The sequence below is a fragment of the Lycorma delicatula genome, chromosome 5 (assembly GCF_047948215.1).
Source record: "Lycorma delicatula isolate Av1 chromosome 5, ASM4794821v1, whole genome shotgun sequence".
Classification (NCBI taxonomy): Eukaryota; Metazoa; Arthropoda; class Insecta; order Hemiptera; family Fulgoridae; genus Lycorma; species Lycorma delicatula.
In genome coordinates this window covers 92,695,425-93,272,140 of record NC_134459.1, presented here as the reverse complement: position 1 = coordinate 93,272,140, position 576,716 = coordinate 92,695,425, and the positions used below count along the sequence as shown (strand labels likewise).

The 576,716-nt window shown below is 29.7% G+C and overlaps 2 protein-coding genes across 2 annotated transcripts; both read right to left on the bottom strand.

Moving 5' to 3' along the window:
- Positions 1 to 304,731: 304,731 nt before the first annotated feature.
- Positions 304,732 to 488,546, bottom strand: LOC142325706 (uncharacterized). The gene is made up of 3 exons (XM_075367736.1): positions 488,391 to 488,546; positions 361,823 to 362,332; positions 304,732 to 304,848 (listed from the first exon to the last, which is right to left on the bottom strand). Exons 2-3 carry the CDS (start codon positions 362,258 to 362,260, stop codon positions 304,732 to 304,734), a joined length of 555 nt encoding a protein of 184 aa, XP_075223851.1. The 5' UTR covers positions 362,261 to 362,332; positions 488,391 to 488,546.
- A 4,929-nt stretch (positions 488,547 to 493,475) lies between these two features.
- LOC142325705 (uncharacterized) lies at positions 493,476 to 576,033 on the bottom strand. The gene is made up of 22 exons (XM_075367735.1): positions 575,911 to 576,033; positions 570,920 to 571,060; positions 567,176 to 567,302; positions 562,617 to 562,716; positions 560,894 to 561,084; positions 560,036 to 560,713; positions 559,151 to 559,285; positions 558,541 to 558,844; positions 556,867 to 557,058; positions 551,871 to 551,996; positions 548,842 to 549,014; positions 542,512 to 542,684; positions 530,110 to 530,294; positions 527,174 to 527,424; positions 520,049 to 520,333; positions 516,468 to 516,666; positions 515,022 to 515,250; positions 511,280 to 511,405; positions 506,235 to 506,313; positions 503,528 to 503,557; positions 496,614 to 496,798; positions 493,476 to 493,764 (listed from the first exon to the last, which is right to left on the bottom strand). The coding sequence occupies exons 1-22, from the start codon at positions 576,031 to 576,033 to the stop codon at positions 493,582 to 493,584; spliced, it is 4,215 nt and encodes a 1,404-aa protein (XP_075223850.1). The 3' UTR covers positions 493,476 to 493,581.
- Between the last annotated feature and the right edge of the window lie 683 nt (positions 576,034 to 576,716).

The following is a 576,716-nucleotide window of genomic DNA, read 5'->3' as shown; positions in this document are numbered from 1 at the left end:
GTATAGTAATACTAAGTAATTAATAAATAGTATGTTTGAAGTGAAAATGAAATTTTATTAGTCACAGAAAGTTTTACGTACAATTTTAGCAAATTATTAATAATGGCTGTAAAATCGGTTAGTCCCCGATTTTTTTTTTTGTTTAATTTTGCTGAATGTTTTCAATTTTTAATACTATTAAAATAAAATCTAAAATTTTCGTAAATATTTTACTCTGAAATTTTTAAATAAGTAACACAGCACGGGCGCAATACCTACTGAGTTTTCGAATGTTATATTTGTATATTTGATGTAATCTAAAGTTTAATATCATGGAGTTCGCTAGAACTTCGTCGGTAAGTGGCTAGGAAGTCAACGAGCTACGTTTGCAGTTCTAAACATGACCAAACCTAAGTGTGAAATGAAAATGGGGAAAAAATAAGCGTGAAAACATTATATTTCAGTTCAATTAGATTAGTAATAAAGAATACATTTTAAAAATTACCTCGAATTTTGTTAGACAACGTTTTTTTATTCCATTTGATAAACCACGGGACTCGAATGTCATTTTATTCATTTTTTTATGGAGCCTTTACGAATCGCGCCACTAGATAGCAGTACTTGGTAGTAGTAGGTTGCGCACAAAAACTTGATAAAGTACATGAAATAATAAAATTTAAAAGAAAATATTCTACAGCTTGTTTTAATAGTAACTGATGTAAATGAAAGTACTAAAGATGAAACAACTTTTTTTAATTTCCATCTCTTCTTTAAAAATACATGAAAGTATTAGTTAAAAGAGATTATACTAGTTTTATTAAAAAAGGAATAAATAAAACAGAAATAATTTCGATTGATAAAATCGAATTTAACGATAAAAATCGATGGTTACACTTACAAAGTAATAAGTGCAACAACATTACATCAGGGATTTTCGATTCGTAAAGGTCCATTATACTACTTTTATTAAAAAGGAAGAATATGGTATGAAGTGAATCATATGACCATCAACAAAAAAAAAAAAAAATGGCCGAGAAATTCAATTTGTTTGTTCTAAGGCAATAAATGTTTATAATAAATCCATAAGATAACAATCAGTAATTCATAAAAAAAAAAATAATAAAAGAATAATTAACTAAACGCAGTGATATCCAAAAAAAAAAAGTACAATGAAATTGTAAACCGTACGGTAACAGTCTCGCAGATATATTTTTCCGCTCAAAAAACAAAAATTTCTGTAATATAAATAAAACTGTTTTTAACAAAACGATACCGATATAAAAAAAAGGTAAGATACTACATTTCTATTATCAAAATCTATTATTAATTTAGAATTTTCTTTAAAAAAAATACATGTTAAATGTATATAATAGACAATTAAATATAGAATAATAGATAATAACCAATGTTTAAGCGTTCCATATAATAAGCAAAAAGAAAAATAAGTTACAAACTCTTACCGGCCCGATTTCATTTATTAATCAACGAATAATCATAAGAATTTTATTATTTATGTGAACGTGATATGTACTAAATTTAAATGAAATCGGGCCGGTAAGAGTTTTGTAACAATTTTTTTTTAAATTTTTTGCTTATTATATGGAACGCTTCAACATTGTTTATTATGTATTATTCTATATCTATTTTCTATTACATACATTTAACATGTATTTTTTTTTTAAAGAAATTTCTAAATTAATAAGTTTTTTATAATAGAAATGTATTGTCTTACCTGTTGTGATATCGGCATTGTTTTTTAAAAACAGTTTTATTTATATTACAGAAATTTTTGTTTTTTGAGCTGTAGAAATGATATCTGCGAGACTCTTACCGTACGGTTTACAATTTTATTGTCATTTTTTTAGATTATTTCTTAAATTTTTTTTTTTTTTTAAATTTATTTGTTAAGATTTTTTCAGTTTTTTATTAATTACAGGTAAATGTAATGATCCCATTAATTTCTTGTTCCACTTAACGTAACACGATATCAAAAAACGTGTTTATACCTCTTTGGATTATACTTTACATTTTCTTTTTTCAGCCTTAACCTTTTTGATTAATCTGATTTATAATCACAGATTCAATAATTTTGTCGTCGTTCACAACTTCATTTTCAAAAACAACTTCTCTAATCATCTCTACTGAATGAAACATCTGTATCTATCTAATGGACCATCTCCCACCACCGGTAGGTATTTTAAATCACTGAAAAAATTTGTATCTCCTCCAGTGTTATTCAATAATTAAATTTTCGATTTTATATATAGCAATGCTACAATTTTGTCATATTTTTAAAAGTTTTCTAAATAAAATAAAATAATGCTTTTTCAATTGATCTTTCATTGTCTGTAAACAAATCGTTATCTTGTCGCTAACAATTGTAAATTTTTTCATGCAGAATAATAATAGTCTCGTTAAAAATTAATAAGCGAGTTTTTTTTTTAAAGTGTTATTTACAGTACATTTCTGTAAATGAACAATCAGACTTTGGTTATTTATTCAATTATATTTAAAAAATCTAAAACAATCCAATTTCTATGATACAAATTCATCTAGTTTTTCTGACGAATATAGTTAGATTTGATAGAAATCAATGTATAGTTTCGTTTTGTAACTTATTTTTTTACATATAATTTACTAAATTAAGAGAAATAAAATTATAAAATTTAATAAAACTAATGTTAAAAAAAAAAAATTATATTGAATCTTAACATCTCTAATCAAATATTAAATAATTAAACGTAAATAATTATTAATCATGGCCCGTTGGTAAAGATATATATTAATTATATAATAATTTTCACTTACCAACTATTTTTATTATGTCCAAGCGCTTTCGGATATTAATCCATGATCAGGAACATTTATGTGTTATGGATTATAATTATTTCCTTGACAAATTAATATATTAGATGAATTTAATTTTTTTTAAAAACAAAAATTATAAATACAACTGATCGTCAAAATGCTAAAATAATGTGGACGTTGTCCGTCATGTCAGTATGAAGCTCTCAATTGTTAACATTGCTAATAAATGAAACATTGTTATAATTATTGTTTTTAAAAAATGTAAATTCATCTAATATATTAATTTGTAAAGGGAATAATTATAATCCATTTGACATAAATGTTCCTGATGATGGATTAATATCAGAAAGCGCTCGGACATAATAATGAAAATAGTTCGTAAGTGGAAATTATTACGTAATTAAACGTAAATAATAATGAATTTTTTTTCTTATAGTCTTAAGTTTTCTCAAAAGATAGCACAATTTTTCTTCATTTGGATATCTTATACAAAAATGCAAAAGTAGGTCTGTTTGTTTGTAATTTAGTTTTTTTTTCAAGTATTTGTAAAGTCTCTGTACTTCCTTCTCCGTCGTTTCCGTTTTTCTTTTTTTTTTTACATATCGTCCCCTTTCACTATTCATTTTTTTCTTCTTCCTTCCAAATAGTTTCTTCAATCTTTTTTCATTATGTCCTCTAAGAAGAGATCGAATCTAGGACGATCAAGTGTTGCTGAGTGTAGCCGGGTAGAAAAAGTAACTAAAGAAGAAAGATATTAGCACCTGGAGGTTGATTGAGCATAAAATGCGTAACTTTCTAACAACCATGAGGATAACGAAGACGTCGGTGGTCCAGGGGTAGAGCCTCTTGGCCAAACGGTCGGGCAAGCGAAACGAACCTTGACCGGCTAGTCTAATACATAAATGCGAAACTTTGTGGCGATTCTGTTCGTCTACAATAATATCACGTGAGAACCAACCGACCGATTGCTTTCCAATTTTTCAGGATGCATTGGTGTTATCCCAGCGAAAGTTTGAAGCTATAGATCGAGACCCTAGCTTCCTTTGGGAGTGAAATTGAGAATTTTTTCACTTAGTGAATGACTTAGTACTGTTTTTGATTTATACATAAAATTTATAGTATTTTCTCGGTTGTACTCACAAAATGAATTTTACACCAACAACATAAACAAAAATAAATGAATGATCTCCATAAATGTTTTCAAACTAAATATAAGTTATATAAATAAAATATAAACTTAAATAACTTAACTTATATAAACATAAATATAAGTTATTGATAATACATATAACTAGCCGGTTAGGACTCACTTCACTCTCCTTCCTGTCTAGCCATGCGAGAAAGCCCCCTAGACCTCGGCTGTGTTCCTTATCCTCATGATTGTGAGAATAATACTGATAAATAACAATTAAAGAAAAAGAACATTAAATTTTAAAAAAATCTAACTCAAGTTGGTGACTGTATTGTTATGCATTCCAACAAAATATTTTACTGATAAAAGGTGTTGACCAATAATGGAAAGTTGCGACGTTAGTCTAACCGCTTTTTTAAGAACTTCACAATTGCTTAATTCACTCATCTCATTGTTAACAGTATTATCAATCCTTCCTGCTAACTTAAACATGCCACGAAATGCATAAATCGTAAAGATTGAAACAAATCGTTGTATGTCATTTACCTTGAATACATTTCGCAGCAGGAACTGCAGTATGGGTAAAACGTCTATCATTTAACACCGTGTGCTTCCATTCGTATATGGTTAAGGATACGTTTTGATCACTATCAGATCTTTTAAGAATTAGGTGAAATTCTTAAGTTTATTCAAAAAATGCAACGTAAAATCTTAAGAAGAAGGTCAATTTTGTCATGGTATATTTGGGATTTTTTTTTATCACTGAGCTTTTTATTAGAAAACTAAGAAAGATAATTATTATATTTCAATAATCCGACGTAACTACTATGCATTTGCAGTTCACCAGAGATTGAAATTTCCAAAACCAATGAAATACAATTTTAATGAATTTTCTCTTCAGAGTATACACCAAAATGTTCTAATTTGGTAGATCAGGTTTTGCGTTTTATCACGAATGTGAAACAGTTAGAGGAATTAGAAAGGTAGGAGTAAACATAAGTTTACAGTTGAGTAGGATTAACATGACCCGTTCCTTTAAAACTCTAAAGCAATCTACTCTTATCTTATACTGCTCCAGCTTATTTTTACAATGACCAATAGATTCATTTTGCCGCAATGCTTTCAACCGTATTACTCTCACGTTCGGCTGAATAAAGGTTTTTTTTCGGCTAAATTTTGCCTGGAATTCTCACGCTATTAGTAATCGTATAAATGTATTAAACAAAATATGAATCGGTTTAGTAATTACAAGAACGTGAAATAAACTACACTAAATCCTAAATTATCGGACGAGTAAAAATATGTCAATTAATCATTACAGTGGCTTAAATGAAACACAGCACTGACTAAACATGCCGATATCCATAAAAGGCATGATGATATCGAATTTAATTAAAGATAATCTTATTTGAACTTTACTGAATTTTACGAAACAATTAACATAACAACCACAATTGCTGAACATTTTGTTCTGTTTCACCGAGATAGGGTTTTACATTATATGCTACATTACACAATATCTCGAGTATAACTATATCACTTTAAAAGACATTTATTTTTTTTATTTTATTATTTACGAATCCCATTTTTATTACCCACTTATAAGACGTACATTGCGACATTAAATTGAAAAATAATGACGAATCATTCTATGCTCATTTCATTATTCACATCACGTACCGTGAATTCAACACATATTCTGGCAACGACTTCATAAAGGAAATGAAGGAAATTCAATCGAAATAGCTTTTTATGATGAATGTACGTTAATGTAAACTATTAAATAAAATTTTACATATTATACTTATAGCGCAAATAAAACGATAATATTTTTAAAAACCCATAAAATAAAAATACTTGATTACATGAGATAAATCTCCTAAATTGAAATTTAAATACGAAACATAATATTTTATCGATATTTAATTTATAAACGTCGGTTCAAATGCTCTCAGTAATTCAATAAAACTTATTTATGGTACCCAGATTTTCATAGGTATCCGAGAAACGTAATTAAGTATATAAATAACTGCTAAAATATTTTTGTGTTAAATCTTTATTTACAATCGATTTCCCCAATTGAAACAATAAGTAAATCATACGATACACTACAGCATGATAAAAAAATCATCCAAAGATATTTCTCAAAATGAAACAATAAATAAATATGATAATAGATAATACATAGGTAACTGATTGTGTTGAAGTAACGTAAGTAATCTAAAAAAGATTACACTTAGTGAATAATACAAATAATAATAAACAGTAAAATATAACACATACTTAATCCGTGACGTATGTTTTCCTCACTGTTAGGACCCAAAACTCACCTCATAAACAGTGGCCTCACCAATAGCGTTTTCACCTATTCCTCATAGAACATAAATATCTAAAAGGCCGATTAGTCAAATCCGTTAAGAAAGATACGAAAAATAAATACAATAGTTAAATGAAGTGAACCACAGAAAAAAAGACGACAATAAGTTAAAAGGAAAATTTCAGAAGACAAATAGGATAACTAAAAAGCCATCACCCAGGCTTGACTCATTAATAATGCGAAACTGTCCAAGAGGCATATCCCCTTAACCAATATCTGTCACTTAAAATATCCAACACATGTAGCTTTTTCTGCTGTTGATATCCCCGCCATTTTCCAGCAAGATTATTATTATGCGAATTCAGTCGAGGTATGTATTTCGAGCTCAAACGCCCAATCTCCTCACGGACAAATGGGATTCGTAGATGCTCGTGAATCTATTCTTCACAAACCACGGCGGCTGTGTTATACTCCTTAGCACCTTGCTCTGAAACCGCTGAACGTTGCTGTTACTAGTCGTGCTCCGTTAGTTCAATTCCGTAAGTCCAAACTGGCTTTAAGAACGCCTTGTAATAGTAATACCTTATTAACAGAGAAAAGTGAGAACCCCTGCCTAGAAGCCAGAACATCCTCTTAAAGGATAGTAGTTTCTCCCTTAGTTAGTTCCTCCAGGTCAAGCGACGATGTAGATGTAAACCCAGGTGCTGAATGCTGTTAGAATTTGGAATATCGACATTGTCAAGGTGAGCTCGTGGATTGTCCTCCCTCCTCATCGTAAACATAACGTAGTTGGAAACTTAGCTGGGTTAACCTACGAAGCCACATGCTGATGACGTACAACATCGATTGAAGTTTGTCCAACAGTTGGAATATCGTCAGTTACCAGTACTGCTTCACCGTTTGCAAAGGACGATAGTAACATAGTCTGGGTTGGGAAGGTAGATGTAATAAAACTAATAAAATGAGTTTTACTTCGAGTTGTGTTTGCATTACATACAAAACTTTAGTTTCTGTTTTAGCATAAATAACTTTTTAATCAATAAAATTGTTTATTTCATTTTGCAACTATTATTTATACTCGTATACTGTTAATACGGGATTACGTATGAACAAAGCATAACTGAACAATGAAATATGAACCTATTTTATTTATATTTTATCATTTTTACGAATAAAATCTTAACCATGATTTATTTATTTGGAATATTTATTAATAAGCCGCTATCTATAGACGAAAAATAAATCTTTTTCTTATTTTGGCTCAGTATGCACTTTATAAGAAAAATATTGGTTTTAGATGACAAGGACGATGTAATTTAAAAAAATTCAAGCAATAAAAATTAAAACAAATAGAATTTTAATCAACTTTCAAAGAACCATTTAATTGAAACTGTAAACTGGATGAAATTTTTATCTCACGAGAACAGTTTTTTTTAATGATTTACTTGCAGTTTAAATATTTTAATAAAGTATTAACAGATTTCAGGGTGACGAAACTAAGGAAATAAAATTTAAAACAATATTCGTACGAAATTTTGACTGTGAGTTTACTTACGGTTAATAAATACGATATAAAACAAGAGGTATATATTAAAAACTAAAAAGTACGACTGCCAAAAAAAACATTGCTGAAAAACATTTCTCTTTAATACAGGATAATTAAAGAGAATGCGGGTGACAATTTTGTATGTAGTATATTTTTTTAAATTAATATATCTAAATCTAAATCGGTTCGGTCGTTGAGCTGCTACGGTGTAACATACATACACACACCCTAAATACATTACACTCCTTTTTGGACAGTCTTGTAATGAAACTATAATTAAAATTAACTAGTCACTCTGATACAATGTTCCGCATTATAACCAACAAGTAAAAACGTATTATCCTTATTTTATTTCTACTTTCTTCTACGTTGATTTATGTATATATTTTGTAATACGATTGAACATTTATAACTAATAATTCATTATTTATTAATATGAAAACACGATCTTAATAAGTAACATTTAGCATTTTAGTTTAATATTGGACCCAGGGGAACATCGGGTACTACTTCTCCGTGTACGTAAAACATGATGATGTTTTAACTACGCTATGGCATCGTTAAAACAGCATTTATGCGAGTGTAAACCCTTAGGACTTATGAATACAGTGGAAAATTATCTTTAATGAAGGTATCCACCGAAGAAACCTGATTCCTTTTTCCAGAGAGATCATACAATTTTCTGACAGGAATAGAATGACTGTTGGACATGAAATTTTGCGTAAAAGACCGATTATAAGGGCTGATATGCCAGTTAATTGAAGTTTATTTATTATAAAGTACACCTAAAATGCACACGTAAAATTTTATTTTTTAAATTTATGATTTGAAAATTTCAGAAAGGAGTTGGATAACAAAATCCGATAATACATTACAACCGTTTCAAAATCATAAGACTTAGTACTTTACGTATATTTCAAAACTTTTACGCCAATTTATATTAAAAAAAAAAAAACAAACCCTACAGTTAATTTTCTATTAATATTATTTAAATGAACTTCTTATAAAATAATTAATTATTTAAATTAATAATGAACTTATTTAAAGGGTATAGAATTAATAATGAATTAACGATGAATGAAATTCGTTGAATTTATTCAAGTGCAGAAAAAACCTATAAAATATTAACACCGATAAATATAATATATAAAACAATTTGTTGGAAAAAAGAAAAGAAATATCTAACAGCCAACTTAATTATATTTCTCTTAAAATTTTGTAAATGATAAAGTAATATATAATCTATTATTATAACTAAAGTAATATATAATCTATTATTACAACTAATGAATAAATTGTTAGAAAAGCTTCCGAACTAGTTTAATAACTTTTCAGACGTAGGTTATTATCAACTCGCGTTATTAATATCTAATAATTAATTTATTAACGACAAGTAATAAAACATATTAAAAAAATGGGATATTTACTAATCTTTACGGGTTAATACAAAAAAGACTTATTCTTTTTTTAACTATAGAAAACTATAGGTAATTTTTTTTTTTTTTAATTCATAACAGCGAAAATTACTTAATTCTTAAATTTTTAACAATCTAAATTAAATACTGCTTGAGACCGAGTTCTACGTACTTGGAATAAATGTATTAGGAAAGTTACTAGAGTAATTCGGAACTCCGCCCAATTCAGCATAAAGTTTGTACAACACTTAAAATATCATGGAGGAGGCATAGGTAACAAACAAAAACAACTTCTAATCTAGTAGTTGATATTAAAATTTAATCATTAATAAACATTTATTTGGTTCTATAAAATTTTTTGTGACAGAGTATAAAATGATAAAAGTAAATAAATAATAATAATAAAAATAAACGATGATGACGATGATGAAAATAATAAACAGGTGCAATAAAACTTCTTCTTCGTATTCTTTCTCCTTCACCACCTTCACGGCTTTTATATTGGTTTGCTTGGAATTTGCTTGGAGTGGTGGCTCCCGCCACTACTCCATTCGGTCGCCCTAAAGCATAAGACCGAATGTCTGTGCTACAAACGGCAACTGAGCCTCGAATAGTTTAACGACCAGTATCCTAACATAGCTCCTAGAGCTTACCTAACAGCGTGAGTGGACTAAGCGTGGTGCCATTCACCACCGGCTTACGTGACCAAACCGCTCACTTACCATACATTTGCTAAAATGGGTAGACGCAGCCCGTCAACTACTAAAAATATATATGACATCCGTATATAAAATTTATTTCGTCTAGGCAGCAATTCGCTACCACCTAGGTTACGGCTTAAGCTTGATTAGCCTGTTCCGGCACTTATCGACGTCTCGGTTTGCCTATATCTCTTCTTTCATCCGGCTTATAATACCATGCCCGCAATGGCAACCTATGTTGAGGCGTAACAGGAGAGTCGTACATCTCTCTCGATATTGTCTCGTTTGATTGTTTCCTTGATTGTTTCCTTGATTGATTACATCTTATTCTCTTTTCGAACAAACATTCTCGTACAACCATTCACCATTATACCATTATTACGTCCAACCATTATTATGATCCATTCTCGTACAACCCTTCACGCTACTCAGGAACCATCTCCACCACTTGTATACGGGAATTATCTGATTTACTCTTGGCTCATACTTCACTACCATATGTAAATGAAGGAATGACCATTCTTTTATAATATCTAATTTGGTTATTAAAATTAGATTTAAATAAAAAGAATTAAATCTTAAATCATTATTAGTATTTTCTGCTACATACCCTTACCTACACGTTATGGTAAATTATATAACTTCGGCAAAGTATTTAAATCGTACAAAAATCAGTTCCCCTTCCGGAATTTTGTATTTCTCAATATTTTTAGAAAGAGGTTTTCCGAACCTAAAAAACCTAAAACTGTAGTTTTATACAAACGTCTACATTATGCATGAATGTCTGTATCTTTCTTAATATTTCTGGAAGAGTTTAAAGTACAATTATTTAATTTGGGTGACGTTATGTAAATATGCAATGTATTTCTAGTAATATATTTTAAATAAAGATAAGATTGTGGGATTATTGAGAGGTTTTTATCTCAACAAAATTAAATGTAATGAATGTTTTTACGTACCTGGTCTATAACTTTAAAAAAAAGGATCATTAAAAATAATCTTTGAATTTTAATAAAATTCCTACACCCGCATTAATAAAAAATAATTTTTTATATATAATATTTCCTAACTTTTGACTCAAATGATCTCAAATTATTGATTTGATTTTTTCTTTAATCTATTTCTAAGTAACAAATTATCAAGGTGGGAAATTTTTCTATCATAATCAGGTTAGAAGAAAGTGCACGAACATCCTTAAAAAATTCTTTAATGTTTTTTTTTATTTTATATTTTACATTATCGAGAAATCTTTAAACCTTATTTTACAATTATCAGATATAATACAAGCAATCTTAAAATAGGAAACCATTAAATTTTTCCAACGGTTTATTTTAAAGAAAATATTTTATTAAAAAAAAGATATATTTAATTTTTTATATACTGATCTTATTGTAAAATAATTTTTTTTTTAAATTATAATATTGTCATTTGACTGGTTGTCAAATATCAAGTATTTTTCCACAATAAAAAAGTTTACAATTTCATTTTGTTTAAATAGTTGAAAATATTTTCTTTTAAACTATTTCAAGTAATGTTTTAATCAATGTTTACCGGAATTTTAAGAGCTGTTACCTTAGCATAGCTCTCTATATTTCTATTTTCATTTTTTTTTTTTTTTTATAATGATACCTCGAAGGCGTAAAAACAACGGTTTGTCTAAGCCACAAAATATTATTTTAGCATTTTAATTTATTTCAATCGTTACTGTATGAAAGAATTTTAAATAAACCGAAAGGGTTAAAATGTATTCGGCCATTGTTAAAAATTTCCTCATTTTACCACGTTAAAACAGAGCTCTCAAATCTTACCGGATTTCACATATTTCTAAATAAACTTCTTTTTTTTATTTTCTGTTTAGCCTCCGGAACCACCATGAGGTATTACTTCAGAGGATGAATTAGGATATGTATGAATGTAAACGAAGTGAAAGCTTGTACAGTCTTAGGTCGACCATTCCTGAGATCTGTGGTTAAATGAAACCTAACCATCAAAGAACACTGGTATCCACAATATTGTGGATACCGGTGTTATTTTACATATAAAAGGCGTTATTTTACATATAAAAGTAACTGCATTTACTAGGATTTACTCCTAAATAGCTGAGATCAGTCTAATTCTATATCTAAATTGTTGAATGATGAAATTTAGTATAATTTTTACTTAGAGGACAATATTTATTTCACGGCCAATTTCGTTACCTTGCAAATGATAAAAAATATGTTACTCTTTGTTAATGTTACCTTCTATGTTACTCCAAAGAGGATACTATAAAAGCTTAAAAGTTAAGGTTTCTACATATTTTTAAAACATAACTGATTTATTTATAGAAAAAAATCATAAAAAAGCAATATTAATTAATTACTTTTAGTATTTAAAATTTTATTTTAAAATTGAGAAATTTATTAATAATTTATCCTTTTGAAAAATCTAAATATACAATAAAACATTAAAAATTAAATTATTCTAGGATTATCTAAGTAAATTAGATAAACCAATCATATTAGAAAAAAGTAGTTAACATATATAACATTAACAATTAACAAATTATGTGATACCATATCATTTAGTGAAGGGATGACCAATTACGGTTAGAGCTAAAGGAAACACTGTAACTATAGCTCAATGAAAATTTATGCACAAAGAAAATGCTAAAAAATATTATTATACGTTTTTTTAATAATGAAGAATTAAAAAAAAAATATATTAATATCATTTTTTAATTTATTTTATTTTAGTATTATCATCACAAAAATGCTTTTCTATATAATGAAAAAGATGATATAGATAAACGTAACTAAAAAATGTCAGACTCTGACACAGAATCGAACCTTAATGTTTTAATTTGGAACTTTAGTATTTTTATTAAACACTATAAAAATCGTTCAGTTATCTAATACGTGTAATAGATTTATAAATTAACTTCAAAAATATATTAAAAGAAAAAAAATAGTAAAAACAGAATTTAGCCAGTTGATATTATGAAAATTAAACACATTAAGGTGACGAAAATGATTTTCTAATAGACAAATCCATAAATAAGCCTATACCAGTAGAATAGGAATATCCCACCTTAATATGATGTATAAATCCTACTCGTATGTACGAGTATATTACAAATACTACATACTCTGTACGTTCGAATGAATTATTCCAACTTTATCAGTTTTGACAAGTTCTACCAATTTAAGTACGATTATAATTAACTGAAAGTTATATAATAGTCAGCCTGTCACAAAGTTTCATATTATATCCAACAAGTAAAAGCTTAATATCCACCATTTTACTTCTACTTTAACTTAATTATTTATTTCGTATCCTGACTGAAAATTGTCAACTTATAATTCATTACCTACTGATATGAATAGACGACCTGTAATAAGCAACGTTTAAACATTTTCAGTTGAAATTAGATAAAGGATATCAAAAGCTGTACTTCAAATTAAGTAGCCTATACATCAAAGTTATTACCTTTAAAATGTACACATATTAATCTGAAAGATTTAGAAGTAATAAAAAAAAATTAATAAAAAGTAGATATACAGTAAAGAAGTTCAAAGAGAAAAAATCTATGAAAAGAAATAAGTTAAAAGATTTTCAAAGAAGAAAACATTATTAAAGAATCAATCAACTCTCACAAGAAAACATATTAAACGGTAAGTAAAAGAACCGACTAAAATATGAAACAATATTAAAACACTTAAGGCTTTGTCCGCAATATCACGCAAACATAGTCGGCATACAAAGTTATTGATCTGTTATCCCAAACAATACATTCTTATTGCAAGGATAGTAAAAATATACAATATAAGTGTTTATTCTAGTCTTCAGAATTTTCTTTATTAGTTAAATATTAATAATATATAAAACATTAAAGTAACTGATATTAAAGAACCATATACATTATTTTAAAGGACGAAGGAGTGCCTCCTTTTATTATTGTAAGTGTACAAGATAAAAGGTGTAAAGGAAGGCAAAATTGGGATACATGAAATAAATAACTACGGATTTAGGGTGAAGCAAAACAATATTGTTTAATATATATATATTCAGTACAGAAAATTGTTGAGAACTGGATTAAGGTAACTAAATAGACCTAGGTTGAAGAGTAGCGGAAAATGTTTTTTTATTTTTTCCTTCAGTTTCTGAAGAAATATTCAGTAATAAAGTTCCATAAAATAATAGAAAATAAAGAGAATAAAGTATAACGTAATAATGAATTATGTTACAAACTCTTCGAAAATTCTATAACATATTTATTATTAGTTATTCAATTTAAACAATCTAAGCACAAAAACAAAAATAAGAACTATGAAACATAATCTCTCACAAAACTAACGTCCTCAAACAAGTTTGTTGGCGATGGAAAAATTTCCATCGTTTTCATTTTACATAGAACGTTGCTAACAACTTATGATTATAATAAAAAATAATCTAATAGGAAAAGGAATTTAATTACTTAACAAAATAAATAAAGCATGACAATAAAAAATATGATTAGATAGATTATTTAATTTATACTTTTTGTAATATAAAATATAAGGTATTAACAAGGTATAAGGTATGAGGTATAAGGTATTGTACTTTACCTCATTTATTTTTATGGCTTATGTAAATTTCCTCTTTAATAGCGTGTGAGTAGCTTGGCACTGACCACAAATAGTTTTTAAACCAGTTACCATTTATATACTTTTTTTATCTAGCAGTATTGTGCTTGCGGGAAATATACTGCAATAAGGAGTGTACTAACAAAAACGTTGACAGAATAACAACTCAAAATTCTCTATTATTTTTAATGTACAGATTACATTGGTCAATCAATACAAACATATATCGTTATAAAACACAACATATAACCACAAACAATATGCTACTACGAATGCCCAGATAATTTATTTTTTGTATTGTTTTATGGAATTTCATTACTGAAATTTTTCTTCAATAATTGAGGTGAAAATGAAAGTAACTATTTTCCACTATTTTTCAACTTAATTTGAGTTGTTTCTTGTTTGAGTTTGACTGTTATTCTCAACAATTTTCTGAACTGAACTTATATTTTAATCTCGTATTGGTGCTTCCCTCTATATCCGTGATTATTTGTTTTAAGCAGCCTCACAGACTAAATTTAACTGTAGAATTTTAAGTACTGTACGGAGCTTTCTAAAACTTTGATTTGATATTACAGAAATAAATTGTTTTTTAATGTACAATAAAAATTTACAATCGGTTTCTCCTGACGAAACCGTAGATAAATAATATATTAAAACATCATATGAGAGAGGGCCATCTAATGATGACCCCATCCACAAAAACAGTAACAAATGATAATAACAGAAACGTCCACGTTAATAAACATACTTACAGTAACAACTAAGATTTAGTAAACACTCATTATGTTATAAGCACTATCATCAGTGGGTTCTAGATGTTCAATCTATGAACCACTAGTGTCCAACACATACGCGATGTTTTCTTATCAAATAGAAGATTAACACATGTAGATAAACAAACAAATGAAAATAGTAATAAACAAACAGCAAAAAGCGTTAAAACAACAAAGATAAGCGTTAAAACAATAATAAACAAAAAATTATTTTAAAATAATAACAGGAAATAGTACAAGAAAAAAATTAATCCTGGCAGCAATACGTGTCATCCATCGACAAAACTACTACTGCATCAGATGTTTGGAGGAAAGTGAAGGCGATTTGTGGGCGTAATGATTTTGCTCCCATAACTAGCCTTCAAGATGAAGATGAAATAAAAGATACTCCATATGAAATTGCAGAGCTGTTATCCAATCATTTCGAAAAGGCCAGCAAAACGGCCAACTACGAGGAAGGTTTTCGAACCAAAAAAGAAGAACTCGAAGGTCTACTAAATTTTAGGACTGAGTATAATTACTCATATAATGTACCATTTAAAATGGAAGAATTCTCGAAAGCGTTGGAAAAATCAGGTAACACAGCTGCTGGTCCGGATGAAATCCACTATAATATGATCAGGCAGCTGAATACCACTGCAATGTGTAGATTATTAGAACTTTATAATAAAATATGGCGGGATGGAACGTACCCGCAGCAGTGGAAAAAAGCTCATGTTGTTCCAGTACCAAAGAAAAATAAAAATTTAACAGACCCCAATAGCTACCGTCCTATTTCTTTGACGTGTGCTATGGGGAAAATATTGGAAAAAATGATTAATAATCGACTCGTCTGGGTTTTGGAAAAAGAAAACCTGATATCACCGTATCAAGCAGGTTTTCGACAATACCATTCTACCACTGATCAAATGATCAGCTTAGAGGACATTATATATAACAGCTTTTTTACAAGGAAACATTGTGTCAGAGTCTTCTTTGATCTTCAGAAGGCTTTCGATATGACCTGGCGTCATGGTATAATGCTCCAGTTACATGAATGGGGCATTCGTGGCAATCTGCCTATACTGCTCAGCACTACATGAATGACCGTACCTTCCAAGTACGCGTCAAAAATGAATATTCATGTGAAAGAATATTGGAAAATGGCATACCGTAAGGTTCGCCGTTGAGCGGTACCTTGTTTACCATTGCCATTAATAAATTGATATTAGCCATTCCAGTAGAAATCAGCAAAAGCGTCTATGTTGATGATCTGGCAATCATATATGCCAGCAACAAGACTGCTATGGTGAGGTACAAATTGCAACGAGCGATCAATGCTCTAAATGAAGTTGCAAGGAATACAGGATTCCAATTCTCACCAGAAAAAACGTGCTGTGTACACTTTTGTAGGAAGAGAATTCCTCATCAAAGTCCTGCTTTGACAATTGACGATAATCCAATAGAATATAAAGACAACGTAAGGTATTTAGGACTAGTAGTGGATAAATCCCTTACATGGGGATTACATATACAGGACTTGAGTGATAGATGCAAAAGAGCCCTAAACATTATAAAATGTTTATCGAACTTAAATTGGGGCTCAGAAAAAGAGACATTATTGAGATTGTATAAAGCATTGGTTCAATCTAAACTAGATTACGGATGTATCGTATATTCATCCGCTAGAAAGTCGCACTTAAGAAAGTTAGACGTAGTTCATAATAGCGGAATAAGATACGCAACAGGTGCTTTCCGCACAAGTCCGGCGGCTAGTCTGATGTCTGAAGCCGGAATAATGCCACTACATTATAGAAGAGAGATCCTCTTATTAAGATATGCAGCAAATATATGGGCTTTCCCTGCTCATATAAATAATAAATTGTTTACGAATCATCCCATGGCTGCATTATACGAACGTCGTGCTACCTATTCCAGATCAGCCGGAATTAGGTACCACGAATTAAGAAGAAAATATGAAATTGCTATACCAGAGACTCTAGCAATTTCTACTAGAGAAATACCGCCATGGCTCTTGCCAGCGGTAAATGTAAGTTTGGATCTCTCTCAAGGAGAAATAAAAAAGAAACCAGCAGTGATCATCCAGCAGGAATTTTTGGCAACCGTCAGTAATTACGAAGAACATATTAGAATTTATACTGACGGTTCTAAAACCGAACATGGTGTTGGATGCTCGATATATGTAAATGAAGAAGCTCACTTTTGGAGACTGCCAGATGTGGCCAGTGTCTACACGGCAGAACTCACTGCAATTCAGCAAGCTCTTCGCTACACTGAACACTATTGCGAAGAGAGAGTGCTAATATGTTCCGATTCATTAAGTGCACTCGTTGCAATTCGGAACAAGAACATTAAGGATGTCCTAATTGCAAACATCCTGTCCATTTTATACGTACTAAAACAACGAGGACAGCGATGCGTATTTGTATGGACTCCGGGGCATGCTGGTATTACAGGTAATGAAATCGCAGACGAAGCTGCCAGAAAGGCAACAGTCTGCGATGATTTGGATGCATTTCCTGTAAGAGTGGCAGATGTTAAAAACCGTCTAACAAACATAGTAAGAAACAAGTGGAACGCTGAATGGAGGAGTTTAAATACAAAATTAAACTCAGTTAAAACTTCTCCTTATAAATGGAAAAGCGACTTTAAGTTGACTCGCCGTGAACAAGTAGCGGTGACCAGACTTAGAATCGGTCACACGCGATTAACAAATTCATATTTGTTAACCGGCGAAGTGAGACCAATGTGCGGTGTTTGTAATAAAACACTGACAATCAAGCATCTAACAGAAGAGTGTACCATATATGAGGACCTCAGAAAGAGGTTCTGTCTTACAAATAATATTAGGGCTGATCTGGATAATGGAAATGAAGAAAATATAGTTGCATTTTTACACGCCAGTGGACTTCTTAAAAGTCTATAAAATGGAAGTTTAAAGCTGTGGTAAAATATACTCTAAGCGGTAGTTTTATATATACGTATAAGGGAGTCTCGAAGCGTGGCACGTATAGTGACGGGAGGTAGCCCTCTTGCCTAGGCCATTTTGGCTCACCTGCATTCAAGAGCAGTGAGTCGGGGTGTGTCCGATGATGGCATGGGGGACCCTCAAGGGTGGATTGAGGGCGCGAGGCTATGGGTGTACGCCGTGCATGCCTATGGCCTGATATAAGAAGGATTCAACTGCCACGGCACCCTGGCACGACTGATATACTGCTCAACGGCGGTTCTGGTCGCCCCGAGGGTGCTTAAACAAACTATAAATGAGACTTCGTAGAAGAAAGAAAGATATGGTATTGATTAATTTAATTTTAATTTTAAGTTCATGGTCTTTTGAGAACCTATCTCAAATTTTAATATTGGGGCCCTTTACACCCCCTAAGTGTTTGTGATTGTCCTTGTCTTTCATGTTTTAATGTTTATTGTGAAGTTTGTGTTTTTAAATAAAATGTAAGGGCCCTTTACACCCTTACATATGACGATCCTGATGGAGATAATAATTTCTTTTAAAGAATGTGACGAGGGCTAATGACCTTAGCAGTCGATGCCCGTAAAAATTCAGTGAAAAAAAAAAAAAGAAAAAAATGAAAATAGAGTATTTTCAACGACCAGCACGTGAACCCTTTTAATCGTCAAAGAGTCATCACCGTTATCTAGCAGGTTCACAGCAACGGGATTTATATGTCTATTTAACCTAACCATGTATTTAGAACTGAAACGGTTAATCTCATTCCGAACATACGGAATCCGCATGCATTTCAGAATTCCTAACGAACCAAGACGGTCGGGTCACTCTCCTTAATATTTTTTTCTGTGGCCTTTGGATCACTTTAAGACTGTTGTCACTAGTCGTCCCCCAGAACAGAATCCCATACATACATATCTGTTTCAAGAAGGTCTTATATAGAAGGATCTTGTAAGGGAGAGACAACTGATAAGGCTTATCCATTAGCCAATACAAACGCTTGAATTTCCGGTCAATCTGTTTCTTCTTCTCCAGTACATGAGGTTAGGTTAGGTTCTTCTCCTCATACGTCAATCTAGATGTAAGCCAAGGTATCTCACACTAGTTCTATTTGAGGAATTTCAACGATATCCAGATATACAGAAGGGCAGTCTTCTCTCTTTGTTGTAAAGGTAACGTGGGTAGATTTACCGGATTGTCTTTAATCTTCCATTTATGCAGCTAATCAAACCCGATTGAAGCTTCTCCGTTTTACAATCTGATCATTGTCAACTGCTAAGATCGTCTTATCCTCCACATATGATGAAAATTGCAACAGATCCTAGACAAGGAATGTTAGCAGTATGCAATAGGAATAAAACCGGTCCCATTACCATGGTATTTTTACTAAGAACAACAGAATTCACGAACAACTGGTAAACAATGATTTTTTCTGTTTTTTTTTTTTGTAAAACTAAATATATGTAACAAACTTATTTTTTTATTAGTTTTATCAATATTGATAATTATTATTGTTTTATCAAAGTTATTTTTTTTATCAAACAGAAGATTTTATGAGTATATGAACACAGATAGATAAACGAACGAACTAAAAATTAAACGATCTAGCTATAAGCCAAGGTATCTCAAATTAGTATGAGGAATTTCAAAGTTATTCGAGTAGACTGAAGAACAGTTTCTCTCTTAGTCTTAAAGGTAACACGGGTAAATTACATCGGATTGACTTTAATCTTCCTTTTGTGCAGTCACATACTGATTGCATCCAACGCCGACTGAAGGTTTTCTGAGGTAAAGTATTACTTTTATTTTACAGAAATGAAATAAAAATAATATTTACTTAATTACTACAATTTACATTTGTTTAAAATAAGTAAATATATTTGTTTCTCACAAATGTTATTAAAAGTACATAAAATAGTAATAAAATAAATAGTAAAAATATATAGTAAACATAAATATAAAGTATATAAGTAAAGTAAAATTAAAAGGCTGCAACCCATTTCTACATCTAGAAAGTAAAACTACTAAGATTCACCAACAAATAATATAAAATTATACTTATAAAATACGATTATTTAATTTATTAAGAAATTTACTTTTTGTTCATATTATCTTGGGTAGACGTAGAGTGGTGCTATTTCATTTATTTCAACTCTTTCCTCTTTTAATTTTTATTGCGCTACAAAAAATATATCATTAATCTCTTGAAATAATATTTGTTGATTATTATGTACAGGTTACTTGTCTAAAACAATGTTCTATTTTCAATGTTATGTTTATAAATACTATCAATTATAAAATATCTGGGAAGAGTAAAAATGATAATTATTAAGTAAATGGTAGATTATGGAGTCAGACAAGCCGTGTTGACCTGAATTAGAGAAAAAGTATAGTCTAGCAGGTACATGAAACTCGACGAACGGCTACTCATTAAAGCAGAAGTTTTTGTTGTTTGGAATTGGGTGACCTGGGTGCGAGGCTACATCATATCTCCGCGTTTCACTCATTAACAGTACTTGTGTTAAAAAAATAATGTTAAAACCGTAATATTTTTCATCTTTTTAAGGGCTAAAAATACAAGTAAATACATGTAAAAAAACATGTTATACAAATTCACAAAAAAATAAAATATTAATAAAATTACTCATTTAGTTAAGTTTTACTTGAAGTTTTTTAATCCAGATCATAAATTACCAGAAATGTTAATTTAATATTCCTCCCTTCTTCAAAAATGTCTATAAAGTTTTCTGTTTGAACTATATCTTGCTTCAGAAATTAAGTTAATGGGAGATTTTAGCATCGATGTTTTCTACATCAATAAGCCTTCAAACCATTATAAACATTTTTCACTCCAATGGTCTCAGATTTTTAATTTTTTAAATATATTTTAAATTTAAATCCATCTTACAAGTTACCAGTTGCATTTCAAATGTAAAAATCTTAATTTCTTGATAGATCTTATTCTTTAGTATTTCTTAAAAAATAAATTAGATAAAAATTTTCACGCGCTCTAGAAATCACAACTTCGTTTATTTAGAATTATGACTGTATATTTTCATTTTTAGAACAATTTTAAAGTTTTTTTTTTTTAAATTATCACCAATTAGGGATTATTTTAAAAATTAATTTTACCCGAATACTTCCCAAGTATGGAAGCCCTCAAAATAAAAAAAAAATTGTTTTAGATTTCGATTTTAATTTATTTAAAATAAATTTTAGAGAATCATTTACTTTGTATTTATTATTTTACTTTATATTACAAAATTAGAAATAAATATTATTACATAAAACTGTAAAAAAAAGAATTCATAATGTTGGTTATTGATTTTCGATAAAAAGAGATTATTTACAAAAAGATACAAATAGAGCTTAAAATAACTGATTTGCCAAAAGGATTTTTTCAAAAAAATGATGGCATAACTTGATCGGCGTAGCCAGAAAGTTATGAAACTTATTGCTGACTTTATTCTTTCATTAGCCTACTTGTTAAATATTAATAATAAAATATAAAATTCATTAAATTCTTTTATAAAGAAAGTTAAAACGGAATTGTTTATCACACAACGGTATATACAATCGTGCTACTTTAAAATTAAATAGTTTGGAATGTTACATAGATAAGATTTTTTTCTTTGTAAACTTGTGTAACATTAAACTAATTATATAAGATCGTAAAATTGTGGGACTGATTTTGCTTGTCATTAGCATTAATAATTACACGATAATGCATGGGGAAAAGAAGAAAAAGAACTGACGTAGGACCGTAAATCGATGGAATATATTTCTACATAACTGAAAAAGTTAAATCGAACGTAAGGTGGCTATCCACACAAACAAATCACAATTTTTAAATTTTTATTAGTATTTAATTACCATAATATTTATAAATTATTATATTGTAAAAATTACTGTAATATAAGATACTGAATGTGATATAAATGTGAAAATAATAGGTAATTAAGTTCATAAAATAATTAATATATATTAAAATAAAAAAATAATTTACGATAATAGAATAAATATAATTAAATGAAATCTACATACATACATACATATACTTCGCGAAAAAACTTCAGGAAGAGTTTTTAATTGTGTTCCTTTTTAATTAAATTTTATTTCTTTTTTTCTTTATGAAGTTAGAAGCGAAAATAATATTGTACCATGAGAAAGTGAAAACAAGGAAAACCTTACTCGACAATGACACACTCCACTCCCGCATATTTTCCATCTCTTCAATTTTCTGCTTTTACTTATAGTCTGTGATCTACGGAAAATTATCTTAATATAAAATTATTTTTATAACCCAAGATGTATTTGAAATATTTTATTCAAACAAATTAGATTAATGTTATATGCTAAACGATTTGTTTAAAAAAATAACGCAATATAAACTAATTTTTCAATAATTTTAATTAGACTGATACTATTTAACAACGATAATGGAAGAAATACATTTTAGCAAATAAAAAGACAAATAATTTATATGAATTAAGGTAATGTTCAGAACACAGCGTAAAGTTATTAAAGATTAGTTTAATTAAACGGAATAGAAAGTTTAATTGAATACAATTAAGATTTCAGATTGCTTTGTATTAATTAAAAGACTGAGAAGGCAGTCATTAATTATTTTATACATATACATACAAATATATATTTTTTATTTAAAAAAAAAAAAAGAATCAGAAAATAATAGTTTTCTATCTCTACAGTTCTTTCCAAAATTTAAAGTAGTGAAAAAACTATTTTTTATAATTTACTCCCATTAAAATTAGAATCTTAGTTTAAATTAAAGCCTTCAATTCTACCTGTATTGCTTTTGTGTTTGTTCAAGTCTTATTCACGATCTAACGCACCGATTTTAACGATTCACTTTTTAATTTTTACTGACTTTTCGATAAAAAGTACGGTATTACTTTTGGTCGCATGGTGGGATTGGAGATGAAATTGAATGTCTTTACGTTTTGAGGTATGAGAAACATGAAAATACCATTCACTTAATTTTGGGTTTCCATATATATGTGTGTGTGTGTGTGTGTGTGTGTGTATATATATAATTTTTTTTTGGCTCAGTAATTTCCAAAACTACTTCATCAATTTTATTGAATTTTAATTATGCTGTAGTAATGTATCTAAAGTTGTGGATGTGAAAATATAATGAAGATTGGTTGATTCTTTCTTGAGTTACGCTCAATTTAAGGTCAGCAACAGGCAACATAAGTTAAATTTCAGTTATGTTGGTTGGGTAGTAGTTTATTTTTCATACATGCTTATGCAATGACTCTCAATGATGAGTGAGTTGAAATTTGATGCTGTGTGTGGAGTGTACCCGTTAATTTAACGTGTAGTGCGTCGTACTCTAAACATTAGTGCGTTTCTGACTCTCTTTTTCCTTGTTTAGCCTCCGAGAATTACCGTTCAGGTATTACTTCAGAGGATGAATGAGGATGATATATATGAGTGTAAATGAAGTGTAGTCTTGTACAGTTTCAATTCGACCATTCCTGAGATGTGTGGTTAGTTGAAACCCAACCACCAAAGAACACCGGTAATAGTGCTAAAATCCGTATAAAAGAAACTGTCTTTACTAGGACTTGAACGCTGGAACTCTCGACTTCCTAATCAGCTAATTTGGGAGGACGCGTTCACCACTAGACCAACCTGGTGGGTTTGCGTTTCTGACTGCGAAGTTTAGGGCGTCGGAAACGAAAAGTCGGTCTTCTTGCGCAGAATTGCGCAATAATACAAATGGAGCAGTGATTTTATCACACCATTTGAAAAACCACTGGAGCGAATTGCGTTTAAAAAGCGTCAAACGATTCTTCTAAATAGTGAGTTTGGTTTTTAATACACCAAACGGCAAAAGAAATTAAGAAAACTGTATAGTAGTTTAATGGATGCAATTTTTACTAGCATAGTAATACCAAAAAAAAGAAACGCTAATATTAATGTGTGTGGGACGATTTTAATTTTAAAAAAACTGTCAAATATTTTTGTTAAAAATCGATTCATTGATTAGATTTGTAGTGAATTTCAAACAAATCTTTTTGAATGAAAAAAAATCATTTCCTAATTAACGAGAGGGGAAACAGACAAAAATAGCTTAATTTAAGATACACAGTAACTTATCTATCAAAGAAATAGAATTTTACATACAAATAGACAAAACTAAAATGTCATTAAAAAACGATAGAGGAAATATAAAATAAGATTTAAAACAAGTTACTTTATTCCTGTACGGTTCGTGAAAAATAAATTTTGTTAAAATTAAATTTATTTGACCGTTGCTCAAACCGAAACGTAATTTGAAATTTCAGTAGATCTTTTGAGAAAAACTAAGCGAATTCTAATTGAATCCTGTATAATTAGATCAATACAATGTAATTAAGTTGTCAAATAAAGCTAAACCACCGATAAATTTAAAATTTGCAATGTCCTAGCTCGGATAATCAAAAGTTGCTAGGAATCGAGTCCAAGATTAAAATAAAATAAATTCTGTTTAAATTTTATTTCAATTAAATTCAACAGGCAAGAAGCTCTGACATACTTCTACTAGTATTAAATACAAAAATGTTTTAATAAACGTCAGTGATAAACCAAACGAAATATAAATTATTTACTTTTTTTGCCTACTCTGATTTGTTCCTGTATAAGATATGGTCACATACATTTCTCCAACAAATATAATACAGAAAAAATTACCTACAACCACGTCAATGATAAAAATGAAATTTTTTTAAATAATTTATCAGCTATTAAAATTAATTTTACTTTTCAACGTATGATGAAGGTCTTAATATCACGGAGTTCGTTAGAACTTTGTCGGTAAGAGACGACGAAGTCAACGAATTACGTTTACAGTTCTAAACATGACCTAACAGTGAAATGAAAATGGGGAAAAAATAAGCGTGATAACATTATATTTCAGTTCAATTAGATTATTAATAAAGAATACTTTCAAAAAAATATCTAGAATTTTGTTAGACAAGGTTTTTTTTCAATTTGATGATCCACGGGACTCTAAAATATCATTTTATTCATTTTTTTTATGGTGCCTTTACGAATCGCTTCGCTAGATAGCACTAGATAATGTACAAAAACTTGATTATGTACATGAAATAATAAAATTTAAAAGAAAATATACTACAGATTGTTTTAATAGTAAATGCTGTAATGTAAGTGAAAGTACTGAAGATGAAACAATATTTGTAATTCACATCACTTCTTTAAAAAAAAAAAAATAAAAGTATTAGTTTACAAGAAATTTTACTAGACATAAATTCGATTGGTAAAATCGAATTTATCAATCGAATTTAAAGATAAAAATCGAGGGTTACACGTACAAAGTAATAAAGGCAATAAATATTACATCACAGATCTTCGATTCGTAAAGATTTATTATACTAGTTTAATAAAAAAAGGAAAAATATGGTATGAAATGAATGATATGACTATCAACAAAAAAAATTGGCAGTGAAATTCAATTTGTTTGTTCTAAGGCAATAGATTTTAATAATATTTCATAACACAACAGCCAGTAATTCATAAAAAAATAAAATAAAAGAATTAGCTAACAAAACACTATGATATCAAAAAAAGTAAGACACTAGATTTCTGTTAACAAAATATGTTATTAACTTAGAATTTTCTTTAAAAAATAATACACGTTAAATTATGTAATAGACAGTAAATATACAATAATACATAATAAACAATGTCTAAGCGTTTCATATAATAAGTGAAAAAAATGAAAATCTGTTACAAAATTCTTACCGGCCCGATTTCTTTTATATTTAGTACATATCAGATTTACAGAAACAATACAACTCTTATGATTATTCGTTGTTTAATAAATGAAATCGGGCCAGTAAGAGTTTTGTAACATTTTTTTTTTCTTATTATATGGAACGTTTAAACATGGTTTATTACATTTTATTGTATATCTATTGTCTATTACATATATTTAACATGTATTTTTTTTTTTTAAAGAAAATTCTAAATTAATAATAGATTTTGATAATAGAAACACAATTTCTTACCTTTTTTGATATTAGTATCGTTTTGTTAAAAACAGTTTTATTTATATTACAGAAATTTTTGTTTTTTGAACGGAAAAACATTATATCTGCGAGACTCTTGCCGTACGGTTTACAATTTCATTGTAATTTTTTTTAGATATGTATTAATACATAAATGCTTTTAGAAATCCCTTACCATGAATAATACTTTTGAATGAGAATCTGTTCAAATTACTAGTTGGTTATTACATAAAGAGTTTTAAACTAGCCAGAATTAATAATCCTCTGTTATGTGCAGTATTTAATAAATTTTTATATTAATTAGGTTTTACGGAAAAAGTAACAAGAATTTTTATTTTTTATAATATTATATAAAATGAAAGCGTTACAAATACTACAATATAAGCAATAAATATTCTTTAAAATATGACATAACAATAACAATATTATCGTATAATAGCACAGTATCATAAAAGTGAAAAGTTTTAGTGTTTGCATTTGCATAAATAAGGTTGACGTATAGAATCTGGCAATATTAGTTAAAATCTAATTTCATATTTTCTATTCTCTTCGGCCAATCGGTACAGTTATATTTAACCAGTAAGTGATAAATTAAACCCGATAATTAAATACCATCTAGTAAAATAAACTACATTATCCAGATTGTTAACGCGTTAATTATTGAATAAACGTGCTTATAACTGAAAAAGAGGAACTGATCACTACTATATATCTACTAGATGAACAACATTAATGCTTACTAGGCTTTTACAGGATATCAAGGCTGATGATCATACATAGGTACATAAAATAACAGCTAAAAATAAAAGCTATATTTTTAAATTAGAAATAATTGGGTGTATTCTTTAATGTACTGTAATTAATAATTATTTTATTAAAACAATTTAAAAAAAAGTTTTAAACAAATTTTAGTAACAGGCAAGTAATGACCATTGTTAGTTGTTTATTTTGCTTTGAAATTTAGTTGATATTTACAAATAATAATACAGATAAATTAAATAAACAGGAAACGAGACAAGAAACAAAGTCAAGATTTAAAAATAAAAATAAATAATATTTGACAAAACGAAATACAAGGTAAATACATTTTTTAGAGTAATAATTTTTCCTATTAGTGTCAGGAGAACTTTCTAACTCAAATAAGAAAATAACCATTTGTCTAACTATCTAGCAACTTTTTTTTCATGGTTTTTTCTTCTGTCCAATTTTCCGCTGTTCGAGTTCACATAGGATATACTGAGTGAGCTTTTTGCTATTTGTTGAACAGTGAACTCACTTTCCTTTACAAGTACTATAATTTTATACTTTACTAGAAAGTAAAACTTTTTGGTTAAACTTCTTCTTGAAAAGATAATTTCAAAAGATCTTAGTGAAAATACAAGACAATTATTATATTGTCTCCTTTAATTTATAAACTTTTTTTCATTTAAGCTACACTTGTTGCGACATTATATTCTTTTAATAAAAAAGTTTTTTGTTAAAAAATTGTCTGATCAAAAACAAGTTACTTATTTCGAACTTTTTATTTTCTTGTATAACATGGAATAAGTTAAGAAATCTTATAAAAACAACCCTATAACAAATGGTGGTTCAGTTTTTAATTTATTTTAAGTCATCTAATAAATAAGTTAACAAATATAGGCGGATATATATGTTGAAGAGTGTTTTGAAAATAATAAATAACAGACCAAGTTAATATTTCTCAACACAATTAAGTCTTAAAACATTCAGTAATATAAGTTTTTTCTTTTTTTTTTAAATTCTTATCAACTGGAAAGCCATTACTACAAAAACGACCAAACTGGATGATTAGATTGACGGTACATTAGAAATATTTAAAAAATTTTCTTTAAAAGCATAAAATTGTGTTTGATGTTATACAAAGTCCTCAAAAAAAGTTTACTTTTCTTTTGATTTTTCATTTTTTTAAATGAAAATTTTAAAAAGAAATTGAATTGCGCGGGTTTAATAACTGACTGGAATAATAAAAACAAAACCGCCATCCCTTTTGTTATGGCTATTATGAAGCTTGTTAAGATTAAAACTCATCGGAAAAGATGATTTTACTTTTTAATAATTTATTTTGGAAAGTATTTATGCCTAAATACAGTTTTATTCGATTGGTTAATTCTTAAATAATGAAAATTCCCTAACAATATATATATATAATGTATATATATATATATATGTATATCAGGAGGCCAGGAATTTCTAAGAACAGTAGAAAAACTTAATTAAAAATATTTTTAAAAAGTTCATAATTTATAAAGGAACATTTTATTTGATGAAATACAACGAAATTAGAAATAAAAATATCTAAAATTGTTTTTATTTTTTTTAAAAACTAATGAAAAATTATACTTTACATTTAAAAAATTACCTAATCAATATATACTGAGTGTGTGTGTGTGTGTGTGCGCGCGCGCGCGCGCGCGTGCGTGGCGTGCGTGGCGCGCGTGTGTGTGTGTGTGTGTGTGTGTGTATGTATGTATATATATATATATATATATATATATAGAGCCTAAATATATTACATAAAAATAGTTGATTCTATGAAAAAAAGATGAATTTTCAAGATGAGACGTGATGTTATAAGATGGGAGTAGAACCACATTGGAACTGGGTTCTTTGAAATGAAAAACGATCACTCAATCTTCAGCTTTTATTGATGAGATAGTCGGTATTCACCGATCATCTCTCTTACATAATGAAGTCACAAATTGTTCCACTAAAACTCAGTCAGAAATCTCATACATTTTCTAATGCATTTTATTTACTTCTCAGATTTGAGTTTATTATTATTTTTTTAATATTTTTTTATTAAAAATATGAGAAGAGCTCTGTACGTACAATTACTTATAAAATAGATCATGTATTCAAATTTCATGTATGCAAAAGAAATTGTTTGAATGTATATTTTAGATTTATTAACTTAAACAAGAGATAGTATACATTTTGAAAACATATGTATATTTGGGATAAAATTTTCTTGTAACTGTGAAATTACGTTTAATAATAATTTATACAAGAATATTATGAAAAAGAATCTTGAGCAGTTCTGCGCAAGAATATCGACTTTTCGTTATTTTATTTTGTTTTCACGTTCCAACTTGTAGCAGCATAATGAACCACGCTTCTAACTTACTCCGCTCAAATTTTTTTGACCTTCAATTGAGCGTAACTCAAAAACGACTCAACCAATCCTCATCAGATTTTCATATTTACAACTTCAGATGTACTACTAAAGCATACCGAAATTTCAATAAAATTGATTAAACCGTAATTTTGTACATAGGCATATACAAAAAATATACAAATATATATATATATATATATACACACGTGAATCACAATTTAAGTAAATGGTACTTTCGTACTCCTCATATCTCAATATATAAAGAAAATTCATTTTCACCCCACCATCATTACAACCAGGAGACCGAAAGTAATACCGTACTCTTGTTCAAAAGGTCGGTAATAACTCTTCCTCTAATTTATAAAGTAATACAATAATTTTAAGTACATTTCTCATAAAAGATTATTACCAGAATCTGAGTGGATTAAGTGTTTTTTATTATTTAATAAAAAAAATAACATTTTGCAAGTTATGATGTCTTTACTAATCGAAAATTCACTATTTCTTAAAGTAGTAAATAATAAAATAATGTGGTTCTTCACTTCCAGAGAAATTTAATTTTAAATAAATAATGTACAACATAAATAATGAAATCTTAACTAAATAAATAAATCTACATATGAATAAATTATTAAAAGAGCGAAGTGAATCAACTTACGTTTTTAGTCTTAAAATTACACAAATTGGACTAAGTAAAAGTTACATTAAGGTAAGAGCGAGGAAGCTTTGATGCAGAAAATAAATCTACTAATATACGTGCAATGAAAGTTTGATGTTGCATATAAGCTACTGGATCTCCCTATCTTCGATAGGTTGGCGATGGATGTATATCGTGATTAAAGCTAAGGTGTTCTACGAATACTTCTTCATATAAATATGTTTAAAATAATATCGTTTTAGTGAAGAATGAAGAGAAGATGGTTGCAAAGTGGTTTGCTGCTTTCCTTTATATTTTCCATAAACAGAGGCTATTGGTACGAGGATGGCATATGTTTTTTGTTACAATCTTTTTTTTTGGTATTTATTTTTATCAATATGATATTCTTCTTTTTTTTGTTTCTAGGTAAGGATAAGTAGTTATAGTGTACAAGAAATACACTTTTCCTCTAATGTTTGTTATCGCATTGCAGTCCTTAACGGAATTTTTTATTATTTGGGGGTAATTAGCAAACACGCGTTTAGAATTCGATGAAAAACGTTTTAAATATTGTAAGGAGGTTGAATTTCACATACGCGGAACAAGGGCAATATGAGAAAAAAGAAAGCTAGAACGGCAAAGAAGTGAGGTTTTTGAAACTTAGTAGTAAATACTGTTTAAAAGATATTAGGTTACAAATTAATAAAGAAACAAACTATAAAAATAATTCCAAGAGAGAGTTCTTGCAAGGATATTCCGAAACAAAGTTAAAAAATTTAAGCGAGAATGAAGTATGCAAGCGCAAAAAAAGGAATCATGTAGAAAATTATCGAACTAAGCAAATGACTGAGATCACCAAAAATCCTCAAAAATATCATTCAATGACAAATTGATTTAAAATTAAAATATTTACAGGGCTTTTGTATTATATATAGAATATAACAAGGAATTAAAGTTCCACCTGATAAGCATTTTAATCATTAGGCTTCTGGTACAGTCAATCATCACACAGAAACAGAATGTCCGAGTTAATCCAAAGCAAATATTCTCTACACTATATTGCACCAAGAATTGAATAGATCTTTAAATCTTGGCATTTATTAGTAGGATAAGACTAAAATTTCCTTCTTCCAGGCTAAAGCTTTCTGCTGCGACTAAAATAAACACGATTTACAAGGGATCATGGAAACTGGGTAGGTGATGAGGTAGATCGATCTATCCTTACAAAAACCACAAAAAGAGACAAATAAACCTACCCGTAGGAAAGCTCAAGGCCGCCCCTAAAGAGAGCACGCGCCATCCTGCTAACAATCTCTCAGGATATTGGGGAATTTTTACCTAGTTTGGAGCAACACATTTCTGGTCAAAAGTTTTGCAACTGACCAGTTTTTTAAGTGGTATAAGGCAAACATTTTTCTACATCGAAATACTATAAGAGTATCTACCCACTGAAAGGCAGTAAGTGAAATAGCATCCCAATGCCTTCTTTTTCGAGTTAAATATACTGTTAAACATCAGTTTTCAAAGTCTACCGGAAATGGAGTATTGTTAACAATACATTTTCACTATATTGTAGATAACAATATACTGTTATCAACAAAAAGCGGCACATTATTTTTTTTTTCTTTACACTATTTATCCCAGTCTTTCTTATTATTGAAAAGATTGTAAGATTTAAGAACCATAAATGAAAGTTAGTTTCTTTGAAAGTAATGATGCTCATTATGCCAGTCTCTTGGGTGAAATGAGTGAAAGTATCACCAGTAGGATTGGATATCCTCTCTATTTTTGGTGGACTTAGAAAACTGATGTTCAGCAGTACATTTAACTCAGAAAAGAAGGCAATGTGATACTATTTCACTCATACTTTCTAGTAAGCTCGCTATGAGATACTTGCAACTTTTTGATTACGATACACCTAATAGAAGTCAGAAGGACAAGTTCTGGTTAAATATAAAAGTTGTATATGTTATGATAATTTTTATGAATTTTTTCTAATAGAGATTTATTTAAATATTAAAAATCACAATAAAAAAACAAGTAAGCAGTTAAAAATTAAAATAAAACAAAAATAAATAAACATTTATCGGCTTGTTGCATTATACTTACGTATTTTTTTTTTTAAAGACAAGATTGTTAAAAGCTGTAAAAAAATTAAAGGCATAATTAAATTAAGATGATTTATGTTTAGTTCTAAGAATTTTTTGTTAAATTCAATTTTGTATTAGAAGTGTTCAAAATGGAATTTTTCTCTATGAAAAAGCGGATATCAAAGTAACTTATAAGAAAGATACTTCAGCATGTTAAGATATACGGGAAAATATCGTAATAAATTATCACCTTCCAAGAAACTCATTCAATAAATGTAATGGGAGTACATATAAAACTGGGTCAGTAGTAACGGAGAAGAAAACTTTTAACAACATAAACATGCACAATCAGTTTTATACTGAACGGTGTAAAATAAAGATATCTCATGACAAATATAACAAAAAAGAAACAGTCTAATAAATGAGAGGTGATTATATCAAACTAGATTCTCTTTAAATTAGATAAAATTAAAATAGATTACAAACAATTACACTTCAGGGAAAGAGAAGAGGAAAGCAACATAATCAAGATTTATCATACTGAGTTAGTATCAAATATTAAAAATATGCTCTCATATATACTCCCAACAAACAAGCAAGTGCTTGTTCCAACCATAAAATTTCAATGAAATTTCTGTGCTGCTTTTGTGATATAATTGTACTGTAGAGATAAAACTTTTCATATGAAAAAGATTTCTATCCATTGGGTCAATCTCATTTTTTTGTACTTATAATTTATGTACTTTTTGTACTTATAATATTTGAAAAATTTAATTTCCTTACTTACAGTATATTATTCATTCCTTGTATTAGAAAGTGAGGTAAAAAATTGAACAAAATTAAAATCGGCGAAAGAATGCTGAGATAATTAAATTGCGATAGCTGAACTTTGAATACGATTAATCTTAATATGTGTGCTAGTAATTAAAAAAAAAAACCATTTTCGTTACATGTCTTTTTTTTCATTCACTTTTGGACTGATTAACTGTCATTGATAAAAAACTAGATACTGTTTTGAAAGAGTATGGCATCACAGAATCGCTCAAAATAGAAAGACTAAAAAAAGCGATACAAGTCACTAATTTTTTTCCATAAAATACGAGTAAATTAAAGAAAAAAAAAGGTAAATATATGTTAATGCTTTTATTTACAGTTGCATCAATAATTATAGTCATTAGCGACTAAAGTAACATTATTATGTAATTTTACATAAAACAACAAAGAAACAGGAACAATAAAGAATAAACATAGACAAGTAGCAACGACACATACAAACTGAAAAACATAAATTAGACAAAAATCACTAAATCGTATTCTTCAATCCACTGTAGGAGAGGAATCGCAACAAACGTTTTATACTTTTTTTCTGGTTTAATAGGAATTTAATATCTGAACCCAGTTCTAAGTTTTGTCTCATGGTTCCAAAGATTGGGCAATCAAAGAGCAGGTGGTGCACGGACAATTTGACCTTGCAAGCCTCACAGATCTTCTGAGGAGAGCCAAATAGATGAGTGTGGGTAATCTGGTGTGTCCAGTCCTTAGCCGAGTTAAGATCACTTGATCTCTTCTGTTGCTCGGGGAAAGAGGTTTCTCGAGCACATTCTCCCGGATGTTATGTAATGCCGTGGGAGGACTCAGCAGCCAGAACCTATTCCACCGAGCCCGCAATTCTACACGGACTGATCTCATGAAGTCTCTCTTACATGTCAATTGTACTCGGATGCCATTTATCGCAGCTCTCTTGACACCATCATCGGCCCATTCGTTCCCGAGGATGCCAAATCGGCCAGAAACCCATCCCAGTACCGCAGTCTTATTTATTCTTGAAAGGATATCACGAATAATCTGGACGATAGATTCAGAACGTCTGCAGCTCAAGCTCTCAAGTACACTCTTAGAGTCGGTAATTACTTGGAAGCTACGGGTTTCGATAACTTTCAAGGCGGATTAAATTTGCATAGGCCTCGCAAAAGAACAAAGAAGAATAGGCATTAAGTTTATATAATATCTCGGTGTCAGGGAGTACAATAGAACAGCCACATACGTCGGCAGAGACAGAGCCGTCTGTGTAGATCGGAGTGTATCCGTTGTACTTAGCTATGTTGTTAAATTGGTCTCTAGCAGGCTGGGAACCTGGCTCCCGTTTAGGAGTTCCAGATTGTAAGTGTACAATCTCTGGAGACGCGCGTAACCAAGGGGCGCCGCATCCTATTCCCTTTTCAAGGATATTCGTGGAAGGCAGATCTATTTCTTGGAGATAGCGAAGCAGCCTGAGGCTGAATTTTTTTTAAATATTTTTTTTAATTTACAGCTGAATAACAATACAGCCAGTAATAATATTTTTATTAGCTTGAATTTTTATCAGAAAATTCTTCTGTATTAAGGAAAAAAGGAATCTCTCTGTTCCTCCAAATGCTTAAAGAGAAATTTATATTCATTAATTCTGTAACCCACCACAAAAAAAACAGGAATTTTTATAGAAATTTAAAAGTTTTCTTGGTAAATGTATAAAATTACTTCCTCACTTCAAATTTTGATAAAATTTGGAATATATCTTATTTAGGAATCCAATTACTCGTTACCAGTGAAATTATTCGTGAGAAATTCCTTCACACGTGTTAATCGTTAGTTCCATTGTACCTGTACCCAAAATTTCGTTATTTTGTTTTATACATGTGTAATACACATTATTTTTGGGCTAAATAATTGGTTTATGTACAATTAAATTAAGAATAAGGTTAGATTTGCTTATCAGGCAGCCAGAACTTATCAAAGGCCTGCTGAACATCCAAAATCGCTGCTGAACAGTACCAAGAACCTGGTTATGACAATAGCCAGTACATAAAATAACGAAATTTTGGGCGCTAGTACTTAAAAACGTACGAGGGACGTATAACGAGTAATTTAGATTCCAAATAAGGAATATTCCAAGCTTCCTCAAAATATCAGATGTGAGGCAGTAAATTGTATAAAACTAACGTTTTCTTATATGTAATTTGACGTTTATCACATTTAAATAAAAAAATCATTAGGTTGTCAAGAAAATAAGTTTTCTGATAAATTTTAAAAAGTTAATTTTCTTTAACAGTTGAAGTTATAATATTCTTTAACATTATTAAATTTAAAGCTATTTTAAGATAATTTAAAAGTGAACAATATTTATTTGAAATGGTACAAAAAAAGTCACTTCTACTAGAAGTTCCTTCTTCCTTTACATAAATAGCATTTTGACCACTCCTAAAATTTCCGGTTTAATAAAGTGAAAACTGAGAAATACTGCGATTTAAGATTGTAAAATAAAAATTAACAAAATACAGTTGTTTTTAAATGAATATTAGGTCCTATAATCTGACATGATACACGAGTCGCTACCGAAAACTGTGTATTGATTTAAATAGTACATTCAAATAACAAAAAAATTCAAGTTGGATTTTCTAGAGGAAATAAATAGAGTGGATTTTTATTACTTTTTTGGCAATTCAAAACAATTACTAGATCAAATTCGTCTTCATATCATCGTCTTTATAACATAGTAGGTACGCTAAGAATCAGGAAAACATAAGATTTAAATGTCGAAATGCATGTTAAGTAGCGGGTGGCCCTTGCAATCAGTACTCTAGTCGATTACTTATCAGTTTTGTGAGTTATCGACTCCTGTTCATATGTTAATCTGTTCTGTGGTGTGAGGTTAGGGTTAAGATTTAACTTTTGTGGAGAGAAGTCAGAGATAAATTACCCACGAATGGCAATATTCAACACCATCTCGTAGAACAGTAAGCCGAATTTACTTTTAAACCAAAATATAGTGACTACAGAGAGCAAGAGACTACACTATACGTTCCATGTTATTAGTCAAAATGTGTATGACGGATAATCACCTTATTAAGAACGCCATCATTCATCTTCAACGGCTGACTCAAAGTCCGACTCTGAAAAGTATTAAGGTTTCTTTATGGTTTATTTCTCTCTCCACAAAACTGTAACCTTAATTCTGGGACACCAGGCAGCCGTGAGGTGTACCAGCATCTCGACGATGGTTTATTGTGGTGAATGTCACGCGGGACTCTGCGATGGAGACGAGTGGAAGTAGGAGGTCTATCCGCCTTTCCCTAGTGGACCAGACCGGAGTCAATAATTTAACCTAACAGGTTTTATTTAAGCGTAAACTGAGTTTCATAATGGAACTAGGACTAAATTTCGTTGTTGCGATCAACATGTTTCGTGTTATGTTGTGTTATTTTGCCTCAAATTACGAGACATTCACGTTAATTGGCTCATAATAAGTAGAACTAGGCGCAGGGTTTGCGCTTCCGCGAGATCGGTTAGTTAGTTCAGAGGGATACGATGTAGGACATTCAAGATGTCCGGACGAGGCCTACAGCGAAAGCAATAAGCTGAGTTATTAAATCACCGATGCAAATGTCTACCAGGCATTTACATCGGTGACATCCCAACGAGACCAGGCTTATTACTTTGAGATGCAAAAAGTCAGAGGGCGATAGACGACTCCTCTTAAAGCCCAACAGGGCAATGAACGGGTGGGGGGGTTGTGGCGACCGGAACGTCTTTAGGCGGGTGTCTTCCCCTACGTGGTTGGGATGTAACTCAACCTTAAGATTAGATCTAACCTCTCTCTACGCACGTGAACAGGTCAATATAACTCACAAAACTGATTGCTGATTGACTGGAGTACTGATAATATGGCGCCTTTGACTTGGACCTTTCACAGGTTTCCCGCTCTCTGATTTTAAATTAACGCGTGATATACACTATTCAATCAGTAAAAAATCTGATGTGGACATCACATGACTTCCTTGTACGCCTATTAATTTGTTTTTTTTTAATGTGAAGTACATGACATTGCATTCCACTAATAACTTTTGATTTTTTTCATACATTTTTTTTTATTGTTACTATTCAATTATTATTTATTGTAAATTTATTTTACAATCAGCAGTTAATAATTATTAATAAATCAATATATTTAAATTAAAAAAAAAGTAAAAAAAAGGAGATGAAGTAAGATTTGAATCGACGTGCCTTTCCCATGTAAGATTCAAATATTTCATTAATTAAAATTTTATTTGGCTATAACTGGACCAATGAAAATAAGTACCACACTTATGATATATCGTTGAAAAGCTCTCAACGAGTGCTTATTGCTGCAGTTAAGAAACATTCCGAAATCCAAATTCTTTTGGATTTTTGCTTTTTTGGACACTTTCGGTCCAGTCGATTTCAGTCAAAAGAGATGATGCAGAACTAGATGTTACAACAATCCTAAATCCAAAATTTTAACATTCTACGGCTAATCGTTTTAGAGTTATGCGAGATACGTACGTAAGAACAGAGTTTACGCCAAAACTAGTCAAAATGGAGTAAAAAATTAAAAAAATAACAATAATGTACGAACTATATTTTATAAAAATTGAAAAATCTTTATAAATTTACAATAAAAGCCTCCATTTTCCGAGATAACCGGGACAATTCTCTTTTGGATCTGCAAGATTTCTGATAATCAGGGAATTCTTAAAATTTAGGATGACGTATACAAATATAAGGGTGACATTATTGATTTACATAAGAAGTGAACATATTTTTTAAACTTATTGTAAATTAATAAGGTACAGAGTAATTTTTTTCGGTATTAGAGTACTTCAGGTTGTAACTGTTAAATAAAAAAATAAATCGTTATCTGAATTTATATTCAATGAAAATACTATTGCAAATTACCATTTTTCCTTTTTATACGGTATTGTTAATCATCACTGTCTGTGTATTTTTATTAGAAAGTGAGAGCTATGACAGAATGAAGCTGTGATTATAAGTTCATGTCTTACGAATCACAATGAATGGCTGAAACGAAATACTGAGCAGATTTTACAACAAAATAAAATGATTCGGTATTTATTGAATAACATTAAAAATAAACCTAAGTTGTGTAGAATATATAATGCTGTTTACAAACTTACTTTTTTATACTGTATGCTGTTGATTTGTTAAATAGAGTAAAAATTTAGGAAAAGTTAAAAGTCGTTAAAGTCTAAAGTTGTTTAAAAGATGTTTCACTGCAATTAAAATAAAAAATTCTTCCTTAAAGAATTAATAACGTGCAGTAATTGCAAGAAAAAAAATACCTTTTGACACGCCGAAAGGCAAAGGTAGATTACACCGGTACGGGATAAAAAAGATTTCCACCTTAAAGTTAAGAAAAACTTCAAATTTACTCACTACGTCAATGGTCGTATGTGAAAAAAGTTTCACGTGTTTAGAATACGACAAGCCCCATCTTCTTACAATTATCGCTTTCCACAAGGTTGGTCATATCAAAAATTTTTTCAAGACAAAAATTTTAGGTAATGTTTAGAGGAATAACGTCCACTTTAAACCGATTAGATACTGTGCCTATTAAGGGAGGTATGATTTTTTTTTGTCTTCCAAATCCTATTTTTTCAATCCCCTGGGCCAATAGTTGGTGATATTGAAAAACTTGACTTACTAAACTTTTAGGCCCTTATTCAAAGAATAGTAGGAACTTTAAACGATTCGATATTTTTTCTTAATAAGAAAGTTATAGCGATAATTTGTTTTTTCGAAAAAGCCCCCCCCCCATTTCTTTCCCCATGGTCCTAATTTGGCCGTTAACAAACTCGACCGAGATTTTGGAACGAGTTATTTTTAAGAAACAATTTTTAAGTGATTGGCGAAAAATTACGGCAGTTATCGTGTCCACAAGAAAGTAAAATATATTTATATAAATATATAAATGTATAAATGTTTGAACTGACGGTGACTTTGGGGTGTGAGGGATGTGAAACGCGAAGATATATCGAAATTTTCCGGAAGTCGAATCATGGCACCCATTACAATAGGTTTCTTATGAACTCTAACTAAATCATGAACATCGAAAAAATTAACATACACAAAAATCAGTATAATCAGAATAAAATGTTGTCCTTTTTAAAAATATACAAATAAAAATCGACAACGACGTCGTTGCTAAACGTTTCTGAAAAATATGACCCACAATTTATCTTTTTCCCCTATTTTTCTTTTTAGATTATGACTTCAAATTTTAGTATTAATAATTTTAAAAGTCATTGTTCAAAATTTGAAGATTTTTGGTCCAGCCAATCCCGAATTATGAAGCCATTTAGACACTCATATAAACTCATAAGGACGCAATTTAAGGAATTTTACATGATTCCTTAATCCAAAATAAATCTACTAAAGTTGAAAGGGAATTTAAGGCAAAATTACCATACTTTCTTAGTTACAGCCGACTTTATAGATATACATTCATTAGACCTATTGGGAAAGTATCATGATAAAAACCTTATTACCGTAAAAATAAAACAAAATAACGCAGTTAATTTGGTAAAATTAAAACTAACACGAATAAATCATCAAATTGTTATAGAACTCATTATATCGTTAAGCATAAAGGAATCATAAATGTTCATATAAAAATAAACAAAAAACCAAAGTTGTAGAGGTGTATTCTACAGTAACAATGACTACATTAGAAATTGATTAAGAGATGTATTAAAAATTTATAATAAAAGTAAATAAAAATAAATTTTTCGTTGCAGTTACACATTAAGAATCGATTAATTTATCTAGAAAAGAAAATTTCGTATAAAGTTTAACATTTATTATCTACAACACATTACTTAACTATACATCTAAAACACATTACTTAACTATATATCTACAGAGAAAACATTATTATATATAAAGATCCGGGGATCCGTTCTTGATATGAATCTAATGTTTATTATGTCATGTGTTTTATCGCTATCTTTTTTTTGTGTACGTGTGTGTTTAAGTGGGCAAGTATTCTTATTTTATACACGTGTAAGTAAAAAAGAGAGAGTGAGCAAGTGAGACGGATAAAAAGTGAAATAGATAAACCCAAATACTATTTACTTGAAATGACTTTAAAAAAAAAAAAACATCAATTCAAATCGAACTGACCTTAATAGGTTCTAAAATAAAAAAATATATCCATATAACTGCTATTCAGTAGTCGTATTAGTCGATAAAACATAATAGATTTCATTAAAATTCACAAATTAAAAGTGATTCATCGTAGATACATTGTTAAATTACTACTGATATTCTAACTTATATCAACAAATTAGAATTAAAATATTTACCTCACAAAAACAATTCATGTAGAATTTACTTTAAACTGAATGAAATTCACAAATACACGAATACAAACACATCAAAAAGTTATTCTTATATTTTTAACCAACAGGACGAAGTAATTTCAAACGCAAGAGCTTTTCTTGTACAGCGTAACAACGTGAAGAATGAAACTGATCAACAGTACTGTGTATGTATTCGTTAATCCCCGCGTACAATCGGTTATCTTCGCGCCTGAGCTGGACTGTTTTTACGTAACAGCTATTCAACCACCACATCACATCTGCTGACAGAATTTTAGTATTATTTCAACTATCTCAAAAATTTTATCGTTATGTTTATTATCAACTGAAGAATCAATAACAGAGTTTTGTTCATTATCTTATTATTATTATTTTATTAACAACAAAATATAAATTAATAAGTAATACAAAAAAAAGTAATTAATACTTTTTTAAATTAATTGATTAATGTGAATTACTTTTTAAAAAAAATTTATTTATGACAAATTAATAAAGTTTTGTATATATATATATATATATATATTAAAACCACTCTTTAATAATAAAAATAATTCTTTAGATTTAACAAAAAATTAGAAAAATCGAAGGCCATAAAACCCATTATTTTTTTCCTTTTTTTATGATTTTTTTTTAGGTACCTTGTTTTTGTTTTTTTATTTAAATTTATTAATTTTTTTGCAATTTTAAAATTTATAATTGGGATCACTAATTATTAATTTTTACTTTTTTTTGTTTTAATTTTATGATAATATTCGTATTTATGATTGTCTTTAAATTTATCAGCTTAAAAAAATTTTAAAATGAGCCGGTCAACGAAGAAATTTGAATGTTGCAATGCAAGAAAGATTATTTATTTATTTTCCCTTCGTTAGATGTAGGCTTACCCTCAATTACAGTTAGCCGGCCTCCGTGGCGCGAGTGGTAGCGTCTCGGCCTTTCACCCGGAGGTCCCCGGTTCGAATCCCGGTCAGGCATGGCATTTTTCACACACGCTAACAAATCATTAATCTCATCCTCTGTGAATTAATGCTTAACTGTGAACCCGAAGGTAAAACAGTAAAAAAAAAAAATTACAGTTATCCTGCTTCTTTCTTTGTGGCTTTTGTTTGAGATAGAAGAAAATTATTTAGCGTGTGAAAAAATTCCAAGCGTGAAATTGATTTGTTGAATACACGACCTTCCGAATTATATTATACCGATGAATTAAATGGGCATCGAGAAAAAAAAAATTAATATATATTGTTATGAGCAAACATGAATTAAAAATAAATCTTGGATATGTTTTTTTTTTCAACTGAAAGTGTTTATTATCAAATATTATAACAAGGCCTTTTGTACATTTTCCATGACTTAATCCAAGAAAATTAAAATTGTAAATAAAATTGATTCCCCGTTAATTTTTTTAATATTTCAGAGCTAAAACTATGTAAAATGTACATTCTGAGGCTGTACAGTCGATAAAAATAAATCGAATTTAAACTGGAATTTATAAACTGATAATTATAACTTTAATCCTTAAAAGATAGAAAATCCTATTTTATGTGATCTATTATTTTATGAATTATTATTATTTTTTTTTTTAATAAAGCACGTAAAATTGTAATACGATTTATAAAGATTATAAGTAATTATACTCATGGAGCACGTAAATAATTAGTTCAACCTCTAATAAGAACAGTTATGCAATTTTTATACAGGAATAACATAAAAAGTTTTAATAGAAAATGACACAGATTAATGAATAACGATTTATACGATGATTTAAAGATGATTTATACTCATATATACCTTCTATAGAATTCCGTAATAATTAAATCGGTGAAAAGAAATAAAATATGAAAATATTTACATAAATGAATAATAAATAAAATAATTTTGAAGATAAATTAGTAAAACTGAAAATAAAAAAGAACTTATTTAAAGCAAATATAAATTATAAATTGTTACTATTTATAATATATAAATTATTTACTGTTATTTTTATGAAAAGAAAAGTTAAAAATATTCACTAAGCAAAAATATATGGTAAATACTAATTTAATAAATTTAAAAAAAAATTATGAATTTTTAGGAATAAATATTTTTAATTTTTAGTTCATATTATACCAACGACAAAAGGCAAAGTATGAATTCATACATCTTAAAAAAAAAGTTAACTTTCTAAAAGGAACGGCAAAAAAGGTCATTAGTCAGTAGAAGTAAGTAAATGAGCAAAAAATTTTTTGCAACTAATTAAATAAAAAAATGATAGAAATAATAATTTAAAAAATGTATTTTCTTCTTTAAGTCCTCCAACCTATTTCAGGTCTAGAACATAAAAAAATAAAAATAAATAATCCATACAATTTTCTTTCTTTAAAATAATATTATTTACTCTTTCCATAAATGCAATAAATATAATTTATTAAAGATAATTTGAAATGTGAGGAATTTATACAGTCGGATTTTATTATTACTAACGGACTTGTATAAAAATGATGTTCCTTTATGACTAGATATTGAAAATGATACTTTTACTAATGAAAATGGTACTTTTATTTGTATAATGAAAATTCTCTAAGTCTAAAGTTATCGAAATTATCTACATGACAAAAATTACGTAATCAAGAAGACGATTATTAGTTAATAAATTAAAGTAGTTAATAGTCAGTTATAATATACACATAAATATATATATATATGATCCCAGAACAGTATTTTTACTAGTCTTTGGTTTGTTTAATACTGAAAATTTTGTTTCCTTTAATGTCTGGTTTAAATCTGCCACATTTTGATAAGTTTTGTTTTTAATACACTTAACAATATTATGTTCATCATTAGTTTTTGACGATTTTATTCGTATAATTTTACTAGGCGTTTACTAGGAAATTCTGTAGAAGTTTTGTTTAAAGTTTTTATGTTTATTTCCCATTATTTCCCATAAAAACAAAGTTATTTTACGACAAACATAAAATAGTCTGTTTTTGACCCCAATCTTTTGTCTTTTACCCCAGGTATCTCAAAAAACTACTGAAATTACTTTCTGGAACCTATTTTTTATCAATATTTCTCGCCAGATTTCACATAAAACCAATAAATTTACACCTTAATTTGGTTCTCAATAATTAAAGTAGGGCTTAATTTTACAGAAGGCGCATCAGAACAAACAGGACAAAATGATTTGCCAGTCAACACTCGCTAACGAAGCGTTTCTGAGCCCATGCTTATGGAACGGAACGGAACGCAAAAGTGGCGGGAGTATCACAAATTCTCCCTTCGAATCGCAGAGCCTGGACTGTGTCCCTTGCTGCTGTATGATTCTGTAATCGGGCGTGTTTCAAGGGTTTATTTTAATGTAGGGTCTAAGTTTCAAGTGTTGTTCTATTTTATGGACGGATTTGTGAATAGCGTTCTATATCCGTTCGGACCAGCGTTCTCAAACCCATTTCTGGGTCCGACCGCGGGAAACTAGGCTTTTAAAACCTGTGCTCCCGATGTAATTCCCCTTCAGACCGTCCGTTGAAGTCCTTATATGAACTTTCTTCTTTATTTTCAATAGTAGAACATGTCCTGAGAGTTTGTTACACTTTTCATGAATCATTCCATATATAATATATATAAATGTGTGTTAAAAGATACTTTTAAAAAAAATCTATTTGTCATCAAAATACTTAGAGATTTTACAGTTTATTGATATATAAAGTGGAAGTTTAACATTTCAAGAATTTTTTTTCGAAAATTCAAGATCTTTGGAAAATGAAATAAAAAATAGTAGCTATTGCTACATTCCAGAGAATAGTGTCTCGCATTCCGTAATCTTTGTATAACATGGTTCTTTCTTTTTCCTTTTTTTTACTTTATTTTGATGGATGTTTCTTAACATCTACGTTATTTTTGAACAATACTTTTTTCTAAGTGAATCCGTTTATTATAAACCGCTCTTGTTTTATAAAAATAAAACACTTAGAAACACTGAAAAGTAAATACTCAATTATTCTTTAAATTTCAACTTTTTGTAGTCGGCTCCTAATTAAAGGTTCTTAAATTGGTAATATTTTGTTTTTAAGAAGAATAATCGATTGATGATCTCTTTATTTAGTAAAAATCCATAACCAAAAATTGGGAAATGCAAATAATATGTGTTTAAACACCTGAGTATTGTCTTAATATCTGACATAGTACATCATTAATGTCACACATTAGTATGACAGCTGTTTCGATGCACGTACTTTGCATATTTAAGTAAAACTTCTGAAAATCAAAACATATATTAATCCACCATATTGGTGTAGTAAACCAACATACTTGGCGTTTATAGACCTAGAAAAGGCATTCGATAACGTAAAATGTTCAACATTTAAAAAAAATTAGGGTTCAAATACAGAGATAGAAGAACAATTGCTAACATGTACAGGAACCAAACAGCAACAGTAACAATTGATAGAAAGGGAGTCCGACAAGGATGTTCCCTATCTCCGTTACTTTATAATCTTTACATGGAATTAGCAGTTAATGATGTTAAAGAACAATTTAGATTCGGAGTAACAGTACAAGGTGAAACGATAAAGATGCTACGATTTGCTGATGATATAGTAATTCTAGCCGAGAATAAAAAGGATTTAGAAGAAACAATGAACGGCATAGATGCCGCAAAGTCCTACGCAAGAACATAAAGTCCTACGCAAGAACTATCGCATGAAAATAAACAAGAACAAAACAAAAGTAATGAAATGTAGTAGAAATAACAAAGATGGACCACTGAATGTGAAGATAGGAGGAGAAAAGATTATGGAGGTAGAAGAATTTTGTTATTTGGGAAGTAAAATTACTAAAGATGGACGAAACAGAAGCGATATAAAATGCCGTATAGGACAAGCTAAACAAGCCTTCAGTAAGAAATATAATTTGTTTACATCAAAAATTAATTTAAATGTCAGGAAAAGATTTTTGAAAGTATATGTTTGGAGTGTCGCTTTATATGGAAGTGAAACTTGGACAATCGGAGTATCTGAGAAGAAAAGATTAGAAGCTTTTGAAATGTGGTGCTATAGGAGAATGTTAAAAATCAGATTGGTGGATAAAGTGACAAATGAAGAGGTACTGCGGCAAATAGATGAAGAAAGAAGCATTTGGAAAAATATAGTTAAAAGAAGAGACAGACTTATAGGCCACATACTAAGGCATCCTGGAATAGTCGCTTTAATATTGGAAGGACAGGTAGAAGGAAAAAAATTGTGTAGGCAGGCCACGTTTGGAATATGTAAAACAAATTGTTAGGGATGTAGGATGTAGAGGGTATACTGAAATGAAACGACTAGCACTAGATAGGGAATCTTGGAGAGCTGCGTCAAATGACTGAAGACAAAAAAAAAAAAATTGGTGTAGTAGTAAACTCGTCGTTGTAAATCAACTGATTTTGAAGTTGATATTCTCAGGTTCAAATCTTAATAAAAGTTTTTAATTTTATCTGGATTTGAATAATAGATCGTGGATACCGGTGTGCTTTGGTGGTAGGGTTTTAAGTAACCACACGTCTCAGAAGTAGTTTACCTGAGTTTTTTCAAAACTACAAACTTACTGGGGTAGTTACATTACACTGATAAATCGCTAATGACTTTAATTGTTGATGCCACTATAAATAAAAGTTTAAAAAAAACTTATATACTGTTTCCATTTTCCAATTTTTTTTAAGAAGAAGAGGAAAGTAGTTTTGTCCTAAATTGCATTATCTCAAGTAAATTTCATTTTAAAAAAAGTTTTATACTATTTGTTTAATTTATTAATTGAACTCATGTTAACAATTAAAAATTAAGTTAAAAAAAAAAATTATGTATTATTTATTGAGGCCAATAAAAGGAAAAAAAGCGAATAGCAATAATACTCCACGGTATTCATTTCCACACCCAATAAATTAAATAAAGCAATATTAATTTTTATATTAAATTATTGGAATCATTTTTTTTAATTTAAGAGATTGCTCCGGGATTACTCTGTATGTTTTCAATAATTCAAATCTATTTTTAAATAAAATAAATATTAATGAAACGTTGATGAATATAAGTTGAAAAAAAATTTAAAGTACTCTAAAAAATAAATTTGGTTGAGATAATTGCTTAACTCGTCTATTTTTTTATTTCTCCCTAATTATTGTGGTAACGTTTTTAGGATTTGGATTGAGAATCTTGACACAGTATATTTTAAATGATAAGTATTTTTGTTTTCTTGATAAATTATTCGATTCATGCATTCATTTCCTTTAAATAACTCGAGATGGATATTCGAACGGCATTACTAAGACAATGAAAGAATTTTTATACCAAGATAGCATTCATCGATTTATATTATAAATGTCAATCACTACGCTAGTTTATGTCAACACCACGAGTATTTCACACTGCATGTGGTGGAAACCAATTGTCAAGTACGTCACACACATATATGAACGCGCAAATACATGCACACAGTGTCATAAACAGTTTAACATACATAAATTGTTTATGTCAGTGTGCTCTAACAAAGTCATAAATCACGAGTATGAAGAGTAAAGACTGGATGTAATCGTAGTAGTAATGACTTTATTGGAAAGTGTAAAAATGGGAAAATAAATGCGTGGTTTCTTTTTAGCGGAAACTTTTAACTGCAATTTAATAACATGAAGAGAATTTTAGGAAATCACATTGCGGGAATGACATTAAAGCAAATAAATTTTGATATAAATGGAAAAATAATCTATTCAACTTTCGAATTTTTACGGATGAGTTACTTTTGAATTTACCCTAAAATAACAATAACACTGAATTATTTATTTAGTAATGAGATTTATTAAACAAGAAAATGTCAAGGAATTCACTTGAAAATATTCTTAATTTAAAGGTGAAATTGAATTTTTTTTTAGATACATATCAAAAAAGCTGACAACAAAGTTGTTGAAATAAGAAAAACGGGAAAAGGGGAAAGAGGAAGAGGAAAGGGAAATAAGGGAAAGAGAAATGGATGGTGAAAGGGAAAAGTGGAAAGGAACTGGAAAAGGGAAAGGGAATATTGCAAAAAAATGAAAATGGGGAAAAGGGGAAAATGAAAAGTGGGGAAAAGGAAAAAAAGAGAAAAGGTAAAAGGAATAAAGGGAAGGTTAAATTTTGTGAAGTTTCGTAATGTTTTATGAAACTTTCAATTGTGTTCATTTAATCTGTATGTACACTCAAAACTAGCAATAGCGAAGCATTGCCGGGTCTGCTAGTTCATAAATAAAAATATCAAAAAGGACCAATTAAAAAACTGAAAAACCCCATTCCCTCATTAAGTATTCAAGATGACACACCGACGAAAGGTCAAGGCGCCTATTTTGCTAGACCGTAATTTTTCGGCATCTCTTAGTTACCCAGATGTTACTGAAGCTGTAACTCACACTTGCAAAGTTTTAAGTTTATTTTATTAACTCGTAAAATTACGTTTAGTAATATTTCCATCTGTCATATTTTACAAAAAATCGTCATAAATACAGTAAATCAACTTACGAATTTAAACACCGTAAGCTCGGGTGATTTTTGTTATGATATTAACAAATTTTAATAATGGTCAAAACATCGCTTGCTTTTTTTTTATGTGTAATTAATTATATACCAATTACATTCAAAGCTCATGATTGGGTGGGTATATGATATAAAAATACTGTACTGTATGAAAAATGCCAAGCCTGATCGGAATTCCAATCCATTAATTTCTGAATAAAATTACAAACATTAGCGGCTCAATTTTTACAAAATAAAAAACAAGTCCAAATATCTTTTTTTTCCATACTTTTAATTCAGTAAAAGCGATACAGAAAACTAGCAACATAAAAATTTAACATATGACAATAACTCATTTTATTGACCAAAATTTTAATTTAAAAACGCAATTCAAAATATAACAGCTGAATTACAATGAGAAAAACCAATATAAATTGCTGCCGGGTATATATTTGTATAAACCTGATACATGAGGTATCAACTGGACTTAATTAAATAAACCAATGAACAAAAAATACAATGTATATATATATATATATATATGAGTGTAAATAAAATTTACTTATAAAAAGATAACATTTTCATTATTTCTTATTCAAAAACGTATCTAATACAAACACTAATAGAGGCAAAATATAAACAGAAGAGATTTATCAATATTCTCTTGTTAAATATATAAATAACCTCTTGTATAATAACTAAATACATGATGTGTAAACATTACGATAAACTGTCAATAAAATATTGTTTAAAAACAAAAAAAAATATTATAATTAAAGTAATATTTTGACTAGTTAAATGCAGAAATATAATATTAACTCTATCTGTTCATATTACAATAAATGTGTGATAAAGGAAAACTGAAGATTTGGACTTGGAGTGAGTAGGAGAATAAGACAAGGTAGTGGATTTTTCCAAGCGGTAAGGATTTTGATATAGAGTAAAGATGTCTCCAAGAAATGTAAATAAATTATGTTTAAAACATTTTATGAATTGATCTAAACATATGGAGAAACATAGGGATGTTGACGAGAAGGGAGGAATCGAGAATCGAGGTTGCTGATATGATTCTTGAAAGTACGATTGGAGAAACACGGAATGATAGACTGACGAATGAAGATCAATTGTCGGGATGGGTAAGATGTCTGAAAGGATTGAAATAAATAAATTGAGACTGATTGAATATGCAATGAGAATGGGAAATCAGAGGTTGCCAAAGAGAGAGTTTGTGGAACCGCAGCTTAGGAAGTGGTAGAGAGGAAGACCAGCAGATAAAAGACAGATGGATAAGGTGAAGAAATATCTACGGAAGAATGTAGATGTGCCGGTGGTGTTGCGAGAGGAAGTATGGAAGGATAAAGAAAAATGGAAGTTTTCCTTTAGAGGTTCTACTCAACTTGGAATTGGATTAAGGAAGAACAGGTAATCGTGAACATTTATGTAATAATGTCTTACAGTAATGTAGATAAAATTGAATTTAGTTATTTGAGACAATCCAATTGAATGCCTGTTGTATCGAAAAAATACACGATATGTGTTTACAACATACGGTATTTTCGTTGGGATCGGTTGACAACAGTTTTCTTCAACGTCACACACTGAGTAAAAGACCGTTTTGCTTAAATGGTTGACAAAAGTAGTTATAGCGTCGAGGAGCAGATAGTGTAACGGATAGTGCAAGTGCATGGATTCATAAACGACAACATACGAATCAAATAATTAAGCTAATTATTGATATGTCTCGGAAACGCTTTAATAAACCATCAACACGAAAAGCAACAATATTGGCTTGAGAAAAACGTGGGTTTAAATTATTCAATCTTAAAGATAGGCCGCGGAGTGGACTAAAGTTAACGCTGTTAGAAAAATCTGTTGCAGTTTGCATTGAACAATCCCCAGTGAAATTAACTCGTAAACGGTCAGCTGAACCTCGTATACCGCGGATGGCAATGGAAGACCATATGAAAAAGGAATTGAAAGTTTGGCCATTTCGTCCAATGTTCATCAATGACTGTCAAATGCAGACACGTAACGTCGCGCTGGATCCTGCCGGGCTTTATTAGAAAAATTCCCCGCTGCAGTGTACCGTGGAAAGGTACTTTTTACAGACGAATGTGCAATCTATCGCAGTTCGCGTGCCAAAAATGTGTTATTTGAACGAAAGAAAACCCTTATTACGCGGCAGAGTTGGAAAGAAATCCACCCCCCGTTATGATATAGATTGGAGTGACAGCTCGTCATTTGTTTAGTACTTATTTTTTTGACGGGCCAGTGAATGTACAAACGTATTTAGAGATATTTTTGAATGAAAAATATTCAGTACGTTGGATTGGATGCGTTACTCCAACGTCACCAGTTGCGTTATCATGGCCACCACGAATCGTGATCTCACTATACCAGACAATTCATTATGGGGAATTATCTGCAGGTCGGTACACCACAAATGAAGAATTGTGTGACGCTGTGAGGGACGCCTACCGTAACTTAACACCATAAATGCTTTGACACTTACCATAGAGAACGTGACGTCGTATAAAATTGTGCGTGCAACATGACGGCGAACATACAGACCACTGGACCATTAAAATTAGTATTATGTATCAAGTGAGTAAACAAAATAATTCATTATTATATCGTATTTTTCATTTGTAACTCATTACAAATTTTTAGTTTTAATTTTAGGGGGTATGGTGTCGTTTCGACTATTCTGTAAAAGAATTGTAATTTAAAGAGAGAACCACAAAACAATATATAGCCTGCTTCTTGTGACGAAACAGATTGTAATAATATGAGCAATAATGTGAGTTTGTCAATTAATTAGCGGTATTAATTCAAATTACTGATGACCGTTCGTCTAAATTGTATGCTTTGATATTCTCTCATAGGATGGTAATGATAAATAAAACATGTAAGCTTGATTCCTTTTGCTGATTAAACTAAATAATTTTTTACATTTTTATTTCCAGAATGTAAAATATATTTAGACATATTCTTTTATTACATTCATATCTTTTATTACATACATATCTATTTTATGTATTCATCGTTATTCTCTATCTTGGGTGTTCAGCTATAAACATATACTCAGAACTCATAAACTAAGGAAAATCATTTGGTTCTATTATCGGGGAAAAAAGTAACTGAATGAAAGTATGTCAACAAAACAATTCAAAATCTTAAAAGAAATTATAGAGTTTAAAAAAATAAAAAATGATCTTAAATAAAATAATCTAACGGTATTGCTAAATTTTTATAAAATATTAAAACAAACTTTATAAAAGATTTTAAATGTTGTGTAATGTTTTACCAACAATAATATTATACAGTATTATTAAACAAGTTTAAAATATTATCATTGTTAAAAATGAAAGTAAACTTTTGAGATAAAAAAGATTGCTTTCTTATTAAAATAAATCTGATTTACAAAAAAAATCACATAATATTGAAATAGCTTACTACGAAAAAAAAATTTGCCTATAATGTTCAAACCCTCCACCAGAGTGAACATAAATGTAAAGCACCGTAAACTGTAATGTTCACAGTAGGCAGCATTTATGCAACAACATTTATTAGAGTAGTAAAGAAAATAAATACTTAAAATGGTGTAAAGCTTAAAAAATATAACGTTTAATCTGTTAAATTTCTTTATATTTTTTAATAACTTTACTACTTTCTTTTAAAAAAATATACAGAGTGCTTCTTTCTAAAATGGTGGGCTGGCTATAGTTTTTCGGGTTTTACTTGTAAAACTAAACAAAAAATATCCTTAGGAAAAATAGTGATTTATCCTTCGTTTTCCCACTGTCTGCTATTTTGTTATTTTTATATAAAAATTTATATCTCAAGTTCGGATAAACGAATAACATTAATATTTGGTGCGCATCTCGATAATAAAGTTTTAAAACTAATATTTATGGAGATATAACGGACTGAAAAATAAACATGGCCGTCATTTTGTAATTTGCGAAGATATTTAAGTCCTGATTTTTTGATAATTTTAAACCTTTATTACCAAGACGCTTACCAAATATTAATGTCATTCGTCTATCCGAACTTGAGATACACATTTTTGTATAAAAATAACATTATGGCGGACAGTGAGAGAAGGAAGGAGAAATTGCCATTTTTCCTACGATATTTTTTGTTTAGTTTTACAAGTAGAATCCGAAAAAGTATAGCCAGTCCACCTTTTTAGAAACACTCTGTATAAATTTGTATGTGTGTTAAATTATAAATAGATAAATAAAAAAATTAAATTAATTCCTAGTCAAAGCCAGGTGGTTTTCTGTCACCGAAAAAATAAGTAGAAAAACGGTAGATAACAAGAATTTTAAATTACTTTCTTTCCACAGAAACTCTGCAAGAAAATAGCGCACTGTTAACTTCTCGTAAATTCCTCCAAAAGTAAAGAAACCAGATTATATTCAAACATTAGGTTAGTATATATCGCAAGATATGTTGATAGAACTGCGCAGCGAAGCACGAAATTAAACTTTCTATTTCAACACCAATTAAATGTGAACTACAGAACGATTTTAAATTTTAAAACATCATTCAGTAATTGTACTGAAACTTTCTGAATTAGAAGAGTGAGTTGTCCAGACTTAATTCCCCTGGTTTTTTTTCACTTTTTAATTTTAATGGATGAATCCAGAGTTATCACACTAAAAGAAACAAGAGATGATGTTCTTTACTGGAGAGGTATTTTTAGTAAACCAAATGTAACTGAAAGAAAAAAAGTAACAGGCACAAAACCTCAAAATTAAATTTCACTAAAGCTGTTACATGTTTAATCAAACTTGAATAGATTTCATTTTAATGTTATATCTTTTTCTATAATTTCAGCAAATGTTATTATAAATTACTAAATATTTATTACTTCTTTATATTATAATTTTATAATTATAAAAATGCAAAACTTAATTTATCTATAACTGTTCATACGATATTAATTTTATGCTAATGTAATAGTGTACTATAATATTTTCTATTTTATGCTATTCTATTATTAATAGAATTTTATGCTCATTCAGAGGGCTTATCAACTAATTATTAAAAAAGTATCACAGTTTAATATAGAAAGGTTTACAATACCAGATGCTATTTTTGAAATATTAGTCTGGAATCTTCATATTAATCCAATATTAAATTTCCTTAAAATTATTAAAAAATTAGCATTTAAAAAAAATTCGACAACAGCGATGCTAAACGCATAAATTTATTTAAATAAATTTATAAACATGTAAAACTAAATAAAAAAAATTATATACGTGTACCAACTTTGATCGAAAGAAACAAAATCTTAAGATTTCCACTGAAATCATTATTTTTCTATTTTAAAATCATTTTTTGAATCAAAAATCTTTTATCTTTTTTTTTTTAAAATCTCCAAATCATAGGAATGAAATTTTCACACGTCTAGCCTCTGCAGACACGATCCTATGCACTCGTATGTGTTCAATGCGACTGCTAACTCTTAACTGTGCATCACATCCTTGTGAACCGTATCTGTTATGCGGCGTTGTGTCGTAAGTTTAAACTAGGGGCTAACATAAGAAATATCTTGGACAACAATGATTGTTGTGTAATGTCTTACGATTTCTTAAGGTCGAATATTTGGATTCAAATATTTAATTAAAATTGTAATATGTTTTTGCCTTTTAATTTTCAGCAATTTTAATGTTTTATGTTAAATTATTAATATTGTTTTTAATTCGCAATAAGCATACCGCATTTTGTGTCCGGACGCTGACAACTATACCTCATTGTGTGCCCAGGCAGATAAAGATCCCTGACTAATTATTTTCCTTTATAATTAAATTTATATTAATTTAAGTAGTATAAATTAAATTAGTAAGGTCTCGTATAACGAAGTCGTAATGTCAAATTTGAAGATTTTTTTTTAGCAAAAACCCAAGTTATTAATTAAAATACACGCAAACAAGCACATTAAACAAACAATATTTAACCCTCATCCCACATTTATCAAGGTTACATAATCTCTAAGTTAAAAATACAAAAAAGTGAAATATCATTTTTTGGCACGAATACATACATTCCCCTTTTTATACTTGGAATTTCTGTTATATTATAACTACCGTAAAGGTTAAATAAACAAAAAGAACAGTTACCCGGAAGGATATAATCATCATACACGGTATTTCCGTATTTTCGTGGTAGGTGATTCAGTACTTTACTTCTTTTCTATTAAAATTGACATAACCAAAACCTTTTTAATAATATCATAACTTATGCTCGTCTGAATATAGATAGTCGTGGTACGTAAAAATGTATTATTCGATGTTTCATGTAATAAAAAAAAAAATGCTACACATACACGCCGTAATTCTACATATCGTCATTTTTTAATATTAGAAATAAAATAATTATTTACCCAAATACGTATCAAATCATGATACTGGAGTAACAATGGTCAATACGAAAAGTAAAAAAGATTAAACTAGTAAAATGTATCATTAAAATTACAACCGTACTGTTAATTTTAATAATAAAACAAGGACAGTATTGTCGTGGAGTGTAGCTTATTAAGTATTTTAAAACCATATCAATTTAATTTTATAACCTGAGAAATAATATCAATAATTTAATTTTAAAAAAATTCATATTAAATCAACAGCAAAAGTAGTTACTTAAAAAAAAAATATTTTTCTAGAGAGGAAAACTAGATGTAAATCAAATGAAAGGTTAGAAACAGCAACATATGACAATATGAACAAAATCTCAAGGGTAATCAAAATTTATAATCGAAAACAGAGCAATACCAACAAATAAATTGACACTCAAATACAAAATGGTGACACATTGTAATCAATTAACTTAATAACTTCCCTCTCACTTAGTTTTTACAACATTATCAGCTTGACAACAGTATGCTTTAGTGTGGAAATTGTTCATACAGACTTAATTTTAATACAACTATAATATTAATAAGGAAGATAAAAAGTACATACTGTGATAAGGTTAAAATAAAAAAAAAGCCTTTAAAGAGATGCATTATTTCCCGGCAAAGCTGAGAAAGTATCTCTAGCTATCGACTGTTTTGTGACGAATACTTGGAGGAAGATTAAGTGGTACATTAAAATAGGTAAGCATGCAAATAAATGTAAAAAATTACACTTAAGACTAACATTTTGAGAAACAGGACTCATGGTGAGCATATCTTTCTCACCCGCTTCACCATTTGTAACCAAAATGAAATCACATCAATAACCTACATTGATTGGTCATCGCAAAAAATTTCATAAAAATCTGTCAACCCACTCTTTTAAGATTTTAAGTATAATGTTTTAACAGACAAAAAAGCAGAAAAAGATTACATCTGTTATCTTCCACCTCTGAATTAGACTATTCACACACACATATCCAAAGTGGAATTCTAATCTGCTGGAATCATCTATTTAGTAGACTAATATAATTTTAAGTACAAAAACAAAAAAAGGTTTTTTTTCCTCACTCCTTTATAAGGGTTTAAATAAGACCAAAAGGGTGTTTAACATAATTTCTGATGGTGTAAGATACTTAATTTATCATCAGAATGCATTTCACGTACTTTCTGATGATAAATGTATGAGACATTTGGGATACTTAATTTACCACAACCAGAAGGTATTTTAGATATCTAACGGACATTAAATTATGCGAATTTAATTTCCGTTAATTTACCAACCCTTCGAATAAAATTTTGAGATATGGGATCCATAAGTCTCTGTCCCCTTAATCGATCGTGAAAAAAATTGAATGGCATTAATACTTTACATACAGAACACGTAGTACCAATTGAATTTCATTCAAATCGATCCATCTATTTTAGAGATATTAATAAAAAAAATAGGTCTTCATACACACATACATCATTTCGGAATCTTTCATGGTAAAATATAATTTTTTTGTGAAAGGTGTCATGAAACATCAAGCTCTGCAAATACCACTATCTACTAAATTTATTCCGATTAACTTAGTTTTTCTTAGAAGAAGCAAGAAGTTTTTACAAAATTCTTTAAAAAGAACTTTTGATAACCGTATTTTTTATCTAAGGATAAAATAAATGTTAGTTAATCTAATTTGATTTAAATATAATGCAGTAGTAAATATATTAAGATGAAAAGATTAAGAACAAATAAAAAGAAAAAAGTTTCATCAAATCAGTAAAAATATTTGTGTGCTGTATTATAAACAGTGACTGCACTCTCGGGACCCAAAACAGGAAAATGTGCATTAAAAAAATAATAAACAATTAAATCTGTTATTAAAAGGTAGTGAAAAATTTTATAGAAATTTTAATTTTTAAATCCTGCCATAATTTTTATGTTTATTAGGTAGCAATTAAAAATGTGATAGCCTAATTTTGCTTTAATTTTAATTAAAAATGAGAAAAAAAATCAAAATTTTTCTAATACATTAATTGATTTTCAGAATTAACTTTTTGATAAAGGAAAATAAAATTTGTCTGGATATTTGTAAACAATTATTTAAAAAAAAAAAATAAAAGTGATTTATTTTTCTCTGTAAATTATGTACACTTTTCATATAACATCATATAATAATCGGAATAAGAAATCAGACGTGCAAAAAGAAAGACGATTGAAGTTGTCAGCTGTTGTCAATTTCTATCCAAAGTAACGTACCAATACGTCACTTGAACTAATAATATTTCTTTTTCTAGATTGTTCCCTTTATGTAGCCACGCCCCAATCTTTCACGCATTTCCTTTCTTTGTTATAACAATTTCTTTATCATAAAATATTTCCAAAGTAAAAATAAACATAATCATCACAGAAATTAATATTTCCTTATCTATTAAGTTGTAATTTAATAACATGGTATTTATACTAAATACTGTGATAATATATATTAAATACTTTATTTATACAATAAATAATACTGTATTTATAATTAGTTAGAATAAACGCTTTCTTGGCATTATTCGGAAGTACTTTTCGATGAATCAAAAACATTTCCTAGTAGACGTGAAAAAATCGAGCAAATTCAAATTTTAATTTTTTTCCAACATAATTTTTAAATTATATCTTTGGAAAATTGCCATTATTATTTCAATAGAGTAAAAATATTGATAGGCTTATTATGAATTTCTCAATAATAACCAGTTATCAAAGAAAACTCTAGTAAGACTTTCCCGAACGAACATTCTTATTATTACTTCACTAAATTATTAATTCATTTCTACAAAAGCTATTATCTCTAATTTCTGCTTACGCTACATAAGCTAAACTAATATAATTTATCTCCAGTTTTTGCGGTTTTATGGCATACTTAGTTTTTAAATTATTACAAAGTTAGTTTTCCGCCATTTTAGGATCTTCCACTTGATTTCCAAAATTGATATTTATATATTTTATGCTTTAGTAAAGTTTACATTAATGAGTTTGAACAAACTTGATAGCTTATTTATTGCGTAATGATTATAACAAAATCTTTATTTTGTTGGCCATTTTGAGGTAAGTCCAACGGCCAATCACAACCATTTCTGTATTTTTAATGCTCTAACGATTCTTAATCCGAATCCGAAATCAAAATCCGACGCAAGAAGTGTTCACACACATACATATTGAATTCAATAGCGAGCTGTTCGTTCGTTGAGAATAAAGAAAAATAATTACTTAAAGTTGCCAGTAAGGTAACAGACTGATAATAATAGAGTACTCAAGTTTTATTATCGGTACAAAATTTGGCTTTTTCAGACAATATTCATCTTATTATTGCTCTAAAACCCAATGTTTATTTAAACAGGTTAAATCACTTAAAAAAAACAAAACATAATGGCTTCTACGTATTAATCAGTATCTTTAAAGTTTTTAAAAACTCACAACGCTTCTGGGGTGGGGTCCAGGAACGACGTAATCGGGCTTGGATTCCCCGCCTTAGGGGTTAGAGAAAGATCTAACCGGTGGGCTGACCTGGACTAGGCTTATGGCCGGGAGACGGGGAGACCCGTTTGTGTAGACAACCTCCTGAGCTGTTCTTGCTTTGTTGTGAATCGAGCCCGGGAGTTAGGGTGAAAAAAAAGAGAAAAACCTCACAGTCAGCTATTACGATGAATCTTAGTACTGAAATTTATTTTTTTAAATGTCTATAAAATTAAATAATAACCTTTTTATTCCCTATAGATGCAATTATAAAGATGCCGTAAAATATATTACATCTGAATCCTGTGGTACCGAAAAATCTTTTCCTGAAGATTTTTAGTACATTATTCAGAGCGAGGTTTCTCCTATTTCGTGCGGTATATTAAAAAACATACCACTCGTTAGTAAACAGACTGGGGTGACGTGTTGAAAAGAATGTACGAGTATATTTTTTTATGTATATATTATGTAATATATAACAATGTATATATTTTTTTAGAAAACCAAATGATATAAATACCAAGAAATCAATATTTCAACAGATATCAATAATGATTCAATGGGTTTCTAGATAAAGCCCTAGAAGATTTTGGAGAAAAAGAGATGATAAGGAAACGGTTCTATACTACAATAAAATAAGACAAACAAAAGCAAGTACTTAAGGTTTAGGAAGTGTGCACCCACTCATCTATAATTCTTCAAGAAGTCAAGATATCTACAGGTAAGGTGTAAGCAACACAAAATAAAACGGTTTTTGTTGATCCAGTCAAAAAATATCTACCTTTAACCAAGCTTAGCCTTCTTCGCTTTACCTGTATGGAAAAATTAAAAACAGGTACTAACTATTCTGGGATTACCCACCAAAGAAAATTTTAAATAACTAAATTAAACTTTTGATACTGAATTATTAAAAAATTTAAAAAAAATAAATGTACATTTGTCTCAAGGTTCTGGAGGGTTCATGATATAGATGTTATAGTCCACATCTGTATTTTTAATAGAATTAAAAAGTATCTTTTAATTTTACAGGATTGAGAAAATTACCAGAATGCCGTAATCAGAAGTTCAATAAAAATGATATTTCTCGTAATGCTACCAAAATAGAAACTTAGCGTTAAGAAAACAAAAAAAAAACTTTTCTCATCTAGTAACATAGAAAGCTTAAAAAATAACAAGAAATAAGGGTTTTAATGGAATTATAACGAAATTAAAAACAAAAATATAAGGCTGCATAAGTTTCATCAGTCTTTATCGACTACAATGTAGCGAGTTGGTAAAAATCGCTTTCAAAAGTTATATACTATTAACTGTAATAAATATGTAGCCTACATTTTTCAAGTAGCCTATAATAAAAAAAAAGTAATACAAATACAAGCGTAAAGAGATATAACATGAATGGAGAGTCAATGTAAAAGTAAAAATCTGATGTTTGTAAATAGCTTTTAGGAATTTAAACAATGAAAGTTTTGTTAAAATCCGTTGAATGGATCGGCAAATATTTATCTAACTCCTAAATGCCGAGAAACTGTAAAGTTCTAAAAATGTTGAAATTCCTATCATTGAATCACTTATATTTGATACTAATAAATTTTCAGTGTATAGAGATAATTATCTAAATTTCTATTCTTAAAAATAAAATTATACTATATAGATATTAATGTAGTGTTAATATAATACATAGTATATTACGTATATCAACTTAAACATTTTTACCATCAAAATCTGATCTGTACACCACATAACTTCCTTGTACGCCTGTTAAATTACATATACACATTTTTAAACAAAAATAAAATTTTATTTCACTAATAACTTCTGATTTTTTTCATATTTAAATATGTTTTTATTGTTACTGTTGAATTATTATTTATTACAAAACTTTTTTTTAAATCAGAGATTAATAATTATTAATAAATTAATATATTGAAACTAAAAGAAAGAAAAATTAAAAAAAATAAATGAAGTCGGATTCGAACCGATGTGCCTTTACCTTGTACGAGCCAAATAATTCATTAATTGAAATTTTGTTTGGCTACAACTTTGTAACAAATGGACATAAGTACCACTTATAATACGTCATTGAAACGCTCTCAATGAGGGCTTATCACTGCAGTTAAGAAAAAGTAATAAAATTCAATTTTTTTTGGATTTTGGGCTTTTTTGGACACTTTTGGTCCACTTGAATGCAATAAAAGAGGGAGATGCTCCAACTAGATGTTGAGCACCTAAATCCACCTAGATGTTGAATTCTAAATCCAAAATTTCGACATCCTACAGTTAATAGTTTTTGAGTTATGCGAGATACATAAGTACGTGCAGAAGTCACGCCCAAACTAAAACCGAAATTTAAAACTAAAACCGAAATTTTTCGCAATTACAATACTTCCTTGCACTCGTACAAGGAAGTAAAAAAAAATAATTACTGCGAGTTTTCTTATATAATTTTGGACTACTCATTTCTTCTGAATTCTGAACATCATTTTTTTTCAATTTTTCTCTCATGAACAAATATGTTAAAGTTATGGCATTTTATACTTTGTATGGCTGAGTATACAAAAAGCTTGACATACAAAAGACACCAGTTAGAGTAAAACTTTCTTAAAATAATATTTATTTTCCAAACAGTATGTAGTGAACTAATTAAAGAAACTACTCCAAAAGTCCAAATTCTAATTTGAGTTTAAATAGGAGTTTTTAAGATGTATTGTGTAATTGTTATGTTTAGTTTAAGATTGGGTAATATATGCGTTTTTAGATTTGTTGTAGTTTTAAGGATCCTATCCATTTTGTTAATATAACCTACTGATATAGCTGTGTTATTGTAAATATGTGTAATCAATTTAATATGTTTAAAAATTGTATTTCATCCCTATTGTAATGTTAAGTGACTTGGTTGGACGTATACTGAATTGTGTTGGTAAATAAATCTTGCTACACATATAAGTGAGGTGCTATACCTCATCTCACTGAAGGGCAATGACATATATCTTCGACTGACTGGAGCTAATGAAACTGTATCGTATGGATTCAAACTCCACTAATGTGAATTTGAAAAGAAAAATTAATAAAAAATAAATTAAAAAAAATTCGGGGGCAATTGGCAAAAAAGATTCTGTCGTCAGGGGGTCGAATCGTGGACACGTGCAAGGCCAGGGAGGCAGCCTCTTTACTGAGGGCGTTCGGGTTCAGCAGATGACTGGATCGGGACGTTCTGATGACACATTGAGGACCCTCGAGGTTTGTGAGGTGGGCGTGCGATTCATGGGGGGGGGGGGTATGAGTGGGGTGCATACTCGGACACAGACTAAGTGATAGGAAAGGGAAGGGTAGCCCTCTTGAGGAGAGTCACCATGGCAACCTGAAGGGATGTCGTGATGTCTTAATGATCCAAGAGCGAGCCCGTTGGGAGATCTTCAAGCTGCACAAAGGGGGGGGCTAGTCTTCAGCCACGTCACTTGGGACCGACCGAAATAACGTCTTCTAGGCGGTTACCGGTTGCTCTTAAGTGGTAAAAAAAAGGTCTATAAAATAAAAACATGTATAAGACGTTTTTTTAAAAAACGTTTTTAAAGACGTATTTTTCTTGGTAAGCCTGGCATAAAATACTTGATGTTATTGCTGATGGCTTCGCTAAATGGAGACAACGTATATTCATCTCCTACAAAAAAAAAAAAAAACGGAAAATCAGTCCCCACTTTCTTTGTTAAGTCTAGTGTAGGATATCATGCTTATTATCGCTTTAAGAAAGATGTAACGGCAATAACTTCACTCTTCATTTTTCCTAGTAATCGTGTCAAAGGACTTTTGTTGTTAATGAGAGTAGGTATGTCATTTTTATGAGCTTAGTTCATATAAGCTCGACGTTAGTCGTTTGATTATGCGCTTAAAAGAGACAGATACTGGGATAAATTTCTGATTCGAAATACTTGGTTCTACAATCACTTTTATATATAAAACATAGTCAACATCAAAAAAAATCTACGGTCAAGGTATGTCTCTTCTTTTAAAATTGTACCTTATATAATCCTAAATAGAAAACTAACCAAACGTCATATTTTTTTATTCTTTTAATATATTAGAAAATGTCAATAAGTATTTCCACCATTTCCTGCCTAACATACACATGTCGAGGAGAATCATGTTTAAAGATTACTCTAATGAAAGTAATCTTTAAACATGATCCTTGGTTTTTATTTCTGAATTTTTTTACAAGCATATAGTTTACCTACTTACTACAAGTCCATATTTTCCAAGATTTACCTTAACGAGAACATCAGCTTTTAAACAATTTTGCGCTTAAATTTTCCAAGATTTTTAGTTACAATTTTTTTATATAATAATGAAGCTAATTGTATTTCAATAGTTTTGGTAATAATTTTTTTTTTTTGCTCAATAACAATTTTAACTACAATAATTTGTTTACAATTCATTTATTGGTAATAAATGAATTCAAATTTTAAAATTCCAATTATTTTGTATATTATTATCAAATCTCATTTGAAAAAGAAAATATATTTTGAAATTAATAATAATTTTTAATTGAAATTTATGTTTGATAAAAATTTAATTTTATAAAAAATTATGGAAATCGTAACCAAATGAAAGTAAAAATTTAAAGTCAAATTTTTTCTTTCTCTGCGAATATAGCTAGCTATATTAAAGGGAAAGTATTAAAATTGAGTAACTGAATTTTAAAAATCTTTATATTTTACAGTCCGATTAGTTCATCTATCAAAAAAACATATGTATATATGAATATATGTACGTAAGTATGTCGCATTACTTTTGGCCTTATACCTCAGGATTGATCGATTATTTTCAAATTTGGCTGTAATATATATATATATATATCCCTCTCTCTCTCTCTATATATATATATATATATATATGGCATTGATCATATTAATTTTTTTTCAATGTTCGTGAAAAAACCAATTTCGATTTTCTTCAGAAGCACTTCAGAAAAAACTGAAAATTTGTAACTTACATTGCATATATAAATAAACAATCCAAAGAAGTTTTCAGAAAATTAATAACCCACCCTTAAAATTGGATTATTTTTTTTGTTTTTTTTTTGCTACACCTTTTTTCGGTTTTAATATTTAAAAAAAAATTGTTTGTATTTTATACATCATATGTAGGACTTTTGTTTGGCTCTCAAAAATGTCTACAATTTTACAAAATTATTAATCCCGTACCTTCAACAGAAAATAATTTAAAATTATTATTTAGAATGAAAAATAAAAGGATAAAAAAAAATATAGGCCATCTTTAAAAACACATTCAAAGAAGAAAATTAAAAAAAAAAATTAATTATATTAGTTAATTAATTTGCTGAAGAGGTATTGCGGCAAATAGATGAAGAAAGAAGCATTTGGAAAAATATAGTTAAAAGAAGAGACAGACTTATAGGCCACATACTAAGGCATCCTGGATTAGTCGTTTTAATATTGGAAGGACAGGTAGAAGGAAAAAATTGTGTAGGCAGGCCACGTTTGGAATATGTAAAACAAATTGTTAGGGATGTAGGATGTAGAGGGTATACTGAAATGAAACGACTAGCACTAGATAGGGAATCTTGGAGAGCTGCATCAAACCAGTCAAATGACTGAAGACAAAAAAAAAAAAAAAAATTAATTTGCACAGAAGTAAATAATATTAAATATTTTGATTTGCCTACACCTACAATTATATATAAATATTTATTAAAAAATTGTATTTTAATTCAAAATTTAAATTTATAATGATCACATCATTAAATATTAATAAAATCATAAAATACAGATACTATTACAGATAAATGAATAAATATGTAAAAATATTATTTTTAATAGTACATTTAAAAACGTGAAAAATGTAGTAATTAGCATTCACCACAGTCATTCGAAATTAGAACAAAAATTAAAAAAAAAATTAATGAATACGAATATTTACTATATTCAGATGATTGTGATTACAAAAGATAAAAAGTGAAGGAAAAATACATTTTCATTATTGCTAATTAAATATTTAAAATAAAACAAAAATTTACATTCAGCTTATATCTAATTTACATTTTGTTTTGATAATTTTTGAATCGGAATCATTTATGCAATACGTAGCAGGTAGTTGTACGCATTGTATTCTGAAATTAAACTGTCTCAAAACAGTGAGCCAGTTCATATTACCCCAATTACAATTCGTTAGTGATGGTAATAGTTTCTGGTTGACACTCTTCATCAGACGGTTTTAATGAACTTAATTACATTTATATAACTGTTCACGTTATTAAGTATTAGGAAGCTTATCCGATAACCATTCTAATTCATGACCTAAATAGGTCAAAATGCCTTTAACACGCTACAGTAAGCATCTACTTAAAAACCCCAGTACATCGTGAGGGAAGAAGAGGTCAGTGTTGTTCTAAGAAAAGGGTAAATAGTGACCATAAAATAACCGTACTCTCCGAAAAATAAGAAAAATATTATTTTTATATGACTGCTTCCAAGGTTGCCGTAAAGTAGTAAATATCCATCCAGCCCATAATTCTTCAAAAAGAGATGGGTCTATCTTTACCCAGAATTGGTAGAAGCATATAACTGATCAACAATTTTACTTCAACCAACTCAAAAAGATACTTGAGCACATTGCATTTTATCCAACTTCTGTACCATATGATTCTCAAGTTTCCTTCAGGAAAACTGAATAATTTGCAGAATCACTATGTATGTAACTCCACTGTAAAAAAAAAAATCCCTTTCGGCACGCCGGAAGGCAGAGGTAGATTTCATCGATGTAAGTAGGGAATAAAAAAGATTTCCAACTTAAAGTTAAGAAATTCGAATTTACTCAATACGATAATGGTTGCATGTGAAAAAATTTCACATGTTTAGCATACTACAAGCTCCATCTTCTTTCAATTCCGCAATATTTTGGTCATCCCTTACCGTAATGGTCGCAAAAATTGTTGTAGACAAAAGTTTTAGGTAATGTTTAGAACACTAACGACCACTTTAGATCGTTTCGATAGTGTGCTTATTAAGGGAGGTATGATTTTTTTTGTCTTCAAAACCCCATTTTTTCCACCCCCTGGGTCAATAGTTGGTGATATCAAAAAAAACTTTACCTATATAAGTTTTAGGCCCTTATCCAAAGAATAGTAGAAACTTTAAACGAATTCGAAATTTTTCTTAATAAGAAAGTTATAGCGATATTGTGTTTTTTCGAAACCCACTCCACTTCTACCCCTTGGTCCGTTTTTGCCCATTAACGAATTCGAACGAGATTTTGGGTCATTATATTTTATGTAACAATTTGAAAGTGATTGGCGCAAAATTACGGTTTTCTTGTATCCACAAGAAAGTGAAATATATATATATATATATATATATATATATATATATAAACTTTTCAGCTGACGGTGATTTTGGGCACTGGGAGATGTGAAACGTGAAGGTTTGTCGAAATTTTCCGGAAATCGTATCATGGTACCCATTACAATATATAAATTCCTTATGAAATCTGCTTAAATATACGAGAAAACTTAGGAACCCACCCTAATAAATCCTATTACCAATAAATAATTATTTAATAAAATGTAAATAATAATACCAAATTTTTAAACAAGCAGAAAAAAACGCTAAAATGTATCTTGATAAATAAGTATTACAGACATCTGGTTAACGAATTACTTACTAATTTAACTGTATTATTCAAAATGGTTACAATGATTTTGTATGCACAAGGCATCTACATTTACAACTTTAAGTACAATTTATTGATGACATTAGTCCAAAACATGACACACTGAGAGCATAACGTGTTCGTTTACACGACATGATTAAAAAATGTTAGTAATGAAAAAAAAATGAAAGGAGTACAACGAAGATCAATGTTTGGTAAAAAGTGCTCAAAACTGCCGTCATCGGTCCGTTCTTTTTTTTTTCATAGCGTCCACTATGAAAGGACACACGTATCTCTGAAATACGAGAGAAATTTACTGTTACTCAGATTCCTGAGATTTTAGTTTCCAACAAAATGGTGCTCCACAGCACTTTTATCGAGGCCTTACCATGTTCTTGAAGAACACTTTCCCTTGATGTTGGATCGGATGAGGAGCTCCAACTGCACGACCACCTAGATCTCTAGATATCACTTTTTTGGACTTTTTTGCTTGGGGATTTATTAAAAGTTGTATGCACCAAAGAAAAGTTCCAGATTTAGACGATTTAAAACAGAGAATTATTGAAGATGTTGATCTAATAATGCAACAGATGATCCTAAACAGCTGACAAGCGTTAGATGTCTGCCGAGCTAGAAAAGAGGCACACATTGAACTTGACTTACCAACATTAAAACTTAGTGGGTTGAGTTAAAAAAAAATTTTGGATACCTTTAGCAAGGACAAAATGAATAGCTATTCTAGCTATATTTGCCGGAAACGTAAAAAATTGTAATTATTATTTGATAAATTTAAGGAATACGTGGTATAAAAAAATTTTCATTTCTAATATCTAAACTCTTCAAATCAAATCAAACCGTAGGGTTATATTCGTGAGCTTCAAGTGTATCTTTATTGTACGAAAGTTACGGATCATTTTTCCAATTCAATCGAAAATGAAACTGATGGGGCTTTTACACATTATTCATCCTTACTTGTTCATTTATCGTAAAAATGTTTTGATTTGCTTGTAAAATATTTATATTTTCTTAAAATAAACTTTGTTTTCTCTATTTATTAATCTTTTATACCCAAAATCAATAAGAGTTTGTTTAGATTTCCTTTACTAATTAACAAGATTTTTGAATAGGATATTTTAAATAGAATTTTAGAAAATCAAATGCCAAGCTCTTGTTTGCTTCATGGCATTCTTAGAAGAGTAAATAAGACAGTTTTGATAAAATATATCTCTTAAGGAACAAACTTAAAACGAAAAAAAGAAGGGATTACGAATTCTTGCAATATCTTGAAGTAAAATTCTGAGTCTATTATAGTGAAAAGCGTTTTTCCGGTTTTGTTTTGTACAAGATGAGGTGTTTTATTAATACGAACTAAAAATAGTTGTATCTGTTTTCGCGCTATAGAAACAAGAGAAAAGTCAATATTTTTCAACTTCAGGTAACAATAATTGGTTTGATATCTTCTCTAAAATTTATTCTATCAGATTATTAGTATCCATTAAAAGCAACTTCAGTTAGGAAAATCATGGGTGAATTTTATGATGATGTAAAACTGAGATCTTACAACGAACTGTCTTAGAGTTTCTGAAATTTAATTACAGAAGTAGTCACTCTTTAACAGGTTAATCGTATTTACTACTATATTTTGGTTGTTAAAAAATGGTAAAAATTGAATATCTCAGGGCAATAAATCAGCTTGAGGAAACAACTCTTAACTACTATTTGGTCTGCAGTGAATTAAAAATTTGCTTAATACTAAAATAAAATAACTAATAAAAAAAATAATTTTTTCTCAATTGTTAAAATACTTTGATTTTTTATTTATTGAGAAGATTCCGCCATTATGCTATAAGATACTATAAAAAAACAAGGAAAGTTTGCTTTAATTCTTAATCTAACTTTTTTGGTTATGATGTATACTGTTTTAACATGCAGATTTAATAAATTTTATGAAATTTATTCATTTAGAGGGTAAATGTATCTTAAAAAGTAAATGCAAAAACAACTGTTTTTCTCGTTAAGGTGGTTGTCCCTGGACTAATTATAAGTAAACTAAGTAAAGGTATAAAACCAAGTTTCAAATCATTATAAAAGTAACACATTCAAGAAGTTTTATGAACATTGTTTAAAGAGTTCTAGTATGATATTAAAGTAACAAAAATTTGAAGATCTATTAATTTGTTCCAATTTTTCATGAAAAACAAAAATATCAAAGAAAAACTATATTCAATGAACAGAAGAAATTCCAAAAATGGAATCTGTTTCTTATTAGAGAACGGTAAGAATCAAAAGGAATATTGCATGGAATGTGCACTAAATAACAAATTACTAATACTAGGCTCGGCTGATAAATTTTGTACACTAGCGTGCTACACAAGAGGCAAAAGGTACTATCGAGTACGGCATTGCAGCACATGATAGCTAAAATGTCCCTCTAAAATCCAGCGAAAATGCATTGAAATCCGTTTGCCGGTTTGTTTTCAGTACCACTTAAAATGGAGTCGTGTACGGCCAATATGTCAACACGGTTAAAACAGCGCGTAGTGATCGAATTTTTAACAGCAGAAAATGTGAATCCTACGAATATTTTTCATTATTTAAAAGCGGTTTACGGCAGTGAAACTATTGACAGAACTACTGTGAATAGGTGTTTCGCGAATGTGAAGCTGGTAAAGCGACAATTGAAGAGGACGCACCTCGCAGTGGACGACCAGTTTCTGTGACTGACGAAAAAACATTGAAAGCAGTTGAACGATTTGCTTCAAATTGATCAGCGAATTACCGAGCAACGCATCGCTATTCATTCAGGCATATCTAAAGAACGAGTAGGTCATATTATCGAGCAATTAGGGTACCGTAAAATCTGTGCACGATGGATACCGCGCAAACTGACGGACGGCTCTCCGCAAACTGAAGTTTGAGCCTATTCCGCGTCCGACATACTCGCCGGATTTCGCTCCGTGCGACTTCCACTTCTCTCTCACCTCAAGTGGGATCTCAAAGGTAACCATTACATCACCGACTATGAGATGAAGGAAGCTGTGGCCACTTGGATCCGAGAATGACCGCCAGAATCTTTGAGTGACGGAATGCGAAAACTTGTCACACGTTGGGAAAAGTGTATAAGTGTAAACGGGGATTATATTGAAAAAATAAATACTGCATTTGTCGCTAAGGTAATATACTTTTATTCGTTTTTTACTTCATTCCAATATCTCTTTTCATTGACATGCTACGCATATATGTACAAAATTTATCGGCCGAGCCTCGTAATTAAAGCAATACCACATTAAAATCTACTTTTTAAAACCAAAAATAATTTTTAACATTAACCAAATTTCAATTAAAAAATAAATAATAAATATAAATACGTATAAAGAAAATTGCAATAAAAAAAATTAATTGATGTTATATACATAAGTTTATATTTAATTTATTTTTGTATAACTGAATTTTTATTTTAAAATAATATCTAATTCAATGTCTAAGGTGGTCCCGGAGGTTAAAAAAAAAACAAAAATAATATTTAATTAATGATATTAAATAATTTTAGTGTTACAAGATTAATTTTAACGTTGATTAGGTATAAGGAGTGCAGCTCTGATGTAAAATTTGCTATAATAACAGCATTCAGTCGCTAAAGATTTGAGAATCACTAATTACTGATACATAAAATTCTTTTTTATAGTTCAAACATCAATGTTACAACATTTACTTCAATATTCAGAAAAAAATAAAGAAAAAAATAAGCTACATAAAAATATCTGTGCTAGAACAGATTTGTTTGAAATAAAATGTCATGCGTACAAACTGCACAAAGCATACATTTATACACCTAAATAATATACATATATATAAATAAACATATAAACTACTTGAAAAAATTTACGAATATTTACACTGACCAAAAAATCGCAGGAATCCGAAGGAGCGGCTGCACTTAATTCAGCAACAAGAGACGATGAAAATGATCGTCGTGCAGGTATAAGGTGATGTCTACATCGTGGAGCCCATAAGGGCTGTTCAGCACTCCTTTGTGGCTCTTCGCCCTCTTCACTGTCCGAGGCAGGGAATACTCTTTCCGCTTGCACGCAGCACATCACTTTTGCTTTGTCACTAAGTCACTTAACTAAAGTACAGTCTCATCACAAGCACTCCCTACAATAAACACACTTCTCCACTCAAATGTTGAATGCCACTGGCAATCATGTATTATACAACAAATAGTATTATTATTAATTTTTAATTAAAGTGCTGTTCACAATAAACACATAGTTTTCAAATCATCTATATAAAAAATATTTAAAATCAATTAAAATTTTAATTCTGAGCATAAATCTATGGTTTTGGTACACTACTATATGATATACTATTTTTTTTTTTTGTTTGTAATTTTATCTTTACAAAATCAGTAGTGAAAAATTATCAATGTGTGCATATATATCTAATGTAATAACATAACATACACGCACATACAAACATAGAGTTACATATTCAGTCATGTATAGGATACCTATAATTCTATTTGCACTATAGAAATCCTATAAATGCGTATTTTACTATTTTGAAAGTATAAGTCTTGATAGTATTAAAAATAAACACCACTTTTTTTAAAATATGATATCATCGATAATAATTAGATACTCAGCCCATCGATTAGCAAGGTGCTAATGACATCAATCAAATTACATTTAATAAAATTAATCTAACGTCACATTACTTTAGTTTTCCTATTATGAAATATTAATCTTTGTTTTATTAATATTAAATGTAGATTTATTGAAATTTTTTAGTGCTTTTTAACAAAAATTTACAAGCAAGTTAAAAATATACAACTAACTTTCTCGTTAAAAGGAAAAACATATAATAAACGTATGAAAAAAAAACAGTTAAGTAAATTATAACAATCTAATGGTTTCGTAACATCAAAAGAGCCTCATAGAGAAGCATCTTGGAAATGTAAGAAAATAAATTACTAACGGTTGAACAATTGTCAACAGTTCCCGTAAATTACATTTTATATATATATATATATATATATATAAATATTTAATTTTTTTTTTCTAACCAGCTTTTCAGCTAATGTCAAGTCTGGGTGTGTGGGTGTGCGCGCGTGTATAAGCAGATGCAATTACTGCTACCGGCTTTTCAGGCCTGACGTTGCTGCAGATGTAATGCAATTAAGTGTAAATGTATCGGTAAATATATGGTCTGGAACTCAGATTGACCACTCCTGAGATGTGTGGTTAATTGAAACCCAACCATAAAAGAACAACGGATCACAGTCTAGCATTCAAAAATCCATATATTCGTAAAAGCCTTTTACAAGGACTTTACAAGTCTTTACAAGGACTCGAACCTTAGAACTGTCGACTTTGAAAATGTCGACTTTTGAAATGGGGGAAGTCTCCCTTAACGAATTTTGATCTTTTTTTCACTTAGCGTTACAAAAATTATTTCTAATCAAAATATATTTTAAGTTGTCAGAGCATAATCATTGATCTGTAATAATACTCCATAAGTGTATATGCTAATCACAACCTAGGTGAAGTTATCCCATTTCTGAGAAACTGCGAGCGGAATGGATTTATACGTAGGGAGAAAAAAACTTAAAAACTTTTAAGTGTAAGCATGCAACGCTTACTGAAACAGTTTTTATTAAGTTGTTTAAAAATAGGGATGGGAAATCCCAATAAATCACCTACTAATAAGTTGATATTTTCAAGTTTTTTTGATTATACTTTTTTCCTCTCATTTAAAATAATATTCATAAACATAATTCAAAGTTTTATATATATATATTTTTTTTCTATTTAATCTAAATAAATAAAATAATATTAATATAATCTAGTCTTACTTTACTTTCTTATTACGTCTTAGATAGAATTTGAAGTATCTAGTACGCATCTAGATGAGTTTCAATTTTTTATAACTATCTTTTTATAAAAAAATTTTTAAAACCTTATCGTTGGTAGGCAATATTAATCTATCACTGGAAATTTAAGCTAAAATTTTTTCTTAGATATATGCGTCGCACAAATTTCAAGTTTTATTGCCAATTCAAGTTTGAATTTACTTGTTTCTAATTTAATTTATCACTTTCTAATCAAAATTAACTAAATATTTTTTCGTCTTTTTTAAATTAATTTTAAGTTTTATATTTTACTAACATTTACAATGATATATTTTAACCATATTATTCTTTCATATTTATAGAATTATATTTAGATATCACATTTAAAATACCGTTAAATTACTTCTATATTCTAGTATAAAGTTACGAAGAAAGTATGAATTCTACAGTATTTACTTTTTTGTCAATCAATTTAACGTCTTATATTCTATTGAAACAAAGTATATACGATTTCATTTTAAAAACTGTGCTGAATAAAAGAATAAAACTGAATCTCTAACCGAAGTATAGAAAACACCTCGTGCTGCCAATTTCGTGGTTGAACAAGCGTGTTTACATTTATTATAAAGTTTTATTAATGGTTCTTGTAAACGGAAAAAATCCTTTTTTCTTTAAAAGATATCAGATCTCTTTCCAACGTGGGTAACTAAAAGCGACTCAACATTTTATCTGAAAGGTTCTGAGTTCGAATCTAGAGATGAAGATATATATTTATCGTACGCTGCAAAATTCTCATTACAAGTGTTATAACTATAATTAAATATAATTTTATTGTTATTTGAATAAGCCATAATCTATGTTATGTATAAATAAATGTTTGTTTGTTTGTCCCATACGCGTTACTGTATCAATAATCCGATTGCGATGAGACTTTGGTGAGTTGTGCGCACGCCCGCAAAGGTTTCTGAATTGGTTTGGACCCGCTAGGCGGCGGTGGGTTCGAGATATTTTGGAAAATTGTATTTATGGTCCGATCTGTTCATATTCAGAATATATTTTAGTTAAGTGAAAAGAAATATTTTTGCGAAAAATTGAAATAGAGAAAAAGGGAAAAAGTGAAGAAGGGAAAAGGAAGAAAAGGAAAAAGGGAAAATGGAAAAGGTTACATTTTATGAAGTTCCGTAATGTTCAGTTTTTTAATGTTTTATCAAACTTTCATTTGTGTTCATTTAATCTATACTTATACTCAAATCTAACAATGACGAAGCACTGCTGGGTCAGTATAGTATAAGGTCAGTAGTATAGTATAAACAAAAATGTAAGAAATTATTTATTCTAACGTTAACCGAAGAGGTAACTAACTATACATATATATATATATATATATATATATATATATATATGTATGTATGTATACAAAGATAAATAAAAGTTAATATATAGGCTATATAATATTTGCATTATAGACACGTCTTTTTATTCGCATTTGTGATTATTCTGGTAATTTATTCAAAATAGTGAATAGTGAAAGGTAAAACCATTCCATTAAATATTAAAAAAAAAAATACATATAAACTGCATAATTACATAAATTATATACGTATATATTTTAATAAAAGAATAAACAAACAGCTTCAAAACACTTATTATTGCAAGTTACAAACTACTTATAGATTTTTTTTTAATTACAACAGAGCATTATTAAAAATATTACACGGTGGAATAGTGTTTTTTATTGCACTATAGTATGATATAAAATTTTAAATAATCTTGTATTACATCAAAAAAGAATGAAAATAAATAACAAACATAAAGAGTAGTGGAACGAATGGAATATTACCTTACGGTACAATGAGATTATAATTTAAAAAAATATTTTTTCTGGAGGAAGGATTTACAACAGTTTTTATGCAGTAAACTAAGCAGACCATGGCGAGTAGTTTCATTTTAATTTTTCATAGATTATCATAAAAATACACTCTTTTTTCAAGGTAGTATTTTTAAAATATTAAAAAAGGTTAAAAAGATTGTCTGTACTTTTAGTCTCCAATAATAAATTTTTGTTGCATATCCTTTTTATAAAAGAATTTCTCACCTCAAACTACATAATTTTTTGTATTTCTATAATTAATTTTGCAAAAGTAAGGTTTACAATAGCTGAAAATTTCGAGACGTAATTTTTTTTTTGTCTTCAGTCATTTGACTGGTTTGATGCAGCTCTCCAAGATTCCCTATCTAGTGCTAGTCGTTTCATTTCAGTATACCCTCTACATCCTACATCCCTAACAATTTGTTTTACATATTCCAAACGTGGCCTGCCTACACAATTTTTTCCTTCTACCTGTCCTTCCAATATTAAAGCGACTATTCCAGGATGCCTTAGTATGTGGCCTATAAGTCTGTCTCTTCTTTTAACTATATTTTTCCAAATGCTTCTTTCTTCATCTATTTTTCGCTATACCTCTTCATTTGTCACTTTATCCACCCATCTGATTTTTAACATTCTCCTATAGCACCACATTTCAAAAGCTTCTAATCTTTTCTTCTCAGGTACTCCGATTGTCCAAGTTTCACTTCCATATAAAGCGACATTCCAAACATATACTTTCAAAAAACCTTTTCCTGACATTTAAATTAATTTTTGATGTAAACAAATTATATTGCTTACTGAAGGCTCGTTTCGCTTGTGCTATTCGGCATTTTATATCGCTCCTGCTTCGTCCATCTTTAGTAATTCTACTACCCCAAATAACAAAATTCTTCTACCTCCATAATCTTTTCTCCTCCTATTTTCACATTCAGTGGTCCATCTTTCTTATTTCTACTACATTTGATTACTTTTGTTTTGTTCTTGTTTATTTTCATGCGATAGTTCTTGCGTAGGACTTCATAATATTAAAAATAATTTATTACGAGACGTAATAAATTTTTTTTAATATTAGACTATCTGAAATAGACGATTATCGTATAATTTTGATGTGTGTATATATATATACACAGGTGTTTCTAAAATGGTGGGATGACTATACTTTTTCGAATTCTACTTGTAGAACTAAACAAAAATATCCTTAGTAAAAGTGGCAATTTCTCCTTCGTTCACCCCCGGTCCACCATTTTATTATTTCTACATAAAAATTCGTATCTCAAGTTTAGGTAGAGGAATCATATTAATTTTTGGTAAGCGTCTTTATAATAAAATATATTAATTAACAAAAGATCAGGACTTAAATACCTTTGCAAATTAAAAAATGGCGGCCATGTTTATTTTTTAATCCTTTATATCTCCATAAATATAAATTTTATGAAAATGCATGTTATGGTAAAATCTTTTATTTTGAACAATATATTTTATTTTTTTAAAATCGGTTAACAAATAACCGAGTTATGGGAGAAAATTTATGTTGTAATTTTGTGTGTTTTCATATACTCCACTTTGCGTTCTTCGATTAAATATTGTTTTTATTTATTGTTAACTCTAATACTGTAAATTAGTATCAAATTAAGTAATAATTTTCTCAAAGTTTACAAGTAAAATCCGAAAAACCCACCATTTTAGAAACACTCTATATATATGAGGGGTGGCTGAAATGTAATGCACAATCACTCAAAACGCGCAAACGGAAGAAATTAATTAAAACGAACAATATGGCATAAAAGTACATTTTATTTACTACAAAAACTTACATTTATTTTCCACGTGATCATCATTTACACATTTTACACATTTCTCCCAACCTGAACCAGTTTTCAAATTCCGTCAATGAAGATTGAGGGCGATCTTTCCTCGATGGAAGACCTCACTGCGTTTTTCAGATCATCATCCTTGATGAAGAGAATATCAACATAATAAATTACAATTAATTGCGAAAAGAAGTGAAAATCGCTGGACAACAAATCCGGTGAGAATGAAGGGTGAGGAAAGGTTTAAATTTTAACTACACAAGAGCCTCGGTAGTTGTACACTATGTGTGTGGCCGAGCATTATCATGTTGCAGAATTATCGGCTCCACATATTATCATCGATCACGACAAATACGTCTCCTAAGGTACTTTAACGTCTCTCGGTGGTTTTTACAGAATTTATAATCGACCTAGCTTCATGGTAGACAGTGAAGTATACATTTTTGGAATCCCAGAATACTGTCAGGAGAATATCTTTTGCAGAGGATTGTATTTTGAATTTTTTTGATTGTGATGAACCATATTACCGGTACTCCATGGTCTACCGTTTTTCGTCTGTATTATGATAATGCATCAAAGTTTCATTTCTCGTTACAATATTGAAAACAAAGTTCACCCGGTCACAATAATGGTTGCTAAGCTATTCTCAACATTCCTTTTGTTATTATTTGTTCGTTTCTATAAGGTTGCGCGGCGACTACTGCGGAGAGATTCTGCAGCCAGATATGTAAGAAAATGTTATAATAATTATTTTAAATTGCCTTTCTAGGTGGCGAATCGTTTTTGTGTGATGCGGTGATCATTTTGAATCAAATTCATCCACCTCTTTTAGTGTGTCTCATTAAAAAGAAACCGGTCAACCACTGCAAGGCTCATCCTCAATATTCTCTTTACCAACTTTTAATGAACGAAATTTTATTGCCCACCTATTCATAGTACTTCGATCAACAATTTCACCACCATAAACGGCTTTAAATAATGATAAACGTCAATGGCATTCACTTTTTTCCGTGTTAAAAATTCAATCACTGCAAATTTTTTTAGACACGGTGACTTAGCAGACGTAGTCGACTCCATAATAATAAGTAAAAGAAAATGAGAGGGTGTGGGTAAACGTGTTTTCGAATGTTATTGTTATTGGAATGAAACTACAAGATGACAGCAAACCTGTCAATTTGTGCAACATTTTGTTCTGCCTTTACGTTCTAGTGTGCATTACGTTTCAGCCGTTCACGTACATATTTTAAGAAGACAGCCAATAGTTTTTTTTTTAAAAACAAACTTAACCATGGAGGCAAACTAAAATATGTACAGTATTTAAAAATGAATGCAAATATATGAGTAGATAAAATTGTATTATGGATAGATGAAAGAGTCCATTACATATATTATGTTTCAGGGGAGTAATACGGAATAAAACTCTCACGTAAGACATAAGAAAAAATCGTCAAGCTAAGTATTTATAACTATACGAGTATCTTATCCGATATAATAATATAAATATAATATTATAATAATATACGATTTTAAACTCGTATCATTTCAATTTATTTGATCGTAAACAATACAGGTTGTATCATCGCTAGCAACAGGAAGTACATAATCAAATTTAAACAGGTATGATACAAAATATAAAGTATAAACAAATATGAAGTAATTACCATTTAATTAATTCAAGTAATTACTAATTGATTTGATTGAACTTGTTTATGGGTAAGCTTAACAGTTTTAAGTGACTGCACATAAGACAAAAATGAATATAGCAATTTACAAGAATAACATGTTTCTCATGCCAGGATTTCTGGGAAAAGTGAAAAATTAATAGGTTCCCTAATCCTTTTAAAACTCAGTCGATTATACTGTAGCATATCGTTATGCCGAGGTCTACTGAAACGAGGTGATATTCAGCTCATATTTAAATGTAACGTTATTATTATAAGCGTTTTTTTTTTTTTATATAATATATTGCGTTAGAGTAGAAATAGTGAGTTTTTTATACAATATAAAAAATGCACTACCTTTACTCGCTAGAGTAAAATGATTTTTTATTGATAATTTTAACCAGTAAAGGTAGCTTATAAAAAAAAAAAAAAACGTTCCTCATCTTAGTGGACGTTTACTACTTCAAATTAACTTAAAATAGAAGTGCTACTTAAATATTTAATCCCACAAATATTTTAATAAAAGTAGTTTAAAATTAATAAAAGCAGCTTATTTCATAAAATTATATATTCATTAAAGATGATATTTCTCAAGTTGTAGCTTGAAAGGGTATATTCGTAAAAGAAGTTTTGATAAAATTTAAATAGTAAACTGAAGCTGCCTACATTTTTCATTAGGTACTCCTACTATCAATAAATAAGCATTCATACTGAAATAAATAATATACTCCTTATGGATTTAGAAAAAAATGGTCTTATTAAATTAAAAATTAAAACTCAAAAAATCGTATATTATTAAATATTATAAAATTTTTCATATTCTATTTCCTTCTTTTGTGGCGGAATAGAAAACTTTGCGAACGAAACAACAAAAAAAACAGGAGATATGAATAAATTAAAATAGTAGCATTTTTAATTTATTACAGTTAACTCAGTACCTTCCTCCATAATTTTGCTTCGTTTTCAACTTCAATTGATCAAGTTGTGATACATAAAACATTAATGGAATTAAAAATAATAATAAAAAAAAGAAATAACTGAAAATTCTAATAATGTTTGGTTAAATTAAATTTATCTTTCCTACTAAGAGACGTAACCGTGTTACACAATTACTCAAATGTATTTTTTAATCTATTTAATCAGTTTTAATACTTATCTCGTTAAATAAATATTTTTAGATATATTCGTATTTATATAAAATTTAAGAGAAAATTTATCTTGCACTCGGCGTAATATTTTCTGGAAAATAATATAAAAGCCACTGAACTGAAAAATTGAAGTGTAATTCAACATAGACTGAAGTTAATGGAAATCGTATTATAGACCTCAAATATTGAACATCTTTTGTGTAAGGTCGGAAACATTTCCAGCTGATGCTACTTCTATAAGAATGACCGCAACCCTAAAAATCTAAAATGTTCTACTACTTTATTGTAGCCTAATGATCGGTACTGATCGATTTACTTATTTCAATTTCAGTTTTTCAAGTACTTTATAATCGTAGTCTTGCATAAATTTTAACTACAACTTAAGAAAAATAACTTATAAAAAAAAAATTGTTTCCATTTCTAAACGAACATGCGGGCGCGTTTAGAAACACACGCGCGCGTGAATGTGTGTTTTAGAAATTTCCGAGTCTGTGACTAAGGAAACCGTTCTTTTTTTTAATCAAATTTTTGCATTCATGCAACACAGAGCTCACCAGGCTAGTATAGTGGTTAATTCGTAGTTTCAAATGGGTTATTTAATAGCTGATTTTCGAAGTAAAAAGTTCTGAGGTTCGAATTCTAGTAAAAGCTAGTTGCTTTCATACAGATGTGAAAACTAAACTGTGAATACCGGTGTACTTTAATGATTGTGGTTCAATTAACCATATATCTAAGGAATGGTCGGCCTGAATCTGTACAAGAATAACGTTATTTACATGTCATACATATTACTCTCATCACATTGGGCTATGACATAACATGTCATAACTTATTATTCGCTAGGAACAGATTACAACATATTCGTAAGGAAAATAAAACAATATACAACACAGTAGCAAATGAGAGTTTACCTCAAATATCTGTGTTTCTATGTCAAACCGGATAACATTTATATTTGCGTAAGCTGGCTTACGTTATAAACTTGCAGGACATCTTAACTTAAACAATTAAACATTTAAACTCTATTAAACATTTTTAGTTTATTTCTTAAATGTAATATTTACAACCGTATGCTTGTACTTTTAAACAAATAATCTTTTATCATTATAAAGTTGTTCAGGATAAAAAACAATTAATGAAATAAAAGTCACAGTATTTAAAATTAGCAACAAATTATCAAAAACATTAATACAAAATTTTAAATGTGGACGCTTCGCTTTCCTATTGATAAAAATATATTTAAACACAAGGAATGTATTCAATCGAAAAAATCGAATAAATATAAAACAAAATAAAATATTGCCATATTTTTATTAAATTTTGGATTTACAGGTTTTATACGTTTTATAAAAAAATTTTCACCCGGTAAAAATAAAACAAGATTTTTATTTGAATGAAACAAAATCATTTTTCCTTGAATTAATCATTATTTCCTTGAAAAAATTTTGATAGATTTTAAAAAGTGAAGATCCACCTGTCCCCTTTACAAATAAATCAGTGTTTCACGTTTAACTCGGAGAAGAATCATATTAACAAATATTTCAAGAAATAAATATCTTTAAAAATCTTCCCAATCATAGCTTTGCTTTGTTAATTTCAAATAAAAATTCTGTCTCCATCAGGAGAAAATACAGTTTTTACCATTTGCTTGCAAGAAGTGTATTTCAGAAAAAAAATAATAAATATATTGATGTTTCAGGTAACTGAATCATCTAGAAGGACGTTTCTCTCAGGTAAGATTTATTGATGTACACTGCGGCCGCATACCACATGGTTTCGCAAAATGCTATTGAGGTCATCTCCGGGATTCCACCAGTGCGGCTGCGTGCATTGATGCTCAGGCGGGTTTATCTTGGTATGACTAAGACCGTAGCTAAGGACTTACCTCGGCAGAGTGGCAGGAGGCCTGGAATACCTCATCTAATGGTGGATGGACACGTAAATTAATTCCGAGAATAGATGTATGGGTACAGAGACGACTGGGTGAGGTAGGTTTCTATATCACGCAGCTTCTTTCTGGGCATGGCGAATTTAAAACCTACCTGCATTGATTTCGCGGAAGAGCGTCTCCATTATGCAGGAACTGAAATCTTGAAGATACCCTTGAGCACACCAATCTACCAATGCCAGCAGTGGGAAGCAGTCAGACAAGACCCCGGGTTACGCTTGCTTTCTCCGGAAGAAACAGTTCGATACATGTTGATAGGAAGAGCGAAATGGGAAAAGGTAGTACAACTATCAACAAGTATCCAAAAAACTAAAGTGAAAGAAGCTCGAGAATGGAATGAAGCCTGATTTAGAACCCAGATCAGTAAGAGGATTAAAGATCACCCAGCAAGGAATCAGAGTTGCATATAAAAGATCTGAGATTCAAGCGAAGAAATAGGACCTTGGGGAAGGGGCGAAGGACAGCCCCCTGTGGAGCTGCCGCGTGTCTGAACTTGTGTGGATGACTGACGTTGATGAAGTACGGGTACTCTGAACCCCCGCAACTGCACCACCAGCTCCGGAAGGGGAGAAACAGTAAGTAAGATAGGTGTTTTAGGTGGTAGGGTGCGAGTACACATAGGCTCTTAATAGCATCTAGCCGAATCCGTGCGAGTCTGACACTCCCCCATTTATGGGGGGGGGGGGTACGTAAATGGCATTTCTCCGAATTAACGTTGAAAAAAGGGTACAATGATGAGTTATCGAAGTTATTCTTCTTCGTCATAAAATCGGGTGTCTCTCAGCGTTCTGTACTAGGTCCTATGCTATATTCAATATTCACTGTGGACCTTCTAACCCTGGAAGATTGCATCATCACTACATTTGTCGATAACACTGCTATCCTTGCCGTTAATGAAGATTCTGAACTAGCCTCGCGGGAGCTGAAAGTGGCACAAAACATCTTAATCTAATTCATCAACATTTTTAAGAGTTATTTTATATTTCGTAATTATTATCTCTTCATTGGAAATAGAAAAGGTTTAGTACTTAATATAAGCTGAATAATTTAGCTATTTACTAAATAAAAACTATTATAATTAAGATTAACTACCCGGAAAGTTAGATTATCGCCGTTAATGAAAGATAAATTTATTATTAAATTCCGTTAAAAATACCCTTTTATACTTAGAGTAGGTTTTTCAATGACATTTATTGATCCTTGAGTTCCGTTACTTCAGGATGGAATTAGCTTAAACGTATGAAGAAATGTACTTGAACTGTTACTCTGTTACAAGTTAGTTTAATGTCATCTAAATAAATAATAATAATATAAATGATTCTCAATTTAGAATTTGGGTAAAAGAATGATGAAAACTGAAGTCGAAATAATGAGGAGAAGGAATAGACAATAAGCAACAAGGGAAGACTGCACCCATTAAAATTAAAGAGAATAGTGAGTGATAAAGTATGTTACAGTACAAAATAGAAATTCCTTATTATGAACAACGTTCTCGTAATTTTAGCACGGATATAGTTCCAGAGGAAGATTAAATAGCCCTCAACTTACTGTTTACCAAAATAAACAAATACCGCTACTGGAACAAAAATTACCAATAGGCAGTGAAGTAGCCCACACACTAATCAGGTTACCGATGTAATTGCGTAATCGGCTTATTTCTGCAGATTGAACACTGTGTGCTATAATTAGATACTACCATAAGACACAGTTGTAAGGCTGGAGAAGGATTTTCTTGGAAAGCTAATTATGGAATGGATATTTTCCTTATTTGGAAGAAAGTAGATTTTTGCAATGTATATTTAAAGTGATGAACTCAGAATCATAAATCTGTAATTCTGCTCCTATCCTGGGTGAGATATTCTGTGTTATCGACGGATTATTGGAGGGATCGACAAATAAGTGGGTGGCCTCAGAACTGTTCTTTGGATAATGATTTCTTATTTTTCGATTTCTGTTTGGGTAAATCGTACTTTTTCCATTAATCAACCATTTTCTTTATCAATGATCCACACTTTTTCTAGATGATCTGCTTGTTTTGACTAGGCGACCGTATTAAACATATAGGGATCTCTAACTTTATTTTTTCCTCTTTATTTCATTAACTAGATGGCTCTCCTTTTATCTAGTAGGTGAGTTTGTTCAATGGTGCAAAATTACATCCTACGGTTGAGAAGTTACTCGAGGTTATAAAACACTTTTCTAAATTATATGGGTTACAGGTTAGGTTGAGATCTGTGATAGTACAGACTTGTTATTTATGCTCTGTCTTTGGATGCTCACTGTCTTCGTTTTTACGTTTTTTGCTGTTCGTTTGTTTTATGATGTTTTGTTTAGTTATTTTACGTTCTTGAGTTTTTTTTGTTTTCGTTACTTTGTATTATTGTCGTACTGTTAACTTTTCTTTACGGGCTAATTAGTGACCTGTATCGTTTGGCTGGTCTGTAATTTCACATTAACTATCATTTTGGAGTTATTTGCCATTTTGTGGCTTAATTTAAGGAGAAGACCTTTACATCAGAGTTACGGACACTGGAGACGCAGCTGAGCAGCTACGCCGGCAAATTTTGGCCAATGTGGAGGGTACGACAGTTACGGCCGGTAAGAGTGTCAGACGTGTTCACTTGCTCATAAAGTACACAGACGCCCTTACCTCTAAGCTGGATTTAGTGCGTGATGTCCGCAAGACGACTGGAAACGCAGTGACGGTAGATGTCCTTTCCTCATTTGGGATACAAAAGTGGCGATGGTGGGGGTTCCGCCTCTGCTCACGGATAAATTGCTGAAGGATGGCCGCATCCGCATTAGGTTTCAAGGAGTCCGGGTTTCAAGGAGGTCAGCTGAGGGGCGTTGTTATAGATGTTGGGGGGTTGGGTCCTGCGGCGGTCCCGATAGGCGAGGACATTGTTTCAACTGTGGGATTGCGGGGCATCTACCGCAATTTTTAAGGATTGTCCAACGGAGGCCAAATGTAACTTTCGTAATTCTCGGGGGCATTCTCTCGGGGGACGCGACTGCAGAACCAAGACTAAATAATGAGGTGCTTTTCCTGTGTTTTGGGGAAGACCTGGGTTGGGACAGCCCTGTACAGGAGGGGTGGGCCGCTTAGATGGCCCGCTGCCAGTGATTTTACAGTGATTCCTTATCGTTCGGACTTCGATGAGGGGGCTAAGTAAGACCGTTGTCCCGGAAGGAGATTCCTGTGGGTTTCCTCACTTGAGGTGTGGCATCAAGACAGGAATCCCGGTGAGGGGATCTCTACGAGATCTACGACAGATTAAAGATCGATTTTTTTGTATTTATTCCTAGGTATAGTAGTAATGTAAGTGACTAAAAAAAAAAAAATACTGTGGCAGCAATGTTGAGGGTAGGGGAGCCGATCAAGTTTAAAAAGATCAATTTTTTTGAATTTTGTAATACTTTGTTTATTTTCATTTATAATAATTTTTCCACTAAATAAGAATAAATAACCAAGGCCAGGAAAGTATTACAACTTTGTTGTCAGCCTTTTTCCAATTTCTGATAAATTTTAGATGTTTTGTAATTATTCTAAATGTTTTAGTAAGAAAAATGATTAAGATTGAAGTCTTCCGTAATTTTTATTTGCTTGAAAGTAAGATAGTCCTGGTCATATTGTCCTGTAATTTTAATTTAGAGTTATAATACATGATTAAGATTAATAATGTTTTATGCATTAATTGCAGCTCTATATATACATAGAAGTTTTATAAAAATAAAAAAAATATTTATTTATTATATACAAATGTAAGTTACATAAACCGAATGCGTAGCTTTCCTATTCTAAAAATTCCCAATGGGATCATTACAAAAATTGCATGTTCGTATCATTTATGCATATACGAAGGGAATGTCGTGAACATATGAACAGCGATCACACAGTACACATCATAAATGTAACCACATAACTTATATAAACTACAATACACTAACATAAATCAATACTTATCTTCCACGAATCCAAACTTGTTTACATTATTTAGTTTTAATTCCTTAAACTATACCTTTAAACGGAATAAAATATTTAAAATTTTAAGAAAAATAAGGTTTAAATATAGAGAAAAAAGAATTATTTATAATCTGTACAAGAGTCACGTATAAGACCTAAAGAAGGAAAATATAATAGTAAAGTGAAGCTATGTAATATACGTGTAACAAACATGCAAGACAAGATTGGAGTATCACCATTCCTTTTCAGCCTGAACAAAGAAAAAGTTAATAAACTTCATCTTAAATGAAGAACTTTATTTGCAGAAATGTTTAACAGTTTAGATTTATTGTTAGGAAAAAAATCAGTTTAATAATTAAACTGAATAAAACTAATAATTATGGTAAACCAGATGAATTAAGTAGTAAAATAATAATGTATGAAAGTCAACGCCTACGGCAACAAAAATGATAAAAGCAGATTTAATATGTAAGGAACATTTTCATTGAAAACAGAAGTTATACAACAGAAGTTACACATAGAAATCAGAAAAGTGCTTGAAATTTTAGATAAAATTATAGGGTTTAGTTTATTTAGTTTCAAAGTTGTGAACATAAGATCAACAATTAGAAATTAAAAAAAAAGAAAAGAAATTACAATTTTATAAAATACATTATTTGATAATTATTTTTGAAGGGATAAAACACTTTAATTAATAAGAGGCAAATAAAATCCTGTTTAAATTTAAAAAGGGGGAAAAAGGATAAAAAGGGAAATTTTCAACCCTCAGACTGTTGAAGAAAGAATGAAGAAAATATTTTAAATAAAGTTCAATAAAATATTTTAAATTTTAAAGTAAGTACAGTTGATATATAGAGAAAAAGATAAAATACGAGTATATAAAAATCGAGTAGGTGTGAGAAAAATTGGTCAGGTACGACAAATTCCTGAACAAAAAAAATTCAAAAAACAAAAAAATTACAAAAATATATTTGATTATATATAAAAATTATTTTTTAAAAAAGCTTTTATTTAACTAATATTAATAAAAAAAATATAATAAAAAATTATATTTATATAAATTATTTTTTACTTTTCAGTGCATTTTTATATTTGTTAATATATTATATTTTTTTGTTTAAAATTCTCAATTTGATTTAATTCTTATTTTTTACTTTTTAGAGAGTTTTTCAAATTTGTTTCCTTTTTTTATTAATATTAATATTAGTTAAATTAAAGGTTTTTTAAAATATAATTTTTTATATGTAATCATATATATTTTTATAATTTTTCTTGTTTTTTTTTAAGACTAAAAAAAGAAAAAAATATTTATTTTTACATATCGAAGTTACATACGTGTACCAAATTGCAATCATTTTCATACGATAGTTCATGAGAAATAAAAGCTTTTAAAAATAGCGAGACAAGGACGTCCGGTTCCTTCATAATTTTTGTAATGGAAGAAATAGCAAAGGTAGAGAAAAATCATTTAAGAGTAAAATAAAAACCAAAAACAAAACTGATAATTTTAAGATTTGCAGATTTTTTTCAAAGTTAAGAATAAATTAAAATAAATACTGAATGGTATGGATTCATCGCTAGAAAACCATTTATAAAGTATAAGAAATTAAGATGTGCCATAAAAGTAAAGATATTAGTCAGAAGTCAAAGAATTTTATTATTTAGGTAGTGAAATTACAAAGATAAACAATGCAACGAAATATTAAAAAAAATTAACATAAACAAAACATCTTTCTTATTTATAATTGTTATAAACCAAACGATTTTAAACAAATTGACATCCGACATGTATTATGAAAAAAAATGGCACAGCCATTCTCAAGAATGGAATAAAATGTTTCTAATGCCAGGCTTACTGGGAAAAATAAGAAGTAAAGTTAGTTATTTCCTTCAGTTGATCAAACATATATATGGTTGCATACCATATCAAGACGAAAGAAATAGCTGCTTTTCAATGAACTGATACTGATTAATACTCGAATTAATGCCACTTTTATTTTATTTACTCATGGTAATGGCTGAATTATAAATATCATTACTGTCTGAGAAAGAAAACTGACTATTAGCTCGGATGCTTTAAATGTGTCACAGCTGTACTAAGAATAGGGAAGTTAGTATAAAATAACAAACAAATTCTACCATCTTCTATGGAAACAGTGGAAAACATATATATTCATTTAGCCGGTTAGGGGGCTCCGCCCCCTGGACCCCGCTGTGTTTTTTATTTTCATGGTTGTGAGAATAATACTGATAAATAACAATTAAAGCCTGAAAATCTCTCTTTCCTACGCCGATTCCCTCATTAATGACATAGAAGCTCTGACTCGCTCCTTCTATTGACGAAGATATCTCTTTTGGTTCCCTTTTCCATTACCCTAGAACACCCTAATATCTCGGAATGGAGTCAAGGTAGAGAGCTGATAGTAAAATATGTTATAAAACGTATAATCTGTTATTTTTACATCGAAAAACGAAATACAAAACGGTATTAGGACATCGTCCAAAAGGGAAAATTCAAAAGTTCACCCCCACGGGGGCTAAAGCCTTGATTTATGGCTTGAAACCTTCCCTACGATAACATGAATACAGCCTGAACATTTGAAAGCAATCGGTTGGTTGGTTCTCGCGTAAAATGCTGTTGAAAACGGGCAGAACCGCCAGAGATTATCGCATTTGTTTATTACCGATAAGAAAAGGATTTTTATACTGAAAATACATTTTTTATTATCTAATACATTTTCAGGAATTAGTAATATGTGAAAACATTTATACGAATTGAAGAACTTTATCATATTACTATTATAGCATATCTAAATTTCTATGAAATTGTTCTAGTAGTTTTAGACATGTTTGAGCCATAATTTTTATAGATAGCCCTTTATACACACACAGTGAGTGAGTGAGTGTGTGTGTGTGTGTAAGGAAATTACATTTTAAGTGAATGAAATTTCCTACTCATCATTCCTCAAATCATAAAGAAAACTCAACTACATTCCCAATCCCACCATGTAACTGAAAGAAATTCTGTATTTTCTTCGAAAATTTGGTAAAAAACTTTTCAAGATTTATGAATTTATTAAATACATAAAAAGATACAACTAAAATGTCTGAGTATAATTGTAAACCCAATTAGAAGTTTATGAACCGTGTAAAGTTAATAATAAAAAAGACAGAAAGAAAGAAGTAACATTGTATAAAATTAAATTAAAATTCCATATTTTTTCATGTCTTGAAATAAAATTTTATGAACTAAGAGAAAAATAAAATAAAAGGAAATTGTCTTTAAAAAAACAAATGGAAATTCTGTAAGGTAAAAATCTAATGAAGAGAAAACTTCACAAATTCAATCTAATCAAATAAAAACAAAGATGCTGATAAAGCTTAAAAGAATTGAATAAAACCTTGGAATAATAAATTTAAAAACCGAAATGAAAACTGCTGAAAAATAATGGAAAATTGTATAAAAAGATACAGTTTTTTTTTTTTTAATATTACTTAGGGATAAATGTCTACGTGACAAAGTATTCTATTTAATACCTTAAATTTCGATTTTTATCCAGTAAGAATTTAGATGTTTAGTATATATCCCCTGATAACCTTAGTATGTTTATTTAACGGTATTATAGTGGGTCCTACTCACTATCGCAGAGAATTTCATTCTCTACAACACGATTCCCCTTATCCTGACACTGTATTTTCAATCCCGTGATACAGGCTTCACTCACAATCTTACAATTACATTCACTTTCTCACTCTCTCTCTCTTTCTTTCTCTCAACTGACTACTCTCCTGAACAAAAAAACTCTTTTCTTTAGATGTCTCTGGAATAGAAAAGCTGTACCATCATGTATACATCGAAAGACTTGTTTTAGAATCGAAAGGAAAGACATAAGCCAAATTAATAACAGTAAATTTTTGTTTTAAACAGATTAAAATTTGACCGATATCAAAATAATGCAACACTTTTTTATAAATTATTTCAATGAAAATCATTACTTCTCGGTAATACATTATTAAAAAAGGTTTACTGGAGGGCAAAATATTTTGAGATTTTGTTATACTTTCGTTTACAATAAATATTAAGAAAAAATTAAATGTTGAAAACCACTTTTAAGTATTACCTTTCGTTGTAAATTAGTCAAATTAAAAAAATAAAATCGTCTATGATAAATTTTAATTTTGGACAATGAGATTAATTTGATTTTCAACTATAAATATTAATTACGATTATATAATTTTAAACGTTTTACTTACTACGTACATACAAAAACGTATTTAAAAAATTTTCCGTAACTATTAATTAATAATCTTAATAAAATAAGTTTGAATTCATAAAAAATAACTTATATATTTTTCTAAAACTCCGCAAAAATATAGAAAATAATAATTTTATAAATCATAAGAGAATTTTTTTAAATTAATAAGTTTATAGAATAACGTTTATATCATAACGTTGGGCATATACTGAGGGAAATTATGTTGTAGGAACTCAAAATACGAATATACATATGCAACAAAATTTAATTCTTCTTTTTCACTTTCTACAATCTTCCTTTCCTTTTTCTTTTTTAGCCTCCGGGAATTACCGTCAAGTATTACTTCAGAGGATGAATAAGGATGATATGTATATGAGTGTAAGTGAAGTGTAGTCTTGTACATTCGCAGGTCGACCATTTCTGAGATGTGTGGTTAATTGAAACCCGACTAACAAAAAGCACAGGTATCCACGATCTGGTATTCAAATCGTAGATCGTGGATACCGGTGTTCTTTGGCGATTGGGTTTCAATTAACCACATATCTCAGGAATGGTCGACCTGAGACTGTGTAAAACTACACTTCACTTACACGCATACATATCATCCTCATTCATCTTCTGAACTAATACCTGACACCTGACGGTAATTCCCGGAGGCTAAACAGGAAAAAGGAAAGGAAGGTAGTAAAAGTGAAAAAGAAGAATTAAATTTTGCTGCATATGTGTATTCGTATTTTGACCAAGAAACTATTTGGGGTTATTAAAATCTAATTACTCGTACAATCGATTACAACAAACTTATTCAAATAATAAATTTTACTTGCTAGAAAAAATTAATTTGTCATAAAAAACACAGTTCCTTAAAAAAAAAATTTAATTTTGAAACAATCTTTTCCATCAATGTATTTAAAAAAACTGGTTGTAAGGCTTATAGTCGTATGTGAATAATGAAGACATAAAATATTGTACTAATTATAAATTACTTTTTTTACTTATAAATTTTCGTTTGTGCATTGAGTAAAAAATAGATTCATCCCGGGTTCGAATTTCGGTCAGGCATGGCATTTTCATATGCTACAAAAATTGTCATTAATTTCATACTCTGAAGTGATACCTAACGGTGGTCCTGGAGGTTATAAAAAAAAGATTCTGTTTTTCTAAGCAAAGACAAGATCTCACCAAATGTACAACTAGATAATGTGTAGCCATCTACTTAAGATAGAAATTTCCTTCAAGTTTATTATAGTAGACTATGCGGAATAAACTTAATAATTTTTTCTGCTTAAAATTGAACCTGTAACTGAAGAAATGAAAAACAACATAACTCAGTATTTAAAAAAAAAATTAAATCACTTCATTCGAATACCCGATATAAACGTCGTTTTTTAATAACTTATATAAAGATTAGATTATTGATATTAATCATAAATATTATTTTACAAAACGAAGAAAATATCCTATTTCAATTTATTTAAAATTGATGTATTCAATTAGGCAACGTGTCTGAAGAGATAGATTATTGCAATATATTCTCAGAGCGACGTAAGTTCCAAGTTTTAAAATGGAATTATAAATTTAGAAGGTTGTCAATAAAAATTTAACTTTATCTATTGTAAAAATACATATATATGTCTAAAAATTTGTATGGCCTAATATAGTCGAGTTCACTGGACGGACATAACAGTAAATTGTTTTATTAGACGTTTCTAAAAATTATAAAAAAATGAAATTAAGTTAAAATTTATAATTTTATCAAATTTAGTTAAATAATTTAATTTTAGTCGATATTCTTGACTGAGAAGATAGCGTCTCGGTATTTCATCCGGAGGTTCCGCGTTCGAATCCCGGTCAAGCATGGCATCTTCTATCAATTTCTATCGGACTAATAACTATAGTTGTTGTTAATCTCCGCTTTTTCACAAACAAAGATAATTTATTTTTTTAATATCTGTTTTCAATATATTTAAAACGGTAAAAATATTGTAAGCTTAGTTCATGAGAAATAATAATTTTTTAAAAATATATCTCAATTGCGTTTTAAACACGAAGATAAGGTAACCAAATTATAATGTAATATAATTTATTTTAAATTTTGTGCTTCAGAATAATACATTTACTTTATTATATTGTTTTAATTTAATAAAACCGAAAAATCTTTAACATTTTTTATTTAATTACTTCAAAATATTCTCATTCTCCAAACTCAAACAAGTTAAAAAAAAAAGTATTAACATTGTTAATTAACCGTATTTAACTTTATTCAATTAACAATTTAATAAGATACCATTTTATTATATAACACTACGGTTCCCAAACTGCTCGTCCCAAATCCCTTTGGTGGAAAAGGATGCAGAAAATTTCTGCTAAGAGAAAGGGTATAGAATATTAAATCAGAATTTAACACTTTAAAGGCTCTACCTGACGTGTTAATGGGGCAGCCATGTTTTTCTAATGGACTGACAGATAAGCCTCGCTACTGTTTCCTAAGAATACTCTCTGGATACTTACCTAATTATTTTCTACGACAGGATCGACCTTTTTTAGAGAAAAAATAAAAAAAGAACAAACAAACCTTAATTAGTGAAATTTTTAACTAGCTTTCTAAATAACTAATTTATATAATTTATTAGCTGCTCTGATGAAAGATCTTTATTCCAAATAATTGTGTTTAATGTAGCGTTAAATTACTAATAAAATAAAAAATAATAACATTTCACCATTTTAAGCTTTATATTTTTTAAAACCCTTTCTTGTATGTACTTAGTAAAGATTACTGAAAATTATTACCGATTTTTAAAAAAATATTTTTTAAAAAATTAACAAAATTTAATCAGATCTGTTTAGTCGATTTATTGAAAAAAAAAAAAATATTTTAAGGAAGATAATCAAAACGTAAATTCGAAGAAAATTCTTGTATTACTTGCAAATGTAACTAGAGTTATATAAAGTTGTTATAAGTGTTTCATATTGTACATCTTGAAGGAAAAATCTCTTTTTATTTTGTATTAAAACTTCTTCCTTTTCTACTTTATTGTTATAAATTGCAGTTTATTTGAATAAAACTTGAAAGAATTGGAGAAAATTATGTACAAATGGTACTCCGTTTACCCCCAGCTATACTTAAATATTCCACATCATTACGAAATGATATAAAACATTAAAATTTAACTAAATTTAAAAACGGTATTTTATCTGTAATTTTATTTTGTATTTTTTTTTTAATTTTCTTTTTTTTGGTTTCGATATGCCGTTCAATTTTTTTTATATGATTATTTAGATTTTAATAAAGATAAAAATATTTTTCCTACACGAACTGTGTTTTAATAACGTTATTACGTAACATATACAGTTTCACAATTTCAACAAAGAGCAACTTGGAAGATGGATTGTAAAGAAAAAATTCCATTAAAATTGTTTGAAAGCCAGGGTCGATTATTAGAAAAGAACACCGTCTTTTCCATCGATTGGTTATTTATATATTTTTTTTAATATAGTTCCGAGAAGCTGTCTCTTTTCAGCTGTGAACTTTAATGATTTATTAATAGTATACTGTATGTTTTATTTTTTTTTGCAATAGATTCACTACAAGGAAAAGCAAAATGAATTCTATGCTGAAGCTAAATTAAACAGTTGGACTGATATTAATTAGAAATGTACTGATATACTTAAATTTATATTCTTATTAAAAAGTCTATTTAGGCTTTGCTCGCTGTATAGTTTGAAATTAATTGTTTTTGATCGCAGTGTGTCCAATATTGAAGAAATTAAAAAGACACTTTTTAGGTTAGGATTGATTATCACTAGAAGAATTAGCAAATAATTTGAATGGACAGAACTAGACGCTATTGGGTAAATATTATGATTTAGCGCGGCAATGTTGGTATAAACTGATTAGTAATTTAAATTTTATATATTGAAAATTGAAGAAAACTGGTTGTATCTTTTTATTATTTTCTTTTAGTTTTAATTTCTTTTGTAACTATTTTAAAAAGTATCTTAATAATATCTCTTGAATTTTGTGTTGATATCAAACTGTCTTTTTATTTTAATTTAATCGGTGACTTTTTTCTATGAGATTTTTCTGTGAAGAAATAATAATTGTAATTTAAGCGATGGAAAGAGAATACCTTTTAAGGTTTTTTTTTTGTTAATATCGTATAGCTATAAAACTAATAATATAGATTTTCATCTCTTTTTTTAGTTCATATTTAAATCAGGCAATTTTTAGATGGTCTTAAATCTGTCTGTAACATATTTTTTATTCTATATAAAAAAAAATTGATGTAGACACTACATGACTTCATTTTACGTCTGTTAAATTACATATAACATTTTTTTTTAAATGAAAAGTACATAAAATTTTATTTCACTAATAACTTCTGATTTTTTTTTTATTGATATTATTGAATTATTAATTATTGTAAACATTTTTTTACAATCACAGGCTAATAATTATTCAATATATAATCAATTTAATCATAATAATTTATATAATAAATATATTTAAATTAAAAAAAAAAAGGAAATGAAGTCAAATTCGAACCTATGTGACTTCTCCTTGTAAGATCAAAATATTTCATTAATTAAAATTTTATTGGGCTATAACTCTGGAACCAATGAAAATAAGTACCATTTATGATATATAGTTGAAAAGCTCTCAAATCCAAATCCAGTTTTTATGGATTTTGGGCTTCATTGAACGTTTTTGTCACGTCGATTGCAATCAAAAGGAGAAGTGCACAACTAGATGTTACAACCGTCCTAAATCCAACATTTCAGCATTCTACGGCTAATCGTTTTTAAGTTATGCGAGATACATACGTTCGTACAGACGTCACGCCGAAACCAGTCAAAAAGGATTCGGGATGGTCAAAATGGATATTTCCGTTGAAATCTGAAAATTGAAATTTTTCGCGATCACAGTACTTCCTTTACTTCGTACAATGAAATAAAAACAAAAAATTCTTAAAAAGTTCATCATATAATACAAGTTCCTTGATTAAGCTATATCCACATCTATTCTCTTCTACTTCTTAATGAACTTTTAAATTCCTCTAAAAATAATCTCGATATTTTAATAGGATAGCTCAACTTCATTTTCAATTTTTTATTAATTTTACCTTTTTCCCACAGTAGTTTGAAAATTTCTTCCTACATCGAAATATTTTAGTTCTTTTATCTTTTTTTTTTAATTATTACTAAGATTAAACAAATTCAGATTGTTTAAAGTAACTAGAAAATGTGTAATAATAATAATAATAATTTTAAATTTATTATAAAGGAATCCCCCGTTAAACAAAAGTAATGCAGGAAATTTAAAATAAAAAAAACCTAATTCCGCAAATTTTCCACCCATATTAATACAAAAGAAAACTTTACCCTTAAACGATACCCTCACCAGATAATCGTCATCCTGTAGCCAGCTAGCCAAGGAAGAGTACATGATGTTTCTACGATCTCAAAAATGAAAACACTCCTAAGAGATGGTTTTTAATTTTTATCAAGACTCCCTCCATTTGGAAGACAACGGATCTCCACCAAAGACTCAAACACAAGGTGAAAAAACACAAAAAAACGTTAAACGGGAGTTATTTACAATAATGTTTAGCTTCTTATGAAGGTTCGCAACTATTCGTTCACTAAAAAACATACACTAACATGATAACCGGTAATACCGGTTTTTTATGCATTTTAGTTTATATAAAAGCTATTTTTACTATTAAAATATTTATTAACTGACACGTTTACATGTTTATATTCTTTTATCAACACGGAAAATGAATCCGCTACTTTTATTCTTCTCCGATAGTAAGAAAAGTATATTTCGTCAGATGGAGCAGGCTTAATCACGTCATGATTTATTCTTTTCTCATCAAGAAAAATGAAACGCCATTTTTCCGTTTACTTTTCGTCACAAGACGCAAGCTATCAGGGTTCATAAAATACTAGGATATCTATACGTCTAAAAATATGAATTTTGTACATATAAATATAATAGAAATGAATATAATATAGAATAATAATGATAATGAATAATTATTATAAAAAAATAATAATAAAGGCAATATTACTTTATTGTGTAATATTACGACGAAGATAAACACAGTAAAATTACAGCTAAATTACGATCAACTGGTCTATAATAACATAATTACCAGTTAAATGGAAATAATAAATTTAGGTTACATCGAAATAACTTTTGTCTCGATTAACTTTATGAAAAACTGGGCAGATTAAGCAAAATCATCTCTATTTTGCTTTTAAAATTAAATAATCTATTTATTTTTTTTTGTGTTTTTCTATTTATATGCGCTTTAATTTACTCTTTTTTACATAAAAAGTTACTACAAGGAGTTTCCTTGTTACTCTAAACAGATGAAATAATAATGTTACTCTAAACAGATGAAAAATCCAATGAAGCAGTTGTTTAAAAAAAAGTATAGGCAACCGTGATATTTTATGGTCTTAAAAATTATGCACGGACAGAACAGCGTCTATCTGGATTCTTACATCCAAGAAGAAAAATTTTCTCACTTATAAGACAACAAAAAAGACAAGTCTTCAGCAAATGAACATAGAAAACACAGCTTCGTGGCGAATGAATTTTTGTAATTTTTTTAAATTTTTGCAAGACTATTAAATATTTTTTCTTTGCGTTTGAATCAAAGAATTAATTTTTAGAGACGTTTGAGGGTAGCAATTAGTGTTCAGTTTCTTTGTAATCACGTTACCGGATTCAGTGCAAACAATTATTTTCTGAAGAATACCTTTACATTGTTTGTCGGGGGTTTAGTATATTAGTTATAATTTTTTTTTAACCTCTTTTTAACCAAAAATGTTTTTTTTGGGAAGGCAATTTTTTTGAGAGGAGTGATAAGGAGAGGGATTTATTATACTTTTACAATGAAATTGGTTTTGTGTTAGTTGTGATTAAAAAGTAAACACAAATAATTTAATAATGATAATAAATAAAGCAAAATAAATATGTTTTTTTTAATGCGCTTGAAAAAAAATAAAGTACATAAAAACCACCATTTATCACAAGATAATTATTGTGAGCTTCAATTAAGTTATTTCTATTGATAAACTTTTTGTTAACCTTAAAATTAACATTTTCTTTTTAATTTATTTATTATATGATCATTTCTTTCATAATACAATGTTATAATTTATTAAACTAATGTCATGATAATTTTAAATAGAATCAGCAAAGCACAGAATTTAATTTATGAAGAGAGTTTTGTTAAAACTTATCCATCGGTATTGATGGGTAACTGAGATAACAGCTGGCTACAAACTGTTGTTATGTAGAGTAACTTAGCACTTTATATAAGCATATAACTAAAACAACTAGATGGTAACTAATTTATACTAATTTATCTCTTTCGATTCAGTTTTCAAAACTATTTGTTAAAAGTGACAGTATTATACCTAAAGTTTGCTTGAATTTCTAAAAGCAAATAACAAACGAATTTATCATTACAGCCGAGCAATGTTTCATAAAATTATAAAAGTATCATAATACAGATAACACAAATACACATAAAGTACGTTCACGGAACTAGGATGAAGTTGTAAAATTTTATACACATGACAGAAAGCAAATGCAATAGATTATATAATACAATTAAAACCTTCTGGATAAGTCACCGTATATAAAAGTCTGATATGAATGTTGTAAAACATTACAAGTAAAGAAATCTACAATTTAAATTTCAACGTAAATAATACCTATGTTTAATAACTTATAACTTCTTTAATAGATTCATAAAAAAAAAATAAACTGATCCCTCAATTATTACCTGAAAGTAGATATAGATATTAAGCTGGAAAAAAAAACAACAGAATTTTCCTGTGTTTACTATCTTTTTCTAACTTGTAAGACAACGAGAGATGTTCATCTGTCGACAGATGAACATAAAACAAATTATTTATGTTTCTTTTAACAGACTTTTATAAAAAGGGAAAAGTGTATTTCTTTATTTGGGAATAAATTTACGATTAAAATATTCGTGAATAGTTGGATATTACAACCTATGATTTTCTCTTTAAATATTTAACAGATGAGCAAATAATAAATGATTATCCAAGATAAGTGAGGGAAAGAAAATCTAAAGAAAAAGCAATGAGAAAGACAAAATAAGAACATGCTGTTCAAAATTATACATTCGATGCAACTGCACCACGTTGAATGTTTCTAAAGATTCTTGAAAACCAAAACAATAGTTCATTGTTTAACAAAATAGTAAGGATTTAATTTGTTTAAAAATTATTTTCCTTTTAAGCGGTTTACGTTTTGGATTTTTAAGTTTCGAAAATGAAAGATAAAAGAAAAACGACTATTTGTTAGTGAGTTTATTATAATATGTATGTAATTTGTTAATTAAAAATTTATTGAAAGCTCCAGAGTGTAAGATAATTAGACATAACAGAATTTTCGATTGTAATAAAGTAAATATTTTTAAACTAAAAATATGTAATAAGGAGAAATAAATAATTTGTAAACGGGAACAGTCTACTTTCTATTTAAATAGTGTAATTGCAGTACTCGATTCAAGGAAAATGTTTATTAAATTAACCTGTGTACAGGTGAATAAATTCTACGCTACACTTGTTTAGTTCAAGCAAATTCGTTATCTATTTTAAAATTTTCCTCAAAGAAGATATTCACATAAACATCTATTTTCACAGAACTAAGGCATTTTCAATCTTTAGAAAAAACGTAATTTACAAATTTACGTAACTTGAATCCTAAATCAAATATTTTAGAAATGTTCTTTTTATTATTAGTAACAGCTTAAGTAGTGTATATTAAATCCAAAAATCAACAAACCAATCAATACGTTAACAAATTAACGTGGTTTTTACTCATTCGCCTGTAGAACCACATATTTCGAAGTAAAATATGTACTATTTATGTACTGCAGGGAAAAAGGGAAAGGATACCAAAACAATTCAGCAGTAAGGAATATCACAATACTCCTTAATATTCCTTTTGTAAGTGTGTACACTTACAAAAATTTGGAAGTTCGTAAAAAGTATTCCGAATAGAAATAATGTAAAATTTCAGATTAAACTATTTCAGAAAGTGTTTAGGGTACAATATTTATAGTTAATAATGTTTCAACATCAAACACACTTGTTTTTGAACTGTCCTTTTTTGTAAGGAAATTCATGAACTAAACCTGTATGATCAACAGTTTAAGAGTTATAACTGGCTAAGTATCGCATGACTTTTCCGGCTACGCTAGTCAAGTCAAGCAATACCGTTCATAACTTTTTCATTGCAAAACCATTCCAGCTTCATCGGAACGTCTTTGGAATTACATCATTAAAAGTTTTATTTTAATTTTCATAAAAAGTATTTAAATATAAGTAAAAAAAATTTTGGTTTTCAATTTTGATGCTCCATATCAGTAGGGTTTTTTTAATTTATTATAATGATTACCAAAAAAATGTTGATTTAAATATCAAAATTTCCAATTTTCAAAAAAAAAATTTGGGGCCTCTCCTACTATATGCTGAAAGTTGAATAAACATTATTTATAAAGAAATTATCCTAACAAAACAATTTTTTTATAATAAAAATTAAAGAACCAAGAGGCAAAAAAAAAACAAAAACAGAATATTATATTTTTTTTAGAAATGGGAAACAAATTACAAGAAAATTTCTATAAATATTCAAATATAGGTAAAACTTAAAAAAATTGCTTAAGTAAAGTTTTGTCTAAATCTAACACCCCACTAATATAGGCTAAACATTTTACAAAAACCTATCTCTGTTTAAGGTCCGTGGTTAATAATTTTGGGAAATTATAGGTATTTTTTGATAGCCCTATATATATAAAATACCAAAAAAAAGAATTTAATATTAAAACTGAAGGGAGGTGGGGTGATTTTTTTGAAAAATATTTTTATTAATTTATAAAATTTAACAAGCCGGTCAGGAGCTCCATCTCCTGGACCCCCGCTGTGTTTGTTATCCTCAGGTTGTAAGAATAATATTGATAAATAAAAAAAGTAAATAAAGTATACAGATTTTATAAATACCTGTAAAATATACTAAATTGCAAAATATAGAGTAGTTGTAATTATTATTAAAAAGCATAGACTTTTGACGAGGAAAAGTTTCACCCCCAAGAGGCTAGTAGCACAATCTACGGCTTAAAATCTTCCCTGGGATAACACAAATGTATCCTGAAAATTCGAAAGTAATCGGTCGGTTCGTTCTCGCGTAATGCTGTTGCAAACGGATAGACAGAACCTACCACAAATTTTCGCAACTGAAGAAAATCAAAATAGTTTTTTTCGCGATATTCACATTCCTGAAAAGAATTTTGAAAAAAATTAATGTGATCAATGTATACAAAATATTTCTTTCCATGTATAGAAATATTTGAGCAAAATTTGAAGAAAATCGGTTTGGTCAGTCATAAGATAAGTGCGACACACATACTTAAATAAGTATATACAAACATATGTTTTTTTTTTCTGGTCTTGATGAACTAGTTGAGTCCTAAAATGTAAAGATTTGCAAAAATATCCCGATACCCATTTTTGACACGATCACCATATTTTCCTCTTTTTTTTTTACTTTTAAGACTATAATAGATCACTTTAGTTCATTTTTTTTTTGGCAAGTTCTTTCTTTTCTTGCTAATTTGTTGTTTTTCAGCTTTTCTTTTTTGCCAGTAATTTCTAAGGGTTTCAGATCCTCTTGCCCTTTCTTGTTCAGAGTTCACCCGGCTTATTGTTTTCTTGGGTTTTGATAGAAATTTTGTTTCTTTATTTTTTAATTTCTCATATTTTCCGGATTTCGTTTTTAGGTTTTCATGGGTTATGTCTGATTCCTCCATGTCTTCCTGTACTTCGTATAAACAGTTCGGTCTGCGTTTCTTGTTCCAGAAAAGTTCGATTATCCGTCTGATAAGTCTGGTCTCTTCCATTCTGAAAATATGTCCTAGAAAGAAAATTCTCTTCTTTCTAAATTTATTAGTTATCGGGATGATCGTTTTGTAAATCTCTTCTTTTGGAATAATTCTCCAAATCCCGTCTTTTTTAATGTTTATCCCGATGCATCGTCATAGAATCTGTCATCAATTTTTTCCAGTTTGTCGGTAAACCTTCTCTGGTACGGTCCAAATATGGTTTCGCATCCGTAAAGTATTTCTGGTTGGATAACTGAGTTATAATGTATTATTTTTGTGTTTATGGTCATGCATTTTTTGTTATAGATGTTTTGTGATTTTCCTCTTTAATATATTCTAGCTGCATTTGCCGGGAGAGTAATAATATAGTTATTGAGTTAAAGAAAAGAGGTAAAATGCTTTTAGAATGTTAATTTCGTTTTATAAATTTTTATTGATTTTAATTTTTATTCTTTAGTTTATTTATTTTAAATATTATTTTTCTAAAAAAAATATACTTTGACAAATCATAAGCTAATAAACTGCCAAAAGCCCATTTCTCATAAATACATAATTGGAATAGTTTTTGAAAATTATAATATCTAACGTTGTAAAACAAGGAATAAATTGAAAATTTCCTAAATTAAAATGTAATTCCCAAAGATAATATATGTTAGTAAATAAGTGAAGTACAAGTAATATATATAAATGGAAGAAAAAAATCTTTAATTTTATACGGAATTTAATCCATTAAATGAAATTACTGAGAAGTAATACTTCTTAAAAAACTACACACGTTTTCCGTTATATGCTACCATAATAAAAATAACTAATAACGAACCACAAAACGTAAAAAAAAATAATTACTTTTAATAATAGTGTTGCCTCTTTTTACAACTTAAAACGCATTGTTTTAAATGAACGAGAGAATGCTATTAATTCTGGTAAATCTGGTATAAGTTAAAAATTGTAATAGCCCTTTCCTTAACATTATAAAGGATTTTAAACATTTAACTAATTTTTTACAACGATTTTTATTATTAACTTACATAAATTAAAATTTTATTATTTTTTTTTAATCTATTTTTCGTATCTGTTCAAAATAAATTTATTTCTTGGCAATAACCAAGTGTGTTAGAAAAATAAATCAGAATTATTCATTCTTTATACATTATAATTTTAAAAGTTTGGACAGTTTGAAATTACTTTAAAGACTTTCAAATCCTATGTAGAATTCTATTCAATACCCCCACTGAAACATAATCCCGGTGACGTATAAAAGCACGATCCAATCAGATTTAACTTTAGATTTACTCAAAGTTATAAAATAGTCAAATAAAACCCTCTTATAATTTCGTTATAATTTTCACTTTGTTTTTTTTTACATTCATATAAAATAGAAATGTAGTTCACGCAAACGAATAATATTATATTTTTCTGATAGCAGTAGTTTCTTTAAAGAGCACGTTAGTTGTAAAAGTAATGTAAAGTTTATCTGTTAATTAAAGGTGGTTATGGAACATGTTAATACAATAGAATCATATTTAAGGTAACATAAAAATATGGACCCGATCCCCGTGGCACATGGTATCGTCTCGACCTTCATCCGGAGGTCCCGGGATTAAATCCCGGTCAGGCATTGCATTCTTCATACGCTAAAAAAATTTAATTAAATGATATGACCAAAGCAGTAGATGTCCGTAAACTCTAAAAAAATATGGATATTCGATTTTAAATGTAAATAAAATTTATGATGTGCTTGTAAATAAAATATTCATGAAAGACCGAAATTTTGACTTTTTTTTTGCTCAATAACAATTATAATTACAATCGGATTTTCTGCGGAGCCATAAGTAAGTTTTCTGACAATAGCACTTAATAAGGGGATCCTTAAGGAACCCCCAAAATAAGTAATACACAATAAATAGTTGCAAGAACAGTTAAAGTCCAATATGAAATTTTAAGCTCAGTCATAAGTCACAAAACATTAATTTCAGCACCATAAAGTCTACAAGAACAAACATTAATGACAAAGAATGGAACGACAAAGAAAAAACAAGAATAAAAAGAAAGATCAGTAAGAAAGAAATTAGATACGACACCACTAAACTTGACGTTATTAGGTTCCAAACTGTTATGCAGATGCTAAGTCGAGTACATGGATACGTCTCAACCGACGGACATCCCTGCTGTCGAGAAGATTAATTGCAAAGTGGTTTACATGATTCTCAAACCTCTGCAGGCATTTGACATTGCGGTGCCATGCAATCTCATGAACCGATGGGAACTCCAGATAAAAGTGAATCTCATCATTCTGCGTGAACCGTGGTGCTTCGGCAATAACCCTGGCTACTTTGTTCTGAAATCGTTGTGTAATTTTCACTTTACTAGTACTAGCTGTTCCCCACAATTCTACACCGTACGTCAAGATTGGGCGCAGGATAGCCTTATCAATTAAGATATTGTTGGATAAGGTGAGGCCTGAGTTCCTCCGTAGAAGCCAGTGAGGTTCCCTGTACCTTGCGTTCAGCTGTTTCCTCTTCATCCTCATGTCACACTTGCAGGTCAAACGCCGATCGAGGTAAAGTCCCAGGTACCGCACAGTCTCCGTTTTCGGAATCAAGATACCAACGAAGTAAACACCGGGTCAGTCACCCCTCCGCATGGCGAATGTGACGTGCCTTGACTTATCAACCTTAAACCGCCACTTCTTCTGCCACCTCTCAGAACGGTATAGCGCCATTTATAGGTCCTGCGAGGCTAGGCCAGGGTCTTCGTTAACGGTCAGAGGTTAGCAGTGTCACGGGCGAACGGCGATGATGCAATCATCAAGGGCCGGAATGGATGACGTAAAATAAACGTGATGTAAATATTTTTTTTTCGCGTCCTTTATAACAAAAACTGAAAGCGCTAAAATTTTCACTAACGTACAAAGGAATTAAAAAAAAAATATTCAAATATTTCATCTATTCCTGGTTAAATAGTCTTATGTTTTATTCGACTTTATTAATATTTTTTACAAAAATAGTTTTAAACTTTTGTCACAAGTTTAAGGACAAATATTCTACTCTTTTAAAGAAATATTTTATTTAACCATTTGAATATATTTACATACTTTGAATATTTTTATTAATTTTTTCAGTCATAAAACTTTAATAATAATATTTAAACCTATGTTTTGAATGGGGTTAAAATTTAAGCTTTACGAAAATATCGTAAAAAATCAGCAACACCATTACGTTAATCATTACACCATTTTACACCGTTAAATGTTGTTGAAAATAATTTTATGAAAATTTATTGCTTATAAGTAATATAAAAATAAAAATAATAAAATATAAAAACAATTTTCTTTGGTCGTTGGAGTTAAAGACTTTTCACAATATGAACATAAATCTCATGAATTGATGTTTAGTGACAAGCAAAATATTTTTAATGTGTAATTAGATTTGCAATCCGTTTTAAACACGAACCAATTTTTTAAGAAAAATCGTACTTGTATAATCTTTAAAATTAACGGTGCCTATCTCTAAAACAATTAAATACATTAATTAAAAACGCAAATTACAATTAAAAAACCTGAAACTGTATATCAGTAACTTTCTATAGATAGTGCAGAGAGTAATATCTAAGATTGCTATTACATTAAATGTTTCAGAACAACATTTAACTTATCTCCAAGTAACTATTTAATTATACATAATATTAATGCATAATCTTCATCTCAGTAATTTTAAATAACATTAAATTAAAAACGTAAATCATAATGAATAATTAAACATGTTCATTACTATTTAAAGGAATATCAGATAAATATATAATTACGTTATAGAATTTATCAAAATGATAAATATAATTTATAATAAATAAACAATAAACCAGTAAGCGATGATGGTTAGCAAATTGCACAGATGATTATGAAAGCTGTGGTGATTTATTAATTTAGGTAAAATTATTTATGAAAGGTTAATTTATACAAATTAGAGAAATCTATTTGAAATATTGTCCTGATGCAAAGCATAATCCTGTTTCATCATATAAAACATAATTTACCTAGCTTAAGTAAATTGCAACAGTTTTGAGTTATTACAAAACTGTTTCAACACCAGATGGTAATAAAAAGGACACCTAAATGATTTATAATAAATTTTTTAATATAATATGGAATAATCATTTGAAAATTGAAAAGAAAAAATCTGATGTGAACACCACATGACTTCCTTGTATGCCTATTAAATTACATAAACAGAATGTTTTTTTAAATGAAAAGTACATAAAATTTTATTTCATTAATAACTTCTGATATTTTTTCATATATATATATATATATTTTTTTTTTTTTTTTTTGTTATTGAATTATTTAATATTCATCGTAATTTTTTTTAAAAATCAGAGGTTAATTTAAATCAGAGGTTTTTTTATTTAAATTAAAAAAAAATAAAACGTTAAAAAACAAAGAAATGAAGTCTGTTACAAACCGATGTGCCTTGTAAGATCCAAATATTTTATTAATTGAGATTTTATTTGGCTATTAACTCTGGAACCAACGAAAATAAGTATCACTTATGACATATCGTTGAAAAGCTCTCAATGAAGACTTATTAGTGCAGCTACGATAAAAGCCCAAAATCAATTTTTTTGGATTTTGAGCATTTCTGGATACATTTGTTTCAGTTGACTGCAATCAAAAGGGGAAGTGCACAAACTACATGTTGCAACAGTGCTAAATCAAAAATCTCAACATCCTGCGGCTAATCGTTTTTAAGTTAATACATACGTACAGAAATCATGACGAAACCAGTCAAAATGGATTCAGGGATGGTCAAAATGGATATTTCCGTTGAAATCTAAAAACCGAAATTTTTCCCGAGCACAATACTTCCTTTACTTCGTACAAAAAAAGAAAAAAAAGGTGACTTGTTTGAACATTTTTTTACGTTAGAAATAAATGTATAAAAAATTGCAAGGGACTTAAGTAAGCATATACATTCTTATTATGGATGTTTTTCATTAAAATTTTCCTATTTAAAGAAAATACGCAATTAATTTCACATTAAAACAAATATTATTATTAGAATTTCGAAATAAAATTAATAATTGTGAAACAGTAAATATCGCTTATTCTGTATTTAATTTAGCAACTTGTGGTCTACAATGAAATTGAATCAATAGAGTACAAAAATAAATTATCGATTGTAATTGATAGTAGGAAATTTAAGCTAATGTCAAAAATATACTCTTACTACGTCAGTAATATCAGTAATACCAATAGAACTGTTTCTAGGGTTTAGTAATCTGTTTTGTATTGTCGTCAGTCACATAAATTTTCGAGATATTAATATTAATTGAACCCCAATAATTGAAACATATTGTTAGAATTATCTTTCCAGATTTGAAATATTCTTCAACATTAAAAAATAGCAATAATAATTACCGTTTAAAAAAATAAGATTTTAAGAATTAAATTATAAATATAATGCTATTTCATAAGAAAACAAATTTTACTCCTTGCGTGATCAAAATAGTTAACTAAGCCGTACTATTTAAGCATGAAATGATAATACTAATCAGTTGATCAGCAATTCAAATGAAAAGTTTTGATAATAAATAATTTTTTATTGATTCAGGGGATTGTCGATTATTAAAACTAAATCGATGCAATTAATCGGATTAAATTTTACATTATAACTGGGTGGGTACATAACAATAGAATAAACAATCTAAAAGAAGGATGATGTAATAATAAATAAATAAAAGAGAAGTATATTAGGAACGGATCGGTGTAGTTAATTCCTTTTGTTATAATTGAGTGCTTACCAGACCCCCCCCCCCCCCCACTAAAAGAAAATATTGCCAACCAAACAAGAAAAAACTCATAGAATTAACTACAATATTACGTTTAACAATATTTTACTACAGTATTACAATTTTGTTGTTACAATATAAACTTTAACTACTACCATTACGTTTATTTGAATAAATTATGTTTGAAACAAAAAAAAAAGATGTGGACATCACTTGACTTCCTTGTACGCCTATTAAATTACATATACATTTTTTTTTTTAATGAAAAGTACATAATATCTTATTTCATTAATAACTTCTGATATTTTTTTTATTTTTATTTTATTGTTATTATTGCATTATGATTTACCGTAATTTTTTTTTATAATCAGAGGTTAATAATTATTAATAAACCAATATATTTAAATTAAAAAAAAAAAGAGTTAAAAAACGGAAATGAAGTTTGATTCGAATCGATGTATCCCCTTGTAAGATCCAAATATTTCATTAATTAAAATTTCATTTGGCTGTAACTCTGGAACCAATGAAAATAAGTACAACTTATGATACATAAATGAAAAGCTCTCAATGAGGGCTTATTACTCCAGTTAAGAAAAACTTCAAATTCAATTTTTTTTTTCTTTCGACACTTTTGGTTCAGTCGATTGCAATGAAAATGGGAGGTGCACAACTAGTTGTTACAACAGTCCTACATCCAAAATTTCAACATCCTACGGCTAATCGTTTTTGAGTTATACGAGATACATACGTACTTACGTACCTATTTTCAGGCGTCACGACGAAACTAGTCAAAATGGATTCAGGGGTAGTCAAATTGGATGTATCCGTTGAAATCTGTAAACCGAACTTTTTCCCGATCACAATACTTTCTTTACTTCGTATAAAGAAGTAAAAAGTTTTAAAAAATGTTAAAAATCTGTATTTAAAACTTTGATCGGCTTCCCATCTCCAATATTTCCTGCCAAGTATTTTCTTAGGTCACTTACGTTACTATACCTAGGAAGACATAAAAAAATTTAGTAGAAAAATATGCTATAAATAAGTACATAGCTTTTTTCGATTTTTGGAGAAGGTGGAATTCTTGGACAAGATTTTTTTCAAAAATTGTAAGATAACGCATGTATAAACTTAATATAAAGTGGGGGGAAGTTATGTTTACAAAATTTTGAAAAGATTGACTTCAAGGAAACTATCTACTCACCAGCTGGAGATATTGACCCCAAAATTGTAGCAAAGGATAGCCTCGTACACACAAGTGTGCACAAAATTTCATCAAAATCGATTTATCCAGTGAAAGGTTATTGAGCTTCAAACACTACAAATCTTTTACACGTACACTGGTACAACATTACCATTACAACTGGTATGAACATTACCCAACTTTTTTTGTTTTTGTGGGATCCCTCGGTCATGAAACGTTGGAAAGTGTAAAACACACATACCCCATGTTTTGACTGACTACCATACTTTCCCTTTTGCGGTACAGCTCTAGAGCTAAAATGCCATGAAAGAAAAACTATTCTATTTTCATTACGGATTCAATGAGCTCTCGCGGATTGGAAGAGTCTTCCAATCAAAGGAAGATTGTCTCGTTCAATATCCTTCTGAAATAGTTTCTTGTATTTTTCAATTCCTTGATCCTTGATCAAATATTTCTATTTAGTTCCTTATTTTGGGTTTTCTAGGTGAAGATCTGACACTAGTAAGTTCGTATTGACAATGATATCAGAACTTGCTGAGTCCAACAGTTCTAGCAAAAAACAGTTTAAAAAACCTGTCTGTGGAAAGACTAGGGTCTACTAGCTTTTTCCATAGTTCTACTTCCAATCTGTTACTTAATGTATTTTTTATTATATATCACTATTTATTAATTATCCAAAATTTAATTTAATCGGTCCGAAAAGCTTATGATATCTTTATCTCTAATATATTTTAACATATATTACCTAATAAGATTTCCACAGTTAGTACTAAATATATTTCAAGATACATTTTACTGATCTAAATTTAACTAAAAATATAAATGGAATGAGACATTGAATTTTACGCTAGTAATAAGGAAGTCGGGAAGAAAAGCCTTCAAGTGATAAAAGTAAGTATTATTACAGATATAATGAAAATTTTCATTTTATTCTACATCTGCGATCTAATGTGTAAAATTTCTAGGTATGCTTTTGTGAAAAGGAAGTCATTTAGAGTGTTTGGAGGTGTGTATGCAAGAGTTGTTCCTTACAATACTGTACGTGCTATGCCGAATTGTTAAACATACAATGCTGTATATAACGAAATAATAGTTATTTCCTTATCCTATATTAAATAAAGGGGATTAAATTAACAGAATGATATCCTCACTTTTTCATTACGTCATTCCTTACGGAGTAACATTTTAATAAATCTCCCTTTCTACAAACAACGTTAAATTTATTTTATCAGAACTGTAATAAAGGTCTTTATCTTTTCACTTTATTGTAACAGATTTTCTTATAAACATAAACTAAAGGAAAACGCCATTTTACGATGATAATAATAACAGAATTAAATAAAGTACATAAAATTAAGTATGGAATAATTTAATTTTGTAATTTGCCAATTTAATGCAGTCTACTACAACCCCTCAAGTAGTTTATAAATATTGCACTTACACTTTATCAAAAAACGTATACAGCAACAGCATTCTTTAGATAAGAAAATTGAAATAAGTATTAAAAAAAGAATAATCAACTAAAAATAACTTTTAATTCAAATTAAATTATTATCTAAAAATTACTTTCTCTAAATCCGATTTTAAAGTTTAAAAAGTATCAGTCACTTGAGATTTCCCGCTAGATAATTTTCTTTCTTTCTTTCCCTTTTAATTTACCAAAAAATACAATTTATACAGAGCGTTTCATAATGTTCTTCGGAGTTTTGTAAATTCATTAACAAAAAACTATTTCATTCATAAGAATAAAACAATTACTGTACAAAAGTGTACTTAAAATAGTTTTTTCCACATATACTAGGCAATTAGTAAACTATTTGCTCGCTAGGCGTCGACAGTAGAGAAAATGGCTGCCACGGGAAGCGAGAAGTCGTTCTGTGTGTTAGAATTTCACTTGTCAAAGTCAGTAATTTCTGTGCAATGTGCGTTTCGGTTGAAATTTCATAAGGAGCCACCAACTGACAATTCAATTCGTGCATGGTATAAACAACTCAATGAAACTGGTTGCTTGTGCAAGCGAAAATCAACTGGTCGTCCATCAACCTCAGAAGTCAACGTCGAACGTGTGCGTGCAAGTTTCATTCGCAGCCCGTCAAAATCGACTGTGGCTGCAGGCAGAAAATTAGGAATTCCGAAAACAACAGTGTGGAGAGTTCTCCGTAAACGTTTATTATGCAAACCATACCATCTTCAATTAATCCAGCGTCTTTCTGATGGAGATAGAACACGTAGGCTCAATTTTTGTTTACAGTTACAGGAAAAGATGTTGTTAGATGAAGGTTTTCTAAACAAGATAATTTTCACCGATGAAGCTACTTTCCATATTAGCGGCAAACTAAACCGTCATAACGTGCGAGCTGTTTGGGGAACTGAAAACCCACACGCTTATGTGGAACACATTCGGGATTCTCCGAAAGTAAACGGTTTTTGTGCGATCTCTCGTGAGGCAGTGTATGGGCCGTTCTTTTTTATGCAAACGACAGTAACCGGCATGGTATACCTGGATATGTTACAATTATGGCTTATGCCACAGCTACTCAACGACTTCATTTTTCTACAAGATGTTTGTCCTGCCCATTTTCATAACGAGGTTTGTCAGTACCTTAACACAATATTACTCCGGCGCTGGAGAGGACGTGCGTCTGAAGAAGACCAACACATTATGCTGTGGCCAAGATCACCAGACCTCACGCCATGTGATTTCTTTCTCTGGGATTAAGTGAAAGATAAGATGTTTATCCCACCAATACCGCACGATATCGCTGAGCTAAAGGATCGCATAATCAATGCAATCATCTCTATCGAAAATGACATGTTAGAACGAGTTTGGCAAGAGCTAGACTTTCGTGTTGATGTGTGCCGTGTCATCACAGGAGCACATATTGAACATTTATAATTTATAGATTTTAACAAACACAGTTTGAGTTCCTGCATCACTTCGTACAACTTCCATTTAGGTAAGTGAAATACGTATTTTGTACTGAATTTTTTTAACTCCTAAGAACATTATGAAAAGCCCTGTATATAAAATTCATTTTTATGTATTATTGTTTGAACATTTAGGCTTTTGTATATACTCGTATGTATTTTAAGCATATTTAGAAGTTGCAGTAAAATTGTTGTTTTATAAATACGAGTAAGTTAACAAGTAGAATCCTAGAATTAAAAAAATCTGTAAACAAAAAATTCTACTCAATGGTTGTAATTTACCAAATTAAGTTAATTTTGACCATGTAGGGAAAGACACCCTCCGCCAACTCCTTCGTTACGAGCCCTTATGGGCTTTACCGGAGGTCATCTTTGAAGCCTCAAGCCTTCGACGGCTCCAGTCCGCCTCAGCCAGGATGCCACCGATGCGAATGTCATTCCCATCGCTGTACTACTATTTAATAAACTCAAACAAAACAGATCTCACCGAGTCTTAAGCAAGACTGAAAACACCTAAGTAAACAAAGGAATTGAACGACTTACTCGTAGAAGATATATGTGAGTTTAACACACAACACGAAACATAAAATTGAATTGAAAGTGTACAGTTTTTTCCGGAACCCGAGAGAGAAAAAATTTAATAAATTTTGTCTTATAAAATTACTATTTAAACCGTCCGCCTCTGAATCTCCGGTAGTAGTGTGATTACACAGTTGGGTTATGGTTTCAGTTTTCAGTTTCCAGTGTGGTCTAGAAACGTATTTAAGGAATCTCAGATTTGGCCAGTAATGACAGAAATAAGTGATATACATAAATTTTGGAGTTCAATTTTTAATATTTGTCTATTGTGAAATGTTCACTAATTCAATGTAATTTTATTTAATATTTTATTTTTTTAACTATAACATTTTCGGATTATTTTACATAAATTACAATTTTATTTAAATTAATTTTTTCTTTAATATTGTTATAAAATCTGGGGTATTATTTTTTTTAAATGTTATTTCAAACATTTTCTTAAAGATAATGTTTAAAAATTTTGGTTTTATCTTTTCAAGAAAATGGTTTATTCTGACAGATTTTTAATAAGAATAGGTTACATAATAATATTCTAATAATTTAACCAGTATTATTCTCATATAACAAAAAAAGCTCGCAACATAGTTGTAGGACTTTCCCGTCACGCGGTTTTTTCTGATACATGACACACACACACACAACTTAATTTAAAATTTAAATATAATATTTTTTGTTTATTTAATTCAATGATTTTAGCTAAAGCGCGCGCGCATACCGTATTTCATTCGCTCGGGTGTAGCGGTACTAGCGGCCACTTTAAATATTATTCATTTATTTAATTCTACCACTCAGCTGTAACGTCACCACATAGCGGACGACTACAGAACCTGTACGTCAGTGCTATACTAGCGCTCCTTGTGGTGAAAGGGTGCACTATTGACACAATATATCCACTTAGATACTAGTTTATTTAGTGCATTTTTTGTGATGGGGATGCAAATTTGCAAAATTTTATTTTTGGAAATATTATTACTTTTTAATTGTTAATAAATGTGCCTAAGAAAAATAAAACTTTAATTAAGCGAAATCTCGTGATGCTGAGGGTGACCTTGCTGTACAGCCTCACCCCTTTGACTTTTAAGTTGAAAATTTAATGACATCACTACCCCATATATAGAAGTAATCTGACTAAGTTTAGTCAAAATCGGTCGAGTAGTTATGGAGATACAAGGTGGTTTAGAGGGTGGCACCAAACATATACACCTACATACGAACATCCGGAAAATTTCCATTCAGTTTTTGGGTTCTTCAGGTGTCTAAACGTAAAGATCCAGTGAAAACTGCATATCCCCAAACTGGACTAATTACAATACTTTCCTTTCTAAAGCTCTGCTATAGCGCTAGACGAGAAAGTAAAAATTAAGCAAATGATTTGTTATTTATTTCATAAATATCCTTAAAAAACCATCCTGCATTTTGATTGATATAAAAAAATAAACTTCCCAAATATGTTATCTTCTTGCCGATGGCGTGTAAATATGAATTCGAAGTTTTTCTGTTTGAAAATATATTTATTTCATTATGTGAGATAAAAAAATCAATTTTAATGAGTGCGTTTAGTAGATTATAATAGTTTAAGCATATGAAACTAAAATTAATAGGTCATAAATTTGTCAATTTTACATAAACTTAAGTTGAAAGTGCGAATTTTTAATGAAAACTAATAATAATATTAATTATAATGACATAGTACACCACTTCATCTTTTTAAGCCTTAGAACAATAAAATAGAAACTGTATTTTAAAATAAGACAATTCTTCATTCCATTAAAGAACTCTTGGTGATTCAAACATGCGATTTATAAGCATGTAAATTAGAAGAGGAGAGACTTCTTTTTTAGCCTCCGGGGCCAGCTTTAGGTACTGCTTCAGAGATTGAGATAAAGTGGCAATTTTGTAGCGTATGAAAATGCAAAATGCCATGTCTGAGCGGGATTGAAACCCGGAACCTAAGGATGAAAGCCTGAGACGCTACGACTCGCACCAAAACTGACCACTCAGGCGTGAATGATTTTTCCCTTCATAAATCTTCTTGTTTTGATTTTTTTCTTTCTTCTTCCCGGGTGGATCTGCAGTTAAGTATTACATAGCCCAGGGGAGTGTCCTTTACTCTAACCAGCCTCCACGTCTCGGCCTGCCGGTCGGATTTCACTTTGCGCCCGCCTCAAACCCCCAGAGTAGGATCCACCAGGTCCGGCTATGACGTTACTGGGTCCCCGCTACGGGAACCAGGACTCGGCCTTTATACCAATGCCTCTAACGGGGAAACCCCGAGTGAGGAATCTTCGCCGAGACTCGGTCTTTTTCGTCCGGGAGTGCGACAGTCCCCGTGCCTCATCGCTACCGCCCACTCATACAAGTACGTGCGAAAGGCAGCTCCGCAGAGGGCTGTCCTTCATCCCCGAGCCCCCCGATCCTTCTCCTGAAGAACCCTCGCCACGAACCCTGCAATGGTGTCAAAACTCTTGGGGTTCCGCAACATGGTGGCGATGATGTTCTCCACGCTGAGCGGTCCGGTAATCGCCGAGCAAGCTAGGCGGTAATCATCCTATTGCGGGCATCAAAATACCACGTGTTCTGGGGTATCCGGGTTGCCGCAGTAAGAGCAGTAGGGGTCATCCGCCCTTTTCCTACCACACAGGTAGGCGCGAAAGACCCCATGGCCGGTCAAGAATTGCGTGGGCCAGTAGTTCAGCTCACCAAACTTCCGACTGGCCCAGGCTTTATATCCTCGATAAGGCGATGCGTCCACTTGTCCTTGGTGGATGCATCCCACCTAGCTTGCCAATCTATGAACAGGGCCGCATGTATGACCTGCTTGGGAACTCTCCGGTTGCCCAACACTCGAGCCTCTGCCAGCTGCTGAAGAGGTGGCTGCCCCGTGATCACAAGCACCGCCTCTGTAGACACTGAGGCATATGCTGATGCCACCTTCAGAACCAAATAGCGCTTTACCCCCTCTAGGATTCATCTGTTGCGGCCAACAGCCATTGCCCTCTTCCACGCCGGTACGCCGTAGAGAAGTGTTCCATTGATCACATGTGAATACAGCCTTCTTTTCGAAGGTCGTGGTCCGCCGATGTCTGAGAGCAGCCTAGCCAGACGCTGCACCATTCGTCCCGCCTTCTCGCTAACCTCTTTCACATGGTGGCTGAACGATCGCTTGTGTCTAGCCACATTCCCAAGCACTTGGTGGTTTCCTGTGACTGGACCACCTCTCCCTCGATGTTGATCGCGATGGGCGCCAACACCCGTCTCCCCGCCAGCGGGACGAAAACAGATTCTTCTTGTTTAGTTTGGTTTAAATAATGACACATGGTTGTCAACACTTAGCCACTTACCTCATGCTTTCACTTAAAAATTTTGGAGAAAAATTACCTTAAAAAACTCAAACAATAAATATAAATTAAGTTTTTTCACTTTATTGTGCATAGCTAGCAAAAATTTAATTAAATTAAAACTTCTTACTACTTTTTTTTTGATGTCGGCTTTATTTTTATTTGTTTAGTTTTATTTTAATTCAATTAACAAAACCTAGTAATTATGTTTACATATAGATAGTATAAATATTAATTGTATAAGAAATAAAAGATTATTACCAATATAGAAACGTCATTCAACTACAATCTAGTGTTATTTTAGTCGTAAAATATTATTAAAATAAAGATGCATATTATGAAATAGCTCACAGAACTGGTCTGGTGGTTAACTCATCGTCTCAAATCAGTTGTTTAACACCTTATTTTCAAAGTCGAAGGTTCTAAGGTTCAAATGTCTAAGATTTTCTAAGGTGGTACTAAGGTTTTCAGAGTCGAAGGTTCGAATCCTAGTAAAAGCTAATTACTTTCATACGGATTTGAATACTAGACAGTAGATACAGGTTTATTTTGGTAGTCGGGGTATTAACCAACATCTCAGGAAAAGTCAGCATCAGTCGGCACAAGACTACACCTCATTTACATGTTATACATATCCTTTCCTCCTTGGATTGTGGGGGTGGGTTGCTTATTGGTCACTAGCTGTACAGATTGCATCGTTCATACTAAAAAAATTAATAATATTATGAAATGCAAACATTTCGCGTCATTTGATGCTTGCTATGGCAACCAAATGACATTAACTTTATAATATGCCAATAGTAAAGTTCAGCATCGTATTTATATACCTTTTTCTCTTAATTAGAACCCAATCTTAAATATTTGGGACTAATTTTTTTCAGTAATTCTTTTTATTTTAATTAATCTCAATATTAAAAAATGAAAGACAATTTTGTCTTTTGTAAGTAGTTAATTGCCTATTTTTTTTTAAAGTTTGCCTATTTCAAGTAGTTAAGCTAATTTGAGTCGTAACTGTATTAGTAAAGTTTTGTTTGTGTATTTTTAACTTATATAACAATTCCTTGTATTTGTATAAATCACCCTGATAATTTTTGCTATATGTGTGGTGAATTAAATTTTACATCTCAAAGAAGAAAAATTACTCCAGTTAAAAAATCATATGTTTTGGGTGTAAAATAGGAGTAGGTCAGAACAAGTCTTGGGACCTTTATATCTCCTTAATTCTTATATAACTTTACTAAGCAGCTGGCTAAGTAAAAAGCCACGACATAGATAAAAGAGATATAATATATAGTAGTTATTATTTTCATCAATTCTCTTCTATTCTATTCTACTAGAACTGTACATCCTTTAAAATTCCAACGAAAACAATTATAAAATTTTATTTGAGTATGTTTTTTAATTTTAATTTAAAAAAAAAGTTTCTTCATAGAAAATAAATATATAAAACTATATGTCAGAATGAATAATCTCTTCATGATTTAAAAAAAAATATCCCAGCAAAAAGCTGTTGAATATGAGCTACAGTTATTGTTCTATTAATTAATTAACCATTTATGAAAATATCTTTATTTATAATAATAATCAGACAATTTTCAAAGTACTAAGCTCATATTAATTCAATTTTAATTTGTTTAAGTGGGTCTGTAACGAGAAACATCTCCAAAAAATTCAATTAATCGATTTTTTAACTTGGTTAATTCGGTCATTTAATTGATAATTTCAATAGAAAATCTTAAGAGAGCCAAGGCCATTCTAAGATTTCCCATTATAAGATGGTCAGGGTAGACTTAAAGAGAGACCTATGTTTTACCACTGAACACAAATCATACTACTATTACTTTATACTGTACGGATTTACACCAAAATTAAATCCACTATCGAATTTTCATCAATTCTAAGAGACTGAAAAACAGATCATTCTAGAAATTGAAATTATATAGAGCGGAAGTGTACCCACATCAATTAATCATGGTTCTGGAAGTGTTGATATTATTTATTAAATATAAATAGAAACCACCTGGTTAATTCTCTGAGAGAACTAAGAAAGTAATATAGAATAAGTGTTCTATATAAATTGTGTTCAATACTTATATTCGTTTTGCTGCATAATATTACAATAACAATAATAATAAAATTAATAACGTAACTATGATTTAGTTTTACTAAGTACCAAATAATTTTTTACTCATTTTTAAAAAAAAAGACAGATTCTTCCTGGAGTAAATATAGTTACAAGTTAATATATAATCTAGGTTTCAATCAAAGACATATTAATTTTTTGAAATAAGATTTCGACCGATTTTTCATTCTGAATAAAAAAATACAATGATACAAATAGAAGTAATCGATTTATATTCTTAATTTACATAAAATCAGACGATATCATAAATGTAGAAAGATTTAAACTAAATTACATGTACATCATACTTAAGTTGACATGAAATTTCCATTCAATTCTATTCAGACCCATTTTTTAGTGATATTCAAGCAAGCAAAAACCGGCATAATCAATTTATTTAATTCACTTTTTTATAGTGAAAAAAAATATTCTGAAGCATTTTTAAAATAGTTATAAGGTTTTTACACTGTGTATTTAATTAAAAAAACTTTGTATCAAACATAAACGTTAAATAGAATTCACAATAAAAAAAAGAAGAAAAACACCGCCGTAAAAAAATAGCTTCTCTATGAATCCACACAAAATATAAATGAAAACCATTGCAAAAATAAATACTGTAGATATATAATTAAAATAATAATGTTGTACTAAACAGTTCATAAAGCAATGTAAATAATACAGTAAATAAAATATACAGTGGTTTTCTGTTATTGAATATCACGTGACAATACATGAATAAATAAATGGAAAATAATTTATCTATAAAAAAAGTGATTGAAAATGAAATAGCTTTTATTTTACATCGCATTTTTTTTTTTTTTTTTTACTTTATCTATTCATTCTACGTAATTCTGTTTGTAATTTCAATGGAAACAAAACAATTAAATTTTAATTACATTTAAGTTTTAAATAAAATGTGATCAAAAACTTCATTAAAAATGGTATTTTATTCTAAATTATATGTACGAGTACTATATACTGTTGAATATATTAATTAACAGTAAATCGTGATAAATATTTGAATATTGGACAATAATGAAATTGTCATTAAACTAAATAATGAATTATATTTTTTAAATATTTACATAATAATTTCATCAGCGTAAACCCAGAAGTATATTTTTCCTAATTTTTTTTTTTTTTAGCTGGATGACTAGCATATGAATATTACTGGTAATTAACTTTATATTAATAAGTGAATAATAAACAATTTAAGAAAAACTTAATTGTAAAAATTGCATCCTAACAGAAAAAAAAACAATTAATCCATATGTGAATGATACAGCAGATATAGGAAATTTGTCCATTTTCCCCTAATTATATCATGTTTGTAGATCGTCCGCGACATTTAAAATGAGTCAATTAGACTGAGAATAACTCTGCGTTAAAAAAGCATTTAAAGAAATCGTGTGCTAGATATGAAGATGACTTGTCAGACTACTTTGTTTTTTAATGAAGTCGGAAACAAATTCCCTGCCGGTCATCGTTTCATTCTCCCGCTCTGTTTATAGTTAATAGATGGCATCAACTTACAGTTTGTATTTATTATTTTTTTTCAGTGTTATTCATTTTTGCCATGAGTGCACTTTATGGCATGTCGATTGATGAGGTTATTTTTTACTTCTTGTAAGGATATTTATTTCATTCAGTGAATGAAATAAATATCTAAGGAAAGTCCTAGGGATCAATCAAAGTCGAGGAAACATACAGAAGATACTACATTGAATTATACGTGAATAAATGATAAATATCGGATGTAATCAGGAAAAGAAGAATCACCTTTAATAATCACCTGCATATAATGAACCATAACTCTCGGTAAACACACTTCAAAGATCTAAAGACCAATAAGAATTCGATCAGAGAATTTGAAAAATACATGGAAGAACTGAAAATAAGACAAGAAGATATCAAAGAACGTTCATCCCCGAGAAAGTAATTGTTAAACTTTACAGGTTTCCAAGAAAAATAAAAACATAGACATATCTGTGTTGACATACCTGGACAGAAGAAAGAAAATAAAAACACCGGGTAATGATAAAGGAGACGCAAGAGAAAAAAAAATGAAAAAAGTAAAGTAATTGAAATAACGTGGTCCATAATGAGTAAAAAGAAAAAAAAAACAAATAAAAATAATATTTTGATTTTATATAATTATATAATTTTACATTTTATAATTAATTTTTATTAATCTTACACTTTATCAATCTTTACAGCAATACAAAAAAAAATTCTTGACATCTTTTTTTTTACCGACTTAAAAAAAAGGCTTTGTATTCGACCCGTGTGTGTGTATACACAAACGGATTGAATAAATATATATATATTTTTTTATTTGCGTATAACGTTTTTCCTATTGATCCAACTGAAATAAATCTTGTTGCAATCGACGCAGCTGCTTTCCGTGGTACCACCGCGGAAAAAGTTTTTAGACAGAAAAATTCGGCCTGAAAATCAACAAAAAAATTTTTTCGCCGTCCGGCGTGTAGGTAGGGACAGTGGGAACCCTGATATTGTGTATGTATGTATCACGTTACATGATGTTATATGTTCTTTTGTAAGGCAGATAATGTGAATTACTGCACAAGATATATAGCACCGTTAATAAAATCATAAAAAATCGAGATATCTCGTTTTAAACCTTTCAGACCCTATATACATTATAGATAATATAACAAAAAATGCTAAATATATTTTTCATATGTAGAATTTACAATTATTTAATACGTTATTAACTTTATCCTATGAGTCCTATTACAATGTGAGGCACAATGGAAGACTGTGGAAAGATTCGTGAGGACGGTATTTTCAAGCCCGCAGAGGACAATGGAGCCGGTGGGCGCAGGGGCGGACAGGTCCTCAGCTGAGTGCTTAGGGAGCCCCCCGTACATGTGGGGGTTGCCTGGGTGCGATGAGGCCGGAGACTATCTGCTCGTGCGTTTGATGGTGGCTACTGGTATGTGGTGTGACTATTAGAGTTTTCTGTCTTGACGGCTGTGTGGCTGTGTAACGCGTGGATGTTAGTACCGTGTCCTGTTTTCTGCAAGTTCTTATGTTTTGTTGTTGTCGGAGTATGTATTTGACGTGCTGTATGTGTTGCTTCCATTACAGTTGTTTGTGTGGTGTGTGACAGTGTTGGATTGTTATGACTGTGTGTGTAGGCGGTTCCCCCTTCTCTGATGAAATGTTTTTACAAGCAGTCCCAGGAATGGGGAAGCCAGGGGTGGAGGTTTAGTCGGTAGTGCGCAGGTAAACATACGCACTTGGTTATAACTGGCGGAACCTGTTAGCGAGCCCGACACTGCTTAGGCGCCAAACAACAACAAATTATTTTTATAATTTGTAATTTAAAAAAATTACTTACAAACTGGATGCATAGAACGAACTAAAAGAAAAATTGTAACTAGAATCCAAAAAAATTACAATGAAATTGTAAACCGTACGGTAAGAGTCTTGCACATAACATTTCTTTCGCAAAAAAAAAATTCTGTAATATAAATAAAATGTTTTTAACAAAACGATACTGATATCAAAAAAGGTAAGACACTACATTTCTATTATCAAAATCTGTTATTAATTTAGAATTATCTTTAAAAAAAAAATACATGTTAAATATATGTAATAGTCTATAAATATACAATAATAGGTAATAAACAATGTTTAAGCGTTCCATGTAATAAGAAAGAAAAAAATTGTTACAAAACTCTTATAGGCCTGATTTCATTTATTAAACAACGAATAATTATAAGAATTTTATATTTTTGTAAATGTGATAAGTATAAATATAAATTACATTTATTTTTTTCCTTTTTTAATAAAACTAGTAAATGACCTTTACGAATCGAAAATCTGTGGTGTAATATTTCACTTATTACTTTGTAAGTGTACCCCTCGATTTTTATCGTTAAATTCGGTTTTACCAATCGAATTAATTTTTGTTTTATTTATTCTTGTTTAATAAAACTAGTATTATTTCTTGTAAACTAATGATATTTTTTTTTAATTTTATTGTTTCAAGTACATCATCAAGTATTTATTATTTTAAGTACATTATTTGTACGCTACCTAATACTATCAAGTACTGCTATCAAGCGGCGCGATTCGTAAAGTCGCCGTGATAAAAATGACATATTCGAGTCTCGCGGTCCATCAAATGGAAAATAAAACGTTTTCTAACAAAATACGAAGGATTTTTTAGAAGTATTCTTTATTACTAATTTAATTGAACTGAAATATAATGTTTTCACGTTATTTACATTTTTTCCCATTTCATTTCAGGGTTACGTTAGGTCATGTTTAGAACTGTAAATGTAGTTCGTTGACTTTGTCTCGCCTCTTACCGACGAAGTTCTAATGAACTCCGGGATAAAGAAGTAGTTGGTTGACAGTTAATATATAACATCAGAGAAATTGGCTGTAAACTCGTCACAAAATTGCGATGATGTAAACAAGAATTACAGTTGGGAATATTACTTGTTTATTTGTTATGCAGAAATGTCGATATTAAACTACGATAGAAAACCAAATATAGTACGCTTTTTGAATTTTAAGTTTATAAGTAATATTTTTGTGGACATTTTTAAATATAATGTTAATATTTGGTTCGTGGATAGAAATGTTATTGTTTAAGGCTGATGCTATTTTTATCGTTTTCTAGATTTTTTGTTTTATCTATATAGGAGGATAGAGTTAGATAGTGGTGGGTAATCTCATTTAGAAATTGCAGTGGTTTTAAACCAAATTCGTGCTTTCTATCGGAATTACCTAAAACAATAGTAATTCGTATTTTATTTTTGCTGTTACTTTAAACCACTATAAGCAGTTGTCAATAAAAAGTCTAGTAAGACTTTCCGAAAAAATATATTATTATTATTACTGTTCGATTAATGGAAAGGACAAGTATATTCTTATTTTATTAATTCATTTCTAACAAAGTTATCTCTTACTTCTACTTAACTCAGATATACATTACATGTTTAGGCATAACAGTTGTAAACGTGTTACTGAAAAGACGTTTTTCTTTTAACGTTGACTTATTTTAATTATTGACAATCAAATATTATGAACATAATAATTTTAAATTGTATTTTCATTTTAATTCCCATTTATAAAAATTTATGTGCACATCTATAAAACTCATAATTAATCAGTAATCCCTGATGATGGAGAAATAATTCGAAAGCGCTTGGATAGTCAATACTCACAATTGTTGGTAAGTGGATACTCTATTTTTATATAAACTGTATAATAGCAATCGTGCCAGATGTTAAGAAAATTGTATAATATATTTGAATATTATTGTTTAATTTAATGCAATTGCTACTTACAAATTTTATAGTATAATTAGTTGAATAATGTCATTACGGTATATTAAGGTTACGTAAGTCTTTAAGGGATTATTTTATATTTTAAGGTTTCGTTAAGTCACGTGACCATTACTTGGTGGCCGATCAAATCAGTACTCTTACATATTATGTTAATCATGTTCTTGTATGACGCTGGTTCCTTTTTTTAGTATTTGTTACAATTAAAATCTTACACTTTTTTCTAATTTTAGATTGTTTTTATAATTTTTAAACCAAAAAATTGTTCAAAACTAGAGCAAATGAGTTTTTTTTTGGTTTTTATAAATCTTATCTGGGGTCCTACAAACGCTAAGTTAATATAATTTATTCATCTCGTGTTTTGGTGGTTTTATAATTTTTTTCAATTATCGAAAATATTATTTTTCCATCATTTTGGAGTCTTATTCTTGATTTAAAAAATTGATATATATATATAATGCATTTTAGAAAACTTTACGTTAATGCGTTTAAACCAACTTGGTAGCTTATACGATTATTACGTAATGATTATTGCAAAATTTTAATTTTGGCAGCTATTTTGAGATGCTAAACAGACCTTGGTACATAAGCAATAACCTCATTTATAATATATAAGTTGCGAACCGTTCGGCAGGAAATCTCTCTGGTCAGCCTACGGTACAAAATCGTTTGGTTCGGCACCCGAATTATTTGGCGGTCAATTTATTGGATAAAACAATCAGTGATTTTTCAAGATTGCTAAGGAACAAAATTCTTGGTTTGCCTTATCGTTTAAATTAGGTAACTTTATGGTCTGATTGGTACGGAATGCTATTTCTTTCATTTCATTTCGTTGTTACTGTTAAGTCACCAGCGGTTGGGTCTGTGAATACTTAATGTGTTATGTTGCTGTGTCGTTATAATAAAAAAAAAATGAAATGAATGAACGGTTGATCGTGGGCATTCGTGTACTTTTGTAATCTTCTAACGGCGCATAATCCGAATCCGAAATCAAAATTCGTGACAAAAAGTGTACACATACACACACATCAATCATACACACATACATATTGAATTCAATAAGGAACTGTTTGTTGAAGATATTTTTTTTTAATACTTTTATTTATGGTTGCATCAACAATTAAAGTCAATAACAACTTTCAGTATAATGTAACTATACCGGTAAATTTGAAATCTTAAAAAAACTCAGATTGACTATTCCTGAGACGTGTGGTTAATTGAAACCCAACCACCAAAGAAATCCACGAAATCCACAATCTAGTATTCAAATCCCAATAAAAGTAACTACCTTTATTAGGATTTGAACCTGAGAACTTCGACTTCGAAATCAACTGATTTACGACGACGAGTTTACCTCTAGACCAACCCGGTGGGAAAATATTTTTGTTTTGTTAAAAATTAACTTTTTAATAATTGAATAAAAAATAACCTATAAAACCGCCAAAGCATGAGATAAATAGATTATATTAACTTAACATATGTAGGACTCCAATTTTAGTTTTGTTTTATATTACTTATTAATAAAGTAATACGTTTTTTCCTAACGTATTTATTAATTTATTTTATTATTTAATAAACTTTTCCTTATTGTCTACTGATATTGATTATGATTGATTTAGATTTCAGCTAAAGTTTTTATCAACAGTTTCTTAGCGTAATTTTGTTTAAATTTTAAATTATTGTTTAAAATTATCATTGTTTTGTCAGTAAATTATTTCTGACAATATTTTAATAATTATATCATTTTGAATTCACTACTATTCAAATTACTGTTTGCTGATCTATTAAATATCTTCTGCTCAATCAATAGTCGCTGAAGTTGGTTTAAAGAAGCTATTAATAAGAAAAAAAGGAAAAATTCAGAATAAAACGAAGGATTAAAAAGAAAAAAAGGCAAAAATCTGAAGAAAAGAGTAATATTTCTCCAGTAAAAAGAATAACTTAAGTTAACTAAAAAAAAAGGAAACTTAAAGGTAAGAAGTAAACAACTAGTAAAAGTTATTTATAAAAAAAGTCGTTTACCTTCAAGTTAATATTAATAATAATTATAATAAACGTAGCTGAACCATAATATTATGGTGGGATGGGTCAAGTGTGGTGGGGAGGTGGCTCCCACCTCGATTCCTTTTTCTTCTCAGAGTAAAAATTTTTTCACGCAGAGGAACTATTTTCTATGCATGTAAATTTTTTATATGTTTAAAAGAGAAGATAAAGGATAAAAAGAATTCCTTCGGTTACGGAAAATGTAATTAATCACTAGGTGAAAGAGGTATAATATAAATTGGCGATATTGATCAATCAGGTGGTTACTAATTTAAAGAATACGTCTAGTGATTATCGTTTTTATTAAAATGAATGAATTCAGATTTGATGAAGTTAACTGATAAATGGTCTGTTCAGTTATGTATTACAAATTCTTCTAATCTAACTGTGGAAAAATTTAAAGTAAAAAAAATGGAGTCATCTTGTTATCAATACGACGTAAAAATTTATGCATGCTGCTATTACTATTACTAAACTTGGATTAATACGTGGATCTTTTTCGGAATTCCCCCCCCCCCCAAAACCGTAATTTTTTAACCAATCGGGCAAAAATCGATGCATTTTTAATATCCAATAAGAATTACGTGGGAATATGATGTTTCAAAATAAAAAATAAAAACTGATAGTTTTTCGTTTCTCTCCCACGATAGTTTGCAAGTTTTTCACCAGGAAATAACTGTAAATAGCAAGAAATATTAATATTAACAATAACCAGGTTGAAGAGATAACCCAATAACCAGATATAACCATTTTTATTTTCATTCTTATAACCACTTATATTTATTTATTTTATAAATATAATCTAACCAAACTTAACCTACGCTGGCTTCGCTCGCTAATCTTACTAATTAACAGTAATGTTTTGAATATTTAAATAATAAATTCAGTAATTACTGCTGCAATTATTTTCGTTATTTTTTTTTGAATGCCATGCCTGACCGGGATTCGAACCCGGGAACTCCAGATAAAATACCGATATGCTTCTACTTGCCCCACGGAGGCCGGCAATTATTTATTATTTAAATAATCAAAACATAAATGTTAATTAGTCGAGGTTAGCGATCGAAGCGAGCGTAGGTTAAGTTTGGTTATTATATTTATAATTTATTTCTGTAATTATAAGAAATAATGCTTATATTTTTAATATATAAAGTATGTTAATATGGAGAATGATGTATAAAACAACATTTTGCCATATTATTGGGTTATTTCTCCAATACCAACCGGGTAATTGTTAATATCAATATTTCCTGCTATTTTGAAACATGCATATTCCCACATAATTTTTATTGGATATTAAAAATACATCGATTTTTGGCCCATAGGTTATAAAATTAAGTGTTTTTTTTTTTGGGGGGGGGGAATTCCGAAAAAAATTGTCTATTGTTAGAAAGCGTTGTCTAATGTTACGAAGAAAATAATAACGGAAATTGTTGTTATGAAATATTTTTTTGTTGTGAAATATACTTAAAGTAGACTCTAATTCTAAATTTATTAAATGTAAAATAAAATAAAATTGGATTATAACTATTTACAAATTACTAGCCTGAATTTTTAAAAAAGGAAATTTGTACATCAGTTATCTAATCTTTGTGTATTTGTGTATATAAATTGCATGAAATTTTTTGAAAAAATATACAATTTTTTTAAAAATGCAGACCTACTTTATTTATATATATATATATATATATATATATATATATATATATATATATATATGTTTGTGTGTGAGTGTGTGTGTTTGTTAAGATATAGTAAGGTAGGTTTTCTTTTTTCTGTAAAATTATCTTGAAAATCTCTTTCAATGTAAAAACTACATTACCAAATTCACCAGATAAATCATTTAATGTTGAAAAAAATTAAGAAGTAATGAAAGTATCTCTTTAAAAAATAATTTAAAGAAAGAAAATCATAAATCTGATAGAAATAAAAATTCTTTAAAAGGAACATTTTTAACAAAAGAAAACTAGACTTGAATTTAGAAGCGTTAAAATAAAAATGCAATCAATAACCAGTCAGAAATCGCGGGTTTAAGTTTTGTGTATATATATATATATATATATATATATATATATAAAACTTTTTGTGTGTAATATAATAATATTATGATACTTATAATTAATAACTAAATAAAAATTATAGTTACAAAAATTTTGGTTTAGAAAATCTTTAGGCGAAGCGGTTCTATTCATTAATTTATAAGTGTTTGAAGGAAAATGGTTAGGTGGAATCAATTTGAGCAGGATTATAATTTAATGGAAGGCGTTACCATTTATGTGAGTGGAAGAAGATTAGACATTTGGTGAGGAGGGAATAAATAGGGTTTAGATTTTCTCGGAGCTGGTAATTTGCAATAGTAGGTTGTTACCAGCATCTACTCAAAGAGCAATTATATAGGTACAAACGTTAGTTCAGTTTAGTCAGCAAAGAATATGTGTTTTAATGTTTAAAAAAGCCTAATATTTTAGAAGGAACGTCTTGTGAGCTTAGCGTAACTTTTGTTTGACTTTACTATGGTTTTTAAGTATAATTTCATTTTTTTGTTATTTTCTTAGCAAAAGAATTATTAAAAAAAAAGATACTGAAAACCTATGTCTCGAATTTATTTTATTTTTGGGCACATACATATCCATTTATAAAAACTCTACATTTTACATTTATATATATAAACATAAACGTAAACGTAATGTGCGCGCGTGTGTATTTGTGGGCACGTGCGCATGTTTGTATGTGTGTTGCTATTTAAGTTAAATTGAAGCATTTAACAAAATTTTTCAACAAACTTCCTAGAATAAAAAACTAGATACGCAGTAAAAGATTACAATTGGAGAAAATACTTTAATATTGTAAAATTACTCTGAGTTTAACTACTGTTACGCAATAACCATGGAAAAAAATAGTCCTACTAGAGAGAGTATCCTCATTGTCTTATTTTAAACTAAACATATCACAAACGTAACTGTGAGTTAAATTCAAATCTTATTTACTCATCCTACCAAATTTCAGTCGGGTATTACAACTTTCGAAATTACAAATTTCAGAAGGGAAACCGTACCAAAATAACAAAAATATTCCTGTGATTTTTATAAGAGATATTTTAAATATTTTAAACTGTACCTGTTTTAGTTTTTCCTTTAAACTTGTTGATAAAATTCACGGAGATCGTATAAAATCACACATTTTGTATTTGCGTAGAGGCAGTTTACGTACTTTTCATAATTTGGCAAAAACAATTATATGAAAATTTTGCAATTTTTAATTTTATAAAATTTTACATACATCTTTCTTTCTTAATCATGTTAAAGATGTAGGTAGATATCGAAAAAATATTTTTCTTATATATATAAGTGAATATTTTAAATTATAGCTAATATTTTAATAACAAAAAAATAAACTATTACGTTTATTAAAATAAATTTGATTGATCTATGTAATGTAAAATGTTTGTTTAAAATTCGTTTTAATAGTATCTTAAAAAGATGCATCTTTTTCCTAAATAGCAATTTAGGAAAATAATTTTATAAATAGTAATAGTAAATAGTAATTTTCTAAATAATTTTATTTTTTCACTTTAAATTTTTTTTAAATTTATGTTATAGTTGAATTTATTGATTCTTAAATACGCATGTTAAGTGACAGATAGACATACTTGTAGAATTTATTGCAATATCTACAATTTCTACCTGTAAGTAACTATATTTATTTACCCGAAACATAAAATAAATAAATACGAACTATAATAAAAATCAAGAGTCACCGGTAAATATGCTTCAAGAAGGTATCTTCATTGTCTGGATATAATGTAAAGTGAATAAAACTCCCAACAAAGTTCACATAGAAACATATTTTTGAGGTACTTAGAAAGTAGGTCACGAGTTTTGTTTTATAACAGTAAAATACTAGTAATATTTACAATTAGTTTGGAAAATTTTAAACATGAATTTCTTAAAAAAAGTTCCTTCGGTAATGATAAAATTTTAATATGCATTGTAAAATATTTTTTATTTACATGTAACTGGCACTTAGTTTTAACACTTAGATTTAATTTAGACGAAATTGTTAAAAAAAGTATTTTTCATCAACTGAGCTTCCAAAAATTAAAAATTTGTTATTCTACAACTAAAAGGACTGGAACTAAGTTGTTACTTTATCGTAAACTTTATTTTTTACTATTTAAAATTGCTTTAAGGTTTTCTATGTTAAAATTTTTGTTTTAATATATCTGTTTGTTTTTATTTTTTTCTAATGATTTGCTGGTCAAAACTCAGCTTTCTTCGGTTGGCACGTGATGATACAATTATATTTAAACATTCTGTATAATTTATTAACATTATTAACTATTTTTTTATTTTTTTTATTTATTCCCAATGTGTACACCTTACAATCTGTTCAAAAAGAGAAGAACAAGCACCCCTCCCATGGCCCAATGAGATGAGGATGATTTGTATAACATATCATGAGATGTAGCCTTGTACAGACTTAGGCCGACAATTCCTGAGTTATGTGGTTAATTGAACTCCCAAGCACTAAAGTAAACCGGTATCCACTGCCTAGTATTAACTATATATAAAAATAACTAACTTTAAGTAGGATTTGAACCTCAGAACCTTCGACTTCAAATATATTCTAAACATGACGTATAAACTTTCAAATGTTTGAAACATACACGAAGCGAAGAGAAATAAAACAAAAGAACAAAAATATATATTTCAATCTTAAGTGATGAAGTTTTATTTTTTGAAAAAAAATTTGTGACGACGACTACACCACTAGACCAGCCCAGTAGGCTATGATAAACAAATAATTAAAATTAATTTTTATTTTATATACATATTTTTTTTTTTTTGTTTGATGATATCGCCACATAAGCTTGAAGCCTATAAGTGGGATATGAAAATTTAAATTTGTAATGAATGAAAAATGCCATGGCAGACCGGGATTCGAACCCTTCGGATGAAAGGCCGAGACCATTTATAAAAATATAAACTGATGAATTAGTAAAGAATTTCAAAATGGGTAGATACTGAACTTAAAAATATATAATATTGAATAAAATATAAAGAATCTTAAAGAATAAATCGTAGAATACAAAAGAGAAGTTTCCGGTTGTCTTTTTTTCTTTTGTTTTGAAAAGTTGATCATTTTATAGACGTTCTATTTTTCGTAATTATACGGAATTCTTAGTTTTTACGCATAACTATAAATATATGTTGACATTTTATTATAGTAACCGGAAAATATATTTGAGGTTGTTCATGAAAGTGATGAATATACCTGCACAAGTCTCTAATCCCTATATAGATGAAGAACAGGATGATGAAATCTTATCGTCAGTATCAATGTATTGTGTTTAAAACTGCTACAAAAAAAAGTCTGTACGAGCGCGTGCACGGCAATGTGTGTTTGTATGTGTCACAGAAATTTAGAACATAAAAGGTTATAACTCTAACATTTAAATATTTTTTTTATTCAACGACAAAAGTGTAATTAGCTATAAAACAATTGGTCATAGTAAACAGTAAATGGTAATAATTAATTTTCACGAAAATATATTTTTTATTTAAATAAATCCGTTAAATTTTTAATATAGTAAGCTAATTTTTTTTCGATAATTGCAGTAGATTTATGTCAAAAATAAATTTATTATAATAAATATAACAAAAATGTTATGCGACTCCGATATAATTTCTTTAAATTAGTTAATAATAGAAAGAATGGAAGTGCAGAGCAATTCAAATGTGTTTTTTTTTTCAATTTATTATTAGAGTATCGAATATCAAACTTTTCAATAAATAATTACTGTCTGCATTTCTTTAGCATAAACAAATTTATAAATAATAAATTTAATAAAAAACAATTTAAATTAATTAATTTACGGTATAGAATAAAATAATAAATAAAATTTAAAAATAACAACAGTATAATAAAATAATTAAATTTATGAAACATCCTATTATAAATTATTTACTATTTAACAAAATTAAACAAAAAATAAAAGGAATATTTACAAATTTGTGTAATAAATATACTAAATAAGAAAGAATTCGTAAACACTGATACAGGTACAGAATAGAAATAAACATTTTACTGCTATACAGGTTGATTATCCTAAACAAAAATAAATAATAGCCCACGTTTTCATTTCTGAAAAATACCCCAAAACCATTTCTTTCTTTAATAGTAAATTTATAAAATAAAAATTTAAAAAAGATTAATAAAATCAATGAATTTAATAAAAATGTAATAAAAACCAATTATAATAATAAAAATAATTATCAAATTTAACAATCCAATTAATTACAAAGCTTTAATAACGTACTTTCTGAGCAACAAATAACTTATACCAGATGGCATTTTATTTTGGAGTTTTGTGATAATTATTAATGTAAATAAATATATAAAAATTAAAAAAAATATCATTGAGAGTAAGTATTAAATAAAACTTTCCATTTAAAAAAAGTAAATACATTTAATACATAAATGTATAAATACCATAACATAAAAGAAAAAAAAGACCGGTATTAATTCAAAACAAGTGAATTTTTAACGTAATTTTACGAGCAGAATACCCATATTTACTATTTAACATACTTAAACAATACAAAATAAGTGAATAATTTTATATTTATATTATTATAAACATAAAATTTATAATGATATAGAAAAAATAAATGTTTAAAAATACCAGATAGTTCAAATGCGGTTTCCCGTAAATAAACGATGATACAACCACGGACGTAATAAGGGGATAAATGTATTTTTCCGGATTCAAATTACACGATCGACAATGCAACAAACTTTATAATGAATTACTATCGCATCGCGTTGATAATGTAAAGGAAGGATACTGATAATGATGGTACAATATTTAAACGATATAAGAAGAGTTTCAATACTGTACTGTCCAGGACAGAGTCGCGCCTGCTACTGAACCAGGATCCGCCCCGTCGCCCGGCAACAGAACAGAACAACCCCGCATCCCGACATACTTGCCGCATCCCCACGCCTTGAACTGACGTGTCCCGCGCACCCTTTCTCAACGTCGCTAATGATTTATTGAAGTATACTGTCTTGTTGACACAATTTAACAGTTCTAATTAGTGAACCTATCTAATCGTATTAATTACATAAAATCAGTTCAAATATGTATTAGTTCAGTATAATAAATTAAATTAATATTTCAAATATTAAACTAAAATATTTAATATTATTATTATTATTCTCCAAGAATATCTCTTTGATAATATAAGCTACAGGTCGCATACTCGTGCTTGGAAATGAAGAGAAACTGACATACATGCAACAGTTACTTGAGTAGTACATGGAAATAACATAAGGAAAATATATAAAAGTTCATTTAACGTTACATCATGAGATAACAACATTCGTAATAAATTACAACAATTGTTTAATCATCTAAAATAAAAATAATAGATATTTATTTCAAAACATTTCTTTTTCTAAAACATTCAATTCTAATAGTTGTCTGGAAAAAACATTTAAAAAAAATATTAATAACACTCACAGATCAATCAAAAAAAGTTTTAGATGAAAATTTACAACCGAACGAACGTTACATTCAAAAGTAACTCTTTAAATGCAGTAGTAAGGAAATAGGATTATTTATTTTTCATGTTTTTTGCTTGTTACAAATTAATAAAATTACACATAGATATAAAAAGAAAGATTATGTCAACACCCTTCTTACATCTATCAATAGCAGATAAAAAAAAAAAATCAATTTTTTTTCTTGACAGAATTAATGAAAAATGAATGGTTTAATCAAAAATTGATAAGCTTATTTTTTATCTCATTTTAAACTAAAATAAATAGATAATTAAAATCTTGCTAAAAATGACATATTAAAAACAATTATTTCAATAAGAGAGACGTAAACATCACCGAAATTTAAAAAAAATTTTCATTATAGAGTTGATAAAAAATCAAATCCTTGTTCGAAGCTTCTAATCCTACAGCATTCGTTGAATAAGCATCCTAGGTTTAAATTAGAACTGCTTCTCCTTTAAATTGACAAATAAATAAAATATTAATTAAATAATATATTATAAATATATATATATATATATAAATGTATTAAATGTTAATTATTATTAATAATAAAAGAGAAAATGTAAAATATATAATTTTCTAAACAACTACTATTATTGAAACAAATTGAAACAAAAAACAGCAAAACAGTTTCAAATCACAAAATTCAATATTTTCTTTGTTTTATAATTATCCGTATGATTAAACATGTATCTGAAAAGAGACAATCTTCACGAGTAAGGGAAAATGGCGTGATTTTATGAATCAAATGGCAGGCATAAAATTTAATTGACGTTTGTTGTAATATTTTTCAGGTTTTTGGTTAGAGAAAGAATCTAACTAGAAAGAACCGCTCTTTAAATATATAATTGTTTGGAAGTATTTAATTTGCAGCTTTTTGTTGGAGTTATCGCGTGGAAATCACATTGAGGCCCTCACTGAATGTATTCTCGTTTTCGTATCTAATGACAATTAAATTCAGGTGTTTACAAAAAAATGTACATACCCTCGTTTTCAATTATAATCCAAAAGAACTATCTACATATAATCAGTCTTCCGACTTAACATTATAATGAAAATCGATGTTTACCAATAAGAAAGAAGTCTAATTTTACGGTCACAAAATGGATAGCAAAGGCGGTTAGTAACGACTAGAGCTTTCCTCCAACGGTAGATGTCATCTCTTTTTGGGTTTTATATATATGTATAAATAATAACCCGTAAAAAAAAAATTAACTGTAAAATATATCATATTATTTTGCACCAGGATAAGGATTCATTATTTATTTTAGACATTTAAAAAAAAATAAGGTAGTACTTTTGGTCGCATGGTGTGGCTGTGGGGTGAAAATTATTTTTTTTTACGTTTCAAGGTATGAGGAGTACCAAAATAGAATTCCCTTAAATTGACGTTTGTTGTAAAATTTTTTTTTTAGAGAAAGAAAATATATATATATATATATATATATATATATATATATATATATTTAGAGAACTAGGAATAAAATTTTGTGGCTCCAAAGCTAGTATATCAATTTCATTGAAATTTAGATACGCTGTAGTAGCGTAACTGAAATTATGCATGTGAAAATTCATGAAGATTGGTTCATCATTCATGAGTTATGCTCTATTTAAGGTCAAAAAAATTTGATCGGGGTTAGTTAGAAAGGTGGTTCTTTATTATGCTGCAAATTGGAACGTTGATGTTTATTTATCTGCGGTATCTATTGTTAGCAATATTGTCCGGGATAATCACGTAGCGTTATACTTTGAGGGTCATGATGACTGGATATGTGTTTGAACGGGCAAATGGAAACAAAATGTTATTCTTGAACATAACTGTGCAGAAATTCATTAAATTTATTTTATGGCAATTGTTGAAAAATATGGAAAATTTTCGGTTTTTTCTTGAAAAATCCAGGCACAAAAATTGTTAAATTAGAAGAATACCTCAACCAAAGAAGGACCACATTGCCTCACCACTGTTCATTAAACACAAAATTCTTCAAACAACAAAAGATTTATGGTTTATGTTTCACATCATAATTTTCCGTTTCAATTTTCTGAGAAAATAAATCAATTTTTCACATAAAAAACTTGTTAAATCTTATAATAATTCTAGATATTTTCAATTACATTACCAAACAACCATATTATTATCATTAAACAGCTGTTAAATTTCGTCAATTATCAAACGAATTCCATTCACTGTTGGCAAAAACTTTGGAAAATATATTTTAGTAGCGAACTTACTTTTTTAAATATATCTGGTAATTCATTTCAGAAAACAAATAAGGTCAGCAACAAAAATCTATATTTTTGAAATCCGTTAAAAATTCATCCTTGCGAGCAAAACGGGGTGCAACTGAGGTGTATCCCAAAACGGAAATCTATCGGCATCATTTTACCATATGATTATTATATGATAATCTTATCGTATAATGACACATTTAATTGCTAAGGAATTTGGTAAATGACCTTGATTTAAACATAGCTTAAATTTGGCCAAATGATTTGATGAAGATGCATTCTGTATTTTAAGGGCCCTGTGAAGCCGAATATTTAGCTAGTTCAATTATTTTAGAATAGTTTTTCTTTCAAAAATATTTAGAAAAAAGTTTTAAAAATGGCGTTGACTTGTAAGCTTATTAATTTCAACCATCATGAAGATCTACAGTAAAACATAATGATAATAGTATAGGGATGTTTCGTGTGAAACATCCCGTAAAAATTGTATAAATTTTCTCGTGTAAAAATCTCGGTAAAATAAATTTTAGGTATTATCATATTCCAGTCTGCATGTTAAAAAAAGGTTTTCATATTATACAAACAATTTTTTAATTAGTTTCATTCTATTTAACATTGCACTAAACAAATGATGAAAATTATAAAACATAAAAATAGCTTCTTTTATCCTTGCTACAGATAAAAAAAAAAAAATTAATGTCACGTAGATTTTTTTATCAAATATTAACATTTTAATTATCTTCGTCCATTCTAAATACCGTTATAATGAGTCTGCGTTAAACCTATAAAATTTATTTTCTAACGAATCATTTTCCTTATACAATAAATTAATTATACTGAAGAAAAAAATTCTCACCTGAAAAAACTTACATACTTAAAATTGAGATGATTTTTATCTTATAAAGAAATTTCAGTTAATTAATAAACTGACATAAATTTTATATACTCGCGCGCGGGCGTGTGTGTGTATATATATATATAAATTTGAATCTACCAAAAAGTGTATTAAAAAGACGTTATTTTTGTAACTGTCAAATGATTCTGTCTTACTAAAATAGTATCTACATTTAAACAGTTTGTAAGAAATTTTATTTAAATAACCTATTGCACTTTTCGTGCATTAATATAAATTTAAACCTTTTCATAAAGTAATTAATATTTTTAAATATTTAATCCCTAAAGCATTTTGAACTGAGAAATAATTAGAAGTTAATTGTATATAAACATATATAAAATCACGATATAAATCTGACAATTTTATACATTATATATATATATAAAATTTGGATTATACAATAGTTACAAGTATTAAAAAAACAAATACTAATCAAAAAAATCTTAATATTTTCCTTTCATTTCGTCGTGTTTTGTTTTTAGTATTTAATATTTAACTTGTTGCTTTAAACTATTCTTTTCAGTCTTTCATACGAATTTCTAATCATCTAATCCATTTTAGATTTAAGTAATTCTAATAAAACTTGTAATAAGGCAGCTGAAAAACATTTCTTATTCTTCTTATTATGCATAGCATGATTGTTTTCTTAGAAGTGGATATACCACTTTTGTGATCGACTTGTCTCATGTTAGGACTAAACTATTAAGTTAAAGAACTTTTTCGAGTTTGAATTCCGGTCAGAATTGGCATTTTCACACGCTAACAAAGTTTCATTCATCTCATTCTTTGAAGGAATACCTACCGGTGGTCCCGGAGGTTAAAAAAAAAAAGGTAAGGAACTTAATAATCATTACTTATTATTCTAGCCAGGAGGCTCCGCCACTTGGAACTCCCAGTTAACCTCATATTTGTAAGAATAATACTGATGAATAACAATTAAAGCCTGTTCAGTTTATAAAAACTCTTATGTATTATATTTTCTTCAGAATAACAGTTTCATCAGCATAAAAGTTGAATCTTTGAGTGATCAGAAGTATGCGGGTTTCAGAATAGTCAGCCTCATCTTAAAAATAGTAGTTATAGCCGGTTTCCCATTCTTAGTACGGTTAAAAAAGTATTTTATATAGTTCTTAGCATTACCCCGATACACTATTAGGAGGTAATCGTTCTACAATTTTATTTTATAGTTCAATATCAGGTGGCAGGTGGATCCAGTTGCGTCGCACACATTGCGTAACAGTGGTAGTGGCTGTGTTGGTTGAGACATCGGGCTTTACACCGTCGTATTTTTAAAGCTACTTTTTGCGATAACCAAAAAAGATATCGAAAAAGACAGAGAAATCTTTTTTTTGTAAAAAATTTAATTTATAATATGGAAAGTAGTTTCTGAATTCGATTTGACCACAGTAAAGTTGAAAATCGAGAAGGAACATAAACCGGTTGTTAATCCAAGCCATTAAAACGGTCACCATCTTGAAACAGTGAAACATTTCGTATTGGAAATAGTCCTATTTTCTTTTCAAGTGTAAATTCTGTGTACTTGCAAAAATTTTTGCTCATCAGTTTTTACGTGAAAGAGTAACAGACTCACAGACACCATTAGATTTTTTATATATAAGAAATTTCAATTCTACATAAAGAGGCTAAATATACTCAGGTAAAAATATTAATCTCTCTGTATGAAAGGATTTTTCGCGCAAATAGGGTAAGATTTGTAGTAATGATTTGTGTGCTTATTTTATATCTATACGTGCAGAGCACGACAAATAGTTCAAATTTTTTGCCTTTCAGAAGACATCCAGTAAAGAACTTAAAAAATAAGTCAATATTAAAATTTGATTATGACAATTTGCAGAAGTCTAATCTTGCTTTTACTTTTATCGTGCATAATATTTAAACACATGGAATTAATAATTATAAAATAATACCAAATTAAATCGTTATAATTTCAAAATGATTCTCGAAATTTACAGCTAGTGATCGACAGCTCAGGCCGCCTGAGGTTATTAAGCTACAAAGTTACGTCAAATATGTGTTACCACTGCTTCATCAATAAACATAAATTGCAAAGCACAATGTGCTGCAATCAAACGTAGAGCATTTGTAACATTAAATTTAATATACGTCTATTACGATAACCATGTCAAGAATTACTGAAATCTATCAATTAAATTAAACAAACGTAACTATCGTTTGTATTAGTTATATATGGAATACCTGTATATATATATATATATATATATATATATATATATATATATATACTAACCAAAGTAATTTTCCAATAAACCTTCCCTACTACGAGTAGTTTGGGTTCTTCTTCTCCACCCATATAACCTTAAATCATGTCTGAATTTTGTAAAAAAAAATATAGTGTAACATTTTCGTGACAATTAATTTATTTTTAATGTGGATAGGAATCAAAATATCCATATATACAAAAGTAAAAATAAAATAACCCTCACCAGGTTATTATTAATTCTGCATAAAATTCTTTTAAAATCAACATTCTTGGGAAGAATATGCTCTTCCCGGGTAAAAAAGTAAAGTTGGATCCTTACAGTATGCCTTTAAAAAAATTAATAAATTTTTCTAAAATTAAAGAATTATAAGAGAATGACTAATTTATTTTTTCAATACACATATTTTTGTGTCTATCAAAATTTAACCTTTCCTTTTTTTCGTTTTACTCTTTTCCCCCTTACCGTTTCTTTATCCCATTTTCATTTTATCATATTCCCCATCCCCTTTACATTCCCCCACTTTCTCCTGGTCCTTCCCACATTTCATTATTTCCCCCTTTATCCCCTATTTCCGTTCCCCCTTCTTCAATCCCCTTACTCCTTTTCTTTTTTCCCTTTCCATTTCCTTTTCCGCTTTTTTCTTTTTTACATTTTCCCCTTCTTTTCTTTTACCTTTTTCGATTTTACCCGATTTTCCTTTTCCCTATTTTCCCGCGCGTAAATCGATCCAGTAGTTTTATAGTCTATAACGGAAACATTGAAATGGAATCGTAAAATATTTAGTATAGCGTGTGCTGCTTTTACGACCAACAGATACCGATGTTTTTTAAAAAAAACATGTTTTTACCTGTCAGGTGTGACATCCTTTTTACACGGATTTGAATACTAGATCGTGGATACCGGTGTTCTTTGGTGGTTGGGTTTCAATTAACCCCACGTCTCAGGAATGGTCGAACTGAGAATGTACAAGACTACTACACTTCATTTACACTCATACATACATCATCCTCATTCATCCTCTGAAGAATTATCTAAACGATAGTTACCGGAGGCTAAACAGGAAAATAAAAAAGAAAAAGGTGTGGCATCCTAGGTATATAAATAGTACGTATATAAAAACACGCGCGTACTCGAATGCAACGTTAATTCAAAATTTCAAAGCAACCGGTGAAGAACTTTTGGAGATTTAAGATTTTGAACAAACGAACATTTACATTTTTATTTATATAGATTTCTATTTAGGTAATAATTACGTTGATAAGTATTACAATTAGTAATTACAATTAGTTTTATATAAATTTATTTTAAAACAGAATTTTCATAAAGCACAGCATTATTATTTATTAGGAAGGTTTACAAGAGTTTAACCAATCTGCCTCACTTTAGAAAACTTATCCTTTTTTTATTACAATTTGATTTTTGTGGATTTTTTCGAAATTGATCAACTAGACATGTTATTTCGTCTGAAAGGTATAAACAATAGTATTCACACTTATTATGTCTATAAAAACTTTAAATAAATTTTGAGAAAAAGTACAGACAAGAAGGGGTCATATATAACAATTTTAAACAGGTATAAAATGTCTGTCAAAGAATGTTTTTCTGTAATATCATTTGAAACGTAAATTCTAATCGAAGCAGAATTAAACAATGTTAAGAAATTCTTACCGTAAGAAATGATTTAATTCAATTATTATTGCTGTGGTTTCTATTTTATATACAGTAAATCACGACAATGAAAGTTTATTTAGTGGTATGTCAGCAAGGCAAAATGTCACATTCATAAGCTACACTTATTTCACTTTTAGCTGTTATAAACAGCACGCAACAAGTTAAATTTGATTGGAAAATATTACCAAGTTAGTAAAACATTAATTAACCTCAAGCTATTCGACAGTGAATTAACTGGGAAAACATCTTTTTATCAAAATTAATTAAAAGTCTTGATAAATTCCTCACCGACCAAGTTATATCTGGATATCTCTAACGGTTTTAAAATTGTTTACTTAACATTAAAATTAAACGTATTAATATATAAAACAGATTTTAAAACCGTTTCTATATTGTTATGAAGAAGCTACAAAGGTACTAGCTAATTTTAGGCTGTATAATATATTTATACATTATCGAAAAACAATATCATCTTGATATGAAGTTGTCGTGACGCAAGCTGTCCCAGTGTGTAATAAAATATGTTACTATTGCTGTTAATGTAAATGCGTTGAACGTAATCTTTATAATAACGAGATTAATTGCATCAAACCTGAGAGTTGTTATCAATATTCGTTGTTCCATTTAGTCAGTACCTCCGGCTATGGTTGGCCTTTGGGTTAATACTATCTACGTATAATATTTCATAAATTATTTTAAACAAATATTGAAGGTTTAAGATAAGGTACAAGTAAAAAGTACAACTTATTTTTGTACAGATTTTTAACGTTTCTTTTATAGATTAAAGTTAAGACACGAAACCGGATATTTTAATTACTCTAATGGAATAATGCCGGACTATAATGTCTGTATAAAAGAGCCGCTCTTTCCAAACGAAGTCGGTAAACCAGTTCATAAATGAAACTACATTAACGTAAGCACACTAATCACTCATATACAGTTAATGATGATGCGATATAATACTTAATATATATTTACTTCTGAACTCTTCTAAACAAAATGTTCTATAGTACGTAAGAGACTTCAGCTCCTTTTTTTAAACTTTTCTTTTAATTTAAAAATATTGATTTATTAATAATTATTAATCAATAATTTAAAAAAATATATAATAAATAATAATTCAATAATAATAATAATAATAATAATAATAATAATAATAATAATAATAATAATAATAATAATAATAAAAAAACAATTAAAAAATCAGAAGTTATTAATGAAATAAGATTTTATGTACTTCTCATTTTCAAAAAAATGTGTATATATAATTCAATAGGCGTACAAGGAAGTCATGTGGGGTCCACATCAGGTCTACATTCTATAAAAAAAATGTGATATTAAACGAAGAAGTGTACTTTTTAGCCAACTATTCCTGGAGGAGAATGCGGTGTTAAGAGGAATATGTGTTTACGTGTACTCTTCTAACGCCATAATAGATGCAAAGATTTTCATAAATACAAATATCAAAAAATGTACTTTAGTCGCTCATTATAAAATCAATTATTGTCAGACGAGGAAGATAATTATTCCAATTTTTTAAATTTAATCAGCCAATAGCAAATAAAAAACGTTAGCATGAATATAAAATAAAAAAAAGTATAAATCAATATTTTTTTAATTATTATTTATTTACACATAATTTCTTTTATACATTAAATATTTGCAATCTATTCACACGGAATAATGAATGGATGTTTATAATTTGAAGGAGAGAAAATATTCCGTTTGGCTCTCTGTTACACCTGACGATTGCTAATAATGATAAATATATTTATTTTTGTATCGTGTGAAAAAATACCATGCTTAACCGGACTTAGAAACTCCGAACCCTCAGATGAAAAACAGAGACGCCTCAGAGATACGAATATTTAATTAATAAATTTGTTCTTTGTTTGTCTGATTTTTATTTTAACTGTTAACATATTACTCTAATCTTATTTTAATTAACATCTCAACTTAATAATAGCAATGAATTAAATAAAACGTTTAAAAATGAAATCAAGATATCTGAGAATATAAAGAAAAAGATATAATATTTTTTGGAATCGTTGATCATAGTGAGACCTGTAGCCCAAAGAATTTTATTTTTACTGCAGTTTTCTTCAGTATTGTTTCACTTATAGTCGCTTAGGAAATTATGTTAACATTTCAGAAAACTTCGTAAATGAATTCCATATATACTGGTGCAACTGATACGTGACTGGAAGTGGATATTAATGAGGGTCTCACAACATAGTAAAACATTTTTACAATATGAAAATGGTAACTAACCTCTCAAAACTGATAGTGTTGGAATTATTTAATTTTAAGTTGGATTTTTAGATGACGCAATAGTTGATTGTTGTAACCATAAATATATCTGCTATAATAGTTGAAAAAAAACGCATCTATAATCTAGGAGGTATTTTTATTTCCCTACTTTCCTGGGCCGGATAAGTATAACTCAGCCAAGGGAAGTGTCCTTAAAACTCTAACGGGCCTTCCCCGTCACCTACCCTACCCTACCGGGAGTACGCCCGGCAGGTCGGCCCGCCGGTTGGATCTTCCTAGCTTGCCTGCCTCTAACTGTGGGCGGGGTATCTAGGCCAAGCTATACCGTTCCTGGGTCCCATCCCGGCAGCCCGAGACTCGGTCTTGATGCCGATGCCTCAAACAAGGACACCCCAGAAGGGGCAAGCCGCCGGGACTCCGTCTTTTTCGATTCAGAGGTTAGAGAGTCCCCGTAACTCATCGAAACCATCCATCCACGCGAGCACGGACGAACGGCAGCTCCGCAAGGGGCTGTCCCTCACCTCCATGTTCCTCCGTAGACATCTTAGTCCGCCCCTCACTCACGGTAATCGATCTCGTCGTCAGCTGCCAGATCCTCTATCGTCCTCTATTCGACTATGCCTCACAGCATATAGTCCACTGAAGCTTCCGGCGTGATCTTCTGTAGATGAGACCTCACCTTTAGTTCTACCCCCCGAGGGCAAACATAAAATGTGTTCCCCGTACACATTCAGAGAGGAAGCTGAGAAACGAAGAAAACTACGTCCCCATGCCTTCTTCCCAGTCACAGCCACAGTCTGGGAATCAATCTCCGGGTCTAAGCTCCTGTAGGTTATACGTCACAGTCCTCTTGCCATTCCCGAAGAAGAAGGGATGAAGAATCAGCTTCTGCATCCCTTCATACATTCTCATTCATTCATTCATTTTTCATTGCTTCATTCATTCCTCATGCATTGCTTCATTCCTTCTTCATTCATTTATTTTGCTTCGTACATTCTCTTCAGCTGTAAGGCCCGGAGACGGATCGGAGGGACTCCCGCCAGCATCCCCACCGCCCTAGGAGATATTGCCGTGCTTATATCTGCCGACGCCGTAAATTATGTTTCCATCATACCCGCTGTAATATTTATGGACGGAATTATTCAATGCTAGTACACAAAATTGTTACTTTCAATAAAATAATATTTGTTTATAAATTTTATCATTCATTTATTTATAATGAATTTTTCGATTATCGTAGTAAACATTTAATTTTTTAAATCGTCATTCGTCTAAATAATACACAATATTTTTTGAATATACTATTAATGATACTTTACGCTAAATGATAAATTTCCAACCATTTAATTATCAACTTTAACGAAAAGGAGTACCTTTTCTATAAGGATGGAATAGGCTAAGGATCTAGTGAATTACGATGGACTAATAAAAGCAAGTACGTTTGTTTACAAGAACTATCAACTTAAGAGAGATCTACTGAAAGTGCAAGAAGAGCATGTCGTACAGATTACTGAACGACCCGAGACTATCTTAAAGATAAAGTTTTCAAAGACTGACTGAAGTTTTGGAATGAAATTGAAATCGACGAAGTTAACATCAACAAAGTTAAAACCCGTAAACGGACTTATCGCACAAAAGAGTTAGTTGAAGATAATGACAATTATTCTGAGATTTATTCTTTCTGTTAAATTACTATAATTTTTCAATTTCAGTCTTTATATGTAACACATGTTGATATGAGAAAAATATAATTAGTTAAAAGTCTCCATATTAGGTTCTATTTATATTTGAAGATGATTTTTTTTTATTCCCATATACATTAAATCAACGAAGAAATTTCATTAAATATTTTTATACAATCAAGTTAATTCTTCATATTATAAGCCTATATTATCAAGTTCTAGGCTTATAATAATAATTTTCAGTTCAAAATTACCTGTTTTGCCAAATATAAATTTAAAAAAAAAACATTTCTCTTGAATAATCATCCACCGATTTCTTTCAATTATCAACATAATTCAGAATATCAGTTTTATAGACGTTTTTTCAATTAAATATTTAAAACCGTTTCTTGTATGTATACATTTCTAAAACAGACTTAGACATACGTCACTTTCTAATCGTTTTGTTTTAAAAGGGTTGTTAATTTACCTAAAATAAGTTCCATTTAAACACTTCCATAACTATAAAAAATCTTTTTATAAGCAAAAATATCCTTTACAACGTTTCCATGTATTCCCAAGTGACTTTATTTTCCTAAAACTTTATTTTTTTCTAAAAAAAAAGGTAATTTTAATGTGGAGCATACATTTAAAATAGATCATCAGAGTGGTGCAGATGGATTAGTGCTAATATTGCCGTCTGAGATGTTAATAGATAAAGGCCTAACGAACCAGTAATATTTTAACACTTACAGTTTGTTTTTTTTAACCTTGTCCCCCAGAACCAGACCCCCAATTAGGCATGAACACGGTTCTGGGAGGTGTCTTCGCCTCTAGACGCCAGATGAGGGAAACCCCAAGCCCGGCTATGCCGTTCCCGGCCTCCATCACCCAGCAATCGGGAGTCGGTTCTTTGTGCTTTGCCTCTAACGGGTACACCCATAAGAGACGGCACTACCGAGACTCAGTCTTGTAGCGCACTTACAGTTGCTCGATACTATCTATACCCGCAATTCTGTCATTATTTTCTGACTTGGTAACACATCCTGACTTGGTAATGAACAGATATAAGTTACAAAGCATTCATTACACGAACAAGGGAACTAAATGCCTAGATCACTGAATCATAAAAACTATACTAGATATGAAAAAGTTTGCAGAATGTCATACAAATCAATTTATGAAAGTAGACAAAAAATTAATGAAAAATAATGTCCGGTTTTCATTTTGAACAAAACAGGACGATTTCCTGAAAAAATATTGAAGCAAAATAGGTATTTTTCAACTATTGCCGGGTTCAGCTAGTTTTTAGCGATTACATCGAGGAAGAAAATACCTTTTCAATAACTACTCTAAATTCTTACTTTTTTCAATTATTTCTTTGTTTATATTGATTAGAATTTCCATAAAATTCCATGTCTTCAGCATTTGGAACTTTGAGAAATATGATAAGATGCTATTGCCCGTAGACCGTTTCCAAAACTCTTTTCCTATCCGATGGTTGTTTTCTTTTTTCCTGTTTAGCCTCCGGGAATTACCGTTCAGGTATTACTTCAGAGGATGAATAAGGATGATATGTATGAGCGTAAATGAAGTGTAGTCTTGTACAGTCTCAGTTCGACCATTCCTGAGATGTGTGGTTAATTGAAACCCAACCACCAAATAACACCGGTATCCACGATCTAGTATCCAAATCCGTATAAAAGTAATGGCTTTACTAGGAAGTGAAAGCTGGAACTCTCGACTTCCAAATCAGCCGATACTATCTGATGGTTATAAACAATAAGCATAACGGTTAAAATAAACATCTGGTAAAGCTAGACCAACAATTTTATAAAATAAAATTTACGGGAATAAAATGAAAAGAAACTTAAAGGAAAGAGAAGAGAACAAAAGAACTCGTGAAAGATTTTTTTATAAAAAAAAAAATTAAAAATCTTTTTTTATAGAAAAAAGTAATATGATTGAACTTTACATAATAAAATAATAAACTTTGTTTTTTTTTAATATTCATAAAACGTAACACTATCAATATTAATTTATTTTATGTAAAGTATAAACTAAATTTAAATAAATTATTTAACATAAATTTCCACTTTTGTGGGGTTTTCTTTGTATTTATTATCTTCTAAAATATTAACAGACTATATTAGTTATTTTTTCCTACATATTTTGTATTGTAATATGAAAATATTTTATAAATTTAAATATTCCACAGCAACCACCATTTAAAATTCATGTATTCAATATATACATATCTACAAAACAAATATTATGATTTTTATTTGGTATCAAAATTTAGAAACAATATTAAAGTAAAAAAAGCAAACCTTGACGGATTACACTATTTACGTTAAAAAGTAATAAATAGAGAAAGATAAAAAAAGAAGAACCAGACATGAATTGCAGCATATATTAAAGAATTCATGCAGCAAACTGAAAAAAGCTGTTTATTTAACCTTTCAGATTGACATGTGAGCTGAATGAATCTTATATGCAAAACAAAACCTCTTACCCTTACATTGAAGTGATTTTTTTTTTATTTTATTACATTACTGAATTAAATTACATGTTATTTAGTCAGGTTTTTTTCCAATAAACACAGACTTTAAGCATTTAGTTTTATGAATAAAAATACTGGTAATGAAATTCAAATAAATGGAAATATAGAAACTAACGAGGTAATAAATATGTATGTATATATATATATATATATATATATATTAATGACCTATAAATGTCAACTCAACCAGAATTATACAGTTAGAAGTTATTTCAAGAACAACATGATCAATCAAATAAAACTACACCCTGATAATGGTAAAAAAAAACATACAGCTACAACATTTTTTATTACTTGAACATTTTTATTTGTTATTATATATTTTGAAATTAAATTCCCCCACAAAAAAAACAAAAAAAAAAACATTAAACAATAGTATTTCATGTAAATTAGAAAAAAATTGAATTATTAAATAGTTAAAAAATTATAAAAAAGAGGTTTTTTAGCAAAGGTAATTAATTTATTTTTGTTCTCCTCTTATTTACTTGAAAAAATAATTTTCCTTCTACCAAGAAATTCACGCCATCCAAAACTTCTTGTTAATCATTTTCTATTAAAAGGAAAATATCATCTGCGAACCCTAATATTTTTATTTCTTTCACCTTGATTAGTTATTCCACTCTCAAATTGAATTCTACTCTTGAATTCCTAAACTGCTTCTTCTATATACTGTATGTGATAAAAACGATGGTGAGTCTCCCTTTAGAATCTTCTCTTACAACATATATTTATATTAAGTTAGGTTAGGAAAATACAACCCACCGCGATCTAGTGGTTAACTCGTCATCGCAAACCAGCTGATTTCGAAGTCGAGAAATCAGGTTCAAATCCTAGGTAAGGCAATTACTTTTATACAGATTTGAATACTAGATCGTGAATACCGGTGTTCTTTGAGGGTTGGGCTTCAGTTAACCACACATCTCAGGAATGGTTGACCTGAGACTGTACAAGACTAAACTTCATTTACATTCATACATATCAATCACCCACATTCATCCTCTGAAGTAATACTTTACGGTTTTTCCGGAGGCTAAACAGAAAAAAGAAAGATTAGGTAAGTATATTAGGTTACTACCGTTAAATTACATAATTATGTAACGTAAGTAATGTTAATGTTTTGTATGTTACGTTAGTAACGGGTAGCCTGCCTCCGTGGCACGAGTGGTAGCGTCTGGGTCTTTTTTTGTTCAACAACTCAATTCGATATAAATACTAACAAAATTATTAAAAATTTTTTGTAACCGTAATTTATTCTCTAATTTAGAAATAAAAAGCACCATTGAACATGTTCGGCTACAAATCCAACATCACAAATAATCTGGAGAAACGAGACCTAATAAATTTACATATTGATTGTTTTCATTCAAAAACCATTACTAGTAGTATTATTTAATCCCTTTCGCTGTTTAAAAATTTCGAGATAAAAGCAAAAGGGTGTAATATTTTTTTTAAACCACAACTTAACTTAAATTGATTTTAGTGGCTGATAATTTAGCATCAAAATTACAATGTAAATTTATAATTTCACATCACAGTTTTAAAACATTACAAATTAAAAAAGTATATATATAAAAATAAAATTCCTATAAAATGTATCTTTTAAAACTTCATCAAAATGATGTATTTCTCGAACCCAACCGGAATTTCCTTTTGCAAATTCTGAGATATAATCCCACTACGTTAAGAAATATCCTCCATATTTTAACTATAACAAATAGAAAATAATTAGATTTTACATATTAATGATTTATTGGAAATATGTATCAATTAAAACTCTGTGACAATCCATCTTTTTGGTACAGTTATTGGACGGATAGAAAATTATATAAAAATATTTTTAAAAAATCATATATTTATAAAAATATTTTAAAAATATAATATAATTAATTATAAAAATTGTTCTGCTATTTAATGTTAATTAAAATATTCTTTCTGATGTTCAACAGATATTCAGTTTAAATATTACCTATTAGGCACTTACGTCAGACTGTTGTAACATCTAGTTGTGCACCTCCCATTTTGATTACAATCGACTGGACCAAAAGCATACAAAAAAGTCCAAAATCCAAAAAAAATTGAATTTTTTGTTTTTTCTTAACTGCAGTAATAAGCCCTTATTGAGAGCTTTTCGACGATATATTATAATTAAGTAATTAATTTCATTGGTTCTAGAGTTATAGCCAAATAAATTTTTAATTAATAAAATAATTGGATTTTACAAGGGGAAGGCTTATCGGTTCAAATCCAACTTTATCTCTTTTTTATACATTTTTAAAAAAATTAAATATATTAATTTATTAATAATTATTAACCGCTGGTTGTAAAATAAAAATTACATAAATAATAATTCATTAATAACAACAAAAAAAAAATCAGAAGTTATTAAATAAAAATGTATGTACTTTCCATTAAAAAAAAGAATGTATATATGTAATTTCATAGGCATACAAGGAAGTTATGTGGTGTCCACATCAGATTTTCTGTACATTCTATTGATCCCTCTACTACTATTTTAATCAACCTACTCTTCTCATGATATCTCTCAGCCAGCGTCGCTATTTTGAATTATTATAATTAAAATTCTTTTTTCATTCACTCTCCTCATTACTTCTTTTTTACACCGTCTGCCCATTTAATCTTTCATATCCTCTACGCTTCAAATTCCTCCATCCTTCCTTTCTCATCTTTTCTTAGTGTTATGTTTCACATTCATGCAGAAATATACTCTTTAACACAGGATTCTTCTTCAATTCTAATCCTATCTTATTAAGTATTAGCTGTTTCTATTAAATGCTTCCTTTTCCATTACTATTTTTTCTTTTTTTTTCGTTTTTCCTTCTGTAATCTTCTGTTTATATGGTATTTAAGTGTCTCTACTACTTCTATTGTTTTATTTATTCCATTTTTATATACATAAAATTATAAATTTTAGATATATATTTTAGATATATCTAAATATGTATATTTATATATATATATATATATATACGTGAGATGAAAATAATTTTAAAAATAGTTAAAATCTTACTTGTACGATATCTAACGAACTTCTTAAACAATCTATATAAAACCTTCCTTTTATTGTTATGCTTAATTTACTATTTAGCCAAGATATAGGCTAATATCCAAAACAGAAAAGTGAATATGTTTTGCACCATGAGCTGCCACTAAATTTAGATTAAAATAAACTTTACCGATAAAGATTTCATTTGCTAAGTTTTATTTGTTCTACTGAAATTGCGCACCAGGAAAAGAGTATCAGAAAACCATTTGAGCTAAGCAAGGAACTTCCCCCGAGCATTAATACTAATACTGTGTATTCTCATAAGTAGATAATACAAATACAACGTTTAAAGTAAGACAACATTGAATAAGTGAACTGTAAACTGTGAATAAGTTGACTTCTGCGAGAGACAAGATTGTGTTAACTCTTACCTCTTCTACTCACAAGGGAAACCATCTGGTAAACAGAGAACGTAACCCGTTGAGCAACACAAAATTCAATGGCGTACACAAAGCTCGTTTTGATAAATTTGGTAAGTGCTATCTCTATCTTTATCTATCAAGTTTATTATGTAAATACTCCAAACCTTTCAAAGACTAACACTGAAGAAATTAATAATAAATATAAACACTTCATTGAAGTTATATTATTTTTAATTTTCTTTTAACATACAAAGAATAAATGAACCACGTGTGTAATTTCTGATACATTATAACAAGATTTTTCGATAAGACAAGCAATAAAAGCAAAAACAAGCAAAAATTAAAATCATATCTCTAGTTCAATCTGAATATAACAAAACCTTCTACAAAAAAAAAAAAATATATTTTTTTAGCTTATTAAAATTAAATTTTCATTACAAAAATTACCTTATTTTTGAAGTTTTATAAATTTCGTTTAAGAAGAAAATCTGTAAGAAGATTACTTATATAGTATAACATGCCGGAAAAATACGTGCTAGTCAGGTTACATTAATACTAAGATTCTTTGTCAAATATTTTTTACATTATATAATCAAAACAAAACTTATAGCAAAGATGTAATATTTTCCTGGTATATATTTCCACTGTAATATATTTCTGGTAGTATTTCCTGGTAGTATATTTCCACTGACTATTTATTCTTATATAGTGAAAAAATAATAATACATGTTAAAGTTACCTATTTCCTTTTGGGGATAGATGTAATTTATGATGAAGTTTTATTGCAAAATTATCGTTACATGATTAAATAAACAAAAAAAGTTTCAAAAATTTAAAACATCGGTATCCTTATTTTTTTACTGCTTCCCCACTTCCAAAATCAAGAAATTGCGTTTCATTTTTTTGCGATTACTGTGTTAAATGAAAGAAACGAAAAAAGTTCACTAGAAAATGTACAGCCGATAAAACGTGACCTAAGATTTCTTTTTTGGGGGAATGAATTATAATCATTCCCCTAAAAAAGGTGGAATGATTATACAATAAAAACTTGTAATAATAATTTACAATAAAATTTGTAATATTACAAGTTTTATTGTAATATTATTACTAGAAATTTAAATAAACCGAAAAAAGTTTTAAAAATTTCAAAAATCACATATTTTTAAACTATTATCGGTTTCACTCCCCAAAACATTTCCCTCAAAGTATTTTATTTCCATTTGCACTACTACTATGCTTAGGAAGACATAAAAAAATATGCATAAATAAAAAGATAGCTTTATAAGATTTTGGGGGAAGCGGGAGAATTTGGGGCGCAAAACTTTTATAAAAATGGTAAGATAAGCATGCACGCATGTACGCATATAGCTTAACAAAAAGTGGGATTATGTTAGCAAAATTTTGAGGAAATTAATTCACGCAGACAGAAGTATAATTTAAGTTCTAAAGAAATGTAGGAAATTTTTCGAGTCATTGAATTAAAAAAAAATCACACCTTAAAAATATTACTATATTCGGAATTGTTGAAGTTTTCCGGTATTTTGGATACATTTTTAATTTTAGTTAAAAATTAATATATTATGATATAAATTCATGAGAAAATTATACATGTATGGTGTTTCGGTGGCACGTGCACATTTCCTCCATCAATTGGTTCTCCGCCCTCGTGAAAGCTTATTCATCATCATTGGTATTCTATATGAGTGTGTAGGTTCAGGTGTTCCTATTCTACTAGTCCCGATTCTTTGAGTTCCTCTTCATTCCTTTACACCCTCCTTCTTTCTTAAAAACATCAAACATCATTCTTCTTCCTCTCCTTTATTTTCCTCATCCAACTTATTTTATCATATTATTTCAGAACTACCTACCCCTTCTCAAAGCAAAAGTGAGATAGTTTTATCCGTTTTGTCTATATTTTTCATCGACTTTCTTATTTAAACAATTCGTTATTCTTTACTCGTTCAGTACTTCAAACTACTATTAATATCCTTCTTACCTCCACACTTACTAAAATTTTACCAATCCGTATCAGTTTCTTCATCTATTTTCTTTATCTATTCTCCTCAGTACAGATTTAGTTATTGATAAACCTAATTATAAACGTAAGGTTAAACATATAATAAACTAATAAATTAGATTATTATATTATATTGATCTAATATCTTTTGTAACGATTAAAGTATTTTTTTTTTTATATTTCGGCCTTTACGCTTAAAAACAGACCTACATATTTAAATGAATAAATCATTTTAGAGAGTACTAATAATTAGTATATGCCAGTTGATAATGCATGTGTCCTTTAGGGACGAAGTCTTAATTTTTCAATTCCTCAATATTTCTTACAGTTGAGTAAAATAAAATTTTCCACTGTAAGCTTGTTCGGCATGAAATCATAAAATTTTATATTAAATGGTTGTTGTCTATCTTAATATTAGTATCAGAGGATATTATTGATACATAGTCATCGAATATGAAAAACTGAAGGTAATTCTTTTAAAACTGTACTTATTGTCTTCTAATTATTACTATTTTGTTTTTTGTTTGTTTTTTATTGCGTTCTTGGTTTTTTTGTAGTTTGTTTTATTCACGTCAGACTATTTTTGGCTGCATTGGGGGTCCCTTCATTAGAGACGTGGCACGCAAATAAAGACCGTGTCTTGGCTACCTAGATGAGATTTTGTTTCTATCTAGGTAGCTTGAGACGATGGCACCCCATTGAGCTTGATTGCTTAAATTTTGGGGGGGGGGGGTTGGCTCTATAGTCCGGCTTCCTGCAGCGGAAATAAATTTCGTCAACTGAGAGCCTCATGACTCTGCAAATCACCTATCCAATACGGACACGTCCATCGGTCAGTAATTTGTCTGCCAGGATGAGCGGCACGGCCACAGTGACCAGCTGCGTCTCACCATAAGCCGGTCGCATGGACAGAACGTCTATCGAAACTGACCCCCGTAACCTTTCGAAGTTCCGTCATGAAATCATCCTGAGTAGTTAGCAATCATGTCCTTGACAAGGACGTGAACCCTCCTGTCACCCCTCCCTGTCAGGGCCGTAATGGTGCCCTCGATCTTCGCGGAAATGTCCTTACTAATTCGTTCAGCTGCACCACTATCGGCCCGCACCCGGATATGAAGGTCCTCTCCCTGCCTCTTACGTGCGGAGAGGACTCCTACTTCACCTACCGCCAAACAACCATCATCAATCGTACGATTTTCGATTTCGTTTTTCGACGTAAAAATAATAGATTATGCTTTTATAAGATATTCGATTTTCAGCTAACTACCTTCCCAAGATATTTTAGGTATGTAGGATCATAGAAAGGGGAACAAAAAGGGATATGTTCATCTACAGCAGGGGCGTAGCCTCTATGTCAAGAACGAGAGAAAAGTTGGAAGATAGAGAGATTTTCGGAATTGAAAAATAAAATATCTCGATGAGACGAGACAAATGATACAATTAAAATTAAATTCTGATCTCCCGATCCAAAATGGCATCCAACAATGTGTTTGTTTCAGATAGATAGAATACGGTTGTATGCTCCACTTTAACTGTTTTTTTGTGTCTGAGATTTCCCGATTTTATCTTTCGATCTCTTTTTCCATAAGAGGCTTCAATCTAGAATATTCGGCCTTCATGGGGGCAGGGAACAAGGGCGGCTCAAAGATTTTAAATGGGACAAATGTTAATGTGATACTTCTTTTAAAGGTCTTTCCGAGAAAAGCAAAACGGAATAAAAAAAATTAAATTCTGATTATTTAAATCAAAATGGTAACCACAAATAACATTACGTTAATTAAAGATCGGAAAAGTTAATTATTAAATTTTTTTAATACTTCTCTGAAATAAACTTAGTCTTAAGTTTAAAAATAATACTTAAATCATTGTACGTTAAGACTTTTTAACAGTTAATTTTTTTGTACATACATGATACGTATAAAAACATTATTTATAATATTTTCAAAATTCTCGTCCTATGTTAGCTTAAAAAAAAGGATTTTTATTACAAAATTCTGTACGTTCTTTAATGTTTTTAAAGGATAGTATTTTTCTTCTTTTGTTTGCATACGAAAAACGTTTCATTATCAGTTTATAATTTTATCGAAACAAATATTTAAATCTCCTTTTTTTGTTAAATAGAACATTTTACATATAATTTATCTTGAATTTTAAACCAACATTTCTTGCATTATGTATGAACACATTCCATTTCTTTCACCCTCTACTGTTATGCCGAAGGATCCCTTCCATTGAGAAATGGGTTCTTCATTCCAGCTGACTCATGGCCAATTTTTTATAGAAAGTTCTTTTTTGTTACTGTTATTTTTATTTTTTTACATTTACGCACCCCTCATTAAAATTCTGGTAGAACAAGCCACTTGACGTATTTGGTGAACGCGGCTGGAGCTGACTGATGGTAGTAAAACTATAGATGCCCTTTTTACAAATTTCAAGTTCAGTTTAATCTAATTTTATCCTTAGTTTAGTAATTTTCTTTTCTTATTTTAAATTGAACCCAGCTCTGATTTATTACTCACTAGAGGACTTAAAATTCATTGATCGAATAACCTTTCCAATAAACAAATAAATCTAATAATAACAATTTTAAGATAAAGTAAAAGGAAAGTTTTTTATTAACTTTACATCTATAAAAACTTTCGGATTAAACTTCAAAATAGTACAATAATTAACGTACAACTAATTTATTAGGTTGTGCCGCATAGGTTTATTGAAAATTTATTATTATTTTTTTAATAATATTAAAATATGATAAAATTTATTAATCAAAGTTTTAATCAAATGGACAGTTTTCATATTCAATACAGGGTAGGTTATATTGTAAGCTAATGAATTAATATTCTACAAATTTTAATTGCAGCAGAGCTTGTTATATGCCAAACTCAAAGTAAACTTTCAAGTTCTATAAATTATAACCGCATCGTGAAAAGTTTCCTTACAAATTTCCACCTGTCTAATAAGAATTAACTTTAGACATATATTATAAAATGATATCAGTCAAGTCCATTAATAAATAATTACTCTTTTACCTTTTATGACATAAATAATATTTTTAATAAATAAATTACCTTTGAAAGACAAATGCTTTTATAAATCTAAATATGAGGTAAGATAAATTTTAATTAAAAAAATAAATAAAAATTACTACTACATCGTTTTATTTTAACCCAAAGAAGGGAATTTTAATTTTTAAAATTTAAATGAACAGAAAGTATTATTGTTATTATTATTATTATTAAAAAAAACTTCAGGAGTAATTTTAAACTTAAACATAATTTAAAAATTTCTTTAAATATTTAAATTATTTTCACGCTTTTATGTTAAAATGTAAAAAAAAACGGTACTGAATAATTTTGTAGTTTTAAAACTTTTCTAAGAGGCAATTAAAATAACTATAACCACTTGGAATACGAAACTACTCTTGTTAACATTAATTTTTATTTATATTTAGCAGGTTCGTTGTAAATTAATTTAAAATATTTTCAGCTCTTACCTTATAAAATTATATTGATTAGCAGCTGCACTTGACGTTTATTGAATGATCGATTCCCTTATATGTACCTTGCCATCTAGCAAGCTCCTCTCTCATACGGCCTAATATGATTCCAAATAAAAAAAAAAAATTACTTATGTATATACAAATTCTAAACATAATTTTTGAATACTTTAACTATAAGACCTGACAGACTTGATCGGAAATCAAAATAAAAGAAAAAATTCAACCAATTATTTGGTAAGATTAATACACAAAATATTATTTAGGTGTATAAACTACTATTTATTTTGTAATAATTATTAAAAAAATTAAATATTCCTATAGGAGTTTCGACTAAAATTATGTAACATTTCTATTTTTAAATAAATATTTAATATATTAACGAAAACGATAAACCCTGAACTCAACATAAATGTGTTTTAAAAAAAAAAAAATATATAATCCAAAAGATATTTCTGAAAAAATATCGACCCAAAGCGCTAAAGCTGTTTTATAATTTGTGAATAACAATTGATGTTATAATATTTTTTAATCTTGTTACAATATTAGTAGTTATTATTGCTTATAATTTCATTAAATAAAAAAACAGCGATGATAAGAATTTCAAATGTAAGTTTATTTTACACAAAACCCATTAGAAAAATCAAAATTTCAAATATTACCTCATTAAAACAAAAGAAATCTGATGTGGAAATCACATAACATCCTTGTACGCCGATTATATTACATATACACAATTTTTTTACAACCATAGGTTGATAATTGTTAAAAAAATATTTAAACTAAAAAAAAAGTTAAAGAAAAAAGGGAAATCAAGTCAGATTCGAACCGATGTGTCTTCTCTTTGTACGATCAAAATATTACATTGATTAAAACTTTATTTGGCTATAACTGTGAAACCAATTTAAATAAGTACCACTTACGATATATCGTTGAAAGGATCTCAATGAGAGCAGCACAATTAGATGTTACAACAGTCCTAAATCCAAAATTTCAACATTCTACGGCTAATCGTTTTTAAATTCTGCGAGATACTTACGTACGTACACATCATGCTGAAACTACTAAAAATGGATTCAATGATGCTCAAATGGATATTTCCGTTGAAATTTGAAATCTGACATTTTTCGCGATCACAATACTTCCTTTACTTCGTACAAGGAAGTAAAAAGAAATAATCGTAATATTTTTTTGTTAAAATTAAAGAGAAGAAACTGAAATAGATTTACAACAGAGAAGAAAATCAAAACAAAATAAAATTCTACGCATTTCTGCACAAGAAGACCGACTTTTCGTTAATTTAATTTGGTTTTATAGTAATATTATTTCTAATTTGGTTTAATATTCTTAATCATAGATACAGCATATAAAAATCCGTCAACGTTCCAAATTTCAGCATAATAACGAACCACGCATCCAACGTTGCACGCTCAAATTTTTTTGACCTTAAATTGAGCGTAACTTAAGAACGAATCAACCAATGTTCATCAAAGTTTCACATAAACAACCTCAGATTGAAATAACAACCTCAATTTTATGAAATTGATCTAGTAATTTTTAAAATTTTCGAGCGGCAAAAGTTTATAAAAAGTCTTTAAATATATAAGGAAACCCAATTTAAATGAATAGTATTTTCGTACTCCTCATATCTCAAAACGCAAAGAAAATCAGTTTTCACCCACTATACCCACCATGCGACCGAAATTAATATCACACTTTTCTTCGAATGTTGTTAAAAATTATATTTTTTTGTTTGGAATTTCTCTAAAAAAAAATTATAATTGTTTTTTTGAAAAAAGTTTTTGTAAATTCTATTACTACAAGTTTTGAATCTTTATGGAGTTCACAATAAGACTGGATCCTCTAGATATATTTTCAGGTAAAATACTATCTGTAGCTTAATATGTAATTGTAATAATAAGTAATTGACATTAAGTGTTTAGACGAATAAATAACAAATGGAGAGATAGTAAAGTAAATTTTTTTAAAGAGATGATATGATTCATGCTTATTTCATTGCCATAACATCAAGAAAAAAATAAGTAAAAAAAAGGTAATGGGATAAAAATATGCACTCAGTATATTTTTACTGTTTATAAAACCTTTTAAATAAAAAACTGGCCAAATCATAAAGTCTGCTTACATTTTGCCTGGAAAATATACACTACTACACTGCTGCTGCTGCTGATACCACCAGCACTGTATGGCTATAAGTCTAAATTTCTATATTCCTGGCGAATATAGCTAGAAAAAGTATAGCAAAGGGGAAAGTATGGTGATCATGTTAAAGATGGGGTATCCAGTTTTTTTTACAAATCTTTACGTTTTAGGGTTCAACCAGTTCATTTAGACCAAAAAAAAAAAACATATGAATGTGTTACATACATGTACATATGAATGTGTACATATGAATGTGATGTATGTGTGTTGTGTGTCGTATTGATTTTGACCTTATATCTCAGGATTGACTTAAACTATTTTTTTCAAATTTGGCACAAATATTTTTGTATACGTGGAATTGATCATATTATTTTTTTAAATTCGTTCATGGTGTGGCTGGCTGATAACGCAAAAAAAAAACAATTCTGATTTTCTTCAAAGGAAACTTAGAGAAAACTTCATTAAAGCAACTTTGTTAGTTACAATGCACATATAAAAAATTTAAAAAATCAACCCCTTACCTTTTAAAAATGAAAAATATGTTTTTGTTTTTTGGGGTCTTCCTTGGGTTTAAATATTTTCCAAAATGTTTTTGGAAGTTATTATTCCATAAACAGAATTGTCATAGCTATCATGTAGAACTACCATGTCTGCAATCTTTTTAAATTATAGACCCGAACATAAAATGAAGAAAATCTTTTGGAAAATTTTATTTTATTATTTTACCTCTATTGACGGGGGTATTACATTTAGAGAAAAAATTACTTAAAAAAATTTGTAAAGCTTAAACTATATTTGAATATTTTTTTCAGAAAAATAATTATTAAAATGTATTCTTCACCTCTAAAAAAATGTATATCTGTTTGTTTTTTTGCTCTAAATTTTTTATATTTTTTTTGTATTTTTCTTCATCACTTAAAAGGATATTAAAATTTAAATAGCTCTCCTATATTATATTCCAGACCCAAAATGAGAAGCAATTAATTTCATTTAAGTTATATTTTATTTTTTCTATATTTTTAAACAATTCTTTTTTTAATTAATTTTTTTTTTTTTTTGCTAGATAACTCTTCTTTATAAACAAATTTTTACTAAATTTTTCCCACAGAGTAAAGAAGCTTCTAAAATAAAAATAAAAATTTATTCGATATTTGAGAATTTTGATATTTAAATCTTATTTTGGTAATCATTAATTTACAGGAGTAGCCATCAAATTAATGCAATGCTTTGCCAGCTTTTTTAACCATATATAACTTGAGAATTGCAGGACCTACAAAAAGTTATAAAATGTTTATTCCACAGTGAATTTTTCAGTGTTGTTTTGAGGCAAAGCTAAACAATCTGAATACATTTCAGTAAAAGAAAATCTAATATCCTCTCTAATAAAGGCTAAAACAAGAACTTAAAAATTTCAAAACAACCATTTTGTATTTCTTGCTCGAGGTTTTTAATTTTGGAAAAATGCAAACGTTTTTGAGAGCCCTATGTATGATTAATAAAATAACAACAAAAAATAAATAAATATTAAAACCGAAGGGCGGTAGAGGAAAAACCAATAAAAAACATACATATATATATATATATATATATATATATTTCCATATTAAGAGATGGTGGTTTATTTTTTAGAAAGTTTCTTTTTTATTACTCGTATATGCAATGAGACAATTCATTCATACAAATTTGACAAATTCATACAAATTTTTTCTAAATGCCTCTGAAGAAAATTAAAATTAATTTTCTCGTGATATCCCCCACCAGTTAACGAATTTACAGAAAAAATTAATAAGAGGAATGCCCCATATATAGCAATATTTAAAGCAAGTTTGAAGAAAATCAGTTCGGATAATCCTGTGTTATAAGACCAAAAGTAGTGCAACACATATTCGCAATATATAATTTACAAATACCCGATACACTATTTTAGACATAATCACTGAACGTTCCCCTTTAATTTAGCTATTTTAAAAGAAAATATAGATCTATTCGCCAGGAAAATATGAAATTAACTATTACATTACATTTCAATATTCAAGTCAATTATTAAATTGTTATGTTAGCGGTACTATCGATATTTAAAATTCAGCGGATAAAAATTAAACCTCTCTTAAGTACCAATTATTTCATACAAATTAAAGAAGTAAATATATATTGTTTGCATTCCTATTACCGAATAAAAAAATCTCTATCAAATTAAAAAAAAAGAAGCAAAACAACTAAAAATTCAAATAAATCCGTTATTAAGTAAATTGTTAGTACAATACTTGAGAACTGCTGAACAATCGACAAACTTTTGCCGACCTTCGGCAATACGAAAGACGAATTGCAAAAGATCCTTCACAGTTGTTCAAAGGCTAAATTACATGACCTGTAATTATTCATGGAAAAAAATTAATTTTATAAACCTGTTTTGAGAGAGTTTAAAATTAATTTATGAGACTGTCTGCTGTCAACCATATTTATATTCAAAATCAAACCGATTCTAATTTGTAAGTTGATTACTTAGTAAATTTCATTATTAATTAACGCTAATATATTAATTTACGTTTGGGTTATAATGTTTATCTGGCATACTTGATTAGATATGGCTATTTTTTTTTTTAAACTTAATTTTTAACGTTATCATATAACAACAAAATCTGAAAAAAAACAAGTCTCAAAATTTATATAAATTCTGTTAAATTAATGAAAGGTACAAATGCCGTGGATGTTTTAATTGATAAAAACAGATAATCTTTAATAAGAATTTAACGAATTTTCCATTTTTCCAATTTTCCAAAAATTGTGAAAAAAAAAACAGTAATTATAATAATTCTTTTAATTTCAGCTATTTATTTTTACTTTTTTTACGTTTTTTTAAAATCTGTTTTATTTTGATATTTTATTAAAATAAAACATTGATTTAGAATTTACCCCTTTCACATAAACAAATTTATAACGTTACCTTTTTTCATACAGGACATCATCTATATACATTATAAGCACTATTTAAAATTCCAATTTTAAATAGTGCTTACACTATTTAAAGTGCTTAATTTAAAGTACTTTAAAGTAAGCACTGTTTACAGTGCTACTGTATTTGTAGTGTTTACACTAACAACATCTTTTTTCGAAGATGTTGTTAGAAACAACTTATATGGCCTTTAATTTTTATCTCTTAAATTTAATATTAAATACATCATCAGTGAATAATATATCATGAAAAAAAGAAAATTGAATTTTGCTAAAATGGACATGAACCCTCATTAGGAACTAAGTGGTTTACTCGGCGTTGCCCGGGCTTTGCGCAGACTACAGTAAGGAGGCTTCATTAAAATATTTTCATTTCTTGCGTGTATATAAGAACAGAAGGGGATTAGTAAATGGCATACAGACAACAGTTTTATTTATTTCAAAGCTATTACTGTAAAGATTAAAGGTAAACTTTGTTATTCGTATGTCCGGAATACAGTCAAATTATTTAGCGAGCCACAAAACAGCAACTGCTGCCACAGAGGAAGGATTTAACATAACTGACGCCTGGCGTCAAGAATGGACCACAAATCAGAATAACCAAATCCCATGTATTACTCAAAAGCCGTCGGGTTTCGCTTGCCACGTAAGACATGGTAAACGCTAAACAGAATACGAACTTAGCATGGTACACCTATTTCCTGTATAAATGTGGGTAAAACACCGACGCTCCTTTGCGAATGTGGTGAAAATCAAACTGTTAAACACATCACAGAAGTTTGCCCTAGGACAGCTTATGAAGAGACTCCTGAAGATTTCCTGGTGGCGACTCCAGAATCAGCTTATTAGCTTATTAGCAGAATTAGCTTAATTCTGCTAAAAAAATTAATGCTATTAAATTAATTAATTTGTTAGATGTTTCTTTGTAATTTATGCCTGTAATTGGTGTTGTGTCTTGCTGCCATTCGCTTAATAAATTTAGCGAGCCGACTCTTGAGTAAACCACATATAATTGGCCGTACCAAAAACATGGATATTCTAAATTAATGCTTGTCACATAAAGTAACTGCTCTGTCTTTTGATACTTATAGCGAATGCAAGCCGGATGGGAAATTGCAATCGTTTGAACTCAAAAGGCATATTTGTGTGACTGCGTATGCGCGGGAAAATACGTCTTCTTCTGTGGCATTCCCATGACGATCGTACCATCTGTTACGTTGGGCAACAGATTCTTTATGATATGTTTTTTCTGTTGCGCAGTTTTGACGGATCGATGTTACATAACATAATGATAAGGAATCCTTTTTTTAAGTCAGTGTGGTGGGGGTTCCAGAGGATTTAAAAACTACGTAAGATAATAAACAGCTGGAAAATGGAAGATGAGATAGGAAAATAACGAAAGGAGACGGAGAGGAAGAAGGTGAAATTATAACTCATGCTCACAACGGAATAAAAAAACAAAACAGGTGTGCTCCAATTTTCCACAATTGTTTGTTGTGGAAATATGAAAGTTATCAGAGCCGGGTAAATTGAATTTTGTAGCAAATTTTATGGGCTTTCAGAGAATTACCTCACCCTTTTCTAGATATTAGCAAAAAACCGCAAAGCTTCGTGTTAAAAGTTTGCTTAAGGGAGTTGAAAAGGAGGTTGGAGGTAGTTTTTCAAAATGAAATGCAGATAATAATTTTTCTCATATTTTTAACTGTTAGTTTACAAAATTTTATCACGATCGGAATAAAACTGTAGATCTATATAAAAGACAAACGGACACACAAAAATTCTTTTTTATATTTATAGATTTAATGAAAAGAGCTCTGCAAAAATCATCTACCTTGTAGAAGAGCAAGGAGATATCCGTAAAAATTATCAAGAAAACGAGATTTAAAAACAATAAAAAAATAAAATAAAACAGAATGAATGTAATTATTTTTTTTTTAAATGAAGAGAAATACACCTCACAAAAATCTTTAACATTGATAAACTTTAAAACTGCAGTAGAAGAGATGTAAAATTATAAATTATTTTAATTATTATTATTTTTATTAAAAATATACAACAATCACGTTTTACATTAAAAAACATAAAATAAAAAATAAAAAATAAACTTTTTGTAGAATGCAATAATAGAACAAGAGACGTAGTCATGTTCAGTATGTTTGAACCTTTAAAGTGGCAAGATTGATATGCGCTAATGAATTCACCCTTTTTGACATTTCAAATAATTCTTGTACCATAAAGGTCAATGAGTTTTAATGATATCCTTAATTAAATACGTAGAAAAAAGTAATGTTTCCATTTAAAATTACACAGAAATAAAAATACTTTAATTTTTTTAATTTAAGGTTTCTAAACAATAATAATGAAAAAAATGTTAATTATTAAAATCAAAATTTTATTCTACAAAAATAACGTTATATAAAATAATATAATTAAATAACATTCTAGAAAATAACATATTTTTGATCTCCGTAGCGGAATAGTAGCGTCAAGGCCATTCCAGATGAAAGGAAAGATATTCACGGGTTCGTATTCTGGTCAGGCTTGGCACATTTTATACGCTAAAAATTTACATTAGGGCAAATGACCATAGCAGTCGATGTCCGTAATTAAAAAAAAAAAAAAAAATTAAAAACTTCATAATGCAGTAAAAAATCGAGGACAGTCATGTTGTATTTCCCATTCGCTCTTATCATCAACGAAATTTAATTTTATTACTACAATATTTCTTCCAAAAACTGAAATTAATTAATGAACCCATTTATTATTCATTACTTTTTAACCTTACCCGAATTTATGTCTTGTGAATCGTACAAAAAAAAATTCTATTAACTGACTGACCTTTCTCACAGTTCACACCAATTGGATCGTTTTTAATGGTCATTTTCATGTAAAGGTTATGAAGTCAGTAATAGTTATTTCTCAAAATTGAAAAAAGCTTTCACGTGCGTTTTAATAAATCTAAAACAATAAAATCTACTTTAGGTCGTGGATGAATATTGATAAGAAAAAAACTGATATTTCAAACCAATGAGGGCGATTGGGATTCTCAAAATTGTCAAAATGGGTTTACCTCAAAATGGCTGCCAAAATTAGCATTTTGTAATAATCATAACGCATTAATGGTGTAAGCTAACAAGTTGGTTCTAATCCATTAATGTAAAGTTTATTTAAATGCGTAAAATAAATAAATTTCAATTTTTAATCAAGTGTAAGCCCCTAAAGATGGCGAAATAACTAACTTTTCAATAACTGAAAAAAAACGTGTCATAAAACTTCCAAAACACACAAAAATTAATTATAACAACTTAGCATAAGTAGGACTCCAATAGATATTTATTAAAAACATAACAATTTTTTAAATTTAAAATTAGAAAAATATGCAACTTTTAATTGTAACAGATGATGAAAATGATATATCACTTTCGTGTTACTTTGTAACCAACTATACAAATAAATAATAATAATAATTTAAAGACTTACGTAACTTTAATATGCAATAATGACATTGTCGATATTATTCAACTAATTATATTATAATGACATTTAAATATTATAATTACATATATATGTGTGTATATATATAGATATATATTAGCCAGCCCGTTTAGCTAGAAGTTGGATCCTCGGGGCTCAGGTCAGCCCAGGCGAATCCCGGAGCCAACTCAGCGGCTCCTCGGGGCCACCCGGGGGCAAAGAGCATACCCCATGGCCGCAGAGATCGCTTTGCTTGCCATTCCCAATTTCCCAGGGAGATAAGCAGAGCTTACTTTGGTCGCCATTACCATCTACCCAGAGGGCTCCACCCCCTGGACCCTTGCACTGTTCGTTATTCTCATGGTTGTGAGAATATTACGAATAAAAATATCAAAGCATTCAGGGTTTATATAGACCAGAAAATGAAGCTAAATTATAAAAAGATAGAATAATAATTACCATGGTAACTAAAGTACACATACCTTTGACGACGAAAAATTCAACTTATTACTCCATTGCCATGGTAAAAGAAACATAATGAAGTAAAGGGGTTAATCTATTTTTCCTTAATGAATATCGTTAAATCACAACTTCCTTGGATACGACGAAATAATGAATATTTTTAATATCTTAACTTTCAAGAGAGCTAGGGCATCGATCTATGGCTTAGAACCTTGCCTTGGGTAACACGAATATATCCTGAAAATTTGAACGTAATCGGTTGATTGGTTCACGCCGCGTGATGCGATAACAAACAAACTTTATATATATATATAAAGCCGAATATATAAAAGCCATTTCCGAATAACCGTGATCTGTTAGATCGAGAGTGTACCTGATGCATGCAAAAGTTAACCTTCAACCTACTAACAAATACCCCTGTTTGAATTTTTAAAATCAGGACGATTATTTGCAGAGACATTATAAAAGCATCCCATTGCAATTCCCAAAACTGCGCTCCAGGGGCTCCCGTTGGTTACCAGTTGATGGTAATAATTGGTCTAGCCTCCCATAAGGTGCTCGCATACCTCACCACTCTCGCCTCACACGCAGTCCCCACGGGAAACTCATTATTGTTAAACAGAAATTTTTTAAATGTATTTAATATTAATTTATTTAACTAAATTTAATTCTATTATTCTTCTTGTAGCAATATTCATTCCATTGATTCGAATCATTCAGATCAAACCCAGCTCACACAGTGATAGAGGTTCACAGTAATGAACTGTGAACTGTGTTCACAGTCCATTAATAATTCAATTCATTAAAATTTGTTCTTCAACCACCAAATCTCCACTATTACATATATATATATATATATATATATATATATAATATATATATATACTAGCGGATCCGGCAACGTTGCCCTGACGTAGCATTATCGTTCTGTAATAAATTATTCTGTAACTATAATTACTATAAGTAACTTATATTTTAACTTTATAAATGTTATAATTTATTTTACAAACTTACATTTTTATTTTCAAAGAACCGTTCAATACTTCATAAGTTGCATAGAATCAATTGAGAACTGACAATTTAAATTTGTAGGTTAAGTTGATTGTTATTGAATGCACGTGTATATATATCACTAAAATTCATGAAAAATCATGTAAAATACTCACTTCAATACTGCACCTTACAAATTTGCACAATGTATATATTTTAATTAAACTTTAAAACGTTATTTCAATAAATAGTAATATATTATTCTCAATAATATAATATTCTCAGACTCGGCAATGCTTCGCTACCGTTAGATTTGAGTATACATACAGATTAAATAAATATAATTGAAAGTTTGTTTAAACATTAAAAAACTGAACATTAGGAACTTCACAAAATTTAACCTTTCACTTTATAAAAGTCAGTTTATAAAAGTAAATAAATCCAAATGGCAAATCAACAGCACTACCTATCGGATTTAATTCACACCACTCTCTAATTATAGTATTCAGTGGATAATAACTTTTTAACGAAAAGAGATATGGCTGAAAAATCATCACAATTAATACTGAACATTTAGAAACTTACAAAACATTACGGAACTTCATAAAAATTAACCTTTCACTTCATAAAAGTCAGAATGTAAATAAATCCAATTGTCAGAACAGCACTACCTACCGGATTTAATTCAAACTACTCTCTAAACACAGTAGTCCGTTAAAAATACGAATTATACTTTAATAACAATACTATGCTACGACGCAAGTAACTGATATGCGAAAAAGCAAGAAAATAAAAAACTTTACTAGAATCCGATCGCAGCACCAACTACCGGGTCTGACTGATATGCCAAAAATTAAAAACAATTTAAAACAAAACACGATCGCAGCGCTGCCTACTGAATCCAATTGTGAACCTTAACCATCCTAAGATCAACAGCAACACATAAATAAATAAATTAATTTAAAAAATATTTCCTATCGGTTCAAATTGTGAATCTAAATCATTTTCGAATCCCCTTGAACACACACAAAAAATTTCATCAAAATCGGTCCAGCCGTTTAGGAGGAGTTCAGTGACATACAACGCACACAAGAAATATATATATAAAGATATATATCACACACACACACACACACACACACACACACACAGAAAACACACGATTGTATACTTTTTGGAGATGAAATATATCTAAAAACCTTCTTAGTTATGCCAAGAAACACTGGTAAAAATTTGGTTGCGATTAATCGAGTAGTTTTTTGTTTATCCCGAACAAACAAAAACCTCTTTATATGATCGTGTGTATACATATATACACACTCAGATATATATAAAATTTATAAATAGCAATTGCATTAAATCAAACAATTATACTCGAAATATATTATACAAAAACGTAGTATGTAATAATCTGAGTTAATTTGAAGTTAGAGATAATAACTTTATTAGAAATGGAATAATAATTGAACTAACAGTAATAATAATAATAAGAATGTTTGTTCTTGAAATTCTTAAAAAGAATATTCATTGATAACTGATTTTCTTTTTGTTTTGCACTGTTCGGTAGAAAGATTCCAGTAATGAAGGGATAATTTATTGTTTATTAGATAAGTAGCTGAGGAATTAAGTAAGAAATTTATATTGTATTTAGTATTTATTTTTATTCATGTTTATTTATTTAATTTATTATTATTTTTTGTTTATATTTACAAATTATCCTTCTATTTACTAATTAAGTTTCAAAAAAACAAAAAAAACATATATAATTTGGTGGTGATAAACGACCACCAAAAAAAAAAAAAATATATAGCACAACTTGTATAACCATATCATATTATTGTAATATCTTTATGATTAATCAACACACAAATATGAGACCAACTTTGAAAGTAAAATTAGAGTATATAGATAAGCAGCAATAATCTAAACAGTTTTTCCCGCAAATCGAACAAGTAACTAAACTATTTTAAAGAAATTAGTTTCATCGTTCTTAAAATGACCACCACTAATGTTCAGTTAAAGGGGGGAGAACATTGAATCTAATCTCTTACGCTTCCTCGTATGAAACTTCCCTTCTAGTTTTATTTTATTTTTTATTTTTTAAATGCTACCGCAGGAATTATGTATGTAACTGCTTTTTCTTAAATGCCTTCTATCGTATCTAGATCTTTTCTCCTATTCCTCATTAAATTTTATTGATGCAAACTGACAACATATAACTGCTTGGCTAACCCATACTGAATAGTAACAAGAAATACAGATGCTACAGATATAAAACATTTGCATTATCAGAACATAAAAAATTAAAAATGATCAAATCATATTTACGAGAAGATTTTTTTTTAACCAGTTAGACAATTTTCTATTTTAATATAAAAATTTGTGTAAAATATATTACAGGAGTGAATATACTTATTAGTGAATATACTTCAAGCTTTCAAGCTTTCTCGCAGCAGACATATAAGAACCCACCAAGGAATATTTAAATGAAGATTCGTATTATGTTTTGAAACTTTTTTCTATGATAAAAATATTATTATACACATTTCTATGATCATACACCCCCAAAAAAAAAAGTTGAAAGAAATACATTATTTTCTAATAAAACTTCAGTTATATGAAGCATCTAATTGAATATTTAGGTTACTGAAGTCTTATACATAAAAACATACGTTTATATATATATATATATATATATATATATATATATATGTTGGCAAATTACTATAATATTTAATATTTTAGCCCTACGGGATGATCTGGTGTTAAATTCGTCACAAATAAATACTTATTTAGCAGCTGAATTTTGAAGTCGAATATCCTGAGGTTCAAATCCTAGTAAAACTTAGATTTTTCTACGGATTTGAATACTAGACAGTGGATACCGGTGTACTTTGATGATTGAGTTTCAATTCACCATACATCTCAGGAATGGTCGGTCTGAGTATATACAAGACTACACCTCATTTACATGTCATGATTTTTTCATTGGGTCATGGAGGAGATTGCTTATTGTTCACTAATTGAACAAATTGCAACATATACATTAGCAATAATAAATAGGTAAAATTTAATATTAAAACTTGAATTTAAATTCTTTCATATGATTTATCATTAAATCGTTTTTAATTATTAACAATTTAAATAAAATGAAATAATAATAATAAAAAGGAAGATAATAAAACATAATAACGGAAAAAATTGAATATCTAATTAAAAATAATAATAAAAACATATAAAACCAGAACAAACTTAAAATTAAAACCGGGTTTAAATTGAATACAAGATTGTTTAGTTTAATAAAAAAATGAATAAAATAGCTATTTAATTACCGTTGAAGCAATTAAATGAGATTGGTCGTACCTTTTTACGAGTTAAATTATAAACCAACAGAATTAAACACGCACACTAGAAGCGGGCAATTCTCAATTAAACTTTGCAACAATGGAACGGGGGAGATTAACAATGCTTTACCGTTGAACCTGTTTCATTAAACTTAATGAAAGGAATGACAGTCCAGTTAAGTTATGTAACGTTATGAGACGATGAATGTATTAATGAATCTCTAATAAATTCGGTTAAAATAATATATCATTTATTATACATTACGTAATGTTGTAAAATTAAATCCTGTTTGTAAATAATAAATTACGTTTGAAAGAAAATAAATAATAATTAAAATAATTTTATAAAGGATAAAATTAATTTAATACAGCTAGAAGCTAATTGTTACGTTATGACACTTTTGGTATTAACTACTCTAGAAAGTTTAATAATACCCAGTCGGAATTAAAACAGTAAATCAGTTAACAAATTTAAATTTAATTATCAATTAATCTTTTAAAAATATCGTATGAATATACACTTTCTCAATTTTCAACTTAATATACAATTAAGCAACAAAAGAGAATAGAAAATAATCTAACTACAGCTATGTGCATTTCTCAATTTGATTTGCCAACTCCTCTTATTATTAACTAGCACATTAAGTTTGTTGCAAACTTTTAAGTTGCTACAAAAAGCACTGGAATTTTCTTTATTTAAACTCATAAGAATTTTATCAGACTTTATTAATGTTATTAGTAGGAATATTTTTAAATAATACTAATCGGTACGGGCTTGCCTCATCCTTTCCGTTTAACCAGAGAATTCCGCTACCTGGACATCCACTGTGTTTATTAGCCTCATTCTTGCGAGAATAATACTGATAAAATAACAATTAAAGCCATCTCACTTTATAAAAATTATCAGAGGATTGTAATTTCTTCAAAGCAACAGTTTAGTCAGCACAAGAAACTTAATGATCTGAAGTATGCAGGTTTCAGAATAGTCAGCCGCCATCTTTAAAATAGTTGTCATAGCTGGTTAACCATTCTTCATACATATATAAAAGTATTTTGTACAGTTCCTTGCATTACTCGACAAACAGCACGAGGAAGTGATCGCAGTTTGTTTTTCATTATTTTCTTTTAATTTTAAGTTTTTTTAGTTAAGGTTGTGGCAAATGCACCAATCGCGTCACACACTTAATGACAGTAGCAACGATTGTGTTGGTTGATCTTCCACGCCGTAAATCGTTCTACATTTAAAGCGACTTTTCTAAATAACAGAAAGAGATATCATGAAAGACAGAGGAGATTTTTATTTTGTAGAAAATTTAGTTTCAAATACTGCAGGTGGTCTCCGAATTTGATTTGACAAACGGTTTGGCCATAGTAAAGTTGAATTTCATTAATGAACATAATACGGTTTTTGTTTGGCAATCTATTAAGCGGTGACCATCTTTAAACAGTGAAACATTTCGTAACGCCAATAATCCTATGTTCTTTCCAGATGTTAAAACTATGTACTTGCAAAATTTCGGCTGAACGGTTAAGTTGTTTATGCGTAAAAGAGTAATAGAATCACTGACACCAATAGATTTTTATGTTTATATCAATTTTTATGGAAATGCATAATGTATAAATATATATATATTTATTTTTTTTTTTTGAAAAAAGACATGTATGTTTTAATTTCTTGACTAAGAAAATTTAATTATCACCCACTTCTCTGCTATATATTCGATTTTCTAGTAACCAATGGAAGAAAATAGAAACAAATGGAAGGGTTAACACTAGAGGTTAATACTGGAGAATAGTAGAGATTTTTATTATCATATCTAAAACACACACAATTAACATCGAAATAAATGCTACTAACTTAGAGAAAATATAGTGATGTTTAAGATTCAAGACGACAATAATGATCGAGACAAGTAGAGAACATAACTAATATAAAATTATGTATGATGAAACTATAATTTCTTACACACACACACACATACAGTTCATACAGTTCAGCACACACATACTATGTGTGTGCTGAACTTATTATTATTATTTACGTTTTTAACCGAAATATATTACTGAATTTAGAATTAATTAATCCATACCGCCAAACATGCACAAATCAAACATATGATCTTTAATTACTACTCTTTCTCGTATAACTAATTGATCTCTATTGAAATGTATTCATATAACATCAGTTTTGATTCATGTGCGGACTACTAAGAATGAATTTTAAATGGGTGAAGCAAAGGTAACCATACAAAAAAGTAATTGGGATCAGGCTTATTTGAACATACCTAGTAATTCATACTCTTAAAAAAATCTGATGTGGACACCACATGACTTCCTTGTACGCCTAATAAATTACTTAGACACATTATTTTTTAAATTAAAAGTACATAAAATTTTATTTCATTAATACCTTCAGATATTTTTTCATAATTATTTTTTTATTGTTATTATTGAATATTATTTATCGTAAATTATTTTTACAATCAGATGTTAATAATTATTAATAAATCAAAATATTTAAATAAATAAAAAGTTAAAAAAAGGAGATGAAGTCCGGTTCGAATCGATGTTCCTTCCCCTTGTGTGATCCAAATATTTCATTAATTAAAATTTTATTTTGCTATAACTCTGTAACAAATGAAAATAAGTACCACTTATGATATATCTTTGAAAAGCTCAATGATTATTACTGGAGTTAAGAACAAATCAAAAATCCAAATTGTTTTGGATTTTGGGTTTTTTGAACACTTTTGGTTCAGTCGATTGTAATCAGAAGGGGGAGGTACACAACTAGATGTTATAAAGATCCTATATCAAAAATTTCAACATCCTACCGCTGCTAATCGTTTTTGAGTTATGCGAGGTACATATGTACGTACAGACGTCATGCCGTAACTAGTCAAAATGGATTCAGGGATGGTCAAAATGGTTATTTCCATTGATATCTGAAAACCGAAATTTTTCATAATCACAATACTTCCTTTACGTTGCCCAAGGAAGTAAAATACAATATGAATAATCTGCCACACCGAAAATGTCTGACCGGTTAAATCACTTATACCTTTTTTTTACTCTTTTGTAAGTATAAATTCCGAGTTTTTATACTGTAACGTAAAACACATCATTTTCAAAAATTAGAATTATTTGTCTTACATTACGGTTCTCATTTGATAACGAACCTTCAAGTATATTTCTTCTAGCATGTTTAATAGGTTTCCTATTTGTTTCTTACTGTATAAACATAAAAATGTTTATGATACTGAATAAACGAAGAAGGTAATTTCCATCTATTTAACTGGAAAAACATAGCACACTTTTGTCTAACAGAAAATAATATTGCAACAACTTTTCACTCATAGTAAAGCCCTTTAGAGAGTTTGAAGTGAAGGTAAACAGAGTTGTTGAACGTAATATTATATTCATTGGAACCACCAATCAGTTACTGTAGTCGCCACTTCCTTTTAGTTTATTGACTTTACTAATCTAATAATTATACATGTAATTTCCCTTCCCCGTTTCAACTTGTTATTGTACTAATATTAGTTAACCATTTTATTTAGAAGTTTAGATAAATACACTGTATTAAAGTTTAAATTACATAAATGGAACGAGTCTTATCTTTTACAGGAGTATTTACATTAGTTTTTACCGGATGTTTCCATCAAACATAGTAAGATTGAACAATAAAAATGTAAAAATATTAACTATATAATTTATTTTTAAATAGGCTAAGCGAAATAATATTTTTAGTTACCTTTTTGGCATTTAATTTGTTTATGTGTTTGAGAAGTAGTAAAATAACTATTTGATTTTTATCAAATTTTTTCATAAGGTTCTTTTCTTTTAGGAGTATTGATATATTTTTAATGATTTTTATAAAATTTTCCTTTTCTCAATAGGAATTAGAATAATTTGGGAATAGTACAGGCTGGTAACCTCACTTACTGAATCTCTGTTTGTAGGGTACTCTTCGTGATAATTTGCAAATAATAACGTTATTGTAAATAAAAAAATAATGGGCAGGCAGGAGTAGGTTTCATAATGAACAAGAAGATAGGAAAGAGAGTAGAGAATTTCAAAACGCATAGCGATAGAATCATTGTAATAAGGATAAAATCAAAACCTAAACCGACAACGATTGTTAACGTCTATATGCCTACAAGCGCCCATGATGATGATGAGGTAGAGTGTGTATACGACGAGATTGATGAAGCAATTAAACACGTAAAAGGAGATGAGAATTTAATAATAGTTGGAGATTGGAATGCAAGCATTGGAAAAGGCAAGGAAGGAAATATAGTGGGTGAATACGGGCTGGGCAAAGGGAATGAAAGAGGGGACCGACTTATAGAGTTTTGCACGAAGTATAATTTAGTAATTGCCAACACCCAATTTAAAATTCATAATAGAAGAATATACACTTGGAAAAAGCCAGGCGATACTGCAAGGTATCAGATAGATTATATCATGGTTAAGCAAAGATTTAGAAATCAACTCTTTGACTGCAAAACTTACCCTGGTGCAGACATTGATAGCGATCATAATTTGGTGATAATGAAATGTAGATTGGGGTTTAAAAACCTGAAGAAAAGGTGTCAGATGTATCGGTGGAATTTAGAGAAGCTTGAGGAAGAGGAGGTAAAGAAGATTTTTGAGGAGAACATCGCAAGAGGTCTGAGTAAAAAAGATAAGGTAGAAAATGTAGAAGAAGAATGGGAGAATGTTAAAAAGGAAATTCTTAAATCAGCAGAAGCAAACTTAGGCGGAATAAAGAGAACTGGTAGAAAACCTTGGGTTTCAGACGATATATTGCAGCTGATGGATGAACGCAGAAAATATAAGAATGCTAGTGATGAAGAAAGTAAAAGGAACTATCGGCAATTAAGAAATGCTATAAACAGTTTGGGCAAACTGGCGAAAGAATCGAATACGATTTCACGCACCCTGGTCAAGTTGACATCTGTCCGTGAGGTTGATAGTCGTCCACTGCGGTCTTCATCTTCAACATTCGTTCTGCCTTCACTAAAAATTTTATGCCACCAAAAAACTTGAGCTCTTGACATAACCTCCTCTCCAAAAGCCTTTTGATGCTTACCATGAGTTGTCGTCCCGTTTTCACCCAATATAACGCGAAAAGAAATGGCATACCGTTGCGCAATATTTTGCGGTTTCATTTCTGTGATGAAAGACACAAACACGTGTTCACTTATTACAGCACAACTCTCGGCTGAGCAGTTTCATCAATGTGCCGCTTGGACTAGTAGTAGCTTATAGACCAAGGGCAAAGATGGTGTGCCTACGCAAGCTGCAGGGTTGCCACATCTTGCAAAGAAAATTCAGTCTCATTACTTTATTGTCGCATCTCGTATTTTGTTTTGAAAAAATAAAATATCTCTATAACTTTAAAATTTTTTTGATATCACCAACCATTGGCCCAGGGAGTGGAAAAATGGGGTTTTGAAGACAAAAAATCATACATCCCTTAATAGGCACAGTATCAAATCGATTTAAGTGTTCGTTAGTCCTCTAAACATTACCTAAAACTTTTGTCTGAGACAATTTTTGATATGACCAACCCTTACGGCAAGGGATGACCAAATGTTTGCTAGAACTGTAAGAAGATGGGTTTGTCGTATGCTAAATATGTGAAATTTTTCACATTCAACTATTGTCAAATTGAGTAAAATTGAATTTTTTCTTAACTTTAAGGTGGAAATATTTTTTAATCCCTACTTAGCACCGGTGAAATTTATCTCCACCTTCCGGCGTGCCGAAAGGGATTTTTTCTTTTGGTAATTTATTTAATAACATCATCTATATATACATAAAACAACATGTGACTGATTCATGATCAACACCCAGAAACAACTGCTTGAGATTGATGAAAATCTGTGTACAAGTTCTTTTTACGATATAATTGCACACTAAGAAATCATTTTTCGAAACTCCGAGTTTAAAGGATTAAAATGGAGTAAGAATGAAATTTACTATTTTTTTTTTATTTTTTAGGTAACAAATTAAGATCTCAACTTGATTTTTGGTGTGTGTAATTTTTATGTAAATATCTAAAAACCGATTTCTAAATTTTTTTAAAATCGTCATTGAAAGGGGTAAAACAATGTAAAGAAAATTTGAAGAATGGTTGCATTCTTCAAATTTTGTCGGTTGCCCATTGTCGGTAAAAGGGCAAATTTTCCCTTTTACCGACTACACTAAACTAGATGATATTCACTAAATTTGGACTTGTAAATATTCTTCAGATAAATATTCAAAACTGAATGTCGGTTTTTTTAAATTTCAATATTTTAATGGGTGGGATGGTATAGGGCGCGGAGGTTCATCATAGCCACTGCCATTGTTACTATATGTAATACACGAGTGGCTGCATCTGGCTCAGATTATCTGGCCAACAAACATAAAATAAAAGAAATTGACCTAGACGGGAAACGCAAGTAGTCATATAGCGCGAACAAAACCGAGACGGGGATTCTAGTTTAATTATAAAACAAAAAAATAGTTTTGTGAATATAATTACAAGAACCTGGTAGAGAATTACTTCCATAACATCTATGTACCTACGACATACTGTCACGGGTTTGTTTATTGTACATGTTTACCGTCACAACAACATGATGCCACGATAATAACCAAAGTTTATCTAATAACTGTCTACCAGTTATACCGTACTTAAGTTGAGTACATAGTTCACTTCTAGATAGTAGAAATAAAAAATACCGGTATCTTTAGGTTCGCCTACCAACATTAACGGAAATGTCAACAATTATTATGAAAATTAACTATCTCTAATCATACCTGTTTTTAAATCAATAACATTTTAAATCTTGATATACATGATATACGGGCTAAAGGTATCCAAAAGTAATGATCTATATTTAGAAAACGAGTCGTAATATTTTAAACGTGAAATCGACAGGAAAGCCAACTTACAATGCAATTGTAGTAAATTTATTTTCGATTACTGTATAGGGGTTTTCAGTACCCTAAATTGGAAATTTGTGTCTATTAACTTTCCCGCACGTATGAAAAGTTACCTAATCAGTAAATAATAACGTATCAAGATAAATAGAATTGTTTTCGACACGGTGTATTACCGTTGCAGTAAACTGACATCGTAAGCAGCGATCCTTTAATGTGATGAAGGAGTTGTACGTTCGCAAACAGACCCGCTTGCAAACAATTGAACAAGGAATTTTCAGTTCGTAACTAGCCTTTAGCCACCGGGTTGGTCTAGTGGTGAACGCGTCTTCCCAAATCAGCTGATTTGGAAGTCGAGAGTTCCAGCGTTCAACTCCTAGTAAAGCCAGCTATTTTTACACGGATTTGAATACTAGATAGTGGATACCGGTGTTCTATGGTGGTTGGGTTTCAATTAACCACACATCTCAGGTGTGGTCGAACTGAGAATGTACAAGACTACACTTCATTCACACACATCATCCTCATTCATCCTCTGAAGTATTATCTAAACGGTAGTTACCGGAGGCTAAACAGGAAAAAGAAAGTTCGTAACTAGCCCGCCTAATTGACTTTCCAGGACTGGCGGTGAATGCATCACGTATATGAACCACAGTCTCTCACTAACTGAAACGTTTGGATGATTTATACGTAGTTTGTGAAAGCAAGCTTCCAATCTCTCTTAAAGTCTTATCGACTGACGAATAGACTTGGATCTAGGAGAATCGATATTCCATTCAGTTCGTACACCCCATTGAACACATATAACTGACTGAAATTCCACTAACCAAAACAAACACTGAACCTTTATTGGAAGGTCCACATCTCGACTGACTACAACTGCATTGTAAGTCGGCTTGCTTGCGCATACGTAATCCGCTGATCTTGAGAGTACACAGAACAAATCTTGGAAAATTTCCTGTCGATTTAATCTACGTTTAAGAGATTACGACGATAGGTTTTCTAAATAAAAGCCATTAGTTTTGGATTAATTTAGTCAGATTTTTACATCCTACAGTAAAAATATCGAAAGTGAGGAGTATAACGGTATAAAAAATAAGACTATTAAACAAAATTTTATTAAAATAAGTACGCTAATTTAATCAACAGTTAAAAACACCAAATAAATAAAAATTAAAAATTAAAAATTAAAAATTAGCGTTAAAATCAATTCATAAAATATGATATATTTATAAAAAAGTATTTCAAGAAAAATTAAGTATTAAAAATGTACTTCACAATATATATAAAAATATGTTTGATGCATACCTAAATATATAGATTATTTCTTAATAATTATATACCTTTTTATTATACTAAAAATGATACATATCCGAGTATGATGAATTTGAAGCATCAGAGATACGTAGTTTGATTTAAAATAAGATGGAAAACGAAAAAAAGATCACCGAGAAAAACGAAATATAAGAGAAGAATGAGAAGTAGAGTAAGATCAATGTACACCTTCTCCTTTTCCCTCATCTTCAATTCTTTCCTTTCATTCCATTACCATCGTTTTTTTTTTTCATTCGGTTTCTGTTACTCTTTCATGATCCTTCACCAACACAACTTATATTGACCCGCGTCTATCCATGTGTATATATAAGAAATAAGTAAGTATGCGTGTGCGTGTATGTGTACGCACGCATTTCTGTTAGAAGGAGAAAATAAGTGAGAAAGAACGTGAGGAGAAAGCAAAAAGAGGCGACTCTTCAACATCTTGTGACTGAGTCGTATTCACATACAGTTCTATTATGCAAAATATTCATTCCACATAGATATTCGCTAAATTTCACATTTTAAAGTCTCTTTCATTTCTCTTCTACGGTACATTTTCCCCCTTATTTCTTTTTCTTTAAAGTATACGTAGTGTAAAAAAAGTAAAGATTTCCCGCAAAGATTTCTTTTGTAAAATATGAATCTCATTTCCCGGTTGACTGTACACAAGGCAGATGTGAAAAAATAAATAATATGTCATCGGTAAATCTATGAATGGCATCTTTATACAATTTTAAAGTAAGTTAGATTCCAAAACATGTCATAAAATCATTAGATATATTTTCAACAAATGTCAGCTTGATTGTGTAAATAGATATTTAGGAGATACTACAAATTTAAGAATAAATAAAAAATTTCTGAAGAGACTTTGGGATCTTTCAAGATGATTTCACAAGTTACTTTTCTTCTTACAAGGTAAAATTTTTCCTTATAGTTTAATAAAATTTTCTCTTAAATAATTTATTTTATGAAATATGTATAGTAGAAATATTATAGGTTGGCCGGTCATGACTGTTAAAAATTTTTTACCACAGCTCTAGTTTTTTTCATTTAAAGTGATAAAAATTACATTAAGTTGCATTTAATTTATTTATTAAGTAATGTCCCATTCATTATATTATAAAAATAAAGTGATCATTATGTTATATTAAAACCCTTATGTTATTACAGTTTTATTTTAATTTCTTTAGACGATGTTTTACAGCAATTTTTCAATATATAAATATGGAAAAATAACAACTTTAACAGACAAAATTAGTGTTTAATATCATACACCGGTCTAGAACCTTTATTTTTCTAATAATCTTCAAAAATATGAAAAATTATTAGCTTTTAAAATCACGTTCCATCGAGAAATCTGTAGAAGAGGAGCGTTAAATCTATCTCAAAAAACGATCCTTCGGAAGAATAATTTCACATCATTTTGGTTGTGAAAGTTATTAAAGTATTATAAAAAATGATAAAATATTTTATCATGATGATCATCGTACTGTAAAATATTGGTACTAAAATAGTAATGCAAGAAATGATATGTATCACCAGACAATTCAAATCTAATTCGCGGAATACCACAAGTAAGGATTAGTTTATCGTAACCTTAACTCAAGTCTAAAAACCACATAAAAACATATTATTCTTAAAGGTTTTAGTATTAACTCGTTCAAAAAAAAATCTAGAAGAAATAAAAGCCAAAATGTTTATTACAATTAATTATTATATATCGAAATTTGTTCTAGGAAAGGTCATATACAATTTAGACGCTCAAAATAAATTTTTATAACAAACTGAAACGTATAAGCTGTTGCGTTCTATGAAATAAAATAATTAGTTTTTTAAATTAATATTTCAGGCAACTAAGGTATCCTATAGAAATTAATCAAGCATATTATAATGCCGTTAATTTTAAAATTAAATCTGAAAGTAATAAAGTTATAGAAATAAATCTTTTATCTACTTTATAACCTTTGCCTTTAAAAAGATGTAAATAGAAGGAACTCGTATTGAAATTAATAACTATACTTCTTAAGGAATTTATATTTTACGAAAGGATGAAGGCATAAAGAAAAGAATCCACTATATTATACTGTTCTGTTATAATTACACTATATATATATTTTTTACCCTATAGAAGATAAAATGCAACTAGCGATGTACCCTTACTGTAACTACAAATATATTATTACGTTCTTTTAAATTAAAATACAGTATTTAAAAGAGTGTAATCAAGTGGAAAATAACTACATAATTAACTTATTACACTTTTCAGATATATGTGTAATATAGAAGAAAAGATACAGTTGACTGATAATGTACACATTATTGCAGTTAAAAATTAATTACGTCCTTGTATCAATTAAAATTATTTTGAAAGAAATCGAAAATCAAAAATATTTTAAAGTTCTTACATAGTCAACTGCAAATTTATTTTATGATTTTAATCCCTTTTACCTCCTTGCACGAAGTAAAAGAAATATTGTGATAGAGAGAAATTTCGGTTTACAGATTTCAACGGAAATATCCATTTTAACCATCCCTGAATCCATTTTCGACGTGACGTCTGTACGTAAGTACGTATCTCGTATAACTCAAAAATGATTAGCCACAGAATTTTGAAATTTTGGATTTAGGACTTTTATAACATCTAGTTGTGCACCTCCCCTTTTAATTTCAATCGACTCAACCAAAAGTGTCCAAAAAAAAACCAAAATCCAAACAAAAATAGGATTTTTGACTTTTTCTTAACTCCAGTAAGAAGCCCTTATTAAGAGCTTTTCAACGATAAGTGGTACTTATTTTCATTAATTCCCGAGTTACAGCCAATTGAATTTTTAATTAATAAAATCGGTTCGAATCAGACTTATCTCCTTTTTTTTAATTTAAATGTTTTGATTTATTAATAATTATTATTATCCCCTGAATGTAAAAAAAAAAAATACAATAAATAATAATTTAATAACAATTAAAAAAAAATATAAAAAAATATTAGACATTAATGAAATAAAATTTTATGTACTTTTCATTTAAAAAAAATGTGGATTTGTAATTTAATAGCCGTACAAGAAAAAATAAAAAAAACAAAAAAAAAACATTGCATTAGATAGATATAACACATTCATTTATTTAAAGCTAATAAAGGGACTTTTACACTATACTAATATTTCAGGTAACATTGTTGAATTAATAATAGTATAAATATTTGATGTTAATAACTAAAATTTTAGCAATTATTTTCACTTTATTAAAGAATTGGTGGATAGTATTTCACTTTCAAATGAAATACAGCAAAAAATGTGTATATGCAATTCAATAGGCGTACAAGGAAGTCATGTGGTGTCCACATCAGATTTTTATTTTAATAAGAGTATAGCTGAACTCTGACGGAGTTAAGTTACAATGGAATTATCAAGTAACAACTTGATAAAGCCTCGCTTTGAAGGCGAAACGATGTGTTTTTGTATTTTAAGTAATAATTTCGTAATATTGTAAAATGGTTGCTTTTACCTGAAGAATTACAATATGAAATATTTGTGATAAATATTTTATCTGTGTATTTGTATTATTTCTATTATTTCCGTAGTGACTTATTTGGTATCTGAATATTTTGTGTTCCTATTATTTTAACATCCAACCGAGAAGTTATCGTTTATTATTATATTTATATATATATATATATATATATATATAAAATGTGTGTGTGTGTGTGTGTGTGTGTGTGTGTGTGTGTGTGTGTGTGTATGTGTGTAATGTAGGCCATTTCACTGATTTGCATCTATTTATCTTTCAAACAAATCGTTTTTACTTTTACGGCTTTTACAGTATAAAATTTAAACTAAAAAATTATTTCCTAAATATTTTGAATTCCCTTGAGTCAAGAAAGTATTGATATTTTAATTAAAAAATGTTGAATGTATTTATATGTATCTTTTATTTTTTGTTTTAATTACAGAAAATGTTTTTAATCTAAAATTACGTAATTTCGTACGTTAGCTTTTTTTTTTTAGGGAATTAATTTTTTATTACTGTAGTGAAAATTTGATGGGTTATGGAAAATATTGAGACACACCATGATATATGAAGAATATTGGATGCGCTTGTTTTACGTTATACAAAATTGCTAATAATGTTTCAATTATCATTTAAAATAATATTAACAACGATTATAGGACTTAAAAAATTAAATCATAAACCACGATTGAAAATTATTTTTTTATAATTTTTCTACAATTTGACTGATTTAAACATTCGATTAAAAATAAACCCGTTATTTTTCTTCTTTAAATAAGATATTATTGTTATTATTATTTATTATTATTATAAGAAACGTTTTTAAGCTTCAGTACAAGATTGAAGGTAATAAACCTCTTATAAAAACCACTTATAAAAATACATTTTCCAGGAAATAATGTTATTAAAAAATGTAATGTTTTAAATTCAGACTACAAAGTTTTATTGTAACGTTTTCCTTGAATAAACTGATCAGATTGGAAAAAAGTTTTGAACATTTACATAAGAGATAAAGGATAAACCAATATTTTTTTAAAAATTTAATTAAACTTTTGTACAAATAGCCTAACATGTTTTGACTTGTTCTGTGTTAAGAAGGAATACCTGAGCAGAGGAACGGATTTACGATTATTTTTACAACTTTTGCTAATTTAACAAATCATTAAGAAAATTTATTTTATATTTTGCTATTCAAACAATTAATAAATAAGTAAGTAAAAATTAAAATAAAATCTGAAAGGTAATGGTAATAGTAATATTCAACTTTACCACAATGAAGGGTTAAATTTTCAGCTGCAAACAAATGTTGGTAAAGTTCTGTAAAATCTTAGCTGGTTTTTTCCTATTAATAAAATATTTTTTTATAAAATAACCAACGTTTACTAGGTACGTACATTTTTAATCCTCATAAATTTACCTGAATAACCTAGTGGTCGAATAAATCGACTTCAATGAGCGGAACAACGCCCATGACCTTGTCGATACCAAGCAATGGGTTCATCAGTTCATTAGTTACAACCTAACGGTCTCTCTTTCATAGTTGAAGTCTAACGAACGGAATTAATGGATTTTCTTAGATTTGTTGACTTGATTTTGAAAGCATTACAAATGCTCTTAGGCTACGTTATATAATTGTAGTTACAATCATCCGTATACAGTTATGCAGCTCAAGTAAGATATAATACAGATATAAGAACAATAAATTTAAGTGAATGCTGACAATATTATTTCATTTACTTTCCGTAAAATCTCACGCAGATTTAGAAAGCATCTTTAATACAAACCACACGAATATGTATTAATAAATTATTAGGTAAGTTGTAATTGTTCATGAAACTTGCATAAGCATAAAATAAAACGTACGTAAGATGTAATAATTATGTACGATAATCGACTAATTTCATTGTTAATAAAATTAATATGTTAATTTAAATTTAAACAATACCAAACAAGAAAGAGTGAAAATAAATATTTTAAATTTTATATGCTTGTTTATGAAAATATAATTTATGATCTCCCCAAATTTCAAACTGATTGCTTACATTCTTAAACATATAAACACCATCGCGGGAACTATAATCTGAAAACTTAGAATAACAAGAATTAAAATAACGGTATTTTATAAATAAGTTAAAAACTTGGAATCTTATAAAATAGTTGTAAAAGAAAATAAAATTTGTTTTTAAAAAGACGATAGTTCGCTACCAAAGTACAGTCTTTATTAAATTATACCGATTCGACTTCTGTTAAGTTCCTTAAACAAACTAACCTTTTTATAAAATTAACTTTAAAAATAAATAAATAAAAAATTCCAGTAAAAGTAAAACAAAGAATTATATAATTTTTTTTTCAATTCTTTAAATCTTAGTTTCATAAAGTCGTCACCAAATTAAAACCAACTTACTGAATTTTAATTTGACCCCAATCATAAAAAGAAAATTTAAAGGTGATTTAAAAAACCTTTTGTTTTACTTTTTACTAGTCCGGTTTTTGTAAATTTTATTTTCCTTAAATTAAATTAGTTTACATTGGTTTTTTGTTAATTTAAAATATTGTTAGATCTACATACAAAAAATGATGTTTGAAAAAAAATTCCTTTCAAAAAATGCAGACGAAAATTCAATGTCTTGATAAAAATATGAAAAGGAAAGCAGCCAAAACGAAATGAAAACTTTCTAAAGGTAATTTAAAGTATTAATGTACTCTAGATAATCTAGAGCTATCAAGAGTACAAAAATGTATATTATCTTTTTTACTTTCCTGGCATCTTAGTTCTAGAGCTATGCTGCAAGAAGGAAAGTCTATCAATCAAAAAATGGGATATGGTTCTTTTTATATTTCTCACTTTGAGAAATACAAAAAGAACCAAATCCCATTTCTTACTCCAATTTGTATTTCTCACTTCGAGAAATACGAAAAGAACCATATCCTCCATTTGGTTTTGGGAGACCCCAAAAAACAAAAAAAAAGTTGGTGGTAATGTTTATACTAAAGTGTGCACGTACCTAAGTATGTGCGTTGGCATGAAAAGCTTAATAACCTTTGACTGGATAAACCGATTTTGATGAAATATTTTACAGAGACTCGTGCATCTGAGGCACTTTATTTGTACTTTTTTGGGGTCAATATCTCCAAGGCGATAGATAGTTTTTTGAGGTAGATTTTCTCAAAATTTTTCACATATAAAATATTATGTTAATCTCAGTATGCATTGTATTAATCTCACGGTACATGCAGTATATGCATGTATGATTATTTTATCAATTAAAAAGAAATATTGCCCCAAAATGATGACCCTTTCCCAAAAATCAAAAAGCTATCTTTTTTATTGCATATTTTTAACCAAATTTTTTCTCTTCCTAGGCATAGCAACAGTGCAAGCGACCCCTGAAAAATACTAATACTTGGGGGATGAACCGATTAAAATTAAAAAATATCAATTTTTTTTTAATTTTACAATAATCATTAGATTTATTTAAACTTTTAATATTATTAACAGTTAACTTCTAGTAATATTACATAAACTTTCATCATAATTTAGGCAACTTTTTATTTTTATGTATTTTTTAGTGAATTTTTTTATAGATTCTTCCAAGTGATCATATTAACGTAGAATAAAAATCTTGGAATTTAATTTTGGAGGTAGGGGAGCAGAAAAAATAATAAAAAAAAAATTTTTTTTGTATCTAAAGTTTTTTTTTGTTTATTTATATATAATAATAATTTCCAATACAATTTTATCATAAATTACTCCCACCTTAAGAAAGAAATCCCACAAAAATATAAAAAGGTAATTTTTTTCATGTATAATAATTTTTCTACTTATTCTTATAAGTAACCAATGGCAAGAAATTATTACACCTTTCTTGTCAAATTTTTCTACATTAAATTAAAATTAATTACCATCGATTTTTTTATAAAAATACGTAATACGAAATAAAGTAGACGTTTTTTAAACTTAAAGGTTTCTACGCGTATGTTACCTATATTAATAGATAATTAATTTACATGTATAATATATAATGTTAATATTATTAATAATTAACTGATAATTAATGTAAATATAATTATATTTACTATACTTTAAACATAACACTTTCTGTGAAAACATTATAATTTTTACTTTAAAGAAGGTTTGATTATATATCTCGAAAAATATTACCAGTGCATCATTAGAAAAACTTCCTCAATAAAATAAAAGATGGGCTTTAAAAAGAGTAAGACTTGAAATTAAATTTTTAAAATTTATACGATATTTATACAAAAATCTCCAACGTTTTAAATTCGGTTAAAATAAATCCTTGTATTCCGCTAAAAATGAACCCCCTTATAATTTCTTTAGATGCTTAATAATAATTAACTAATTAGCATAATCTTTTTACTTGCTTTTTCGAAGTAAAGGAAGTATTGTGCTTACAAAAAATTTCGGTTTTCAGATTTCAACGGAAATATACATTTTGACTAGTTTCGGCGTGACGTCTGAACGTACGCATGTATCTCGCATAACTCAAAAACGATTAGCCGTAAAATGTTGAAATTATGGATTTAGGACTGTTGTAACATCTAGTTATGCACCTTCCCTTCTGATTGCAATCGACTGAACCTAAAGTGTTAAAAAAAAACCCAAAAATCCAAAATAATTTGGATTTTTTATTTTTTCTTAACTGCAGTAATAAGTCCTCATTGAGAGCTTTTCAAAGATATATCATAAGTGTTACTTATTTTCATTAGTTCTAACGTTATAGCGAAATAAAATTTTAATTAATGAAATATTTGGATCATACAAGGGAAGGAATATCGGCTCGAACCAGACTTCATCTCCTTTTTTTAACTTTTTCTTTTTTAAATATATTGATTTAATAATTATTAACATCTGATTGTAAAAAAAAAAACAATAAATAATAATTCAATATTAATAACAATGATAATAAAAAAAAAAAAACAGAAGTTATTAATGAAATCAAATTTTATGTACTTTTAATTTTAAAAAAAAACTCTGTGTATGTAATTTAACCGGCGTAAAGGGAAGTAATATGGTGTCCACTTCAGATTTTTGACACAATATATATTTATATATTTAAATAAATATGTATTAAATTACCTGACAAACTGAAAAGAACATCATTGCTTAACAACTTTAACACTTTTGAAGGGTGTGAATTTTAATTACATATGAATCCAAAAGGGTTTAATTTAAATTTTGATCAGACTGTGTTTTTGAAACTCTACAAAAGACATCACATCAAATAAATTGATAAAATAATAGTAGTAATTTTACTTTAGGTTTTTGATAATATTATTAATAAATATAAAAATATTAAAGTGTAGAGTAAACAACAAAAGATGGAAACTACGGTTCATAATATACATAGTAAATATAAAGCCATAAAATATTTACTAATGTTTTAATTTATTTATTTTTTTACTGAAAATTAATGTTCAACAAGGTTTATGAAAGTTACTTTTTATTTTTTCAATTAAAAAAAATAATACCAGGCTTCTGACCAGATCTACATACGTCGTTTCTATGACTGCGTATTACTCGGATTTTCTGACGTAAATTGCCCTTTACACGAAAAAGTAAAAAAAAATCAATATTTAACTATACTACTTTTATTATTATTTGTTTATTTTTTAGTTATTACACTCGTAGATCTTTATTATGTAAGAAAAATGTCTAGCATGTTGTGAAGAAATATTCACGGTTACAGACGGGAATGATAAAACTGTTATTTTCCTTATCTAAAAAACATGATTAATTACTTCAAACTCCTTTCACCTTATGTTTGTAAGAAAGGATAAAAGTACCAGAAATATATTTTAGAAGATCGTAACAGCTCTCGATAAGTGAGGAAAAGTAACAAAAAAGTGATGTTAAGCTAGCTTTTTTAACTCGGTTCGGGATTACATTCACAGTAAATTTAACATGTAACACTTGATAAACACCACTAAGTGAGAAAGTAATGCGTAACTAGTGCATAATTTTTAAATTATGAACTAACTAATTATTTTTTCATATTTGAACAATAAAAGCTGAATTTACTGCCTTTCAAGAAAATTGTTAATAATAAATAAATCGAATATGTGTGTATTATAATATCCACCATAAACGAATACAAGTACATAACTTCTATAGCCACTGATGTTTTTAAAACAACCTACTACGAGGTGACCACCATATTGGAAAATGCTCTCCCAATCGATTTAGTGGTGAAAGTTTGGGAAGCCATGTGGGGAATCCGGAGAGGCCGGGAGGCCATGGTATTTGGGATGCGGCTTCAAGCCGGGTCAGTAGCGGAGCGGAACGGCGATCGCAATGCAGAGGATCTAAATTTCGTTCAGTTGCCCATCTCCCGCCTGCGGAAGAGGCTGCAGAGCCTTGCGATCGAAGCATGGCAGCTGGAATGGGACACCACGACTAAGGGAAGATCCCTGTACAAGTATATACAGGATCTCGGGTTTGTTTTTAAGGGCAACGGGTATCCAAGTGCTTACCAACCATGCTAATTTGAACCAATAACTGTTTCGGTTCCGCCTGGCAGCCGATGAGCTGTGCGTCTGCGGAGATTCAGTCAAATGAACACCTGATGTTTGACTGCCCTTCTCTAGAGGGGGGGGGGGCAGAGACCGAGACCGAGCCATCCTGAAACTAAGAGGTCAAAGGAAAATTGGCCACTCACAAGCGGCGAGTCAATGTGGTGAGAGCCGCATTGTCGGACCGTGTGGGAGTTTCTTGATGCGGTTGCAATGTTCAACCGACATCAGTAGTTTACCTAAGGGAAGACTTCTACCGCACTGCTGTCGAAAGCTAACCTAAAAATATTTGGCTGACTACAAAACAATTAAGGGTCCAAGTGCTTTAATATGGTGGACAGGTACTTTCTGGCATTTAACGATGTAGGCGTGACAGCGAATTGCTGTCTAGACAAAGTAAATGTTAATTTAGTGATGTCATATATATTTTTAGTAGCTGACGGGTACGCCTACCCATTTTAGTAAATATATGACAAGTAAGCGGTTGGTACACGTAAGCCGGTGGTGTATGGCACCGCGCTTAGTCCGCTCACGCTGTTAGGTAAGCTCTAGGAGTTATTTAGAACACTGGTTGCTAAACTGTTTCGAGGCTCAGTAGCCGTTTGTGGCACAGACATTCGGTCTTATGCTTTAGGGTGACCGAATGGGGTGGTGGTGAGAGAAATGCCAAGCAAACCAATAACCTCTATGTCGTATTATGCTAACAGATATCTTACACGAAATATTAAGTCGTAGATAATTAAATAAAATTTCAAGATTTAAGGTACAATTTTCTGCGCTACGGAACCAATCATCACTCCTTTTTAATTAATGTTTCCAGAGATGATACCACAGCAAGCATTCAGAATAATGTTTATTTCATCACTACTTAGATATACACAGTACGGAAGCATGGCGTCTTACGCAATATTATATGATGGTGCAAAATAACATACGCGCAATATAAAAAAAATCACGTTTTAGACAAAATTAATTTAACAAGGAATAGAAAGAGTTACACTACTCCTATTTAACACTGTAAAATACAAAGAATGATCCGTTATTAAAATAAAAATAACAAATATGATCGTGATCATAAACCGTTCACAAAAGAGTAGCAGTATCATTCTTTGAACACGATTGAATTAACTGTTACCAGCAAGCGCGTGACGCTTTTTCGTGATGCTCATTTTTTCTCAGTTGACTACCCACCCCGAAGCCAGCGTTAAGAAACTTCGTTTTAAAAATTCTTGTTTTGAATAATATTTATTTTTAAGTTGATCACGCAAAGATTTTTTATATATCAAAGACAAGCTGCGAAAAAATATATTAAAATAGGATTTTTCATTATTAAAATATATGAAATGTAAAAATAACTTTTACACCAATTATTATCCATTATTAAATTTATAAAAGAAAGTCTTTTAAAATGAGCAAAGTACAAATTTTTTTATAAATCTAAAATGCTGAGATACCTAATAAGGCTTCATCTTCTGTTGCATGTAATTTATTTGAAGGTCAAACATTTCACAGTATTTCATGTCTACTCATTGAGGGTGTGTATATGTTAGATAGATATGTAGAGAAATTAATAGGATGTCGAGATTAATGGGTATATAGAATCTTGTCAAAGATTCAAATCATCGGTATTGGTTTAACGCTGATTGGTACTAAACAAGTATTTGATATCATAGAGTGAATTGTCATTGATAATTAGTTGAATGGAGCTCCTCTAGGATCTATTTAATCAACTCCAGCAATACAAAATTAAAGATGTCGTCTACTCAATTATACATATATAATTGTTTAGTAATATAGACAAATACTAAGAAAAGATGATATTCTCTATAATATAATAAAGAGTGATGCTAAATAATTATTGAAATAAAATTCTCAAAAACTGATCGCAAAAGTTTTATTAAAATTTAAACTAGATGTCTATTTTGAGTGTTAAACAATCATCATCAGGAGAAAATAAGGGAATAATAAATACAAGAAAATAAAAAAGAAATAATTAATGATTGACAAAGAGTACATATGAAACTATATAAAAAAGTATATTTTGGTGTAATCAGTTTTACTTTTCCGGTTATATAGTAGTAATACTGTTTATAACTATATAATATATACTTATATAATATACTATATTATAAAATAAAATAAAAAAAAACATGTAAATCGGGTCAACCTTTACAGATCTTTACATTTAATGACCCTTTCTAACCAAAACCACAGATTTTGCATTAAAAAATTCCAAAAGGATCCATGTACTTACGTACTTATGTATGTAAGCTTTCTTTTTGTGTGATATTTCCAGTGGATTACTTGATTTGGATGAAATTTGTATTTTTTGTATACGGAGCATTGACACCAACAAATTATTTTTGATCACAACTGATGAAGAGATAGGGAAATATGTACTTTATCGTTCTCATATTAAAAATTTTACACAAAGGGTAGGTAAATATTTTCAAATATTTGAATTAGGTAGATTTAGACTTTCTTTTGGTTTTATCTTATGCAAACTATACTAAAGGGGAGGGATAAAAAACTTTTTTCAGCTGGATTAACTTGTATCAAAAAACAGTTGATCGGCTAAAATATTTCACATGATTTTATTTTAATATCAATCAATTAAGGAAGTAGAATTGTTTATCTAAAACGGTCTGACATAAAATTTTGAAATTTTGCTCAAATTGACTGGGTGTAAAAAATATATAATTTTAGCATTATTGAACAGTATTATTGTGCTTTTGTATATATATATGTTGGATTTACAAGGGAATTGTTGACTGTGGTGCAATATGCTTTTGCTATGAAATACTTTTACAAAAATGGTGACAGATTTGTTATCTTTCCGCTTGGATTTTGAAGAGAGTTTGGTATTTATGGTAATCGAAAAACAATTAAAATGAAAACTTTGCAATACAATTACAAAACAGAGAGGTCAGTGCACAGAATTCATGCCATTCTGTGTCTGAAGACACCATTTGGTAGACTTTACTTATGAACCTACATCCATAATCAAGCTCACAAAATTCATAGTACTAATGCATTACATCAACAATACTATAAAAGTATTTTTGTAGTATTTTTACACTTTTATTACATTTTATAAAAAATAGATATTACCAACATTTTTAGTTGGTTAATGAAAAGAAATGACAAACAACTTTGATGATGTTCATTTTCATTTATTAAAAGTGTTAATAAGCAAAAGTTCTAATACTATCCTTCCACAACAACTACAACACTATATGAGAAATCATTTAAAATTCCGAAGGCATGAGGTATTCTCATCCTTACTAGACTTAATTTGATAGTGAAAAGTCACTAGACTGTAATGCGTTCTCATGTTAGATATTGTTTTTAATTCTTAAAATCATCATCATCATCCAGTAAATAAGAAATAAATTTTTAAGAAATAAATCTTATTACAAGTTAACCATTCCAACCCCGAGAGGAAAACACCCAACTTGTGACGCTTCCGGTTGCCATACCATCTCCCGGTCCTAGCCCTGATGGGAGAATTGCAAGTTTACCAGTCAGACTCCATAAATCCAGGCGTTAAAACATTGAATCCTGCTAGAATTTAATTTCTACGGAAATGCTACAAACGGTGACCTGTAGCCATACAACATACAAGCGGTGGACATCTGAAGGATGTTAATCTTAAGAAAGAGGATGTTCTAAGTACAATTTAAGTGCTATTATTTAAAAACCTTTCTCGTATATTTAAAAATTAAATATATAAAAGATTTATTGTACGTATGTTAGATTCCATATCCACAATGATTGTAGACAACTTTACCCAAGAACATTCCCAAAAATGGTTTAAAAATTACCATGAATAACAAACATCCCATTCCAGATTTACTAAGGAGAGTATGAAATGAAGAGGTTTCCTGGTGACTTCTACGCAGAATCGCTGTAGCTTATCAGCATATCAACCCACTGAAATAGCAGTAGACATTTTCAACTGACACCACTACTCTGTTCACCACAATCTGGTCATATAATGAACATCATTATTCTCAAGAGAAAACAATTCTGACTAGTTCTGCTTCTACCTCAGATGCTTTTCAAGCGACATATTTATAGGAATGAGTGTGTCAGATAGAGTGTAGCAATAAATACATTAAACTGTTCTCATTCATTCAGGAGAGTAATCAGTCATTCAGAGTGTCCTTGGAGGAGTTAAATATTTTCAATGGGCCGATACAAAGCCCGTACTTTAATCCAATAGAAGCTTTATGACCCCATTAAAAAAAAAGAAGAAATACTTATATGGGAATCACCAACATCGATTAACATTCTTTGTGTGAAAATCAGTGATCGATGAGATTCCATACGCAAGAATACATAATAAAAATATTTTTTTTTTTTTTATGACGCAAACGAAAAATATTAAGATCCCAAATATAAACGAACATATTCCCACTTGTTTCTTACGGGAATTTAGGTTACTTAATAACGTAATAAATAACCTCCCAGTCTAAAAGACTGTTTTAGTTGATCTTGTGTATCAACTACGCTAATGACGCCTCTGAACGTAAAAACAAATATTAGAATTCTATTAAATTAGAAATTTATAGAGATTTCGGATATAAAAATCAATTTACAGTTAATGAAAAATAAATAAATGTAATTATACTGCAGTTAACAACTTTTTTGGTATTTACGTGATACCGGGTGATTGAAAACGGACTTCACAACTTTAAAAGTACGTAAAGGTTTATTTAGATAACTTACATATTCGGTTGAGGTTTCGTTTCACAGCAAAAAATATCAAGTTTTGACACACGTATTTCATTAGTACCGAATTCGGCCACCAGTGCTGTTACCAGTGTTGTTAAAAATGGAAACATTTACTGGTACGGAACGTGCTCACTGTGTGTTTTTGTTTCACGATTTGCTGTCAGAAACTGCAGTTCAATGTAATTTTCGTTGAGAATACGGTAGGGAGCCTCTTAGTACGCATACAATTTACTCTTGGCACCAAACCTTCGTTGAAAGAGGTTGGTTGTTATGCCAGACAGTATGGCCCGTTCTTCTTGAAAGAGGCAACCGTAAATGTTATAGTTTATCTGGATATGCTTCAAAATTTTCTAATTTCCCAGTTGATGATTACGATGATCAAGTAAATACTTTTTATAGTGGGGTTTCATTAAAGATCGGGTTTAATAAAATGTACTACCTTTGCCTGCTGATCTTGTTGAGTTAATGCCGCAGCATCAGAGGTAACACCCGACTTGCTGGCTACCGTCTGGAATGAAATCTACTCCGGGTGGGATGTATATCGCATTACAAATGGAAGCCATATCGAACGATAGTGAATATTGGGTGAGAAACTTGATATGATTTTCTATGAAACGAGATCTCAACAGAATCAATAAGTTATCTCAATAAAATTTTATATGGTTTTTAATTTGTGAAGTCCTTCTAGAATCTCCCGATGTTTATAAATATATCTTTAAGTTGAAAAATTTTAAAAGGAACTTCTTAAAAAACCAATCATTAAGTAAGATATTAAATTAATTATTTCAACAGAAATTTAAAAAATGAAGAGAAAGTTAATGATTTAATATGAACAAAACTAAATAATCAAATAATATGTGATATCTGGATTCTGTAGAGGAGAATATTATCTGAAAGGTTCTCATAAATATTAGATAATGTTTGAGACATTTATCAAACATTTTTTTCTAAATCTATACAGGCCTGTTCCAATTGTAACTTAAATGGAATGAGATCAAAATTTAGTGTTATTCTTATAAATAAAAAAGTACTTATTTTTTTAATACTATCATTCTTCAAAACCATAAGCTATTTAAAATTTATTTTTAAATTTATAATAATTTATTGTTTTTTCTCTTTTCCCTTTATTTCCACATCCGGTAATTTATTTCCATTTGTTTTATATCACATTTCAAATTAATCTTCATATTTACAACTTATTTAAAAATATATTTAAGTTATTTTTGACAATATTTTCATCATCGTTTCAAATAAATCATACATTTTTCTTCATTTTATTACCACATTTCTGGTATTATATCGATTTAAAGTTTATATTGTTCTTGAAACCGTTCTTTTTTTTAAATACCATATTTTGTACTTCAGTTGATAAATTTCCAATAATATTGGTTTTTATGACCTAGTAAAATACTTTTTTTGCCATCCGTTACGTTGTTTTCTCTTCCTTTTTTAATTCTAAATATGCTTATTGTATTAGTGAAATTGAGATAAATCGTTTGATATTATTTCGAGAAAACCAAGAGAGCAATCTTAGATTTACACTGCCGTAAACGTACAAAGTCATGCATTATATTATTGCTTCTCATTATTCTATTGCTTGAATTATTGCTTTCTGTAATCATAGAATATATATGTAAATTACTTTTGTTTATTGAGTACATGGATGTACAAGTTTTAATGTACATGTAATTGTTTGCCTGTCTGCCCAACAATAATATATCAGATTCTTTCTACTTGTCCTTCCACATGTATATTTCACACACTAAAAAAGGAGTATGAAATTTTTCAAAAATTTTTTACATACGTAATATTGGTTTAGGTTAAGGAAAGTCTTCGTCAGATAAAAATCAATGAATTGATCCATTCTGAGAGACCACGACAAAGGCGGATGTGCGATTAGTGTCATTATCAATTACGCTATTTTTGTATTACATGTACGAGTTATAAGGTAATAATGTTTATTCTTAAAAATAATATGGAATAATTTATTTATTTAATTTATTTTTACAGAAACAACAGGCTTACGTCCACTTACAGTCACTGATGGATGATAATGAGTTATTAGCATGTGAAAAATGCCATTCCTGACCGGGATTTGATAGGGATTCATTATATATATATATATATATATATATATATATATATATATACCGGGAATGGGTGAATCTATTGTTAACCCGGGATTAGGTCCCAGGTCAATAATGCTGGAATAAGGGATTTAATTAATATAAAAGGAATTTCACGGTTAATGATTTTTTGAGCTCATCAATCTTTTTTTTTGAGCAATATAATTAATTTTTCTCTTTTATTTTCTCACACTTTTAAGAACACCATTTTTATTAACCTTTCTTTCTTTTAAATTATTCTTTTTCAGTTTGCTTTAAAAATATTGACTATGTAAAATTCATTGGTAATAATCAAAATAAATATTTATATTAGCATTAAGTAATGAAATATTTCTTTCAGTAAAAGAAAAAAATAGGATTATTACATAATTAAAAAAAATACGTTAAAATTCATTTCACACGTACGTATACTAGGAAAAATATGTGTATCCGATATACGGGTTTGGTTTATTTTATTCCCTAAATAAATGACCCATTAATATTTGTAATATTCAGTAAGAAGTGTGCAAATTAAAGAAATTGATTAAGACAACCTACACAAACTGCGGAAGATAAATCCCCAGATAACTGTGGATTTAAGATGTGATGAATGTGACTTAGTGAAAGAAAAAGAAAACATCTTTTAATGAAAAAATAGCTCTTTTTAAGAAAATTTCCTCGGAATCTTATCTAAGACTCAGAAAACCAGTAGATGAAGTAATCTACAAATGTTAAATATGTTATATTGATTATTTCATTATTTGATGTTTTTAACATTTCTAAACCAAGGAAAACTTTATTTGCCCAGAATATTGTTATTTAATAGAGATCTTATTTATATTTGAATTTTTTTATGCTGACTGAAAAAAGCTATTACTAATGAATGATAAAAATGACCACCATTTTTTAAAACTTCGTAGTTGAAACTTCTCGAAAATTCTTTACATTTCGATAAAATTGTAATAAGTATTTTTATTTTAATACAGTAAAATATATTTCCACGTATTTTTATACCTGCGAGCAATATTTAAAAAAATATAAATATAATTTTAAATATAGTTTAAGGGCTTAACATCATTTGTTGCCACTTAGCAGAAAATGGTTGGACATCTCAAATAATGCTTGTAAATAATTGCAGTAACTGGTTACAGGGACAAAATAAAAAAATTTCTTTACGAGTAGATACATATACTTAAAACGTACACATAAATACTTTATGTGGAGTGTCAGAGATATTGGACCACCTAAAACCACTTTTTTAATATAAAATATTTCTATTCTAAATTTTCCTCTTTAAAAAAAAACATTTTTAATGTTCCTGTAATTAAAATTTCCTTTCATTTCTTACTAAGATTGTAACCAAAAATCAATTTAATAATACATATAGGCTATATTGAAATGCAAGGTAGTTAATCAAGAAATCAAGAATTTTTTTCTGTGGAGATAGCCAACGTTTATGAAATATAAAGTGACTAAATTGTAACCTTTGCTGTTTGAAACATGACACTATGGTCATTTAATTTTTTCTTTTCTAAATAACGTTTCAAAATACATAAGACAATCCGTATTTTCACTGATTATGAAATTCTAGAAATGATTCGATTTTTATACTTTGAAATTTTTTTTTGAAATTCATAGATGCATATTGATAAAGATTAGATATTATTAATAAATCTAAGTCGGAATCGGAGAAGGTCCTGATGGCTGGCCTGAAGAAAACTGGGAAGGTACTCCCGAAGATGGCGCCTCCAACCAAATACTAGTAAAACAGAGGTGTCATGCTTCCATCTAAGTAACAAGTTCGCTAATAGGGAGCTTAAAATTCTATTCGAGAATATATGGCTATTTCACAATAAGACACCAAAATACCTAGGCGTGACACTTGATAGAACGGTTTCATTTAAAGAGTACCTAATGAAAACTGCAGAGAAACTCAAAGCGAGGAACAACATTATACATAAGCTCTGTGGAACAACGTGGGGAGCATCGGCTTCCACTTTGCGCACATCGACTCTTTACCTCGTCTTCTCGGCTGCAGAATATTGTGCGCCAGTGTGGCTTAACAGCCCTTATGTTCATAGAATTGATGTTCAACTTAATAACGCTATGAGAATGATTTCTGGGGTTATCAGGGTTTTCATGGGGTATTTCTGGGGTTGAATGGTTTCCGGTATTGAGCCACATAACACCCCCAAACCTGTACCGTATGAACGCTTTGTAAGAGAGTACAAGAAGATTATGGAGAATCGAAATCTACCAATACATGAGAACATTGAGGATGCCAATCGTGGTCGCCTTTGATCTAGAAAGCCACCTATCAAAACAGCAATTGCTGCCACAGAGGACGGATTTAACCTAACCGCCTGGCTTCAAGAATGGACCACAAATCAGAATAACCAAATCCCATGTGTTACTCAAAAGCCGCCGGGTTTTGACTTGCCAAGTAAGACATGGTCAACGCTAAACAGAATACAAACTCAGCATGGTAGGTGCGCCTATTTCCTGTATAAATGGGGTAAAACACCGATGCCCCTTTGTGAATGTAGTGAAAATCAAACTGTTAAACACATCACAGAAGTTTGACCTAGGACAGCTTATGAAGGGACTCCCGAAGATTTCCTGATGGCGCTTCCACAATCAGTAACTTATGTTAATTTGTTAAATGTGTGTTTGTAATTTTTGACTGTAATTGATGCTGTGTTTTGGTGCCATATACTAAATAAATAAATTAATAAATCTACTGCAAAATGCTACAAAATTGTCTCAGATAATATATAACCCCGAGGAGAATGACTGACACACGAAGTGTTCCCTGCCATTCTGCAACTGTTCTCAAAATTGACATTCTTCTGGGAATATTTTGATACTACATTCACAATTAATTACCGCACATTTCGTACTTAACATCTAATAATTTACACCAGCTCAAAAAAGAGGTGATATTTTAAGAAGTAAGTGATTAATAAGTAAGTTAACTGAAAAAGCTATAAGTAGTGCTTAAATGAACTGATGATAAAGTAATATAACAACAGTATTTTTACTTCCTTCTACGAAGTAAAGTAAGTATTGTAATCACGAAAAATTTCGGTTTTCAGGTTTCAACGGAAATATCCATTTTGATCATCCCTGAATCCATTTTGACTAGTTTCGGCATGACGTACGTACGTACGTATGTATCTCACATAACTCAAAAAGATTAGCAGTAGGGTGTTGAAATTTTAGATTTAGGACTGTTGTAACATCTAGTTGTGGACCTCCCCTTTTGACTGCAATCGACTGAACCAAAAGTCAAAAAAAGCTCAAAATCCAAAGGAAATTGCATTTTGGACTTTTTCTTGAATGCAATAATAAGTCCTCATTAAGAGATTTTCAACGATATATGATAAGTGGTACTTATTTTCATTGGTTCCAGAGTTATAGTCAAATAAAATTTTAATTAATGAAATATCTGGATCTAACAAGTAAAGGCATTCGGTTCGAATCGGACTTCATCTCCTTTTTTCAAATATTTTTTTTTAAATTAATTAAAAATATATATATATATTTTTTTATTTTAATATACTGATTTATTAATCATTTTTAACCCGTGATTGTAAATTTTTTTTACAATAATTAATAATTCAATAAAAACAATAAAAAAGAAAAAAAACTTTTTTTTAAATCAGAAGTTATTATTGAAATAAAATTTTATGTACTTTTAAAAATGTGTTTACGTAATTTATTAGAGGTTATTTCATATGTTAATATGTAATAGATTTAGTGAAACATCTGATTATTTAATATTAATTGAAAACTATAATTTACAATCGTACAATTTTTGGATTTTCTAGTTTAATTTCTGTTTAATGTTATTTAATTATTCTGGAATTAATATTTAATTTTACCTACATTAAACTTAACTACATATTGGCTGAAAAATTGACCCTCACATGAAAAACCTCTACATTGAGGCATACATGCCCGATCTTTAATAAATAGCAAAAAATTCTTGTCATTTTGTCCATTACTCCCATGATATTGTCGGACAATATTCTTCCTAAGTCGGAGTTGATTTAATTGGTCAAATCGTTTATTTGATTTATCTAATTGATTTGATCTGATTTAATAGAGTTTATTTGATTGATCATTTCGTTTATTTATCTTTGTTGCCAATCATTTAATCGTTCTTTGGTTTGGTATAATTCTTCAGAGATATTGGTCCACCAATTTGTAATATCAAATATTTCCATTCTAAATTTTTCTCTTAAAAAAAAAAAAAAAAAAAAAAAAATAATTCTACAATTAAAATTCTCTTTCATTTCTTACAAAGATTATAACCAAAAATCAATTTTATAATGTTTGTATATGTTCTCTTATGTTTGTCTACAAGAGATAATAAACTGTATATATGAACGTATAGAAAGATATTGAATCAGAGAGCAGCACTGTTCTATAGCAGGATTTACACTGTAAGAGGATTTTCTACCTCTGCATTATATATATATATATTATAGCTGCCTATTATATGCATTGCATACCACCATTTCAACCTTCATACTTTTCAAAATCCCTTTACTAAGGTAAAACCGAGCACTCAATACAACAGTAAGTTCATATGATATAACTTATTTCTTAACTGCCACACCAAACATCAAGTTGGTCTCTGGATACCGTTCGTTTTCAAACTGGGTGATTGGCTGATACCTTTACGAGCATCGTTTTTTTCTTATGTACTAAACAAATATCAGAGGAAAAGCGAAAGAAAGTCTTTACTAGTTTTTTTAGCATCACCACAAAACTGTCAAAAAAATGTTATTGGTAACACATAACAGCAAGACAGATATAAGATAATGTTGTTCTTTTTCAAAGTTTCAGCTATCAAATGTAACAGAATGATATCTCTTACAATTTCAATAAATAATAATGTTCCTCTAAAGTTAAGATTCTACGGTAAAACTTTGTGACGTTATGGTAACATAAGAGAATAGAAGTTGTACGGTTTTTTTTTAAGAATACGTTGTAAAATAATAAAATAAGCTCAACAAAAATAAGTTTGAATAAAATATTTAACCTATTAATAAAAAAATAATTTATACGAATAACTTTTATTTGAGAATAAAGCTCTGTAATATTACCACAATATTATCTTTATCATTTATTATTATTATTTTAAACATAAAAATTGTCGGTTTATTCTTAAAAAGTACAAACGATATTCTGAGAAGTACAAATCATAGAATCAAAGTACGATCGATTAATACAAAAACTTTATCAAATTCACCTACAGTAAAATGACAAGCAACAATGCGTGCAGATTTGAATAAATCAATATATTTTTCTTTCCTTTATCTTCTATTTGTTTTTAAGCGTGGAAGTAGTTATAAGTTCGCCGCACGACAGTTGGCACCGCATGAATAAGAAAGACTATTAACTTTTGTGTATATCATACACCATTATTGGGAATATTAAAACCATTGACATTTTCATCTGTTTAATAATATATATATAAAAAAAAGCTCACCATAAAGTTTTATGTGGCATTAGTTATTTATTATTATATAGTGTAAAAGTAATAATATATGAAAATAAACGAAAAAAGTATAAAAAATTCAAAAAATCGTTATTCTTAAACTTTTATAAAACTCCCAACTCCGTAGGGTAAGACACCCACCTTGTGGAGATTCCAGTCGCCACACCACCTTCTTCTAGCTCTGAAGGGATTTACCGGAGATCGTCTTCAGACCCTTAAACTGATTACATTTCACAGTCACCAGCCAAGCCTCAGTCGGGATTCCACTGATGCAAATGCCTCGGTAGACATTTACATCAGTAAAAACTAATAACTCAGCCAACGCCTTCGCTTTAGGCTTCCTTCTTCGGACATCTTCATTTTTTCTATCTTACAGCATCACCCTCCGAACTAGCTAGCCGAGTTCGCGGTAGTACGAACCCCGCGCCTAGCCCAATTACAATATAAACGCTTCAGACTGTGAATGCCTCAAACATCGACTAAGTAACGAATCAATTACAATGCCAAACTCACACCACTCAAAATTTGTTATATGTAACAATGAAATTCAGACCTACATTTCATCACCCGCTACCATACCTAATAAGTCATGAAAATATTCGGTTAAAAAATATGCAAGTAATAAAAAATACCTTTTTTCGATTTCTGGGAAAGGGTAAATTTTGGGGCAAAATTTTTAATGGAAAGATGATCTTGCAAACATCTACTGTGTTTAATATAAAGTGGGGTCATATTTGCAAACTTTTTAGTTAATTGACCCAAAAAAACGATCTAACCCACCCCTTTAAGATACTGACCCCAAAATTCTACCAAAATATTACCCCTGTAGAGCCTCTGTACGAAGTTTTACCAAAATCGGTTTATCCAATCGAAAGTTATTAGGATTCAAACACGTCAACTCACGTACATACGTACGAACATTACTCCTCACTTTTTTTTGTTTGTTCCTGGGTCATGAAAGGTCCGGGAAAAACCCTAACTAAATTTTTTTTTTAATTTTTATACATTCCTTCATGCATCATAGATCTAGAGCTATGATAATAGGAAAGTAAAAATAAAATACTCTGAAAAGAGATGGATAGGTTTTCTGCCACGAAAAATTTAATTATAATTAATGTTAACTCGTGTTCTGAAATGTGTAGAGGAGTTTGCGTGGAAACTAAGCAATGTTGTCTTTCTTCTCGATCTAATAGACGGCGACTAGAGGAGGTGAAGAGAACAAAATAAATAATATTTTTTACCTTCTTTAATGTTTTATTATTGTCGGGTGAAATAAATCTACCACGTTAGTTTAGGAGAGAAAGAATTACGTGTTCCTATAAGCTCTGTCATGACCACCTCTTCAACTTCCCTCGATTCAGAAGGGAAATATCTCTGGAAATAAAAACACTTGTTTTCCCTTCTGTTCACCTCAGAAAATGAGTACTTAAATTCATGCTGACATTTATTATTTCCAGTCGGCTCACTACCGTATTTGATGAATACAAAATTTTAAAAGTAATTTATGTTACTTAATTGACTATTAAATATTGTATAAAAGAGAACGCTGAAATTCCTTTTGTAACAGCCACTTTGTAAAGTAATAATAGAAAGATTTTTTTTTTATTTTAAGAGTTTCAGAAATGAAAGATCTCTCAAAATTCATAAATGTATTAAGATATATTATATGATACATAATAGCACCTTAAAAGATGATAATACATTAAATCTATTAGGTTTATCCAAACGCAAACAGTAATGAAAATTATAAACTTATTACTTTATTTTAAACTTACAGAATTAGATTTAAAAATTTTTATTAGGAATAAATGAACGTAATAAAACCAGGATCTTGGATATTTTAACTTACGTGAATGGTTATGATTTTTACATTGTCGTTATATTTCCTGAAAATTTAAGTTGAGAGATCTTAGTATAAACTAGACAACAAAGATTTAAAGAAATAATTACAGGAAAAACAATTCAAATAGATTATAATCTAAATAATTGCTAAAACAAATAAAATAAAATAAAATAACTCACGTATATTTGGATACAGATGATTCCATACCTGAAACAAACAAAATAAAACAAAAAATATAGGCCAGATAGCATATCAACTGAAGAAAAAAATAAAAATAAATAAAATAATTTTATCGGATAATATATAAGTTAGAAATGAAGCTTATTATAGAATTCATAATTAAGAAAATGAAATGAAGTTTTTTTCTTGTTTAGCCGACTTAGGATCACTCAAAGCAATATTTTGTATTCATTATTTTTCTTCTTCTTGGCGTTTTCTTTCATGGTCTTCCAACGATTCTTCATTCTTTTTCTTTATTTTTGCCTTCTCTCTTCTGCCCAGAAGTCGATTATTACTTTTTTTCATCTTCCTTTGGAAATCTGAGAAATCTTGTGCGAGTTTTCTGAACGTTATTCTATAACGTAGAATTTTTTCAGATATTTTAATTTTTTTTTCTTTTTCAATCATTGAGGTCCATTGACTTCCGTTTTTTTGTTATAAATGTGATTACAAAAATAAAAAAATCTGTTGTGAACACCACATGACTTCCTTGTACGCCTATTAAATTAAATATACAAATTTTATTTTTTTGAAAAGTACATAAAATTTTACTTCATTAATAACTTCTGATATTTTTTCATTCTCTTTTTTTATTGTTATTACTGAAATATTATTTACTGTAAATTTTGTTTACAATCAGATGTTAATAACTGTAAATAGATCAAGATATTTAAATTTAAAAAAAGGAGATAAAGTCTAATTCGATCGATGTACCTACTCATTGTAACCTCCAAATAGTTCATTAATTAAAATTTTATTTGGCTATAACTCTGGAACCAATGAAAATAAGTACCACTTATGATATGTCGTTGAAAAGCTCTTAATGAGGCTTTATGACTGCAGTTAAGAAAAAATCTAAAATTATTTTTTTTGGATTTTGGGCACTTTTAGTCCAGTCAATTGCAATCAGAAGGAGAGGTGCACAACTAGATGTTATAACAGTCCTAAATCCAAAATTTCAACATCCAAAGGCTAATCGTTTTTGAGCTATAAATACGTACATACAGACGTCACGCCGAAACTAGTCAAAATGGATTCAGAGATGGTCAAAATGGATGTTTCCGTTAAAATCTGAAAACCGAAATTTTTTCTTATCACAATAATTCCTTTACTTCGTACAAGGAAGTAAATAAAATTATTAAAAAGAACTCATTTATTAATTTTTTTTCTAACGAACCCAGTAATTTTGTTTCCGCTGGCTTTTTTCGGATAAGTGTTATTCTAGTGTAAATATTTTATTTTTATTTAACAGACGATCACCATTGTTAGCGACTGCTGACAATACCAGTCTAAAATTGACCTAAGTTTAATTCTCAATTTGCAATATGTGATTTCTCAAATCACAATAATTCCTTTACTTCGTACAAGGAAGTAAATAAAATTATTAAAAAGAACTCATTTATTAATTTTTTTTCTAACGAACTCAGTAATTTTGTTTCCGCTGGCTTTTTTCGGATAAGTGTTATTCTAGTGTAAATATTTTATTTTTATTTAACAGACGATCACCTTTGTTAGTGACTGCTGACAATACCAGTCTAAAATTGACCTAAGTTTAATTCTCAATTTGTTATACTTATATTTTTTTAATATACCTGAATTCTACGTAAATTTCTATTAAAATTTATTTATTAAAAAAAAAATAATGATGTTTTTTTGTTTTTATATTTACAGAATGAAAATGTTACATTTTGCAATAGATTTCAATTGTTACAATAAACTTAAAAAAAGCTGACAACAAAGTTGTAATTCTTCCTTGACATGGGTTTTTTATATTTATATAGTGGAAAAATAATAATTATACATGAAAAACGTTACCTAAGATATTTTTTTTTAGGGTAGGGAAAACTTCATCTATTTATGATGAAGTTTAATTGTAAAGTTACTATAAGTTTAAATAAACCAGAAAAAATTTTACGAATTAAAAACATCGGTATTCTTAAATTTTTCTTCACCTCCAGAATTTTCTTCCAAGAAAATGCTTTGATTTTTCTATGTTTACTATGTTAAATGGAAGAATTTTTTAAAAATTCCACTAAAAACTGTACAACCAATAAAAAGTCACCTAAAATTTATTTTTTTTTGGGGGGGTGAATTATGATGAAATATTATTAGAATATTATTGATAAAAGTTTATTATTTAAACTTTGAATCATATTATAATTAATAATTTTAATATAATATTTGGTTTAAAAAGCCAAAATAAATTTAGGTAATTTCAAGAATCGATAGTTTTAAACTTTGATAGGGTCCCGCACCATGTTGCTCCCCCTTACACTATGCCTAGAAAGAAAAAAAAACAGTTCAAAATATGAAATAAATAAAAAGATAGCTTTTTTCGATTTTTGGGGAAGGATAGAATTTTGAGGCAATTTTTTCCTTTATAAAATAGTAAGATAAGCATGAACGCATGTATTGATCTTAATATAAAATGGGGTTATGTTTGAAAAGTTTTGAATAAATTGACTCCCAAACTCCCCAATCTGGAGATAGTGACCCAACAAAAGTTTACCTACAAATTATCACATACACATAACGTTTCTGTGTACAATTTCATCAAAATCGATTTATCCAGTTAAAAGTTATTTAAATACGCCAACATACGTACGTACGAATGAACATTATTGCCCCCTTTTTTGTTTTTTGACCGTTTTATGACGCATTTAATGTGTCACAAAACGTCAAGAAATACAAAAAACCCATACCCAAGTTTTTGACTGATGGTCAAACTTTCCTTCTTGCAGCTCGAGAGCTATGATTCCAGGAATATAAAAACGAATTTAATTTGTGCACTAAAAGTAACGACAATAAAAGGTTTTTGTCGGTCATAAAAAACTGTGTTAACGCTCTTGATATAATGTAATTCTTTCCGAAATAAAATTACTAACTGTGAGAAGGTTACACTTATTTAAAACATATTCCTTGTATTCTCAAGTCGCTAAAAATAAATATAAATTTTAATAAGAAAGCGTATATATATCCTATTCTATTACATGCAGAACCATATTATGATTTAGAAGTAACCATTTCGCATATGAAAAATGCAGTAAAATATAAAATTTACATACAAATCTAAAAAAAAAAAATATATAAGAATAAAATATACCTCCTACGAAGCACCAGTGTAATAACTTCCTCCTAAAGATGAAGCACGATCATACAGTTAAGTGGTGAGTCGCATTTACAAAAGAATAATACAGGCAAGTTACATTACAATGTCGTTAATTAATATCACACTAAATTCATAATACGTTTATTCAAATCCAAATTCAGAATCTAATTTTTATTTTATTTCTCGCAAAGAAGAGCATTCTTTTTTCTAAATTATTCATTCGATTTTAAGCCATATTATTTACATAACATCTGTATTGTTAAAAGCAGATGGTAGAATAAATAGTCCTTCATCGATGAACATGTTTAACATTTATATTTCATTTTCGATATTCCGAAGAACCAACATTTAAAAATTTATTTAATTAAAAATATTAAATACTACTTTAAATATGAGTAATAAATAAAATGTTAAAATACATCTTATAATGTTGATACTGCAGGTATATATATATATATGGTATTATCAAAATTTTAACAACTATCGGTTAAGAATCAGCATATGAAGAACAGAACGTTCTATTTTATAGAACCTCCCCGAACCATTAGAACTTGCTTAGACTATTAAATATTATTAAAAAGTATAAATTCACTTTACCAGCAATTAATTTTTAACTTCTCAAGATGTTTCATCGTCACTCAAAGAGTATAATTTCATCATAATATATTTTATATTTTTAAAAGTGTAATTTCATCATACTCAAAGAGTATACTGATAACGAGCAATCAGTCATGAGTGCTTAATATTTTAATTTTTTAACTTTATTTTATTACGATATTTTAATCTCCTGACGATGATCTTAGGAGTGAAAGATCTTGAGAAGTTCAAAATTAATTGCTGGTAAGGTGGATTTATTATTATTATTTTTATTATAAGTCGATAACTTCCCAATGGAAGACGTTAAGCATTCATGATTCATATTTCTTTCGCTAGGCCTTCTTCTTTTCTCTTCAAAATTCTTCCATTCTTTCGGAAACGGCCTTCTTCCGTTCTTCAGACCATTTCGGACGATGTTGTTTAGGCTTCGGCGCTTCTGGTTTAACTTCCCATCTATCTATTTTGTTTCTGTACGAGTTTCTGTCTATGATCCCCTCCAGCGTAATTGCGGCGTGTTCTATATCTTTTCGAGTTTCTGCGAGCTAGGAGATTTATTACCTGAGAAGAAAAGATTACAAGCTTTTGAAATGTGCTGCTATAGAAGAATGTTAAAAATCAGATGGGGGATTAAAGTGACAGATGAAGAGGTGTTGCGGCAAATAGGTGAAGAAAGAAGCATTTGGAAAAATATAGTTAAAAGAAGAGACAGACTTATAGGCCACATATTAAGGCATCCTAAAATAGTCGTTTTAATATTGGAGGGACAGGTAGAAAGAAAAAAGTTGTGCAGGCAGGCAACGATTGGAGTATGTAAAACAAATTGTTAAGGATGTAGGATGTAGGGGGTATACCGAAATGAAACGACTAGCACTAGATAGGAAATCTTGGAGATCTGCATCAAACCAGTCAAATGACTGAAGACAAAAAAAGGGATTTATATTTATAAGGTTGATTTATAATTTTTAATAATATTTAATAGTTTATTAATATATCAGCGGTAATCATGTTTGAGAAATTGAAACTTACTAAGAGTTACTTAGAAATAATTATTTTACAGAAAATAGAGAAAGAATTATAAATTTTAACACAAGTTCTCAGTAGAAAATCCTCTACTACCTTAGATTTAACTCTAAATCGAACATCAAGTAATGTTAGATTACCCATTAAAACACTAATAAAAAAATCTGACAGCAAAGTGGTTATACTTTCTTGGCATTGGTTATTTACTCTTACATACAGGAAACAATGATACATGAAAAAACTTTAAAAAAACTTTTAAAAATCGACATTTTTACTTTTTTCTGATTCCCACTCAAAATTACCTGGAAGAATTTTTTTTGATTTGTCTGCATTTACTACATTAAATGGAAGAAACTAAAATAGAATTCCACTGAAAATTGTACAACCAATAAAAACTTTAAGCCCGTTTTTGAGGACAGGGGTGAAATATGATAAAATTTTATTGTAATATTATCATTGAAAGTTTAAATAAACTAAAAAAAGTTTTAAAAAATTCAAAAATTTATATTTTTAAACTTTGATCGGCTCTTCCGCCCCTAATATTTTTGACCCCAAATTATTATTTTTGGATCTATTGCACTACAACTGTCCTTAGGAAGACGTAAAAATAAACAGATTCAGCTAAAAGTATGCAATAAATAAAAATATAGCTTTTTTCGATTTTTGGGAAAGGGGAATTTTGGAATAAAATTTTTTTTTAAATGTTAAGATAAGCATGCACGCATGTATTGAGTTTAATATAAAGTGGGGTTATGTTTATAAAATGTTGAAAAAATTGATACTAGGAAACTATCTACCCAATCCACTGGAGATATTGCCCTCAAAATTTTACCAACAAATTGCACCATATACACGAGCCTTTATACAAAATTTCATCAAAATCCATTCAGATTTTGAAATCAAAAGTTATTAAGCTTCAAACACGCCACCACTTGTAAATACGTACGTATGAACATCATCCTCACTTTTGTCTTAGTTTTTTGTGGTTCATGGGTCATGAAACGTCATACCCTATTTTTTTGACTGATTACCATAATTTCCTTCTTGTGGCATGGCTTTACATCTATGTGCCAGGAAAGTAAAATCTCGAATAAAAAGGTTGATACTTCGTATTAAAACATTTAAACTTCGCTCGATTAATAAATTTTGCACATATATGCGTAGTATGGCAATGAAAAGATATATTGGAATAAAATAAAAAATGATTAAAAGTACAATACCTTAGCTACAAAATGCAATATTTATTTTTCAATGTAATCCCCTTTTACACGGATACACTTTTCCCAACGTGTGAAGTTTTTGAATTCCGTCACTGAAATATTCTGGTGGTCTTTCTAGCATCCAAGTGGCCACAGCTGCCTTTACCTCATCGTCGGTGGTGTAATGATTACCTTTGAGATGAGGGAAGAAGTGGAAGTCGCACGGAGCCAAATCCGGCGAATATGGCGGATGCGAAATAGGCTCAAACTTCATCTTGCGGAGAGTCGTCCGTCAGTTTGCGCGGTACCCATCGTGCACACATTTTACGGTAATCCAATTGCTCGATCATATGGCCTACTCGTTCTTTAGATATGCGTAACTGAATAGCGATGCGTTGTTGGGTGATTTACCGGTCACTTTCAAGAAAATCGTCCACCTCTTTTCGATGTTTTTCATCAGTCACAGAAACTGGTCATCCGTTGCGAGGTGCGTCCTCAGTTCTCGTTTTACCAGCTTCAAATTTGCAACATTTCAACGCCCACCTATTCACAGTACTTCTGTCAACGGTTTCACTATCGTAAACCGCTTTTAAACGACGAAAAATATTCGCAGGATTCACATTTTCTGCTGTTAAAAATTCGATCACTGCGCGCTGTTTTTACCGTGTTGACATATTGGTCGTAATCGACTCCATTTTACGTGGTACTGAAAACAAACCGGTAAACGGATTTCAACACATTATTACAGGTTTGTAGAGGGAGATTTCAACTATCATGTGCTGGCTCGACCAACTCAATAGTACCTTTTGTCTCCGTGTAGCGCGCTAGCGTGTGAAATTTGTCAGCCGAGCCTCGTACCTCTATTTTACACGCGGCCATTTCTTCTCAGTTAATAGATGTCATTTTTTCAATTATTGACACTACGTTACTAAATGTTTACGTCATTTATAGTACACTAGTTATAACTAAAACTTCACCCATTCATTTATTAATGAAACAAATTCTTTTTTAACCTCAATTTTAATCGGTAAAATATTATTTCTAAAGCTTATCGAATATAAAAAAATTAATATTCAGCATCCTTTTATTCGTATTAGAAACTTGATAAAAAAAAAAAAACAAAAAAAAAAAATACCATTAACAAGGATTTTAAATGAACTGACGAATTCTTTAACAACTGTAAAAATGATGTTTTTAAAGCAAACAATTACTTTTGAAATGTTCAAATAATTTAACTAAATTGTTTAAATTATTCTCTATTCACGTTTTGTACATGATTTTGGTGGTCGAGAATACTCAAGTTTGTTGGAATTGTCAAAGCTAACAAACAGATTGGAAATGTAACACAGGGAGCACGGGAGTGAGAAATCCGTTGGATCGGGAATAAACAGGTGATGTTTGTCTGTGTTAGTAAATCAATGCCGTGTACGGAAAACCCTTTGGCAATTTCGCACCAGACCTTTACGGAATTGACCGTAACTTTAGAGTTTCATATATCTACCCTAGAGTATATCATATAGGTATGCCCTAAAGTATTTTCAAACGTTTACCCTAAAGGTACACAAGTGAACGGATATATACGTAAAATATATTTCAATATTCAGTTGTAAATAAACGAACCGTTAGTTTACAACCATGCAAATAATATTATTTAAAAGGGATAAATAAAACTATTCAAAATACTGTATTTAAAAAAAAATAAAAAAACTGATCTCTTTTTTAAGTTTAAAAAATAATTAAAATTAAAAATGATTTAAAAATGTAACGTGAACCAATTTATTTGATATCGATAAACTAATAAATTTAATTTCTACTAGTTCTAGCCATGATTTAAGCAAAGTCTTAATTATTACTTACAGACAGCCATTTCCCTCACCGATGAAATATATTTTTTTAACATCCAGTGCAATGGTTTAGTATGTACTCGTATTTTACTTATAAAAAAGGCACAAAAATTAATTTAAAAAGCTTTAAAAAACTGTGATAACTTTTATTTAGAAATATGTTTAAAACTTTTGAACAGAGTGTTAACCCATTTCTACATGGAACAGTTATTTTATATTTATATATAAATAAATGAAATGCAACCTTACCAACAATTCGTCCAGTATCTTTTCTAGCAGTTTCGGTCATTCGACCATCCTCAGGAAAAGTTATTCTTCAATTTATTCATTAAAATTAAATTATGTAAAAAATAAATTTAAAATCATAACAACTGGTCGTTATAGTATAAAGTTAGTCAAGTCTGTTACGTAAGAAGGTCGCAGTTGTTATGAATATTAGTGGTTGGAGGGAGACAGTTTAAACATCTGATAATTATTAATTATTTGTTTAAATAAAATATCGTACTCGAATCTGGTGTTCATTGTTTAATTTATTGTTAAACAGTATAAATTGAATTTTTCAAGGATACTAGTTTTATAAAAGTCGTTCGAAATATCTAATATTTTAATAAAATTATCGAGATTGTAGTTGTGTTTATGTGTATTTGTGTATGTGTCTAGCGTAATTTGATTTATCCAAATATCCTTTCTTTATATTAGTGTGCTCTTTCGCTCTAATAAAAAATTTAAAAAAAATATTTTATAATTTAAATTTTGTTCTTAATGAATCTTATTAAAAACTTACAATGGAAAATATTAAGTAAAATAAAATTTTAAGTTATAATATTTGTACAAAGGTAATTTTTAGTTTCCTAGCTACAGCGATCGATATGTACTGCTATAGCCGCTACAGGTATAACGGGAAAATACATAGATCGGTCAAAAGCAAATCTGAAAAATTGTTTTTTTTAAGTTTTGTACCTTAAGGAGATGTTTAAAAAAAGTAGATTTAAATAAATTACAAATATCCTGCGGAAAAAGTTTTTATTAGAGTGCTTCCAGGTTCAAAAATCTATTTTAGTCAGACGGACCTTTGTACGTATGTATGTTGGCTTGTATTTGGTTTTATAACTCTGGGCTCCGTTGACCAATTTTTTTCAAACTTGGTAAACAGATATAACTTTTGCAAAAATTTGAAACTGTGGTGAGGGTTTTTCGGCAGAAATAAAATTTCAAATCGTCACTAGAGAACTTTAGCAATAATTTTTTCTTACAAAAGTTACAATTTTTTTTATCAAGATTACAAATTACCAAAAAATTTATTTTAATATTCACCCCCTCCCCAAAAAGTTAGGAGAATACGATTTTGTTAAACAATAGTCATTAAACTAACTTAAAATCCTTTCCCCTGATATGAGAACTCCTAAATTTAAAAAAAAACTATCGAAAAATTATTTTAAATTCTGATTTCAGTTAATTTAAAAACAATTTTAGTAAATAAAAATGTCCCCCTGATGCATTAGGTACCAAATTTTTACACATTCGAAAACATATTTCCTAAACTATGATGCGCTAATATAATAATATTAACAATTTTGGTTATTTCTTTAATTTTTCGAACATCTTGGCTTTAAAAATTTAAATTAAAAGATTTAAATATAATGAAACAAGAATTTTAAATTTAATTTAAAATTCTTGTTTAAAAATCAATAACAATTAAAATTTATTAAGATACTTTTTTTTTATTACGTCAATGCAGAAATAATGAAGTTTCTTGGTTCCAACAAAAAATTTTATCTCTGAATTCACTCTCTGTATTCTTAGTTATTGTACGCATATGTTTGGAAAAACAATCGTGTCCCACCGTTCAACTGTCAAGTTCTCCACAAGAAGAAATAATCCGTTTATTTTTGAATTTATTTATTTAAATACCTATTATGAAATTAAAAATAAATATTTTTACATAAATATGTGAAAAAAATAATTTTTAATTTTGGTTATTTTTTTCTATGAAATGGAGTTATTTTATCATAAAAGTACAAATAAAGCTTAACGAAAAAAAAAATTAATTGCATAACTTGACTGGAGTAGACGGGAAATGAAATTCATTTCAGAATTTTTAATTTTAAAAAAGCTATTTTTTTTAAATTTACACTCAGGATTAATCTTTCATGATAATAAAATTATGGTTTCTGGTTGGATTCCAGGCAAGTATCTATGCTTTTTTCTGGAGAAAAAGAGCTGTATAGTTTTTTAAAAGAAAATCTAAAAATATCTGAACAAAAATTTAATAGAAAAAGTTAATTATAAGATTAAACGAATCTTATCAACATAATTTCTCAGAAAAAATTTCCAGTTGTACGTGCTTCCGCATATAAGCATTTTTGTAAATTATAAAACCATTCGTAGTAAGTAAAATCAATACGCCGAAATTAAGTATTTATTTTTTGACATATTATATAAAAATATTTTTTTATAAATATTAGCATTTTTAAAATGTATAAAAATTACAAGGGATATCTCTAAAGTAAAGACCATTGGGAAATATTTCTCCTTAAGGTTAGCGAGCCTGTCTCTTTCATGAACATGCTAGTAATGTACACACTACATTGTTGTCTGTAAGTTGTCGCGTTGTAGTATCTTTGATTAAGTGTGAGTTATTACGTTATAAAATGAATAGGAAAATCGATGTTGCAGCCGACTGTGAAATACAAGGAGTACGTTTTTTAAACTCTCAAAACATTAGGCCGGCTGAAATTCATAGACAGTTGGTTGCGGTGATAATGTAATGAATGAAAGAAACTTCCGAAAATAGTGTGAAAGGTTTAGAAACAACAAAATTAACGTGCAAGATGAAGAACGTTCAGGGAGGCCCTCGATAATCACCAAGGACTTGTTGAAACGCGTCGTTGATGAAATCAGAAAAGGTCGCTCAACGATTTCCGACCTGGCCCTTCTTTTTCCTGATGTTTCAAGATCTGTTATTGGTCTCACTGTTCATGACCATTTAGGCTTCAGAAAGATTTGTGCACGTTGAGTGTTGCACGTCTTAACGAAACATCACAAAAAAATTCGAATGGGAGTTGCTTTGGAATTTTTGATGCGCTATGCAGAAAAAAAAAAGTTGATGAGTTCCTTAATTCGATTGTTATCGACGATAAAACAAGGATTTCGTATTACACGCCACAGAGAAAACGGTGGTCAGGTGAATGGCGTCAACCAATCAACAACCAGACCGACAAAGGTCAAGCCACAGCCATTTGGACGCACACTGATGGACACAGTCTTTTGTGATCGGTTTGGCATATTGCTGATTGATTTCACGCCACGTGCAACGACTATAAATTCAGAAGCCTACTGCAAAACTCTACGTAAGTTACGGCGCGCTATTCAAAGTCGGCGACGTGGGCAGCTGACCGACGGCGTCGTCCTGCACGTCCACATGTTGCGGGTCCGACACGTGATTTACTGAGAACATTTGGATGGAAAATTTACAATCACCCACTGTATAGGCAAAACTTAGCTCCTTCTGATTACCATTTGTTTGGGAAATCGAAAGAATTTTTGAGTGGTAAGCAATTCGCGGGTGACTATGAAGTTAAAATTCCTGTTAATCAGTGACTAAATAGACTGGCAGCAGAAGAATGCGACTAGGGGATAATGAAGCTGGTGTATCACTATGATAACGGGGTTAATTCATGTGGCGATTATATAGAAAAGTAGTATAAGATATGTAGTTTAAGAGAAATAAAAAATATTTATAAAGTTTTCAGAATAAATATTTTTATAATGAAATTGTCTTTACTTTCGAGATAACCTCTCGTAGATACCATAACCGTTAATAATAATAGCGACTTGACACGTGACAAAGTCACTTCCAGTGATGGATTAACCATTCCAAAGAATAAAAAAAACTGTCATACCACACTTCTCTTCGTTTCCTGTTGACTTCTTTGAGCCAAATATATCAGAATACTAAATCCACCGCAATCCTGGTGATATTCAACTCTGTGAATAACACTATCACTCTTTTCATCGCAGGGATCGTGTATATAATTTACAACAATATAACAATGCCGTTTGTATTTCATCTGCTTTATATTTGTCATAATAAAGATTTTGACATATAGTGTACCACTTTCAATACTAAAATTAAGCATTTCATTTACCGACTCAGTTCAGTAATGACTAAAAAATTAACGATACGACAAATTATTTCTTTAAGTATAAAATTTTCTTAATTACACGTGGTTTTTCTCAAAAGAATCATATAGTTTTAATTATTTAGTTTCATTGTAAAAATATTTCTTAACATTGAAAAATCGATTTTACACTAATCAACTTGGTATAAAAACTTTTAATTATAACATTAAGTACGATTCCAATCTAAATAAACTTACAGGAACACAACATAATTAGATGAACCTGTAACCCTACTATGAAATTTTCAAGGAAATCTAAGTAGTTTAGAATATAATTTAGTTTACTATTTCAACACATTACATAAGTTTTGGAATGGGTGATGATTTTCCTAAAGAAAAAACTGTAAGGTTATTCTCTGGTAACTTTTCAGCATTTGAAAAGATTTTTTCGCAAATTATATATTTTAACATAAATTTTTTAATATTTTACATATTTTTCGCAGTTCAAAATTGTTAATTAGTAACGTATTAGTCCCATCTTGGACAAATAATTCCCTTTTCACCCGAGGGAAGATTGTGCATCGTATTATTTGGAGGCGTTGAGATATTACTTAGAGTGCGTTTCCTCTACATTTTACTCTACGGATAGATAATTTTTTCTCACTATCGCGTTAATCCTTCAGCCCTTCTTCAGATGATGTCTACAAGTTTTAGCTTAACGATCTATGGATCCCCGCAACAAATCTGGGAATCTTTAGACGTATTCGGTACTTGAAATGTATCTTTTTGATTGGAGCGACTGTATTACGAGCTTTTATTTACTAGCCGGTAGCCGTAAAAATTATCCACACTTTAGCCGATTTGTATTCAAGCCTATCGTATTTTTTTGAACTAAGATATAGCCGAGCCTTATGTTTATCATTAATATACTACTATAATGTTACTTGGGAATCAATAGGATTTTAAATAATCTATCAATGAAAATTTATTAAAAAAAAAAAAGTTTTACCGTTAAGGTTCGTGGATTATAAATTTTTCTATATTACAATACTTGACGTAAAAGAATAATTACCTACTACAGCGTAATGCTAGTAAAAATCTATGAAGTTTATCGTTTTCATAATATTTGAGACTTTACCATTCATTCAAAAATATATTAATTATTACTATTATAATATAAGGACCTATGTTTTTGATAAATGATTTAACAACAGAACTGAATGGGCCTTTTCTGAAACTGAATGGGTTCTTTTTGACAAATATAATCAAATTAAAAAAAAAAATTCAAACACGAAATTGATTAAAAAATAATATTAGAATGTTACTTTTAATTTATTAACATCTCCAATTTTTAATTATTAAAAAGCGTGTAAGTAAAAAAAAAGAAATAGAAACATGTTATGGAGTGTTTAAAAAAAAAATGTATGATTAATTAACATTTAAAAATGAAATCATGTTATTAAATTAGTAACAAGTTATATTTTTTAAGATGATGTTTATTTTATTCAGAACATGATTACATTATAAAAAGATACAAGATTAAAAATTAGTTATTAGAAAGTAAAATAACGGTGTAGATGATAATGCATTTTGGTTTTCTTTTTTTTATTACTACAGCCGGTAAGTTTTTATTTATCTTTTCGTTCCTATCCTTTTTTTTTATACGGAGAAGAAGTAGGCAATGTCAACAAAAAAAGAAGTAGCTTAAGTTAAATAAAGAAGGGAGGAATTCAAGATGAAGGTTGAAGTTAATAGAAAGGGGAACTTAGAAGAGTAGACATAGCAGTGAAGGATAACAAGATGAGCGTGCAGGACTGTTAGACTGCCCTTTGAACCCTTTGAGTTAATGATCCAGTCATGAGTAGATGAACCTAATTGACCGTGGTTTGCAGCTGAGCGCACCTACAGTACTTAAACATCAGTGTTTTCATTACTTCATACACACACGCATATTTTTACAAAACACATATATTTATACGCATTTGAGTATCAAAGTCCTTTTAACTACGGTATTTGTAATTACACACCATACATGTTAAACCTACACTCAAAGAACACAGATTGTGCGTCTCTTTTAACATTAAAAACAACACGGTCGTTTTTAATTTATAAGTACTGTGCAGTTGTTAAATTTTTCTACCATGTAGTAACAAAAAAACTGTTGTAAAAAATAACTACAGCTAGGTTTAAAATATAAACTTAATACAAAATCTATTTTTTAATATATTGTTTATAACCAACTCATTAAATTTGCTAAATAAATTAATATATATTTATTAGTGTTAACCAAATATTCTATTCACATAATTATCAATTGATTATCTATAAAGGTAAAGAATAAAAATATTTGGAAGTATTTTATTGGAATATAAGGAAATATGGAAATCTTATGATGTATTAGACAAAAAAAGTTAAATAAAAGTTATTAAATATTAAACAAAGTAAAAACTAAGTTTAATAGTAAATAAAATAACCATAATATATATATATATATATATATGGAGAAAGATGGACGGAGGAGAGGAAGAAGAAATATAGTGAAGGAATGAAGAGGTTTTGGGAAGAAAAGAAAAGAAGGTCATGATTGACTCAACTTCACGCCCTCTCATAAAGGGGAATAATCAGAAAAAATTTAAAAAAAAAAACATACTTATAACTATTTAACTCTAAATAATGCCAAAAATTGAATAGTATTATTTTTTATTTACTTTTTAATTCAAATTTTTCATTTTTTTTTAAATTTCAATTATTTTCTGTAGTGATTGAACGGAACGGTTATACTTTCGTTTCCATAGGTAAGGACTGGCAGGATGCTTTGATTGAAAACGTTTTTTAAGGCAAAAAGAGAGTTTGTTCTTGAAAACGATATTAAGTCTTCTTCCTACCACCCAAGGTTAACTCGTCGTTCAACTTCATTGACTGTATTACCCTAAGTTGAAATCCGTTGGTCAAGATATATTTAATGGTCTATCTGTTTGAGTTCTTCAGAGAAAAATTTATTAAGCATGACCTGGTTCTTTTTAAAGTTCATTCTTAGACCAGAGCAGCCATCTGTAGGTCCTGTGTGTCTTTGTAATACTTTTGATTCTTGTGAGAAGAAAACTAAATCACCTGCGAGTATCAGGTGGTTTAGATATGCGCCATCTTTTCGTATAACCTCTTCTTCTCATTCCAGCCTCCTAGATGCAGGCTGAGAAGATCATTGGTGATACAGTGTCGCATTTTCAAACAATTTTTTGTACATTTATCTCTAAAATATATTTGCTGACACAGATGGTAGCTTTTTCTTCTCCGTATAGCGATTGCATCAAGTTTATTTAGATTGTGTGTACACCCTGGTTATGTAATGCAGTTGTTATTGGCTTGCGTTGTTACCAATTATAATGCCTTTTCGTAGTCAATAAAAGGGGCATGGTATATTCGTTGTATCTCTCTATAACTTACTGAACAACCTTGATGTGGTCCATTGTGCTAAAACCGCTTCTGAAGTCTGCCTGCTCTTTTGGTTGTAATTCATTTAGTATTGTTAGGATTAATTTTGCTATCTTGCTGAAAACCTTGTATATAACTGAGAGAAGGCTTATTGGGCCACAATTTTTCAGGTTTTTCTGAGTTACTTTCTTGTGTAGAAGAATCTTTTCAGCAGTTTTTGATGTATTCAGAATCTTTTGATTTTTGAGGCACATTGAGTACAATTTTGCAAGTGCTAAGTGTAACATTTTCCAGCAAAACACACACACACACACACACACACACACACACACACACAAACACACACACATACACACACACACACTCAGCACTTGCAAAATTGTACTCAATGTGCCTCAACAATCAAAAGATTCTGAATACATAAAAAACTGCTGAAAAGATGCTTCTATACAAGAAAGTTCTACACACACACACTACACACTTATTCTACACACATATAGTTCTACACAGCACACACACAAACACACACATATGTGTGTGTACCTTAATATTTACGACAGAAAATATTAATTTTAGACAAGACAATCCTTCGAAATATTGGGCTCTTTTGTTCGCTGAAGATCATTGGCAGACAGCGACGGGGCCCCCGCTGCCCAATCTCGGGGACTGACCTCACCACTACTCGTAAGCCAGTTTCCCCTTAATTATCATCGCGATCATGCCCTCTATCAAAACTAAGCTTCTCCTGGACTCAAGAATCCGACTTTTAATGTTTTCAGCATTTAGGATTCCCTACTGCTGGCAATATTCTCTCCTTACATGAGCCCAACCTGTGCACTCGAAAACCGCATGCTCCCATTATCAACACCGCCACGGTAAGTACAGAATTAAAACTCGCTCCTCCGTCTGTATTTCAAATACGTCTTGATACATTTGTGACCCGTTAGGATTCACTACCCAGGGTGTCTCCGGACCCATGGCCTTATTTCATGTACCAGTCGGTTCAGTTCCCTTTTCTTGAGACCTCCCATCTGGCCTGCCACCTACTAAACAAAAGGTCTTCTGACTCACCTCTCTCCTTCACATTCATTACCTCTGTCCTCTGCTGAGGCAAGAGATTAATGGGAGAAGTTCCAACCACTACCAGCACTGCGTCTGTGTAAATGGTTTTATAACCACAGCAGATCTGCAGTTCAAGCCTTCTTTGTACACCTACCAATCTCGCTCGTGCACGCTGCACATCCAAACCCCGTGACCATACCGATACCGCGTAGAGGATTACGGAGTACGGAGTTGGCATTGCAAGAGTAAGTTCTCCTTTCGGAGATCCTTCGCCCAACGGTATTACTTAAATTACGTGCTACGGAGCCCACATTTTGTAAATTTTATTCAACTTAAAAGTCGTACTTTACTCATACTATTTTTTCTATCTTTCTTTAACAAAAAGGTAACTTTATACGCTAGTATCACGATTTCTTTCAGTTGTGTAAAGCGCCAGTATTATTTTTGGAATATCCTTTTTTTGTTTTTCTCTCTAAAATCCCAACACTTTCTAAACGAACTAAGTACTTTTAGAACCTCATTGGATAATATTTTTCTTTAGTCTTTAAAAATATTTACAATAACCATAAAAATTTATATTTTTACATGCAGTTTCCATATTTATGATTCCACCAGTTAAAGTAACATTGCCCGTTAGTTTATCCACGTTAATAGTCTGAAAATGAAATTTTTTTATTTGAAAAGTGAAATGAATGGTAATGTAAGTGAAACTATCCCTACTGACTTCAGAGTTTCTTACAAACAAAATACTATACAAGCTGTTCCAAGTTATTCTTCTGAAAATACAATGAACATAAAAATCAACCCGTACGGTAGTTTTACTCATTTTATACTCTGACAAAACCCCTTCACGCTTAAAAATACCTAAAATTATGTACCTGTTAAATTTACTAATCTGTTCCACGTGTAAATCATAATTTTTTCATTCTAATCAAGTTGTCAGTTTTATAACGTTTTTGCAAAGGAATAAATGGAAAATAAAGTTAAAAAGCTATTCTGTTTTAATCTATTTTAGATTATTTTTATCTCAAATCGATATCATAATGGTAGAAAAAGATTTCAACTTTTATTTCAAGGATTGGGGCGAATTCACTTCCACCTTTAAAAATGCTAGAAAGTTTTCTCCTTTTTTTTAAATTTTACAATTTCTAAACTTTATATATATATATATTTTTAATCTTTTTCTTGAATAAGACATTGATTAAAGATGTTAGTTATAAATCTTTATTTCCGGGACAATGATAAAATTTGTTTTCTAATTAGTAATTATTACTATTTTTTAAAAATCAATTATATGTTTTTATCTTGATGAATTCATCACAGAAAAATTGAAGTTTGTATGGGAATACAGAAAGAGAATTTTGTGGTGAATAAAAATTTCAGTGCCTAATCGAGCTTCAAACCCTGTATCTCCAGATGAAAGGTTGAGACGCTACCTCTTCGCAACGGATTTTGGCAATATTAGTTTTAAACTTTAATTTTCAACAACCAAAATATTGTATATTATTTTTCATTGGATTTTATGAAACCTGAATCAATTATGATGCTCAGTTGTAGAAGGAATTATATAAAATATTTATTCGTATCATCTAACTGCATTTAAATCGGTAAAACGGAAATTAATTTAAGTTTTCCAAGACTACACTGTACCTTCAATGTATTAAATTCAGTAATGTGAAGCACGTATAATAAATTAAAATAATTTTTTGAACACAAATATAAATAAATATATATAAATATATATTTATACTATATTACTTTTGATAATAATATGTTATCCCAGAATTATATCTAAGTTTTTTTATTGTATTTTATAATTGTTTTATTTTCAATTTTAACCCTTAATTATTTATTTTCATATTCTTGATATAATCTTCTTTTGTTTTTCGCTTTTTTTAATACTGAATCATAGTTTTACATGATCGTATGTTATTTGCAGTTTATCTTTCTCTACATTTTTTTAAGTTTACCTACTTTAATTTCTGTCTACTCATTTTTTCGGTCATCAAATTAACTTAAATTACATACCTCAATATAAGGTTATTAGTGGTTGATGTGTATCTTTTTTATCTAACTTCGATTAAAATAGGCGATTCTCAATTCGACTTGTCTTTTTTTTTTATAAAAAAGCGTATATATCATATATATATATATATATATATATATATATATATATATATATATATATATATATATACGTGTGTGTGTGTGTGTGTGTGTGTGTGTGTGTGTGTGTGTGTGTGTGTGTGTGTGTGTGTGTGTGTGTGTGTGTGTGTGTATGTATGTGTGTATGTATGTGTGTGTGTGTGTGTGTGTGTGTGTGTGTGTGTGTGTGTGTGTGTGTGTGTGTGTGTGTGTGTGTGTGTGTGTGTGTGTGTGTGTGTGTGTGTGTGTGTGTGTGTGTGTGTGTGTGTGTGTGTGTGTGTGTGTGTGTGTGTGTGTGTGTGTGTGTGTGTGTGTGATTCTACATCTTGAAGCGACAGTTACCTCATTGGTCTTAATACACTGCTTTTCTTTTTTTAGGTAACTTAGGCAAAATATTTTGTAAATAAAATCCTACATTACCTATGTTGATAATTTTCTTTTTGTTTTGTCACTGCTATTGTAATAGTTGTTCAGACTCAGTGCATGTTATTACAAATTTATTTAAGAAGGAATTTAAAATTTAAAGGTCTTTCTATCAGTTCACACTCGGCTCCTGACGATTTAGCGGCTCCGAACAAGTCATACAGCCCCTTTCGAATGCACTTGGCTCCTGTTGGCTGCACTCAGCTCCATAAGTTTACACAGCTCCTTTCGGATGTACTCGGCTTCTGACGATTCAGCGCTTTCGTAAACACTCTATAAACCGGCTCCGCACTACATTCAGGCAGTCTTCTTCCAATTTTCTTCTATCAATTTTCATGAACTCAACGTACAAACTTACAAAATATAATATATATCTTTTAACAATGTATCATTTATAGAATCATTAAAAGTATTTATATACACCTATACATAATCTTGTATATTCATTCAAATATTAAAGGATCATACCTAATTATAAGGGATAAATGTTTATATTTATTTATTTGAACCAAAGGTAAATAAATACATAGAGTTATTACTCTAACCAAGGTACTACACCAAGGCAGATATTATCTCGACAATGATTTTGATCCCAATGCCATTCTGATATTTTAAGTTATTTCACAAGAAAGCTTAGAGCTTTATTTCACAATAAAGCTTAGCTTATACCAATAACCTAATTTCATTTATTTTCTTTCTTTTACTTTCCTGGTATTACAGCATTAGAGTTATGCTGCAAAAATGAAAGTGTGATAATCAGTCAAAAATGGGGTAAGGAATTTTTCATTTTTACCAACATGCGTACTGTGTACGTGTGTTGACATATTTGAAGCTTAATAACTTTCGACTGGATAAACCAATTTTGATGAAATTTTGTACAGAGATTTGTATGTATGGGAAAATTTATTAATGAAAGTTTGAGGTCAATATCTCCGAGTGGTGGGGTAAGTAGTTTCTTTGAGATCAATTTTCTCAAAATTGTGGAAACATATGTTATATTAAGATGTATATGCGTGCATGCATATCTTACTTCTTTTTAAACTTTTGCCAAAAAAATTCCTCCATTTCCCCAAAAATTAAAAAATAACTATCTTTTTATTTATTGACTATGTTTTAACCTAATTTCTTCCTAGGTATAATAGTAGTGAAAGTGATACCAAAAAAAATACTTTAGGGACAATGTTGGTGGAAGGGTAGCCGATTAAAGTTTAAAAATATGGATACTTTGAATTTTTTAATACTTTTATGTTTTAGTTTCATGTCTCATTATTTTTCCGCTGTTTAAGAATAAATAACCAGTGCGATGAAAGAACTTTCTTGTTTTTATCCAGCATCCTAACTTTTCGTATTTTTTTTATATGGCATGTTTTCATATGCCAGACGTTTTCTTAGATTTATCAATTTTAAATTTATTTTTTTTAATCAATTTTTATCATAATAATAATAATGCTTAACTGGTATATTATTATATTGTAAAGCTATTGATTAATAATCTTGTATTTTTCACATAAAACTCATTTTATGAAATTAAAAAACAAACGCGCGCGCGCTCACACACATATACATCTATATATATATATATATATATATATATATATATATATATATATATAAAATACAGATTGTAAATAATTTTAATCAAATGCATTTAAAGGAAATGTTTGAAATTTTAATCTAAATATGGAAAGTTCACCATTCTGTATGTATTTTTACTTTCCTTTTATAATAATTTTATATATACTAAATTTTTATATAATAAAAAAAACGAATGAAGGATTTATAGCTAAAATAAACTCACGAAATTAAAAATTTAATTTACATTCTCTTCCAATCCACCCACCCCAGTTAACCTCTCCAAGCGCCACTTCCTAATCAAATTTACTCTCTGGCAAAATGAGAGGAATGGAATGAGAGACACTCCTGTGTGTTTTAGTCATTGCATTGAATATTAAAATAACATAATCAATGCTATACCACTGTCTATATAAAAAAACTGGTTATACACGTTTATTCATTTTAATGCAAATTTCTGTTTATATATTCTTTTATCCATAATATTATATGTATAATTGATATTTCGTAATTACTTTGAGTTATTACATATATTAATTTTAGTATTCAACTTATGTGTATGTGTGTGTAAATTTTGTTGAAATAATTATTTTTTACAATCTTTAATAATATTGATGGTTTGAATTGTAAAAACAAATTATTTTGCTTTATACCCTAGACTAACAATAATTTATGAAGAAGGATTTCAAAAATAAATTAAATCCTTTGACATCTCATTCTTTTCATATCGTATTCTATACTTTGTATTATTTACTACTAGGTTGTAAAATTATAAACGTATGCACAGAACAAACTTTAAAAGTTGGTAGATGGTACACTATTTATTCATAATAGTATTATAACATTACGTATTTTTTTTTTTTTACTTGTGCATGCATTTTATTGAGGTAAAAAAAGTTATTTATATATATATATAAAGAATCCTCCTATTGAAGATATAATAACAAAAATAAAAATAATATATAAAAAACATCTAAACATAAAAAAGTTATCTAAATTAATTTGAACAATGGTTACCATTGTTCAAATTAATTAAAAAAGATTAGTATAGTTCAGCTAATGAAAGATAATACTTGAATTTCAGTTGTTATAATCTTAAAAAGAAGAGTTTATAAAATAAATAAAAAATGTACAAAAGTAAATCCTATTCTATATTGTTTTACTAAGAGTTCAAGCAGTAAGAAAAAATATGTTAACGTAACATTAACATGATTTTTACACCGTACGTTTGATCTGTACAAACAATTTTTAGTTCTAGAACTTCGATAAAATAATTTTCTATAATCCATTATAAAATTTTGGAATTCGGGATTTATTTGTCTATGACAGTGGACTTAAAAAGAAAATTATACACCTTCGTCTTCAGTTATCGTAAAGAAATAGTTTGTTTTTTTTTGTTACAGTGATAAATAATATAAATATATAAATATGATTAGCTATGAAATTAAAAATAATATTTTCCAAAAAAACTTAAAAGTTATTTAAAAATTTTCATATAGTTTCTCAATATTGTTTGCCCTGATAGCTAACATCAAATAAATTATGAACTGCAGTCTCCTATTAATAGATAACTATACTTTTGAATTTCTACATTAAATCATTTATTATTTCAAAAGAGATAACTTTGATAAATTATTAAAAATTCTTTTAATGGATTAAAATCGCTGAATAATTACCCAAAACGAACAAAAATTTAATCAGCTCAAAGATAAAAAAATAATTACTTTAATCTGTGTTGATGAAATATTTTATGCACGTATTTTTTTCGATGTTATAGAGCTTGGAAAATATATTTACTACACGAGCTGACATTAATAATTTGCCAGCATTTTCTTTCAATGTACAAACGAGTTTAAATGCGTTCTTAAGAAAATAACGTACAAAAGAACAGCCCTTCATTTTTTTGTAATTTTTCAAATTTATCACAACATAAACTTTTTGTTTTTATGAATTTTGATTTCACAATTGCAGTACTTCAAACTCAGGTATCTTCGTTTGCTAGCCAGACTGTGCATGGGTTTTAATAATTAAGAATTGTATGATTACACTATTTAAGAAATAAGCAATAATAATCAGATTAATAACGACAAAACTGTAATAACGAGAAATTTATCAATAAAATTACTAACGATAACTGGTAACGAATGAATACTGCTAATGAAAAAATTATATTGTACTAATTAAGATTTTACTTTAAAATGATTACTTAAATATTAATTAACAGCCTTAAGGCCGAAAGGATTTATAGTATTTATAGAAAAATTGCTAATAGGGTGAAAATAAAACAAATATTTAGCTTATTTTTTTCGCGATCACAATACTTGCTTTACTTCGTACAAGGAAGTAAAAACGAAAAAGAAACTTGGGAAATAAGCTCACCGCTCAAAAAATATTTATTTAAAATGAAAGTCTAGATTGTTATTTCGACTGTTGTACAATCATCATTAGAAATTACTACGAAAAAAATGTATACAAAACAAATATATAAAAAATAAAATAAAATAAACAAATAATAAAAGTTATTATTAAGTGATAATTAAAAAGTAGTTAAATCACAATAAAACAAGAAATATTAATAGGTATTTTAGACCATTTTAAAATTTATTATTTAAAAAACGATGATTAGTGCAAAGCAATAACTGTTTTTCTAAGTAATCCAAATAAAAATAATAAATTTCTTTTAAAAACATTTAAATCAGTTAAACTCCCAATCATTTCAGACTGCCTTCACCATGATTTAGTGTTTGCCACTTCATATAACACTTACCTCAATATATAAAACTGAATATATAAAACTTACCTCAATAAAGATAAAGATAATTTGAGTTTTAAACAAAAGAGATAACCCTGCCATGAACAAAATTTTAAGAGAGTGGATAGAAAATTTTCACAAAAGGATATTCAGCATTTTTAAACATTTTCAATATTGATTCCTTATTTTACTTCAACAATGACGTTTTATTTCACTATCGATAAAGTTAAGTTTCCCAACTATTCAACTTCTGATTATTACATATGATTTTTAAAACCATTGTTTTTAATCGTTTTACCAATTTCAAGGCAATACTGAACTAGAGGCGATTTCTCTAGTCTTTTAGTTTTTTTAAATTTATAATGAAATAAATCTTAATTCTGTTTTATAAATCAATCAACAGTTTTTTATAAATCAGTTTATAAATGCTTTCTCTTTCAACGGTTTTAGTTTTATCTTTAGCGTTTTCAAAAACAAAGACCAATTTCCTATACGAAGATACGGGAAAGATAAAAATGTAATATTGTAAAATATTTGTTATTTTAATACGATACGGAGGAAAAATGAAACTTTATGCATTCTTTATCCGTTTGTTCTTCTCTATTCTTCCGAAGTATAATAGTTTTGCTGCGTTTGTTTAATCTATTGTCGATTGCTTTTAATGACACTATTTATAGAGAAATTAAACCAATAACGGTGCAGCCTGATGTGGAGACTTATAACAGAGAAACTAATCTTATTAAAGAGAGAGCTAGTTCAATGTTTATTCGGTGAGTTTAAGGAATCTGTTTTCAAAAGAATCGTCCAAAAAAAAATCAAACAAATGCAGCAAAGCAATTTTACTTCAAAATAATTGAAAAAAGCATCGGAGAAAACATGAACAAAAATTATATTATCTCTGTTGAGTATTTTTGAACAGATAAGATTTTTAATAATAAATTAATTAAATCTTACTCAATTAAATGAAATAGATCACTTTGAAATTAATTAATGAGATCAGAAAAATATAGTTAAGTTAAAAACTATTTTAATTAATTTCATTTAATTAAAAGAAGAAAATTAGATAAGATCTATATATTTTCTGTGAATAGGACAAACAAGCTCTGTACTGAAATGAAAATCTGTCAAAAATATTACAATAATATAAATCTACAGCTACAAGGAATAATTGCATAATTGTTCATTGCATAAATAGAGGAATAAAGAAAATAAATTAAAATTATCTCTTACTACTAAGTATGAATAAATATTTTATAGGATTTTTTTTATTTAACCTCCGGGATCACTGTTAGGTATAGTTTCGGAGAAAGAGGTGAATGATTTGTAGAGTATATGAAAATGCCATGCCTGACCGGGATTCGAACCCGGGATCTCCGGATGAAAGGTTGAGACGATACCAATCACGCCACGGAGACCTGCATTTTAGGGATTAATTACTGTTAAAGACACAATAAACAAAAAAAAAAAACACAAATAAGGAAACGTTTAATATAATTTTAAAGATAATCTGACATAAATTAATTTTTTAAAAATGCATAAATAAATGTACCACATTGAACTCACCTCCCCCCCACCCACACACACACATACACTACTTTTCGTTGAAGAATGAAAATAAACTTATTAATATAAAAACGATATTATAATAATTTTACTTTAAAAACAAGGAAAAGTAAATTTATCCCAAAAAGGAAAATGAAGGAAATAAGTTTATGTACTTCAAGTTTTAAAAGCAAATGAAAAATAAATAAGAGTATTTAAACAAGAGATGCGTTTTATAACTAAGTAAATAATCCGATTATATTGTTTTACTAACAGTTCTAATTAATGATCTTTTTAAGAAAAAGCACGAATGTTAACTTTTTAAGTAAACGTAATAAATTAAACAAATACATTTTTTAAATGAAAAAGAAATAAAATTATAATTAATATATTATTTAAGAAAGAAAATAAACCTTAAATTTTAGTTAAAAAGGCTCTGCTCTTTATTAAAGAGAATTAAAATATTTTATTTATCGATACTCATATGTAGGCGTTTCAATCTAAATGTCAACTCCCATTTTCTATTTTAATAATTCATTCAGGAACTTTATTGACTAAAGCAGGAGATTTTTTTTTATATTCAACTACCCTAGCTAACTCTATATTATGTAGGTCCGAAGTGGAGAAATTCCAATAATACCAGAGAAGGCAACGAAGCATTTGAACTCTCTAAGGGAATCTAGGCTCACGTACATTATTTTATAGTCGGTTCTCTATATACTCGTATCATTCTGTTTTAGGTACTAAGTTAAATGAACTAAAAATAAATAAACAATCTGTTTTTTTTTTAATTATGTTAATATTAAAATGCATTATTAAATATAATTTTATTAAGTATTAATTTTTTTTAAATAAAAGAAAAAATTGTGTAAAGGAAATGAAAAGTTTTGTAACTTTAACAATATTTTTCAATAATCCATATACTCAACTATACAAATATAAGTATATTGTTCGAAGCCAAATGGCTTCGATCGGATCATCCCTTTTTTTCAATAAAGGAGGTTACACTTTCGTGAAATTTTTATCTAATAAATATCAGAAAAAATTTTAATTAAAGCTAAGCACTTTTAATAAATTTCCTAACTTATAAGCCACTCAAATATAAAGTAAAAATATAGAAGACTAACTGATAAATTCATCGAAGAAAATAACAATAAATTTTTTATACAAAAATCAAAATAGATACACAATAGTACCCAAGATTGACAAAATAAATATATGAGAACATATGGAAAAATTATGGACAAAACAAAACCAAATAAAATAAAATTTTTCATCTTAACATCTACGTAATAATTTTTTTTTTCTAATTTTTTTTTTTTATAATTTTTTTTTATCCGAGTAAAGCATGTATTTATTAATATTTAACTAATTATAAATTAATTTATTAAAATTGTAAAATAATCGGATGTGGACATTAACAACGATTAAATATCTTAAATATCTTAATTCACGAAAATTCAAATTTATTTTATCATGCATTAATCAGATCAAAAGTATTTTTCATTTTAGTTAAATAAGCAGTCTGAGAAAGAATTTTTTTAAATTTTACTAGCTAAACTGTATTTCTAAACAAAAGCTTCATCAATTAATGATAAACATAATAAAAATTAACTAATAAGTACATAAATTCGTTAAGAATAAATACATATATAACAAAATTTGATCTACACAGAACAAAAACAAAGTTAAAAAGATTTTCTTTTTAAATAAAACAAAATCCATTAGAAAAAAGAATAAAAAATCAATCAGTTCTGGCCAGGAGATATACTTACGCAATAGATATAGAGAAATCGTTACAACACGCCGAAAGCGAAATTAACCAATAGCATGACGCATATAATCAATGTAATTTAAAAAATTTAAATAAAAACATCATTTATTTCATCTCTATAATCTCATCTCATCTCTATAATAAATTTTGTTTTAATATTTATTAATCAAATATTTTTTCATAAAATAGAAATGTTTGCTTACTTAACCAGTATTTTGAAACATTCAAGGATGAACTAAAATCAATTTTACAGTAAAAATTATTTTATAATAATAAATACTAATGCATATTTCTGCTGCGTTGTAAAATACACCGTAAAATTCGTCATTTTTTGTTTTTTTCTTTTTAATTAAATATGTTTTTAAGATGAAAATTTTATATTTTAATACTGCCCTAGAAAATATATTAAGTATTTTATTTTAAGCCCTGGTGCAATAATGTACTACAAGTTTTTTATTATCTCGATTTAAATAATTTCGATTTTTAAGACTCGATTTACAAGCTGCGAAGTATAGTATAGAGAATTAGAAAACAAATTTTTGAATATATTTTTTTTAAATTCATACAGGAAGCTACTGGAATTGGACGAAATGTAAAATACTTTAACCAATTAAGTCGCAATTCTGTGCAGAAAAAAATTATTATTAAAGCGTATAAGATATAAAATAGCTAAATATCTACCTAAATTCAACATTTTTTTTGTGGTTTTATATACTGAATTACTTTATGTGTTTATTACACTACAATTTGAAATTCTATAAAAATATTAGTTAAAACTAGAAAGGGTAAAAAAAATTAGACCCAGAATGTACTAGAACCTTTGAATTTCAAATCCCATAGATCGTAAATTTTATTATAAACTGATAAACAATTTTTTTTCCTAACATGCGGTACATGATTTTAATCTGTTTTTTGATGCTGTAAACGAATATGAACTCAGAATCTTTCTATCACTAACCATTATTGAAAAATTATTAAATTTAATTAAAGGATTTTTTTTTCATTTTTCAGCGTATATTTACTATTTTAAGCTCCTATATTTTATTTGTAAGCTGAAAATAAACAATACTAGACAAACAATTAGTTATATCATAGTCACATATTATGACATCATATCTAATACTGAAGAATGAGCCTTCATGGACAAGATTAATAATGTCTGTGCAGGTCAAAACATGTAACTGAAAACACAGCTGTGTTGTTTTTTATTAAGCACTGGATTTAGGAATGAATTAATTTTCTTCAGTTTTAATTGCTGTCTTAAGTTTGTTAACAGTGCAGTGTCATAATACCTCAAAATTTTGTAAATGTTGTATATGCCTTTTGTTATGTATGTAATGAGTTTACCCTAAAATCAAACTGAAAAAAAAACATTACACATTTAATTAAAAAAAGCATATCATCTGTACTTTCAGTGTAAAATTGGTGATTAGGATAAGACGTGGGCTCCTCATATAGTATGCGCTAATTGTTCTGTATATTTAAGAGGATGACTGAAAGGTACAAAATAGGCTTTGCCATTTGGTGTACCTATGGTTTGGCGTGAACCAAAGGATCATGTAACCGATTGTTACTTTTGTTTAACAATTGTGTCTGCAATTTCTAAAAAATCTAAATATACTGTAAAATATCCTTCATTGGGAAAATCAGGCAGTATTGAAGACAACAACAAAAATGTTGATTTTGAATTATCTTCCAATAAGCCATATCTTATATCAAAAGGAGAATTAAATGACTTGGTTAGGGATTTAAATTTATCAAAAAATCAAGCTGAACTGTCAGGATCAAGACTGTAAGGTTGGAATTTACTTAAAAGAAATACAAAAATTTCGGGCTCTCAAAGCCGACAAAAAGAACTTTCTCAGTACTTTATTGATAAAAATAATTTTGTTTATTGCGCAAATATTGATGAGCTTATGTTGCACTAGGACAAGTTCATAAACTGAGGACCTTTTCAAAGATTTGTCCAAGATTAGTTTAAAAGTAGTTCTGCTGCACAACGGTAACAAATATCCTTCGATACCAATCGCTTATGGTATTATCTGAAAGAGTAATACGATGTGATGAAAGACGTTCTTGAAAAAATAAATTATAAAATCATAGCTGGAACATATGTGGTGATTTGAAAATAGCAATTTTGTTATTAGGCATGTAGTTAGGCTGCACTAAGTGCATGTGTATTTTTTTCGAATGGGACAGCCAAGCTAGGGACAAACATTATGTTACCAAAGAATGGAAGAAACGAGACACCTTAACTCCAAATCGGAAAAATATTATTCATGAACCCTTAGTTCAACCCAAAGTAATATTTTTAGCCCCTCTCCATATCAAGCTAGGACTATTGAAAAATTTTGTAAAAGCAATAAAGAAGGATAATCCCGGATTTCTGTACATCAGGCAGAGATTTCCGAATATAAGTGAAGGAAAAATTAAAGAAGGAATACTTGCTGGTCCTCAAATAACAGAGTTGGTCAAAGATAATGTATTTAACTCAATGTTAAATAATGTAGAAAGTGCAGCTTGAGCTTTATTTAAAGATAGTTGCAAAGGTTTTCTCGGCAAACAAAATCCGACAATTACTACGATATTGTTAATCTACTTCTTATTTCATACAGAGCTATTGGATGTAATATTTCTTTGAAAACACATTTCCTGCACTCAAATCTGGAATTTTTCCCGGACAACTTCGGAGACGTAAGTAATGAACACGGTGAACGTTTCCACCAAGATATTTCTGTGATGGAAAGCCACTATAAAGGAAAATGGAATACTAATATGTTGTAGCTGAGTACTGTTGGACATTAATTTGGAATGTGCCTGAGACTATTTATAAAAGAAAAGCCTCAGTGAAATCATTCTAACACACGTACGGCCATGCAAAATTATAAATTTTACAGATTTTAACTATATTTTCCCTTAATTTTTTTTTGAAGCGTAATTTATTTAAAATTAAAGGTGATAGAAAAATTGTATTTACGCAAAAATCAATTCATAAAATGATATCACATTTAGAGAAACATTAAAAATTATTTTTTGTCTATCAGTGTAATTGTTAGTCTATATTACATAGAGTAGTTAAGCTAATTAATTATGCGAAATGTAGTTAGAAATATGTAATGTAATACAGAAGCTTATAAGAATAAAAAGTATAGTTAAAATAAAAGTGAGAATGCTTAAGAATCATAGAAAAAAAAACACCGATCATTTTTTAATAATGTTAAATTTCCTCGAACAGTGTGGCTGAAATTAAAAATTAAAGGCTATAAATGACTGAATTATTATATTAAAATAACTTAATAACAACTTCTATATCAATTAATTTCACTGAAGTTGATTGTATGGCTAATGAAGTTTAATATTAAACTACATATACACCAAAGGAAACAAATATAAAGGAACTTTTTTTGACGTGATTCGTTGCTGTTTATTCCTCAATGTTATTCAAATTTTTTACTACAACTGAAAGAAAAGTGATTAAAAAACTGTTTGTTTTCAAAATAAACTGAAAAATTCAAAGGAAATAAACCAACATGAGGAAAACCTTTACAGTAAGAACTTTTTTGTTCAGTCGGTGTGAACGGCTTTTTGACTGCTTTTCTTCAGTTTTTTCCAGAACACTGCAATAAATTGGTGTTTTCATGGGCAAATTCAAAAAAATAATACTTTTAATTAAAAAGAAACCGCTTGACATAAGTGCTACCCATTTCAATAACAAAAAACCATTAATGGGTCCATCCTGGATGTTCTCTCAATACATCCTAATAATTGGTCATCTTTCTTAACGGGTCGATGAGACATTGATATTCTATATTGAGTTCTTTTCAAAAGAATTTGTCTAGTCCGATACTTTCGCTATCTTCTTTTATCTTTAATTAATGTATATAGATTCAAGCAGTTGCTACTGACTTACGTGTTCACACTATATATTAAATTCTATAATAAACAATGTAATGAAAATTGTAATTTGAATTAATTAAAAATTAATACTGTGTGTCGTTACGTACAAAGGAACCTTTGTTTCGTTTAAACTACGTTCGAATCGGATAAAAAATTGAAAATGTTGTTTGTTTATGGAAACACAAGCGAATTGTTTTTAAAACTATTTATATGTTTCCATGTAAATAGTTTGTTTCTGAAGATAAACATGATTCCTTGTTTTCAGAAACAATTCGCAACAATTAACAAAAAAACATCCGCTTTATTTCCTTTGCTGTGTACAAAATTTTCGATAACGAAAAAATGTTCTCCTTAAAATAACCAGTAATTTATCACGTACAAAATATGTTAATCCTTTATTAAATTATGAGTTAACAAAACAAAAAAAACCTATACGTAAAACGCACTAACTAATAAGGTTCCGATTGAGTAAAAAAAAATTAAAAAACAAATGAAATTGGTTAAAACATTACATATTGCAAGTCAATGGCTGTCTTTTATATCATACCAACTGAGTAAAGACTTGTGTAAAATTTAGCTAAGTAAATCAATTTATGAACAAAAAAATGATATATGCATATACAGCAACGATAAAGTAGAATTTCATGAAAAATTTGCAAAATATGATAAGTTTCTATTTTTATACATATACTAGTGGACTCGACAGACGTTGTCCTGACGCGGCATTATTCTGTAATAAATGCATACACATAAATATAAGTAACTTAATTAAGTTAAATGTAGCAGGGATGTGTTCTAAATTTCATTAAAATGACTATTAGTATGATATTATTAGTTTGTGATAATATCATACTATTGTAATGGGTTTATTGATTAATTATGTGTAGTGTGGTTAATATTTATTTTCACTAAATATTGAGATGTCCGATGAAAATTGAATTAAATAATCGAAACGTCGTAAAATTAATAATTAGTGTAATTAATAAATTTTCATCCGCATTACTACTAATTTTCACTTAACATCATTCTAAAAAGTACCTCCTACATATTTTTTATTTATTTAATAATTTTGATGTTTCATAACCATGTAACAGCTTAATTAATCAATTAATAAAAAAATTAAACCACTGTAAAAAAGCAACGTAGTTTAAATTTTAGTAGACATTTTTATCATTCTTTATTTTACCATCTATTTTACCAAATTTTAGATAATTGTAAATTAAAAATAATTTTAGAAAACTTTTTATAATATTAATCAGCTAAAACATTATAAATTAAATTTTTTAAATATACTTTAAACTATATTATAAGTAACTTATATTTTAATTTTATAAATGTTATAATTTATAATACAAACTTAAATTTATATTTTCAAAGAGCCGTTCAATACTTCTTCATAAGTTGCATAGAATCAAATAACAACTGACAATTTAAATTTGTAGGTTAAGTTGATTGTTATTGAATACACGTGTATATATCATTAAAATTCATGAAAAATCATGTAAAATACTCACTTCAATACTGCACCTTAAAAATTTGCACAATGTACATTTTTTAATTAAACTTTAAATCGTTATTTCAATAAATAATAATATAATATTCTCAATAAGCGCGCAATTCTAGCAGACTCGGCAATGCTTCGCTATTGCTAGATCTGAGTATACATACAGATTAAATGAGAACAATTGAAAGTTTCATAAAACCTTAAAAAACTGAACATTAACAATATAACAAAATGTAACCTTTCACTTTATAAAAGTGAGAATGTAAATAAATCCAAATGGCAAAACAACAGCACTACCTATCGGATTTAATTCACACCACTCTCTAATCACAGTATTCGGTGGAAAATAATTTTTTAACGAAAGTGTTGCGGCTGCAAAATCATTACAATTAATACTGAACATTAAGAAACTTACAAACCATTTCGGAACCTTATAAAATTTCACCTTTAACTTTATAAAATTTAGAATGTAAATAAATCCAATTGTCAGAACAGCACTACCTATCGGATTTAATTCAAACTATTATACGAATTTAATGTAAATACGAATACGAATTTCAATGTAAATACGAATTTTAATGTAAGAACAACATTAAGCTACGACGCAAGTAACTGATATGCGAAAAAGCAACAAAATAAAAAAAATTCCTAGTATTCAATCGCAGCACCAACTATCGGGTTTTACTGATAAACCAAAAATTAAAAAAATTTCTAAAACGCGATCGCAGCTCTGCCTACCGGACCCACACGATGCCTACCGGACCCAATTGTGAACCTTAACCATCCCAAGTTCAACAACACAAATAAATTAAAAAACTTTTTCACTTCAATACTGTACCTTACAAATTTGCACAATGTATATTTTTTAATTACACTTAAAAACGTTATTACAATAAATAATAATATAATATTTCTCAATACGCGCACAATTCTAAACGTGATCGCAGTGCTGCCTACTTGTTACTTAATCAGTTGTGATTTTGTTTACATTGGCAACGGCCATACGGGCTCTTTGTGATTGGTCGTTGTGTTTGATAGAGGCCATCTTGCATTGATTTGATTGGTTTTCCTTTGTTTACATTTCCATCTGATTTATTAGCCTGTTATTTATTAAAAAAAAGTTTTCTCGCGATTTTTTGTAACAGAATAATAACACAAAATTACGAAATATTTTTCTCAATTTGATCACAGCACCAACTGTCGGGACAAACTAAAATTAAAATAGAATATTATTGAATATTCGATATTGCGATGGTAGTGCAGTCTACCGGATCCAATGTAAAACATTCCAAAATCAACAACTACTTATAAATAAAAAATTAATTAAAAAAACATTTTCCAGTGGACCAAATTGTGAATCTAAATCATTACCGAATCCCCTTGAACAGGCACACAAAATTTCATCAAAATCAGTCCAGCCGTTTAGGAAATAACTTTCATACACACGCACACAAGAAATATATATATAATGATTACGAGTAATTCAAGGCCGGTATTTTAATAAAACCTTAGAAAAATTTAATTTTCCCACAGATCTTAGAAATCAGAAATATGTGGCAAGAAATAGTCAATTTATTTTTCTTTCATTTTAAAGAAGAGACATTATAAGAAATAGAGCAAAAGGTAAAGATGTACAAAAAAAAGAAGGAAAGAAAGAAGGATATTTAAATTTACGAATGTTTTTTTTTTTTTATTTATTAATAATACAGTAGTATTAAAAGAAAAAAAATTGGAAAACGACGGAAAAAGAAAGTAGTTAAGTATACCTACCGCTGTATACTAAACCTACCGCTAATAGACTACAAGTTCCCAAGCGGTGTAGTAAATCACCATCAGTGTAGCCTAATTGACTACACTAAACCCTGCAGGCTATTTTCTAAGTGGCGTTGTTCTTTTCTTGTACACAAAAAAGATTCTACCATGTCAATACTGACGGATGTAGTGCTTAAATGATTCTACACGACCGTTAGTAAGTTTTTTTTTTAAAGTGAATAATGTTCTACTGATTATCACAAGCAAAAACCGTTCATGATAAGAATTATTATCGAAATAACCACGCAGTAATTGAAAATAAATAATATCAATATGATGATAAAGGGATAACAGTTTTTAAAGAATCGTACCTACTTTTTAAAAGTTAAAAAAATATTTATTTTTTAAAGGATATTTAATATTAAATGAAGTAAAAAATATAAAGAACCATTTAAAACAAAAGTTTTTGTTAATAAAATGTTACTAAAATTTTATATTTAAATGTTTAAAGTTCCTTAGTGACTCAGTAATTTTTTAAGTTGTTGAATATTTTTATAAAAACAAAGAATGGTTAAGTATCATTACCCTATTATTTTTCGAATGAATTCTTTTTCTTTTAACTAAGTACCCAAGTTTATTTCCCTTAAAAAATAATGAAAACATTAGTATGATAAAGAATTAATTTTCTTTTTGTTATTACGTAATTAAACAAAATAATTATTAATAAATGTAATTTAAAGTTCCGGATTATTTTATAAAAACTAAAATAATAATAATAAAATTGGTAAAATATTATTTACGCAATTCATAATATTTATCAAATTAAGGGTTAAAAAAGACAATAATGATCTTAACCTTTCTGAAAACTTCTTTTTTTTAATTTTACTAGTTTTAATATATATATATATATATATATATATATATATATATATATATATATATTACTTTCAGAGCATTTTCTTAATACACTAGTGTAATAATAATTTTTATTTATTTTTTGTTATAATAAGTACCAGTAAATGAACGGTAAATTACTGCATATTAAATTTTAAGTAGGCCAATTAAATTAAAATATATTGTACGTTTTTATATTTTAATAAAAAAATTCTGGGAACAATGTTAATCAACTTTCGTAGTATTTGAATGGAATATGTTCTTCCCAAGTGACAAAGCTGAAAATTATTGTTAATTTTACGATATTATTTATTTTCTTATTTATAACGAATTTTTTTTAGATAATAATAAAAAAATATATAATATTATTTGTTTAGATCAGTTAACGTTACAAAAAATTAGTAAAATTCAACCTTTTACTAAGATTCTGTTATATACTGTGAACTAAATATAAATATGTTAGAACAAGAATTTATCTTTATAATAACAAGTTTATGTAATTAGTTATTTTTTTACATGACTGCTCAAAAGGAGTGATTAAATAAAATAAATAAGGTTAAGTAAAATAAATCTTTACCAGCAGAACAGATGAAAATGCCTATCCTTTGGAGGTAAATGATAAGAGCTTGATAGGTAAAAGAAAAGAAATTCCAGGTGGTTTAGCCAAATCCACCGAGTTGGTCTAGTAATGAACGCGTCTTCCCAAATCAGCTGATTTGGAAGTCGAGAGTTCCAGCGTTCAAGTCCTACCAAAGCCGGTTATTTTTACACGGATTTGAATACTAGATCGTGGATACCGGTGTTCTTTGGTGGTTGGGTTTCAATTAACCACACATCTCAGGTGTGGTCGAACTGAGAATGTACAAGACTACACTTCATTCACACATATCATCCTCATTCATCCTCTAAAGTATTATCTGAACGGTTGTTACCACACGCTAAACAGGAAAAAGAAAGGGTGTATGTATGTATATGAGTTTGTTCCACGGTAGCAGCTCAACGGCTGAACCGATTTAGATATATGACCCCGAGTGTGGAATTCTTATATATATATATATATATATATATATATATATATATATATATATATATATATATGTTTAAATAAATAAAAAAAATTATACTATATAAAAAATTGTCACCCGCACGCTCTTTAATTATCCTGTATTAGTAATTATCCTATATTAAAGAGTAATATTTGTTATCTGCACGCCTAAAGTGATCAGAATGCACTCATTTGAAAATCCAATGTGAAAAAAAATTTCAAGAACCTTGCTCAGAAGCTTCCGATTTTGACCGCTAGGTGGTAAACTCTATTTCCGTCTATGCTAATAAAATAAAAAAAGGCGCTTGAGTGGCTCTTGCGTAACAATCACTTGTACGCTAATGTGCAAGTTGATTTCGAAATGAATAGTGACGAAAGAAACAACAATCCTGCTATCAGTCACCCGGAGCATTAAATCAATACGTGAAATGAACATCATTTCCAATATATAAGCAACGGGAAGTTTTATAGTACGTGGGCATTTTAACCAACGTAGCGATCAATTTGGAGCAAAATCATGCAGTCGCTAGTGTACGGCAAATGCTGCGAATGCCATTGCATATTCAGCATTGAAGCCTCTGCCCAAATGATCGTCATCAGAATTAGACAGATCTTTGCTAGCTGTTGACAGTTATTTCTTGCGATACTTGTTGCATTTGGTAGATAGGCCTACCTGAATACCGAAGAATTGTTGTCCCGTGTGACTATCAGTGAACATGTATTTGAAGTGCAGGTTCAACCGTATGTAGTTTATGGATTTATCAAGCCCACTAGGTCTGAAGAATTACTAGAGAGCTACTTAGCAATACAGAATTGGGCGTCGAACATTTCTTCCAGAGCCATGCGCGCGGGATCCTGACCTGTCAAAACCAGTACTCAGTCACTATATTTAAGGATAATGCTCAATTCTTTATCTTTGACCTCCATTCGAGGGGCCAAAAAGGATTTGTAGCGGATGCAAAATGAACGTCAACGCTGATGCGATTCGCAACAGATTTGTCACTGTGCAGACACCTGTTGATCGTCTTACAATTGCGGATCGCAAGAGATCTGAAATTTTCCATCAGCTTCGTTGGTAAATAGCCCTGATTTTACTGCTCATGAAACGCAAGCGCAAGTTTTAACAAGTGATGAGAATAAATGTGGCGATTTACTTGATAAAATGTATGATGGTGAAATCATTACCACTAGTATAATGCAATAGTATTGACACCGGTACACCAAATATGAACCCTATTTACATGATGTTACCGACAGCGACCATCCGATTCCTATTTATCAGTTAAAGCGTAAAACAGCTCTTCCCATCAGCGTTATGAGAGAGCAAAGGGCAGAGGAATTCGCATAGGAAAAACTGTTTGCAGATGTTAGAAATGAATTCAGAGAATACCGGTCAGGGCCCATAACTTCACTTCATTACTTCCAATCAAGTAACGAAAGAAGATTACAAACCAACTAGTATCTGTTTTACGCCCTTTCAACTGTAGAGTTATATGAAATAGGACAAAATTTTCTGTTTGTAGTCCTTAAGCCAAAATGGAGTTAAACCGAAAAATGTTGATCAAAACTTTTGATGCATAATATTCGAGAGACTCAGTAATATTAACATACAGACTTCACAGATCTAATGGAAATGGTTTGAAATTTAGGGACTCCGTACTTCTACATTACTCTATCGTGTAATGACCTGTACTGGCCGGACATCAATTTTTTTCTTTTAGTATTTTCTAACCGTGTTTTTAATTTGTTAACAGGTTTAAAACTTGTTAACTACCTTCCATAAGACTGTTAAAAAATGAACTGTAATTTTTTTTTATTTATCACTTATTCCCTCTGGTAAAAGTGAAATATTATCTTAATAATGCAAAAATGTGTGTAAAGTAAAAAAATTCAATACTTTGAAATTTTTACAAGTTTACAGGAAAATCTAAGAATTGCTATTTTTTTAAGGAAACATATTTTACCTTCGAATCCTCTAATAAGTTTCCATAAATTTTCCTATCTTAAAACAGTTTATTTAGAAAAAAGTTATAGACTACGAGAATAAAATTTTTAATAAAAATAAAACAAAATATTTAGGGTTGGAAAGCTATTATGAATTTATTATAAAATCCTTTCAATAAAATTATTTCGATGGTACGGAAGGAATTTTGAATATTATTTTATTATAAACCAAAAACTCACTTGTAAAATTTTCATGAATTCTAACACTCATCTCGATATAGCATTTTACGATATTTCCACGCCATTTCATCAGACAATTTTAACATATAATAGAATCAATCTCTTTACTAGGACAGTTACGCACCAAATTCCATGATCTAGGTTAAACCGTTCTTGAGATATAAAGCGAAATGAAATTCAACACATTTGAATAAATTAAGAATTTTGTTACAAAAATTAAAAATTTTTTTTACTTAGAAAACTTTGAGAAATACAAATATTTGAAGGGGTGATTATTATTTATAACAGTACTCTCACTCCATTCAATATAGCTAACCGTAACAATTGAGAAAGCAATATTATTAAAATAATATTCCGAATAGATACATGCTTATACTAATTTACTACTTTTACTAAAGCACCACGCTAGATGAAATTATCTGTGTGAGGATTCTAGTCAGCATAAATTGCTTCAATTGTTTATTTTGTTTTTTAAGAGAAGATTATTAGTTACTTTCGATCAGAAAAAACCGATATACAAAACAAGGAAAGACAGAAGACTGAATTTAAAACAAAAATAATCGTTGATGTTCCATCTTCATGTACGTAAGTTAAATTTGAATGGTCAGAATAAGGAAGAAAATGAATATTCAGGCAGCATAAATACATTTTTTCAAACAAAAGTTGAAAGGTGAATCGGAATATAAACAAAGGGAATGTGGAAGTACATCAGCAGTTGATGATTTACCTCCTACCGAATAAAATAAAACAAACCAAATAATATTAATATCAGATACTATTTCAGGAGGTCACCTCAAGTTTATGCAATTAATGTTTAAATTATAGGGAAAGATAAACTTGAAAAAGCCAAGGAAAAGATGGTACTGAACTAATCAAAAGACGATTTTCGATAAAAAAAGTGATTTTAGTGTTTTTATATTAAAATTTTACAATAAAACTCTCGCTTTGAGAGTCCCACCATTATAAGATTAATTTATCTATATAAATCATGCGCAGGAATCCACATGTCATCTCTAACTTAAAAATAAAACATCTCCTACTGTATTTACAAACAATACATATAAATCCCACGATTGACAGCGCAAAATATCTTGAGCTACATTTGAACCGGTGACAGTTCTAAAAGAAATAAATGGAAAATATTAATCCAATAAAACGATAAGTGTCAAAAATTTATTGAATACTAGCTGGCCAGGGCTCGCTTCGCTCGCGTTTCTCGTCTAGCGGAAAATGGGAAAATCTCGTGAGATCTCCTCGCTGTGTTCATTATCTTCATGCTTGTGAGAATAATACTGATAAATAACAACTAAAGCCTGTTCAATTTATAAAAAAAATTGTCAGTGCATTGTCATTACAAACAGCAACAGTTTTGCCAGTACAGGACTCGAAACTTTCTTTAGTATGCGGGTTTTAGAATGTCGGCCCTCGTCTTGAAAATAGTAGTAATAGCTAGTTACCTATTCTTCGTATAGGTAAAGAAATATTTTGGACATTCTTACCATTACCCGACAAACACCACGAGAAGGTGGTACTTGGTTTCTTTTTTCTTCTTTTATGTTTTTTTTTTTAAATATATTTTATGTTTATAATTTTTTGTGGTACAGTTTGTGAAAAACAGAATCTAAACACTGAACTTGGTACAATATTTACAGCTTTTCTCTCTGATGTATATATATATATATATATATACGGATTATTTCCAGCAGACTTTGGAGTAAGCCATATACAGCTGCCCATGCGAGAAGCATTCATTCTCAAAGTGGAGACCAGCCAGTTAAAGCGACTGCCCTTCTGACTACCTATTTATTATCATCGAATGAGCAAATTCAAGTGGAAACTGGAGGCGCTTGAAAGTGAAGGGCAAGCGTAAAGGAATGTACGCTTACACTGTTGTACCTTTAAAGCTACATTTCTGGATAACAAAAAAAAAAGATATCGAAAAAACAAAGCAGACCTTTTATTTATAGAAAATTTAATTTTAAATACTGAAAGGTCTCTTTCTAAATTCGATTTGACCACCGGCTTGGCCTTAGTAAGGTAAGGAACTATTGGCCTTATTGGTAAGGAACATAATCCAGTTTTACCACAGGTCACTAAAACGGCCACCATTTTAAAACGGTGTAACATTTCGGAATGACAATAGCCCTGTGTTCTTTCCAGGTACAAAAACCTTTTTCAAGCAAAATTTCAACTCAATCAAATGAAAAGGTTTTGCATGAAAGAGCAACAAGTTACAGAAACCATTAAATTTTAATATATTTAAGATTAAAAAAACCAATCATAAATTACTTCTCTACAAAACAATTCTTTAAACCCGTTCTTGTATGGTATGAATTTCTTGGGTACTTCAAAATACATTAACATTTAGATACTGCCATCACTGCAGTCAAAAATACTTTGAATCATCACAAACTCAACCTGATATAAAAAGTGTCCCATCCTTTAAAACAAAAAAAAAACTTGTTTTTCGACACCGAATTTTATGTTTCACGTCGGGTATATTAAAAACTAATGGAGATACATTTCTGAGACCTGTTTTAATCTATTTCGCAGCTTGAATTACATAAGAAATCACAAATTTTACTCATTAATTTGGGTCTCAAACATTACATTACAATAGGGCTTCTTTTCATTAGAAAAGCTGAAATCCGGACGAAATCTAGCCGTAAGTAGAAAATACAGCGTTTTCAGTCCTATGTTTACATGAAATTTTGACGTGAAACTTCTTTAAAATCAAACCGAAAGATACGGGTATCAGAACAGAAATTTGTAGCGTAAAGAAAATGTTTATATTATCCACCTTAATAACTCTCTAACTATTAGTCTCAGAGACGAAAATGCGGTGTCATTCTATAACTTACATGGTCAGCTCGCCGATACGACTTTGAGTTTGTATCACTGGTGAGTGGGTTGGCGGGGAGGGGGCACAGCGCAGATCTGCCAAAACTGGCGATCTCACTCATTTACATCCAGTGTAGCTCACGACTTAGACTTAATAGCGCGGTAATTCGTGTGTTTGTGTTTAGATTTTATCGAGGTAGATCGATTTAAGTAATAATAAGTGTAACAATATTTGTGTCAAAAATTAAAGTAAACATGTAAAAAAATATACAAATTCAATATATCAGCTTTTCAGCACGCGCAAAAGCCAGCTGGAAATATAAATTACGCATATCGTTGGAAAGAGGAGGTTACAGGTACTCCAATGTCCGGTGACGAGCTAGCTAGACTTTTTCGGTAGAGTCGCAAAGCTGCCACGGCGCGCTCAGTGAACGACGCCGACGGCGTCATTCCTCATATCACAGACCAATTTTGAATAAAACTGTCGTCCAATATTAATCGAAATAAATACTATGTACCATTTTACTGACTGTTTGATGTTAAAATGAAATTTAGTAACAGTGCCTCGTTTTTATTTCAATCCAATACACTAAAAGTGACTCGCTGATATACAGACCAACCGATTTATCTGTAGAGTTCTCCAAATGATGGAACTAAAATTTTCCATTGGACACTCAGATTTGTTAAAAAAAAATACGATGGTGGCTCTCCCATTTAACTCTACAGATAAGTTGGTCGGTCTGTAGCTCGGAGTAACTTCATCCAAGGTCTGTAACGTTTCACGTTAGACCAACGGCCGTGCGCCCGACATAGCCCCACCCGATATTTTTTCATTATTTTTACCAGTCAAATATGTCCCGATAGTTTCTCCGTTTCTGCTTGGGACACCTGTACATCCAAAATCCGTAATTCACGGACATAAGGGCACTAGCATAATGCGTTCATGTGTACAAATATGCTAATAGTCGTAATCTTAGTGGATGTAGAATGTAACATGAACCACAAGACACTTGTAAAAATAGCAGAGCCATCTCCAGTAATAACAAGCATTCCATGTCAGTCTTGCTAAGAAAATAAGGAATGAAGTTGTTTTCCTATCACTTTCTTCACTGAACCAAATGTTTGAGTTTATATTACTGAATTAAGGTTTATAATTTACTATCGTATATTTTACATTATAATAATATCACATGTTTTTTTTTATTGTTAAAAATTGCATTATTATTATAAATTATTTATTAATGTCATTGTTTATTATAAAAATAAACCTTTTAATTAAATATTTATTTTCAAAATAATATTCTGCGTCGATCTACTTCACCTTGTTTTTATTCACAATACCAAACATGCAGTTGCATATCAGCATGTCAAGCTCACCGAAATACAGATGATATTCATCACTAACTACAAAATGAAGGTATAGTTAATTTAATTACTTTAGAGAAAAACCACTGGGTAACGGAGATGCTTTATGGATGTCACAACGGTAAGGAAGACATGGACAGTTAATATAGAATTTTAATAGTACATGAAGAAATTTACCTTCATTTCAGGACCTAGAAGAAAATTAAAACACTATGAAAATTTAGAAGATATAATAAATCTCCTTGACACATTGCAACGCCTACAAAACTGAAACGACCACACCAATTTACACTTATTTTAAGAACTAAACAACCAGAACTATTTGGCAAACAAACAATTAAATATACACCAACGCTTATCTTCTCAATTAAAACATGAAACCATTAAAAACCATGTAATTATTGTCCTAACAAATTGTATTGTATTTTATTGGTATATTACAAGTTACAAAAATAAATAAGAAATTCATTATTAGCAGTTTATGACATATACTATAAAGTAGTGTAATGTTTACAACACATTGTTGTAATTTACCTTACAGTCATCAATATTTATATTTCATGAGATATTTCTCAATGAAACCTTAAAAATTTACAACTGATATTTCTACTTAGTATATTCTCGTCGATTGCAATATCTTCGTTTTATTATATTTATTTTGACTTTTAATCGGATTTTTACTTCTTTTTAATCGGTCCTATTTGGATTTAAATGGATATAAGTTGTACTTTATATGAAATGACTATAAATCTATCTGTCAATTAGTTTAGAACTAATGAAACTTAGTATCTGGAAAAGAAATCGACATATCACTAACGTAAATAGCACGGCTACTTAATATTAAAAGTTTTGTATTTTATTTTTAGATTTTATAATGATTAGAAATGTGTTTTATGGTACAGTATTAAATAGTATTATAAATTTATGTGAATAAAAATAGAGTATAAACGGTTGCAAATACAGGTTTATTATAAAGATGGAAAAAGTTAAATTTAACGAAAGGCAGTATTCTCATTACGAGGTTTAAAAATAAGGCATTATGAGGAGAAATACAATACTACGATATACAATATTAAACAACCATATAATAGTTATTTTATCTTAACAAAATATAGTACTACACCAGACCAAATACTATGATTAAATCTAAATCACTAGTATTTACGATTATAGAACTGGAAATGCAGGTTCGTTTATGGTATCGACACCCTATTCACACACACTCTATTCATATATTATCTTGACATATCCTGTTTTAAATTTTCTACTCCTCACTCTCCAAACGTCCTTTCATTTCTTATCTTTTTTATTCTATTTTATTTTCTATATATTTTTTTACGTTGTTTATCGTATAAAATAATTTTAACTAGAAAAATATCCAATGATGAAAGTGGAAATTGAAATATATAATCAAGTAAACTAATTATGATTAAAATATATATGTATGTATATTAATATTTATTACCAACCAACAAAAAAACTCTTTTTAAAACCTAAATTTAATAAATTCGAACTAAAATGAAAACTTTTATTGATTTTACTTAGTTGATAAGTTTCTAAATCTATATAAACTAAAATGTAAAGTTTCGTTTGTTCAAAATCTTAAACCTTCAAAAGTTCTTCACCGATTGTTTTTAAATTTTGACACAACGTTGCACTCGAATACACGCATATTTTTACATACCTACTATTTATATACCTAAGATGCCTTACCTGTGACAGGTAAAAACATGCTTTTTTGAAAAACAGCGCTATGTTGGACGTAAAAGCAACACATGCTATACTAAATATTTTACAATTCCATTTTAATGTTTCCGATATGTGTATCCGCTATAGACTAAAAAACTATACTGGATTGATTTACGCGAGGAAAAAGGGAGAAAGGGAAAAATTTGAAAAGGGAAAATTGAAAAAGGTAAAAAGGGAAGAAAGGGAAAATGGAAAAAAGAAAAAAGAAAACGGGGAAAATGGAATGGAAAGGGAAAAGGAGAAAAAATAAAAGGGGAAAGAGGAGAAAGATGAAGGGGAAATGTAAACAAGGGAAAAATAAATGGGGAAGGAAATGGACATGGGGAAGAAAGGGGGAAGTGAATGTGTGACAATGTATGTGGGAAAAAAGGACATGGGGAAAGGGTATGAAAGGGTAAAAGGGAAATTTTGTGAAGTTACGTAGTCTTCATTTTGTTACTGTTTTTTCAAACTTTCAATTGTGTTCATTTAATATATATATATATATACACTCAAATCTAGCAATAGCGAAGCATTACCGGGTCTGCAAGTATAAATAATATATTTAAAGCGTTCACTTCAAGTTAATTATTTAATAATCTCTTTGAATGATTAAATGAAAGTATAGTTAAAGAGTCAACGCATATAAAACGATAAGTATATCAAGCAAATTTAACAGCATTAAGATTAGAAATTAAATTATTGTTCTAAGTGGTAGATCATGTAATGTGTTTATATATCAGTCAACGGGATAGTTATCTCATGTAAAGGAAAATTTATGGTAACAAATTCCTCACCTCCTATCACCCTCATAGTTCAAACTTATGAAGAAAAGTTTTTAATTATGTTTGATGTACCTCAAGCACAATAGAGAGCAACTTATCAAGCTTCATTCCAAGAAAAAATCTAACAGAATTGAGTGTTAAGCTAGATTTAAAACAAAAAATAGTGCCAAAACGTGACATTAAAATTACATCCTCACAGTGTTTTCTTTAAGATTACATAAGTTTGATCCCATTTGAAAATGTGTAGAATTCGATAGCCTGAATCTATAAATAAAGCTTCTTATGAAAACTTAAGGTCCAATATAATGTATAATTTCAAGGTTATCATATTTATCTCTAATTTAAAGGACAAACAAACAACAAACATTAAATCAAGTCCTTGATGCTCCCACTAAAACTTTAATTCTTGAAATATGGCCACTGATAGTTTTACTGTCTAATGGACGAAGATAATATATTTTTCAATAATTTTCATTTGGATTAGTAATTTAAAAAAAGGTTATTTGTAATTACTTCATTATAGTTTGCTGTTTATTATACTTGCAATGTCCACTGCCGACATTAATTAGAATTTATTCCATCGAAATCCATTAAAATCATTTACTGAACAAAGAAAAATGAAGTGTTGTGAAACTAATAACTACTTATTCAAGGGAAAGTAGAATTAAAATTAATACAAAATCTATTTAATTTTATTGCTTTTTGGAATAAAAAATAGAGGGAAAAATATCATAATTTGAATACCTAAATTAAACTCAAATTTAAAAAAAAAATATTAATAATTAATCAAATGGTATACACAGATTCTAACCTCAAAGTAGTAAGAGCAATGTAATAGTATGTAAGTGAATGATGTTTATTCGTAAAATGGAGGCCATTTGAAATGTTTTTCTACTCGAAGGATATGAACAAACTTTCGTATTTAATGTAATCTTGAACTGTTATACTTTCAGGTACAAATGGTACCAAAAGTAGAAAAATTATTAGTTATCTTAAATTAGAGTCTAATCAATATGGTGGAATTTTTAAAATTAAGTCAACAATGATTTTAGTCGTTGATTTTAACTTATAACAATAACAATATCCCCTAAGAATCTAACGATCTAAAGTTTAAAATCACGGTTAAATTTTCGTTTCTTATAGTAAATTATGCTTAAAGATTAATTTTTACTTACTTTTAAAATATAGAGTAATGATTATTGTATAACTTAAAACGAACGATAGTGATTTATAATGAATCATATACCAAATTACGATAAACAAAAAAAATTGAATTCACGCGAATAAAGTTACATTAAACATTAAGAAAATGAACATTAGAGAACTTCAGAAAATTTAACCTTTCACTTTATCCCTTTTTCCTTATTTCCCTTTTTACCTTTCCCCATTTTGCCTTTTTCCCTATTTCCCTATTTTCCCTTTGTGCCTACTTCCCTAGTTCCCTTTCCCATATTTCCCTTTTTCCTTTTTCCCTACTCCCCTTTTCGATTTTCCCTTTGTTTTCTCTATTTCCCTTCAACCCTTTTCCGATTTTTCCTTTTCCCTTTCTCCCCGTGCGCAATTCGGTCCAGCAGTTTTTTAGTCTGTAGCGGGCACACATACGAACATTGCCTTTTATATATATAGAAAAAGAAAGTATTTGTTTCGTAAATATTTCGACACCGGCGCCACCTAGCGGGTATAGTTGTTACAAAAAAATTTTTCTTTTCACGTAACTAATGTATATTCTGAATATCAGCCAAATCGGTCCATAAATGCAATTTTTCCAAATATCTAGACCCCAGCACGATTTATCGAGTCCATTTTTTTGTAGAGGTATTTCTTTCCATGTAAGTAACACGTATTTTGAACACGAGCCAATCGGACCATAAATACAATTTTTCGAAATATTATCTCGACTCCAGCGCCAGATAGCGGGTCCAAACTAATTCCGAAACCTTCGCGGGCGTGCGCACAACAACTTACCAAAGTTACATCGCAATCGGATGTATGGTATAAGAACGCATACGGGACAAACAAACATTCACTTTTATATACATCGTATAAGATTGATAAAATGTAAGCATGAAAATCATAAATCACCTTTCTAACAGAAAAACAGCATAGCTCGGCTGAAGTTGTCAGTAATGATTTTTCAAAAGAATGTATAGAAAGTTTGATGAATTTTAATTTCTACCAAAGTTTTAGTTTCTACAAATTTTTTAAGAAAATTATGTGTGATCCGGTAATGGTAAAAAAGTTATCTTTCATGAAAAAAGAACTGAGAAAGAATTTAAAGAAAAGATGTACGTAAGATTTAAATTTGGGACATGATAAGTTCTACCAACAAGTTAGGTTGAAATTAATTTAATCTACTACATCTGAACAGAAAAGAAAAAATAGATCTCGTTATGGAATCATAATTTATTCAAAAGGCAATTAATTATATCATCTTTTTAGACCATATGACTTCCTTGTACGCCTATTAAATTACATATACATATTTTTTGAAATGAAAAGTACAAAAAATTTTATTTCATAAATAACTTCTGATATTTTTTTATTTTTTTTATTGTTATTATTCAATTATTATTTAATGTATTTTTTTTTTTGCAATCAGAGGTTAATAATTATTAATATATTTAATATTATAATTATTAAATATATTTAAATTAAAAAAAAGTAAAAAAAAAAAAGGAGATGAAGTCGGATTCGAACCGATGTGCCCTTGCAAGATCCAAATATTTCATTAATTAAAATTTTATTTGGCTATAACTCTGGAACCATTGGAAATAAGTACCACTTATGATATCGTTGAAAAGCTCTCAATCAGGACTTATTACTGCAGTAAAAAAAGTGCATAATCCAAATTATTTGTATTTTAGGCTTTTTTTGGTCCAGTCGATTGCAATCAAAAAGGAAGGTGCACAATTAGAGGTTATAACAGTCCTAAATCCAAAATTTCAACATTCTACGGCAAATCTTTTTTGAGTTATGCGAGATACACACGTACATACGTAGAGACATCACGCCGAACTAGTCAAAATAGATTCAGGGATGGTTAAAATGGATATTTCCGTTGAAATCTAAAACCGAAATTTTTCGCGATTACAACACTTCTCGTACAAGGAAGTAAAAATAAACCCTATGATCGAGTTTATTATCATTTAATATAAATTATTATTCTTTAACATATAAAAATTATTTATTATTTTCAACATAATAAAAATATATATGTTATAAACATTTATTTACGAATTACATATTTTATTGTTATTTAATTCTACTTTAGTTTTCATCGGATTCCCTTTATAACCTTTTTTTCGTTTTTTCCAGTTTAGCCTCCGGGTGTTACCGTCAGGTACTACTTCAGAGGACGATATGTATGAGTGTAAATGAAGTGTAGTCTTGTACAGTCGACAATTTCTGAGATGTATGGTTAGTTGAAAACCAGCTAACCAAAGAACACCGGTATCCACAATCTAGAATTCAGATCCGTATAAAAGTAACTGCTTTTACTAGGACTGGAACGCTGGAACTCTCCACTCCCAAATCAGCTGATTTGCGAAGACGCATTGACCACTAGCCGAACCCGGTGGATCTTCCCTTTATAAAAATATAATTTTATTACTTCTTTAAATTTTACTCTGTGCATAGTATACTCTGTATTGTCTTTCTGGTTAAGTTCAAATCGAAATCTTTGTGCTTACATCATTGTTCTTTGCATTCATGTATTTGATACATTTTTTTATAAGATTTGCAATAAACTTACCAGTTGTTTATTCGTTCAAAAAAAAGAGGAGGTATCTTTTCCGTGATCGTACGCTTAATAAGGTACGAGATGTTATTTATTTATTTAAAAAAAAATAAGTTTATACGTTACTCTATTATAAAATAAATTTAATGTTTTTACTTGTAGTTTACAGTTATTATTATATTTATCAACATAAGCAGCAAGTTCAAACCAGAAGTTTAAAGAAGAGACGTAGAAAGTAGAGTTCGTGTTATATAAACAACGAATACTCCTCAGATATCATCCAGTAGCTGACACAGCTACTGTGTCGTTACTCGTGTGTATATGTATATATATATATATATATATATATATATATATATATATATAATACAGTAAACACACCTGGTGGTAGTTACACCAATTCATTGTAAAACAACCTAAGAGTTATTAGTCAGCAGCTAGCATTCCGCCTCCTTTACTACAGTACAAGATGTGGGCTGAATGACTTAGGACATTATCTATAGAAATGTGCAGACAGGTAAACCAGATAGGATACCTCCTATTGTAAAACTTGGCTTTTATCCAGAACTGAATACGGGAGGTCCCCATTATTACTTATTTTTTTCTCTCCTTGATTAATATTTTATAATAAAACTGTAGTGATTCCAATTATTAACTTCGCTTAAAAAAGTAGTTATAAAATAAATGTTTTATAACATTTATTTTCAATTCAATTACGAACTGAAAATTACTATAATTAATTATTATTTGTCAACTACCTTCGTAATGCAAGTGAATCAAAGGTTAACACTCCTACTGATAAAATGATATTCACTTATGTAGGGAAGTCTATTACACAACTATTCAACTGAAAATTTTATATCATATCATGTTATACATAGAATAAGACTATTTATTATTTCACTGGGCATTTAAATATTTTGATCCTATTTTAATTTTATAAATACTTATACATACTAATAAATGTAATTACTGCCACTTTTAACAGATGTTTATTTATCAATTTATTATTAGTATGCCCTCGAGCATGTTACTCAAAAATTTTAAAAAGTAAAAGAGATGAATGAAATGATATATGAAAAAATTCAGCTTTTACCAGGAATGAAATTTAAAACATCTCATCGTGTGATAAGAATACCTTTTAACATGTGAGGATTAAATCATATTCTTACATAAATCTGAAGAAAGGAATTGATTGTTTAAGAAAATTATTTTAATTGATGAAACTGACTGATCACCGTGAAGTAATGGTAGTGTCTCAGCCTTTTATCCGGGGGTCCCGGGTTAGAATCCAGGTTAGACATTTTTTCTATATACACTATAAAATTCCATTTCCATATTTTCACATACAAGCTTCAAAGCTTCTCTGATGAATTAATAATTAATTCATTAACCTAAAAAAAACACCAATGCCGATGGAGATTCTGCGTCAAATTTGGTAGAATTGTTGAAGAAGAACCGAAAGACTGATGAGCCCGTAACTTTACAGAAAGCTGTGATCTGGGTGGCATTGGAACAGTTACTGAGGAAGAAAAAACCGAAAAATACTAGCGTCATTTTTAGAATTCTCACGCGTGATGAAATGTTTTAGTACGCTCAACTATCAAAAGAATGTGGTTTTAATAAACAATCAATAGTTCAGTCTTCCATTATTTTCCGTTTCTTAATATCAGTAAGAAAATCGAGAATAGACTTATTTTAGTTATCTCCAATCAGTATTCTGTTAATTTATGTATTTTCATATCATTAATGAAATTTTTTTTATAAAAATTCTAACGAAAAGTAGATTTTATGATTACGTTTTTAACTTTACCCGCTGAAAAGTCGACAAAACACGCAAAAAATTTTAATAATATTTTATGTTATGTGCAAAAAGTATCTATTCTATATTTCTCATTGTTTTCACCCACTTTGAATGTTTCTGATCGAGGCTTACAAAATATTTATCACTATTCAAGAAATAGCCATTGTAGAAGGAATGATTGCTTTTAGAAGTTGATGAAAACAAATTGATTCCGCTTTAAAAAGCTGAGTAAATACACAGTAATTTAACAAAAATCAATACAACTCAAGGAAAATAGTATTTAAAACAAAATACTTTCATAGTAACCGTTACTTAACTTTTACAAAGAGAAAGGTGCATTATTTTAACTAATAGTCATAAAAATGTTATTCTAACTGCTAATTTCATTCTAATTAATTTACAGACAGTTAACCTATCCCAACTGGTTCACGTAACTTTCTTCGCGAGAGTGCATAATTACATTAACAAAACTAGAATTTATTTAGCAGGAGTATTCCTGCTAAATTACAGGGTTCTAGCGCCGAAAAGACCTTCTGGAGACGGACTAAAGGGGAACTGCGCTGGTAAAAGAACAAATAAATTGTACCTTAAATAAATTCAATGATCTACGTTCTAATAAAGGATTGAAACGCAATCCTATCAATCGGTTAACTAAACTAAATAAATTAACACCCGTCATTGAAATTATACAAACACCTCTAAAAAGAAATGCAAAAGATAAAAGTGAAATAAAAAATTACTAAATAGTGGAGGAGGGTAATGGATCTAAATAGCTAATGGGCGACTCCTCATAAGCTGGCTAATCATACGGGTGTTATTTTGTATCTCCCGTTCTGTGGTCAAATATTTAATTACATTTTACATTCCTACATCATAGTTCTAGGATCTATGCTGCAAGAAGGAAAGTATGGTAATGAATCAAAATATTAAGTATGGATCACTTCCCGACATTTCATAACTTAAGGAAGCCAAAAAACAAAAAAATAGTGGGGGTAATGTTCGTACGTATGTACGTGTGTTTGCTTATTTGAATAACGTTTGACTGGATGGACCAAAGTTTTGTACATAAACTCATTTGTATGGAGTAATTAGTTGGTAAATATTTGGGGTCGATATCTCCACGAGTAGGGAGATTTTCGAAATCATAATCTTACTTTATAATAAGCTCAGTATATGCGTGCATGCTTATCTTATTTTAAAAAATTATGCCCTAAATTGCCCCTTCCTCAAAAATAGAAAAAAGGTATATTTTTATTTATTGCATATTTTTTTAACCAATTTTCTTTACACCTTCTAAGGCGTGGTGCAAATGGCCCAAAAAAATAATTTGGGGCAATATTGGTCGTACAGGAGCTGATCAAAGTTTAAAAATATTAATTTTTTAAAACTTTTTTTGTTTTATTAAAACTTTTAATAATAATACTACAAAAAAATGTCATCATAATTCGGCAACCCGCACACACGAAAAAAGAAATCTTAGTTAATATTTTATGGAACCTTTTTAGTGGAATTTTTTGGTTTCCATTTAACATAGTAAACGTAGAAAAATAAAAACTTTTGGAAGGTGATTTTGGAAATTGGGAACAGAAAATATATAATACCGATTTTTTGAATTTTTAAAACTATTTTTAGTTCATGATGGACCACGGCGTAGTAAATGTTGATAATGTCATAAGTGTGATGTTGTGTGACAGAGCCGCTTGGACGACAGTAACGACTGCAGTGTCGGTGTCAGCCATAATTCAAAACACGGCAGCGGAGGATGGACAGGCAGGCTGAATGTCTGTAATTGAACAAAAGCGAAGCGACCGATGCCGGATGGCTGTGGTCGGCCAGCCTTAGAGGATGGGTAGCGGGATTTCCTCGGAGCCGTTGTTCGCCGATGATCCCCTGGCGACGTCGCTCTGGCTACTCTAATTCGGTGATAAGAGCGCCCGGGTGATTGCGCAGGGGATGTGTACATACCATGTTGATTAGTTCTGTCCCATTCGTAACTAGAGGGGGAGGTTTTTTAGCGAGTTAGAGCCCCGCACTTGCCGTCAGAGCGGGCCTGACGGCGGCTGGCAGAAATTTTTCCTCCCACTACGAAAACAAAAAAAAGATTTTTCTACGGATCTTCCCGTAAAGTACACACAACACAAAAAAAATTATCTAAAAAAGTTACTATGAAAAAATTATCTAAAAAACTTACTCCGATTGGAAGGAGACACCTCGTGGTGACCTTGAATTTGACATTGACGTTGATTCAAAATTAACGCTACTTTTTACTTTTTTTACTAAAATGTCTATTTTTGCCCCCACCAATGAAAAGAGTAGAAAATTTTAAATTGAAATACGCGGTCACAGTGTGATCTTGGGCCTTTTTTTAGGGTGTTTCATTTTGATCCCCCAGGCGATTTTCTCGTAAACTACGCACAATACAAAAAAATTAAATTACCTAAACAAAGTTACTCAGATTGGAGGGACACCTCATGGTGACCTTGAACTTGACCGTTGTTTCAAGGTTAACACTTTTTTTTCAAATGGAATGACCTATTCTTGACCCCAACAATGTAAAGAACAGAACATTTTACATTGAAATATGTCGTACATATGAACTGGACCCCCTTTTTTTGAAGGTCATAAGACTAACCATCAGAGCTATGTTATACGATGGTGTAAAGTCATTTTTATGCTCTTTCATAGTTTTCGAGATGAATGGCCTGGAATATAAATATTCCAGGAATATTGTATGACCTTCAGAAACGTGTAACTCGTATAACACTATCTCCGTATAACTCTATGTTTATTTATAAATGCTTACTTACTCTAAAGATAAAATAACAAGATTAAAAAAAAATCGTGTTAACCATGAAATAATGGTCAAGATCAAATTCAAGGTCACCATGAGGTGTCCCCTTTCAATCTGAGTAACTTCTGTTTAGCTCATTTTTTTGTATTGTGCGTATTTTACGAGAAAATCTCCTGAGAAGATTAAAATGAATCACCCTGAATTTATATAGCTTATGACACTCCCGGTGACGTAAGGATTCCAACGTGGGGTCATACATCTAAATCAGTTTAGCCGTTGAGCTGCTACTGTGGAAAAAACATAAATACATGCATAACACTCCTTTTTGGACAGCCGTGAAAAAATTAAGATTTGAGGATATAATGGATTTTATGAGATAAGTTTGGTGCCATTGGAATCGATAGGACAAAACGAGGATTTTAATGAAACATTTTAAAGTTAAAATACATTTCTTTTCGTTTTAAATCTACCTACATAATCCTATAATTTTATTCACTGCATTCGTTAGTTCTTGATTAGATTTACATTGAAAAGAAAATGATACTTTATCGTCAAATTACAAAACCTTACTATGAAAGAATCGTAAATTTAGGCTAAAACTAGAATAGGACCATGAAATAATATGAAATCTCACATTTTTCAGATTTACGTTACAATTTCTTTCACTAACCTGATAAATTGAACTTTAAATACCAAACAATTTATAAACCAAACATTGACCGCAGTTCTAATTCCTGTTTTCTATACCAGGAATTATAATATAATTTGAAAGGTTTTAAAATTATCAATTTTAATGGAATAAAAAAAAGTAGGAAAGGTTTCTCACTTATTATTTTTTGTAATTCTTTCTTTATAAACATAATAATAATAACATAGTAAAACTGAGCACCCTGTTCGTTAGTTAATTATATAAACAAATTCTTAATTTTAGGCAAACACACGTAAAAGTACATAATTTTGTAACGTAGGTAACTTTAATACTTTACGTATCATTTTGGCTCACTTAATGCATCAGCAACATATATATTAAACAAAAAGAATTCATGGTGTACACACACATCTGTATCAGATGTATTCATTAAAAGAAAAAAAAAATAGAAGTATTTTACATCTGTAGAACATTATATAAACCTAAAAATCCCAACTCTGGTTTTATTTAAAAACACTCAGTTCCATTTTCAAAATAAACGCTTGTACACAAATGTGTTTATTAAAAACGAACGGAGAAAAAAACAGAGAAATAAAAAAAGAAGTGTGCTTAAATAAGCGAGTTTTTAGGGCGTGAGAGGAAAAGCAATAGTGTAATAGGTAGGAGGGGATAGGAAAATGATGAGAGGAATTTTAAATCAAAGTAAAACTGTTATAATCCTACACGTTTGAACATAATTGCACATCAGCTATTTATTATATATTGAACAATCTTATAGATTGATGGCATGGAACATTCAATCTAAATTCATATATATATTTATAACCCACGTAAATAATTAAATCTACGAACAAAATTATTTAAATTATTTAATTTAAACTTTTCATTTCATTATAGATTCATTTTATTTTCATCAAATTAATTTAATTACGTAATTATGAATCGAATATCATAAATTAACCTGTAAATAATAAGGATCAGCTTTATCTATTCAAAATAAACAATTATATATAATGATAACCTACCTAGTAAAAACGAGAACTTCGTTAGTTAATTATAAAAACAATTCTTAATTTTAGGCTAACATATGTAAAAGCACATAATTTTGTATCGTAGGTAACTTTAAAGCTTTACATATCATTCTGGCTCACTTAATGCGTGAACGAGATATATATTACAAAAAAAAGAATTTTTATTACGCTTCCATCAGTTTTTCTCACATCTTCTTACACAAGAGTAGAAAAATCATTTTTAGTAATCGCGCTTCTTGTATAAAATTAAAAATTTATCCTCAAACCTCATTTAAAGTACATAGAAATCTATATATGCAAATAAAGGTAAACCTAATTTTTCTAAAACCTTAATTTTAACGTATCAGTACTTTTGAATATAAAATAAATTAATAATAATAAGAATCTAAACTTAATTTTTTTTTTGTTGTCATCGCACTCTCTCTCTCTCTCTCTTTTTCCTGTTTAGCCTCCGGTAACTACCGTTTAGATAATTCTTCAGAGGATGAATGAGGATATGTACGAGTGTAAATGAAGTGTAGTCTTGTACATTCTCAGTTCGACCATTCCTGAGATGTGTGGTTAAATGAAACCCAACCACCAAAGAACACCGGTATCCACCACGATCTAGTATTCAAATCCGTGTAAAAATAACTGGCTTTACTAGGACTTGAACGCTGTAACTCTCGACTTTCCAAATTAGCTGATTTGGGAAGATGCGTTAACCACTAGACCAACCCGATGATTGTCTTGTCATCTCACTGGTTTGATGCAGCTCTCAAAGATTGCATATCTAGTGCTAGTCGTTTCATTTCGGTATACCCCCTACATCCTACATCCCTAACAATTTGTTTTACATATTCCAAACGTTGCCTGCCTGCATAATTTTTTCCTTCTACCTGACCCTCTAATATTAAAGCGAGTTTTCCAGGATGCCTTAATATGTGGCCTATAAGTCTGTCTCTTCTTTTAACTATATTTTTCCAAATGCTTCTTTCTTCATCTATTTGCCGCAACACCTCTTCATTTGTCACTTTATCTACCCATCTGATTTTTAACATTCTCCTATAGCACCATATTTCAAAAGCGTGTAATCTTTTCTTCTCAGGTACTCCGATCGTCCAAGTTTCACTTCCATATAAAGCGACGCTTCAAACATATACATTAAAAAATCTTTTCTTGACGTTTAAAATAATTTTTTATGTAAACAATTTATATTTCTGACTGAAAGCTCGTTTCGCCTGTGCTATTCGGCATTTTATATCGCTACTGCTTCGTCCTTCTTTAGTAAATACTACTTCCCAAATAACAAAATTCTTCTACCTCCATAATCTTTTCTCTTCCTATTTTTACATTCAGTGGCCCATCTTCATTATTCCTACTACATTTCATTACTTTCGTTTTGTTCTTGTTTATTTTCATGCGGTAGTTCTTGCGTAGGACTTCATCCATGCCGTTTAAAATTAGTATGGTAAAAAAACAATTGCATTTAAATTCGACCAAATAATCTTTTACCACTTTTATGAATATTTTAAAGCCTTAATATTGCTCTCTCTCTCTCTCTTTTGGTAGAAATATGAAAGAAAAAAATAAATTTAATTTGTAATTTCGATGTTTTAAAATGTACATTTCTCGGGTAATTTCAAAAAATTCCTCCATTACTAAAAGCAGAACAGATTAGATGATAAGACAACTAATAAGCACAATATGTCTAATTTTCTTCACAAAAATTACGTTTAGTAACAATCGTATGATATTTTAATTAAAACTAATTTTTTTAAAAACCAGCAATGAACTGTATAATTTTCCCGGCTTCGCCGGTATTGTTATGCGATTCATTTTTGAAAGAAGTTTTCTGGCTTTCTTTTTTTCATTTTTATGTAAAAATATTTATTTATAATTTTATGATACATGGTTAAATTAATAATAACTTATTATTTTTATATTTATGGAGGCCTTAATGAAAGTTGAGACTTTCATTAAGTTCTCTATATTAAAACATTAAGGAATATTATTATTATACTTTAAGGTCTTTCATTAAAACAGTGAGACTATTGTTTTGTGTTCTTTTATTTTTAATAACGATTGTTAATAATTTTAAAATGACATTAATTATTAAAATGTTCACTAAAATTGATTTCAAGTAAATTAAAAAAAAATCGTTGATTTTTTTTAAATTTGGGAGCTTCCTCATCAAGGGAGGAATATTCGGTTATTTTAGATACGTTTTATTGTTTAAAGAATACGCCTTGAGCAATAAAAATTTGAAATTACGAAAAAACCTTTTTTTCCATTTTGAGGGTTCTCATACTCAAGGTGAAGCAATCAGGTAAAATTAATTTTTAAGAAAATAATTCCTAAGTGTGTATGTAATGTAACTAAACCGGAATTAATGGAACACAAACTAACATATACCAAAACATTATAGTCTTCCTTCTGATAGGTATAGTTAAAATAAACAAATACAAAATATGTTAAAAAAGCGTTTAAATTAGTTTATAGTCTCGTATAATTATGATTAAAAAAGGAGAATAAAAAAACTAACAGCAAAATATCAGGAAGAAATTATATTCTAACCGTCATTTTGATTTCCTAACATACTGAATAGCTAATAAAAATTAAAACGCATCTTACTTAGTGTTGTGTAGTTAAAATGACATATTACGCTAAATCTCTCCATATTTAAAGTAAATAATTTCGTATTAAAACAAAATGTTACAATTAGAAAAACATTATAATTCAGAAATTTATACTACAAAAGAACTGAAATACAGAGAAATTAACCAAAGATTTCACAATTCATTTATTTTTATGCAATAAGAAAAACGGATGAAATATAATAGAAATTAAAAAAAATAATGTACAAAGAAGACAATTAAAGACGTAATAAGTGCACTGAAACAAAAAGAAAATGCAGAAAAAGAAGAAAAAAATTTCATTAAAACAGTCAGATAACTAAAGACGTAAAAAACAAATTTGTCAGGGTAAAAAAATTAAGACTTCTTTAATAATAAGTAACAAAAAAAACCCTAATTAATTAAGTTTCATAAAAACGTAAATTAAAAAATTAAGCAATCATTCTTTGCAATATTAAAAAACTATGAAGATGATCTCATGAAAAATTATTTACATGAACTGAAGAAACGAGTTTAAACCCGTTAGCAGAAGGAGTGACCGCTTTAGAATCTATTTTTAATAATCTACTCCTGGTAGCGACTGTCGGTCACAGGATGGAGTGGTCCTGTGGGGGACTTCAGTCACACAAATCCCACTTTTTTATTACTCTCCTAATGACGTCCCGATTGCACCCTACAAAGTTTAATTTACACAGTCTGTACTACATCCTCTTACCGTCTTTACATCGTACACCAATCAAATAATAAAAAAAGACAAAACAATCTGAATATCATTTTTTAATCCTTGTTAAATACAGAAGATTTATTGTATTAAAAATATTCATTACGTTTTTTATTCAAAAAAATAAATAAATAATTGTGCAGAAACACAAATATATTTATGTTTTCAAAGATAAATATTCAACAGTGATCATAAAATAATATCTAATATTTATGAGAAAATCTATTTAATGTATATATATATATATATACGTTAATAATCATGATATTTATAAAACGGTACTTCCCATTTACCGATCAAATTTGTTTTTTACTTGGAATATTAATTATTCCATTTTATATCGTAAGATGTTATTTAATAGCAATTTTTAATTTCTGGTTATTCGACAATCAATTATTGTGTGCCAACTGGGCAGAAACCATTTAATTTATTTTTCCTATAAATAAGGAAAATGATTAAATACTTAAGTATTGTTAATTGACGTATTGCTGTAATATTTTCGAAATAAATTTAGAATTTCAACAAAATGAGAACAGAAAAATGCTGTACAATCATTTGGTGATATATTATTCGAATAAATTTTATGAATATGATTGATTGGAAGCAATTTAGTTTTCTAAGTAATAAGTACAATGAAAATTCTATGGCGTTAAATAATAAATTGGAAGTAAGAAATCATTAAAAAAAAAAAATTATTTTTAACTCAATTCAAAAATAGAATAAGTAAATGAACCAATTCAATAGTTCTTTTTTTTATTTCGTAGGGGAATTCGCCCACATACATACAAGGAAATATAATGTAAACGAAAAATAAATGTCAACATACATCAAAGCCGATTGTAATTATAATTGTTACTGAGTAAAAAAACAAAAAAAAAACATACATCAAAGGTTATTTTCTACCATCATTACTACTAATTATGGATTGTTATAAAGCTATTTTAAGGCGTCATTTTAAAGAATTTTTCTATGAAATTTCAAGAAAATTAGTTTCAAAATTTTTGATAAAAAAACAATATTCTTACATTTCAAAGAGTTTTTAGTTCACGCTCGGTAATAGCCTCTATTCTCATCGTTTCAATAATATTGTTATTTTATCAGGAAGTGATTTTTGTATGCCTACTCGTATTTAAAATTAAAATAAAACTAAACAATACAAAACAAAATAAACTTTAAAAAAAAGAAAAAAGTTATAAAAATTACCGGATATAAAAATTAAAAATAATACATTTTCAATTCAGTTTAGAATTACTTCTTTTCAAAATCAAAATAAAGTTAGTGAGTGTTTGGACAGTTTATTTTCAGTTCTGCGCTGATTTTAAAAAGATGAATTATTTTTAATTTTATCAGAAAATTTATTTAAAAGTTTTATGTGAAATATCCAACAATGGTTACTTCTCAAGCATCAAAATCCAACAAAATTCCGCGTTACAAATTAAATAAAAATTATAAAAATATATATATATATATATGATAAAAATATAAATTGATTATTTCCCAAACACCATGAACTGAGGAAGAAAAAAAATACATGGAAGAAAATCGTATGAAATAAGTAATAAACAAGTACCGGCATATTACTGTACGAAAATAGAAACTGCAATAAAAGCTGTAAAGGAGGTTCCATTGAAAGCAAAAATCGAAATTTTAAGGTGTAAAAAAATCTATATTTCATTTTGGAAAAACAGAAAACTAAATTAGCAAGGAAACGTTCAATCAGTTGTTATATTCTATACCATTTATCACCTGTTACTTCCAACGTAATCTTTTAGGATGAAAATAATTTAATAAAAAAAATCATTCTTAACAATTTATTAAGCTCGTTAAAAAAAAAAGTAAAACATATGTGTGAATAGTTGTAGAAAGAAAAACTTTGTGACAGAAGATGTGTAGATAAGACACCTTTTTAAGACCTAAGACCTTTTAAGACCTTTTAGATAAGACCTTTTTTCGCATCATTAAAGGACCCTTTACTTTGAAATCTTAAACCAAATCTAAATTAACCTGCTTAAATAATGTTTTTGTTTTATTTTTTTTGGTACAAAGTTTTATTTACAAAAACTATAAGTAAATTAAATGGTTTGATAAGAAAGTTTTCAGTGAAACTTTTCGAAAAAGAATCGATGTAAACAAATATATACGTTAAACTTTTTTGTCTGAAAATAAAATTTACAATCATTTTCACTGTAACAGAAACCACAAGTAAATATGATCATATGTAGAGTTGCTTACATGGAAGCTTCTCAAAAATGACTTACTAATATTCCTTTGCAGAACATTTAATATAAGTACACATCTAAAGTTAGGTCAGAGAACAGAGCCAATGGCAGTTCAACATAAACAAAAACAATCATAAGAATTCATAAAAAAGACAAAAAAAGATGAAAGAATAGGCTAATAAACGAAACTGAACGAAATTAAATATAAATATGAGGATAACAAACACTGAGTTGATACAGTTACACCACAAATCATATAAGTTGACCTAAGAAGTGCAGTCGTTTTAGGCTTTTAACGTCTTCACTATTGTCTAGAAGGTTTTTTTTAACTTCCGGGACCACCGTTAGGTAATATTGCTTCAGAGAATGAGATGAATAATTTGCAGCGTGTGTGAAAATGCCATGTCTGACCGGGATTAGAACCCAAGACCTCCGGATGAAAAGCCAAGACGCTACCACTTGCACCACGGAGGTCGGCATTGTCTAGAAGGTTAATAACCAAATAGTACACGTGGTTGTTTAGCGAAATTTATATTTTGAATCAAATCACTATATATTTTCTCGAATGTACGGTAAATTCACAAATTTGTGAATTTTACTGTTTCTTACGAACCGAGGCGTATCGTGAAACTCCTCAGCAATTTTTCTGAAAATCACTGTATAAAATGTACATTATATGTATGAAAAATATATCATTGAATGAAAGAAAGTAAATAATACTACTGTATGAAAAGAACACAACAACATATAATCAATAATTATGAAAATATAGTTAGGAGACGAAAGACAATAATACTTTGAAGAAAGAGACTTCTATACTAGACATCATAAATTATCTTCTAGATCCAAGACATTGAGATATCATTTTAAGCGTCTAATATCCTCACTGTTAGCCAAAAAGTTCACAGTAAGATGGTTTTCATGGTTGTTAAGCCGGTAATTTATATCTCGAACTAAATCGTTGAATATCTTCATGAACGTGCGACAACCCAAGGTATTCATAGATCTCGCTGTTCCTTACAAAACATGGTGCCTCTGTTATGTTTCTAACTAATTCATTCTGAAAATGCTGATAATTCCAACGTTGGTTTTACTTGTATTTCTACAAAGTTCGATACCATAGGTCCATACCGGATTCAGATATCTGTCTATAATTCAACATATCAAAATCAACTTTTCTCTACGGTTTCACAATTGTAAAATGATTTGCTCTATATAAGCAACTAAAAGAGAAAAACACATTTTTTTAATCCGTTACTTTTGTAATGCTAATCTATCCTAATTGTTTTCCCACACTAAACAATTTTCTAATCCATAACGTATAAAACTTACTTAAAATTTAAAAAAACTTTTTCCGAAGTTATAAATCCATTCTACTACATAAGATCTCTTTCTTTCGATTGAGATTTTCCTTAACCATGACTATTTTACTTCTAATTTCCATCTTACTAGTCGATTACCTTTTAAACATAAGTTAAATTATTTATTTAAAAAAAATAGAAACCAGTAAATAAAATCCAAAGATCCTACTCAGGAAATGTTCCAGGTGTAAGAGATTCCATAAAACGAAACGTTAAATTTTGTAATTTAATGAATAATACATTTTTAGACCATCGTATTCATACATCAGTTTATTTTTAAATAATAATAAATTTAGATTACAATAATAATATTTGTTATGAAGCAGTTGGCACAATAATATTTCAATCAGTTACAGCCGATAAATTTATAAAAGTCACTTCAAGGAAATAACTAATATGTTGGGAGAACTGAATTTCAACAGACGGAACAAATTTGTCTCGTTACTAAGGAAACCGAGCAGTAAGCAAGCAAGTAAGTTTCAAACTAAATTTTTTTATCATCTCTCTTCCTTCATCATACTACCTTTCAGTTTTTTGTTTGTTTATTTTTTTATGAAATGGAATTGAATTATACTTCAAGCAGTTCTTATTTTTTCCTTACAACTAAGATCAAATTTGTTTCTTTAAAGGAAACTTTTTTAAAAAGTTTAAACAAATAAACAGTTCATTTGTAGAAAACTTTTTTAACTTACAGACCATTAATAATAGAAAGAAGAATGTATGAATCAATTTTAGAAGCATATGTGTAAAATTCGAACTTCAACACTAAATAATAAAATATGAAGACGTTGGAATCGAGTGTTAGAATTACAATGAAAAGAAATTATATTTTAAATTATAAAGTTAATGCAATGATAGTTTTATTCCAAAGTTTAATATTTATATACAATTCACGCTGTCTTCACACGCGTAAACACACTTTAACGATTTTATATATAATTTATAGAAAATGAAAGAGGATGACATGATAAATTTTCTCTACATACGGGATCAATTTATACTATCTTTTTTTTTAAAGATAAATCAACCACATTTATGTTAATCAGGAATAATTTTTATATTTGCTAAGAATACTTTTCTTACTGCAGTTTGATTTTTTTTGTTTTTTTTTGTTGAATTTTAGGGATCTTGACAACACATTTTCACTTTTCATGCTTGTAAATACAATGCGTTTTTTTCAATACAATGCGTATTCTACCTACGTACGTACGTATTCTTACTTGAATTTTTAAATCGTTTTGATAGTCTGTTTTGTTTCAAGAGAAAGTTCTTTTGAAGGCCTGCCCATATTATATTAAACGTAAAAGGGCATACAAAAAGTAAAAAAGATATCAAAAAAGACTTCTCACAAGCGCAGGGAGGGAAGTCTGTAACAAATTTTGATCTAATGATAAGAAAGAAATTTTAAATATGTTTGCAAAGAAATATGATGATGAAACATGGACAAGTAAATAGATGGAAAAAATTAATAAAAGTTTTTGAAATGTTTGTTACAAGTAAATGTTTTAAATTACATTAGTCTATTAGGTATATATATATATATATATATATATTGTCTTGGCGTAAGTTTTCACCAATTGCATAAGATTGAATGAATTTTATTTAAATTAATACAGTATCCCTTGGTAGTCTCACACTATTACGGAGTGATAGTAGATCATTAAAAAGCGAAAAATTCCGACTAGGCAATAGAATGTATTTATTGCTTTTCAAAAACTTTCTGCATTGAATATTACCTTAAATTACTGAACATCTGACGAACTCTGTGTTAGAAAAATTACATCTTTCGTCAACTCTTTCGTTTCGCAAGTTTTAGGACAGTAAATCAATGTGAACCTTCTTTAGGTATTTCATTACAAATACATTTATGAATCAACTAAAAACAGATTGATCTTTGTTGCTGAATCTCATTTAAAAGGCCCTTACGGATCCAATCAACCTTTTCTTTAAGACTGCTCTCTTTTGTCAACATATATTCCCAAATTGTACACATCCATTGTCTTATATAAGATATTAGACTTTTGACTTCTACGTACGTATTCTACCTACGTACATACGTATTCTTACTTGAATTTTTAAATCGTTTTGATAGTCTGTTTTGTTTAAAGAGAAAGTTCTTTTGTAGGCCTGCCCATATTATATTAAACGTAAAAGGGCATACAAAAAGTAAAAAAAGATATCAAAAAAGACTTCTCACAAGCGCAGGGAGGGAAGTCTGTAACAAATTTTGATCTAATGATAAGAAAGAAATTTTAAATATGTTTGCAAAGAAAGATGATGATGAAACATGGACAAGTAAATAGATGGAAAAAATTAATAAAAGTTTTTGAAATGTTTGTTACAAGTAAATGTTTTAAATTACATTAGTCTATTAGGTTTGATCTTTTTACGGGAAAAAATCCAAGTAGTTTACCAACGCACTTAAAAATGTAAGCAAGGAAAAATTAGCAAAAAATTGTCCTGAAGGAAGAAAAACAATGACAATGCAGAAGGCTTTAACTCACAATCTTATCCAAATTTATGATGATGTATTAAAACATCAGCTTGGTATCATTCATTTAGAATGCTATTAAAGATAAAAAATGAAGAAAAATTAAACGTAATTAGTAATACAATCTTATGTGTATGTATAAAAATAAAAATCACTCTGTGCATATCCCAACATTATTTACGAGTACATTGTACTTAAAAGTTAAAAAAATTGTTTGGCATCATAATTACAATTACATAGAGTTGAAAGGCTTTTATTAAGAAACTAAAGAAGAAATATTATATCACTGAACAAAATATTTCTATTTAATAATTACTCATTATTATCTACTGTATCAATTCACTTCAACATAGAATGTGTTGCGAATATATCACAGAAACTAATAAACGTTTATTATTTGGTTTTAACCCACGAATGAATATATAAATAAACAAACGAAAAAGCAATTAAACACACCAAAAATAAATAAGTTTTGCAAATTGTTATTTTATGAGAATATCATTACTAATAATTTTGGAGCAGATACGAGTCGAAACAAATTATAAATAAATAGTTATTTCAATCCTTGGATTGCTTCAATAAATATTTAACATTTAAACATGTAAATTAATATTTAACATATTTAAAAATTTTATAAAACGTTTTTTATGTTAAAACAAAAAGAAAGAAATTGTTCTAATAAAAAAAAAACTGATTTAAAAATTGTAATACTTCCTTAGCATTGGTTATTTACGTCTACGTCAAGCTGAAAAATAACGATGCACGAAAAAATTTACCTAAGATTTATTTTTTGAAATGAGTTGTAATTTATGATAAAGTTTTATTGGAATTTTATTTTACAATAGATATCAATATATGTTTAAAAAGACCAATAACGTTTCAAAATATTAAATAAAAAATCGATATTTTTAAACTTCATTGGTTCTCCCACCCCAATATTGTCCCGAAACTATTTTTTTAATGGTTTCTTACACTTCTAATATGCCTAGGAAGACATTAAGAAATAACTATTTAAAAAATACGCAAAAAATAAAATGATGTAACTTTTTTCGATTTTTGGGGAAGGGGGAATTTTGGGGCAAAATGTTTTTTAAATCTGGTAAGATACGCATGTACTGATCTTAATATAAAGTGAGTTGTTCGAAAAATTATAAAAAAAAATTGATCAAAAAAATTCTCCCACCCTCTAGAGATATTGACCCTAAAACTTTACCAACAAATTGCGCAATATAAACGAGTCTGTACAAAATTTCATCAAGATCGGTTTATGTAGTCAAACAATTATTAACCTTTAAATACGCCAACATACGTACGATTGATCCTTACCACCCCACGTTTAGGTAGATTTTATAAGAAAGCTACCTATTGTAATGGGTACCACGATTCGACTTCCGGAAAATTTCGACATATCTTCGCGTTTCATATCCCCCAGATCCCAAAACCACAATCAGTTCAAAATTTTATATATATATATATATTATATATTTCAATTTCTTTTGGACACGATAACTGCCGTAATTTTGTGTCAATCACTTTCAAAGTGATATATAAAATATAACTGCCCAAAATCTTGGTCGAGTTCGTTAATGGGCAAAATTGGACAATGAGAGTGAAAAAGCGGGGCTTTTTTTCGAAAGAAACATAATATTGCTATAAACTTCTTGTTAAGTAAAATATCGGATTCGTTTAAAGTTCCTATTATTCTTTGGATAAGGGCCTAAAACATAGTAAAGTGCTTTCATATCACCAACCATCGGCCCAGGGGGTGGAAAAAATGGGGTTTCGAAGACAAAAAAAAATATGCCTTCCTTAATAGGCCAGTATCGAATCGGTTTAAAGTGGTCATTAGTCCTCAAAAAATTATCTAAAACTTTTGTCTGATACAATTTTTGACATGACCAACCCTTATGGCAAGGGATGACAAAAATGTTCCTGGAATTGTAAAAAGATGGGGCTTGTCGTATGCTAAACATTTGAGACTTTTTTCACATGCAACCGTTGTCGTATTGAGTAAATTTGAAGTTTTTCTTAACTTTAAGGTGGAAATCTTTTTTATCCCCTACTTAGCACCGGTGAAATCTACCTCCGCCTTCCGGCGTGCCGAAATGGATTTTTTATTTATTTATTGGGGTCCTTGGGCCATGAAACGTTGAGAAATGCAAAAAAAAGTATATCTCATTTTTTTAGTGATTATCATACTTTCCTTCTTACAGCTATGCTGCAATATTTTATATTATATTATAGTATGATAGATATTTTATAGTATGATTATTTTATAGTTAATGTTTTAAACATTCTTTAAAATATTTTAAAGAATGTATTTTTTTAATTTTTAGAATTTGGTTATTTAATTTATTTTATTTTAATTTCGTTATTTCTAAAATTACATTTAAAGCATGAGAAAAGAAAAGTGTTGTAATTAGATATTATAATAACGTTTTAATCATAAAATGTAACTAAAATAGAGACAGGGTTTTTAAAAGATAACAATGCTGGAAATACCAATCTGCTGAAAGCATTATGAGAAATACTTAACGTGGATCGTCAACAAACTAATAACATTAATCGACATCAATATAAGTCATTGACGATTTATTTTCTCTTTCATATCATATATCCAGTATATTGAAATTCACATAAACCTTTCAAAAACTTCCAAAATTATTACTCTAATACAATTGTAATAATCTATAACCTGAACTGATTTTAAAAAAAAACTGCAATAAAATTTTAAAATATTTCTCTCTAAATAATAATATTAATAAAAATAAATAAAAGTAAGGAATCAGGATTCTATTCTGTTTTCTAACAGATCATGTTTATTATAATTATTATATTTCATTACAAGCAATATTCTCAATTATAGATTCACTCTAACTTTTCTTTGTATTATATTGCATTTGTGTTTTTTTATCGAATTGAGAAATAATTTTATAATAAAAACAGAATTATTCCCCCCCGGTTTCACTTAATCTGTATAATAAGTAAAATTGTACGTTCAATTATTCTAATTATTATTATACCACTCTCCTATCTCTTTTATTATATAGAACAATGAAATAATTGTAATGTATATATATATATGTATATATATATATATATATATATATATATATACATGTTTTTCACTTAATAAATAAAAATGTTTTACTTTAGGTTATTTGTTAATAAATATAAATAAACTGATGTACGTATGTATAAAAATTTAGTGGTTTTTATGAGTCTTCTACTTTTTCACCCAAAAAACTACTCAACCGATTCAGCCAACATTTTTATGAAACGTAGTTTGTATACATAGGAAGGACATATTAATATCAACCAGTCATCAAATTTTATGCGCAGTTTCTTGCTTCATTCTCAAAAACAAATAAAACATTTTTTTTTTACTATTGAAGTATAATTATTTTGACATGGAGAACAAATACTACTATGTAAAAAATCAATAAAAAAACGTAGGTCCAAAAACGTTCAAAATGAGCGCCGACTGCGAGAAAAGAAACATAAGTGAGTGCAGGCAGCAGGATATACAGTATATAGAAAAATGTACCCATCATACATTAACGTAACATTAGGTATTTATATTAAAACGTGGTAAAAAAAAGAACTTTTCATAATTTTAAATCAGTTTTACATTGCAGAAGTTATGTAATGCAATGAAATTATTCTTGAGAATACCAAATGCTAAGAGTTAATGAAATCACTTCTTTTGATTTTTGAATTAAAAGAGATGAAGTTTCAAATTTACAAGAAACACTACTATGCGTTTCTCTGGATACCAATGTTTATCTATTGCGGGGGAAAAATTCACCAATGATAAAAATTAAAAAAAAAAAAAAACGTTCAAACGAAATTATTACAATTTTTATTTCTGTCCCTATGAATAAACTTGATAAAATCTATTCTGAAGAATAGGCCAATCATAAAAAAAAATTTGTTCAAACGGAAGGGAAAAGTCAAAATAATTATAATTATGTTTTCACAAGGAAACTTGTTTGAAAGTAATATTTATTTCATAAGTTATCAAAAAAAAGTTAGTTTTTCCAAGAAAAAGCAAGATCTCCGTTCGAAATGTTAACAATGTTAACTGGAAAGATTATTTTAAATTTTATAAATTTAAATTATTTCACATGAAATTTTTTATGTAATTGCACCCTGAATGAAAAAAATGAAAGAAAACTATTTTTCTTTAAAACGGCAAACATTTTCAAATATTCTGTAAATGTTTTACAGAATGAGTTAAGTTTCATTTAGCCAGTTCAGTAAAAATATGGTCGAACTGAGACTGTACAAAACTACAGTTCATTTACACGCTTACATATCATCCTCAGAAGTATTATCTGAAAGGTAATTACCGGAGGCTAAACAAGAAAAGAAAAGAAGAGTTCAGTAAAAATAACCCACCGGGTTGGTCTAATGGTCTTCCCAAATCTGCTGATTTCGAAGTCGACAGTTCCAGCGTTTAAGTCCTAATAAAGGCGGTTACTTTTATACGGATTTGATTACTAGATCGTGGATGCCGGTGTTCTTTGGTGGTTGGGTTTCAATTAACCACACATCTCAGAAATGATCGACATGAGACAGCCTTGTACAGAAGACTACACTTACACTTATACTCATACATATCATCCTCACATCCTCTGAAGTAATATCTGACGGTGATTCTCGGAGGCTAAACAAGAAAAATAAAGTTCAGTAAAAATAGGTTGGACTGTCTTATTTGTGTACCAGACAAACAAACAGAAGAAATACAACAAGCAAATTTGCCATTCTGTTTTATAAAATGCAAAGAAAATATGAAAAAAGTGCAGAGCACCATATAATTCCTGGACGATACGAACGAAAGTATAAATCTCCTTGTTTCATTAGATTTTTTTTAATAATTTTGATCTATTTAAAGAACCTAGCCTAAATGTAATCAAGGGAATTAGAAATGTTTTGTGTAAAACTGTTTAGGACAAATTAAGGTTCATTAGACATTTTTTAAAAATCAATTGCTTAGTTTCCATATTATATACCAATATGTAGATCAAATTAACAATTAAAATAAACAATCTCTTCTACAATAACTAATCGATGGCAGCGGGTTTTTTTTTAATGTATACTTAAGTCATATACAGCAACCAGAAAGATTCTTACACGTCGAATAATTTTTACATTCAGCGTAAAACTTGTCGTAGATAACGTAAATTCTAAAACTGGGTCAAGGCCATATCAACTTGTAAATTTCAATGAAAACGATAAATCGAAAACGATGAGTTAGATAAATTGACAGGTTTTTAGTTTTGTGTAAAAAAATTACTTCTTGTAGCTAGAAAAAAAAAAAATGACTGAAAATCGGGCCCATCATATATCTATAAATTATAACCAATAAAAGATTTATAGTTAGAAAGGAATTTAGTATTAAAAATTACTGTAAATTATTTTATTTGAAAACCTCTAATTTTCCAGTTAAATAGAGCCATAGATTTCTTAAAAGTGATTTTTTTGTAGTAAAGATATATATATATAAAAGAAACTAAGACAAAATTAAAAAATTTATTATAAAAGAAAGGTCATTACAAATAAAAAATTTACCTTATAATGTCAGCAAAGTGAATAAGTGTATAATTTTTCACGGTAGCTATCTAATAACAGATTCCATTCCAAGCAATAAAATGAACATTTTAAATCGCACAATTTTCCGCATGAGATATCATATGTCCATAACAAAACACATTGAAATGAATCAGCAGCGAATTTCAGGGCGTTGTGTGTGTGGTGGGTTGAAACTTTCTAGATGACCCACTTTTGTTTTAAATGGTTCAATACGATTCCTAAACCCGAACTCCAACTCTACTGAATATTTTACTTCGAAACTATTTCCATTATACGAAAACCATAAGTAAAGCACAACGTTAACATTATATGGGTTATATTATGATTCGTAAAATACAATTGAATGTGGAAGGATGTAAATCTTCCTGCAAATCCATTAAATAAATTTATAACATTTTACAGACAAAACCATGGTTTATTAAATAACATTAACAAAAAATTGAAACAAAATTGTTGACCTGATCGTAATTAATCAGTCAGGATATAAAAAAGCATATTAAAATAAGGGTACTTCTGTGTTGTTAACAGTTAATCTAGAGGCCCCCCCTCTCGATTTTCATTTAGATGTTATTTTAATTATTGTTTATAGTTTAAATATCACTTTTGTTATTAATAAGTTGTATTACAGACCTGTTTTTTTCCTGTTTAGCCTCCGGGAATCACCGTCAGGTATTACTTCAGAGGATGATTCAGAATGATATGTATGAGTGTAAATGAAGTGTAGTTTCGTACAGTCTCAGATCGACCATTTCTGAGATGTGTGGTTAATTAAAACCCAACCACCAAAGAACACCGGTATCCACGATCTAGTACACAAATCCGTATAAAAGTAACTGCCTTTACTACTAATTGAACGTTGGAATTTTCGACTTCAAAATCAGCTGATTTGCGAAGACGCCTTCACCACTAGACCAACCCGGTTGGTGAAGTGGAGAAATCTATCTGACATCAGTTTCCCATTTATATCATGCACCAGCCTTAGCTCTACAGATAAACTTTTAATGACATTGAACCGGTATCTCAAGGTTCCAGATGTTAAAACCGAGACGGTCTGGAAATTTTTTTGAATAGAAAGTTCTATCGATTATATAATTAAGGATATCAGCAGATATATTGTGGCCATGTTAGAAGAATGAAAGATATAAAATATCTGAGAAAGTATAAGTATACTGTCCTAGATAGCACCAAAAAAGAGATCGTCTGAGGAAGCTCCAGTTGCAGCATGTTTTAGAGGCCATGGAAGAGAGGCACCTAGAGGACGGCGGCTGGGGAGATGGTCAATTTTGTCGATCGGGGGATACGCAAAAGAAAAAGAAAATAAGTAATATTTTAGTGCTCAGAATATTCATTTTGGAATAAACCATACGTCAAGGGTTTTCATAGATGTAGTTTTTCATATAAATGTACACCGAATAACAATTATTTTGTTAAAACCGCAGTGGTTTCTAACGTTTTATAATAATATTTTTGATAACAATAATCCTGTTTAAGTTAAAAGACAAAAGCTTTTTTTCTATAATTAAACACTTAATTACTACTTTTACTTCTTAAAGTGGCTAAATATTTTTTAATATAAAAAGAGAATATATTTCTTAGTTTGAGGTGGGAATTATCCAATAAATATCCTTAGTTTACCAATAAAATAGTTTTTTTTCGGTTTTGTACCGACTAACATGCAATTATATATCCTACATAGATTCAAAATCATGTAAATATCTGACAAATTTACACATATTCAATTCAAATTTTAAAGCTGCATTTTATGATATTATTAAAGAAATATTTACGTTTAAGCTTAAATGTAGAAACTTATAAAAATAAATTCTGTATTGAAAACGTATTTGTGAGAGTGAAAAGAATTTTAAAAGAGAGGGATAGATAGATACATAGTGTACACATGTAGTAATGGTCCGTCAGTCCACGAGGAATCCTAATATAGAACAACAGTAGGATCATTTTACTGCCTCAATGATTTCCCTAGCGAGAAGAGCCGCTACAACCTCGCTTGACTTGTCCCAAACAGTAAAATAGCCGCACTGCGCGTGCGGGCATTATTACGTATAAACAACTACCAGTATAATGCAAAAAGATATTACTAACTCTATGTTATGTTTCAATATAGAGTATATACAACGACTCCACTAGAACCGTTATTACAATAAAACAATTGACCGTAAATATATACTTGTACATAGTTAAATTCAGACCAACAGTAACAGCTCTTTCTGATCTGTTGTAAAATCGGAATTTATGTTAGGTTTTAAGCTCCATTAAGGGTTTAAATCTGGTCATCAGAGATCAGTACTGCTGCAGTAGTAATGTATTTATTTTGTGGACGGAGGATATAAATATTGTACCGGAACCTTTTTTAGCTGATAATCGTTAGTATAAACAACCAAACAAACCAATTTAACAGTGAGAATTTTTTATCATTTTATTGTATGTAAAGAGGCAATATTAAAATATTACATTCCTTACAATTTTCTTTTTTTTAATTTAATCATTTATTCTACAGATTATAAAATTTTTATATTGAAGTGAATCGTCTAATTATGCATTAATTTTTTTTAAAAACATTGCAGAAGTTTTAATACTTACATAAAATTTAGTTTTTTAAATGTTAAATTCAGAAATTATAACTGACATCGAAGTATCGGTTTTTTCAATAAAATTTGTATTCACCTCAGTTACAGTCGTGGAATCATATACGAGTTCTGGCCAGAAAATAATTGAACATTTTTAATTGCACGCCAACGGTGATATTTAGTGACGTGAGGTTGGCTGAATTGTGTTCCGTATAACCTCCTGTGTAATGATCACATGTTCTTGAATTGATGATATCTCGTTTAGTTGTTGTGTTATTGTTATTTGAGTGCAACGTGTTTAAGTGTTAGTAGCGATTTTTGTAACGCGCGATTTTTTGACGATTGAACTTTGTCTCAATGTCATAGCCGTAAATCCAGCTTTCGTCTCCCGTTATGATCCTTCACATAAATGTTTCATTGTCATTAGCTTGTTCAGGAAGTTGCCAACAAACGTTCACTCGATGTTCTTTCTGTTGTTCGATCATCAAACGAAGAACAAACTTTGCTGCAATGTTCAAACTTCGAATGCATTTTGTTAAAAATTCGATGAAAGTTCAATTTTTCAGTGATGATCCAATCGAGATGCTAATCTCTTTTGCAAGTTCTTCAAGACGCAACGATTTGCAAATCGGCGATTTGCACGCACCAGATCGTTGATTTTCTGAACGTGGGTGTCATCAGTTGAAGTTAAAAGCCGTCCTGGTCGGGGGTCATCTTCAATTGACTGATGACCACTTTTAAATCGTGAAAATCATTCGTAACATTGCGTACGATCCACAGCATCATCTCCGTAAACTTGTTTTAAAAGTTGAAACGTTTCTGTGAAAGTTTCCCCAGCCACTTTCATGCAAAATTTTACGTTGTATCGTTGCTCCCGAAAATCGCACATTAAAAAAGTCGCTACTAACACGTAAACACATTGCACTCAAATAACAATAACACAAAAACTAAACGACATATCAACAATTCAAGAACATGTGGTTACAGAGGGGATTATGCGAAACACAACCAACCGCACGTCACTAAATATCTTCGTTAACGCGTAATTAAAAATGTTCGTTATTTTCTGAACAGAACTCGTACAACACCAGAAACTTTCAATTAAATCATGTCTTTCTTTAGATTTTTATTTATTAAAGAAGATACGGATAGCTACGTCATCGCTGAAATTTTTTATCGTCAATTTTTATCTAATATTATGATATATTTTTATTATTATTTTTTTTTTTTTTAAGAGGAATAATTACTACAATACTACAAATTTATTTTTGTTTAGTTTGTTTGAAAAATCTAGGGAGTCTAAGGGTCAAGGAATAGTATATGTTTCACAATATTGAGAATATTACCCCTCCTAACAAGAACAAACATTTTTTGACCGAGTAATATCAGAATTCTTCAAATTTTTACTAGGCAACAAGGAGGTAAGCTAGCAAAAGGGTCAAAATCATCTCTTACAAATTATAATTCTAGTACAGACGAAAACTCGTTTTCGTTCTTTTTCCTGTTTAGCCTCTGGTAATTACCGTTCAGATAATACTTCGGAGGATGAATATGCATGAAAATAAGTGAAGTCTTGTACAGTCTCAGTTCGACCATTCCTGAGATTTGTGGTTAATTGAAACCAAACCACCAAAGAACACCGGTATTCACGGATCTAGTATTCAAATCCGTGTAAAATTAACTGACTTTACTACGACTTGAACACTGGAATTCTCGACTTCCAAATCAGCTAACTTGAGAAGACGGGTTCACCACTAGACCAACCCGGTGGGTTAGACTACAAACTCCTGGTAATATTTCTTTAAACGGTGAAATATTTAGTGTTTCAGTATTTAACAACTGAAAGCTAGCCTAGGGAGCATGTGATGCTTGGAAAGGTCAAGAAGGCCCAAAAAGTTTGACAACCCTATGTTTTTTATTGGATCTTAAAAATTGACCAGTCTATTGGCATATTGCAATTTGACAGTTCTGTTGAATAGGATTCTAGGAAATATCGACTATCTTAACAGTGTCCGATAAGTTCATTTTATTTAGATTATTTTCTCGCGCTAATACAGGAATTCCAGATGGAGTACGTATTTTTATCGAATTTAGGGATGACCTCTTTCCCGGATCCAAATAATAAATTTAAGAATTTGGAGATCCTAGGATAAAGGTTTTCTCCCTAATGATTTCATTATTTCTTTTTTACATAATCCCTGCAAGTAAATTAAATGCAATTTAATAAAATTAAATTTTTTAACTACATTTGGATTAAATGTAGTGCAACATTAAATAGGAAATCCAAAATTTAAAACCAAGTAATAGAATTTTTTCACATAACATAATGTAGAAATTAGGTATATTAATAACACTGGAAACGAAAATGTTTTAAGAAGAAATAAAGAATAACAATTTTTTATCAGTGTCTTGATAAAAAGACTAAGTTTGTAAATCATAAATGATTTACTCAGAATTGATTAATTGATAAGAAACTGATTGATTGATAATAAAAAACTATTGGAAATAAAAACTGTGAAAAACAAAAATTAGAATACATGAAGCAGATAAATCAAATATAGAAGATAAAATAATTATTTTCAAGAGCATAATTGAACAAGAAAAAAATTAGATTAGACTTGCAGTAAGCTAAATATTAGCTCAATTATAAAACAATTTGGTGTGTTCCTAGCTAAACCTGACCGTTCATTGAATCACAACGAAAATAAACCGATCTCATTGGATTTCAAACCAAAATAAAATCCTGTAATTCGATTTTAACTTAAAAATACTGACCAGAAGATGTTAATCACTTTAAGGCCGGAATAATTTCATGAGCCAAGAAAATAGCTACAAATAATTACTTAAAATTTAAACTAATAAGAACTTAACTTTCATTTCTCAAAAATAATTCAACAAACATTCGATAAATCAAAATAAAGTAAATTAATCGGTATCTTTATAGAAATATAAATAAATAAGCACAAAGAATAACTGAATACTTAAGTCATAATAATAATAATAATAAATTAAATAAGTTTAAAATAGGACTTATAAAAACTTTGTTTTTTTTTTAAATTGGTTTATATACCAAAGAAACGTGAGTGAAGATGTCAGAATATATCTAGATATTTCAACAAACCTGTGATACATTTTGTATGATGGTGTTATCATGATGACACATTCATTCCACTGACTTTTGTCAGCAGACGTCGTCTCTAAAAAAAAACTTTCCGTTACGTCGTAGTGACATATTTTAAAAAAGGTTCTGCCCAAAAAAATGTGATTTCAACGGATATACACGCATACACTGACGGTGAAACATATAGACGTTATACGCTTTAAAATCTAGTTTATCAAAGTATAATTCTGTAATGACTTCAACTACGATGGAGGTGACATAATCGATTTTTGTAAAACAAATTATGAGATGTTTTATCACTGTTATTCCTAGTTACTTTTAATATTGTGTTTTTTTTTGTTGTTACCGTCACGTTTCAACTTTATGTAGTATATATATATATAAATAAAGTTGTAGTATAAAATATATATACTACCCGAAACTACTCATTTGTTTACTCTTATAGAGAAGTGTGCATTATATATTTATTTTACGTGAATTATTTAATACTTTTTTAACAAAGGAAAAGGAAACAATCTGTTAATCAGTACTGTATTTAGTCATTCTTTCTTATATCAATAAATCAGATAAAGTCCCTATAAAATTTGAATTGCTTTCAATTCAAAATTAGAATTCTCAATTTAAATTCTCAATTAGAATTGCTTTCTGTTAGTTCACGTATACAAACAGTTAAGATATATCTACGTTCAATTTGGTGAACAGAGTAACATTTATGTTAATGTAATCTGCATATACATATGTGGTTTTAGCTTTCTGATGCGCATCAATATTCTGCTTAATAAAGGAGATAAAAAGGAAACCGCTTCGTCCCTTACTTTCTCTAAAAAGCTTGAACTTGGATACTCATCATTTCGCAGAATAACTACACAATTTTTAAAAGATTTTTGTAACAAGCCGTATTGCTTAGAACCGTTCGGTTAAACCACCTTTTTTTTTCTTTTTTTCTGTTTAGCCTTCTGTAATTATCATTCAGATAATACTTCGGATGAATGAGGATGATATGTATGATTGTAGTTACGTACAGTCTCAGTTCAACCATTCCTGAGACGTGTGGTTAATTGAAATCCAACCACCAAACAGCACCGGTATCCACGATCCAGTATACAAATCCGTGTAAAAATAACTGACTTTACTAGGACGTGAACGCTGGAACTCTCGACTTCCAAATCAGCTGATTTAGCAACACGCGTTCACACTAGACCAACCCGGTGGGTTCGGTTAAACCACCTGGAATTTCTTATCTTTTACCTACCAAGCTCTTATCTTTTACCTACCAAGGATAGGAATTTTCATCTGTTCTGCTGGTAAAGATTTATTTTATTTAATCTAATTAATTTTCCTTGGGCTAAGATCAATTTTAAAAATATATACTTCCGAAATTCTATTTATTTATTCTATGTAAAATCTTTTCCCAATTCGATCCAACGAAAAATATACACCAAAATCTATTTTTGTGTGAGTATATAAATTCCGGATCTAGCAGAGCTGGACCGTTACTATCCCCATAATTAATGTTAATAATATTTAAATAATATATGACATATTACTTTTAGATTTGAGAAAACAAATTTCTGGGAAAGGCAAACAAATCGTAACTACATTATAACAATTTCATATTCATATTATCTTTGTATATATATTTCTTGTGTGCGTGTGTATGAAAGTGAACTTCTCCTAAACGACTACATTGATTTTTATGAAATTTTGTGTGTGTGTTCAAGAGGATTCGAGAATGATTTAGATTCACAATTTGGTCCACTGGAAAAAGTTTTTTAATTAATTTTTTATTTATAAGTAGTTGTTGATTTTGGAATGTTTTACATTGGACCCGGTAGACTGCACTACCATCGCAGTATCGAATATTCAATAATATTCTATTTTAATTTTAGTTTGTCGCGACAGTTGGTGCTGCGATCAAATTGAGAAAAATATTTCGTAATTTTATGTTATTATTGTGTTAAAAAAAATCGCAACAAACAATTTTGTAATATATAACAGATTAATAAATCAGATGGAAATGTAAACAAAGGAAAACCAATCAGAACAATGCAAGATGGCCGCTGTCAAACACAACGACCAATCACAAAGAACCCGTATGGCCGTTCCCAATATAAACAAAATCACAACTGATTAAGTAGCAAGTAGGCAGCACTGCGATTGCGTTTAGAATTGTGCGCGTATTGAGAAATATTAAATTATTATTTATTGTAATAACGTTTTAAAGTTTAATTAAAAAATATACATTGTGCAAATTTGTAAGGTACAGTATTGAAGTGAAAATGTTTTTTTAAATCTATTTATGTGTTGTTGATCTTGGGATGGTTAAGGTTCACAATTTGGTCCGGTAGGCAGCGTGTGGGTCCGGTAGGCTGCGATCGCGTTTTAGAAGTTTTTTTTTAATTTTTGGTTTATCAGTCAAACCCGGTAGTTGGTGCTGCGATCGGACTCTAGGAATTTTTTTATTTTGTTGCTTTTTCGCATATAAGTTACTTGCGTCGTAGCTTAGTGTTGTTCTTACATTAAAATTCTTATTTTTAACGAACTAGTGTGTTTAGAGAATAGTTTGAATTAAATCCGATACGTAGTGCTGTTCTGACAATTGGATTTATTTACATTCTGAATTTTATAAAGTTAAAGGTGAAATTTTATAAGGTTCCGAAATGGTTTGTAAGTTTCTTAATGTTCAGAATTAATTGTAATGATTTTGCAGCCGCAACACTTTCGTTAAAAATTTATTTTCCACCGAATACTGTGATTAGAGAGTGGTGTGAATTAAATCCGATAGGTAGTGCTGTTGTTTTGCCATTTGGATTTATTTACATTCTCACTTTTATAAAGTGAAAGGTTACATTTTGATATATTGTTAATGTTCAGTTTTTTAAGGTTTTATGAAACTTTCAATTGTTCTCATTTAATCTGTATGTATACTCAAATCTAGCAATAGCGAAGCATTGCCGAGTCTGCTAGAATTGCGCGCTTATTGAGAATATTATATTATATTATTATTTATTGAAATAATGTTTAATTAAAAAATGTACATTGTGCAAATTTTTAAAGTGCAGTATTGAAGTGAGTATTTTACATGATTTTTCATGAATTTTAATGATGTATACACGTGCATTCAATAACAATCAACTTAACCTAGAAATTTAAATTGTCAGTTCTCATTTGATTCTATGCAACTTATGAAGTATTGAACGGCTCTTTGAAAATATAAATTTAAGTTTGTAAAATAAATTATAACATTTATTAAATAAAAATATAAGTTACTTATAATATAGTTTAGAGTATATTTAAAAAATTGAATTTATAATGTTTTAGCTGATTAATTTTATAAAAAGTTTTCTAAAATTATTTTTAATTTACAATCATCTAAAATTTGGTAAAATAGATGTTAAAATAAAGAATGAGAAAAATGATAAAAATTTCTACCAAAATTTTAACTACGTTGCTAAATTTTTTTATTAATTGATTAATTAAGCTGTTACAAGGTTATGAAACATCAAACTTATGAAATAAAAAAAAAAAATATGTAGGAGTTACTTTTTTAGAATGATGTTAAGTGAAAATTAGTAGTAATGCGGATGAAAATTTATTAATTACACTAATTATTAATTTTACGACGTTTCGATATTTTAATTCAATTTCATCGGACATCTCAATATTTAGTGAAAATAAATATTAACCATACTACACATAATCAATCAATAAACCCATTACAATAATACAACAATCACAAACTGATAATATCATACTAAGAGTCATTTTAATGAAATTTAGAACACATTCCTACTAATTTTAACTTAATTAAGTTACATATATTTATGTTTGTGCATTTATTACAGAATAATGCCGCGTCAGGTCAACGTATGTCAGGTCCTCTAGTATATTTATGTAATTATAATGTTCTTTACGAAATATTTTCTTAAAATTTATTTATCCTAATTTTTTCCTTTTTAATTTACAAATTGAAATTGTCACACAAAATAAATTTAAAATTAATTAATAAAAATTATTCAACAATATATATTTTAATATTTTTAATGTGTTTTTCCTCTTTCTCTAAGAAAGTAACAACAAAAATCTCTTTAAGTAAAAAGGAAAGGATCATTGCGTGTCTTTCCGTAGTTCATCTAACGGCATTGTTCTCTTTTGTTTAAGAAGAGAATAGCATCACAGTTTTGATGACCCGAGTGTCTCCTGTGCTGTAAAGACTATTATTTTATTCCCAAACACAAAAGTTGAATTCATATTTTCCACTTTGTAATAAAAACACGCAAAGTTTTATCTTATCTTTTTGTTTTATCATCAATAGTAAGCATATATTTAATACTATGAAAATATTTTTAGGTATTGCTAAATTATTTTTTGCCATTTAACTTACAACAAATGTAAAGAAAATAATTTTGCTCATTAAAAATATTTTTGTTTAAAAATAAAACATATTTCAGATATGACTTTGCTAAAATATTAATAACACAAAGGAAGGATTTTTTCAAGCGTGAGTTGACCGAATCCTCGATTATTACCTTACAATGCTTACTAGCACGTAATAGAATAATTTATAATTAAATGTGTAACGCGACAGAGTAGTTTTACAGTAGTCATGTTGTATTTTTATCGGGAAGTTTGAAACTTATTTACTTACTTCACAATAATTGTGCTTCATCTCAAATGAACCGTAATTATTTAATGAAGCTTGCTAAAAAAGCGTTCTAAAATAAAAACTATTTACTAATGAATAATTACACATTGTTAGGTGTTACGAAAAAGTTCGTTAATACGTTTGTGTGCCGGCCTCCTTTCATCCGGAGATCCCGGGTTCGAATCCCGGTCAGGCATGGCATTTTCACACACGCTAATAATCGTTTATCTCATCCTGTGAAGCAACACCTAATGGTGCACGCGGAAGTTAAAAAAAAAAATTACGTTTGTGTGGATTACGTTAACATACGGTTGTGAGAGTGGACTCTCGGGAACGGAACAGAAAAGAAGAAAGTCTTGAAACAACGTCAGTGTAGATCTTTGTGATACTAATGAGGACAATCTGGGTGGACTGTTAGAAGAAGTAAATGAAAACAGATCCCTTTAAAACTTTATTTTATAAAGAACAGAAAAATTGACTGATTATGAGTTACAGCATAATCAGTCAATTGAAACTGAGCCCTTGAGTTTTTGAGTTCTTGAAGGCAATCCTTGAGCTATCTTCTTCAAGAATATGGAGAGCCAGATGGAAAAATAATTAATAAAAGTGCATTTTTTTATTAACACACGAATTACGTCTATGTGAAAAAAGTATAAAATATTTTATTTTTTAGTCTTCAATGACACCTTTCTCATAGTTTTAGCAAAATTTGAACATTTTCGACAAAAAAAAAACAATTATCGGTTATAATGCCAGCTATCAACAATTTTTTAAGTAACGGCTATTTCATTGACAAATATTATATATTTTCAAAAACTGAAAAAAATGGATTTTTTGTTTTTATAAGATGATGAATAAAAAAAAATGTGAGTAATAATGAAAATATAAAGCAAAAAAAAAACATTATAATGTCATGGATGAATTGATATTTATGAATAAAATATTTTGCAAGATAGTATTCGATGTACCATATCTATCGCAAGAAAATAATTACTCTAAGCAGTGTCTTAAACGCAGTTGTAACCGACAGCAACTACGTCGATGATGTAATTACATGACCTTTACAATAATTTTATATTTGTGCAATACAAGCAGTAATTATTAAAAATAAAAGCTGATAACGTAATTGTAATACTTTTCTGGCGTTTGTTATTTATTCTTACGTAGTTGAAAAGCATTGATACGTGAAAAAAATTACCTGAGATATCTTTATTTGTGAGGGGGGATAATTTCTGATGAAGTTTTATTGAAAAATTATCATTATATGTTTAAATAAACCAAAAAAAGTTTAAAAATTATAAAAAAATCGGTATCTTCTTACTTTTTCTCCTTCCCATCTCCAAAATCACCTTCCAAGTAAATTTTTTGACTTTAAATTATTTTTAATGAAAATAAAATAGAGAATTCAAAAATTTAATTCTATACAAATGGATTTTAATGAAACACTTCAATAAAACCTAATTAAAATACTGTAAAATTTTAAACAAGTTTCAAATAATTCTGAAATAAGTATTAAAGAAGACGTTTATTTTTTTGGTAGATTTTAGTCAAACTTATCTCTAATGAATGAAAACAACAATGGTCTAGAGCACTGTTTTCCACAGTAAGGTATACAATACTTTATTGTTTTGCACTATTTTTCTAAATTTTTCTTATTAAAATGACGTGTAAACCTATAACTAGGTTTCAGGCCTGTGAAAGTTTCTCTCTCCAACAGTATTTATGTTCATTAAATAACCAATCCCTGCTATGAACAGAGCGAAAGTATCACTTTTAGGGCGAAATATAACTTTATTTTTGTGAAAGGGCAAGAAAATAAACAATTGCTTACTTAGCTCATTGAAAAAAGGCAATGGAAAGCACTAACTCTTCATTTTCTCTATTAATCCCGGTATGAGAAGATTATTATTTCGTAGAATACCCACTTCATTTTCAAGGGGAAATTTGATTCGATTTTCAAGTGGTTTTTGTTTCATATTAGGTTCCATATAATTTTTTATTTAAAGTAAGCTACATATGTTATCTGGAATTTTCCTCCGATGTAATAGATAAGAACCAGTGCATAGAAATAACGTTGGGTAATAAATAGAAATCAAGGGTAATAAATAAAAATAAATAGGCACAAAAACTACTTTTTATTTATGGAAGGAAACTTTGTGAAAAATCTTTTCCCGATATAAATTTGTAATCACAGCACTAAAATTATAAGGCTGGAAAAATTAATTTAATTAATTAATAAAAAATAGAAAATTAAAATTAAAAACCAATATTATAAAAAATAATTCAGCAAATGTGTTGTATAAATGAATAATTAAAAATGCAGTTCATAAAGGGATAAAAAATAAACGTTAAAATTTAGCGTAAAAGAGGAGGTCGCCGACCCAACCTATTGTTTACATTCCTGTTGCCATTTGACTTAACTTATTCACTAATACTCGTAACATTTCTTGCTAGACCTTATTAAATTTCTTGCGCTACAGACAGAAATATAGCAGAAGCAGGTTTCATTACGACCGAGAAGAAGGCAATTAAATTATTCAAAATATTTTAGTAATTTGCATTATTAATCGGGAGGAATGTATTTGCCTGTCCCAGTAGAAGTTGGATGGTTTATAGCCGAGGAATATTCTATCTGAAGGAATAAAATTTCACTCTAAAATAAAGTCTTTTCCCTTTTAAGTTTATAATAAGTAAAGCTACTATAAAAAAATATTTAATAATAAAATAATTTAACAACAGATGTTACAATAACATAACACATTCCACATATACACACATTACAATAAAACACGTAAAATACCTAAAACTTAGGTATTGTGTGTGTGTGTATTCACAGATTAAAATAACTAAAAATTTCAAGATATGTATCATGTATGTAACATTTTTATTAATATTTAAAAAAATATCGAGAGCCAAGTAAAAAAAAGACGTTTAAGATGTAGATTAAATTTTTTTTTTTTTTTTTTTTTTTTTTTGTCTTCAGTCATTTGACTGGTTTGATGCAGCTCTCCAAGATTCCCTATCTAGTGCTAGTCGTTTCATTTCAGTATACCCTCTACATCCTACATCCCCAACAATTTGTTTTACATACTCCAAACGTGGCCTGCCTACACAATTTTTCCCTTCTACCTGTCCTTCCAATATTAAAGCGACTATTCCAGGATGCCTTAGTATGTGGCCTATAAGTCTGTCTCTTCTTTTAACTATATTTTTCCAAATGCTTCTTTCTTCATCTATTTGCCGCAATACCTCTTCATTTGTCACTTTATCCACCCATCTGATTTTTAACATTCTCCTATAGCACCACATTTCAAAAGCTTCTAATCTTTTCTTCTCAGATACTCCGATTGTCCAAGTTTCACTTCCATATAAAGCGACACTCCAAACATACACTTTCAAAAATCTTTTCCTGACATTTAAATTCATTTTTGATGTAAACAACTTATATTTCTTACTGAAGGCTCGTTTAGCTTGTGCTATTCTGCATTTTATATCGCTCCTGCTTCGTCCATCTTTAGTAATTCTACTTCCCAAATAACAAAATTGTAGTAGAAATAACAAAGATAGACCACTGAATGTGAAAATAGGAGGAGAAAAGATTATGGAGGTAGAAGAATTTTGTTATTTGGGAAGTAGAATTACTAAAGATGGACGAAGCAGGAGCGATATAAAATGCAGAATAGCACAAGCTAAACGAGCCTTCAGTAAGAAATATAAGTTGTTTACATCAAAAATTAATTTAAATGTCAGGAAAAGATTTTTGAAAGTGTATGTTTGGAGTGTCGCTTTATATGGAAGTGAAACTTGGACAATCGGAGTATCTGAGAAGAAAAGGTTAGAAGCTTTTGAAATGTGGTGCTATAGGAGAATGTTAAAAATCAGATGGGTGGATAAAGTGACAAATGAGGAGGTATTGCGGCAAATAGATGAAGAAAGAAGCATTTGGAAAAATATAGTTAAAAGAAGAGACAGACTTATAGGCCACATACTAAGGCATCCTGGAATAGTCGCTTTAATTTTGGAAGGACAGGTAGAAGGGAAAAATTGTGTAGGCAGGCCACGTTTGGAATATGTAAAACAAATTGTTAGGGATGTAGGATGTAGAGGGTATACTGAAATGAAACGACTAGCACTAGACAGGGAATCTTGGAGAGCTGCATCAAACCAGTCAAATGACTGAAGACAAAAAAAAAAAAAAAAAAATACTAAATCTTCTAATTTAAGTATGCATGCAATACCATCATAAATAAACAAAACCAAGAATAATAATAAAACAATATTTTTCCAGTGAGCGTACGGTATCATTCATATGACGTAATAAATCGTTTACTTGAAAACCACATATATAAACTGCAAAGGATTAATTCTTTAAAGTCGCTCTCTTTAGTTTTGTTTAATTTACTGAAGTGAGAAAAACCAATCATGATAACTGGATAAATTTCGTTAAATGTAACACGAACGGTAAGGTAACTACAAAAATAATTAAACCAAAAAGTTTTAAAAGATTCAAAAAATCGAAATTTTAAATTTTGATCGACTTCCTGAGCTCTATTTCCTTCAAATTATTTTTAGTGTTGCACTACTACACTTGACTAGGAAGAGATAAAAAAATATCGATTAAAATATACGCAATAAATAAAAAGATAGGTTTCGATTTTGAAGAATGGGAGAATGTTTGGGCAAAATTCTCCCTTCCCCAAAAATATAAAAATTTAATATTACTATAAAATTTCATCATAATTCATCCCCCATTAGCAAAAAAAAATTTTAGGTAACTTTTTATTTAGTACATAATATTTTCAACATATACGAAATTTAAGGTTCAATTTTTGTAGCTAGTACGTTACAGTACAATGAACAAAAAAGTACACAATACAATAAAACATAACAACAACAAAAAATTACAGAAAAATATTTTTTAAATAAACAAACTGCAGAAAATAATTTCATCTGACCATCTGAAGTGTAGTTACATGAATAAAAAAAAATTGATCAGTAAATAGATAAAAATAAAAAAAAAAAACAATAATTAAATTCTTTTATTAGTGAATATCTATATTTTCAGGCTTATGAAAATAAGATATTATTTAATTAATCTTTAAATTCATTAAAAACAGTTATTTATTAAAAGAGTTTAATCTAAATACTAAGAAAATTGGACATTCCGAATAAAAAAAACAGCACACACTTTCTTCTGCTTAAGTATTAAACATGGAAATTTTTTTTCTCATGAAAAAAGTTAAGATACAAAATCTCAGCTCTACTCTTAAAAACCCAATTAAGGACTCCTATTCTCATCAGTTGACAAGAAAATATAACGATTAATTCCTTGTGTAATGTGATGTTATTACTTTTATGCAATAACTTTTCCTATAACTAGCAACTAATGATTTTCCGATATTATCCAAAATAATTTTAATATTATCAAGTGCATAATTCATCAAATCAACAATAAATTAATTATAAGTATGGCTCCACTCGTAGAAAGATATTTATCTACTTAAAATTTCCGTAAAAATTATCTTTTCCAGTAGATTAAATCGCCTTCGTTTGTAATTTAAATGGAAAAAAAATGTCGTAGCAGATTAGTAGCCAAAAATAGCAAATAATCGTGTTAATAATAGATTAATATAGAGATTCTCTACATGAATTACGGTGTGCACACCGTTTGTGCGTGGTTTTATGCGTTTGTTGATTAAGTTACGACTTTGTGTGTATAAGTGTGTGTTTGTATTTAGTATTTCATATAGATTTTTATCTTGCTGTAATGACGACCTCCATTGAGGAGGTCAATGGAATAGAGTTTTTTTTTAATGGAATAGAGTTCTGAAACGCGTTAAAAGTAAATAGATACTATATAAAAAATTCACGTAGATGGATGTAATTTTAATTTATTAAGTTAGTTATCATTTGTGAATTGGATATATTAAGATGAATTTTGACTTTCTTTAAACGGAAACGCAGAGCAGACTCTAAAGTGTCATAAATTTTACGGCTCTGTATCTGTGAACCGTTAGACATAATTGATATTGAAAATGTGTTAAAATACTGAGTTTGGCCTAAAATTAAAATTTTAAAATTAAAATTAATAATGTTATTATTTTAGATTTAATTTTCTAAGCATTTTTTTTACTCTTTGTTTACCCCGCCACCCCGAGCCGGATCCGCAATTAAGCAAAAATACAGCTCCGAGGGGTGCCATCGCCTCAAACTACTTCGGCAGAACTTTTGATTATTAGCCATGCTTCAAGTCTCAAATGAAGGAATCCCCCCCCCCCCCCACCAGGACTCCAGTCTTTACGCCCTGCCTCTAGTGAGGAGCCCCTAGATGGATCCCTCCTGGGGAATACGGTCTGATTTACCCCCTATGGCTCCGCCAGGAGTCCCCGTCCACTCATCAGTGATGAGACGCCAGAGTGTCCCATCCCTCCTGGACGAGGTTATCCCGCGCCGGAGCCACCATAATTCTACACTCCACAGCGAGAACACCTCATTTGCGGTGTACATTTCTGCTACCTCGGCCCCCCCAAAGCGGAGGCAGAGGTTTTGCAGGAAATGCAGCGGGCTTCCTTCTGGCAATTTATCTTGACATTGCCAACCTCTCCGCAGTTAAAAAATAGGCCGGTCCTATCAGGATCATTACACAGCTTCACCCGGTGCTCGTATCCCAACAACGAAAGCACTGCTCTTCCAGCGATCGTCGCATTATTCTGCAGGCCACCCATCCAATCCGCACCCAGCCGTCGTGCAGCAATCTATCCGCCAGGATAGGTGGTAGAGCTACCGTCTCTACCTGATTGGCCCCGTAGGTAGGTTTCATTGAAAGTACATCAATCGTATCGGAGTCACTGTAACACGACGACGATCTCTCATGAAAACGTCTTTTGTGGTTAAGACAACCACATCCTTAATAAGGACACGAACCCGCTTACCACCCCGACTTCCAAACATCGTCTTAACACCATTTTCTAAGCTTTCGGCACCGTTGCTATTAATATATTTTGTATAAATTAATCTTTCAACTTACCAACAATTTTATAATGTAAGTACCCGAGCGCTTTCGGAGTCACTTCTCCATCATTAGGGATTATTTGAAGTTGTAAACAATTTTAACTTCAATTTAATTATAACTATGCATAATAAATTATACATATGAATATTAAATTAATAATTTCAAATAATCCTTGATGATGGAGAAGCGACTCCGAAAGTGCTCGAATACTTACATTAAAAAACTGTGACTTTAGCGTAGGAAAGGGCGGACAGCCCTATCCGTACGAGCCGGTATGCTTAGATGTTACGGTTCCGATGAGCGGATGGGGACTCCGAGGCTAGTGTAAGTCAGGGGTAAGACCGAGATCCGGCCGTCGTGCGGGGCCCGGGAACGACATAGCCGAGCCCGGTCACCTCGTGTGGCGGTTAGAGGCAGGCAGTTGGTAAGATCAAGACCCAATTTCTGGGGGGGGGAAACGACATAGTCAGGCCTGGTTACCCCCTCCTGGGGATTAGAGGCAGGCAAAATAATAAAGATCAAATGATCCGACCGGGGGGTCCGAACTGCCGTGCAGGATTTACTGCCGGTGGACGGGGAGGCTCCCTTGAGTAAAAGGACACTTCACTTTTACTTAAAGTAAAGACACTTTCTGGGCTGAACTTTACTTAATTGTATGTCCGGCCATGGGGAATAGGGTGGAAAAAAAAGAAGATACCAGCGTTAATCATACACAGGTCATAAAACATAAGAGTAGGCATCTCTGAAGCTAAAGTTTTAAGCCATAATGCACGAATCGGCTTAGAAATTTTGTTGCCTTAAAAAAATAAAAGAGAGACTTATGAAAAAAGGAGGGGCTCATATTCAGTATTTGGAACCCATTCGCTTATAGTTTGATTATCAAGACGTCAGACCTTTCTTGTAGGGTTCCAAAGCTGATGTGCAAGTAATTGGAAGTTCAGTAAACGCAATCTAATAATTATACATACGCACAACAACGAAGTTATATACTGAAGTGGTGTACAGAATAACTGCCTGTTTGATGTCGTACGAGTGTTTATACGCGAATAGAGAAGCAATTCCATTACAGCTGATAACAACGTAGGCATTCATAGACAGACGATGAAGCAGATAACTCTATGCATTTACGTAAAATAAAAGAGCCAATTTTTTATTCCCCCATAGATATCAAAAGTGCAAGCATACTATTCATTAATTTATAAATTTTATAATATGTATGTTACTTATTATAGTTATTAAAGTATTAAAAATATTTTTTTTAAATGTTATATATCTTAGCATCTGAATAAAATTAATAGTAAACGCTGGAACATTCGAGATTTATATCTTCTGCAAAATACGGAAAGGCATTCACTTTTAAGAAAACTATTAACATCAAATTAAAAAAAGGAAAAAATAAATATAATATTTTTTGTTTACAAAAAATTGGTACTGAGCTACGACCAAGACTACCTATAAATGGTTTAACGTAGAAAATTAATTTTTTTTCTATAACCACAAGTAGAAATATTTTATATTTACAATTCATAAAAATTTCTGGGTAAATTTAACTCACTTTATAACTCTACTCTGTTATTAGTGATGCAATATTGTTTATAAAATTTCGTAACACTCAAAAAAGTAGTTAAATATTATTGTCAAACAATGAGAAAATTTACTTCCTGAATCTTTAATATATGTAAGTAATTTTTTTTAATTTTTTTAGATAAAGCTACAATAAAGCCAAAAATTCAATTCAAATTTTCAAAAATTATATTGTTATATTTAACAATTCACTTCGTGAAAACTTTTTTTTTTTAATAATTACAATAATAATAATAGTTTTATTTTCATCTTTTACATTCCTTACAAAATTACGTTATAACTAGTAACAATTCTTACAAACTTAAAGCAAAATAGACTTTTAGACAAAGACAAAATATATAAACTATATGGAAACTATATATACTACGTGTATTATAATATATATAGTATTGTTATTATAAAAATGAAAGAAAATTACCTAGCATATTCATGATAAATTACGATTTTTAGATCGTAAAAGAACGAACTAGGTAATGCCGAGGATGAAGAATAGAGGTGCCTCCCCGTACCTTAGAAGAATTTTACAGCATACCTTTCGGACAATCTCTGCGGCAAAAGAAGATGGGCTTGTAGAGTTTTCTGGGGAGATGGGTGTTTCACAAGGCTCCGTAGTTTACCCGCTGTTATGGATCATCATTTTCGACTGACGTCTTAGATCGAAATGGCCAGAAGGAGTAGTGCTGGTTGCTTTCGCGGACGATGTAGAGTTAGTGATTGTGGACTGGTTGTCTCGCAGACTCGTGGCCAAAGTCAACAGGGAGGCGGTCGAAATTGCGAGGACTTGGTTGGAAGAAAAGGAGTTAATGTTGGCTGTGGATAAAACGGAGGTCCTTATTACGGCTGGCAGAAACAGGTTCCTCGACTACTCGCATAACTGTTCGAGTACAGTTATACACCCGGTAGCCTCAGTTAAGTACCTAGGAGTATGGCTTGACTGTAGTATGAAATTCACAACCCATGTACTCAAAACCTCTGAGAAGGCAGTAGAGATGTGACATGGCGCTTTCCAAGCTCATCCGGAACGTGGGGGGGGGGGTCATTAAGAGGAGGCTCTTTACTACGGTAATCGAGTCAGTAGTCACATACGTAGCCCCAGTTTGGCATGGAGCACTGGACGTTTCGCGAAACAAAAGAACCTTAAATGGATCCAAAGGAGAATGGTATTACATGTTGCCTCAGCCTACAGAACAGCGTCCAGCGAGGCGGTTTTTCGTTGTTACAGGCGTACCTCCGATGGATCTAAAAGTACGTAAGAGAGTAGCTTAATGAATGGGCAGTCCAAAAAGTAAGCCTGGGGTGCAATGCTGGAAAGTTGGAAAAAGAGATGGGATGAGGCTACACCTGGCCGCTAGACGTATGGGATCATCCCAGTTGTACGTAGGTGGGCCTCTGTTGGGGGCATGGAAGGTCAACTTTAGGCTAACCAAGCTGCTGACAGGTCATGGAGCGAGTGAGCAGGAAAATAAGGGAAGACGATGGGTGTGTATATTGTGATCTGGAGGATACAATCAGGCATACCGTTTACGAGTGCGATAAGTGGACAGAGGACAGACAGCGGTCACTGGGAGGTTGGCTACTGACATATTGGTCAGCATGTATTTCTCTGCAACAAAGTAAACTGGACGCTGTTACAGAAACGGGCAGGGCAATACTGCAGCGGAAGATGAAATAGAAAAAGGATGAAAAAGAAGAATATATAGATTATAAAATTTTCGATGTGCTATTTTATATCTTGTATTTAGTAAATTTATTAATTTTAATGTACTTGATTTTACTATACTTATCTTATACAAACTTATACTTAAGTGATTATCAAATTTATATTCAAAATTTATCTTATTTGTACTTATAATAATGTAATTCATCGATAAATTAACTTATTTTTGAAAAGAAACTCTATATAATTCCCTTCATTTATTTTTTTTTTTATATATTGTTGCAAAATTTATGACTATTATTATTTTTTAATTATTAATATTTTGTATATATTTTTAAACCTATTCCGCATAAATAAATTCTAAATAATAATTTTTTTTATTAAAAGTTGAGTAGAGTTCCTTCCTAAGCCTTTAAAGTGACATACCTGACATAACACAACCTTTCACTTTAATCAAGATAAGGTAATATTTCATATTTAATTAAAATGGACTGTAACCTTCTCGTATGACTTGCAAGCAAACGGACGAACACAAATCGGGAAATTTTCTTCAGTTTTGTATAAAATATTATTATGAAATAAAAGTATTTTGTACAACTTAAAAATAAACCTTCCAATTTCTTCAGAAACTTTATCTACTATATTGTAAGTATAAATATTTTATAAAACTTATGGATAGTGTATATTACTGGGTCCAGAAAAATATATTCGCCGTTTGAAAATATTAATGGTTTAAGCAATTTTATTACAATTCTACTAAATGAAAAAACTCATGATTTCACTACATTTTACAAATAAATACGTAGTACAATAAATTAGCTAGTATCTAAGGCAGTAGGTACACAACTTATGTCAAGCATTGAATTTTAAGTACAGTTAATAAACTAAAATTTTTAATCTACACTGTTTTGACAATGCGATTGTCAAAATATTCATATCATTACGTCTCTAAACCAAACTTGCAAATAGTGGTGTCCAAAAAATAGTTTCTGTTACTGTTTTAACAAACGTATGAAACTTTAATAAAATTCTCTTAAAATTTCCAAAAAATTATATTAATAAAAAAAATTTTCAACGGAGTGAAATTTTTACGTAAATTTTTGACTAAACGGATTTGTAATAGAATTAATAAAATAAGTTAATGAATACAATACAATTTTCAAAACAACTAATTTTTTCGATTCGTATAACGATATTTCTTAACAAAATTTAGAAATACAAAATGTTCACCAAATTTACAATTTCCATTCGCAAACTTTCTTTTTTACTAAACAACTGTTAGCGATTTTAAAGAAACATCACATTTTTACTTAAGATAATAAGAAACATTTTAATTGAAACAAATATCTTAATTTTGTTTTCCTTAAATTTTATCCGCCAAATAATAAAGATACCAACCGAAAAATTAAAAATTTTTCCATCGCAAAAACCGGCCGTCTTTATTTAATTCCATTAATCACTCTACAGCTTCGACATATTGAATCATTTCAGTCAATGATATTCTTTGACGAATCTCCATTATTAAAAAAAATTATATGTAAACTCATTTCATTATTTGTGATAAGGAGTAAGAAAATTAAAAATATGAACATCCGTATCAAAGAAGAAAAATTCTTCCAAACAAATCTAATTTTTTTTTTAATACTTTTATTTATAGTCTTTTCAACAACTAAAGTCATTAGCGACTTATCAGTGAAAGTAACTGTACCGGTAAATGTATGTCTTGAACAAAGAATTTTTTTTTTATGCGAATAAAATCAGATGATTTATGACGATGAGTTTACCTCTAGACCAACCCGATGGGTTAACTCTACTCTTTTTGTATCAGTATTTTTAACAACGAACCAAAAAAAAAATTACTTTTTCTACAATTAGAAGATTTAACCTGGAATCAAGAACTTCAAGTATATTCTTTTAGAGAAACTTTACGGTTGCATCACCAAGCCATAATTATTATTACATTTATAATTCTCTAATTCCTTGTTTTATAAATAGAACAGTGAGAGTAATGAAATAAATAAGTCGGAAACAAGGGAAAAAATATTTTCAATCAAAGTAAATAAAATTAAACAGCGTAATTTTTAGATAGGAAAGAAGGTGGAATTACATTTATTTTCATTCTTTTCGAGTTTTCTAATATAAATAACAAGTTTAATTTTATTAAAAGAAATATAGAATGAATTTTTAGGAAATAAAAGAAAACAAAAGAAAACGAAAAGCAAAGCAAAGCAAAGCTAAATCTAAAGAAATCAATTTAACTTTTACAAGAGGTTTCTCTTTTTGTACTGAAAAGCAATGAATTAAGAAAACGAGTTTTATAATAAAACAAAAGGTAAAAGATATTTCCATTTACAAATTACGCTAATCGTTTTATTCTTAACAAAACATAAACAATCACTTTAACATTTCAACGTTATTAATGTTTTTACGTTAAAAGTTAATCAGTCAATAAAGTACGCATTGTTTTTGTTGTTGTTATTATTATAACTACTACATTTATAAACGAACAAAAAACAGCAAAATTATCGACATTTATACAGTATTTAAGTTTCATTACTACCAAAATCATTTGGGAAGTAGTACAGCAGTGTGCAAATATATAATCTAGTAATTAATATATCCTCCTTTATTTATTCACATAAAATACGATTTTATTAATTCTAAATTCTTTTATAAATTTTTATTTTATCAATTCACATAAAATACGATTTGACATCGATTCAACAGATAAGTACTACACATGTTTTATATTTCTTTATCATGAAACAATACCACAATATGATAATATTGCTTATTAAGATTCGTTTTTTTGGCTATTGTTCAAAGATTTTCAAATGGGTTTAAATCTGGGAAGTTGCCCGGTCAAGGAAGCAGTTTTTCGTTCATCGAAAAATTCTTCCGTTTTTTTGGCAGTATGGCATGGCGCCAAATGTTGAAACACTCCATTGTCTTGTGGAAATTTGTTTTGAAGTTGGGTCACCACCCTTTCCTTCAGAATCTTGATATATCCATCACAACATATCATCTCCCAACCCCGTTAGGGGAAGACCCCCTACGGGGTAACGTCACAAGACACCTTGTGACGTTACCGGTCGTCACACCACCCCCACCGTTCCAAGCCCTGAGGGGCTTTACCGGAGGTCATCTTTAGACCATCTAACTGATTACATATCACAGTCATCAGCCGGCCTCGGTCGGGATGCTACCGATGTCAATGCCTCGGCAGATATTTGCATCAATAAAATACAAATTAAATTTTGCCTTCACATATGCCTTAAACTGACTTCTTCACCTTAAACCTAACATGATTCCCTTAAACTAACTGATCGAAACCGCGGAAGCGCGAACCCAGCGCCTAGTCCAGATTTTACAGACCGTTCGAGACTGTGAATGCCTCAGAAAACGAACGAGTTGAAAGTTAAATTAGTGCTACACCCATACCAATCAAAATTATATTTTACGCAACATAGAAATTCAGACCTACACCCAATCAAGTCGACCAATTTATGTCACCTAACAAGGGGAACGTAACCTCATTCCGGTCCGCGCAGGAGCCGGGGACAAATCCCGCACCGCCACCCGGTTCCATTATATCATCTACTAGAAGTAATGAACATGGACCTTAAAATGTGAAACAAGTTCAAAACATTTTTCTGGGGATGTTTAACTGATTACTGAATATGAACCGGTGATGTATTTTCATCTGATGCTTTTCAAACGTTCAAAACCCTTTATCCCTGAACATAAAAATGTGACCCATCGAAAACATAAAATTTTTCCAGTCTTCTTTGGTTCAGTTAGCATGTGCTTTTTTGTCCATTTCTGATGTTAAAAACCTGCTTTTTAGCTGGCCGAAGAGTTTTTTTCCGTTTGGCTGCAAGAAGTCAACATATAAAAGTTGTCAGTTTGTTCTATTGACTACTAATTTTCTATCTAAATCCACAGAAATTAATTTCAGATCAAGGTTACTTTTTCTCACTAATAACCAATCCTGTGTTGGAGTAGTTTTTCTTTGATGATCAGATTTTCCTTTCCTTTGAGGTGAAAGGTGTAACCACCTTTCAAAATTCTTAAAATTTTAAAAAATAGAATTCACTATCCCTTGGCCAACACCACATTCAGAAGCTACCTGTTGTTGGGTCATACTGGTATCTTCTGAAAGAGAAACAATTTTCAAACGGTTTCTTGGAGTTATGTCCATTATATATACACATGGAACAAAGAAAAAAAAAAGACTTTAAAATGAAAGATGACGATAAAATTAAATTAATTTTGCAAAACATAATAGTGCTTTCATAACATGAAAATTGCTAAATAACCAAAGAAACATAAAGAATGGGTGTGGTCAAGCAATATAATCACAACACAGAAATAAGCAGAAATATTCCTAGTGTATGGATTAACTTGCACGCTACTATACATGGTGGGATCAGCTCTTACTTAGGCATAAATAAATAATTATACCACCATATCGGATAACTACAAAGTAGATTAGAGTTTACTAGTGCCATTTCCAAAGATTCAATAAACCCGTTATAATCATAGAATACTATTATATTATGAAGCTAGAAAAATACAATTTTGCAAAAAATATAACATGTTGAACGGTTTATTAATGATGCACTAGTAGTATATAATGTATTCATAAAAATGTAGTATATTTTCACTAAATGACAGTAGATGAAAAAAATATGGGGATAGAAAAGAAAGTATTTTTGCATCTATAATCATGACGGCTTCGCCTTGTGGATTGAGAGCATAATTATGGGCAATAGTTGGTGATGATTGTTACGACCTGAACAAAAACCACTTAAGGTAACATATTTTAATCTTTCGTACTTGAGAGCAACGGTAAGCCAAAATTATGCTCTCAAAAGTTTCAAGGAAATATTTTCTCTCTTTCGTTTTTTCCTTTTTTTAAAAAACGAAAATGGTTGTGTTGTCTAGGATAAAGTATTCGGAAGGTAAAATATTTCTCCTGCCGGCTCTCTGGGTGGGTACTGCTTAAGGAAGGTTATCAAGAAATAAAAAAACTAAATCTTCCTAGGGAGTTGGAGGGTGAAATCCTCGAAGCATAAGTAAAAGTGATAGGATAGGCTGTATAATTTAACACAAAAATGTAAAAGCAGAGATAGATTATTGTATATGAATTAGAGAGATGAGGTGAAAAAATGAACAAAATTTGAAAAGTATAGGTTAATTAAAAAATATGAGAATAAGATGCAGAAGTAGGAATAACAAATAGTTGAATACAGGAATAATGCTTGTGTCTTATTACAAGCAGTACTTTAGGAAAATAATTTTAATCAGAAAAGATTCTAAACCCAAGCCTACAACAGTTTAATCACAGGTAAATAATCAGTTTAACCAGACAATCAGTTTAATCAGAAATTAGCGAAAGTTATACGTCAGCCTCTTAAGCAAAAGATGAAAAGTTAAAATATTTTTAAATAGATGAGAATTTATCGAAATATTATTGGATGGACTGAAATGACATAGAAATGAAAGAACAAGAAGGCAAAGTAGAGTAAGTATAAACTAGAGGTCATTAATTCTTTTGAATAATTACAAATGAAGAAGGTAAAATAAATGGTTAAGACCAGGATATACGGCAAGTTCAGATTGATTATACAACTGCAGAGATTTTGTAGCAAAATTATGGAGTTTAAAACTTTTCCAGCTGCAGACGTTGATTCTGATCACAATGCTATTTCAGAGTATTGTGGTTCAAGTTTAAAGAAAATATAAAAAATAAGAAAATATTCACTTGTAAATTATATGAAAATTCTGTGAGGTTAAAATTTTAACAAATCATGCACACGCCTAAATTACTATCTAAGGTAAATTCAATTGAAAGCAGTCTGCATAAATTTACTTGTGCCATTCCTAGAACTTTCATGAAAAATACAATTTTCCAGAAACAGGAATGAATCTAAAAGTTAAATACAAATTTATATGTCCTGGAGTAACTTATGGTACTGAAATATAAAAAGGTGGGAAAAGCAGAAAAGAATATAATATAGGCCTTTGAAATTTGGTGTTAAAGGAGGACGTTGAAAATTACGTCGGTAGATAAATTTCAAATTTCAGATGATTATTAATTGCGAATATCTTATATAAAGACTAATTAGATAGATGCAACATACGTCTAGGTTTATTTAAATTGGTAACAAATAAACATGTAGATGGTAAAACCAGCAGAGAAAGATAAAGTTCGATATCTAAGAGATACATTTAAAGAGGTAGAATGTAACAAAGAATATTAGCAAACGACAGAAATAATGGAGAATAACGTTTAATCAGTTAAATTACAGATAACTCTAATAAAAAATAATAGAAAACTTTTTTCCGAATTGTCAAAAAAATAAAATTTCATTATTTCTAAACACATTTTAAGTAAATCTTCTTAAAATCAAAATACGTGTCATAAATGGACGAATAAAACAATAAACATACATTTTTATTACGAATTTATATTCAACAAAATTTCAAAATAAGTACATAAAATATTAAGTAAATGAATTTTTAAAAATTGTATTATTAAGCCCGTTGGGCTGGTTTAGTGGTTAACTTGTCCCAAATTAGTTAGTTAACAATTGATTTCTGAAGTCGAAGGTTCAAATCCTAATAAACGTTAGTTGCTTTTGTACGGATTTGAATACTAGATAGTGGATACCGGTGTACTTTAGTGGTTGGGGTTCAATTAACCACACGTCTCAGGAATGTCGGCCTGAGTCTGTACAAAATTACACCTCATTTATATGCAATACATACCATCCTTTTCTAATTGGGACATGCAGGGGATGCTTATTGTTCACTAGCCGATCAACAGATTGTAACGTATACAGGGAAAAAAATATATTTTCAACAATTATATGGGGATAACACCTTTATTAAATGATAAACGTTATTTTTATCATGGCTTAATCATTCCTATAGTTATGAATATAATGTTTGGCTTTGAAAGTTTTAATTCATCAAGAATATCTGAAAGATACACGTATTTTTACCGGACTGAAGTCATAAAAATAATGGAATTTAGATTTTAAAATAAAATTAAATTTTAAAAAAATGGATAAAAGGTAATTTCTGACGTATAAATAAAAATAATTTTACTTATTTTTTTATTTATTAAAAAATAATATGAGACTAAATAAAATGAGTCTCATAAGTAATATGAGACTTATTTATTTTTATACCAACATTTTGACAGCTGTCAAGAAAAAAGTTAATATGTATATCTTGCTTTTCAATTTGAATTAATCTAAATTCTTTTATACAAAAATGTTAAATGTTGTATTTTTCATCAAAATAGACTGATATTGAAAGAAAAGAAAGCAAAAAGATTACTCGTATATTTTAATTAAAATAATTTTCGTAAAATTCAATAACAGCATTTATTAATTTTTTGTTATTTTTAAATATACATTATGAGTAAAAAATAAACTTTATTTTTATAAATGGTTGTCAAATATAATTTAAGTTGAAATTAGATGTTTCAGTATCATGGTTGAATGTTTCTTTGTAATACAAACAAGATATATATATATATATATATATATATATATATATATATATATATATATATATATACCTTACACAAATTTTTCATATCCAAAATTGGGTATATCTTTTTTAGTGATGTTATATCCGTTCATTTATAATAAAGTAAATAGGACACTGAACAGCGAATAAACAACTTTCCTTAAATGCCAAAAACAACCTCTAGAAACAACATATGTTATTAAAATACACGAATCGTAGCATTACTGGTTTTTGTTTCGTTTTATTGGTGTCTTTTTACATTCATTTTTATCAGATCTTTGTTTTATAATAAAATTATAATTTAAAAATATGTTTATGTTATACTTAATATTAATTTACACAGTCATATGTCACATTTACTGAAGTAAAGTAAGCATAAAAAACTATCTATCATCTATATTATAAAATCAATACTGCATTCTTGAACCTTAATTTATTAAATTAAAGAAAAAAATATTTTAAAATTATTTAATAATAATAAATAACTAGGCCTAAATATTAGACGTACGCAATATAGTGTAAGAAAAAAATAACCATTGTATAACGAAAGAAAACAATCGAATTTGATCTTAAACAATTTTGTAACTATATATAAATTAATTCCTGCTCTTTTTTACATTAGTGTACGTAACAAAAATCATATAAATAGCAGTTTATTGCTAAAAAAAAATATATATGAGTTAACCACAAGTATCATAAATGGTCGGCCTGAGTCTGTAGAAGACTACATCTCACTTATATGTCATACGTACCATCCTCATCTGATTGGGACGTTGGGGAATGCTTATTGTTCACTAGTCGATCAACAGAGTGTAACATACACAGGAAAAAAAATATTTTCAACAATTTTACGGGGATAACATAAATACAATAAAATTAACTTTAATCTTTATTCTTATTAAATTTCAGATCATAAAGTTATTATCTTGGAATTATTAGTCATTCAAAACATTATATCGTAAAATGATAGCCTAAATTTGGTAAATTCGTCTAAGAATTAATTTTCGTATAAAAAAATTTTTATTTAAGTAATAAAATCGAAAATATTAATATCCAATGTGGAAAAAATCAATATGTACTATTTAAATAATTTATAAACTAAACTTATGTTCTGAATAAATATATTTATTCTATGACTGTATTATAACGTCTGAATTACGCAGATGGAACCTGTATCATAATCAGGACCATTATGAAATAGATTTTCCTTATGCTACAGGTATTCAATAAATCGCCTACTCTTTTCGACCACTGACCAATCCGAAGCGGGTATTATTTACAGTATCAGCTGTTTTTTTACTTTGATTTTAATCTGATTTATTAATTAGCGAGCATATGTTTATTTGAAAGAACACACCAACAGGTAGATTTTCTATTTTAATATCGATCGATATTAAAGAAAAAGCAGAACTTTTGACTAATAACCTATTATCATATAAATATATTTTTTTTCAACAATTAAAAAAAATATTCTGGAAACAATGTATTCTATCATTGATTTAAATCAATACCCCCAATATTTTCTCAGCCATAAAAAAATGTTGTAAAGTTTACAACACTCGCCAAAGCTCGGGTCGTAACTTACTTTGCTCTCGTGTGCAATAGTGGCTATCATTATAGGCTCGTTGCATGATGTATTATTATTAACGTATTGTTATTTAAAGTACTTCTAATATAATTAGAAATAATTACATTAATTAATTAATTATATATAATATTCTTATAATCCTTAAAATTTTTAGGACTCCGTTTCACGAAAATTAATTTCAATTTTGCAAATTTTAATTTTATGCAAAATTAAATAGCCAAAACTAGTAAAAAATACAGTAATATCAAGTTTTTATTCACTACAGTCGGAGATGATATTTATATACAAATATAAACATCGCAATGACAAGCTGAATCGACTTTTATAATATAACATTTTTAAAAACCTCTTTTAAAAGGTGTTCAGACAACAGATACCGATGTACTTTGGTGGTTGGGGTTCAATTAAGCACACGTCTCAGGAATGGTCTGCTAGAGTCTGTACAACACTTCAAGTTAAGTACCATGCGACAGTAGTGGTCGCCGCAACACCCCTACCGTACCTAGCCCTTATGGGCTCTGCTGGAGGTCATCTTCAAAACCTCGGCGAAAGGCCGATCTCTCAGCCTCAAAAATCTCTCTGCCTCATTCTTGCCTCAGTCGGGATGCCATAGATGCGAATGCCACATGTGACATTCCCATCGGTGTACGACTATCCCTACAAAACAACAAAACTAAAAACAACACACAACAAACGTTAGTCTCAAACAAAACTGTGTGAACAAAATACGGAAAGGAACTGAAATCCACTACCTACCCGAAGGTAAAAGAAGTGAGTTCAACAAGCAATTACAATAAAACAAACCAACAACAAAAACTTACCAATTACAAAACAAACAAAAGAAGAACGCGGAAAGTCCAGGTGGCACCCGAAATACCCTCGGAAATCCTTTATTTTATCAAATAGTGTATGAAATTCTCAATTATTATCCATTCGGTCTCGATACGCATATTGACTGGGAGATCCAGCGTCGACCCGTTATTATCAAGCCGACAGATAGTCTCCATGCGTATCAACTAATACTTTGAACAAACATACAGAACATGATGTACATCGTCCAATTTTCTGCATTACGGGTACATTTCTAAGTCCACCAGCCAAACCTCTCCAGCTTGTCCCGGAAAACACCATGTCCAGAAAGACATTGCGTCACGTACTTATTCGGATGCACCCAAGAAACGCCCTGCAAACTAACAACATACGAAACAGACCATCCGTACAACGTCCGCCCACTGCCTCATCCCATCTGACCTGCCACATAACATTACCATGTTGTTCAATTTCCCGAACTTACACCTAACTTCTTGGAAACATAACGTTGTAGCCGCTCAGACACAATCAAATTTATCGGTTACACGCCCGCCTCTCGTAAAATCGTACAGTAACCACCCATTGCCGTTAAAGGTATAAGGCATTGAGCCCTCAACAATATGTTCAGATAACTTTTAGACTTTAGCCTATCCGCCCAAACAGGCACCCAACCCCGTAGGGGAAAGACACCCACCTTGTGACGTTACCGGTCGCCACACCACCCCCTCCGTTCCAATCCCTGAGGGACTTTACCGGAAGTCCTCTTTAGACCCTTTAACTGATTACATCTCACAGTCAACAACCAGGCCCGCTCGGGGTGCCACCGATGTAAATGCCTCGGCAGACATTTGTATCAGTAAAATACAAATCAAATTCCGCCTTCACGTAGGCCTCAAACGGACATCTTCACATCCAACCTAACATGATTCCCTCAAACTAACTAACTGAAATCGCGGAACGCGGGCCCCGCCCCTAGTACAGATTTGACAATCGTTCATGACTGTGAATGCCTCAGAAAACGAACGAGTTAAATCAGTGCTACACTCATACCAATCAAAATTGTGTTTTACGCAACATAAAAATTCAGATCTACAACCAAATAAGTCGATCAAACAGGCACCGCATATAGCACAATTTCCTCACAGACGTTCTTAAACAAAATACTCATGGTCTTAAAATTAAGACCACAATCAGGACTGATCACACGCCAAATACCTAAGAAGGCATTACAGGCCTTCTCCGCGACATATTGAAGATGCTTCTTGAATTGAATTTTCTCATTGAGAAACACCCGAGGTACTTTTGAGCCCGAACGTATTTTATGCTCTGGCCTGCCATCGAAACACGAACCTGCCGCCCCTAAAAACAGAAACAATTCAAATCCATCACTCTCTTCGTAGCACCAATCACTAATAGTAGCGCCAGTCACTGAAGATAAGGCTAAAAGTGATTTGAAGTGATTTGTAAAAAGTGTTTTATTATAAAATTCGCGGTTGCAAAAGTTTTTAATTTTAAATAATAGAATAACAACAAAACGATGACAAATGACTATCATTTTTATTATAATTTTAAAACAGCACGAAAAAGTTATATAAACTAGGTCACTACTATTTTTTTTAATTTTTTTTTGCTTTATTTTAAACCTTTAAAATTAACAAAAATATACACAGTAATAAAATACAAAACCCAAACTACAGTTCAAAAGAAATATAATAACAATAAAACTATTGTTTTAAAACACGATAAAAAAAATAGTTTGAGACTTTTATGATAATCGTTTGTGATATTCATACAGCTATATAAATTCATCTCTTAGTTTACCACAAACCATAATGCTAATTGACAACAGCGATGGATATGATATTAAACAGAATTTACATAACAGACAAAATGTTATGATAAGTTGACAACAGTAACTAGAGTGCGTTGCTATGTAAGTGTAATTTACGCAAAATATTTAACAGATAAAAAGTTTTGTCCATTGTCAAACGAAATACATATTAAACCCATTACCGATCTCATGGAATGAGGATATTAAATGCAATCTATTCTAAAATAGCGTAATATTTCTGTCGAATCAATTTAAATTTATCTTTTCTTTCAGCTCTGTACGATACCATAATACCGAAATAAATTTTCAAAACTATTCTTATATAAGAACCGATAAATAATCCGTGATCTTAGGAAAACTCAAAGGGATTTTGAAAAATACACACACGCACAGAAGAACACCATTATCACATCATACATCCAGCATGTATTTTCACACATTTAATCTTTCAGATAAATAATTATTAAATCGAGCAGTACGAATTATTTTTTTTTCTTTCTTAAAAATAATAAAGAAAACAATATCAGTTTTGTTTGAAGTAATCTGATTACAAATGGATTTCTGTAATTATTCTAATGCAAATATTCTCTCAAAATAGTAGAATGTATTGAATTAGTTTCGTTGATTATGATTTATTAAAAGAAACGAATAAGTTGAAGTGAATAATAGTTTGCTATTTACTTATAAAAAATTGAATAAAAGGTTTGATTACACTGATTTAAAGCTAAAATTTTATAAAAAATTATCGTTTATTTAAATTTAACTTTACCGTAGGTTTTTAAAAGGATTAAAAACGCGATTATTAGCTAAACTATTTTAAATGTACGTATGAAATTGTTACGTCCATTTTTATTGTAATTTTTATTTTTTATTTTTTTAGATAATTATTAAAATATAAAAAGTTTAATAAAGCAATTCACAGTTATACAAAATAAGTTTACAATAGATAAAAGATGTTAAAAATAAAATCCATAACTTTATTTTAGGTATCGTACAAATTTTATAAAATTTAACTTTTTTTAAAAAAAATATATAAAATCTTACAAAAAATAGTTTGTGTAAGTTAATTGTTTTAAATACTTCAACTTCTCTTTATAGTTTTTATAGTTCGATGATTAAGTAGTGCAGACTACATATCTTGTATTGAAAACAAGTTTGGACTAAGATATTGGGATTAAACTTAATAGACAAAATCAAACTCCCTTTAACACCTAATGCAAATTACCAAGTACTTCAATACAACAAACTTTTAGTTAGGCAATTCCTCTACTTGAAATTCTATTCATTAACTCTTAATTAATAAGTTTTAAACATTTCAAATTCCATCCCTATTTACTAAACGTAAATACATAAAACGTACATTCGTAAATACACCCTTTTACATTCTATAATTAGAGTTATAGGTTACAATGAGTTGGAAGCCTTAAATGTAATAATTACATAAGATAAGTTACAAGATAAGATTCCGCTCAAAAATATTTACAAAAATGTTAATTGCAATTTAAATATTAATGGAAATTTGGTTTTTAAAAATTATTGTCTAGGAAAAAGTATAATTAAAAAAATAACAAAGGATAAATATTATATTGTAGACCAAAAAAAAAACCTGTTGTTTTAATAAAAAACCGTAGTCAAATTTAAAATATGAAAAAAATGTTGTACAAATAAAAATTATAAATTTTCCTCAATAACATTTAACCTTTTATATCTCCAATCATAAGGTAATCATGCACTGCCTTATTTAAATAGGGTACATAAAACTTATCTCAAGAATGATAAAGACAGTATGAACATTAAACGAATCAAAGAAATAATTTTAATAGCAATAATTAAAATAATTTAAGAGAAGGAACTTATTTTATAATATTACGATTGAGAACTTTCACCAAAGAATTTTTAATAAATTTTAAATTCAAGAAGGCTGTTAAATACACTGAAAATTCCCAACATTGTTCAACAATGAAGTTTCTGCCTCATTAGCGATAAAGAAAATTTTCTAATTACTTAAGTCCTGTTTATTAAGCACAGATTTTGGAATTACATTTCTAATAAACTAATTTTATGATCAGTTTCTAGATGATGGTGAGCTACAGTCGATTTCTCTTGTGTTCTATATTTATAATCAGCCAAATTCTGATTTATTATAGTTTTAATCTTTCTTTTCTTTCAGTTTGCTCTTTAATTCCTAAATAAGAATTATTCGCTTAACATATCAAATAACAATTATATTTGTAAAATAATTTCAATTATAAAGTTAAATATTTTATGCGTAAAGTAAAATCTGTTTATAAAGTTATTAAGAAGTAATCAATAATCAGTTAAAATTACATATCTATTCAAATATTAACACAATGGAAAATTGAATACAAAATTTGTTTAAAAAATGTAAATAAACAACATTTATTAATGAAAAAAAAAAAAGGTTAACAACACATCTTATCTCATCTCCTAGGTGAACAGGTTATAGTAATTAAACTATTAAATTTAAATTGTTAAAATTTTGAAGGCATTGTCAAAAGTTATATTGTATGATACTGAATCGATCTGTTTTTCTGACACAAAATTTTGAGTTGCAACTAAGATTATTTAGGCTTGAATCTGAACAGTACGGTATTGACAGGAACTGAGCAATTTTGTATTAATAGCTGTAGTTATGGAATTAAAGCAAGTGGGATGCAAAAACAGTCAGAATTGCTTTCTGATATTTATGATGTTCATCATATTGTCAATGTTTTCGTTAGCTGAATAAAGGTGTAACTTGTAGAACAAAATACGTATTGATAGCATTTAGATGGATACGGCAGGCTGATATGGAACCGTCTAAATTTTTTCTCAGGGACGAAGTCGAACGTTAACCATGAGGAGAAATGGTGAGGTTCTCCCTTCGGCGCCGCATGTGTTAACGTTCAACAGCACTAATCTGCCTGAGATAGTACGTGCCTGAGAAATAGATCTTCTAGATGTATGCTCATTCATTCTGCAACCTATGTGATGGTTTAAATACCAACGTTTCGGACACATTGTGGACAGATATGAAAGGCAAGAAATCTGCGTGTATGGAGTGGAAACTCATGAAGGCGTTTCATGTAAAGATCCTCCAGTTTGCATTAACTGCAAAGGGCACCACAACTGCCGTTTAAGGAATTGTCCGGTATACAAATTAGAAAGAGTGATTCAAGAAGTCTAAACGCTGCAAAGAATAAGTTATCCTGAAGCGAGGAAAATCGTTAGCAGTGGAACACCACGACCCGCAATGACTTATGCAGAAGCAGTTGCCCCTTCTTCATCCAAATTTAATGTAGAGGAGTTGCTTTCTGATCTTGCGTCAAGCCTTGCTACCAAAACTGAGAAACTCATAGACTATGATGGAATCTCTTCAACGAAAAGAACCAGTAAAACCCATATATCTATGGATATTGTGCGTAAAGATAAGGTGACATCTGAAAAAGCCAAAAACATAACTCCTTCGACCAGCTATAAGGAAAAGGAAGATGAGGCAAGGGTGCAGAAAAAGTCTGTGATTAGTGCGATATAGATGCAAGTAACAATAAAGAAAGCACAGGATACAGAGGTTGTACAACACGCAGCTGTGGAACCTCCAAAAGTCCATAGACGGCTAAGAACAGAACGAGTACTTCAGTCGCCTCAAATATACCATTGTGGAGTACATCAAATTTTGATTCATTAACAACCATATTATCCGCCTCTTCTAAGTCGATATCATCTGATTCCAGCCACAGAACATCACTGTATCTGAAAAGGAAGAAAGTACCATGTCCGAGGCCTCAAAAACCTTGCCGTCAGTGGTAGAGGCCGTTAGGAGGATGGAAAAAACATGTAAGAAAGGATGGCCGAAAGGAAAGCCTAGACGGTAAACAAATGTAATATGTTCAGAAATGAAGATTTTCAAAATTTGTATTTTTTTGAGTTTGTAATGAAAAATGATTTAATAGTCTTCGATTTAATGTAAGAGTGAAAAAATTTAAGTCTTTTTTTTCTTTTTTTTTGTTTGCGAAAAGGGCTAATGACCAAAGTGGTCGATGCCCATAACCGCGAAGAAGAACAAATAATAAGGTAATGAATTCCCTAACAGGCAACATGTAAATTATCGTAATTATTTACTAGGTCTTAGATTATACTCTGTTTTTAAAATATTTTGTAATACACCACGGTGCATGACAACTTTGTTTCAATATAAATTATAACATTCTAATCTCAATAACATTATAAGTTAAAAAAAAAGTGGTTTATCCATTTTACTGCTTTGTACGGAGTCGAGAGAGAGAGAGCGTACACACACACACACACACACACACACACACACATATATATATATATATATATATATATATATATATATATATATATATACAATCATATACCCACATATGTTCGATTATGCATTTTATTAAAAATTATGTTATTTAAAAGGATAATTTGTACGAGCATTAATTACAAATTGCACATTATTAGTTGATGTATCATCCAAATACATTATTAAACCAGGACTTCCACTCCTTTTCTTTAATCTTTAATGCAGAGATGACCAGATGGTGAATTTAGAACTAGTCTTGCCTCTACATGATTTCCCGTAGCATAATTATTAATCTTGTTTCCCAACACAGGTGATTTTCTATGTATCTAGTAAAATAAAATAAGCTTCAATAAGGACGATAATTTAAATGTATAATTCAAAATAAATATCTTCCTCCATTAAATTTAGGGAAATAAAATTAATATTATGATCAATATTACAATATATATATATATATATATATATATATAATTTAATACATAATATAAATAGGATGAACCAATTTTAGATAGGACTTAGTATTTTTAAACGCTTTTTTATCTTCATAGTAGTTATCTATCCTTATGTGAAACAAGTTCAGAATATCGAAGCATTATTCAATGAAAAATATATTCTATAAAAATAAATTTGTTTATATTATAAATCAGGTGACATAAAAAAACACTGTAGCCTACACAGAAATAATTGGGAGAAAAAAAGAATAAAGAAAAATGATACAACTTTTTAAAAAAGAATAACAATACACATAAATCACAACAGTAGTCATAAATAATATTTTACAATATTTTTTAGAACATTTTCAAAAGAATGAATTGAAAAATGTTTTTTTTTTTTTTTTTTTTTTTTAGTTTTTTTAATAAAACAAAATAAGAAAAAAAGGAATGCCCGATGATTACGTATCAATCTCCATCTATAAAAGAGTGTAACGGTCTGCGTGACTCACGCGTTCATTTAAAAGAATGTTACGTGCATTAAACTCACGTTTAATATCAAATCGATTTAAACTACCGGTAAGTTTGACTTTTAATCGTTTGCTTGAATTTTGTTTTACATTACTGTTGAGAATAACATAATAAATCTTACATAAGCAAAATACTTTCTTCTTCATTATAAGGAGAGTAAAACATAACATTTTTTTTCACTGTAGATTAAAAAACAAAGACGTTAATCGGAGTAATTACAAGAACATGAATTATATACAGAATTTGCAACAAATTCTCATAAAAAGTTATTTATATCTTATGTGCACTGAATAAAAGCATGTTTTTGAGTCACCACTGTGTAAGATGAACAGTAGGGATTTGTACCAATGCTGAATTAGATTTTCCATCAATGTTTATTTTCATAATCTGTGAAAAAGTTAAGAATAAATGTTTTTACTAGAATACCTTGTAAAAAAATCCACTGATCAATACAATAGAACAACGTTCTTATGCTATTTAACATAAATAGAAATATATAAAAAAGATAACGACTTGCTGGGAAAATTCCCAATGTAAATAATACATTGGTTTTTAAGAGCTTAGTCACTTAAGAAAATATAAGCATCTAATTACTGATAAGTATGAAATTTTAGATCTCGCTCACGATTCATAATAATGGTATAAAACTTAACTGTCTCTTTTTTAATTCCCCGTTATTTGATCGGTTAATTTGTATAATTTACTTTTTTTACAGGGAAAAATTAAAGAAACGTAACTTTTTTTTAATTACTTCTAATACACCTGAAATTTACATTTGTCTTAAATGCGAAAAAATTGCCTGTTAACTATATAACTAATAGTTTTCATTGTCCTTGACCAATTAAAACCTTTAAAGAAAAGCGGCTTTCAATCTATCGGCCATTGTCAAATAATAACTATTTCAATCAGAAAGCTAGTTTAAAAATGAAAAAAAAACTGGGTCTTAATTTTAAATCTTGGCTAAAAACCATTTTGTACAAAGTGTATATGTAGTGCTCCAAAACAAAATTTAGAAGATATAATTAATTTCCTTTTTAGTTTTCCATTTATCAAATTTTATTTTTTATTTTCAATACAGTAAATAATTTTTCAAAATATTTATTTAATTGTATCAAAAGTTTATATTATTTCAATAACTCTCTTGTTCTTCCTACTATAGAAAAAAATTAATCCTAAATGAGAAGAGAATTTGAAAAAAAATTTAAAAACGAACAAACCTAGTGTAGTTTTATTAAGTGCGATATATAAAGTTAAACGGACAAAAAAATAAATTCCATTTCGATCCTAAACATCTGAAAAATTATGAAATAATTTTTGAAACATGATATTGGTAATTACTAATTCTGGCCGTGATGAAAAGACATGGCAGATAGGATTATTGTTTTAGGAGAACTTATGAGAAGGAAGTTTTTAAGAATAAACATAAAAAATGAACAGTTTCCAAAAACTTATTTTTAACAACTTGGATGTGTATTATTCCGATCTCCTTCGCGAGATGGTAGCGTCTCGGCCTTACATCCGGAGGTCCCGGGTTCGAATCCCGGTGAGGCGTGATATTTTTCATACGCCATAAAAATTCCATTTCCACATCGCAAGCAAAAGCTTTTCAGGTATTAAGTAAAACAAAGTTATTTTAATAAGTATAAATTGAATTTATTTTAAGGAAATGACACATAATAATTTTATTTACTTTTTGTATTATTGTTTTACCGGTATTTAGAGAATGGCCAATAATAATATAGATCTGTACAGTAAATTTAATACTCATTTTGATCTATTATTTTACAGGAATGCCTTTGCTTTGAATAGCTTATATCTCCCCTCCCACCAAATACCGCTTCCTCACTCCCTATAGATGTACGTAATATTAGAGAAATTGCAATAAAGGGCTTCGGTTATGAGCAGATAACTCGTACTGAATAGCTGTATTATGTATCCATATACAATTGAGTACAGATATTTATGTTGACAATCTATAAACTACTGTTGAACTACGACTTAAGTTAGACCGTAAATCACACTGAGTAATATTTTACTGAAAATAATCATAAAAATTTCTCTTCTCCGCTAGTACATCAAAGAATTTATTAGTATACATTTTTTACATACTTTATCGTAAGTATCAAAGCTCATTTAAAATATACGTATAATTTTTCTTAAAAAAAAAATAATAAATTAATAAAATAATTGCTATATAAATATCAGTTCAGTCATGATAAATTTTTTTTCCAAGGAAATGCAATAACAAGATATGTAATTTTTCTGATTAAATCGCTTTTTTGTAATAAATCGCAGCTTGAAATAAAAATTAAATAGATTACATTACACAATATTAATCAAAAATAATTTCATAGTTTTAAAAGGTCCTACACTGAAAACGTTTTTCCAGAATAACAAACTGAAAATAATAGTAGTGAATTATTAATTTTCTCGAAGAATGTCACATGAAACAATCCTTTAACAAACAACCTAAATGGTATGAAAAAGATGTCGTCAACAGTCTAAACAGTTCAACTTTAAAAATAAAATAGATAAATTATTTTTACTTAACTTACAGCAAAAAACAATGAAACAAATGATAGTACATTTTGCTTATAAACATATATGGTTCAATGATAAATAACACCTATCAACTGAGACAATACACTTTTGAAATAAAATTGACAAAAGATAACGACATAACTATTATGACTCAGTCATTCTTAAAGACATTATTGTTTTGCTTGATCGCATGGCTAATTAAACTAGTTTTAATTCCTATTTATTCTAATTTTTAACTGCACACATTTTTTTTATTGATATTGCTTTGTAAAAGAATTTTAAAAATGGAACAATAAGCAGATTACTTACGATTTCCATTTCATAATATTTGTAATGTAAATTTTTCAGTCTTCCAATATTTAATTTTAGATGTTTTATTCCAGTATGACATTACCTAGAAATAAAAAATCAGTATTTCATTATTTTTAGCAACAAAATAAAATCAGATCCTATGTACAATTAGTATACATTCTTAAGACTAAATAAATTAAAAATAAAGTGCATAAGAAAATAACAAAACAATTATAATTTATCAATTTTTCTTTAAATTACAAATTTTAAAAATCGTTGCCAAATTAAACAAAAAAAAAACAGCAAGAATTAGTTTATTAGCTTTTAACTTGGTGGTAACCTAGAAATTTGAAATTTAAAGAAACATTAAAAAGCTTTTCCTTTTTTACATTTTAACAAAAATTTTAATCGGTTTTCTTCTTGTTCTTATTTTTATTATTATTGTTATTTAAAATATACATTTTATTTGACATTTTTAACTTACATTCTGTTTTACTTTTGGATAGCCCGTGTCTTGAAAAAAAAAGTAGTGCCAAAAACGATAAGAAGAGAGCACTGCTAAGAGTAATAAGGCTGTTTGGAATGCAAGAAAACGTTTAGGTTTTGATTTTACAATATTTTAATAAAATCCTGATGCGAATTCACGATTCCTCAAAAAAATAGAAAAAATGATCTCGAGAGGGGTCCATATACGATGAAAAGTACAAATCAAAAGCCATTTACGTAAAAAATAAAATATTCACTAATCAAATTAAAAATTCCAAGTTTAACTGAAATAAAATTCGGTTAAAAATGGAAATACTAACTAGAAATTTCATTAATAGATTACAATTGTTCTAAACTGAAAACTTAAAAACACCTATTTTAATAACTCATGAAGCATTAGCAATTCATCAATGTTTCAAGACTTAATCACTTATCAATTACACCATTTTTTTTTTTAATTATCTTCTAACAGCCCCTTTTAAAACGAAACACAATACAATTTTGTCCTCTTTGATGTCGCCTAAGTATTGACAGCAAAAAATAAGAGGGAAGGAGACTGGCGAAAAAAATAAGGTCACCAGGCAGGGCGTTGAAGCGCGGATCCGTAGAGGGCCAGGAAGGTAGCCTTTTCTAGAGGACATCTTGGCCTGGTCTCACGCAAGAGTTGATGAGTCGAAGCGCTCCGATGACGCATGAAGGACTCTCGAAGTATGCGTGGATTGCATACCCGGACCCCAACTAAGTCTGTAGGGATGGGAAGGGTAACCCTACTAGGGAGTGGAAACACGGAATCCAGAAGCGGAGGTCGTGTTGTTCCCGGTAACTAGAAGGGACCCCGATGGGAAGTCCAGAGAGTTGACAAGCAAGTGGGAGTGAGTAGTCGATGCCTCGTCACTTGGACCAACCGAGGCAACGTCTTCTAGGCGGCTACCGGTTGGCCCTGAGTGGTTAAAAAAACTGATTAAGAAAAAATTATTGACAGCGCTTCCACAACGACCTTAATAAATTATGTTTCTTTCGTGAAAATTATTTTCTAGTTATTCCATTTTTCTTCTATGAATGATTCTTTACTTTATGTCAAAGTTCAGTGGAATTCTCTTACGCTTCTACCTAGGCTACTAGTATGCCGCAAAGATCTACTTTAGTTCCCTTTTTCTACAGTATATTCACTTCTGATATTCCATCCTCATTAGACTTGCTACATGTATACGTTTATGACAAAGTGATTGTCAAACGTTAAAATCTCAAATCTAATTACTTTCTTCAACAAGACATATTATTTTTTATAAAAATGGTATACAAAGTAGAATATTAAAGTCAATCCATCAAAATGCAACGTACTACATTTACAATTCGAAAAGGATTGTGCTTGGCTGTTTCTTATTTAAAAATGCTTTGTCGTAATGTTATTTTTGGCGCTATTTGTGGTTATACCTTAACAAATTAACATCATGAAATAAAAATTCTATTGTTAAACGTGCAATATTTTATAACAGATTCAAACAATTATATTGCTGAACTAACTTCCTATAAACTCAAAATTAATTATATGAAACACCTTTTATAATGTATTAGACGGTAAATTATGATTATGCAAAATCTTCAATCATTACTAGAATTTAATGATTATAGTAAAAATACAAATATTACCGGTAGAGACATCGATACACATCTAAAACAAATTTATTCACGATGACCTACGCAAAATTTAAGTCAATGAGGTTTTCTTTAAATTATACAGACGATTTAGAGGCAAGTTAATAAATCACTCCAACTTATTTGACAGTCATTTGTTTCACCTTACATTCCTCGACATGTCAAGACAACTAAAGATAGTGGAGAGATTTTCTAAAATAAAATAATATGCATTCACAGGTAATTTAATTTACAATATAAACGCGCAGAAATTCTGGCGCTGGATAATTTTCTTTATACACGTTTTCATTCCACATTCATTAGTTATGAATGTATACAGTTGTGAATATATTTAATTAAATTTAAAAAAAATAATAATAGACCTAATTTTCATTTCTTTAAGTTTATTTCTTAAAAGCATGCTGAACTTTAGCGACTAACGGAATGAATCTAAAATAAATGTTTGTATTAATTTTATGTATGATTCATTTACAAAATAAATATGCATTATTTTAATTTTAATCAAATTATAATTAATATTCCTAATCTTTTACATTTCGAATTATAAATTTCAATAAATATACTCATAATATTAATACCTTATTTATATTTCATTTTAATTTAAACCTAATATATTTTCAATAATATTCTCGATTAAATAGTCTAAATTAATATATATATTTTTTCAATTAATAAATACGACATGAATTTGGTTTAAAATTCATTATTTTCCGATAAATCATGTATAGTCTAGAAATGCAAAATAATTTATGATTATTAAATGCTATTTATTTTCCCTAATGATACATTTAGACAGTAGAAGATCAATCAAAATTAATATCAACGGAATTGAGTAATTAATTTGAGTTTCTTGTTAAACTAATTTACACTAAAAGGGTTCACGCGTAGTTACGTAACCGAAAATAGATATTAGTAACTCCATTACTAATGTAGTTATATATATATATATATATATATATATATATATATATATATATATATATATCAATAACCGTATTTCAGTAGAAACTTAAGACCACAATCGCGCTTAATGATAAATTTACATATCATTCATATTACAATAAAGAAAAAATCAACAGAGAAAACCATCCTACATTATATTTACCTTCCTATATAATTATATTTTCCTTCGACCATACGCCAATATTTCAATCATATAAACGCTGCTATACTAATTCTAGCTTTAACTAGAAACATAAACCTAAAAAGAAATAAAGAAAAAATGGTATAATCCGAAAAATTTACACCTTACATCTTTACATGCAATGTTATTTATTAAATAAATAACATTTATAATAGTTTGAAAGAAGGATGCACTTAGTTAAAATCTTATTAAATTATAACTTTCAGACAGTTTGGATTTTTTACTTCCTTGTACGAAGTAAGTGAAGAATTGTAATCGCTAAAATTATCGGTTTCCAGATTTCAACGGAAATATCCATTTTGACCATCCCTGAATTCGTTTTCACTAGTTTCAGCGTGACGTCTGTATGTATGTATCTCTCGCATAACTCAAAAACGATTAAATATAGAAAGTTGAAATTGGATTTTGGACTTTCTCTTAATTGCAGTAATAAGCCCTTATTGAGTGTTATTCAACGATAGATGGTACTTATTTTCATTGATTCCAGAGTTAAAGCCAAATAAAATATTAATTAATAAAATTTTTGGATCCTAGAAGGGGAAGACAGATCAGTTCGAATCCGACTTCATTTCCTTTTTTTTAAATTTAATTATATTGATTTATTAATAATTATTAACATCTGATAGAAAAAAATCAAAAAATCAGAAGTTATTAGTGAAATTAAATTTTATGTACTTTTCATTTTAATTCAGAAGTTTTTACAGAGGTTAATAATTATTAATAAATCAATGTATTTAAATTAAAAAAGCAAAAGTTAAATAAAATGTATGTATTTACAGTAAAATTCGAACCGATGGGTGCATAGTTACGGCACACATCGGCACGTTCTCACTTGCACCACATAAATCCCTCAACGACGTGAAACAAAATTAATATATAAGCAAATATAGACACGGACACCACAAAGAAAGTGATGCAATGTGGCGTCCACCACAATGCAATGTCCACTTTATTAAAGAATTAGAGGGTTATATCTCACTTTCAAATGAAATAAGTTTAAATGAAGTGCAGCAAAAAATGGGTATTTGTAATTTAGCAGGCGTACAAGGAAGTCATGTGGTGTCCACATTAATCTTTTTAATTTGAGTTAAAATTAATAAAATGTTATTCTATATTCACCCGCTTTAACATAAGCGGGCAGCGCCATGTGGGGATCTCAGATGAATGCTTAAAGGAAAAAATAAAAGTTTCAAGGAAAATAAATTTTTAATAAAATAAAAAGAAGAGAATTTTAAGTATTCTCAAATTCGATACATTTAAAATCCACGTAAAGCTAAAATTAAAATTTTATTAACAGACTACCGGTCAGTGCTCGCTTCACTCGTCCTTCCGATCTAGCCAGGAGCTCTGTCCCCAGAACCGTCTGTGTTCATTAAACTCATGCTTATGAAAATAATAATTATAAATAAAAATTAATGCCTGTTCAATTTATAAAAATGATCAATATATTCTAATTTTTTCAGAGCAACTGTTTGGTCATGGCAGGACTCGAAACTTCGAGTGATCTGAATAATGCGTGCTTCAAAATAGTCGGCCTCCATATTAAAAATTGTAGTTATAGATGGTTACCCTCCTTCGTACGGGTACAAATGTATTATATCCGGTTCTTAGCGTTACCCGACAAACACCAATAGGAGGTGACCGTACTTCGTTTCTCATTGAAAAACCTTTTTTTTATTTTAGTTTTTTAGTTAAATAACCGGAAGCAGATGCAGCCAGTCGCATTGCACATACAGTAACAGTAACAGTGGTTATGTTGGTTGAGCCGCCGCGTTGTGCCTTACATCGTCGCACCTCTTAAAAAATCGAAATTCAAAAAACCCAAAAATGGTTATCTGAAGAGTATTTGCAAGTCCAGATCGATTGAACATCTTATTTAGTATAGTCGGAATTGGCTAAAATTTTCAATAATTGTTAAAAATCTTTTACCTTTCTTCACCACTTTCAAGGTCGAATTTCGAAAAATCTAGGAAGTAGTTTTTAGATATTCCACGAAGAAAACACACACCAAAAATCAAGTTAATACCTTCATTTGTTATCAAAAGATTAAAAGAAATAGTAAAATTCAATTTTACTCTATTTTAATCCTTTAAACTCGAAATTTAAAAATTCCTTTCTTGGTGTACACTTACACCATAAAAGAAAAGTTTATATCAATTTTCATCAGTTAATCATTATTCAGTAGTTTTTCCTGAGTAATAATTATGAGTCAGACACCTTGTTTTATAAGTACAGATAATTTTTACTAAAAATGTTTTACGATATCATCATCACGTGTAATACAAAATTAAAGACCACCATAATTCACTTTGCAGCAAAACCGATTTTATCGAAATTTATATAAATCCTTAATAAAATTTCGACTATGTTTTAACCTGTAATATTTACATTTGACCTGTATCAACTAGACTAAAATTTTAATTTATATATTCAATAATAATTCATAAGACGGGTATTCAGAAACTCTTCTGAAAAAAATAACCGGTTTTTGTTCTTTACACGCCGAGTATGACTTCTGCTTTCTAATAAAATATCTATGTATTTTGTAATAGTCATGCACCCGAAGGCTGATAATTTCCTTAATATTAAGTTCAACTCCTACAGAAAGCTCAGACAACAAATAATACTAAAAAAAGTGTATTAGGCTTTTACTTATATAAATGGCTAGTTTGTTTCTAACTCAGGATTATACGCTATTAACTACAGTACGAAAGATGCACACTTTAATCTGTTTCACTGTACAGAAAATTCATTACCGATAATAATCATTATTAGGCTGATAAAAAAAAAAAAAAAAATATTGTAATCTTTGTCATGTTCTTGATCTCATTTTGGTAAATTATCACGGAATTTACTCATTTCAAGATATAACCACTGAAAAATGTGTACCACGTCTGGTCAAAAGGTTTATATTTCGACGTGAAAGACAGATACTAATATACGCCATTTAATTCCGATAATAAGCTAAAGTTTTTTTTAAAGAAGCTTGATCCTCAAAGAATCTTTATCATCGACACAAAAATAAATTTTTCGTAGCACAAATTTGAGCAGGCAATGCAAAATCACTGATTATGTACTACTCCCATTCTAAATAAATGTGTCCAAAACTATCAAACAATACGAAGAGAATTAAAGTCGAATCGTTCATCTTGTTTTATTGTATCTTTCTGGGTAGTTTAATTTTTGTCACTGTGCACATTTTCTTGATTAAATCTCAACGGAGGTGTGCTAGATTTTCACTAGGCAGCCGTCAGATTCAAACTAAGATTACGGGAACTTGGGGAAGATAGATACAATGGTTATAAAGAAATGTATCTTTTCGTATCTGTATGGCTTATTTTGAGAATTCAAATTACGAACTTATTTAACATTTTTTTTCCAGTAACTACAAAAAAAAAAATGTTTAACTTGAAACCAAGTTGATTATTGGGTAATCTCCTAATCAGTCCTCCTACATATATACAGAGTGATTCAGGAGGAAAAGGAAATAATTTAGAAATTGATTCCAAAGTTTTAAATAAGGAAAAAGTTAATACAAACATTTGTCTGAAAAAACTTTGTCATCAAGTTCTGGCTAGCGAAAATTTCAACCGGATTTTAGTTCTCCCGATGAAATGAGGTCACTGTAAAATTTTTAAGGGTTAAATAAGGGATAAATTTGATGGTTTTTTTTTTGTTTCTTAATCTGAAAAATCGAACTAAACAAGTCCCAGAACTGTATTTCCGGTAATTTCTTCCGTGATATCCAATGTAAAACAGAAAAATTCCGTGACGAAAAACACGATTTTTTTAGGTTTGAAATAAACTTTGTTTAATGAATAATAAATGCGTAAATTTTACTATAAAAAATTTTAGAAAATTTAATTCTGAGAAAATTAAAGTAATAAAGTTTATGAAAAACAAATCAAGTTTTATTATTAAAAACTAGACTGAATAAAATTTAACAGAAAAATGTTATGAATTTGTAAAAATTAAAATCAGCAGTTTTTAATACAATAAATTTAGACCTTTGAAAAATTAGGTTGGCAACACTAAAAGTATGCTTCGAAATTAATTTTAATTCTCATTATTATAAAATTGTGGTTACCTATTTATAAAAAAACGATAAGCGGTTTAGTTGTTTTTGACATAATTTTGATTATATTTTAATTATTTTTGAGAATCATGTTATGCAGTGTTTTTGTGTTTAAAGAGGACTAACTTTTTTCGATAGGATTTTTATAAGCCTATCTTAACTTCATTACTCAACAATTCTATCGAAACCTCTAAAAAGCTATGATATCGTTACAAAATTAATAGATTCTGACTAATATTAGTCTTTAATTGACATTTCGAAGAGTGTAAATGATTTAATTTTACAAAATTAGAATTTTGAGGAAATTATTTAAACGTGATTGTAGGCTAAAAAATAGTGTTTATTACAGAAATTAAAAAAAAAAAAAATAATAAAACGAAAGTAATAAACAACTTTCACAGGAATTATGTTTTAATTTTACAAAATATTTTCTTCTATTTCGTTTATATTGTTTCGTTTTTGTATTTTGTTAACGATTCATTATAGAAAATAATCTCAAGTGAAATAAAATTTAAAATAACTTTTTAAGGTAATATATTTTTAATGGATTAATCAAAAATTCCTGCCGTGGTAATAAATAATATCAAGCCCCATAAATTAATATTCTTTTGTGGTAAAACGTTTAAAAGGATAATCAAAACTCGATGTTAAATACAAATAAATATTGCATTATCTAGTACAATATGCTTTTGATATAGTACAATTTAAAACCATTTCATATCTATCTGTCTATCTATATATATATATATATATATATATATATATATACACACAAAAACACGTTTATATATTTACCAATAATACATTAAAATAAACCGTACCGATATAACACTGATATGGTTTATTCTACTCATCTACATAATGTATATCTTGCATAAATAGAACAGTTGCAATGCAGGGTATGCATTCACGTAAAGCTATTTTCCAATCAATCTCTATCTACCCATCTCTTTTTCATTATCATTTCTCTCAAATTTCGTGTTACAATATTCATATCGCAGTAAAATATTACATACTATTTCAAAATGTACTATTCGCTAGCTGTCATTAACATCAATGTATTATATTAACTCGTGTTAATAACAGACATAAAACACAATATGTAGACAATACATTTATGATATATATAACCTGCACAATCTATGTTTATTTAAGACCATCAAAATTAATAATATTGCAATGACATATACTATTCGGTTACATAATAAAGCATATAACAGAAATCCAAAATAACAGATTGTAATGTTTTTCCACGCGTGGATAATAACCTAATTAATTAAATAGTAATAGCTTTTAACTACTTTATTATTACCAATATTATTATTATTATTATTATTACTATTGTTATTACTGTAACTTCAAAATAGTAAGACTACGTTTGTACAGCATGCGCAGAAAAATACCTATAATACAAGTATAAAATGATGAGGTCAGGATTAATTGTACAAAACCTAGCAGCACTGATTTTAAATTTCCTTTATAGGCTGTTTTCTGCGTGTACAATAAAATAATCGTACAGATGCTCGTACTATTTGGAACTTTCTATATCATTATAGATTTTAAATCATCTTGCGAGCGAAGGTCACGCGTTTTTCCCCTTCCACTCCCTAACGTTTCTCATTCCCGTACACCCGGTAATAATACCATAGTAAATTGTTCCCTTTTACAGGCCAATGTTTCGTCAATTATCTTACGTATTTATTAGAAAAATATTTATTGAATTAATTTGGTGCGCATAAGAAGTAACTATCTCACGTTTGAAACTTTTTATTTTACGTAGAATATTTTCCTACATGTTAAAAAATTTGGAATAGTTACGGCTAAATTTGAATATAGACTTTACAACTGAAAAAATCGTAAAAATCTTTGGTTATACATTTATCAGTAAAAGCTTTCATTTAGTTTCTTCAATTTAACCATAGTAAATGTAGAAAATAAAAAAATTTCTTGGAACGTGATTTTGGAGGTGGGGTGTAGAAAAGATTTTCAAAATGCCGATGTTTTGAATTTTTTAAACTTTTTTTGGTTTATTTAAACATAACGATAATTTAACAATCATAAATTACCCCAACCCTAAAAATGAAATCTTAAGTAATATCATTCATGTATCATTATTTTTCCATCATATAAAACAAATAAGTAATACGATTAGAATATATTTATTGTCAGATTTTATATTATTCAATGCTTTTGCTTATATTTATTCTTTCATTTACGATTTTTTGCTGAATATCTTTATTTACAATCAGCTTCTATAATGAAGCTATAACAGTCGTATGATAGACTATCACTTTAAATAGGATTATCCAATGACAATCCTCAACGAGTAAAAAAACAATTAATATGATAAATATTATGAATAAATACTAGTAACTATGAAATAACATAATATTTGATAGTGTATCTGAATATAGTTAAATATCTTCACACCATCAAGTCGGGTACGTAAATAGAACAAAATAAATAAAACATTAACTTTAAATAGAACAGCAATAAATGAAACATTAATTTTAAGATAAACATAGATAAATAATAAACGTAAGTATCCATAAATTTGAATAAGAGAAAATGAAAGAAAAATAATTATAAGTAGTGTTTTTTCCAACAAACCGGGTCATCATAACCAAATCAAGCACAACCAAATCAAGCACATGGAATCTTTTCAGCCTCCTAACGTCTTTACTGTTGTCATGTAATTGCAAAGCTAGATAGATGATTAACATGCTTCTCCAACCTGGACACATATCTCAAAACTAGGCGTTCAACTTCTGGAACGTATGGAATGCCTATGTAATCGTGGATTTCAGTATTCCTCGCAAACGATGGCGCTTGAGTTATGTTCCGTAGTATTTTATTCTGGAATCTTTGAATGAGCTCCACATTACTGTTACTTGTTGCGCCCCAGAGTTCAATTCTGTAAGTCCATAACGGCTTCTAGATAGCCTTGTAAAGCAGAATCCTGTTGGATGAAGAAAGTTTTGAGATCCCTTACCTAATACCCAGTACATCTTTTTAAAACTTAATGTTAACCAACTTCTTTTCTTCTTTTCTTGATCTCTCCAAGTTAAACGACAATTAAGGATTTTATGATTAAAAATTTCATATTATGCTATAGTTATTACGTTATTAATAACAAAGTACGTCTAATTTTTTTTAAAAACAAATTTTTTTTGTAAAAACAAGAATTATCGTGGACAATAACAGAGCACTACGTAATGAATTAATTTTAAGTAGACAAAAAAAGGATCAGGTTGCTTAAAAGCGGATTTTTATTAATTAATTACTGAAACAAATAACGGGCAAAAACGATAAGATGAAATCATCTGAGTGATAAATTATACAATACGTATATCGCTAAGTGAATTTTTAACAAATTAATGCTGGAACATAACGATAGACAACTGAATAACGCAGTAACTATGGTAAGATATTAATAAACATCAAATAATTACTGTGTTCAGTTCAATCATTAATATATACATCGATATAAATTCATATGGAATACGTAACAAAGTGACTTCTGTTATTTGATTAATAATAATAATAGCTTTTATTATTATTGTCAATTTCATTTCCTGGTATAACTAAACGTTAAAGTTTACAATATTTTATCTTTATATCCCCAGGGGTGAGGATAACCCCCACAAAACTTAATATTAAAAAACAATTTTCCCTCAGATTCCTAAAACCAAAAATCAAAAAAAGTTGCGTATTTTTAACCGTTTTTTTTTTTGTCTTTATAAGCATAGTAGTAATTAAAGTGACACAAAAAATACTTTGAGGGGTAATATTGGGAGCGGGGAGCCCATCAAAGTTTAAAAATATTTATTTTCTGAATTTCTTAAATTCTGTTTATGTATCATTATTTTTCCACTATATAACAATAATAAATAACCACTTCTAGAAAAGTATGACAACTTTGTTATCAGCTTTTTTCAAAACACAAAACAGTACCAAGTAAAAAAAATAAAAGCTTATAAGTAAGGAAAAATGTTTAATTAAAATAATAGTTTAATTTTTTCGTTAATTTTTTTTTTTATGCAATGCTACTTATTTTATTTTTAAGAAATACTACATTCGTAAAAACATTTTGAATCTTTTGAAACGCCAAATTCAATAAACCATTGAAATTAAAAAACATCCAGATTTGGTTCTTAAAATTTTAAAATCTTGAAAAATTTTTTATAAATACAGATTTTGTTCAATAAAAAAATGTAATGTGACAGGTACACTGTTCCATTTCACTTGATTGTTTTCTTCTACAGAACTTTGTTCTTTCTTCTTATCGGAAAGTATACTTTTTGGCTTAAAAAAATATCGGAATGAGTTTAAAAACATATAGTAATATATGTAATAATTTTTTTTAATTTTTTAAATAGATACTCGTAGTTTATATAAAACTAATTAGATTAATTGATTAAATGCGTTCAAAAAAAAAAATCAGTGTCGTTAAAATACAAAAAGAAAGGTAGATGATAATAATAATAATGATAATAATGAATAATAATAATGATATATTTTATATTACCTCATTAAAATACGCTAATATAATTCATTTTTTAAATATGAAAATTAATATTAATTAATTTATACACAAGTAATAAAATTAAACATTTTAAAATACCCACAATTAAAGAGCATAATTAAATATTAAAATATTAATTAGAAGACTTAGAAACATTCAAAAGCAATTTGAAGAAACATATCTAATGCTGCGCCCCCTGGCGGCTTATAACCGTAAAACTAACCTAAGAACCTGCTCTGAGGGGATATCTATGTAATGCAAAACACCACATAGAAATCGGTTCAGTAGTTTTTGAGGAAAATGGTAACAGAAACACACATACACGCACACAAAACCTTTTATCCCTGACGCATATACGTCTTCGACGTGGGTAATAAATAGATTAATAATATAATACCGTTGTTTTTAACTTATATTTCCTGTATTAATTTTTTTAAAGTTATTTTTAATAAATAATAATAATAATTATTATTATTATTTTATATAGTATAATACTTTATGTACGTGTTGTATACTGTCATACTTAAAAAAACAAATAATAAAACTAATTTTACCAAATGAATCACAACAAAATTATCGGGTTATTTCTTAGACAATATATTTGAAGCCTATAGTTCAATTCTTAATAATAGAAAAAAATTGAAAATTGTCTAACTTGTCTAAGCGCTGGAATTAAAATTTCGATTGGACGCCAGAGCGGTGCTCGTCAGTCACTGAAGTGCTAGGCCATTAATTTTTTCTACGTTTGTAAAACTTTGTGTGGTTCATACAACTTTGACTATATTGCTTGGTCATACGAAAGTGAAAAACAGACAATTGTCTGCTAGTATTATTTACTGGAAAAATAAGATTAATTACGTTACGTGAGACATAACAACGTTACAATTAAAACAAAAGAATCAACAAACATAATAATAAAAAATAAAATAACAATTCTTTGGAATCTCTAGGGGGAGGGGTCTAAATTCCATTTTATATATATATATATATAAATTCCTATTATTAACTGTGTGATATAACTGGATTATTATTAAGTACCGTGCTTTTCTTATTATAACAGATTTGTAATATATTTACAGAAGATTCGGGAACTTAATTTGCTTCACAAAAAGGTTAAAAATTCTAACTTGGTCTTGCTTTATTACCCAGTTGCTTCTAGGTTAACTTACATAATTTCACTTCATTACTAAATATGATCTTTAAAAAGTGTAAAACTATATTGTTGCAACTTTAACTAAAAACAAACAGAAATTAGTAGCAGAAAATAAAATAAAAATTCTTTTTTTAACTACTTCATGTGGCCAATTACCGCGGTAAGTTTTAAAATAGGATTGTTTAGGATGTGGAAGAAGCTTGGAAAACCAAGAGAGAAAAGATAAAAGCTATTAAGTGGCATCCCAGTCTAATCCATCACGAAAGAAGAGGAGAAATAAGATGATTCAACTTGTGAAATAAGTTGATTCAACTTCATTTACTTATTTATTTTATAAAAACTGTGTCAGTCTTTTCTCTGAAGTTACAAGAGATGCGGGACAGCAGCTTCTCTTTACGTATAGGGTTACTCTTTTCTATCTCCCTTAGGCCTAGTTTTATAAAGGTTAATTTTTTTATATAGTATTTACAGACTACTTTTAACGAGTGATTTTATCATATACGACTACTAAAATAAAAAAAATATATATAACCTATTTTCTAATTTAATTATAATTTAAACATGAAAAAGAAATAATTGTAAAAGTAGCAGAAATAAAGAGAATTTTTTTTTCATATAATACATTCAAAATTTAATTTTCTCCATCTCATTATTTTAATGCTAATTATTTTAATAACGTTAGTATATTTTAATAGATACGAGCAATAGAACGCAGCACCGGTTCACATGATCAAACTTGTAATAGAATTCTGAGGAAATTCTATAAAAGACATAAAAACAAATTTTAAAACTGTACCAAACAAGTTGGACAACAAATATGAAAGCAATAACGAACTGGATACTGTCAATTAACGACGTACAGTTTAATTCATCAACGGTAGAACAAATAATACACGAGTTGTAAAATGGTTCGCTATCAAAAAACGTTTTAGAAGCCAAATAAACGTAAAAATCTACATATTAGAAAAGAAATTACGAAGGATATAGATGTAAAAATAAAAAAAATAAATAAAAACGTAAAAATATATGTATTATATGAATCGAAACTAATTACAAAGAGGTTGTAAAGGACCCCGCCCCGAAAATAAAATTAAATTAGTACTCACGTAAGTCCAACTGATTTTAAAGAATTCTAAAGGTTTTCAATTTCAGCAATATTATTACCTAACAACACCAAATTTAAATATCAATTTAAATCTATGCCGCAATGTCACAAAACGTACATTCGAATGAATGTGACACCACAGTTACGGGCCAGATATCCAAGATAGGAATATTCGAACATACCAGATGTTAAAAGATACCTGTGGGTTCACCTAATATTCTTCAATCGTAGAAGAAAAAGATGTTTGATGACCAGACAATTTTGTGTAACATTGACGACCTATCACAAGAAATTAGATTTAATCTCGCCCATCTTACTGTTGACGGCTAATTAGCAATTGATCTTCAAAATTGTCTTCAGTCATATCTGACGAAGCGTATAAAGTAAAACTAAAAAATAAATAATGTTTTTCTCAAACGTTTCCTGAGAACAAGATTCCTTAGCGGTCGCAACTGTTCACTTATTGTCTGAAATCCTTATGTTCCTAAGAAACCAGTAAATACTGACACGTACAATTCGGTTACTCAGAAGAAAAACGGACTTGTTGAAATACGCAATTGATGGTAGATGAGTAGTAAATATGTCAGACAGCGCTTGAAAGAAACTTATTTAATCATATTTATCAAAATTCATTTTTAACCAGATGAATGGCCAACAATAAAATATACAATTCGGCAATAAATATTCTGTTCTGGATAGAATCCAGATCGAATGTATAAACTCTTTGATTAACTCGTACATGCCGTTTGATTATTTCGACTCTCAAAACAAAGATAGGAAATAAACTATAAATTAGTAAATTTAATGCTAAATTCCAAGAAGTAACATATCCCATTTACAAGAAAGCTAAAGTTAACGCTGTTTAAAAGTACATGAAAATTAAACGGATATGTATTTATGGCTTCCCAACAGTTTCTTGTCTTCATCTGAAAAAAAGTACTAGATCTATAGAAATAAATCATTTCACTTAATAATTTAAATCGTTCAATATATGTTTACAGTCAGTTGTGTATAAATACACATATAATAATTGAATCAGAAGTTGATTTGGATCGGTTAAAATTATTTTTTGTATGTTTATCGGATAAATTAATGAAGATGATAATTTTTTAGTTTGGCCACAATTAATTGTATTCTGGATGAAAATCAAAGTTTGACGATTGTATTTGGTATTGTGTTAACAACATTCAGGGGCGGTCCTGATTTTATCTGGAAAAATTTGTTGTATCCTAATTGATAAGTTTTATTCGCACTTTATGATTGGTTAAAGAAAAAGTATTATAATTGGTTGGAATTTTAAGAAATTGGTTTGAATTTTATTCATTGATCAGTTCCTTATTCAGCTGTGATTGGTGCGTCGTAGTATAATTTTGATAGTCAATCGTATTCTTACTAGTGATTGGTTAGGAAAATTCGATAAACTCATTGGTTACTTTCTGCAGCAATCTAATCTGCAGGGGCGGTGAAACGTAAGTGTTATCTGAGATATGCGAGATGAATGTAAATTGTCGTTAGTTTATTTTTTATCGGCTTGGTTTGGGAGGAATAGAATCAAATTTCAAGTCGTATTTCATTCTTTATCCCAATGTTGTGTGACTGATATGAATGTGCAAAAGGAAATAAATTTCACAAAATGTAACTATTATTGAAAACTCGAGAATGCCAGTTAATCTTTTATATACTCTTACATTAGCCTCTACCATAACAAGGTTTCATGCAAAAATAAATAAATTTGTACGCATGTATTTTTACGATTGCCCGATAAATTAGGCTTGCGATTCATAATTAAAATGACATAACATATGTGAAAAGTTACCTGGTAGGAAATCTTAAAAGGGTTCAAAATTTACTATTGAATTTCATTAATTTATAAAAATTGATTTTAAAAGTTGATTTTGTTATCACGATGATTTTGAATATAACAACCAATAACATATCAAAGTGATTTAATGTTTTTAATTAGAAATTTCTGATTCTGTGTTTTAGTATTTATACATCTGACCATGTGATTTAATTATAAAACAGTTTTCTTAGTCCTTATCATTAATAAATCAAACTTTTGTATTCTGCTATACAATCACATACAGAGTTGTTGGCTTGAATATTTTCGTGATGTCACTTATTCATTCATGAAAACACCATTACAAATTTCTGATGCATATCCCTGCTAAATCGTTCATATTAATGTAATGTTACATTACAACATGAAATTACCGGATTTAAAAATGGATAAAATGCAAATGAGAGTAAAGAAATTAAGAAATTTGAAAATCTATGAAATTGATTCTTTAATTTTTTGCCGTGATAACATTTTAACTTTTAACATTGATTTTTGACAAAGTGACAATATACCGACCAAATATTCATTATATTTTCAAACAAGCAATTCGATAAAACTTAAACTAATATTCTAATACCGATTGGCATTCACATATTTCTGGTCACGTTCATATAGTAAAATTCCATATATTGTGAAAACGAAAGTCCAAAACTATTTTGAAAATTTTATAAAGCTTCGAATAATTAGTTTCGTTATAATGTTTTGTACCTACCCTCACAAAATAACACTATAAATCTCAATCCTGGTGATCCACTTTTATAAACCTACCGATACCAGAGATCACTGAGTCGGTCTGCGTTTACGACCTAATGTTAAGTTTTCTTCTTCTGTTTCAGTACTCTCGTGATTATTTGTCAAAAGCTAAATTCTCCGTATTTAGTTTCATTGATGTATCATTGCGTAAAATCTGCAACATTTAAATTTTAACAATAGAACTCTTGTACATCGACCAATTTATTTTTCAGGTGAACATAAAAAATTACCAATCGTTCGAGTATAAAGGAACAAACTATAGTGTTCCTTTTTAAATCCATCATAAATCAATCACTAAATCTGTAATAAAATGAGAAATAAGATTGCAAAACTCTAGTTCCGTCAACATATAAGATGATTGTAATAGGGAAGACCAAGATATTTTGTCGTGTCAGATTGCAGGACAAGTATATTGTTTTATACGAAAAAAAAATTTCTGAAGATAATTTTCTATTTTAAGAACAAGAAAACATAAAATTTACCAATTTTATTCATTATGCTAATAACAAAGTTTATTTTAAAAAACTCTATGATTCTGTTATATTTAAACAGTGAAATTATATTTGAAAAGATTTTTTTTATGATTTACTTGTGAATGAATTAAAACGATTTGTTTAACAGATCTTTTGAAAATTTAATGAGGAATCGACCCTTTCTATCGAAAAGGGTTTTCAGTGATTTACATTTATTGAGGATACATTTTTAATAAAATATTTTAGAAAGAATGAACATTGATCTAATTTCTTCACGAGACATATTTTTTTAATCAACCGAGTGTTCTTTTCCGAATAAAATATAAAACTGGTACACAAAGGAACTTCATAAAACAGAAAAATTTATTTATCTAAAATTTCCAATTAAACTCCACTACTTCTGTTATATCTATATATATATATTATTTTAATATATAAGTACTGTAAATATAATTGGTTAATAAAAGTTTTTATTGCGTTCAACACTTTTATTTTTATTGTATTTCCTTATAATTATGAGTATATTATAATAATAAAGTAAACTGATTCTTAAACGAGTATTTATGAAAAAAAAGAAAAATCTACGCAAGCCCATACAAGAACAATCTTAAAAACTTAAATTATGTAAACAAAATAAACCAGTATATTTTTATGAATACAATAAATCATATATTGTGTTATCATTTTTATAACACTCGTATGCAGTAAAACAAACACCAAAATGTTATGCGGAAATAATGCGGTACCAGTAGCTAACTCCATTTAAAACTTTTTGAACTATATTCCCTTCGGAACTTGTTATAAAATAAGGACGTCTTATTTCTTCATCTTTTTACTTTCACCAACTAGAGGTTTTCTTTAAAAAATCCTTGAGTGAATCTCACCGCAAACTTTCATCATATATCAGTAAAAACGTAAGTGGATAAGTAGATATCAATTTACATTTATTTTATTTGTACTTTTACTTAAAAAAAAAAAAAAATGTATGACACGGCAATATTTCATCTACTATACGTTTTATACATGTGTTTTTATGCACATATTCAAATTACTGACTGAATAATTTTTCAGATCATCTACATAGAGTTTATGTGAATATATATATATATATATGTATATATATAATTTGGCAAAGTATTGCATGACTTTCCTGGCTATTCTCTATTCTTTGAAACACGTATATAATTATCTAGATATCACCGAATATGCTTTTCTTAACACCTGAGGGATTAAATCTTTTATTAGTATTTCCTTATTATTCCTTATTAAATATTAAAAGAGAAAAATATGGTCTAATAAATGTTTTTTTTAAACTTTTAACTCAACAGGTTAAATTTCGATTTAATAGATTGTTGTTTATGGACAAATTTTGCTTTATTTTATTAAGGAAGAAGAAAGGGAATAATTAATGATCACAACTATTATAATATCTATTATATTCATTTTTATGATACTAAAATTTACAGCAATTACCATATCACATAATGATAATAATCTACAAAAGAATCAAATATTTGCGATAAGAAAGAGAAAGCATAAAGCTTTACTTCAGAAAAAATGACAAGAACGTATTTTCTTTCCATTATTTTCAACTTCTATGTAGAAAAATGTTATAACGAAAGCGAAGAAACATTCGAAAACGGAGTAACAAATCAAAGAAGGGAGAATAAAGTTTGTTAAGATTAACTGATAGTAAGTAATATTCTTATAGTAAAAACAAAACGGGTTTAAAGATTTGCTGTGCGATATGAATTGATTGTTCAGAAATTACTTTGATTTGAAAATAAGTAAAACTGAAAAAAAATTCACTATGACAGAAAGAGAGATAATGATGTATTAAAATTTTGTGATAAGAGAATACAAAAGTTTAAATTATTATTTAGAGACGAAAATTAGGAAGAATGACTAAATTAAGGTGTAATTAAAATAAGAGGAAGATAATAAAAGCAGACTCCCATAAGAAAGAATTTTTTTTAAAAATAATTCACACAGAAGCTTATGCGTGTGAATATGGAAACTGAATTTTGTAGCGTACAAAAATTGCCATACGTGACCGGAATCCCAAATGAAAGGCCGAGACACTACCACTCCGCCACGGAGATCGACATCAAATCGGATTGGCAATTAGTTTTAATCAGAAAAATAGCTCCACTGATATCAAACGTAGAATTAGGGATCAGAAAATAATTCTTTTAAATATTTTCATTAACTGTAGTCTTTATTATAGAAAAACATGCATGAGAGTTTGACGGAGGATATTAAAAATTAAGATGATTGATTTTCTTTATCAATCATCTTTGTCTGAAGATTTCTTCACACGAATGGGAGAAGAAAGAAGCTTTCTTATAAAATGAAGATTAAGTCAGTTAATATTTGGCCGCATATTAATAGAACCAAATTTTAGACAATCTGGTAATAAAAGGCTTAAAATATAGAACGAATGATTCAGTAATATGTTAGGATTTTTTTTAAATTACGTAACGCAGACGTACAAAGAATATGAAGGTCTTCAAAAGAATATTCAAAAGTCTTCATATTTCATAATTGCGATATTTCAAAACTGAGATAATAAACTAAACGTAGTTACAAAATTATTACTTTATGATGCGTTTCAATTTTTTGTCCGCAATATTTTTTTTGTCATCTTGGATCCCCGAATGCTGAATAAAACTTTATTTTTAAACACGAAGATGGACATATGAAACATCATTTTAATGTAATATTTTACAAGAAAAACTATAACTAAAACTATTTCTCAATAAATGTCTTTCTTTTTGAGTTATAAGCAATAAAAGTTGCAAAATCGGGAAAGTCGTGGTAGTAATAAAACTAACTAAAACACCCCGCAGTAGCTTTTTTATTTCGTATTACCTTCAGAATTACATCCATAAGAAACTTTAAACAGTTAATATTGGAATTAATTGCTCAAACAATAACAGTAACGACCTTCACAATAATAAATAATAACTAATAACGTGCAGCATTAGTACAAATGAAATTGCTTTGTTCTAACTCAAAATCGAGTTACTTTTGATATTTGCATTACTTCAACCATTTTAAAAATTTTCTACTTAAACAAAATTCCCATTTATCGTACATTGAGTTTCTGAATTTTTTGTATTCAATTCCTCATTATCCTTCTTTTTATCTTTGTTTTACTTTTATTTTTCTTCAAACTGAATCTCTCTCTTAGCAATAAATGCATGCGATTCAGAACTTTTCTAATATAAATTTGGTTTCTGCAAAAAAAAAATTAATGAGCGGGTCTTAGCATCTTCAATTCTTTTCTTTGGGTAGTTCCAACACCCAAATTTTTGTTATAAAATTTTTCAAAATTTTTCATTCGTAAATATTCCTGTATTACAACTTCTGTGTATAAACTGAAAAAAAAATGGCTATAGACTAAATCCTTATCTCATTCCTTTCTAACCCAGAGTTTGCCATTCTTACCTTCTACCCTTAAAGTGTTTCTTTTATGAACTAAAAAAAAAAATCGTAAAAAATTATTAAGAGACTAAACCAACAGGATATTGATTATAACAGTTTACTATTTTCTGTTTTTCAAACGAATGGGAGCAACTAATAATTAACCTGAATTTATCCAGCTTTTATAAATAGAATTGGCAATTCTATTTAGGGAAATATTTATCATGTAAGCTTATGAACCAAAAATTGTATTATAAAACTGTAATAATGCACACACACACACACACCAGTGCGCGCGCGAGCACACACACACACACACTTTATAAATATAATAAAGCATCTACCTAAATAACAAAACAAAAGTTATTTATCATATGTTATAAATTAGTAGCAGTTAAAATTGGACATAAGTTGTTACAAAAATAATAATATAATAATAGAAATAATAATAATTGTATACAATACAATAGTTGATAAACTCAGTGCTAACTTATGAACAATAATTTGCATCAATTGTAACGGTCAACAACTGTAATGTAGGTAGTTTACCATAGTTTCACTTCAGATAGAGTAGTTTAATTTCATGTCTTTGAAACTTACCTTAATTAGAAACCGCTAAAGTTGAATTTCAGTTGAAATACACAACTTACGCTTCTGTCATTTAAAGTTTACATTAAAACGGATTAATATTTGCTATATAAACACATGTATTATTAACTGGATGGAAAGTTTATTAAAATATACAATTAATTAATGCATACTTGTATGTAACTTTTCCTACTATATTGTAATATATTACATTTAAATTGAAATACATAGATAGATTATACAAATAACATGAAGACATCTCCACTCATTTTCAAAATACTCAAAAGATTACGTCAAGAAGAAGTCTTAATTAATGACACTACATGCACTGAATAAATTGAAAACCTGACGGCAAAACTAATTTAATCACTAAAATCTATCAGTTGTCAAGAATTATAAGAAAATTATCACAACAGCATTTGCGCATACGATACAGCAAATTGAAATAGCCTCATTCTATTTGGAACTTACTATAATTATTTTCGTTTGTCTATTAAGAAGTTGATAAAAATTGTGATATTTACCTGGTTTGAGTTCAATTTTGTTTTTTTTAAATGTATCCTTTTATAAACAGTACATATTATTTAAACCAATTCAGAAGAATTTCGTTAATCTTTCTATTTTTTCTATTAGTTAAAAAACAGATAAATTGACTTAAGTTTTATAAAACTTGTTTTGATAAAAACACATGTGTGGGAAAAAAGTGATTTTAATAATGCAAGGAAAAATAAAGAATAAAAGGTAATTTATCGGATTTTTTATGTTTTTTACGATTTTACCCGTAATGATTTTATTAAAAATAACTCTGATATAATTTAACAAGATTTAAATCTCTTATGTGAATCATAATTTCAAAAATAAAAAATGGATGAATAATTGAAAAACAAAGTAATAATTAAAAGAAAAAATCAAAACCAAATGTGAAATTTACAACAGAGTTTGCAGGTTATGTCTCGATATTATAGTTTTCAAAAGTTTTAGCACACTAATTGAGAAATTATAAATATTTTATGCCTTAAGATGGTTTTGAGAGAAAAGGTTACAAAAAAAAAGTAAAAAATAAAGAACGTATGATTTAAAACAACTTTCGTAAGAATAATTCTGAAACTTCAAACGTGAATAATTATATATATATATCTGTGTGTGTGTGTGTAAAAAAAAGTCTGTTGTTTTCATAAAATGTAATTGTTTTCATGTCAAAGATAAATTAAATAAATTTATGAGAATAAACTTCAAAGGAAGTAAGAAGACTACATAAAAATTTTATGTATTTTAAGTTTTTTTTTATGTGTTTTTCACTAACGTCTTGCTAATTATTAAACAGTTTTTAACATTACCGCAACGATTTGCTAGATTAGACGCCATTTTTAATTATAAACGCTATATATATATATATATATATATATACATGAGTGATTCACGAGAAATTTATCAAACTTTCGGGACATGTTCTATTAGTGAAAATAAAGAACAAAGTTTAAGTAAAATTAGATTCACAACGGTCTGGTGAAAGATTTAGCCCTGATTTTGGCTCCTTTGATAGATTCAAATTGTAATTCAAATTTTATGTGAAATCTGATTTACGATTCATACTGTTTTACTAAGAATAAAATTTTCTATAAGCTTTGTTTAAAACTTATATTTGTTTATTGCCCATTTAACAAATTATTTTACACCAGACATTGGGTTTTTCTACCCCAATTTTTTGTCTTTTACCCCAGAATTCCCCAAAATTACTAAAAATACAGTTCTAAGACCTATTTTTTTTTTCAGTCTTTCAGACCAGATTTCACATGAAACTACTACATTTATCCCTGAATTTGGGTACGAAGAATTACAGTCCGGCTTAAATTAATTGGCACAGAAAATAGGGTGAAATCTTTTTCCAGCCAACACTAGCCAACGAAACGTATCGTTCCTTTATTTTCACCAGTAGAACAACCCTGAAAGTTTATTACATTCTTCGTGAATCACTCTGAATACTGAAAAAATAAACATTAATAAAAATAAAATAGACTAATCTATTTTTTCGTTAAAGGAGAATTCATCCAATTTTATTAAAGTAAGATTGATAGATTAAATAAATTTGAATTTATATATAAAAATACGTAACAGAAAACTTTAATAAAATTCAGAAATCTACTATAAATAAAAAAAATATTAATCAATATTACTCACTGAAATATCACATGAATTCATTTAGAATGGGATTTAAATGGATTGTTCAAAACTATTTTTTTTATTTAATCTACTGTGATTGTATAGTGATACTATAAACAACAGATTTTATTATCAAACTGGGCTGGATACACCAGTCGAAGCTTTAGGAAATGCTGACAAGCTCGGATTTGAATGGTGAAATATAAAGCAAAAAATAATATTCCATATTCTGCATTATATTTCATTTTGTATAAGTTGTTTGTATCACTCTTTAATGGCAGTCCTTCCACCATGTTATAAACATATATCATTAATAATGAACCAGATATTATTACTTAACTCATTTTTAGTGGACTATAACAAAAAGAGGGATAAGTTACATGATGAATGTCCGTTTGCGGCTGTAACATTAATAAATCAACCTAAATATTCATGAAAAACTTAGGAAAAAATTCATCTCAATTCTGCTAGTAATTTAATATTCCGTATAGCCAATTAAAAAAAAAAAGTGGTGGACCGTGGATGTCAATTTTTTTTATGTAAAAATCAAATTGTTTGATAAATTGAAACTACCAAAAAGTATAATTTTTGTGATGACACAGTTTAGTACAGGTTGACTGCAATGAGGATCTTTTCGGTGGTCAAGTTTTCGTGCAATAGAAAATTGATAAAACTATAAAAACAATTTCGAAAACCGATTAATAACATATTAAGTTTATTCTCTGGTCGTTTTAGAAATATTTTACGTAACCTTAAGTAAAATATATTATTTAACATCAAAGATGAGTTGAATTTTTTTTTCGTAGGAAGAGGAAAAAACTCTGCCAGACGCCATGAGGCCTTTACTGATGGCAGTGCGGGGCTCTCACTCACTAAAAACCTCCCCCTCTTATCATTCAGGGGCCGGAACTAAACAATATGAAATGTTCACAGCCCCCTGCATGATCACCTGGCCACTCTACTATCGAATCTAGATGACCGGAAGGCGTCCTCAGGGGGCGATCGACGAGCAATGATTCCGAGGAGCCCCCGCCACCTTCTACCCCAAGAAATTGGTACCCCTTGATCACCCGTCATCAAACTCGATCCGCATCTCCTCAACCTGTCGTCGCCTCGCCTCATTGGCCTTCTCTCCTATCATTGTTGCGATCGCAGTCGAGACATAGTCCCATTTGTCACTATTGCTGAGCATCACCTCAATTACATTGTTAGCCCCCTCCACACCCTGTTCCCCGATCACTACTCTTAAAGTCACTCCATCTAGGGCAAAACAACACCATATACATTTCTGTATCTTGCCCGCCGCAATCATGACAGTGACTTGTATTATTTCTGCCCATCCTGTACAGATATTCCCTGAAACATGCATGTCCAGACAGGAACTGGGTGATTTCGTAGTCTGTGTTGCCACGCTTTCGCTTCACCCAGTTGCTGACACCGCTCATGAGCCCGTAGGTTCACCTTCCTTTGCCCGAATCTTGTCATCTGCCACGCCAAGCCATGTAGAAACCGTCGGTTGCTTCCTTCCTGTCCCCTCCAGTCACTATTGAAGCTCTCATTTTTTCCTAAGAACTTGCCGAGAGTTTTTAGTTGAACTTGCCAAGATTTTACTCAACTAATATAAAATATAATGATCTGTTGTCAGTATAAAATATTTCTCTCGTACATTAAACCTAAAATAGCATAACTTCTATTAATATTACGCGTACTAAAAGAGCGAGTCAAAAGTATGGAAACCCCTAAACAACATTAAAACTGTTCGAGATAGAATATTGTACCTTTCAGGATAAACTATCAGTCAACTACTTTTCCTTTTGACAAGAAATAGAATCGCAACCTCTTCTTAGGAGGTGGCCCAGGGTTGTAACGCAATTATTTTAAATGGGGTAACACTCTTTGTGTGGTGCATTATTTTAAAGGTCTTTTTAAGACAAGAAAATAAAAAAAAGTATAAATAAAAAGTTGGTACAAAGTCTGTACCCAAAATGGTGGCAGAATAAAGTTTGGATTTTGAAAAAATTACATCGATAATTTAAAGAACTGTAATAGCAAATAAATAAATTTACAATTATTCGATTAAATGAATATTATCAGACAGATTATTTAAAAAAAGAAAAAAATATTTTTTATGCATAACGTTTGTTTATTTACTTACATTTCATTTTCAAATGTTCTTTGAAATGTCCTCCTTCTGTTTTGACAGCGTACCAGTTGGTTGTAAAAGGATGATACTGCATTATTCAGTGATTTCCTAGTGATATTTTTTGCTGATTCTCTAATTATATTTTTTAAATCATCGATACTTGGGGCTTATTATGACAAAAAATACTTTTTAAGTGATTCAGTAGAAATTTATACCAATGTTGACAAGACGAGTGATGTCACTGACACCCATACTATTTGACAAACATTTCATTAATTAAAATTTTATTAAGCTCTAACTCTGGAACCAATGAAAATAAGTACCAAATATGACATGTCGTTGAAAAGCTCTCAATGAGGACTTATTACTGCAGTTAAGAATAAGTCTAAAATACAAATTTTCTGAGATTTTGGGCTTTTTTGGAAACTTTTAACTCAGTCGATTGAAATCAAAAGGGAAGGTGCACAACTAAGATGTTACAACAGTCCTAAATCCAAAATTTCAACATTCTACGGCTAATCGTTTTTGAGTTATGCGAGATACATACGTGCATACATACATACATACGTACGTACAGACATCACGCCGAAACAAGTCAAAATGGATTCAGAAATGGTGAAAATGGATATTTCCGTTGAAATCTGAAAACCGAAATTTTTCGCGATCACAGTACTTCCTTTACTTTGTACAAGGAAGTAAGAAAGAAATGAAAAGAGATAAAATTTCGAGTAGTTTTTTTTATACAATATTACGTATGTTAAGTACCACACTGTAAAAATTTTAATCGATATGACATAAATTACACGTCTTCCCAAAAATGATATTACCATATTTAAGAATGGCAAACATCCCATACTAGATTTAATAAGGAAATTGAATGAATAAAGGGGTTTCCCGTCCCGTTCTTTAATGAGTCAAAATTTTCGTATAGTAATCCTCTAAATAAAATTCTCTATAACCTCCATGCCGGAGTGATATCGTCTCAGTAGTTCTTTTCAAAATATATGTATTGTCGCCGAATGGCTTCGACGACACGTAATTCATAATCTTGTGTTGGTCCTGAAAAGGGCCGTTTTTTGCGTTAGCTCTGAGAGTTGGGTCCCCACTACAGCGTGGCAGTGGTGGCCCCCAGATCCCCGCAGTGTCGGGTCGGCGTCGGTCTTCCTTCGCCGGCGCGGCCGGGGCGGTTCTTCCCAAGCGATCCCACGCTGAGCCGGCTCCTGCTGCTGAGTCCGCCGGCCCAGTTCTTCTTCTTGGTCTTCTCTATGTGGTGGTAATGAATCGAAAATTCACTCTCATGCACGCTCTTTTATTGGAGCATGAGAGTAGTGGGGCCGCAGCGTCGCTATGGTGGAGAACTGCGCGGTCATCTGCTTGGCGGTAGTGATGATTGTATCAGCGCGTCCGTATACTGTGCGCCAGCTCACATTGAGTTGCTACAGTGTTCGTCCCGATATTAAATTAGGCATATATGTGGTAACAATTCAGTTATTTTATAAATTTAAACGGATATTACGTGACAGAGATCAGTTGATAAGAATTTTTCACCAGGATTTTCAACAGATATTCAGAGGATATGTTGAATCAAAGTATATTTGGAAATTATTTCGTAAGGAGTAATTACTTATTTATTTATAATCAAACCTTCCTTGTGGAAATCAATTATTGCAAATAACTAAACAGTAATTTCTATACTCTTTTTATTTCATTTTAAATATCTACAAATAACAATTAGCATTTATGCCATATAATGAAAAAGATCTCACTGAGATTTAACTTTGTATTTTAATTTAATTTTGGTTTTTATTATTAGTAGTTTTTTTTTTTGTATAAAAGAACGGGTATTGTCATTAACCCGGTAGAAATTGGTAGCGTATGCAAAGATGCCATGCCTGACTGGGATCAGAACCCGGGACCTCCGCATGAAATACCGAGACGCTATCTACTCAACCTTGGTTGTTTATTTTAATTAAAGAAAGTATTAATAAATTATTTTTTAAATGTTACAATTATGTTTGTTGTGCAAACAAACAAACATAATATAGTTAATGTATATTTATGTTTGTTACAATTATGTGCAGATTTATTTTACCGATATTTATGGTTATACCTTCATTATACACATTTTATAAAAATAGCAATAATAATAACTGATCTACTTTTATTATAAAATATAACAAATAAGTTTGGTAAATAGTATTAAATTTTAATTAAAAACCCGGTCTTATTTTAGTATAATTTACTTTTAATATAAAATCTGTCGTAAAGCTTTATCTAAATTTAGTTATAAATTATATAACTTTAGTCAAACATATTGTTTTATAAAACTATATATTATGATATAAATAGTTGAAATATATTTAACAACGTAAAAGCTTAAAATACATGTAGTAATGATAACCTAGCTGCTATTGTGGAAGAAATATTATAATAATTAATCCATCAACTATTTATCCGTATAATTTGAGTATTTGTTACATATAGTGCTTCCTGTAAAGCAAAATAATTTTGAAGTTTTGCAAAATACCTTTTTTATTATTTATATATTTTCAGTTATAAAACTTTAACGATCGTAATAATCAGAATAATAATATTACTTTATTTCCATTCTTTTGTAGATTCCAATTAATTACGTAATATGTAAAGCATTACATTTTTATTGAATAAACACTAAAAATAAATTAATTCATTACAAATCATGTTAGTTTTACCATACTACAAGAAGGTTACGCAATATTTCTATTTATATATTGTTAAAAAAAAATTTGTTTCAATATCTACTACTCTATACTTTTTAAAATATACAAAAACAAATAAATACCTACAATTTGTACCATCGGAGCAATGAATTGATTTGTTGAATGTCAATTATTGACTTGGAGAGAAATTCCAAACAATAACTATTCTGTATCCGATTATTATGATTAGCATCTTATAGCAGCTGCTACTTAACAATTAATGATTTTTTTTTATAACGTATGAAAAAATTCCATGCCTGACTGGGACTCGAACCCAGAACTTCCTGATGAAAGTCAAAGACGCTATCATGCCTACATGGATATTAGGTTAAAATTAAAAATACAAAAACTTTTAATATTTACCGTTAGCCCTTGTTTACCACTTCTATTCTATACTAAATCTATTAGACTATTCTATACTAACGTATTAATTCGTTTTTATTTGTTCTTTTTTCAATAACAGAAAAGTATGTAGAACTAGTAAATATATAATTGACGAAGAACAAATAAATAAAATTAAAAATGTTAAATAACCCACGATGATATTAAATTGGATAATTAAACAGAATAATTAACAAAATATAAATAAAAACACAATATATTTTTTAAATTACCAAACTGAAAGACAAAAATAATCCACACTAATAATAAATACGTGTGTGTGCAAAAAAGGAAGGAATGGTTTTCAAGCAGATAATAATGTAAAAGTAAGGTACGGCTGACCCAGAAACTTAGTAAACTTGTTTTCAAGTAATGTACAAAGAAAACCAAGGGAGATCTTCATTTAAAATCATTTTCTATATTATCTTCAAAAACCTCATTTTAAATTAAATTGCATCAATCATTTTTTTTTTATCTCCAAGTGATAAGACATGTTGGAACATGATATCTAAAAAGCTTATACTTTGCAATTTTTCCCCTACATTGAACACGTAACTACGAACCAACTGACAACAAAATTACTCGTATGATCAAAATAAAACTTTTTATAGGATTATAAATCGGTAATATACGTATTTATGAACGTGACAAAATATTCGAAATAAATCATCGATTTACATTTTATAAACGTGCAAATAGATTTTAATAAATAATAAATAGATTAATTTCAAGGTAGTAACTGAAACGAAAAGTAATGATTTATAAAATAAAAACATTTATTTTATTTAACAGCTGAACAGTTCATAAATATCAGACTACTACTATAATCATCATAAACTATGAATAAATATTAATAATTTAAAACGGCATATTAAGATTAAAACTACTATATCATTATATCTTACACGCAACATAAGAGACTACCATCAAGGCACACATCTTAGCCACAATTTATCATTACTGTAATCTGTCTGCGTAATTCGTCCTACTAATCTAAAAACAAGAACTCTGTTATGATGTAATAATAGGCATCTACGAAGCAGAGAAAAAATTAAGTAAATTTAGTTTAATTAATTGATTAAGCGTTTACTGGATTAATAGATTGATTCAAAAGAGATTGATTAATTTACTGGAACAGCAGAAGCGTTAAATGTAGGGTTTTTTCATAAATTTCAGATTTTACCTAATGTAAAATATAAATTTAATTTTCGAGTTTTAATATAATCATAATCAGTAGGTATTGAAGAATTAATGTATGAATATTTTAAAAATAAAACAACATTAGTAAAAATAATAATTTAGTAAACAATAGACACGAAAAACTACAAAAAGGGTATTTCTACCCTTGTAAAAAAAAACTGTTAACTAAAATCTACGTTGTGTCATTTTTTTAATATAATACCATTTTAAGGTAAAGGGTTAGGTTTAAAACAATCCAAACAACAACTTAAGCTCCCAATTGAGTTTAACAACACGATCTAATACATCCCTTTCTTTACGTAGGATTAGATAAGATAAACATTTTTTCTGTAGAAGATAGAGGTAACATGAACCTTCAACCAATCAAGGAAATACTCCTTCTCTAAAACGAAATTTTAGGGAAAGGAGAGGGATGAAAAACTATTTGCGAAAGTTTTCCATCATAAAAATAATAAACGGACCTGTTTACTTTTTTTTTAATACAGAAAAAGTATAAGAATTTAGTTCTATTATTTTATCATTACTATGTCTTATTTTAAAATTTACCTCCATGTTAAATTGAAATACAAAAATTTGTGGACTGTCTGTTTGTGTGGAACAGCATCACGCGAAAACCAACCGACTGACTGCTTTAAATTTTCAATATATATTTGTTACTCATGCATTTGATATTTGTACATTTGTTATTCTAGGGAAGATTTTAAGCCATAGATCGAAGCTGTAGTCCCTTTGGGGGTTAAGATATTCATTAAAGAAACAAAAATTAATCCTTTTTACTCCATTATATTTTTATCACAATGGCAACAGAAATGTAACGAAGTAAAATGACTAATATTTTTTTTATTTAATGAATATCTATAAAATATTTAACATTCTTACAATCATGAGGATAACGAACGCGTCGGGAGTCCAGGGGGTGGAGCCCATATCTATATATAAACAGGGGTGATTCCGAATTGCAAGGCAATTTCTCGGGAGATGATTCTATAGCCCAAAATATAAAAAAGTTCAAAAACATAGGTCAGAAAACGGTTCGTTAGTGAATTTCGGCTTGTGAAACATTAAGGAATATAACTATTTATTTATATTGTAAGAAATATTTACATTTTTGTTGACATAATTACAAAATCAGAAAATGGAAATAATAATATTGTTCCTTATTGAATAATATAGAAATACGCTCACAACATAGGTTATAAGTCAAGACAAAATTGAATGGCGAAAGAGATTGATTCACCAAATCGTATTTATGAAACACACAGAGAAAAAAGTTTTTATCTTTATAGGATATATATAATAGAATTATTATTATCTTAAATAAAATAATAATGTAAATTTGAATTTCTAATTGTAATAGATTTCCTCAATGCTTAATGTAAAACCCGATGACAATTTTAGATTTTACAAAAACAAACAACTAAACGAATATTTTTCAATTCTGTATCCCTTACCAAGAAACAATAGATAAATAAATAAATATATATATATATATATATATATGTGTGTGTGTGTGTGTGTGTGTGTGTTTAGAAACAATATATATAAAATGTTTTTTTTTTCAAAAGAATTGATACTAATTTCCCCAATTTTTGTAAGAGCTGTGACGGATGTAAAGCACATGAGGTTCAAAAACTAGTGGAGACATCTGATTACTCTGAGAGTAATTATTTTTACTACACAAAAAAATAATAGTTTCTTTTTGTAATAGAGAGAATTAAGGTATCATTTGTAAGTTTGAATACCAGCTACATTCCGGTGAATTTGACATGCCAGTCTGTAGCAGTATGTTTCATTTTAGTGAAAAACCTAGTGTGAAACCACTTCTCTCCTCAATTTTCTTATTAAACCTTAAAAAAGAAAAAAAGAATGTATTGCTTTTAAGATTTAAACAAATATTTATGAATAGATATATCAACTTTGGAAAAGACTTTCATCTCAATTCAGGTTTCTGCTTTAACAAATTTAATTTTTTTGGCGCCTAAAATGCCATTCAGAATATCTATTTACTTTTTCTTTTTTGAACGGTTAGCTGTTCATTATTTTTTTATTTTTTTTTTTTTATTTAGTGTTTTATGTATCTTATATATAGAATTATTTAGATTATTTTTTTTTTGTCATTTAATTGCTTAATTATTAAAAGCAATCTATTATGAATTAAAATGAAGTCATCAAAACGTTGCAAAATGATCACAAAATAACGGTAAATGATTTTTCATACTTTAAAAGTGATGACTAAGATTCAAAATACGATATCCCTGAAGCGGGAACAAATACTTTAGAGAGTGAGGTCAACCTCTATTGTAGGAGCTTTAATAAATTAACCTTTTTTTTAATTTTTCTATCTCAATATATATCAATGGGTATGTAACGTGTTAAAGCTTAAATTAAACATTCCATTATTGTTTAATGCATAACATAACCACCGATTTAAATTTCATAACATATTTCTATATATAATTATTAAATACAGTAATATCACGTACAACGCTGAGAATTATTACTAAACATAATATAAATCATTTAACCTGATTTTACCATATACGATTTTAATACTATTTGCAATTAAACATATCGTAGAATCACATATTTAAAATATTCTAAACAGTAGTAACACAGATGTTTAATTTATTTTAATATAAAATAATTTATTCTTGCTTATTCAGCAGTGATTTCCTATAAAATGATTTATATTATACAAAATTTATATAAAGAATAAATAAAAAATTAAAATTAAAATTTGTCGATCTCCGTGGTGGACTAGTAGCGTCTCGGCTTAAGTTCCAGTTCCGGTCAGGTATGGCATTTTTCACAACCTACGAAATTCCATCTCCATATTCCCACGTACAAGCTTATCTGGTGAAGCGATTAATCAAAAAAGAAAATAGTTATTAATAATAATATTTACATCTATAATTAATGAAATCCAGTAATTCATTTAATCATATACATTAATATTTATATATTATTATAAATCATATATGATATGAAACATTTTTAAAAACAGTGATAACTAATTTGTTAATCTTTAGATACCTTAATATAAAATGAAGCTGAGGTGATAAAACGATCGGATCCTAATCTTTAACAATTGCAAAGAGAAATTATTTGTTTTACTATTAATTAATTTTTTTTTTTTTTATAACAAACTAATAAAAAATTATATTTTTTTTGGGATTGATGATATCGCCACATAAGCTTGAAGCTTGCGTATGAGATACGATATGGAAATGGAATTTTGTGGCGTATGAAAAATGCCATGCCTGACGGGGATTCGAACACGTGGTCTATACATGAAAGGGTGAAACGCTACACCACAATTTACCCGGATAACACTTAGTGTAAGCTGTTGATGTGAATTTTATTTGAACCCACTTATAAACATGTATAATTTTATTTTTAAAACAAGACTACAGACTAATAATTTCATTTGTTATGTACGTCCATAAAAATTAAACATTTACTTATCAAAGGCGTTAAGATGTTCATTCATTTTAAACATTTTATATTTTTAAAAATACGTTACAAGTTCTTAAGTTCCTCTAGTTTAAGTAGACTCTCATTTGGTTCATTTCGATAATTAAAATTATAGAATTTTTTACCCGGCGTTAAATCTGAAAGTACATTCTGTTTTGGTAACGGTCAGAAAATGTTGTAGGAAACCTTGAGTTACTGTATTTTTTCTTTTTCTGTTTATCCTCCGGAACCACCGTAAGGTATTACTACAGAGGATGAATGAGGATGATATGTATGAATGTAAAGAAAGTGTGTAGTCTTGTACAGTCTCAGGTCGACCATTCCTGAGATGTTTGGTTAATTGAAACCCAACCACCAAACAAAACTGGTATCTATGATCTAGTATTAAAATCCGTATAAAAGTAGTTACTTTTAAACGGATTTTACAGTCTGTTGCCTTTACTAAGATTTGAACCTTAGAACTCTCAACTTTGAAACAGCTGATTTGCGACAACGAGTTCACCACTAAACCAACCCGGTGCGTGAATTACTGTATTGTATATTATAATGTATTCGAAGTGGATACCGGTGCCACAATACTTTAGGTTATATTTTCCGAAGCAAGGGAAGTAAGCGACAACGTAATTGAATAATTAAAGATAAAAATTTAATGTATTTCAAATAAAAACTATTATAAGAAAGGTAAAGTAATAGTGATTATCCGATTCATAATAGATAAATGCAGACTGATTACGTAGTCGTAAGTCCTGATTTGGTCACTTTAATAATAAAATTCAAAATTATAGATATTTACGACTAAAATAAAACTATTTAAAAAAATAAATAAATAAACATATAAATCCTATTTTTTTCTCCTAACATAATTTAAAATAAAACGTGAAAAACAATAAACCCAGAAATCAAATTCACTTTAATTTGATTCACGATAAATTAAATAGAAGCAAAAAAAAAAAATGAAATTGAACTGAATTGGTTGCGTTTCTAAATGACCTGTTCTTGATTGGAAAGAACAAGTTAGGTCAAGAGGTTACATGAGCACGGCGTGGGTTACAGCCAATCTGATCGTTCTACAATTGACTGAATATCCACCTCTCAGTTTCAACGAGTTGCCATCAATCTCAACTAAACATTCTATTGCAAATTGTAATTCTAGATGTAATAAGAGCAATAATAGTGCTACTATTTCTACAACTATTAATTCTACTACTACTACTACTACTAATAATAATAATAATATTATTATTAATAACACTTTACTACACTTTTGGAACATTTATTTAACATAAGTTCAGTAAAGGTGAATATTTATTTATTTATTACTATTGTTACTATTATTATTTTAGTTTTAATATTTTCTTTCCAATGCATTAATAACTACTTTTTTCAATACAAATATTAACGTGTGATATAAAATTATAAACATGTTTATGAAATTTTCATTTATTGAAAAAACTAATATCTTTTGAAAGACGTAAATAAGAATATTTATTTTATTTTATATCATTTCAGCTGATATAATTTTTTTTTAACAAGAAATATATAAATAAATATAACTGTTGAAATTTTACTCAATTCTGTAACGGGCAAGCAAGATATAAATCATTTATCTTTTATTAAATGAAACAATAGATACAAACAAATCCAGAGATAAAAAAATCGACAGAAACTACATTTATGAAACAATTAAAGGAAAAGCAATTCTGAAAATTTGAAACTTTAATAACAAAATAAAAATACCTTAATATACGTTTTCTTTTCCCTTATTTTGAGTCCTTTCTGGACGACAAATGCAACAGAATGATCCCCAACTATCAAAATATGTAAGATGAAATAGACGTACGAACTTAGTATCAATACATACAACATAACGAACAAACATTTTGAGTCTTATAGATTTATTACGTTCTTAATAACTGTCTTTCCCTCTTAAAAGGAAAAAATACTATTGCAGTAACTTCAGCTGAATAGAATTTTTAGTAATACTATCAGTCATTAAGGAGAGTAATTAAAATACGATAAGCTTAGTTGGTTTTACACAATAGCCTGCTAATCCTTTGAAAAGAGTAATAGAAAACTACTGTACTACTCATTTATCCAAGTATGGATGGGATGGTTCATATTCTTGAGCACAGCTATACCATTTTTAGGATATAATCTGGGTCAAAAGACCCAGATTATATCACATAAAAATGTGATTTTCTACTCCACTAGGATTTAAAGTATCTAAAGTATAAACCAAGTGTCTTAAAAATTTTTAAATTTAAGGAATTAAAATATTAAAAGGATATGTGTGTGTTGTGCAAGCGCTTTTTTGTAAAATACATTATTTTTTACTACTAAATTAAAAAAGAGATAAATTTTATTTATGAAAATTTTTGATTAAAATTAAAAAAAGTCTGCCTCTAATTTGCCATCACATTGTGAGTTTAGGGTGTCGTGCTAAAAATTGCTCACCCATTCTCATGAATAACATTTATTACAGTAGGAATACCATTCTTTTCCTAATGACCAAAAACCGTCTTCTTTTATATAGCACAATTAAAGCCGTTTCCAAACAAACCTTAAAAAATATTTTTTACCTAAAATACGTATCAGAGGTTCAACTTCTTTTTTTATCCCTCTTTATTGAATTTATTATTTTCTTGCGGTTCCTAAAAACATTCTATGAAAACGTTTTCCAATTTAATGCAAAATTCAATTTTACTTAAGTTTCTACTTAGATTGAAAAGTGTACATAAATTATTACCTGCATTATTCAGTCAAGATTAAGGAACAATGCCTTTCATTAGTACCTTAGCAAGGTGAATATTTTTGGGTACAGGTACCAGGGAGAAGAAAATTTTTCGGAAACACAATTCTTATAGCCCACATAAATAAAGCACCCAGAAACCTTAAAATAAAATCAGTTCAAACAGTAGTCAACGTAACTTCTGGCCAATGTTGAATTTTGTAGTTTTAAGCAATATTACGCCGGGAAACCTAAAATTTCATTTTAAAGGAAGCAAGGAAAATGAGATAGGAATTACGATTTACATGTAATATTTAAAATATATGATTATTTTATTAAAATTGCATTAATCAATTTCATTTTGAAACCGATTTAAAACGACCGAAGACCGAAGATGGTGGTTCCAAACCACCTTTTTTATTCTATAATAGCCCTTAAATATTTAGTATCAAAGATAGATTTTTCCCAGTCGGCTGATTATCACAAGTTTTCTTCTATCTAGTCTATATAAATAAAAATGTAAATGTTCGTTGGTTCAACATCTTAAATTTCCAAAAGTTTTTCACCGATTGCTTTGAAATTCTGAAATAACTTACATTTCAATACGCGCGTATTTTTGTATACCTACTATTTATATCCTAAGATGTGACAGGTTACAGGTAAAAACATGCTTTTTTTAAAAAAAACAGCGCTATCTGTTGGACGTAAAACCAACACAAGCTATACTAAATATTTTACGATCCCATTTCAATGTTTCCGATATGTGTTTCCGCTATAGACTAAAAAACAGCTGAACCGATTTACGCGCGGGGAAAAAGGGAGAAAGAGAAAAATCGGAAAGGGGAAGAATGGAAAAAAGAAAAAGGAGAAAACGGGGAAAAGTAAAAACGGGAAAATGAAATGGAAAGGGAAAAGAGAAAAAAGAAAAGGGGGAAGGAGGAAGGGGAAAGACGATGGGGGAAATGGAAAGAGGACATGGTGGAAAGGAAAGTGAATGTGATAAAAATGAAAATGAGAAGAGAAAAAGGAAAAGGGAGAAAGAAAAGAGCGGAAAGGGAAAGAGGGAAAGGAAAGGGGAGAGGGAAATGGGAGAAAAAGGGTAAAACGAAAGGTTAAATTTTCGTAATGTTCATTTTGTTAATGTTTATCAGACTTTCAATTCTGTTCATTTAATCTATATATATATATTCAAATTTAGCTACAGCAAAGCATTGCCGGGTCTGCTAGTTTAATAATGAAAATGAAATGGATAAAAGAAACAAATACGCTAGAAATTACTCATTTCTTAAAAAGGCTTCTTCAATATCCATGAAGGTTTTCTTACGTGCTTAGCCGCAAACATAATTATATAAACAGAAGATAACTTCTCTTGTAATCTCATTTTTTAAGCAACGTAAAAACTTAAACCATAATTCTGAAACCTACTAAACGTTTTCTAACATCTCAAATGATAATTATTATGGGAAAAATTTAAGTTTCTTATTAACCATACCTACATAAATGAGATCTTTATAAAATGTTTTTAAATTGGTAAAATGTCTATAGCTTAGCTTCCTTAGAAACAATTTCACGTAGTAAAAGAATTAATGACGTGGACATTAATAAACTCATAACATTCATTAAATTGAGGTGGAAGTGATGCTAATAAAATTAAAGTTATAAAGATAAAATATTGAAAAAACTTCAACGTTTTGTTATACCAGGAAATCAAATTGACAACAATAATAATACCCGTTATTATTCATCAAATAAGAGAAGTCACGTTGTTTCGTATTGCATATGAATTGATATCGATGTGTATATCAACGAATAAACTGCACAGACTAATTATTTGGTGTTTACTAATATCTTAACATAGTTTCAGCGTTATCCAGTTGTCTACAGTACGTTATAGGATTGCAGTGTAACCAAAAATAAAAAATCCACTTAGTGATATATAAGTATACATAATTTAGTACTCAGACGATTTCATCTTGTTCGTTTTTGCCCGTTATTTCTAATTCAGTCATTAATTAATGAAAATTAATTTTTAACTAACCTGATATTTATTTTTAATTTAATGTTTAAAAAATTGTTAAAAATCGTTTTTTTTGAACATTTTTTCTGCTCCTCCACCTCCAAAATTCTTTTCCAAGAAATATTCTTGATTTTTCTACGTTTACTATGTTAAATGGAAGAAACTAAAAAAAAATCCATTGATAAATATACAACCAATAAAATAAATATTACCTTAGATTTCGTTTTTCGAGATGGGAATTATGATGAAATTTTATTGTAACATTATTATTAAAATTTTACAGTTTTATTACTATATCTAGGGACACATACAAAAAAAATCGGTTAAAAATAATTAATAAATAAAAAGATTTAAGATTTTTCTTCTTATTTTAAAGATTTTCCGGGAAGGGAGAATTTTGTACTAAAATTTAAAAAAAAATTAATATTAAGTGCGGTTATGTTTGTAAAACCTTGAGAAAATGATCCCAAAAATTACTAATCCAACCACTGGAGACGTCAAAATTTTACCATCAAATTGCCCCATACATACAAATACAAGTTCTGTAAAAAATCCCTTGAAATCGCTTTATCCAGTCACAAGTTATTAAGTTTCAAACACGCCAGCACACGTACGTAGATTACCCGTACTTTACCCTTAGTTTTTTGTTTTTGTTTTTTGGGATCCCTGGGTCATGAAACATCGAGAAATTAAAAAAAAACCCATACCCCAGTTTTTGACCGGTTACCTTACTTTCCTTCTTGGAGAATAACTCTAGAGCTATATTACCAAGAAAGTAAAAAACTTATTACAGTAATTAAAATATTTTTAATAAAATATACTTTATAAAATTAATGGTTAAAACCTAACTGGAACAAATGTGTGAATACCGTACGTTGTATATGCTGTTGAAAAATGAAATGCGATGTGCATTTATAGCTAAGTGAAAGTTAAAGATAGCTAATTTAATGAAAATTAAAGAAAATTAAGTTAAAACAAAATTAATGAAAATTAAAATTTCAGTTGGTGAAAATTAAAGATAGCTAAATTTAATTGTTCTAATATGAGTTTTTAGTCATTTCTGTTATGCACCCTACACCCTATTTTTCTGTTATTTATCGCGGATTAATATAAAATTATGGTGTAATATCGTTTAAATCATTATAATAAATTATTAAATTATGTCATAGATAAATAATTTTTTTTTAAACTGTTACCTGTGTTGACCTGTAAGAGTTGTAGATAAAGTAGCGAACTAGTATTGTCTGCTTGTTGCACAATGTTAATATCTCGTTGTTTTGTGTAAAAAAATTAATAAGTCTATTTAATAATGTTCCGTTACTCGAAATATTATTTAAATTAATTAGGAATGGATAATTTTAAGTGTGTAGCAGAGTTTTTAAAAGTACTTTATAACAAAACACCAACTAATACGTGATAGACGGAAGTACAGTTATCACAATTCGAATGATGGGAGTGTAATAAAAAGAACCACAAAAAATAATAATATTTAATTTTATGAAAACCGTACATAGATCGATTAAATTATTTGTTTCTATTGTGTAGAACCTCTTAACTTTCGTTAAAATGCTAACTAGAAATGAATAGTAAAACAAAAACAAATAGGTTGACATTTTAACCGAATAACGATATGGAGGGATTGGTTAAATAAAGGATACAATAATTATAAAGATTTATTAAGAGTAGCAGGGATTTTATTGAATTATTTATAGGTAAAATGTATTTATTACTCGAATAAATTTTCCCAAAAAGAATATGTAAAAAATACATAAATTGAACGTGGAATATATTACAATTATATAACAAAACAATAGTAGACTAAAGAGTGATGAATTAGTTAGTGATGATATATCATAGCCCTACGGCCTTGTCAACTTGATATGAAATGTACAACGTCAGAAAAGTATCATATTTTCCAATAAATAAACAAAACAAAAAAAAAAAAGTATAATATGAATTTTAAAATATCGAATATCCTTTACTACAAAAGAAAAACAACAAAATACAGTTCATTCGTGGATTTCAATAGATTATTAAAATAATATTTAGTTATTGATATTAAGGTTTGTAAGTAAAAAAAAAAGAAAATTAATATTATTTTTTTCTGAAACCCACAATATATTACATTAAATTGTGTTGCGGTTATTAAATTGCATAGACAAACTAAGGTGACCTTAAAATATTAATAAATGCAAAATAACTCTAGAACCACGATTTGAGAGAATTCATGAATAGTGTTCTTTTTCACTTATCAATAAATTGCAATAGTATTTTACTTATAAATTTCAATATTATATTATCAAAAACGTCCACCGAGTTTTTCTAGTGATTTACTCGTCGTTTAATAGTTAAATCAATCGTTTAATAGTTAGTTTTTGAACTCGAATGTTCTGTGGTTCAAATCCTAGTAAAACTTACTTGCTTTTATAAATATTTAAATAATAGACGGTGGACAGCGATATACTTTGTTGGTTGGGGTTTAATTAACGACACGTCTCAGGAATGGTAGACGTGAGTCTGTACAAGCTACATCTCATTTATATTTCATACATATCATCCTCATCTCATTGTGCCGTGGTAGGGATTATAATCTGTTCGCTGGTTAGAGTGAAACGTACACTTAACAGAGTACATAAATATCTTCAAAAAGAAATAATAAATATTCTTAAATTTTTATATGTAATTATTTTTTTCAATTTAAATGACCAAAATGTTTTGGAAAAGTTAATTATTTCAATTTTTCGTGTATTAAAAAAAAATTATATGTATTTTAGATATATAAATAAATTTATTATTAACATCCAAAGTAAAATCTACGAAGATTAATATTGTGTAAAGACATACATTTACAGATAAACATTTACAGATACATTTACAGTATAGAAATTGTGTTAAATAAAAATAATTAATGTACAGTTTTAATAAAATATGACAAACCTTCGAGTTTATGCTGAATGAGTATAATTATATGCAACTTTTAACTAACTATTTAATCTTGGACATACAAAGATGAGATTTTTTAATTGCTCCTACCTCAAAACGACAACTTTTTCGGTATTTATCTACTAATTAGCAGCTCAAATATTTTAAATAGAAAGAGTAGGGTTATAAAACATAATTTTAAACGGTATTGAAAAAAAATTGACAAATTTTTAACTAAAAATTAAAATTAAAATTAACCAAAATTGCGGCTATCATATTTTTCAAACGTAGTTTTGAAAGTGGTTTACAGAATCTCTTAAATAACAATTCAACAATGAAAAAATAAAACAATAAAATTTACTAAATGCTCCTATTGCAAAAAAATTATTTTGCAGTCTGTACGTACGTATGTACGTACACATAACTCAAAAATGATTAGCCGTATGATATTGAAATTTTGGATTTAGGAGTGTTGTAACATCTAGTTGTACATCTCCTTTTTTTATTGCAATCGACTGAACCGAAAATGTCTAAAAAAGCCCAGAATCCAAAACGTTTGGATTTTACACTTTTTCTTAACTGCAGTAATAAGCATTCATTAAGAGTTTTTCAACAATGTATCATAAGTGGTACTTATTTTCATTGGTTCCAGAGTTATAGCCAAATAAAATTTTAATTAATGAAATATTTTGATCTTACAAGGGGAAGGCACATAGGTTCGAATCAGACTCATCTCTTTTTTTAACTTTTTTTTTAATTTAAAAATATTGATTTATTAATAATTATTAACCTATGATTTTAAAAAGTTTTACGATAAATAATAATAATAAAGAAAAATTACGTAAAAATATCAGAAGTTATTAATGAAATAAAATTTTATGTACTTTTCATTTAAAAAAAAAAATGTGTATATAAGCGTACATAGAAGTCATGTGATGCTCACATCAAATTTTTTTCATTCAAACTTTAGTAGATTTTTTTGTTTTTAATAAGTTAACAATTTTCAGTATAATTGCTTTATGTACCCAATAACTTTTGCAAGAATTAAAATTAATTCTAAGTTGTTACAAAGAATATCTACATTAAGTAAATGTTTATACATTTTCATGCCGACGTTACAATTATAAAAAATATTCATAAGTTAAACAAATGTACAATATGTTTAAAATAATTATTCAGATTTATTTTATATTTTGAGAACACTATTAAATATATACATACCAGGAATCCATACACTGACGTGATTGATATGCTGATTCTATTTTAAGGGCAATAAAAAACTATTACTATGTAACAGCGATGAATTTTACATAATATATTTACATTTTAATTTCCAATTTTCATCAATTTTATAACTGAACAGAGAATTCCATTACAAAATCATGTGTCTGTTACTTCATAAACAACAAAATAGAGAATATATTTAAATCATTGACATATTGCTTATGGAAATAGAACTTTATAAAATACGTCTCAATATCAAACAAAATGTGGTCGCAATGACATTATTAAACCAATGCTGTTAATCTATTGATAACAATAAGCTAAATAAATAAATATTAAAGCCCTGAGGTAGATAATCCCCACGTCCGGAACACAACATCTATGTTCCACGTCCAGGGCGGCAACAGCTGTACCTTTGTACATCACATATAGCTGGCTAACGGGGTTCCGAGTAAATTCCTCGGTTATGCCTTGTTAATTTTGACCTGGTTCCAACTTCAGGTCACTAAACGGACTGGATTTTTGGCTACCTGCAGGAAATGGAATAACAAACGATTTTGGAAATGGATTCATACCACTCTTAGAGCTGGCGATGTGGCGGCCAGGGTCAATGTTATTGCAGGTGTAACGGAGACCCTTCCGTTGTCCACATGCCCCCTGCGATGGCAAGCATGTAGCAATGGTGCCCATGTATGTCGGTGCATGGGAGCTCTGAAAGCTTCGGTGAGTAGGAGCCTGGAGTCAGTGCAGAGACTGCGCATCCGCTCTCTGCCAGGACATATGCCGGTTCCACCGGAGTACCGGATAGGACCTCCAAGGTTAGTAGCCCTGGAGTGGGGGTGTACCCCGGCGGCTAGCCTTGCTACAGAAGGGATCCACTGTTCATGAACATTGAACATTCAAACGTGGCAGAGGGTGCACGTAAACACCCTCGTTTAGAAACCTCCGATTCGCCGCAAGCGAAGAGGAAAAAAAGTAAAGAATCTGATAGGATAATGAAAGATGCTGATAGGATCAGTAAAGAATTAAAGAAAAGTCTATTTGGCTATAGCGCACCAAAGCCAAGATTTTTAATTATTACAAGGGAGAATGGAAACTTTCAAAAAGTTAGTCCATTCCTTATCGCAAGAGAAGTTACAAATTGTGCTGGTGGTACTGTCAAGGAAATTCGTAAAACTTTTAATGGATTGCATGTCGAAACCATCAACGACATGCAAAGCCAGAAAGTTTTGGCGTTGAAGAAGATCGGTGAATTTGCGGTTTCTGTCCAACCGCATAGCACACTGAACTCATCCAGAGGAGTTGTTGTTTGTCGCGATCTTCTTAATTGTACAGAAGAAGAAATTGTACAACAAATGTCGAGTCAGGGAGTAACTCAATGTCGCAGACTTACTATGAGAAGAAATGGTAAGATTCTTCCTTCGGCCTCGCATGTTTTGACATTTAATAGGCCGAATCTTCCTGAAAAGGTACGAGCTGGCATCCATCGGCTTGATGTACGAGCTTTCATCCCGCAGCCGATGAGATGTTTTAAGTGTCAACGATTCGGACACACACCAGCAAGATGTGAAGCGCTGGAAATATGTATATGTGGAGAGAAAACACATGAGAGTTACCCATGTAAAGACCCTCCAACCTGCGTTAACTGTAAAGGGCATCACAATTGTCGTTCAAGAAACTGCCCTACATATAAATTAGAAACAGCAATTCAGGAAGTTAAAACGCTTCAGAAGGTAAGCTATCCTGAAGCAGAGAAGATTGTTAATAAGCGTACACCACGACCATCGACTTCTTATGCAGAAGCAGCGGCTGCCCCTTCCACATCAAAAATTAATGTGGAGCAGTTGCTTAACACGATGGCACCAAGTCTTGCGACGATGATTGAAAGAATCATTGATTCAAAGATTGAGTCGACTCATCAGAGAAAACAAAGTAAAGATGAGAAGGCTCATCCCCGGACTGACGCCGTTGACATGAGAGACACACCAGCGCCGTTTAAAAAACCAGCTAAATCTGCGATTGTAAAGTCACCAACTTGTGTAAGAATTAAAAATCTTGATTTATCTGACAAAGAGAAACAGATCGCTCCGTCGTGTAGTCACAAATCCAAAGAAATTGTGACAAGAAAACCTGAATCTGCGGAAACAGAGGTGCAAGTTATTATAGAAAAAGCACCAGGCGCAGATGAAATAAAACCTGTACCAATAGAGCCTCCCAAAGCGCAAAGACCAGCTTCGGTGAGAGCATCTATTTCAGCCGGACCTAGTACTGCAGTAGAGATAGAGTCCGGCTCATCCGCCGCGGAGACATCATCGCACATTAATTTAGATTCTTTAGCAAAGATGCTAACAGCGCCGGCGAAAGTTTTATCAACTGACGTCAGCCGAAGAACGTCACTGGCATCCGAAATAGAGGAAGGATGCCATATCTGAGGCCTCAGATACGCTGTCATCAGAGGTTGAGGCCGTCAGAAGAATGGAGAAACGTAAAAAAGGATGGCCGAAAGGAAAGCCTAGAAAGTAATTTTATTGGATCAGAAGTTATAAGAAAAGTAAAATTTTGATCTTTTTTTTTTGACACATGAAAATGTGAAATTTTTAACCCTTTTTTTTATTTTTTATTTTTTTTTGAAGTGGGATGGGGCTAATGACCAAAGTAGTCGATGCACCTAAAAACATCAAAAAAAAAAATAAATAAATAAATATTAAAAGTATTAAAATAACATGAAACCTCTTCCTTAACCAAATTTATAAGATTAGTAAGTTTATTGTAATACACTTACTGTTTAACGGATTTTGAAATTTAATAATTTTTACGAATATTAAAAAGATTGATCTGAAGAAAAAACAAATCCATAGGTAAACATGTAGCATAACTAGTAAAATAAAACCGATGCTACTTTCTTCATTTATCATGTCGTGCCTTCGATAATATTATTTCTTTTAATTATTGTAGGTTGTAATCCAATAATATGAAACTTTACAAATGTTTATAAATTGATAAAGACCTAGAAAGCTATTCTAACATGTTGTACAACATTGAACAGGTTTTATAAAATAAACATTTCCTCATCAAGGCTTATATATTATAAACTACATCAATATAAAGTTCTAAACGAAAATCTTTTAAAAATTTATTCAAAATTTTAAATTAAAGAAAAAAAAATTTTTCTCTAACACATAGTCGTTTTTATAATCGTACAATAAATGATGATGACCGAAATGAACTGTTTAGTTGTCATTTCCGGTAACGAACTAGTAATTGAGACAATTGAACTTTAGATTAATTGTAAAAGAACCTTAATATAAACGCAATTGGATGATATAACAAAAATGTATACAACTAGAAAAAAAAATTATATATAAATATTATTCAAATAAAACAATTTTACTTTTTTATCCACAAGGATAAATACGTATGATTGAAGTTTTCAAACTTGAAGGCTCATGTTTAACTAAACGATTAGAATCTTCACCTAAAATAATATATAGAAAGGATTGTTATGCAATTTTTTTTTAAACAGAATAAATTATTAAAAGATCTTTCACTGTTGTGTATCTACTTTGAGTGAAACATCTGTTAAAAATTTATTTAAAAAAGCTTTATTCTAGAACTGGAATAATCTATATCTGTTACACATCACTTTAAACTTCCTGATCTTCAAAAACATCTGGATTTTAAAACAAAATTCTACAGTCTATTAACAAACTACAATTAGAAATTAGGTCTTGGCGAATCTTAATTCTATAATTTAAGTAATTATCATTAACGTTACAAAACAACCATTGTTGGGTAAAAAAGCTGTTAGATACTTCTTTTTACTTCTTTGTACAAAGTAAAGGAAGTATTGTGATTGCGAAAACTTTCTATTTTCAGATTTCAACAGAAATATCCATTTTGACTATCTCTGTTTCCATTTTGACTATTTTAGACTGACGTCTGTACATATGTGCGTATGTATCTCGCATAACTCAAAAACGACTAGCTGAAGGACGTTGAAATTTTGATTTAAGACTACTGTAACATCTAGTTGTGCATCTCTCCTTTTGATTGCAATCAACTGGACCAAAAGTGTCCAAAATCCAAAAAAATTGGATTTTTGAGTTTTTCTTAACTGCTGTAATAAGCCCCCATTGAGAGCTTCTCAACGATATATCATAAGTGGTACTTTTTTCATTGGTTCCAGAGTTACAGCCAAGTAAAATCTTAATCAATGAAATATTTGGATCTTACAAAGGGAAGTCTCAGATCCCACTTCATATTAATCTCTGATTGTAAAAAAAATTACAATAAATAATTCAATAACAATAAAAAAAATTAAAAATTTTCAGAAGTTATTAATGGAATAAAATTTTATGTACTTTTAGTTTAAAAAAATGTGCATATGTAATTTAAAAGGCATGCAAGAAAGTTATGTGGTGTCCACATCAGATTTTTTTTTAAAGAAAAATACTTTCTAATATATTTAAACCCAGTTTACCAAAAATAAATTACTATTTAACACTTTGTACATAATGATGCTATACACAGATTCATATGAACCGAAATTAACTGAACACAATAATTACTGCAACTGAATGAAAATATTATCTGGGAAAGAAATGTTGACCTATTCCATCAGTAATTAAATAAAATCGAAAATTATAGGTTGTATTATCGATATATGTCCCACAGCTAAATACCAGCTGTTACAACTTAAATTCACTTCACATAACCGTACAAGTTTTAATAAATTAACAACGACATGCAATAATAATTTATGAATTTAAGAATTAATGTAAAAAATAGGCATTTATGTTATAAAACTTGCTTGTGGCCTTATTTAAAAAATGGATACATTTCTTAATTTTCCATTTTTTTAATTACTAATATTATGTAAATTATTTATGAACTAATAATATACAATATTAAATTGCTAATGTTTATCTTATCTGACATAGTAGTAATTATATTTCAACCTGTCTTATCTTATCAAATTATATGGCAGGCTCTGTACTAGTCGGTGCAGTCAAGTATTTCAATCGTGTACTCTTTTTGCTGTACTTGTCACTATTCGTTACCTGCAATGCGTGAGGTGCCAGATAATAACTTGGTGTTCGTTTTTTACAAGCCAAAGTGATTTTACATAATTTTAGTTTCGCCTACAGGATCATGAAATATCTTTCGTTAAGCGACAAGTTAGTTAAATGGCATTGTGCATTGTGCCAGTAATAATATGTGGAAAGGTTTGAACGTGGAAACAGACGAATCTCTTTTCCCAAGGCGCAAATATAATGTGGAGATGGTATAAATTCAGCAGCGGATGTTTGTGGGAATTTTCAGTGAACCAAAACAATGTTTCGTGTATGCGGTCAGCGATCAAAGGTAATAGACGTTATACTTACACGTTTTAAGTATTAATTGCGTTATACTTATTAGTAAGTGTTATATAGGAGTGAATTTGACCTAGGACGACATCATTTCTGCTTATTGGCGGAGTTACCACGATATATCATATTTATAAGGTTACAATTTGACACATCATACTGTTAATCACTCAGTTAACTTTTGAGATCCAATTACCGGAAAACATATAAATTCAGAATAAATTTATGGGTAGCAGGGAAAATACGGAATCGCAAAGAGAGTGACATACCGAGATCTACTCCGGTCTCCTATTTATGCGAATTCATGTGGCGCCAACGTAACATTGACAGAAACCCATTCCATTAAATTTTGTAGAATAATGTTTTGTTTTGGGTTGTACAACAGTAAGACTTATTTTTTACTATTAAAATTTAGGAAATGTGTCTGATTTTGAAATAAGATTCCTTCCGTGTTGCTTTAATGCAGAATACAAATTAAACCTGTCTAAATCACAAAATTGAAAATGATGTTTCCCATTACAACGTTACGTATTTTCTTAACTAATGAACAAATTATAAATAAGAAAAAACCATTGTAGATTGATTAAACTAAACAGTAAAACTTTTTAAAATTTTCATATTATAAAACGGACATATTGTAATACAATATGGAGATATAGAATACAATATGAAATAAAATATTTTTAAAAAAGTTAAAATTCACTGATCCAGAAATAAAAAAATGGTGTTCCAGATTCGAATGCGATACAAACTCAAGAGGAAAGTACCCTATCTTCACAAAAATCTATTTTTCGGTATCTGTCAACGGGTCCTTTGAAATGGTAAGTTAAAATCATAAAACTCGCTCATATAATTCCACCACACACATCGTTATAATATTAGTAACTTATTACTACTAAGAAACATTTTTAAACATTCATACTGCCTGAATCTCATTCACGATCAATGTCATTACTATTATATTACTAGCTGGTCGGATGAGAGAAGCGAGCCCGACCTTCCAGCAAGGGGGCTCTGCTCCTTGGACCTTCGACGTGTTCGACTGCTCATGTTTGTGAGAATATTAAGTACTTTATAGAAATATTTTAAGAAAAGAAATATTAGTGCTTAGAGAATATTTATGTGATCGATTTGGTGTTTTTATTTTTAAAATAGGCTTACGAAGTGAGCAGATATGGAATTTAATCATTTTTAGTAGAAATATAATGTTTAACACTAGCTACAATAGTAACAGGAAGTTGGTGGCTTGGGGACGCCGTCTTCATCGTTTAGTTTTGTGTGTGTTCGTTTGAGGTTGTGTTAGTTGTCAGTCCAGCTGTTGCTATTGATGCAGAGCGGACCACGTGATGTACCGGCCGGATGCGCACAAATGACTCTTTCGCTAAATAAAGAATCCTTTTTTTTTACTTGTTAATATTAACTAATAATCCCTTTCTTTTATTAATAAAACGAATAAATAATAACACATGAATAAGAATCCAAATATAAAATATAAATAAAGATAATCGACGCTTAGAAATTAATTAAATAATTTGTAAATTAATTGACAAGAGACTGCTTTTGGCTGAGAGAGTTGCCTGAGAGAGAATCGCCGAGCGCAGCCACCTGGCGCACCACCATTGGTCCACTCTGCGCCAATAGCAACTAAAATAAAAATGTAAGCACATAGGACAAACAAAAAAACTGACTAACCATCCTTTTTTATTGTAAAGCAACCGATGATTTACATCAGACATTAAACTTATGCAAATAAACAAATATTATTATTACATAAATATATTATTAGAACAAATACACCGAACTTTTAACAGCGCGTTTTCGAAACTGGCAGTCCTTTTTTACAAACGTTTTTATACATTCATCTTAAAATCCCCACTTTTATAACAAGTTTTTTTTAAAAAACTAACCATGGATCCTCCTAGTTAGTAAAACACTAATGTCGTATAAATAACATTTTTCGGAAGGAAAGGTGGAAAGGAAGGAAAGACGTATTTCTGTAACATTATATTATTATTATTGATATTGTATTTGTGTATAATATCATACACAAATAAAAAATATTTGACAGACGTAATCAGGTATCAGATTTTAAGTAAAAATATGAATAATTAAACAAATACCGGATTTGTCAATTAAAAACCTCAATAGTTTAATAGATAGTTTGGCTGTTTTCTTTACAATGAATTTTTCTTACAACAAAAAAATCGCATTTTAAAACATTTTGTTATTTAGGGCTACACTGGCTTAGGTAATAGTAACGTAATATTTTCATTCATTACCGTTATTTTGTTTTTCTAAAAAAACATACAATACTTCATACATACATAACTAAATTTGCGCAAATTTCATCATGACGTAAATTCGAAACTATTAGTTTAAATAAAAGTAAAAAAAATCCGAAATTTTTCTCATGGCAAACGTGAATTTAATTTTTAATTTTCTGTATATTCAGATATACTGGAATAACTGCCATTGTATTTGAATCCATCTTTAATTACCTACCCGCCAGTAGGTTACATAAAGATTAAGCCGATTCAAAAAAGAAAGTCAGTGATTATTTCAAAAATATTAGAGTAACCCACTTTTTGTATGAAAACGAATAAAATATATGAAAGAAGTAAATTTTTTTATAGAATAATGAGTGTCTCTTAGGTATTTATAGTAAACTCTCTATTAACTGTGATGTTTGTCAAGTGAGTACGCGTAAATCCAAGGTTATATAGTGTAATTGGATGTGAACAGGACAGACCTAGCAAGCACAATACGCCTACACGCTGAACTGTTCTCTGTTTCAACAGGACTTGAATATGAAGAGCTAAGTAGCAATGTTAATAAACTTAGAAAAGTAACATTATCGTGCAATAATGGACATTATACATATATTTTCACCCATCCAGTATTTCTAACATCCAATAAAAAAATGAATCTTTGTTCTAAAAAATAAAAAAATAAATGTTTCGATTATACTTGATTCACCGTAGACGTTGATGTTTTATTATTGTTAAAACTACTTTAATACCCTAGTACGCCAAAAGGAAGATAATGTATTTAGATGATAAATCCGTCTTATTTCTCAAATTTCAAAACGGTTGCACCAATTTTTAAGGAAAAGTTATACATTTACAAAGCAAATATCAATGTATAAGTGTTACGTCTGAAGACATAAAATTGTAAAAGGTTGATGCCGTAGTCTCCAATAAGTAAATAAAACCCTTATAAACCTCATCAAAGAATTTATTAAATAAAAATCCTTGAAAAATTGGATTTTAGAAATGAATAAACAGGTGTAAGAATGAAATAATAATCATGATATACATGAGAAACAGTTAATTTATTTTCTTGATGTTATATTTTTCCACCAGTAAACAAAGGCTTCAGTAAATCGAAATAAAATAAGGTAACGCGAATGAAGTAAGCCGAAGATGATGCTCTTCATTTTAAATCTAAATTACAGAAATAGAATAACAAATTAAACAATTGCTAATAATTACCATGAAATCATTACTTTTAACATTCATTACTAATAAATAATATTTAAGTCCCTTTCACCCTAATTGTAAAATAAGGCAACGCTTCAGGCTCTTTATTTCATTTGTACTACTATTTAATAGATATATTGTCTAAATTCTGGAATTTCTTTTATGTAATTTTGTTATGAAAAATAATTAAGTTAAAATATTTAGGCCTACATAATTTATTAAAATAACAACAAAAACTTCGTAAATATGTTTAAATAATATTTAATAAATTGATTTTAAATAAATATACGTACATATTTTAGATAACACCTCTGTAAAAATGAAAATACATGGTATTTTTATAAATAATATGGTTGACAATAAATAAACATAAAAGACAAATTATTTATACTTTAAAAATAAGTTCATTATTTTTTCATACTCATCTCTATAGGTTTTTCCGAACCAGAAATTCCGACTGACAGAAATCAAATCTTCCTTTCCTTTAATATTAAAATTTATTTACTTCTTTCATAGATGTTCTGACACGATTTAATAAACAAATTCTGTAACTTGGAATTTTTTCGTAGTCGCTCTGTTTTCATTTTAATTAATAAATTATTAATTTTAACATCCCGCTAGTCATAAATAGTAATTCCGTACTGAAACGTATGAAGTTTATAAATTTATTTATGTAATAAAATTAATATATCATATAACTTACATAAAAAAAAAGAAGCTTATGAAAAACTGAGATTTTTATTATCCAAATTAATTGCCACTCCAATTATCACGGATAATCAAAATTTCCCGGGTTCGAATCCCGGTCAGGAATGGCATTTTCACACACGCTACAAATCATTAATTTCATCCTCTGAAGCAATATCAAACGGTGGTCCCTGAGGTTGAACAAAAAAAAACCTTACATATAAAAAAATCTGATGTGGACACCACATGACTTCCTTGTACACCTATTAAATTACATATACACATTTTTTTTCTGCACTTCATTTAAAATTATTTCATTTGAAAGTGAGATATTACCCAACAATTCGTTAATAAAGTGGACAATACACAATTTCATTGTGGTGGACACTACGTTGCATCATATTTTTTGTGGTGTCCGTATCAGAATTTTCTATTAATTTTTATATTAATTTTGTTTCAAGTAGTTGTTTCAAGGATTGTTAAAATCAACGAACGAAGTACGTCGATTGTAAATCAAAAGTAAATCGGATTAAATATACAGATTGTACAGTTTATTAAACTGGAACGTGGATTCTGCGGTATAATTTACGAGTAAAAGCTGTTGTAAAAACTGATCGTAGATGTTCCAGTTTAAAATATAATGAAATAGCTAATAACAGTATCATTAATTTTGTTAATTTCAATAATAACAAACAGCTAACAATCAACTTTAAAAATGATTGTAAAATGCAGTTACTCGGTTACCTAATTTGTTCGGATAATTTAATACTACGTAATATATTAGTTGAAATATAAGTAGAATATTATTTTTATAAATACATTAGTCAACATCCTTTAATGACGCTGAAGTTTTATTTTTTGGGACCCAGGAAAGTGACATCTGTTTAAAAAAAAATGGTGGGACTTCCAGTTTTCATTCCATCAACATAATTACTACAAGGAATTTCAGACTTACATGCTTATGCAAATAAGACTGCAAAATTAAGACAATAAAAGTCTACCGTAATTTTTCTTATGGAAATTTTAATAAGATCTATTCATTGTTATTATGTTGGATTAAATTACAAATAACTGGACGCAGTAGTTACTGAGAAACAGCAACTATTTTTTTTTTTTTTTTTTATTAAATCTATATTTTATCCCAGTATGGGTCTCGTTGAATTGTTTTATCCATAAAAAAATTTTATGGATGACGTAGAAATCTTAGAATCATAGAAAAAATCATAAAAATCTTAGTCGTACCCTACATACTGGAGCACATATGTAACCTGTAAACCCAAATTTACTCTTATTTTGAGTAAATATATAATTATTTTCTAAAGAAATATGGGCAAGATAAACACCTATTGCCTAGAGAGAAGTCTTAAGACAATTATTTGGACAAAATTTCTTGTCACGTTTTGTTGTAGCTCGTCCCTTTAACTCTACCCATTCTTTTCCCTTATTAGTGGTAATAGTGATACTTTCTCCGAAAAACTTCTATACATTTTTATTTAGATATTTATTGTATCCACGCTAAGGACGCAGTTACCTAAACTTTGTTAATGAAATAAGCTCTTCCTTTGGACCAACCTGAACCCGCTTTTATATCTCGTTAAAGATAGGCTTTTGTTGCACACGTATATGTATGTATATAAATCTAGCATAATATATTTTAATTATTTAGCATTCCCATTTAATTATAGAAGAATCAAAAGAAAAAGAAATTTTTTACAAATTTAAACAAAAATATAAAAAAAATATGTATTATATCGAAAACTCACCTTATTTGTTGAGATGTTGTTATTGTTGATACAGCTAACAACAGCAGGTGTAGATTGATAAACGCCATTAACAACAGGTATTGTTTTCTTTAGAGTTGAATTATTGAAGACCGGTAAAGGACTTAAAATATCATCATCCTTTTCAGAATCAGAAGAACTTTCAGAATCCGATGCATCATCGAGATCTTCTAATGCATCTAATATATTATTAAGACTTGTCGTATCTTCGGTATCGATAGTAAAATTAGAAGATACAGTTAAAATAGGTGGAGGCGGTGGTGGAGGAGGAAGAGGTAAACGGCAACTTTGCGGACGAGACAACGAAGCTGATTTATGATTCGTACTGACCGGTGAATCTGCATCAGCGTAAGGAATTGTGTCGGATGTTGATGAACGCGGTCGATAAGGACGACGTGGAACACCGTCGCCCTCCTTCATTTTGTATTAATACGCACACACGATCACATGGACATTACACTTCACAAGCACCTTATACTTAAATTGCATCACCTGAAAAAAAAAACGAAAAAAAAACATTATTTAATCATAATATAGTACATAATTCTCTTTGTTTTATTTACAATAACCACTTTTCTTTGCACATGTGCGCGCACACACATATCCACCCACACTCACAGCGCGCACACACACACAATTTTTTAACTTTTTTTACGCTAATAAATTATCTGACGTCAACCCTTAACGATAATAACATAATAAAATACGATGTGGAAATAAATAACATAAAAGAAATCTGAAAAAATATCAGAGAGAATTATAGTTTTGTGATTATTTTAATTAAAGGAACATAGAAACAATGGAGACGAACTTAGATAATAGTGATAGAGAGATTGAAAAAAGTAAAATCTTCCTACATGGTATTTACTGGTTTTGAGAAAAGAATTTGAAAAAATTTAATAGAATAAAACAAAGTGGACACCGGTAATTCAGAAAATTTTGAAACAACTGTCAACAACTTTAAGAAAAATATTTTTGCAAGTTTGATTATTGAAAATTAAAACTACTAAAGCTCATTTCCATATTAATGGAAATTCGTCAAACAACCAAAAGTTTTCAATGAAATAGGTTAGTCATTCTTTTCCATCGGATTGCCGCTTGGCGTACCACTTGGCATTTCGTGCGGAGGTCCCGGGTTCGAATCCCAGTGAGGGATGGCATCTTTTCATATGCTACCAATTTCCACCGGGTGAATGAACGTAGCTGTTGATGCCCGCTCTTTCATAATAAACAACCAGATAGTTCATCGGTTTTAATTGCTGCACAATATGCACTTTGTATGGATAAAACTAACTCCTGGTGAAGTATTCGTTGAATCCACCGGGTTAGTCTGGTGGTGAACTCGTCATCATAAATCAGCTGATTTCGAAGTCGAGAGTTCTGAGGTGCAAATCCTAGTAAAGGCAATTACTTTTATACGGATTTGATAACTAGATCATGGTTACGGGTGTTATTTGGTGGTTGGGTTTCAATTAACCACACATCTGAGGAATGGTCGACCTGAGACGGTACAAGACTACAATTCATTTACAGTCATGCATATCATTCTTAATCATCCTCTGAATTAATTCCTTACGGTGGTTCCTTACGCAGGCTAAACAGAAAAATAAAAGGATTCGTTGAACGGTTGTTCGGCTGAGGCGCAAGACTGATGCATGTTTATGAGCAGAACTTCAAGGCCTTCTTGTGAACGAAGCCTGAATAGCATTAATATTTTCTGGGGGTTCACTGAATTTGTAGAGCTCCTAAAAGTTTCTTCTTTATAACTGACCTCCTCAAAATCCTCAACCCTTTTCTTGACCGCTCGACAAGATGGAACACGATCATAACATCCTAAATTGTAGTAAAGATGAAATTCCTTGTAAGCAACAGTGAGAACTGTCACTGTTTTTTTTTAATACGCCTTCACGGCAAACGCACGTTTTAGACCGGTCCACAGTTCCATTGTTACTAAGTGGCAAGGTCTCAACAGCATGGTCATAAAGTGCTGCCGTCTTTACACGGCTGCCACTCTGCATTTCAAATCTCCCATTTTTCCTAGTCCATCTGGTATAATTAAATTTTCAGAACTGTAGAACTGAATTATAGAAAAAAAAGAGTTATTCACAATGTGTACAAGAACCATGTATCTGTGATGAGAGTAGAAGATGACAAAATGCAAGCACTATTACAGAAAAGACAAGGGTGTAATCTATCTCCTTTATTTTTCTAACTTACAGATAGAAGAGAAATAAATAATTTAAAAGGAAAATTTGTGAATGGAGTTAAGATATCCTAGAAGAAAATGTTAAAATGCTATGTTTTAACTGATGGTAACCGAAACAAAAAATTAATTGAAATACTAAATGTGACTGACGGAATAAAAAGTTAAAAACTTAATATGAGAAATAAATAAATCAAACATAATATAGTGTGACGAAATGGATAGATCTTTGATAGTTTAAAATAAAAAGTTTATTTTTCAGCGATTAAATGGTCTTAAAAACAGGCTTATAGTAAACAAATTGTTATAGTGGTGATATATTAAAATAGAAAACATATCTTTATATTTATGAGCATTTCATTAAATTAATTATAGTTTGTTTAATTACTAAGAGAAAACTTCCTGTAGAATATATAACTAAAGATTTTATTAAAAAAATAAAAATTACATCAAGACTAGCATACATAATTCAGAGCTTCATGCAGAACTCTACTAGTGTAAAATGTAGAACAAAAAATTAGAAAATAATGTTCATATTTTTAATAAGTGTAATATGAAAAAAAAACTGTAAAAAAATACAAGGAACTGAGTTTTTCCACACACTCAAAACTGGGTAATTCGAAATAAAATACTAATAAAATTTATGTCATGAAAAACAGTAACAATCTTTAAAAGCTCTTCCTTTCGGAAATTTCTTAATTATAAAGAAAGATATAAAAATAAAATTATAAACAAGCTTTAAAATCAAAATACGTAACAGAGCTGAATTAATTCAAAAATAGTGTGGTAAAATCATGTAATGAAATATTTGATAATCTGATAAGTACAATTTTTTCTACAGAATAATTTGCATAAAAAATTAAAACTCGTAAAATTATATAGAGCCAGTTTTATAGTAGGACTGAATATAAAAAAAATCAGTAAAACAAGAACTCCCTGTGTTTTGTTAAAAACTATTTTAACAACTACAGTTTATTTATATTTTCTTTTTTTTTAATTTGTAACAACTTTTTTACTTATAAGAAAAAAAGATAATAAATTTTTGAAGAACATAAAAATACATTTATAAGATACGAACATAATGTAATAACAAATGTTTGCTGTTTAGCTGGAATAATCAAAGCTATAGGAAATGCTATATCTACTCCCTAGAACAACAACCATTTCGTGCAGGTCTTACTTAAATGTAGTTTTCACATCGAATTCTTCAATAGATAAACATATTTTGCATATCAGCATGCGAAATTCATGGAATAGATGATATTTTGCTCTTCAAATTATTCTCTTTATTATGTTCAGTAAATTATAATATTGGCATATATCGTTCACTCTTTCATTTCATTTTAATTAAATAACTAAAAAAACATCTCAAGAATTATCTGTTCTATTGAATTTTATGGTTGTTATGACAAAAAGGTAGGAATAAGTTGTCCGGGCACCATGCTGTATTTTATAAATATTTTATAATAATTTATAAAGAACATCAGCTTTAAAAAATCTGATGTGGAGAGTACATGACTTCCTTGTACGCCTATTAAATTACATATGCACATTTTATTAAAATGAAAAGTACATAAAATTTTATTTCATTAATAACTTCTGATATATTTTCATAATATTTTTTTTATTGTTATTATTAAACATTATTTATCGCAAAATTCTTTTACAACCAGAGATTAGTAATACTAATAAATCAATATATTTAAATTAAAAAAAAAATTAAAAAAAAAATAAGATGAAGTCTGATTCGAACCGATGTGCCTCCTTTGTAAAATCCAATATTTCATTAATTAAACTTTTATACTGCTGTAACTCTGAACCAATGAAAATAAGTACCACTTGTGATATATCGTTGAGAATTTCTCAATGAGGGCTTATTACTACAGTTAATAAAAAGTTAAAAATCCATATTTTTTGGATTTTGGGCACTTTTGGTTCAGTCGATTGCAATCAAAAGGGGAGGTGTACAACTACATGTTCGAACAGTCCTAAATCAAAAATTTCAACATCCTACCGCTAATAATTTTTGATGTTATGGGACATACATACGTACGTCCAGACGTCACGCAGAAACCAGTCATAATGGATTCAGGGATGATCAAAATGGATATTTCCGTTGAAATTTGAAAACTGTAATTTTTCGCGATTACAATATTTCCTACATCATACAAGAAAGTAAAAAGTCAGATAATTTTCTGGTTTGATTTCATATTTTATTTTAAAATAATACTTTTACATTTTTTTTTTTTTTTTGCGAGAGAAATAACAAATGAGAATTCAAATTTCTAATCTCTTGATCACGACCTCCGATTAGCGATAACTCATAATCCGCTGGATTAATCCCAAATATTTGGGTATGTACCTCGAAAGGAAGATGACGTGGCAGAATCACATTGAACGGGTGGCTAGCAAATTAAATGATAAGCTAAGTATTCTAAACGCTTAGCTGATAAGAAATCGGGTAGCTCACTGTCGATTCTAAATGACACCTTTAGAATTTAAATAAAACCAGTGATCCTGTATGGTAGTAAAAACCTTATAACTGCTGGCACATCTAGCCTAGAACTAGATCAGAATCAGACTATGTGGCTCATTACAGGAACTATAGAAACAACTTCTATTCCAGCTCTTTTGATCACAACCAAAGAAGCTCTTATACGTTCTGAGGTGAGGCGACTGGTTATATTACAATATGAAAAGCTTCTTCGATTGCCATTAGAATCTGGCGAAGTTATCTGGCAGAAAATCATCTCTTGAAAACAAAAAATGGTTTCTTCCAGTATGTTACAAAATTAAGAGAACGGTTCTGCCCACCAGCACAAGAAAAACCTCTATTTCCTCCACTGTGTCTTCTAAATTGACACCATGTATCAGCGACACTTGAAGTACAGAAGATAAAGGTCAGGAAGCAAGACCTTAACTCTACTGTCCGGCAGAAGATTGCCATGGAACATGTGGAAAGACTATATCCCAAAAATAAATGGGTATAGTGTACACTATTGGCTCAGGACCTGGCTAGGAAAATAATATGGTGGCGGAATGTACTGTAATCTCTTGTCTTTTTACCATTCAATTGGGATATACTATTCAAACTTAGATGGAGTGGTTGCTGCGATCGATATTGCCCTCCGACGACTATTTGTCCGATACACGCCTTTGGTAAGGCTGTCTTTCTTTGCGACTCAAAGGCTGCTATTCTAGCTATCACATCTTTCTAACATCCAGCATCTTTAAAGATCTTAGAAATATGGACCTCGATTATACTGTTAAAAGTTGCCGGAAAGAAGGTGATGTTTCAGTGGATTCCAATCTATATGGGTGGATACATATATATATATATATATATTTTAACCTCCGGGTCCGTAGTTAAGCATTTTTTTCCGCAGAGGATGAGATGAATGCTTTGTAAAGTGTGTGAAAAATGCCATGTCTGACCGGGAATCGAACCCAGGACCTCCGGGTAAAAGGCCGAGACGCTACCACTCGCGCCACGGAGGCCGGAATATGGGTATATATGGAAATTAACAGTCCGACCTCTTGGCAAAAAAGACGCATAAATCTTGCTTCAGCAGTCAGTCATCTATATCTTCTTATCAAAAACTCTCTATTAACAACAAATTCAGCGTTTCTATTTGTCAACACCTCGTGTTGTGTAGTGAAAATAAAAGATGGTCTTCGTTGATAGAGAATGAATTTACTATACCTGACAGTCCTAGAAGCTAAAGTGTAGCCATGTTCAGGATAATAACTAGCCATGACTGTCTTGATGCCCATCTTCACCTTTTTCTTATCTTAGCCTATATTGAAGGGGATGCCAGATTTAGTGAAAATTTTACTTAAGGAAATTTATTAAGCTTAATCTATATATCAATATTTTTAGAAAACTTTTTCTTAAAATTTATTGTTCACAGTTTTTTTTTTTTTTTTTGTCTTCAGTCATTTGACTGGTTTGATGCAGCTCTCCAAGATTCCCTATCTAGTGCTAGACGTTTCATTTCAGTATACCCTCTACATTCTACATCCCCAACAATTTGTTTTACATACTCCAAACGTGGCCTGCCTACACAATTTTTCCCTTCTACCTGTCCTTCCAATATTAAAGCGACTATTCCAGGATGCCTTAGTATGTGGCCTATAAGTCTGTTTCTTCTTTTAACTATATTTTTCCAAATGCTACTTTCTTCATCTATTTGCCGCAATACCTCTTCATTTGTCACTTTATCCACCCATCTGATTTTTAACATTCTCCTATAGCACCACATTTCAAAAGCTTCTAATCTTTTCTTCTCAGATACTCCGATTGTCCAAGTTTCACTTCCATATAAAGCGACACTCCAAACATACACTTTCAAAAATCTTTTCCTGACATTTAAATTCATTTTTGATGTAAACAAATTATATTTCTTACTGAAGGCTCGTTTAGCTTGTGCTATTCGGCATTTTATATCGCTCCTGCTTCGTCCATCTTTAGTAATTTTACTTCCCAAATAACAAAATTCTTCTACCTCCATAATCTTTTCTCCTCCTATTTTCACATTCAGTGGTCCATCTTTGTTATTTCTACTACATTTCATTACTTTTGTTTTGTTCTTGTTTATTTTCATGCGATAGTTTTTGCGTAGGACTTCATCTATGCCGTTCATTGTTTCTTCTAAATGCTTTTTACTCTCGGCTAGAATTACTATATCATCAGCAAATCGTAGCATCTTTATCTTTTCACCTTGTACTGTTACTCCGAATCTAAATTGTTCTTTAACATCATTAACTGCTAGTTCCATGTAAAGATTAAAAAGTAACGGCGATAGGGAACATCCTTGTCGGACTCCCTTTCTTATTAGGGCTTCTTTCTTATGTTCTTCAATTGTTATTGTTGCTGTTTGGTTCCTGTACATGTTAGCAATTGTTCTTCTATCTCTGTATTTGAACCCTAATTTTTTTAAAATGCTGAACATTTTATTCCAGTCTACGTTATCGAAAGCCTTTTCTAGGTCTATAAACGCCAAGTATGTTGGTTTGTTTTTCTTTAATCTTCCTTCTACTATTAATCTGAGGCCTAAAATTGCTTCCCTTGTCCCTATACTTTTCCTGAAACCAAATTGGTCTTCTCCTAACACTTCTTCCACTCTCCTATCAATTCTTCTGTATAAAATTCTAGTTAAGATTTTTGATGCATGACTAGTTAAACTAATTGTTCTGTATTCTTCACATTTATCTGCCCCTGCTTTCTTTGGTATCATAACTATAACACTTTTTTTGAAGTCTGATGGAAATTCCCCATTTTCATAAATATTACACACCAGTTTGTATAATCTATCAATCGCTTCCTCACCTGCACTGCGCAGCAATTCTACAGGTATTCCGTCTATTCCAGGAGCCTTTCTGCCATTTAAATCTTTTAATGCTCTCTTAAATTCAGATCTCAGTATTGTTTCTCCCATTTCATCCTCCTCAACTTCCTCTTCTTCCTCTATAACACCATTTTCTAATTCATTTCCTCCGTATAACTCTTCAATATATTCCACCCATCTATCGACTTTACCTTTCGTATTATATATTGGTGTACCATCTTTGTTTAACACATTATTACATTTTAATTTATGTACCCCAAAATTTTCCTTAACTTTCCTGTATGCTCCGTCTATTTTACCAATGTTCATTTCTCTTTCCACTTCTGAACACTTTTCTTTAATCCACTCTTCTTTCACCAGTTTGCACTTCCTGTTTATAGCATTTCTTAATTGCCGATAGTTCCTTTTACTTTCTTCATCACTAGCATTCTTATATTTTCTACGTTCATCCATCAGCTGCAATATATCGTCTGAAACCCAAGGTTTTCTACCGGTTCTCTTTATTCCGCCTAAGTTTGCTTCTGCTGATTTAAGAATTTCCTTTTTAACATTCTCCCATTCTTCTTCTACATTTTCTACCTTATCTTTTTTACTCAGACCTCTTGCGATGTCCTCCTCAAAAATCTTCTTTACCTCCTCTTCCTCAAGCTTCTCTAAATTCCACCGATTCATCTGACACCTTTTCTTCAGGTTTTTAAACCCCAATCTACATTTCATTATCACCAAATTATGGTCGCTATCAATGTCTGCTCCAGGGTAAGTTTTGCAGTCAACGAGTTGATTTCTAAATCTTTGCTTAACCATGATATAATCTATCTGATACCTTGCAGTATCGCCTGGCTTTTTCCAAGTGTATATTCTTCTATTATGATTTTTAAATTGGGTGTTGGCAATTACTAAATTATACTTCGTGCAAAACTCTATAAGTCGGTCCCCTCTTTCATTCCTTTTGCCCAGCCCGTATTCACCCACTATATTTCCTTCCTTGCCTTTTCCAATGCTTGCATTCCAATCTCCAACTATTATTAAATTTTCATCTCCTTTTACGTGTTTAATTGCTTCATCAATCTCTTCGTATACACACTCTACCTCATCATCATCATGGGCGCTTGTAGGCATATAAACGTTAACAATCGTTGTCGGTTTAGGTTTTGATTTTATCCTTATTACAATGATTCTATCGCTATGCGTTTTGAAATACTCCACTCTCCTCCCTATCTTCTTGTTCATCACGAAACCTACTCCTGCCTGCCCATTATTTGACGCTGAGTTAATTACTCTAAAATCACCTGACCAAAAGTCGCCTTCCTCTTCCCACCGAACCTCACTAATTCCTACTATATCCACATTCACCCTATCCATTTCCCTTTTTAAATTTTCTAGCCTACCAACCTTTTTTAAGCTTCTAACATTCCACGCTCCGACTCGTAGAATGTTATTTTTTAATTTTCTGGTGACCCCTTCCTTAGTAGTCCCCACCCGGAGATCCGAACGGGGGACTATTTTACCTCCGGAATATTTTACCAAGGAAGGCGCCTCCATTATTGTTATGTGAAAATGCAGAGCCACATTTTCTTGGAAAAAAAAGCAGCTGTAGTTTTCCATTGCTTTCAGCTGCGCAGTACTCAGAGGACTGAGTGATGTTGATACGGCCGTTTAAGTCGTCCTGACTCACGCCCCTAACAACTACTGAAAGAGCTGCTGCCCTCTTTCAGGAATCATTCCTTAGTCTGGCTCTCAACAGATACCTCTCCGATATGGTTGCACCTTCGGTCCAGCTACTCTGTATCCCTGAGCACTCAAGCCCCCTCACCAACGGCAAGGTCTCATGATTCATAGAGGAGGTTCTCACAGTTAATAAATATGTATTCGGTGTTTTTGTTTTTTTGACTCAAACTCTTTTAATTTATACTATTAAAAAAATCTTTTTGTTATTCTTTTGTAAAAAGATGAAATTATTTTATTATAGAAATAAAACTCAGATCCTTCGTGTTGGCAATGAAAAATCTGTGCAAAGCTATTATATGTCTTGACCATGGTAGCCGGGATAGTGTATAAAATGTGTCTAAAATCTGTAGCTCGAACATCTCTAAAACTTCGATCAATTTCATTGAAATTTAGATATGGTGTAGTAGTATATCTAAAGTAGTGCTTGTAAAAATTTGATGAATATTGGTTGAATCGTTCTTTAGTTACGCTCGATTTAATGCTGGCAACAGATAATATAACCTCAATTTGAGGTTATGTTGACAGTGTATATTTCACAACGCTTACGCAGTAAGTCCCAGTGGTGAGCGAGATTAATTTTGATGCTTGTGTGTAGAGCCTACTCGTTAATTTTAATTATTTCATCAAATTACGGTTTTAATTAAATTTTCTTATAAACAGAAAATTTATTTTAATATTAATAAAAAAATTATACCTCTTTTAGTTTTTTTCATTTAATTTATGTGTTGTATATTTCTCGCGCAAAAAATTATTAAAAAAATAAATAACAAAAAGTCGGTTTTCTTACGTAGATCTGCACAGGAATTTTTTTTAAATTTACGTGTAGTATTTAATTTTTTTACGCAATTAAATAACTAAAATCTGTTCCCTCAGAACAATGAATTTAGATGTGTTGAACGTCTACAATTTACCTGAAGGAGAAAAAGTCCAACAGCAATTAACTTCTAACCAAGGAATAATAAAAAAAAATAATGGTTTATTATAATATAATACTACTTTATTTTTGTATAACAAAACAGACATCGGGAAAAACTTATTTTGAACATGGTAATACGAGATTTCAATTTGATTAAATTAATAATTACATGTAATTAAAGGTATAATTAAAAACAATCTAATGCATCCTACTTACACACTTCAAGGTACGTTTTTATATATCATTTTATTCTAATTATAATTAAAAATATTTTAAAAGTTTTAAAAAAAAGCAATTTTTAAATTGCATAAAAACAATTTATAAATTAGATAAAAATTATTTGTTATCTTTAATCATTAAAAAAACATAGTACATCAAAAAGTAATTATAACAATAGCAAAAAAATAAGCAACCTTTACATCACTTTTAATAAAATAAGCAGCTTAAACATAAATTAAACATGAGAGGTGGAAAATAGAATGCACACACATGTAGGCTGATCATGAACATGTGTGGGACTGAGATTTTACGTAGATTAGCGTGACGAATTCCTGACGGTTACTCTAGCATTTCGTGCGACCTATCTTTCACATGCCAGTTTAAAATTTAAAAGAGCATTATAGTCTATCCTCTTACAATAAACAGGCTATACGAGTAAAAGAAGTTATATAGAGTGTCATATAACTTTACCAACAATACTGCACGCGATATACTGTTACAAGTAATTTTCTTGAATAACTATAGAAAAAAGAAACAGTACAATATTGATTCCTAAGATTGAAGCACTTATTATCTTAACGAAAACATAATAATTATAATTTTCTTTGTTTGGTTTACCCAAATACATATTTAAAATAGTTTAATCTTTGTAAAACAGAGTGATTTATATTTCATGCATTACAAGACAAAATATATAGTGAGTTAAGTAATATATTCACAAGTTCATTACTACCACACACTTGAAGATAAAATAAAAAAATTTTTTTTTCAAATTTTGTATCACAGAGAAGAGAAAACTAAGTCTCATCTTGAAAAAATTTATATATATATATATATATATACTCTGATTCCTTCTAACGTAAATTAGATTAAATTCAATAGGGTATTTCTTTACCGCGCTCAATTCTGACAGCGTAATTTTTTTAAAACTAATTTTATTCTTGTGTGATCCTTTAACTTCAATCATAAAAAAACAACTTTTCTGACAGCATATATTTAAAATGACGAACGTAAAATTCAATTATTAGTACTATGTACTCTAATAATAGAAAATAAAATCTTCTTCTCTAACGGTTTGGTTATATGGGTGCCAGCTGTTTGTAAAGACCTTGAAGAAAATTTTAGTTAAAAAGTTGTTCCCTTGCTGGAATTCCTCTATAGGTAGATGAATTTTTCTCACCATCCATTTTTTCATTTCTTTTATTTTTAACAGAGATATAGCTAAATTTGTATGGTTCAGTTATTAACTTCTACTAGCTGAACAATTTGGAATTGCTGAGAAATAAAAGAATGACCTCGAGAAAAATGTGTTTGATTTCTAATGAAACAGCCGGGCCCATCCTAAAAATTTGAAAACCTTTTTAACTTCTTGATGAAAATAACTTTTGTTTGACCATTTGTTTAAGTTGATCACCCCTAAACCACATATGTCAGTAATGTACAAATCAATGGATAATGTATTGCTGCATTTGGATAAATATTGCGATATGTTAAAGATGCGGGCAGAATGAATACCCACGGCGATTTTTGAGCTTACTTGCACAAATTACGCCTCCGTGCAGACCCTGGGTGTGTCTACTGCGGGGAAGTAGATACCCCAAAGCACACCTTCTTCGACTGTGGAAAGTGGGTGCCGCTACGGAGAGACCTCGAGGTCCTCCAACTGACACCGGACAATATGCTGGAGATAGAGAGTGGCTTGCACTAGCAGAACTAGCCACAAAGATTCTGCGAGAGAAGGAGCAGGGTGGACAACTGAGCAGACAGTGAGAAGAAACGGGACATGGTTATGTCTAGGGTGTATTGGCTGACTCAACTCAAATGAGGAGGCGAGGCTCCCCAATAAAAGCATGCGGCAAACCGTCCAGCAAAACACAGAAACCTCAAGAAATAAGAAGAGGGGTACCGGGCTGGAGGATAGACAGCCCTCTGCAGAGCTGGCGTTCGTTCGTGCTTGAATAGATGGGCGACAGTGATGATGCACGGGGACTCTAAACACACTGAACACGAAGGCACCTCCTGGGGATGACTAAAGTTTAAATGGGGTTTCCGACCTTGGGAGGGTGGCTTGTGAGGTGGAGGTTTAGTCGATAGGGCGCAAGCTACATACGCCGTAACATCTGCGGAACCTGTTAGCGAGCCTGACACTTTGTCAGTAAATGGGATTTCTCCCCTAACCAGAAGAAAAAAAAAAAGGATGAATACCCATTGCCCTTAAAGATCCTATGCCTTCCCCTCGGATGCATAGAACTCCCGTTCGTACTACATAATACGATTCTACAAGAGATGACCCTCATTCTTCTCACCGACCTGTTTTCCTTACTCTTTAACCAATTTTCTCAATCTTCGGTTCTTTGGATTTAGGATAAACTATGCTAAAAAACCAGTTCTCAGTGAATCCTTGGAATTTTGCCGGGGAAAGCTGCCAGTGCCGTATTTATTTTTTATGTGGGTCCACAACAATCGTAATGGCTGAAGTACCCCAGTCGAATAAACAGACCTCCGAATACTTCCTAAAATACAATACTTCTTAGATATTTCTTCCCTCTTTCGATGTTCTATAGATCCATTTTGAGGATGTGAGAATCTGAACATCTGATACATTCCTGGTATGGACTTGCGGCTGCTTGTAAACTAGTCGGGAAATTGTTTCCTGTCCGATAGCATTCAAAATACTCTAACTGCTTGCTAAAGCGCCTATAATTTAAAGCCGAGGGTTTTCACATCCACTCGTGCAATACAGTAGGCACACATTAATACTGGTTATACAATTACATCCTGTTACTTTGTAAATTAAGACATATATTTTACAGTATATCTTTTAATTTTGTAGTAGAAATACGGTAGTAGATCACTACTGACAAGGCACATCAAAATTTAAATATAACAGTACAATATCAGTATTAATAAAAGTACAATTTAATAGAAATAAAGTTATATAACATTATGTAGCTAGATATGAAGAAGCCTTGCGAAGTTTTTTTAGAGTTTAGAATGTACTTCTGTATGAGGTAAAACGTGGACACTAAGAAAAGATAAAAAAGAAAGGCTGGGTCTATCTGAAAATGTAGGGGTAGAGGAGATTGAAGAAGATTAAACTATAGATATTGTGAAAATGATGAATTAATGAGAGAAGCGAACGAGAATAAAAGCTTAACTAGAAGAATTCAGAATAGGAAAGCTAAGAAGTTTCACTTATGATGTGACATATCATGGATGGAGAAGAACAGAAAAGATTAAATGTATCATGACAGGGTTAACACAGGATTAGAAGGATCAATGGAAACTGAACGAAGAAAGGATGAAAAAGAGTAAAGAATAAAAATGATGTAAATGGAAGAAATATGAACAACGAGGAACTCAAAGGTTTAGGTGGAATCTGAGGAGACAGGACATGTAACTATCCGTCCCAGGGTAGATAACCTTAAGATAAATATATCTAGAATCTAACTATCTGCATCTTCAGTCGAGAAATAAATAAATACAATTACGTAGAAGCACCATTCTACGTCCGCTAGTTTATCTAGCGGTAAAAAAATTGTTGAAAATTAATTAAATTACTTTTTCAATTACTTCATAATTATTAAAAGAAGGGGTTACAAAAATACTGACAAAAATCCTTTCTAAGAGCAATTTATCTAAGGATAAAATTGTTTTAAATAGTTTCTTCATTAAAAGAATCAGAAGAGTGTTTTGATAATATAATAGTTAATGGATTTTTAAAAATGAATATTATCTCAGAATTGAAAGTAAGTGTACAGCTGTCGTAGGAGAGATGAAATCAATTAATTGGCCTGCCTATAAAAATCAATGACAGAGTCAATTTACTTACTGAAAATACTGTAAAAAAAGAATAATAAAAGAAAAAATACTACCTCTACTTAACAGAAAATTATCTTTCTTTGACTCAACGCTAGATTGAACTTCAAAAGTGAAACATTGTTTAAAAATCCAGATAAATCTTATTAACTATTCAACTGCAAAAATAACATTTTTAAACAAAATTAAATGAAACGAATTTAATTTATAAAAAATTAACAAAAAAAATATTACGACATAATGAATTTCTTATTAAAACCAAAAATTGTGCCCGTATTATTAAAATATTTTTACAAAAAAAAAAAGCATATAAATATTTTAAAACTAATGCAAGGAGAAATCTACGTCACAAACGCTCTACGGAATCCATCTAAACAATAAACTCAAAGTGTACAAACGCTCACTTGCAAAAGCAGTTGCTTTTATATAGATTTTAATGCTAAACTGTGGATACCGGTGTTATTTGGTGGTTGGGTTTCAATTAATCATACATCGAGTCCTGGTCGACCCAAGTTACCCTTGTTCATTACCCTGAACATTACCCTGTTCCAGAGTAATGTTTACCGGTATGTCGGGCATGACAAGCAGGTAGCGGTAATTGCATTTGTCTATATACTCTTGTACTCTTGCACCCGGTAATAGCTGGAAAACTGGTTGGAGAAAAATAATAAATATTAAACTAGTTTATAACTAATAACTAAAACATGTGAACGCCTCTGCATTCCAGAATAAGTTTTAAACGGATTAAGCAGTTTATATTTAGCTTACAAGTATACATTATTCCAGAGAAAATAATAAATCAGATTGTTCTGCCTTTTATCTTGCGACAGTAGTTTTAAGTATTGTATATCCTTGACAATAATGGTGATTTTTAACAAGAGGGGAGAAAGAGGAGGGAGAGAACATAATGTATTCTTCCCCCGTTTACTTATTCATCTTACTTTAGTTCTGGCAAATATTTTAATATAACATAAACTTTGAAAATAGACACAAATACTCATTGGGTATTACATTACCTAATCGGAATATTCTCTTAACTCACAAAAATGAAGTAGAAGGGCAATAACTATATCTGAACTGTATCCATTATCAAGTTCAAACCTTTATCTTAGCGAGCCGCCATCTGCAAAGCCTTTCTGAAACCGATGTTTTGATAACAAAGTTACAGTTAAATTGATTGCTTTATCTTTTTTTGTGGGACGCCGTCGAAGTATACTCAAATTTTACAAAGTATACCTTTCTATTATCAACCGTTAATGGTTGCGAAGTTGTAGGACAGCTTTGGTACACTTTGAAACTTGTTTTTTTTTAAAATCAGTCGTGTTAGTTTAAGTTAAAACGTTTTTTCTCTTAGTAGAAAAGATTCTTCAAAGGTGATTTTTTTCAACATCTCTCATTTCTAGTACATAATTTTATTATTTTAATTTAATTTCCTAATTAGGACAATATTAAATAATTTTTTACCAACTTTTCGAAGAAAAGTACAGTATTACTTACGGTCGCATGGTTAAAATGATGGTGTGGGGGTGAAAATGAGTTTTCTTTGCGTTTTGAGGTATGAGTACAAAAATTCCATTTTTTTAAATTAGGGTTTCCTTATATATATATATATATGTATGAATGACTATGTACAACATTTTTTGGTTCGAAAATCTCCAAAACTACTAAATCAATTTCAGTGAAATTCAGATATTCTGTTGTAGTTTACCTAAAGTGCATGTGAAAATTTATGAAGACTGGTTGAGCTGTTGTGGTAACTTGAGTTACGTTTAATTTAAAGTCGAAAAAATTTGGACGAGACTAGTTAGAAACGTGGTTCGCTAAGATGCTCCAAGTTGGAAAGTGGAAAGAAAATAAAATAACGAAGAGTCGGTTATCTTGTGTAGAACTGCGTAAGATTTTTTTTAAAAATACTTAACATATTCTAATTAAAAAAATTAACATAGGAAAAATGTATGATCCTTAGAAACATATTTTCTATTCATGAATGTTTGTTTATCCCGTATGCATTCTTATACCATTCATCCGATTGCAATGAAACTTTCATGAGTTTTGCGCACGCCCATGAAGGTTTCTGAATTAGTTTGGACTCGCTAGGTGAGGCGGGGATTGACATATTTCAAAAAATTGTATTTATGTTCCGATTTGACTCATATTCAGAATATATATATATATATATTAGTTACGTGAAAAGAAATATTTTTGCAAAAAATGAACCCACTAGTTGGCGCTGGGATCGAGATATTTCGGAAAATTTTATTTATTGTCTGATTTGACTCATATTCAGAATATATATTAGTTACGTGAAAAGAAATATCGCTGCGAAAAAGGGAAGAAGGGAAAACGGAAAAGGGAAAGAGAGGAAGATGTGAAGATTGGAAAAGGGATAAAAGGAAAGGTTAAAGTGTTGTAATGTTCCGTAATGTTCAGTTTTTTAATGTTTTATCACACTTCCATTTATGTTCGTTTAATCTATCTATCTATCTATCTATCTATATATATATATATATATAGATAGATATATATATATATATATATATGTATCCTCATATCTAGCAATAGCGAACCATTGCCGGGTTAACTAGTATTAGATAAATATTTATAATTATCTAGTACGGATATAGAAATTCACATAATATTTCATTTTATTGCCTTTTAATGTTTTATTTTATTATTTTGCTTTCATTAAAAAGATCCTTTAAAGGAAATTAAAAAACTATCCTTTTTTCTAATAAAGAGAACAGATGTAGAAATATTATTACAAAGCATTTTAAATATTATTGGAGGATACATGAAATACTTTTTTCAAATCCTCTGAAATGTCATAATAAGCGATGACATAGTATTCAGGGAATCAAGAATAAATTATTTTTTCATTGATAAGTTGAAAAAGCCAAATGTTCTCCTGCTACTTCAAGAAATACTGATCCTGATTTCGATCAAGCTAATCCACATCTTCTTTCTTCTATTATTAGAGAATATAGAGTACAAATATTCCATGCGGTAAAACCAAATTTTTTTGTTTTTTTTTGTTTGTTTTGTGAATCTTATAATATAATCCATATTTTGTAGAAAATATTGTTATAACGATTCAAATTTCTGCAGTTATGACAATTAATTTATTGTTTTTATATATTTGTTTTACTGTCAGTTCACTACATCACATTTATTAATTTATTATCTATTCCTTAGATAATAATTAAATTTCCTTTACCTATTTTATACTATGTTTTTCATATAAGTATTCCACCTATACATCTGAGCATAAGTTTATTAGTAAAGTAAAAGTTTACTTTACTTTACTCCAACTCCAATAATTGGACCGGTAATATATAAACCGGAAATAAAATCTATATTTAATTATTAAAAATGCCATCAGTTTGAAATATTAATAAAGAGAAATTTATTAGAAATTAAATAAATAAAATAAATGAAAGAGAACGCCGTAGGGTAATCGACGGCGGCACATAGCAAACAATTAAACGCAGTGACCCACTTTAGTACATCATACGACGATCCTATTTTTATGGTATCTCCGGTTATTTCAGAGAAAAGATATATCCAGATAATTATTATAATATAAAAACTTCATAATACAAAAAAAAATTCAATGACATGAGGGGGCATTTTTCGACTGAAATGGCGGCAGGGAAAGTGTTAAAGTAATCTACTATGTTACATAAGAATTGACATATTTATTTTAGGGCTATTAATCATTTGAAATAGATTTAATTCATCAATTTTATTTCTTCTTGCTCTGATATTATACGAGGCGTGCTTTTATAGTAAGGTTCTTTTTTTAATTTTCCGCCTATATACGCAAAGTAAGCAGATTGCGCATGCGCAGCTCAGTTATTTTAACCAATAGTCAACTGTGGGAAAAAATAATTTAGCCATTTTGTTGTTAACTGTTAATATTAATCCATTTATAATGAGTGCCACAGTTTTTCATCCCACTGAGTGCGAAGTACGAGGAATAATCCAATTTTATATGGCAAAAGACAATTCTGCGGCTGAAATTCACAGGCAAATTTGTAACGCTTGTGGGCCGAATATTGTGAGTGACGCTAAAATAAGAAGATAGTGAGTGTCATTCATTTCGAGAAGGGCGAACGAACTTTCGGTCGTTGGTGATAACGAAATATTGATTCAAAAAGTTGATGAAAAATTCGATAAAAACTGGCGTTTTAGCGAATCACAATCGTCTTTGATATTTGCTGATGTTTCACGAATTTTGATTTATGAACTTTTGACCAGAGGTTCCCAAACTTACTTTTCTCATAGACCACTTTCAAAATTTTGCTGGTTCTGGTGGACCCCCTGCAGCTACATTTCTACCATATTTCCTCCAATTTCGCTTACGAATTGTGAACCTCCATTTTTTTGTCACGCCAACGTAGACCCCCGTCGAGTCTCCCGTGGACCCCGGGGTCCACCTGGACCACTTTGGGAATCAATGCTTTTGACTGAAAAACTGGATTATAAAACTTGTGATCCAGATGGGTTCCAAAAATGTTTACCGTCACACAAAATGAAAAACATCTTGGTGCAATGTATGAATTTTTACGGCGTCAATCATCGTTTTTATAACCCTAACTTAGCTCCCAGCGATTGTTTTATTTTTCTTCACCTTAAACAGTGGCTTAATCATAAAGGTTTGATGATGACGAAGATATGAAAAATCACTGTGTGGTTTAAGTCACTGCCAGTGTAATTTCTTTAAGAGGGAATGAAAAAGCTTGAAAAACGCAATGAAAAATGTGTTAAAGTTGAAAGCAGCTATTTAGAAAAGTAATAAATAAATGTAGTTTTTATCGTTGGTAAAACGTAATTATTATAAATATAATATTAAAAACGGCTTACCAATAAATTATTTGATTTCCTCAAATTTTACCATCTTCAGGAAGCATTTATAATAATATAGAATTGAAATATATAAAAAAAGTATAAAGTTCTTAAGATAAAATTGATCGTCATAAAATAAAAATTTGCTAATGTTAAAAGTCCAAGTTAAATTAAAATAATTACGATCGTTTTATAACAGTCACAATTCTCATAAACATTGTAGATGTGATAAACATATGTAGATAACAATTCTAATACATACAAAACGGACATAATTATTTTAATTGATGACTTTACAAATGTTTTATCTTATGACGATCAGTTGTTATGTCTTTAATTTTATCTTGTGAATTTTATATTTTTTATATATTTCATAGCTAAATCATTATAAATTCGTTCTGAAGATGGCAAAATAGCCGAAAACGTTTGAGAAAATCAAATAATATATTGGTAAGCTGTTTTTAATATAATATTTATAGCAAATAATAAAGTTTGTTTTTTTTATATTTTTCAGTATTCTTTTTATTTCTAAATGACCTTACTTTACAAAACACGCCACTTATTAATAATTCTATAATCGGGGAAAAAAGAATTTTATAATGCGCATTAAGCGCATTATAAGCGCATTTGATGTCGCTAAGTAAGATTTATTCTTTTGAATAACCCAGTATTCATTACTAATGAAAACAAAATCAGAAGAAGAAGAATATTTTTCTACGTATACACTATATGATATTACATTTCCGTACAACGAGCACTCCTTCTCTAGGATAAAAAAAAACTAGAGAGAAATACATTCCGTGGTCATTTTGAATTGAACATTTCAATCACAGTAACCGAAATTTAGAAAACTAATTATTTTATTTTATTTTTATTGAGTTTTAGTATAATATTATAAAGTATCAACGTTTTCTTTATAATCAAATTACATATAAATTAAAAAAAAAAAAAAAAATATATATATATATATATATATTCAAACAGGTTACATTACAATAAAAGTATCAGAAGGAAAAATTAAGAATGGAAGGATTTGTTATTTACAATAATGTACAACGCAGAATTGGCCCAAAGCTTAATTTCATTCAATTCGTTCAACAGAGTTAACGTTCAAAGGCTTAATTTCCGTTTTCAGACCGAATAAAAGATTACGAAAAGAAAAAATCGTCCAGGTACTTAAACTGAACGTATCCTACGGCTATAAACTAATTTTCTACTCAGAAAAGAATATCTTACGTAGATCGTAATAAAAAAAAAAGTAACACGTAACAATATAAACACGGTTAGATTATTTATATACATTAAATTATTATTACCAAATAACTAAAACTCTCGTTTTTTAAGTATGTTATTTAGTATTTCTTTAATAATCATTTCACTATCAGGCCTTGAGAAAAATTATTCATGCGTAAAGTTTTCAAATAAAATAAAAACTTACACAAATTTATTTTTAATTTTATGTCTTCAAAAAAGAAACTATTAACATATTTGTTTACATTTCCTACCAAATTTCTATTATGAAGGACATAAAAGGGAAATAATTCATGACGTCCTACTTTTCAAACAACACAGGATGAGCAACTTAAACCGAGTCGGCTCTTCAATACAACATAGTTTCGCTCTTTGGAGTTGTGTTTTCCTAAAATCCCTTATTTGATCGAGGAAAGGGTTATATAATGGAAGCTTATATGCATTCTGATAGTTTCAAAAAATACGTTAAATATTGGAAGAAAAATTTCTGAATACCAACCATTAGTAGCACATATGATTTGGTCTCCGCGTATCCTCGATTTGTCTAGTTAAGAGTTTTGCCTTTTAGGATATTTGAAGGATAGAATTTATGAATCAAATCACCATACTGTAGACGAACTAAAGGTGAATATTCAACAAGAAATAGATTACATTGACAACAATGTTTTGCGTCAGGTGACTTTCAGTACGATCACTTGTGCACAAAAGATCATCGCTGCATAAGTAGCTCGCTTTGAAGATTTTTATGTAAAAATAGGAAAATATTTAAACTTTTCCTAATATAAATACATAATTTAATGTAATACACAGTATACGTTTACATTTTTCATTTCATTCATAAAATACGAGGGCTATTCAGAAAGTGAGGAACGTTTCCACCTGACGCCGCCAGGCGCACGCCAATCGCGTATATATTGGTGTGCTCGTGTTCGGCACCTCAGTCAGCGTCCAGCCGTGACAACGGGAACATCCCGTTTTTTTTATATACAAATTTGAAATGTGTGCTGCAATCGAAAATCCCGCCAGTTGTGAGGTGCCGTCTGTGATTCGTTTTTTGTTGGCAAAAAACTTAAAACCAATAGAAATTCATCGGGAACTGTGTGAAGTGTACGGGAACAACGTAATGAGTGAAAGTTCTGTCGGGAAGTGATGCATTCAGTTTAAAAATGGCCGAAAAAACGTTCACGATAAAGAGATTAGTGGACGTCCGAACATTGTGACTGACGATCTGGTCTCCAAAGTTGACGAACAGATTTGTGAAAACCGCCGTTTCACAATAACTGAGCTTTATCTATGTTTCCCACAAGTTTCACGGACTTTATTGTTTGAAATTGTTTCACAGAAGCTAGGCTACTACAAATTTTGTGCAAGATGGGTGCCAAAAATGCTTACAGATCACCATAAAGAACAACGAATGGGGCAGCTTTGACGTTTTTGGAGGCCTACCACAGTGTTGGAGATGTACTACTGGATCGAATCGTAACAGAAGACGAAACCTGGGTGAAACATGTGAATTGTGAGACAAAATTACAGTCCATGGAGTGGGGGCACACAAGTTCCCCTAAAAAACCAAGGAAATGTCTGCAAACTTTGTCGGCAAGGAAGATCATGGCAACAGTGTTCTGGAACAGGCAAGGTGCTCTTCTTATGGATTTTCTCGAGCGTGGTGCAACAATAAACTCTGAGCGGTACTGCCAAACATTGCAAAAGTTTAGGAGAGCTGTCCAAAACAAGCTCCGAGGAAAATTGTCATCCAAAATTTTGCTTTTGCATGACAATGCCTGTCCTCAAACGGCAAACCGTACGCAAGAACTCTTGAACTCGTTCAACTGGGAAGTTTTCCTCATCACTCCTACAGTCCAGATCTTGCTGCAAGTGATTTTCACTTGTTCCTGAAAATGAAGACCTGGCTAGCAACACAGCGTTTTGACGACGATGAGTACGCGGCACTGAGTGGTTGAGATCACAGGCGGCAGAATTCTATGACACAGGAATTTCAAAGCTTGTCCACCGCTATGATAAGTGCTTAAATTTGTATGGTAATTATGTTGAAAAGTAGTATTTTAGTCCCTCTTTCACATGTATATAATAAAAAGTTTTTCTTGTACTTGGTTTTTTAAAATTCCAAAACGTTTCTTACTTTCTGAATAGCCCTCGTATTACATGTCACACGGTGTTTAGCTTATAACGGTTCAGTTTAAGTTGCTCACTCGACACTACAACTTTATATAACAAGCATACCAGTTTGATAACACTCTTCTCGTGCATCTCACTCTTATATTCTACATAAATTCATAAATTAGAAGGTAAACAAAAAAAACAAAACAAAGAAAAAAGTTATAGATATTTCTTTAATAGTGTTCTACTGTCAAGTATGTGTTAATACAAATCTCAATAAATGAGCACGACCACCTTTATAATCTTTGCGCTGTTACGTAGAAAATGTAAACTATAACTAAAGGTTCCAGAATATACAACACTGAACATACGTATAACATGAACAATTATGTCGTTCATCTATTAATATATGTAATAAGGGGAAACGAGAATAAAAATATAATCTGTCTATTAAAGGGAATAAGATCGTTTTATGGAACAGAATGTCGAAGATATATCCTATCATTTATGAGATAAATTACACAATTCTTCTTGTTTTTTTTTTTTACTATATTAAAAAAATTATAGGATTATTAAACAAGAGTTTCAATTTATATGAAAACAAATACGCAAGAGAACAATGTGAGAAACACAACAGTCGTCCCCTTTTAACTTTCTGTGGATAAAATTGAATATATTACCACATAATATGGATAATAAAAAATATATCAGCAATAAAATTAGAATGATATTCTACTTTCAACAGAAAGAAATATTTTAATTTCTTTCCGAATAGGATTGCAACGAAAAGTAGAAAATATTAAGTAAATAAATTCCGTTCATTAAATTAAAATACATGAAAACGATCATCGTTACCATGTTATCGTGTTCTATCATCTCTGTAGTTATAGGATACATAATCCTACAAATTATTCGATCTTCCTTCAGTCACACCAAAGAATTTAACGATTTGCAAAGTACTTCCATCTATTCAAAAACCATTGCCGCCTAAACAGTAATATAACAAATTTCTTCGTTTTTAGTATTTTCAGTTCTTTCTATTAACTTTTTGGAATCTCTTTATTTTAAAATTATTTATCGCTTTATAATCCTTTCATTCTTTTTTCTGTTTCATTAAATCCTCAAGTCTTTTTATCAGTACTTTTCCTGATATTATACATATTTTCATGGTTCCAAGTACTTTCTAATCAACTTTATTACAAGTTTACGAATTTATTTTTCGTTATTTATTTACTATAACTTTACGGTCATTATATTTTTTCATACCCTGCTACATAAGCAACAGTCTCATTTATAATGATCTTAAGTTGGGAACCGTTCGACAGGAAATCTGTCTGGTCAACCTACGGTATCAAAATCGTTTGGATCGGCAACCGAATTTTTTGGCGGTCAATTTATCGGATAACACGATCAGTGATTAGTCAGAGATTTCTAAGGAACAATATTCTTGGTTTGCCTTATCGTTTCAGTTAGGTGACTTTCTGGTCTGGCTGTACGGAGTGCTCTTCTATCTCGTTTCGTTGTTATCGTTAACTCACCAGCCGCTGGGTTTGTGACTACTTAATGTTAGTTCAAATATAGATCTTAATTACTTATTGTTCAATTATCTTGCTGAACAGAATGTAAAGTTGCTGTGTCGTTATAATAATAATAAAAAATTATATTCTCAATAAAAAATGGTTTAATCTTTAACAATTATAAATCAAACAATGATGTTTAAAACAATGGCAGCACAATTTTTTTTTAAGCACTATATCTATATGCATCACCAAAGAGGATGGATTATCTTTGGGAATGTTTCTCATCAATAGAAGATTAAGATCAGGCAGAGAAATACTGCAACCGTTTTAGTAGAAAATGTAAACATAATTACGTACCTCAACAATATTATAGGTTAAACGAAAAATGAAAAGAAGCGGGATGACCGGTGAGGAGATAGGCAGACTTAAAAAGGTTTGAAACGGCTAATGATGTCTAAGTTTTAAAACAAATAAAATCATAATAAAACAAAAAAATACTTACTTTTCAATTTCCAAAGAAATATTTCAGTTTATAATTTTTAAAAGTTTTGTTTTAAAAAGCATAATATATAGAATAAAATAACAATAAATTGGTTAAGTCATTATGTTACAATACATAAAATCCTTACTAATTAAACATTAAAATAAATAAAACAGTAATTTAACACATTATATAAAAAGCAGAAATATATTGAAGGGAGAAACTCTCCTTTAAACAATGAATTAACTCAGTTGAAACAATCTATTATTGTTTTTGTTTCTTTTTGTTTTAAGCAAGATTCATGTTTTTCCCGTTGCACGATCTTCTCCGTTCGACGCGTCTACTGTTTGTTCATCATCAATCAATTCGTGCTACTTGCCCGGTTAATAATATTCGCTGAACTGTAACGAGTGATTTTATTTATTCCACAAATTATACTTTATTCTATCTTTCAGAAAAAAAAATATATCACTGACCTTCTCGTTAATATTATAGATTTAATTAAACAAAATATTTCACATAATTAAATAAATATTTCACAAGCCGGATTATTCCAACTGCATTTAGTCTAAAACCGGTTTATTCGAATGCGTTAAAAAACAAAAAGCGCGATCGTTCTTAAAAAAAAAAAGTCATCTGAAACTTTTAATAAGTACACTGTGAATTTATGAATATGGACATAAATTGTCTCTCTACTTCATAAGGAGTGTCTAATTAATTGTTTGACTATCTTGAAAGAAGCATATATACATATTTATATACGTGTATATACATACACAACAGAACATACATGTTTTCTTTACGTCTTATATTCAAACTTCAAAATAATTTGACCGATTTTCACGAATAAGTTATTAAACTTCATCTCAATTCTTGGAGTAACAAGGTAAATAATGATTTTTAAAAAACTTGTAAAACTGAGTCTAGTACTTGTGAAACTTCGATATTGTAATCTTTTACTTTCCTGGTATTATACTCCTAGCTCTAGAACAAAGCTGTGGAAGAAAAATATTGCAGTCAGTCAAAAAATTGGATATGGGTTTTGTATTTCTAGACGTTTCCTGACCCAGGGATCCCAAAAAACTAAAACGAGTGGGTGTAATTTTCTTATTTACGTACATGTTTGAAGCTAACTGATGTTTGATTGGCTAAACCGATTTTGTTGAAGTCTTGTGGAGAGTTTTGTGTATATACAGGGTAATTTATCGGTAAAATTTTGGGGTCAATATCTCTAGGGGAATAGATATAGTTTTTGGGGTCAATTCTCTCAAAATTCTGCAAAATAATTCCACATTTTATTAAACTCAGTACGTGCGTGCATGCTTATCTTACATTTTTTTTAAATTTGCTCCATATTCTACCCTTCCCCAAAAAAGGAAAACAGGTACTCTTTATTTATTTCATATTCTTTAACCGAAATTTTTTTTATGTCTTCCCAGGGAAACTAGTATTACAGGTGACCCCAAAAAATACTTTGGTAGCAACATTATATAACTAACCATGGAATTAATAATTTCTTTAATTTACGTCCTGCTTGTGTATATATATACGAGGTGCGACAATAAAGTAATGAGACTGATTTTTCTTTGCAAGATGTGGCAACCCTGCAGCTTGCGTAGGCACACCATCTTTGACCTTGGTCTTGAAGCTACTTCTAATCCAAGCGGCACATTGATGCAACTGCTCAGTCGTGAGTTGTGCTGTAATAAGTGAACACGTGTTTGTGTCTCTCGTCACAGAAATGAAACCGCAAAATATTGCGCAACGGTATGCCATTTCTTTTTGCGTTAAATTGGGTGAAAACGCAACAACAACTTATGGTAAGCTTCAGAAGGCTTTTGGAGAGGAGGTTATGTCAAGAGTTCAAGTTTTTCGGTAGCATAAGATTTTTAGTAAAGGCAGAACGAATGTTGAAGATGAAGACCGCGTGGACGACCATCAACCTCACGGACAGATGTCAACTTGACCAGGGTGCGTGAAATCGTACGATCTGATCGAAGATTATCCGTGAAAATGATTGCAGAAGAACTCAGCATCAATCGAGAAACGGTTCGTCTAATATTAACTGAAGATCTTGGTATGAGAAAGATTTGTGCAAAAATGGTCCCCCAAAAATCTCACACAACAACACCGAGAAACACGGAAAAATGTGGAAGCCGATCTGTTAGAGCAAACGGAAATCAATCCAGATTTGTTGGCCGTGTTATCAATGGTGATGATGGTTGGTTTTTTCAATACGATCCAGAGACAAAACGCCAAAGTTCGCAATGGTGCTTAAAGGGATCACCCAGACCAAAAACAGCTCGCATGTCAAAGTCAAAAGTGAAATGCATGCTTGTGTGCTTCTTCGATTCCAAGGGAATTGTTCATAAAGAGTGGGTGCCTCCTGGACAAACAGTTAACCAATATTTATAAAAAGAAATTTTAGAAAGACTTCGTAAACGAGTTCTTCGTGTCCGTACCAACTTTGCTGATAATTGGATTCTGCATCACGATAATGCGCCATCCCATACTGCTCTGTCAGTACAGAAATTTTTAACCTCAAAACAAATTTCAGTACTACCACAGCCACCTTATTCAACAGATATCGCTCCGTGCGACTTTTTTCTATTTCCAAGAGTCAAAATGGCAGTCAAGGGACACCATTTTCAAACAACACAAGATGTCCAAAAAGCCGTGACGAGGGTCTTGGAGGATATTACAGAAGACGAGTTCCAGAAATGTTACCATCAATGGCAGAAGCGCTGGAATAAGTGTGTGCAATCAGAGGGGAACTACTTTGAAGGAAACAACACTAAACATGACTAAAACGGTAAGCAACATTTTTTTTTCACATCAGTCTCATTACTTTATTGTCGCACCTCGTACATAAAACCACAATGTTATCAATTACAATTTTATAATTTTTCAAGAATCAACATCCAAAATTCATAACTTTTACTAATTATTAAACAATTAAGATTATTATTTTAGTTGCGTAGATTTTAAACGAGAGCTGAATGATTGCTGTATATGTTAGCAATTGAAAAAAGTTAAAATTTTGAACGAAACTTTTTGTCTGTATTGTATAATAGAGCTTTTTATCTTATTGTGTTTTTTTTTTTGTCTTCAGTCATTTGACTGGTTTGATGCAGCTCTCCAAGATTCCCTATCTAGTGCTAGTCGTTTCATTTCCGTATACCCTCTACATCCTACATCCCTAACAATTTGTTTTACATACTCCAAGCGTGGCCGGCCTACACAATTTTTCCCTTCTACCTGTCCTTCCAATATTAAAGCGACCATTCCAGGATGCCTTAGTATGTGGCCTATAAGTCTGTCTCTTCTTTTAACTATATTTTTCCAAATGCTTCTTTCTTCATCTATTTGCCGCAATACCTCTTCATTTGTCACTTTATCCACCCATCTGATTTTTAACATTCTCCTATAGCACCACATTTCAAAAGCTTCTAATCTTTTCTTTTCAGATACTCCGATTGTCCAAGTTTCACTTCCATATAAAGCGACACTCCAAACATACACTTTCAAAAATCTTTTCCTGACATTTAAATTCATTTTTGATGTAAACAAATTATATTTCTTACTGAAGGCTCGTTTAGCTTGTGCTATTCGGCATTTTATATCGCTCCTGCTTCGTCCATCTTTAGTAATTTTACTTCCCAAATAACAAAATTCTTCTACCTCCATAATCTTTTCTCCTCCTATTTTCACATTCAGTGGTCCATCTTTGTTATTTCTACTACATTTCATTACTTTTGTTTTGTTCTTGTTTATTTTCATGCAATAGTTCTTGCGTAGGACTTCATCTATGCCGTTCATTGTTTCTTCTAAATCCTTTTTACTCTCGGCTAGAATTACTATATCATCAGCAAATCGTAGCATCTTTATCTTTTCACCTTGTACTGTTACTCCGAATCTAAATTGTTCTTTAACATCATTAACTGCTAGTTCGATGTAAAGATTAAAAAGTAACGGAGATAGGGAACATCCTTGTCGGACTCCCTTTCTTATTAGGGCTTCTTTCTTATGTTCTTCAATTGTTATTGTTGCTGTTTGGTTCCTGTACATGTTAGCAATTGTTCTTCTATCTCTGTATTTGAACCCTAATTTTTTTAAAATGCTGAACATTTTATTCCAATCTATGTTATCGAAAGCCTTTTCTAGGTCTATAAACGCCAAGTATGTTGGTTTGTTTTTCTTTAATCTTTCTTCTACTATTAATCTGAGGCCTAAAATTGCTTCCCTTGTCCCTATACTTTTCCTGAAACCAAATTGGTCTTCTCCTAACACTTCTTCCACTCTCCTCTCAATTCTTCTGTATAAAATTCTAGTTAAGATTTTTGATGCATGACTAGTTAAACTAATTGTTCTATATTCTTCACATTTTTCTGCCCCTGCTTTCTTTGGTATCATAACTATAACACTTTTTTTGAAGTCTGACGGAAATTCCCCTTTTTCATAAATATTACACACCAGTTTGTATAATCTATCAATCGCTTCCTCACCTGCGCTGCGCAGTAATTCTACAGGTATTCCGTCTATTCCAGGAGCCTTTCTGCCATTTAAATCTTTTAATGCTCTCTTAAATTCAGATCTCAGTATTGTTTCTCCCATTTCATCCTCCTCAACTTCCTCTTCTTCCTCTATAACACCATTTTCTAATTCATTTCCTCCGTATAACTCTTCAATATATTCCACCCATCTATCGACTTTACCTTTCGTATTATATATTGGTGTACCATCTTTGTTTAACACATTATTAGATTTTAATTTATGTACCCCAAAATTTTCCTTAACTTTCCTGTATGCTCCGTCTATTTTACCAATGTTCATTTCTCTTTCCACTTCTGAACACTTTTCTTTAATCCACTCTTCTTTCGCCAGTTTGCACTTCCTATTTATAGCATTTCTTAATTGCCGATAGTTCCTTTTACTTTCTTCATCATTAGCATTCTTATATTTTCTACGTTCATCCATCAGCTGCAATATATCGTCTGAAACCCAAGGTTTTCTACCAGTTCTCTTTATTCCGCCTAAGTTTGCTTCTGCTGATTTAAGAATTTCCTTTTTAACATTCTCCCATTCTTCTTCTACATTTTCTACCTTATGTTTCTTCTTATTGTGTAATGTAATGCAATAAATATATGGTTGATTAACTTTGAATCAATCGACGATAATAATATTAAAAACAATACTATCCACTGTAATGCTTCATTACATAATTACACTAACGTAATTTATATTACATGAAATATTTACAGAATGGTAACAAACTAAGGGAACCTTAAATAATTTTTCAACAGTTAAAAATAGAAAAATTAAATTTAGCAAATTCTACTATGGTGTGAGACTGTGGGTTGTACTATGGGACACTTTTAAAATTAACTGTAAAATATATTTAATGATCGCCATATTGATTATAAGCATGACAGCCTGAAGTGTTTTTCAAGAAATTATTTTTAAATGCACTTAAAAATGATGTCACATCCCTATCCTTTTATTTTAAAATTACTATTTAATCTGTTTAAAATTTTTAAGTTGATACCCATGGGAGATTAAGGAACTAGAAGTGAAATTCCAAAAAACACATTGTTTCAAGATAGAAAAATTTGTTAAATTTCATTTGTTGGATGTTTAACTGTTGCAGCGTTTTTTTATTAACACCTGCATATATACACACACACACACACACACACACACACACACACACACACACACATATATATATATATTTTTTTTTTTTTTTTTTTTTTTTTTTTTAAATGCCCAACCAAAGTGGTAATTCAGATAGAAAATGACTTCTGTAATCTGGTTTACAGAAACATAATTTTAAATTAGGATCATACGGTTCTTTCAGCTACGTTTACTGATGTAAATTCATTTTTAAAAGCAAAATCAATTCTACTAAACTATTTTATTAAGTGCTTATTTTCGGGAAAATTTTGTAATTTTATAAAACACATGTAATGTTGTTTTATGAATTACTTGGTAATAATACCGGTAATTCATAAAAATTATTATTTTTTTTAATGATGTTTGCATAAGAAATTATTAAAGGTCTAATAATTCTACAGTCACCCAGCAACTGTATATTTTCAAATATCGCAATAGGTTTTGTTTTTTTTAAACGTTAAAAAAGATCTGTATGAGTTCTGCCAATTAGCATTAATCTGGTCATTTGCATCTGAATACACAAGGTTATTTAAAAATATAAATATTAACCTAGTATTAATTAAATATTTGTAAATATGAACTAACTTTAATTTTTCACAAACAGCCATTTTACGTAGACAATCACTCGCTTCAGTGAATAAAACGTAAAAAAATAGTACTCACATGAAAAGGTAGAAAAAATGAGTTCATAGAACGAAATTATTTAAGAACGTATTTCACTGTTTAATGGGTATGATCAATTATTTCGTAGAATAATATCTATATTCCACAAAAAAAGTTATTTTGACAATTTTATACTCACTCCCTACCGCTGGAGACAGTTCCAAAATAATCCAAAGTGAGAGATGTTCTACTTATAAAAACAGTTACTCTTGGATAAAATGAATTATTTATAATGTTCTAAGAGCATAATAATATAAAAAATAGTGTAAATAAACATTTTAAGTGAAAAAACATTTTATAACAAATTAGAGTAAAGCAATTAAATTAAAAAAAAATCAGGTCAACCCATCGAGTAGAAATCACAACGATGTGGAATATAAACCACCCTTTTTTTTAATCATGCTTATAAAAAAGCAAATTCGATAAGAAATGACAACTGATTTCAATTAAATTAAATTGTTAATTAAAATTTCAGTAAAAATCGATCTTCAATTTAAAACATTTTGATACAATATTCAACCTATTTTTTAATATTGACAAAAAAATGTTCATATTAAAAATATAAAAATATGAAATATTTTTAATAAGTGAATAAAGTAAATAAAAACCCTAAATCAAAGATAGCTTACATATGGCAGCGGATTTTGCATTAAACTAGCTAACTACATGTACCGTATAATGTATTCCAACCGTGACCTGGGCTCATTCATACAAAACGGAACTACGCTACGTCGAATTCAAGGACAAATCTATGTACCTCTCTGGTCACGAAAGATTTGGATCCTACCTCTATAGGTTTCAGAGAAGGGAATTCCCTAATTGTATCTATTGTGGACTAATGGATGCTACGGAACACGCATTTTATGAGTGCCCCAGATGGGACGAGATCAAGACACGGGCGGGCCTAGGACGGATCACGGCGGAGGACACAGTAGCCTACATGGGAGGTGCTGTTCACCTCGTAAAGACGGTTGCGGGATTGGTTGCCGTAATCCAGAGGAAGACGGAGTCAGAGTACAGCGTGTGGGGTGCAGGTTGACTTTTTGTGGTCTTGTGGTGAGGGGATTTATTGCTTTCATCAGGGGATCTACTATAACGATGAAGCGTGGCTAGGGAGGTAGTCTCCATGCTTAGAGTGTTCTGGCCAACCCACATGCAAGAATGATGCTATGGGGGATCCTCAAGGTGTGAGAGGGCAGGTCGCGTAGGGTAAGCACAATATGTGCGAAACGCTCACCTGGTGCTTACCCTTCCCGTCCATAACTAGGTTAGGGACGGGAAGCGTAGCTCTCCAGCTGAGGGATGAGCTGGCTATCCAGAAGAAGTCGGCGAGTCCTGATGACGCTAAGGAGACCCCGGTGGGATGTCTCTACAGGGGGCTAGACAGGGTGGGCAGGCTGTTACCACGATACCCAGAAGTGACCGAGTGATGCTTAATTACCGGACTGGTTGCCTTAGGAGTGTTTAAATCAGAAACAAAAAAATAAAAAAAAATCTACATACGTTTCCTGATCTTCGCACAATTCACAACCTGGAATTTAAATTACTGTGGAAGAGGTTTTATAAAATTAGATTCTCTTAACGTAGCAAGAATTTAGAATTTACCGGATACCTCTCTATGGCCAATAATGCACGTTGTAAATAGATTTGAAAAGTTACTAAACGTTGTCTGATGTATCAAGAATCTTTACGTTATGTAATTTATCTTTTTACAGCAATGATATCATCATAAACGTAGATTATAGAGAAAAACGCATACGAAACTCTATTCATTGGCAGAGAAACATAAACTTTAGTTTCACAAGTTATGATGTAGGTAGCACTTTTTCGAGTAACATAGTTGAAACCAATTTCTTTTTTTTTGGAAGAATTTTTTTTAAGTCTATGGATAGAAATACATAATTAGAAAGGATTAGGAAGTCGCTATTTACCATTATAATTAATAAAGAAAAATATATAAAAGTTTTCCGTAACATCTGAATATATGTTTCCATAATAACATATAAAATGTTTTTATATGTTTTGTAGTTCAGATAAAGAAAACGGGAAGATAAGGACATGAAAATAGGAGAATATCTTGATAGAAGAATTTTGTGAAGTGGTTTTTCTATGCCAACTATTTCTTTTCCAAAAGTGCAGTAAATAATTCACTATCTTCCAAGTTACCATTTGTTACAGGATATCGAACAAGAAGTAAAATTAATGGATTTGTTTTTCTGATTCTACTGTGGTAGGTGCCAGCAAAATATCTCGTTGATGCTCGGATCCATTCCTATTTTTTTCCTTTGTTAATTTTGTTTGCGTTAATTTTTAACGCTGGACATATTTCACATTACTTCACATATTTTTTTATCTCCTTCATTCTCAGTTGACTGTTTTATATAATTCCAACCTTTTTCTCCCACTATAGTTTTCATCTCTGACATAGCCGGGTTGACTATACCTGGATGTCTTAATATCCTACCAATCTAGTTCGTCTTTTCTACATCCTCCTTTAATAACACATTAAAAGACCTCCATTTATTCCTGTCTGTTTCTTCTGTTGTGAATGTTTCATTATCATTAAGCATCTCAGTACACTCACATATGTTTAAGTATATCTTTCTCTATACTTAATTATAGTAGACATTTATTATGCATGAACACTCTCTTCATCTAATCAGAAAGCATTTCATTTCTACCGACTTCATCCATCATTTTTCTCTTCCGGTTTTGAACGATAAATTTTAGTTACATATCTGATTACGGGTCAGTGAATCTACCTGTAACCCATCTTATGTAGCTTTATAAGAAATAAGATGGATAAAGATATTCCAAGGAAGAAGGACGATTACCCTCTTAATGTACAGTAAGGTTCGGTAATAGTCGAGGTACAGCTCGACTATTCTTTTAAGGAAGGCCTGTTAAAGATATACTCATTTAAGAAATATTAAAACGGCTTCATATCTCAAAATTGAAAGTATCTACTAGAAGGTAGAAACAAGTGCGGATCTAAAAGTGTAGATCCGTAGTTGTTTCTACTGTAATCCGCATTTGTAATTTGTTAATCCGCACTTGTAATAATATGTTTGAAAATTTTTTCCGCCATATTGGACAGATGATGGACACCTTTTTTGTAAATTTGATTGCTTCTATCTCGAAAACGAAGACGTTTATCAAGAAACAAGTTTCTTAATAGTTTTTCTCGTAAACCTTTACCTTAAAATATGTATCATATATCTACTTTCCTATTTAAAACAAAATTTTGATTCAATATGGCGGACAAAAATTTAAAACACACTATAAAGTAGTAATTTTGTAACTAATGTTGATCCGCACTTGTTTCTACCTCCTAGTATATCTTAATTTTGAAATATGAAGCCACATATTTTAAAATCACCCAAAATGTAACATTAATATTTACAAAAAATCCCTTTCGGCACACCGGAAGGCGAGGTAAATTTCACCGGTACAAAGTAAGGGGTTTCTTCTTAAAGTTAAGAAAAACTTAAAATTTACTCAATTCGACAGTGGTTGCATGTGCAAAAATGTTTCACACGTTTAGCATAAGAAATCCCCATCTTCTTACAATTCCAGCAAAATTTTGGTCATCCATTGCCTTAAGGGTTGATCATTTCAAAAAATGTTTCAGACAAACGTTTTAGTTTAAAGGACTAATGACCACTTTAAAGCGATTCGATAATGTGCCTGTTAAGGGAGGTATGATTTTTTTTGTCTTCGAAACCGCATTTTTTCCATCTCCTTGGGCCAATGTTTGGTGATATCAAAAAATTTTCGTAGATAAGTTTTAGGCCCTTATCCAAAGAATAGTAGGAATTTTAAAGGAATTCGATATTTATTTATTAGGAAAGTTACAGCGATATTTTTTTTTTGAATAGGCCTTCCCATTTCCACTCCATGGTCTGATTTAGCCCGTAAACAAACTCAACCGAGATATTGGGTCGTTATATTTTATGTATAAGTTTTGAAGTGATTGGCGGAAAAATTACAGTAGTTATCGTGTCCACAAGAAAGTGAAATATATGTATATGTATGTATAAAATTTTGAACTGACGGTGGTTTTGGGGTCTGGGGATGTAAAACGCGAAGATATGTTGAAATTTTCCGGAAATCGAATCATGGTACCATTACAATACGTAGCTTTCTTATGAAATCTACGTAAAATTGTATAAGTTTGAAAAGATATTTAGAAACTTTTGTGACCAGAGGGTTTCACTAAAAAGGTTTTACTCGAGAGTGCTTTTAGCTTATGAAAAAATTATCGCCAGTAACACTTACAATGAAATAATCCATTATATATTTTTCTAATAAAAAGCAACCGACATTAAAGACTGAAATAAAAAAATTTTTGTAACAAATTAACTGTTTTACAGTCAGTTAGACATCTTTTTAATGAGATATGATCAGAATAGTAACAGAATTCAAAATTATAGAAATACAATAGATGATAATGAAATATGTCTGAAGAAATACGGTATGATATTTAATTTGTGATGTTTATATTATTTGTTTATATAGAAGTAATATATACGTATATAATTAAATTTTAACGTTTTATTTTATTTTTAGTAAAGGATTTGATTTATATAAAATGGTATTCATTTTAATACATTTTGACTGATTTAACTTATCAAATTAGAACTTTGTCTAATGATTTGTTATAAGAAATGAAAATAAGTAGTCATAAGAATAAAAAAAAGATTAATCTATCACGAGATAAAGATTGAAGCCCTTATAAAAATACAGAGAAAATTTAAAAACAATATTGTTACACTTTATTAGGGAGATACTCAAAACAAATCAACTTAGTACTTAAACTTGTAATTTTTACATCAAGTTAGCACATCCGTTATTACATTCTAATGTAATAATCATAACTTTTATTGTCGACATTATCCTACAGTTGACAATTTAACCATTCCGAAGATAATCCTAATATAAAACGATATTTAATTTCGTTCAATTTTTCATTACGATTGACAACTGGAGCAGTCGGTTCGCCCACTTTATTTCTACGTTTAAAGAATGAACGTTCTATGAATATTTTAAATGTAGTTTTAATTACGTTTAATTTTGAAGCGGTTCACTTGTTAAATTATAAATTAACAAATAAATAAATAAAAAATATTTTCAAATTATCTTTACATTAGAAAAATACTTACGATTTGTATCACAAGCTTTCTTATTTAAAAAAAAAAGTATTATACTTATCGATATCCAAGTAAGAAGATACTTATAAAATATATCAAATATATATATATATATATATATATATATATGTATCCAATAAGCAATAATTTATAATAAAACTGAAGAATCTGTCTTAGATTATGTATGCATTTTAATTTCAACTATTTTATCAGTGTACTATATTGACTATCGGAACAAAACAGCGACTTGTAAAAACTAACAAGTGTCAATAACATTAAATAACTAAACTAGAAAAGAAAAAAAATAAATATAACTCAAATCTCGAGGCTAAATTATTCCTGTTGGAAAGCTGCTCAGGATCGATTTCTACCCACACGTTGTGCTGAGCTGCCTTCAAAATTACTTCTTATCATCTTTTAACGTTATGAACAAAATATTTTTAATATTAAAAAAACTTGTTTGTTATTAGCTTAAAGATTTAAACTACATCATTTTCATCTCTACCAAATGGTTTCAATCTAAAATAAGAATTCTGTATAGATTAAAAACTAGAGAAAGAGGTGTTATAAACATTTATTTTTATAATGATCAGAATAACGTAAATAGTTATTATGTAATAGTTAAATAGTTATTAAAGTAATTTTTTTCGTAGAATATTTTTATATTAACTAAAAAGAAAATTAATGTAATTCGTTTATCGTAACAAAACAAAATTATATGTTAAAATCAGGCTTTCATTTATTACAAAAATAATATATATATATATTTATTTTTTTCAATTTTCTCCAGCATTAAAGTAAGGTAAAAAATACTTAACCCCAAAAAAACCTGATAATGAATTTTTTTATCGAATTTACTTTTAAGTACAATATTCTTGGGAAAAAAACAATGTTAGTAATTTGTATTCCCAGAAACATAATTCAGTCACAATTAGGGTTATTTATTTTTTTGTTTTTTTATTATACCGACAGCAACTTTACAATCTGTTCAGCAAGATAATTGAACAATAATTAATATAGATCTATTTCAACTAACATTAAGTAGTCACAGACCCAGCGGCTGGTGAGCTAACGATAACAAAGTAATGAAATAGAAGAGCACTCCGTACAGCCAGATCATAAAGTCACCTAATTGAAACGATAAGACAAACCAAGAACATTGTTCCTTAGCAATCTTGAAAAATTACTGACCGCACTATCCAATATAAATTGATCGCCAAATAATTCGGGTGCCGATGCAAACGATTTTGACCGTAGGCTGGTCAGAGAAATTTCCTGCCGAACTGTTTACAATTTAAGATCATTATTCAGAATATTATTGCTTATGTACTATGGTATGTTTAGCATTATTCGCAGTGTTTTTGTCTGGTAGCGTTCAAGTAAGTCAATACTGGAGTTGCACGCTGTATCCCACAATTCAAGCCCGTAAGTCCAAACAAGCTTCGAAACTGATTTATATATCAATAATGTACTTTCCACTGAAAGCCGATATTTATGTCCTATGACATACGTGTTTTTAAACTTGAGATCCAACTGCCAACTGTTTCTGCTTGTATTTGATATGTTTCGCTCAAGGAAGGGTCAAGGTGGAAACCCAAATATTTACTATCCTGAGATCTCGGAATCAGAACACTGAAGATAAAAACAGGAGGACAGTATTCCCTACAAAGGAAAAAAACATGTTTTTTTGTATTAATAATTTTTTTTAACATTAAACTTTGCATTAAGTATAACTTTTAGAATCAAGTTTATAAATTTACCTGAAGTATGGATAAACGAAACAAAATCTAGATAATTTTAGTACATGATGATTTTTATAAACTTTAATATTGTTATGTAAATGAAGTGGCTGTAGCAATACGTATTAATATTTAATAAAACTATAGTGTATTGCATTTAAAAACAAAATTAATAATGTTTAGATCCTAAAAGATTTTTTTAAAAAATCGTAAAATTTTATACATAAATCCTCAATACCATATCTTAAAGAAGTATTATTTTATAAATAAACACAAGAATACAAAAGAAAGTATTTAGAAATGTTAATTCTAATATTTTTAAAGAACAAACTGTATACTGTGTATATTAAACAAAGAAAGTTTAAATTCGAAGAAAAATCTCAACCTTACAAATCAGGGATAAAAAAATGAAGTTTTCGATCAAATCTTATTTTTTTGCTGTTTCATTCTTGAGAGCTTAAATTTATTTGAAGAACAGTAATATAAATTATTAAAAAATTTCACATAAATATATAGAATTTTTTACCTGATTTTTTTTCAGTAGAGAAATTTCAGTTTCATAAACCTGTAAATAAATTATTCTAAAAATCAATACATTTTGCAACAGAATTTTAGTTGTAATTAAAGTGAGATTAAAAAAAAAATTAACGCAACTCTTGTTACAGATAGGTTTTTGCACTGAACTTTATGTTTATTGACATTATTACAGTACTAGATAATTTCAAATAATATCGGAGTAGAAAAACAACTGAAAAGAAAAAAAATAATTTTCATTAAATCTGCTAGCAGTCTCGGCTTTCCGATAGAAAAAATCAGCCACTTCACAAAACTCGAGTATCTGCATAGCATTGTACATATCTATGCAATATAGTCAATCTTTTATTGGATTTTACCGTTTACTTGAAGCGACTGTGCTCTTTTCTAACAATCATCAAAAGTTCCCGCTAATTTTAATGCAAATTATTTTTTCCTTTAAAATCTTTTTTACTCCCGATCCTATTGAAATTATGAAATATCCACGTACATATATAATTAAAACAAGCAGTTCACTTAAAAAAAAAAATAATCTTTACTGAATAAAAAGGTTATGGAACATCAAATTGCATTAATGTAAAAACGAATAAAAAATCCTGAGAACTTTGCAATATGGTATACAGTTTAATGTTTTTCCTAATTTTACGTAACTTCTAATTTTTATTTTGGTGAGTCGAAGGAATCCCACTTACGGGCGAAGTGTCGGGCTCGCTAACAGGTTCTGCCAGATATTGTTAAGATATTGTAAGATATGCCAGATATTGTAAGTGTGTATGTGTACCTGCGCCCTACCGACTAAACCTCCTACCTCACCAACTTCCCTTCCGGGGCTGGACCCGCAATTAAGCATAACTTAGCCCCGGGAAGTGCCTTCGATCTCCGGGGATCAGGAGCCCCCGTCCATCTAAGCAAGCGCGGAAGCGCAACGGCTCCGCAGGAGGCTGTCCGTCACCCCTTCGCTCTCCAGTCAATTTCTTCTTCTCAGCCTGGAAGATCTTATTCCAGCCATTTATTTACATACCAGTCATTGTGAGTAACCATTCTATTATTCGGTTCTGATACCAGGAGAAAGTCTATTCCAGACTCCACTGCCGCCGCCCAAATCAAATCATGAGCAGCCGAGCACTTGTTTGTACTCAAATACAAGCTCCTCATTTGTTACGTTCACACTCCCGGTTACCCATCCTATGACCGACTTCGCCACATTGAACATACCTCGGTTTCTCCTTACAGTCTGCCTTTTGGTGACCAAGTCTACCACAGTTAAAGCAGGCACGGCTCCTGTTTATTCCTTTACATTTGGACGCCTTGGGTTCAACCTCCTAGCATCTGAAGCAGTTCATCTCCGGTCTCCTGATCTCAGCTCGGCACGACTGCCAACCAATGAGTACTCTCTCACCGGCCATCAACTGCCGTGCCTCACCCGGCGACAGAACGACGGTGGCGTTGTGAATGCAACCAAACGCCGGCCTCAACGATGTAATCTTTGCAAAGGTGGAGTTACTCAATGACCCCTTCTCCACGGCCATAACCTCGTCCCTCGTCACCTCAGCATCCAGGTCTTTAATGTGGTGTACCACAGCTGACCTTAGAGCTCCTTTCTCAGCCATCCTCGCAGTAGGAACAAAAGCCAGGATTTTGTCTTTTAAAGCCTGGGGCGCTCTTCCCCCGTTCTTTAGTCTAACTTCTAGGTCCTCTCCCCTGGCCTTTCTAACGGCCCAGGATATCCTGAGCTAAGGTCTCTCCAACCGACGTCCTAACATTCCTAAGAAGGTCAGCGTAATTGGCTCCCTATTGGCGCACACCATTGTTTCCGTCCTCTGAAACTCCCTTGGGTTCGGTCTCGGCCCCTCTTGCGCTAGGAATAATGTGGCCTCTAAGTTCCATCTCCTGATCCATTAATCCACAGTCTTTCGAACTGTCAGCCCCAACTTGCCATTCGTGGTCGCAAACACCACTTCACGTCCCTCAACTGCTTGGATTTTGTCCAGGCCTTTCACTAGGTCATAACCACCTCACTACCGTCACCCGCCACAACAATCACATAAGTGGTCTCCTCTACTAAGAAGTCCGTCCTCTTCGCCATGAACGGCCACTGCGGAGACCTACTGTCACTAACTGAGCCTGGGGAAAGCTTGCCACTATTTAGTTTCCTCCTCGCCACAGGTGCCATAGCACACACATATCCGGCAAACTGACTCCTCTTATCAACCTAGGAGTTCAGGATAAAGATATTGGTCCCCCTTCCTTCCGAAGAACTGTCGTACTTACAATCGGCTGAGATTACCCCAAGCCGGATCTCTCTGGATGCCTTCCTCCCCGACATCCCAATCGGGACGGAAGAATCACAACGTGGATGCTAGGTCACACCTTGCGACCCACCAGAACGTGGCATGACAGAATAGCCAAAAAATTGTATCACCAGTAAAAAACAAAGGCAATGTAAACAATTCGAAACAGCTGTGCCTGTGTAAACAAACAGCCGACACAACAAAAAATTTTGTAAGACACAATAAGAAGCTTAAATGTGATGCGGGGCCACTAAAACAATACCGAAACTAGAATTCACACACATGTTGCCAAAATACAAATAAATTATCAAAGCATCCCAAAAGTTCAGCGTCGCTAAGCAACCACCGGGCAAGACAGTAAAACAGTCCAAATAAAAAAAACAAAATTAAACGAAATAAAACACCAGACTAACGAAAACGAAAACAAAGAACCAAACCGAACTAAATAAACTAAAGGTACAAACCGAACTAGCAGCGTAACAGCAGATCCACTCACTGTCGCTGACAACCAGGCAATACTATTTTAATTTAAAAAAGTAAATCTGTTATTCATAAGAATTGCGAATCTTAATGGAATTTACTTCGTAATTTGTTTTCTAATAATAATTTGGCTTAATACCTCAATTTAGAACACGAAAGTAAAGATCCTTTCTTACTAGGTAACATATTTTGCGATTCATTAAATTGTTATTTTTCATAGAAATCGGAGGTGATTTCAAAATGTCTAATTAAGTGCCTATTTGAATTGAGTAAAAGCATCAAGAGTTAAAAGATGTAATAATATAACAAAAAAGGTCTTTCAAGAACAGCTAACAAAGTAAAACTTTATAACATTATGTACATTTCGATTATTATACAATCATAATCAGTAGTTATAAAATATATTAATTAAAAATAAAAAAATAAATTACAAACTCCTATGAATCACGAAACAGAAATTTTTTATATATTTATAATAATTAGAAACGAAAATATAATTCAACCTTTTTGTGAATCCAAGTTGTTCAGCTCGAAATACATTGCAAAAGTTTTAATCCCTTTTCTCTTTTAAGTCTTTTATTTTATTTATTCTTGTACTTTCTTTGGTATCTTATTTTGTTAGTTTTGCATTAATCGTTTGCTAAAAGTTGTTATTTTTATTAATCCTTTTTTCATACTATAATAAACTAATATAAAAGTCAAGAAAGACTGCTTTCATAAGTACTATTAGGTCATATTATTCTGGGAAAGAAAATTCAAAATACTGTCCGTAAATTTGTTATTGCCTTAGTATAGGATAAACTGTAGCATTTTATTTGGCGAGTGAAAAATTCAATAGAATTCTGCTTGGCAAAAATATAAGAAAATTGACTAATGGAATCTAGTAAAACCCGTAGAAGACTAGCTAACTAAAAACAAGTATTGGATGTAGTTATAACTGAAAGGAAATAGCGATTTCTTGTCATAATTTTATTGCTCTCATTACAAATACGGGTGTCAAATGAAGATCTGCAAGACATCAGTCCTGGAGTCATTCCTGCTCTTCCTAGTTTAAGGCATTGAACTCCAGTGTGTATCTAGTTACGGAAAATTTAATCTGTAACTAAGCCTCCTAAAATGAGTTTTTAATTCCCTCCCAATAAAAATATTTAATGAAACGCAGTGAGGATGTTAACCATCAAATTGTTATTTGACAAAAAAAATCACAGGTTAGATAAAAGTTTACCAATGTCCCTGACTCAGTCAAGCAAGATTACAGCAACTCGAAAATCCATTAAGTCCCTTAACTGAATTTTATTCCCAATTTAGATTTTATCAAGGGTCCATGTACACTCCTACTGGTACCCAGTATCTATTTATGTATTTTATCGTAGTCTTGTTATTAGATTCGTAAAAAATGACTTAAATGGGAATGTAATCAATGATTACTGATCATAAGCGTCATACGCAAATACAAATACATATGCACGTATTATTTTTTAAACACTCTAAAAAACATTCTTGTCACGACAACCTTACATAACAGAAAAGCTATAATTTTGTTTTTATGAAGTGGATACACGGGAGTGGTAAAGTACTCAAACAAATTACGCTGATTGGAACGATTTATATAAGGCAATTTCTTCCTTAATAATTCATAAGTGGTATTACAATGGGTCATTCTTAATCATTATAAGGTGCCTCATTAAAGCTTGGGCGTGACTATAATTTTAGCTGTCTGCTATCAATTAAAATTAATATACTGTTTGAAAGAAAGCTTGCGTGTTTACTCTGTCTGTCTTAGACAGAGACGGATTGATTTCCCCTACTTTTCCTTATTCAGCCGAGACTACCTCTCCTCTCTCTTACATTCATTTATTTATTCACTCACATTACCCCTTTTCATACTTTTGAAATTCTTAACGGTTAGACTGCATAAGGGTGCACGCAAATAAGGATAAGGTTTACCTACTTTACGATATACTTTAAAAGTATGAAATAGATTAATTAATTATTTATACAAACGCATTTACAAAGAATTTTATTTTTATTAATTATTCATTACATTTTTAATTTGACTAGAAAAAGAAATATAAACGTGATTTTATATTGAAAATAAAATCAGTTCATTACTGATTTTATTGATAAAGGTAAATAAATAATAAACAAAAATTAAATTAGTGGTTTTAAAGGAATACAATACTGAAAATAATATCTGAAAATTTGATGAAAAATATCATCATAAACGTATAAAATTAAAAAATATATATATGAAAAATGTATTATTAACAGTAAATAAATAAATAAAAAGAAAAACTATATAGTTATATTTCATTAAAGTATCAATATAATAATTGAAATATGTACATAAGCAATTTTATTCAAATATTTAGGCGAAAAACTGTGATCAGATTTGAAACTTGGTAATTTTTCACATGATAATTTGAGTACGTCTACTGGACGAGCATTAAAAAGAGCATCATGCCATAAAATTTCCTTACCTAACCTCGGCGAAGAGAAGTAAAAAGCTGACAACATAGTTGTTATAAAAGCTGGCATTGCTTATTTATTTAGTGGAAAAATAATAATAAATTAAAAAGTTAAAAAAAAAACAATTTTTTACTTTTTTCTGCTACCTCACTCCCAAAATTACCTTCCAAGAAATTTTTTTTTTTTATTGTTCTACATTTACTATGTTGAATGGAAGAAACTAAAAAAAATTCACAATTTTTATTTCTGACTTATTATCCATTTTTTCTATCACCTAATTTTTTTTTTTGCAAATGAAAGTATTCCCTAAAACGTAATTTGCATTAGTTTTTACGGATAAAGAAAATATTTTATTTCTAAGAGGGAGTAGTTGGCAGCACTTGTAACACCCAGCTGGCTTTCGGGCATCAAACCGTAGTTTGGTATGTTACTAGACTTGTATGTTATGACTTGTGGTTTTTTTGTGCTGTAGTCTTTAGATTGTGCAATTTGTGTAAAAATGAGTTTACACAAACGTTTGAAAATCCCAAATGTTTCTGTTATGTTTTTAGTAGTTATTTAATTGCAGATATTACTAGTTTTGTGAAAAATGTGTATAATGCGTTCTTTAGTATAATACTTCAAGATCAAGACAAAAACTGGACAATACACAAAGTATGCCGTACGTGTAGACGGATTGAGATGGTTGAAAAATGCTATGAAAAATCAATGCCTTCTGAAATTCCAATCATTTGAAGGGAGCCACATGAACATGGTTGTGATATTTCTATGATAAAAATTGAAAGACATAACGCTAAAAGTAAGAAAAATTTGTTATATCCAAATATTCCCTTTGATTATAACAAATCTCTCCCTACTCCAATTTCATCTACAACTCTTGAAGACTTGTCAGAGGTCACGTCTTTGAATGAAGCTCAGAAAATGAAACTGATGATGACGAATACAAACCGGAAGATGATAATGCACCTAAATTGTTCAGCCAAGATGAACTTAACGACAACTCGTGACTGGAATCTTTTAAAAGATGCTGAATTGCTAGGATCAAGTCTTAAAGGGATCAAGAGTTAAACATTTCTTACTAACCGCAGCATAGTTCTCTTGGTACAGGTACAGAAAAAAACGCTTTATTACAATTCTTTAAAAAAGAATCGCTCAATGTTTTTCTGCTGCAATTAATGATGTATTAAAAGTATACAGAAGTCCCAACTCTAACACTGTTTTAAAAATCTGATGTGGACACCAGATGACTTCCTTGTATGCCTATTAAATTTCATATACAAATTTTAGTGTAAATACAATTCAAGTGTTACCTATTCACGCACAAGTTTCAAACTCAACGAGATCAGTTTTTAAACAATTAACATTAATAGTTAGTAATTAACATTATAACATTAATTAACAATTTATACAATTAACATTATTACAATTAGTCAGTAAATAATTAATTATTAACATCATTTTGTGTACACTTTAATGATGAATTAAATAGGACGATATTAAGTGCATCGAATGAGTACTGCAATACTTTACTCGACGAGAGTCGTCAACAGTTGTAAGAAGCATATTATGTACAAGTAAAAAAAATTGTTAACAATCACTTTAAATTGAATACAGTTCAAAAATTTATTTTATTTTTCTGTCAAATAATTAAATAAAATTACCTTTTTAAAAATAAATAAACAATTTTTAGAAGATTTTGCTAAGAAAATCCAAAAATAATACTATTCTAAATTATAATTATCAATTAATATTAACTAATCAGATGTTTCACGAAATCCATTACATATATAATAATGCCTATTAAATTACATATACACATATTTTTAAAATGAAAAGTACATAAAATTTTATTTCATTAATAACTTCTGATATTTTTTATTGTTACTAATCATCGAATTTTTTTTTTACAGTCAGAGGTTAATAATTATTAATAAATCAGTATATTTAAATAAAAAAAGGAGATGGCTGATTCACATATCCTTCATATCCACATATTCAGATCCACATATTTCATTAATTAAAATTTTATTTGGTTATATTCCTGGAAATAATGAAAATAAGTCCACTTAGGATATATCGTTGAAAAGCCCTCAATGAAGGCTTATTACTGCAGTTAAAAAATTCCAAAAGCCAAACTTTCTTTTGGATTTCGGTCTTTTTTTGGAAACTTTTGTTCAGTCAATTGGAATCACAAAAGGAGATGCAAAACTAGGTGTTACATCAGTCCTGAATACAAAATTTCAACATCCTACGGCTAATCATTTTTGAGTTATGCGAGATACACGCGTACGTATGTAATACATAAAAACGTACGAACAGACGTCACGTCGAAACTAGTCAAAATGGATTCAGGGATGGTCAAAATAGATATTTCCGTTGAAATTTGAAAATCAAATTTTTTCGCGATCACAATACTTCCTTTACTTCGTACAAGGAAGTAAAAATACATGTAAACAAGCGAATTAATATATTTATCTATATTTTTAATTTGTTAATTATCTTTTTAATTTTATTTCCACAAGACGTTCTGGTGAGGCAGAGAGCACTGTAAAAGTACCAAAATCCTGGTGGAAAGATAAAACAAGGAAGTGGAAAAATTAATTTTTATAAATGAGAAATTAAACTTAAAAAAAAGTTATATAAAAAGAAAGATTTTACGCTTCTTAAATTTTAAGAAGCGTTTTGTGAAATTTTACGTTTGGAATGTACATCTGTAAATTTTAAAACTGTTAAACTTATTATAAAATAAGAAAAATTAAAAAATCAGACCGATTGGAGGAGGTAGGAGAAAAACGTTGTGAAATAATGAAGAATATGGTAAATAACATAATCTTAAACAAAACAACATTTCAGAATAGTAAATCTAATCGACTTTACATATACGACGAGAGACGAAATAAAGATTGATAAAAATAATGCCAGACGTATCAATAGAAGGTGCAAAAGTAGTTGTTAAAGATTATAAGATTATAGACGATTTAAAAGGAAATGGGTGTTGTTAAGAATTCAAAAGTTTACCTGAATATAGAAGAAATATTGAAGACAAACATGATGCAAGGATCCTGCTTCAAAATAATTAACATTATGATAAAAAAAAAATATATATATATATAATATTAATGAATAATGATAATACAAAGTTTTAAATTATTTTTATTTTTTCTATGAATAAAAACAAAAAATGACATTGTTTGTTAAAATAAAATATAATTATTATTTAAAAATATATTTTATAAAAACAAATTAAATATAAAATAAAGATTGTTCTTTTGCTAAAATATTACAGTACGAAAACAAAAGAGTTATAATACCATACAAGTTCTTTCTACTTATTAATTTCCTTTCGTAATTTCAAATAAAAAGATTGTTGTTTGATGTTTCTAACGAAATCGGAAACAAAAGTTAAAGATATCTACGTTGACATCCAACGTCCGGGAACGGTTTGGCACTCAAAGAAGAAACATTATTGTAATTTTATATATATATATATAAAATATTTTACTCAAAATAAGACAAAAAAATTTTACGATATATAGAAAGATAAAAACAGCAACTTAAATATCATACATCAAAGTTTTTTTTAATAAATCAATATATATGATACACTAAAATTAAATCTAGATAGAAAATCGGTACTTGAATAAACAATATGTATAAAATACAGTAATAAAGAACCTTATTAAATGTAAAACAAATAGGATGCGCTGTAATAAGCTTAATACAATTTTCTAATAATATGTTCTTGACAATTTCCATTTAAACGTACCTCCATTCATACGATATAATGAAATGGAAAGAAAGATTTTAATAAAATAAAAAAAACGTTTCATTAAATACTAAACCTGTATAAGTATCACAATTTCATTACGTAACAACAAAAATAAAGTGTAACAAGAAAATTTGAGAGCGTAATAACAATTCAAGGAGATGAAATAAAGATTGGTTGGTAAAATTGTTCTTTTAGCAGAAACTTAAAATGAGAAAAAAACACTAAACGCCCTTATCTCGCTTTTCGTCAGAAATTCAATTTTTTATAATGAATGTGGAAGTTAAGAGAATGAAACAAGTTAAATATTAATATATGGGAACATAATACAGTACTTCTACTGAATGAAGATACACCGCTTTTAATGTATTATAAAAAAGAAGGATTTATTTTTTTTTTCTATTGCTAGTATTATTAATTTATTGTATTGATTATAATGGTTGATAAGGATATAAATTACCTAAGATAAAAAAAGGCGTCATCAAGTTGCTTGTACTGAGAGTAATGATGATCATTTTCTACTTGCTGTTGTGAACGAAGTAAAAGAGTCACTGTTATATATAGGAGTAGAATACCACCTATAACAGTAGGGTTGAGACGCTGAAGTTTAGCAGTATATTCGGCTCAATGGTAAAATATTTCAAACATCATTTTCTCTTGTCCTAAATTTCCAACCCTATGCCTGCAGGCATAATGGTGACTACGAACAATGTATGTGTGTCCGCCGCAATGTACTTACGTTCAATTGAGAACCCAATTGAGTAGTGGTAGGTAGAGGTGGGTAGTATCGAATTCTTCAAAGTATCGAATAGGAATTCGGTATTCCGAAGGTTTATTCTATTCTATTTATTTTATTCTATTTATTCTGTATATATTATTGTAATTATGTATCCTGGTATAAAGAAAAAGAAATCGAATTCAAAATACTCGTTGAATTTATTCCGATATCGATACGAGTTCTGTGTATTTGAATGCAGCTGTCCGGACGATCTCCCGTTAAATTACGATACTTAAAACCACCTTATCTTTGATATAAAGACCCAGGAAAAGTTTGATAGCGAGGAAGATTTCAAAATGAGGTAAAGAGAAGTAAAGGAAGTTGATAAGGGCGAGGGTTAGCGTTAACGGCTGGGCTGATTGCTTGGCAATAACCCTGAGAACTAAGCCGTTATCGCTGTATTTCATGATTTTTAAGCTTAACGAAAAAATAAAAAGTATCTTAATGCCAAAAATGAAAGCTTCAATGAAATAACAAACTTGCTAGCAGATGAGTTTGGTTTTCTCACAGACATTTTTTTACGAAAAAATTTAATTCTTTTAACTTGGATATGTAAGTAAAAAATGAACTTGTCAGTAAAATGACAGGCTCTGTAAACCCATTTAAAGAAAAAATTGGTTTTATGGATATCACAGCTATAGACGGGATATATCGAGCATTTTCCAAATATGAAGAAAATGGTAGGCTACCGTGAATTTAACTTATTTGTTCAGAATTTTCAACTACTTAACGAACAATTTGAAAAGAGATTTCAGCAGTTTACCGTCATCCAGCCATCAGTCTCTTTTTTATAAATTCTTTTACTTGGCAAATAGGATTATGTATTATATTAATACAAGATTTTGCACTTACATTTCAGAGCTTGTTCAAATAAGGGCTGAAGAACTGGAGTTAGAAATTTTGGAACTTCAAAATGACATTATGTTAAAATCCCAAATATCAGATGAGAACTTCTGAAATTTGTTGCATAGAGAAAGGTTTCTATTCTTTAGGTTTAGGTAAAAGGTTTCTATTCTAAGAGTAGCGAACAAGATAAAATCATTATTCCGTTGCAGACACCTTTGGAATCATTATTTTCGACATGAACATCATAAAATCAAAATATAGAACTCGATTCACTGATGAGCAACTTGATGATTGTTTTCGAGTAGAAATCTCATTATACTGTTCTAATTATGAGATACTGGCTCAATGAAAAGATTGTTTTTCGTTGTGATCAGAGATCACAATTTGAGACACATACATTTTTCGGAGTAACAGTACAAGGTGAAAAGATAAAGATGCTACGATTTGCTGATGATATAGTAATTCTAGCCGAGAGTAAAAAGGATTTAGAAGAAACAATGAACGGCATAGATGAAGTCCTACGCAAAAACTATCGCATGAAAATAAACAAGAACAAAACAAAAGTAATGAAATGTAGTAGAAATAACAAAGATGGACCACTGAATGTGAAAATAGGAGGAGAAAAGATTATGGAGGTAGAAGAATTTTGTTATTTGGGAAGTAAAATTACTAAAGATGGACGAAGCAGGAGCGATATAAAATGCCGAATAGCACAAGCTAAACGAGCCTTCAGTAAGAAATATAATTTGTTTACATCAAAAATGAATTTAAATGTCAGGAAAAGATTTTTGAAAGTGTATGTTTGGAGTGTCGCTTTATATGGAAGTGAAACTTGGACAATCGGAGTATCTGAGAAGAAAAGATTAGAAGCTTTTGAAATGTGGTGCTATAGGAGAATGTTAAAAATCAGATGGGTGGATAAAGTGACAAATGAAGAGGTATTGCGGCAAATAGATGAAGAAAGTAGCATTTGGAAAAATATAGTTAAAAGAAGAGACAGACTTATAGGCCACATACTAAGGCATCCTGGAATAGTCGCTTTAATATTGGAAGGACAGGTAGAAGGGAAAAATTGTGTAGGCAGGCCACGTTTGGAGTATGTAAAACAAATTGTTGGGGATGTAGGATGTAGAGGGTATACTGAAATGAAACGACTAGCACTAGATAGGGAATCTTGAAGAGCTGCATCAAACCAGTCAAATGACTGAAGACAAAAAAAAAAAAAAAAAACATTTTTAGAATATTTTTTAATATAATATAAACTTTACATATATTCATTTAACACAAGAATTTAAACAATAATTTTATGTATTTAAATAGTTAAAATTGAAGATAGAAATAAATATTTATTGTGAATAATGTTCACTACTAACTACAGCCAACCATAAATTTGCTTAAAAAATAGACTATTATTGGTAATAGAATATTTACCATAAAAAATAAATATTGTTTACTGCCATACCAGTATTTTAGAATATAAAGGTAAAATAAATTTGGAAATCACTGCATTTAGTTGTCTGGCATCGGACACTTAACTTGGCATCTTATACAACTTTCGAGAGAGATTTGTTTCATTTTAGCTAGCTTCAAATCGTTTGCCTATGAACCAAACAAACAATATCGCCGTTCAATTATTTTAAAATTCTGTCGTGAAAACCATATGACTTCCTTGTACGCTTATTAAATTACACATAGACAATTTTTTTAAACGAAAAGTACATAAAATTTTGTTTCATTTATAACTTCCAATATTTTTTTTTTTTTTTTTTTAATATTTTTTTATTGTTGTTATTGAATTATTTTTTGTAATTTTTTTTACAATTAGAGGTTAATAAATCAATATATTTAAATTAAAAAAAAGATGAAGTCGAATTCGATGTGCTGTCCCCTTCTAAGATCCAAATATTTCATTAATTAAACTTTTATTTGGCTATAATTCAGGAAGCAATGAAAATAAGTACCACTTATATCGTTGAAAAGCTGTCAATGAGAACTTATTACTGCACTTAAGAGAAAGTCCAAAATCAAAACAAATGGATTTTTGGCTTTTTGGACACCTTCCTCAAAAGAGGAAGGTGCACAACTAGGTGTTACAAGAGAACTAAATCCAAAATTTCAACATTCTACAGCTAATCGTTTTTTGATTATGCGAGATACAAACGTACAGACGTCACGCCTAAACTAGTCAAAATGGATTCAGGGATGGTCAAAATAATAATAATAATAATAATAATTCCTTAAACTTCTCCAAGTTTATTTCACATCAAATTAGAAAATATGTAGCAAAACATAATTAAATTGATATGCAGTATTTCATATTTGATCAACGTGTGTAAAAAAAATATATATACTATAAATCTACGATCAAGATTCTTATTTACATTTTTCGTTTGAAAAACAAACCGCAAAAACTAATTCAAATATGTAATTTGTCTGTCCATGATGATTTTAAACATTTATTAAAATCAGAAAATGACTTGTTCACAATATGTTAACTTATAACAAATCCATCCAAATTGTAATTACACTGTAAATCCAAATATGATTTCAATAATTATTGCTTTAAAATCTATATTATATAAAGATAATTCTAATCTTCAAGCTGTTTTATTTGAGTATTTTTTTATGTATTTTCAAAAACAATAAATAAATAATCCTGACATGTGCTATTTTTTTTAAAAACAACACCCAACCATAACCATTGATGAGTGTATATAGTATATACTTAATATATCAACCTTCACGCAGAAAAATCAACAAAATTACAAACGACCTTTAAAAATATTAAACAAATGCCAACATAAAAGAATTCAGATAAGTTTTATTTTTTTAATGACAACACAAAACAAAATGTATATATTTACTTAAAAGAACCGCCTTGATTATGTAACCATCATATCTCGTCATTTCCAAATAAAGTATATACTTAAATGTACACAATATTCATATAACTATAAAAGAAAATATTGTTACAAGAAAAATGAAATCTTGTAAAAATATAAGATAAAAGACAAACAAATAAAAATTACATCATAATTTTAAATAAATGCTACCTGAAAATAATAGTAGTAATAAAAATGATAATAATAGTATTAATTTATATCTATCAAATAATGTATTGCGTATTATTCTATTATATTTGATTTTATTATGCAGTTAAAAAAAAAATAATAATAGATAATATATTTTAATGTTAAGGTTATAATACATTATTATAATGAATGTTACGCATGTAATTTAAATAATAACAATGATACGTTTGTGGGGGCACGGCAACTACAATATTTTACTATTATTATCATCCAATAGTAATATATTTTTTTTATAGCTACGAGCTCGAATTATAATTTTTAACCTAGTATGTTTTATAATAATATTTATAAAAAACATTTCGGTTAGTGACAATGAATTGTATTCCGATATTCAATGATTATGTATTACTGGCCTATTGGCCTGTGTATTATATTATTGGTGTGTATAAGCTATAAGTCTTTTAGAAAAAAGAAAAGAAAAAATAGACATCTAATAATAAACATGACTAAAATGATCATTTTAAAAATGCTCAAGAATTATTTATTACCTTTAAAGAAGTACGTAAAAAGTGTCTATTAAATTTGTTCTATAAATTTTATTATCTGTAATGTATTCTCTAAATTCCCCTCGCTTTTTTTGCCTGGATTTACCGTAAGCACAAAACAGATTAAAAGAAAGCGGAGCGTTCTTGTCCAAAATTTTTTTCTTAAATATTACAAACAAAAATGTTTAATAAGTAAATCTTCGAAAATTGTTGAAAATTTATCAAAGAGAAAGATTCCGTTAACTTCTTACTATCCATAAAAATTAAGTAAAACAACACGAGTAAATATGAATAAAAAATGCTTGCACAGTTTTGCACAAGAAGACCGGCTATTCTTTGATATAATCTGGTTTAATATATTTTTATTTAATTCGGTTTAATATTACTAATAAATACCACAGATAAAGAAACATTAAAGTTTAAACTTGCAGCATCATAAATAACCACGTTTCTAAGTTACCCCGTTTAAATTTTTTCGTTCTTAAATTGAGCGTAATTTAAGAATGACTCGACCAGTCTTCATTAAATTTTCACATTCACAACTTCAAATAATTGCTATAGAATATCAACTTAATGTCAATGATCTAGTAGTTTTGGAGATATTCGAACCTCAAAATGTTATACGTAGGCCAATCTTTTAGTCTCTGTAAATCCCCTCAAACACCCACTGCTAAAGGTAAAAGTCCCCACATCGTATTTGTGCCTTGAAAAAAGTATTTTCAATATTTAATATATTTAATACTTGAAAAAGTATTTGTGCCTTGAACTCGAGGAAAATAAATCAATTTTAGTATATTATACTTTAATTTTACATACCTTTATTCGATTTTTCATAATCAAAATCGATTCAGTAGGTTTTAACATTTTTTGAACTTCTCATAGCCCTGACCAATCTGGACTATAACAACTAACTACCTTATAGTGTTGCTCATTAACTTCGAATAATATGCTTAATTGCGCCCTTATCTATTTACCTAATGTATTTTCTTATCTGTCATACAACAGTGTAATCAAGCTATAAGTAATAATATCCCGTACAGGGACTATATTTTACTCACCATGGCCACCTTTTAGGGATTGTGAACCACTGCGGCTACGCCTCTATTTGTTAACATATAAAAAAAAATTATAAACTTTACCTGCAGAGAACAATTCTGATACTTTACCAAATATGAGATGTTCTGTTATTATGAAATTTTAAGTGAAATTATTATAAATTAATAGATTACAAAACTACGCCTATATTAAAAAAAACAAACAAAATATGTTTTTTTTAAGCTGTAAATTACGTGATCAATTGGTACTCTATCTATTCATTTATCACAGAAATTTAAATTTTATTTTTCTTTAAAATAATGTAAATTTTGAATGAACAGATTTTCACAATGAATAAATGAATGACCCAGTTATACTGTAAAAAATACCGCAGTAGTAATAATAATTATTATTATAATGATTACACAATTACTAGTCTACATCTTCGATTTGATGAAATATAAGACTGCATATAGTCAGGTTCAATAACCTTATTAAATGACCTCTCGCTATTTAACATTTGAAACTAGGGCAGTAATTAACTATGATATTATTTTTTTTTTTTTATTTTTTTTTTCTGCATTCGAAGCAATTACTAAGATACACAAATTTAAGGCAAAATAAATTAAATAATTGATAGACTAATGTATATTAATGTTTTATTGTAGACTATTCCAAATGTAAATAATTAAATTATAATTATTAATAACAAATTATTAATTTATGAATAAATGTACTGAACGTTTTATAAGAATACTCGTTACAGTAATAACAAATCTAAAGAATAAATTAGCCTTTTTGTTTACTAATAAAAGGGTTAATTCACAAATTTAAAATATAATGCTGATTAAATCCATTTCGAATTAATGAGATTTCCTTATAAAGTAGCTTCTCTCTCAATATAATTTTATTAATTTTAACTTACGACTTTTGATTCTAAAAGACAGACCTAAACCCAATTAATTTGAAGAAAAAAAAACAGAATTAATAATTTACCAAATTCTTCTTTGTTTAAAAAAAGACTACAAAAGTTAATCAGAATAAGATATAAATTTTAAATTGAATCTAGGAGCACAGTGAATATCCACAAAAAAATAAGGTATTACAAAGCACAAAAATTGATATTTTGTATTGCATGTTAAGGAAAACAATGACTCAAACAAATTATAATAATAATAGCTTAAATATATTTAAGCAATTAAGTCTGAATTGCCAAACAAATTCAACTAATCAGATTGTATGTAAAAAGGGATAATTTTATAAAAACGAACCATCCAATTAACAGGGGAAAAATTATACATTTTCAAATTAAAACTTAAAACGTTCTAAGTTTCGATTCAGTTATCGAAGAATCCGTGTGAGAGTCATTCAACACTTAAAGACGATAAGGATTACTTTCAGAACAGTAAGTTGGTAACCCAGTGATGACATTTGATCAGCTGTTTGAATATAAAATTGTTTTGTTTATAACCTCAAAAATTCATTTTACGATGCGAATCCTCTTGATGTTTGCGAATTAGTTGATCAGCGTGCAGTGATCAGTGTTTTGCTTTCCAAATGTGAAAAACCTGTGAAAAATATTTACTCTCGTATGATCAAACAATACGGAAAAAATTGTAATAAGCGGGTACAAAAATCTTTACAAGACAATCGATCTTCAGTGACTGGAGAGTACCGTTCAAGTGAAGTTTAAACTCCGGCGCTTGAAACTCGCACAGATTCTTTCATCTAAGAAGAATGACTAATTACAGTTGAGATTATAGCTGAAAGATTATAAATAAGTGTCGGCACAGTTCATAACATTATCACTGATAAGCTCATGTCGTAAAACAAGAGCAAAATGGATTCCGAGAGAGTTGATAAATCACTATATGGAGAGACAAGACTTCGCATGTGCACAGAGCTGAAACAAAGGTATCAAAAGAAAAGCAACACTTTTTCGCACAGTATTCTAACCTGAGATGAGACATGGATTTAACATTATGAACCGGAATCAAAAAGACTTATTAACTGACATAATAAACACACGAGTTCACCTGTCAAGAAAACATTCGAAACCCAACCAGTAGCAGGAAGAATTATGATAAATATCTTCTGGGATACAAAAGGTCCGGTTTTTTCGACCTTAACATAAGCAAACAATAAACAGCGCATACTACTATGACCTGTTTACCGACAAAGTGAAGCCAATAGTGTTGAAAAAACACCCTGGGATCTCAGCACAATTGCATCACTCTGCTTCATGGTAACATTCGGCCTCACACAGCTCAGATAAATTAAGAAACCATCGAAAAATTTGCATCGGGAAATACTACCTATTCCCATACTGTCCTCAATTGACCCCATTGGATTTCCACCGGTTTGGTGCACTCAATAAGGCGCTACGTGGCAAGAATTTTAATGGCAATAACGACGTCAAAGAAATATGCTAAATTGTCTCCGATATCAAAACAAAGATTTCTTTGCAGCAGACATGAATAAGCTAATTCAGAGATGGTAAATAAACTGATTTAGTTCTTCAGCAATTTGTGTTTTTAATTATTAAATAACCCTTGTAAATTTCTGAAAGAATTAAGGTTTCTTCCAACCCACATTTTATAACGTTTAGTAGCAGTACTGAAATTAAAATTCCGAGAAAATGCTTTTTTCATAGTGTGAAATATTTTGAATTTTTTAAGTGCCAAAGATTAATCAATCAAATATTAGTCGTTGATAATGGACCTCGGTCTTCGTGGTAGAAAGTAGACTCTAAGCCTTTCATGCTGAAGCTTCCGGGTTAAAATCTCGATCAAGCATGGCGTCATTCATACGTTACAAAATTTCCATTCCATATTTTTACGAACCTTCAAAAATTATTTGATGAATTAATAATAATAAAAAAAATAAAATAAAATAATTATACAGTTACAATGAAAATAGAAAATTGTTCTTAAAGTTAATAAATGTACAAGAGCATTAAAAAATTCATGCGCAATTCTGCGCAAGAAGATTGAATTTTCGTTTCCGACGTCCTATTTCGCACCCAGAAATGCACTGATTTTCAAAGTACAACGCACGAAGTACGTTTGATTAAATACATTAAATATATAAATACACTCGATTTTGGGTAACATAAACTAAATTAGAAAACTAAAAGTGGTATAATTATATTATTTTTTATTTATTTATTATATTAAAATATTTTCTGTTAATCAGAAAATCTGTTGTCGACATTAAATTGAACGTAACTGAAGAACGACTTAAGCAATCTTCATAACATTTTCACATGCACTACTTCGGATACACTATTACAACATAAATAAATTTCAATGAAATTGATTAAATTGTTTTGTTTTTCGAGCCACAATATTTTATTCATGAGTGATATTTTTGTACTTCTCATACTTCAAAAAAAAATTCAATTCATCTTCCAATCCCACCATGCGATCGAATGCAATACCGTACTTTACTTCTCAAAGTCGGTTAAACAAAACCTAATGTAAGCACCCCATGACTTCCTTGTACGCCTATTAAATTTCATATACACATTTTTTAAAATGAAAAGTATATAACATTTTATTTCATTAATAACTTCTGATTTTTTTTTATATATATTTTTTTATTATTATTAAATTATTATTTATCTTAATTTTTTTTTTTACAATCAGTGGTTAATAATTATTAATAAATCAATATAGTTAATTAAAAAAAAAGTTACAAAAAAAGGAAGTGTAGTCTGATTCGAACCGATGTGCCTTTCCCTTCTAAGATGCAAATATTTTATTAATTAAATTTTCATTTGGCTATAACTCTGGAACCAATAAAAGTAAGTACCACTTATGGATATATCGTTAAAAAGATCTCAATGAGGGCTTATTACTGTAGTTAAGAAAAAGTTCAAAATTCAATTTTTTGGGATTTTTCAGACACTTTTAGTCAAGTCGATTGTAATCAAAAAAGGAGGGGTACAAGTAACTAGATGTTACAACAGTTCTAAATCCAAAATTTCAACATCTTACGGCTAATCGTTTTTAAATTATGCGAGATATATACGTGCGTACAGACGTCACGCCGAAACTAATCAAAATGGATATTTCCGTTGAAATCTGAAAACCGAAATTTTTCGTGATCACAATACTTCCTCTACTTCGTACAAGGAAGTAAAAACGTTTATAAACTATTATAAATTTTATAACAGTTTATAATAGATAAATTTTAATTTATAAACTATTATATTAAAACCTGCAGTTATTTTCAAAACCACGACACGGATCAGGCTCTTGGTAATAAATTATCAAGTAAATATTAAAAGTATTCTCTTCATTTTTTTTATGAAACAAGTTAATAATAAGAAAATCCGTGTTAACCGCTACTAATATAATATTTATATTAGTAAATCTCTTGTTTTCTCTCTCACTTCTCACTACACTTTTATTCATCTACTAGCTTTTACCCACGGCTTCGATCGCGGTGAACCTTTAAACGAAATACGCGAGCAACTATGTCAATGTCGATCAGTGGCTTTTTGCCTGGGCATTAGCTCTTTAGTTACATCCTGCCACGGAGGATTACAGGTAAAAGTTACAAAGAGGTCAGGCAAGATCGTACATAAGCGAAAGCGTCTTGAGTGTATTCATGCAGATAACGTGGACTGTTCACAAAAGTAGAAGGCAGAATAACCATCTTGCCTATGCCGTTAAGTCTAATATTACCATCTGCGCAATTCGCATCTTGTAGATGAATGTAATTTTCAGCTCGTAATTTTGTCTGGTTTATAGAAATGTAACGAAGGCGTTCGCTCTCTACTTTAATATACATATCTACCAAGAATTGACGAAAGAGTTACCTTGACCGCAAAAGGAGATTGAAGTCGTGCTCTCAAAGCATCGTGTGATACGCATAAAAATCCATGCAGGAAACTTTTTTATTGGGAACTAGCTGTCTTGTTGTTGGATTAATGACTGGAATATTGAAATGATATCCTGGCTCACCTTTACTGAAAATTAACGGGTACTGCAAAGCGTCATAAAATTTATGAGTATCGGCTACGCGTTTCAGCGTATTATCATGTGCCAAAGGATGTCATTTGGAAGCAAGAGTTATACTTTCTGGTTTTACTTAAAAATTGCTTCGACTCATCTGTAACACTTAAATATAGAGTTTTCAAAGGTTCCTCTGGATCACCAAGTAAAGGAAACGAAACTCTACCATTGGAACAGCACATTCCAGCAGTTTCATCTTTCCATTTCAAAGCATCGCAATGCTGACATTTTCTATTCATTGAGCCAATACCAATTAAAGAATGCTTATAGTATTCAAGTGAAGTGATATTGAAATCCAGAATTATTAAATACAGACCAATTGTTACTCATGAAATTTCGACGGCGCGCGATTTGCATTTCTGCATGAACGATTCTTCTCGCCTGTGATTGTTCTGGAGTTTCTCTCGCTCTTATAGCTGCCTGCCGTTCAGCTTGCCTTTCTAAACGAATTTGTGTTTCAATTGGCGTTTCAGCTGCTGTTAAGGTAGCTTGGCGTTCAGCTTGTTCATCTAACCTTTCTTGTGTCTGAGAAGTTGTTTCACCAGCCTCAAAGCACATTGTCGCCTCACTTGTTGTTGTCGTCTTAGTTCTGCGTGAGCGGAAGATTCTTGAGTTCGAGCAACTTTTGCCGCCCGGGCCCGTAATGAATCCCTGGACAGGTTACATTTGCGCTTCCGAGGCATTTTAGAAAAAAAAACAGAGTAAAAACTGAAACAGAGTAAAATAGCGTTAGAAGTAAAACAATAATCAGGCACCTAACCTCAATAACTGGAAAAGTTTTAGTATTGCATAGAAGTGACTGAAGAGTAACAGTAAATATGGAAGGATTCGAAACAGCGGAAGCACTATACTCAATTTAATAGTGACTTGACCGTCGGCATTACAGTGTTGGATTGGCACTTTATTTCATTTACTTACTGGAACGCCAGATGGCGTTGAATTTGGTCAAATTTTTTGTCGGACGATCATACCTACTAATATAAATTTTTTTACCCTCCCGAAAATATATTGTTTTTTTTTACTAAAAAGTGTCCTATGTCCTTCGCAATACCTTTGAGAATATGTGTACGAAGTTTCATGGTGATCGGTTGAGTAGTTTCTGCGTGAAAGCGTAACAAACAAACAAACTCACATTCACATTTATAATATTAGTAAGGATTAGAACCCAAGCGTTGATTCATAAATATTTTTAAGAACTACATATATTTCTCTCTCATTCTCTTCTCTTTCGTTCAACTGCAGAAAATTTATGTTAAATTTAAATCAAAAAACAAAATAACCATTTTTATTTTTCTAATGACATAACACCTTTACTCTAATCAGTAAAACGTTATTCTTATAATTAATACGCATCAAGTTATTATCATTATATTTATTTATTTTATGTTTTAAAATTAAACTTGTATTTTTAAAAAGATTTTTTATGTCTATGACCACATACAAAGTAAATAATATGATACTCTTGCTGTAAAAAAAAGTGGATAATTAAGATAGGCTATTTTGTAGCTTTATACCAACTGCCTCAGTCTTTCTAATGATTATGTTGAAAGTAACATACGTATAAGTTAAAAGATTACTTCCTCTAAGAATAATGATTTTCAATATGCAGCCAATGTAGAGATTAAAGGTGTCACACGGAAATTAGAATATTTTTTGCATTTCAGATGTGAACATTTCTATATCGATGTCACACTATGTTTAGGTTAGCGAAAAAGACAGTGGTAGATAACGTCACTCCTCCTTTTCATTATTAATCCTGAAATGGGATTCTTGTTATCTGTACAACAGTTTTATCCGTTTCAAAAGTCACTTCTATCTTGTCAGGTTGGTAAATTATAATTTGTCAACATTAAAATATAATAAATTCTTTCCCCAACCACCAACTTAGATTTACGTTTAAAAACACGCATTTAAAGAGGAAGATGAAACGATCTTAGTGGCGGAGTGGTAGCGTGTCAGCCTTTCATCTTAGGGTCCTGGATTCGAATCCACGTCAGGCATAGCATTTTTCATACGCTATAAAACCTCACTTCCATATTCCCACGTACAAACTTTTTAAAGCTCTATGGTGAATTAATTCATCAAGAAAACGATGCTAGCCTGTCCAAAATTACTTTATTTAGAAACCATAGCGTATGACAGAGAGCAATTTGGTTTACTTTTCTTTTTTTTCAGTTTACTGACAAAGATGGATTATTTCAGACTTAAAGAGGGTACACTTTAATTTGCTTAAACTATCTCCAGTCAGTTTTGCTTATAGTACACTTTTAATAGAAAGGACTCAGATTTGTTTTCTCTGAAATTAAAATATCCACTACCCAGCCAACTCCAGTGATCAGTAGCCTAAAAATATCTCTTGTAAGAGCTGAATATGAAAACAATTGTCTTGATCCCGACATGCTGATAATCCTATGGATATCGAACCATACTGCAAATGTATAATCTGTTCAGAGAATGCAGGAGGAAACCATTTCTCTCTTTTTCTCTTCCAATAACAATTTATTTTTTGTAGAATGAAATACTTATAAAATAAAAAATAAAAAATGTTTTTATAAATTTTGAGTGAAACGAACAGTTATGGCCATTAGATCGTAAATATCTACAGCACGTACCTTACTTATTAAAAGGGCAACTACTTCTACCTTGGCTTAACACTGATGATCGATCGAAACTGGTTTAATAAATGTAGCTTCGGTCGTTGGTATTTCATACTTTACTTTACTTTATTTTTTCTTTTCCTACTCAAAAGAAGTTTTGTTTTGTTGATCAAATATCTACACCTCGTAAGATCAACTGTTTACTGTTTTTTACGGAGAAATGGACAAAACAATTAAAATTCCAAAAATTTATCCAAGGTAAAAAAAAATTATATTAACGAATATCCGAGAATAAATTGCAACTATCGTATGTAGAATATTTTATCTGAAACTGATTTAAAATTAAACGATGTCTTAATTTTTACTTTTCTAGCGAATATTGCTGCATTAATAATACGGTAATCATGCCAAAAATGGGATATCGAGTTTTTTGCAAATATTTATGTTCTAGGATCTAACTAGTTTAGATAAAAATAAAAATTATATACGCATGTGCGTATTTATGTGTGTGTCGCACTGTTTTTTGGCCTTATATCACAGGATTGATCAAACTGATTTTCCTCAAATTTAGCTTAAATATCTCTAAATATGGAGCTTGATCATATAATTTTTTTTTTAATTTTTTAAGAGAATGAGAGATATCGCGAAAAAATCAATTTTGATCTTCTTCAGAGAATTTAGGAGAAAATTTATTAAAGCATATTTTTTACTTACAACGAATATATAAATCATTAAAAAATCAACGCCCTATTCTTACGAATAAAGCTGACATTTATATTTTTGGTTCTTTGTTCTATTTTCCTTCGGTTTAAATTTTTTTTTTTTAATTTATACTTCATTTATAGAGTTATCAAGAAATGTCTACAATTTTTTTTTTTTTAATTGTAGAACACGGTTCTAAATACAGAAAGGTTTTATGAAATTTATTTTTTTTTCTTTTAGCCTCTATTTTTGTATTTAGAGAAGAATTGACCTTTAGAGCAAAAATGTTAACTTAAACTACATATGAATATTTTTACTTCCTTGAACGAAGTAAATGAAGTATTCTGACCGTATATTTATACAATAAATAATAATGTAATAATAACACAAAAAAATCAGAAGTTATTAGTGAAATAACATTTTATATACTATTAAAAATGTGTATATGTAATAATAATAGGCATACTAGGAAGTCATATGGTGTCCACATCAGTTTTGGTGAAACATCTGATTATCTGATATTAATTGAAAATTATAATTTAGAATCGTATTATTATTTTTTATTTATGCATTTGTTTCAGTCTACTTAATAATAAATATCGCTATAAAATTTAGTAACCTTCTCCTGTTTCGTTTTTGTTTTCATTTTGTTGATGGTTACATCATAATAATTTTAAAGAACTTATTATTAGATACATGTAAGACTTACATGTATCTAATGTACTTACATGTATCTACATGCAAGATTGCTGAATTAATAATTGCATAAATATTTGATATTAATAAAATCTAATATTTTAGCAATTGTTTTACTGTCCACTTTATTAAAGAATTGGAGGATCGTATCTCACTTTCAAATGAAATAAATTTAAATGAAGCGCAGAAAAAATGTGTAAACTCGAATGTAGTAGGCGTACAAGAAAGTCATGTAGAGTCCACATCAGATTTTTTTAGAAAACTAAAAATTTATTTCACACCTCTAAAAAAATACGTATTCTATATATATTTTTTTTCTTTTACTATCTCTTTTAATTTTTATTATTAAATTTTTGTTTGTATCATTTAAAGGGATATTAAAATTGAAGGAGCTTTGGCACCTACATTATATTCTCGATCCAAAATGAAAAGCATTTTTTTTGATTATTTTTATAAATGTTATACTTAATTTTTTCAATATTTTTTTAAACAATTCTGTTTTAAATTATATTTATTTTTGTTAGGGAACACTTCATTGTAAATAAATTTTTCCAAAATTTTTCTCACAGAGTAAGGAAGCCTCTAAAATTAAAATTTGTTTTAATCTAAATTTGTGATTTTTTATGTTTAAATCTTATTTTGGTAATTATGACTTGACCGGCGTAGCCGGGAACGTTATGTTACCGTTATTCTTTCACCTTTTTTTTATGCTTCTGTAATTAATATTACTTATTGTAAGCAATATTTATTATTATTTAATGTACATATATTTTCGTGGTAAGTCAAGATTAATTCTCACGGAGGTAAGTAAACTATAGCTTCGCATACCAACTCAAGAAACATAAAAATTACAAAATCTGTACAAGACATCTTAAATAAGGTACCAGTTTAACAAAAAAAAAGAAGGAATTCTGCATCTTTCTGTTCAGCAAATTTTTTATGTAAATTTATTACTTAACACTATAAAAAAGAATAACGGAAGTACTATTTTAATAGAAAATAAAATAGTTTTTTCTGTATGGATCTTTCTCATATACATTCTAAAACAACACACATAATATAATTTAAAAAATCTCATAGCTTTTTAGTAGAGAACAGTTTTTGAACAAAAGCTTTAAATTTGCTGAATGGGACATGAATAGTCGGTAAACGGGAAACTTTTAGATCATTATAATAAACTGTGTATATGATGCGGATTAGTTTGAAAGAAAATTCTAAATATATTTTTTTGTGAGAAAAAAAGAATCACTGAAATTGGACAACTCTTTCCGGAGTTAAAATGAAAGTAATTTAGGTTACTGTGAAAACTTCCAGTAATGATGCAATTCACAATCTTAATCTAGTTTTTTTATTGATAAAAGTTGGGTATATTAATCATAAAATTTTAGTTATTGCTTTACAGTACCGTTTGTTATGAAATCAAACCTCGTCAATGTAATAATAAGTGGATATTTCATTTTACATTAATTTATTAGCCACGAAATATTTTTTTGTCTAACTGCTAGAGCGTTGAACTGTAAAGAAGACTTACTTTTAAAATAAATATTAATGCCAAATTTATTATTTTTTTCTAGTCTGTGACTATTCAAGGTTAAAGCATATAATTTTAAAAAATACGATAATAAGATTAATGTAGTTTTAACTTAAAAAAAAAAATGACAATGATAAAATTACGAGTTTGTAGGTTACTAAAAACAGGGATAAAATATAATTGTAAAATTGGAGATGAGTTATTTTCTTTGGTAATCTGAAGCATATACAAAACTCTAGTGATTCTGTTTGTCTCTTACTCTTTCACGCAAAACCTACTAAACTGATTCAGCTGAAATTTTGCATGAATATATATTTTATACCTGAAAAAACATAGGGCTATTAGCAATAAGAAATGTTTCACCGTTTCATGAAGGTGGCAGTTTTAATGGTTTGCTGCAACAACCGGATTATGTTTCTTGCCGATATTTAACTTTATTATGACCAAACCGTTGATCAAATTAAATTCAGAGACCACTTGAAGTATTTGAAATTAAATTTTCTACAAAAAAAGATGTCTACGTTTTTCTAAATCTCTTTGGGTTATTGAGAAAAGTACCTTTAAAGGTGCGACAGTATATGGCCGTACACCATCAGCCCCTTCCATTGTTACGGTGTGCGACGGGATTGGCTGCGCCTGCTTCCAGCTAATTGGCAAAAGAAACAAAGAAAAGAAATAAAAAATGAGAAAAAGTACGGTCTTTTTTCGAGGTGTTTATCAAATCCGGGCAAAATACTTTTTACCCGTACAAAGGACGGGTAAGCGGCTATAAATATTAATTCTAAGATAGGGGCCGATTATTCTGAAACCAGAAAACATCAGATCACTGAAAGTTTCGAGTCTTGAGCTGACCAAAATGTTGCTCTGAAGAAATTACAATACACCGATAGTTTAAAAAAAAATTTAACAGGTTTTAATTGTTATTTGTCAGTATTATTCTCGTAAAAGTATAAGGATAACGAACACAATGGGATCTAGATGAAAAAGGCAAGCGAAGCGAGATCTGATCGGCTAGTATGCAAAATAAAAAGAAATTAAAATTATTGGGAATCTCCTACTATAAAAAAATAAATGATAAGATTACTCACTTTACACTTGTGAACAACCATAATCCTACGGGCTAAATTAAAGGAATATTTTGGGCGATTATCTAGAACAAATAATATCGTTTCTCTTTGATTTAGTCGCTACAGATGTCCGGAAATATGTTAAACATGTTAAAAAAAATATTGAAAAAACTAAACTTTTTATGGCTTGTTTAAATTAATAATTGGACTAATCGTTAAGAATTTGAGGTCATGGACAGTGACGTCAACTGCTAAAAACGTTATTAAATAATTATTCCAGTATAGTAATTAATGCATATTTCGTAATAATTTGTAATTAATATAAATATATACTTTAAAGTCTAAATATAATTAAATACTATATAGGGCACTTAGAGAACGGTATATTTAGAATTCCTTCTATAACCAAAAAGGTGATTTTCCAGTATTAGACTGGTAGAACCAAAAGAAGGAGTGGAAAAAACCTTAACTATTTTAAATACGGAACACATATTTTATGAAATGAAAGTGAAATAACTATGAAAATATAGTAAATAAATAAAATTGATAGTCAATAAAGAAGAACTTTAAAGGTGTTAAGCACTAAATATTAAAACACATTTTAAATGAATATGGAAAAACATATCATGTTTATTTAATTAGTATTATTATAAAAATTCATCAGCATAGTAATAATACTTGTGTAAAGGAAAATATCTGATTTAATTTTAAATGAACTGATCGGAAAATATTTTAGATCGTTAGGCAATTCATAAAAAAGATAATTTAAAGTATAATAAAGTTTCTATTTGTAAATTGAAATCTTTGTTAAGTAATGTGAAAATACTTGTTTTTGGTTAAATATAAGATTTTTTACATTTATTAATTTTTTCTTACCCAAACTTAGCACAATCGTTATTATATTAATTAATTTGCACCTTTATTTTATTATAAAGGTTGAACAGTATAAAACTGGGACCGACAAATGATTAATTAATGCATTTTAAAATTTTAGTTAAATATTGTTTAAATTCCAATATATATTCCAAAAAAAATAACGAATAAAATCCGCCAAAATAGTAGTTTAACGCTTAGAAACTTTTTACTTTTTTGTATTCAAAACAATTTGTACTAATTTCATTGTAATTGGGGAAAGGGTCGACATATTTTTATTTTTTCAGAAAAATATAATTAGAATTTTTTTTTAATTAACCCGCTTTACTATAACGACGAAAAGTTTCCTGCACATTACGTTTCCCGTAACACTTTAAGCAAATTTACAAATTTCATTCCAAAATGTTCTCCTTATTAAAGATATTAAAAAAAAACCAAACAGCCTTATTTTTAAGAGGCTCGGCTGAAATATTTTCACATATATGCGTAACGTAGAAATGAAAAGAGATATTGGAATAAAATAAAAAATGAATAAAAGTACAATACCTTAGCTACAAAATGCAATATTTAGTTTTCAATATAATCCCCGTTTACACTGATACACTTTTTCCAACGTGTGACAAGTTTTTGCATTCCGTCACTGAAAAATTCTGGCGGTCTTTCTCGGATCCAAGTGGCCACTGCTGCCTTCACCTCATCGTCGGTGGTGTAATGATTACCTTTGAGACCCCTCTTGAGATGAGGGAAGAAGTGGAAGTCGCACAGAGCCAGATCCAGCGTGTGTGTGGGATGCGAAGTCGGGTCAAACTTCAGCTTGTGAAGAGCCGTCAGACAGTTTGCGCGGTACCAATCGTGAACAGATTTTACGGTAACCAAATTGCTCGATAATATGGCCTATTCGTTATTTGGATATGCCAAACTGAATAACGATGCGTTGCTGGGCGATTCGCTGGTCAATTTGGAGTAAATCGTGCACTTCCTTTCGATGTTTCTTCTCAGTCACAGAAATTGGTCATCAGCTGCGAGATGCGTCCTAAATTGTCGCTTTACCAGCTTCACATTCGCGAAATTTCAACGCCCACCTATTTACAGTACTTCTGTCAACAGTTTCACAACCGTAAACCGGTTTTAAACGATGAAAAATATTCGCAGGATTCTCATTTTCTCCTGCTAAAAGTTCGATTACTACGCGCTGTTTTAACCGTGTTGACATATTCTTATATATTCTATAAATGGCGCCGTACACGACGCCATTTTAACTGGTACTAAAAACAAACCAGTAAACGGATTTCAACGCATTACCGCAAGTTTGTAGAGCGGGATTTTAGCTATCATATGCTGCCACGACCAACTCAATAGTACCTTTTGTCTCCGTGTAGCATGATAGTGTGCAAAATTTCTCAGCCGAGCCTCGTAACTGTATTTCATGTGTTGTTTATGAGAAATACTAAGAAAATTTCTCATAAAAATTTTTTAATTCAGAGAAAAATTGTTGAGAAAGTAAGATGTGTAAGGAAAATTGATTATTTCATATTAAAACGATAATATAATTAATAGGATGCATCATTAATAATTGCCCAAAAAGGGGTGTAATCTATTTAGAATGTATGTATGTTTGTTCATCGTAGCAGCTCAACAGCAGAACCGATTTAGATATATGATCCTTCGTTGGAATCCTTACATTTCCGGGAGTGTATATATCGGCTATATATTTATAGTGGATATTTGCCGATTGAAGCACAAACTTTAATGAATTGAATTAATGAACTGTGAGCCTCTATCACACAGTGGTGGCTCACACAGTGGTGTGAGCTGGGTTTGAACTGAGATTCGATTGAATAATTTTATAAAAATAATAAAATTAAATTTACGTTAAATAAAATAAAATAAATTAAAAAAAATTCTGTTTAATAATAATGACTTTCCCGTGGGGACTGCGTGTGAGGCTAGAGTAGTGAGGTGATGAGAGCATTTCGTGCGAGGCTAAACCAATAATCACCATCAATTGGTAACACACAGGGTGCCCCTGGGGCGGCGCTATTTTGGGAGGTGCAATGGAGTGCTCTTATAATATCTCTGCAACATTCGTCCGATTTTCAAAATTCAAACGGGGTATTTGCTGGTATAATACAAAATCACGGATGGAACCAAACTAGAAAAAAGCAATGCTTTTTCGGCAATCGTGTTTTTTTTAATTTTTAATATTTATCTTGTTTAAATAAAATATTTGCTCGTGAAAAAAGTGCGGAATTCTTTTTTTGTTTTTATGAAGTGCTGTTTTCAGGAAGTTCTATGAAATTTTTAAATTTTAGTAAAATAGTAAAAAAATAATATTTTTCTCATCTTCTGAAAATAAAAATATTCTCAAAAAATATTATTTTTCTCATCTTCTCAAACGTAGGTATGCAGTATTTACTTCTTTGTTTCAATTTTAATGAATGGATTTTACTAAATAACTGAAAAGATAGCGTGAAAAACATTAAAAAATTTCCACAAATTGTGTACACATCTTCATATTCCTCTTCCTTCTCTTTTGATTTTTACCTCTTTACATAGAATTCAATAGTATAGCAAATATTATTATATGTCATTAAATTCAAAACTGAGGTTTGTAGCTAAAAAATAACATAAGTAATAAAAATGCCATTAAATCCTATATTTTTAGGCGCTACAGTATACTCTAATAATATGTACCTTATTCCAGAACGGTTCCCTATTTTAATTTATGAACAAAGTCGGACTTTCCCTAATGTACACTTTTTAAGTATTGGTAATAAAGGTGTCAAGGTAGAACGGAATAAATTGATCGTGTAACGAGGACATGTGACACGAGACAGACGGCCAGGGTGCTACCTTATAAGGGATTGATACCGTATTTAAACCAGTTACGACTACTAAAGCCACCGTATACTGTCTGTGATTACCATCGGTTACAGTTTACACAAAACAGTTTAAACTAACAGTACATAATATAAACTCTCTTTAACTCTTTAAAATACAGATAAGGCCGTTACAAGGAACCAGTTGTGAGTTGTTATCGATGTCTTAGGCTGCACACAAATATAGAAACGTAACATTCAGACACGTGACTTTTCTTTGTATATATAACTAACTAAAAACAGCCTGCTGCAATGTAACAGCTCACATAAAAATATCCAATACAACACTAGTAAAAATTTATCACGTAAATAAAATTTACCGTTACAAAATATATTTTTCCCTTTTTTTACTTTAAAGTAGATAATTTGTACCATTCATAAAATGCTGACAACAAAGTTGTAATACTTTCCTGGCATTAATTGTTTATTTATTCTTATATAGCGAAATAATGATACATGAAAATAAACCAAAAAAAGTTTTAAAAAATTCAAAGATTTATATTTTTAAACTTTGATCGGCCCCCATCTCCAATATTGCTTCAAAATATTTTTCCCTCACGTCTACTACTACTACTACTATTACTATCCCTAGAAGAAATTAAAAAAATCTGTTAAAAATCAATAAATAAAAAAGAAAGTATTTTTCGATCATAGACAACGGGGAATTTTGGGGCAAACTTTTTTTTTTAAATGATAAGGTAAGCATGCACATACGTGCATGAGCTTAATATAAAGTGGGGTTATGTTTACAAAATTTTGAGAAAATTAACCCTCAGTAATCTATCTACTTCATTCCCTGGAGTTATTGACCCCAAAATATTACCAACAAATTGCCCCATGTACACGAGTCTCTGTACAACATTCCTAAAAAATCGGTTTACTCAGTCAAAAGTTATTAAGCTTCAAACACGCCAACGCACATACATACGTAAGAATGTTACCCCCCCTCCCAATTTCTTTTGTTATTTGGGGGTTCCTGGTCATGAAAAGTCGAGAAATGAAAAAACCCTTACCCCATTTTTTGAATAATTACCATACTTTCCTTCTTGCAGGACAGCTCTAGAGCTACGAAACCAGGAAAGTAGGAATGTTTCAAAAATACTGATCCACTTTCCTGGTATTGCATAGAGCTTAAAAAATTACCCCTTCCCAGTCATTAAGTTTAATATTATTATTATTACTTTATGATCTTAATTAATTTCTTATTTTACGAAAAAATAATAAATTTAAATATTAGATTGACGTGTTAAATGAGAATATTTCATAAAACTCTGCACAAATTCAGCCCTTTACTAAAATACTCTGTCTTGAAATATGATGAAATGTATTAATAAATATTACAAACGAGAAAATTATTAATTATAACAAAATATTAAAATTTAATCAAAACTTTTATAAAAAATTTTGAAAATTATTTTTATCCTTATAAAGCCTTAATGGTAAACAAAAATTAATTACATTTGATTTGTTGAAATAATTAAAAATTAAAAGAAAAATAATTTTTCTTTTACGAATTTTAATACTGTAAGTTAAATAATTGGTAAAATATAAAGAAAAAAAGGCAAGGGCACACTTAAGTACAACATTTTTTAACTATTTATTTAAACATTTTTGATTCAGGGAATTTATAACATCAATAAATACAAAAAAAGTGGGAAAGGTTTTTTTTATTTTTAGCTATAATTTATATGAATTATACACTGCAAAAGAAAACCAAATTTCTTCATTAAAAATCCTGTTAGCACAGTTGTAGGACCTTCCCGTCATGCGTCTAAAGCCACATTTCGGGAAAGCCCAATAACTGTGGGTTGTTTCTGATACACCAGCTTACACACTCATACGCACACAACTTAATTAAAAATATTTATAATTTTATTTAAACATTCTTTTGTTTATTTTCAATGATTCTAACGCATTTAAATCGCGCGGGTGTGGCGGTACTAGCGGCGACGGTTGGTACTAAACAAACTAATTAATTTCACAACTTACATAGAGTATAAGTAAGTAATTTCAAAACTTAAATATAACAAGTTTCGGTTGTACGGTCGGCATACTGGTGTAGATGCGACGTAAAAGACACCAGGTACCGGGTCAATCGAGTTCGAGACCCACCCAAACCGAGTTACTTTTTTACACTTTAAATAAATCATTTATTTAATTCTACCCCTCACCTATGACTTCATAACACAGCAGTCAACTACAATTGATTTATATCAGATCTACATTGATATATTAATTAAATAAAGTAAAAATAATTAATAATTAAAGTGTAAAAAATAATTTGGTTGGCAACCCTGTGGAATTTCAAATTCCCCGATCCAAGAGGACGTGGGAAAAGGGAATTTCCCACAGCAAAAAAAGGAAAATTCCAAAATGAGGGACTGCGAAACTAATGCTCCTTGTGGTGACAGGAGGTACTAATGACGCAGTATGATCCCTTAGCCACTAGTTTAGACGTTTTTTGGAGGGGGAGTGCGATTTTGAAATTTTTTTCAAATATTGTTATTTTTTAATAGTTATTAAATGTGTCTATGAAAAATATGATCTTAATTAGGTGAAATATCGAAATATTGAGGGTGACTTTGCTCTACAGCCTCGCCTCTTGACGTTTTATGTTGAAAATTTAATGGCATGCCCCATAGGCAGAAGTAATCTGATAGAGTTTGATCAATATCGGTCCAGTATTTCTGGAGATGTAAGGTGATTTAAAGGCCAAGCACATATGAACATTAACATCTAGAAAATTTCCATCCGGTTTTTTAGGTTCCTTAGGTGTCAAAATATCAAGATATGGTGAAAACCACATACGCCCAAATTGGACTGATTACAATACTTTCCCTGCTAGAGCAATAGCTCTGCTATATCGCTATCTACACAGGAAAGTAAAAATAATTAATTATTAATAAGTTTATTTAATTTACAAGCATAATCCATAACTTTATGGGTTCAATTTTTAATTAGTTGGTCAAGTAAACAACTTAGTTTAATTTTTCATTCAGCTAAAATACTTCTGTAAATTTTGAATAAAAGATTGATTTATGATATAATAATAGTGATAATAATGGAGTTAACAGTTACAGAACATTATGAATTTAAGAAGAAGGGAAAAGTTACAAAGAATACCATAAGGTTAATATGATTGTAGGTGAGAAATGATAGAAAAACATAAAGGAAAAAAGTACATTTTATATAATCAAAAAAAGTATACTGTTATCAACTGGGATAAATAAAAAGAAACATTAAATATTCAAAGAATAAATAACTAAATTTTTCATTTTCAGGTATGGAAAATAAGAAGACAAAATAAAAATAATTGTACTTTTATTTTTTTAAATAAACGAGGTACAAACTGGAACAAATGTACTAGAGAAATGAGTAAAGGGGTTATTCCCTTCGTCCAATCTTGTTTGTTATGTATGATGAAAATATGAAAAACTATAAAAATGAAGATAAAAAGGGATCAGAGTAGCAGAAAGTAAAACAAATTTTATTATGTTTAAACAAAATGGTTTACTTTTTAGGATGGAATATAGTATATTCCATATAATAGATGATTTCAAAATGTAAAGATATTATAAAAGAATGTAGTATGAAGAAGAACGTTAGTTAAATAAAGGGAGGAGACAATAAAATATTTAATGTCTATACAAACAAAAGGAGAACAAGCAAATCGGAACAGATATTTAGGTACCACGTTAACAAAATATTGCAAAAGTAAAGATAAAATAAAATTACGAGTAGCAGAAGCTAAGGAAACACTTAACAAAAAGAAAGAGTTTTTATGTTGTAAGATGGAGCTGCACTTGAATAAACAGAATGTTATGTTTGAAGTCTAGTTTTGCATACATGTAATGTGTTGATGTTAAGTGTAAGAGAAATTGTAGACAACTGAAATGTGGATCTAGAGAATTTGTAAAGTAAAATTAAAAAAAACAAAATTAAGTAAAATGAAAAAAACGAAGACGTAATGAGGAGAGAGAACGATGATAGATGCTTAAATAGAAGAATTCACTGTAGAAAAGCTTATGGAAGCTATCAGGTATTCAAATCTCTATTTTATTAAGGATAAAGGAAATTGTGACAGACTTTGTGAGAATCTACCTTGATGTAGATAAATATGTATAACATATAAGAAATAATTAAAATAATGTTAATAAAATTAAATTTAAGATCGTTTTTCTTTATTTTCATACTTATGGCATGACTCAGAGGTTGTCAGCCAGTTTGAAAAAAATATAATAAAAAAACAAACAAATACTAGTAAGCATTTAAACTCATAAAATAACTGTTGCCTATACTTCAATAAGGTCCTCACATAATTCATTAGTTTTGAGTCATTTTCTCCATTCAATTCATTTATCAATTCATGTTTCCCCAATAATCTACCCCCAAATAGTGAATAATAAATTCATCCAAGATTGTCGAAGAAGCAGTTAATGTTTTCCTCCTCACATATGCTGTATAAAGGACATCTTAACACCACCCTTCCTACCTGGATGACTGTTCAATGATAACATTGCACTTCTTGATAGATTATGTTAAATAATATTAGCATCATGATGTTTATTATGATGTTAATAATTTGTATTTCATCATGTTGTTTATCATGATAAACACCATGATGTTAATATTAACATCATGATTCCATAAAATGTAGTAATATAACACCATCCCAAACTCACCAGAACCCTAAAATAATAAGCAGAAATTATTCAAAATAATTAAAAGTATAATAAACAGCCAGCTGATATTAGTATGATAGTTAATTTTTTTTTTGTGAATAGTCTGTGGAATAGTGAAAAAAATAGCCAGGAAAAAAATCTGCATCACAAATATTACAATAAAAAAAATATGTCAACAAAGAAGAGCAAGATATATAAAATATTTCTGTAGTTTAAAAAAAAACATTTGACTTACCAATAGAATACAGCAACTGAAAATTATCTAAAACATTACTCCTTCAACAAAAAACCCTGTTTATTAAACAAATTAAAACATCTAAAAATCTACTAACAATGGGCAAATGAAAATAAAAACAAAAAATGAAAAAACCCCTTATTTGACTGATTATCATACTTGAAGGAATTATTTAATGTTAAAGAATTTTGAATATATTTTAATACTGTTTGGGCGTGTGTGAGAGTGCATCCACACACTTACGTGCACGCGTGCGTGCGCGTATACACACACACACACCCCAAGATAGAAAATACAGGCATGAATATTTAGTAATTACAATAATTTATTTTAATCTCGTGTTATAATCCTAATTATTTTAAAAACTGGTTTCCATGTTAGGAATCTTTTAAAACGTTTGTCATGACTTTCTTTCTGAAGTCTAAGCCTAATTTAGCCAATAAACGCAGATTAAATTAAAACAACCACGTATCATTTCCTTCATTTTATTAAAAATTACAAATGACCTCCTCATTTTATGAAATAAATATATATTTAATGGATTGTTAAATTTCTATTAGCCATTTTTCGCCCTATTAAAACGGTACATTCTGGTTAATCCTCTCTAAACCCTATAAATGAACTCTCTCATTCTCTCTCTGTGTGTGTGTGTGTGTGTGTGTGTGTGTGTGTGTGTGTGTGTGTGTGTACATTTTAATCCAGATCACTGTTAAATTAATCTTTTAAATAATTTTCTTAGATTTTATAGATACAAAACTATTGATTTAAAAAAAAATAAATATAAAAAAGCTGTAAACTTTTAAATCAACTTTCTTCAGCTAACTTATATTACATGAAGATCAACCAACTGATTGTTATGTTCATAGTTTTTTATCTGAATAAAATCATAACTTAGTTTTATTGATATCATAGCCATTTCCACTGTAAATTTTTCCGTTGAAATGAAAAAGTAACGTAACAGAGCTATTGTAATTTCAATTTCATCATTGTAATATGCGAAAACAATTTTATCAAGTAATTTCAATTAAATATCGTTCCATTATATTTAATTAACACAGTTCAAATGCTGTTTTAACTTAATAATAGTAAACAATATTGACTTAATAATATAGGTGATAGTACGAAATTATTTCCACGTCAAGATAGAAGTGCAACCAAAAACATTCTTCGTGTAAATAAAAGATAAAATAATTACTTTTTATTTTTCGGTTGGCAGATTGATATTATGTCTTAAAATTCTAAAAGTATAACAGATTGAGTGGTGTTTATTTATTTATTTTATTTAGCGTATGCACCAAGACACACCAATTACAGACAAAAATTACGAACATCTAACAAATTAAAAGCTACTGATTCTGGAGTCACCATCAGAAAACCTTCAGGAGTCCCTTCATAAGCTGTCCTAGGGCAAACTTCCGTGATGAGTTTAACATTTTGATTTTCACCACACTCGCAAAAGGGCGTCAGTGTTTTATCGCATTTATACAGGAAATAGGCGTACCTACAATGCTGAGTTCGTATTCTGTTTAACGTTGACCATGTGTTACGTGGCAAGTCAAAACCAGGCGGTTTTTGAGTAATACATAGAATTTGGGATTATTCTGCTTTTTGGTCCATTCTTGACACCAGGCGTCAATCAAATTGAATCCTTCCTCTGTGGCAGGAATTGAGTGGTGTAAGTCAAATATATGGAGTCATCGTATGGAATGTTCAATGTTTATGGGAATGAGATATCAAAATAATCTGTTGGAAGATTTCCAAGATGTTACAATTGAAAGAATATATCAAGAAAATCAAGTAGTAAAGTATAAATAAATAATAATTACAAATACTCATGAAAAGAATGAATAAAAAAGGAAATAAATTTGGAATGAGAACAAATTGTAAAAAAATTATGAAAATTTTACAGTGTTTTAAAGTAAAGATAGAAATAGGGGTAAAACTGAACTGAAACAAAATATTTTTTTTTTAGATATTTAGAAAATATTATTAATGGATTAGATCATGTACAAAAAACTAAAGCCAGTTTCCAAAGAAAACTGGCAATCTGAAAAATAAGGAATCAAATAAAAAATAAAAATAATACATGTGCAATTGAGAAAAAAATTGTAAATTTTTTATAATCCAAACCATTTTTTTCTATTTCTGAAATGTCAAATATAAGAAAGAAAAATATTAAGAAATTATACAGTAATGGATGAAAAGAAAGAAGGAAAAATAAAATTGTCAGACAAAATATTAAAATAGACAAAGTTAATATAATCAGAGAAAGGAAGAAACATATTACATATCACGAGGAAAAAGAAAATCCAGTTGGATAGGACATATTTATGAGTTATAAAAATATATTAAAAAAAAATAATAAATTAAATAAAACTTAAAAAAGAAACAGAGAAGAAAAAGATTTGGGATGTTAAATGAATTGAAGAAAGAAGAAAATTACAAATATATGAAGAAAGAAGTTCAGAATTGAGAAAAAGGTTCTACTGAGTCTTGTCTTCAGACAGATTCACTTTTGATGATAATGAATAAAAGGAAAAACTTCTTGTCCTGATACATAAATAAAAAGTAATAATTTCTGAGAAGAACTTTAAAAGGAAATTTGTGAAACCAGTATGAATTATCCTTTTTGATATTAAGCATTACATTTTTGATATTATTAATTGATAATTAAAAAATTGATACTATTTAATAAACTAAGAATAAATATTCAAATAAAAAAAAAATTAAATTAGGAAACTACACACATTTTAAACAGATAATATGGAGGATCATTTTTCAAAAACCTGGTAATAAGTTAACAAAATATAATACAGTATTAAAAAGTAGATTACCCTATTCAGAAGACGGCTTCTTCTTTCAACATCATAACTTATTTTAATAGACAATTTAAGTATCATTTACGAGATAATTTTAAAATAAAAAAGCCATATATTTTAATTTATGGTCTACAAGGTATAGGATATATCTAACAGTATAAATGTAACAAAAATAAAGTCTGAGATTATTTGGAAGTAATATCTATTCCTACAAAACAACTTGTACAGACTGACTGACTGACGATTTACCAACGCCCAGCAAAAACTACTTAAGATAAATTGATGAAAATTTGTATGCTTGTTCTTCTTATGGTATAAGTGCACACTAAGAAGGATTTTTTGAAATTCCTAGTCTAAAGGGTTAAAAAATCGAGTAATAATGAAATTTACTTTTTTTTTTTTTTAGGTAGATTTCATAAGAAAGCTACCTATTTTAATGGGTACAATGATTCGACTTCCGGAAAATTTTGACATATCTTCGCGTTTCACATTCCCCAAACCCCAAAACAACGTCAGTTCAAAAGTTTATTTATACATTTATATATATATATATTTTTTTTTTTTTTAATTTCCCTGTTACAAATGAAGATATCAGCTTGATTTTTGGTGAGTGTAATTTTCATGTAAATATCTAAAAACTAATTTCTTGATTTATCAAAATTTCGGCCTTGAAAGGGTGAAGAAAGGTAAAAAAATATTTGAATAATGATTGCAAATCTTTCCCGTTTCTGTCTATATTAAACGAGATGTTCACTAGATTTGGGCTTACAAATACTTTTGAGATAAATATCTAAACCCATTTTCGGATTTTTTTTTTAATTTTTAAGGGGTGCGACGGTATACGGAGCGGCAGTTCAACCAACGCAGCCACTGTTACTGTATGTGCGACACGATTGGCTGCACCTGCCTCTGGTCACTTAACTAAAAATATAAAATAAAAGTAATTAAAAAACTAAAAAAAAAAAATAAGAAATGAAATACCTGCTAGTGAGGTTTTCGGGTAAAGGTAAGTACCAGGCAAGATGTACTATACATTCTTACCCGTATGAAGTACGAGTAACCAGCTGTAACTAATATTTCTATAATGGAGGCCAACTATTTTGAACCCGCATTCTTCAGGTTACTAAGATTTTTTTAGTTTTGAACGGACCAAACTCTTGCTCTGAAGAAATTAAAATGAAGTGATATTTTTTTTTTTTGTAAATTATACAGGCTTTAATTTTTTATTTAACGTTATGTCTCACAACCATGAGTTTAATGAACACAGGGGGTCCGGGGGGGGGAAGAGTCCACTTAATAGACGAGAAGGGCGAGCAAAGCTAGTCACGACCGGCGTATAGCCGCTGATTGCGACAGGAAACGCAAGTAACCATATAGCGCGAGCGAAGCCAAAACGGGAGAGTAGAAATGCATCAAAATTAATTAATTAATTTAATTCACAGGATTTTGCATCGAATATTAAAATGTTAATGGATAATTGTTAACTCCAACAATTATACCCACTTAAGAAGATTGTGTTTTTTATTTTTTAGATCTCTTTCTCATCACATGTACTACACACTGCTATTGGCAACCGAAGTGCGGGAAATAACTGTGTTACACGTGGTGGAGAATTGGGATGAATTTTCAACAATGATGGAAAATAACTAGAAACACAACTATCCAAGCTGCTATGAATATTTAGTTTAAATGTCCAAAGGTTCGACTTATGGTGGATTGCGTGTGCTGGTAGATTATTTCCATTTGTATTCGAGGTTCACCGCAATGATGAACTTCATACTACTTTCGATAACGAGTTTATCCTGTACTACGAAGGTACGCTTATCTGGTGATTTATCTGCAGGTGATTTTGAGTAACACCAACCTTTACCGTTAACTGACCCCCAACATTTGATAGCGTCATGTATCAAGGCAAGAAAACGACGAGTGATATACACAAATGCTACTCGAAAAAAGCAGGTTATTCATTCTAGCACCATAAAAATATCTGCCAAGGTAGTTTATAAGGAAGTCCTAAAATAAAAATATCTCAACCAGAATTTTTCAGTGTTACATTCGAAATCGGTCCTTATCCGGGCCATATATATTTAAGCGTGGGCCAACAGTCCATTTTTTATCGTATATTCCTTCTACATTTTTATAAATATTTTATTTACCGTTTTATCAGGATTTAATAAAAATCTAATTCTATATTCTAAATTCTTGATTAAGTAATTTTTAGTTATAAATAAATAAGTTTACTATTAAAAACGTATTGCGGGTGAAGCCGCATTGATATCGCGGCCGAAGCCGCGACGGGGGAACGCTAATATATATATATATATATATATATGTACACCACACACAGAAAAGAATAATACTAAAACAAAGTTAAATTGAACGCAGTTCTTCTGCCTTTATTACCATCGTAAAACGTGAGAGATAATTCGAAGATGAAAGAAGAGAGAAGTTCGAGAAAAACTATTAATGGAGTAAGAAATAAGAGTGAGTGCTGCGATGTATAAAAAAAACTACCAAAAAGAAAAAAGTATAAATACAGAAGGAAAGAATAAAAATAAAGTAAAAAGAAAAAACTGAAGGAAGCCAGGGATCATTCGGTTCTGTTGCTGAAAATTACAGTGCTTGCAAGAGCATACAGTAATTTGTACAGTTGATATATACATATATACAGTCTATGGAGAAGATTGCAGACAGCTGACGGAACTTAGATGAACAGTAAATGCATGCAGCAGTCAGTTCTTGATGATTTATTTTTTGTTTTAATATTTTTTGTTTTTTTTTTTAATTATACGTATTAAATGCACATGAAATACTAATTTTTTGTTTGTTGTAATATTTTATAACTGTACTTTAAATAAACCATTCACTATAATGATTAAATTATTTTTATTTTGCGTATTATTATTATTAGAGAAAATTTTAATAGACTATAGTTAGTTTTATTAATGTTTCGTTAAGCTTTGTTTTAAAACCCATATGGGATGAAAAGTACTAATGAAATAAAATTCTAACTATAGACTTGAAATATAACATATTTTACTTTATACTTAAGCAATTTTGATTTGACACTGATGACAATGATTTTTAGTAGAATTTCATAGCTAATTATTTCAAAAATGATTTGTAAGATTTTCATTTAAAAAATTTAATTAATTTATTTCAGCATACAGTACTATTTATTTTAATCATTCGTTTTTTTGTGGCAGACAAATTTTTTTGTAGTGCACAATCTGGTAATTTATTAACAGCAGCTCTCCAAGTGGCTTTTCCTAATGATTTTTTCTTAAATTCCTTAAAGCTCTCACATGCCCAAATATTTCATAAACTATAAAAACTTTATTATCCATATCTCACTAACTCACTCACTCACCATCCCTCTCTCTCACTCACTCTTTCTCTCTCTCCAGATCTCCTCCTTTCAACACGGCCTACTATTACCACTTTTACTGTATAATATCACATATCAATTAATTAATTTCTCCTATTAGAAAAACTCCTCTGTTTTTCACAAAACTTCTCAATTAACATTTTATCAAATCATTTAGTCTTCAGCATCCTTCTTAAATATGAAATTTTAAAGGATATAACAAATATTATTTCATCCTTATTGGATAAACTTATGGTAACGATAAACCTCTCTCTTGTGTTTGGTCAAAATTAATTGTTTAATTGTTGTCTGGATGGTTTTCAGTCTCCTTAAAATAAAATCTGATAAAATGTAAAGTTTAGTGATTGTATATGAGAGTAATGATAACAATAATCAAGGTCAGTACGATCCGGAGGTCCTGGGTTTGAATCCCGGTCAGGCATGGCAATCTCACACGCTACAAAAATTTTCAATCATCTCATCTTCTGAAGTAATACCTAACAGTGATCCCAAAAACAAAAAGGCGATACGTATTTTATCGGTCAATATTTGTTGTATTTCAATTGGTAATTTTTATTAACGCCTTATGTGATGGGTCAAAAAACCGGGATTATGACGGTTATAATTTACTTCCTAATAACTGGTCAGTTCCTTTAACAGTTGTGACTGGTGTGAAGTACTGAATTTTTGGTTGGTCAATTGTATTCGTACTTGTGATTGGTTAGAAAAATACTATTAAGAGATTAGTTGGTTACTGAAGTAAATTATTGGGGGCGGTGAAATTTAAATGTAGTCTGCGATATGCAGGGATAAGGTTTAATTTTTATAAGCTTTTCTTTGGGAGGATGGGAATCAATCGTGTTCGGGTCATATTTCATTCTTATTACGAACATCAGTTGACTAATGAACGGGACAAATTTTAATTAAATTTCACCAAATTTCACTATTAATAAAAACTAATGCCTGCCGATTTATTAATCTTTCACATATTCTTACATCAGCATCTGACAATATACAGAGTGATTCAAAGAAACGGGAAATTTTAAAAATTAAATAACGTTAATGAAAAATTTTTTTTAAAAAATGAATTTTATTTCATGTAATTTTACAAATGTTGCCATTTTAGGATACATACATTTTAGTTTATTTTGTAAAGATGACATCTTGCAGGTACGTAAAGATGACATCTTGCTCTTCTACGTAAACGCTCACGAAGTCTCTTCGTTAAATTGTTCATGGTTTGGCGTAACATCTCAACTGGAATTTTCGCAATTGCTTCTCGGATCTTTGCCTTCAGTTCTTCCGTTGTAAAAGGTCTACGGTGGAACACTTTGCTTTTAAGGTAACCCCACAAAAAGTAATCGCAAGCTGAGAGATAAGGCGATCTGGGAGGCCATATAATGTTACCATTTCGTGAAATGACACTTTGTCCAAACAATCGGCGTACAGCTGCCATCGATATGGGTGCAGTATGTGACGTTGCTCCGTCTTGTTGAAACCAGGCTGTGTTAAGAATCGGTGGAAATCTCTTTTGTTGTTCCACAACAAAGGTTTCAAGCACGGCTACGTAACGAGCCGACGTCACTGTAATCGCAAGACCGTTGTCATCCTCAAAAAAATAAGGGCCTCTAACACCGTAAGATGACATAGCACACCACACGGTCACTTTCTGGCTGTGCAACGGACGCTGGTGTAGCTGCGTAGGATTTTCTTGAGCCCAGTATCTGAAATTTTTCTTGTTAACAAATCCACTGAGGTGGAAATGCGCTTCGTCTGACATCCACAGTTCGTGAACAAACTCTTCGTTATCATTTATCTTCTGAAGCATTACATTACAGAATTGTGCTCGCACAACTGCATCGTTCGGTTTCAGTTCTCGGACGATCTGTAACTTGTATGGATGGTATTGCAAGTCCTTTACTAACATTCTTCGAACACTTGAACTATGCAGATGTAAAAATGCTGAGAGACGACGGATTGACCGATGTGGACTTCGTGTGACATCTTGTAAAGCTTGAACATTCTGTGGTGTACGGACGGTACGCTCACGGTCTGGAGGTTTCTTTTTCATTGCCGAACCAGTTTCCTCAAAATTATATATCCATGTTTTAGTTACATGTGCTGATGGAACACGGTCGTGCCGTCCCAGATTAAAATGACGGCGAAATTCTCTACGCGCTCCCTCCACTTGTCATTGTTTTTGTAAAACGCTTTGATAGCAAATGCACGTTGCACACCACTCCAAGGATCCACGACAACTAAATGGCAAGTTAGGTTAGAGAGGCTGGCGCCACTTATCAAGTGGTACCAATCGCCCACGGCTACCAACACAACTTTCAAAATTTCCCTTTTCTTTGAATCACTGTACAACGATTTTAACTTTGTACAAATGTATTTTTCGACTAACCTTTAAATTGTATATGGATTTAACAAGTAAAATGAAATAACTTATCGTAAATCTTTATCTGATTGGAAAATTTTAAATATTCAATATTTACTGTCGAATATTTAAAAATATTACACAAATTTATTTTAGATTATATTTAATAGAATATACCGTCAAACTTGATATAACGATTATGTTCTATATGAGAGTATTAACATTTAAAAATTTATTTGTCTTTTTTAAATAGAAATTAATCAATTAGTTTTTCTATATATACAAAAATGGTAATGTGTGATAAATTAAAAAAAACAACAATATAAGTCCATATTATTATATAGAAATAAAAATAAATTTTGTATGCTTGTCTGTAAGTGCGTGCATAGATTATCGCTTAAATCTTCGGCGATGTAACTAATAGTTTCACGAAAATTGTAACTAAAATATTTTTGCTGCGTTTACCTATTAAATCATTAAGATTTCTTGTCTAATTAGATGCAGCAGAATATAAGAAAGGAATGAATGTTATATTACAGTATGATATTTTCAGACCAAAAACCGGGAAATTTCAAATAAAAATAAGGTAAATATAGATTAGATAACCCTGAAAATTGATATTTAAGTTTTCTGCGGTTAAAAAAAAAGAAATAACATTCCACTTATTTAGTGCAACGTCGACAATTTATCGGCCAAAAATATACAATAATTTGCAAAGTCATTCTAAAACATAAACTATTATTCTAAATACTGATATACATGGACAAATTTTGAAACAAAATCATAAAATAAAATTTCGTAAACTCGGAATACGAAAGTCCAAAACTACTTTCAAAATATTACGAATAAAGTTTCTAATAAGATTCTGCCCAAGTTCGATTATATATCTCAATTTTATTGGTCCTGTTTTATGAACGTACAGAGACTGCTGATCGCTCAGTCGAGCTGTGTTTGCGGTCTGTATGCAAAATTTGACCCATTTCGTAGCTTTTGCGTTTATTTAGTGAATACTAAATACTCCGTACAAAATCCACAATATTTACATTATTGTGACATGACCTCGTATATCGACTAACTTCCCTCACGGTGAAAAATACAAATTAAACACCGCTACATGCAGTTAGGTGTTTTCGACACGTAAAACACATGTGTGAAACGAACTATAAATTTGTAAATTTAATTCTCAATTCCAAAATGAAATACATTTCCTCCACTTTAAAGCGTTAGAGATATCAAAGCTGATTTTAAAAATACAAAGAAATTTACAATGCTAATACGTTATCAAATTTCCTGCAATCAGTTTCTTGTTTGCAACACTCAAAAAGTACTAGATTTCTATAAATACATCGTTTCGCGTATTAAACTCAAATCTTATAATATATGTTTAGCGTAGGTTGTATATCGATATATAATTATTGAATAATAAAATATTATATTATATTAACGAATTAAAATATTGAATGGATATGGATTGGTTAAGCCTAATTTTTTCTTATTTTTTTATAATGCATGTCTCGTTTGTGTACAAAGCTATATTCCAGACCAGAATAAGTCTGTAATAATCTTTTCCCAGTCACCAGTGAGATTTTGTTAATTGTAAAATAATTTTTTCTTCAACCAGAATCATTCTTTTATCTAATTTTATTTTTAAAATTTTTCTTTTTATTTCATGAGTAATTTTATTTTTAAATAAATTCATTTACTTCAATATTTTTCTAAAAATTAAATTATATGAAACAAGTTCGGAGTCGAGCTGATAAACCTTGCACACTAGCGCGCTACACGGAGATAAAAGGTACTATCGAGTTAGGCGTGTCAGTCCATGATAGCTAAAATCACCCTCTACAGACCTGCGATAATGCGTTGAAATCCGTTTACCTGTTTCTTTTCAGTAGCACTTAAAATGGAGTCGAATGCACTTAGGTTTAGCAGAAATTGATTTTTCAGCAAATTTTTTGCTACATACTATCACTTCAGTTTTCCCTTTGTTTATCCTTATATTATATCTCTTATTTATATTATTGCCTTTATTTTCTCCATATGATCATTACAATCCTGTACATCTTATCAAGTCTTATTCCTGAGAAAATGCAATGATTACGGTGATAATACTTTTTTTATTTAGTAGCCAAACTTTCTCTGATGATCTCATAATATTTTTTTTTTTAAATAACATTAGCGGGAAAATCTTTGAACAAAAAATTACATAATGATGTACGTACAATTAAAAGATATTTCTATTGTTTGTATATCATTAGATACTATTTGGATTATTATAACATAATGATATTACAATGGTATGGAATTTTAATAAAGTATTTGCACTCGGTATTATCTTTCTGAAAAATACTTGTAAAATGTTTTCCTTTATTGATTTTTTATCAAGACGGAAATATTTTATTTTTTGTCTATCTTAAGATTTTTTTTTTTGGGAAGCGTTTTATCGTAAGCCTAGCCATATTTAAAAATAAATAAAAAAAATAATAAAGTTGGAACAAAATACAAAACAAAATAATCTAATAAAGTAAAAAAAAACAAACTATTATTTATATCTCCCTTAATTTTCAACTTGAAGTCAGCAACAAATTAAGTTTTAGTAAACTGTGTGTAGTAATTTGTTTTTAATTTGGTGCAGATAACATAACAACGAAAGTTAAAGAAGTTTTTAAGAAGAAACAGAATAATAGTATCTTTTTATTTCATTTTAAAGCAGTGTAGTTTTAACTTTTAAAAAACTCTGTCATCACAGAAATATTTCTCAGTGGATTTCATAGCGTGATAAATTAAAATTCTTAGAACACTCCAACGAAAGTAAAAAATTAACAAAAAACAGATTAATATTATTTCTAAAAATCATTAACGATTGATGCCTCACTACTACAAAACAACTTTTTCCAAATATTTTCTTTTTTCTTGGGAATGTGTTGTCAAATGAATTTTATTCTTCCAACGTCTCTATCAGCACTATCATCCTCCCTTCACATGGCATTCACTCTACATACTTTTCCCCATTTTTCATCTATCTGTTCATCAAATGTACAACCCGTGACTATTTCAGTTATTTTGCTATTTTTATTACATCGTTAACTTTCATTCTTGACTTAATATTTTTATTTTCAACTCCGTATATATTCTCATCATATTATTAATTATTCTATTACTTTTGGCGGAGTTGTATCTTATTAAAATTGTACAACTGAATTTACAAAGTATTAATAATCAAATATTATCTAGCTTTTGGTTTGGCATCCAGACCAACATTAAAAGTCGATTCATTTAACAACTAAACTTTTTTTTAAAGTAAGTTTTTTCATATTTAATTATCTAAAAATTATAAGTCAGGCCGATATGGACACGTTCTTAAACCAGAAAAATAGAATGCAGTACACAGAATTTTGAAGTGTCGCGTTTGGTGTCAAAAAATATAACTACATTAGTAAATACATGCACACAGACACTGCGTGCCTATAGAGGTATATCTTATTTTGTACCCATCTAGTGTAATCAGAGATGAAGTACAGCTTTAGATTAGAATTACGCACCTTATCAGCGTTAATTCATTAATATTTCATACTATAAAAAGCTTTTGTCATATAATATACAACAATTTATGAAAGTTCCTGAGAACCTTTTAGTTGTTAAAGAAAAAAGTACCCAAATTTTATTCCATTTTTCTTATAGATTCAACTTTAGATAATTGTGAAAACACAATTATCAACAAATTATCAACTGCCTTTCATTTTTTATATTCTTGCACATACGAAGCTCGGCTCAATTTTGCACAATAGCGTGGTACACAGAGACAAAAGATACTATCGAGTTGGGCGTGGCGGCCCATGATAGCTAAATTCCCCCTTTACAAAACTGCGATAATGCGTTGAAATCCGTTTACTGGTTTGTTTTCGGTAGCAGTTAAAATGGAGTCGAGTATGACCAATATGTCAAGACGGTTAAAACAACGTACAGTGATCGAATTTTTAACAGCAGAATATGTAGATCCTACGAATATTTTTCATCGTTTAAAATCGGTTTACGGTAGTGAAACTGTTGAAAAGAGTACTGTGAATAGATGGGCGTTGAAATTTCGCGAATGTGAAGCTGGTAAAGCAATAATTGAGGACGCACCTTGCAGCGGGCGACCAGTTTCTGTGACTGACGAGAAATATCGAAAGGAGGTGGAAGATGTGCTTCAAAGTGGCCGGCGAATCACCCAGCTACGCATCGCTATTTTGTTAGGCATGTCTAAAGAACAAGTAAGCCATATTATCGAGCAATTTGGTTACCGTACGTAAAATCTGTGCACGATGGGTGCCACGGAAACACTCTTATGGCTCTCAGCAGCTAAAGTTCGAGCCTATTTCACATCCGCCATACTCGCCGGATTTGGCTCCATGCGACTTCCAATTCTTCCCTCACCTCAAGAGGGACCTCAAAGGTAATCATTACACCACCAACGATGAGGTGAAGAAAGCTGTGCCCACTTTTTTTCTGATTTAAATACCCCTAAGGCAACCAGTTCGACAATTAAGCGTCACTAGGTCACCTCAGGGTATCGTGGCACCAGCCTACCTTCCCTATCTAGCCCCACGTAGAGGCACCCTTCCGGGATCTCCCTAGCGTCATCAGGACGACTTCCTCTCCTGGAGAGCTAGCTCATCCCTCAGCAGGAGAGCTACCCTTCCCGTCCCTAACCTAGGAAGCACCAGGTGTGCGTTTCGCATATCTGGTGTTTACCCCATGCGATCCGTCCTCTCACATCTTGAGGATCCCCCATACCATCTTACTATTTACCATACCATTTTTTTTTTTTACTAACAGAAGTTCAGAAGCTATGACAATTAAAAATATTTTATTTCTGAGACATCTAACAAAATATATTAAAGTCACACAAACACTGTGAAATTTATATATATATATTTATACATGACATCGTATATTTACGATATCAAACATGTTTCTGCTCGTATTTTAATGGGGAAGATGAAATGATAGGTGATAAAATGATAAAAGGTCAGACCCTCCCAGGAACTGAACCAAAGATCAGCAAATTAAGAGGTCAGTATATCAAGAGAAACCTTAGATTTATCATCAAAGACACTTAAAATAAGGATAATCTTTTCAAGGTGGCGAAATTAAGAATTACACAACTGTAGTAAGATCAGCAATTTTATCTGGAGCTGAAACAGTCAACTGAACCGACCCTGAAAAATTTCTCAAGATTGAAAGAAGCTTACCAAGAAAAATTCACGGTCCAAAGGTAACAGAGAAAGAATATAAACTGAAACCTATGAAGGAAATCTACCAAAATCAAGAACTAGAAACTACGAAAAGATAAAGAAGATTAAATTTCTTCGGGCGTATGATGGATCCAAACATACTAAATAAACACATTTTTGATAAGCTATGGAACATGAAAAGCAAAGAAAATTATCTGATACAGATGGAAGAGGACCTCCAAAGGATAGGCTTGAAAGAAGAGGACTGTTGCGATAGAGATAACTCCCGAAAAATAATTAAAAATGTATAAGTTCTTGTGGCAGGAAGAAAATGGACAGATGAGCAAAACCGAAGTCGTGCCAAAAATACAATGAGAAAGAAAGAGAGAAAAGGAGTACGAAAGAAGTGTGATATTTGCGTAGTTGGCTTTTTTGGCATAAAAAAAAGAAAAGGAAAGGATTTTCATAATATTTCGAGGAATGCTGACGAAGAATCTATATATTAAGGATTTAATATATGGCTGACATATTATACAACATGTTTTACCATTACGAATAATTTTATTAATTTCAATTACGTATAATTATAGGCATTTAATTAGGACATATTATTACAATAATGAAAATAAAATATTTTAAAGTGTATCATTACAAAGCGACTAAAATTAAATATAATACCTATAAATAATTAAATAATACCTATTTCGGTATGAATGATATCAGAAGCGCAATTAAAAAAAAAGACCATACAATAGAATAATACTTGTATTTCTCTTTAAAAGAGAGATAAAAGAAATTAACTAGTTTCTTCCTAATGTTTATTTGAAATAAGGCCTTTTTTTTTAATTTAATTTTAATTTTAATTTTTTTTTAATTTTAGAAACTTTATAAATGTATTTTTATTATAAGAATAATGAAAATTAATTTTGGAATGAATTACAAAGATCTGTTAATTAATGAAGTAATTATTACATTGTATACAATTTCACAGACGTATAGACAATCGAGTAAGTAATGATTATTTTAACATAAGTAAATAAAGAAGAATGTCGCGATTTAGTGCATAACAATGTAACATTTCAGCACCGGGTATGAGGCATTACAGCTCAGTTATATACTCGGTGATTGTATTCCCACCAGCTCTTTATAACTTACTCTATTTCGTTCACTCAATTACAAAAAACCCTTCGGGTATACTAACATTTCTTCAATTCGCTTATAAACCTTTGAAACATTTCGCTGAATTTCTGGGAAACTGAAATAATAACTGTTGTTTTTAAATAAATGTAACGACTTAACTCTTACACAGAAACGTTGATGAAACTCTATTGTAAAACTAAAAAATTATGCGGGAATATCTTCTGTGAAGGAAAAAAGTTTTAATTATAAATTGCACGTTTCATAGATTCAAAGACTACCTATCTGAAAAAATTGATTGTAAAATCGGGAACGCTTTTTCGTTTGTTAATAACTGTAAAAATCTCAAATAACGTTAAAAAATTCATTGTCATCAATAAATAAAGAAAAATTTTAAATAAAAGCCTTGTGACAAGTTTTTATGAATACATACGGAACTTGTTAAATTTTAAAACCAGGCTTCACTTTTGTGATGGTATTATTACGTACCCGCGTAGAAAAGAGAGATTTCCCACTCCTTAATAGGAAGCATTCGAGAGATCGGCTACAAAAGGATTCTAAAATAAAAGATCTATAAATAAATCTATTATCAAATTATTCTTCTCGTACAAGTAGATAATTATAAATTTTATCCTATACTTGTTTTGTGCAAAGAATTGAGAATTATAGCTATTTTTGAGTCCTTCATCGACCGAAATATGACATGTCCGTAATGTTTGCGAATATGTCGCAAACATTACGGACATGACGTTACAGACTTACGACATACAAATTAATTTTATTTCTTGATGACCGATTATTATGAACGTAAAAATGTTTAATTTAAATATGATTATACATTTGAATTAACATGATATAGGAAATCCCTGATGATGAAGTAACGGTACCGAAAGTACTCGAATATATATTTTTAAAATTGGTGGTAAGTGGAAATTTAATTTATACAAAAATAATAATTTTTTAATCGTAAAACTTACTAAAAGAAATAAGATCATCAAAAGTCATTTATAATTGTTTATTAAAAATCGTTTTTAATTTTCTTTTTTAGTTGCGAATAGTATACAAATAAAGTAAATAAAAAAATAATATTAATAAAAATGATAAAAGCTTTTTTAAATTAATCGAAATGAATATTAAAGATAGCTCTTATAAAATAAAAACAGTTACGTAAAAAAAATAAAAAACTGTTAAGTAAAGTTTCATCGTCTTGGTTCAAGAAATGAGAAGAGAAAACAATAAGTTACTGGGTAGGAAGGGCAGATTAAATTGTGGACTGACAGTACAATATTATTAGAATGATCAGCTGTCTGTCTATCCTAGTCACATAGTCTGTATAGTGAACTTGGATGGTGTTACTCACGTACGTGTTTAAGGTTGATCGGGCTACTGTTATGAAAGAAGCTTCTGTTCTGTTACGTTGGACGTGCTAAGCTTTTTTTACGCGATAGCATATTTTAAAAATAAAATAAAAAACTTTCCTTCACTATTGAACTCGGCTATACAATACATTTATTATACCAAGAAGAATAAAATAATACATGTTATAATATCTGTATGTAGTTTAACAAAAAATTATTCATTCAAAAAATTCATTACCGTATTATTTTTTTGTTTATTATTTTTTTAGATGTGTAATTTTCTAAATCCTTTAATTTTTTCTTGAAATTTAATTATAATATGCTGTTTTGAATACTTATACTACTAACAATATTGTATATGTATGTATGTTAGGAAGTAGTTTGAGTAAAATAGTTGATGTTGATTGGGTTGATGCTATTCTGAGTTCTCTGTGTCTCTTATTTTGTTTCTGTACAGTTTAACTGTGCTGTGAACTATTTTCTGTAGTATATTAGTATGCCGGGTAGTTCTTACACTGTTCATGTGTGATTATATGTGGCATGAATGTGAGAGGTCGTATTCCCTCCTTCCTGAGGCTGGCGGTTTAGTCGGTAGTGCGCAGGTTAACATACGCATATAACAACATCTTGCAGAACCTGTTAGCGAACCCGACACTGCCCCGGTGTCATGGGCGTCTGTAAAACGTATTCCCCACCACTATAAAAAAGAAAAAAAATTATTAACCATACATAAAAAAAGTGTATAACGCTTTATTTTATTTCTTGAAGCTTGTTTTTTTTAAGCGATTTCAGGAGTATAAACTATTCAGCAACATAAAAGAAAAAGCATTTATAATAAAGATAATTAAAGTTTAAGAATTTTTTTTTAATTTCATTTTCTGTTCCCGCTTTGTTAAGAACAAAAGAACACATGTAACGTTAAATTACGGAACTGCTACTACTACAATTTATTCTAAGCTTTTAACAAAAGAAGTTAAAAGAGTTTTACGATGTAACAACTAATAACTAAACTGGAATGAACTTCCTGACCGTGTAACACCTATAATATAGAACAAAACAGTGTTCAGAATTAAGTGGGCTTTTCACTCAAGTGTTCCAATTCAATCAAGTCCATTGAATTAGAGCGACGATGCATTCAAAGGCAACTGGTGACGTAACGATTCAAGTTAGAACGGAATTACAGCAGATTTTACATCAGCTTGTTCTATCCTATTCAGTTCTATCCTACCTGACACCGAATTAAGTTATTTTCAACAAATTCTAGGCAATCTGTTATCATAAAATATATAATTTATAATAAACTGAATAAAATATTTTTAAAAAAGTTGTAAACAATTCATGTATTATTTTTAATTTTACGTTTTATTATTAGAATCTCAGACATGGTTTATAAGAATGTTAAGGGAAGATAACATGTTACAAATAAAAAAGCCAGACAGGTGATGGAAATCGAATCTGAGACCACCTAATCTAGAAATTTAGTCAGCATACTAACTACTACATCAACTGGCCAGCCATTATATTCTGATGTCTAAGGAAAAAGTTTAAACGTTTTTTCATGATACTAAACAGAGCTTTAAATTAAAAACAAGGTTAAAAAAATAATTTAAAAAAAGAAAAAGTTAAAAAAAAAGGAGATGAAGTCTGATTCGAACCGATATGCCTTACCTTGTAAGATTAAATATTTCATTAATTAAAATTGTATTTGGCTCACCAATGAAAATTATTACCATTCCACTTATGATATATCGTTGAAAAGCTCTCAATGAGAACTTTTTTTGACACTTTTGGTGCAGTCGATTGCAATCAAAAGAGGAGGTGCCAACTAGATATTACAACAGTGTTAAATCAAAAATTTCAACATCCTACAGCTAATCGTTTTTGAGTTATGCGAGATACATACGTACGAACGTACAAACATCACACCGAAACTAGTTAAAATGGGTTCAGGGATTATCAAAATGGATATTTCCGTTAAAATTTGAAAACCGAAAATTTCGCGATAACAATACTTCATTTACTTCGTACAAAGATGTAAAAATCAGTTTTTTAACTTTCATATGAATTTTTGTTCAAATAGACTAAATTTAGTTATAAAAAATTAGATGTTGAGAGAAAAAACTTATTTAATCGACTTAAAATTTTGGCATGTAGGTTAATTCCCGGTAAAATAAAATAAGCTGACTTTTAAGAGTATCAATATCTATATATATAAAAAAACGTGCATGAGTCATTCATAGTCAAGGCCCAGCACAAAGTAATGAAGATAAAGTGATGAAAATTGGTATATACGTTCTTCTTAAGGCACTAAGAATTGTTTTTTTGAAATTTCGATTTTAAAGGATTAAAATGAAATAACAAAGAATTTTTTTTTTTTTTTAATTTTTCGGTAACAAATGAAGATATCAACTTGATTTGTTGTATTTAATCTAAAAACGAATTTTTAGATTATTCGAAATTCCACCTTGAAAGGGGTGAAGAAAGGTAAAAAGATTTTTGAACAATGATTGAAAATTTTCCCCATTTCCGACTATACTAAATGACATATTCATTAGATTTGGACTTGCAAATGATCTTCAGATAAATATCTAAAACGGTTTTTTTTAGGGTTGGTACCGTTACGGCATGGCAGCTCAACCAATACAGCCACTGCCACTGTTACTGTATGTGCGACGCGACTGGCTGCACTTGCCTTCGATTACTTGACTACAAAATATAAAGATTAAAAAAACTTTTTTATGAGAAACGAAGTACGGCCACCTCTTACTGGTGTTTGTTGTCAGATAACGTTAAGAACCGGGAAAAATATATTCTTATCCGTACAAAGGACGAGTAACAGCTAAAACTAATATTTTTAAGATGGAGGCCGACTATTTTGTAATCCACATTCTTCAGATCACCCAAAGTTTCGGGTCCTGAACTGTCCAAACTGTTGCTCTGAGGAAATTACAATACACTGATATTTTTTTATAAATTAAACAAGCTTTAATTTTTGTCTATTATTATCATTATTCTCACAAGCATAAATTTAATGAACACAGGGGTTCCAGGGGGAAGAGTATCCTTCCCCCTGGAACCGATCGGTTCCCGATCGGACGCGAAAGGATCACTTTTATCGCCCTGTCATGCTAAATATTCGCTGGCTACGACGGGAAACGTAAGTAACCGCATAGCGTAGGTGAAGCCGCGACGGCAGAGCTAGTTAATTTATAATAATTTAGAAATTATAATAAATTAACATTTTAATAGTTAAATGCATACATAGTAAAGTGTATTCCATTATTTGTACCAATACGTGCACATATTTAATTTTCTTTTAGTAAAACTAAAAAGGTATACAATACAGATATATATTTTTTTAAAAAACGTTTTTATTTAAAATGCACTGAAAATTAAGAGTAAATTTTAAAAAGCGTTTTTAATTAAAATGTACTAAAATGTGAAATACAAAGAGGAGAAAATAATGTTGATCTTATCTAATTAAAATAATAGGGTGGGGCGTTCATCGTTACAAACAGAGAGAAAGATGTAGCATCTTTTTTTTACGTCGGTGGAGGAGAAAGCTCTACCAGCTACAATATGCCCGTCCACAAGGTAGTGTCGAGCTCTCACTGACTAAAACTCGTTCCCATTGCACTCACGATGCCGGACCCCTCATATGTAGTATTATACAGCATCTGTACAAAGCGATCCCATCGCGATGTTTCGTCGAGGCGCCTATCGTAGGAATCCTGCGGCCATTGTCATAGCAGGGGCACCTACCTTCTAACACCGCAGGCTGTCCTAAGCCAACTCCTCCTCTTCTGATTTCATCTTCATGATCGAGGATACCATTTTCGTTACGGAGGACCAATTTTCCGGACTGTGGAGCATCTTGGTGACAATGTTGTCATCGGTTCTCTCCAAATGCTGCTGTTCACCTCTCTCTTTATGAGGTCTATCGACTGCAACTGAAAATTGTGTGTTCCGGTGAATCACACAGCCCTCAATAAATGTAAGCCTTGGGCGAGTTCCTTCCTCGGACGTGTAGGTAGGAATTTAACGTTAAAAACTGGGCCACATAACAATTCAAATCCTTTCATTTACCCAGGGGCCCACATGTCGTATCAGCCTGTGCGACTATCAGCCTTTTATTGCGCTGTCCCAATGTTCTTGCTATCTGAGCATCAGCCGTTCATCCGGATCGCCGCTAAGGTGGTCTCCCCAGGGCTCACACAACTTAATCGTCAGTAGTTCAATTGGATGTTGCTAGCTACCACAAAAAAAAAAAAAAATTCAGCCTCCATGGAGACTGTCCTACAGCAGAAGGCAACCGCCATCTGGCGCGGCAGTCTTCCCAACCCCAGAAAGGCCTTTCCCAGCCTGGACTCAGTAAACAATGTGGTCCTCGCCACATTCGGTAGCACCCTCCTCTTAGATGGACTTGGACCAACTGCGTTCGCGATTACACAACTGAAGACTAGAACCGTCCTACCTGCGCGTTCAGTCGCTTCCCTGGTACGACATTGGAAACTACGGCGAATGTCCAACCAAATATCCAGATATCTGACCTCCTGAGACGTGTGAACACGTACCCAGACTGGCGACAGCCGCCTCCTCCCGAAGAAATTTTTTTTTTTTATCTCCCGTTTCGTGGTTTTGTCTATGCAGCGGTGTAGACAACTCGCTACTTCCTCAAACCTGGAGAGCAGATGCCCCAAGTCGCCGTTATATGACTCATCTTCTCGATCGAGACAGGTTTCCGCTTAGGTCTCTATGGCCTTAGGCTTTCCAATGGTACTACGGGAGATGCATCCTCAGTAGGTAGTTCCACAATTGCCACTTTGGTGACGGAAGATGATCCTCACCTTCACTTTCTCTCGTCTGAGTCCTACTAACTCTCACAGGTGACAGGCTAAGGGGTTTTCCCGGTTTAAACCGATCTTAATCTATCTCTTAAAGTAGACCAAAAAAACCTATGGTGGTCTCAGCTCTAGTCAAGGAAGTCTGTGTACCTCCAAAAGTTAAAAAAAAATCAAACAGTAAAAGGCCAAATTTTTACATGAAACTGGGCAATACAATACTATACATGAAACTAAACGCCCATTTTGACATTGCTTGTGAAACAGCATCAAGCAAAAATTTTATTAAACACAAATTTTAATCAATGGTAAAGTGTTATCAATCGATAAGTTAAAAGAGTCTTCCGCGATAATAATTATTAAATTAGTAATTCATTAAACAACACATATGACAATAAAAGTAGACATATTCTAAAATATAATAGAATATATTAAATGTAATACAAACTAAAAAGTTAATAGTCTCTCACATGCACTTCAATCACACCAAACAATGCACGTAATTATAGTACGCACATCATCTGTCACCATACACACGCAAAACTCTGAACTTTTTCCCGTTTCGCCTCCAGGAATCACCGTCAGGTATTACTTCACAGGATGAATGAGGATGATATGTATTTTTGTAAGTGAAGTGTAGTCTTGTACAGTCTCAGGTCGACCATTTCTGTGATGTGTGGTTAATTGAAACCCAGCCGTCAAAGAACACCGGTATCCACGATCTAGTATTCAAATCCGCATAAAAGTAACTGCCTTTATTAGGATTTGAATGTTGGAACTCTCGACTTCGAAATCAGCTGATTTGCATAGATGCGTTCACCGCTAGATCAAACCAGTGGATTTCAAAACTGTAAACTAAGAATAAAAAACTATACACTCAGAACGATGAGCGTGATCTACAATTTTATTTTTAGTCGTATAAGACTGACATATTGATAGCTAAAAAATTTTTATTTTTACATTTTAAATAAAAAGGGTTTTTTTGAATTTGTTTTAAGTTTTTTATATTTTTGCTCAGGTTATATGACACTCGTAATTACTAAATATTAATTTTTTTACAGCATCTCGAAAAATAAAATAATTGAGAAATTTCATCAATACGTTTTTTTTTTGTAATATGGTAACGAAATCCTGTTTTATACTCGTACATTTTAATTCTACTTCAAGTAAGAGTACTTTCATTTTACACCACACTCCTTTTAATATTTTTTAGATTAAATCGTTTTACAGGCTTTAAAAAAAAATTGCACCATTTTGTTTTCTTTCCACAGATATACATTTAGTGTCAGTGAGGGCTGCTTTCAATTGTTTAATAGCAATTTTTTGAAAGTCGATGCAACTGTGTTGTTATATGGATACGAACACATATACACATAGAGCTAACCATATAATCATTTTTTTTTCTGTGCCACAATCGAAAAAACACTTCAGCGTTTATAATTATTGTTTTGGATGCTAGAGCTAAGCTAAGGAAAAGATAAAAATCGAAATCTGTCTAAAGAAAACCAGTACACATAGATCTGCAGTTTATTTCTCTTCTAACTCAATACCTAGTATGCATTGTTGGTGCTGTTAAAACTACATACAACTGCTTATGGTAGTTTTGGTTAGGGTTATACCAGTCTTCGGCTGTGAAGTTAAACATACATTCAAACGAGACTCGTACACAATACTGTAGTATTGTTTTCTCTTTCTATAACTCTCTCTCGCACGAACATATCAGGCGCACGCACGCGCGCACACACACACACACAACACAAACATTTACTATCTCACATTCCTAACTAAATGGTATTATTCCTAAGGGCAAAGTTGAATACTAAGTCAGTGGTTCGATAAATAGATGCGAACCAAAACACACAATGAAAACAGACCCGTACTGTAACAATCTAACACGGTCTGTGGATTGCACTAATGATCAAGATGCATCAATGTCGAGAGCTTTAGGTTTAATTTCAACTGCACCACACATATTCAAGTCACGATTCTGAAAGTAAGACACGTGAACAAGCAGCAATTTCCCGCTAACCCGACCATAATACCATTCCTGCGTATTTTATGTACATCGTTGTTTACAAATCATTATAATATGTGAAAAAATATACAGGCAAGAATAATCTCTAATATTAAGAATGCGGCTTAAAAAAACATTGTACATAAATAAACTAACATAACATATTATTTTCCAATACTTTAACTCGGTATTTCTCTCTTATATTATTAAAGGAACAACAAAAAAGTACTTTTTCGTCTTATATTTTAAAATTATACTTTTTTGAAGGAATCGTCGTTACGATTCAAATATCTTCTTTTTTCTTCTTTTTAAAGTAAATAATTGAAGTTCCCTAGCGATTTTTTTCAAAAATGATATTATTTATGAAATTAAGTAATCTATATTAGCAGTAATTTATTGAATTATAAAAAAAAAAATTTAAATATCCAGTATACAAAAATATTAAATATTAAAACATCAAATATGTATCTGCGTCTTTCATCTGGAAGAGTCTGGATTGGAATCTCTGTCAGTCACGGCATTGTTCACACGCTACAAATGTCCTTGCTTCATTTTCGAATTTCGTATTCGAAAGGATACTCGACTATAAAAATCATTTCCTAAATCTCACTCACGTAACTCCAAAAAAATTGGTAAAATCCAGGAAAAACCCACTAAATAAAAAAATTAAACACTACTTTTGTTCTAAATAAAAAATTTCAATTTTCTTCAAATCAACTAATCTAGTCATCTCTTATATTACCCGCTAAACTAATTTCGATATTATCTAATGCCATATCTTAAACAACATTTTCAAATCCTGTTTTCTTAGCATTTTTTAAATTTTCATATTCAGACAAAACATGAGATTCTTTTTATTTAATTCTATTTTTAATTACTCCGTTTAAAAAAATAATAAAAAACAAATGAATAATGATTAGTTGGTAATTTGGTATAAGAATTTTCAAAATCAAAATATATTAGTTTTTACGAAACAAGCTGGCAACGTAGTTGTAGGACATTTCCGCCACGCGGCATATTTCTGATACACGGCATACGCACACAAAACTAATATACTAAACATACTAAATATATACCAAATATATATACTAATATACTAAAACTAATATACGCATAATAACCTAATAACTATCATCTTATTTAAATATAATATTTTTTGTTATTTAATTCAAATTAAAGCGCGCACGCATAACGTACTTCATTCTCGCAAGGGTGGTGGTACTAGCGGCCATTTTACATTTTAAATAGTTATATTTTAAAGTTGAAAATATTCACGTACACGTGTACTCGCTGTAAACTCATTCACTATCATTTCCCTTTAAAGCTTAATTGACCTAAAATAAACGAACCAAGTGATCGCATTAAACTCAGTTAGTAGGGCAATGGACTGAACTAAAGGAAAGCTACGATAAGATTATTTTAGAAGCTACTGGAACGAGGTGGTAATGGGAACGGGAAGAGATATGGGGGAGAAAGGAGATAGATTGATGAAGAAGAAAGGAGAAGCAAAGCGACGACAGCTAAACAAGAACCGTCAAGTTGTCGATGAGAGGAAACTGAGATTAAAGAAGACGCTATTATATTTTTGAAGAACCCATTCAGTTCTCTTATTCGGGAACAATCATGAGGAAGAAGAAGAAGAATGGATGGAAACTATATCAAGTACGTGTTGAGATGTGTCGTGAATAATAAATTGAGGTCATACATATCCTACAACATTATACGAAGAGAAACTGATGTCAGCCTACAATATTAATATTATGTTTGATATAAAAAGGACGATAAGATAAAAGAATAACCATCTTGTGTAAAATTTTAAAAGTTAATTAAATTCTTTTAATTTGTATACAGTATTATGTGCACGTTTATCAGTCCAAAGATAGGTTTTACCAATTAAATTCTACCATGAATTCCTAAACGAAGTCTGCGGAACACTAAATAAAGCGTTGTTTTAACCAAATATTATATGTTATGTCGAGCAATCCCTTTCCCAACTAAAAACATTAAAATTACTCTTAATTAACCTTAGTTTTACTACCACAAAAAATGAAGATGAACACATTAGACATCAGCACATAATTGAAAACACTACAAAATATGTTCAAATTTCTTTGGAAAGTTATAGTGGCAGTGAAAAAAAATGACGGGTAAATTCAGAATTTAGCGATTTGGATGATGACGTTCCACTGCTTTAGTTTCTAAAGTGTTGTGTTTACTTATTTTATTTTTGTAAAGTTTTTATATCATTTAAATTTGTGTAAAACGTGCAGTTGCTTAGCGTTTTATTTTTCTAAAGATCTATAAAAAAATTTATATAATTTCAGTTAACTACACTTTATTAAAAAAAAAGTCATCACTGGATCAGAATAATATTAACTGAAAAACAAGATTTTTTCATAAGGTGAATGTACATTATCAAAAAATTAATTAATTATATTATTTAATATTAATTCTTGACATGATTAATATTAATATGAATGAAATAATAATTATGATAATAACAATAAATATTATTAGTGCTAATTTTCTTTAGTGTATAAATATACAGACGGTTCCGTAACGAACCGTATGTTACGCTAAATGAGTTACAGAATGTCAACTGTAGCAGGTTCAGTTCACACTGCTGAGCTTCAAGATTCATGCACTTCACTATCAACTGCGTCGAATATATTTTTGAACATCAGTATGCCAATGCTTAGTTACAGGTGATTTTCAGCCGTACTATTAACATCCTTATTCCGTTCACCACTGTGACTTTAATGAATTAACATTATTTCTCTCAAGAAAAGGAAAAATCTGATAGTACTTTTTGTTTCGCAAGTAATTTTGGGTAAGTCATAATCAGACGAAAAACTAAAACACACATCCTTTTGCTAATGTACAAATTAATTTTTTTTATATATTTGATATATACAACAAGAAAGCTAAAACAGATTTTATAAATCATAGATTGACGGGGAAAAACTTAATCGTTGCCTCCTGGAAGGGGTAGAACAAAAAAATACGATAGTTGCAAAACTTTTTTTCAAATAATTTGTATTTCCTAGTCACAATAAGTTGTATACTCATATGAATAAACAAATACGCTGACGTAACCAGAATGCAGGAACTGGAAATGACCTAGGAACTTCTTCACTTTGTATGACTATTTAATTATATGTAAATTTAAAGTGATTCCCGAAGAGTGTAACAATTTTTCAGGACATGTTCTACGGTGAAAATAAAGAAGAAAGCTGTTACTAAACATAAATCGAAAACGCTTTCTAAGCGAGTGTCGGCTAACGAAATATTTCTCCTTCATTTCTGTGACTTTGGTAAAATTAGGCCAGACTAATTTTTGGGACCAAAATTAAGGGGCAAATTTAGAGGTTATGTACTAAATATAACCTGAAAAATTGAAAACAATAGCTCCTAGAAATTTATTTTTAGTAGTTTTCGAGAAAGCTGATGTAAAAAACAAGATTGGGATCGAAAAACACATAGGTTTATTTAAAATTTTTCAGGTTATATTTCATATAAAACCATTAAATTTACCCCTTAATTTGGTTCCAAGAATTAGTTTGGCTTAATTTTATCAAAGACGAAGAAATCAAGGAGAAATCTTTTGGCAGTTGACACTTACTAATGAATCGTTTCCGAACCTATGTTTATGTAAATTTTCTTCTTTATTTTCCCCAGTTGTTTTTCTTTATTTTCTTCATGTACAGTAGAACATATCCTGTAAGTTTGTTAGATAATTCGTGAAATATACTATAGAACACTACTTATTCTCTAATTTCATCATTTATTTATCCTCCAAGCGACAGCAGGTGTATATATAATTACAAATCATTTTATGTTACATTAATTTCGTAACGTATGAAAAATTCCAAGGCTGATCAAAATTCGAACTCGCAACCTTCTAGATAAAAGTCTCCGGTATTGCATAATTTTATGAATATATTCTGATATATATTTTTAACTGTGATTATAAAAACTGGTAATGAATGTACAGTTAGAGTTTGAATTTCAATAAATAGAACTTCGTAAATGAAATATGTTTATTATATCAATTCATTTCTGAAGTTTTTCAATTGTGGTTTACAACAGAACCACTCACCAGTGTTTGGTACACTGAACGAGTACAGTATATAAAACAGAACAAACTTTTATTTAGAACAATAGAACCAATTTTCATAGCAATTCGCATTGTACAAATATTTTATGAGCTCACTTCATTATAATGAACAGGATGCTTTCAATATTTATAATAATAAAGGTATAACAATAATAAATAATAATAATAAATATGCATATATATATATATATATATATATATATATATACAAAATTTATGAAACTTACATAACAAACAAGCATTCATTCTCAGAGCGTGTTTATGCGAGTGGGAGAGAAAATTTACACCTAAACCGTTCGAGAGTAAAGTTCTTCGTATTATTATTATTGAAAATGTTTTATTAAATCTGTTCGGGTCGGTAGGAAATTTTAATGAATTCAATATAAACGTAAAAGATGAACATATTCCATTAAAACTTACAGATAGCGTCCGTTACATAAATCCACTTTTACCCTTATAATGTGGTTTCCTACAACCACGTCACACGTACACCTACACTTTCAATTACTGTCAGAATAAAATCGGTAAACTCGTATTATCAGCATAGTTAAAATAATCTCTAAGCCCTTACAGTATTCAATGTCAACAAAAGACACGATAACTAAAGCATATAAAAATTTGTAGCAACTATTTTATTTTAAAATAAAGAAAAAATTAATATATTATTAAAAAAGTTGAACGTAATCTAAATATATGATATAAAAACTGATTTTTGGGGTTTTTTTTATTATTTAAAAAAGGTCTAAAATTTTTTGTTAACGTAATATTCAAAGATTTCCAACCAATTTGAAAATTCAATTTTTAAAAATTCAATTACTGAAAAATATTAATTTTTAAATCATTAGTATCTTTAGTAATAATGAGTTTTATAAGCTCAAATCTAACGTAAAATTAATTATGAAAAAGACACTTAAATTTAATTTAAAGACGGATTAAATAAAAATTCAATTTAAATAATTAATAGAAAATATTGAGTCCCATTTGTCTTCCGCAAAAACGAAATCTGAAAATTTCCTTTACTTTATAATAAAAACCCCTTTCGGCATGCCAGAAGACGGAGGTAGATTTCACTAGTGCTAAGTAGGGGATAAAAAAGATTTCCACCTTCAACTTTGAACCTTCAAATTTACTCAATACGACAATGTTGCTTGTGAAAAAAATTTCACATATATAGCATACGATAAGCCCCATCTTCTTACAATTCCAGCAACATTTTGATCATCCCAAGCCGTAAAGGTTGGTCATATCAAAAACTGTATAAAAATAAATCGTCCCAAAATCTCAGTAGTGCTCGTTAACGGCCAAACTCGGACCATGGGGGTAGAAATTGGGTGCCTTTTTCGAAAAAAAAAAATATCTCAATAACTTTCTTATTGAGTAAAATATCGAATTCGTTTAAAGTTCCTACTATTCCTTGGATAAAGGCCTAAAACTTATGTAAGCAAAAATGTTTGATATTACCAACCATTGTCCCAGTGGATGAAAAAAGTGGAGTTTCGAAGACAAAATAAAATCATACCTCCCTTAATAGGCGCAGTATCGAATCGGTTTAAAGTGGTCGTTAGTCCTCTAAACATTACCTAAAACTTTTGTCTGATTAAATTTTTGATATGACTAACCCTTACTGCAAGGGATTACCAAAATATTGCTGGAATTGTAAGATGGGGCTTTTCGTATGCAAAACTTATGAAATTTTTTTCACATGCAACCACTGTCGTATTGAGTAAATTAGAAGTTTTTCTTAACTTAATGGTGGAATTTTTTTTATACTCTCCTTAACACCGGTGAAATATTTTTTTTCAACTTTTTTTTTAAATTAATTATACTGATTTAATAATAATTATTAACCACTGATTGTAAAAAAGTTTTACAATAAATAATAATAAAAAAAATATGAAAAAAAAAATCAGAAGTTATTAGTGAAATAAAATTAGATGTACTTTTCCTTTAGGAAAAAAAGGGAAATGAAGCCGGATTCAAACCGATGTACCTTCCCCTTGCAAGAACAAAATATTTCATTAATTAAATTTTTATTTGGCTGGAACCAATGAAAATAAGTACCACTTATGATATATCGTTGAAAAGCTCTCAATGAGGGCTTGTCACTGCAGTTAAGAAAAAATCCAAAATACAAAACAATTTGGATTTTGGGCTTTTTTAGACACTTTTGGTCAAGTCGATTGCAATCAATATGGGAGGTGCACAATTAGAAGCTACAGCAGTCCTAATTCCAAAATTTCAACATTCTACGCCTAACCGTTTTTGAGTTATGCGAGATACATAGGCACATACGTATGTACAGACGTCACACCGAAAATACTCAAAATGGATTCAGGGACGCTCAAATGAAAATTTCCGTTGATATCTGAAAACCGAAATTTTTCGTGATCTCAATACGTCCTTTACTTCGTACAAGGATGTAAAAATCGAGATTTATAAAAAACAGTTAATGATTTTAATTAGTCCAAAATTACTTTTATTGGTAACTAATCCCTGGTTATTGAATTCACTGCGTAACAATTCGATTTCGCAGATCTTGAAGAATAGCAAGTTTAATTGGTAAATCTACGGGGTTGGTCTAGTGGTTAACTCGTCATCGCAAATCAGCTAATTTCAAAGTCGAGTGTTCTAAGGTTCAAATTCTAGCAAAGGCAAGAATATTTTTTTACGGATTTAATTACTAGATAGTGGATACCAGTGTTCTTTGGTGGTTGGGATTCAATTAACCACAAATCTCAAGAATGGTCAACCTGAGATTGTACAAGACTAGACTTCACTTACATTCATCCTTTGAAGTAATATTTTACGGTAGTTCCGAAGGCTAAACAGAAAAGAGCTAATAACCCAAAGTAAAAGGCTCTATATATATATATATATATATATATATATTGTTGTTTATATTCTAACGTTGACATATTACAAAATGGAAATATAAACGAGTGTTTCGGTCTACAGTAATAAAAAATATTATTACATTTGCTATTTAAAAATTAAAGAGATAAAACATTTCATTTAATAGAACGTAATAATATTAAAGAAATATAAAAACAAAATTTATAAAAAATACAAATAATACTAGTGTAATGACACGCTGATAATAAATTATAATATTAAAAACAAGTTTAATTTTAATATTATATTGTAATGCAATACGAATAGGATAGGGCAGCTTACACTTTAATATCAAAGCATCATTTTATATTATTTGAATGACTTGAAAATAACGACGTGATATTTAATAATTAAAGGTCCAAAATTTACTCTAATATAAACGGTCATGGTTTTAAATGGACTTTAATTCAAAATCAGTAAAAATTCATTAATAATTAAAAATAATTTTTTCAAAAATGTTTGTTTTCATTTTTATGTAAATATCTATTTTTCAAGTCGAATGAATTATTCAAATTTAAGGGGTTTACAACCCCTTAAATAGGGGGGGTAATACTCCCCAAATTACAAAATAGTTTATTTCATTATATTTTTGGATAATCTAATGTTTTAGGTAGATTTCATAAGAAAGTTACCTATTGTAATGGGTACCATGATTCGACTTCCGGAAAATTTCAATATATCTTCGCGTTTTACAACCCCCAGACCCCAAAACCACCGTCAGCTCTAAGGTTTATACATATATATAAAATTGTTTCAGACAAAAGTTTTAGGTAATGTTTAGAGGACTAACAACCACTTTAAACCAAGTTGATTCTGTGCCTATTAAGGGAATTATGATTTTTTTGTCATCGAAACCTCTTTTTTTTCACCCCCTAGGCCAATGGTTGGTGATATCAAAATATTTTACTTAGATAAGCTTTAAGCTCTTATTCAAAAAATAGTAGGAACTTTAAACGAGTTTTATATTTTACTTAATAAGAACGTCATAACAATATTTTGTTTTTTGAAAAAGACCCCAATTTCCACCCCCATGGTCCAATTTTGCCCATTAACGAATTCAACCGAGATTTTATATCGTTGTATTTTATGTATCAATTTGAAAGTGATTGATGCAAAATTACGACAGTTATCGTGACCAAAGAAAGTGAAATATATAAATGTGAATATAAAATTTTGAAGTAACGGTTTGGGGTCGGGGGATGTGAAACGATATATATATATATATATATATAAGGAATAGTCATTTTTAAGATTAACAAGAGTTCTATGCCGGAGCTTACAAAATAAAATAAGAAATAAAGTGGTTTCCTTCCTCACCGAATGGAATATACCGTTGTATATCAATATACCAGCCAATTGAGAATGCAGATAATACTCACCACTACCAATGATACTCGGCTCACGAAGCAGTAAATGAACACTCATACACAAATATTACATTTTTTTCTTATTATTAGATATTACATTTGAATCAGCAGACTTCTTTTTACACGGAAGTTGTTGTAGCTTGGCTTTAGATATCTGCCTTACTTTGCCAATCCTTTGTAAAATATCTACCTAAATTTGAAAATTCTGCAATTTTTGGTATATATAACGCTTCCCAACCTTAATATCTGTTAACATTGTTTTTCTGTATCATATCACTCATTACTTTTGTTTTAGTCATATTTACATTAAAAATGATTTTTTTCTGAAAATAAATTCAACTTATTCTTTTTTTTTTTTTTTTTTTAGAAATTTTGGTTTCTGCTACAAGAACAATGTCATCACCAAAATGTAAACATCTCCTTTGGACAGTTGCTCGCTCTCAAATATTTACTTCAATTATTATTGCATTGCTTCTTCTACATACAAAAAAGTAAAGGGAAAAGTACAAGAGACAAATTTCATGTTTGTCTTATTCCTTCCTGAATCACCGTTTGGCTTTCTTTATGTGCGTGTGTGTGTGTGTCCATGTGTCAAACAGCCAACAATGATTGTTGATAAACATGATTGTTAAACAATGATTGACATCATTGACATGAATGACATGTTGATAAACAATGATTGTTAAACATGATAAACATCATTACTCTCAGAGAAAGTACTTACTTTTAGTACCAGTTGCATATCAAATGCATTAGATCAATATAAACCACAGCCATAAAAAATACTAAAACATATACGAGTAGTATAAATCAACAAATTAATGTACCTCTTGCTTACCGAAACAATTCATTAAATACACTCTTTCGAATCGCTAGGAAAATTAAAATTTTAGCAAGTAAAAAAGAATAATAGGATTTATGGATATACGAATTCAGAACATCAAAATGAAATAAAGCAACCACACCATTCTACCAGAGAGATGGCTGTACTTTTCAATAATATTTCGACTGTTTATCAGTTAAATTTTTTTTTATTTTTACCAAAAATTTCACCATATATCACCACGAAGACTGAAAAGGCAATGAAACAGAGATTTATTAAAATACTCATTAATTTACATAGTTTACGAAAATATAAAAAAGAAAAAGGAAAAAATTATACACTACTCTAGGTAAGGTAGAAAGAGTAGAAATGTTACAACACCAGAATATAAAACATAAAATATTTGTCCATCTTTTACTAAATAATATATTAACCATCTTTTCCAGCCATAGGTATTAAGCTAGTATTTCAAATTACATGATTCAGTTACAAATATAATGTTTAAAAGCAATATGAAAACTACTTTATACTGGTTTGTCTTTTAAGCGAGTTACTGACTAATAATTATAGATAGACGTCATATGTTAAAAAACAAATAAATGAATTTATACTAATATATTATTAAGATAATTTAAAAATAGGAATAAATAAAATTAATACAATCTAAGTGTGTTAATCTATCAGTTCCCAGGCACTACTAAGACAAAATTACACAAAAAATAATAACAAATAACAATCTTGGCGCCCTTGTAAATTAAGCGCCGTATTTCTAATATTACTACTACTACCCACACTTTAAAGAAAAGGATGTGGATGTAATATTGTAGAATCTTCTCTTATTATCTGCATATTAAAAATAGACAACATACACGTATTAGCCAGCATATAATTATATAAATTATATCATACCTAAAACGAATATAAAATGATCGTAGCAATTTATGACGACACAATGAAAATGTGCGTGATTATAGGCTGTCTTATTGCTTCTTCTTCAGAAAATTCAGACGGAATTATAAAAAAAAAAAAACTAAACTAAAATTTATTCTAACAAAACAAAGAGATTTAAAACAAACTATTGCATGTTTCAAAGCAATATGACTGTAAGAGTAATAATCAAACTACAGTTTATTTTTAATACTGCAAGTTGAAAACTCTAAAAGGAATAAACGATAAAACATTTAAATTACGTATTAATATGAGGATTGTAAAGCCTACTAAACACGTTTTTGTGTAATATATTTTCTACTGCAAATCGTCTGATGTGGACGTGTCGTATAAATATACAACCGTACGGTTTTACAATAGATAACATTTGGATGTGGAATAACCCGATATAATACAACAATATTTTCAGAAATTCAATTTGAAAACAATTAGCATCCAAATTTATCAAGACAAAAATTAAAAAAACAAGAAATTGTTGTTGATTGAATGCTCAATTTCAAATTATCTATCCATAAAATATTTTTTTCCAAATCATATTTTTAAATACTACAAAAAAGATAATGTCTATAAAACAACTAAAAATCTAATATATAAATGTGAAAATTTGTTGTGCGTTCTGTTTGTCCATTTGCAACAACATCACGCGAGAACAAACTTTAAATTTTTCGAATACATCTGTGTTATCCAGTGAAGTTTTAAAGACATATATTGAGGCCATAGTCTCCTTGAGGGTGAAGTTATGAATTTCTCCTTGTAAAAGTCTGTGTAATATAGTTACTATAGTTAATACTGTCTTTCGTAATTAGTCTCTTTTTCAGGTATTTGTAAAGTTTGTAATTGTTTTACATCAGTATTACTCTCATAACTAACATAGCCAGGGACCAAGAGGTCCCCTGGCTAGACGTTATTATACGGCTAACGGCTAGTAGTTTTTTTTCAACCTCTGGGATCACCGTTAGGTATTGCTTCAGAAGATGAGATGAATGATTTATAACGAGTGTGAAAATGTCATGCCTGACCGGAGGATTCGAGCTACGGAGGCCGGCAAAATGAAGTAATTATAAAAATAAATCTAAAATAATTATTCCAAGCGAAATATTCCAGAGAAATTTAAATAATATATATATAAAAAAAGTTTAAATAAAAAGAAAACACGTACTTCTTTATATTTCGAGCTTAAGTCGAAATTTATCAAAAAAATGGATACTTTTCTTTATTTAACGCGTTTATTAAGTAATGTAGTTATTTTATTTATTTATTTTATTTCTGGTTCCTAATTTAATGTAAAAAATCTGACGTGGACCACACGTGACTTCCTAGTACGCCTATTACATATACATACTTTTTTTATATGAAAAGTACATAAAATTTTATTTCATTAATAAAATATTAATTGTTTTTGTTATTGTTGAATTATTATTTATAGTATTTTTTTTTTTTTGTTACAGAAGTTAATAATTATTAATAAATCAATATATTTAAATTAAAAAAAAAAGAAGATGAAGTCTGATCTGAACTGTGCCTTCCCAAATATCCAAATATTTCATTAACTAAAATTTTATTTGTTTATAACTCTGGAACCAATAAAAATAAGTACCACTTAACATATATCGTTGAAAAGCTCTCAATGAGGGCTTATTACTGCAGTTAAGGAAAAGTCCAAAATCCAATTTTTTTTGGATTTTGGGCTTTTTTAGAAACTTTTGGTCCAGTCGATTGTAATCAAAAGGGAAGGTGCACACTAGAAGTGAAAACATTCCTAAATCCAAAATTTCAACATCCTAGAGCTAATCGTTTTTAGTTATGCGAGATAAATACATACAAACATATGTACAGAGTACAGACGTACCCCGAAACTAGTCAAAATGGATATTTCCATTGAAATCTGAAAACCGAAATTTTTCGCGATCACACTACTTCCTTTACTTAGTACAAAGAAGTAATATGGATGGTCCAAAAAAATGGTGAACGTATAAGAGAAAAATAATTCGCACGAAACGAAAAGATAAGTAAGCTACGTCTTGAGAAAATTAAAGAAAAGGGAATTCAATTAAACGACGTAAATAAAAGTAAACACACGTAATGAAGGGATCGCTTGCATTCTCAATGCTGCTGGCCTCATCAAAGAACGCGAAGGTATCATTAGGTTGGCTACAAAAAATGTAAGCAAGTGAGTTGAAAAGTGCATCGATTTCAGTAGCGGAATTTTCGAAATTTGTTGTAAATTAATTGAATATAAACCATTACTGAGCAAGAATTGAAGATCTGTGGCACACAAAGATCTACAACTCTTTTATATGTTGTTTTTCAACCAAGTTATGCATGAGAAATCTGAATATGAGAATGCATGGTACTGTATAGCATTGTTGTATATTCAACACTAAGTAACGATAGAAACCAATACATATCAAATAATTTCTACCTACAACCTACCTACGAAGAGCAAAAACGTATTGTTACGAAAAAACAACTTTTAATTTATCTTAAAGAAAATTATTACGGGACTTCCACAATTTTTCCTGTAAATTGAAATATGAATCCTCAAGATCATTGAATCTGGTGAAGAGAACGGCATGAACATACAGAATGATTCAGGAGTTAAGGAAAATAATTTCGGAACTATCTCTAGAGCTTGAAATAAGGAACAAAGTTAATAAAATTATATATCCGAAAACTAACACCGAGTTATGGCTAACGAATAATTTCATACCGATTTCAGATCCCCGGCCAAATAACGTCAAATTGAAATTTTTAAGGCCTTATATAATGGATTATTATGTGTTTTGACAAGAAAAATCTATAAATAACTCTCAGAACTGTATTTCCAGCAATTTCATGTTATCCAACGTAAAACAGAAAAATTCGGTGTCGAAAACCTCGTTTTTTAGGTTTAAGGTACAAAAACTTTGTAAAATAATTAATAAATGCGTAAATGTTATTATCAAAACTAGTACAGCTCACGACCTAGACGTGATAGCGCGGTGATTCGTGTGTTTATGTTTTGAGTTTGTTGAGATCGATTTAAGTAATAATAAGTGTATTTTAGATAATATTATCTGTAAAAAATTAAAGTAAACATGTGAAAAGGTATAAAAATTCAATATGTCAGCCACAGCCCGCGCAAAAGCCAGCCGGAAATACAAATTACGCATATTGTTGGAAAGCAGAGCTTATGGGCTACGCATAGGTAGCCCAGTGCTCAGTGCCGAACGAGCGAGACTGTTTCAAGAGCGTCGCAAAGCTGGCACGGCGCGCTCAGTGAACGACGCCGACAGCGCCAGCACTCTACCGCTGCTGTACCCGAACTAATGGACATAACGACTGAAGATAACACCCATTCATCTGTCGAAGACGTCCCAGTTTTGTTAAAAAAATACGATGGTAGCTCTAACATACGATGGTTGCTTTAACTCTACACATAAGTTGGTCGGTCTGTAGCTCGGAGAAACTTCATCCGCGAACGTTTCACGTTAAACCAACGGCCGTGCGTCCCGACACAGCCCCACCCGATTTTTGTCATATACATTATATCGATTTCCTCAAAATCAAATTCTCTACAAGTTTTGATAATAAAATTTATACCGTTTCTTAATCATTTAAATAAGTTATTGTACTTCAAACCTAAAAAACGTTTATTTTTCATTACCGAATTTTTTTTTGTTTTACGAGGGACGATTCGAAAGAAAGTTACACGCCTTCTATTAAACAAACACATATTTATAAGACAATTTTTTTTTTATTGAACAAAAAATTACATACTTTTATCTAATTTTCGACTTAATCACCAAGTTTTTCTAATTACTTTTCATACCTTGCGGCAAGTTTTTCAATTCCACTCTCATAAAAATTTCGTCCAGTTTCTTTCAACCATTTAAGGACCTCTTCCTTCAGTTCATCATCAGTAGCAAAACGCTCCCCTCCAAGATCTCGCTTGAGATCTTTTAAAGCCTCACAGTAAGATTCGGTATTGATTGTTGTTCCTTGGGGCATAAATTTACTGTAAACAACTCCCTTAGAATCGAAAAAGGCTGTTAGCATAACCTTTCGAACATGTGGGGATGTTTTCACTTTTTTGGCTGTGGCGAAATTTTGTCTCCATTCATGTGATGCTCGTTTAGTCTTAGGAGTGTAATGAAGCACCCATATTCTCATTCCCTGTGATGATTTATTTCAAAAACAATGGACTAGTCCTCCAATAAGGTTGAAGAAAAGAAAGAGCAGACGGAAAACGTTGATGTTTGTGGCTATCGGTCAACAGATGTGGCACCCATCGTGCACACATCTTACGGTAACCAAGCTGATCGTGAATAATCGGAAATACTCTGCCATAGCTGATGTTAAGTTCACTTGCAATTTCTCTAATTTTAATCGGCCGGTTACTCAACATCATTTCATTCACGCGTTTCGCATTACCCGTCGTGTTTGCAGTTGAAGGACGCCCAGCACGTTGTTCGTCACTCACATTTGCTCTTCCTTTTCTGAACATTTGGCATCATTTAGTGATCTTGGGGCGTGACATTGCATTCTCACCGTATACCTCAATAATTTGGCGATGAACATCACAATTGTAATTTTTTGCCCACAAAAATCGGACTACTGAACGCACTTCTATGCGGGAGGAAACCTTTAGAGAACACGCCATATTGACGACACTACACACGTTCTGAATATCGTACAGAATTGCTGCTTGGGAAGCGTGAAAACAACAAAACATGTCTTGCGGTGGCAGTGCTGCCACCGGAAGATATTAATATATGTCCCTGCATTTCAAGAACACGGCAATGGTGTAACTTATTTTTTGATCCACCTCGCATTAGACATTATGAGAACTACGAGAGATACAGTTCTGGGACCAGTTTATTCAATTTTTCAGTTCAAAAAACATAAGAAACCATCAACTTTACCTTTTTATGCAACGCCTAAAAATTTCAGTATGACCTCATTTCACCGGGGGAACTGAAACACGGGCGAAGTTTTTCGCTAGCTGTAACTTGATTAGAAAGCATTTTCGGATATATATTTGTATGTATTGTCTTCCTTATTTCACACTTTAGAATTAGTTACCAAATTATTTGCTCCTCCTGAACCATACTGTTTGATTTATATATATAAATACTTGTACCGAAAGAGTGTTAATATTTATACAGTGTTGATTATTATTTCAACGATGCACAAACTAAACATTAAATAATATTTCTTAACAATCAGTTTTTCACTTTGGAATTATGCCAACATACATTACACTATTCAACAACAGTACGGAGGTTGCTTTTGTCTAGTTCCAGGCTGGCCACTTTTGAAATAATTCCGTTTATATTATATCATCGAATAACGAAAGTACAGTGGTGACACAGTCGTAAAATTAAGATTTAAAGTATTTTAGAAGTAAATCGAATTGGAACACGCCTATTCCCAATTGTTCTGTGAAAAATTTCTCCAGAATAAAATTTCCGCCAATTTGACTTTCTTTCTTTCTTTTTCCTGTTTAGCCTCCGGTAACTACCGTTTAGATAATTCTTCAGAGGATGAATGAGGATGATATGTATGAGTGTAAATGAAGTGTAAGTCTTGTACATTCTCAGTTCGACCGTTCCTGAGATGTGTGATTAATTGAAACCCAACCACCAAAGAACACCGGTATCCACGATCTAGTATTCAAATCCGTGTAAAAATAACTGGCTTTACTAGGACTTGAACGCTGTAACTCTCGACTTCCAAATCAGCTGATTTAGGAAGACGCGTTAACCACTAGACCAACCCGGTGGGTTACGCCAATTTGACTGACTAAATAAAATTAATTACGTTTTCACGGTAATATTTAGAAATTAAAAATGCAATCCAGGAATATATGTAGATTAATCGAACGGACAATTTATTTCATTAATAACGGTTCATTAATAATTATATAAATTAAATTTCCACTTACCAACAAATTCATTTTAGCAAATTAAATCTATACATTTATAATGCTAGTCCTCACTTGGCAATCTTTCATCTCCTTTGAAATACGATACATCAATGAAGTGAAAACAGAAGAAAGAGAAATAAATGTTTCATGAGAAGTAAAAAAAAAATGTTGAAGCTCACAACAGTTAAAGAAGAAAGATCAGATAACGTCTAGATCTGCCATAAAATAAACACAAACAACGATTAACTTAGCAAAGTCTGTTACCTTTATTAAACATAAAAAATTTATAAATAAAATTATCCTCTAAACCAATGAATTTAAATATTGGATAAGTATAGAGATGAAATATGTTGAGCCGTTCTTAAATTTCACCACCTACAATACACAATAGTGACAGAGTATGAACTCTTATCAGTATAAAGAGTTCACCGTCAATTACACAGTATCAACGAAAATCTGTAAAAGCTCTAAACAATACTGGAGAACAGCAACATAATTACCAGATTAATCCAAAGTCTATAAGAATGTTCAATGACTAATTTCTAACAAAACGCAATCAATAAATAATAGGTAAATTGAAAATTGTCTTAAAACCTATTACAAAAATTAAAAACTAAAAAATTAAAAAAGACTATGAACTCTTATCAGTATAAAGAGTTCACCGTCAATTACACAGTATCAACGAAAATCTGTAAAAGCTCTAAACAATACTGGAGAACAGCAACATAATTACCAGATTAATCCAAAGTCTATAAGAATGTTCAATGACTAATTTCTAACAAAACGCAATCAATAAATAATAGGTAAATTGAAAATTGTCTTAAAACCTATTACAAAAATTAAAAACAAATTACTATAAAAAATCAAACGGTGTCAGAAAAATAATTAATGGTAACAAAAAATAACTAGAAGAAAAACAATCATAGTATAACTGTAAGAAGTAGAATTATAATAAATTACTTACGTTATAACATAAAAGAGGATAGTGATTAAAGAAGTTTCTTTTTTTTCTTTTACAAAGTAATTTAAACCTGACAGGCACTGAACGCTGAAAAAACACTGTTAAAACAAAAGCCAGTTGCAGATAGCCTATATAGTGGGGGATGAGTTGCTATAAAAGAGAATGCAAGACAATTTAATTACCTTGTTGCAGAACAAATTCCCATTTTAGCACAGCAAGAGAGAACCTACACTGCATCGAATCAGTTATAAACAGTTTATCTCCCCATTTCATTGTATAATATTGATAGTCACACACGTAGCATCTAAATATACGTAATAGGCTTTTTAACATATGCATTCACAAACGTATTTATATAGTAAATATATACAATAAGGGTGTGCCATTAAAAATAATGATGACTTATGTTCGACCGTTATATATTTTTCAAAAAAAAATTCTAAGATAAAAATAACAACAACGTCGGGAAATATCAGGATTAAATACAAGAAAAATTTTATTTTTAAACATCTTTCTTTTAATTACCAGCGTGGAAAGAGAAAACGTTGCAAATATTTTATAATGTTAATTTTAAAACCTAAAAAACAAAAATGAATGAAATTTAATTCTAAAAGTTCATTAAATCAAATATTATTACTAGTTTCATTACAGTATTATCTAAATATTACGTACGACTTTTCAGGTGTATAGAAATTTTTTCTAATTTTTATCAAGTTTTTTACTGAAGTTTCTAGACATTAAGCGACATACGAGGTCTGTAAGTAAAGTAATGAGACTGTTTCAGAAAAACCTTTCATTTACAATAAACTAATTCAAACTAATTAATTGAGAGTGCAGTGTGTCAAGGTGCATTATCATGATGCAGCATCCAATTATCTTTGATAGCTGGTCTCACGCGGGCAACTTCTTTTCGCAGTCTTTCAAGAATTTCTAGGTAAACATATTGATTTACAGTTTATCCTGTACGCAAAAATTCCTTATGGACATTACTATCGAAAAAAGAAATTAGCATGGTTTGATTTTTGATTTGTCATTTTTATTTTTTGGGACGTGGTGAGTTGAAGTGTGCCACTCCTTGCTCTGGCGTTTTGTTTCTGAGTCGTACTCAAATAACCAAGATTCATCACCAGTAATAAAATATTTTTAGAAAATCAGGATCAGTCTCAATTCGCCCTAGAAGATCGCGGCACACTTCCACCCTGTTGTTTTTCTGTTCAACAGTGAGGTTTTTTTGGGACCAATTTTGCACAAACTTTTTTCATGTCCAATTTCTTTGTCAAAATTTGATGGACTGTGGTACGGTTCAAATTCAATTGTTCTGCAATCATTCTGACAGTTAATCGCCGGTCGTACCGTATCCTGTCTCTGATTCGCTCGACATTGTCGTGACTTTTTAACGTTAACGGTCTTTCAGAGCATGGATCGTCCAGAACTGATTCCCGGCCATCTGAAAATGCTTTAAACCACCAAAACACTTAAGCTCGTGACACAGCGACATCACTCACTATACGCCCTTTTAAATTTGTAAATCGTTTCAGTAGCATTCTCACCGAGTTTAATACAAAATTTGATTGCACAACGTTGCTCATAATTAGTATCACTCATTTTTGTAACGCGTAACTAAAACTCGTTTCACGAAAGTTTCTTTACGTCTCACGTGGCAACAATAGACAAGAAATATTACCATATTTTACCATATGTTTACTAGAAACTAGACAGTGTTGCCAATTTGGCTGCCAAAACACAAGTCTCATTTTATTTACAGATCTCATATGTGTAATAATTTTTCAAAAGCTTTTACATTTGAAAATGGCGGCCAACAAAGCTGTTGGTTAGCGTTGACTGTTCTCCCTCATTCGCTATATTAATTGGTGTTTACTCTTTGCATTAATTATTCTGTAAAAATTAATGTAGATATTTATTTAACGTAAAAAATACATTAATAATTTTTGAAAAAATAAAAAAATAACCGAGATATACTGGAAATACCTCACTGAAAATCATTAACCAGTAATATCCAGAATGCCTGTAATAGAAAAAGCGCTTACGTTATTTCTGACAGAGTAAGATTATTTTTGGCACTAGGTAACTTGCCACAATCTTTTACGATCGACAATTTCGTTTTATACTTTATTTTAATTTTATTAAATAAAACTTCGAAGCAAAGTTAAATTCAGTAAAAAATAAGCAAAGCCTGTTCACTTCACTACTAATTATGTATTTACCAGGTTTCAATTTAAAAAACGTCTACATTTAAACGATCGTAAAAATTGAAATTAAAGCAGGATATTTATCACAAATCAAGGAATCTTACTTCTGTAAGGACAATCATAGTTATGTAATATACTTTTAAATTCGATAAAAATATTGAATTTATCTATAATTATAGGCTATATTATAATTTTACAATTATTTAAAATTTAATTTCTTAATTAATTATTTCAAATCACTACAGATTACGAAATATAAATAACAATTTTATAATCAACAGAAAAAGATCAATACAAAGAAATCACTACGTCAAACGGTTGTAAAAATAAATGCTAAAAAATCTAAAAAAAATTTTAAACCAGATGGTCAGTTGGTCAAACATGACAAACTCCAAATTAAAATATGGTGATTAATCTCCTGTGTTTTTTTTTTTAATTTAAAAAAAATGTTTAAATATATCTCATCAGTAAACAATGAGAAATTATTATACATTAAAAATACCAAACATTTACATAAATAAAAGAAAAACTGGGAAAGATGATAATATTAATTAAAATTTAAGAACCAAATATATTTATTATCTACTAATAATAAACTATTTTAATTGTTGTTTATTTAGTTAATAATTATCCTTTTACCACTCTGCAATTTTCTCTTTGTTTTATTATCTTTAAAATTTTATTTTATTTTTTTTTATTTTCTTTAACTTATTTTTTAATTAAAAATTGCAGAGATAAAATGAAGTCTTTAGTTTTACATACAAATATCAAAATTCCTCAGTATATACTGATGATAAATGTATAATATTAGTTATACACTAATTTTTTTCTAACGGATTTTTTAGCCTCTCTTATTTACGAATTTATTAAAGAAATATTGTTATATTTTTATTTATGAGAATGAACAACAGTTGGCTTTTAATATTACAATACGTTAAAAAAAAAACATTACTTTTAATGTACTGAAAAAAAAGAAGATCTCTACACTAACTACACTAGTTGTAATAAAAGAAAAATAATAAAGATCTGACAACAAAGTTGTAATATTTTCCTGGCACTGGTTATTTATTCTTTTATACTGGAAAAATAATTACACTTGAAAAAAGTTACCTAAGATTTCTTTTTTGGGATGGGGGTAATTAATGATGACATTTTACTGTAGAATTATCATCATATCTTTAAATAAACCGGCTCCGTGGCGCGAGTGGTAGGTAGCGTCTCGGCTTTTCATCGGGAGGTCCCTGGTTCGAATCCCGGTCAGGTATGGCATTTTTCATACGCACAAGCTTTCATGATTATGCGAAGATTCTTCTCCCCCCACCTCCAAAACACTTTGATGAATTTTTTTCTATGTTATTCGTTAAATGGACGAAACTAAAAAAAAGTTACCTAAGATTTATTTTTTGGGTGGGGGGGGATGAATTATGATGAAATAATATTAATAAAACTTTATTATTTACACTTGAAATACTATTAAATATACCCATAAAAGTTTTGAAAATCAAAAAATCGTTTTTAACTATGATTGCCTCCCCCCTTAATATTGTCCTCAAAGTCATTTTTGGGACCGCTTGCACTACTATTACGCCTAAGAAAACAAAAAAACTCGCTTAAAAAAATATACAATAAATAAAAAGATAGCTTATTCGTTTTCGGAAAAAGGGGAATTTCGGGCAAATATTTTTTAACAATGGTAAGATAAGCTTACACGTATAAACTGAGCTTAATATAAAAAGGGGTTGGTTATATTTGCAAAATTTTGAAAAAAAATTGACTCCCAAAACCCCCACCCCCTGGAGATACTGACTTCAAAATTTTTACCAGTCTGACCCTTGTAGGAAGAGACACCCACCGTGTGACGATCCCGGATGCCACACCAACCCCTTCGTTCCTAGCCTTGATGGGTTTTACCGAAAGTCGTCTTTTAGACCCTCTAAACTTGATAACAACACAGTAATCAGTTTGGCCTCTGTCAGGATGCCACCAGTGCAAATGCCTCAGCAGATATTTCCATTAGTGTATTTACACAAACAAATATCACCTTCGTATAGTCTCTTCCACGCTTTTTCGATTTTTGGAAAAGGGGGAATTTTGGGGCAAATATTTCTTAGGAATAGTAAGATAAGCCCTCACCCATACACTTAGTTTAATATAAAGTGGTTTTTTTTTTTGTGGGCGAAAAACCCTTTAACGTTATCATCGCCTGGAATAAAATTTTATAAAAGAAAACAAATAGTAAAAAAAAACTGTCTTAAAAACTAAAAAATTAAATAAAAACTTACAACTAATACTGCAGCTGAAAAATTTATTTTTAAAAACACTTAAAATTAAATCACAGGCGTAAAATAAATTATTAAAAATAAGCTTAAAACTAAAAACATAAATTTTAACTAAAATAAAGAGTTTAAAAATCCAAGAGGGGTGTAAAGAGTCCCTATTCGGATAAGGGAAAAACTAAAAATTAAGATAAAAAACTAATACTAGTTAAAAACTAAAATATTAAAAAGTTGAAACTTAACAAATAATAACATAAAATATCTCTAAAAAACTTAAAACTAATATCACTAAAAAAGGATAAAACTACTATCATGGATAAAAAATTTAAAAATAAATAAAAACAACTATATATATATATATATATATATATCAAATAAAAATGAAATTAATATAACGAACTCCGAGAGGAGTGTAAAAGGCTCTTTCTCGGATAACAGAAGAAAATATAAATTTAAAATCAAACACATAACAGTAAAAAAAAAAAACATAAAAGGTATTGTAAAATATTAATATTTCTAAGATATAAAAAGACCCGGTCCAAAATTTCTTTATTATAATATAAAGTGGTATCAATAGTTATCGGGAAAAACATTAAAAAAAAAACGGGATTTGGAGAATTATTCCAAACGAAGAGATTTACAAAACTATCATCCCGATAACTAATAAATTTAGAAAGAAGAGAATTTCCTTTCTAGGACATATTTTCAGAATGGAAGAGACCAGACTTATCAAACTTTTCTGGAACAAGAAAAGCAGATCGAACTGGTTATACGAAGTATAACCCGTGAAAACCTAAAAACGAAAACTATTAGAAATTAAAAAATAAAGAAACAAGATTATTATCAAAACCCAAGAAAACAATAAGCCGGGTGTACTCTGAACAATAAAGGGCAAGAAGATCTGAAACCCTTAGAAATTACTGACTAAGTGATCCATTATGGTCTTAAAAGTAATAAAAAAAAAAAGTGGTATCATGTTTGCAAAATTTTGAGAAAACTGACTTCCAAAAACCCCCCATCCCGTGGAGATATTAACCAACAAATTGCTTCGTAAACACAAGTCTTTGTACAAAATATCATCAGAATCGGTTAATCCAATCAAAAGTTATTAAGCTTCAAACATGCCAACGCAAGTACGTATGAACGTTACCCCCGTTTTTTTTTTCTTCCATTATTTGTTTTGTTTTTTGAGGTCCCTAAGTCATGAAACCTTTAAAAAAAAAACCATATTCAATATTTTGAATATGTATTCAAAAAAATAATACCATACTTTTCTTCTTGCAGCATAGCTCTAGAGTTAAGATGTCAGTAAACAAAAGATTTAGATAAATGAGTAACATTTGGATTGTATTTGTTGTCGCTATAGTTGGATAATTATAGCAACAACAAATACAAATGCTTCAGAAGAAAAAGCACAAACAAGTAAGATTTCATTTTGAATTCCCTTTAAAAATTTAATGAACAGTAAATTTTTTTATAAATCAGGAAACTACGTTTTTAAACAAGAAATTTTTTGAAAGGTCATCTAATAATCAACACAATCTAATCAATACATTTATCACAGACGGTATTCTGTAATCAAAAGAATTACTTTTTTTTAATTAAAACAAATTCTTAACAATTCATCAATCATTTTTTTTTTTTAATTTATTTTTAATATACCATAAAGGAATTGATATTATTTAAAGAATTCAAACAAGGATAAACGCTAAATTAAATATTTATTATAAAGCAAAATCCATGTATATTCTATTACAATATACGCAGTAAACGATTTTAAAATTAATCAATTAAGGTAAAAACTTTGTATATCTTAATAAATAAAAAATACGATTTCAATTTTTACGTCAAATCGGTTTGTTTTTAAATTTGACAATTCACTCTAAGAAAACGTTTTCTTTTTACTACAGCTATTAATTGTATTAGGATGATATACATAAAGAAACGTCATTATATTTAATGTAAAAATAATAGGAAATTCTAATATATTTTTTTTCCTTAGAATGCGTTTTTTAAAGCATAAAATTTTAAGTACTAGCACAATATTTTCTTATAAACAGTACATTTACTGCGTAAATTTATCCAAAGTAATTCTGAATATGAAAACACAGTTAAATATGATTTAAGTAGGAAAATGATTTCATAAAATTAAAGTTCGATTAAGAATAAAATAAACTAAAAATTGATTATTTATACAACTTATTTGTTTAACCATAAATATAGTTATGAAAAAAACAAAGAATAATAATTTAAAAAAAAAGAAATAACACCAAAAGTAATAACATGTTACAGAAAGAAAATGAAAAAGTTATATGTATATAAGTTAGAATATTTTGTTTTACCAATATTTGAGTTTTGGTGATTAATAATATAAAATGGCAAAAGGTATATAAAATTTAATAAACAGGAAATGTAAATTTAAAAATAATTTTAAAACTCAACAAACGAGGAAAAAATGGTGACCACTAAAATGCGGGCATCGTGAACAGTAAAGTCCAAACACGAATGCACCATATAATTGTTATGCATGCAAGATAAACGAAGTTGAAAAAAGGGTGTTAAACAAACAAACGGAATGGAAATGTATATTTCTTACAATTTCAGATAAATAACAAGTAACAGCCTACAACAAAAATTGTCAAAAACGTAGTAAAATGAAAATTAAAAGGAATATATCAGGATTTTTTCCAAAATATTAGATGGTATTTGCTTTGATCTGTTCACTGTAATTCAGAAATTAGGATATTTCTGTAAGTTAAGTTTAAGATTGTAAATTAAATTTAAGAACTTACCGATTTAAAGAAGCGTATAATGAATAATATTAAAACAGATAGTTAAAGAAAAATAACATTCGAATCGAAATCTACGAGTAAAAAACAATCATACATTAACAAAAAAAACAAAGTATTAATTTTTCCCAAAAAATTAAAAAAACCCATATAGATTAGAAATTATTTAAATCACCCGTTGTTAAATAAAAGAAGAAACTTGAAAGGAAATGCAAGATAGGAAAAGAAAATCAAAAATTGAAATAAGTAAAGAGGTAACAGCTATGAAAAATATCTTGGGATAAAAGGACATCGAAGGACCGAAGAAAAAAACAAACTATGCAAATCTTAACTTGGGGAGCAAGTTAAGTAACCAGAAAAATAAATAAATGATGACACACACACACATATATATATATTTATTTATTTGTTTTGAGTATACTCTTTTTCTATTCAATCTTACTCATGTGCACGCACCAAAAGGTATAAAAAAATTACCAAAACTAGAAATATTAATATAACCAGAAAAAATGATCATTATAAATTTTTATTAATATTTCAAGGGCAGAAAAAATTAAGAAATTAACTACACTAATAATTATCTATCTATTTTTAAGTAATGATTCTTTTGTACAGTGTCTAAATTATAACATTAACTAATAGTGGTAAACGAGTACTTCATAATGTAATATGTTAATTATTAAACTGTTAAATAGGTTTTGCAATAACATATTGCCCGAAGTTAACACGAACATTGCAGGTAACTAGTTTACAGGTTAAGAAGTTTAGGTTATAATAAAAAAAATATACAAAAAAGGATACATGCCCCTGTTAATACGAGTACATAAACTACACCAATAATTAGAAGATATTTACAACGTTGTAACGAACGATATGAACATAATTAAATGTACTAAACAAGCAATAAATGTGTAACATAACAAGAAGTTATCTTCTCTTGTTGGGTAAGGTTATGTTTAGATTAGGTATGGTTATAAAGTGGTTTGAGGTTGTAAAGGACGTTATGTCCTGAGCTGCTAAAATATTGACACAAATTGCTTTTACATTACACTCCGTAATTATCTACAATTGAGTTAGAAACATCAATGAAATCATCGGTTAGAAAGCAATTACAATTTATAATTCATTAAAATTAACTAAGTTTGATTAAAAATTACTTTATTTCAATAGTTAAAAACGAATTAAAAAAATCATGAATATTTTCATTTTAATTCTTTAAATAGAATGAATGTTTAACAATTACTAAAAAAAAAATATTATATTTTATTATATAATTTTCAAAAAACTTCGGTAGCCATGTCAGGTAATAAGAATCCCGTATCAGAAATAATATAGCTTTCTTCTTCTTTTTGTTTCATAACAAAACATTTTATTCACAATTTTAATAAATATTTCGATGTAATTAACTAAATATTGACTTCTAACGTATAGTTTCTCCGTTTTTTTCATACACTTTTAATATCGTGTATCAAGAATTATCACCAATTAATTGTAAACGTCCTGAATTCGGCCCTATACATGAGGATTCTGTCAGAGATCTTGAATGAACCAAAACAAATTCTGCATAATGATTACAATATTAATACTTTTAATATTTGAATCGGGCACCGGGCTGGGTCCTGCAGCGGTCCTGATAAACGAGGTCATCGTTTCAACTGTGGGGTTGCGAGACATCTTCGAGCGGATTGTCCGACAGAAACCAAGTGTTCCCTGCGTAATTTTCTGGGTCACTCTTTGGGGGGACGTGGCTGCATGACCAGCTTTGGCAAATGAGAACCGTCGCCTGTACCTTGGAGAAGACCTGCGTTGGGACAACCCAGTCCAGGAGGTGGACCGCTTAGGTATCCCATTACCGATGATTGGGCGGAGACTCCCCTGGGATTTTCTTGGAACTTCGTATTGGGGGTTAAATTAAGACCGTAGTCCCGGTGGGAGATCCCTTTGGGGTACCTCGCTTGAGGCGTGGCGTAAAAACCGAGTCCCGGTGGAGGGATCTCCTCATTAGAGGCATGAAGCATAACTTAAAGACCGAGTCCCGGCTACCTGGGGGAGAAATATAGTTCTCGATGAGGTAGCTTGAGGCACCCCATGGAGCAGTGTTTATGCTTAGTTGCGTGTCCGGGTCCAGGGGGGGATAAAGATGAACGAACTCAAAAAAAAAAATTAAAACTTTAAAAAAATAGTTGTTTCTAAATACAATTATTTTGATCTGTCCGTTTCACTTTCACTAAATACTTTGTACTCAGTCAATGAACTGCTAGTTTCTAATAACAAATAAATAATATTTATTTTGCTGAAATATATATATTTTTACACTATCTATTATTTCCAATTCTCCTGTAGCTACTTGATAACTGCTTAACAGTCTATATACGATTTATTTTTCGGTTTTATTTGTTAATGTCTATTAAGTGTTTTCTATTTATGAGTTTTCTTCAATAACCGTTCAAAAGCATTACATTTTCTTTATAATTAGCTTATACATAACATTTTTTTTTAATATTTCAGGAGGCTGGAACCCTGTTAAAGAAAAGATTTATGTGACATTTAGTAATAAAAGAATTAAAATTAAAAAAAAATAATACGTTTCATTTTCATAAAATTTGTAAAACAATTTTTTTCGTAATTTTTCAATTAAAGAAAATTTATCAGATTATTACAACTATTTCTATTTACAGTAATAGTAACAGCAGTATTACTATACTGCTTGCTATTATAATAATCATGACAGTAAATCAGTAAAAACAATAAATACAATTTTTAATTTAAATACCACTTCGCTGATCTCCGTGGCAGAGAAGTAGCGTCTCAGCCTTTAACACGAGGGTCCCGGGTTCGAATTCCGGACAGGCATGGCATTTTTTATACGCTACAAAATCCCCCTTCCATACCCCATCCACAAGCTTCAAGTTTATGTGGCAATATCATTCATTATCTAAGTCTACGTGGCGGAGTGTAATGTTTTGACTCTCATCCGAGGATCCCAGGTTCGAAACCCGATCAGGCACGCGTATTTTTTCATAAGCTACAAAATTCCATTTCCATTTTCCTTGAACAGGGTTCTTCAAAAGCGCTTTTTGTGGTGAGTTAATTCATCAATAAAAAATGTGATTTCTAACTGTGATATTCTATTAACGAATAATTTATACGTGTTTTTTAAAATACTAAACGATATTTTGAACATTTTTCAAATTGCCTTCAAAACCAATTTTATTTACAATTGAAAAAATCTGATAAATATCATAAATATTCAACAATCAATAGTCTCTGAAACTCTTGTTTTTAAGTTTAAAACAAATTTGATTTTCTTACTTTTTTCTCTCAAACCAGTAATAATAATTTATAAGTAGTCAGTAATAGTAATTAATATATATATATATATATAAATTTCCACTTTATTAGATTAGTATTTATTTAAAATTTTATTTTTAAGTAATATTAATTTTTTTATAAATATTTTAGTAAATATAAACGTAACGGATTTAAAAAAGAGAAGGGTGCTAAGGAAAAAATCTTAAATTCAAAGGGATCCAGAAGAAGAAAAAAGAATGCGCTAACATAAAGTGGTCGGAAGAAAAGAGGAAGCGGCACAGTGAAAGAATCAAGGCGAATTGGAGAGCTAAAAAACTAGCCAGACGTTAACTACTGTGGTCCTACAGTGACCAGATCGGAAAAAAATTAAATGATATATAGATACATGTACATACGAGTGTAAAATATTTTATAACCATTCCATATACACAATATTAGTTGTGAAATAACATCCAACCTTAATTGAAGAATAAAGTATATATAATCATTGCTAGAGCTCTAACGAATACTTAAAGAACAAACATGCATGTCTGTCTGCTTTATCATAAGACTACGCTCCTGATCCTAATTATGATTAACGTGAACGTAATACATAAGTTTCATAAATCTTCTTGAAAAAAGTTACCGAGCTAAATATTTACGTTTCATCAGAAAAATACATCTCATATTTTTGTCAATCCTTGCAAAGCCAGGTTTAATAATAAAATTGTAATAATACTTAATTTAAAGTAACCTACAAAATCTGTAACGCACTGCTACTTTAAATATAAATGTGAGAGAGTAAAAAAAAACTACGAATGAACATAAAACCCTCATCAGAAGTGGATTTGTGTGTAGGTATAATACGAATAAGTTTTTTATTTGTAGTGGTTAGATATGATAAATGAGACAATTATGAGTTTTTTTTTACACATTAAATCATGTTAAAAAGACCACTTATAAGTATAATATTTCATAGATAAATGTAACTGATAAACGGTAGCATATATAGAAACTTTAACATCAAAAAACAACAATTTAAAAAGTTGACTTCATTTAAAAAAATAATAAATAAAATAAAAATACTTCATGAGAAACAAGAATAAAAAATGTTTCTAAAACAATTTTTTGATAATGGCAAATATGATTAACAACAGATTAATCATATATAAATTTATTAAACTAACGAATTTTCATCGACCACCTTAAAAATCGATTTAAAAACATAGCCAATATTAATGTTATAAATAATCAGTAAAGGATGTATCGGGGAAAAACTTTTCTAACGGTGTGTTCCTTTTCAAATATTGTTTCTGGTTAACCTAACCACAGGCTAACCATCCAATTACAGTTAATAATTAAATACGATTTTTGATGCATATGAAAAATGTCAAAAGCTTGACCGGGAATTAAAATTTGTCAATTAATGTTTTAATATTAAAAAAAAATACTCTAAAAATGTGCATAATACAACTTGTTTAAATAGATCTACAGCTAAACATAATTACTATCAAAACGGTAATAAAATGACAAAATTCATGTATTAAGAAAATCACACTCCTTTTTCAAGAAATGTTATTTAGATGAGACACTTAAAGCGAAATCAGGTTTTATAAAAAAATTTAACAATAAAAACGTGGCGGCTCAGTGATAAAAAATTAAAATGTACAATTAGTGAAAGTAAATTCTCAACCACATATTTCAAATAAATATAGCTAAAAAAAAATTAGAATAGGATGATTGATTTAATTGAGTGAATTAATTCACTTGAACAGCAAAAAAAAAAACAAAAATCAGTTGTAGCTGATCTAAACAGTAATTTTTTATCAATAAAAAATAGACACTATGTTAACCTTTTCAATAAATAACAAGTGTACAAACCATCATTTATTTGTATAAAACAATAAAGGTCATGCCCCAATTCTTCGTTAATACGATTACCACCAACGTGCAGGTTTTCATTCTTAAATAGAATTTAATTCCAACCAAACATTTTATAAAACAAAAAGTAGCAACACACAACGTAAATTAAATAAATATTTGTTAGTTCAAATTTATTATCTAGTAATTATGCGTAAAAAAAAGTAATTTCTGAGCTACTTACCGTACAAACTTATTTAAACTGAGAATCCAAGTTTCCAAAATTAACGAATTCTTTTAATACAATACTTTTAAATCTAATAACACTTATTCACACTATACTCGCACATTCACAGTACACGATAATTTAAAACACTACAACGTAAATACAGAATGAAATATCAACGCGTAGATATACAGTGTTTATGAAAGGGATAAATAATAGCAATTTAAAACGATTAAATTGTAAAATGGCTCATACGATTTAGTGTTTAATACACTGAACGTAATAAAAAATAAGACTGTAAACAAGCCAACAAGAAAAGATAATAATATAATTTAATCGATAAAAAAATCACGTTAAAAGAATGAAAACAAACACCACAAGTAAACTGCTTGAACGCTTGTGAAATCTAGTTGTCCAAACTATACAAACGATCGACGGAGACTGGAAAGGCAATCATGCATCTTATTGTACCGCGGAATGACTGGCGAGTGGAAGACACATAACACATGCACACACATACAATACCTGGTTGGGCAGCTAACAGTAATGTGGAGGGGGTACAAACATTAGTGTAGTACTCGACTTCCCGGCTGACTTATTTTGTCTGCCCTTTCCGCACCATGCGGTGCCATTCCGTCTAGTCAATATGTATTTTTCATAATATTTACACTGACGCAACGTATTAAATTAAGTATTATTTTCTTAATTCCTTTTTCATAATAAATAACATTTGTACCACAATAAAAAAAAATTATCTTATCAAAAAATATATAAATAATAATTATCATTATTATTATTAAAATTAAATAATTAATAAAAATCTCCTTTACCGTAAATCTTTTTTAATTCTGCCTTAACTTTTAACAATGTTGCATACGCATGATATAAAATTGGAAAACATTTGCAGAAGTCTAATGGAATAGAAAAATTAATGTAAGGATTAAAGGAATATTGTTTTGAAACTAGATTTTTCATTTTTTCCTGTGTAATATTTCAGAACTCTCCAGACAATGTAGCTTTTATGATCCAGGCCTCGAGGAAGTTGCAAGTAATAAATACACAGCTTTAATCCATGGATCACCACACAAGACTGTGTTAATTAGAACCAAACATCAAATGAGAGATAGTAAAGTTAAATTTCCGACACTTCTTTTAAAGTTTTAGTTCGTATAGTTTTTAGAATAAATTTTCGAAATGTTCAAATATTTAATAACTTTTTTTTAATGAAACCAACTTAAAAACTGCAAAAAACTAGAAAATTTCTTAGTTCTTTTTTAACTTTTGACTTTTGTAAGATGAATAAAATTAAAGGTTAATACTCTTTTTTTAGTTTAGCACCGATTTTAAAAGACTTATTGGAGAAAACTTTTTTTATTTTTGGTGCGATATTTAAGTTTTTCTTTATTCCTTTATTTAAAATTTCTGGCTTTCGTTCTGAATTATAGATGGGCTAAAAATATGCTACCCAGGGGACAAAGAGTTTATCTTAGATCATGAACTAACGTCTCTGGAATCATCATATTGACTGTCATTATCATGCCTTAATAAATTTTTTAGAAAAATTAAGTTTAGAGAAGGTACCGCTACAAATAATAAATAATGAGACCACTACAAAGCGTGAGCCAAAGGCTCTTTGGTGCGGAAATACACAGTATATATGTTGTATATACTCTCGCACAAAAGAGCCTTGGTGGAATAACATTATTATAAGTACCTATTATGCTAAATTTTCTAACATTTTCTAAAATTTGTCTTGAAAATATTTTGAGTAGCATAAGTACCAATCTAAGTACCTTCAAGCTAAACATTTACACACAAAAGAAAACTAAAAAGCTACAAATCATCTAGATATTGTAATTATTCGTTTCAAACGATCCAAACATTGGAGAGACAACGCGTGGATTTTGCAGCACGACAACGCACCGGCGAACACAGCTTTACGTATCCAGCAGTTCTTGGCAAAACACAACACCGTTGTAATGCCGCAACCACTCCTAATCTTCAGATGTGGCTCACTTTGTCCTTTTCTTATTTTCCAAATTTATAAACAGTCAAAGGACAACGTTTTTCAACAGTGGATTAGATAAAGGCGAAATCGTAAGCCGAGTTCAAGGTTACACCAAAAGAGGTATTACACTAATGATTTTCAAATTAGAAGTTACGTTGGTTTAAGTGTATAATATCACAGATATTTAAGTTTAAGTGTAGAATAGCCCCTGCTATTCTGAAGGGGATGCGATAAACACTGAAAATTGAATAAAATACTTTGGGAGAAAAAGTTGAAAATTTTCGTCTTTTTTCGTCGTGTTTTATAAGCAAGATAGAAATGCGTGGCCACTATCAATTTGAGATTATTTATAAGAAAATCTGCGACAAACTTTACGGGTTTTATGTTTTGACACAAAAATTTCAAATTTTCTTGGTCAGGGAATCGATTAAATAGAATCCATTCTCTATCTTCAATAGTAAAGGGATTAGGTAGTTTTCCGAAGAAAAAAAATTGCAATAATTTCTAAAAAATATCCTCAATAAAAGGTGTCAATCAAACCAAAAATATTTAAATCCCCCCCCCCACGATAGAACTTAAAAATATTTTTATAGAAAACTTAACAATTGTAGCCTTTATACAAATAAGATAAGACACAGGACGGATTGAGAACCTCCTATATATTTTTGAAGTTCAGAAAAAATTCAGAAATCTTTAAATCTTTTTCTCTCAGAATGTTGATTGCCAATAGATTTTCTGTACTCTATTTTGATTGCGTAAGGGAATCCTTGTATCTTGTAATCCACCCAATTTCCAAGATAATTCCCTACAGGTTAATAGGATATTGCAAGAGCCCATAAATAAGTTCCCCTCTTCTGAAGCTTAGAGACTCTGGACGTCCTGGTAAGTATGTAGTAAGTACCTGACAGTGTAATGATGTTGGCTGCGCGCGCGCGTGTGTGTGAGTGATTGTATGTGTATCACAATTTGTTTGACTGTTGAGTGCATTTGGTGTTTGCCTGTGAGGGCCGACTGTGTGTGTGGGCATAACTGTGCTTTGCTGTCTTAAGTGTTGCTTGTGGTTTGTATCTTTGTGTTGAATGTGTGATTGTATTGGTGTTCCTTGATTGCAGTGTCCGATTGTGTGAGCTGGCATTTCCCCCTTTCCTGAAGTAATGTTGCATAAGCGATTTCCAGAAGGGGTGGATAGCCTGGGATGAGGGTTTAGTCGGTAGTGCGCAGGAACACATACACAATCTTGCGGAACCTGTTAGCTAGCCCAATACTGAATGGCTCTATAAAAAAATTTTATAGAATATTCATGAATATTTTTGGATAGATACGAGACACTTTTTGAATTTTTAGTTTCAATAATGTATGAAAGAAAAAAATTCTATTTCATATTATATTTGACCCATAATTACCTAAAAGAGTTTGTAGTTTATAATGAATCGTCAAAGTACTGCCTTATAACATAGAAAGTAAAAAAAATCTAGGCAAACTAATGAATTAAATTTAAACATAAAATTAATAACTGTTCTTATTTATAATTTTTTTATTATGAATTTGCTAAATAGCTGGAAACTTATATTCTAGTTGAAAAAAAAAAACTTTATTATTACCGCCCCCCCACCCACAACACTTGTTTGCCACAGAGTAGAAAGAATTTTTACTTATTTTATGTGTCAGATTTTCTAACATATTTTGATTTTCAATAAAAATAGATTTTAAAAAAATTCATTTAATATTTACAGCCTTTAATTACATAAATTTTCTCCTAAATCAATTTTATACAGTTCTGGGACCCACCACGTTTTTCAATTTTTAATTTCATTTAATAATTTTTGTATAGAATTACTTCTAATTTTTAGCTGAAATCTGAGCAAAATTTTTTGTTATTTTTAACTTGAAAATAAAGTATTTTCAAACCTATGTGCTTATATGAATTTTTTTCATCATTTCGATGAGAGGACTGAGTGTCTAAGTATGGCAAAAACTTCTTGAAACTGTATAATTTCCTCCTTCAACAGATGCTATTGTTTCAAAACAAAAAGGGATACATTAATTTTTTATTTTACATTTATTGTCTTAGTCTTTCATTTGGTTGATGTATATAAAGGATATATCAACAAGATACAATATTTGGAGTTCCTTTCTCTTAGAGCACTATATATACAATCAATCTCTGTAGTAAAGGCATCGCTTGCAGATCTGAATATCACCAGCATTTTAGAAGGTACTTTAATATGCAACAATATATTCAGCTCATTAGCAAAGAAACAGTTTCCTGTTTCTTTGCTGACACACTCCTTGAAACACTAATTTCAAGATAAAAGAGAACTAAATAAAAATATCCAAAATAAGAGAGAAAAATTTTATCTCGTTTCAATAGATCAAATTACTACCTAATGTTATGAGTATATTATTGAATAATGTATTCAAACCATGAATACTTTGTAAGTGAAATAACTAAGTGGTATATGATTAATCTCAGCCTTGTAAATTAAGACTGTAAAACTGATTAAGTGTGGATTAAATCAGATGTTGATTTGAAGTTGAAGTCATGATGTATCTGTACAAGAGGTACTTTGCTAAGAAATGAAAGGGTTTTATATATTTATTACAATTTCGTATCTGTAGTAGTTAATCACTAAAAGAAATTGATTGATAGAGCCAGGCAAAAGTAGCTATTATACTTTAATCAGTGGTAATGTACTAAAAGCAGGAGGAGGGAAAGAAACTTGAAAAAAAAATTATTAAATATTACATGGAAAAAAACAGTAACATAATACAGAATGAAATAATATATATGCAAAAATTTTTTAGTAATAATTAGGAAACAGTATAATACAAAATATAATATTCCAACATCAAATTTTTATGCTGTAAAAATGTTTATTTTAATTTATGTCAATTGACATAAATAAAAACACACTTAGTACAATAATCCTAAAACTGTCCACAATATACAAAAATAATTTTACATTTGGGATAAATGCTACATAATAGTTCACACTATATCACATTTTCTTCATAATTTTAAACAAACATTCGATTTTCTTTTAGCAGTACATATAAAAAAAAAATATTACTAAAATTTTATTCATATTTTTACTGTTAATTTTTCCCTATTTAAAAATATTTAACTGATTTTACAATTGTTAATTTTTTTAAATAAAGTAATTAAAGAACAATTAAAAACAAATAAATTAAAAGAAAAGTTTAAAATGGTTCAGTTTGTTGCATTGAATCAAGGCTGTGCCAAACATTAATTACTACACCTCGAGGTAGTACAGATATCTCATTTCCAAGAAGAACTTCTTCTGCAGTTTTAAATTCAACTTCAAAATCACTTATACTTAAAGTACAGGGAGGAGTAATTGGCTTGTTGTCTTCAGTCCAATACTAAAAAGAAAATAAGTAAAAAACGATTAAAAGCTAAAACAGAATTAGTCAGAAAAGGTAGAGTAAATAATAATAATTAATTTCAAATAATCATTTTGTTTACACATTTACAAACCATTTTTACACAAATATTTACGTTATGTATATGTATATAAAAATTCATGCTCTGCAAAATATATAAATATATACGTTAGGAATATACAGTGCACAAATATTTTGCAGAGCATAAATTTTTTTTTAATATCTCAGGGTTTATTAATAATTTTTCAGCAATGGCTTAACATTAAAATTCTATTTTTTCTTTAATAAAGTTCTTTTGTTTTGACTTTCAAATAATGACTCTTCATGATTTAAAATGTGATTCATATTAGAAAACATCTTTCCTTAAAACTGGTTTTTCAAGAGAAACAAATCACACGACTGACAATTTTCTTATGTTAGAATGTGGCCTATTATTTTCTTTTATATGTAGAAGAGGCTTGAAATATTTCTTGTCAAGAGTCATTGACTTAGACCTTACTAAGTATTATAATATTTTTCTAAATATTATGTTTAAATAACAATGTCATATCCTAAAATTTATTTGATTTTGATGTTTTCAAATACAAAATTTATTTGAATTTTGCCATCATCCATAAAATCCATTAATTGTTTCTTCACTAAGCATAGAACAAAATTTTCAACATTAAAATATGAAATAATCATCACATTATCTTAGTTACCAAATGACTTTGGTATTGTTTATAAACCAATATAAATATGAAAAACCGCATATTTATGCTGTAAGGGATGATAGGAAATTTTAAGGATATAAATTTTGAATGAGTGTATTTTTTATGTATTTATTTTAGATCTTATCTATCAAAGATCTAAGAAGACTGAGTGATAAATTGTGTTCATATTTTGCTGTTAATTGGCATTAAGAATGTAACTGATGAATGTGAAAATGTATGAATGTTTGTCGTTGTTGGTTTTTGTAGGAAATGATGTCATCAATGTTAGTAACTCCTGTATAATATTCATTGTAAAATACACTTCTTTTCAAATCATAACAAAGTATTTCATCCAGCAACTAAAAGATGAATTAATTGGTAGGCCTGGTTTTGGCTAGGTTTGGTTTGATTAGTTTGGGCCTATGCCCAGACTGTGGAGTCAATAAAATTGTGGACCAGGCCAATATGTTTACCCCAAGTACAAGGCTGAATGTTCTAGGATTGTTGGGAACTTGAGAGGATTAATTCTTTTCTGGATCTGCTAGTCAATTAGAAAACTAGTAGAAAATGAAGCATAATTGTTGGCTTTCTTAAGTTTCTGGCCATCCTGAGAGGTTTTTTGGCAAAAAATATTTTTATGTTATCGTCTGGAAAACAAATATGAAACATAAATACAAAATCTAATAGAATACAAAAATTAAAACAAAATAAAAACTTAAAGTAGAAATTTCAAAACAAAATCAAAACAAATTAAAATATTAAAAACAATATTGCTGAAGAGATTTGATGTTCTAATAGTTAAGAGTAGCAGCCTGGTTAACCAAGAACTTCCTTGGACATTTACTCAAAGATAGACTTTTGGCCTCAAGCTCCAATTAGTTATTAGTTTAGATGTTCAAATTTTTTCCTTTGTGATGAAACTGTGTACGGAAGGGTGAAGGCACTGACCTCACATCTGAGAGCACACCAGATCAAATTTAAGCTAATTGAATCAGTGTAGGGGAACGCTGTGATGTGAGAGTGTGAAGGCATTTACCTCATTCCTGAAAGCAGACCAGATTGGAAATTTTAATTTGAAAATTTAATTAAGTGGTGCACCTGGAGCAGTTGTAGGTCAAGGTTGCCACAGTCGGGATCAACAATTTTGTGAGGTAACAGTTTTGTGTGTAAGACCTTAGATATTAAGTTTTGTCACTGCCGTTTAGTTTTTTAAAGTCTGTTTGATGAATAATTAATTACGACTAGTAATTTGGTGTTACAACAAGGCACAGAGATCACACCTCTGTGGACTCTGTTAAGTAGTTGTGTTAGAAGAATGAAGATGTCCAAAGAGGCCTGAAGCCTACAGTGAAGGCACAAAAGCTGAGAAATACATTGATGGAAATGTCTAGTCATTTATATTGGTGGCATCCTGAGAGAGGCCTGACTGATGACTATGACATGTAATCAGTGTTTAAAGGTCAATAAGACAACCTCCAGTAAAGCCCATTAGGGCTATTAACAGAGGGAGTTGCATGTGAAGTAGTTTTGCCCTGTTACGGTCTATATAGTTATGTTTGCAATTATGTATTTTTTGGCTTTTTTTGTTTCTTTTAATTAGTTTTTTTTTGCAATATGGTACTGTAGTTATTGGTTGTATCAAGATGCAGTAGTAAAGTAATACAGTATGTGTGCATCTTTAACTTTGTTTATAAATTATTTTTTATACTTATTTTCTAAGTAACTTTTGAGAAAATCTTGCTTTGTCTCAAAACTACAACTAGTTAACTTAGTTACTGATGTTCCTAAATAAATTACAATATATATATATATATATATATATACACACACACATATATTTGAACTAAACTGATCCAAGTATTTTAGAAAATAAACTTGCCGCTTTAGAAGGTTAAAAAACATATTGAAATCGAGTTGATCTTCCATTTAATGAAATCAGAAGATATATCAACAAATATACATGTTAAATTCATCATTATAAGCTAGGTCATGAACAGTAAATCTGCTACAATACATCATTGTGAAGGTCCACTGAACTTTACTCATCCTTCCATTACATATCTCTATTTTAGAGGTTGTTTTATTATCATGTAAAAATATAATACTCGGTATATTTAATAATGAAAACTTTGTTACCTGTAAAAGAGGTGGTGGAGGAGTAAATTTAAAAGTGCTCCCTGATTTTGTGAAGAAACCTTTTACACAATATGAAGTCCCAGGTTGTAACTTAACTCCACCACATGGGTTCCTTAGATTCCTATAAACTATATAAGCTTCTTGGAGAGTGTCTACAAGGTGCTCAGCCATTTCCTTTTCTAATTCTAAAAACAAAAATGATATAACAAGCTGATATAAAAATGTTGCACTATCAGCTAAAAGCTTTTATTTACTTTTTCAGTAGGGATATGAATTCTATTGGTTGGGTCAGAAATGAATTTTCTTTTAATAAAAAATAAGGCAGTAAATATCTACCAAAAATTATTGATATTCCTATTATAAGTGAGGTAATTTATTACTTCTGATAAGGTTTGAAATTACCATAAATAAAACTACCTCTGAAATTCCTTTAAATATTTCCCCTAGCCACTCAAGTTTTTTACAAAATTTTTAATAGAATCAATTTCCCTTACATACCACAAACAAAAAAATACAAAGGTTGGTGCTAACACATTAAATTATATAACTGCATTTTAAAGATTTTCTGAGATGTAAAGATTGGTAGACAACAACTCCTATGTATCATTTTTTGCTAATAGGGTTTTTTCCCCTTCCGATTGTTTTGGTCATTCTCTAGCATTTGATGAGATTACCTCTTACATGCTAACCCGTGTTTAGAAATTAACAATAACTTTCTTTCCAAAGTGTAAGCTTTCTTATTGTTTGTTTGGAAAATATCATGTGTCTCTGCTACATATTAGAGAATTTTCATAAAATTCTTAACTTACATGTAAAATCTCCTTTGTGCATTTTTGAATTATTGTTAAAGTTTACATGTGATAAAATGTCCTATGTATATAACCTTACAGTCATGAATGATAATATATGGTGAGATAGTTTATTAAAGAGATTGTCAAGAAAAGAATAATAACAGTAGCTGTGGCGGGCTAGATAATACTAACAGTAATGTACAATTACAGGATATAATAGGTAGCAAGAAGCTACCAGTCAGTCAGTCCAGCCATCAATTCCCCCATTACATGTCAATTGAGCTTTCTAGACTTTGACAAGTAATACATATGAAGAATGAGAAATACTGACACAATTAAAATCAAAAAAAATTGTTCAACTACATCCTACAACTGATGTCAAATGGAAAAGAAACTAAAAATTTAGAGTACTGGGTATGATATATTCTGAGTATGAAAAAATGGGCACAATTGTTCATATCATAACATTCCTCAACAGGCAAAATATTAGAAACCAAACTGCAATCACAGTTTTCAAGCAAAAAAAACCGCAAAGATAAAGATAGAAAAAAGCTTTCAACATTTATATGGTCAAGAAAACATGCATGGGAAGAAAAAAAGCATTAAAAGGCTTTGTGACCACATTTAGAATTAGGAGACAAAGAGAATGTGAAAATAGAGACAATGTTGAAGATGAAACAAGCCGAAAAAGTACAAAACAAGAAAAGGAGACCAAGATATTATTCCAAAGGAATAATCCAAAGGAGACCAAGATATTATTTTGACAATTACACGAATTCGTGTAATTGTCAAAAATTTCTCTTCAATAAATTAGATTTGAGAGAAAATTCATTTAAGTAACAGGTTAAGATGTCTGAAGATATAAAGAATATAAAGGTTATGAGAGTTTGTGAGTTGAGATGCCAACTGATATTACTCATATAAACAATAAGAATACCTTATCTGAAAACTTATTGAAATAATGGCTCAATGGTATACTAGAAGTGCCAAGTCACTACTGCTAATAATCATTAAAGAGGCTTTATGTTGAACCTTTTTTCTATAGTAGCACATATTTTAGAATTATTTAGATAATGGTGTGAAGAGGTGATTAATACACCATAAAAAAAATGTTTACAGTTTTTTTAAAAAAGGAAAATATATCTATTCCCACCACAAAATACCAGTGCAATACTTGTTAAAGATTTAAAATTGTGTGTCTACTGATGAAAAAGAAAACAACTATTGCAAGAATGATTGAAAGATCCTGCTCGAGAAAAGAAAAATAAGATCAAAGAAACTGCCAAGAATGAAGTATTAACTTTGACAATGGGTCTGCAAAGTGATATTACCTGTCCAGTTATTATAGAATCATAAAAATTTTATAGAAAAAACTGCAAGTTTCACAGCTTTACAACTCATAGACTTAATGAGAGTGATGTAAATTTGTATATGTGCCATAAAGAGGTAATGACAGCGCATTGAACAACAAATTCATTTCATGCATTGTGAACTATCTCATGAGCAATAATCTTAAAAACATTGTTTTTATATCAGATGGATACACTTATAAAAACAGGAACAAAACCTTGGCAAATGCCTTAAATGATTTTTCTACAAGTCATGCTATTACAAGTAACAATTTTTTTTACAGAAAGGACAAAATGATGGAAGCATAGTGTCCATAATACTTTAGAACATCTTTTCAAGCTGCCAATTAATGCACTATCTGATTACATTGTGCGATTGCATACGACAAGAAATAAATATCTATTCCTATGTGTGTCATCACAAGTTTTTCTAGATATGTGACTGATAAAAATTTTATATATGCAATCAGGTTATGAAAAAAATCTGATGACAACTCTTTTTGAAATGTCTGAAAGTACGTTGCCAAGATGAATGGAAAATTCTTCTGCAAAGTATACCTCCTAATCTTAAGACTATTCATTTTATGACAATCTTTGTTGGGATCTAATGAAACACATAAAAAGATGAGTTATAGATAGTAACTAGTAAGACAATAATAAGTTAATAACTAGTAAGTTTAATTAATGTAGGATGGTAATAGACAAAAGAAAGAATATTCTGATTTTCATTGATAAGATTTTTTTATTGTTTATTGCGTGTTTTTGCTTTATTTTAAATTATTCTAAAATAATTAAATTTTGATATCAATCGTAGTATTTTTTTTTTTTTTAAATACCCAGTATAATACCTACATGACATTCAGGATACAAGCAAAATTTCCTATGTGACAAAAATTAATTATGGCTTTATTTATTTTAAAAAGTCCATAACAATAAAAAACATATTTTTAAATGTTAAAATCTTTATAGTTCCATATAATCACACTTCAAAAGATCTACTGTATGATATTAAAATTCTTAACATTAATGTTTTTAGCTTCTCCTGTAAATTTTTTTTTACATAGGAGGTTTCACACATAAAGCGAGGATCTATGTATAATGTTATAACAAATGTTTTGTTAACTCCAAAACAAAAAGCGTTGTGGTATTTACATGCCAGCTGGTGGAGAAGCGTTTTCTAACACTACATTGATCAAAAAACTTTTTAAGGCTAGTAGAGCCACAATCCTTAGTAATGAAAGTTCATTTATGAATAAGCATAAACTTTTTTCATGCTCTAAAAATTAGTTTAAATAAAAATCAATTACAATAATTATCTAGACGAATTAGTCAAAATATTGTATTTTTAAATCATTTGGTTCTTGAGTAATAAGAAAAAAATAAGTAATAAGTAAGATAAGTAATAATAAGAGAAAATAAAAAATTAAATAAAAACAATGTGTGTTACTTTATTTATTTCTTCTTTGTTATTTTATTTATTTCTTTTATGTAAATTAAATCTAATAAAAATTTGAGCAATGAAATATGCTTACAAAAAATCATGTTTACTTGATATTTACACATCATATGTTTTAATTTGATCAAAAAGCAATATATTTTGCTTTATATGCACTTTGTTATGAATAATATTCTGAATGTGCTTTATTACTTCTACAAATTACTATGTTTATAATTAAAAATTTAATTGATATAAACAAGCTCCAAACTATGTTGTCAACCTGTTGTGAAATAATGAACACCAAATTTTGTCATTACAAAAGCAAATATTCAGCAAATAATAAAGCATTCTTGCAGCCAAATACAATAATAATGAATAATCAAGTTTAGTAAGCAGGTAACACTGTCAACAATGATTTTGTTTTATCATCAATACTTGCTGACATATATATTTTTGAGCTCTAATTCTGAATATGAAGTGAGAATTTCCCTACCCTCAGATTTTTTGTTAATGGTCCTTATTTTCTCGCAAGTACATGTGCACGATATTAATTTTATTTATTCCAAGAGTTACATTGCTAAATGAACTATAATTTATTTCAGTTGAAATAGTAACGAAAAATAATTATTATTATTTATGAAGTAATTAAAATGATACATATACGATTGATGTTATATTTTTTCTAAGTGTAATTGTCATCCATATTCACACATTGCGCAGTGTATTTGAATTTTGTTTTGGTGACTCGTACTGGATGTAATACTGTGAACAATAAACAATAATCATGCTGATTAAAAAAAAATCATAACTACATCAGTCAAGTACGTGCTCTAATGTGTGTTAACATTTGGTGATGCAAGCTAATTTTCCTACCAATTTGTGATTTTATTTTTCCCTGTAAAGTCAGTATATATACTACATTAATGTTTGTATAACATGTTTAAAGTTTTGTAATAAATGTTTTGTAATTGCAGTGAAATTTTTAATAAAAATGACATTCAATTGCATTAACTATCCAGAGAGTTTCTGCAAAATTTGACGTAAAGTAGTAATAAAGTTTCTGAGAAGAAATATAACTCCACTGGCTGATAAAAAAATTATATGAACTATATTTTGAATATAAAGTAGGTGATCAAGACAGGTCCTGGGCTCCTCATTATTTGCTACCATTCATGTATAATGTTATTGACTGGTTGGTTGAATGGATCTCGTCATATGACATTTGTAATTCCAATGGTTTGGAGAGAACCAAAGTACCACTTCACGAACTACTACTATTGTTTAATGAAAATATTGAAGTTAACAGCTAAGAATAAAAGTATTTTAAAACATCCTGCTATTCCCTCTCCTCTGAGATCAAGTGCCCCACAAGTCCACAGTTTTCAATTCAAGTATCACCATAAACATGGGAATTAGATGAAGATGAATCTGTTGATGTTGAAGGTTGTGCAGATTTATCACATGATGGACAACAGAAAGAACCAGACTTTTTAGAAAATACTGAACCCCACTTAATTAATTAATCAGAATTAAATGATCTCATTTATGATATAGATCTATCCAAGACTTACACAGAAATTCTCACATCACAACATGCTTGTAATAAACAAAAAAACAAAATTTTGTTGTCGAGTGTAGTTCATGATTATAATTCTTTATATTTTCCAAACATTTAACAAACAACAAATAACACTCTCATAAGTATAAATGTGTAAATTTAACAAATTAATAAAAGTATGTTACAATATGGTAGAATACATTCTTTGAAAAATGAATAAAAAAAAATATATAATTTTCTTAATCATTTGTCAACAGTATCTTACAATTTTAGTGGTTATGAATTACTTATCAGCACAAATTATTTCCCCTTCTTTCTCTTCTGCTGAACTAATTTAAGTCATTTCATCATTGAAATTTATTTTCAAAATAAGTAAGGAAAACAAAATACTATAATCACTTTTTAATTTAAATAGACTTTATACCCATTATTACATGTACTAAAATTCTAAAATATGTTCTATTTAACTGATTTGTTTCTTATTCTTGCAAAATTTGAAAATTTTTATATCTACTGCTTTCTGTGTCTTTAACATAGAATGCATATTTAACAAACTCAGAGTTAAGTTTTTTGCATGAATTTTGTTTATTTCATATTAATTGTTATATAAAATGTTTTGCTTTTATTTAATAAATTAGTTTCTTTCTTTCTCATATCTGTGTTAAAAACACAGAATTCAGTTTGCATGGAAAGTACAATATGCATATTATACTGTAATACTGTGTTAACAATATTTTGTATGAAATTCTTAAATAATCATTCTTATAAAATTTCAGTTTTTGGCTCATTCCTAATTTTTATCAATTTCATGAAAATTTAAAAAATATATTTTTAAAAATCTAAATTCAAACAACCTAAAATGAATAAAATTCAAACACATTTTTTTTAAACAGCAAACAAAACTATTTCAAATAATATTTGATACTTTATTTATATATAAATTAAGTAATTTTGTTTTACAGTAGTTGAAGAGCAAATATTTAATGTTATTTCGAATACTAATAATATTGTGAAAAATTAGATAAAGAATGTTAATTTTTCTTTTATTAATTGTTGAATGTATCAGTTTAAAAAAATATATATCTAACTGTATCCCTTTTGCATTAATTGAAGTATTTATGTAAATGTTACGTTTTGAAACCTCTTAAGATGAAACATGAATTGGCTAAGGAAATGGGGACCATGAAAATGATGGTAGTAAAATTGAATAACTAGTCTTAAATCTGCCAATCTTTCACAAAGAAAAGCAAGTGTATAACAGTTATGCACTATTATGCCACATTATTAGATGTTAACAGCTTAAAAAAAAAATGAATTTAAGCAGCCTGGGCTCTCAAGATTTGGAAAAGTATCAACAGTGGCGGCATATGGTTACAAGTTTAAATTTATTTTTTCTATATTACGTAATACATTTTTTAACAATAGAACATACTGGAATTTAATCAGATGAACTAGAGTGGTTATTTTTGTAACCCACATATTTTTTCGATAATTATTGCTTTTAAATAAACTAATTTTTCAGATTGAAAAAACCAGAGGAAGTTTTTATTTCTTCAACCAAAGTTGGAATTTTATTATTCCCTTCAAGGAATTAAATTTGTGTTAAAGTATATAATTTAACAACCTTCAACTAATTAAATTTAGCTGTTTGAGTTCCTCCCCAGCTGACATTAAATGTGATCGTTAGTTTGAAATCATTTTCATACTTGATTAAATCAGATTTTAATGGAATTCCTATGTATAATATAATATAGATTGCAACATATACTCTTACTTACCACTTAGATTATCTCGAAAATTTTTTGTGTCTGTAAAAAAACAATAATAATAATTTAAATATTTAAACAGAAACTAACTTCTAATTGACATTAAATCACTTCTTTATAAAAAAAAAACCAAATTCAAACACCCTTTTAGGGTAGTGTAAAGATTCTCTGTCGCTAGTATGATGTTCATAAATTATTTAATTTGTATGTGTTGAACTAATTAATTATTATTTAATAATTAAATAATTTTTCATTTAAACGTGTATACCTTCAAACTTATTCTTTGGAACACAGTTTGAAAAATCTTGTAAGCACCAAAGTTATTATAAAAAGTGCATTCTGCTCAGTAAAGTAACATTTTAAAAGAGGTGAATATTGTGTTAACAATAATGCAAACTGAAATTTATCAAAGGCTAGTTGCAATATGTTAAATAGGACTACAGCTCAGAGTTACCCTACATAAAGTTATTTTTTATAATAATATGTTTCTAAAATTACAAAGACTAACTGTAAATTTAAAATTATAACAATTTTATAAAATATTATTTCATGGTCTATCAGCAGAGCAATGAATTTTGTTTTAATTTCCAACCTTCAATAAAAATCCATTTAAAATTTAATCATTTGGTCAAATAGATTAATTTTTAATGGCTAAAACTGACAAATTTTAAAAAACTATGCATCTTGAAAAATGGATGTTGATATGAAAGGTCATTTCAGATGACCACTGACAAGGTAGGAATGGACAATTTACGAGGGCAAGTCAATTATTATTCGCAATGTAGTTATAAATTTTATTGAAATACAAATAGGTATTCAATAATGTACATCATTTTTCAACATAGTCCCCTTGCATTTCAATGCACTTGGTCCATGGTTGCACAAGCTTCCTGATGCCCTCATAAAAGAAGGTTTTCGGTTGAGCTGCGAGCCAGGAATGCACCGCTTCTTTCACTATTTCATCCAAGGTAAATCGACGACCCCTTAATACCTCTGAGTGGACCAAACAAGTGGTAGTCAGAAGGGGCAAGATCAGGACTATACGGAGGATGAACCAGTACTTCAAAGTTGAATTTCTGGAGCATTTCAGCAGTGTGGATAGCGCAGTATGTGGACAGGTATTGTCGTGCAATAACACAACACCTTTCGACAGCAGTCCTCGGCATTTACTTCAAATTGCAGGATTCAGCATGGTAGCAAGGTATCTCACTAACGTGCACTGTTTATTGTCGTGCCCCTTTCCTCATAATGTTCCAGTACTGGGCCTTGTGAGTCCCAAAAAACCGTAAGCATCAGTTTTCCTGCGGATGGTTGGGTCTTGAACTTTTTTTTTGCAGGGCAAATTTGGATGTTTCCATTCCATACTCTGCAGTTTACTCTCCGGCTCGTAATGATGGATCCATGTTTCATCACCAATGATGATTCTGTTTAAGAAGATGTCCCATTCGTTACCATAGCGATCCAAATGTTTTAGCGATCCAAGCACGTTTATGCAACTGTGTGAGTTGTTTTGAGACCCATCTTGCAGAGACTTTATGAAACCCAAGTCTGTTGTGGATGATTTCGTAGGCAGAACTGTGACTAATTTGCAGATGATGTGCCACTTCATCAATAGTTACTCATCTGTCATGCTCAGAAAACCATGTCACGTGCACGCTTAATGTTTTCCTCATTTGTGGCGGTAAATGGTCATCCAGCTCCTTCGTCGTGCGTAATACTTGTATGACCATTTTTGAATTTTTCAATCCATTCATAGACACTCCACTGTGGCAACACACTGTTCCCGTACTGTACCGAAAGTCTTCAATGAATTTTGGCCCCTGATACACGTTCCAACCACAAAAAATGGATCAGTGAACGTTGCTCTTCTTTGGTGCAAACAGAAAGTGGAGCAGCCATGGTTAACGGCAGGGCAGCAATAATGGAACTAACCTAGCAGCATCAAACCTGTGCAGAAATAACAACAATTAAACCATGCATTTATCATCTACGCAACACGACAGTACTACCAACATAAACAAAAATATAACTAAATTGCAGATAATAATTGGCTTACCCTCATATAAAGAAGGGAAATACCCCAAAATTCATTATAAAAAAGAAGTGATGATTGCATACGTCTTATTAGTTACATATATATATCATGTTATCATATACAAACATGAGAGGTGTTTGACCTTGCTGTATCATTCAAATATTATGTAAATATATATTTTATAACAGCATTATAAAATATCAACTGTATACATATTATTAATTTAAGAAAAAGACCTTTAAAGATTAAAAAAATAATCCCTGTAAAACATTTGGTAAATCTGCAGAGAAAACCAGGTTAAGTTTACAAGAATTAAATAGTGCGAAGTGGTGCTGCACAGCTATCCCACAAAATACACTAAGGCAGTCGTTGATCAGTGGAGAGGTTACCTCAAGTTTTATTGATATTTAACTTCTTTCTATGTCGATCACTTATTCCACAAAAATTATTTATTGCATTTGAATCATTATATTCATTTGCTGCTTTTACTTTCTTACCCTGGAAGCTGTAATAAATGACCCACAAAACCTTGTTCTTTTCATAATACCATCATACACTTTCTCTTTTCCAGTTTGTTTTTTAAAGATGTCTTAGTTTTACATACTACAAACCGACCTAGATTTACCATGATAAAAAAATAATATAATGCACAGTGATTTACAATAAAAGAATTATAAATATTACCTGTAAAACTATCTTTCAAGAATCCATATATGCCTGATCTTGGGGAAGGAATGTCAGCTCCTCCCCTAGATCTTCTATTCTGTTAAAAACAATGAAATAAATATTAGGATTTCAATGATGGTCATGATTTATTAATGGTCATAATTTATTTAATAACGATCATCATTAATTTCTTATTTTTATTATAACTAATATTTTAGAGATCCCTTGGTTTCAAATACTTATTACTTAATTATATAAAGGTAAATACTGATTCATTATTTATAATTATATAAAGATAAATTATGTGCTTCAAATTATTTTTAAAGTATTATTTCAATTTTTTTATTATGATCTCAATTATGTTTCTACAAAATGTATTTTGGATTACTACAGCTATAGTTTAAAAACATCTTAGTCTTTATTTTGTAACTGGCTATTGTTGATGCCACAGTAAATAAAAGAAAAAAAAAGTTTGGGATTAGGAAGCTTAAAATTCTTTACATTCCTGCATTTGCCTTTCGGCTAATACTAAATGAATAGTGAATAGGAAGTAAATACAAAAACAAAGTGAGCCAAAAAAGTAAATGTACAGATAAATCTGCCTTTTCCTGGCTAATGTGACAACATTAAAATCAATGAGCAAATAGAATAAGCAATAAAAACTACAAAAGCAACTCACAGTGAAACACAAGTTGACGTTACCATGTGAAATAAATAAATATGATACTGGTTTATTTTTTATTATAGAATATAATATTATATTATATTATATAATTTATAGAATATAAACAAAAGATATATTTGTTTTAAAAATAAAAAAATAACAATATATTAAAATCTAGGCAGATTTTAAGGTATTTTGGTAGAAGGGAAGGATATGAAATACCAGTAACTTGGATGCATTTTGGATACACTAAGAATTTTAATATCCACTCATCACAATTGGAGATACCAGAGTAAGCAGGGTTAAGTGAGAAGTGTGCATGAGTAGGTGCGTGTATTCTAAAATAAAAATGACACAGCTACAAAATATAAAGTTGGAAATAACCTGAGAAATAAGGCTTAGGAATTAAGAAATCACAGGATGATCAGGAATATCAGAGAGCAATTGCTTAGTTATAAGTACATAAAAAGCCAGAGTTTTGACAAGCTTATTACAAACTAATTATTGAGCAGACAATGTTAAGATACATATATATCAATTCTTTAAATGGTAATAATAGTTCATAAACCAATAGGTTCAGTTAAGGATGATCAAAAAATTTAACTTCAGTCTATGAAATACCCAATAAATCCAACATTTTCAGTATATAAAATAGACACCCTTTAAATAAATGATAAAAAATTAAGTAGAGAAAAAAAAGCATCTAAAAACAATGGTTAACTGAATAAATAAACTAAAATACTTCAATAATTAAATTAAAAACCCTTGACCCACATAAAATCCAAAGATTTTTAAAAAAATATATTATAATAAAAGCACAATTGTTTTTCCACAGTATCTGTAATAAGATTTGCCTTGAAGAGAAGAACTAACTATGCAAGCAATCTGGAGGAAGCCAAACATAATCTCCATACAAAAACTGAAAAACCGTGAGAGTGAAAAATTAAGCTGGGCCAACTTCCTTGACTTCACCTATTGCTGAAATAATTTATGTTGTATTGTAGACAGTTTTCTATATAACCATAATTTTGGTCTCTTATGACCACATCAGAAATTTGATTTATTGTATTCCTGAATTTTTCTCCTGCTTTTCTAAGATTAAGGTTATGAAGAAAACAGTTTTAAGCAGTAATCTACCAATTGCAGTACTGAGCATATAAGCAGTTAGAATCAAAGTAATGATCATTAACTTAATAGTAAATTGAGTTTTTTACGATCAACTCATAAATACTCATTAACACTAATGGTATTTTTACACTATGGTTTTTTTATGAGGTTATGGTTTTTATATATAATATTAATGCACGCTTTAGTTACTAATCTGTATAGCAGATCCAAATATCTTATGGCTAAATGAGTTTAGCTATTCTCATAAAAGAAAAACTATAACTGTTAATGTGTTAATAAGTATTTATGAGTTGATCATAAGAAACTCAATTTACTATTGAGTTAATGATCATTGCTTTGGTTCTAACTGCTTCTATGCTCAATGCTGCAATTACTAGATTACTGCTTAAAACTGCTTTCTTCATAACCTTAATCTTAAAACAGTTAAAGCAGGAAAAAAATTCAGCACTACAATAAATCAAATTTCTGATGTGGTCATAAAAGAAACCAAAATTATGATTATATAGAAAACTATTGTACTGTATATGGGTCAATCAATTTTGAAGTACCCAAGAGTGGTTGCTTGACCAATTCACAAAATTGAAACTTTCCCACTCGTTTGTTTCCTACATGTATCATCAGGACTTCAAACTATTTTTTTTTAACGTTTTATTTAAGCAGTTTTCCCGTGGCAGCCATTTTTGTTAAGTGCACACACCTACTTTTGTTATACGCAAAAAATCATAACTAATAAACTATTGATCCTGGAAGGATGAAACAAAAAGCAATTTAATCATTTTTCTCAAGATAAAAGATTAGTCCACGGTTTACTTACCTATCTTTCTTCTTTCTATGAAAAAATTACTAATAAATTTTAACATGAAAAATGGTGTAATTTCACTTTTGGTAATTTTTTTCAAGAGGCAGGGATGGCACATGTTAGTAGTTTACCATAAATAATATTAATGGTGATAAACTTACCATTAAATTATTATGAATTTTTTTTTTAAATTCAAATTTTAGCTTCAAATAACTCTGATGAGGCTGGTGATAAAAAATCTCAAATTTGCACAACAGTGTTTTGTAGATGTTTATGACAAATAAAGTTTTTTGTGTATTGTACTAATAAAAAAGTTATAACCTCTAAAAATCATGAAAAACCTGTTAAAAGTGATACCATTTTGACTCACCAAATAAGTGCTCCAAGGGGTTACTTGTCTTCTTGGCAGTTTAATATTTTTATAGTTTAATATTACTATAGTTGAAATAGACTTGTTTGAACCATTTAACTGCAGTGTTAATGTTATAACAGGCACTTGAAAGTCATTTCCAGTCGCCAGAAAAATTCATATTGCAACATGCTCATTTATGCTTGTTGCATCTTTAGTTATGCAGTTACAGACTGGTCAGTCTGACAGTCAGTGCAGTGACCTGTTTAGATGTAAACAGGTCATTGTTTACTGAGTACTGAGTATCTCAAATTTCATTTGCAAATTTTAAAATCGGTTAATTTTTACATTATTTTAAAGTAATTTCACATAAATCAATGGAAAAACAATTTTCCATAGAAATGAAACCACTGGACCAATCTTTTACCTTGAAAAAATATAATTATATTGCTTTTTGTTTCATCCTTCCAGGATGAATGGTTTTTTAGTTATGGCTTTTTCTATAAACCCATTCAATCGCAAAAGTAGGTGCGTGCACCATAATAATAAAAATGGCTGGCACAAGTAAACTGCTTAAATAAAAAATTACAATATGTAGGATACATGTCCTGATACATGTAGGAAACAAGTGGGTAAAGTTTCAATTTTTTTTGAATTTGTCAAGCAACCAGCTTATGCTTTTTGAGACACTTCAAATGGATTGACCCATATATATATATATATATACATGCGCACAAGCACATGCACACAAGTACAGTATTTGAATTTACATGCTGCGTTCTATATCGCATTTGCACAATTTCTGATCACCTTAGTGTTTGCGAAATGAAAATTGAATTTTTTTTTATTTTTAATTTTACTATCTCTAAGAAAAACTTACAAAAAATATGTTTTCTTAAAAATGAGGAAAATTATTTACACTAACGAAATCTCGAAGATTATATATATTTCCATGTGTAATATTGAAATATGTAAAAAAGCAAGTATAAATTAAACAATCTTTGAAATATATACTGGGTTCAATTCATTTGGCGATCAATGGACATTGTAATGTAAGTGCAAAATTATATCAAAACCATCAGAAATTTATTATTGTATTTTTCAAGTCTTTTTAATTTCACCTAAAAAATCACTAGAGGTATGAATTTTAACATGGAAACGTTTTGCGTTCAGGCTGCAAACTCAGCCTGACTTGGTGGATCACTAGTTCGATACAGTTCTAAACCGGGTCTGATGGAATTAAGATATACAATCTTACTTACTCGGAGATCAGTGGTAACAATTCAAACATAATAATGTAAATAATTATCTTATTATGAAACTTACTGTATAAATTTTGAAATATTGTTTCAAACTTTTATTTTCTCAGTATAAAAAAATCGCTTAAATAAATATACGAATGTGACAAAATATGTAACCTTCAGATGGCACTAGATTATTAGTTTACTTTTTTTCAGTGTAGCTTCTTTCAATAGTAACTTCTCAGTATAAATAAGCTTATACCTGGTTTGTCATGAAAAATACTTTAACCTGCTGTCTGTCCTAACTTAGAAAAGGTTAAATACAATGTGAATTTTTCTAACCTGCCATTGAATATACATACAATCTTAAAACCTATAACCACATTTCTTTTATCTAGTCTATAACACAATTTCTTCTGTCTTATAATCTTCATTCCCATACATTCTTGAATAATGATTTTGGGACCCTCAGTTTTCTTTAATATTCCCAAGGTCTTTACTTTATAAACATTGTTTATTTTGTGTGATTTTTCTGTAACCTGAACTTAATAGCAATTTAATGTAAACTATCTACAATTTTTCAAAATATATTTAACAAAAATTTCAATGACATTAAAATTATTATTATTAGATAAAAAAAAGACAATAATAATTAAGTTCACTATGAAAAAACAATCAACGATAATAATAAAAATATGTATTAAAGTAAGAAAATAGTTTTAAATAGTTATTTTAAAATAGTTTTAAAATATCCTAATTATTCATATCTCTAAACTTTACCATAACCATTAAAATTGACTATTTTAATTTAATTACCTAGTAATTTATTTCAGTATTTATTTAATTATTATAATTTTATTAATTTAACATAAATCAATTTACCTGCTGAAGATTTTTCTGACTAGCATATCTTTCTTGCAAGACATATTCTGTATCCACATCATTTTCATCAATCTCAAGATCTGATGGAAGGCTCCAGTTGGACCCAGAGTCAGTTTTATCAGAACCCTAAAATAAATAATATTAATGGAACTAATTATACTAATAAATAATACATAACCTTTACTTACCTACATGGATTACTGAATGTTAATTGCACAGTTAAGTTTACTACTACATACTTTATTTACACATTTGTTTGTTCATTACATGATTTTACAGTTTAGCAAATCAGTAAGTAATTTGTTATTTTTCATCATTTTAATCTTTTTTATTTTGTTTTATTAAACTGAATTATTATTAGGGTTTTTTTTGTTATTGATATTATTTCATCTTAATTTATTTAATTCAATTATTTTTGCTATATTTTTATAATTACGTAATGAAAAATTCAAAAGTATAATGGCTTTCTGATGCATTAAAATAAAAAAAAACCTAATTCAAGGAATTCTAATGAGTTGCTAGAAGTAAACAAGAAAAGAAACAATGCTGAAAGAATCTATGTATGAATTCTATCAATTTGATGATATGGAATCTACCTTTTATGAAATTTACAGGAATGAAGGACTTTATAATACTAAAATTAAAACTATGTCTAATTAAATTTGTTATTATCTCAAGTTAAATAATGCTGTCTATATATTTTCCTACTTTTATTTGGCATTTATTAATAGCTAATAAACAGGTAGCAAGATACAAAGTAATCTGGAAAAATTGGGGTTAATATGCACATGGAAGAAAATTATAAGTATAACTACTTAATGCAATTAACAGTGACTCATCTGATTCAGTGCTCAGATAAAGATACTGTTAGCCAGCAGATCTTTAGTAAAAGTAGAAGACTGGATAATCATGTGCTACTAATCCAAGTTTATAACTTTGATGTCATCTACAAACACTACTGACGATATACTATGGTACTTCATATGGTGCATGTGCACGCACATACCCACACCCACACCCCAAACACTCACACACTCACACACCCCCATACCTACCTGCATTGTGAAAAATGCCATTACTGAAGAAGCACCACCTCCCACCTCAAGCACCATAATGTTGTCACATCATGTTCATGTTCCAGCTTTCATGTTCCATAATCAAGTATAAGTGGCAAAGATTATAGGAACAACAATTAAACCATTCCATACAACACGTGAATAAATAGATAAACACTGATTCAGATAAACAAATGAAATTCTGTTGATGGTTAATTATAAAATGAGAACATATCCCGATTTCCTAAGTAATATACTAATTACTGATGAATCCTGTTTTTACAAGAAATGGTATTGTAAGTTACCGAAACACATACTTGGCAGAAAAATTCCCCATGAGAGTGCTACAAGTCATTTCCAACGCACTTTTTCATTTAATGTGTGGTGTACTCTTCTTGTTGATAATCTCATAGCCCCTTTTTTCTTACTGCCAAGGCTCAATAGAGAGTGGTAGTTGCAGTTTTTACCAACAAATCTGATTGAACTCTTGAGGTATTCCACTGGCAGATAGTAATTTTTCAATTCTGATGCACCTGTTCACTACTGTCGTGATGTGATGAATCATTTAAGTAAGACATTTAGTTAGTAGTGTATTGGTTGGAACAGATCAGCAAAAGACCACCTCGATTTCCAGATTTCACAACAGCAGACTTTTTCTTTCCTCTGGGGGTAGGATGAAGTCATTAGTCTATTCCGCTCATATTGGCACAGAAGAAGAATTGACACATCGTATAATAGAAGTTACAGCTTATTAGGAATTATAATGATGCTGTTAGATGTGCCCACCTAGTGTGGATTTGCCAAAGTAAATTATGCACTGAACAAAATGGCAGTCACATTGACCAACTGCTTTGATAAAATGTTAGCAGCTTTATCAATTAATCATTTTGATGTTTAATAATTTCTAGAAAAAACTAAAAGAATGTGATTTTTATTTTTCTAAATCTATTTTTTCTTTTATTTATAAGTTTTCTATTTGTTTTCTTTTACATTATGTTGTTCAAACATTGATGAAAATTGTTCTGTTTAAAATCTTATCACTTTTCTGACCCAATTTGTGTGTTTTAAGTTGAATTTCTCAGATTTCTGTTTAATTTTAATAGACTTATTTACATCAATTTTCTCACAAACCAAACATTTTATCAAAAACCATAAGGAAGCACCAAATTTTGCTCCTCAATTTGTATCCCAAGAATTTTAGTATAGTTTAATTTCACAGAGGGAGCAGAATGCAGGGCTAAATGTTTCACTAGCTGAAACTCAGTAACGAACACCTTTCTGATCTATGTTTATATAAACATTTTTCTTATTTTTACCATTTAATTTGGAATCATTCTGTATATGGTTTACAATAAATGGAAATAAAAAAACTACATTAGTACAAAAACAAGAATGCATGATATTTAATGTTCTTCTGGACAATTTTTTGCAAGGATTCACTTTCTTCATATTTCTTTCTCTGATTTTTTTGAAGAAGATAAGAGACCAGAAACATCCTCTATTAGTTTCTTTTTGAAATATGCACCACTATTAATTACCTCTGACTTGATTTTGAACTTTTCATATTAAACACTATTTCCATAGCAAATTTTTTTTTATAACTTAACGTCAACGTCAAGAATCTTCCAATCATCCATGAGGATTGACCTGACTGACTCTAAAACTTACATGTGACAAAGATTTGCTAGCATGATATATGATGATCCTTACAAACTATACGTCATATATTTTTGGTAGATTTTAAAAGAAGTGTATTAGTGAGTTTGCTGTTAATTCTGAGGACTACTCAAAACATTAATTACAGACTTTACTTTTACTCTAGAACTGGAAGTTTTATGTTTTTGTGAAATTTTTCATGAATTATATTTCAATTTTTAAAATTATTTGATCATATTATGTAGTTGCTTTGATAACTTGCAAAAATTCTGTACATTGAAAATTCTTGTCTCATGAAAACAAGAAAGTAGTAACTGTTTGACAAGAAAGAAACTAGAAAAAGAAATTATTCGACAATTGATAGAAAAAATAAAAAATTGAATCTAATTTACCAAAATATTAATTATTATAAGTAATTACATAACTGTCGTTTTTTCAACAGTGCCATTTAAGAAACAAAACTAATTATCAAAAAACCAACAACTGCAGCTCTAGGGTTAATGTACAAAATCCTGAAGTACAAATCATGTAATTACTGCCCCAATTTTTTATTAAATCAGTTGGAGTCTACACACATAGCACTTACCACAACAAAAATTAATTTAATAGATACATCTTGCAATAAGAAAGCACTAATACTAAAATATCAAAACATTATTTTTTATTACGCATCACATGAAAGACAAAAAATCAATACAACAGAGATTTTTTCAGTAATATAAAAACAAACTAAAATCACCTAAAAGTAAGGCTTTTAAGCAATATCCTTATTTTTGGAGTAATTTTAGGAATATGGTGTTATATTATTTGTATGCTTTGATGAATATCTATTTTGGTTATCAACTCTCTGATATAAATTTCTTGGCTGGACCAGTTCCAATTCAAATAGTACATTCTCTTTAAGTTCAGGATACAATTATAAAATTAAAAAAATGTTATTTATTTATTTTATTGTAACCAGTAAAACAAACGAAAACAAAGGCAGAATAAAGGAAAAATCATTAAAAATAAAAAAGTTATGTGTAACATACTAAAAGTAGTTTTTGTTTTTTAGCTTTGATAATTTCTTCCTTTTTCTTATCTATTTTCTCATTTGTTTCTGGCAACAAAGGCTCTTCCTCTACTCCAGATGGTTGACCAATATCATCCCATTGGTTTGGTTCTGACCGAAAGCATGGACAGCAGATCTTCATAAGCTTAATGACAATTGCGATCGGAGCAGCAGCAAAGAACAATAAATTTATGCAGAATTCCCCACTTCTGTAAGGGAAAAGAACAGAAGTATAGATTAATAGTGAAAAATGTTTATACTATTATAAGTATATTTCCATTCAAATACAATCTCAAGTAGCACTAAAAAGAAATAAATTATTTTAAAACAAAGATAAAAAGATTAATTTTTTTGTCATCCTCCGTGATAAAGAGTTTAGGTATTTTACCCAGAGGATTCCAGATAAAATTCCCAGTCAGGTATGAAAGTTTTCAAGTGCTAAAATAAAATATTTCCATTCATTACCTTCAAGGTTATGTGATAAATTAATCATCTAACAAAAAAAATATTTACAAAACAATACTCATTGTATGATAAAACAGCTAAATTGAATAAGCAGGTGATTAAACAAAGAAAAAAAGATCCATGTTTAGTTGTAAAAGCATGAAACTGACGTGATAAAAATGGATCTTTTAAGAATTCTAATACTAAACCAATTTATTTTTGAGTTAAAAAATCAATCATTTTTATTTCAGTAATTTTAAATTAATTTTAATAAAATAGTTTGATTACACAAACTAAAAAAGTTGAATCAAAAACTAATGAATAAATTGTAATAGATTTATATATTATTAATCTCATGACAGTCAGATGTGTCAATTTCAATGTTAACAGAAAATAAACTTAAATTAATCATCATTATTTTTAATTTTCTCTATGCTATCTATGAAAGTGGCTACAACATTAGTCATCAGAATCTTGAAGGTCTTTGATAAGAAGTGAGGTTAGTCTTCTTCTTCATTAATTAGTATTATTATATAGTAACATGTTATAATCTACATTTAAATATAAAAATCATTTTACAAAAAATATGGAGCATTTTAATCAAAGAAGTGACGTGGGTGATTTGTTCAGCAACAAAATTTTCATATTGTAATTTTACAATATAAAACTATTGAAATCTCAGGCAATATATTAAAAAACAATTTACCAATTAAGCTCAAAATAAAACCATGAATAATACTGATAAATCTATTTAAACAACTAAATAAATTTAGTTTTTTCCATATGTTTTGTGGTTTTAAATATAGTTATGTCGGTAAAATATGTTTGCTTGTAGTTTGATTTTACCCGGGTATTACATTGAGTAATTAGGAACATTAAATGTTGAAAAAAGTTACATCAGCTTTATTTTAGATACAGTTAGAATTTTAATATGTGTTAAACTAAAAATAATATGTAAAAAGTTTTTAAGAGTTCTACTTACTTACTAAGGAAACGAACATTACGAACACCAGTTATAGGATGAACTGCATACCCAGCTACATCAAAGATAACTGGAAAATGAGCAATATCAGGTTCTTTATAATCTTCAAGTTCTTTAGCTTTCCCTGGGAATATTAACCATAGTCCCCATGAACCAACTTGACTACAACAACAAAAACCTAAAAATGCCTTGATCAATCCTGTAATAAGAATTGACGTCAATTAACTGTAGCTAATACCAGTTGTAATTTTGATCACAAACCAAAAATTTAACTCTAACTTTTAATCTGACTGCATATTTGTATTGAATACTATATTAAAACTGTCAATTACTTTCTTAAGTCAAAAGAGTGTATCTATTTGTGATTTTTAAACTATAAATAATACTTTGATTAAAATAAACTAATACTTTGTTTTGGTAGTTTGTACACACCCTTATTGTAAACAAATCTAATTGTTGAAAATATTAAGTACCCTTATTTTAATTCTACCAGACACAATTAATTAATGATGTAAATCTTATATATTTTTTTTAATATATGTTTATAATCTTTTTGATGATATCACTTTATTTTTAATGAAATTAATTTTAAATGTATGCATATATCTAACAAAACACAATTGGTGTTTACTAATATTATTGACTTAACTAATTTTGTTTCGTTATCCATTTGAGAGTTAAGTTCAAAAATGTAATCTTAAACAATGTACTTTTTATATAATTAGTATCTGTATAGACTCAGGTTTCATTCATACAGTTTAAAATTCACTATTAATGAGAAACATTAATTTTCATTTAAAATAGGACTTTAAAATTGAAAGATCTTCGGCTTTGGTGTGATTCACACTCGGCTCCTGTCGGCATTACTCGGCTCTTGACAATTCAGCAGTTCCATACAGTTCATACAGCTGCTTTCGGATGCACTCAGCTTCTGACGATTCAATGGCTCTGTACACAGTATATAAGCAGGCTTTGCACTTCAATCAAGCAGTCCTCTTCCAGTCTTCTATGAGCCCACTAAAAGTCTCCAAGGACTCAACAAGTCTTCTTTCACTCATTACATGATATTACGTATATTAATAAATTTACATAAAAATTCAAGTTAATGTTATATACATGAATGATATTTACAATCCATAATAAAAATAATTATAATTGCAAGTACTTAAAGACTTAATTTATTTAAAGAATCAGCACCAATTTCAATATACAGTTCCCATGCACATAATTGACTGCAAATCGTTCCTGTAGACATGTAATTATTTATTCATTTTTATGTATTTCTTCTGCAGAGTTTAAGCAATGTATAGTTTTCTGTTTCAGGACATAAACTACAAATTAATTTGTGTAACCTGTATCAGTCTTTCTTATGGCTTGAAACATATAAAGCAGTTGAGATGCAAGAGGCACCATTCATAGATACTTTCTCTGAAATTATGATGTTCACTTGTTACGTTTCATTTTTGCCGTCGGGTGCTGTGCTGTTACCTAGCGAGGGCTAGAGCTCTCCGGCAAGCTACCGTCATACAATGTCCTACACCGCAAGGAGTGGTCATTATGATGTAGTCACCTGTATTAATTCGGCGCCAGAATCTGACCCAGAGCAGTCGTGTTTTACATTCAGTCCAGATGGACGCGCATACTAATGTTCAGATGAACGTTTATTTTAGTTGTATAGTTATATGTTATTAAGTTCAATCATATGTGTTACATTATATACAAGAAATTAATTCAATAAGCAACAAGGCATTGTTTCAATTCATCACCTATGCATCTACAGTTCATACTCGCTCTGAAACCTACCACAAACGTTTTATGTTCCTCCACATCGCAAGGGATCTAATATCACTAAACAGCCAATGTTTGTTAAAAATTTAACCTGGGCCGGAGACTCAGGTCACTACCTGACCCACGATACTTCACGATATTCCAGGGCTCACATGTAGCAGTAAGGGCTCCAATACCCTTACTAACAGGACAATCCCTGCCACGGGCTGAAATGACTGATTTACGCTGAGCGGCAGAAGATTTTGGCAAAGCTCTCACAGCAGCCTACTCTTCACCTGGCCCCAGAACCGGGGAAAAGAATGATGGTTAATGCCCGTCCATACCCAGCCAGCTTTGGCAAACAGATCATGTTCATGCTTCCCACCATCTTTGTAAACACTGAAAAGGAGAAGCACAACTGCAACCATGTCAGACAGCTCGGGACTGCCAATCACATATCAGGGGAGCTCCTGAGCATAACCATAGCTCCATTGGCCGCAACATAGGTAAAGGTATCGAATTACTATGTTGTCGGCCCTGGACATGTGCACAGATATTATTGCACAGATGTTGGCTTAATCCAACGTCCATGGTAAATCCACAGAATAAGTCTAAGGAATAAAGATGTTATTGTAAGACTGGAGTTATCCAGTGCATTACTATTATTATTTATTCATTATATTCTTGCATAACTAATGTTTTTAAATACTGATACCTAGAAAAAAAAGTTTATTTCTGAGGTCAGAATAGGCATAAGCCTAATTCTTGACTGTAAGAAGAAAACCTTTTCATGATATTTAAAGCTTTCTTAATACACAATGTAATATGTTTGAGTTTCTGGTAAAGCTTTATTTAGTATATCTTATAAAGCTATTATACATCTTTTAAATCGACTTCAATAAAGATTAATTAGCAATGAATTGATTGAATTTTTGAACTAGTATAAAAATAAGTTCTTTTTAAAGGTCCTTCAAATGTTCAAGTGTAGCAGTATTGTGGGACGCACACTTTATTTACTAAAATTGAAGTTATGTTTTAACACCATTCCCTGCATTTTTCTGGGCTTTACCTGCATTGTTTTAATGACTTATTTTTAGCCAAATACCCAAACTAAACCCACTCCTAATGCCAACATACAGACTTAAGCGGACATGACAAATATGAAATTAGAAATTAACCTATTTCAAAATCCACTTTAAAAACAACTCTTTTCAGAAGAAATTTGTAAAATTATGACACAGCTGTGTCATATCAAATTGCTTCAAAATGATTATATGAATTCCCTTCAGTTCTTTCTCATGCAGTAGCCAACACTTTGTTGAACTTGACTATTAGGCCAACCCGGTGGTCTTTTTATAGACTACAGAAATGAAAATTGTAAGTCTTTTATGAATTATAGGAAAAGCAATTCAGAAAAAAGGAATGAGGAAAATCTAAAGTTCAATCTCAAAGCAGGTTCAAGGTTTACTTGCCATACTTTTAATTATTACTACCACACTTACTAATACTACTGATGAAAAGTTCAGACTTGCAAATGTTTATCTGATGAGACAACACTGTTTAAGGACAACAGACTGGTTGTACATAGTAAACCTAGATATCGTTACATATAAAAATATTTGTAAACCAAAATAGAACTCTAAATAATTTTATTAAATATACATTTCTGCATGTAGTAAATGTGGCAAATTAATGTTATGCCTATAAATCTCTTTGCACAACAGTTAAAGAGATAATCAAAATATTTTAATCACTTAAACCTAGGTATCCAAATTTTTATTTTATTGAACTAACTAACAAAACAAGTCACTTACCTAAAAGTAATATATTTAAAAATGTAGCTGCATATATAAGGAACATGTTATATAAATGCCATGTCCATGAACCTTCTGTTTCCATTCCTGCATAAGTAACAACCGGTAATGATCCTTGAAAACCAGCTGCATGGTAATGTTCTGCAGACATGGGGATACAGCGTAAACCATCTACTGAACCAATACAAGCACAAAGACAGTGCCACTGACATAAGCATCGATCTTGACGTTGTACCCGTATACGTCTAGTTGCAACCAATTCCCGCTTTTCATTCAGTAATTCAACTGTAAAATGTAAAAATATAAATCAAATCATTAATAAATAAAGTAGAATGAATGATAAAAGTTGGCTATATTAACTAAAAACACTGAAATGATTTTAAACTTCAAGGTTCAAGGGCTTTTCTTTCTATTTATTTTTTAAATGAGTTGTAACAGTAATAGTCAAAAAAACATTAACACAATGCCGCGGTTCAGTACACTGAAAATTAAAAAATTTTCAAAATATTTTAATTTTGAAAATTCTTCCATTGGGTGATTTGTTTTTTTTATAAGTGACATTCAAGTCCAACTTTAATAACCATATTGGCATTATTTTATGGAATATCATCATAAAAAAAATAAATTGGCTAACAGTTTGGCTAACATTGTTGTACCGCTCCGACCGATATTATCAATGCTGCATGGCTCACCTATGTAACGCTGCTAGAGTTACCACCCCACCCAATATTATCACCGGCTCACCAGTGTGCTTCTCCGTGTATAGCTTTCATAGTACTGTGTTTTCTCCGTTAAAAGCCACTACTGGCTAGGAACAGAGGGGGTGGTGTAGCCACCTGACACGCTACGAGGCGGGATCTTCTCCCCTCGGGAGAGAATCAAGTACTGTGTTTCACACAGGTTCGCACTGGATGACAGAAAAGGGACAAAATGTCAATAAAACCTGGTATGGAAGAAGTGGTCAATGAAAGCATGATCCCTTGGAGGAGACTGCTTATTTTCTGTCTGTAAATATATATCTCTCAAGTCGCATAAATACATGATAAGATGCTAAAAATTATGTTTACTATCAAGTTACATATGTACAGTATTATTTATTGTAGTAAACCTGCAAATTCAAGTAAAGGTAACTGAGATGTAGACAAAATTGTAATTAATTTAATTGAAGGTTTGATGGATGAATGAAGATTGCTGTGTGGAGATAATTTCTATACTAGTTTACCACCACTATTTGATAAAAAGTTATTGAAAAAAAGAAAAGATTTTATTCTGGAACTTTTTGGGCAAATAGAAAAGGGTTCTATAGATTTTATTTTTTAAAAAAACACAGAAAAAGGAGAAGTTGATGGCATCAGCAAATATGGAATAAAAATAATAAAGTGGATAAGATAAAAGAGCATAAAGGATAAATGATTGAACAAAAAGAAATAGACTAGTTAACATGATAAGAAAACCTGATACAATAAAGCAAAAAAAGTTTTGATTTTTCTAACCAATTATCAAAATATTATTGTAGCCTCAGAAAAACCGTTAAATGGTATAGGAAAATGCTCTCAAACTTTTATTTGGTTCTATAGTTGTAAATGCCTGAACCGTTTTTTTTGGATGATTAATTCATCACATAAGCTCAAACTTGTGCATTGTAATATGAAATTGAAATTTTGTAGCATAAGAAAAATGTCATGGCTTTCAGAGATTTGAATTCGAGTCCTCAAGACCTTATGGACTTAATTAGAATTTTTTGTGGTAAATGCATTACTTTTACAGTTTAGAACGATTATAATAATTCTCAAAAATATCATTCGGTTATGAATAAATAATCCTGTATGCCAGAAAAAGAATAAGAAAATATTACCCGAGTAAGTAAGAGCAGTCCGGATAAGACATGCATGAAAAAAAGAATATGTATGAAAAGTAAAGATAAAAAATATGCAGATTCAAAAGCAAAAAGAGTAGCAACATATTGTTTCAATGTTCTCATCAACCACATATGTATTTGCCATCTACAATCAGGTTCACAAAAGTATGTAGGTCTAGTTTGAGAACATTTTACTGTTTTGTGATTTTTTGGAGACTGTATAAATCCAAGTGTTTAATGTATTTTTCAATTTGTATGTATTTACAACTTTTCTAATACAGTATTTACTACTTTTGCTTTTAAAAAAAAATTTTTTAACAGTTTTTCTTAGTATCTACAAAGTGTCCCACAAAGAAACTGAGGAACTTTCAGGACATGTTTTACTGGTAAAAATAATCAAAAACACATTCAATATACATAGGTCTGGAAACGCTTTTTTTTTAAGTTATAGTTACAGAAAGATTTCACCCGGATTTCAGCTTTTCTAATAAAAAGAAGTCTTACTGTAATATTTGGTACGCAAATTAGGCAGTAAAGTTGGTGGTTTCTTATGTAATTTGAGCTGGAAAATAGGATAAAATAAGTCCCAGAACTTTAACTTCAGTAGTTTTTAAGATATCCGATGTTAAACACAAATTCGGTGTCGAAAAACAAGTTTTTTAGCTTTGTAGTACAATAGCTTTGTTAAATGACTAATAAGTGCGGAAGATTGATTAACAAAACTTGTAGATAATTTAACTACAGCCAATAAAAAGGAATAAAAACCTTTAAAAATCGGTTTTTTTATTGAAGCAAAACAGACTAAAAATAGACAGAAAATCGTATTCTTTCTGTACCCAATAAACATTATTATTACTATATAAAAAAAAAATAAAATAAAATAAAATACGTGAAAACATAAATGCTGATGGATTAATAAATCTCAGTTACAGTAATTTTTTGAAATTCTCTCCACAATGTACCCAATGTTAAATATTTCCGATGGCTTTCATAAGATTTGAGAATAGTTTCGTATAAATTCCATAGCATCTCTTATATAAATGAGTAACTCTTTTTTTGTATTAACTTTTCCCCTTATACTATCATTTTCATATGGCCCCAAATGAAGTAATCTAATGTTGTTAAGCAAGGTGATCGTGGTGGCCATTGACTTGGTCCACCAGGTCTAATCCTATTTAAGAAATTTGCATTCAAGTGATTTCTAACTGCTAAAGAAAAATGTGGCGTTGCACCATCATGCTGGAAAACTATTTGCAATCTAGTTTGTAAAGATACATCCTCTACAAGAGCCGCCAAATTATTTTTCAAGAAATGAACATACGTCTCCCTTGTAAGGTTTTAATTGAAAATAAATGGTTCCAGAATTTTGTCATAAATAATGCCACACCAAGCATTAATGTGAAATCTAAATTAAAAATTGATTTACACAGTATCATATGGATTGTTTTCACTACATAAATGGCTATTTTTAGAACTGAAAACTCCCTTTCTTGTAAAAGTGGCTTCATCAGTAAATAAAATTGAATTTACCTTATCAGCGCTGACTAGAAGCCAATGACAAATGTTAAACCACTGGGGGTAATCTGTTGGCCGCAAGTTTAGAATGTTCTGCAGGCAAAAAGGATAAAGATTTTTTTCCACAGGATGCGTCACACTTTGTTTTTTTGACAAACCAGTGCGCTATTAAATTCGCCTTGTACTAGTGCCTGGGCTACGCTGAATATCCTGAATCACACGATGTTCATCATTAACATGATGATTTACTTGGCATTCAATAGAAAACGAACAGGTTGGAAATGACTCTTTCGTTCATAAATGTTGATACACCGAAGAAAAAGTTTCATATTTGGAATCTGCCTTCCAAGAACTATCGTTTATTATGTCTCTCTCTGTTGTGTGTGTGTGTATATGTATGTACACGCATGCACGCGAGTGCTTGCGAGAGAGAGAGAGAGAGAGAGAGAGAGAGAGAGAGAGAGAGCGCGCGCGCGTGTGTGTCTACTTTTAATTATTTAAACATATTTTGTTATGGGACATTAATAATTGGCTGAAATATATATAAAAATGTATTTATTTATTTGCTGTTATAAAATGATTTTACATTCATATATTACTTAGATTATGATTTCTTAAACAGTTAAAAGTAAATTACAATTTAATTTTCATTAAACTGAATGTTCACCGATGTTTACTTTGTATGAAGGAAGGATAATATGCAAATATATATCATAATTTCACAGTTTTCAAATTTTCTTAATTATAGGAAACAATCCTTGGCAAGTTAATATTTCATCCTCGTTACTATAATCTTCTTCATCCAGATAAGGTGCTTTCAACAGTTGTATTATTTATTATTATTTTCTTCACTGAAAAAATTTCTGACTCTTCAAAGTGAGAATCAGAAGTTTCTAAATTCAGAGTATTTTTTTCTTCTTCTGCTCTTGATTTCGTTGATATAACACACTGATTACTATAAGTTGAATTCCATGAGCATGACATAATTGCTGATTTGCATCAATCAACTTCCCAACTTTTTTCATCACCGTTGCTCAATTAGTAGTTATCCAAACAACATCTTTCAGAGATAATCCATGTTCTTCCAATTTGCAGTTAACTACTTCTACACATTTTGTAGTTTGCATACTTCCTGAGACAAGTGTGAGTTCTATATTCCAAATTTTCTTTTCAAAATGAATATTTATATTTAAATAATGACTATTTCATACACTTGTCCATTCATCAAATGTGAAACTAAATTTTGCACCATTTAATTTTAATTCTATTAATTCCTTTTTCAGAGAATTGTGAACACTGTTACTATAGTTTATAATACTGTTTATAGTTTATAATTTACAACAGTTCTTATAGTATTAACAGATTTTGGTATATTCTTGAAACCTCTTGCAATTAATGACTTTTTCAATTTAATTAAACTACAACTAGTATCAAAGATCTAGTATTAAAACCCATATAAAAGTAACAGCCTTTACTAGGATATGAACCTTAGAACTCTATCAGCTGACTTTTAAATCCAATTTGCGATGATGAATTCCACATTAAACCAACCCAGTGGGGTTAACATGATAACACTAGAAAAGTTTAAAATTAATACAACTCAATTTTTTCTATTATTATTTCTTTCATTGTTAAGAACTACCCTACACTTTATGAATGAATAGAATACTGTCACTTTCACTCCTGTTTACCAATAACTCGCCCACCCACTCTACACAACGGTATACTCGTGATACTCTTCACTTGTAGTTACCAATCGCTTACTGATATCGCTGTTATCACGAATGCGCTGTACACAATCTTGCAGAACTACTGACTTACTGCTTGTTATCACAACTATGCCGAACATGGTACTGCCAAATTACTCCCTAACCGCTGGTCCTAACCGTATTTATACTTGCTGACCTGTAGAACCTTACTTGATTCATCCTTTTAATTGTTGAAGCTCAATAATTTTCATTGTCTGTGCCCTTACGTTTTCTATAAATCATTCCTCCCAGAAGGGTAACTTCTGGTCGAACAAGAGCTTTTGGAGGTGCCATTGCCTGTATTACAAAGAACAAATTATTAAACGGACCCGTTACTCTGAGAAAAAAAATCCTTTTTAGTTTCTTTTAGATTGTAATTTATAATCCCTTTCTTTCTTCTTAATTGGAAGAAAACCATTACCCAGTTTATTACACTGATCCTGTTACACTATGTACAGTATATATAATTTTTTTTAACAATTACCATTTTGTATATTACTATAATTTAAACCATTTATTATTTGCTGATGACAGTCATTTTAAGAGACAGCAAAGATGAATTGCAGTATAATATTTTTAAATTATCCAGTTTGGCTGGTAATTATAATTGAAAAATCTCTATTGAGAAGATTAAAATTATGGCAGATCAAAGGAGCAAAACCAAAAGATCAAAAATTAACTTAATAGTACTTCCCTTGAACAGGTAAATTCTTTTAATTATTTGGAATGTATATCTTTGTCATGGATGAATTAACTTGGATGAGTTAACTTCTAAACAGGCCACCAAAATTAATTTCTTAAGGGGCCTTAAATGTGTAACAAGAAAGGATAGAATAACCAATGATGATGTTAGAAGAGACTTCAATATTACTTCCATAAATTGATGTAATAACAAATTATAGAATGGTGGAAGAATGGAAGTTAAAAAATTTCCAAACAGATTCTAATCTGTGTAAGGAAGAAGGGAGAAAGTACGGTCAAGGAAGCGCTGGGATGCCAAAGCAGGTCTATGACCTAAAAGTGTTATGGAAATTATGATGAATTTTAAATATATTATTTTTTTAGCAAAAATCACAGTTAATGAAATAATCATAAAAGAACTTGAACTTTATGAAGGAGAACCAAAAAGTCAATATTTAAAATAAATTTGTTCAGTATTATGGTTTTGCTAAGTTTTGAACTTACAACATCATGTTTTGAAAACAGGTAATAAAGCCATATTTTCTGGTTCCAAAACCATATTTTTCTGAAAATGTATGTTTCTTGGTGTTAAATATACGTTCTTAATAGAATAATGTAAAATAGAACATTTTATTTACTTTTTTGTAATTATTAATCAAAAAATTATAACTACAAATCACGTCATCTTTTAGTAGCAGACTATATAATGATATTTTATGTATTATATGATTTTTATGTATATTTGTGACAAAAAGCCAAAATTAATAACCTATTTTTACATGCTAATTATTCATTCAAAGATTTTTAAGTATATTTATTGAATCTTATGATTTGTTCAAATCTGATTATGAATTTTATTATAATCAAAATTATAGAAGGGAAACTCAATCAAAGAACTCATATTTAAGAAAGTAATCATGATCAATATGCAGAGCTGCATGAGTAGTGTCGACAATGAACATAGTGGTTAGCCTACTGGACAGACAGTATGTCCAATATCTCCAGAGCTCTGTCCTGAAATATATAATAATCTGGGAATATGGCAAATGTTTAGAATGTTGTAATTAAAATAATCAATAATATAATGTAATTCAATCATAATTAATGCAATCAACAGCTTAATGCTAATTAATTCAGTAATCATCTATATTGCAAAAATGAAAATTAACATTATGAACATTTAAAAGTTTTTCACAAGTTAAGAACTAACAAAATCAAAAACAAGATAACTTGCAGTTAGCTCATAAGAAAAGAAAGTAGGAAAATAAATTAGCTTTTATTCAATGTATAGATAAATTAAAAAAAAAAAAATAATTTTCTTACTTGAACAATGAAATCTATCAACTGGCAATGCGCCATAAAGTGACATTCTATAAATATGTCTATGTTGTGGTGCAATATCAGCAAGAGGTCCTTCATTATGAGTCCAAACATCTGGAACTTCCACAGGGCAATTAGAAAGCCTGGGAAAGTAAGCTGATGATGCTAATCCCAAATTAGTAACTATTACTGTGATTCTTGTATGAAAATCACATGTAGAATCAATATAAATTTCAGTTAACTGACCAGCTGCCCTGTAAAAAATTAAATTTTTAAAAATAATATAAGTTGTTAATTTTGATTAGTTAATATAATTTTTGCCTAAATTTTACTGCTTGTCATATATCTTGAATTAAAAAACCTCAAATATTAAAAACACAATTAGATGACTACCTTTAATTTAAAACCCCAATTACTATGATGTGTTTTTATTGCAGGTTGAAAATAGTTACATCATTTTTAGACAATTTTTTCTATTTTATTTTAAATGTATCAAAGATCTTACCCCAATCTCCAATGTAAAATTTTGGCTTAACGCCTCACAAAAATTCTGAACTAACTGAATTTTTGCGAAACAGTCATACTTTTTATATGCTACAAACTCAATTGAAAAAAACATTTGCCCTGCTGGGATGAACAATTTTCAAAAGGCTGCATTTCAGAGCCACACTGTCATATAAAAAAAAAAAAGTTATGGAGTAATGATTTGGTTTATAAAATGAAAGAGAAGAACCTACATACATTAAAAATGTACATTTTATCATTCCATGATAAAAAAAAAAGATTTGGTAAAGAATAGGATAAAAATGGATGGAAACTGAAAATCTTAGTTATAATTACAATTTTTTGTAGTGTGCGCATATACACACACACAAAACAGAGAGAGAGATTAGAGTCAATTACACCCATAGAACAATTTTTTTTATATTGTAAATTAAAGTGATAAGCAGAGTTTCTTTTAAGCCATGCTCTGGCAAACTTATGGTTCTAAAAATCTGTATAATATATTAGATATAAGCTTCATTGAATAACAATGTAAAATCTAATCTTAACTTAACCTTTGCTCTACTCTTTTTTTTCATATTCTATCTAATGAATTCATTAAACTGAATGATTTTTCACTGTGTTGTTATTACCATTATACATATTACTAACATAACATTTTTTCAATATTTTGCAAATACAATACGACATTCTGTGAAATACAATCAAAAAAATAAATAAATAAAATCAACATTCATACCTAATGTAGTGTAAATAACCAATAAAGTTTTTATGGGGATACTTGATGGATATATTATGCAAATAAAATTTACGGCAACTACTTTACTCAGCTTTACTCTACTTTTTAAAAGCATAAAATGAGTGATAATTTATATTTGAAGTTGAGTACAGTTCTTGTACTTCAAAGATGAAATATGAAAAATGAAATAACTTGTAGCCATCATTACTCGAAACAGGTTAGGTATTGTATTGTGGATTTTCTCTTAATTATGTACTATTAAAGATATTTTCTAAAAAATAAGGCGAATTTTACTTCACAGTTACTTTAATAACAGTTGTAAATCGTTTGATATTACATCGTCCTATTATATATAATAAAGGACGATAACGTTCAAAAACGGAACTTGTTGAGTTTTAAACTTAACTTATATACATATCTCACAATCATTACATTTGATTTTATATATTCCACAAAGTTCATGATTATTAATAACATTGTTATTTTGTAAAATATATTCTATTTGTTTATCAGGTATGTATGCAATTTTACATCCTTTTTTATTAAATAAACATATTAGTGATATTTGTAGTACTACTGCTATGTAATATATAATTACTATTACTAATAATAAGTAAATATATTACTTTTAAATACCATAATAACATTATTACAAATTATATATTTAATAAGTAGAGTTTTATAATTTCTTTCTAGAATTTTTTTTGCTTTATAAATTTTAATATATTTTTTTTTTTTTTATAATTTTTAGTGGAATATATAGAATCAAATGTAACAATTGCGATGTTACCCTCAGGTCATTCATAAAAAGGTTTTCAGAGCACTGTAATAATTACAAAAAAGGTAATATTAAATGTATGTCTTCTAATAAAAAATAAACATAAAATTACTGACATCAATAATAATTTAGAAATTTTAAATAAAGAAATTGATATATTAGTTATATAATAATAAAAATAAAAACAAACTGGATTTGATAAACTGATTAAATTGATAATAAATGAATGCTTTGATAAATTCGATTATTTATCTTACCATGATGGATGTAGGAATATGATAATATACATACTAACAATTTTTACAATTTTAACAAATTTTTTTTTTTTTTTTTAATAACTATATTTTTGCTATATATTTTCTTTTTAATTATGTGTATTTTATAAAAATTGGTCTGCTGATGTTGGAGTTATAACTCTGAAATTGCTGCAGACAGAAAGGTAAGCGAGTGTTCTCACCTTTTATTGAACTGTATCATTCCATTTCTCTTGCATTCCATTTCACCCATATCTCAGCTGTTTATCAACCAATTTAAAAAAAACATGTTATCCAATAAAACACTATTCAATAAATTTAATATTCAAAGAGCTATTAATGATTAAAAAAAAAAATTATTGGTAGTCATTTTGGAATTTTAAAGATTAAATGTTCAAATTTATTTTTTGAAGATGTTGAGTACAACTACCAAATTTCATTAAAATATCTTGATCCACTCTTAAGGTTATTTTTATTGTTATTTTTTTGAAAACCAAAATTGTTATTTTTGTGAAAAACACAAAATGTCAGACATCAAGACTGTTGTAATTGGTATGGCAAACCAGGTGTTATAAATGCACAATTATTGCTCTTAATTATTTTTTAAGAATTTACTTATAAAAAAATTCAATTAATATAAATCATAATATTACTTAAGACATACCCAGTTCTAACAATTGCATTCAAATCTGAACGCACTTCAACTTCTATTGCACTGGTGAATTGTCCTGCATAATCAAGAGCAAGGTATTCTTCTTTTGTTGATTCATTCATTTTAAATGGGTTTTGAGGAATAGAAGCATAATTTTCAAGGAAATATTTTCCAGGTTTATTGTTACGCTTTGCTTCCTAAAATCAATAACCAATAAAATTATGACTTTTTTTTCATTTTCTTAAAAGGCTGATTTATTTTAAAATATGCTGTGTACAACATGATACAAGATAAAACCATATTCTGAATAGTTTTTTAAATTAACGGAGTTAGACTAGACATATATATTTGATAAAGCACTAGTAAAACTTAATTAAGATCTTTCTATTTGTTCTAACTAATGTGCAGTATCAATCTAGCACTGACAGAATCTATGAAGTGAAAGAAAATAAAGATTTTTTGTCTTTTAATTAATTGTTGTTTCTCAAGATGAAGAAAGTGGAAGGAAAAGAAAATTAGGCTATGGTCATGACATTATGATTTAAAAATATTATGTTGGATACTAAGAATGGCTCAGGTTGTTATCAAATGTAAATTATATTTATGAGTAAATTCAATTAATTTCTTGCCAAAAATTTTGAAATACAACAAACTAGATTTAAAAAACTTGATCAACCTACGTACTGAACTATAAATAAAGTAGGAAAACACTTACCTTATTTTATCACAAATACAAAAATGTTTTCGTGAATTTCTCACATCCTCAGTTGTAATCCATTTTTTTTATTGTTCACATAAAATTACATATTGCACAAAACATTATCACGAATATTTTTTTTTATTTATAGAATACAATAAAAATTTTGTTAATTAAAAAAAAAATATAAATTATAAAAATCAATAATTTAAAGTAAAAAATTAAAATTAAAATTATATATATGAGGGTAAGTCAATTATTATCCGCAATGTAGTTATAAATTTTATTGCAATACAAATAGGAAACTTCATGTACATAATTTTTCAACATAGTCCCCTTGCATTTCAATGCACTTGGTCCATCGTTGCACAAGCTTCCTGATGCCCTCATAAAAGAAGGTTTTCAGTTGAGCTGCGAGCTAGGAATGTACCGCTTCTTTCACTGTTTCGTCCGAGGTAAATCGACGGTACCTTAATGCATCTTTGAGTGGATCAAACAAGTGGTAGTCAGAAGGGGCAAGATCTAACTATACGGTGGATGAGCCAATACTTCAAAGTTGAGTTTGACATTTTCATGCAACACAACACCTTTCGACAGCAGTCCTCGCCATTTGCTTCGAATTGCAGGCTTCAGCTTGGCAGTAAGCATCTCACTGCAACGAGCACTGTTTACTGTCGTGCCCCTTTCCTCATAATGTTCCAGTACTGGGCCTTGTGACTCCCAAAAAACCGTAAGCATCAGTTTTCCTGCGGATGGTTGGGTCTTGAACTATTTTTGCAGGGTGAATTTGGATGTTTCCATTCTATACTCTGCCGTTTACTCTCCGGCTCGTAATGATGGATCCATGTTTCGTTACCAGTGATGATTCTAAGATGTCCCGTTCGTTACCATAGCGATCCAAATGTTTTTGGCAGATGTCCAAGCATGTTTGTTTATGCGACTGTCTGAAATGTTTTGGGACCCATCTTGCCTGTTGTAGATGATTTCGTAGGCAGAACCGTGACTAATTTGCAGACGATGTGCCACTTCATCAATAGTTACTCGCCTGTCTAAGAAAACCATGTCACGTGCACGCTCAATGTTTTCCTCATTAGTGGCGGTAAACGGTCGTCCGGCTCCTTCGTTGTGCCTAACACTTGTGCGACCATTTTTGAATTTTTCATCCATTCGTAGACACTACGTTGCGGCAACACACTGTTCTCGTACTGTACCGAAAGTCTTCAATGAATTTCGGCCCATGATACACCTTCCGACCACAAAAAATGGATCAGTGAACGTTGTTCTTCTTTGGTGCGAACAGAAAGCAGAGCAGCCACGGTTAACAAGGGCAGCGATAATGGAACTCATGATGAAAGTAACAAGGTGTAGCATTGCACACAGTATTCGGCGCGCATGCATATACGCTCATCCCAAAATCTCATTTTCTACCGGGTTATTTGAACATATAAGTAAGGGATTTTGGGACAAAAGTTTTTAGTTGTACAAAAATTTTACAAAATTTTAAATACATGATAATGATTAAACGAGCTAACAATCGAATATTTATGAATGATTATTCACTTTCAATATGAATTAGTATTATTTGGTACTGATAAAGTTGTAATATTTATTAAAAATAATAAAAATTTATTTTTAATAATCCTTAATAAAAATAAATATTTTATACAAGTCTATTGATTCTTAAGAGTATTGAAATTGATTGTTAATTAAGATAAAATTCAAAATAATGAATGAAAACCTAAACAAACAAACAGGGGACACATCTTATGAAGTGCAACTGACACAAAGTCTTCGTGTAGCGTGTGTGGCTCTATGGTAACGACTCCTTTTGCTATTCGTGGGGTTCGGTATCGAATCACCGATCATTTTTTTTTTTATGCTCAAAATATTTTTTTACTAATATTATTTTCCATTTATTATGTGAAACTATTTAATGCTGTTAAAATGGGAGATAACTTATTTCAAAATTTTATAACTAAAGATCTGATATTATTTAATTTGGTCAATCTTCGGAATTGATGATTTTTTAGTTTAATTAAAAATATTATCACATAACAATTTATTAAAGAAATTGCTTTTAATAATCTAATTTACACGGGAAAATGAGATATTACTTATTTTTTTACGGATACCAAAATGAACATTACTTTATAATACTGAAATAAAAATAAAATAAAAAGTTGTTGTTTAGTGAAAAATAATTTTATATTCAATAAACATATTTTTCTAATGAGTCAAATGAAATGCAAGCGATTTTCTAGGTAAACCATTTTAAACCGCGTGCAATAAAGAGAACAATTGTTCTGCATTCAGGTTTGATATCTTAATTCGTTTTGTTTTACAACTTTTGACTCATTTTTTTACCTGCACAAAGCAGAAAAGAATTTTCTCTCTGAAGACACAATTCTGTTTTAGCTTTTACACGCATAGTTTGTCTCTGAATTTTCTCGATTTTATAACTATTCGCTTTTAAACAGTGTTTTTTTTTTATACAAATTTATTCTGATACAAATGTAAATATGCCGTCGTGTTATTTCCCCAATTGTTTGAGCAGAACTTTCGCCAGCGAAAAAGAACGTGAAATATTTTCCGTTCCCGGAGAATGAAGCATTACAAAGTGTGTGGCTACAAAAAAGCGAAAAATCACGTGATAATATAAAAATTGAACATGGTAAGTTGTGAACATGATAAAAAGTGTTTTTTATCTGAATTTAAATTTTAATGAAATAAATATGATTAAATTTTGCATTCAAATGCCTGTATGGGAAAAATGAAAAGAATATATTACTGGCTAATCGATCAATGGAATGAAATTTTCTCTGAACTTATTGACTTCATCTTCAATTATTTATAAATATTAGAGTAAAAATCCACATTTCGACGCCAATTTTATTCTTTTGTGTTTCAAAAGTTTATTTTTGATAATTCTGCCTTTAATCACATTGATGTCTTGCTTCTGTTTGTGCGGCAACCGCATAAATGAATTTAAACATCATGGCGGGAAAAGGATTTTGGGACGAGCCACTGCGCAACGCTGGGTGTGCGACAGCTTGTTACTTTCATCATGATGGAACTAACCTAGCAGCATCAAACATGCACAGAAATAACAATTAAACCACGCATGCGTCATCTACGCAACACGACAGAACTACAAACATAAATAAAAATTTAACTAAATTGCGGATAATAATTGACACCCTCGTATATAAAAATATGACGTCAATTGATAAAAATATTAAAATTAAAATAAATAATAAATAAGTTTATAATCATCAATTTTAACCTATTTATTTATTTTAATTTTAATACTTTTATTAATTGATGTAATTTTTATGTATATAACTCTTAATTTTTTATTTTAAATAATAATAAATATTTAATTTTGGTTTTAATTTCAATTTTTAACTTTACAATATTGATTTTTATAATTTATATTTTATAAAGTTTTAAAAACGTTTTTATTTATAGTATTTAAAAAAAAATGTATTATTCGTGATAACGTTTATAAAAAAAAAAAAAAAGTAGTTACAGCTGAAGTAAAGAAAAAAAAAACTTTTTTAAAACTTTTTTTTATATGATAAAATTAAGTGTCATCCTACTTTATTTATTGTTCTGTACTTAGATTGTTCAAGTTCTTTAAATTTATATACTAGTGCAGAGGAATATGGTCCTTAAAGGAATTAACTTTAGAAAAATCATAAACTAGATATATGCATTTGCAACTAGCTTTCATCATTGGCTGCACGTGGTCTCAGTACATTTAGTGAATTAAATTATCACTGATATTAGAGCAGAAAGTATTTTGAAAATATCACCAGCAACAAGAGCTTATCTACGAGTCTCCTACAATCTATGTCCTTGACATAAATTTGATACGTTATGCTTAATACATTTATGCAATGTATGAGAACAGGATAAAATACTGGCACATCGATAAAGCACCCACACTGCTCAATGTACATTCTAAGCTAAACTTTTTTGTCATAATACTGAATTATATTACAAATAAAATGGAAATCATTCACACCACTAGTTGTTACAAAACTACACAATCTGTTCCTGATATTGCTGTCAACACAAATATGATCAATGGTAAAATTTTTAAGAGGTTTGATTTTGTCCATGAATCCATAGATAAAAGTCTAACTTCTGACTCTTACTTTTTTTCTTAAGATTATTCGCTCCCTTTTTTTCAAGTATCACTGAAAAAATTAACAGATACCCCATCAATGTATTGAATTGATTTGATTATTACACACATCCTAGCAAGTGACTGATTGAAGAAATTTTAACCACAAGCATTTTGAATTTTAAAACTGTAAAATCATTTTAGATGACATTTTACTAACTTATTTCATTCAATAATATGAATAAAGACATGACAAGTTTTCAAATATTTATTAAGATTCATATGATACGTACATCAAATAATCAAGTCTGTAGTATTACATTTCTGATGTAAAGCTGAACAAAAAGTGGGACAGAATTCTTATATTTGACAGAAAAGAATACTTCAGACCAGTTTTTAATTAAATTGACTTTTTTCTGGTAGATAAATGTTTTATGCTAATTGTACATTATCTTCATTTTTTAAATCTACTTTACAAGCCAAATTAAATAATTTTAATATGTTTTGTGAATTCCACCATTACATGCAAGAAAGGGATATTATAATCCTGTTGCAGTATTCAGAAACTTAACATTTTCTTACAAAGCTTTTAAATATTCCTAATTTCTTGATATAATAATCATATAGTTCTTTATGATTGAATTCAATGGTATAACTCAACATCTGATTTAACAATATGTTATACAATTCACTCTGTACATGTTAAGAGCTTATTTCTCATTTTTTTCTTCTTGTTTTCATCTGCAAATTACATAAATGTTCTGAAAGTTAAAATGCAGTAAGTAAATAAATGTTTTTCATTTGCTGTTCTACTGCAGTTTCTTCAAATAAACTGCAATTATACTGATGGAAGTTGGAAAATTGTTGATAATATTATTGCATAAATAATCATTAAGAATTATTAAAATTATTTAGTGTTTTGTTAAAATTAAAAAAATTAATTATAAAATCGAGGATTTTGGGTAGCTGTTCTATTATGTTCATGAATTACTACAAAAAAATTGTACAAATAATCACCCATATGAGATCCAATTGAAAGAAATGGATGTAAATAATTGTAATAACCTAAACCTAATTGTAATTTTAATAACCTTGGATGCAATACTTTAAAGTTGGATACACCAAAAGCGATCTTTGATATTTTGTTTGTTGAAACAAAAATATATGCACAATAATAATAGCACAAGAGGTATTATTTTTCTAAGCTATATAAAACAAAACGTACAATTAATTCCATTAATATTAAACAGGCCCTGAGGTAGGTAATCCCCACAACCAGAACACACTACGTTCCACGTCCAGGGCGGTAACAGGTGTACTTATGTACAATACACATAGTTGGCTAACAGGGTTCCGAGTAAATTCCTCGGTTATGCTTTTTTATGTTTGACCTGTTTCCAACTTCAGGACACTAAACGGACTGGATTTTTCGGCTACCTGCAGGAACTGGAATAATAAACGATTTTGGAAATGGACTCATATCACTTTTAGAGCTGGCGGTGTGGCGGCCAGGGTCAATGTTATTGCAGGTGTAACAGAGACCCTTCCATTGTCCACATGCCCCCTGCGATGGCAAGCATGTAGTAATGGTGCCCATGTATGTCGGTGCATGGGAGCTCTGAAAGCTTCGGTGAGTAGGAGCCTGGAGTCAGTGCAGAGATTGCACATCCACTCTCTGCCAGGACATATGCCGGTCCCACCGGAGTACCGGATCAGACCTCCAAGGTTAGTAACCCTGGAGTGGGGGTGTACCCTGGCGGCTAGCCTTGCTACAGAAGGGATAAACGTTCATGAATATTGAACAAACTAACGTGGCAGAGGGTGCATGTAAACACCCTCGTTTAGAAACCTCCGATTTGCCACAAGCGAAGAGGAAAAAGAGCAAGGAGTCAGATAAAATCAAGAGAGATGCTGACAAAATCAGTAGGGAATTGAGAAAGTCGTTGTTTGGAAACATTGCTCCCAAACCAAGATTTTAAATTATTACAAAGGAGAATGGAAACTTTCAAAAAGTTAGTCCATTCTTAATCGCAAGAGAAATTACTAATTGTGCTGGTGGTCCTGTCAAGGAAATTCATAAAACCTTTAATGGATTGCATGTCAAAATCATCAACGACATGCAAAGCCAGAAAGTTCAGGCGTTGAAGAAGATCGGTGAATTTGCGGTTTCTGTCCAACCGCATAGTACACTTAACTCATCCAGAGTAGTTGTTGTTTGTCGCGATCTTCTTAATTGTACAGAAGAAGAAATTGTACAAGAAATGTCGAGTCAGGGAGTGACTCAGTGTCACAGACTAACCATGCGAAGAAATGGTGAAGTTGTTCCGCATGTTTTAACATTTAATATGCCGAACCTTCCTGAAAAGATACGAGCTGGCATCCATCGGTTTGATGTACGAGCTTTCATTCCACAGCCGATGAGATGTTTTAAGTGTCAACGATTTGGACACACAGCAACTAGATGTGAACCGCAGGAAATATGTATATGTGGAGAGAAAACACATGAGGGTGAACCATGTAAAGACCCTCCAATCTGCGTTAACTGTAAAGGGCATCACAACTGTCGTTCAAGGAACTGCCCTACATCGTAAAGCCACAAACTAGCGTAAAAATTAAAAATCTTGACTTATCTGACAAAGAGAAACAGATCACTCCGTCGACTAGTCACAAGCCTAAAGAAATTGTGACAAGAAAATCTGAGTCTACCGAAATGGAGGTGCAAGTTAGTATTGAAAAAGCACCACACGCAGGTGATATAAAAACTGCAACAATGGAGGCTCTAAAAGCTCAAAGAACAGCTTCGGTGAGAGCATCTATTTCAGCTGGACCCAGCACTGCAGTAGAGATAGAATCCAGCTCATCAGCCGCGGAAAGTGCATCGCTTGCTAGTTTAGATTCAATTGCAACGATGTTAACAGCACCAATGAAGCTTTCATCACCTGATGTAAGCCGGCAAACGTCATTGGCATCAGAAAGAGAAGACGACGATGCCATGTCCGAGGCCTCAGACACACTGTCATCGAAAGTTGAGGCCGTTAGCAGAATGGAAAAACGGTGCAAGACAGGATGGCTGAAAGGAAAGCCTAGGAAGTAATTTGTTGGATTAGAAGTTATGGAAAAATGTAAAATTTTGAACATTTTTGATTCATGAGATTGTGAATCATTGAAACCTTTTTTTTATTTTTTTTGAAGTGGGATGGGGCTAATGACCAAAGTAGTCGATGCCCCTAAAAAACCTCAAAAAAAAAAAAATATTAAACAGATTGAATTTAATAATAATCTCTTTTTACCCTACAAGAGATTTAAAAAATCTTGACCAGAACATTAATAATCTAATGATCTATAATGCAAGTGAATAAAAACATATATGTATAATGCTATAGATCACATTATTGCGATGGCATGCATCCAGAACAACTCATATTATCATTTGTTAAAATATACTATTGAAATGCTACTTACAATAACCACTGTAAAGACATTAAAACTTAATCATAAAAATGTAGTTTTCTTATAAACAAAATAATACAGCTGACAATTAAAAATAAAAATAAAAAGAGTGAATGCAAAATATGCTTTTTGATTTGCAAAAAATTTATTAAAAAATGACAGCTCTTTTGGTGTAAAATACCTTCCTCAGATATTATAAACACAATAAATTCACAACAGAATTCAATGTCACATCAAATTTATTAATAATTGTTCAACATTAAAATACAAAATTATGTAATTATATAAAATCATACAATTTTTTATCTCCAATTTTGATGAAATGTGGAATTTACTTAATTTAGGACCTAAGTTGTTCATTACAATATTTGTTGGAAACACTTTTCAACTGAGTTACATCTGTCATTAATTACACAGTACAGTCATCAAAAAATTTGTTATTCAGAGTTGTTCAAGTGTAGTATACATTATTTTCAGAATAAATAATTTGGTTAAGTTTATTAATTAAGTTAAGAATGAGATTAGCTTCACTTAAGACTAAATTAGATTAGGCTTACCTCTTTTTTCTATTTAGCCTACGGAACCACCATAAAGTATTACTTTAGAGGATGATATGTATGTGTTATGAATAAAGTATGAAGTATGTATGTCTTTTGTACAGTCTCAGGTTACAATCCTGAGAAGTGCCATTAATTGAAACCCAACCACCAAAGAATACCAATATCCACAATAAAGTATTCAAATCTGTAAAAAAGTAACTGTCATTACTAGAACTTGAACCTTAGGAATTCTTGACTTCGAAATCACTGATTTGCGATGACGAGTTAACAATTAGACCAGCCCAGTGAGCTAAATTAGGTTAAGCTTAGGTGCAAGTGGTAGGGTCTCGGCATTTCATCCAGGTCCCGGGTTCGGTTCGAATCCCAGTCCGGCATGGCATTTTCACACACTACTTGTCATTTATTCATCTCATCCTCTGAAGCAATAGCTAATGGTAGTCCAGCAAATTAAAAAAAAATCTTAGGTGCAAGTTAGGTTAAGTAAGTTCAGGCCATCAATACGGCAGTGCACGTACTGATGGTCGCCTCAGATAAATCTATTCCGACGGAGATGTTTGGTACGGCGTCGAGCCTTCCAAAGGGCTGCCAAGCGTGATGATCCGATTCCAGCGCTACCTCTCATATGGGGAGTATCTCGCCATACGTCAAGAGGATGATACATAGTTATCTGCAGGACAGGAAAGTCGTCTACGAGCTGGACGATTGCAGACGGCTCTTCGACGTGTTTGGTGTGGGGTTCTACAGGGGTCTGTTGTTGGCACTTTCCTGTGGAACCTTGCGTACGATGGGCTACTATGATTATAGTACCCTGCAGGAGTTTTTCAGTCGCCTTCGCTGATGACTTGGCGCTTGTTGTAGTTGCCAGTAGGACGTCGTGCTATGGGCTAACCGGTTGATCGCCCTGATTGACACCTGGCTCTCTAAGCAGGGTCTGTGCCTAGTCCCTCAAAAGGCCAAGGCGGTGATATTGGCTGCGAGAAGGCATTGCACCGATCCGCTTCACGGTTAAGAGATACGTCATTGTCCCAGACACCGAAACGAAATACATGGGCATCTGGCTGGACCGGTGGCACTCTTTCTCCCCGCATGTCCGCCAGGTTGTGCAGTGGACTGAGAGGACTTTGTAGTTTGATTAGACTACTTGACAATGTCGCAGGCCCCAGATTCTCTAAGTGTAGGATATACTCCCATGTCGTGTTCTCTATCCTATTGTATGGAGTTCCGGTATGGTACAAGGCCTTAAATGCAGCAAGAAATCGGCGGCTCCTAGATAGTATACAGAAGCGGGTGGGCATTAAGGATCTGCACTGCATACAGGACCGTCTCCGCTGAAGCGGCCTGCCTTGTCGCTGGAACGCCACCTGTTGGATTGCTAGCACAGATTTGATGTGAAATATATGCAGGATTAGACAGGCATGCTGTGTATGCTGTTCTATTGTAGAGGTGGCAGGCATGATGGAACACCGCTACGACTGGCATTTGGACTCGGGCCATTGATTCCGGAAGTGGGCCCTTGAATCACCAGGAGGTTTGGCGAGCTCAATTACGAACTCACGCAGTTTTTGACGGGCCATAGCTGCTTCCGACAGTACTTGTTTTGCTGCAGAAGAGCGGATGATAATTTGTGCCTGTACTGCGTAAAGCTAGATGACATAGAGCATGTGGTGTTCCAGTGCCATAGATGGGAGGACATGCGGAGGGACTACCCTCAGTTCGGTCACTTGACGCCTGAGAACACCATTTGCAGGATGCAGGGGATGAACGGACATAGAACGTCATCTCTCGCCTTGTGGGAAAAATTTTCCGTCGTGAGCGTGAGTTGGTGGACCGCTCGTACGTGGAGCCGGCGGCAGTCCGCACTTGCGGGTTGTCGTTCATTGTGATGTGATGAGGCGTGCGAGAATCCTTAAGGTCATGCTTACCCGATCTTTCTGCGAATCTGCTAAACCGTAATAATCATTGCTCGCTTCGCTCCTTAACCTCATCTGATTAATTTTAAATATTAAATTATCCGATTTAGGTTGAGTCCATAATTATATACAATAACTTAGGCCCTAAACAAGGTATACTCCAAATTTCATTAAAATCAGAGGTTAGTCCCTATTACCCAAAATTAAGGTAAAATCTTTCTTATTCGGGAAGCCAGTTAGATAAAGTGGCTCTTGAATTAGACCCTAAAAATGTTGATATTAAGGTGAATCCTACAACTAAATTTCAAACATTAGTTAAAAGAATTATTAATTTTTTATTTATTTTCAGGGATAGTGATGGTTTCACGTTAACAGTAATGAATTCGCAACTACCTAAATTGTATTCTCTCATTATATTACATAAACAAAATCATCCAATAACCAATAACCAATTATCCAATCATCCAATCCAATTATCCAATCATCATAATCAATTAACCAATCATCCAATAACCAATTAGACCAGTAGTGTCATTTGTGCTGTGTTTGCTTGTGCTGTTAAATTGTCTTAATTATAAAATTCAACCAAAATTTGGTATTAATAACTCAACTGTGCTTGTTATAAACATTAAGGAATTACATATTCTGTTTAATTCTACTCTTTCTTTCTTTTGATGTAAATAATTTGTTTCCTGGTATAACACAACTTGAGGTTATCAATATTGTTAAGTTCAAGATTAATCTGTTATTAAGATTTATTAATCTTAATAACTCGTCGTAGACGAGTTATTAAAGTCGTAGACGACTTTCTGGGTAACCTTATTAGGTTACCCAGAAAACTAATGACAACAGGTACTGAGATAGTTGAAGTATTCTGTTCATAACATCTGAGGAAGGTACTGTGTACCGATACAGCTCATTTTTTTAAATAAATTTTGTGGAAATCAAGAAACATATTCTATTCTCATTTTGTTTTTGTTATGATGGATTTTCAACAAGTAAACACTTCATCCATCGATTAATTAAATATCAAGTGAATAGTCATGGTGCATCTTCAAAATAACAATCCTGCAACATTACTAATTTTTAGCAGCAGGACACAGCATAAGAGCAAGAAATTCAAGTTTCTAGCTCACAATAAGTGGGATATTGATGGTAGTATTAAATTTTATAACCAGTTCTGTTTGAACATTTTAAATGAAATAAGCTTTACATCATTATTCAATTACAGTTCTTGAATGTTGTTAAATATTAAAAGTACATTTGTAATAGTATTTAATTAGGAAATAATTAAATAAAATTGTAGAAAATGATTTTTTTTTAATGATAAAAAACTAAAATTATTGAATAAATAAAATCAAAACCATAATATAAAACCTTAAATAAAATCAAACCTGCAATCAAATCTGTTGTCCAGAATCTTTACTATTTGAGAAGTAGAGTCAAACTAAACTGTGCACATAGGCTAACAACATTAAACTATACACACATTTCATGTTTCACTAATGAAAATAGGCCTTTGAATATACACAAGTACATAGTTACAAAAAAGTTACAGGAAAAAAGATGTGCCTGATTCAGTAAATGTTTCTTCATTTCACTTTTGCTTTATGTAAAAAAAACTTATTCATAAATTCATTAATTTAAATTATTAAACATAACTGTTACCATATCATGCATCCACATGTGAAGAGGTTGGTTATTCAGACATGATCCACGAGGTTTAGCACATCGATCAGGTTGTTTGGCAAAGGCCTCAAAACTAACACCTGCTTTATCGCATTCTTCTCCATCAACACTAATTTCATCATCTCTTACTAACAAATATTCTTTGGGTCCAGCTATTAAAAAAAAAAATGTTATTCTAGAAAAAAATGTATCCATTGTAAGTGTTAAGAATATATGAGAATTTTTCACAACCACTGATAAGTCCACAAGTTGACCCCATCCAAAGAGGTGCTTCAATGATACTCAGAACCAATGCTTCAAAAGAAGAGAGAAAGCATCAGATTCACAAACACTGTAAAAATTGGAGTTTCATATTATTGATCAGTGATTTTGCATTTCCCAGATCAATTACGCACATGCGCACGCGCGCGCGTGAACACACACACAATGTACTATATATAAGTGTAATATATATAATTACACCCACACAGTGCGAGTCAAAAGTAAGGAAACCCCTCAACGACTTTAAAATCGTTCCAGATTGAATACTGTAACTTCCAGGATAAGGTATTGGGTCAACTACTTTTTCTTTTAATGAGAAATAAAATTTCAACTCCTTGGGAGTGGCCCAGGGGTTGTAACTCAAACATTTTAAATCTTAACACCTTTTATGGAGTTTCTTTACTACAAAAAAATTATATAAAGAAAAAGTTTGTAGGATGTTTTTACCAAAATGGGAGCAACATAAAATTTGGATTTTGAAAAAAATTATTAGGAACTTTTATCATAGATAAATAAACTTATAAAAATTTGATTAAATGGATATTATTGAATAAATTTATTTTTAAAACATATTTATTAATCTTAATGCTTATCTACTTACATTTCAATTTTAATTAATGCTTAAATTCTCTCCTGTTGTTTGAATGTGCCAATTGGTTGTAAAAGGATGACTGCATTATTTAGTGACTCCCAGTGATATTTCATGCTGATTCTTGAATTCTATTTTGTAAATGATTGATACCTTGGGGCCTATGATAAAACAACACTTATAAGTGGTCCCATAGAAGGTAATCAATCCAATGATGACATGTAGGTTGATCTCGCTGGCCATTCTATTTAACCCCTTTGGCCAATCCATCTTTTAGGAAAAAACGCATTTAAAATTTCATCTACCTGAAGACCAAAATGAGGCAGACACTATCTTGTTGAAACCAAATGTTTTGGAAGTTGGGGCTAACAACAACATTTCGAGTGTTTTGGTATGATATGGTTGAGAAGCAAATATTTCATTGCGGTTTAAATTTCCATCAATAAATGTAGGTCCTATCAATTGTCCACCAACAATACCTGTCTGTACATTTACTTTTGACTGGATACTGTATTCATAGTATGTCTAAAAAGTTCCCAAACTAAATTAAATAAAAATACAGATTTAAAGATAAAACGAATTTACTCATATCAGCCTTCAACATAGAACCCTTCTCTAGTTAACACTAGTTGCAGCACCGATAGAGCGCGTCAAACGTACTGGAGAAATTACTTCGTGGGATCGCCTTCAACTGCTGGTGCGAGCCCTTTGGATGGCCAGAATATTGTCAAAAAAGCTAACTTTCATCTTTAACTTGAGTTTTGGGAACAGAAAATAATCTTCTGGAGTCAAGTCGCGTGAATAGGGTGGGTAGGATAAGACGGTGATAATTTGATTTGCGGCGTAATAACGTGTTAAAACTGTTGCCACGTGTGCCACGGCATTGTCGTGCAAGAGAATCCAACTGCTCGGATCCCGGTACTCATGCCGGATTCGACGAATGCGATGCATCAGTTGTTTCATTACTTCCAAATAGAATTTTGAATTCACGGTTTGACCAGTTTTGACAAATTCATGATGAATCAGGCTCTTTTGAGTCGGAAGAATGTAATCAACATCGTTTTCACTCTTGATTTTTGCTGCCTGACTTTTCCGGTCTTTATGCTCCAGGACTCGACCAAGGAGCGGATCATACATGAAGCACGCACCAGATTTCATCCCCAGTTACAATTGTTTGCAAAAAATACGGGGCGAAAAGCCCCGTATTTTAGAAATACGGGGCGAAAAACCACCTTTCGGCGGTTCATTTTTTTCTGTTAATTGTACGTACCGTGGCTATAGCGATGTTTAGCTCTTCTCCTATGAACCCACCGGGTTGGTCTAGTGGTGAACGCGTCTTCCCAAATCAGCTGATTTGGAAGCCGAGAGTTCCAGCGTTCAAGTCCTAGTAAAGCCAGTTATTTTTACATGGATTTGAATGCTAGATCGTGCATACCGGTGTTCTTTGGTGGTTGGGTTTCAATTAAACACACATCTCAGGAATGGTCGAACTGAGAATGTACAAGACTAACACTTCATTTACACTCATACATATCATCCTCATTCATCCTCTGAAGAATTATCTAAACGGTAGTTACCGGAGGCTAAACAGGAAAAAGAAAGAAAGCTCTTCTCTTATGGTCCGAACGGTAAGATGAGGTTGTTCGAGCAGGAGCGCGCGAACTTTTGCAACGTTTTCGTTGTGAACAGCTGTTGACGGCTTCCCGATTCGTTCGTCATCATCCAACGACTCTACCGTTTTTAAACTGCTTCTACCAGGTGTATGTTGTAGTAGGAGATGCGGCTTCATCACCAAATGCTTGCTGTATCATAGAATAAGTTTTAAGGAAATATTTTTTGAAGTTTAACACTGAATATTATCGTGCTTTCCTGTTCCATATCGCAAGCTCGCACAAGGTCACAGTTATACTTAGAACAGTTATACTGTTTCTAAGTACATAATAAAAAAATGATAAGCTTAGATAGAAACCGTTTTTAAATGTCAAGATGCTATTTTCATTCTAACTTTTATAAAATGAAACCTACTTTTGGCAGGTCTTTTTTTTGTCAAAATGAAATAAGAAATTAAACAAAGATTACTATTAATTTTTAATGAAAAGAGTTTTGGATTTTAAAATATTAATGGGCTAAACAAAATATTAATTAATGTTTATATAGCATAAACTTTACTGAAAATTATTAAAAAAAAAAAAAACAAACTGCATCATGGAGGATGAAGATGAAGTACTTGGAAGTGTATATTCAGAACATTTTCTTTGGTTATTTATTATTAAAAAAAAAATATCTCTCAGTTAAAAATCTTCAAATTTGTAGTTTATGAACACTATATCAACATGTTAACTCTTATAATGATACAGTAGTTTATGAATTTTGAAGTAATTTTCCCATATGAACCATTTTTAGACTAGATAATGAATATTTTTTCAAAATAAATGTGAAAAGGGTATATAACAACCTTCTAAAAACAGATCAAAAAGGAAACAGGAAATATTAACATGATGTGATGTAAGGGCATTCAAATAAGAAAATTAATAGTAATATTTTTAATATATCACTAACACAATTTTCATGGCCAGAAAAAACTGTATACTTTACAAAACTTTATATATGCAAAGGATAGTGCAATAAATATCAGAAGTTTACAAACAGGTCAATTTTAACCAGCCTGCTTCCAAGATATTTAATATTATGTATTAGAAGATTAAGATTTAGTTAATGTAAAGGAAATTTTGATTTTTTTTATGACTATGTTTTCCATTGTAAATAACTGTCTACTTCATTGGTATAAAAATATGAGAAGTTTGAAATAATGTAAAATAAGAACCCTTTTAACAAAAAAATTCCTAAAAAGTTAGGATTGTTTAAACAAAATTCTAATTAGTCAGTGTCATATTACATAGATGATGACTGCTAACTATCAAGCTGTGTTGCAACAACACTGCATGATAGATGGAGTGTATAGTTATGTACCTTAATCATTTTTTACTTTTGTACTTCGTAATTCTTTTTTATATTTTTTATTCTTGTTACATATAAGAAATTATGTTTTATATAAGATAGAAAGATCATTAATTTATAAATATATTTATATTTTTTTACTTCTTAAGTTTTTCAAAGAAAATTTATTTATGACATATTTTTACTCTTGTATTATATTTTCAAAATATTTCTTAATGTTCTTAGCTAGTGGATCTCTTAAGCAGTAAAATTAAATGAAATGAAGTTTAAAAATTCTAATCTAATTTAATCTAATCTAGTAGTATCTTTATAAAATAGGAAAAGTTAATTAGTTTACATTTGTTTAAATGAATTTTTGTGACCTTAAAATAATAAAGGATTCAAAAAAATATCAGTAACAAATATGACACTACTAGTAGTTGTCTACAAAAAAAAAAAACTTCTACAATTTACCAAATAAAAGTTGGCAAGCAGCATGTACATAAGAGAAAATAAAATGTAAGAACTAAATAATGAACTGTAATCACACGATTAATCCCACAAAACTAAACTGGATGTAAGAATCCATCTCCCCATAAAGTAACCATATAGATATAAAAATCAAAGCAAGCAAATAATTAAATTTCTAATACTGTAGATTTAAAACTGAGGTAGGAGCCTAAGTATGTAGACTTTATCAGAAAAAAAAATAGCAACTGATGGTTAAAATTCAGATTAAAACTTAACACATTTTTTTGGAAGTATGAGTTACAATGCATAAAAGCTGGCTTCTAACTCAAAAAGTATCATTTTTACTAAAATTCAGATGATAAAATTTCAAACATATCAAATGATGAGTTTGAAATATTGTTGATAAAATAATCAGAACATATAATCTCAATCATTTCCTAAAGGCTTCTTATTAACCATTTCAACATTATTATAGTGAGAATAATAATGTCATCACTCTGCCAATCTCAGTAGTGGAATGGTAGCATCTCTGCCTTTCATCCAGTCAGTCTTGGGTTCAAATCCCAGTCAGGCTCGGCATTTTCACATGTTACAAAAATTCATTTGTCACCAGTGGGTGTGATTAGATGATTATCCTGTAATTTCTTGAAAAAATAAACAAAAACTAATTTTATCCAGCAACTACACTAAAATATGGTTGCATGTAAATTTTTCTGCAGAATGTAATAGTTTTTTACAATCAACTATAGCACAGAAAAGAACATTCTTTACACAGTAAAGAGTTTATAAACAATAAAGTACGAGTTTATTCTAAAAAAAAAAAATCAATATTTTAACTCAATAGCTAGTAAAATTATTACAAGTTATAAATGTAAAAAAACCATTAGTATTAAAATACGAAACATGAATTTAGAGAAATATTTTATAAATAAAAGATGTGGAAAGATTGTTGTTACCTACCTTATACAGCAGATTCTAAAAAAATTATAACCAGTAATAAAACATTACGAATAGTTTCAGAATTACATCCAAAATTGAGTAAAATCAGAGTTATCAAAATTGTGTTATCAGAATTACCAACAAAATTTCCTCCTTGGGATATTTTTTTTATTATTTATTATTTTCATTCCACAATGAGCATGAAAAATGATTTATAAAGTGATTTCTATTGATTCTACTGTTTAAAAATTATATGAACTTATATTCTTGTATGAAGTTATAATTTTATACTTATAAAGTATAAGTATATAACCTATTACTTATTGTTTATAAAGTATTTCTATTATTAAATTTGATTAACTAAGACAATAGTATTAAATACAAATAAAACTTGTGACAAACAATTATTAAAATAAATTAGAAAACAAGATAATGCTCAAAAACCGTTTAAAAATTGTTTTTCTTAAATTTTACCAAAGTACAATTTTATTCATCTGAAAAGGTCTGTTTTATCAATTTCTATATTTTGTAACTTTAAAGAGTTGAGTTACTTTTGTACTGTACACTTGTGGTGCCCACCTAAATTTTCAATCGGCATTTGTACATGTGTCGAACATTTAACAAATATTGTCTGTTTAATTATTAGTAGTTTCTTATGTTCTAATAGACAAAAAACTGTCTTATGAAACAAAATTGCTGAGTTAATTTTTTTTCCTTTAATAACCACAAACATGTTTTCAATTTTTCAAATGAAATATGTGCATACAAAATAACTTTAAAATTCAATTAAATCTTATTGGTATTGTAGATTTTTCATTAAAAATTAGTAACATGAAAGAAATTAATCTTTAATTTATTTGTTTCTAAACTGTTGCTTCCATTCCGCCAATCTCTGAGGCAAAGTGGTTGTATCTTGGCCTTTCATCCAAGGCTCTTAGGGTATGAATCCTGGTCAGACATGGCATTTTTCATATGCTACAAAAATTTCATTTCCATATTCCCACACGCAAGCTTCAAAAGCTTCTGTGGTGAAATAATGAATTAATTCATTATTAGAAAAATTATGATAATAATATTTTTTACAACGTATTTTTGTAACTATAGATTTTTACCTTCAACTTGAGGATATTCAGCAGCTTTTGAAGGAGGTAGTGGTTGTGGAACAAGGAGAGTAGTTTTACTTGGGTCTAAACAAAATACTCCAGAATTCTCATCAGTAAAGGGTATGTAGGTAAAAGAAATTGTAGGAAGATAATCCTGTACATGCTTGACAAATGTTCCAATGCTAAAAATAAGACAAACATATGCTAAGAAATATTAATAAATTAATTTCATTTTATGTTTAAACTACATCAAATATTATTTTGTTAGGAATTTTCAGTTTGAGATTGTTTCCATTAGGGATAAAAATCAATACAACTGTAACTATACAACAGCTACACTATCACTAGAATCTAAATCAAAAAGGTTTTTGCAATGTTATGTTGCATGGCTGTTATACAAGTAAAACACAAACCATTTTGTCTTTCCCAATAATTTTAAATAACACTTTATTTTTATGACAATGATTCTCAACAGATTCAATTAGGCTCGATAACTCTGTACTGTGGTAGAGGTTCATACAGTTGCACAATCATTTCTGTTTAAGATTAATATACTTTATTGCAGCATTTGGAGATAGATCAGCACAGAAAAGCAAATGTTATTGTTTCCCAGGACAGTATCTGTGAACATTTCATAGAAACTGAATTCTGGGAACATGGATGAAATGTTCAAAGAAAATAATGATTTGCCAACTTACTGATTTCATTTCATTGTTTTTTACTTTTAATACTAAAAGTACTGTATAACAGTACTGTAAGAGCTAGTGCAGGTAAATGAGCAAAATATATTTCTGAAATTATTGACAATTTCCTTTGATAAATTAAATTAGTTTGTTCTGATGAACTGAAGACTATCCAGCCATCATAACATAAGAAATGCTGGTGCTGGCATGGTGTTGGATTTTACTTTCTTACACGTAATGGATTTAGGGATAGTTCTTCAGAGAAATTCAACATAACTTGAAAAGATAAACATTTTGATTTTTGGAATATCTGTTGGAAAATTATTTTTTTCATAAAGGTTTCAATTCTGAGAATATTATGTATTGTTCTACAGCTGCAGTTTTGAAGAAGTCTATTGACAATATGTAAGCACTTTTTTACTGTGCTTTAAATATTATTCCATCAAAGAATGTACAGACACTCAGATGATATCAGGATAGATTTATCCATTCTCCAGTACCTAAAAACAAAAACTTAATACACAACAAAGAGTAGTTTTATTCATTTATTCAGTAGAGCAAATTACATAATCTCCACACCACCAGCATCCTCATTATACTCCTAATCTCAGATTTTATGATACTTACTCAGATTTTATAATACTTAGTCTATCATCTCCTTGTCCAATGTCATAGTCATCCCGTAGACATGCTACTAGTATCTGTGTGATAATCATAAATTTCTGATTGCTAAATGTACAGGTTCAGTGCTTGATTATATGAATAGAAACAGTTCTACAAAAGGAGATGTCAACATCAGAGACTGATGTTGGAGACTCAACAATAAACAAACCATTTTTTCTTTTAAGAGAATTTAATTTAAAAAAAACTGATTTTTTAATGAAAAATCTGATTTAACTTTAAAAATCTGTCTCATGCTAGTATAAAATTAAAGGTTTACAACACTAAATTAATAATGTATGATTACTATTATTAATTCTTTAAATAGAATGTATATCTCAAACATTACACTGTATTGTGTTCATTTACCAAATGTATGTCCTTTATTCTTTTTGTATTCAGATATCTGGAATAAGTCAGTTAAAGGTTTGAGCATGCATCTTGCTTATTTTTTGCAACCATTATTGTATCAATTTTTAAATGGTTACACTGTTAGGCGTAGCTGCAGTCAACCCCTTTCATAGTTTAACTTTCATAGATAACTTGGTTATCAGATTCCTTAAAATGACTTTCAACTCCTTACAATGCTGAAAATCCTTCTTTTAATGTTAAATTTTAATTAATGTTTCAAAGGAGAAATCAGGTTGACCTAAATTTCAATAATTTAAGTTTTATACTTGTCCAATGAATGGGTCAATTTCTGGTTTATCTGAATCAGTTATATGGCCTTCTGCTCCCTGAGAGATAGACACTCTTTAGAGAGAGCAGTATAATCATCTAAGCAGTTTTGAAAATTGAATAAAAATGTAAGAAATTTCACTTTTGAGTATTTTTGTACTTTTTAACATGCCACTTTTGTTAAGTATGAAATCTTTGCCAAGATTTAGAGAAAAGTAGATCAATTGATTAATTTTCTATTGTTTGAAAAGCAGTATTTATCAAGATTTCAGCCATAATGGGGAAAAAAGATAAGAATTGTAACAGCAAAGTAACAGGTTTCAAGTGTGTTGCGTTAAACAATTGCACTTCATTACTTTAGACTAGGCTGTTACTTTTAACATCACTTATCAAATTAGCTACTCTCTTGTAAACCTTACAAAAAATTTTCAAGATCACCTAACAAGAATAGTTGAAGAATGTGTCAAAAGTGTCATTCTACAAATATATGTGTTGTTTACCCACTGCCTTTAGGCAATCTTATTGGGCTATATTTTTCTCATAACTGTTAAGGTTTATTCAAAGACAAAAATATTTTTATAACCTTTTTCTTATTCCTAAATTTATGTCTGATTCCAGGAAATATTTTCTCAATGAAAGCTTTTCTTTGATGAAAGCTAGAAGGTAAATTTTTTATTTTATGAACCATACATAAACTGTTAAAAAATACTAATAGAGGCATACATAACAATTTTTGAAGAACCTGTAGTTTGCTGTAAAGAAAACCATGTTTTGGGTTAAGGCTAATAAAAGGCTAAATCATTCTGTTGAAGATGTTCATTTTCTAAATTTTACTAAGTCAAAACATAAAAAATATAGAGAACAAAAATCGTTGTTGCAATGTAGATACTGATAACATTTAACTACACAGATGAAGAATGTGCATTTATATTTTATAATGCTCAATTTTTTAAAATTTATGAAAAAACCAGGACCATATTACTCATACCTATTACCAAGAATCCTTCTTTTACTTACTTAACAGTCATTCCTTTGGTTACTTCATGCCAGTATGTCCTACCATCTTGGTAATTATGTTTTTCGTATAACTGTATATGAACAGAATGCTCAATAAATGGGTGTTTCAGTTTGTAGACAGTATACCTGTATTTAAAAAAATAAAGTTTTGAAGAAAGAAAATGTTCAAAGTATTATTTATGATTTATTAATTTAATAAGTTTTTAATTACTGATGAAAAAGATAATATTAAAATAAAGAGAGAGTTGTGAAAAATAAGTTCTCAATTCTGACTTTACTACCACAGAATTCAGGTAAGTTCTTGACGAACCATAAAAAAGTAGATGGTACAATATAAACATATTAAATATTACAAGCTTATTATTAAAATAATTTATCACAAAATTGAGTATTTTAATCATACCATATTAACACTGAATAATGTAAGATTTTTCCCACAATTTAACAATCAAAAATCTATTCATTAAAATTTTGTGAACTTCTATCATAAAAAATTAGGCTATCAAATCTACTATTTCTTTATAAAATTTTGAGTTACTAGATAAGTTAACCAAGTTGCTGAATTTTATTCTAATCTATTCTTGTGAAAAAGACTGGAAAAGACTATTGAAAAGGATGGCTGAGATAGTATTCCAAAGATAATCCTGGACAGTAATATATTTCCTATCCAGTAAAAAAAAAGAATTTCTGAAAAACGAGTAAGTTAATTGGCAATTAATTGGCATTGTTGAAGAGATGGAGGAGCTGTCAACAGAGGACATGGAGGGAGCAATGATATATATATATATCCTCAACACACAGGGTGTCAAAGGGAGAACTTTCGCTAAGCACGTGTATGCTAGAGCTCCTGGAGTATGTCCCGGCTAAACAGAGAAATACAAATTCGGGGATGGTGCTCAAGGAATTTTTTTTAGCAACAATAATAGGAGAGGAGGTGGAGGATCTGGGGTCCTCCACAATATACATAATCACAATGGAAGGTAAAGACAGAGGGTTGGCGGCCACAATATTGAGCAGGTTACGGAAGGTCGAGAGGTTAGAGAAAGGAAAGATAAACAAGAGGCAAGAAGAGATACACTGGGTATGCTAACGAAGAAGGCTGCTGAGTACTGTGGGAGGGAAAGAGGCGACAAGATCCCCCCTTTTAATGAAGGAAGATGAAGGACAAAAACGGGAAAAAACAGAAGGAAAGCCCCAGAAAGTAACGGTAGTCATGAAGAAAGAGGGGATCACCTTTGCACAGCTGCTGAAGGAGGTAAAGCAGAGTGTAGGTCAAGACCTTGCCAGGGAGATCCTGTCTTACAGACAGGATCAAGGAGAATCAAGGAGGGAAAAGTCAACAGGAAGACCTAAAGAAGGTCTTCACAGGTCTAGTGATAGGGACAGGAGAGAAAAGTTAGTCGCTATCCATATCAAGGATCAAGATCCTTGACGTGACCAAGGAGGAAGAGTGGACATGGCCATCATAAAGGTGCTGGGTGTGGAGGTTGACCTGAAAGTGACATCAGTCAGGCAGGCATATGGGAGTATGCAAAATGCATGGAGGACTTCAACACGGTCTGCGTGGAAACAGGGTAGATCCCACCAGTGCACGCGGTGATGGACTGCTCGCCATGAGCAATGTGTTGACGCTCACCTGTGTAAACAGCGAGCAGGAACCCAGACATTTGTAGGAAGAGCAAGAGGGTCGGTTCTGAACGTCAACTTCAGTCGGAAGGATTGTTAAACAGGTTGATCGACTGGATGGTGAAGGACCAGCACTTCGCCAGTGACCATAGAGGCATTAGCTTCGAGGTACTATGGGGGCTAGCGGGTCCGGTCAGAGAGCCTGCTCTCTGGAGACCGACAGAGGCACGTGCCCAGGTGTGAGCATCAACAGCCGCCGGCGAGACCAGAGGAGCTCATGGTGGCTCTAAGGGAAGAGTGCTGCTTGATGATCACCACCGAAGGCCCGAGGGGAAGACGGGTTTACTGGTGGACGGACAGGATAGCGACACTAAGGGCAGAAGACATAAGCACCAGAAGAAGGCTTCAGCGGTAAAGGAGAAGACTGGACGCTGGAGGATTCCCACCTGGCGAGGGAATTACTGGAGGCAAGGAGAACCCTCCAAGCAGAGATAAAGAAACAGAAGAAGGCCACTTGGAGGAAACTATGCAAGGAGGTGGAGAGTGACCCATGGGGGCAGGCGTTCCAAATAGTCACAGGGAGATTTGGAAGGTGTCTGCCCATCCTCTCTGAAGAACAGGTGAAGAAGACTGTGGAGAAGCTTTTCCTGCTAAGACAGTAGCCCAGACTCTAACTATGGATCAACTATAGAGGGCTGCTGCGGAACTGAATAAGAAGAAGAGTCTGGGACCAGACGGAGTGCCAGAGGGTGTCGTAAAGACCATTATTAGACGGCATCCTTGGCTGGTCCTGGACATGTTCAATGGGATGTTACAGTGAGGGGTTTTCCCAGCATGTTGGAAGGAAGCCAGGTTAGTTCTCCTTCCAAAACTGGATGCCGTGACAGGCGAGCTGGGGGATGTTACCGCCCGTTGATGTTTTAGCTGTTAAATATAATTCAAAGAAATTTGTTACTTGATCAGTTGTGATTTTGTTTATATTGGCAACAGCCGGCCATCTTTGTGATTAGTCGTTGTGTTTGACAGCGGCCATCTTGCATTGATCTGATTGGTTTTCCTTTGTTTACATTTCCATCTGATTTATTAGCCTCTTATTTATTAAAAAACTGTACAAATTAAAAATAGATAGATAGATTTATTAAAAATAGATGAAAACAATCTTTGATGCGGGTTATATATCATGCTAAAAATTTTTTTATCATGTTCTTTATTTTAAAAATAAAATACAGATGTTTTAGCTGTTAAATATAATTCAAAGAAATTTGGTCATTGTGTTTGACAGTGGCCATCTTGCATTGATCTGAATGGTTTTCCTTTGTTTACATTTCCAAATTAAAAATGTACAAATTAAAAATAGATGAAAACAATCTTTGATGCGGGTTATATATCGTGCTAAAATTTGAGCTCAATCGGTGCAGAACATTTTGAGTTTTTGAAGCCATACACAAATGAACTTAACATTTTTATATATATAGATAGTCCAATGTACATATAATACATTTATGTAAAAGTAAAAAACTTTTTTTTGGGTGCACAATGGAGATTTGTTATATTAGCACCTAAAAGTCATACTTCTCCAATAAACAAACTCTAAATATCACATATATATATATATTAAATAAAAGTAATATAAAAAATATAATTAAAAATAAAAAAGCAGGCAAAATAGTAAAAAACTAAAATACATTATAAAGCATAACACATTAAAAGATTAACTATTTTTATACAGATGCAGATTTAATACAGAGGCTTAAGGCAAAAAGATATTGGATAACATTGTCATCATATTGTTCCTTAAAATACTTCTGGTGTTAGCCCCTAATTTAAATTTCCAATGCAGTGCCATATAACAGACACAACCCAAAAGTATGGAGTGTAATGTAAGTTGGCAGTCATAGCAAACACAAGTAAGTGCATTGGTCTAGTCATGAAATGTCCATGAGTGCTCTATGTCTGAGTGTTATGTGCCCTACTCAGAAACTGCAAATAATTCCTCCTTTCAACTGTTACTCCTTCATGAAGAGCTCCACAGTAACACAGTGTTCTTAACTGGACAAAGTTTAATGTTGATTTCAGAATTCCATTCACTTTGCCACTCATCACGAACCAGCCTTTAATAAAAACAAAGATTGTCAGAAACAATGCGATTAGTGAAAGGAGACTGTAAACAAGCCTCTTTTGTTGCACGATCCAAGTGCTCATTGCCTGAAATTCCAATATGGCTGGGGATCCAACAGAAGCTCACACTTCTGATATGCTTAGTCACTTCAGAAATAATAAAACTATCTCACGGACAACAGGGTGTTTGAAATACGTGTCACAAATCTCCTGTAAGGCATTCATGGAATCTGAACAGGCAAGTTCATGTTGATATGTTGGGCTAATTATTTTAAGGTCTTATTAAAAGCATACAGCTCTGTAATGAAAACAGTGATGATGCTGGGTAGGCCAAACATGTTGAAAATAAGAACCAAAATGTGATTGTATTGCTTTCTCAATTTAAACTTCCCACCTAAACTGAGGAGAAAAGAGAAAAAAATAAAAATAAAATCATATTGTCTTTTACAATGTAATTAAAAAGAACTTTCAACTTAAAATAAAACAAAACAGAATATAGCCAACAATATAAAAGTCCTTTAATAGCATTCAAACACATCTTCAAAACAGCCATCAAAGAACGATTAGTAAAGGTTAGTTGCTTTTATATGGATTTGAATCACCAAAGTACTGGTGTACTTTGGTGGTTCAAATCCCCCAACCACCAAAGTACTTGTGTACTTTGGTAGTTGAGGGTTCTGTTAACCACATGTCTCAGGAATGGTTGGTCTGAGTCTGTACTAGACTACCACAAGTCATCCCCCATCTCACTGGGCTGTGGGTAGTGTTTACTCATTGAACAGATTGCATACATAATAGGAAAAAACAGTAAACTTAATAAATAAACACCTCTTCACATGAAATGTAATCAGCAAACAATTAATGTAAGGTGGAAGAAAAGTTAATGTTGCCAGTTTGCAAAATCATAATGTTTTTTAATGAGAAATAAATGTTAAAAAGTAAGGTATTAGTTACATTATGGATAATCTATGGTCTGATAAGATTAAATAAAATAAAACTTATTTTTACCCACCATATTTATTTAAATTTTTAAGTGAATAATCAAAATTTGTTATCTACCAAACTATGAAATAAAAAACAGCTAGTAATAATATCTGTTGATGCCAGAAGAGAACAATATCACCAATAACAGAAAATTTCTGTCAGAATAACATTTATTAAATCTGATTTGGTTTGCCATTTAAAAAATTACAGTTTTAAATAATTTCTATTCGCAATCATCATGACCAAAAAATATAATAAGATTACTCACCATAAATCACTGAAACGTAAACAATGAGCACTTTCATGATATGTAACTGGATCTGCAAATGATGGTACGCTTCTATCAATGCAGCTTTGACCTCCTCTAAATTGTACTCCACTAGACAAAATTTGTCTTTTAACTTTCTTTTTTTTAGTTTTACTTTTATTATCTTTAGGTTTTTTTCTCAGTTTTTCATTACTGTTAATATTATCAGCCAGCATATTTTCTGAAGTCATGTATTTATATAAGCTGATGTTATCTTCAGTTAAATTCAATTCACAATTTTTTTTTTCTTTAGTATTAGTCATATTAATTTCATTATCTTGTGAAGAATTATCATTCAAATTATTACTTAATGAACTTGCAGTAATATTATCGAAACTGATAAAATTAGTTGAATTATTTAAGTTAAAAGAACTTATTTCTAGTAATTTTTCAGTAAATTTTAAAGAATAATTTTTTACAGTGCTAATTGTGTTTAAAGAATTAAAATTATTACTTCCATTGTTTCTAATATTATTCAATATTAGACCATCACTAATATCACTGTCTGTTTCTTTATCTTTTACATAATTTTTAGTCACATTTGTCATATTTCTGTTACAGTATTTCATAATATTTTTATTGTAAGAATTATAACGCAATTTATCATTTAATAAAACATTACTTTCATCAGGAGTAATTTTTAAACTGTCATCTTTTGCATCTGTTAAACTGGTTGGTAAAGTTATCATTGTACATTCAATACTGTTCGCTGACTGTTCTTTGATCTTCTCTTTTTTTGGATTTAATAATACATTTTTATTATTAAAATAAATAACATTATTGTTGTTATTATAATTTTCATCAGTAGTTTCATAATTACAAAAATTATTACTACAAGTGTAATAATAGTTTTCATTGAGCAACGATAATACTGTATTTAGCCCACCAAATGTTTCTATTATACTATTTTTATAATTCAACTTATCTTTTTCATTGCTATTATTATCAGAACTACTATTATAACTCTCCCAAAGAGATTCTGTATAATTAATTTCACGAGTTTTTTTATTATCATAAATAACAGAATAATTTTTTCGTTTACTATTGTTTAAATATGATCTAATCAAATTAGGTGACCATTTCTCATCTCTGATATCTGATGATGCATTCGGATTTATATTTTTACTAGTATTTGAAATAAAATAACTTTTATTAAAATGACCATTTTCTCTTAGATCTAAATAATTTTGCCTAGATTTCTTTCTATAATCAACTTGCTGTATTTTACTGCCAATTTCAAAATCATAATTTTTGTTATTATTCTCAGTTTCTGAAAAAGTATTAATTTTACACTGCTTATTAGATGGACAAATATTCTTTATAAATTTAAATCTATCTTGTACATTTTTATTGGTATTATTAACAACTGCTTTTGGTTGTTTTAACTTCATCCTTTTTTCATCTAATAATGTGTTATTTGTTTTAAAATAAAGCAATGGTATTGGAACTGTTGTTTTAATATTTAACTTGTTTAAACTCCCAGTGGAGATTGATTTCAAGTTCAATATTTTTCCTGGAAAATCATCAAATTCATTATGATAATTTCTGCTGTTCATTAAAATATCACTAAAATTATTTAATTTCTTGGCATTTTCATTAAAATTCAGTTCAGTCTCATTGCTTATGATGTAATACCTTTTCTTCATATTTTTATGGTTAGTTTTTGCAGTTACTGGAGAAATTTCCTTATTTGTTAATTTACTAACAGGTTTATATATTATATCTTCATTATCAGTAACATTTATAAACTCTTCAATTGTATCAGCAAAGTTCTTACTGATTATTATTTGTGTTGAAATATGAAATTCTTCTGAATATTTCAAATCCTTGCCATAAAAACTGTTTGATTGCTCATTTGAGTAACTGCTAATTAAATAGTTATCACTAGTTGTATAACTATTATCAGTTGGTTGTGTTTTCAAACCTTTTACATCATTTGCTGACATATTTGATGAGTAATAATAATCAAAATTTTTTGAATTATTTGATTTTATGTTTTCTCCATTTTGGTCATTTTCATTAGATATGGTGAGATTATTAACAGTTTTCATAGTAGTATTGCCAACATTGCTATTTATTTCATTATTGTATAATTCATTATATATATTGTAATTATTTATTATTTGTTGTTTAGTTTGATTAATACCATTTGATAAAGTATTATTCTTGCATTTATTTTTAAATTTTTTATTATCAGACATATTAAACATTTTTGAAATTTTGTCAAGATGGGATAAAATATTACTTGTTCCCACATCATTCAGATACTTAACAGCATGATTAGGAGAAAAGTCATTAGTAGCTTGTTCCGTAATAGTCTTTGTATGTATATGATTTATAAGTTCTTCAGGAGACTGTGTGTCTGGTTTACATGTGTAATCTTTTAATTTCATATTATTCATATGAATATTATCATAACTATTTACCTCATTAGATGAGAAAGAAGTAGTGATATCTTTTCCAATTTCATTTTTTATTTTAGAGTATAGTTCAGCATTTGTTAATATTTCTTTATTAAAAACTGGATTTTTATTATAGAATACTGTATTATTTATTGGATTTTTAATATGAGGGCTAACATAATAAAACTGATTGATTTCAAAATCATTGCTTGCATTAAGTGAAAAATTTTGATTGAATATTTCATGCTCAGTTACATTTTTTATAAGTTTGTCATTACAAACATTAGATGGGTAGGTTGTAAAAACAAAATTTGTACCAATATTTAAGTACTGATATATATTAAATTCATCTTCAGTTAAATCAACTTGGTTTTTATTATCATTATTAATACCCAGGGCAGTGACATGTCTGTCACATGATCTATTGTCATATTGTTTACTGTATGAAATATGACGTGGATACTCATTTTCATGAAAATTATTATACAATAAGGGATTAATTTCTAAATCATTATAATTATTTTCTGATTGGTTACCACAAAGTGGCGATTTTGCAGAAAACATGCCCACATTGTTATCAAAATCATTTACTTTATAATTTTCCTCTATTTCTGATTTTAAGTTATTTTGTGGTTTATCATAAAGACATGAATTATCATAATTTTGAATTAGATTTGTTGATTTATTAACCCATTCTATATCTACAATGTAGTATGGTTTGATCTGACTTAGATCTTCAGAGTCATTTTGTAAAATTGTTTGTTCATTATTGTCAAATTCAATACTTTGTTTTGCATTTGTTTTTATAAATAACCGATTCTGTTTATTATCTTTTCTAAAATGATAACTATCAAATCTATCTGCTCTTTGAGGACCATTTCTGTACTTTTTATTTCTTAAATTTTTCCTCGCCTTATGAATGACAGATTTTATGTAACGATTCTTTTTTACTGGTTGTTTAAATTTTTTAATAATATCTTCTCTTGTTAAATGTAGATCATTTTCAGGATCGATACCTTGTTCTATCAGTTTTGATAAAATGTGTACATATTTACGATCAGAGGATTTCTTTTTGCCACAATTTGTTTGAATAGGTGAATCTGAAAGATTTACATCCCATGGACTTTGAGATTTTCTGCAACTAGTATTGATATCACTTTTTAAAAATCCTTTAGCAGTTTCAAGTGGAGGATTGTCAAAATGTTCTAAGTGTGGATATAAACAATGATATTGAACTTGTGAATAAGGCTTTGTTTTATTTTTCAATTTAAACATTTCTATAACTGACTGAAGTGAAAATTTATGATTGGTAGGTATAAACTTAGGCTTTTCATTTTCATGAACATTTTTATCACACACTAAACCTTCTTTTGATATTTTTAATAAGTCATTAGGAGAATCAATATCTGGATCATATTCAACATTTTCAGTACCAAAATCAGAGTTATTTGAAAATTCATTATACCGTTCATTTATATTATCATTAAAATTTATATTATATTCCTGTACATCAAAACGTCTTTGTTCATTTTCTAAAACTTTATCTACACTGTAACTATCATCTACATCAAAACTTAAACTATTACAAAGATTCTCATTTTCATAATATTTGGTCAATTCACTGCTTCGAGACTCGTCTAACGATCTTTCTTTTCTTTTCAGTTTCAGGTCAGTAACATCACTATCATAAAGCGATCCCCATAAACCTTTTCCAAGAAATTCTTTATTGCTCTTAAAACTTGTAAAATCAGGGGTCTTTTTAATGTCAACAGGACCACTGTTAAAAAGAGAACCCCACAAACCTTTTCCTAGAAATTCTTTATTTTTAAAACTATTATATTCTTTTTTCTCAGTTTCATCTTCTTCATCTTCTTGTAATGGACTTCGAAAATGACGACTTTTTTTTCCTACTTTTTCTAAATTGTAACCACCAGCATTTTCTTTATTACGGTTATTCGGTTGACGTTTGAGATTGACGTATGAATCACAAGAGCAACAGAAACCCTGAATGATAAAATAAATTAATTATTAGTTTTTATCTTAAGAAATTCAACATAACTTATGATCTCATAAATGTATGACCTTAACCAGACTCATGGTAATAAGATTAAAATCTAGATTAAATATTTCTTTTGAGAACATTTTATACATAAATAAATTTTAAATTACATTATTCATTTATGATTTACGATTATTGTTTAATCTATTCTTCTCCTACTTCCAAATCTACTCTATAATACTGGCAATAGAGATGTCCAAAAACATTACAAAATACTTAGTTTAATTTTTGCTCTAAATTTTTTTCAGTTCAAAATTATATTTTAATGTAAAAGTGTGTCAAAACTATTTGTATTTGTATATACTGAAACAAACAATTTTTAGGATTATCATTATTTTTTTTTTTTTAATTTATGATCTTGTCATTGAAAATTTTTTGGCAGGATGCAGTAATTCATAAATGTTTCCTCAGAGAGTTATTTGAATTTTCCTCAACTCACCTAGTACTAAAGGAAATTGTGTTGTTATTTTTGGACAATTTCACACAATTAAAAGTTGTATTTCAATTTAAAACTGCACATATAGCCTTTACTTCTAACTATTGTATTCACACCTTTCTAAATAAGTTATTAATGTTCTTGATAAGTTATTGAACAACGTATGTTGTGCTGCTATTAATTTCATTAAGATGAGAATATCATCTTCTGACTATTACATTTTGACATATTCTTCAAACAGGGGGAAGCAAACATACAAATCTATAACTTTCTGATCTCAGTTTATGATGTTTATATAAAGATTTAATTTTGGCTATTTTTTTAATTGTTCAGGGACTACTGCTTCAAGAGAGGCATTAATTAAACCTAACCATCTAACATTTGTTCCTGATAGAATTTTAGGAAAACACATAATATTTCATAAATAAATCTAATTATTCTACCTATCTCTTCTTTATAATTGGTTCTAATATTGTATTACAATAATAGGAATAGTGTTATTCTTAATGAAAATTAAATCTTTATTACACATCATACTTTCATTTTACATAACTTAAATTTTTTCAGTTTGAAAATATACTAAATGAGATGCTAATTTCTCTGCTATCCAATGATTAACTTTCATTACAAATTAAATCCATTAAAAATTTTGACAGTCAGTTTCTTGAAATAATAATATAGCTTTCCTTGTTTATTACTTTCCACAATGCAGAATTGAGGTTTTATGACCATCAAATTTTTTGTAATTTGCACTTTTAGCCCTTTTACACTATATTTATCATGTAGTTCTTCTTTCTTTTACAAATAAATATACTTTTCCCCAACCTGTTCTCTTATGTTCAGTAAATCTTTGAATAGCCATTCTTTTCCTGTTAGATTTCTAGTTTTAAGCTGCTTTTTCTTAATAGGACAAGCTACATTAACATAAAAAAATATAAGTTAGTACATTTTTCATATTTGAAGTTAAACTCATTTTCATTGATCGTGTCAAACTTAAATTCTGTCAGGTTTCTGGAATGCAGCTCTTGAAATTTATTTTATTATCATTTCTTTACACATACTGAGAACCATATAATCTATTCTCACGATCTGATAAAACATTATTTTATAAATGAACCTCATTGCCAGTTTAAACTGTTAAAATATTACACTTAGTCAACAATGATTTTGTTACATGATCAATATTTGCTGACTTATGTATTTTTGTCCACTGATTTTGAATATGAAGTCAGAATTTCCCTATCAGCCTCAGATTTTTTGTAATTGCTTTTAGTATATAATTGCTCCTGATAAATGAAACATGTATATCCATGTCATATTTCTTTTTAAATGTAATTATGTCACATTGCGCAGCATTTATGAATTTTGATTTGGTGACCAAGTAGTGGATATAATACTACAATGCATCATGCTGGCTGAGAAAAATCTCAACTACATCAGTCAAGTGTGAGCTCTTGGCTGTACAAAATTTAATGGTGCAGCTACTTTTCTTACCAATTTGTGATTCTATTTTTCCCAGTAAAGTCAATGTATATAAAGTGTTTAAAGTTTTGTAATAAGTTTTTGTGAGTGTATTGCAGTGAGCCTTTTAAAAAAATGCCATGCAGTTGCATTAGCCATCCATCCAGTTTGCTACACTTGTTGCGAGGTAACATTAAAACCTCAGAGGAGAAATATAGCTCCAGTGATAAAAAAAAAAATCATATGATCTATATTCTGGGTGTAAAATAGGTAACCAGGACAAGTACTTCATTCCTCATACTTCCTGCAGTTCATGTGTAACACTGTTGACTGATTGGTTGCATGAATTTCATCATATAACATTTGCGATTACAATGGTTTGAATTTTGTGGTTCCAATATTATCTACCAAAAACATGGGAATTAGACAAAGATGAAGTAGCTGTTATTGAAGGTTGTGTAGATTTATCAGATGATGAACAAAGGAAAGACCTAGACTTTATAGAACACACAAATACCAAACCGCACTTAATTAATCAGTCAGAATTAAATGATCTCGTTCATAATCTCAATTTATCCAAGAATCAAGCAGAAATTCTCACATCATGACTGAAAGGATAGAAGCTTTTACAATAGAATATTAAAATAGGTACCTTCTGTGACAGGCAGTGTTAATTTGAATGTTTATTCTTCCAATAAGCAGGATTAGTTTATTGTAATGATGTGGAATCTTTACTAGAAGTTTTGGGACATGTGCACCATTCTGATATATGGCATCTTTTTTTAGGCTTCACAAAATAGTTTGAAAGCAGTCCTTTATCTTGGAAATAATATTCCATCAATCTCTTTAGCTCATGCAGTTCACATGAAGGAGTTAAATGAAAATAAGAAATTTGTGTTGGATATGATTCAGTATGAGAAATATTTGTGGAGACCTGAATGTGATAGCACTGTTACTTAGTTTACAACTTGGATAGTCTACATTTTATTGCTTCTTGTGTGAGTGGAACAGCAGATATAGGAAGAATCATTATGTTAAAAAAGAGTAGCCAAAAAGAGAAGCATTGACTGTAAGAGAAGAGAATGTTGTGAGTCCAGCACTAGTAAAACCTGAAAAAGTTTATCTTCCGTCACTACATATTAAGCTAGGTTTAATGAAAAATTTTGTTAAAGCAGTGGAACTTGATGGGACTATATTTCACTTTTTAAAAACCCTGTTCCCTAATATAAATGATGCTAAGCTTTTATCTTAATAAAGGAGGTTATATTTGTTGGACCTCAAATAAGAAAATTAATGAATGGTGTAGAAATATTTTAAAAAGGTTGTTAACAACTTCCTTAGGAATCATAAGATTACAAAGAACTTATGACTGAGCTTCTTAGACCATAAAGCACTTGGATGTATTATGTCATGAAAGATTCAAAGATTCACTTCTTAGATTTTCATCAGGATTTTTTCCCACCAATGTTGGGGCTATAAGTGACAAACAAATAGAACGTTTTCACCATGTGCAAGCTTTCTTCAAATTGCACTCTTCTTCAGTTCTTGTGTTTGCTTTTTAAAAATCCAAAATAACTATTTTAGGCATGTAGAAATTGCATGTGTATTATTGTTATAATAAAATCACAATGGTCTTTTCTTACAACAAAAAATGAGAATTACAAAAAAAAACTAAGCCTGATACAAAGAAACCACTTACATATTTGAAATAAATATCAAAAATGCTATAAGATTCAGCTTTTAACATTCTTGTAACAAACAAAAACAAGATTTTGTTGTCCAGTGTTATTTATTATTGAACAATATAGATTTTTTAACTAGTATTATTTTATTATATAACTATAATTTGAAAGTAGTATATGCTTACAATTTTGTGAAATTCCTTACATATACTAATACTTTTACTGATACCTGCATTAAAATTTTCATAAACTACTGTTCTCTTACATTTTTCAGTAAGCCTAAATTAACATTGTGAAAAGTTTTCGGAAGCCTATCAAAGTTTCCACTTTGAGAATGATGTATCCCACTTTCTTTTTATTAGATGATTAATTCACCTTAGAAGATCAAAGCTTGTGCAAGGGAATATGAAATGGAAATTTTGTAGTATAAGAAAATTGCCATGTCTGACCAGGGTTCCTGGGACTTTGGATCAAATTCTGAGATACTACTACTGTACCATGTGCAGTTCAATGCTCATTTCTGTTACAATTGACTGACATCATTTATACTCTTTAGTTCATTTTACATAACGTAAATAATTTGCATTAACTTTTATGTAACTTCTACAATAATGTTTAATTGATAAAATTGCTTAATCAACTAATAAAACATAGTACATTACATTTAATATTATCAGTTCCTTGTTTCTCCCTTCTGGCCATAATTTTTGGTCTGGTTTTAATAAACAATGTATGCTACCCTGGAGAATCTAGCTTGTAAAAACCACTCTTGTGATTTTAAATTTTCTATATCTGACACACATTTGCTCTGAATGAGCTAATGTGTTCAGTGAAGAAATGGAAGTTAGAACAACATTCATCAATCACCTAGAGGTTAGGTTATTCTGAAGAAACCAATAAATTATCAGAATATTAAAAAACGTTATGAAATTTATTAAGCAGTCTGGTGAATGCTTGGAAAACCTCACAATGAGAGTAAATACAGAAGGCAATACAGGTTAGTACAACATTAAAGTAATTGATAAGAGAATTGTGTAGAAATGTGCAAAATATTAAGTCATCTTATTATGAATATTATAACTAAGAATGTTTAAGTTCTTTTATCTAATCTCCAAACCCATAAAATCAGTAAAAATACAGAGAATTTGGTAAGCTTTCTTGATTACCTGTATAATGGGACGAAAAAGATTTTACAATATTGCAGCAAGTAATGAAATCTTTATATGAACATTTCATAAATTGAACTCTCAAAATCATGGATCGGCATTTTTATAATGAAATGTTGAATGATGAGCACTTCCAGGAACTTTGAAAAACAAATTCAGCTGAATATTCTTTTGTTTTGCAGCAAAGAGAACGATGCAGACTATCAAAGAAGCATGCCTGATTTAAAATTATGAATATTTAAAGAACTTTGTTTTACAAAAAGACAATCTTATTTTTACAACATGTCAATAAACCATTAATCTGAAAGAGGTTTGTTTTTTCAGTGACAGAACCCACATTTCAAGGCAAATGAAACAAAAGCAACTGTTGTAGAACAGTGGATTATGATTTCTTTGTAAATTTCAAATAGAAAGGTGGATCTGCTGATTTGAAGATTGTTGAAAATTTGAAATCAAGATTTCATAATCTGAATAAGTAATGGTTATGAATTGTAACAACTAGTATTTATAAAGAAATAAAAGTGGGATATAAAAGTGGGAGGTTTGTTAAATATTTTTTAAAAATTGATTAAATATTCCATTATGCTTGGGAATCCAGTGATAAACACATTTCATATTCCTCTATATATGTGCAATAGAATATGCATTAAACATTGCACCTTGCAGATTAAGATAACAAAAATCATATGTGGAATGCAAATTTTTCTTGTATTATTATCAAAAAACTGTTTCAACAAAAACTAAACACTGAACCATTAAAACCAATTAAAATACCATAAAAATGAAAAGAGAACGGCCGGCTTATCCTCATTCATTGTATGGTATGTAGAAACAGAAAGGTAGTCAAATGACATCCTTAATCACTTTATTGTCCATGAAAAGATATCACTTGCCATCCTTCACACTAGATTGTTTAATATTCTTTACTAATCTTTTGATGTATTTTAATATTTTATGAAAAATTTTCAGCATTATTATTTTTTAGAATTTATTTTTGCATAAATAATGGTTAGAACATCAAAAAGATTAAGAAAGAACATTAATGAAAAGATATTTTACCTCACTAAAGGGAATTACTTTGTCTTTAATATATGACATTCCACAAGTTGGCTTTGAAGATGTTGTATCACAACCAGTATAATTTGGCATATTTTTATTTAAAACGTCTTCTCTTGCTTCAGCATTAATAGTCTAGAAAAAGAAATTACACAAATTTATTAACCTTTAATGAAAAACTGAGCCAAATTTAAACATAATATCCTTCTTTTTAACTGAAGTCAGAATGTTAAAAAAAAAAACTATTGTTTTCATTCTTACTAACAATAACAAATTTATATTTTGCATTATAATTTGAGCTGAATTGCTGTTGATTATATTGAGTAAAGTGGACATGTATTTGGAATTTAGTAAAATATTTATTAAATTTGTTTTTGTTCATTTCGTGTTGTTATGTTTTTGTATATTTTATGATTTTTTTAAATATATTTGGATATTATCCTTTTTTATGCATACCCTGACTAATTTGTTGTTAATTATTGATAACTGATTAATTTATTTTGTTGATAACTGGAAAACTATTTATCCAAACTATTTTAAAATCAATGAAAATAAGAATATTTTTTAAAAAGATATTAGAAAGTTAGTAGAGCACAATTTTGGATTTTATATGAGTGTAAAGTAATTACGCAAAAAAGTGATTAAAAAAAGAGTACTTTTCTTCAGATATCCTTTTTCTGGATTTTTGTAGTAAAATCTCAGTAAAGTAATGAAATTGCATTGATGAACAGAAAAATCAAGGAATAAAAAAACATTCTGGTCGTTTTTCCTGTTACTGTTACAAAAACATTAATGAGATACCATAGAAAGAACATCAGGTTATGAATAGTATTTTTTAATTTGTAAAGAAATTCATTGTAATTTAAATTATTTATCAATAATTTCTTAAACATAATATAGTTCAAACGATAATCCTCCTTAATCTATTAAATTTGCTGTATTTATATGGCGGATATTTTTTACAATGATTTAGAATTAAATTGCAAGTTGTAAATAAACATATCAGAATTAATTTTTTTAAAAGCTTTTTTCTTGGGTAGTTGTGTATCTTTTGGTTTATGGTTTACATAGTTTGTCTTTTAAAATTCCCTACCAGAAAAAAATCCTGTGGTGCTGTCACTTGACCTAGGTGACCATTCTATTATTCTTATTGCCAGATCCATTCTTAAAAAGAATGATAAGTAAATTTTTTGCATTCAAATCAAAAATATGTAAGTGTTTCATCTTTCTCACAAATAAAAGATACATTTTCAAAGTAGATTTTTTTTAGTTAAGGTATAACCATATCCTGAAGTATTTTGAACTAAGCTTCTACAATCATTGGTATATTCAAAGAAATAAAGACCTTATTATTCTATAATACATAAGTCCATCAAACTCTGTGACACATGGAAAATTTAATTCTTCCTGAATGATTTCATAGGGATTACTATCAGTCTATCATACAAACTAAACACATCAATTTTATAAAAACACATTTTCATGAATTAAAATATATTCACAATATTCAGCCTGAGTAATCTTCAAAAAGTGCCTGTAATTATTATACTGCCTTAATTTTTTTTTGTAATTCTATAGTAATCTTATTTTATCAGCATTCATTTCAAACAGAAGAGTTGTTTGAAAACAGAATTCTATAGCATGAAATCCTTAATAGTTTTTGTTCCACTATTCTTCAATGTATATTAAGTCATGTTCAATATAAAATAACATCCTATGTTTGAGATAAAAGTACAAGATAAAAAATCTAGAAATAAAACAAAATCTTCAACTAATTACAGATTAGGTTTTTGAATGTGTAAAATGTCTTGCAGTTGGTATTTTGTATATCAGAAAATTTGGAGAGTATTCAGAGTTTACTATTTCTTTCATGACACAGATTTGTGTGTCATGAAAGAAATTGTAAAAAAACTGAGGAACTTTCAGGACATGTTCTACTATCAAGGAATAAAAAAATCATGTAAGGTTCATATAAGCATAGATCTGGAAATGTTTTTTTTTGAGTTACGGCTTGCGAAGAATTTTACCTGGATTTCAAGCACTTCTAATAAAAAGAATCCCTACTGTAATTTCTGGGGCTCAAATTAAGGAGCAAAGTTGGTGGTTTCTTATGTAATTTGAGCTAGGAAATAGGATAAAATAGATCCCAGAACTATAACTCATTTTTATAACTAGTTTTTAAGATATCCAACGTAAAACACAAAATTTGGTGTTGAAAAAAGTTTTCTTTTTAGGTTTGTAGTACAATAGCTTTGTGAATGACAAATAAATGCTGAATATTTAGTAACAAAATGTACAGAATATAATTCTGAGAAAATTAGTTTAAATCCAACCAATAAAAAGTAAATAAAACTTTTAAAAATTGTTTTTTTACTGAACCCCAAACAGACCAAAAATAGACAGAAAATTTTTTCTGTACCTAATAAATAAAAAAATTTTAAAAACAAAAACATTAATTACTGAAAATTATTCAAAAATTTACACAGGTAAAATTTACTTACATAAAGACTAAATTGAAATGTCTGTTACTTAGAAATATTTTTTTAAAAATGTAAACGTATATTTAAAAAAAAATTAGAAATGGTATGGGTTGGTAGTAAAAACTGTGTACCTTGTTTGAATCTGTTGTCATAAATTATCATACAGATTAAGGAAGTATAGTATTATCATATTGTAATGTAAAAATGCAGTTTCAATTTTCTAATAAGGAATATACTGACATAATTTTTGTTTATGGATGTTGTTAATGGAATTTCTGAAGCTGCTTGACGTGATTATCAGGAGAGATTTCCTGGAAGGCAGATTCCAAATACAAAAGATGGTAGACATCACTCTGTTCAAAAATGTACATGTCCTTTTTAATCTAAATTTCTACAAATACTGTACATTATGTGAAGCATTTATCTGTACAAAAGCAATAAATATAGAAGAAAAAATAAAACCAACTGAAAAAATTAATGTTTTTATATACATAGATATTTTTTTAAATTGCAGGAGTGAACTGTTGTATGGTAGTTATTCACACATTACCATTTGACATAAGGAATCCATTAGCTGGTGTTCTTCAACACTTACTACAAAGATGACATGGTAAATTGTCTTTGATAGGACATAGATTACTGCTGAAACAATTCAATCACACTCAACCTACCATGCAGCCCTCCAGAGATGTTTTAGAAACTCATAAATTCAGTATGGTCATTTCTTAATGAAAGCCTGCTGAACACAAGCTATCTTAGTGGCCGCATTAGCTTCTATATTGATTTCCTATGTTGCCAGAAGACCAGTAGGAGGTGTCATTCTTTGGATTTACAAGAAACAGAGATGGAGATGGAGACTATTATTGAATGTGATATATAGTAAATATGTCTAATTTTACTTAAGAACACACTGAATCACAGCACACCAATAAATAGTTTTTTTTTTAACCTCTGGGACCACTGTTAGGTATTGCTTGAGAGGATGAGATGACAAGTAGCGTGTGATAATGCCTCACTGGGATTCGAACCCGAGACCTCCGGATGAAAGGTCGTGATGCTATCACTCACGCCACGGAGGTCGGCAATAAATAGTTGACACAATCACATGATAGAGCAATCATTATTCACAACATGAAAAATTTCTCAGTTTTAGAGTAATTATATTTGCAAGTAGATTGCATTCTTCATAAATCATAAAAATTATTGAAAAGTTTGACCGGTACTTTTTGTTTGTTTGCATGCTTTGTACAGTAAATAAATAATCTTACTAACATTTGCGTAAGTAAGTCCATATAACTGAAGGACCTGTTCTTGCTTTAATTTAAAAACTAATGGATTTAGCAGCCGTGATCTTTTGTGGACAACAGGGTCATAAACATGGTCAACTACAATAAATTCTTCTTCAGTCATTGTCTGAAAAAAGTACAAATAGGTTAATTAATGATAGAATTAGATAATAAGATAAAAACTAAGTTTTACCATAGTTATAGCCTATAATAACTAAATGAAAACTTTTCTAACAATTTGAACAAATTAAATTTTGTTTACTATCAAAGCTGAATTAGGATGTTAAGGTTAGAATTAATCCAGTAGATAAAAATTGTTTTTAGAATAATACTAAAATTTATTTTTATAAACTCTTGTATTAAAGTATTTAATTAGCAATTAGCTTTTTTTTAAGATAACAATTTAATACGATTTGAAATATACTTACTCTTGTTAATTACAGTTAAACTTCATTCACCTAGATCATAAACTAATGTCATTTTAAACATTTATTAAATTCACAATCCCAAATTTTAATTTGTAATGCTTTTCTTTCATGAGAAGTATTACTTATAAATATTATTATTAAAAACGATTATTTCAGTTCAATATTTTTTTTAAATATATTTAAATTAAAATGAAGTTACTAAGAGGGTAATATAATATTTACGTAGAATTTTTATACAGAAAATGTAAAAGTGTATTTTAAGAATTGTATTCAAATTTATATGAACTCAAATTTTAAAATTAAGAAATAGATCTTTTATTTTAAAATATGTTCAACAATACATGAAGACGTCATATTTGAACTAAAATACATAGGTATGTTAAAATGCGTGTCAAAATCAATCAATTATATTAAAATTAAATACCCATATGACGTACATTTGAGTAAATGTGAGTGGGTAGTATAATGGGAAACAAATTCTACTGTGCTGCAACTGCAATTGGCAGTAGTAAAACTACTTAAAACTGCAATTAACTATGTAGCACATAATTGTCAGTATTATCAAAAGGGTTACAAGTTATGACATATATGAATGCCAGCTTTTTTTCATAATAATATAAGACATTTTAAAACTATTTAAATGAAAATAAATACCTGAAATTTTTAAAAGAAAATTATTTAATGAAGCTAGAAATTATACTAAAATCTAGAATTTACTCTAAAACATTGCTGTGCGCACCAATTCTGAATTTTATTAAAAAATGTATCATACTTTTAGTCTGCAATTTAATGTAAATACATTAAAAAATGGTGTACAGTAATATCATTGCCATGTAACACATAGAACTATGATAGAATGTTATGTCTATATTGTATGGTAAAACAATAGTACTTTTCTTTTAACTGCAGTTGTGTTATTTAGCTACATACAATATAGAGTGCATGATGTTCTTTAGAACATGGCATGAGTGACCCATTACATAAAAATCATTTGAAATTATTTTATTAAACTAAGTTTTACCACCGGGTACCCATTTTTCTCAATGAGATGGTTGTGTTTTTTTTCATTTAAAAGTTAGTTCTTATGTGGATCTACATTAGAAACTCACAAAAGAAAATTGTTTTCAAATAGTAAAATACAATTCCTATATTTAGTTTTTAGTGCAACCACAGTCAAAAAACCCTTTTTGCAGAGTTAAGACATGGTGAAAGGGAATAATGTTTTCAGAGCTTCTGTAACTAAATTTCCACATTCACTTTGACAACCAAGCCAAAACATACCTAAACCTTCAGATGTAAATTGTAGTTGTAATGTTTTGTAAGCAGATATTTGAATGAACTGGTTTTGAATATCAACTGGTAATTTAGCAGCTGCAACAATGTCTTCACTAAATGGATTCAGTACCCCAATCTCTTCAAGAAATCATATTTTCCTCAGAGAAGTACTACAGCTGAATTTTTTTAGCTCTTGCAAATCCATTTTCACTATCCAAATTGTGATGAACAATAATGTCTTCATCCAAATTTTTCTCAACATAAGCAGAAGTGAGTGGAAACATATCAAAATGTTTCTTTGAAGGTGATTAATCCAGATATCAAGTTTCTAAATAAAAGCATGGATTTTATCATTAAAATGTTTTTATCACATCCTTGTAAATACCATTCAAGTTGTTTAGATGCGAAAATACATCAGCTAAGTAAGAAAACAGCAACATATACTCATTATTCAGTAAAAACATTGAGAATGATGTTTGTTTATCCTGAAAAAGTATTATTAATTCATCTCGCAATTTTAATAAATGTTTTAACACTTTCCTCTGCAATAACAATCTGACTTCGGTATGGAAAAGAGATTTATTCTTTTCACCCATTTCATCATATAGTTTAGCAAGCAGTATATCCTGTCAAAGTCAGCTTTTAATAAAATTAACCATTTTTACAACTTTACCAAGAATTTGTTTGAGCATTTGTGCAAGCAGTGTGTGTTCATTCCGCCCTTTGTATAAGACAAACTTTTGATTTATTCAAAAATTCACTGTTCTTTCCTGTTAGCACCTTTGCAAGCGACATCATTGCACACTGCAATACATTTTGTCCATTCTATGTTATAGTTTGTAGTAGCTTCATAAAAAACATCAAAAAGACTTTGCGATCTGTTACTGTTTCCTATTGTTGCATGAACAGATATTGTTTTGCAAAAAAAATATATTTTCTTTGATTTATCTGTCCCTATTGCATTCATCTCACAAAATATAAGAACTAAGAAATGTTCGCCACATCTGTTGATTCATCAAACTGAATATTAATAAATTCACTTGAACTCATGTGCTGAATTATCAGCTCATGAGCTTTGGCAGCCTTGTCATCAATTCACTTTATAATGTATCGTTAGAAAGCGGAACTTTTTTTCAATTTATCTTGCTTCTTCCACACCTATTAAAACACATTGACCATATAAACTGCAGCAGGCAATATGAGATTTTCTGCTATTGTATAGGGTTTGGACATATTAGCTACTCTTAATTTACAACATAAGATGCTTCAAGTGCACTTTTATCAGCATGGCTTCATTACAAATAGAAGCTTGTTGACTTCTCGAAGTATGTAATTGTCTACTGAAAATTCCAAAGGTTTGCTTTTATGAACCAGATGTTTAATTTCCAAGTGTCAAATTAATTTTGATGGCTCCATGCTTTCATTGGAAAGGACTTTAAAAGCAAACAATACACTATGGCTTTCCATGTGATGAGGCAAAACCATAATTTAAATAACTGATGTGAGAAGTATGCAGGTAGTTAGGTGGATTTTTCCCAATTGGCATATTTCACTGTTTCTTTCTGGACATTGTGGTTTTTGAGATAGGTTGGTCAGATTTAATTAATTCAGGCTTGTGTACAGAGTGTATTGAGCTCCGGTTAGCTAAAATATTTGCTGTTAGAATGAGATGATGTTTGGAGAACTCTGTGTTAGGCTGCAGTTTGGAAGGGTGTAGGCATTGATCTCGCTTCTGAAAGCAGACCAAAGCAGAGAGAGAGAGAGATAGGGTATGTTTTAATCTGGCTTTTGCAAATCAGTTAATTTGGTAGTTGAGGGTTGTAAGTTATAGAAGATAATCATGGATGGAAAAGGCTGTATGAAGGCAATAGTAGATTGTGTAAATACACTGATGGAAATGTCTGCCAAGGCATTTGCATCAGTGGCATCCTCACAGAAGCCAAACCGATGACTGTGTTGTGTTATCAAGTTTAGAGGGTCTAAAAGATGTCCACCAAAAAACCCCATCAGGGCTAGGAACAGAGGGGGTGGTGTGGTGACCAGGATTGTCATAGGGTTTCTTCCCCTATGGAAGTCAGGATGTCTTTGCACAATCTTGTCTTTTTACCAATTAATTCACTGGATGTAGATGGCTCACTTCGTTTGTTCACAAATTTATCCATTTTTGCATAAGAATCTAATTGAAAAAAAAGTTACACCATTTGACCGTATACTAAAAAACCGAAATGTTCAATTATTATTTTCAATGAAAACTATGCTTTTAAAACTGTAATAAAAGCACTACATTCATGTACATTCAAAACTAAAGTGATGTTCTGCAATCCCTTATGTCTTTTATACTACTGAAAGCACGTGTTCAAACTTATCATATGCATGTTCAAACATATTGCTCTCAGCAAATATTACGCATGCAGACCAAATTACAAGGAGCACATACATATCAAGTTGAAACCTGTAAATTGTTCATGTTTGTACACTTCATACATTCATGTTCATACCTGTCACTGTCAATGCAGCTAAATAGTCTTAACTAGGTTTTATTAGTTTGGGAATGTGGGGGATCATGAAGTATTCATTATATTTTTTTTTTTACTTTTTGAGTCATGGCGGCAAAAAGGTTGAGAATCACTGGCATAGGGTAAAACCTTCAGAGTGTTGCCTTGAGAAAAGTTTTAAATTTGATAAAAACCTCCTTCTGTTAAGTACCTGGTCAAGGCTCTCAGCCACCTAGATTCACTAAAGAAACACTGCTTGACTGTCTATATCCTTCAGCACTGCAGATGAAAGAACATCTTGTTTAAAAAATGATCTTAAGAGGGTGTGATTAACCTTTAGAAATACTGTTAATGTCTCAAAAGTTGGGGTAGTTGTTATCCTCAACACTGATTGTACAAAAAATGGATATAATGAACTGCTGAGCAGAAAATATAATCTGTATTTAAAAAAGAAAAATAATTAATTAAAGTAACTTTTGTTATGAATTTGGATAATTTAAGTAAAAGTATAAAATTGATATTCATAAACTCATGGCAAGAAATTAACAATTGAGATTTTTTGTTACAAGAAACATATTTAAAGTAGTATGATAAGTGAAAGAAAATTGAAGTAAAGATAAAACAGATGATATGAAAATTGTGAATATAATTACAGAAATATGTAATGCTGTTTTTATCAGTCAAGGGATATACAAGACTAACTTATCTAGAGTTCATCAAACTATATTCATTTTTAGTAATCAATTCTAATGTTTTATAATAAAAATAATTTAAATTACCGATCCACAGTTGTTAAGTTTTACAGTAATGACGAGTTTTCTCTTACAGTCTTTCACCTCTGAATGCAGTAACAACTCATCTTTATCAAAACCATGAAATTGAAGTATATCTTCACTTCGCATTGCAGAAATATTTTTTTCATCTGTTCTTGATGCTTTATATATATCATAATCATTTTTTTTGGGGCATCTAACTAGTACAGCTCTTATTTGTATACGAGGAACACTTTTAGAATTAATATTTTGACTTTGACATTTATTATTGTCTAACCCTTCAGAAATCTTAAAGTTGAGTGCTAATAAAATTAAAAATATTACTGAAAAAAATTCTGAATTCATTATTTTAGAAGAAATTGAAACCATTTTAAAAGAAATTGAAATCAAAGAAGTGCTTCTTTGATAGCTGAAATATTTTTTATTTAAATAAAACTACCTTACATTCACAAGACTGATCTTTTTTAAAACTACTGCATTTAAGTTTTTTTATTCTTCTTTAAATATTACAAAATATTTAGTCACACGAAAAAAAATCAAAATAATGGTTTTTTTAATTTTTAAATATACATGTCTGTAAACACAAAAAACCAGTAAATTATAATATTTAGAAATCAAAATCTATATTCAGTAAAGTTCCTATGGATGATATATGTAAATTATTTTTTTTTTTAATTTTTATTATTATTTAATAGACCTAAAAAAGGAGGTAAGAAATCAGTCTCTTGATGAACTTGAAAGAAAAGGAGGAACGCAGAGAAGTTATGTAAGTATTACCAAATATAATAAGCTAAAAGGAAGACTGGCTGGAA

Excerpts from the sequence above, each read along its gene's own strand:
- LOC142325706 (XM_075367736.1), bottom strand. The coding sequence starts at position 362,260 with ATGAAGGAGGGCGACGGTGTTCCACGTCGTCCTTATCGACCGCGTTCA. Across the intron at positions 304,849-361,822 it reads ACAACATCTCAACAAATAAG|ATACATAGAAAATCACCTGT; the intron begins GTGAGTTTTCGA and ends TTATTTTACTAG.
- LOC142325705 (XM_075367735.1), bottom strand. The coding sequence starts at position 576,033 with ATGCGAAGTGAAGATATACTTCAATTTCATGGTTTTGATAAAGATGAG. Across the intron at positions 571,061-575,910 it reads AACTTAACAACTGTGGATCG|ACAATGACTGAAGAAGAATT; the intron begins GTAATTTAAATT and ends TACTTTTTTCAG. Across the intron at positions 493,765-496,613 it reads CTCCACCACCTCTTTTACAG|TATTGGACTGAAGACAACAA; the intron begins GTAACAAAGTTT and ends TTTTCTTTTTAG.